Source organism: Arvicanthis niloticus, chromosome 6 (genome assembly GCF_011762505.2).
Source record: "Arvicanthis niloticus isolate mArvNil1 chromosome 6, mArvNil1.pat.X, whole genome shotgun sequence".
NCBI lineage: Eukaryota > Metazoa > Chordata > Mammalia > Rodentia > Muridae > Arvicanthis > Arvicanthis niloticus.
Window position 1 is genome coordinate 84,971,410 of NC_047663.1, and position 576,716 is coordinate 85,548,125.

At 44.2% G+C, this 576,716-nt stretch overlaps 4 protein-coding genes, 1 long non-coding RNA gene, 1 other non-coding gene and 1 pseudogene across 11 annotated transcripts in view; 4 read left to right on the plus strand and 3 right to left on the minus strand.

Annotated features, from left to right (window-relative positions):
• The first annotated feature begins 23,126 nt into the window (after positions 1 to 23,126).
• LOC117712197 (small nucleolar RNA SNORA17) lies at positions 23,127 to 23,252 on the plus strand. Its single transcript, XR_004607262.1, has one exon. It is a non-coding gene; the product is annotated as a small nucleolar RNA SNORA17 (small nucleolar RNA).
• A 5,111-nt stretch (positions 23,253 to 28,363) lies between these two features.
• Spdl1 (spindle apparatus coiled-coil protein 1) lies at positions 28,364 to 51,951 on the plus strand. Its single transcript, XM_034506391.2, has 12 exons — positions 28,364 to 28,568; positions 30,894 to 31,068; positions 34,777 to 34,953; positions 36,754 to 36,951; positions 37,495 to 37,644; positions 37,729 to 37,827; positions 37,910 to 38,020; positions 40,185 to 40,325; positions 41,229 to 41,338; positions 41,810 to 41,997; positions 48,182 to 48,539; positions 51,404 to 51,951. Exons 2-12 carry the CDS (start codon positions 30,913 to 30,915, stop codon positions 51,549 to 51,551), a joined length of 1,836 nt encoding a protein of 611 aa, XP_034362282.1. The 5' UTR covers positions 28,364 to 28,568; positions 30,894 to 30,912; the 3' UTR covers positions 51,552 to 51,951.
• LOC117711018 (nuclear transport factor 2 pseudogene) lies at positions 39,299 to 40,023 on the minus strand (annotated as a pseudogene).
• A 24,411-nt stretch (positions 51,952 to 76,362) lies between the features above and the next one.
• Dock2 (dedicator of cytokinesis 2) lies at positions 76,363 to 485,834 on the plus strand. Its single transcript, XM_034506657.2, has 52 exons — positions 76,363 to 76,470; positions 103,301 to 103,384; positions 118,986 to 119,026; positions 119,416 to 119,471; positions 120,409 to 120,505; positions 124,604 to 124,752; positions 130,780 to 130,915; positions 132,968 to 133,122; positions 138,273 to 138,354; positions 143,684 to 143,819; positions 145,216 to 145,291; positions 146,058 to 146,134; positions 146,700 to 146,825; positions 147,956 to 148,080; positions 154,085 to 154,183; positions 157,347 to 157,419; positions 157,542 to 157,645; positions 160,528 to 160,711; positions 160,821 to 160,918; positions 162,599 to 162,688; positions 163,940 to 164,040; positions 164,853 to 164,987; positions 192,759 to 192,867; positions 203,890 to 203,960; positions 206,056 to 206,162; positions 242,104 to 242,252; positions 268,723 to 268,818; positions 399,161 to 399,259; positions 401,507 to 401,601; positions 412,389 to 412,467; positions 418,734 to 418,834; positions 418,925 to 418,983; positions 430,514 to 430,662; positions 440,783 to 440,868; positions 446,670 to 446,826; positions 448,460 to 448,500; positions 452,271 to 452,361; positions 453,207 to 453,326; positions 456,460 to 456,549; positions 458,036 to 458,140; positions 460,168 to 460,309; positions 463,612 to 463,693; positions 464,774 to 464,858; positions 465,548 to 465,634; positions 472,102 to 472,278; positions 473,613 to 473,696; positions 478,964 to 479,101; positions 480,898 to 481,025; positions 481,788 to 481,956; positions 482,992 to 483,112; positions 484,121 to 484,263; positions 485,301 to 485,834. The coding sequence occupies exons 1-52, from the start codon at positions 76,428 to 76,430 to the stop codon at positions 485,361 to 485,363; spliced, it is 5,490 nt and encodes a 1,829-aa protein (XP_034362548.1). The 5' UTR covers positions 76,363 to 76,427; the 3' UTR covers positions 485,364 to 485,834.
• Positions 284,885 to 397,496, minus strand: Insyn2b (inhibitory synaptic factor family member 2B). Of its 2 annotated transcripts, none has more exons than XM_076937044.1 (4): positions 396,887 to 397,496; positions 305,190 to 307,444; positions 304,181 to 304,255; positions 284,885 to 287,810 (listed from the first exon to the last, which is right to left on the minus strand). In XM_076937044.1, the coding sequence occupies exons 2-4, from the start codon at positions 306,536 to 306,538 to the stop codon at positions 287,624 to 287,626; spliced, it is 1,611 nt and encodes a 536-aa protein (XP_076793159.1). In that variant the 5' UTR covers positions 306,539 to 307,444; positions 396,887 to 397,496; the 3' UTR covers positions 284,885 to 287,623. The 2 variants fall into 2 exon arrangements, with proteins under 2 accessions (XP_076793159.1, XP_034362549.1); XM_034506658.2 differs by having other exon boundaries at positions 396,868 to 397,496.
• Positions 485,835 to 502,165: 16,331 nt separating the features above from the next.
• Positions 502,166 to 506,586, plus strand: Foxi1 (forkhead box I1). Its single transcript, XM_034507658.2, has 2 exons — positions 502,166 to 502,773; positions 504,256 to 506,586. Exons 1-2 carry the CDS (start codon positions 502,218 to 502,220, stop codon positions 504,816 to 504,818), a joined length of 1,119 nt encoding a protein of 372 aa, XP_034363549.1. The 5' UTR covers positions 502,166 to 502,217; the 3' UTR covers positions 504,819 to 506,586.
• A 60,765-nt stretch (positions 506,587 to 567,351) lies between these two features.
• Positions 567,352 to 576,716, minus strand: part of LOC143442839 (uncharacterized) — a 12,943-nt gene continuing 3,578 nt past the window's right edge. For all 5 annotated transcript variants that reach the window (XR_013111373.1, XR_013111371.1, XR_013111374.1 and 2 more), the window contains 4 exons: positions 576,580 to 576,716; positions 568,961 to 569,313; positions 568,318 to 568,382; positions 567,352 to 568,115 (listed from right to left, as the gene is read on the minus strand). The exon at positions 576,580 to 576,716 is cut by the window's right edge. This is a non-coding gene — a long non-coding RNA (uncharacterized LOC143442839). The remainder of the gene's footprint in view (positions 568,116 to 568,317; positions 568,383 to 568,960; positions 569,314 to 576,579) is intronic.

Consider the following 576,716-nt stretch of genomic DNA (forward strand, 5'->3'; position numbering starts at 1 on the left):
TTCTATTCCTCTCATTTCCTACCTCCTCCATCCTGGAATGTGTCTCCGTGCTTTGGGCCTTCCCCACCGGCAGGTAGGTTCTCTTCCCTGAGGTCTGAGGAATGTTAATCAGCCTCTCCCTTCCTCTCCTGAATGTTAATCCAGCAAGTGTCCTCTGACTCAGGAATAATGCACTCCTCCCGGAATACAAAATGTATCCTGGGGCAGTGAATTCTAAGACCTAAAAATCTCACATTTAGTTCTGCTTTCTTTGTGGAACTAGTGAACCGGCTGGCCTACATTTTTGGCTCAGGTCTAGAGGGTCATAAAAACTTTCCATACTTTTCATAAGTTTTCTGTATCTTTCACTTCTGAGGATTAGGGCAGATTGGCAGAGTGAAGTGGAAGTTTCTGGATTTGTTGGCTGATACAGACTCATGTGGAGTTTTGCTAAGGCAGACTCATGTGGTGTTTTGCTGAGGCAAGACCCAGCAGAGATGTGGTGTTTGGAGGGAGTATAAATAGGATTCAATGGACAGTGACTGTGGGCTTCCATAGCTAGCTTTGCAACTCTTCTTTGGTCTCCATCTTTGTCTTCACTGATCTTTTCACTTTGTTGAAAGAGGCATAATAGAGAACCTCTGGTGTCCCTGGTGATCCTGGTCACTCCTGCTGATTTGGTGGAGGCCTGACTGTTTCTGCTGGGTCATGCCACCAATGCTAATTCACACTTGCTCTCATGAGACTACTGTACTGCACTGCTGGTATCCTGACAAATGGAGATTGAAGTCTCCCCCAAGAAACTACTTCTAAACAGCACATAGCAGAGCCTCATGGCTTCTCTTGGATCTACCTGTGGTTGCTGATTCATGAACGGCGTTTGTGAGTGAATCGAGCAGCCACTGCTGATTTGTGTGAACTGAACTGATGATATTCTGACAATGCAGACTGGATTTGCTCCAAAGAACTATTTCTAAACAGGTCCACTTCCCCTGTATCTTAATAACCTTTCTTTTCCACTACATCTGGTAGTTGGTGAGCTAGAAGGGAAGTTAAAGCTTTTAAGAACCCTTATTAAAAGTAGGTTTTAAAACATTTAAGCCGGGCGGTGGTGGCGCACGCCTTTAATCCCAGCTCTTGGGAGGCAGAGGCAGGCAGATTTCTGAGTTCCAGGCCAGCCTGGTCTACAGAGTGAGTTCCAGGACAGCCAGGGCTACACAGAGAAACCCTGTCTCTAAAAACAAAACAAAACAAAAAAGAGGGCCTCACTTTTAGGGCCATGCCATGCACGAACTTTAGACCTGTCACTGATCTAATTAATATGGCCACAGTCAAAGAGCCTGCTTATTAGTAGAATAAATCCAGAGTTCTGAAATGCCCAATATAGTCTTCTTTCTCCTCATATCCTTCTTAAATCACAAAATGAGCAATAATTTAGTCTTTTTATGTCTATAATGTCCCATGTGCCATCTCTTAAGAGTATAAACTAAAGAAAAGGCTCATGTCCCTTTTAGCTATTCACTCTTCCCTTTGGGAATGTCTCCTGAGAAAATTCAAGCAAGCAAGCAAGCAAACAAACAAACAAACAAATAAAAGATTCAGAGTTGAGGAGACTTTCATGGGTCTTTTCAAAGGCCTGAGTGACAAGCTTTAAAGTGTCAAAGGATCTAGTAGGGGATGTATCCGCTCCCATTAACATTTCCGCTCCCATTAATTTTAGTATAATCATTTATAAAGTTAACTTTGCTTAGAAGTGCAGTATGTAATGTGTCAATAGAAATGTACACACGAGAGAGAGAGAGAGAGAGAGAGAGAGAGAGAGAGAGAGAGAGAGAAAGCGAGCACAAAAATAAATATGTTAACAATTAGTATATATTGGTAAAATGTGAAGAGGTTTCCACAGTAGTATCTTATTTTTTCACAGTTTTTTCTTTTTCTTTTTTCTTTTCAAAATAAAAGCAGAAAAGTAGGCAAAGGGAAAACTATATTATTTAAAAAGAAGCTGAAAACAATAGTGTCTTCTCAACATAAGCCAAGGGAACTCTATTAGACAAACAGGGTTCGGAAATAAATCTTAGCACAGCACTGGCCAAGGAAAATTTGAGCTGCAGCAAAGAGAAGATACTCTTATGCAATTGGCACTAAAAGAATTTATCAGCAGCAGAAAACAATACAGCAAGTTTCTTAAGCAGAAGGAAATTGATACCAGATCAAATGGAACTATGAAATCCAAGATATAAGACAGAGCAATGCTGAACATGAAGATATACCACAATTTGTGTGTGTGTGTATGTGTGTGTGAGTCTATGTGTGTTTGTGTGTATGCACACAATATGCACTAAAATAATGACAGAAATTTAATTTAGTTTTAAATTATGTAAACTTATAATCTCTCACCTGGTCTAGTAATTTTCTTCTCTCTTGTTTTATCTCTTAGATGAAGTATTTTTATTACAATATTTCTCTACTCTATCATTTCCTGGAAATTACAGTATTTTAATGTGTTTAAATCTAATATGAATGTGTAATTTTTTCATATTCCAAATCAACTCAAGGTGTGAGAATCCTTGGCGTGACTTAACTCTCTCTTGCCTTGTTATTTTGGGTCTCTCTCTCTCTCTCTCTCTCTCTCTCTCTCTCTCTCTCTCTTGCCATGTATATTTGTCTTGTGTCAGATCCACGTTCCACTGGACACATCTGCCCATTTTCTTGCTACGCTACCCTTTCTCCTACTGATTTCCAGGAACTTTAAAATTCAAATCATTCTAGCTTTTTCCACTTTCTTCTTATTCTGCCCTTTATTGGTGATATATTATAAACATGTCTTTCCAACCTATGTTTCTCTCTTAAGAACAGCTTTGTTGAGGCATCCATGACATATGGCGAACTTCACACACTTCCTAAGGACAGTTAGATGAGTTTTGACATGTCTAGGCAACATGAAACCATCAGCACAGATCCCTAACACGTGGGAAAATTTCTCTGTGTTCTCACCCTGCCTCACCCTCTTAACTTCCCAACTCCATTCTCTGGCACCCACTGGGATGCTTTCCATCACTATAGATAACTCTGTTCTTCTACAGCATCCCGTGAAGGGAAAGTACAGTATGTACTCATTTTTGGCCTGGCAAAATGATCTTGAGATTGAGCCATGCTGTGGCTTCATCCCTTTTTATTGTTCTACTAACTAGACTTCTATTGCATACACACAGTAAACTTGGCTCATCTCTCCACGTGGTGATGGGCATGCTGACTGCTAGCATTTGGTATCAACAGCCTTTTTAACTTTAGCCACCCTAGTGGCTGGGAAGTGGCATCGCAGCGTAGTTTTCAGCTCTGCTTGTTGTGTCCTTTGTAACTTTGTCTGCGTCTCTCTTGCTTATTTTAGATTTGGTTGTTTGCATTCCAATTATGAACCACAAGAGTTCTCTGTTTATTCTTGGTATAAGTCCTTGTCATATAGATGCTTAGAGGATATTTTTCATTTCCTGTTACTTCTTTCAAAGGAAAATATTTGGGGGGGGGGTGGGGATGGTTATAAAGATGGCTCAGTGATTAAGAGAGCTTGCAGCTCTTCCAGAGGATCTGAGTTTATTTCCAGCATGCACATGGTGGTTCACAACTGCCTGTAACTCCAGATCCAGGAGATCTGCATCCCTCTTCTGGCCTCCACAAGTACCTGTGCTCATGTGTATGTGTATAAAACACACATACACACAATGGGGGGAAACGCTTAAAAAACAGAAATAAAAGTTTTCTTTTTTCATTTTCTGTACATCTCAGCAACAACTTATGCTCTGAGAGTTAGCTCAGTGTGTCTCACACTCTGAGTTGTTTATGCTGTTATATGAACTAGGATAATTAGTCTTCTGTGTTTCCACCAGTGAAAGATGCACAAAATATCTCCCCTAAGTCAAATAAAAAAACTGTTAAGAACATCACAAGGCCCCTTAGATCATTGCTATAAAAACTTCTGGCTTTATAATCGAAGCCTCTCAGAAAATACAGAGTTGCTGTACACAAAATCTGCAACTGATTTAAAGTTAAGAAGTTATTGGCTCTAATTAATAAAGTGAGTTCATCGTCAAAATATCATTTTCAGAAGGACACCACCAAGTGAGGGCATTGTACGTTCAACACTGCCACTGATGCTTCCAGCCACACAAGGTCCATGGGAGAGCATTTCATATCAATATCAGGGTCCTGAAAAATATCATCTGCAGCTATCACTGATTTTTATATGTGTGTATGTGTGTGCATGTATCTATGTCTATATATATATATATATATATCATATATCATATATTGACTTATTTAACTATATTTATTGTTATATAAATTTATATATATGTAAACACACACACATATATATGTATAAATTATATAAATTTATATATATGTATATATTTGTGTGTGGATATAGATATAGGTGTAGATATAGAGTGTCTGTGTCATTTATTTGGGAACAAGAAAAGCTCCCAAAATTATATTTACAAGTCCATTTATATATAACATCATTGGATGGGATATTATGGCAAATACCACATCACCTGCACCATGTTTTCTTTTATAGGCATGTACTGCTCACAGAACAGGCATCTAAAAGCAAAATGTAAACAGTGATGAAAGAATTGATCTCTTAGCTTCTGAACTTTAAAAGCTGAGAATTTGGCCTGAAGAATAAAACAAGATTCCCTTCCTCTCCCTCCTGTACTCAGACAAAACAATGCTCTTCAGTGATATTCTCAATTAAAGAATGGTTCAAATCCTTGATGACTAAATGTAGTGTGTGCTCCCAGACTGGATTCTGAAGAGGAAGTTGTGGGAACAAACAACTCAGGGTTTGGTTTTATTTTATGTCCATGTATGTAGTCTGGAAGCCCCACCCAGCAAGGCTCAAACTGCTGAGCAAGCCTGACTGTATTATGTATCAGCGAAGCAAGTGTGTGCCGAAGAGACCAAGATCACACACACAGCGAGATCTCACAGTAACAGACCTCTCTGGTGAAGTTAGATGGTTTCAGGATACTTAAGCCACTGCCTAGCACCAAGCAAGAACTCCTTCCTGGGATGGTGACTTTATAACCTCAAACACTTTTCATAGAATGTATGCTTTATCATTGTCACATAGGGGATCAAGCCTCAACATGAGTTTTAGTGAGGACAAGTAACATTTAATTTTTAACTTGTATCATTATCATCACGTGTGGAGTGGTGTGTAAGCTGTGGTGTGTATGTGAGGGTCGGAAGACATTTGTGGTGTCAGTTTTCTCCTACCTTTACATGGAGATAAATTGCTATGTATTTCGAGGGAAGATGTCAAGACACAGGAAAGCAAGTCTTGATTCAGGAAGAATGTGTGTGTGTGTGTGTGTGTGTGTGTGTGTGTGTGTGTGTGTGTGCCAGTAGCCAAGGCCAAATGTAAATTATTTCTGTACCTAAATAATAATAATAAATAATAATAACACACATTTTTAGGCAAGATTAAAGAAATAGAAAGGCAGGTGCCTGGCCATGGTTGTGGCAGCTTTGATACCAGCGCTCTGAAGACAGAGAAGCAGGCAAATGTCTGTGAGTTCCAGGCTCATCCCCTGACGCCAAGGTTTGGCCTGCCCCTTTGTGGGGAGCAGAACTCAAGATGGCGCCTGGCTGGGTGCCAGACGCCCCTGGCATGTTGGCTCACCATTTCAGGAAGCCTGGGTGGCACGTAGGCTAGGCTTTACTGCGCATGCATTTTGCTTGTTCATTTGTTACATAAGATTGGGCCATGTGACGTATGTGCTCAGCACCAATTGAGAATGACTGCGTGACAGGTTCTGATTGGAGAAGACACAGAGATTTAAGGGCTGGGAGCTAGAGCTGGGGGGGAGACGGGGGGCTTTTGCTGTACTTCAAGGTTCCTGAATAAACCGTGTTGGGAAGAAGATCCCGTGTCTGTTGTCTTCTGTCTGCTGGTTGGTTCAGGAGGCGACACCCCTCCAGGAAAAATAAGGGAAAGAAATGCTCACCCTACCAGGTTTAAATCAGGAAAAGACTCAGTTTAGTCGCAAGGTCCTGATTTAATGTTGTATTTTATTTCCACCCAAAAGAATTGATCCTAGGTATTGGTGTGAAGTTAAGTTTTTAAGAAAACCAAACCTAACAGTGATGGAGTTCTTGTCCATCTGCATTTGTGTAGCATGTGACTCTACTCAAAGAACCAACACTTCTCTCCAACAAACAGATTCTGTTGGGTGTTAGGAGTGACTCAGGACTTTGGGCATTGGTTACTTTAACCTTTAATTTGTTCTCAGGAATCCCTTGTGATCAGTGATCAGTACTGATGGACTGGGGCAAAAAAAAGAGGAGGTGGTGACTCACATTTATGAGTTCCAAGTGCAAGGACTCAGCTTTTAGTCTTCCAACAGCCAAATTCCTCTTCTGGGATGTGCCTCTTTGGTAAAATGGCAAACGATTTTAAGCTGAAAAATATTTTTAACGGAGCACGTTGCAAGGCTTTCTTTTTCTTTTTCTTTCTTTCTTTTTTTTTTTTTTTTTTTTTTTTTGACAGGGTTTCTCTGTATAGCCCTGGCTGTCCTGGAACTCACTCTGTTTGCAAGGCTTTCTGAAACAAGAATTCAGGCTTAGTGATTGCAGTGTTGTCTTAAGCTCCGGCAAAGCACCTTGTATATATACTCTTAATATTTTAGATGAAGCTTAAATTGTGTTTTAAATGTCAGCCCTCTGAAAGAGCCTAGACATATTCCATGTAGTTTGTGTCATGAAGCTAGATCTTTTGTTGGCAGCAGTCGAAGTGGGGATTCTTATAACATCAAGATAAGAATCTCTTCTGTGTAGATTTTTAGTTTCCTCGGGGATTCAAAGATCAAGTTGCTTGGAGACCCCGTGGAATTTGCAGAAAAAGCAACTCTAATCTTGACGTCTGTAATTAACATTTTATCTTATTCCGAACATTCAGTGTGCTGGCAACTCAGCTGCTCTTTGGAGCTGAATAATGATCTTCCCACAGCATATCCCACACGAATCTCCAACCCGAGTGTGGGTAGGGTGTGTGGAAGTCTCTCGAGGCCTTCTGTCTTGGGCAATGTGTCACGCTCTTGTTCCTGTTATGTAATGCTTACAAACACCCAAGTTCCCATTCACTCAGTCCCCCTGAAGGCTTTGTAAGCTAAGCTAACGTTTGCCAGGCTCCTGATGCTTTTTTTTCTATCCGGGTAGCAGACTGACACATACACACACTGAGAGCGCAGGATCAACTGTGGGAAACAGTTTTTCGAAGTGTAAAAACATCGCAGTATCCTACAGAGTACAGTTAAGAGTTGTCTCCTCCTTAATGTTCACTCGGACAAAAGTTAAATAAACTGGAACTTGACACACAGGAACTTTGTTGTGACTAAGACTCGTTCCGGTCACTCCAATACTCTCTCCCACACACTTACAACTGTGGCCAGGAATGCACATGTGCCCGTAGTGCGCCAATCAATACTACCACCCAAATAAAAGAGAATTCCTCTCCCTCTCCCCTGAGAAAGTTCATTTGTTGACTTGACTAAGTAGCAGTCTCATAAATATCCTTCATGGGTTCAACAAATCTTTCTTGAAGTTTCTGGCGCCCAGTAACTTCACTAGGAGAGACATAGTAAAGATAGAGAATGGATTCCAGGACCTCCAACATGCCAGTGAGAGCACGTGTGGGGAGCCAAAAGAAGGTGGCTATCATCCTTGCATCCACCTTGAGCCATATACCCTGATAAGAGACTTGATTACATTAGCCTGCAACAGCTGAGCACACTCTGATAACATCTTGCTTTAGATACCCAGGATTTTCCCTTGGGTTTGTAAGACTTAAAGGTGTGTGACTTAAGGGTGTGACTTAGAGATCAGATTTAGAGAAAAGACCTAAGGGCATGATTAAAGGAGTGACTTAGAGGTGTGGCTTAGAAGTGAGACATATAAAAGGCGAGAGGCAGACAGAAGAAAGCAACAGATTATTAGGCACTCGGCGATACAACTTGGAACTAGGAATTAGGTTAGAGAGTACAACTTAGAGTACAACTTGGAGTAGGAATTAGGAATTGAGGAAGAAGACACTTGGACTAGAGAACTTGGAAGAAGGATTATTAGGTATTAGGCACTTGGCACTTGGAGGAAGAACTTGGAATTAGACATTAGGCACTTAGCACTTGGAAGAAGTAACTTGGAACTTGGAGGCACTAGGGACTAGGACCTAGGGACTGGGAACTCAAGACTTGGGACTTGGACTAGGAAGAGAGACTGAAGAATAAACAGGATTGAATCACACTATGTCTGGTCTCCATTCTTCCAGTCCGTCCTCTCTCTCTCTCTTGCTGAACCCCGACCCGTGGACCGGAGCTGCTTGGGACAGTGCAGGACAATTGAGCCCCCAAGGCTTTTGGCAGTGCGGGTTCCAACACTGACAGAACAGTCTGAGACATTTTGGCCCCCAAATGTGGGGTAGTGCAGTTCTCAACATTTCTGGCCCCCAAGTGTAGGGCAGCTCGGGCCGCAACAAGCAGGGAGGGAACAAAGATGGAAATTACTAAAACAATGATTAGAGGGTGAAAGTGTCTAGAAGGAACCAAAAGAGTGTGCTTTCAGACAGTTACCAGGGATGCATGAGCTCGAAGGTTCAAAGACCATTCCAGGAGTAATGGCTTTTGAGCTGGGATTGAATTACAAATGTTTAGGTTATAGCAACATGTTTGAGTTTTAGGTTTCTTTTTTTTCTGGTTGGCCACAAGAAAAAAAGATATCTCCTTCATTTAAGTCAAGTGTTCATAATATAGCTCTTGCAAGTTCAACTCGATATCACATCCTTGGCTTCTACCTACCTCAATTTTAAGTTTCATTTAAAAAATGCGTTTATATTACTCAAATTCATTTTGGAGCTATAAGTGGCAAATCTAGACCCATTAGTTATAAGTGATATAAAAAAATACCCAAAAGATGTTCCTGCAGGGACTGAGCTGGCCTTTTAGACAAAATAATGAGTTCATTGCTACACCAGCTGCCACAGGCTCACACATCTCAGGTGCTATCAGCAACCCACGTCTTCCAACAAAAGGACTGCTCAGGTGCGGGCACTCAGATCTGCTGTGGATTCATCAGCCCAAAGCTCCTGTGCTTGGGGGTAGGGGCAGACATATGTCGCTCCAGAAAGTTTGTCTATGAGATGCTGTAGCTTATTCTTATTACACATCATGGTACATAACCCTTGTGATTTATAATTGGAGTCAACAGAGACGACTGCCTGCAGGTGACCCCATGCAGAGTTCTGCAGTGTGAAAAGATAATATCAGCTGTGTCATCTCCTGATAATCATTTACTCTTCTTCCATTGTCCATTCTTATACATGAAAAGAAGAAATTTTAAGCACAAGAACTCTAAATTCTAATACTGGTCTTCTAAGATCCCATCAGAATGATTCAGACAATATGGTTTCTGCAAGGTAGAATATTAAACATTTGTTTACATGTGAGGAGGAACCACCTCTGGGGATGCTGAGTTCTGTATCCATTGGAAATCTGCTTGGCTGCAACCAACGAGCAAGTCAATAGTAGCCTCAACAGACAACAGATTTATTTTTCTCACATAACAAGAAGCTGAGAGTCGGCTTCAGCTGGCTTTGGCTCAGCAGCTCCACAATATCAGGGTCAGCTCATGTTTTCATAATTCAATGGCAGATTGGGAGAGAGGGCAGCGGCACTAGCCCGGTTTGATCTATCTGGAAAGCAGAGCATTTTAAATTTTTTTAAAAACATACTTTATGTTCGGATGCCTTGCCTACATGTGTATGTCTGTGTACCACATGCACATGGTATCCTCCAAAGCCAGAAGAGGGCGTTGGATCCCCTGGAACTGGAGTTACATACTGCTGTGAGTGCCCATGTGGGTGCAAACTTAGAACCTCTAAGGGGAACCCCAAGCCATCCTCAAACCCCAGAATGGCATTTTATAGAAAATCCTCTAGCAGCCAAGTCCTCATATGTCACGTGGCCAAGTCTACAACCAAAAGCAACTGCAGAGATGGGAGAATCTTTACTCTGCAGCCTAAAGAGTGGAGATCTCAGTTTCTTCAATGTTTCTTGGGTTAGCCAAGCAACGTGTCCATTATGATCAATTCGGTTCTCTATGTTCACACCCATTTGCATTTCAATGATTAACCCTAGCGGATTTACTCAGGCTCTTCCATAATAAAGAAATAGAACCAAAACCAAATGGCAAAGGGATAGAAATTTGTGAAGAGACAATGGAAAGGAGGAAAGCCAGTGCCAACTGAGTCCATCTGAGACCTCAACATTTGCTGTGACTAAATAAGGCTAATAGTTGGCTGATTTTTAAAAGATACATTTTATGACCCTCACAGCAATATAACTTACTGAATAATAATCTTAGACTGTGGTAAGTTTAAAAGAAAAAAGTAAGTCACTCCAAATAACTGGCAGTATGGGTTATCTACTGTAAGATCCTCTGACCCATTTTTTTCTAAGTTGTCTATGTATTCTCTTCCTTCCTCTGCTCCTTCTGTAACTCCTTCTGTTTTCCTCTATTGAACATATCTTTATTTTTTTCTGTGTGGTTGCTGTGTTATATCCAAGGATGGTGCAGAGAGCACAGACTCAAGCCAGACTGTCAGCCATGACCACAACCACAGCCCTCAGCACTCCCAGAACCCTGAGCAGACGACCCGGCCTCTTCATTTATCACAGGAGATAATACTGTCATTTATGCAGAGGACTGTTGTGGAGACTGAGCTAATTCTTATGATGCGTTCAGTACAGTGCCAGCCAAGCAACAGTACTGAAGAAATGTCAGCTATTTTTAGTGTATGGAAATATGTCAAGCAGTTTTATTAATCCTGAATGTGTGGGTGGGTATTAACATCTTTGAAATATTTGATTTTATAAATGGCCTATCCATTAATATCCTTGAAAGTATATCTCTGACTATATCCTGAAGACCTAGTCCTCAATATAATTTCCGGGACAAAGGATATCCTCATTTAAGGTTCTGTCACCCACGCACCTCCACACTGCCTTCATAGAGCTCACTTCAGTGTATACAGCTACATGTGTTTTGTGTCTTGACACAACTGCTCTTCCACACAACTAGACAATAACTTAACCAAGTCGGTTAGTAACAAAAATAAGTAATTACTCCTTTAATTTACATTTCTCTGGTCAGTGAAAAAGAATTGTAACTTTTAACATGGTTTCAACCATGCCTATTTTTAATTATTTAATGATACCCTTTAGAGCTTAACTAAATTTTTTTCTATTGTAGGTATTACTTGGCCTACCTGCCTTTTAAATTGAAGACTCCAGTAAAAAATTCGTTTTACTTTATTTTTTATTATTCTCATTGCTACTGAACGTTTTACAGCCTGAAAGAAATATATAGCCAAGAAGGATATTTGTAAAATATGCATCTCCTAAGACATACTTATTTGAAAGCGTGAGCAGAGAATACTGAAGAATGTCTCATTTAATGAGACTGAATGAGGGAACCACCTATTTGATGTTATTTTCAGCACAGTTTTCTTTTCCCCGTTTTTATGTTGACATCTCCCAAATCATTTAGGGAGAGAGAGTGAACCTCTCCTGCTTTACACATTTGGAGGCCACAGAAGTCACATAACAATAGTCTTTTCACAATGCTTTGCAGGGTTTTCCTCAGCGTCAGCATGTAACCAGGGACCTTATCCTGAAGCTCAGTTCTCACACTGAGGCTAGGGGTTACAGAGGGAACAGCTAAGGTTACACAGAGGGAACAGCTGCATCTTCGAAATGCCCATCCTGGGTATTCTTATGCAGGCCAGCATCAGAGCTTCCGGAAATGCCAGCTAGTCAACATTACTTTATTTAACTGTTCACCTGTCTGTCAAAAACGTAAATTGAGGTGGGTGAGCACCTACCATGCCACCTACTGTTACAGAGATTTAACACTGAACTCAGCAGTCTATGTCTGTGTTATGATGGAGGATACCAGTAAGTACATAGGTTAGTACAGTGCAGGCTGGTACTGGCTATTATTAAAAATAAAACAATGTATGAGGAAAGGGGGTATGTGAATAGGTGCCTCTTTATATGATGATTTATGATAATTTTTATCTATCGCCTTTATAAACAATAACGTAACTATCCTAGAGGCATTATAATCTGAGTTTGGTGCTGGATCTCCAGCCCTCAATCCCTGCTTATTTTCATCCCATTTCATAGACAACTGGTCATATGGACAGCTAGCAAGAGAAGAAGTAGCAACAGGAAAAAGATTCTCCTTCTCCACACGAATAAGCTAATATTTGCATCATACAGTGCAGACGACACTCAAGCAGCGGGGTGAAATTTGAACCAAGGTGGTATTATAACAGTTGACTCAAGCCTAATACATTATCACCTAGAGCCTTGAAGACACTCAGCCCTAGTTCCAGAGAAGCATCCAGTCCATCAGACAGCATCAGCGATGGCAAAGTGCAGCTACGACGGCTCGTCTCAGGGGTCCCCTACTTCCTGCTCATTCCATCACATTGGCTTTGGGCCAATGGAAGGTCTAGGAGTGGGAGCTGCAGGAACCACTGACACTTCAGAAGACACTGAAATATATCTGGTCAAGAAAGCTGAGATCCAGCCAGGAGCTTGTGCCAACAGCCCCTCTCCTCTTTCAAAAGTAGCTGCAACAGTAACAACGATGAAAGCACATACCTGAGGAACACAAACAGAGTCTTCGGCAGTTACAAGCCAACGGTGTATCCCTGGGGATTCAAGTATGCTCCATCAAGAACATCAGCCTTTTCTCCTGTATGGCCACACTGACTAGCCTGTGAGCACCACCCTCTAGTGCACCACTCCCTGTTTAGGTAATTAGGGGCTTCCTTTCACTCATGCATCTTTTTCTAGGCAGAAGTTCTACACATTTCATCAGATTTTCAAAGAAGGCTGTGAGCCAATAAAGCTCAAGAATGACTATCTTGCATCGGATATCAACCTGCTTTAGACTGTGACGTAAATCAGCTACTTCAGACACAGAGGCACATAGGATGAATGTCACAGAACAGGGTTTCCCAACAGACCCTAGCCCACTGTCATGCTCCTTCACAGTCATAAAGTTCCTGTGCCTTCTAAGTTTAGTCCTTTGGGAAGAATGGCAAAGCCTCATGCTCATTACATGAAGATCTGGCTTAAGCGTTTAAGGCTCCCAAGATGAGCACCTACAGGCTGGAGCTTGAGATAAAGATGCTACTCCTGCTAGGATGAGTGACAGAGTCACATTGCAAAGGGGCCACATATAGAAAAATCACACTGGTCACCTTGCAACCGCTCTACTGCAGCTGCATACTCAAGAATGTATGACTAATAGAAAAAAATGGTTATCTGTGATTTGCTGCAGAACATCCCAGAAAAATATGGGTGGAGAAATAGGTGGAAAAAAAAAACTATAAAAGTGACCAACATTGAAGGTCAGCACTGGGCACATGGAGGTCACCTCATTAGCCTCTCTGCTTTTGTGTGCATGTGTAACCTTTAAAATAAAACTTAAATCATGACAATACATGGCTCCAGTCCTTACAATGCTATTTTCTTCTGTTTTACATATAGTTTTACATATGAATAGAGTGAGATGGGGGCATTATTTACAAAGGCTTTATGAATATTACAATGTAGCCTTGCAGTGGACTATATCTGTATTATTTACCATATGCCAGAGTCTTTTTCACCGCACTGCTGTCTCATTGGATCCTCACACTGCTATGAGTCAGGAGCTATTACTTTTTATGCCTTGGGTAAAGAATACTACGGAGCTGTACAACATCACAGAATAAGTAACGAAAGCCTGATTTAGATCCAAGAAATGAGGTTCCAGGGCCCCGCTGCTCTTAAAGAGTAGAACCAGGATGGGTAAGGCTGTTAACAGCAGGAGCTCGTAGCTCATAGTGCCAGCCTGGGACTTTCAGAGCTCACCTTTCCTCTGTGGCGATCCTCTACTGACTACGCCAAGCCTGTCTGGGATTCCATTCCCTGAATTGCAGGTTGAACTGATGATTAAACTCTCAAAGGAAATCAGGTATTTTGATAGATTACCTAACCCATTCCCTATGTAAGGAACAATCCTATTTTTCTTGCACTACATAATACAGTGTGTTTGTGCTTGCTTGACCATAAAGCATTAAGAAAGATTCACTCATCTTCCAATATCAATAATATTTTAGTTAGCAACAATTTATAAAACTATTTTACAAGACTTCTCAAAGAACCCAAATCTTGTAGTAAAGTTTTCCCTTAAACTTCTCTTTTAGACCATCCACATAGTGAATGCATTTACATTAGGCTAAGACGTACAGGGTTCCAGAAGTACACATTTTTGTAGGGAGGAAGCAAGGAGACTAACAGAAAAGGAGAGATTTTGACTGTCTACGACTGTTTCTAGGAATGAACTGAATGCAGTCTGAGTTTTGTCAGTTTCTCTTGATTCTGAATGGAGACGCTGTGTGCCTCTTCTAGACACTTGCCTGCCTATGTATCTGAGCAGAGATGTTCTAACCTGAAGCCATCGCTCACCATCTCTGCTCTGAAGAAAAAAGAGATTCCCTAAAAGAGAAAAAAAAAAAATCAGAGAGAAAGAGAGAGGATTTTACTTCTGTGCTATATGAAGTATCTCCAACCCAGGCCTGAAGGTTTCCTTATCCAACTTTATCAGCCCAGCCTATCACAACTACAACTGTGAACTGTAGATGAAGACTAGAGGAGGGGGGAGGGAAGGAGCAAAGGGGGAGGAAGGGGGAAGGGAAGAAAGAGGAGGAGGAGGAAGAGAGAGAGAGAGAGAGAGAGAGAGAGAGAGAGAAATGCACACACAGAGGCAAATTTCTGACTTCTTAATATCCCAGGTCTCAAACTCAGTCAATTACAATAACACATAAAACAGTCAAATATTTAATTAAAACCGCTGGAACTTGACCCTAAATACTTGTAGTTGCATTGTATCAGGTTTCCCAGAAACAGCAGTCATAAAGCACATTATTTATAAAGAAGTATTTCCTCCCCACCCAAGTAAACTCTTCCCTTGGTAACCAAGCAGCTGTTGCCAGCCCCTGGGGAGAAGGGGGCGTGGGTGCTCACTTTACTGCCATTCTGTCCCCTGAAAGGAGGTGAAGGTATACAGGCTCTTCAATTCCCCCCAGCCTTCAGACCCTCAGAGAAAATCCAAGTCCCTCCTAGCACACTAGGCTGAGTCCATCGGCCATATTCTGTGAAGGGGTCCTTATTGAGAAAGGAAACTGCTGGGTTTTCTACGTTAAAAGTCAGTGCTGCTCAGCCTGGAATGTACTCTAGGTCACGACTCTCAGCGTATGGCCCTTGCAGTCATGGTCACCAGACATTTGTCTTTCACTGTGGGAAAGTGTCAGGCCCTTTCCCTCTTTGTGTGTGTATTTGAGTCACAGGAAATGGGCTCCACATCCTACTCGGGAATGAATGAGGTGTGAGAATTTCAGAAAAGTGTTTCACGTCTTTATCAGGCTGATTTGTCTTTTGTGGCTTTTGCATAGATACACAGACATTCTAACAATTTAAAAAGCGATGTGGCTTCCATGTGGGGGGGGGGGGGCGCTGAACACACAGAGAGAGTGAAAGGAATAAATGAAGGAGCCATAGAGAGTTATGCATCTTTCTCTAAAATATGAGCTACGAGGCTTTCATCACTCAGAATCGTCTTCATATTAAAAAAAAATTACCCATGTAATGGCTCATAATTTCATGACAAAATCTTGTTACTTAAAAATTAAGGTTACGGCAATGTTATAATCCTTACTGTAAATAATGGTTAGTGAATTCAACCTCAGTGGGGAGAGAAAATAACCCTGAAATGGTGTCTACCATGTACTAGAGACCATTACGGATAATGGAAATGACATTGGCCTTGCTTAAAGTCAAATGATGACTGTAGATGTACGTTCTGACATTAACCCACAATGTGATCAAGAGTGTTTTGCCTCTGCTGTTTCATCTATACAATAAAGAGCCCAGCTTTCATCCTGAGGACCCGTCCCATGTTAACATCTGATGTCAAGTGCCACCGATCCAACAGGTGAGGATTGTTTACACATTGGCAAACACTTCAGATTTTTTCAAGTTATTAATTTTGGTCTTTGAGCTTGTCCTAATGACTACTTTTATTTCATCAATGAAAACATGGCCAAAGAAAACCGACTTGACATCTATTCTGTTGGGGACAAATTTATTCATACTCTACACAGTGTCCAAGTTGAACTATGACAGAAATGACCTGAGTTCTCTCCTCGAGCAGTTGTCAGATAAACTGTAACAATACAAAGAACTCCATTTGTCTAGAAAAGAATCTCAGACTCGGTTTGGGGAACAATGGAGTAATACTGTAATCTAATCTTGCTTCGCAGCAGGAACGGCAAATTCAAATGCATATAGGAACCCATGCACGTAATCTAATTTTCTCCTTACATCTTACTTCACTGAAGGAGCAAGCCCAAAAATAACGGAGGAGGCAGTGAGTGAACTGGAAAAAGTCCACGAAGCGCAATAGCAAGAACTAGTGAGCTACTGTTAGTGAATATGGGCACTGGGAGAGGTTAAAAACTCTGCTGAGCTTTTCAAAATAAACTGGAACATAAACTCTGTGTGCACATCCCCAGTTTTCTAATTTTGCTCAAGGATTTTTTTTCTCCTTTGCATTGTGAATGGGGAGTAGAACTGTGTGAGGTTACTATTTTGTCTCAATACCCATAAAATACTCAACTCCATTTTCTATAAGACAAATTACACAGATAACTAGTGAGACGTTGAAGCATGAAGCAAAATACCAAGCCAATCTGGGAAGGGAGGACTAACTGTCCATTGTCCTAAAACAATGTATTTACCTCTGAGAAGATGGATTTTACAAGCTTCTGCAAATCACTTCAGGTCTGTTCATCTATGAATATTAAGCACTCTTAATGAGAGATAACTGGACTGTCTTCTCTGCATGTGCACAGACATGTACCTCTTTGCTTTTCAAAGTTGGCATCCTAAAAGTTCTATTTATGCATGCAACTCTCCTGAACCCAAATTCAGGTTGAGCAATTACCCCAGGTTTAGAATGATAAGGGGGCAATTCTCTTGTGGTCAGAGCTGCGGCACTGGAGCTGGAAGCTGTGGGTACAGCCATAGCCCAGACGCAGGACAAAGATCTTCACCAATTCTTACACTCCACCTACGTGCACAACAAGACCTCACCTTTCCTGCACTTCTTAGAGTATGAAAGTAGAATCATTCATGGGGGATTTCAAACTTATTTTTAGTTTTCAGAGTGTTGACCTTTTGCAGTGGGGAATGAGGTGTTGGCAGAGGCAATGCTAGTGACTGAACCTAGGCCTTCTGGATGCTAAACCCACACTCCACCCCTGACTTATTATATACCACCATTAGATAAAAGAGAACAAACTCTAAGACAGGCTCCAACCCTGAATGGCACAAAGCTCTCCTCAACATCAGCTCAGCTGCCAACTTTCTCAAGGAAAACCCATGCTCTCTTGCTAATTACTGTGGGCATATACATGAAAACCAAGGGTGCTGGTTAAATTTGATTTTTAGATAAATGGTAAACTTGTACTATTCATTCCAAATATTGTGTGGAAGAACTTATAAATACACAAAACAAAACTTTGTTTAGCTGTATTTTATTGGACAAGCCTTCAGTGAAGATTAAACAAAATGATTGGATATTAAAGCTGAGAAATCTTAAGAAAAATGGATATTCCATAGGTTCTTTAAAATTACTTGAATAAGACTTTTAATTATGTATAAAGCTCTTAACTGCCAGAAAAATGCTAAAGGACTCACATTGCTCTACTTCTTTAAATGATCTGTGGACAAGGTGATTCTCTACCACTGGCTGACAGTAGAGTCACTTGGGAAAGCAGCTAAACATTTTTGATGCGTTCCTATGTAATGGATCAGAATGGGACTTTCTGTAAGGGTAGTGCTGATAAACAGCTAGACAGAGAACCACTGAGCTACAGGGGCAATGGGACTCAATGACATGGTAGCTTTACCATGCATGACTGCTTCAGTGTAAAGTTCTCAAACTCTGCCGCACATTCAGTCCATGTGGGGATTTGCAAAACTTACTGATGACTGGCAGATTCTGATTTAATTAGTATTGGGTACAGTCTGTAGGCATCAGAGATGCCAACTCACTAATGAAGATATTTCTAAGGTGCAGCAAGGTTTGGAAACCACTCTTTTAGGAGGAGACATGACCAATGACTTTTATGGGAGCAGAAGTGAAACCTAACCTTCTAGCCAAATTATGAAACAAGTGAGGTATTACCTTTCAAGCCTGTTTTCCCTACATTGGCTGGAAGACTCATTTTCCGAATGGGATGTCGTTTTCAAGAATTTTAACCTGGCTTTCTATGTAGGATGCATGTTAACCCCTTTGCAAGGAATTCTGTAGTGCAAATGATAGTCACACAAGATCTTTCCACAGCGAAGCACCTTGAGTCACACGTTGCAATGGCCATAATAACAATGTCTGTGATTGTACACATGCACAACAGAGGGCCCATACATTTAGAAAGGAGTTGAACAAGCATAGTCACTGCAGCCATCAGAAAGTCACCGTAATGTATTGTGTCTGTGTTGATGCTGGGGGAAACAAACCCATCTGTCCATCATATAAATGTATCACACATTCAATTATATACAGTGCTTAATATTGACAATAATAAATGACCATGTTTTAGCTTATGTATTTACTATACTACACTATGGTGGTTTGAATAGGTTTTGTCCCTGTAGATCCATGTGTTTGAATGCTTGGACATAGGGAGTGGCACTATTAGGAGGTGTGGCTTTATAGGAGGATGTGTGGCCTTGTTGGATGAAGTTTGTCACTGTGCAGGTAGGCTTTAAGGTCTCCTATGCTCAGGCTCCGCCCAGTGTGGAAGAAAGACTTCTCTTGGCTGCCTTGGGGACACAGTCCCCTTCTGCTGCCCGTGGATCAAGATGTAGAACTCTCGGCTCCCCTAGCACCATGTCTGCCTGAGTGCTGCCATGCTTCCCACCATGATGACAACACACTGAGCCTCTGAAACTGTAATCCAGCTCCAGTGAAATGTTGTACTTTATAAGAGATGCCTTGGTCGTGTTGTCTCTTCACAGCACACTAAGGCATATACTTTCTATAAGTATTTTGGAGTGTACTCCTATTTATTAAATAACCAGGATGACAATAACAACAGGTGTTGGAGAGCTGGATACACACACACACACACACACACACACACACACACACACACACACACAAAGAACCAACAACTAGTGGGCTGGAAAGATGGCTCAGTAATCAAGAACACTGGCTGCTTGTCTAGAGGTCCTGAGTTCAATTCCCAGCAACCTCATGGTGGTTGTTGGCCATCTCTAAAGGCATCTGACGCCCTCCTTGGCATGCAGGTGTACGTCCAGAGCACGGTTACATTTAAAAACATCATAAATAAGTAAGTTTTAAAAACCCTAACAACTATTGTTCAGGATTGGGTGTGGTTTGGCAGACGCACCGGCCTCCTATGTGCACAGCTCTTGTTTCAGTCACCAGCGCTGAGAATTGAACTGTTTGGAAGTTACTGAAAAACAGGGATGCTTTAGACTGCCCTCTCTCTTCCTGAGATAGTTTTGTTACATAGCTCAGGTGGGCCTAGACCTTGTAAGCCTCCTGCTTTGGTTTCCGGAGTGCTGATACCACAGGCATGTTCTAAACCATTGACTTTCCCTGTTAACATCAAGCAAGCACATCAGACGATTGACCTGGGTGAAGGAAGTTGTGTAACTCTGCTCTATGGTGTTCGTGCAGTGGCACACAGACCACAGTTCTCAGAAGGTGCTCACACTGCTAAAGAGCTCGTGACTATAGAGTAAAGAAAACTTGAAAACTACACATCGACTTAGAAGCCACACTTCATTCCTGGGAGGAGATCCCACCGACAGGGAGATCTCAGCACCAGATGGACACAAAAAGGCAACAATATGAACCTCCAGCCCAGCGCACAAGAAGACAAAGCACAGTGTGGGCGCTGCAAATTTAAATGCAGTGATAAGGGACAGCAAGCTTTCCTGCAAATTGCTAAATGTACATGGATCCTGGAACTGTTTGTCCTCTAACATTTAAAAGCTTACTCACCCTCAAGAGATTTCTTAGCCCTGAGCTAACACAGAGCAAAAAGAGCGTCCCTTCAGTGCCAAAAGCTCACAGATCTGAATTTGCCAAGACGCAAGCACTGGGGGAGGATGTGGGCCCTCTCCCAGCTGCTTGAGAAATCTGAGCACTGGGAGAAGATACGACTGTCAGAGAAGATACCTGATGAGTTCCAGAACGTTGTTTCAGGGAACTATTTCACAAGACTGACTGATTTATCAAAAGCGGCCACAGCCAGCCAGCAGCCCACAGTTTATCGTGGGTGGTTGATGGGATTCATCTGCAGTGAAGCAATGGTCTCAGCACCCTGCCAGGTAGTGGGGTTAGAAACAACCAGCAAAGAATGACTGGAGCAGAGAAATGAACGCAGCTACTATCAGAACGACCTAAAGCTTTATCAACAGGCAGGAAGTGGGGAGTTTAGACGGTCTGCGTCGTGTACATTATACCCACAGAACAACGCTTCCTCATTTTCATAGTGTGAAAAGGATTTGGAAACAAAAATACATTATCTTTTAGAAGTAAAGCAACCTTTCTCTAATATTTCCCATAGCTGTTTCTGTACCTTCTTGCTTGCTGCATTGATCACACTAAGGGACCTTAAGGGCTCTGAAGTGGTATACTCAAATATTTTCTAGTTGAGGAAATAAATAGGACGTACCTTGAAGAATGTAAATAAGCCTGTCCATGACCTTGATAAAATATTAAAAAAAAACACTTTAAGCCCATCGAGTACAGCTCTTCCCTTAAAGAGAACACAATATGCAGAATTGATATTTACACCGTGAGCAGATACCTTAGCCAAGGATTCATTGCTTTATGGGCCTCTCCAACAGAGCTAGTCTGCATGCTACACTCCCTAGTGTATTATAAATGCTTGGGAGAGCTGGAAGCCCAGCACAGTGACAGAGTGCTTGTCTGGGATGTGAGGGACCCTGGGCTTCATCTTCAGTATACCAAGAAATGAGGAAAGGGAGGTGAAGGAAGGAAAGGAGGAAGGAAAAGAAGGAAGGGAAGATTGTTGGAATTGCAGAAATAATATCAAAATATAAATTTTTAATGAAGAAATGTTGATTTAAGCAAGGGGTACCTATATTGTTTTGGTGAAGGAAGCAATTAAACTGCAAGTGTATCAAATACCCCCACATACTTACTTGGGGTGTAGACCAAAGACTACTTAATGTAAGCTAATTGATAAATGTTCAGTATATATACATATATACATATATATGTGTGTATGTGTATATACATAGACATAGACATCATATACATAGACATCATATACATATATCTTGTAAGAAGCTTTGATTTCAGCGATCCAAGAGGTTATAGATTCTCATTTAAATGAATTAATCTGCATTTAATATTAGTGAGGCATATTTTTAAAGTTCTTTCTTCAAACTTAACTTTAAGTCCTAGCATGACCCAGTCACTATGACAATTACTGGGGGAAAAGAACTGTAGTGAGCAAAATAGATAAAGCTTTTCTCTGGGCTCAAAGGACTTACAGTTTAGTGCTGAAGGCAGATGCAAATTACCACAAACAATTCATGTTCTGAAGGGCAAGTGTAGGGTGCTATGTGGATCACATATAGGAAGTACGTCCTAGGCTAAGAACCTAGGAAAGGGTCCGAGAAGGAGTGATATTTGAACTGATAGTCTTAATAAGAACAACTACTACTTACTGATGTTATGCTAAAAGTGCTTGCTCGTTTATGTTCACAGCTGCCCGTTAGGTTGGGTGCTCTGATTGTCCCCAGGGGCATGGATGTTTAGAAAGGCTAGCACTTGTAATGCAGCATGCATTTCAGTGTCAATGCTAGATCCAGAACATCTCTTTCTTTATTATTTTTTTTCACTTCTTTCTATATTATGACATCTATATTATACCATCTCTTTCTATATTATATTATTATCCATTGGTCATCCGGCCTCTTCAGTGAAAAGGATGAGGGTAAATGAATTAAATAGGAGAGAAGGGTAAGTCCAGCTAAGGTAGAACAATGGTCAGATGGCTAACATTGCATGTTACTGGGGTGTGTGTGTGTGTGTGTGTGTGTGTGTGTGTGTGTGTGTGCGCGCGAGAGTGCACATGCATGCACGGGCACTTGGCTAATCCAAGGGACACGGAGCAAGTGTCACTTGCTGGGGATACTTCCAACAGCAGAATCTAGTTTCTACAAAAGATTCTTTCTTCACGTAAAATATTTGCCAACAGTGCCACCTAGTGCCAACAGGCAGGAAGTGGTTTTGAACTGAATGACACAATAGTACCAGCTGCTTGCCTGCTAGAGCGGACTTCAACTTCCTTGTCTAATGCCTATATTTCCTAATAGTTCCCTATAAAGAAGATACATTATACAGACCTTGAAAGAACAATACTCAACTTCATGTTGGAAAAACAAAAAAAACTTAGGATTGCTAAAACAATCCTGTCCAATAAAAAATTTTTTCAGAGGTATCACCATCCCTGATTTCAAGTTGTACTCTAGAGCTGTAGTAATAAAAACTGCATAAGAACATACAGGTTGATTGATGGAATCACAAAAACCCAGAAGGAAATCCACACACCTATGGACACCCGAGTTTTGACCAAAAAGCCAAAATTATACAACGGGGGAAAAAAGCAACTTTAACAAATGGCGCTGGTCTAACTGAGTATCTGCATGCAGAAGAATGAAAGTAGATCCATATCTGTCACCTTACACAAAACTAAAATCCATGTGGATCAAAGACCTCAACATAAAACTAGATGCACTAAACCTGGTAGAAGAGATAGTGGGAAATAGTTTTGAATGCATTGGCGCAGAATTCAGGAGACAACTTCCTGAACAGAATACCAAGTCATGCAGGGACAAAGATCTAAAATTAATAAATGGGACCTCATGAAACTGGAAAGCAAAGGACACGTCAAAAGAACAAACAGACCGGCCCCTAGAGGCGTTGCAGTTGTGACTGCTGCATCATTAGTGTCAGGAGGTGGCAGAGAAGAGAGAGGCCATGTCTTCACTCAGTGTTCTGACCTAGGAACATCTGATTAGTAGCTTAACTTTCCTTGAAAAAAAGTGGGGGTAGAGGGGAGCCTGAGACCACCATCAGTCTGGCACCAGGCAAGCCTGAACAGAGTTTCGTATTGATGTCTGAGAGCTGTGCAGAACTGGCCCCACCCCTCACCTGGGCATCATGGGAGAGCTGGCCCTAGAGGCAAGAGAGGCTAACCTCTGCTACCAAGCTGCAGTACACCAGCCTTGTTGGAAGAAGTGTGTCCTTGTGGAGGCAGGTTTGGGGGTTATATGTTCAAGCTACGCACAGTCACACTGTCTCCTGCTGCCTGTGGATCAAGATGTAGAACTCTCGGCTCCTCCAGCACCATGTCTGCCTGCATGCCACCATGCCTCCTGCCACAACAGTAATGGCCTTAGCCTCTGAAACTGTAAGACAGACCCAATTCAATATTTTCCTCTATAAGAGTTGCCTTGGTCATGGTGTCTCTTCACAGAATGAAACCTTAACTAAGACAGTAAGGTAACCCAAACCTAGAAAGACAAACATGGTATGTACTCTTTTGTAAGTGGTTACTAGCTATAAAGTAAAGGATAACCATGCTATAATCCACAGACCAAGAAAAGCTAGGTAACAAGGAGGGATTAAGGAAAGACGTATAAATCTAAATGTGAAGGGGAAAATGAATAGACATTGAGGGTGGATGGGGAAGGGGCCTGGATGGAGGGAAGTGGAAACAGGAGGGATCAAGCTGGGGAAGGAGAGAGAGAGAGAGAGAGAGAGAGAGAGAGAGAGAGAGAGAGAGAGAGTTAGTTTCTGGGGGAGCCGACTGGAATGGGGGGATCATCTCTTCGATGAGCTAGAAACCCAGTGCAATGGAAACTCCTAGGAATTAACAAGGGTGACCCCAGCTAAGCCCCCTAGCAATGATGATATGGACCCTAAACCAGCTATGTCCTGTAACCAGGCAAGACTTCCACTAGAGAGACTGGGACCCCAACCACAAAACCTTCGACCTACAATTTATCCTGCCTATAAGATGTGCGGGGGGGGGGGGTAATGGTGTCTCATAAATTGTGGCAGTGGCCAACCAATGACTGGTTCAGCTTGAGACCTATGCCATGAGAGGGAGCCTACCCCTGACACTGCCTGGAGGGCCAGGAGCCAGAGGCTAGAGAGCCCAAAGACTTAGGATAGAATCAAACATAACTGACAAAAGAAAAAAAAAAGTCAGTGAAGTGATTCTTAGTGGAACTCTGCTATACTCATAGACTGATGCACAGCCCAGTTGTCACCAAAGAGGCTTCACCCAGGAGTTGATGGATGTGGAGCCTAAACCAGCTGCCTCCTGCAACCAGGCAAGACTTCCACTAGAGGGACTGGGACACTAACCCAACCACAAAACATTCAACCTACAGTTTATCCTGCCTATAAATGTGCTGAGACCCACAGCCAGACATTAGGTGGAACTTGGGGAATCCTGTAGAAGATGCAGGGGTAGGGGAGATTGTAGGAGCCAGAGGGATGAAGGACACCACAAACAACACCACAGAATCAACTCACCTGAGTCCATAGTGGCTTCAGTGCAAAGGACTGACCTAGGCCCTCTTCACATGTTACAGTTGGTCTTCATGTGGGGCTCCTAACAGTGAGAGGAGAGGCTGTCTCAGATTGTACTGCCTGCGTTTGATACCCTCTCGGCATACAGGGTTGTCTTATCTAGCCTTAATAGGAGAGGAGGTGCCTAGTCCTACTGCAACTTGATATGCCATGGCTGGCTGACATCCATGGAAAGCCTGCCCTGGAGTGGAAGGGAGGGAGAGGGGAGATTTGGGAAGGGGATTGGGAGGAGAGGAGGGAGGGGAAACTGCAATAGGGATGTAACACTGATGTAACAGCAGCCAGCCTGCACTTGAACAACTATAGTATTAGGAATTTTAATGGAGGTTACAGTGCACATTTTTGTTGCTTCTCAGAATTCAGAAGCCTTTCCTATGCTCTGTGAACCCACTATCATTTGAGGAGGAATTCGACATCTCTGATGTAAATGAAAATGGAAATAGAAGAATCCACCCTGCCCTAAACCTTTGCCATGCCAGGCATGCATGTGTAGGTACCCCAGCCTCATTTGGGAGACTTTTACTAAAGAGTGTAAGTTAATCTAAGAAGCTATCTAAAATCGTTTGTTTCACTTGCGACATCTTGTGTCCGGTGGTGGTACTGGCTGCATTCTATCCAGGGCCTTACTAAACAGTGACTATGTCAAAAAGATAAAAACCACAACAAATTTACTTTAAAGATCATAACTGACTTTTATTTATGATGCTGAGTTACAGCAGTCCTCAGGATCAGAAGATGTTCTAACAACTCCTTTAAACAAGATCAGGAAGTATCTGTGGACAAGCAACAAGCGAGACAGAGAGACCTCTTCAGGTCCCAGCTTAGCATCCACCTGATCTGAACCATCTGGCCACTAAAAATGGTCTTAAAGCTCAATTGTGTGCCAGTTAGCACAAGTGATTCCATGTTACTTTCATGTGGTGAGCCAGTGTAGAAAGACAAGCCCAAATCAGTGTTCTCCTATAAACTGCTCTTAACAACTACAGGGCAAATGGCTTTTAAGACTCTGTGAACACAGTTCTCTCCACAGAGTCAATTTTTCCTTAGTTCTGCCATCTTTTAAGGCTCTGCTTAGCACCAGAGAATCTGTAATTTTTTAAATGAATACCTAGACAAAATATACTTTTCCTTTTTACACAGCTCCTTCTATGTAGGGGCATATATCATTCATATAAATTTATATATATATATAAATTTATAATATGTGTGTGAATTTCTATGGGTATGATTTTAAATATATATTTGTTGGGGTTCAGAAGTTGCCTACAAACCATACAAACACAAGCTCAGTCAGACAGGGATGGCTCATTGAAAGCACACCCTAAGACTGATCAGTCAGGGCTGTAGCTCAGAATCTGGTGGCTGAGGCTACAAGTCCGAACATTTCTCAGGGTAGGCTTATAAAGGAAAAAGCCACAGTGAGGTCGGGTGCAGGTGCAGGAAGTACTGCCCAGTGGTCAGCTCTGACTCAAGCTATTTTAGACATAAGTTTATATTGACCTTTAATTTGATGGGTCCTATGTAAAGCTTTGTGGTATTTCTTAAGATTAACAATTGTCATACAGAACATAACAAGATATGTGATCAATATGACCTTGCTCTGAGTCAAATTATTTCCTGTGTCAGTGACTGGTAGGCATGTTACAGCAACAATATGAAAGAGCTGGCAAGCATGGAACAAAATGGCTACAGGTATGCTGGGGGGGGCAGGCCTTACCAATATTAAATATATGTAAACAACATACTATGTTGTAAGCAACTCCTGTGCATTTAATCACATCCTTCCAAGGTCTATGTCACTGCAGTCCTTTACATGAGAAATAATATGTGATTTTCCCTCTCTTGACTCAAAGAACAAAACAAGGAGTGCATAAAGATTTAGTTACAGGTATTGACTGATCATGACTGGCCAAGGCTAGAGGTTTATCTTCCTGAATCCTTAGGTGAGGAATTTGAGAATGATAGAAGAAACAGAATTTGCTTCATTTAACGAAGAACACAGTAATTGTGTCTGCTTGACAGACCATTGTTTATTTTAAAAACCAATTCAATCCTTTAATGTCTGGTCTAGTTCCATCAGAAATACCGGTCTACAACTGAAAATGAAGGCAGGAAATCAAGGGGTGTTAGGCGTCAAGATATTAAACCTCAAAGGAGGCACTCAACTCTACCAAATGCAGGAAAAGGGGAAAACAAACATTGACTACTGGACATTGAAGGGTAAAAATCACTGGGGGCGCTGTGGTATACGACAGGTTTGGCCTGCATGATCAAACAAACAAACACCAAAACCAAAAAAAAAAAAAAAAAAAAAAAACCGCTGGTGATCCTGTCAAGAGCCAATTCACAGCGGGGCAGTGATGGCGCACGCCTTTAATCCCAGCACTTGGGAGGCAGAGGCAGGTGGATTTTTGAGTTCGATGCCAGCCTGGTCTAGAGTGTGTCCCAGGACAGCCAAGGGCTATACAGAGAAACCCTGTCTCAAAAACAAACAAACAAACAAACTATACTGGTTTAGGACTAGACCACAGGTGGAATACATACATACATATGTATACGTATACACACACACACACACATTATATGAATGTGATTGACTGGAGTAGGGGAAGTTTTTGATTAACTTTCGCAATGAATCATTTCAGCATCTTCATCCACTGATGGGAAAGATCCAACACAATAAAACACGATAAGAGACAGAGCCACGCCAGGCAGTGATGGTGCACGCCTTTAATCCCAGCACTTGGGAGGCAGAGGCAGGTGGATTTCTGAGTTTGAGGCCAGCCTGGTCTACAGAGTGAGTTCCAGGACAGCCAAGGCTACACAGAGAAACCCTGTCTCGAAAAACAAAACAAAACAAAACAAAACCAAAACAAAAAACAGAGAGAAAGAGAGAGGGAGAGAGAGGGAGAGAGAGGGAGAGAGGGAGAGAGGGAGAGAGGGAGAGAGGGAGAGAGAGAGAGAGAGAGAGAGAGCCAAGCCCTTAGATAAAAAATGTCAGGTGCCAGTTACTAGAACTCTCCAGATTTCCAGTTGTTTAAACGTTTAAAGAATAAGTAAATTTACAAGGTATTTCTAATTAGACACGCATGTATTTGAGCTGTATTGCAGAACTAGCTGGGTTCGTTTGAAAAGCAGCCCCTATTGCTTTGACTTCGAATTACTAAGGTTTTCTTTGGAGGAGGCTTTGATTTCCTCCGTGGAAAGGGCAAGATTCCGTGGAACTGGCAGGGTGGTTCGCGGGTCTAACTGGGAGGATCCCAGTGAATGTGGCACTGTGCTGGCCCCGGTGAGACTCATCGCCTTAGCTACTAAAGGCGACTGCAGGCGGGCCAGTATGGGGCTGACATTACCTCCCGACCCGGCGACACTGGCGCTGCTAAAGACGACAACAAACAAACCTGAGAAACACAATTCACTAACAGCAGAGGCAGTAAATACAGCTCCCAGGAAAACTACCCAGCAGAAACGCCCAAAAGCCTAGGCGCATAGCATGCACATGCGCAGTCGTTGCAAGACGCGACTTTGGTTTGCCCCGGAGGCGCGGATTGGACAAGACACCTCGTGAGAAACGCGAGTTCTCGCGGGAACGGTATTCAAAAACTCCGGCGCTTACTTAGCAGTGCTTCGGCCGAATGAATTCGGTGGTGTTTCTGTGCTGAGGTGGATTTAGTGTCACAGTCTGGGCGCCCAGTGCTCTCTGGACAGGCCTTCGGTTGCAGCATCCAGGAAGCGTGAGGAGAGAGGTAAGGGCGAGCGGCGGGAAGGGTGCATCGGGCGGCCGCAGGAGGAACGCCTGTTTCCCCCGGAACCTGAGTTCTCCGGAGTTGCGGTCCGGGTCGGTGTAGTTCTCAGTCGGACCGCTGCGCTGCGGGTTTGACTGCAGATAGAGATAAACGGTGCTGGATGGTCTTGTCACTGTTTTCTTCTGTGACCTCCGAGTCTTGAGTTCTCTAGTACCTTAACCCCCTAGCCAGTGGTTCAGCCCGAATTAACTGTTGCAGATATGTAACACGCACCCGACGGAGTCTCACTGTAGCATCTCATTCACTTGTTTTTTACTTGTTATTTATCTTTTATTCACATTACATCTCAATTGCAGCCCCTCTCTCTGCTCCTCCCATTCTCGCCCCAACAAATCCTTACTTCCACTACCCCCACCCTCTTTTCTCAGAAAAGGAGAAGTCTTCCCCCAACCTCCTTGGGACGCCTAGTCACAGCAGGGTTAAGTAAGCACTTCCCAACCAGGCAGGCAGTCCAAGTAGGGGAAGGGGATCCAATGGCAGGCAACAGAGTCAGAGACAGCCCCCTTCTAATTGTTAGGAGACCTACAGGAAGACCAAGCTGCTCATCTGCTGCAAATGTGTTAGAGGGCTTAGGTCCAGCCCCTGCATCCTCCTTGGTTGGTGGTTCAGTCTTCGGCCCCATGGGCCCAGGTTGGTTGACTCTGTAAGTCTTCCTGTGGTGGCCTTGACCCCTTCGGATTGCTCACTTATATTTTAACCACAAGACTCCCAGAGCCCCACCCGATGCTTGGCTATGGGTCTCTGCATCCCCTTCCATCTGCTGCTGGATGTAGCCTCTCAGGAAACAGTTATGTTAGGTTCCTGTCTGCAAACATAGCACAGTGTCATTAATAGTGTCAGGGGTTGACTCTCTCTGGTGGGATGGGTTTCAAGTTGGGCCAGTCAGTGGTTCTTCTCCATCTTTATCCCTGTGCATCCTATAGGCAGGAGAACGTTTGGGTTGAAGGTTTTGCATGTGGGTTTGTTTGTTTATTCATTTATCCAATGATTAGAGATTGCAGTGGTAAGTAACATTTTAGGTATTTGGGTTAAATGTTTTCACTCGAACTTATTCATGAAAATGTGAGCCCCAGAAAGTTTAAAATCCATTTGGCTCGCATGATATTTCTGTTGATACCTAGTCAGAATTTGTGTGTTCTCAATCTAGTTAGAGGCCTTTTACTCTTCTTATAGCATCTGTTAAGGTAGATGAAACAAGATGTTCACCAAACTTTTTTTTGTTGTTTTGTTATTGTTTTTGTTTTTTGAGACATGGTTTCTCTGTGTAGCCCTTGGCTGTCCTGGAACTCACTCTGTAGACCAGGCTGTCCTGGAATTCAGAAATCCGCCTGCCTCTGCCTCCAAAGCGCTGGGATTAAAGGCGTGTGCCACCACTGCCCGGCCAAACTTTTTCACATTGATGTAGCCAATTGGTGGTGGAAGTGAGCTTTGAACCCAGGTAGCTAGCTCATCCACAGAGCTTCCTGTCACTTTACAGGTTGTGGTTTTGAGAGGTTGGACTGAAAGGTGATTAGCGCACCAGGCTTTGGCGCTCCACTCTGGTTTTTCTGTCATTTAGCCACATTCGCATATCGCCTGCTATTCTCTCTCAAACCTATCCCAACCAGGCTTTCGGCTCACTCCTCCAGCAGAGCACCTAGGGCCAGCGCCCTGCAGGTCCCAGTTTCTCACCTAATTTGCCTTCGTATCATTTGCCATGATGGTTCCTTTCTACCTCCTGGAGGAATTTTGTCTTTTTGGCTCCCAGACTATTAAATGCTTTCTGCTTACTTCCTGAGTCTTACCTGAGGGTACTTCTGGTCTTCCTTCATAACAGCCTTTGGTTCTGAGACTCGTCAGCAGTCATGCTCGTCTTCTAGTGATGGGGAATGTGAGGACTTAATGTTGGCACTGTCCAGATTTGTATTTTCAGCCCAACATACTCAAGTGCTTAACCATGTCATACTCAAAATACGAATTCTAGCTTTCTTCCCTGTAATATTCTTTACCTCAGTCCCTCAGCTGAGGATGGCTCCATTTCAGTAATTGCTCAGGCCAGAAGCCTTACATCCATTTTTTTTTTTTTTAACCTCCCAGAATCTGCCTATCAGAAAATTGTATTGACTTTACCTTCGCAAGTTGTGTAGAGTTTGGCCATTTCTCACTACCTACTGTGCTATCTACTATCATTTTGGTTTTATATGGCAGTACTGTTTCTTCTCCTGCTCTGATGTCACTACATTTAGTTCCAAGTTTAGCTCAAGTAGTTGTATTTTGTCTTCACAGTAGGTTGAAAACAGAAAACATGGAGGCAGATATCACAGTTCTTCGAAAAAAGCTCAAAGAGTGTGAAGACGAGCGGCTGAAAGCTGCACAGTATGGCCTACAGCTACTGGAGAGGCAGACGGAATTGCAGAGTCAATTGGATAAATGCCATGAAGAAATGATGGCCACAGCCGAGGTAGGATTCCGTACACCTGTTTACAAGGATGTGCTTAAGAACTAAAAACTTGTTTTATGTGGCAACTATCAGTTCTCTTTTGAAGACCTAAAGTTACCCTGCTGCATTGAGAAGGGGGATGAACTAAATGAATGTCCATGCTCTTTCCAGCAGTTGGTTGGCTCTGAGTTCAGCCTGCTTTCCTTGCTGCCTTTACTGCCAGGTGGTGTTCAGTCCATGCTCTGCTTTTGTCACCTCACTTCCTTTATAGTTCTAAACCTCTGAGTGCTCCATGGCATTTCACCAAGACTTTAGTTTAATATTAAATGTTTAGTGTTTTAAAACTGAATTTCAGAATTATAAATATAATAGGTAAACATCACTAATGATAGCTGGTTTTCCAAGTACTACTGTTCTTAATAAGTACTCAACGCCAAGTGATGAAACAAAGATTATACATCTCAGAGTGGAAACAAAGTCATTATTGCACAATTGTTTTGAAAACACCTCATGAAATTTAGGTTTCTTTTAAAATAGAAGAACTTTGGGGAGAATGATAAAAATAATTCTGGCCTTTTCCCCTAATTTAATTGAATTTTATTTATCTTATTTTTTGTTTTGTTTTAATTTTTAAATTATTCTTTGAAAAATTTATACAGTATATTTTGATATGTTCTTCCACCACCCCTAAACTCTTCTCAGATTCTCTCTACCTCTCCACCTAACTTCCCTCTCCTTAAAAAAACAAACAAAACCATGGAGTTCAGTTTGTGTTGGCTGACAGCTCCTGGGAATGGGACGTGTCCTAGGGTGTGGTTGATTTACCCAGTGTCACTGCATTGAAGAAAACTGATTTTACCCTCACTCAACAGCTGTCAGTTGCAAATAGCTTCTTGGCCAGGACTGGGAGCTGAGATTTTCTCTGGCTGTTTATGAAGGCCTTGAGTGTGCTATCAGAGCTTCTGTGTTTATATGCGCATCTGCCCTGTTGTGTCTGGAAAGTGTTGTTTCCTTGACATTATTTACCACCTCTGCCTCTCAGAGTCTTTCTGCCCCTGCTTCCAAGTGGACCCCTGAACCTTGAGGAGATCTGTGTTCTTTTAGCAGAGTAATAGTTACAGGTTTTCCCCGAGGGCCCATGACCTGTCTGGCCTCAGATTCTTGGCTTCATTGGCAGTGTCAGGTCTGGGTTTCCTCTGGCAGAAGAGGATGGGGATCAAATCCAAGTTGGAAGGTGGCTGATTGCTCTCCTACACTCCAGCCACTGTTGCACCAGCAGGCCTAACTTGCAGGAAGTCATTAAGTTGTAGCTCACAGTTTTTAGCTGAGTGAGTTCAGTTATTACTTTTTTCCTCAGGTATTGTGCGTAGTACATTGACTAGCCAGTCAGGTGAAGCTAGATTTCTCCATGTTGGTGTCTCTTGTAATAGGGTCTTATGGCAACTTGTGGAGGACAACCAATAACCTTGACAGTAGTCTGCAATATTGCTGGTGGGGGAAGGCATCTATGGGACTCTTTTGTCCAACAACTCAAAAATATGTAACCCATTGCTGGTGTTGAGTTTTACTTGCTAGTATATGAGGTCTGGTTTAGGTATTACACCTACCCAGAATTATATGGTGATACTATTAAACCCCCCTTTTGTAGCTGTGTACATCTTAGGAAGCTTTTATAGTAGTTTTTCAAGACTTTCATTGTTAGTCATTCCTCTCCCAAATCCCTTCTCTACCCTGCTTTATCTCATTAAAAAAAAAAAATTTACAAAGAACTACAGGACTTTTTTAGCCATAGCATGTCTATGCTTATTTTGTAAATGTAGCTACACTCTGAAAGTATTCAGTATTTTTCCTTTTATCTGTTTCTCTGTTTTTCAAAGCAGTCAAGGAAGAACATCTCATTATCAACTAGTAATGCTTACCAGGAACATTTGAGTGCTGGTAAAGTATCCTTTGTTTCTCTTTCCATAGGGGTTGATATAGACCGTCATGCTCCGGGCTCATCCTTCCTTGATAGAGAACTGCAGCAATTGCTGTCCCTCCATCAAGGACTTTAACATACTTCCCCTGTCTATAGTTGTCCATAAATAATACATGGACAATCCTAGATATAAATAATTTATGTAAAATGATAATCTATAAATCTGTGAGGGTCACATCCTGCTTGGGACACGAGTCACTGTCCAGAGCACCTGAAGCAGATGTTGCTCCTCTTGTTGTCTTGTAAGGTCGTGAGTCATCTGACACGATGTCATGTGCCTTACACAGCACCTGTCACATTTCATCTCCTCACACAGACATTATACTATCTAGCATCTAAGAATAGTGAATATAGTATAGTAAGGTTTTGAGAGAAAAATGACATATAACTTTTTAAACTGTTCTTTTTATTATTGGTTATATCATTAATTTCTTACTGTGTCAAATTTAAAGTTAAATTTTGTCAGGTCAAATACTGCATATTGTGCGTGGCTGGGCATTGTATATGTAGGTACTGTTTGTGGGTCCAACCATCAGGCAGGGGTTCCCAGCAGGTAAGATGCAAGTGATGTCCAATGCTGAGCCGGATGCCTGGCACGAGTTGATATGTGGAACAGCATCTGGCATCCATGAGCGTTTTCTCCTGCTGCTTTGAGAATGTGTTCCTATAACAGTTCCCTTAGGAAGCCTCTTCTTAACCTTCCCTTGTCCTCAGTACCAGTCACTGTGGCTTAAAGTTGCTGAGTGTTTTGTTTATATGGATCTTGAGGTTAGCTTTTTGAGTATGCACAGAATGAATAGTTGTTGGGAAGGAGGGCTGAGTGTCTCTGTGAGGTGGTTGCAGTGTTTCTGGTCTAGTGACACCAAAGGTCCCTTTATTTTTTCTTGTTGTTTCTCAAGTGGATTCTAATTATGGAAAGATTCTGTTATTGTACTATATTAAATAAACAATAACTTACTGTTCTAATCATCAGCCACATTCTTAGTTTTTGATCAGTGTGCGATAAGACTTACTACCATGGCAGTTGTTGTTTAGCCAAGAGCAAGAATTTTTTAGGAAATCCTTAACACTTAGCAGTATGAGGTTTCTTTTGGATTTTGAAATCTAGAAACTACATCCTCCATTACTATCTACACTGCTGGTTTTCAGGGCAGCAGAGACCACAGATTGGAAAGCAATAGTCAGTAATTTCCTGGGATCAGTGCCTTTCCTTCTCTCAACTAAGTATTTTGAGATCCCTGACATCTCTAAATATACCTTTTGGGGTTTGTTAAGACTGATTTTTGGGTTTGGGCTCATAGGTCATTTAGTAAATGCTTTCCTGAGTATAGTTCCCAGACACACTGCAACAGTGTCTTATTGTTATCCATCCCAGCTCCGGAGAGTCTGAAGTAGGTGGATCCCTGGGGCTCAGCACACTGGCAATCACTCCTACCTACTCAGCAGGCAGGTTTCAGGTCAGTGAGAGACTTTGTCCCAAAAATAAGGTGGTCATTACCTGAGGAACAACACCTGAGGTTGTCATTTCTCCTACAGTAACATACATAGACATGTGTGCTTCCCCACGTGAACATGCATGAAACCCTGCCTCCACCTCAAAAAAATAAATGACAGATTAGCTATGTTAGTCCTAATTTGACAGGTGGTTGTCCCTTGGAAAGCAGTAAATGAAACAGGTATGAACCAGCTTATGGTGCTAACTAATAATCTCCAATGAGTGAAGGGCTTTATGTGTTTAAATGTGTTTTCAGAATTATAACCAAGAGAAGTATGCCCTTCAAAGAGAAGTAGAGCTCAAGAGTCGGATGCTGGAAAGTCTGAGCTGTGAGTGTGAAGCCCTGAAACAGCAACAGAAAACGCAGCTGGAGCAGTTAGAAATGCAGCTCCACAGACGCCACAGGCAGCAAGTGAATGACCTGGAAAACAAGGTTTGCATCTGTGCTCACAGGAGGCTAGCCTGTGCTTGCATGGCTGGCAGTAAGTACTGGGTGGGTGGGGTGCTTAAGTACCAGCTCTGCAAAACCACTAAGATAAGTTTCTCTGTCTTAATGTTCTGAGTGGAAACACTGAGAAACAAACTATTAAAGAATTTGTATATGTACATACTAGTCTTCTAAGTGCTTGCAGTAATTTATTTAAGTATTTAAATTGGGTAGCTGAATATTTGTATTTGAAATATTTGTAATATTAGTGACCATTGTAGCCTTCTGTACAGCATGTGGTGTGGCTCACCTTGTAAGATAACTAGCCCTGCAGCGTTCCTACAGTGAGTATGTGCTGCAGTACAAAGCGTCCTGCCCGGTAAGGGAATGTGCTTTAGAGGTGAAACTTTGTAATGTGTTTATGGATGATCGAGTCTTCACAAGAACTCTGGGAAGGAGGTAATGTTATCTCCATTACGACAGACAAGGATGCTAATGTCTAGGCAAACTGAGAAAACTGGACAAAATAAGAAGCACAAATTGTCAGGAAACCCTGGGCTTCGTGTACTTGGTCTAGTGGTACCGTATACGATGGCTTTGTTTTAGGTACAAAGTAGGCAGCTGTTCAGTGACCCCATTCACTGTCAAAACCCCAGCTGCTGCTGCTCCTCCCCTTCTTCCTCCTCTTCCTTCTCTCCTCCTTTCTTCCTTTCTTCCTCTTCTTTGTCTTCCTCTTCTACCTCCTTTCCTCTTCTTTTTTTCCTCTTTTTCCTCATCCTCTTCCTCTTTCTCTTCCTCTTTGCTGGAGATGAGGAGTACTTGCCCTTCTCCATGAGGTACAAATACCTCATGGTTAGCTCTTCCATCTTCAGTTGCTTTTAAGAACACCGGATCTCCTTGGATGGTTAGCGTGGGTTATTCCTGAATTTGTTGAAAATACCCTTAGTGGGTAGCGATCTAACTTGGTGAGAGATATTTAACTTGTGTCCTGGCCAGCAGGATATTAAACAGAGGTCCAGGGAGATCACCTAAGAGAGCAGGGGGGTAAGCAGGCAAAGACACATCTGTCTATAGGCTGATCTGTCTATAGGTCATATATATAGGATATATATACATATATATGATATATATATGTCATATATATAGGATCTATATGTCTATAGGTGATCTGTCTATAGGCTGATCAGATTGTAATTTTTACTTTTTCACACAGGGGTTATATACACAAAAAGGCAGGATGTGGGGAAGGGGATGATGCAGGAGAGTAGGTGTTCAGGGGGAATACAGAAATCTTCCAGAACAGTGTGTCAGCTGGGTGAAGGTTCAGGGGACAGGACACTATGACTCTGCCTATGATTCACTTGTCCTAATCTAAGTTGGTACTATCTACCAAGGTCACCTATCTACAAGGTCTATGACTAGAGCCTGGCAACTATCTACCAAAACTGTTTGTTTACAATAGCTTCTAGCCATCTGTTCTAGTGTTTTTCCACAGAGACCAAGACTTTGTGCTAGCAGGCATGCATGTTAGGCCTACCACTGTCTTCAGGCCTATGGCTGATCCCAGGCCTTCAGTGTATAGACAGAGATGCCCCTGACAAACTTGAAAACTCAAGACCCTGCAGTCAGTTCCCAGCACTACAGGTCAGGGAGGGAAGAGTTACTTTGCTCACATCACTCAGATACGGGGCATTTCTGTAGAGAAGCAACTGGAAAGTCGGTATGAACTCTAAATATGGCTTTCAGAAAGGAAATAACCTTTGAGTTTGGAGGTTGTGAATCTTTCTGTCTCTTTTCTGGATTTAGTTAGAAAATCTGAAAGTGGAATTAGATGAAGCAAGGCTTAGTGAAAAGCAGCTGAAGCAGAAGCTGGATCACCAGGGGGAACTTCTCTCCCACAAGTCAGAAGAACTCCGGCTACTGTCTGAGCAGCGAGTACTCAATAGCGTGTCTTCGGAGCTGCTGGCCCTTCAGACTGAGCTAACTGAAATGGAAGGTGTGAAGGTAATTTATACCTCAGATGTTTTCTTGTTTCACTTTAGACTATTTCTGCATGTTCTTGTCACTGTTCTTAAGAACCGGTTTGAGGCCTGAAATGGCTTTTGATGTAACCAAAATCATGCTGCTAAACTTTCAGGAGGATTGCTTCATTCATAAAATAATTTTCTATTTTATGCTTATATGAGGCAGTTTTTATATTATAGAAACTCTGGGGTCATTAATAGGCTTTTATTTTGTCCTGAGTTTGGATCTTAAAAGCCCAATATAAAATATTAGTACAGTCAAATTAAAATGCATGTCAATATGGATTTTTCATTTCAACTAAAGATAATTAAAACTTAAAATTCACAAGAAAAGGGGGCATTTTTAAGGTATTTTTATTGCTTCTCTGATTAAAAAAATATTAAAATATACTTGGCAGCCTTTGAATGTTTTCTGATTTTTTTTTTGTTTGTTTGTTTTTTTGTTTTAAATTTGGGTTGGGAACCAATAATAAATACTGAATCAACTGCTGAATGAAAAGTTATGTCTGTTCCTGTTGAATAGAATGCCCTCCAAGAAGAGGTGAATGAACTGCAGTACAAGCAAGAGCAGCTGGAATGTCTCAACACTTCCTTAGTGCACCAGGTCGACCGGCTTAAAGAAGACAAAGAGGAGCGAGAGAGGGAAGCGGTCTCCTACTATAATGCCCTGGAGGTACGATGAGGGCCGCCACGCTGGTTAGAAGCCACGTGCCCTCTGCTGGGCTCCATGACTGAAACTGGTTTCTTCTCCATCTAGAAAGTGCGCATAGAAAATCAGGATCTTCAGGTGCAGCTGGGTCACGCACTCCAGCAGGCGGCGGACCCCAACAGCAAAGGAAACTCTCTGTTTGCAGAGGTACTTGCAATCGTTCTCCTGCCTGAGTTGACTAGACTGGCATTTCACCTTCTACAGGAACAAGCACGTTAATATTTTCCAGGTGGAGGATCGAAGGGTGGCCATGGAACGCCAGCTCAACTTGATGAAAGACAAATATCAGTCAATGAAGAAGCAAAATGCATTCACCAGAGATCAGATGAACAAGATGAAGGTATGTATAGACTGGTAAAGGCTTCCAGCTCTTCAGTCCTAGCACTGCGTACAAGTGTATGCAGGAGACATTTCCTTCAGAAAGTGCACTCACATGATTATTTGTACACTTGCATGATTCTTAGTTTTTATTAAAAAAAAAAAAGAATCTTGGGACAGCAGGTGCTGACTGCTTCATCAGTTTCTCACTGATGCGGCCAGGTAGACAGTGAGTCGTTCTTGTCGAGTTGGAATGAGTGAGAGTTTATTTTTTGCTCATAGCACGGTGTCTTCACAGTGTCTTCTTGATAACACTGTTTCCTGCTTTGTCTAGACTTACTCTCTCACCTGTTCTCACATGAAAGCCCAGGCTTTATTGAAATCTGCGCTGTGCGTGGCCTTTCATCCCTGCCGCTCATTAAGTCTGCATAGACTGAATTGGAAGGCTTCTTTTTCTGTTATGGAGAAGCTTATAGCACCGAGAAAAAACAGTCCTGTCTCCACCTATTCTGGTTCTGACCCTTCCTCCCTTTTGCCCAGTGCTGCCAAAGAAGTAATGGATTACTAACAGGCTCCCCTCGTCTGCTCTGTAAGTGTTACAAAGCAGTGAGGAGATCCAGCGATCGACCTTGGGAGCTAGAGGAGCTACTTGGGATGCGGTCTTAGGTTCTGGGTGTGAGTGGGAAGATGGCAGCCACCAGAGGCCTCTTAGAGTTGTCCTGGACTTGGTTCCGTGTGTGAGTGGGAATATGGCAGCTACCACATGCCTCTTAGAGTTGTCCTGGACTTGGTTCCGGGTGTGAGTGGGAAGATGGCAGCTACCACACGCCTCTTAGAGTTGTCCTGGACTTAGCAGTAGGAAAACACCTTTCCATCTTTGTCATTTATTTCTGTAGTTAACTTAACAATTTCCCCATTTAATTAAAAATTTTAGGAAATTGCCAGTAGACCCATGGTGGTAATTCAAGCGATGAGTAGCAGGCATGGTGTGGCCAGGCTCATGTACTGTCAGAATGGCACGTTGCCGGGCCACAGCATGTAGTCTAATGTACATTTCACAGACACATAAATGTGTTAAAGACTTCAGATAAGCATAAAAGATAGTCAAAATAAATACTTCAAAGTTATATCCACCACAAAACTTTTTTTGTTGTTGTTGTTAAGAAAATTTTTGTGGTTTTTATTGTATCATGAGGCATTGAAACATCTGAACAAATCAATATCTGGGCAGTTGGTGAGGCAGCTGCTTTCTCCTTCACTTCTTTGGGTTACTAGAGCAACTTGTCAGTAGATTAAAAAAACAAAACCAAAAACCGACAATCTTTCGCATTACTTAAGTCTTTCCAAGGCATGCGCTGGTACAACACAAACTTTTCCTGTCAGATGCAACTAGTCTAGCATCCAAACACCATGCACAACACCGTGGTGACAGAAGCGCACTGCACCTACTCCCACCTCGGCCCTGCTCGTTTGTGTATGATATTTGGAGCATCTGGAGGAGTGAGATAGGATTGGGAAGAGGGAGGAGGAAACATTGTGACTATCTGGCCAGGAGGAGGTCAGCCGAAGTTGTGCAGGGCAAGCCTGAACATGTCACTGGTGCAAACCCAAGCATCGTTGATGTTTTTTAATAGAAACATCTGGTGGAAACCCATGATGGGATCTTCATCAGCCTTGAGCTGTCCTACAACCATGCTGATAAGATGTAGCTATCTGGTGTAGGCTGATGGTCCTGCACTGTGATACTATGCTGAATTTTCTGGAATGGAAGGCTAGATAGCTTCTCCACAATGGTAGCTTTTCCCTGGAACTGCTGTCCTTCACACGTAAGGCATGTGCATAGATGTAAATTGCGCCTAGTTGGGTTCTGTCGTTATCAAATAACTGATAGTAATGCTCAATAAAGCTGGATCCAATCTGCTCCCAAATTGGCTTGTCTGCCATCCTGGAGAGTCACCCACCTCACTGAGACCTGTGGGGCTGGCACGATGGCAGCAGTGGCGGCGGCAACCCCCACCACAAAACTTTTAATGCCAGTATTTTCAGGTTATGAGATGAAAAGGAGCTATTTACTTTGCAACATGAATTCAAATCCTGGAGCACCAAACAGTAATTATACCAGAAATATGTTTCCCAGGATCTCAGTTTTGATTGATGTATGTGTTTGATTTTTTTTTTTTTTCTAGTTACAAATCTCCACATTGCTGAGGATGAGGGGATCACAAACAGAATTTGAGCAGCAGGAACGGTTGTTTGCCATGGTAGAACAGAAGAATGGTGAAATAAAACACCTTTTAGGGGAAATTAGTAAACTGGAGAAATTTAAGGTATGTGTAACATCTTTTCTAAAGCATAGCCAAGTTCTGAATTAAAGTTTTCAATGTTTTTTAGCTTCCATGGTTTATTATGCAGTGAACTTTCAGTTTCTGTATAGGTCGACCCAGTGTTTAAATTCTCCTGAATTCACAGCAGTCTTACCTCAGCCTTGTATGTATGATGTGAATTCAGTCCCAACATCACTTGTTCAATGTGGCCCCAGTGAGATGCAGGTTTATCAACTACCAAGTTGCTACATGTGCGCGCATCTCTCGACACATTCTGGGTGTTGGTTTACCTCTGTAGAGCAGTATTAGATTATTTAAGTTACAGCAGCAGGGTTGTAGTATCTGCTTTTACTTCTAGTTTTAGACTTTATTTCCCTTAGTTTTTTTTTTCTTCACAATGCTCTAGTTATTTTTACGTTTGCTTTTATCTAATGCATGACTCCCCCCCACACACACACACTATACTTACTTTGGAATTAGGAGAATTGGGCTTTCTGCAGCCTATAAAATTGGTTGCAGTTTGCACCTTCTCTCCCCCTCATCCCCCACCAGAAATACAAAGAATTTTTTTTTTTTTTGAGTACTGGGAATTGGGGGGTGGGATATCAAAAGTACCTTAAAGGATTTCCTCTCCATGGTTTTCCATTTTATGGCTTATTCTAAATTTCAGGATTGGTGTGGTTGGGAGCCTTAGTCTCAGAATTAAACATGTATTATTTTCATGTTCATGTCAAATTGAGCCATTTTCCTTATGTGAGAAAGGGGGCTGCCACAGCTGGGTTAGGAGGATGATTGTTAGCACGGCAGCCTCAAACTGATGAGCACTTCCTTAGTGGTGGCTGCTCCCACTGTAGCAAACCTAGTCTGCCGTCTGCTTCATGTCACAAGAGTGTTTGCTTTCACTAGAACGTCTGCGGCAGTATGGAATCTAAGCCTTCCACCTCAGACAGCGCTCATACTCCTGAAGACAGCACCTATTACGCAGACTTACTTCAGCTGAAGCTTGATAGACTAAAGTAAGTATTTGCGGTTGTGAATACACACACGAAGGGGTTTCCTTGCTTATAGTAATAGTACTGATTTCTTTTTTGTTTGTTTTTAATTTTCAAAAATTTTCAGAAGAAAGTCAATAAAATATCTGTGCAGCATATGGGTTTATATAACATATATATTTTATGTTTAGCATCTAGTTGGTAAGTGAAAGGGATTCTAAGTTTCTCAATTAGAATTTAAGAATAAATTCCAAATAATTCAAAACTTAATGCATGTGTGCATTTGGGAAAAATATTTTCTCTTTCTGTTTAAAAGATTCATAAAAGTCTTGTGGAGGTTGCACTGTTAGGACTTATTTAATTGTTCATTGTTTCTTTTCTTTATTGCTAAAATCTCAGAAAAAAACTGTCTTTTTAAGGCACAAGGTTTATTCCACCATGTCTGTGGCATGTATTATTTTTATATTCTCTAATTATTCTTTCCCGTTACTGTAGCAAAGAAAATGAAAGCATAAAGGGTGAGCTGTCCATCCAGAGGATGAAGGCGTTACTTGAGAGCCAGCGGGCCCTGGATCTTGAGCGGAAATTGTTTGCAAACGAAAGACACCTACAGCTCTCAGAAAGTGAGAACATGAAGCTGAGAGCTAGGGTCGATGAGCTGAAGCTGAAGTATGAACCCGAAGGTGTGTTCTGTAGGCTCTCACTTTTCAGATCGGAGTAGCTCTGAGACACCAAGGGTTTGTAGCTTTTTATCACCGTCACTATAAACCAACTTGTTATTATGATCTGTAGTACAGTGTAGCTGTCAAATGTATAGGAAAACTAAGAGGATTTGTTACCACATAAACATGAATATAATCATGTTTTCTCTTAGGATATCTGAGTTCAGCATACTGAATAGCAAGGACTTGAGTTTTACTCCTTTAAGATTGTAGCATCTCAGGGTGTCCCAAAGAGTTTTGAAGTTACTTTGAGGAAGGGTCTCACTGTGCAGTTCACTGGCCTCATATTCATAATCTTTATTCTGCCTCCTGAGTGGGATTATAGATGTGTGACATCATACCCGACTCAGTTTCATTTTGTTGAAGCAGCTGATACTGGGAGCTAGACCAGTTAAATTTGTTTATGGAAGAACTAAGCAAGGCTTAGGTTCTTCCTCTCCTCCCCACTCCCTCAGCTCATCCTCCTCCCCTTCTGATGAACCTCTGGAGGAGCATTCCAGAACTGATGGCGTACTGTGCATGTTAGGATCCCAGCTGTTTAGATGTTGTCTGTTGCCAGTTCATTGACCAGAAACTAGTCATGTGTCCCAGGACTCACCACCAGAAATGCTGAGAAGGTGTAGTTTTTACCTCAAGAGCTATTCATATTGAGAATTCTGATTGTTTTTCTTCTGACACATAGTAATTGGACACAGTTATTAGGGTGCACTGTGATGTTTCCATTTATGTATGTATTGTATAATGATCAAATCAAGGTACGTTACTATCCATCCCTGTAGAAACATCTTAGAACTATTCATGATTTAAGTTGAATATCTTATTTTTTATCCCTTTGAAGTTGGGAAACCTCTTTGAAAGTTTTCTTTCTAACTCTGCCTTACACAGTATGCTGTTGTTGACTTGAGTGTGGCTGTCATGCTGCTAGCGCTCCTAGGTGAAGGAGATCACAAAATATTTACTTTTTAAACACGCATTTATTTTTCTTGCATGTGAGTGTGTACCTGTGTGTATGTGTGCTTACACACCACAGCATGTGTGTGGTGATCAGACACCAACATTATAAGGCTGGTTCCCTTTTTCTACCTCTGTAGTTCCAGGAGCTTGAAGTCACATTCAGATAGATGCAAGCAACTGCCCAGTGAGCCATCTCACTAGCCCCTATTTTGCCCTTTATAAAATCAGATTGTGAGGTATTTAGCTTTGTGGTTTTTATACTTTGTATAAATTTGATAAATTATCCTAATGTTTTATCAGATGTGCAGTTTGCTGACGTTTCCTTCCATCGTGTAAATTTCTCTTCATTGTTTCCTTTGCTGTCACTGAATTTTAGGGTGGTTCGGCCTCATGTTTATTTTTGCTTTGACTGCTTATGCTTTCAGGTCCCCTCTAGAAGGTCTTCATAGCGAACTCATGCAGCAGTAACCCTGTTTTCTTAGCGCAATTAATTGAAGAAGTCCTCCTTTTCCTGTTGCATGTTTTGACTTTGTGAACATAGGAGCTGTGTGTTGGTGGCTCGGTTACTTCCCGGCTTTCTGTTCAGCTCTGTTACTCAGTGTTTCTTCTATTGCTGGTTTCGTTGGGGTCAGAAAACATTTGATGAGGCCCTGGTTTGGGTTTGTTTTTTGTTTGTTTCTGTTCAGAGTTGTTTTTTTCCCGAATATGTAATCTTCATATTCAGTAGAGAAGATGGGAATTCTACAGCTGTTGGATAGACAACTGTAAGTTTGTGTCAGCTCCATTGAAGTCTAGAGTGCACATGAAATGCAGTGTTGCTGACTTTGTCTGGTTGACTTCCATGGCTGTAAGTGGGGTGTTGCCTCTGCCGTTGTTGCTTGTCCCATAGTCTGTCTAATGCAGATTTGATCATACTTGTGTGGTGTGCTTCTCTTTATAGTTATGCTACAGACTTGGTCTGGGCTCCTTTATCATTCTTTAATGTCCCAGTCTTACAGTTTTGATGTGAGGTTTATTTGACTTGACATAAATATCTCACTTCTCTGGTGGATTACATTTTTATTCATTCATTTTTAGCCTCTGCATATCTTGTAAATGACGCGAGTCTCATGTTGGCAGCATCATTTGCTCTTGTTTTTGTGATCCCTTCAACCACTCCGTCTTTGAATTAGATTATGTAATCCATCTTCATCCAGGGCAATTACTGATCACCAAGAACTTGGTGCTGCCGCATCACTGGTTGTTTTCTGGTGGGCCTTTTCTTCCTTCCTTCTCTCCTATTGTCTTCACTGCTGAGTAATGTTTCTCAGTTATTATGTCTGGTTCCATGCCTTAGACTTTAACTTTTTTACTTATAATTACTTATAATTTACTTTAATTACCATGAGGCTTATAAAGAACACCTTGATATTTAAGACAAGTTATATTGAATCAAATGTGACAGTTTTAAATACAAAGGCAAAAACCCCTTCACTTAGCTCCATTTCTCTCCTTGCTTTTAGTTTTGTTGTCAAAATTCAAATATTTTTTATATTTCTCTTATACCATAACAATTGATTGGAATTGTTCCTTTGTTAGTGTTTTTAAAATCTTCCTGCTGAGGGCACAGGGGCTGTGGCTCTCAACCTTGAATAGTCAAGGATTCTCTCTAAGCATTTCAGGTGTTAAACCCTTAGATGCTGCTTCTCCCCCGCCCCAAATTTATTTATTTCCACGTGTGTGGGTGTTTTGTCTGCATGTATGTCTGTACACCATGTGCATGCCTGGTGCCTGCAGAGGTTAGAAGAGGATGTCAGATAACCCAGAACTGGACTTGAAGATAGTTGGGAGCTGCCGTGGAAGTGTTGGGAATTGAACTCAGGTCCTCTGGAGGAGCAGCCACTGAGCCATTTCCCTCCACCCCAGCTTCACATGGTTTCATGGTGCACATTAGCATCTTCACACTTTCTTTTTGAGCATCCTTTAGCTTTTCTCTTGGAAGACAGATCTAGTCACGTGAATTCCTTTAGCTTTTCTGGGAAAGGTTTTCCTGCAGCGTTTCCCTTCAGTACTCTGAAGTCTGCTGCGGCACTGCCGTTCCCTCACCCGCCCTGTGCTGCTCTTAGAAGGTCTTTGACCTTTGAGAGTGACTCTGGTTGGGGTCTGACCAGGCTTTTGACTTTCCCATCTTTTTACATATCTTGGGTTTATAAAGTTTTCTGGTATTTCTTTGAATAAACTTTGCACTTTTTGTCGTTCTCTAGTTGTCTCTGGTACCGGTGGCACCTGCGTTTCCATGGATGGTGTCTCTTAAACCGCTGACGTTTTCTTCTTCCTTCTCATTCATTTTCTTTTTCTTTGTTTTTAAACAGCCTGTCTTTAAGACTTGCTGTTCTTTACTTGGGTTCATCAGTTCTGTGGTTTATGTCATCTACTTCATTTTTCATTCACTGGTTTATTTTTCCTTATATTTTTCGTTATCTGCATCTGGTTTGAAGTTCTCTGGATTTTCTTAAAATGGTTAAGCTCTTTGTCCAACAGATCACTCCCATGCCTGTCTTAAGTTCTGTCATCAGTACCTTGTTTTACCCTTTTTAAGGCACTCCATCCTTGGCTTTTTCATCCCTGGATGTATCTCTGGATTGATGAATTAGGTGTTTGTTGCATTCCTTGCCATCTCTCTTTGCTTGTGACTTCTATTTTACTGTTTTGGTGGCAGTGGGGTTGTTGTTTGTTTGGAAACTGAGCCCACTTCGGATATTCCACTTCAGCATTTAGAAGTCACTCTCAGTACAGGTTAGCCATCAGTTCTGTGATAGCTCTGTGACTGGTACAGGGTCCACCCTGGGACGGTTCATAAGAGGGCATCCAGGATGTGGGAGAGCCAGTCACACACTCAAGTCCAAAGGCCATGTGGCCTGTGCCTTCAGCGGTGTGGAACCTATATGTAGTCTGTTTGGAATGTTTGGTAGGGACAAAGGGCTACTGTCAAAATCTGGATATTAATCCCTGTTTTCTCCTTGTTTTTCTCTTACTTGGAGTAGAAAAGCCCCCTGGTAGTCTCCCCTGTGGAACAGTGGAGGATTCAAACCCCCATATAGTGAATTAGGATGACAAGAAAGTGAAATGTCTCTGCCTTCACATCTTTCTTTGAGCATAGTCACTGAATTCTGTGCATGATACAATAGTGGCTGGGGAAAGGGGAATCACAGAGGTGGAGAAGCTTTTATAGTTCAGTCACTCTGTGTGTGTGTGTGTGTGTGTGTGTGTGTGTGTGTGTGTGTGTGTTGGTTGGGGAGGAGTCCAGAGCCTTCACTGTCTTACTTTTGAATTTTGGTTTGCTGAGTGAGCTCTATTAAGTATTTTTGAGTGCATGGTTATTCAGACTCTGGAAGGATAATTGATGGAAACACAGATTCTACCATCTTATTCCACCTTTCATCTTGGATTCCTTCTTCCCTCCCTCTCTCCTTCCCTCTCTCCCTCCCTCCTTTTCTCCCTCCCTCCCTCCTTCCTTCCTTCCTTTCTTCCTTCCTTCCTCTCTTTCTCTCTTTCTTTCTTTTTTCTTTCTTTCTACTTAACTTTGAGACAGGTTCTCTCTCTGTCGTCCTGGTGAGCATAAACCTCACTGTGTCGTCCAAACTTGAATTCGAGAGCCTACTGCTGATGCCTGCTAAGTGCTGGAGTTAAAGGTGTGCACCATCATGCCTGGCTCAAGAGTTCTATTTTTAAGGAAAAACATTTTGATGGGGGAAATATACTAAGTCTAATTACTCGGGAAATAGCCTACCTATGCAGTCTTAGCAACTTATATATTACAAATAGTGGGTTTTATTGTGTGTAAATTGAAAATTAGAAAGTCGGTGTTAAGAAATGTAGGAATTTTGTGGTTCTGACCCATCTCTTCCCCAAAAGGCTGGGTTAACATGTTTTAGTTTAAGAATTCTTAACCAGGTTACCTTTGCCTAACTGTTTGCAATCATATCTGGGAACTATAGTAAGTCTCACCACCAGGGGGAGATTGTTGACAATAGGAAGATTTTTTTTTATATATATATAGTTTTTAAAAGGCTTCTTTCTCTATCCTTTTTCTCTTTGACTCCAATAGGCTCCCCTGATTAAGAATTACCCAAAGGTAATTCAAAGGTCTGCCAACCCAGCAAACACTCGAGGTAGTGGGGGGTCAGGATGATTCAGAAGCACAGTGCAAAAGAAAGCTGGGGGCCTGCTATTCTGAAAGCAGCAGTGTGAGCAGGGAGCCTTCCTCAGGCTGCTGATGTTCTGATTGTGAAAATGAAAGGGCACATCTGTGTGTTGGTGGGAGAAAGGCATTAGAGCAAATGGCTGTGGGACCCTCTTAGGGGATCAGCAGGCCATAAGGATAGAGCTCTGCAGTAGCTGCTGTGAGGCAGGATGTGGTTGGTACTAGGGAGACACGTATCACAGAAGTGGCTAGAGTCTGAATATATTCTATAGCTGAGTCTAGTAGGCGTACATTGCCAATATTCAGAGTGTCACCCTTCATCTCATCTCTACAAGACAGGACTGAATGAAGCAGGTTTGCTGTTCTTAAAGATATGGAAGCACAGAGAAGTTACTGCCTGCCGTCAGCTGGCTGCAGTGTGGGGCTCGAACCAGAACTCCTGGATTCAGCCACTGCTGTTTTACCTTCCAGAGGTTTCAGGAAGACAGCCTGATTTCCTGCTGTCACCTGCACATCCTGGTCATTCCTGGGCTTTATATATTACAGAATTGACAAGGAAAACGCTACAGATAGCCTTACAAGATAGAGTTGATGGTGTGTGGGGCCAGAGCTGGAGTTCAGTGAGGGTAAAGCCTGGGTCCTTTCCTGGACCAGAGAAACAACAGTGAAAAGTGACTGTAAGAGAGACAGGGTAAAGACAGAAGAAGGAATCGGAAGTGAAGATGACCAGGAGAGTGAAGGAGGCAGGAGGAGAGCCAAGAAAATGGAAGAATGAAGGGGGCTGGAGGGAGAGCCAAGGAAACAGGGACATAATGTGTGTGAGGTGCTCAACATGCAATATGTACTTATATGAAAATTTAACTTAAAAGTATATATTTTGTCAAAGAGAAAAGTGTATCTTCAGAGTACCAAAAAGGGAAGCGAGTTCATGTATAACTCACTGAGTTTCCTTGGGTTGCCATCTTTGTTTTTATTCAATAAGCATATATTTTAATGACAATTTTTCAGAGAAAATTGAAGTACCTGTACTCAAAAAGAGACGTGAGGTGCTGCCATTTGATATAACCACCCCAGAAGAAACAGCTGCTGCCAGTGCCACTGGGGAAGAAGTTTCTAGACTCCCACTTCAGAGGGAGGAGGAGCCCTGTCTTAATAACTTAAAAGATAACGCTGTGCAGTGGAAACAGCCAGCCTCTTCATGCATGCAGCCAGCCTCTTCATGCACACAGCCAGCCAGCCTCTCTCCTCATAAGAGCCTGCATCTGGATACACAGCCTAAGAAGGAGAAGTGTGTGAAGCTTGTGGATAATCCAGCCAACACTGAGGCCTTACATGAACAAAGTGAGAACACCCCCAGTTCTCCCAGGTCAGTGTGTCTTTCTACCTGGCTGCCAGCAGCTTCTCCACCTTTTCTTTCTCACTGCCTGCACTGTGCCATGTGGCTCTGTCTGTGTTCCCAGCACTGTGTGCACTGGAGCTCTGCAGTCTGAGCACTGTGTGCACTGGAGCTCTGCAGTCTGAGCACTGTGTGCACTGCAGCTCTGCAGTCTGAGCACTGTGTGCACTGCAGCTCTGCAGTCTGAGCACTGTGTGCACTGCAGCTCTGCAGTCTGAGCACTGTGTGCACTGCAGCTCTGCAGTCTGAGCACTGTGTGCACTGCAGCTCTGCAGTCTGAGCACTGTGTGCACTGCAGCTCTGCAGTCTGAGCATTGTGTGCACTGCAGCTCTGCAGTCTGAGCACTGTGCACTGGAGCTCTGCGGTCTGAGCACTGTGCACTGGAGTTCTGCAGTCTGAGCACTGTGCACTGCAGCTCTGCAGTCTGGGTGACCTTCCTTTGGTTCTTTTCAGAGGGTCAGGTAGACTAAGGTGACTGCAGGAGGATCAGGCTGCAAACAGCAAGTGATGCTAGGCAGTTACATTTCCCAGTCCACAGAGCAAAGACAGCCCAGCCCAGCATTCCAGAGTATCTCAATGGGTGGAATAAATGTACTGTTGTTTTTCTCTCAGTTCAAAAGTAGCTACGAAAGAAAAACCAACTTTCTCAAAGGGCTTTCTAGTAGTCTAAAACATTTAGACTTAAGTTTTTTGTTAAGAATAGGTAAAAGTTTTTATGATTTTTCATATTTATACTAAGCCTTCAGAAATGGGCTTTGATGCCTGATTGGCATTTTTAAATATTAAAGCTAATTTAGTTTCATTTTTATTTCAAAACTTCAAAGCTTCCAGCTTTCTAGGTAATTGAGTTTGTGACTAACAAAGTATGGGAGAGTATGTGAGGGAATCATTGTTGAAGGTAGAGTGACTGGAGCCCAGGCACTTGAAGGAAGGTCTGGCTACACGGCAGGGTCAGAAGGACAGAAGTAAGTGTGGACCTGGCCTAGGTGTCCAGCAACACAGGCATGGTGGAGGATGTACACAGTGGAGCCACGGAGGCAACAGAGCTGGGTGATTGGAGAGAGATGAATACAAGTGGAGATGCTCGTGCTGAACTAATGAAACCAGCCTCAGACCAACAGGACGTGTTTCTCTCATTTGTGACACCGAGACTTTATATGTGCATAAATTCATATATGTGTGTGTGACATGAAAACAGGAGCAAAGTTAGAAGGGACAGGTACGGGAAGGATAGGGTGAAGCACATGTACCCACACACTTGTACAAAAAGTTTTAAAAAATGCATAAGGAAATGAAGGAGCCAGATAATTTTAAGGAGATGAATGACGTCTGCATGCAGTGCAGTGGAAACTGTATTTAAAATAAGCCTGTATACATTTAAAAGTTGAGTATATTAATGTCCATTTGTGCCATGAGATGAGCTCTCTGGGAACTGCTAGGGCTACGCGAGTCTCAAAAGAGTGAGAATCAGACATTTAACTGAGATAGCGAGACACAGCCCACCCATGCCAAAGGGCCTCTTACTGTGCTTCATGTGATTCTAAGTTTCCAATGCTACTAAACAAAGTACTCACCAAGAAAAAAACATCAGCTGCTACTACTGCAGTAGTAGTAGTGGATTAGTGGTGGATTTTTAAAATAATGTTTAAATATATAAGACACATGAAATTAAAACTCGATATTCTAGCGCATATCCCTAGTCTCAGACAGTTCTGAGAGGAGTTCAGCTGGGACTGCCTGTGATGTCTGTCTGATGGTGTCTCTGGAGGATTTCTAGATGGCCACTGCACCTTGTTGTCTGGTACACTCCCTTATCTTCCTGCCCTTTGTTTCTTGAGAAACAGTACATAGATGCATACCACTATGGTCTCAAATTGTACACTGGAAAATTTTTGTCTGATTAAAACAAAAAAACCCAACAACAAAACAAGAAAATACCATGGAACGTTTGTTTTTAAGTATGTAAGTTCACCTACTAACTTAAAACATTTCCAACCTAGCTGGAGCAATGGTTCAGAGGTTAAAAGTGTTGGCTGCTCTTCCAGAGGTGCTGCATTCAATTCCCAGCAACCAAATGGTGCCTCACAGCTATGTATGATAAGATCTGGTGCCCTCTTGTGGTGTGCAGGCATACATGCATATAGAACACTGTATACGTAATAAATGAACAAATAAATAATTTTTTTTTTACAAAATTCCAACCTTATGTCTTTTCTGCTTGTTTAGCTTAGGCACACAGTTCAAAGTTAACTTTGTCACAATAAAGATGGGCTCTGCTGAGAACTGGAATACTGCCTGCTTTAATCAAATAATGAATGCTCTTCCATGAAGAATGTTTAGACTCTTTCAAACATCTCCTGCACTGTTTGTTACTGCTTACTCACCTGATAAAAACTCAGTTTGGAGGGTTTTTATTTGTTCTTTTTGTTTGTTTGTTTGTTTTGGTTTTTTTGGTTTTTTTTTTTTAAATCTTTGTGCTTAACTTTAACTTTTTGAATGTGATATCAACCTTAAAATATTGCTTTAGCGTTTTGAATTTTGTATTCCATGTTCTTATGATAGGTATCTCCTTTTACTTAATACTTTAACTTGGGCATTCTTGACCTTTTATCAGACTTAAAGATATTTATTAAACATTTTCTAAAAGCTAAGCCTACTGATACAAAAAAAAAGTTTTAGAGCCAGCCACGTAGTATCATAATGGAGTCTACTAATAGCTTTTGTCCTGTGTATATAAAATAGCACTCCCCCTTTTGGATGCCCACTCTACTAGGCATTTATTTCTTTTTCTTGACCATACTTGAATTCTGAATATATTTTTTAATGTTGATAGGTTGACTGCAGAATCAAAGCTTCCAACAAAAGTGAAGGAAAGGAAAGAAACTACAAGCAAATTGGGAAAAGGAGCTTGTAAGATATCACACAGCATCATGTATGTGTCCTCAAAGTCAACCCCAGAGACGCAGTGTCCACAGCAGTAGTGGGCACTGCATGGTAGCTGTGCTGACTGTCGTTACTATGCGTGGGATGCCCGTGTGGAGCTTCTGCATAAGCCAGTGCTGTGGCTGTGTTTCTGACCCAGAAGTTCCTTAAATGATGATCTTTCTCAGAACTGTGTCATAGGAAACAGACGATTATCAGGAGAGAATGTTAAATTTAAACCTGTTTGCTGTATTAGCTATGAAGTTTGAACATTATGTGAATAATCTATCTTAAGAACCAAAAATTAGAAAATAGAACACTTAAAATTATTAATTATAATTTTCTTTGTACATCTTTTTGGATTTAGATTTTCCTTGTCTTGTAAAAATAGTGAAAATGACTTGAAAATATATATTATTACAAAATGTTTTTAAAGTTTGAAATACCTATATTAAATCATATATATAATTTCAATTCTCATGACTCAAACATCTAAATAATTTTGAAATTTAAAATAAAATTGTAGAAATTTCTTCTTTTTTTCATAACTATATTCCTGAGAGGTTTCCCTTCCCCACTTCTTTTTTTTTATTAGATATTTTATTTATTTACAATACAGATATCATCCCCTTTCTCCATTTCCCCTTCCTAGAACCCCCTATCCTATACCCCCTCTTCCTTTATGCTTTTATACCATTTTGATTACATGCATGTATCAAGGTCAGTTCTAGGTAGAGGTTCTAGCAATACAATAGATGCAAATAGTCAAGGAACAAGCAATACAATAATCACAGATAGTCAAAGAAAAAGCAAGGCCTTAAACCCAGTTACGTGAACACTGTTTCTAATGGCTTATCAGGATGACCAAAGTATCTGAGCCTACTTCTTGCTTGAAGCCTACTTCCTTGTCCTTGACCCATGTCAGCTTCTTGCCAAGCAGCCCCAAAGGCTCTCCTCCTCTCCCCCTTTTTTATTTTGTTAAGATTGAGCCTGTTTTAGGTCATTCTGACAAGAATGCCTTCCTTACCCATCATGGAATATGCATTATCAAAGGCAATGAACTTCTGTCTTAGGTTGGTAAAGCTCTGTGCAGAATCTTACCCATCCTTGGCTTGCCAGACTGTTAGTTTAATAACTCTGGGGGTCCATTTTCAGGTTTAAGCCATGTACTTTGGCTGCCAACATGTTGATGTTGTTAAAGATAAGCTTTAACACGATGGGCAGGAATAAAGGTATTTCTAGGACAAGAAGGGCTAGCCTGATCAAGCTATATATGCCATTCCTGAGGTTTGACCAAAATGGAAATACTGAGCTCAGGCCATGGATAATTTTATCCGCATTGTCTGCAGCATCAAAGGTTAACAGAGCAGCATTCTTTAAATTCAAAATCTCATTATGCAAAGTTAACAAACCCAGAGAGGTGTTAGGATTATGCTAAATATCCTACAGGTGTCTTTAAACTTTTCTCTAATTATAATAACAATCATTGTGAATTTCAGAAGTAACACTACTCCAATATTTGTCATGACACTTGGAATGGCTCCTAACTCTTGAACCCTGAACCTCCTTCAGATAATTTGAATGGGTTATAGAGCATCATTCATTGTTCCAGATACCTATATAAATCCTTTTGTATACTCAATACATTAGTAACATTTTTTTGCTAGATGATTAACAAAAATAGTTGTCTTAACTCCTTGTGTCAATGCTATTGCATAAGCAGTGGTGCTAGCAATTAATGGAATTAAAGCTGTTATATCAGCAATAATCAAGCCTGCTACCCTCTTGCTTCTGCTTAAAGCCTAACTCACTTTTTCCAGCACTTTCAAGCTTTTTTCAGAGAATCAAGGTTTCTAATACTCAGGGCAGTGAGATGAAAGCTGGTTGATAGACCCCCATAACAGACATGCCAGGTTTCAACACACGAACATAATTAGAAATTATACAGTCAATGCAACTTACAATAAATACTGTAGAAGAGACAAAATTTTAGAGACCAATTTTAGCTTGACAATTAAAAGAGCCCTAAAACATGCAGTAACCCTTTTTTGAAATCCAGATTCTGTCCCAACATTATCTCTTGCTATCCTAACATCATAGCAAGCTACAACTAGTTTGCAAATATGTCTCTGACCAAAGTCCAGATCCAGTCTTCCAAAAGTAGACTGTTACTTCCCTTATTGGATTGATTTCTAGACCAGTACATGATTGTGTCCTAATAGCTGGTCACCTTTAAGAAGAAGAATACAAAAAACATAATTTCTCTTTTCTATTCTCTATCCTACAAGGCCTAAAAACTTGAGGCAAGGCAGCTTGTCCCATCTGGGATATAGTCAAGCAAAGGTGGGTCAGGAACATATGTCCAATATGTCACCCTTGTCAGAGCACTCAACAAGCTCACAGGTCAGCATCATTCTTTGTCTCAGCAACAGTATGTCTCACCAATACTGTTGGTATTAACAGTTTTAAAGTTCCATGGCTCTCTTCCACAATACTTTGTCCTTGAGGATTATATGAAATCCCCATAATAAATTGTTGACAAAAAGTCTCAGCTGCTCCACTACAGTTGCCAGACCCATTATCTGTTTTTATTGGATATTTTTTTTTATTTACCTTTCAAGGGTATCTCCTCTCCCATTCCCCCCCACAAAACCCCTTATCCCATCCCCCCTTCTATTTCTATGAGGGTGTGCTCCTACCATGCTTGCATTCCCGTCTCCCTGCTCTCAAAAACCCCAACACTAGAGAATCCAAACTTTCAGGCACCAAGGCCCTCCACTTCCACAGATGCAGGACAAGGCTAGCCTCAACTAGCTCTACAGGTGGAGCTATGAGTCTCTCCCTTTGTGTTCTCAGGCTGGAGATTTTAGAATGGCTACTCCAGCTTGTTTCTTAGGACCATTTGCTTGAAAAATTATTTTTCAGCCTTTTACTCTAAGGTAGTGTCTGTCTTTGTCACTGAGATGGGTTTCCTGTGTGCAGTAAAACGCTGGGTCCTGTTTATGTATCTAGTCCATTAACCTATGTCTTTTTATTGGGGAATTGAGTCCATTGATGTTAAGAAATATTAAGGAGAGGAGATTGTTGCTTCCTGTTATTTTTGTTATTAGCGGTGCCATTGTTTGTGTGGCTATCTTCTTTTGGATTTGTTGGAAGAGGATTACTTTCTTGCTCTTTCTAGAGTATAATTTCCCTCCTTGTATTAGAGCTTTCCCGCTATTATCCTTTGGAGTGCTGGGTTTGTGGAAAGATATTGTGTAAATTTGGTTTTGTCATGGAATATCTTGGTTTCTCCATCTATGGTAATTGAGAGTTTTGCTGGGTATAGTGGCCTGAGCTGGCATTTGTGTTCTCTTAGGGTCTGTATGACATCCGTCCAGGATCTTCTCCCTTTTATAGTGTCTGGTGTAATTCTGATAGGTCTGCCTTTATATGTTACTTGGCCTTTTTCCCTTACTGCATTTAATATTCTTTCTTTGTTTTGTGCACTTGGTGTTTTGATTATTATATGAGGGGAGGTATTTCTGTTCTGGTCTAGTCTATTTGGAGTTCTGTAGGCTTCTTGTATGTTTATGGGAATCTCATTCTTTGTTAGGGAAGTTTTCTTCTATAATTTTGTTGAAGATATTTAGTGGCCCTTTAAGTTGGGAATCTTCATTCTCTTCTACACCCATTATCCTTAAGGTTTTTAAGAAGACCTAGGTTTGGTCTTCTCGTGTTCTGGATTTTCTGAATGTTTTGTATTAAGAACTTTTTGCATTTTGCGTTTTCTTTGACAGTTGTGTCAATATTTTCTATGCTATCTTCTGCACCTGAAATTCTCTCTTCTATCTCTTGTATTTTGTTGGTCATGCTTGTGTCTATGACTCCTGACTTCTTTCCTGGGTTTTCTATCTCCAGGGTAGTCTCCCTTTGTGATTTCTTTATTGTTTCTACTTCCATTTTAATGTCCTGGATGGTTTTGATCAATTCCTTCACCTGTTTGGTTGTGTTCTCTTGTAATTCTTTAAGGAATTTTTGTGTTTCCTCTTTAAGGGCTTCTACCTGTTTACCTGTGTTCTCCTCAAATTCTTTGAGAGTGTTATTTATGTCCTTCTTAAAGTCCTCTATCATCATCATTAGAAGTGATTTTAAATCTGAATCTTGCTTTCCTGGTGATATAGGGAATTCAGGACTTTCTAATGTGGGAGAACTAGGTTCTGATGTTGCCAAGTATCCTGGGTTGCTGTTGCTTATGTTTTTGTGCTTGCCTTTCACCATCTGGATCTCCTTAGTGCTACCTGCCTTGTCTCTGACTGGAGCCTGTCTTTCCTATTATCTTGGTTGTATCAGAACTGTTTGGGGTGGGTGTTGCTGCTGGAGTTAGAGCTGAGGCCCAAGATCTGCTCAGTGCTCGGGCACATACTGGAAAGAACCAGTGCTCCAGGCCAGGAGTGAATTCCTGGGACCCAGTGGGTCTCAGTTACTCCCTGTTTGGGACAGGTGTTGCTGTCTCCTTACCTAAGATACTGCCCAGGCTAGAGCTCCTGGGAGCCCCACTTTCTCTGGGTTTTGTGAGATTGGGTGCAGAGCTGCTGTCTGGGATCTGCTCCGCAGTAATTTCTTCTATTTGTATGTTTTAATCCTATATAAACAATAGGATATTAATGAAAAGAGAATGAGAAGAAAAATTAGCTTCAAGGATTCTTCTTGATAACATTATACACACACACACACACACACACACACACACATATATATATATATACTCTCTTATGTAACTTTACTTATAATTACATGGTCACACATATAGTAAAAGATACTTGAGTCTAAATTTGCCAAGTAGTTTTTTTAATTTAAGTAATTATGGATTTATCTATAACTTAATTTCATGAATACTTAGGTAGTTGATTTGGGCCTCTTTGAAAACTATCAGGGTATATATAGATAGAGGAGAGGAGATTTCATTTGAGGAATTAGCTCACAGGCTGTCAGTCTAAATCTACAGTGGGGATTGGCAAGCTTGAGTTAATAGCAGGGTCCCAGTTTTGGTCTCTGTGCTGTGATTGGCACCCCACTTTATTTAATATTTTTTATTTAGGTCTTTCTGGGCCTTAAAAAATGCTTATACATTTAAAATTTTTAAGCCTTGTCAGAAATCACATCCATGCTTTCTTCATGTTCCCCAAATCAATCTCAGAGACCCAGTTGCCCACAAAGTTTGCTCAACAGATTGGGAGGTCCACCCATGTTAGAGAAGGCAACTTTCTTTGCCTTTCACCCCCAAACAGTGAACAATACTTGACCATATATGCTTAGGCACAATTGCCTAGCCATAAAAATCAAGGACAATTTCAAATAAGTCTATTAAAACATGTTAGGTAACAGCAAATTGCCTCTACCATCCAAACAGATCAAATAGTAGACTTGCTATAGCATACTTTAGGAAATTAGAATGTTTATGTTCAGCATCGCTCACAAAAATTAGAGTCCATTTAGATGGCATGTTTGCAAAATGTGCATCAGTTTCTCCCAACAGTCTTAGCTGGGTTTCTACTGCTATGACCCAACACCATAACCAAAAGCAACTTGGAGAGGAAAGGGCTTACTTCAGCTTACAGTCCCACACTACAGTCCACCATTGAAGTTGGCAGGAACCTGGAGGTAGGAGCTGATGCTGAAGCCATGGAGGAGTGCTGCCTACTGGCTTCCTACTCCTGGCTTCCTCAGTCGGCTTTCTTACAGCACCCACGAGGTGGTACCACCCACAGTGAGCTGGACCCTACCACATCAATCAAGAAAATGCACCACAAGCCAATCTGATAGGGCCATTTTCTCTTTGAAGTGCCATTCCAAATGACTGACTTGTGTCAAGTTGACAAAACCAGCCAGCACACATATTTGAGCATCCTCAGAAAGAAAAGAATCCCTCAGAGGTCACCATTAAGTGGATGAGGAGAGATATTTGTAGTGCTAGAATTCCTTATGAGCAACTTTTATACAAATCCCCAGTGCCAGGCACTCTATACACTTTACTACATCTAACTGGACATATTAGCCAACTATGTGCAATAGTTATCCTTGTGTTGAAGATAAAAAAAAAAAAAAAAAAGTTGACCAAGACTGTAAAGGCTTGCCTATCAAGGTCAGCAGTGGTAACAGTGGAAAGGATTTGTCAGCCTACACTAGGGTTCTGGAGAAGCAAGCTGCCTAGGCTGTTTTGTAAGTTTCCTAAGACATGAGAGGATAGTATCACAGGAGAATATTCAGAATGTGAATGTAGACTGTTTGGCAGTTTTATATGATGAATTTGATCATGTTCATCTTCCCATTGATCACTACCTGGCTCCCCATGAAACCCAACAGTTGCCTCTTTCACTTTCATGTCTTTTGGGCTGTATGACCACTGAGTTTAGAGTTGCATGTATGAATATGGGTGATGGCTTATCTACCAAGGCATGAGCAACTTACCAGTGGTTAGACCACCGAAGAAAATGACCCACCTACTCTCAGTAGCCACTAAAACATCAGTGGGGACTAGGGTGTCATGAGACCCTCCTCCATGATGGGACATCAACAAGCCCAGTGCAGTGCAGGTCTTGTGCATGTAACCATAGCTACTGTGAGTTTATGAGTGCATCAGCCATGTGTGTTCTGTAGCACACTTCCCCATCCTTCAGTGATTACGTTCTTTCTGTCCCCTCTCCAGAAAATGTTCTGAGTCTTAGAATGGGTTATAAGAATGCCCTATCTGGAGCTGAGCTTTCAATGGCTCTGGCTGCGTTTTAGCCAGTTATGAGTCTTCTACATAAGCCACTGCCTGTTGCAAAAAAGAAGCTTCTCTGATGAAAACTGACAGTAGGGAGGCAGGCAAATAAAGATATGTATTTGGTGTGCAGTTGGACAAAAGTTTGCAAATGAGCAGTAATAGGGTCTATGACCTCCCCATCCATGAGCTCTTAACCAGGTTTATAGGACTTAGTTCTGTGATACCCATCATGCCACTGAACCTCTGAACCTGTAAGCCAGCCCCAATTAAATGTCCTTATAAGAGTTGCCTTGGTCATGGTGTCTGGTCACAGTAGTAAAACTCTAAGATATGGACTCTACTTCTGAAACTGTAAACCACCCCCAATTAAATGCTTTCTTTTATAAAATTTGTTGTGATTGTTGTTTCTTCACAATAGAATACTGATTAAGACAGCCTGAAAGTCTTGGGGGGGGGGGTCCTGAAGTGAAGTTAAAGTTTAAATAGAGAGCCAAAGAAGAGATATACATATCTAAGCAGTCTTGATGTCTTAGTTAGGGTTCAGTCCATTATCATCAAGGCAGGAACATGGCAGCATTCAGGAAGTCATGGTGCAGGAGGAGCTGAGAGTTAGTTCTACCTCTTGTTCCAAGGGCAGCTAGGAGAAGACTGGCTTCCAGGCAACAAGTAGGAGGGTCTTAAAGCACCATGCCCACAGTGACTCACTTACTCCAACAAGGCCACACCTCCAAATAGTGCCACCCTCTGGGCCAAGCATTCACAAACCATCACACTTGGTCAAGGTGTGAACCTGCCCTTGGCCCCTCTCTGTTTGGACTTCAGTCTCATTGTGGTCCAACAAGTTGTTAATTCTCTGAAATCTCTGTGGTACATGAATTTTCTCTGTGGCTGTGGCTTTCACTCAGCACGAGATTCCTAGGGAATTCCCATTAGTGAGAGAAAGTGGGATGTCCATTGTTTGAATAGTCTGATGGTTATACTGAGAGATGAATATCTCTTTAGAATATCTTTGTTTCTGCTGGGTTTATTTTAGCCCCTTCTCCCTGCATTCATACCATTATCCCTCCCTCTTTAATTCTCTTTCCACCCCCCCCCCCAGTCTCCTTTCTAGCTTCCTAACCTTATAAGCTTTCTAAATTAAACATACTGAGAAGTCAAAGCCACAATCTCTATACATCGGAAAACATCCATTATTTGACTGGGTGTCTTCATTCGGTGTAATATTGTCCAATATCATTCATTTTCCTACAAACTCCACATTCTAGATTTTTCTTTACAGCCAACTAAAATTCTACTGTTTATAAACTACAGTTTCCTTACCTGATCATCTATTGATCCATCCAACTAGGGTGATTTCATTTCCTAGTGATTGTGACCAGAGCCATATGAACATGGTTGTGCAAGTATCTCTATGGTGGGATATAGAGTCCTTGGGTGTGTATCAAGTAATGGTACATGGTAATTCTCCTTTTAGCTTTTTGAGAAACCTATGTGCTGACTTCTATAGTGGCTGCAGGGACTGGTGCACTCCCCCAGCAGTGAATAGGAGTTCCCCTGTCCCTGTGACCTCATTAGAATCTGCTGCCAATTGTCCTCTTGAAACTAGATACTCTGGAGTGCTGTGGAATCCAAAGTAGTTTTCATTTACATTTCCCTGGTGTCTGTGGATTTTTTAAACACTTGCTAAAATATTTCTTGGCCATTTATATTTCTCATGAGTATTCTCTGTTGAGTTGCTTTGCCCATTTAAAAAAAAAATTTCAGTTTTTTGTTTCCTTAGTGTTTAGTTTTGTTCTTTGTATATCTTCTGCGTACTAATTCCTTTCATATCCCCCACTGAAGGTATAGCTGGCAAAGATTTTCTTCCATTCCATAGGCTGTCTCTTCAGCTAGTCAAGTTTATTTTGCTGCATCGAAGCTTCAAGTTTCATGAGATCCTTTTCTTTTTTCTTTTCTTTCTTTCTTTCTTTCTTTCTTTCTTTCTTTCTTTCTTTCTTTTTTTTTTTTTTTTCTAGTTTCTGGCTTTATTTCCTGAACAACAAGAATCCTGTTTAGAAAGGCCTTTCCTTTAACTCAGTGTTGAAATGTCCTCCCTCCCTCCCTCCCCCTCTCCCTCTTCCACAACAGTTTCAGAGTTTAAGGTTTATATTTAAATCCTCATGCTCTATTGATTTTTCCGCAGTTAGAGATGAGGAGCTAGTCTTTTTCTCCTACATGTTGATATCTGATTTTCCCAGCATCATATGTTGAAGAAGCCATCTTAATATCTAGTTTTAAAGACAGCTTTGTCAAATATTAGTTATCTGTAGTTACACAGGCTCACATCTGAGTCCTGATTCTAGTTTATTATTCTACATGTCTGTTTTGTGTCTGGTACAATGTTGTTTTTATTTCTAAGGCCCTGAAGGACTAGAAATTGAGTATGGTTTTATCTCTAGCAGATTTCTTCTTCTTCTTCTTCTTTTTTTTTTTTTTTTTTTTTTTTTTTTTTTGGTTTCTCGAGACAGGGTTTCTCTGTGTAGCCCTGGCTGTCCTAGAACTCACTCTGTAGACCAGGCTGGCCTCGAACTCAGAAATCCGCCTGTCTCTGCCTTCCAAGTGCTGGGAAGCTTCTAGCAGATTTCTTATTGCTTGAGTGTGCTTCAACTGTCCAGTGTCTTGGGTGCTTCCTAATGAATTTTAAGATTTTTTTTTTCTAAATTTTCTTTTCATATCCTGAAAAAACTTATTTTTTCCTTCATTCAGCTATGTGTTTGCTTTTGGGATTTCCCTTATGAGTTTATTCTCGACACCTGTGAACTCCATGGGCATATATATAATTTTTTTTATTTATTTTTCTAAAGTTTCTAATAACTTTAATAATAATAATAATAATAATAAATAATAATAAAATAATAATAATAATAATAATAATAATAACTCATTAGGAGTTATTTGGGAATTGGTAATTTTTGGAGGTGTCTTAGTTTTTCATGGTTTTTGTTTGTTTGTTTGTTTGGAGGCTTGTTCATCTTGGGGTTAGATTGTTACTTAAGCCTTTGTGCTCTCTCTCTCTCTCTCTCTCTCTCTCTCTCTCTCTCTCTCTCCCCCTCTCTTTCTCCCTCTCTTTCTCTCTCTTTCTTTCTTCCATCCTTTCTTTCTGGTTGCCTTTCTTCTTTGAGTGGATGCATTTGCAGTGTTGAGGAGAGACTAGCTTGTACTGCATTGAAGTGATAGCTTCTTCTGTTAGATTGCTGCTCAGCGCACCAGGCCCCGTCCCCAGTCTGTCCTTGTGAGGTGAGTACTATCTGCAACACTATCCACTATCCACAAGGAAGCTTGTTATAAAAATGGAGTGGCAGCTGTTTTCAAAACAATCACTCCTTAAACACCCATTGTTTTAAGGAGTGATGGGGCCCTGCGTACTAATATATCAGTTACTGTGGAAATTAAAAATTGCAGAAAGCAATCACAGTTGAACTAGTGGTAAGTGTTAAGTTCTGGAGGGGGCACATAGATGGGTAACTACAAGAGAAAAAAGTAGGTGATGGCGATAGAGACGTGGGAGTTTGGATTAAAGATGTGGGGACTGAAAACAGGGGGGTGGAGATCAGCATTTAGATAATTGAACAGTCTTAACCCTCAGCAGGCTGAGTGCAAAGACCAGTAAATGAGGCCATTCTTTGTTTTGAGGGGGTAAAAGAAAAAGAAAAGGGTATGAGAAAAAGGAAACACAGGGTGTTTGGGGGGGCGGGGGAGATGTTACTAGGCAACAACAATATATGTGTGTGGTGGGAGGGGCACAGGCTGGTCTGTTGCACTGACCTGTATTATGTAAGCAAGGGATATGCAGTTGGGGATGAGAGCTAAGAAGAGATGAGTGTACAGGAGCCAGTGGCTGGCTTGGGTGTTTAGGTGTCATCACCCATTGGAGATCTTCTGTGTTGTCTCCCTCTGACTGAAACTCTTGATTTTCACCCATCAATTTATTCCCTTGGAGCTTCCCAGAGCCACGTCTGTATGAAATTCACTCTTGGTGAATTCCTGGCTCTGCTCTGGGAGCTGAGATAGATACATTCTTAATCTGCTGCTACTGCTGCTATCAGTGCACTTCTGGTTCACCAAGCTAGACTAAAGGAAGGGTGTCTAAGGCTGGTGAATAACAATCTGTGACCCAGGAACAATGTCATGCAGCTTGGGTTTAATACATTCTTTTTCCAAACAAAACTTTACATATTTAAACAAATTAAACAATAAATGGACATTGGAGAACAGGAGACAAGAGAACCTTACACCTCTAGCTTCTGGCTAGAAGAAGAAAGGTAGAGAAGAATGCCCAGTGAACTCTTGCCTCTTTACACATACACACACGCACACACATATACACACACACCAGCATGCACCCCACCCTGCACACATACAATTACAGCACACACACAAAAGACAAGGTAGTTGTTTTGGTCAAATATTATAGCCCTGATTTATTCAGTCTGTAGTGGGCCACTAGAAGAATCTACAACACAGATGGCAAATAAATTATGTTTTGTCTTCTAAGTGAAGTATGGATGGGAGGGAGCTAATGTATCTTTGTGTGTGCTACACATCTTAAGTATGACATGACTTAACCTAATGGTGAACATTGAGCATCTTAGACTATCTAAACTCAAATCTAACCTCCATAGAAAATATGAGACTTGGGCAACTTTCACTGGGCATAGTGGTTAACTATTACTTTTTAAATATCTTACTGTTTGTATTTTTTTTGAGATTTTGTTTATTTTTTTCTAATTTTATGTATATGGGTATTTTATGTCTGTGCAGTTCCAGCAGAGGCCAGAAGAGGACGTCAGATGCCCTTGGAACTGGGGTTAAAGATGGTTGCAAGCTACCATGTGGGTGCTGGGAACTGAAGCTGGGTCCTCTGGACAAGCAGACAGTATTCTTTACCACTAAACCACCTCTCCAGCCTCAAAAGTCTTCATTTTGCATAATGGTAAAATATGCATCCAAAGTTAAATCTGCAAAACAGTAGCTCTTACTCCTGGTTCCTCCTCTCTCACAAGGATCCATGTTTGATTTGATCTTATGACTCCGCTCCCTTTTTCATTCCTGAAAGGTATAGGTACATAGTCACAGCCTTTCTTAGATAGAGGTACAGTCCCAGCAACATCTGAGAAGAATGCTAGAGAGGGCCATGGATCCAAAAGTCCATTTGTCCCGGACAATCAGCCAGTTTGATGGCAAAGACTTGTAGAGAGCAGAATCTGCCTTACTGAACCTCTCGAGAGTTATGGAGGGCTCACTACAGCAAATGAAGCAGAAGGAACTGGTCAGATGGATGTTGGCACTTAAAATCAGGTGAGTCACAAGTCAAGCTCTAACTGCTTCATGTAGAAATAAGACAAGAGACACCAACCACTGAATCAAGAAAGAAATCACTGGAATACTTTTTTTTTTATTCTTTAATCTTTTTGTACAGCCCAGACTTTATCCTCCTCCCAGTCCACCCTCTGACTGTTCCACATTCCATACCGACCCTCCCCACCCCATTCCCATCTCCAAGAGGATGTTCCACCCCCACCCCCAGCCCACCAGACCTCCCTACTCCCTGGGGCACCAAGTCTGAGGGTTAGGTGCATCTTCTCTGACTGAGTCCAGACCTGGCAGTCCTCTGCTGTTTATGTGCTGGGCACCTCATATCAGCTGGTGTTTGCTGCCTCGTTGGTGGCTCAGTGTCTGAAAAATCCCCAGGTCCAGGTTAGTTGAGACTACTGGTCTTTCTATAGGGCCACCCTCCACCTCAGCTTCTTCCAGCTTTACCCTAATTTAACCACAGGGGTTACCAGCTTCTGTTCACTGGTTGAGTATAAATATCTACATCTGACTTTCAGCTGCTTGTTGGGCAGTCATGATAAGGTTTGTAAGCACACCATAGCATCAGTAATAGTGTCAGGCCTTGGGGCCTTGCAGAAGTGCTTTAAAGAAGAACTTTAAAACACTTGTAGATAGATAAAAGGGAAAATAGTAAAACTATGAGCTACAGCAAATTGAAAATGCTCCAGGGGAGATCAACAGCAACAAATACCTGCATTTCAAAAGAAAAATCTTATGCTGGAGAGAAGGCTCGGTGGTTTAGAGCAGGTTAGGAACTGAGTTCCATTCCCAGATAGAGACGGAGACAGAGACAGAAACAGAGAGACAGAGACAGAGAGAGCTAGTTAGCTCGCAGCTCTCCATAGTCACTATTTAGGAGGTTCCGTCTGAAGGTCCCACTCCCAAATGCTATTGATTGGAGGTTAGGACTTCAACAAATGAAGTGGGGTACTCAGTCCATAGTTCTGCCCACGTGATCTTCAGGGTCAGAAATTTATCAGCATCCTGGTAACCTTGGGACCAGAGGACCAAGACAAGAGAGGACGCTGAACCTCGAAACTGAAGTCTTCACCACAGTCAACAAAACCTATTTATTAAGACTGTACACTGTACTTTGGGCCGGGCTGTGGTGGCGCACGCCTTTAATACCAGCACTTGGGAGGCAGAGGCAGGCGGATTTCTGAGTTCGAGGCCAGCCTGGTCTACAGAGTGAGTTCCAGGACAGCCAGGGCTACACAGAGAAACCCTGTGTTGAAAAACAAAAACGAAAACAAAAAAACAAAACAAAACAAAAAAAGACTGTACTTTGATGCACTGACAGAGGGGGGCACCCTTTAACAGAGAACCTTGGAAACAGTGCCCTAGATTTTCACGATGTAAATAGGCAAAGATCTCACTAAAGCCATTGTTCTGTGAAGGAGAAAGAAACACATCCATTGCAGCTGGCAAACTCCTTCACTCCCTGACCCCATGCAAAGCCAGGCAGAGGAGAGGGGCTAACCATATGGCAACACTCCCCTCCCAGGGGAAAGTGATCTACCAAATATGTTGAACATCCTTAATTAGAAAGTTTAAAACCCCAAGTAAATAATCCAAAATGTAAAACTTTGGGGTGTTGATAGAGGAACAAGTGGAAAGTCCACACCTGACGTCAGGCAGCAGAGTCCAAGCATACTAAAAATATTGTATAGTGTTACCCTGAAGTCGTGTGTAAATGCAATAGGAATGTATTGTTTGTTTAGATTTAGAACCCATCTAAATGCTGAGCCTGTCAACTCAACATTCAGGAATATGAGAACAGGAAGATTATCACAAGTTCTGGACCAGCCTGAGACACAGTAAGACCTTATTTTAAAGGCAAACAAAACCTCATCGTGTCTATGTTAATGGTATCAATATTTAAAAAAAAAATCAGGAGCATTTCTCATTCTGAGCATTTTTAGTAAGAGATGATCTGTAGTATATCTTGAAACTTAATCTTCAGAATTTAAAGTCTGAGGTCAAACAGGTTATAAAGGCAAAAGGGATAGCCCACAGCAATTTCCTCCAAAGCGTACCGAGGAAGGTATTACTGACATGCAAAAAAGAAATAGAGTTTGATCTTGCTTTAGGTGACTTTATTTGGGTTGTCTGGCTATGGTTTGACACCTTTAACTGTTCTTATCACACCAGCTCTTGAGCTATGAAGTATATTTTCCAATGATAAAAATAGTGCTTCTTAATTTATTACGTCACTCTGAGTTACCCACAGTCCAAAATTATGAAATGGAAACGTTCAGTACTATGCAATCTGTAGGTTTTGAGTTGTGTGCTGTTGTTTTTGAGTATTGTGCTGAGATTATGTGTTAGCTGACTGTTCTGAGTGGGATGTGTGTTGTCCTTCTTACAGCGTATCTACACTGTGTACACAGTCTACCGGTGAGTCACTGAGTAGCTATCTTGGGAATCAGATCTAGGGTTGTGATACTGCAATGCTTGTGTTCAGGTAACCTTTGGTTTACTTCCTAATGGTCCCAGAATATTAATGTGATGTAATAATGATACCAAGGGAGAAAGTGTGAGAAGCCATACTGACTCTGGTCCTGTTTCATCCCTACAGGAAACAGGAAAAAGGCAGCACACAAAAGGCCCAGCTTCAGGTGTTCACTTACATCCAGTAAAGGAGTAGGGAGCTATTGCAACTGTTTTTTTTGTTTGTTTGTTTTTTGTTTTTTTGTTTTTTTGTTTTTTTGTTTTTTTTTTTTTTTTTTAGAAATTATATTGCCCCTGCAGATTGTATAGTTCTGAAATTTTCTATTTAATATTTTTTGGGCCATGGGTAACTCAAAATGAGAAGTAATAAATAAGAAGCATTATTTTTATCATTGGAAAAGAAACTTCATAGCTCAAGACTAGACATGATAAGAACAGTTAAGGGTCTTTCAGCATCCAGGGACTGCCGACTCTGGATTAGACCAAGGTGGTGGCGTGTAATAATTAAGTAAAGACACATTTCAGAGATGGCATCAGTAGAACTTTCCACAGTCTTCCAGTGACATTTGCCACTGTTCCCTACCCAAAGACCACCTAGAATATATCAATCATTGAAAAGGTAGGATTTATTGCCGGTCAATACACACTATGGAGAGGCCTGAGGATCTCAGAAGTTTGTTAAACAGACTTTATTATAGATTTAATCTCTATATGATTTAGGCTATATAGATTTAATCTCTATATGATATAAGAAAGCATGGCAGGGCTAGAGAGATGACTCAGCAGTTAAGTGCACCTGTCTTTTGATCCTAGCCCTCACATATAGGCTCACACCTGCCTATAGCCCCACCTCCGGAGAATCCAATGACCTGCTCGGGTTTCTGTGAGTACCCCTCCCCCCCCAACACAAATGGCATCCACTCACACAGACGTATGTATGAATAAAAATAAAGGGGCTGGAGACATGGCTCAACAGTTAAGAGCATTTGTTACTCTTGCAGAGGAGTCAGGTTCAGTTCCCAGCACCCCTGAGGTGGCTCACAGCCATCCTCAACTCCAGTTCCAGGAGACATGATGCCCTCCTCTGAATTCCTTAGGCACTTGCATAGTGCACATACATACATGCAGCCAAACACACACACACACACACACACACACACACACACACACACACACTTGACTTTTTTTTTCCTCTTTCAATCTTTTTAGACAGGGTCTTACAGTACAACCTTGGTCTGGTCTGTAACTTACTAGGTGAACCAGACTGGCTTCAGAATCTCAAAGGTCTGCCTGCCTCTGCCTCCTGAGTGCTGGATGTAAAGGTTTGAACCATCACGCCTGTTGAATTTGATTGTTCTTTCAATTAGCATTTATCACATTCTCCAGGCAGGGGGATATCTGGTAATTCTTCCATCTGCACAGTGCTTACAGTGTAGCTGGTCACACCTACTTACCCAAGGTCTTGTTTTTGTCTTGATTCTTCAGGGTTGGGGTGGCCTAATCTCTGGTTCTGAGAAAGTGTTCCTGTTCACTAGAGCAGTGAGTCCAGCAGCGAGGCCCACCAGCATCTGTCATTTTTACTTTGCAGTGCCTAGGGTGAGACTCGAATTCCCTTGTGACCTACAAGACCACACAGCAGTGGTTCTCAACCTTCCTAATGCTGCGACCCTTTAAGTTCATCATGTCTTAGTTAGGGCTTCTATTGCTGCTATGAAACACCATGACCAAAAAGCAAGCTGGGGAGGAAAGGGTTTATTTGGCTAGCACTTCCAGATCCTAATCCATCATTGGAGGAAGTCAGGACAGGAACTCAAGCAGGGTTGAAACCTGGAGGCAAGAGCATCTGATGCTGAGGCCATGGAAGGATGCTGTTTCCCAACTTGCTCAGCCTGCCTTCTTATAGAACCCAGGACTACCAGCCCAGGAATGGTACCACCCATGATGGGCTGGGCCCTCCCCACTGACCACTAGTTGAGAAAATGCCTTACAGTTAGATCTCATGGAGGCATTTCTTCACTGGAGGCGCCTTTCTCTGTGACGACTCTAGCTTGTGTTAAGTTGACACACAAAACCAGCCATTGCAACTCCCAACTGTAAAATTTTTTCATTGCTACTTTATAACTATAACTTTGCTAGTGTTATGGATTGTAATGTAAATACCTGACATGCAGATTATCTGATATAGGACCCCTGTCCACAGGTTGAGAACTGCTCGTCCTACATAATCTGGTTTCTGCACCGTTTCCCGCCTGTCTCCACCACACTGACACATTCCTGTAACACTCCTTCCTGTCCTCAAATGCTCTAAGCTTGTTTTACCACCAGGACCTTTACATGTGTGCCTGACCTCCCTGACATTTACTTCCCAGGTATCACTTCTTAAATTCTTAAATATCACTTCCTCAGAGAGCTGTTCCCTGGCCTTTCCCTTTTCCATTTATGTCAGGACACCCGGTCTGTCATATTTCTGCTCTGTTTTCTTTGGTCTTACTTAACACAGGTTGCTTTCCAGCCTCTCTGTGTTGCTGCCAGATCCAGGAGAACAGGAATCTCATCCTTCCCTTACCACCTTAACTGGCTTTTCACAAGATGGATACTCAATAAATGTGAATCAAAGGGTATCAGCTTGGGATTAGGGGGCAGGGGATGAAGATCCAGAAAGTCAACATTTACAGTATGGAGTGCACCCAGACTTGTGCGCTGGGCCTCTTGGGAAGGAGACACGCCCACACTGAGGGAGGATTCTTACCAGAACACAGAAGCTGCCTCTTGAGTTTTATTGCCTTCCTCTGCAGCAGCATACAACTGTTCTGGTGTGACTCCTCCAGGACCGAGGCATCTTTGGCTCTAGAAATGTGTTTCCTCAAGAATACATACCTTGTACACCTATAGGGTGTCAGGGGAACATAAGCCTGAACAGTGGAGCTGGGAGAAGGGAGTCCAGCCGACAGCCCACATCTTATTTTCTGCTAGTGATGCCTGCCACTCTATTGTAAAGTGCTGGCCATGTATAGATTTCATAATGAAGCCTCAATTACCTGAACCATCAAATCCATGTGGGCTTTAAACAGGCTCGCAAGGGGGTTAGATGTAAGGTAACAGCTGTGTCTAAGTAGCTGTGTCTTCTGTCAATCACAATGCACATTTGTACTTAAATATCCTTAAATCTGCAGCTAGGTTATGCCTGTTATGTAAGTTATGCCAGTCCCCTTTTCCACATATGCAAATGAAAGAGGCCTATACCCACTCTTTCCCTGGTGGGATTTTCTACATTAGAAAGAAATACCTTAAAAGGGAGATCCATCAATGATTTGGGAGTATAAAGGGATAACTTTACCCCATGAAAATTGCACATACTTTCTGACTATTCGTAGAATCGTCTTTTAAAATCCACCATACAGAACCCACTATGTTTCCACTGCACTTTAAGGCATCCAATCTGTCTTTGGAATATTTGCTTTATTAAATAAACTTCAACTTAAACTGTGTCTCTGTGTCTGCATCTTTTCCTTCTGGAAGACAAGGGTTGTAAGAGCCCTAGAACAAGACAATCTGATTGAGTAGGCTTCTCACCCAACACAAATACGCCCCAGTAGACAAAAAATATTGTTCTCCCTCATTTCCAGAATATCCACCAGAGGTCATGGATCTATGTACTCATTTGGGGACTAGGTAGGAAACTTAAGTTAGCCAGCAAACTTGGCCTGTGTTCATGACGACAGATCAAGGAACACTCTTTCTTTGCTTGGTTTATGCTTAATATAATGTTTTCCAGTTCCATCCATTTTGCTGAAAATTCAGACTACTTTGAGATTTTTATCTTACCCAGAATGGCTACCATCAAGAAAACAAATGACAAGTGTAAAGAAGATTCCAGAAAGAGGAACCACCATTCAGGGTTGGTGGGAGTGTAAACTAGTGTGACCATTATGGAAATCAGCTTGGAGTTGCTCATAAAACTAAAAATAGAATTATCATATGACCCAGATATATGACTTCTGGGCATGCACCCAATGGACTCTACATCCTTCCATGGAGATTTGCAGATCAACATTTATTGTTGCTCTATTTTTAATGGCAAGGTGATGGGATCATCATAGATGTCCATCACGAGATCAAGAGATGATGAAAATGTGAAACATACATAATGGAATTTCACTCAGATGAAAGAAAAGGGCAATCTATGAATTGTTAAATACATGGGCAAGATAATAGAACACATGAGGTATCAAAGTAGGAGTAGTGACGGGTTGTGGAAGGACACAGTGGGACAGTGAGGAACCTGAAGTTAGGGGCAGACATGAGTGTGGGAGAAAACCTACTCAAACTCAGTATGGCTAACAACTCCATAAAGAAACCTGTGACTTTGCAATCTAGCTAATAATAAAATAATAAAGGGTAAAAAAAAAATGTTCTTTCCATGTGAATGGACATCTAAGCCTCTTCTTCACACATGCACAGATGCACACCTTTCCTATCATGCATCTTGATTTCTTTTACCTCCCCACTTTTAATGGAACACAAGCCCCAATAGGGTTCCATTGTTTTGACCTTAAGAAAAGCAGTTATAGGGGCTGTAGAGATGGCTCACTGGTTAAGAGCATTGACTGCTCTGCCAGAGGTCCTGAGTTCAATTCCCAGCAACTACATGATGGGTCACAATTGTCTGTAATGAGATCTGATGCTCTCTTCTAGTGTGTGTCTGAAGATAGCTGCAGTGTACTCATATAAATAAAAAATAAATCAATATTTCTTTAAAAAAAGAAATAAAGTAAAGCAGTTATATGCACCTAAGAATCAGGGCCAGTTGAGATGTTAGACTCAGTTCTGGGGAAAAGGAGAGTACTGTGCATGAGACAAACCAGTGTATGTGTTCTGGCTGAAGGATGGCTGCTAACCTGCCCTCCATGACTCTGTCATAAGGCAGACTCCACAGCTATTTAGAAACCAGAAATACCAGAATTTAGGCGAAACCCCTCCACTGTTGAACGTCAGTTGAACATCAGCAATTAAAAAATGTTCAACAGTATGGGACCCCAATACAACTGTTCAAGAGGCCATCCTCCTGTTTGGCCTTGCACTGCTAGTGTTGGGTTTGTTCAGTAAACATGTCTCTAAGTAAGGATTTGCCAATCATACACAGAAAAGGATGATGTCATCACATAAGAAATGAGACTCAGCAACTTTGCAGAAAGAGAAAGGTCATCCTCCAGATGGACTGGGAGAAGTGAACCACTCTTGAGTATGGATGGCTGCTGCAGGTACCATGGGGACAATTTAGGAGATAGGGAACAGATCAATCTGGAGAAGAGGGGGGATTCTCTTTAGAGGAATGGTAGAACGTGCAGGTTATAGGACTTTGGCATATTTAAGAGTCTTCAGAGAGTACTATCTGGTCACTAGTTGAGGGTGATTGTGTATGTGGTGTAGGGGAGGAAAGGGGTTAGAAATAGCAGAGGAGACAGGAAATCAAGCTCTAGAAGGGAATTAGAACCTCATCATGCCCTGTGTGTGTGTATTTGGTGTTCTTGAAAATAGTGTTCTAATGGGTATGGGAGATTCATTGAGAGGTATTAGTTAGGACCTTGACAGCTTAGTCTTACAATTGAGAGAGATCTCATTGCTAGCCTATGGCATGCTCATTAACAATAAGTTTTTAAAATGCACTTAAGGACTAGAAAGATGGCTCAGTGATTAAGAGCACTAGCTGCTCTTCTAGAGAACCCTCGGTTCAGCTCTCGGCAATCACATATTAGGTCACAACCACTGTAACTCCAGTTCCAAGGAGACTGATGCCCGCTCCTGAGCCCCATAGGCACTGTGTACATGTAGTATACAAACATATATGCAGCCAAAATACCCATACACATAAAATAAACTGTGAGAAAGAAGAGGAGTTAATGGTTCAAAGTCAGTTCTTGTCTTAGGGTTTTACTACTGTGAACACACACCATGACCAAAGCAACTCTTATAAGGATAACATTTAATTGGTGCTGGCTTACAGGTTCAGAGGTTTGGTCCATTATCATCAAGGTGGGAGCATGGCAACATCCAGGCAGGCATGGTGCAAGAGGAGCTGAGAGCTCAACATCTTGTTTTGAAGGCAAATAGGAGAAGACTGGCTTCCAGGCAGCTAAGATGAAGATCCTAAAGCCCATGCCCACAATGACATGCTTCTTCCAGCAAGGTCACCCCTCCTAATAGTGCCACTACCTGGGCCAAGCATATTCAAATCATGATTGTTGACAGGCAGGCCTTCTCACATACTTCCTCCTACACTGGCTTCTAGATATTGACTGTAATCATAAGGCAGAATTACATGCCTGTCATTATGTAAATATTTTCATAGTATCCCTGAATTTGCCTCCAAAGGCTGAAATATTTACCAACTTGGCTATTTCTGAAAATGTTTGCCAGTCTATGATACGTAGTGACAAACTGTTATACTGTTGTGATGATTAAGACTTGACAAGGCTCTCAATCAAATATCCACCAAGGCGTTGGAACAAACTTTATAGATGTGATTTCCACCTACAATTCATTGGGCCTTAAAAGAGATGATTTTTGATGATATAAGTGAGTCTGACCACACTACCAAGGACCAGCCTTGGCTAGGTCTGAGACCAGGGATGTTTGAGATCTGGATACAAAAGACTGCAAGTCAGATAGTAGGTCCAAGCTGACTGCACTTTCTGCTGAGATGGCAATCTGCATGCTTGTGTGCACTCTCTGTCTCTTCCTCTCTCTCTCTGTCTCTCTGTCTCTCTGTCTCTGTCTCTGTCTCTGTCTCTGTCTCTGTCTCTCTCTCTCTCTCTCTCTCTCTCTCTCTCTCTCTCTCTCTCTCTCTGTGTGTGTGTGTGTGTGTGTTTTACTCTGCCCTAGACAGCTTTTTCTTGCTATTCTAAAAGCTCTCTGGTTGAGACAGCTCTCTCTGCTAGTAAAAATTTGAAAATCTCTCTAGATAGCTCATGGGTTTTCTGAACAAAGTCAGAAAAACTGCTGTAAAAAATTTCTTGGATCTTCCTATCAAGTCAAAAATCCTGCTAGAAAAAGTTCTAAAAGTAATTATTGGGTTTTCTGATCAAAATAAGAAATCTAGAAAATTTAAAAAAAATTTTTTTTTAAAGCTGTGTTCACTCCTCAGACAACCCAAGTAATTCTTGAGCAAGGTCAGAAGTCCTCTTAGAACTGATTCTAAAAGAGCTGTGTCTGCTCTCCATGGATTTTCTGACTAAAATCAGAAATTCTGCTAGAAAAAAAAATCTTGAAGAGCTGTTTCCTCTCCAGAGATCTCCAGACAGCTCACCTCTTGCTAGAGAAACATTCTAAAGCACTGATGTTTCTTTCTGTTAGCTCAACTCATGAGGACCAAAAAGTTCAGTGTTTTTAAATTACATATCAATTCAATTATTTATTCCAGGTCCCCTTTGGTTATCCTATGAATCAGCATCTCACAGCTCAGCCCTTGATTCTTAGGAAATGGACAGCAAGTGCACTTTTCTTTCTTTCTTTTTTTTTCAACATTGCAAAAGAATTCAGAGATCTTGTTTGTAAACTTAGCCCAGTGGGACTTTGTCCGGAGATCACCGTTCTGGCCACACCTGGACCTAAATTAGCTCTGTCCCAGGTTGAACTCAGGAATCTGCCAGCATTTGTAAGGATAAACCAACCAACCAACCAACCAAACAACCAACCAACCAACCAACCAACCAACCAAACAAACAAACAAAAAAACAACTTTAGCTATGTGGGATCTTGCCTTATGCTCACCACTCCCTACGTCTCTGTATCTCCTTCCTTGGTATCCTTCTGACAAGCTGGCCCACAGTGCCGCTGCCTCTGTTCCCTTTAGATCTGTGAGGCTCCTTATATAATTCATATTGTATCCTTATATTTTTGCACAGTTGAGAAATTATATATTTTCAAATTCATACTTTTTAGAGTTCTTTTCCACAGCCTTAAGAACTGTCCTGAAGGTCCAAGTGTTTACCATTTTGCTGGGACATTAGCCATACCTTCACCTCCCAGACTCATGCTGTCTCTGATTATCATGGAGTCCTTATTCTTTGGAGGGACATGAAACTATGTACATTATTATACAAATAAGTCTTCTGGACAAAGGAGCCATAGATACTCCTGGAGGACCATGCCTGCTGGCTCTATACCAGGGGCAGAAACCATGTCACTCTGTCCCCCTACCAAGGGAGTTCAGCACCCAGTCAGTTCACCAGCTTTAAAGACAAGGCTGGGGGGACCTTGACAAAGAAGAAATTATATCTCTTAGCTCCTGCTTGACTTTTCAACCTGCCCCACAGGATCAGATATATATCTTTCAGTTTTTGAAAGTCAATGGAAAATATCAAGGGACTAATGTAAATTCTTTATAAGAGAAATGAAGCTTTCACAATCTGAACTCCAGATTTCAGACTTAATAGATGTGATATTTATATGTATGTGCATGCATGTGTGTGTGTGCAAACGTGTGTGTGTGTGTGTGTGTGTGTGTGTGTGTTGTGCTGGTGGTGGTTGATAATTGTCCCCATAGACTCATGTATTAAAATGCTTTATTCCCAGTTGGTGGAACTGTTTGGGAAGGATTGGGAAGGATGGCCCTGTTGGAGGAGGTGTGTCACTAGGGGTAGGCTTTGAAGTTTCAAAAGCCCTTGCTAATCTCAGTTAACTCTCCTGCCTCATGCTTGTGGATCAGATATAAGTGATCTACTACTGCTCCAGCCCTATGTCTGTCTTCCTGTCTGCTTTCATGGTCACAGCCTAGATGACCATGGATGGTACTACCCTTCTGAACTGTAAACCCTAAATTAAATGCTTTCTTTGCAAGTTGCCTTGGTCATTGGTGTCTTGTAACAGCAACAAAAAAGTTACTAAGTCATGAGTATTAAACACATACACACAATCTTCTGGCTTTGATCTTCTGGCAAAACCATGACACAGCTGCTTACTGTAGATGCTGCTGCGGAGTGCTGTCCTCTGAATCTTCCAGCTCTTACCAGGGTTGCTAGAGCAGCTGTGACTATCCTCAAGAGACCCTCAAGATTTTGCCTGTTGGCAAGGGAGTGTGGGGGAGTCATTAGAACCCCTTCTGGGATTTTAGTCACTCCTTTCTGAGTCTCTCTGGCCACCACATGTAACTCTGTCCCAGGTATACAGTCGCATAGTCTGAGAGGTGACAGAGTATACGGAAGAGACTACATCTGTGCAGCTACAAGGAAGTTCTCATCCAGGTTGGGGGTGAGACATTTTAATGATGTGGCTAGTTTGGGGTTCACCCATGTTCCTGTATGTATCCCCTCAGTTGTGTTATTATAAGCAAGCACAGCAAACTTTTTGTTCTCCAACCTAAACTTGAGAGCAATCATTACTATGGTATGTCATTAGCGCACTATCTGAGATGACTAGAGGGATTCATGTGTCCCTAGGAAAAATTCACATAATAGATACACCCAACTTGTGCTGTCAGAAACTGAAAAGCCAATACATTAAAATGAGAGAAAATTGGTATTTTGTGAGAGCTGTCAGTGGTGATTTTTGCCTAGTTCTTCCTAATGTGTCTGGGGTAGGACAAGAAAGAGGTTGCAGAAATGGTAATAAAGAAAGAAAATTCGAGGAGACTTAGATCATCATTAAGGTAGCCCTGAGAGACATTTTCCTTTTCAATAGAATCTATTCCAAGAACAAACTTTAGGTTTTGTGAGGAAACATCTGCCTAAGTCATCCTGGCTGACTCTTCCCCAGCCCACGCTTGCTGGTGGTAAGGGTGCCCTTGACCTCCTGATCTGCTTAAGTAGTGTTAGAGAGGAGTCTCCTGAGCTCTCATCGGATTTCCCGTTGGGTCCGTGGCACAGAAAAGATGCTAACTAAAGTGACCCCATCTCTTGCGTGTCACCCACTGAGCACAGGTTCTTCTCTAATCCTCACGAAAAGCAGGTGGAGGGGGTACCCCTATCCCATATTCCTGATAAAGAACCCGAATCACAGAGAAATAAAGATCAGCCCCCAAAGCTCATGCTTAGTCACTAACGGGGTTCAGAAGTCACGGAAACTCTACCCTTGTGGTCTGGATTGGCTTTAAGTACCTGTCCGCCTTGTAGCCACTCGCCTGGGGAAGAGAAAAATGAGGGTGGTCTCCAAGTTTTGCAGGCAGTCTTTTAGCTCTTAGCAAAAATAGTGTGCCCCTGCTGGAGAAGAAGGGGGAGGAGGGGGGTGGGAACCTAGAGGAGGGGAAGGCGGACCTTAAGAGAGAGAGTTTAAAAAGAGGAAGGAAGTGGGGCCCTGCAAGGCGCCTAACCACCCCAGCCAACTTCTTCACTAGAGAACAGGAGTCTCTCAAGGCTCCGGTCTAGCCATGACCCCCTGGCGCAAAACTGACAAGGAGCGGCACGGAGTGGGTAGGTGTGGGCACTGGGTCTGCGCTGCAGAGGAGGGCAGTTGGCTGGAGGGCCACATGCAGGTAGATGCGACAGGACCTGCAGCATGGGTGAGGGCAGGGCGTTCCATGCTAACTTATGGTCTGGGACACAGTGCTTCTCTCTGCTGCAGTCGCTGGGTTGAAGGAGAAAATGAAGGCAGAGAAAGTGTATCCTTGCCTTCAGCCTCTCCCAAGTGCTTGCTCACACATCCTTAAGAGGTGTCCCTGTTGGCCCTTTGCTATTCAGCCCTGTGTGCCAGGCTTTGCTTTGCACGGAGCACTCTCCATTGGCCAATCTTCTAGCCATCATGGCTCCTTCTCCCATCTCCAAAGCGGTCTCGTTTGCTGGTTTGCTCTGCCTGTTGGCTCTGAGTCAGGTGACCCCTGATCTATCTGCTCTACTATCTCAGGCATTCAGTTTGGAGGCCGAAGCCAATGGGGTCTTCTGTCAAATTATCTGAGGATCGCCCAGAAAACAGCCTCATCAGCTTCAGCCGTCTAAGCTCCCAGAAGCCTCTGCTTCAAATTGGGGACGGAAGTGGTAGCTGGGGGGAAGGGAGGTGTCAGGTAGTGTGATTCTAAGTGGCACCAGTGATGCAATACTGCCAACTCTAAGTGAGAATTTAAAGGTTGATTGGGGGATTTCCACACTGCCAGATTGCAGACCTCCCCAAGAGAGGATACTTCAATAATCCAGGCAGGAGGCAACTCAGAGATAGAGTGATAGATGCAGATGTGTGTGTGTGTGTGTGTGTGTGTGTGTGTGTGTGTGTGTGTTCCTGAGCCACAGGTCGAGAGTGGCTACTTTAGGGGTTCTCAGATCTATCCGTTCACAGGCAAGCATTTGGCACTTTGAAGCACTTGGAGATGAAAAGTCCCCACCAGAGAACAGACAAATCATATCCGCGAGGGGTCTCATGTTCTCCATCTATAAAATGGAAAGCTTGAACTAGACTCAGTAAAGGCTCCTTTAAAATGTCAAAGCTTTCCTAACTCTGGCCTTTCCTGCTGGGGTACCCTGCTAGCAATCTACACATGAACAGAGGGACTGTGAAAAGGGCATGAGGTGTGGGCGGGGCAACCCTTGTGTCCTGGAGCATGAAAGCTGGCGGCCTGGAGAAGTGAGCTCAGAAAGGAAGGGCTCTTAAACCTGTGAGAAGAGGCAATGGTGTAGTGAGGGAAAAATGAGAGCCACACCCAGGCCACGCCCCCCACTCTATAACAGGCATTCTAACTCTTTCCTACTTCATAGCATTCCATCGTGGAGGACGCTGGAGATGGTGGGCACAAGGGCTTGGAGGGACCTGAAAGGCCAGAGAAGTATGAGGAGTTAAGACAGCTGGGCCGTCTCTGGGTGCCTTTCCATTTGACACATTCTTTAGAACGGGCGTCTTTAGCCTCATTGAAAGGGGTTGTTGATGTTTCTTGTTAAAGCCCCTTTGGCATCAGAACCAGGTACATCCTTAGCCACCTTGAGGTCTACTGGGCAGCAGGCAATCCCGTACCAGGTTATTTCCCTTTCCTGCTAGAGCCTTGACACAGGACTCCATCAGAGCTCTAGAGAAGGCCTGGGGTAGAAGCACAGTGGACTCCTCCCAGGCAAGGCAGTGTGCTTTAGAAAGACAGCCTCTGCCTTGAGGAGTTTAGAGAAGGTTAGAAGTTTGGGTTGTGAAGTCAAACTTAAATTCAAATCTAGGCTTGTTTCTTCATCTGTAATGGGGTGGAGATGATGATGGTGGTGGTGAAAGTCTGATGATATTGCTCTGGGGACAACCTGGAGCCATAATTGTAAAGCACCTGGGAAGACTCCAGGCCAAAATGAAGGGACTTACTTTAAAAATGAACAACTACAGAATCAAGATAGACACAAAAGGATGGTCCCAATGCCAATTTTGGGGCAGTTGCTCCTACTGAGAGGTTTAAGTTTATACGACCACTTCTCGTCTTTGACTTTGGAACATCTGTGTGAGAGTGTGTTATTATTCCCACCTTATAGGTGAAGAACCCCAGGTAATAATGAAGCTGGCTCTTACATTGCACTGCCCTCAGATTCTAGACTTAAGTACTGTAGAAATTCTTCGATAGACCAGGAAGGCCCTTGAAGCAGGATGCCATGGGTACAAGTAGAAAGTGTGTGAGTAGCAATTGGAAGGAGCAAGAAGTCTCATTTGGTTTTAGTAGATGTTTGTAGAGAACAAGCCTGGAAGAGGAGGTTGCTTATAGTTAGAGTCTGAGGGGCTTGAGTGCACTTCCTTCTGTTTCTGGTTCTATGACTTTTTGAGTAGGGATAGCGTATATAAGAAGCCAATGAAATAATTTGAGATACGGACAGGGATTGGACATAGACTAGCAGGGTGGTGGATAATAGTTCTGCGTGTCTCTAACTGCCTACTTAGTAGGCCCAACCCTAAATCCGCTTAAAATTAGCATGACCGTTGGCAGTCTCCATCCTCTCTGTGTGAGACTGGCCAGTGATGACCTTCTCCTTGGAAGAGGTGTGGAAAGGGATGGAGGGAGGAGGCCGAAAGAGAAAATGATGACAGTTGGTCTTAAGTTTATTAAGGGTGAAAGCAAACCTTGGAAATAGTGGATTGTTTGAGGTACACCTGCATTTTGCTCCTCACAAAATCCATAGAACATTGGCTCCAAGGTGGACTTGACTGAATAACATTTACTCCCTGTTAGTTTCTCTCCTGTATTTACCAGCCACAGTTTGCTGCCCTTGGAGGCCTCCACCCAGAAATGCTGTGAGTTGGAGAGAGAGAGCACTATCTTCCATGTTGCTTCCTTGGCATGCACACACTGTCTCTTGACCCAAGCTGCCTGCAGAAACTCCACCCACTAGGTCCTATTTTGCAGCCTTCAGGACTGATAAAGTGAACATGGACTACCCGGTCTTTCCCTTTAAGAACACTTTTCTGAAGCTATACTTCACATTTCCTCTTAGAGCCTTATGGGCTAAAACCTAATCACATGGCCAAACCTACCTGCAAGAAGAACTGGGAAATGTAGTCTGTATTAGAGTCAGCCATGTACCTAGCTAATTATATTTGGTAACTCCACTCAGTTTTTCCATGTTTCTGGAAGCTAAGAGCCCAAGATCAACCTGCCAGAAAGGATGGTTTCTTCTATGGCCTCTAGTTGATTGGCAGATGGTCATCTCATTGCCTTTTTCCCTGGTTCGTCTAGTTTATTGGCAGGTGATCATCTCATCTCCTTTTTCCCTGGTTGCTCCTCTCAACAACTGCACCTTTGGCATCTTCTTGTCTGCTCACAAGAACAGTGCTCAGAATGGGTTACAGCCTCCCTTAAGGGCTTCCTTTTCCTTTGTTTATATCTTCAAAGTGCTTGCTGCAGATATGGTTCTATTCCAAGATAGTAGGAATTTGGAATTTAGCCTTTACATTTTAAGGAGACATAGTTAAGTCCACAACAGATCATGTGTGGTCTCTGCACCGGTGGTCAAGGACTATAAGTCAGTCCTCAAGGCAGAAGTCGTCAGATTGAGAAGTACAGTGAAAAAATGGAATGAGACTTCTTCTAAAGTGGGGCTCTTAGGTAAATTTGTATGGAGCCTCACTTATGCTCAGAGGGAAGGAAAGAAAGTCTCCTTTCTTTCTCTATCTTGGCCGGTGCCCTGTAATTTATACAAACAAAGAACAGGTTAAGGACAAAAAAAAATTAGCAGAAGGTTATTAGAGTGTACATTTTGCTAATGCCTGGGGCACCCTTATATGGCAGCTTAACCAGGGAGAAAAAAGTCTCAGCCAAGTGCCAGGATAAAAGCAATGGGTGTGGGCTTTCAGTGAAGGCTGACTCAGGGAAGGGCTCCCTCAATCCATCTTGGAGTTCACTTCCTGTGGTTTGCATAGCCACAGAATGTGTCTTTGAGGGAGGATTTATGGTTTTCCTGTTTTCAGAACTACCCAGTTTTTTTGTCAGATAAGAGGTGATCCGCCAAAGCTTCTCTGTGTAGCTCTCAAGTTTTGTTCTCTTCTAGGGAAAAAAAAAAAAAAAAGACTGGAAAAGTGATGTGTTTTGAGGTGTCATAGTTTGATCCTTTAAAGGTGGGATGTTTGTCCTTTATAGCTTGTCTCCAGCTTGGGTTTTTGAGGCGTGAGGAATGATCTTTCCTGAGCCTCTTTTTCAAGTGCTGGCAATGGCTGGTATTTGGAGTGTTTCTTGGTTTGTTAGTACGCCTCCTTCATCTTCACCCAGCATCTCCTCCATGTAAGTATGCCCCCCCCTACTTTTTCCTTTTTAATGAGAACACTGAGTTCTATTGGATTAGAGGTAACCCTAATGATCTCATTTGACTTGATTACTTCCAGAGAGTCAGTGTGTTGACATGGGTTCACACTCTCGGATATTGGGAATCAGGACACCGAGGTCACTCTATTTCTAAAGGGTGGGGGCAAGATCAAAGTCATGGCAGGCTCTGCAGATGCAGAGAAGGCATGCTCTTCTGTATCACAGTGGGAAGGATATGGAAGGACTCTTGTCTACTTTCTAGTTCAGGGATTTGGAGCTGCTTATAGCTCAGAACCTTGGACAGAGCTAGTTTATGCTGGTGTTTTATTGTATGCTGGGCTCTTATTATGAGGGACAACATTTATTCAAATACTTCATTTTAGATATGTGTGGTGCATGGCAAGTGATGTATTTTTAAGGCTCAAGGAAATTATCCAGGAATCCAGGGAGTCTAGCAAGAAGACTGCTAGACATGCAGCAGTTGAGGGCCTGAACTTGGGCAGCCTTGAAAACCAACGCCTCCTCTCCTGGCTTCCCAGCCTCTCTAAATACCTCAAGCTATCCTCTCTGGACTATCCTCATCACCTCCCTCTGAGTCCATCACTTGTTCTTAATTTTGATATTTTCAATCACCTCATCATGACTCCTGCTTTAAAGCTGTATGGTTTCAGTCATCTGTGTTCCAAGAGGGAAGATCCAGAGTGGGGACCTGATTTACCTTTTCAAGATGACCACTCATAAAACAGGCCATGATTTTGAGACTTTGAGACAGAGCAAGGGGATCTGTACATGAGAGGTAGGGGTTGATTGAAGAGAAAAGAGAAGGGTAAAATAATGTAATTGTATTTTAATTTAAAAAAAATGTATGAAAAAAACCAAAAACAAACCTTATACTAGCACAAGAAATGGTTATTATCTTAACTATCAAACTTGGGAACTCAAAAGAATTTATTTCAAAGACTATATCTTGCAGAAACAAAACCCTTTTGTAAAACCAATCAAAGCAGCAAAAAAGAAGGTAAATGCTTCCTAATAAATATTTTAATTTTTAAAAAGATCACTCAAGTCACTGCCAACCTATGCACAGGTTCTACTATACTCGGGGTGTTGTCCTGGCCTAGTTCAGTTTGCTATGGATACAGTTGGGTCACATAATTTGTCACAGTACTCTCCTAGCTAGAGTTATGTGGAGGGGTGCATGCGGTCTGCATGGGCAGTGTGCGCGCAACATGCTTCCCTAATAGTCAGAGTGAACACTCCTTTGGAGGAACCAAGTCTACTGCTCTAGTCATCAAGGCAACAAGCAACTCTATTTACTCATTTTCTCTCACTAGTTCATGCTTTCCTTATTTCTTGCATAGTTGTTAGTTATCTCCCAAGTCCCAGGCATCGTGTTGGTCACCAAGGCTACTAGAATTAGCCCTAAATGGGTCCTACCCTTTGGGAGCTTATATTCTGGTAATGAAGACAAAGGAAACTTGTGAGTAAGTCAACAAGCAAGGTTAGAAACTGTGTGGTGTCCTGCTGAAATAAATGAGTACTTATCCACGGAGAAGGAAGGGTCTTAACATGGTTCATCTGCAGGTCCCTGAGCAGTGGGAACAGAATTCTAAGGGAAATGCTTGGAGGCATCCTGGGACACCTGTCTTTGGAAGAGAGGCCAACTGTGTTTTTGGACCTGTCCCAAGATATTCATCTGGTGCAACAAAAACACAGGGATTGAAAGCTTAACTTCCTACCTGATGCTAATTTTTTGGTGCTTGGCCTCTTCCTTTGTGATGTGTCAACAACTTGGGGTCATTTAGACAATACCCTGTGGGTTGGTTGATTAAGTCCATGTAAAGACCTACTACCCAGATATATGGGAACCTCATAAGTCAATATCCAGTTTGGCTCCAACCATCATGTCTAGGTCTGAAGGAGTGTCAGTTGAAAGATGCATTTTTCAAACTCAGCTTTCTCCTGAGTTCAGCATCCCCATGGATTTGTTGTCTCTTGAGACAGGAAGTGTGGTGCCATAATGTTCTGCTCATTTCTGGATTGGCTGCTTCTTTTAAAGCTTGCTGATCTTTAATTGTTGACAATGCATGAGTGCCACAGCCTGTGTTCTGCAGCATATATTGAGCAAATGGGGGTGATGTTTGCCACTGGCACTCAACTCTAGAGGGATCTGGGTATAGACACCTCAAATGTCACCTTTAATAGACACTACCTCCCTCCCTCCTTACCTCCCTCCCTTTCTCCTTCTCTCTTTCCTTCCCTCCTTCCTTCCCTGCTTCCTTCCTTTCTTCCCTCCTTTCTTCTCTCCCTCCCTTCTTCCTTCCCTTCTTCCTTTCCTCCCTCCCTTCTTACCTCCCTCCTTCCTTTCCTCCCTCTATCTTTCCCTTCTGTAATGGGTGTGAGTTGAAGAGCAGTCAGGCTGAGTCACTGAGCAGTTGAAGATGTCCTGGTTTTTGTTCTCAGAGAAGTACATCCTTTGTCTCCCTGCACCAACAAGGACAAGGCAGCTTCCACACTGGTTTAAATTCACAGTGGCAGAAACTGGTCCTGGAGGAGCGAGATGTGACTAACATATGGATGGATACTGTCACAGATGTCTCTCCAGCAACTGCTCAGAGAATCTAGAGCTCTGACAACACACGGCTGCTGTTAGGTCACGGGTCTCACCATAGGAAAGAAAGAGAGGGTTCTAGTTTCATTGTAGCATGAGGGTGGAGGGTGGAAGGCAAAGGGTGACTTGTGTCGAGGCAGATCCTGAGACACCCTCACTGGCATGATCAGCCAATACAGTGAAAACACCGGTTCCAGCAGAATGCTGTGGGTTTACCTGGTGTCTGTTACTTTTCTATTGCTCTAAAGAGACATTATGAACAACACGATTTATAAAAGAATACAGTTAACCTGGGGGCTCATAGTTCCATAGGATTAGAATCCATGATTGTCACAGCAGGGAACATGGCAGAAGGCAGGCAGGCATGGTGCTGGGGCAATAGTTAAGAGTCTGCATCCTGATCAACAAGTTGGAGGCAGAAAGAGACAGACTGGGGGGGGGAGAGGAGGGAGAGGGAGAGAGGGAGGGAGGGAGAGAAAGAGAGAGAGGAGAGAGAAGAGAGAGAGAGAAGAGAGAGAGGAGAGAGAGAGAGAGAGAGAGAGAGAGAGAGAGAGAGAGACAGAGACAGAGACAGAGACAGAGACAGAGACAGAGAGAACAAGTTAACTGGGATTGGTATGAGCTTTTGAAACCTCAGTGCCCACCCCCAGTGACACACCTCCTCCAGCAGGGCCATATGTCCTGATCCTTTCCATATAGCTCCACTAACTGGGCACCAAGCATCCAAATGTATGAACCTCCAGGGTCCATTCTCATTCAAACCACCACACCTGCCAAGTGAGATTTTATGTTCGCTTCACTGGCTGTAGCAGTAAGGGAGTTTCCTAAGGGAGGGATATTCTGATTGTAAAGCAGAGGCAATGCAAATAAATGTCTCAAGGAGGAAGTCCCTCTGCTGTGTGGGAGGCCGGGCGGCTGGATTAGGAGTGGAAGTGTAAGAATGGAATGTGTAGGAGGTGGTCATAGGGAGTAATGACTTCTGTGTATTGTGGAGACTTTATTCTTGATGGAAATGTGGGATGGGGTATTTCAGGGGTTGGGGCAGAGTAGTGAAATGCCACATCTGATACTCAGGCTGGCAGTTTCCTGGGATATGAGAAGGGAGGTAAGTGTCCTAGCGGAGAGGCTGGTGAGACAGTTGCTTCAGTGACCTAGATAGGAGGTGGCAGTGGCTCACCCTCCAGGGTGGCTGCAGATGTGCGAACATGCACCTCACTTCTGGACGTCATCATGTAGGTGGGGCAAGTGGGTGTGAGAGGCAGAGAGGTGTCTGGGGTGGTCCTAAGGCTTCTGACATGAGCAGCTGGAAGAGCCAGAACAGCATGCGGGATTTCTCGGCTCTTTCTTGATCTAAGTTATCACCATCTTCCCTTTAAACGGTGAATTGCCTCATCCTTTCATAGCATGATGCATCTAGACAGATCAGTGTTTCTGTGTGCAAACCTCACCAGTGCCCTGGAGGAGGATGTGTTTACCTTTACAGGTGAGGAAGCTGAGAGATGTTCCCAGCCCATTTTAGGTTCTTTTGAAATCACACCCCAGTCCTTCTGTCTTGTCACTTTTCACCAGCACCGTGCTCCACTTCCTATTGCTCTAACGGAACACCACAGACTGGGTAATTGTTTAAGAATAGAAGTTGATTGAGCTCATGTCTTTGGAGGCTGGGAAGTCGGAGAACTTGGTATGGGCATCTTCTCGGCATTTGCTGAGGGCTCTTGCAGCTTACAAACATGGTGGAGGGTACCACATGCTCTGCATCACGTGTGCACTGACTCAAGTCTTCGTTTTGTTTAAAGTAACTCATGCCACCTTGGGGTCTACACTCACGATGTCATCAAATCCTAATGCAAGAACTTGAGAATTACGTTTCTAACCCACCATCTTGCGAGGGACACATTGTGTCTGAATTAGTAAGCATATATTGCCTTTCCCAGTACGTGGTCGGCTGTCTGAGGGGAGAGATCCATGGGAATCCATTCTGAGTTCATCCAGCCTGAGAGTAATAGGAACATGGAAGGGCAGAGACTCTAATTGTTTAATAGTGAGAGTCCAGACCAAGCTGCAGGCCCATCTTTCCAGAAAGGATGTACATATATGCAGTCTGTGTTATATGTCCGTCATCCGCATCTATGGAAGCTATTTAAGGTTCTGGAGAACGTGTGCTCAGTAACCACGCTGTAAATTGCCATAATGGATGTAGTCAAGGCTCTGTGTGCCAAAGTATTCCTGGACTCAGGGGCTGCCAAAATCAGAAAAACATTTTCTTCTTTTCTTCCCTCCCTCCCTCTCTCCCTCCCTCCTTCTTTCCTTCCTTCCTTCCTTTCTTTCTTTTTTTCTTCCTTTCTTTCTTGATTTTGTCTGTGATCTATTCAGGTCAGTTTATCTCCATGATGAATAGTGATACAGCAACTCTGCCTTTGGGGATACAGACCAGTAGTAAATCTCTGCATGTGGTTACAAATAGCACCACAGTAAATCTCCTGTTTCTAATCTCCTGTTTCTCATGTTGGGAGAGGTGGACCCCTCGTTTCATATTATAATCCTGCTATAACCTCATCGTATTTCACTTCAGTCTTCTCTTAAATTGTCTGGGATCCTCCATAGAATATAAGCTCAGCATGCCAAGCCTAACCCTCTATCTGGAGTTGACACGTTTCTTTAGTTGTTGTTGATTGATTGGAAGGATGTATGCCTGGAAGGATGCCGAGATGGATGAGTGCATGGGTGGATAGATGGATGAATGGATAAATGGATGGGTAGATGAGGGAGGAACCAGGGAAGTAGAACCTGAAGGTTTCCCATTTCTGGGCCTTACAAGGTTCTGATGGACTGAGTTACTCCATCTGGCCTCCACCTTCTCACCCCATCCCTTTCCTTTCAAGAGGCCATGCCCTATGAGAGCACCACAGATCTTGAAGTCTTTCCCTCATGATGACACTTTCCATCAACCACTGGGCCAGTCCCACTTGTTCACAGTCTGGAAATCCATTGAGGTGGCCCTGCTGTGTCCTCACAGGTCATGCTGACTCCTCCCCATCCCTCCCACTGCTCTTCTTCTACCCCTTGCCCCTGCTCTCTTCCTCCCTCTCCTTCTAGTCTCACTTCCCTCACTGGACCTGTCTGGCCCTCTGAGAGGCCACAGCTGCTGTGCCTGGCAGCTCTGATACCACAGAGTTCAGGCAGCTTATTGGTTCTCTTTTGTGTGGCTCTTGTACCAGATTTCAGGAGAACAAGAGCCATTTAGAGTCCTCTAACCCATAGGATCCATCAGATTGCTAGAGGCTTTGAGGTTCCGTGGTTGATCTCATTCTTTCTAACTCCACAGTGTATATGTGAAAGTAAGAATGTGCATGTGCATCAGTTGTGTGTGCCTGTGCTATGGGATACATCCACATCATTCTAAGCAGGATTTACCCACCTTGGTCCAGATGATACTGTGAGTTGGACATGATTCTCTGATATAGGTCTATCTCTTCAATTATACAGTGGAGTGTCAATTCATTTTCTGTTGCTGTAACAAAATACCCAAAGCAGAATACTTAAAGAAAAAGGTCCCAGCTTTAGCAACTGAAGATCTGAGAGTAATCATTGGCTCTGCCTATTCAGGAGCAGGTGAGGACTTCAGGGCCATCCGTGTTACCGTGGTAAGCATGGAGATGAGAGCAAGAGACGCCAGAGACTGGGAAGGGGCCAATTGCTTCTCTTTATAACAACTTTCTCTGGGGAAATAAATCAGTCTCATTTCCAAAAGCCAATGCCCCAATCACCTAGCCAGCTTCCACTGGGCTCAGCCTCTTGAAGGTTCTACCAAGCCCTGGTGTTGCCACTCTGAGGCCAATTCCCACACCACCAACTCCTGTTCTAGATGCTTTTCTGCCTTTTCCATTGTACACTTAAATTGCTGACAGGGGCTGTGCCTTATAGAGTGGGAACAAGTGGACGCTCCCTCAGCCTGGTCAGAAACAGAGGGTCGGAGATAAGCAATCACACTTAGCAAAGGGTGGCATTCTGCCCTGGAGTTTCCTGTTAGTAATTTAGAAAATCGAACAGAAGTGGGTACTGGTGAGCAGAATCACTTCCTTCATCTGTTTTCCCCTAGCAAACGAAGCTCTGAGAACACAGGTCCTCAGGCTAAGGGAGGGTGGGCTGATAAGTAGTTATCAGTTACTTTCCTATTTAAAGTGAGTCCTTGGGACAGATACATACATTTCATTGGAGGCACAATTCCAAAATGTTTCTGAGACACCTTAAGCTGACAGATTTTGAACTCTCTAGCCTGATATGAGTGGGCAGGGTGTGAGGGAAAGAACTCCAGTCAAAAGCCACAGGAGACTGAGCAAAACTCAGTATACCCTGCCCTCCAAGTGTGCTGTGTTCTGACCTCATTTGCTGCAAAGGCAAAGCCCCATCAGGGTGGTTTCCTTCTGTGGAAACCACAGTTAATCCTGCAGCCCCATCAGCCCCAAGGCCAAGTCCCAAGGCCAACCTCTGGCTTGGAGAAGCACAGAGTCACTGCAGAGCCTGCTAAACAAGGACACTAGCACACTGGCATGTGTCCAAGAGCCAGCAGCCTGGGGGGGGGGGGGTGGTGGAAGGACTCTAAGCCAGGTCACGTGCAGAGGGAATGGAGAAACTGCTTGGTTATGCAGAAGAGAAAGCCTCAGAGCCCTGGGGCTCTCTCCAGACTCACTCTTAGATAAGATAAAGGTTTAACTTCACTCAAGGGTGACCCTCTGTGCCACTGCCTGCAAACTGCTGGGAAGCGGTGTTAAAGGTGACATGAAGCTCTCGCAAGGAGTTAGTGGGGCTCTGAGTAGCTGGCTTTCGGAGATCTTGTAATACTGCTTAAAAGAAACGTGACACACATTGATTGAGCTCTTACTGCGGCCCGGGTATTGATCCTGCAGACAGTCCAGCCTTTCATGATTATTATTTGGTGGGTCTTTTAGGAATCTTTTGACAGAGAATAAAATCATCTTCATTGAGAACTAGGGTGGCCACATGGAATCTTGGCTAACTGGAGCTGTTAATGAGAAAGGATGCTAGAACGTACTCCCAGGTGTTATGAGGGGTGGGGTGGTGGGGTTAGATTGCAGGGGGTATGTATGTGGTTACATTATTTGTTCATCTGGAGCTCTGTTGGCTACATTGTTTAAAAAAAAAAAAAGAACTGGGTGTTGTCTCAATTTCTAGGTTACTTAGAGGAAGCAGGAAGTCTCAGAAATGGTTCGTAAGAGCTATTAAATCAGTTACCTTGCTCATCCGAGTGCCTGGGCTCAGACAGCACCAGTCCAAGGATCAGCTACAGATTCTACTGTCTTTCAACAGGAGCTGGAACTGCTAAGGCCTAGGAGTCTCCTGTTCAGTGAAAGACGTCCAGATTACAGAAAGACAAGTGTGGGGCACACACACTCGGGCAGGCAGACCCCAGCCAGGTTCCTCTCTTGGCCTTGTGCAGGGCGTGAACTGAGAATGGCACACTGTGGGTAGCCTTGTGCTTGAGGCCAGAGCCAGTGAAGGACAGGACTGACCTCTTGAGCTGGGGTCTGAGACCCCCCTGCCTCATGCTTTCTAAGCTTTAGTGCCTCTCAGGGAATTTCCATCCTTGAGAATACTCTCATCGGGAGGTTAGGGCCATAGGGCAAACCTTGCACCAGACCCTGTTCAGTGTCCTAACAACATGTGAGAGATACCATTAGCGCACTCCTCACAAGAAAATGGGACCCAGACAGGTGTAGTTACTCAACCAAGGTCACACTCAACGAAATGGCAGGGCTGGCATCGTTCCAAGTCACTGAGCTCTCTTTGATGAGTTTAGGGGGGGACATCTGCTTTTGAGATGGGAGGCTGAAGAGGGAGAGAGGAGAGAAAGGGGATGAGTTGGGAGGGGGTTGTCTGTGATGCAGAATAATCTATACAAAGCCTAGAGGTCTCAGGATATGCACAGGGTCAAGCACATGGTACAGTGTACTCTCAGCTCAGGCGCTGTATGAGCTTAGGTAACTTTACTAGCCTCTCTGTTTCTAGCCTCTCTGTCCCTCACTTGGCATATGGACACGATTCTTTGTATTTGGAAGCAGTACTGTGAGGATTATAAACACGTAAGAGGAGAGAGCTTCGAACAGTGTCTAGTCCAAGGCAAATGTCCAGTGAACATTGGTTCCAGTCAGGATTACTATCAGTCTAGACCCCCAGGTAAGTGAGGCCTGGAGAGAAACTGTTACATACGTTTTTTTCTCCAGGAACCATAACAACAACTTGTAAAGTGTAATTTACTCCCTTGGTTCCCCGGATGCCTGTCAGGGTGGTCAGAGCTAGCACAATGATGCCTACTTAAGACACAGAGAGGAAGTCCAGCCCGTAGCTGGCAGCTGCCAAGGCAGGTGGGAGGTGCCTGTAAACAGACGCACTGTCCACAGAGTGGGCAGAAGCAGGGCTCACTGCCCTCATGTGGAAGGACCCTGGGCACTCTCCTTCCTGCTTTAAGGGAGAGCAGAGCTATGAGGGTGTGGACCCTGCACCCCAGGAAGCCTCCAGTCACCCCACATGCTCGTCCTGGAGATAACTGATGCTCTATAACGACCTGGGCTTCCGGAGGCGGGGCTGCAGATGAGCCTTTTGGTCCTGTCATGCTGTAGAGGTCATCCTGCCTGATTCCCATCGAAGTTGCCGATGACTGCACATCACTGAAGGCGTGCTCCATATATGGCTGGCACTTCTCCTCTCTCTGGCTCCCTGAGGCCAAACAGTCTTCTCCGATATCCTGCTCACCAGTACACCTCTCCATCCTAGCACCTTACCACACTTCAGGTGCTCTGTGCACAGATACTTCTTGGTGATTTTGACTAGACACATGAATTTGCAGCTTGCTGTTTTAACCACGCTAGGTTGCACAGTTCGGTAGCACTGGCCACAGCTCCATCTCCAATGCCTGTACAAGACTGCACTTCTTCAACAAGGAATCTAGTAGCCATTAAGCAGTGACTCCTTGCTCTGCTCCAATGACCATGTAGCTGTTGGCATCTCTGTTTTTCTGTTTCTGTATCTTTCATATAAATGGAATGGAGCAAAACATTGATGGTTCTTTGGGCCTGGTTCCTTGTACTTAGTATGTTTTTCTAGGACCATCTGTACTTCATGTATGAGTAGTTCGAATCTGGTTGAATAACATTCTGTTGTGCGCACATTCCACACTTTGCTTATCCAGTTACTGATAGATACCTGGGTTGTTTTGATCTTTCAGCTTATGGGAATAGTGTCCAGCAAATGTTCATATGAAGGTTTTTGGTTTGAATTCTTGTTGACAATTTGGGGTGTGAGTCCAGGAATAGAATCGATGGGTCCCATGTTAATTCTGCTTGCCTTTGAAGACTGTTCACACTGTCCCCTAATTGCTATACATGACTTGTTTCCATGCTAATTTTTTGAGGATTACAATATTTCTGCATCCCTTTCAAAAATAAAAAAAAAAAATAACATTCTGGCCATACCAATGGGTGGTTATATCATACGAGGTGGTATGCTGTGCTTCTGATTGGCAGTTCCCTAATGACTTTAATGCCAAAGACCTTTTCATGTGCTCTTTGGCATTTGCGGGTCTCTAGGGAAATCAGTTTTTAAAATTCCTTTGCCCGTTTATAACTTGGTCTGTGTTGTCATTTTGTTGGTGCAATGTAAGAGTTCTTTATAAAGGTCGGGGTAGTCTAGACTTTTATTTCAGATCTGATTTGTTGCTGTGAGTCTCTGAGCTAACCACTGCCCATTGCAAAGGAAAGTGTGTTTGAAGGCTGAGAGTGGCACTATTTTGTGGCTATAACTATAAACGGCTAAAGGCACTTTGAAGACATGTCCACTGAGCAGAGCAACAGTTGTAGGCTCTCCCCTGGGGTTTGTGACCTCCCCATCCATGAGCTCTTTTTGCCTGCTTCTCTGTTTGTTTCTGAGTTTGTAATTTAATTACACTCTCCCCTTCCTACCCTCACTCTAAGACCTCCCTCAAAGCCCTCCCCACTCTCCTTCAAACCCATGGATTAAGACCCACTCTATGAGAGGGAACCTAGATATCTACTCAGAACTAATGGAGTCATGGTTACTGGAGGAGAATCTACAATCATTGGCTTATTAAAACCAGTACAATCCCCCCCCCAATCTATAAACACATATGTTTGTATATGCATATATATTCCTGAATATAACCTATGAAGTTCCATATCATGTTACTGGTATGTATGTTTTTAAGAGCTGAGTATTTGGCACTGGGCAACCAACTGGTGTGCTCTTTCCTGGGACGGCTGCTTCTTTTACTCCCAGCTTTCCTCGGTTGTCTGTAGTTTTGTTTGCTTTTGTAGGTTTGAGGCCTTGTGGGCTTTTCCTTGTCCACTGGCAAGTTTGCTGGTGTCAACCTTGTTCAGTGCACAATTCGGCAGTTGTGATGGTGAGATTTTATGTGTGCAGTTTCTAAAATTAATAGGAGATGAAATCTCACAGCAAACCCCCTGATCTGGCTTTCGCAGCCTTCCCATGCCCTCTTTTGCAATGTTTTCTGAGTCTTAGATGCTGGAGTGTTTGTATCCATTAGGACTGAGCTCCAGAACTCCGCGTTTTGAAGGGTTGTGGTTTTCTCTAGTGGTCTCAGTCTTGCAAAGAGAAGTTTTCTTGCTGAGAGATGAAGATGACACTGATCTATGGGCATAAGGACAAATGTTTATACATTGCTGTTAAGGATTATGCTGGTTTAGTAAACTAGTGGTTGTAGATTCTCCTCTAATAACCATGAATTCAATAGTACTGCGTGTTGTGTTTTATAAAAAGAAAGAGAAGGCCAGGGATATGTTTGGTAGAGGCGCAGTATGGTGTGGGGGAAGGGGGTGCCTCTACAGGTCCATGCTGAGGCATCCCTTCCCCATGAGGTACCAGTCACATGATGCATAGTACAGAATAGAGTTTATTTAGGGCATCAGGAGGGGACTTGAGAGGGTAGTCCCTCTCAAGATAAAAGGAGAGAGAGAGGGAGGGAGAAAGAAAGAGAGAGAGAGAAGAGGAGTAAATGCAGGCCATGAACATGGGGGGGGGGGCGATGGGGAGAGAAGGGACAGACAGGAAAGAGGGTAAGAGAGTAAGAGAGCAAGAGAGAAAGGAAGGAGCAAACAGCCCCTTTTATAATGAGTCAGGCATACCTGGCTGTTGCCAGGCAACTGTGGGGCGGAGCCTAGAAGGAATGCTAATATTGAGTAGATATCTAGGTTTCAGAAACCAGGTGTAGCATTCCTCTTGTTGAGTAGGTCTTAATCCAATGAGAGCTGTTGGTTACTGCCAAGGCATGTGTGCCACTATTGCACCTTTAGGGTTATGGTGCCATGCTGGTCATTGATGTGCTTCATAGGAGTCATAGCTGGCTAGGTCGAACTGTTGATTTCCTCCCTCCTTTGGAAACTTGCATGTGCTTTCTGGTACCATGAAAGTTAGTCCTCAGAGAGAGAACATTCAGACACATTCCAGCCCAGGAGCCTCTGTGTCTTCAGCAGTAGAGTACCTTTTACTTCTAGGGAGTAACTAAGGGCAACCTCAGGAGGTTGTATGTTTGAGGACATAGAATTCTTAGACAGCCTTTGCAAACAACCCAAAAGAGGACTTCTCATGTCTGATATTGAGGGTCTTATTAGATGTTCTTTGGCTCTTGAAGGGACTATCATCAGCCCCGATGACAAAAGTCGATCCAAACTGTATATGTATATTTATACGCTGCATTATGTGCAGTATAGGATGTGTGTGTGAATAGTCACTACTATAATTCCTTGTGGCTTTTTCTGATATCCATATAGTTATTTTACCTCCCTCCTTCCTTCTTCTGTATCTATCTCCATCCCCCCTTCTCTTAGGGTCCCCCATTTCCCATTTTGCCTACGAGGTCATTTGTTTCCTGCCATTTCCTCTCCTCCCACCTTCTTCTGTATTTACCTTCCTCCCCCTCCCCAAGGAGCCCCCCTTCTCCATTTTCTTGATCAGATTACTCATACCCGAATATTCCTCTCTCTATTGCCTCCCAATCCCCTGAACCTGGCGATGATGGTCCAGTTTGACTCTCCTGGTTTCTGACTAGATTTACAGGATCAGGCATGAGCTCCCTCCTATGAAGCTGGCCTCAAATCTAAACAGAAATGAGTTTGCAATCCCTGTAAGAGTCATCTCACTAGTATACCAGCAGGTGGGGGGTATCTTGCTGGGACTGTCATTATTGTAGAATGCAGGGTCACCATTGGGTAAGACCATTGGTGATTTTTCTCCCCCAGCAGCCTGTAGAGAGAGAACACCATTGGGCACGATGAGTCAGACACCAGGGAGGAAGCTTCCAGCTTAGTTCTAAATTGCCTTCTTTATGTTCATGCAACTAAAGCATGTGGTGAGTTCCACAACAAGGTCTTATTATCTAACTCTGTGAGCAACCGGGCAGTAGCCTGGATTATTTGGGCAGGGGGTTGCTCTGGGAACTCTCTGGTCATCATCTCATAGAGATGTATTCCATGCTTGGCACTGGGATTTGTGCTTAATAACCTATGGATTCTGGGCACCATTATCCACCCTTGTAGGGTAAGTCTGTGCAAACTCCTTTAAAAAATGAATTTTAAATTATCTTATAAAGTAGTGGGTTTGCATGTGTCAATTTCATGCATCCTTGGTTTTTTATTGACCCTCCTCTTCACGTTTTCTTCCTGTATTAACTTTTCTACCCACAAATTCTCCATCGCTCTACTTTAATATTACATATTTTCCATTGTCTTACTGCCCTTAAGGCCATCCCCTCTCTCTTTTGGGACATTTCTAGCTTGCTGATTTCTACAAACACTCCAACTTAGACACATAAACGTAAAGATTCAAAACCAGGATCCACATGGAAGAGTCAGATGTGGGGCATCTGTACATCTGAGCCTGGATACCTCACTCTGTATAATTTGACAGCTGCAACCATGTTCCCTAAAACTGCATCATTTCACTTTCTTGATAGTGGCCTTGGATGCACAGAGGTTTTAAAATTTTGATGAAGTCCAAATTACCTTTCTCTCTCAATCTCTCTCTGTGTGATTGTATGTGCCCAGCCCAGGGAGTGGCACTATTAGGAGATGCGGCCTTGTTGGAGTAGATGTGTCACTGTGGGTGTGGGCTATAAGACCCTCACCCTAGCTGCCTGGAAGCCAGTATTCTGCTAGCAGCCTTCAGATGAAGATGTAGAACTCTCAGCCCCTCCTGCACCATGCCTGCCTGGATGCTGCCATGTTCCTGCCTTGATGATAATGGACTGGACCTCTGAACCTGTAAGCCAGCCCCAATTAAATGTTGTCCTTATAAGAGTTGCCTTGGTCACGGTGCCTGTTCACAGCAGTAAAACCCTAACTAAGACAATCTTTTTTTTTTTTTTTTTTTGGTTTTTGTTTTGTTTTGTTTGTTTGTTTAAGGCAGAGTTTCTCTCTGCAGCTCTGGTTGTCCTGGAGCTCACTATGTAGACAAGGCTAGTCTCAAACTTACAGCGATCTTTCTGCTTCTGCCTCCTTAGTACTAGGATTAAAGGCATGTACCACCACCACCACCTGGTTAACTTTCTATCTATTTTTTAAATATAAAAGATGCCTTTTGTTATATTTCTTAGTTGGGTTTGTGATGAAACACCATGACCAAGGCAACTTAGAAAAAGAAGCATTTAATTGGGAGCTTGCTTACAGTATCAAAAGATGTTGCAGCAGTAGCTAAGAGCTTAAATCCTGACTCAGAGGCAGCAGGTAGAGAGAGTGAGTGAGGCGGCCTGGCATGGGCTTTGAAACCTCAAAGCCCACCCTTAGTGACACACTTCCACCAACAAGTCCATACTATCTAATCCTTCCTAGACAGTCTATAAACTGGAAATCAAACATTTTAATATATGCACCTATGGGGGGGGCTCTTCTCTTTCAAGCTATGAAAAAGTACTGTTGTGTTTTCTTCTAAGAGTTTTATAAATGTGTATGGTTTTGATATGTTTTGAGTTAATTTTTGAAGGTATAAGATAAACACCTGTTATAGTTAGAATATGCAATACCCTCCACAGACTTACTTCCTGAAAATGTAGCCATCTACTGTTGGTGCTAAATTTAGAGGGTGGGGCCTAGGTGGAGGTCCTTGGGAACTATTTCTTATGTATGGCACCTTCCTTCTCACTCTCTCTGCTTCATATGTGTTGTGAGGTGAGTGGAGTCTGCCACATCTGTCCGTTGCTATGAAACTCTGCCTCACCATAGACCAGTTGCAACAGAGCCAAGGGCAGGGAGGGAGACTTCTAAAACTGTCAGCCAAAATAAAGTTGTCTGTGTAAGTTATGTGTCACTGAGACAGAGAGGTCTGACTCATGCAGCAACTGCTTTCTATTTTTTGGGTAAGTCTATTCTGACTATTGACTATTTTTTAATCATAAGATGTTGATAAATTTTTGCAAATGCTTTTTCTTCAATAGTTAACATGATCATGTAAACTTTTTCTTTTATGCTATTGATACAAGTATACTTCTTTTATTGTTTTGGATAGTGAACAGTTCTTGCATTCTCGGTGAAATTCCACGGTGTCTTTTAATAAGGCTGCTAGATTCCATTTGCTAATCTCTTATGGATGCATGTGTCTAGATTCACAAGGGATATGGGCCTTTACTTATAAATTCCTTGTATAATAATACAATAATATAATAACTCATAATACCTTGTGATGTGCTTATAAAAAGATAAAGAGATATAGAATATGTTCTATGGGGGTGTGGTGAGGTATGGGGGAAGGGGATGTCTCAGTGGGCCCATGCTTAGGCATTCCTTTCCCCTGAGGGACAGCCACAGGACAGTATAGTAGAGAATAGAGTTTATTTAGAGCATGGGGAGGGGAGTTAGGAGGGTAGTAGAGGAAAAGAGGCAGAGAGGGGGAGAGAGTAGAGGAGTAGAGGCCGGCCATGAGCACATGGAGCAGGAGATCAAGAGAGAGAGAGAGGAGGGGGCAAGCAGCCCCTTTTATAGTGGGCCAGGCCTACCTGGCTGTTGCCAGATAACTGTGGAGGTGGTGTTTAGACAGAATGCTAACACCTTGTGAAGTGTTTTCCCTGTTTTTTGTGGAAGAGTTTAAAAAGAATAGGTATTGATTTCTTCTATCTTCTAGAATTCATACTGAAGTAATAGGGCACTGTGCTTTCTTTTTTTGGAGTGTGCATGTGCATATGTCTGTATGTATATTCTGTGTACATATTAATGTGGATTCTTCACACATGCATTTGTGTGTGTGTGTGTGTGTGTGTGTGTGTGTGTGTGTGTGGTGGCCAAAGATCAGATGTCTTCTTCGATTGCTCCTCACCTTACTTGTTTGGACACAGGTCCTCTCTAGGAGCCTGGGACTCATTGACTGAGCCCACCCAGCTAGCCAATGAATTCAGGAATCTGTCTGTCTCTATTTCCTGGGGTGGGGGTGGGGGACAAGCTTTCAGATGCAAGGCACCATACTTGGCTTTTTAAATGTAGCTACTAGATATCCAAGCTGAGGTCCTCATGTTTGCTTCCTAAGGACCTTACTAACTGCGCTATCTCCACAGGCCTTTGAGGAGGTTTCTGATAACTGAATTTATGTTTTCATGAGTCAACGTCGGTAGTTCGATTCAAGGAATACATCCAATTCGTCTAGGTCACCGTACTTTGGGGGGGGGGTACAAGTATCGAAAGCCTCTTGTCTTGAGAAAGTTTCATTGCTGATTACGTTCACCATAAGAGGCAGTAGCTGGAAGACTGTCTACTTATAATCTCTTTCCTGTCTGGATTGTTGGCAGTAATGTCCTCACTTTCACTCTGATTTGGTAACATGAAGCCTCCACTCATTTTTGCTCTACCTGCCTATCTGCTTATCACCTCTAAGACACACATCCTCTAAGACACACATCCTCTAAGACACACATCCTAAGAACATTCTGGTTCCGCTGTCTTTGTTGCTTCTCCCCTCCAGTCTGCTCCTCATTGCTTTAATTTGCGTTGTTTTCTTTCTTTCGTCTTCGGGTTTCATTTGCTTTTCTTCTATTAGTTGTTAAAAATTAGAAATATAGGTAATTTGAGGTCTCTGCTGTGCTTCCAGGCAGACATCTATAGCTATGAAATGTGCTAATCACGCCTCTGTGGTATCCTCCAGCTTTGGTAGACTGTGTTTGCATTTTAACTTGTCTGAAAAGAGTTCCTAATTTCTCTCACGAGTTTGTTAGCCATTTTATTTTGCTTGTGCCTTTGACCCCTCCTTTGTGATTTTTATTTTCAGTTTTGATTCTGATACAGACCTCTAGTTTTATTTCTCTGTGGTCACAGAAGACACTACTCATGATCTTAGTCATTTCAACTGCCAGAGATTTGCTGTGTGACCCAACTTGTGATCTATGCTGCATTGGGTCCCTGCACGTTGACAGTAGGAACTCTGCTGCTCTAGACAGCAGTGGCTTACAGATGTTGGTCAGGTCCAGCTGTTTGCGGTATTGGCCAATTCCTGTTTTCTTTTTGACTTTGTACCTAATTTTTCTATCCATTGCTGATGGCCAGTTAATGGGATCTTCCACTACTGCTGTAGAACTGCCTGTCTCTTTAATTGGGTCAATGTTTGTTAATATAGTTCATTGTTCTATATTTGTAACTACACCGTTCCTTTTTTTTTTTTTTTTTTTTTTTCATCAGACCCATTCGAGTACCTAAGCTACTCTTCGGAAACAACATGCAGTTGGATTGGAATTTAAAAAAAAAAAACTATTTCCTGCAATCCCACATATATACATATATATGTATATACACATGCATGTATGTGTGCATACATATATGTGTGTGTGTGTGCATGCATGTGTGCATTTGTGTGTATACTTATGTGTATGTATGTAGGTTTGGGCATCTGAGTGCAGTGCCCTCAAAGGACAAAAGAGGGAGTTGGGTCTCTGCAGCTAGAGTTATGGGGACATGAACCCCCCTAAGTAGGTGCTCAGAATGGATCTGTGCAAAAGTGATTTGTGCTTTTAACTGCTGGGCCTTCTTTCCAATCTCCGCAACCTCTGCCTTCTGACAGGAGGTTTAATCTCCGTGTACACTTTAAAGTAGATACTGAGGCAATATTTTCTCTTTTCACGCGGCTGTTGGCTTTGTGTATATTTTACATCTTTGTTTTTTGTGGATCCTCAGTTTTCTATGACAACTTTGCTTACAGGCGATTATTTTTCCTTCTGTTGTCTATGCCTTAGCATGGGGTCATCACTTCACGGTCACTCGTGCCTATCTTTGTCTTTGTTTGTCGTTTGTCCCTCTTTCACGTTTGTCTGTGTTTGTTTCCTTTAAAAAATCCGTTTTCCCTTTTAAAATGTTTTCAAGGTTATTTAATTTTTAAAATTATTTTGAAGTGGTAATATGTAATTCCACTCTGAACTCCCTGCCGGCAGCGTGTGCTTCTTGGTACCGCCCAAATGCTCTGGATTCATGAAAGAAAAGACACACACACACACACACACACACACACACACACACACACGGCCTGTAATATGCCCTAAGAAGCTCAACAGCTGGGCCACTCCCTCACTCCACGTGGCTAACACACACCAGCCTCCAATCTTCCTGAGTTAATACTTGCTAAATCTCTATTTCATCTTTGCTGTCCTGGACCCTGCTGGTCAGCCCTCCTGGGGCCACTTTCCCCCTGTACCTACATGTCGGCAGTCTCTCCCTCCTGCACCTTTCCTGCATGGTCTGTCTGCTTATGCCATGGCAGAACCCCCTCTTCCTCTTTCCTCAGTACCTTCTCGGGATAAAAAAAAAGCCCCACCTCTGTCTCCCTGCCCAGCCACTGGCAGCAGATCGACCAGCCAAAAAAACAACTGGGGACAGGCTTCCTTTAGTCCTACATGCAGAACACTGCAAACAGGATTTTGGGTAAACATAATTAGCACGAGAACACAAGCCGCTACATTATTTATTTTATTTTTTATGTGTATAAATATTTTACTTGCATACCACATGTGTGCATTGCCTAGAGAGGCCAGAAGAGGGTGTCAGATCTCACTGGAATTGGGTTGAGTTGTTGTCGGGGAGCTGGGAATCAAACTGATCAAACTGGAGCACTCTGGAAAATCAGGCAGTGTTTTAACCTTCTCTCCGGCATCTAAAGCTGTTTTGTTAGTGGTTATTGGTTAACTTGGTCTTTAAAACTAATTACACTTATTTATAACAATCTAGTCAGAGCTAAAATTAACTGTATTCTCATAGTATATGCTATACTATAGTAATCTATGCTATGCTCCTACCTAGCCCTACATCACCCTTTCTGTTACACTACAATCATCTTTATGTTGTGTGCTTGTTATCATAGATATTTTTGTTATTATTTTATATATTGTTATTTATAATATTTCATTGTTATTTTATACATTTGTCTCAGTCATATTATTTCATTGAGACCATGATTATTAGCTATGATATTATTATATATTATTATAATATATATCAGATACACAATATATTGTATATTATGATATTATTAGACTGTGATATTAAGTATGGGTTAAGTTTTTAAAATTCGTTTCTGTTCATTTCTTAATTTTCTCTTCATTTTTGAAGGAAAATCTCATGAGCTATGGAATTCTCCATTTCTAGTTTTTTTTTTTCCTTTTCGTGGTTTCTAAAGGGGACCCTATGTCATTGTCTCATTAAAGTCCTTTGTACAGGTGTTTAAAATTCTTCATCTTTGTTTATGACAGTTGGACTTAAATGTATCTCGGTGTGCATGCTGTGTGTTTACCCTACTTCCATTCCACTGTGTCTCCTGCTATGGAGACTTGAGTCTTCCTGCGTAGTTGAGTAGTTCTGACCATTATTTCTTCATATTTTTTCTGCCCATTTTTCTCACTCTTCTTACTCTGGGGCTCCCATTACGGGCATGTTGGTGCATTTGGCTGTAATATGCAGGTCTCTGATCTGTTCTTTTTTGTTTGCTGTTTTGTTTCTGTGCATCTTGGTCTGGCTTGACCTCAGCTGTCCTGTCTTCAAGGTCACTGATTTTCTCTCCCACACTCTCAGCTCTGTCCTTAAAGTTCTTTGGTAGGTTTTGTTTGTTTGTTTTTTGTTTTTGTCTTTTCATATTTACTATTGTTGCCTCTGTCCAGAGTTTCTATTTGATTCTGTTGTATAATTTTTCTGAGGTAATTCTCACTGTGAAACCACACTGGCCTCACTCAAAACCCATGATCCGCCTGCTTCAGCCTTTGAGTGCTGGGATTGTAGCTGCATGCTGCCACACCCAGCTCCATTATAGATATGTGTGTGTGTGTGTGTGTGTGTGTGTGTACACACACACACACACACACACACACATATAATTTCTATGTCATCAGTGATAGTCTTTACTTTGGAGACATCATTCTCATTTCCTTTGCTTTCTGTCCTATTTTTCTTTAGTTCTTTAAATATATGTAAGACAGTTGATTTAACCCCTTGTCTCCTAAGTCCAGTATTTGTCCTTTCTCTTGCCCAATTTTCTCTTAGTTTGTCCCTTCCTGTGAGTTGGTTGTACTTCCTCCTTAACATACTCATACTTTTGAATTGAAAAGTAGATACTTTGAACATTATTAGGATGCAATAGCTGTGGGAGACATGTCCTCCTTGTTGACCTGCAGTCATTGCTTGATGTGGGTGGTAATGTTTAGATGGTTAGTAGCTTTATGGAAATATGTTTATGTTTAGTTGTTGTGTGTAGTCACTAGGGACTCTAAGTACCTGGAGTCAAAAGAAAGGGAAAGAGTCTGGTCTTTGTAGCTGGCTCTGTGTGCTGGCATGCCTTCAGGGCTTACCCAGGCCTTTGCAGCTCTGCTCAGCCCCGGCTTGGCAGGGATGATCTTTTTTTGTCCGTTCTTCCTGAGGCAGCAGAGGGGGAAGAGTGTTAGCAGAGGGTAAGACTTGGTCTTAGGAGATTTGGGGGTAAGACTTTGTCTTACGAGATATTTAGGGTTGCTGTATAATAAAAGTTTACTTATCTAAGTCTAAGTTACTATGCTACTGTAGCTGACCTGCCTTCTGTGGTCCTCTGAGGCCAGAAACTGCAGTTTCTGGCACTTAGCATCTCATCCTAAAAACAGCAAATGATTAAGTAAATAGCCTTTGTACGATCTCAGCAGGAACTGCTGGGTTCTAATTTATGCCTGCTAGTCTGAAGTTGCAGGAAGAAAAGATACTTAGAGAAGTTATTATAGAGTTTATTACTAAGTGTAAAAAGTTTTCTATGAAAGCTATCTAAGGGAAAAAGCAGAAAGATCCTAAGTAGGGAAAAGAAAAATTCTAGTAAGGAAAACATTCTTCTAAGGGAAAAAAGTTTTCTGGAGCAGGGGGAAGGAAAGGAAGGAACATACTCTCTTTCTTTGTCTTCAGTACTTATACATCTTTCAGAATACATGATCACATGTTACAAAGTTCATCACAAGTTCACACTAAAAATCAAATCATATAAATAGAAGTTTACAACAAAGAATGCTTACATGCATATCCATTAGGAGTAATTATCTGACTAAATATTCATCACTTGTGTAGCTCCACAGGTTCACCGAAGGTTTAAAACTATAACTAAGTTGTTCGCTGAAGGTTTAAAACTGTAACTAAGTTATTAGTGAAGTTTTGTATAGATAAACCCAGGCAATATTTTATCTTTTGTCCCAGCACCTATAATAAATTGTTCCCTTTATATGACCTTTGGTTAATTGTTTTACAACCTCTTGGAATGTGCTCTGAGTAGGAGAAAGTCTGGTTACTATCTAAGAGCAATTAACTGGTGACACTTGGGAGACTGGCAACATTCTCATTGCAATTTTGACTATCAGAAAAAGACCTAATAGCAGTCCTGTTATAAAAGAGCTTAATAATCATTGATATAATTTTAGGAATTCTTATAGGATCATCATTAAGACTTAAGAAGTCATCTATTTGTCTACATAGCATCACTACAAGACAGTACATTGTAGGCCACCGACCAGACTCGGCTGGTCAAGATGATGATGTAGGCCGCTGGCCCGATCCAGTTTGGTCAAGATGGTGCCGGCTTTCGGTATGATCTACTACTGGTAAACAAGTGCACTGCGCATGTGATCACCCTTGGGCCAACTCAGTTTTGGCACCAACCCCTCCCAAGCAAGATACACAAATGAAGCACTGCAATTTCAACCAATCGCGCACCTCCACGCGCTCCCCCCCCCCACAGAGTATATAAACAGCTCGCTCTGGGTGCTTGGGGTTCCCGGCTGAATAATGAAGCGCTTCTACAATAAAGGTTGTTGAGAAGGATCCGGTTGTTCGAGTTGGGGCGCGACAGTACATCTTCGTGAATTTGCAGAGATCTGCTCCAAAGGAGTGTGCTATTGCTTAGTTATATGTGTTTAATAATAATAGGAAAAGCATATTAATAGCAGGAGTCTTTCCTAAAATGAATCCCTTACAGCCTTGTTGAATAAGGGTGCACCTGTTGCAGATTATATAATAATCCAAGGAAAGCCATTTCAGGATGATCACCTGCTAGTTATTAACTTGTCCCATTACGGCTCCTGACACTTGAGGACTTTGGCCAGAATGTCTTCATTTCCATTGCTGGGCTCACAGTCCCTGCCTCACATGGGTTGTTGTGATGAGGGAAGAAGATGCATAAGCTCAGCAAGAGGTTAAATGTGTAGATAGTACAAATAGCCTCCTGGCCATCCAGGCTACAGTGCAGGACTCATGTGGGAAGAAGTGGGGTTTTAAGTGAGTCTGTATTGATTAATGAAGCAGGTATCTGGCTTCTGCTCTGGCCTTCCGTAGCCCATTTGGGTTTCATATATGTGACAGAGACTCAAGGCAGAGGCAGCAATATAAAGAATGATCATAGTACCTAGAGGTCTCCCTGACTGTCTCCATGTTCCATTTCGCAGCCATCTACAACTTCCAAGGCAGTGGAGCCCAGCATCTCACGCTACAGATCGGCGATGTGGTGCGAATACAGGAGACCTGTGGAGGTGAGTCCGTATTGCGTTTGTGCCCCTCAGATGATGGGCCATTCACTGTAAGAACCCAAGGCACCTGCAGTACTCTCTCTAAATATACACTTGAGTGAGGTTTTTAAACACATCTTGCTAATTTAGTACAGTTAGCCCTTTGTGTCCATGGGATCTACATCTACAGGGGTTCAACCAACTGAAGGCAGAAAATATTACATCTGGAATATGTATATTCAGCTTCTGTCATTAATCCACAAGCAATACAACACTATTATTATTTTTTATTGATTATTTATTTACATTTCAAATATTGTCCCCCTTCCTAGTCTCCTCTCTGCAAATCCCTCATCCCATTCCCCCTTGCCTTTGCCTCTAAGAGGGTACTCTCTCATCCACCTATCCACTCCCACCTTACCCCTCTAGCATCCCCCTTCGATGGTGCAGCAAGCCTCCACAGAACCAATTGTGTCCCCTGCCATTGATGTCAGATAAGGCAATCCTCTGCTACATATATAGCAGAAGCCAGGGACCTACCTATGTATACTCTTTGGTTGGTGGTTTAATCCCTTGGAACTCTGAGGGGTTCAGTTAGTTAATATTGTTCTTCATACGGGGTTGCAATCCCCTTCAGCTCCTTTAGTCCTTCCCCTAGCTCTTCCATTGGGTTCCCCAGGCTCAGTCTAATGGTTGGCTCTATTCACATCTGTCTTAGTCAGGTGCTGGCAGAGCCTCCCGGGCTCCTGTCTGCAAGCATGTCTTAGCATCAGAAACTGGGTTGGGGTTTGGTGCCTATGGATGGGATGAATCTCAAGGTGGGGCAGTCTCTGGATGGCCTTTCCTTCAGTCTCTGCTCCATTTTTTTTTTTTTTTTTTTTTTTTTTTGTTCCTGCATTTCTTTTAGACAGAAACAATTCTGGGTTAAAAATTTTGAGGTGGGTCATTGACCCCTTCCCTCAACTGGGGACAATGCCTATCTACTGGAGGTGGTCCCTTCAGATTCTATCTCCCCTCTGTTGGGCATTTTGGCTAATGTCATCCCCATTGGGTCCTTGGAGCCTCTTGAGTCCCTGGCATCTGGGACTTTCTAGTGGTTCCCCTCACCCCAGTTCCTTGCTTCCCACTGCTACATATTTCTATTTATTCTCCTAGCCTTCTGGACTTCTCTCCTGTCTCTTCTCATACCTGAACCTGCCCCCCCCTTTCCCCTTCCTCTCTCCTACCAAGGACCATCCCTCCCTCTATCTCTCATGATTATTTTGTTTCCCTTTCTAAGTGGTATCAGAGTAACTACAGATTCATAGAATGAAATAGGTATTGTTCCTTCTGTTTCTATTGTATGGAATAGTGTGAGTAGTGTTGATATTAGCTGTTCCTTGAAGGTCTTGTAGAATTCTGCATTAAAGCTATCTGGTCCTGGGCTCTTTTTTCTGGTGGGGGGAGGTTTTTGATGATTTGTTCTATTTCCTTAGGGGATATGGGACTGTTTAGATAGTTTACCTGATCTTGATTTAACGTTGGTATATGGTATCTGTTTACCTGGTATCTTGATACTTGGTAAAGTCATCCATTTCATCTAGATTTTCCAGTTTTGTTGAGTAAAGGCTTTTGTAGTTTTTGTTTGTTTGTTTGTTTGTTTTTTGGTTTTTGGTTTTTTGGTTTTTTGAGACAGGGTTTCTCTGTGTAGCCCTGGCTGTCCTGGAACTCACTCTGTAGACCAGGCTGGCCTTGAACTCAGAAATCTGTCTGCCTCTGCCTCCCAAGTGCTGGGATTAAAGGCGTGCACCACCACAGCTCAGTGGCCTTTGTAGTTTGATCTGATGAATTTTTTAATTTCATCAGTTTCAGTTGTGCCTCCATTTTCATTCTTGATTTTGTTAATTTGGATACTGTCTCTGTGTCCTTTAGTTAGTTTGGCTAAGAGTTTATCCTGTTGATTTTCTCAAAGAACCAACTTTTGATTTTGTTAATTTTTTGGATCATTCTCTTTGTTTCTAATTGGTTCATTTCCATCCTGAGTTTGATTATTTCCTGTAGTCTGCTCCTCTTGAGTGTGTTTGCTTCTCTTTGTTCTAGGGCTTTCAGATGTGCTGTTAAGTTGTTAGTGTAGGATCTCTCCAATTTCTTTATGAAGGCACTATGAATTTTGTGCTATGAATTTTGCTTTTAGCACTGCTTTCATTGTGTTTCATAAGTTTGGGTATGCTGTGTCTTCATTTTCATTGAATTCTAGAAAGTCTCCAGTTTCTTTATTTCCTCCCTGATCAAGTTATCATTGAGTTGAGAGCTGTTCAGTTTCCATGGGTATGTGGACTTTCTGTTGTTTTTGTTGTTATTGAAGTCAAGCCTTAGTCCATGGTGATTTGGTAGGATGCATGAAATTATTTCAATCTTCTTGTATCTGTTGAGGCTTGTTTTTGTGATTGATTATATGGTTAACTTTGAAGAAGGTACCATGAGGTGTTGAGAAGGTATAGTCTTTTGTTTTGGGGTGAAATTTTCAGTATACATCTGTTAAATCCATTTGGTTCATAACTTTTATTAGCTTCACTGTGTTTTTGTTTAGTTTCTGTTTCAATGACCTGTCCATTGTTGAGAGTTGAGTGTTGAAGACTTCCACCATTATTGTATGGGGTTCTATGTATGGTTTGAGATTTAGTAACATGTCTTCTACAAATGTGGGTGCCCTTGCATTTGGGGCATAGATGTTCAGAATTGAGATTTCATCTTGGTGGATCTTTCCTTTGTTGAATATGAAATGTCCTTCCTCATCTTGTTTGATAACTTTTGGTTGAACATCTATTTTATTGGATATTAGAATGGCAATTCATGCTTGTTTCTTGAAACCATTTGCTTGGAAAACTTTTTTTCCAGCTTTTACTCTGAGGTAGTGTCTGTCTTTGTTGTTTAGGTGTGTTTCCTGTATGCAGCAAAATGCAGGATTCTGGTTGCATGTCCAGTCTGTTCGATTATGTCTTTTTATTGAGGACTTGAGTCCATTGATTTTGAAAGATATTAAAGGCATATGATTATTAGTTCCTGTTATATTTTTTGTTGGAAGTGGACTTGTGTGTGTGTTTCTCTCCTTTTGCGTTTGCTATATGATGATTAATTTTTTGTTTTTTTTTTCTCCTTTGGTGTAGATATTCTCCTTGTGTTGGAGTTTTCTTTCTAAAATCTTCTGTAGGGCTGGATTAGTAGATGTATATTGCTTAAATTTGGTTTTGTTATGGAATAGTTTGATTTTTTCCATCTGATGATTGAGAGTTTTGCTGGGTATAGTAGCCTGGGCTGGCATTTGTGTTCTCTTAGGGACTATATGACTTCTGTCCAGGATGTTTTGGCTTTTAGAGTATCTGTTGAGAAGTCTTGTGTAATTCTGATAGGTCTGTGTTTATATGTTACTTGGTCTTTTCCCTTTACAGCTTTTAATATTTTTTTCTTTGTTCTGTGCATTTAGTGTTTTGGCTATTATGTGATGGAAGGATTTTCTTTTCTGGTGCAATGTATTTGGTGTTCTGTAGGCTTCTTTTACTTTATGGCCATCTCTTTCTTTAGGCTGGAGAAGTTTTTTTTCTATGATTTTGTTAAAGATGTTTTCTGGCCTTTTGAGCTGGGAGTCTTCACTCTCTTCTATTCCTATTATTCTTAGGTTTGGTCTTTTCATTGTGTCTTGGATTTCGTGAATGTTTTGCATTAGGAATTTTTTATGCTTTGTATTTTCTGTGACTGTTGTGCCATTATCTTCTATGGTATCTTCTATGCCTGAAATTCTCTCTTCTGTCTCTTATATTCTGTTGTTGATGCTTGCATCTGTAGCTCCTGACCTCTTTCCTAGGTTTTTCATTTCCAGGGTTGCCTCTATTTGTGATTTCTTTATTGTTTCTACTTCCATTTTTAGGTCTTGGACTGCTTTGTTCAATTTCTTCACTTGTTTGATTGTGTTTTCCTGTATTTCTTTGAGGGATTTATTTGTTTCCTCTTTAAGGGCTTCTTCCTTTTATTTCTTCTATTTAACTGTGTTTTCCTGTATTTATTTAAGTGAGCTATTGATATCCTCCTTAAAGGTCTCTATTATCTCCATGAGACAAGATTGGGATTTTAGGTCAGCATCATGCATTTCAGGTGTATTGAGGTATCCATGGCTTGCTGTGGTGGGAAAGCTGGGTTCTGATGGTGTCAAAGTATATTGATTTCTGTTGTTTATAATCTTGCACTTGCCTCTCACCATCTGGTTATCTCTGGTGTTAGCTGGCCTGGGTGTCCCTGACTGGAGCCTGCCTCCTGTATCCTTGGGTAGTAGCAGATACCCTGGGTGATCTGTGGCCCTAGCTGCAGTGGATCTCCTGGAAGCCCTGTAGACTGTTGGCCTAGCTACAGCAAATCTCCTGGGAGTCCTGCAGACAGTACAGTGTTGAGAGAGAGGGGAAGACAGACTGATCTTCCCCTAAGCAGGTAGAGACTGGAAGAGAGAAGGCATTTGTACATAGAGGAGAGAAGTCCGGCATCCACTGGGCACCTGGAAAGGGAGGAGTTCTTACCCGCTGTGATTATTTGGGTGGCTATCCTATCTATTGCCCTGACTGCAGCAGGTCTCCCTGAAGCCTTGTGGACTATGCAACATTGAGAGGCTGATCTGCCCCCAAGCAGGTACAGACCAGAAGGACAACACTATTATGATTTATATGACAAATGTTAGGAATTTGAAGTGCATAGAAATGATTTAAAATATGTGAGGCCTTCCATATGGTCTATATAGATATGACACCATTTTATATATGGGGCTTGAGCATCTGTGAGCTTTGGTGTCTGCAGGCAATCCTGGAGCCAATCTCTCCAGTATTCTGAGGAATGACTGTAATTAGAGTTTACTGAACAACAAAAAAAAGTGCTTTATTATTTTAAGAATGTTAGTTTCATAACAAAGGCCTAACTGGCTGATTTGATGTTTGCTATGCTCTGCGTTTGCCACAGTCAGGGGACCATGGGGCTTTGGGCCTGTGGATCTTTCTAGATGTAGTGTTTTATTAATCTGTACACTATTGTAAAGAAAAATAAGCATCATCAAGATTCAGGAGGGTGCCATAAATTATCCTCCTGACTCCAAGAGTGAGGCTGTGCTGCACAGTAGTGTTATATAAACGCAGTTCCCAGTGGAGCAGGGGCTCAAGCTGGGTAAAGTGGCAGCTCTTCCTTCTCCCAAAGCCACCAGGTCATGAAGCCAAGTGTATATTGAGTTGGGTTCACCCATGATGGCGGTGAGAGGCAGGACTTCTTAATATTTTCTTAAAGACTAAATAGCATTAAACTCATGAGACAGGCAACTGAAAATTAATATCATCTATGTTACACTTGATATTATGGGCAGACCTAGTGTATAATGACTTAATGAGTTTGTTAATGTGTAAGTGATGATCAGCAGACTCACCATCCTGCATAGCCAAGCCAAACTCCCAGAGTTCTCTCCTGCCAGGCCAGCCTATAACTCCTTCTATAAAGGACACAGAGTGTGTTTCCTGTGACTGGCAGAACTAAGGAGAAAGAGGAGACTGGCTTGAGAATACAGGCACTGTGCTATCCCCCAGAAAATCCATCAGATGAGGCCTTGGAAAGGAGTCTGTACAGAGAGGTAGGAGACAGGTATGCTGAAGGGTAGGCATTTGCTGGGATGCAGTAGCCAAGAACCATCTTGTCCTTTCTACAGACCAGATATTGCCAGTCATCCCAGAGAGCACAGAAGCCTACTTAGTCCTCACATCAGGCCACTGGATAGGTAGAGTTCTTTACATTGCTGAATAAGCTACAGGAGGCTTCCCAGGCAGTGGAGCCCTAGCTTTCTCTCCAGATTTGTGCAGAGGTGCTTGTGCATGCATGAAACACACACACACACACACACACACACACACACACACACACACACACAGAGGCATACACATGTACACACAAACATGACATTCATACAAACACCTATAACTTCCTAACAAAGACACATGAATAACATGTGTGTGAATACACAGCTATTCATAAACAGAACCCCCCCCACAAATATACGCAAATTTGTATACAAACATGTATACATACAAACAGATGCAAACCAAGAGAATAAGAGAATGAAAACCCATTCTTTGAGGAGGTCAATTTAGTATTTTATATTTCAAAGCAACTTCTAAAGGAGTCCCTACAGAGGAACAAGACCTACTGGAACATGTTGTATGCTTTCGCGGTATTCTTTTCTGGGTTACATCTTATCGTGCTCTTTTAAGTGACCAAGACACCTAAGAAATGCCCCAGCCTTGGCCTTTGAAGCCTTTTGAAGACAAAGGGGATGAGCATGGTTCAGGGAGTGAGTGGGTGAGGGAATGCCTTTCCATAGAGTCAGGCCTGTTATTCTAAATCTACCATCCCTACCCACAGCACAGCCCTGTGTTTTACATGTCTACTTCTAGCCATGGCAGAAAGCCTTTTTTTTTTAATTTGTAATCTTCTCATAAGTTTTATTTATTTATTATAAGATATCTATTTACAACAGAAAAAAAATTTTTAAGCGATCCTAAGAGGTTAACGATGCTTAACTTTGGGTGGTTGGAATCTGAGTGATGGTCGTTTTGAACTCTGTGTTTTCTATTGTTTTTGCTCTATTGTTCTATTGGTTCCTTACCTGAAGAGTTGTGAGCACATAGCTCCTGGACTTGCTATTTGATAAAAAGGGGGAGAAGAGAGAAGCAGTGTTGCACCATGCTGGACTCAAGACCATCCTTTTGTGATCCTTCCCCTCAGCCAGTTGAGCTTGGAGGAGACCAACAGGTGTATATATCTATGCACTATGGCCCCTGGTCACTTGGAAGCTGAAACCTTAGTGTCTAAAATGGATGAGATTAGCTCCTTATTTGCTCCACGTTATGTTTTAAATAGGATTTGTCTGCTTTGAATTTACTTGAGAGTCCACTCTCTTAAGTGTTATGCTGATGGTATTATGAAGGAGGAAACTTAACCATGATGTATACAGGTAAGGCCTTTGGCAAGTAAAGTCGTCAGGGTGGAGGTGCTGTGAGTGAATTCTTTAAGCTTTGTGGAGTGCGGGAGAAAGATCACACAGATATAGAGGGATTTAGAGGCTGATGTGATTTATGTACCAAGGGGACCCTCACCAGAGGCTGCAATGTACTTTGGAACCTTGAATCTCTACAATCATGAGCCATAAATGGCTCTGTACTAAGTACTCTCAATATGAATGGTGCAAACTCAATTCTGATTGGGGGCTCTAGATATGAGCAGGTTTTACTATAAAGATCACATGTTATAATACAAACTCAGTTTGTATTATATAGTTCAGAAGGGCTAACATCTCTCCAAATGCTTAGTGACATCCAAAGATTCCAATTTCATGTCCAGCATGATGCACACCTCCCTCCCTTTCCCCAGCTTAAATAAAGGTAGCACAGAGCATTCTCTTTCTCTTATCTGTCTTTCTTACTCAGTTGAGCAGTAAGATGAATTAACTCATGGCACAATAGCTATGCAGCTGGAGACTGAGGTACCAGATGGCTGTGACATCCCCATGTGATGATGCTTCTGGCAGGCATCCCACCATGCCTATGTATGCTAAGACAACAATTCCCCATCTCCAAAGATACCAAGATGCTTCTGTCTCTACTGTCCTTTTTTTGGAGACGGAGTCTCACTAGTTTCACTATGTATCTTTAGCTAGCTTGGAACTGATTATATAGACCAAGCTGGCCCTGAACTCAGAGATCACAGAGATCTCCTCGCCCCCGCCCCGCCCTGCACCCCACCCCAGCCCCGCCCCTGCCCCGCCCCCGCCCTTGCCTTCTAAGTACTGGGATTGAAGGCTTGGGCCACTGTTAATCCCAAAAATGGGAGAAAAAAGACCACTGACCCAAATCATCACAGTCAACTTAATTAAAGCAAGTTTTTTTTTTTTTTTTATTCACATAAATGAGCTTCCTCCCCTTAAGGCAAGGTTTGAGAGGTTAGCTTTAATGTGAGAAAGACAAGGCTTTTATAGTTCAGGGGTATGTGGTGGGCATTTGGTGGGCAAAATAGGCGGGGTTACAGGAGCAGAAGGTAAGCATAACAATTTAGTTATGAAACAAAGAGGTAGTTACAAGGGTAGGCAAAACAAGGTAGTCATAGCAACAGGCAATCATATAACTTTTTGAATCAAAGATAGGGTTGTAAGATGGTTATAAGCAACAGACGTCGTTGCTGTTTTTTGGAACAGGCAGTACCTGTGTAGTTACCTGTTGTAGTTACCTGCGGGGCATAGCCCAATCCTTGAGAAACAGAGGTTTAACTGTAAATGGGAATGAACCTAGTTTGTCTATATTATAAAGTGTTTTTTATGCTTAAAATGGAGGCAGGCTGGTTCTTTATCACCACATCCTGCTCTCTCCTAGACCACAGTGTGTGTGTGTGTGTGTGTGTGTGTGTGTGTGTGTGTGTCTATCCTTTTGAGGTAGCTTAACTTACTTAGAGTCTTCTTCATAAGGCATTCCAGGAGATGTATGTGGACACTACACTTAATCATTCCCTGCCTGGTTTGGAATAACAGGGAAAGTCTCATACTGATACTTGTGTATGTCAGGGCTGTCAGGTCTATTATAGTAGAAAAGGGAGGGGTGTTTTTTCTAGACATAGACTCCAGAAAGTGTTTGGACTTTAATTTCCAGTAAAATATGACCTCGTGGGGAGCAGCGAGGAAGGAGGCTGCTGAGAGATTTGGGTTATTATAAAGCAATGTGATACTGCACTCTTTTCTACAGAGAGTACCCCATGACACTGTTCTGGGAGCCAATTTTCTCACCTGGCAACATCTGCAGCTCTTCAGAGCTATCAGATGCCCTCCCCTGAAGGACTGTGTGGGTCATGAAGAGCTCTGGGTAGGTGGTGGAGTCTTGAGTCTACCACATGGAGAGCGGGGCACACCAGAGCCCACAGCACCTTCTGTACTAGCAACCTCATCAAGGGTGATCTTGACCCAAACAATGGGGACATTATGAGCTCTTCACAGGGGACCTTTTAAAGCACCACTTTGCCAGGAGGCCTCCTTTGTTCCCGCTGTGTGCCGGAAGCAGCTGGGTATGAAAGAGACTCTTTTGTTTGGAGGATGCTGCTGTTCCACTCTGAATGTGGAAACCCACTTTTCCTGCTTTTTGAATGAGGGTGGGGCTGGGATGTCAGTGAGCCTGAGTTCTGTCTCATTTATTCTGTTGTTATGGAAATAAGTTAAAAGGACATCAATAAAAAGAATTCAAGTCTAAGTCTGTAGGTTCTGGAAACAAAATAGAAAAACATTCCTAACTTGCTGGATTATGGTATGAGTTTAATTATTGTCCAAAAAAGGAGATAGTATCAACTAACTTTTTGAATATTTTCCTTATGGCAGGCACAGGGAAATAGATCTCTCTGAAAGCTTCACATAATTTAAATTTGACAAGACAGCTGTGATTATTCCTATTCAGCACGTCACTTGTCAATGATCACTCAGACAGTAGGACTCAGATCTTCATTCTAAGCCAAGCTTTGACTGCATACTCATTTTTAAATACATACATTTTATTATTTATAGTTGAGGTATACATGATTGTATCCTTCCTTCCTTCCTTCCTTCCTTCCTTCCTTCCTTCCTTCCTTCCTTCCTTCCTTCCTCCTTCCTTTCTCCTTCCTTCCTTCCCTACTCTTCCTCCTCCTTTTATATTTTATTTATTTTATGTATATGAGTACACCATCACTGTCTTCAGACATGCCAGAAGAGGTCATTGGATCCCATTACAGGTGGTTGTAATCTACCATGTGGTTGTGAAAAAAACTCAAAAGGATCCCCTCAGTCTCACTCAAGTCTCAGGATGGTGCCCACCCAAAAACTCAGAGAGACCAGCTTGCTACAAACACATGAGGCAGTTTAATCAGAGCTCTGGGCCAGCCCATATCTCCATATCTCACATAGGAGATAGAGGGATTGACCCCTCGGCTCAGGGGTCTAGGGTTTTTATGTGCACAGGATGGGGAAAGGGGGAACTTTCACGCCGGTGTACATGATTGGTTGTTTTACTTTTTTGAACATCAGCAGGCTGTACTTGTTGGTGGGGACAGGGTGCAGTTCTTCTCTTCCAGTTCCTGAAACTGGCCAGTCTACATTTTTAGCTTGTTTCAGAGAAAATTTTCTATGCCCTTTAAAGTGAGGCTTAGAGAAAAGCTTATATATATTTTATAAAATGATTTTTTATAATTTTTCACTCTACAGTTGCTGGGAATTGAACTCAGGACCTCTGGAAAAGCAGCCAGTGCTCTTAACCACTGAGCCATCTCTCCAGCCCCTTGTTATTGTTTTCTTAACTGGAGTCCACCTGCTGCACACATTCTTTTTTTTCTTTTTTTCTTTTTCTTCTTTCCTTCCTTCCTTCCTTTCTTTTTTTGTTTGTTTTTGTTTGGTTTTGTTTTTGTTTTTTGAGACAGGGTTTCTCTGTGTAGCCCTGGCTGTCCTGGAACTTACTCTGTAGACCAGGCTGGCCTCGAACTCAGAAATCCGCCTGCCTCTGCCTCCCAAGTGCTGGGATTAAAGGCGTGTGCCACCACTGCCCGGCTGCACACATTTTTCTTGACTTCTTCAGGTTACATATCTACTACTGCTTTGTAACTTCTGACTTATATCTCCCTTTTCCTCTATCCCCCGACCCCCTCCACTATGGTCTTGTTTTCTAACTCTACATATTAAGCTTTCATAGTTCTTCATTTTTGAGATTATAATTTAATTACATTTCTCCCATCTCTTTACTCACTCCCATAATCCTTTCCCCACTCTCCTTCAAATCTGTGGTCTCTTTTCTCACTAAAAGTGTTGCTATTGTATACATATATGTATGTGTATACATATATGTATATGTATGTATATGCATGCATATATTCCTGATTATAACTTGTACATTTCATACAATGTTTCCTGTGTGTATGTTTTCTGGACTGATCCTTTGGCACTGGCCAATTGGTGTGTTCTTCTTCAGGAAGACCAACCCTCCCACTCGCAGCTTTCCTCAGTTGCCTGTACTTCATTATGTAAGGTGGTGGCCTCTGTGGGCTTGTTCTTGTCCACTTGGGTACGTCCATTGGTGTCATCCTTGTTCAGCTCACATTTGGGCTATCATGTTGCGGAGACTATATGGATTTAACTTCTGATGTTGCTAGGAGACACCATCTCAGAGCAGACTCCCTGACCCTCTGGCTCTTTATTGTTCTTAGATGCCTCACACAGATGAGATCATACAGTATTTTCTTTTCTGGTATGTGCTTATTTGACTTAGCATACCATCCAGGTCATGCCAGGTAGCAGAGTCTCTTTTTCAAAGGCTGAGTGGTGTTCTGCTTGAATACAATACTTGATACACCTCTGTTTCTTTGTTCATATTCACTGATGGGTGCTTCCTTTGCTTTTTTATCTCAGCTTTTATGACTAGAGCTGCAGACTATTAACATGGGAGCACAGACATCTTTAAAAGTGATGATGTCATTTCCTATGGGTGGATGCCTACAAGAGAGCTTGTTCTATTTTTAAATTCTTTCCTAATCATCAGACTTTTTTTCCCATAATAGTTGTACTCATAGACATGAGTACCAACGGTATACTTGCTATCAACACTATACGTTGTTTCCTCATTCACATCCATTTATTATCTTGACCGTTTGAAAGCATCCTTCTCAGTAATCCTCAGGCAGTGTCTTGTGCTTTTGATTTGCATTACCCTGATGACTAATCATGCCCAGGAACTTTTCATATTCTCATTGGCAGTTTGGTATATTCTCTGTAGAAATGTTCTATGTTTTAAGTGGATTGTTTGCTTTTATACTACTGGGTCAGATGATTCCTTTATTCTTTTTGGTATTTGTCCCTCATTAAACAAATAGTTTGCAATTTTTTTTTTCAGTCTTCAAGTTGCCATCTGGTTTTGTTCATTATTCCCTTCACTTTGTAGGAGGCTTTTAATCGGGGCCCATACTCTCAACTTCTGATCAAATAACTGCTATTTGATCTTGATATTATTAGATATTTCATACAGAGGAAAGTATAAGTACTCTCAGGTACTCATTACTTAGATAAATAGTAACATTCTTGCTTCATATATTTCTTAAAAATATTCAGATGTTAGTTGGGCAGTGGTGGCTCATGTTTTTAATACCAGCATTGGAAGGCAGAGGTAGATCCCTGAGTTCAAGGCCAATCTGGTCTACCGAGTGAATTCAGGAACAGCCAAGGCCACAATGAGAAACCCTGTCTCAAAAAAGAAATAAAAATCTCCTAAAACCCCTCAAGCTCCCTGAAACCTAAGGTGTGATTGAAATCCACAGCTGATTATTCTTATGGTCCTGTCTTTCCTTTTTGTCCACAATCAAGCCATGGCTATCTTGAAACTAGAATGTTTTTTTTCCTTTTCAAAGTTTTATATCTTTACTAGATGCATTTCTTTATAGTCGTGTTATTTATTTATTTGGAATTATGTGTACGTGTGTCTCTGGATGGGTATGTGCACTTGAGTTCAGGTGCCCACAGAAGCCAGAGATCTCAGCTCCTCTGAAGCCAGAGGGATAGGGTGTTGTGAACCCCTCAACATGGGTGTTGGAAACTGAACTCAGGTCTTGTACAAGAGCAAGTTCATGGCAGAGCTCTCTCCTCAGCCTCCATAATGATGTTTTAAAAATAGTTCTTGTGATAGTCCTCTGAGGAGAGGTGCTACTTTTCTCAGATAAAAACATTGAGGCTTAAGTGACATGACCAAGTTTCATACTGCCTAAAAATGGCAGACAGGGTTCTTTTTCATGGTTCTGGGGGATTTGGAATCTTTCCCCTCTCCCCTTTGTGTATTTCAGGTTACTTTTGTGCTCTAGGAAGGGAAGACAATTTGAATAGCTGACATTTCACAGTTGTCTGAAAGACTTGTATGAAATTTCACTTTGCTCATCTTTCCTCAGGGCATGAGATTTAACCATCCAGGCTGCTGCAGAGAATACCATAGACCTAACATGATAAGCAGCAGAAATGGAATTCTGTTGTAGAGCAGGGAAATCCAAGATCAAGGTGTTGGCAGATGTGGTATCTAGCGAGGGCTGGGTTCTCCTCTGCACATGACTTTCTTCTGTCTCTGCGTCTAGTGGCAGAGGAGTTTCAAGGGTCCCGGCTTTAAATCGACAGACTTGGACTAAAGCTGTACTTGTGTGATCTCGGCTAAATACATCAACTGACTTATGTTTCAGTCCCATCAATGAAATGGGAATAAGAACACTTAGCTCACAGGATTGATTGCTGTGAGTGTGGCAAGAGAGAACAGATACAGTGTTTCGTGATTAAAGTGACTGTGACTGGTAGGTAGTCACAATAAAGGTCATTGTGCCCACAGTGAGTACGGTAGGATTCAAGAGTCAACTACTTAGGTTTAAATTTCAAGCTGTGTGACAACCAGCAAGTTGCCTATTCTCTGTGCCTCTCTGTTCTCTCTGTTCTCATTTACAAAACTGAAGTGATAACAGGATTGTCATAGAGATTAGTCTATGACAATCCTGTTATTTAATTTGGTAGGTAAGTGCTCTACCACTGAGCTACACCCCCAGCCCACTAAATTTAAAGCTTGAAAAAACAAAATCAATGCCTTTAGCAAAGCATCTGGGGCACAGAAAACAACTGGAAGGATTAAATTCTCCTGTCCACTGTTAATTATCTTCCACCATAATTAGCAAATACTTAGAGGCAAGAAAAAATAGAAGGTGGCACTTCTTAGAAGGTGAACTAGAAGAGCTTCCATCCCAGGTGTCCTCAGTTGGAAAGTAGCTTGGAGATTTCCTCTGGGGAACTCTGATGATAAGATGATGGACTATTAGATGTGAGGACTAGCTTTGCCAACCTGACTCAAGCTAGAGCCACCTGGGAAGGGAGTCTCAGTGAAGAGCTGCTACATTGGGTTGCCCTGTGGGCACGTCTGTGGGGTTGTTTTAATTAAGTTAGTTGATGCTGGGAGACACAGTCCAGTATGGGGAGGAGCATTCCCAAGGCAGAAAATCTTGAACTGTGTAAGAGTAGAAAAATGAAGCTTAGCATAATAAGCAAGCAAGAAGCATTGCAGAGAGAGAGAGAGAGAGAGAGAGAGAGAGAGAGAGAGAGAGAGAGAGAGAGAGATATCACTTCTTTCTGCCTTTGGCTGTGGATATGATGTTATGATGTGACTAGTTTTACCTTTTTACAGTTTTGACTTCCCCTGGAATTGTGGACCAGAATACCCCCACCCCAAATTTCTTTTGGTCAAGGTGTTTCTATCACAACAACAGAAATGGAGCTAGCACATTACATGACCACCAAACTCCTTCCCCTAAGATTAGAAGTGGGGCTGTTCCTTCTACATCCAAACATGTCACTAGTTGAGTGACTGGGAAAATTGCTCAATATCTCTGTGTCTCGGGTAGGCTATTCAGCTGTACAATGGAACAATGATGATTCCTGCTCCATATGGTTGTCAAGAAGATGAAAAGGCTTAATGCAGAATAGCTCCTGGAAGGATGCTTTCATTCCAAGCTCCGGATCCTTCCTCCCCAACTTCCTTAATGTCCCTTCTGTTTTTTTCTGTGTCCTTTCTCTTCTCTCTCACTTTCTGTCACTTCAAAATAAGATCTCCAGGGATTACTGTGGGTTCAAAACTTCCTTTAGGTGTTGACCTTCAAGCTGGTCATGACTGGGAGGGTGACTTTGCATTTCAGTTATTTTGAGGCAGGGGTCGGGAGGGGCAACGGCTTGTGTGGATATCTGCTGAGAATATATTCCGGCAACAATCTGTCAGCCTGATAATGAGGGTCTGTTAATGAGGCACTTGGCAGGTGCTTTTTATTTAAAAAGATGACAAATGCCACCACGTGGCTGTGCTCCAATCATTTCAAAGGCCAGTGGACTCATTACAGCATCTGAACTCATGCTCATTCTGTCAGAGGACTCCGAGTCATTTGGATTTCTGTTAATTGAACTTTTTTTTTTTATACAATCCTATGAGGTGGAGGAGGGGCTTTAAAATTCCTGTCCCTGTATCTTTCACGAATGTATCTGTTTGCTAATGACAAACTTCAGAAAAATGATTTGCTGCTGCTAGAACTGTACATATTATTTTAAGACGATTGCTCAGATCCCTGAACCTCTTCATGCCTAAGACAGGACTTTCAAATATGCATGGGGCCACAGGCAGGTAAATGAGGAAAGGATGCCTAGGACTGTAGGTTTGTGGTACCTGTCTGCATGATGGATGCTGAGGCCTCTCTCCAAAGGCACTTGGGACCATGCAGCCCAGTGCACTGGAGGTTTTACAAAGGCACCTTATTTCTCAAAAGGAGAAGGGGATTTACATCAGTATTCGAATGAAACCATGTACCTGAAGATGTTGCTTTGAGATGACAGCAACCAACACAACATATTTCATACTGTGAGTGTCTGGGGCTGGCCTGTCCGGCAGGTCTAAAGCAGACTGCAAAGCATTTCTTTGCTGGGCAAGAATAAACAGATGAAAGCAGAGCAAAACAAGTTAACAAAAGATGCAGAAAAAAGTGAAAAACCTTTGCCTTCGTTTTTTTCTCTTTGCAGACTGGTACAGAGGGTACCTCATAAAGCATAAAATGTCACAGGTAAGGTCACTCTGTTTTCATCTGGGACAATGCACGATGTCTTCACCTGGCCCTGATGCCTTCCTGGGCAATTTTTTTCTCTTCATTGGTCTTCAGGAAAGTGAGCCCTCCCCACTCCCCCCACTCTCCACCCTTCCCCTGCCTCCAGGATCTGCATACTTCCTTCTCTTTCTCCATACTTTAAGGCTGCTCTGGTACCCTCTTCTTCCCACATCCTTTGCTGACATGCTATTTGCTTATGAGTTCCCCTTCCCAGGTCCCCAGGGAATGGTGGTGCACTTTCTAGTTTAAGCTGGCCTCTGCTCCTTCCTTCAGTGCTGAGTGAGCACTCGCTCCTCTCCTCTCCCTGTATGACTTGTCTTCCATCCTGTTTATTTTGTTTTCTACAGGGCATTTTTCCTACATCCTTTATCCATCTCAAGGAAGTGACAGTGGAGAAGAGAAGGTACTTGTGGAGACTGGGGAGGGACTCCGTTGGTAAAGTGCCTGTCTTGCAAGCAAGGCCCAAGTTGAGTTCCTTCAGAACACATGTAAAAAAAAAGCTGAGTGTGGTGCTATATACTATAATTCCAGTGCTGAGGACCAGGATGACAGGAGGGTGCCTGAGGCCCTCTGGCCACCTAGTCTAGCCTGCTTGTCAAGGCTAGTGCAAGAGTGTGTCTCAAAACAAAACTAAAGTCACAAAAAGCAAAAGAAAGGTGCTGCCCCTGAAGAACAGTCCCGTTAAGTCCTCTGGCTTCTACATAAAAAGCACGTGTGGACATTAACCCCTGCCCCTGCCAACACACGCGCGCGCACGCACACACACACACACACACACACACACACACACACACACACACACGTACTTGTGTTATTTGCCAGGATGGTCTCTCCTGGCTCATGGATGCCTTTGTCTAGTTAGCTTTTGGTCATCTAAGCTGTCAGATGGGCAGATGTGTGGGCCCCAGCTCACTCAGCTGCTGTGTGGGTCATATGGGTCTTCTCTCTTTATGAGGAGCTAATCCAAATTGATTCTAGCTGGAATCTGATTCTGAGGGGGGATTAGTCAGTCTGGAGAATCTGACTTTTCACTAGCAGCTGCCTTTGGAGCTTATTAAAGTAGATTTGATTCAAATAGTGAGAGCATAAGGAGCCCCCCCACCCCACCCCCAAGGAGGACATTTAGAGAGAAGTCCCACATATTTGCATGATGCAGCCTGTGACCATTGCAGCTGGCAAGAGCTCAACAAGCCTCCTCTCCATTTGCAATTTGCTGCAAAGTTTCCAGAAGTTTCTCTCTTTTGCACCTGGGTCTCAATTCTACCTTTCTCTCTCTCTCTCTCTCTCTCTCTCTCTCTCTCTCTCTCTCTCTCTCTCTCTCTCTCTCCTGTCCTAAATAGGAACATAGAGAACATCATTCCTGCAGAAATCCCTCTGGCACAAGAAGTGACAACCACGCTTTGGGAGTGGGGAAGCATCTGGAAGCAGCTCTATGTGGTGAGATACAACCTGTTCCTGGGACAGATGAACCCTGCAGCTTTCACACAGACTTATGATTGGCATTTGGCCTTCAGTTGAGGTTTGAGAGAGAGAAGAGGGAATACATACTATGACATACGAGGACATTGAGACCCAGAGAGGTTACGTGCTTTCTTTGAAGCCACATAGCTAACAGTGACAGCTATGATCAACAAGGGTGGGTGGGAGCCTTGTGTTTTAAAACAGGTGGAAAAGCTGTTGAACTTGGGTTTGCCGATGTAGCGTCTTGATAGCTGTGCATAAAGTAAATCCTCCAGGTTTGGTAACCTGCCTCTTTAATATTCTCAGGGGATTTGATTTGGTGTGCAGGCTGACATTCTGAAAAGTTCCCTTGTCATATGTTAATTAACGGATGGCTATTGTCTTCAGATCTGTGAAGAAGCTCTGACCCTGAAAAAACAAAGACCACATTTTATGTGTTTTCTCTGTTTCAAAGCAAAGTTAATTTAAAGTCCTCCTTTGATGCATCAAAGCTCCTAATGAAAACAATTAGCCAAGCAAGCCACAAGGCTGAGAGGGAAAATGTCAGCCAAGGCTTCCTGCGAGTTTGTTACAGCCCTATGCACAAGCACTGATGTGTGCACGCTGCCTGTAGACTACCTTCTATGGTAAATATTGACACCCATGTGGAAATCTCCTGGCACGAGGTAATTAGCACATCCAATTTTGTAAGGTTCCCAAAGGTTGTCAGTAAAATCTAGAGTATGTATTTTTTTTTTTCTGCTGCTCATTACTGTAATGCGGTACCTGAGGCACGCTGACTTACAAAGAGCCATTCTTGATGGCAGATTTCCAGACTGGTGCTGAATAGCGCATAGCCAGAGACAGGGAAGGTGTACGTGTGTATTTATCTAATCACCGTTCCTTTGATTCAGTCATTGGGGATCCATTCTAATAAACATTACCTAATCCTCTAATCACTTTCCTAAAACCTACCCTCTAAAAACCCCAGTTGGGTTAAATTTTGACCCCTATTTTCTCCCAGTTGGGATAAAAATCTAGCTCATGAAACCTGGGATAAAAATCTGGCACGTGAAACCTTGTGGATCACTCAAATCGTATTTACACGAGCAGCGAGCAAACAGAATCCTTGGGGCTTGAGTGAGTCCTTGTTCATCTCCACTACGTTCCCTAAAACATCGTTCATATTTACATCTTTACAGCTGATATTTTCCTCCAAAAAATGGCTCTATAGCAAGTCAGCCATGCTGTCTACTCTACAAATAGAAATTGTCAAATGTCAGTGGTCTCGCTATTGGGTCTATGACTTTTGCCCTGTCTGCACAGTGTATATTGGACACTTAATACCTAAATTTGATGTCCTTTTAGTAAATGTAGATAATTTATATGAAGAATGTTCCAGTATGCTCTGGTGTCCCAATATCACATTTCTGATTACTCCACGCCATGTACATGCTGGACAATTCAATTAGCCACTGATTGCCTAGAAGTTAGCCTTAGACTCCTTAGCCTAGGACTCTCTTCAGATGTAAGTTACAGCCGGGGTCCCTAGGACATTTGTGTTTCTGTTGCAGTCCGCTTCAAATTGAGGATCCTTACTGCCTCTCCCCACCTAGGTGACCCCCTCTCACTGTAGGCTTCATAATTCATTAAAATTTTCCAGATCTCAGGAAAGTGCTAAACATAAGACAGCAGCTTTGTTATAAAGGGTACGGATGCAGTCAGCCTGATGGAAGAGACAGGTAGTGCAGTCACGTCTTTGCTAGTTGAGGCCCCCTTGCCAGTTCATGAATGCCCACCACCTGGGATGCTCCACCAGCTTGTTGCTCAAGAGTCTTAATGAAAGGTGCATTACATAGACTTCAGTGCATTGGAGCATCTGCTCTCAGAGAGATGAGGTAGCTCAGGGTGGGCCTGAAAATTCCACCACCTAATCAATTCTGTGGCTGTTTTTTTCTGGTCATCAGAGCCCATCCTGAGGCTGTCTAGGGGGTCTAGTAAAGTTACAACATTAACACAAAACCAACAATGGATGAAAGAAGCTCTTTCAAAACCACCAAATGGCATTCCCATTGCTTAGTATGTGTTTTAAGGGCTTTATGAACACTGTTCCAGGCCACAGAAAAAAAGGCCAAAATCTATGTTTTTCATTATAATACACTACTTTTGCTAAGGGAGAAATCAAAGCTTTTGTCATAGTTAGAGGATCATTTTCCAAATAAATGCAGTAAAAACAAGACGGGCCGGCAGTGTCAGAACACTCACCCAGGCAGGGGTCCCTGGACCACACAAAATGGTGACAGTGAGTTGAGCGTTATCCTGCTGTTCACAACATGTGACCAGCTGCTTCGAGCTCCTGCTACCCACCTTAGATTTCCTACCACGATGGACTGTACTTTGAACTATGTGCAGGAATAAATCCTCCCTCCCTTGTTGTGTTGCTTGTTGTCAGGATATTTTTTTATCCCAGCAACAGAACTAGCAGCCAAGACATCGGAAGAAACCAGAAACCCAGCACTGTTATTAGGTGATTGTTACGGTACCTATCAAAAAGCTCTGAGCCCTTAACCTTCTTGTTCTTGATCAAAAATGAACCGAGCTGGGGAGGTAGCTCAGTAAATAAAAGTGTTTGCTGGGCAAGCAAGAGGATCCAGGTTTGAATTCTCATACCCTATATAAAAGTCATATGGGTAGTGTAACCATCTGCAATCCCAGCATTCCTGATGGGAGACGGGAGGCAGAGACAAGAGAATCCCTGGATGCTCCCCAACCAGCCAGCCTGGCATACACAGCAGGAAAGACAACAAGAGATTATGGAGGAGAGGAGCGATGCTGGAGGTTTTCCTCTGTCTTCTACATACATACCATGGAGCAGATGTGTCTATATTCATATACCCACACATCTGTCATGTAATATAGAAATATACAGCATAGTACATGTGTAAGAAGAAACTATGACTTTCTTTTCCTATTACACAGGATGGAAAGAAAACGAGGATCACATGATGGGTTGACATTAACTTGACATTATACACCTGTCCGCATATTCTGTGTCCTGCAGAAACCATGTCTTGCGGAATGATGCCCTAACAATAAGCCCTTCTATGAGAGAAACAATTCTGGCTCCTGGTCTTAAAGGGCCCAACCAAGCTCTGTTGCTTTCATCATGGCAGGTGTTGACGTGGACCAAGCCTGTGTTGGAAATTCTCCCCACCCACACCTTGACCAAATACCTGAGAGAGATGACTTAAGAGTAGGGAGAGTTGCTTTGGTTCATGGCTTCAGTCATTGATTGTAGTTCCATGGTTTAGCATGGCATCACGGCAGTAGGGATACCGGGAGAAGAGCTGTCTACACCATGATGGACAGGAAGCAGAGGGTGGGGCATGGGGCCAAGGACTTGATATACCCTCCAGCGGTCCACCATCCAAAGAAGAGCCATCAGTGAGGGCCAAGCATTCCATACATGGCATTTTGTATTCGAGCCTTAATGTCTTTCCTGGATACAAGGCAGAAAACTTTTCCTTCTCTGTGTCTTTAGGTTGTTTTTGTTGTTGTTGTTGTTTATTTACCAAAGGAAGGAAATATTTGCAAAATGGACTGGCTTTTTTGGGTATCAGCTTTTGGCTGTTGGGTTTATTTTTTAATTTTACTTTATGTGTATGACTGCTATGCCTTTAAGTACGTCTGTGTACCACATGCATGTCTACTCCTGCAGAGTCCAGAAGAGGGGCAGATCCCCTAGAACTGGAGATGCAGATGGTTCGTAGTCACCATGTGGGTGTTGGGAATAGAACCTGGGTCCTCCAGAAGACCATCAAGTGTTATTAATTGCTGAGTCATGTTCCAGGCCTGGCTGTTAGATTTTTTTTTTTTTTTTCTTTTTCAAACCAAGAAGTGATTGAGAATATTTCTGCTTTGGGGAAATTCCAGTGGCCCAAGGGGAAGGACTATATTGGCAGCTGAGCACCAATTCTGTCCCTTCACAGCTGGGCAAGGCTGGGAGAGAGGTCAGATTGCACTCTCCCAACTGTGGCCTAGCTTGCCAAAGACCTTTGGTGTGGATAGGCACTCACCGTTGCTTCCATCTTGTAGGCCAGCAAAAAGGAACGCTTTCTCCAAGTGCAGTCCATGATGTATGACCTGATGGAATGGCGCTCCCAGCTCCTCTCAGGAACGCTACCCAAGGATGAGCTGAAGGAACTGAAGCAGAAAGTCACATCAAAGATCGACTACGGCAACAAGTACCTCATGCCTCTGAAAATTGACTCCCCACCCCCACCCCAGCCTCTCCTTCTTCCCTTTCTCTCTTGGAGAAGCCCGCTTTAATTTTTAGACTCTGGAGTTTGCCACTTTCTATTTGGGAGAAGGTTGTTGTTACCTCAGCCCCTCCCTGTCTATGTGTCCATTTTGTTATCATGCCCTGGGGCCCAGGGACACACAAGCAGAGTGGAGGCTTGCTTATGCAGTGGCTATTACTGGGTACTGCACAGATTTCGGACACTATCTAACCTACTTCCCAGGGACAGGGGAGCACAGACATGCTCACATTCAGCGTGATGCCTCTTTCCCTCTGCGTTTGACAAAGCTCTCCTCTACGGTTTAGTGTCCTTTCCCCATTTGAAGTTATCCAAGCCACCTGCCTCCAGCTAACTCACACAGTTACAAAAGTGTTAACCAAACAGAAAGAGAAGCAAGAGCAGGTTGAGATTTGAATGCTCTGGCGTCAGGAAGGAAATAAAACAAATTGCCGAGGCAAGCTAATAACAGTAACAGTGTTAGAACTAACACTCGATTGGAGCTTCTGAAGCGCCAGGCTTTGTGCTGAGTTTCTCACAGGCATTGTTTCACTTAATTCGTTTAATAACTCTGTAGGATGTGTGGTTTTATTACCCCCGTTTTATTCTTCATTTTAGATGAGGGAACCGAGGCTCTTTTAAAGACGTGAGGTTGGGGCTAGAGAGACGTCTCCAGAGTTAAGAGAGCCCATTGCTCTTGCACAGGATGCCAGTTCAGTTCCCAGCACATGCCTGGTGACTCACGACTGCGCGTAACTCCAGCTCTAGGGGACCCAACTCTCTATTCTGGACTCTGAGGGGATCTGTACTCACACATTCGTGCGCACAAATAATTAAAAATTAAAATAACTTTTTTTTATAAAGGGAGTGAAGTTAATTGTACAGTTATATAGCTAGTAAGTGGCCTCCCCAGGATATAGACTTAGGCTGTATCAGACAACTAGAAAGCCCTCCCCTTTTCAGTTTTTTTTTTTTTTTGAATGTCCTGTGTATATTTTCACTTATTCCAACATAAATGTGCAAAGTAATTATAACAAGATGGATTTTTTATTAGGTGTGGGTGCTGCAAAAATACAAGTTCTTATCCGTGAGTGGCTACCGGGGGCTGCCGTCTGGTTAGGAGTGTTATGAATGAACACTTGTCTACTATCATGAGTTTGATAGCTCAGGAAGCTAGAAGCAAGAATGTTGTTCATAGATTTGAAGATGGAAGATAGGGGAAGCTCTGTGGAGGAGATGGTCCTTGGACTTTGGAAGATAAAGGGTTTTTCAGTGAAAAGTGAGCATCAGGGTAGAGAGACTGCAGAGAGGGGAGCTGAACCCCGAGCCCAAGGGGAAGTAACCCTCTAGAGAGTAGGATGAGGTTACTTAGTAGTCAGGCTCTCTGGCCTTCATCATGCTCACCAGGATGGGACTCTGATGCATCAAGCTGAGGCCAGAGTCCACTTGTTTCCCATCCCAGAAGCTCACCCCACTGCCGATCTCCCGACAGCATCCTGGAAGCGTATCCAAATCTGTTTTCATGGAGTGTCATCCCACAGTGATAGGTTGCCATACACCAGCATACCATGGCTGGGCTGGTGTCTTCAGCTAAGCACCAAGCATGTGAGACTTGGGAGTGTTTTCTGCTTTGCAGAGTAACCTTCAGATGCTACTTCCTCAGTGGGTCTCCTGAGAAGGTCTAGGGTGGTAGAAATGGCTGTGACTTATAGTAAAACCTCCCCATTTCCCTCACTGACCACCTGGCTATGGTAGGCGTTCTTGCAGCCCCTGAGCCCCTGGAATAACCATTGTCCCCTCTGACCTTCCTTTCCTCACATCCAGATCCCCTCTGAAACCTTGACTATCTGAGTCCTCTCTGACTCTGTGCTGGGAGGGTTTTCCTACAGTGGCTACTCCACAAGTGGTAACTGAATGAATGAGGGGTTACAATGGGAGAAAGAAGAGGGAGACAACTCACCCTAAACCAGGCTCCCCTCTGGAACAGCCTCTAGCCCAGCCCTGCCTAGCAGTGTCTCCCATGTCAGCCATTCTCTTTGTGGAATCGAGAGATTTCCCACAGTGGTCCTAAGCTAAGGGGCCTTTTGCTTCCCTTGTCTGCTGCTTCCCCTGGAAGTGAGAGGGAACTGGGCTGTTTACTGTTGCAATAGTATCCTGGACCCATGGCTCTTGTATAGGAGAGACAGCTTCCTTGCATCCAGAAGGCCAGCATCCAGACAGAACTTCAAGAACACTAGAGCAGGCGGAACCCCGAGTCTTGTAAATGTGTTAAGAGTCTCTCCATCCTGTTGTCCCAATATCAGACTTCCATTGTACATAGGGTCGTGTCTTTGGGTACAAAGATATGCAATGACTGATATAGCCTCCATGCAAAACAGAAACGACAATAGGAAGTAAGTAGGCATCAAGCACTGATGGTAACCCTGGGTGCCCTCTAAATTGCAGGTAGACTTTAACCCCTTCCCACATAGTAGATCAGCATTACCATGAGTTTATAAGGTGGATACTATCACCATTTCTCCAATGAGGAAACTGAGGCACAAGGAGTGATTTAGGTGCCTTGACTCCAGAGACAACAGAGCCAGAGAGTACACTTCCAGAGTCCAAGTGCTGTGTTCTTCTGCCTCCAAGAGTCCAGAGAAACAAAGAGACACTTGGGTAAGAAGGCATACCTATCCAGAGAGGAGAAAGAATGGACGAGGGCTTGAGAAGGTAGAGATGACAACTGCCCTAACTAACAAGGCCAGCAGGAGTTCCTGGATGTTCTGGTTTTCTCTCTGTTGCTGTAATAAAACACTCTGACCGAAAGCAACCCAGAAGAGGAATGGATTTATGTGGCTTACACTTCCAGAGCACAGTCCGTCATTGTGAGAAGCTGAGACTCAAGCAGGAGCTTGAAGCAGAAGTCCTAGAGAAATTCTGCTTTCTGGCTACTCACTCATAGGCTCATGCTTAGCTGGTGTTCTTACACAGAACAGAACCACCTCTCTGGGAAGGGTGCTGCCCACAGAGGGCTGCAGCTTCTCCATCAGTTAACAATCAAGACAGTTAGTTCCCCATGGACATGCACATAGGCCAATGGTTCCCAACTTTCCTAATGTTGATACCCTTTCATACAGCTCTTCATGTTGTGGTGTTCCCCCAGCCATAAAATTATTTCATTGCTTCCTCATAACAGTAAGTTTGCTAGTGTTATGAGTCACAATGTAAATATCTGATATATAACCCCTGTGGGGGTTTCCACCCACATTTTCAGAATGGCTGGCATAGGCCAACCTATTCTAGGAAGTTCCTCAACTGATGACTCTAGGTCATTAGTCAAGCTGACAATTAAAGCTGACTAGGAAACTAGGTGAAGTGGTGCCAAGGTTAATCCTGGCCATCAATGGGATTGGATTACTAAATGCCTACGGGCTTAATAATATACTAGTCCAGATATGTGTGGGAAGGTGTTACCAGAGATCTTGAGGGCTCTGTGTGTTTACGTTCCTTGACAGATTCATAGTATGATGGTGTTATTGGGAGGTGATAAGGGTAAGTAGGTCTCTAGGGAATGTGTCCTTAGGAGCCACACCTCACTCTGGCCCCTGTCTGGATCCTCCTTTCTCTCCTTCATGGCCACTGTGGACTACACTGTTTCACTGTCATGCCCCCAGCATGATGGGGTGACACCTTTGAACTGGTGAAAGCAATTCCTTCCTCTCTTAAAGCTGGTTCCCTAATGTATTTGGTCACAATGATCAGGAAGTCTGATTAATGCAAGTGGTTAAGAGAAAGTCAGGGTGACAGTCTGGGAGATGACTGGGGAATGCAGACAGGTGCTAGGAAGAAGCCTTGAGTGCCCAGCAGAAACCCTTGCATTTGTTCAGAGTCTGATAGTGAGCTTGGCAAAATCCACCTGTTTTCCTTTATTCTCAGTCTTTTAATAATATTTATGGGGTGCAGAGTTTCCTGCCTTACACCTTTTCAGATCTGTGGTACCACTTTCTTGAACCAAAAAGAGCAAAGGGGCTACCTCCTGAGGAGAAAACACTTCAAAACATTTCAGTCCCCACAATGAATAATGCTGGCTGAGCAGAGCAGTATCCACTTGAAAGACAGCCTCACCTGTTCCCAGGTTCCAAGAGAGAACAGTGGACAAGCTCTTCCATATCCAAGAAATGAGGAATCATCAAATGACTTCTCAAAGTCCCAAGACAGCTGGACCTAGGAGGATGTTTTATTCATTTATTTCAGAACTGAATCTACTTTGATCAATTTTGAGGGAAAGAGCTAGCGCGATCTTGCGGCTAAATTATGTATTGGCTCTGCCCCATCTTTTCTGAGGTCACATGAACCTCTCCTCAGCATTAACTGAGTGCATTTATCCCCCTTGGCATCACTGTCTGGGCAGCATGGCCATGCAATGGGATGAGTCATATCTAGCTGGAAGTTAATTTTGTAATGAATGTCGACAAACGGGTGATCTTTGGCTTCCTTCCTTTTGTATTTGGGTGATATACTAAGAGTGCAGATGCAACCTCCTTCATTTGCCCTTGATGTCTCTTCTAAAGGCTGGTTCTTCGTAATGGGGCCCACCAAGATGAGAGAGACATTGGCCCTCTCTGAACTTCCAGCTCTCCTCCCTTTCTAAGCATGGATGATTGACACTTGAACCAGCATCAAGTGCTCGAGGAGCTTCAAGTCACAACCTGCCAACCTGCCCCCTCCTCCCAGCCCATCCCATACAGTGCTCCTAAGAGTGGAAAAGTTTACAGTATGGGTTCAAAGTACAGGCAGGGGTGCTTATATTAGAGTTAGCTTATATTAGTATGGTGGTTTTGAAAAACGAACTGGTTCCCTCTTCTTAGTCTCTTTTAAATCTGTAAAATAAGAAGAGTAATAGAATCCGATTTTCAGGGTGGTTGTTGTTGGCGATGGTGGTGGTAAGTGTGACCCAGCTGTAATGTAGTTAATGCTTGTGAGTTTCCTGTCAGTGTGTGGTGAGTGCTGTTAGTATCTTTGATGACAAGCAGAATGACAGATGCCGTTGACACAGATCAATACCAAAGACTCGAAAGCCTATGGCCTGGAAGCCAAGCAGCTGAAGCGCAAGCAATGGGCATCGATCAATAGATCTCAGATAGTTTTACCCCAACAACCATTCTCACACGTTTATTGAATAATATATGAATACCTTTGTGTGTGTGCGTGTGCAGTGAAACATTAAACAAGCTGAGACACAGCTGCACAGTTCTCCTTTGACTACTCCACACCTTCCAGCCCCAGGCCCTCTGCCTTTCCCACGTCTGTGGTTTGCTCCTTTTTGGCATCTAGATCTTTGTACATGGCTCTTCTTACCCATGCAATCAGAAAACACATCTGGCTAGGTTTGTTGTCCCGCATTGTGGTGCTTCGATTTATTTCACATAAAATACACTATTTTCCCATATTTTATTCTGTTCATGGAAGATTTTTTTTTACTAAACATGCCAGGAAACTACATACTATCTCTCTGTGTTCATGTTTTCATGCACATAGCTGCACATGTGTGTGCAGATGGAGACATCTACGGGCAGGCCCCGTAGGATTATTCTTCTGGCTCCATTCATTGGTTCTGGTTTGTTTAACATAGGGTTTTTTCTCACTGGCTTGGAACTCGCCAAGATGGCTAGGCTGGCCAGACAGTGAGCTATAGGAATCTGCCTATCAGAATTACAAGCATCTGTCACCATGCCTGCTTTTGTTATGTGGGTTCAAAGAATCTAACTCAGGTCCCCTTGCTTGGGAAGCAAACATTTTCCCCGACTGAGCCATCTCACCAGCCCCCAAACAATACACTTTTAAACTCTGCTACTTAGCTTTCCATTATTGATCAGTTTACTTAGCCATTTCTCTTTGAGTAGAGGTGTTAGCTTTTTAGTCAGCCCATCACTGCAGATACCACCCCAAAGGCCTCTCCAGCGTCATCCATCTCCATCTCTTGCCTTACAGAATCCTTGAGCTTGACCTCATTGTCAGAGATGAAGACGGAAACATATTGGACCCTGATAATACCAGTGTCATCAGCTTGTTCCATGCTCACGAGGAGGCAACTTACAAAGTCACGGAGCGCATCAAAGAAGAAATGGTGAGCCTTCAGTAGCCTTTGCTCAAGCAAAGCTGGCATTTAGGACATCATAAACCTAAAATAATAAGCTACCGCACTGTTATTCAAGGGGCCATCTGGTCTACAACTGAGATGAATGGTAACAATGCAAGCTTTGTTATGCCTTTGTACTTAGATCTGTAAGTCATTCAGCAAGCATCCCACAGGCAGTTAAATGCCAGGCAAATTTCCCCCTCTCCTGGAGCATTTAGATTCTAGAGTAAAGAAGAGAAGAAAGGTAGCAAAGATGTAAATTAATTAATTAAAAAAATTAATTGCACTTGGTGATAAAAGGCAATAAAGTAGGCACTGACTTAGGAGATGCTTTAAGAGGCAGAAAAGGTCTCTTGTAGGACTGAAAGAATAACTTGGATGCCACCAGTACTGGGGGGCTCTGGTGACCAGTGCTCCAGGCAGAGGGGACAGCAAATGTGAAGGCCCTGAGGTAAGAGCAAATTCTGAAGAAGTCCAGTGTGGGCAGGGCATGGTGAGCTGTGGGGAGTGGACTGATTTTCAGAGCTAGGAAGCAGAGTCTATTTAGAGTCTATTCTTCTTAGAGCAGCCCAGGGGAATTGTGGGAAAACATTCAGATGTCAGTTTCAGTAAGACGGCAAGCCAGCAAAAGACTTCAAGGAAGACTAAATCTGATTTATATTTAAAAATGGTCACTTTAGCTGCCACGTGTTATTTTTATCATTTCAAACTTTCTTTCCTTTTAAAAAAAATGATTAAAAACATCATGCACCGAAATCAATTATTTTTGAGTAAGTACAAAAATAGATTTGATAGTGAAAGTGTAAAATAAAACGTGAAGCTTCATGGTTTCAGAATGGCTGCTCTAACTGTATAGTTCATTAAGATGTATGCACTTGGGGTCTGGTTAATCGCTATGCATCTTTGGAAAGCAATTACATGTTTAGACTTATGGTGGTCCTGCTTTCATGTAGCAAAACTTGCTGTTTCTAAGCATCACTTGGGCAGATGTTAGTGGTACCTGGTGGTGTATATTCCACTCAAAAGTTAGCATATCGACAATGGTACCACTATACAAACTTCACACACCTTCCTCACCCCTAAGCCCCAGCAACCTCTAATAGCATTCTCTTGCTAGTTCTGATTCTTTTAGAGCTTCTAAATAGAATATCTATTTTTCTATCTTGGCATTTTTGACTTAACATATTGTTCTGGGAGTTCTTTTTTTAATGCTGAGCCAGTATATTGATGACCTAATGTTGATGTGTTTATCACTGGCCAGTCTACATCACTGGCTGATTGTAGGGTATCTGAGTAGTTTCCAATGTGTGCCTGGCATAATGCTGCTAAGAGCATTGGCTTAGGGTTTCTATTGCTGTGTTAAAACACCATGACCAAAAACTACTTGAGAAAGAGAGGATTTATTTTATCTTTCAACTCACAGGACATACTCCATCACTGAGGGGAATCAGGGCTAGAACTCAAGGCAGGAACAGAAGCAGAAACCATGGAAGAATGTTGCAAACTAGCTTGCTCCTCATAGCTTCCTCAGCCTGCTTTCTCACACAACTTAGAACCAGCTGCCCAGGGGTGGCACTGTCTCAAGTGGTCTGTGCCATCTTCTCTCAGTTTGCAATCAAGAAAATTCTCAATAAACTTACTGATAGGCAATCTTATGAAGGTATTTTCTCAATTGAGGGTCTTTCTTTCCAAACGATTCTAGCTTATGTCAAGTTATCGTGAAACTAATTTTTTAAAAAAACACACAAGCATTTAAGAATAGATTCTCTTTATAGCTTGTGCTTCTTATGCTCCTGGCTTCATGGGGAATTGGGGGTCAGTGGTGAGATCTCCAAGGATAGGAAGACCAAAGCAAGCAGGGTCAAAGAGGAAAAACCTCAGACTGCAGAAGCTTGTTGTGGTAGAGGTGGTTGGATGCTCAAAGATTCAGGCTTGCAGAGAGAGGGGTTCTTTAGGACTCAGAGAGCTTTTCTGCTGTTCTAAGTGGCACTGGGATAACATGTTATATCTTCCCCCTTTCTTCCTCTTTCTACCCTTCAGTCAAAAGACCAGCCAGATTATGGGACTTATTCTCGGATCTCCTCATCCCCTACACACAGCCTCTACGTCTTTGTGAGAAACTTTGTGTGCCGAATTGGAGAGGATGCTGAGCTCTTCATGTCTCTCTATGACCCCCACAAGCAAATGGTCATAAGGTCAGTGGGTTCTGTGTGTCCAGACCTCTCTGCCTGTGGGAAGACAGAGTTGGAAGTTCACAGAGGATCGGTCATTTCTCCCCATTATTTTCTGTAGAGTAATTCCTACCGGAAAAGAAACTGAATTTCTCTGACAGTGTGGGAAGAACCCCTTTGGGGGCAGTGGGAGGTAGATGGAAGTATAATTTGACACTAGATTTGTTTTCTCAGTGGATTTATGGTTATGATAATGTGTTTTGGTTACCAAAAATTATGAGATTCAGACAAACAGCAATTTATAGACTAAACATGCCTGTCGTTGAAACGGGAGCTGAGGAATGAATGGTGCAATGTCTTGGGCCTCTATAAAAGCTCACATCCTTGTTCTGGTGTTTGATTTTCCTTCACCCTAACTAGCTGCTAAACATTTGTACTCCTGAGTCTCCTTGTTTGAAAACCATAAGCACTGGTCTTTCTGGCCATTATTTTCAGGCTTAAGTGAGGAAAAAGTACATGTTAATATGGGCCCATCATACCAATAGGCTATCATCATGGCAACCTTACATTGGCTGCCCTTGGGAATGGAGGAAGTGAGGGAACTCCTGGATGCCTCAGCTCAAGGACGGGAAATGTCTTTGGGAATCTTGAAAAATATTGACAGTCACTGGATCGATCCTCCTCACTTGTGCTTGTGGCTCAGACAATCCTTGTCCTAGCTGACCCTCACCTGACTCTATGTGGTGGGGTTTTGGAGCACCTCGTCCCCATTTGACACATTAGAATGGAGCTGAATTATCCACTTTCCGTGTTTATAGAGAAAGTGGCATTTTCCTCGTTGGCTGTTAGGGTGATAAGATGAAGTCGTGGGCAGCGCCTAGTGAATAGTGGTGCTTTAGTAAAGGGAGGTTCACCAGGAGATGGTCATATGTGGTAAGGCTGTTCATATGGTCATATGGAAGACTGACTGTACAGAGGTCTGTATTCAATCTCATTTGATCCTGGCATGATATTTAGGTGAGAAGGGGAGACTAGGAAAGGTCAGGAAAATTGCCCTTGCCCAAAGTCATACATGTTTATAAATAACAGAGGTGGCTCTTGCCTTCTTGTTCCTTCTCTGTCCCCTCACCCCTTCCCCATTCCCTTCTCCCTCTCTCCACGTGCTCATGGCCAGCCTTTCTTCTTCTTCTTCTTCTTCTTCTTCTTCTTCTTCTTCTTCTTCTTCTTCTTCTTCTTCTTCTTCTTCTTCTTCTTGTTCTTTCTCTCTCTCTCTCTCTCTCTCTCTCTCTCTCTCTCTCTCTCTCTCTCTCTCTCTCTCTGCCTCTACTACCCTCTTAACTCCCCTTCCCATGCCCTGAATAAACTATTCTATAAAAAAAATACAGAGATGAAGTTTATACCCATGTCCACTTGACTTCAAGGATAAGTTATTTCCCATGTAATTTTGCCACCCAGGTATGAGTTGTATCACATGTCTTGTATGATCACCACCAGAGTTTCAGCATCACTATTGTGGAAAGCTAGACTTTATTAAACACCTAAGTCCCTGCCATTCACCTGGCCCAGTCTTAGTGGATATGATAATAAAACTAGATACTTGGTCATATTCAATAGATACTAGGAAGATACTGGGTTCTGCTTCTGTAGGCTCTTTTACCCATGTGTCATAGGCCACTTCCTATCTCCTTACAATTGTACTGCAGGCACCTGACAAAAAGGTCTTCACAGCACCATTAGGGCCCCAGTGTCCCTTAGAAACATGGCAACTTGGGTCTGCTTTGGTGAGGATGACTGCCCGCCTGGCTCGTGAATTGATGAATGGCCCCAGTCAGCTTTGTGGAGGGAGATGATAGATGATAGATAGCAAAGTGATGGCCACTTTGCTCCATGATGTACCATCTTGGATGATGGCACATGTCTGAGTGGTGCCTCTGGGAGTGCCAGGGACACAGGGCAGCACTTAGGGAGAGGAGAAGGGAGGCAAAAAGTGCCAAGATCATGAAAGTACCAAACAGAAAAAAACAAGAAGAGAGCTGGGGAAGGGGCTGAGAGACCTGGGACATTCCCTGTGTCAGTCTGACTCAGATTAGATGTTCTTTCTTTCAAGCTGAAATCCTCTCTACTCCTACCCAGTCTAGCTACCATTAATCTACTATCCCAACCAGATGTTAAGGCATCCTCTGTTGGGGTTCAGATGGGAACTGGAGGCAGCTTATTTGGAACTGATCTTTCCAGGTCAGGACCATTTGTAGCCAGGTTCCCAGGATCTCCAAAGAGATCTGGCTTGGAAATTAAAAGTACATTTTTTTGGTAGAACAAAGATGCTGCAGCATAGGCAGGAGGCCAGGACTGAGCTTATGTCCCACGGAATCCAAGCAAATGGGGCAATCTTTTCTATACCTTACCCATGCTAATGGTTCAAGCCTTCAGATTCTAGCGTCTGGTCTTCTCAGGCAAGGATGGATAGGAGCAGGCTCAGCCCTCTAAATTGCTTTTCTTATTTATGATTACATTTCTCTTAGAAGGAAATTGCTGGTGCCTGCTGTTTAGGTGGAATAAGCTGGTCATAAAGGGGATCGTACCATGTGATGAACAGTGCTGGACAGAACCCAGCCACTTCAACAAGAGCAACCTATAAATAACTAAGGGGGATCATTTCAAAATGTCTGATAGAGCCTTCTTGCTATCAATAGCAAGTGTCTCATTGATAGCAAGTTTGCCATCCATCCCACTGAAAATTTTAGCTTTTACAAAAAAAAAAAAAAAGAAAAAAATCTGTACATTTAATTTGATTGCATTTTAACTGTAAGTTAATTGAAGGCTGGGCTCCATCTGCCCTGGGTTCCGTGCCTTACTTTAGTTTTGATCCTGCTGCCCTGTTTAACCTTCTGTGTGAGTCTGGCTGAGTACAGCAGGTTTGCCATCTCAGCTATTCTAGAGACTGAGGCAAAGCCACCCTTGGAAACTTAGAAAGACCTGTTCCAAAATCATTATCATCTTCTTCTTCTTCTTCTTCTTCTTCTTCTTCTTCTTCTTCTTCTTCTTCTTCTTCTTCTTCTTCTTCTTCTTCTTCTTCTTCTTCTTCTTCTTCCTCTTCAACAACGTTCAGTAGTTGAGCACTTACCTAGCATGTACAAGCTCCTGGCTTCAATTTTCAGTGTTTTTTTTAAAAAGCAAATAAAAACAATAAACTGACAATAAAACTCCAGACAAATAAAGAAATATCATTCTGAGTGTAGGGAAGGAAAGAGAGAGAGAGAGAGAGAGAGAGAGAGAGAGAGAGAGAGAGTCTCTAAGGGAGGCAGTTCTCTTTTACTTGGTGAATTATTTTATGCTGTCTACTGGAATTGAATTTGGTTATATTATTATTTTATATTTTATTAATTCAAATTAATGGTTATTTATTGTTGCGGGAGACATTAGAAGAAAGGAGACATCCGGCTTGCTCCCAGCCTGGCTGCCATGTTCCCATTCTAAGTTCCTACACTAATGGAGGCACCAGCTGGCCAGTGGCCCTGGTCCAGGACTCACAAAATGTTGGCGTGGTTGCTGCCTCCGCCAGTCAGCTCCCTGGCATCCATGGTTTTAGGCATGCCCCCCCCCCTTTTTTTCACCAAATAAATTTATATATAAGCAAATACTCAATACACAAGATGCCCACACAATTAGAATTTTTTTCAAATATCTAACCTTGATAATAATAACTACCTTTGATAGCTAGAGACACGAGGGTAACATCTGCCTCCATCTCTCCTCTCCTCCTCCTCTTCTTCCTGTGAATTTCTTCCTCCCAACTCCTAGCTCCACCTACCTCTTCTCTAGCCAATGACAGAGCTCCACTGCAAATACAATGGGCAGGAAAGTCCTGCCATGATTTATTGGCACCAACTGTATGCTTCTGTGTAGTATATAACATCTAATTACTCATAGTACAGCATTACATTACATTGATGCTGAACCTCTCAGTCTTCCTGGCCTGGGTGAACCAATTATACACCCAAGGTGTACATAGTTGCCAGTCTACTGGTCAGATGGCAAATGGTGATGTTTGAGTCTTGGGGGATCTCTGAGTGACAAGTTGCCACCATCCCCTCATATAACTCTTCATTGAATTTCCATTACTTTAGAATTTTTTAGAAGTTTATTTTATGTGTATGTGTGTACCTATTTGTATGCACACCATGTTTGTGAGGATGCCTTCAGAGTACACACAAGGACGTCAGATACCTTAGAATTGGAGTTACAGGCCACTGGGGGCTGCTCTGTGTGGGTGCTGAGAACCAAACTTGAGTCCTTTGCAAGAGCTCCAAATGCTCTTAACCCCTGATCCATCTCCAGATCCCTCCTATAAAGACAGAGTCAAATATCCCCAAATGGCCTACCTAGCCCCATTTGCTCTGGGTTTCCTTTTAATTTATCCTCTGACCACTTAACTCTTAATGCTCCTTCTTGGATTCCTTTCACGACCTTTGCATACATCTTTCCCTCGCCGGCAACCTTTCCTGGTCCATGCTCAACTTGATTATGTGTTTTTTCCTTAGCAAAAATGTCTCTGGCCACCTAGACTAGGGCAGGACTTTCCAGTGTACATTCTTACAGCATCTTGAATGTTTCATTTACAGGACACTTGCATGACATTATTATGTAGTTGTCAAATAGCATTAGAATAGTTTATTCAAATTGTATCAAAAGCAAAACCTGTAGGGTCCATCCTGGTAAGATATCCTATTAGTAGAAGCAGTTGTACACCCAAAGGATGACTTCAAGAATCCAAATCCCGACTCAGTCTCAGAAGGAGAGCGCGCTCGAAAGGGAGAAGTGTTCTCGGCATTCTGCAGAGGCTGCTAAACTCCTTTCCTTTCTCATCTCTGACTTTCTCAATAACCTCTACAGAGTATGCAGCTGCTCGGCAAAAATATTAAGCAGCTGTGCCAGAATGTTCTTAGCAGTTGGGGAGGGAAGGTGTGCTTGGATACACATATGTTCATAATTCTTTCCCCCACTTAATGTCTGTCTCCCAACATAACTTATCTTTCAGAGGGAACGAATATATTTTTTTCTCAAACACTGCCTTGTCTCCAGTAGCCGCAGCGGTGCTGACAATATAGCTAATGCTCTTTCGTATCTTGAATGGATGCTCCACCTGTAACAGGCTGCTACTCTTCCTCCCACAGTGAGAACTATCTGGTTCGATGGGGCAGCAAAGGATTCCCAAAGGAAATTGAGATGCTCAATAACTTGAAGGTAGTCTTCACGGTGAGTGCGCACTCTCTGACCACTCTGCTCTACACGTCCAGTGATCTGGTCTTGGGAAGACTGGGAAGGAGGCTGGCTGGGCATTGATCAGGATGGAGCATGGGTTCTGTGCACAGCCCTGTTTCAGGCTTTATATAAGGATTCATTGCTCATCGAAGCATCATGTGTCTCGAGGATGCTGTTGGGAATATGGACCATCTCCTTTGCTCTTCCCTCTCTCTACCTGTTTCTGACTCCCCTACACACAGACAACACAGTGTTAATGTAAGCAAGTGTACCTCTCTGAGCAACAATGGCTAGTTAAACCTGGGCACAGAAGATATTTTATTTTTTAGTTAATTCACAATAAATATAATTTTTTCTTCGGTTTAGGCCTTTATGAAAGCACATCTAAAATATACCAGGAAAAAATAGGACCTTTCTAGAACACTGGTTGCCTTAGTCAGTTGAACATTTTGAATATAATTAAGGCCGTAGGTAACTAAAGAACTGGCAGGTCCTCAGGAGCGTCCTTCCAAATACCAGTACTTACCAGCATGACTTATATGTAGAAGGCTAAAATCAATTGTTATTTGGATGAGTCGTTTCTGAGATTGAATTTGACCCTTTAGATCTGAGTAAGGGATGCAGAATGAGATAGGGGTTAGAGTTTCTAGCAGGGATCCCTCTCTTGTCCTTTCTCCACTAAGGGTACTGGCATTGTCTGCAAGTCTTCTCTAGGGAGAAGACTGTGTGGTTTTGTGCTCCATTGCCTGCATTAGAGAAGGAAATTATGGAGGAGGAATGGGGATGGGTTTTGGCATTGACCAAACTGACGAGTTGGATTCAGAAGTGACCAACATGCTAGATTAACCTACCTTGCTTTACAATGATTTTCCTGTTACAGCCCATTAAGTGCGGTGTCTTATGTTACATTGTGATTAGATTGGGGTATAGTTGATCTATTTTGTTTGTTATTTCCTGAAAAAAAAATAGGCCAGAAGCACGGAATGGGATCATAGGTCCTAATTCCTCGGACAGAGTTTTCTTGGCATATACAAATGTGCTTCAGTCTTTTTATCTATTACTAGTTAGAAGGAGGAGCCTATTTATTTGCTTGAAAAATAGGAGAGTCCCACAGGGCTTCCTGATTAAACCAAGAGACAGATGTTTCATGAGATGAGGGAGGACAGGGAATCAATCAGAGCTTCGTTGTGCAGAGGACCAATCCATGATTCGAACATGAAGGAAAGGGCATGGGTGAGTTTGTGTCACACAGTATTAGTGAGAACAGGATCCTGGCTTCACAATATGGTGCCACACCTCTGCTCTGCAGAACAAGTGAACTTGAGACCTTCAGTTGAGCGGTTGGACAGACTAATGCTCCCTTCTGTTGAGATGATTGACATCTCTATTTGGGAACATGAAAGGTCATGGTGTTCTTGTGTTTTGCATGGATTCAAGAGCCACATGGAAGCTCTACACCTGCAGTGAACAAGCTGATGTGGCCCCTGCTTTCAGGTCCGGTAGTGGGTGAGACCTGAAAGAATAATCAATTATTATTAATAATTAATATAAAATTATTTTTATTAATTTTATTTTAAAACTTATACTTTGAACTTAACAAAATTCTAACATTTGGGGGGGGGTCGTGGGGGAAGCAGAACAATAAAACGTAAAACAAACACCACCTGCTATAATAAACAGGTACATTACCATGGCTTTCAAGTCCCACCACTCTTTCTTGGGCTTCAGACAGCAGCAAGTAGGATTTTTTTAAATTAAAATGAATTAATTAATGAATATAAAATTAATAAACAAATAACAAGTACATAGTAACAATGTCAGAGAGCAATCCAAATATAACAGGTAATTAAAACAGGGTGACATGATGTTGTATGCCCAAGGTACTTTCAACTGGGTGTCACAGTGATGCTTGCTTAAGCTGGACATGAGCTATGACTTGGCAGCTGGGCACTAGTTGGCATTCTTTCTCGGCCCTCTGGATGTTTGCTTTCTCTGGTCTCCTCTTCAGGGGCATGGTTGTGGCTCCCTGGGCCTGAGAAGCTGGCATCTGGATCTGGATGATTGCTGATGTCACCTCCGTCAACTTCCTAGGCCCACAGTAGGAAAATGGGATGGACCAGGAGGCTCCCTGTGCTTGAGCCCAGTCTGAAGCTGCAGGAAAGAGGGTGGGAGGTGGAAGGCACACTAATGCACCTGGCTATTATAGTTCTGCTTTCCCCCAGATGCTAGAATTTTGTAAGACTAAAGCAGAAGTGACTGGGTTAGGGGCAGCCAACGACTGGAGCCTACAATCTCAGTAAGGATTGCTGGTTTACACACCATCCCAAGAATTCTCCCTGTGCTGTGAAGTGTATTCAGGCAGTTTGCAGTGGTAATAGAGTATTCAGACTTTCTAGGGCCTAGGGTGGGGCCCACCCAAGCAATTCTTAAAGGACTGTGTTTTCCCTTGAGGACAAGTAACATATTTCCTTTGGGTGTGGGGAGAGGGGATGAGATCTCAGAGCTTTACAAGTGTATCTAGTGTATTAGTTTGCTAGAACTGGTGTAACACAGCTTCACAGATTGGCTGACTTGACAGACATTTATGATCTCAGAGTTCTGGACACTAGACATCTGGCAGCAATGTCCTGGCTGGGTAAGTTAGTTTGAGGGCAATTCTTTGGTTTGTAGATAGACAGCACCTTTCTCACTGTGTCTTGTTCATGGTCATGTGTACATGTTCATTTAAGCATGCATATGTGCATGCATATGAACATGTATGTGTGAGTGTGTGTGAGAAAGAGTGTGTGTATGTGAGAGTGTGTATATGTATGTATATGTATATGTATATGCACTCATGTGTGTATGTATATATGTGAGAGTGTGTGTATATGTGTGTATGAGAGTGTGTGTATGTGTATGTGAGAGTGTGTGTGTGTGTGTGAGAGTGTGTTTATGTGTGTATGAGAGAGAGAGAGTACATGTGTGTGTGAGAGTGTATATGTTTATGTGTGTATGTGAGAGAGAGTATATGTGTTTGAGAGAGTGTGTGAGAGAGAATGTGTGTATATGCGTGTATGTATGTGACAGAGTGCTTGTATGTGTGTATGTGTGTGAGAGAGTGTATGTATGTATGTGAGAGTGTGTGTATGTGTGTGAGAGAGTTGTATATGTGTGTGAGAATGTGTGTATGTGTGTACGTGAGAGTTCATGTGTGTGTGTGTGTGAGTGAGATAGATAGATAGATAGATAGATAGATAGATAGATAGATAGATAGATAGATAGAATGTGTGTGTTTATGGCTTCTTGACTCCATATTATATTGGAGTTAATTACATTGGATTAACCCATTCTAATGACCTCATTTTGAACACACTGTATCTCTAAGAGCTAATTTCTAAACATAGCCATGCTCTAAGGTGCCGAGGTTGAGGCTTCAGCAGAGCAATTCTGTGTTGGTGGAAACCATTCAAGTGTCAAGGCCTCAGTGGCTCTGGTATGTCTCCCAAACACACTGGTTTAGATATTTCAAAAATAGAAAAACACTTTATACTCTTGATAAATTTATATACATATGATATATTCACACACATGTATATGTATGAACACACATATGTAAGTATACACACACACACACACATATATACTCTGATCCTCTAGAGAAAGTGACTAATAAAGTATTAGAAGAAACTTGAAAAAAAAAAAAGAAAGAAAAACACTTTAATGGGAGGGGAGACCTAAGAATGGAGTTCATGAGAAATGCCTGAGGACAGAGATCTTGAGCATAGGGAGAAGTTGATTATGCAGGAGAATAAGAGGCAGACAGTTTTGAGGTGGAGGTGTGTTTACGAAGAACGAGCCAGAGCTTAGAGAGAGTACTGTGTATCTCCAGAGCGATAAAGCAATCTTTGTGGATAAAAATAGAGAGGAGAGTGAAGAGTCAGCTGGCGAGGACAGCTGGGTGTATTATGTCTGGTCCCTCTCATGTCAGCTCAGAAAGATGAGCACCAAACAGGGCAGGAAACAAGGAGCTATTAAAGTTGTTGGGTGGGGATGAGAAACAAAACAACAGCAAAAAAAAAAAAAAAAAAAAAAAAAAAAACCCTCAACCTGTCTTCCGAAGATAAGTTCCTAGACAGAGTGGAATGGTTGAAGGAGGCCTGCAGGTCCTCTGGGACAAGGCAGGGTACAGATGTTGCTTTCTCAGGTTACCCTTGCACTCCTGCCTTCTCTTTCTCCCTGCTCATCGGGGTGACTCCAGCACTAAGGGAGCCCTTCTTTACTCCACCAGCCAGTGAAAGGAGAGCCCTTCGTAATTCAGGGGTTTTCAGGAGCAACTTAGAAAATATATGCTTGAATTAGCAGGGAAGCAAGACAGATGAGAAAACCAGAACTTCTGGAGTACAGTTTTAAGCAGAGTTCCTTCTCTGGCATGAAAACTTGGGTTTTGCTATGAAGGCCTTAAACATGGCCCACGGATGTTATGGAAGACAACCTCATTCGCTGAAGTCAACTGACTGATGAAGATCATAGCAACGTGGAGATTAGTGTTTGGCCAGACACACATTGTAGCCTAGCCAAACTGGAACAAGGGATTTAACCAGCCCATGTCCTTGTAGGGAGATTTGGGCCATGCCAGAGACCTGTCTTATTCCCAGAGACCCTGCTCTCTGCATTTCTTCTTTCTCATATCACTTACGGTGAAAGGCAGGGGCTGGCTGCTTTAACTGGGTGCTGGCCCTGATGTGAGCTGGTGGCTTTGTCCCCCGTGCATATGCTCACAAGAGAATTAACTCAGATGGTAAGCTGCTCTTCGGCAAGGGCAGGCCAAGGGTTGCCTGTCTAAGCCAGCATAATAGCATGTCTTGCTGTTTCTGCCCCAGCTCATCCTAGCTGGCAGGGAGCCCCATGAAGGTGGGGCATCTAAATATATCGCAGAAGGATGATGTGATGCTCAGGGCATGCCTCGATGATGCTGCTTCAGTTACTAATCTCCATTCCAGAGTCACCAAGGGCCAAGGTTATGATCCTGAGGAAGCTTTCCTATAGGGGAAATAGAGACGTAAAAATAGCATCATTTTAATAGTATTTGAGGGAACTGTCAGGGATCAGATGAGATGATGCAGCGGGAAAGCTCTGGAGTCCTGCCACTCAGGATCTTGGCTGGGTCTTGTCTTCCTTATCTGTCCAAAGGGTGTGGTGATGTCATTTTCTATCTTCCCTAAGATCAATGGCGTCATTAAAATGATAATCACAGTCCTTAGAAATGACAGTTGCTTTGTCTCTATTTTACATATTTTTATTAAATGCACAATTATAACTGTTTTCTTTCCTGACCTTACAGGATCTGGGAAACAAAGACCTCAACAGGGATAAGATTTTCTTGATCTGTCAAATAGTCCGAATTGGGAAGATGGATCTTAAAGATGTTAATGTCAAGAAATGCACCCAGGGGCTGAGGAGACCCTTCGGGGTGGCAGGTGATGACTGATGTCCTGCAGTTACGTTTTATTAGAGCACATGTTTTATATGGCTGAATTTTAAAGATTATTTCTGCACCTCCACCCCTGAAAAATCTGGGCAGAGCAGCCCTTCATAACTACATTTGCGGCGGCTAACCCAAGTCACCGGTGACTAAGTTCAGATTTATGAGAAGCTCGGCAAATAATGTGGTCCTAAGGTCTTGCACAGAGCACCCAGGAACGCTGTGCAGTCTGAGCGGTTGGTGCCTCAGCTCGCTATTGCCTGTGAGAAAGGAAGAACAATTCGCTCCAGATCTAATTACGAGGAGCAAACCATTTTGAAAAAAAAAATAATATCCAGAATAGGAAATGCAGTTACACAGAGTGAGTCATGCCATCCATCTGAGTTCCAGATGAGAACAGACATTCGGAGAGCGGGGCCACTGCAGGGTCCTTATGTGTTGCCCGGAGCCATGCAGCTCCACCTTTTCTCTGGTGCTGGCTGTATGTGCACCCAGAGCTTCACCATTCCTGCCCTACTTTTATGGTTTATGGCTATCTCCCTGGCTATTAGTGGAAGGAGCTATTATTTATCTAATATATTTTCTTTTTTAATTAATATACTTTATTTCAACTGAAGTATATTTTTTCTCAAAAGATGATTTAAAAACTCATGACGTTACAATTGGATATACCACTTTTTTCCCTCACTATTAAAATGTAAGTTGGGTGGGGTGGGTAGCTGGAGGGATGGCTCAGTTGTTAAGAGTGCTTGCTGCTCTTCCAGAGGATCAGAGTTCAGTTCCCAGCACCTACATCTGACAGCTCATAATCACCTATAATTCCAGCTGCAGGGCATTAGATGTTTACAGCCCTCTGCCCCCATTCCTACACACGTGTGCAATCATACCCATAATTATATGGGTATGATACATAATTATGAGTAACTAATAAAGCAAAGCTTTCAAACCCAATAAAATATAAGTTTTAAATCATGAGCTCTTTTAAATTCCTGTATCTTGTCCATTTTGTCCCCTTGGGAGACTTCCTTCTGCCATTACAAGTCCCCTGGCTTTCCAGTCATCTTTGGTACACTTGCATATTGCCTATGAAGTCAGTTGGCAAGGATCAGGGATTCAACAGTTCCGTCTATGTGCCATGCGCATGGTTGTGGAAAGAGGGTCTCTCATTGGATGCTTTGGCCCTAGAGATTTCCCGCTCCTGGCTTTTGTGGAAGAGATTCAGTACACACATCTCCAAGTTGCTGCTCAACTTGTAACCATTTCCTTTGCCCTCTGCTATACCTTAGCCACCCTCCCATGGCTCTTCCCTTCCCTCCTGGTTAATAATCTACCCGTCTCATCAACTCTGCCTGACTTAACTGACTCTCCGTTCACTCCCTCTGTCTTCCTAGTTATGGACATCACCGACATCATCAAGGGCAAGGCCGAGAGTGATGAAGAGAAGCAACATTTCATTCCTTTTCACCCGTAAGTCAATCCTGTGTATCTCCAGGCTGTCCATCCTACTCTTACTTCTGTCTTGGGTGAACTTGTTCCTCACCTTAGTGAGGGGGTAGGCAGGCCTCCCAAGAGGGCATCCTGACCTGTTACTGATCCAGAGACTTTTACTGCAGCCCGGAAGAAGAGTGCCAGGCACGGGGTTGAAGTGGTAGACAAGGTCAACATGACTCTGCTTATACTTTAGATGGGTAATTAAGCAGATAATCGACCAAAGGCATTAATTACAAGTGTAGCAGGGGCCACAAGAGTGTGAAGAAGCGGCCTACTGGGAGTCCCTTTGTGGAAGCCACATATATATCTGTGACAGGAGAAGCAGGGGCAACCAAGGAGGTAATTATAATTTCCTTGCTTGAAAATGACTCCGTGTTGAGAGCAGTGTCAAGATTAAGCACCGCAAAGATCTCCAGGTAATGGGGCCAATGACTCTAGTCAAGGTGAGTGACTAGGTCTTACCGGAGCTACTGAAGTCCTTGTTAACTTCCAGAGAAGACATTCATGTTAGAGATTGGAGATCTTTCCTGTCACATGAATGCCTACAACTGTGGCAGTCATTGGTTGCCTCAAATTGCAGAGCCATGCTGCTTGTGAAGAGGGCATTGCTTTCTCTGAGCTGACACAGGCAGGCTCACTTTTCACCTTGGTGCTGGGGAGCTCCCTTGTGGAAATGTAGGACACAAGATGGAGACCCCATCAGGGATCACAGGAACATTTTTTGCTCTCTTTTCCTTCCTAGGGTCTCAGCTGAGAATGATTTCCTTCACAGCCTTCTGGGCAAAGTCATAGCTTCCAAGGGAGACAGTGGAGGACAAGGTATGGAGTCACCATCATACAGAGTCTATGTACAATGAACTTGCTGCAGCTCAGAAACCTCTGATATATCAGTAAATGGACCCGAGTCCTGGACCTAGATAGGACAGAGGGAAGCCTGAGCGCATGTGGCCTATATCACTGCAGATCACCCACTGAATCTTAGGATGGGCATTTCATTCATGAATAACTGTGAGGAGTTGCTCTCTCCTGTGTGTCAGGCCCTTTAAGTTACATGTGACTCATCCTTACCAAAGTCCTGTGAGACAGTAGCTGGCATCCCCTCTGCTTTAGAAGACCTTAGGTACAGAGAGGGTGATAAACTGTCAGAGGATGACCCTGCTATAACTGAATGTTGCTCAGAGCCCCTGGGGCTGGCCTGTTGCATCTGTGAATGTATCTGTTATTTTAGTAGTCTCCTACAGGAGAGATGGAGGAAAGGGGATGGGAGAGGAGGAGGAGGAGGAAGAGGAAGGAGAGGAGAAAAAGGAGGAGGAGGAGGAGGAGGAAGAGGAGGAGGAAGAGGAGGAGGAGGAGAGAGGTTGAGTGTTTATGTGTTCCCTTCCAGGCCTGTGGGTGACCATAAAGATGCTGGTAGGTGACATCATTCAGATTCGCAAGGACTACCCACACTTAGTGGACAGGACCACTGTGGTAGCCCGGAAGCTGGGCTTCCCAGAGATCATCATGCCAGGTAGGACACAGCTGAAGTGACCCTTCTCAAGGGCAGGGCCATGAGCAGGGCTGAGGTGTCCAGCTTATGTAATTCGTTATTTTCATGAGTCAACTTCCTTCACTTTATTTCTCTACCTGAACAAAACCACCAAAAACCAATGTTTTCATATACAGAAACTTCTATGCTATGTATTCTCAATGTAATCACAAAATATGAATACACACACACACACACACACACACACACACACACACGTGGGCACACATATATTTATCTCCTTCCTCACAATCATACTTTACAGACACAAGCTACTTTAATAAGGTTTTTATGGGACTCTGCAAGTCAGTAACTCATGGATGACATCATTGTTTTATTATACATACCACGATTCCATCCTACTTGGGGGCGGGGTATTGCCACTCTTCCACTTTTAGAGTACATTTTATAGTCTGAAGGAACCCCAATTACAGTAACATGTCCGAACACCATACAAAGTATTCAGGATCTCCCTCAAGTCTTTCTGTGGTGCCTCTCCTATTAATTGACCATGCCTATTAATACATTCAAGATATGCATGGAGGCTTTTCAAAAGGCCTATAACATAACATATAGTGTGTATAATGGCACTCCCTCTGACTCATCCTTTTCTCTCCTGTAGCTGAGTGATAGTGGTCCAGGGTGTGATTTAATGATACCCACTTTGCTTGAGATCTCAATGCCTACTGTGCACTTCCTTCCTAGAAACTCTGTGCTCCTTGCCCTTCACCCTTAGGCTCTAGGATTCATGGGAAATATCTCAACCCTACTTTTGTGCAACAAAAGGTCTATCTGCGATTGAGGACTAAGACCATTTCACCTGGTGCTTTCTTTCGCCTCCCCAGAAGGTGTCACTAGAGGATGGAAATTAAATGGTTTTAACAGAGAAAACATGGCCAGTCTTGACCACCCCACCTCACTTTCTGCTGCTGATTTTTCCAGCATTCCAACCCTTGCTACTTACATCTCCATCCCTCCTGTCAGGTTAAAAAATGCCCTTTCTAAACTGCTCAGATTTTTTGTTTTATTAATGGTCCTTCCTGCTCCTCCCCATCGGCTCCACCTCTGTGGTTAGTGTCTGACTTTAACTCTGGTCTTCTCTCCATCCTCAGGGGATGTCAGGAACGACATCTACATCACTCTCCTACAAGGTGACTTTGACAAGTACACCAAGACCACGCAGCGGAACGTGGAAGTGATTATGTGTGTGTGCACAGAGGACGGCAAAGTGCTACCTGTAAGGGACTCCAGAGCGCTGAATGACAGGACTCGGGGCTGAAGGATGGCTCATAACTATCTTCTCTCTAAAGGATCAGAGCTCTGGGGAAGATATTGAGACACATGATCCACACTGTGTAGCTTAATACCCTGTTCTAGAGTCTAATTAGAGCCTATGTTAATTTGTCTTTTTACCTACGCATTCTTCAATGTATATTCCCCCATCTGTGCGCATGTGTGTGTGTGTTTGTGTGTGTATGTGTGTGTGCTTGTTTATAGGTTATCCTTTTTGCAGTTAAAATGTTGTTTTCATTGAAGCCCAAGCTAGTTTAAATCAGGCAAAATCCATGGTAAAGATCAATACAGCGCCCTGGGCTGGTGTGGAGGCTCAGAATGTCTTCAAAGCAGACATTCTCGGCACTAAATCCAACTCCCCAGTGCTCAGCCAGAAATTTGGGTGGAAAGTCTTATTCGCAAATTGGTCTCCAGAGGGTTAGCAGCATGCATCCAGGAAGGCAAAGCACATGGTTCTATTTACACAGCATATGTCCTGTACAATCTTTGTCATGTGTGTTTATATCTATTTGCTTATGTTTCCTTTAAGGTTGTCAGCACTTGTGTCCGGTGTGTGGGAGGGTTTCACTTCTGAATTCTTCCTCTCTGAATATTTAACTGCAAATGAGATCAGCTCTCAGCAGAAGTTACAGCGTGGGCAAACATCCCTCGTAGGCCACCTATAGGGAGACAGATAACAAAGTAAGGGGGAGTGTGGAGGGGTGAGCCTACAGTCCTAGCCCTAGGGCCTGGAGCTCAGGCCTGCTACTGTGTATCACCTTCTGCCTAAGAGTGACCAGCACCCTGAGGATAATAGTCCCTGTGTCAGGCTGGGTAGTGACACGGTCTTTATTATCACAAAGGGAGAATAGAAGCTCCTGTGGAGTAAAACAGGTCTCAGGTCCTGCAGTTCACAGTGGAAGAGATGGAGATTGACTCCAGCCTCCTCTCCTCACCACGGTGCCTGTAACTTTAAGAAGATTCTCCAGCATATTGCCAGCTTCAAATTGAGGCTGCTACCAGCTTCAGCAAAATCCTGGGAAGACTCAGTGTTGGATTTAAATGTAAAGAAGAAGGTTTTTACAACTGTCTTTCTGTTCTTAAAACCACTGTGGTTAATTAATTTCTGATGAGGAAAACCCTCTTTTGTTAAATGCTAATACCTTTTCCGAAAAAATGAAACGAACGAGGCACACTCTGCTCCAAAGAACACACAGGAAGGTGGGAGGCTCTTATCTGAAAGGAAAACTTTCATTATGGGGATGTATGGATCCTTGCGCTGAAGTGAGCGTGGTCCAGTTACCTGTCCAGAGAGCTTTTAAACCTTAGTCTCATCACTAAGACATTGGTATCACTTGCCTTCCACATAGGCAGAGGACAAATTAGAAGGGACAGTTAACAGGCAAACTGACATCTTGCCTTGTGTCTGATCTATTCTTCTGTCTGCCATTACTGCTCCTTCAAGACAGACCTGGGTGACAGACACATGCACTGCAGACAAGCATGAGGAGGAAGAATAACCAAGTGACATGCTGATAATTTTCAGTTTCATACATTAGTGACACTATGGGGGAGTTCAGTTGACTGACTATTGAAAATTGCTGAGGAAGCCTGTGGGAGGCTTTTCTTTCCCTATTTGCAGACATGAATACTACTGCCTAATTAAGTATCATGTCACACATTCAAATGCCCCTGAGCTGTATGGTGGGTTTCTATGGGAATGGTCCCTCTGAAAATGGTTATTTCTCCCCCAGCCATCGTTGGCAGAATAGACCCAGTAAGCAGTATGTTAACCTTACCCCAGCTCCATTTGGAGTTTCAAGGACCTTGCTTAGATGGGGAAATTCAGGGTTCAAATGCCCAGTATCATTTGTTATTTCTGCGATCTTAGATCTTTTTTTTTTTTTTTTTTTTTAATCCTTAAAAACACAAAGTATAGTCTTCTTCTTACGGGGCAGCAAGTTAAACACAAGAGTAGATACAATAAATGTTACTCACTCAATACCAGGTAACAGGAGAACAGTATGCAGAGACGGCTCATCATGGTCAAGAGAAACTTTAGGAAGGAACTGAGGGGTTCAAATAGGCAACCCATCCTGAAGCTAGTTACCAGAGATGCTGCCAGGCCAAGCAGGTAGTGTGATAACGTGATTAAGACCATGATTCGTGAGACCAGGCAGCCAGGTTCAAAGCCCATCTTACCCTGCCTTAGCAAAAGGACCTTGGACTGACTCTGTGATCTCTGTGCACCCGAGAGTCTAAAGTCAGCCCTAAATGGGGCCAGTGATGGCATCTTACTCCCAAGCATTTCAGATAAGGTAATCTGCACAGTAGATTTCCATTACGTTGGCCATTGTTATTAGAAAGGCATAGTGAACCCCAGCTCTGATTCCACTTGTAGGTGTTATTCACATCTGTAGTATGATATGATATGATATGATATATGATATGATATGATATGATGGTATGGTATGGTATGGTATGGTATGATATGATATGGTCCAACCCATACATGATTCCTATGAAGTCATCTGGTATGTGTTAGGACCCTGGGTTCTCCCAATGAGACTGCTTTTCAAGATCAAGTCTACATTAAAGCCTCCAGGCTTTCTGATGCCCATTCAGATTTCCAGCTGAAGTTGTTGACACTAGCTGGAGGCTCTGATCATTAGTTGAGGGCCATGGGAATGGGCAATATGAAGGACAGAAACCTCACTGAGACACGTGCACTTACGTATTGTCCTTAAAAATGGGCTCACTGCCTGGTCAGAGTGTTTTCTTTATTTAAAAATATTTAAAATTTCATTCCTCGAGATTTTCACACCTGAACACAATGTGGCTTGAGTAAATCTACCCTAGTACCTCCCCTTCATTCTTCCTAGATGCCTCCTCACCCTATGTCATCCTCCAAACTTCATGTATGCCTTATATTTTTAACCAGAGTCTGTTTGATACTGCTGGTATGTGCATGGATGTAGGACCATCCTTTGGAGCATGGGCAACCTACCCAGCACAGCATCCTTGAAGTCCTTAGCAAGGTATGGGCTCTGAGTCCCCCCTTGGATGCTTTCTTGGAACTTTCAATATTCATGTTGGTCTCTGAAGTATAGAGTTTGAGGCAAGGATGGTTTTCGCCATTCTCAGGAGAGCAGTGAGACCTTTTTCTTTGGCATTAGGACATAAAGATTCGTGATCAAGATAGTTTTGTGATACCTGGTTGTCTTCTTCTATGAGGCAGTTTCTAACTCACCAGAGAAAGATGCATATTTTCAGATTTTTATAGGCTGTGTGAGAAGCACTGAGGCTACAGAGACTGTGAGCCCACAAATGCTACCACTTTCCATCTTTCTAGGCTGGAAGGTGTTCTAGCTATGAAAGAAGGGACACTGTACAAGGGGTTAGTGGGTCTAGGTGTTGTGCCACTCGGAGTATCAGTTTACCCAGCTGTGGAATGGTCATAACAGAAGAAGTCATCAGGGGTGATTTTGAGGTTTGGATTGATTTGGGTGGTGTGCTCTTTCTCAGGGGTGGAAACCTTTAGGATGCCTGATTCTGTTTATTGCTTATGGAAGCTCTGCAAGGCTTCGTCCTGTAGCAAACAGCATCTTCCTTCATTTCCAGCTTACGATTACTATCTGTTCTGTAGAAGGGAGTGTTCAGTCAGGTTTCTATGTCCTGTAGTTTTTTTTTTTTTTTTCCTAAATGGATTTTCGTCAGAGGTACCATCATTTAGCACAGGAGCTGTCTTAGTTACTCTTTTTTTTTGCTGTGAAGGCAACTTATAGAAGAAAGCATTAATTGTGGGCTTGCTTATGGTTCCAGAGGGTTAAAGTCCATGACCATCATGGCGGGAACATGGCAACAGGCTGGCAGGCTAAACTGACCTACAAGCAGCAGACAGAGGGAAGACAGAGGGTGAGAGAGAAGAGGGAGTGAGGGAGGAAGGGAGAGAGAGAGAGAGAGAGAGAGAGAGAGAGAGAGAGAGAGAGAGAGAGAGAGACAGACAGACAGAGAGAGACAGACAGAAAGAAAGAAAGAAAGAAAGAAAGAAAGAAAGAAAGAAAGAAAGAAAGGCAGACAGAAAGATAGACAGAGACAGACAGGGAGACAGACAGACAGAGAGAGAGAGAGAGAGAGAGAGAGAGAGAGAGAGAGACTGGACATGGCATGGGTTTTTAAAACCTCAGTGTCTACTACTAGTGACATGCCTCCACAACAAAGCCACACCTCCTCCAACAAGGCCACATCTCCTAATTCTTCTCAAAGAGTTCCACCAACAGCAGACCAAGTATTCAAATAACTGAGCCTATGGGGGCCATTCTCATTCAAACCCCGAAGAAGCTGAGCTTACTTTTTGCCAGTACCTGGCCACACAGAGGAACTTTTCAATGTCAGTGAAAGGTCCTCTTTCCCACAGTGTAGTGTTCAACAGGGGCCACAGAATACCAAACTGTGACCAGCTTTGGTGACTCAGTTTAGCCACGGGTCTGTTGAAGCAGCCTATAGAATCTGGTGAGAAACCTGCCCTCATTCACCAGAAAATTCCCTGTAGACACTCAACAGTTTCAGAGGTAGCCATCTAAAATCAACCATCATGTTCCTAAAAGTCTGGAGATTTAAGGTTAAAGATGGTGAAAATGTGGCAAGAAAACCACACTTCGGCCCCTTCTGGGTGACTGTGGCTTGGGTAATGTGCTGGAGCCCGACCTGATTCAATGGACACAAAGGACAGGAGGAGAGCCAGGGATGGGGAAGTAATTCCTGAGAATTTGGAGCTGGTCACTTAGCTCCTTTTTGGAGTACCAAGGGTGGTGTGTGTGTGTGTGTGTGTGTGTGTGTGTGTGTGTGTGTGTGTATGTGTGCAAATATCCTCTACTGATACGCATGCTCTGTGTTCCCTTTGCTCAGAATGCTCTTCTCATGTTTCTGCTCAGAGCTAGCTTAGAATCTCCAAGATGCTTAACTGTCTTCATCTTTAAAGAAACTTTCCTCATTCCTCATCTATACTTAAACATCCCTCCTTAACACACAGTAATCTGTCTGTCTGTCTCTGTTTGTCTCTGTCTGTCTGTCTGTCTGCCTGTCATCATATCCCATTGTCAGAAATGACAGCTGAACTCTTCTGAGCTCTTCCCCACAAAGTTGACATTCTGTCCGTCTCTCTAGGGCAGCGGTTCTCAGCCTTACCAATGCCATGGCCCTTTAATATTGTTCCTTATGTTGTGGTGACCCACCAACCATAAAATTATTTTTGTTGTTATTTTACAACTGTAATTTTGCTACTGTTATGAATCAGGGTGTCTAATACTCAATCCTTGTGAAAGGTTTTTTTTTTTTTTTTTTTTTTTTTTTTGACAACCCCAAAGTGGTCATGACCCACAGGTTCAAAAACCTCTGCTGTAGTGTTTAATCTAGGTGTGTCCCTAGAGAGTACTCCTCCTGTGCGTCACTGAATCCTTGCTCCCTCAGCTCCTCACCCCAGGACTGTTTTCCAGATCAGATACCCAGGAGTCTTTCTGAAGCTGCTGCCATCTTCCAGTGCCCAGCAGGCATCCATCCACTGTGGTGCATTAGTTTGGGGAGTCCATCAGAAAGACATTTTTGTTTGTAAATGTTACAGACATTCACTTTGGGGTAAAAGTAGATTAGTATGAGGGACAGCATGCAGTAATTCTGAGGCTGGTTACCATTTACAATAAGGCATCCACGTCAGTGCCTGGCAGGCTCCAGTGCATTTCAGAAAAGAAATAATAGAATCTTTGCAGTTAGGCAACTGTCGCTTCTAGGCTGGGGATGGCAGTGTAGAAATCCACAATGTAGAAGGGCTGTCAGAATAAGAGCCTGGAAGAAGGGGTAGGGAAGGAGAAGCTATTCTTTGACCCTAACATTATCCTTGGCCTTAGGGCCAAAACGGCCTACCTCAGGTAATGGTAACATTATAGTGTTTCTTTCCATTTTATCTTGATCAGAATGCAATTTGTGTGGGAGCCGGAGACAAGCCTATGAACGAGTATCACTCAGTCGTGTACTACCAAGTCAAACAGCCCCGATGGATAGAAACAGTCAAGGTAATAATGATCTTAATGGTAACAAGGGCAGTGAATGCTTCATAGCAAGCCAGGCACTGTGTTCAGTGTTTTTATTTAAGGGATCCACTTATTACTTACAACCACCCTGAGTCAAACTAGACACAGAACAAGTGAGCCGCTTGCCCACAATCCCGTTGCTACTGTGGGTCAGAGCTAGGGTTGTAACCCCAGCAAAGCTCAGGGTTCATGCTCCTGTCTGTTAGCGGAGAGAATAGGGGTCGTCTGGGGCTGTTAGCACTCTGTCTCCCTTTGAGGAATTAAGTCTTTCAAATAGAGTGAGTTCCTTGAGGCCCAAGGTTCATGCTCCAGCTCTACCATCCCCTCACCTGATGTTTGATCCTGGGCAAGTCTTTCAACCACTCTGTACGGGCTCCTCCTTTGTAAAATGGGAGTAACAATAACTGGGAAGAAGAGATATTTAATACAAATAGAAGGCTCCATAAAGAAGTATGTGCTCAGCCTATACTACTCTCTCTTGGTTGCCTTACATCCAGAGGAGGGAAGACTATTTCACATATACTTCCAGATCACGAGATCAGTGATGGAAGGAGGGGCAGGAAGTCAAGCAGGAATCTGGAAGCCGGAACCATGGAAGGATGCTATCACTGGCTGGCTTGTTGGCTTATGTTCAGCTGGCTTTCTTATATAGCTCAGGACCACTTGCCTAGGAGTGGTAGTGCCCACAGTGGGCTGAGCCCTCCCATATCTGACATCAATAAAGATGACAGCTCACAGACATGGCCACGGGCCAATCTGATCTGGATAGTTCTTCAATTGTAGGCTGCATGATTGTAGGTTGCAGTTAAGTTGGTGATAACAGGATATTGATTTAGTAATGGGAGAGGAGAAACACGTAGTGACTTCAAATGTGTACAATTACACTCTTCAAAGTCTTTCTCATATAAGTTTTCCAGGCACCCAATATTGTGAAGCTACTAAGTGACATTTCATTAAAAAGAAAGTATTCCCCAATTAAGTAAATGTGATGGATACAGAGAGGTTTGAACCTAGAAATCTAGGCTTCAAAAGACAGATTCTTCATTTCGGGTTCTGAGGTGGATGTTCTCTGCAGCACAGCACTGCAGAAAGCAGAGAGCAGTGCATTTCCTAAGCCCTGCTGGCCAGTGGGCTGCTTCTTTTCTTCATAGACCCACACCCTAGGAATAGCATTCTGTTGAACACACCTTAGCAATTTCCTGTCCTAATCGGTCAGGTGTGAACTTTGGCAGATGTGTGGCCTTTTCAATAATATGTAAGAACATACTGTGTTTTCCTTTATGGGATGACCTGGCCAGTTCTGGACCACATTTGCTGGAGGAATACAGAATGTTGGGACCATCTGTATTTGGCTCTGAGTTACAGAAGTCATCACCCTCTGTATGCTGTCCTCTGAAACACCTGCATGGGCTCTGTAACAGTAACTTAGCTTATGTCTGGTAGCATGTGCATGGTGGCCAATGAGCAGGTCACCAGCTACCCTGATCACTGAGTCAAAGTGGAGTTATCCCATAGTCTTCTTGTAAATGGTGCCTAGCAACCTATGTTGTTTTATTCAATAGGGAAGAATGACAAAGCTTCCAGGAAAATATGAGTCTATCCAGGGCAAAGATGACTTTTGTAAAATGCTTTAGATAGAAGCAGCCAAGGTGCCAGGTCATTAGAATAAGCAGAGAAACATCTCTGCTGGAACAAGACATAGGAGACAACTCACTGAACAGTGAAGCATGAGCAAAGCTTCCACTGTCTTTGCTAAGATATTAGCAGATTCTTTCCTCGGCCGGTGCTCTGACTACAGACTCAAGACAGACAGGATTTCTATTTGGTGATGGCTATTCACACCACGGCCCTTGCTTTGTTGCTTATGTTCCTGTTTTTCTACAGTCGGTCTGTCTGCACATACTCTCTGAAAAAAGACTGGGTAGGTGTCGTGCTCTGTGTGCTCTCTTGGACCCTGGTTAGACTCCTTCTATGCTAGTCATTGCCATGCGACTATTATTGTCACCTGTGTAGAATGTGAGCTCACTGGGTGCAGGGACTACCATACCTCAGCTGGGCTAGTGGCCTGCATGGTTGTAGCTCTTGGTAACCCTCAGTCTTAAGGGAGAGCACAAAAGAAGGTGCAGATACCTATGAGTCTTTCAGCTCTTTTGCTCAGTCTGAAACATAGGCAGAATGGTAGACTGTCAGTCTGAAATTTTACTTTCTGAAACAGACAGTGTCACAACCCACACCTCGGTTTGTCACTGAATAGTTGGCCACATGGTGCAAGCTTACCCTCCTTTCAAATCTAAGTATTATCCTTGCAGATAGCCTAGCTTGTCTGTGTTGTCCTGAACTGCCCATGAGACTTAGGGAGCAGTGTGCTCAAAAGCCAGGCTGAAAGCACTTCAGTTAAAGATGCTTGTGGACTGGAGGTGGTTGCATTAGAGGAGGATGCTGAGGTCACTGGTGGGCAATTGTCCTCACGTAGGCCTTGAAAGTAAAAGCATCAGATATGAGTCAACCAAAGAGAGGATGAGTCTAGATATACACATTGGATTAAATATATATGTATGTGTAAATATACATGAATAAATAGATATACATACACACATATATAAACACAATTAAATATATATATATGTATATATTTACATATATGTATATGTATATTATGCATAAATAAATAGAAACACACACATATACACATATATACATATATGATTAGAGTGCTTTACTAGTTATATTTGCATATGTGAGAGCCATCAAGCAAATCCCCAAATGGTCACTGTTAATTTTCTAAATCTGGCTTCAATGCAGGAAAAATGTGCATGCTGCTGCTTGCATTGCATCAAAACACATGCTATAGTTATGTGACTTTTATATCAATTTTGAGAGATTCATTTTTCCTTGCTATAATTTATGGACCTCTTTTCATTGGCTGGGGATGTAATTTGCCAAATGGATTACATCTGATACTTTATTTTCTCCTTATAGCTAGTTCTTATGTAATTTATTTACAGCTCATCAGTCTTGATGGATGGGAAGTAAATCAGCACATACTGTTCCAAGTTAAATGGTCGGGCTGCTGAGGTGGGGGTTGGGCGGGGCTGGTGTCTCTTCATACTCATTGTCCCCTGAGCTGTTGTTTCTGCCCACCGAGGTGGCTGTCCCTATTGAAGACATGCAGAGGATCCATCTGCGGTTCATGTTTCGACACCGGTCATCACTAGAATGTGAGTATGCCATTCATGGTATGCCTGCCGTACTATTAAATAGAGAGGGACAGAATGGCTGGCTGGCTGGCTCTTAGAGTTTTCATTTTCTTTTTCTTCTGGCCTTGCACTGCTGTCTGCAGCTAAAGATAAAGGTGAAAAGAACTTTGCCATGTCCTATGTGAAGCTCATGAAAGAAGACGGAACCACCCTGCATGACGGATATCACGAGTTGGTGGTTCTCAAGGTATGGGGGAGTAGGGCCTGCAAGGGGCAGAGCTGTAGCAGCAGGATGGCTTGGCCACTAACAGCAGGAACTCTGAAATCATACTCACCAGGGCTCATGAGCTTTGACAAAATCTGCACTTGTCTGGATCTCTGTTTCCCCTTTTTTGAGCCCTCAGTGAATCCTTATGAGGAGGCGATGAAACAGTTGCTTACAAACAGGACAGTGGTGAGCAAAGGCCTCACCTGGGCTTTGTTTCATTTACACTTCCAGATACAAGGTATCAGCAAATGAAAAGAGGGGCAGGAAGTCAAGCAGGAATCTGGAAGCAGGAACCATGGAAGGATGCTAGTTACTGGCTGGCTCGTTGCTTATGTTCAGCTAGTTTTCTTATATAGCTCAGGTCCACTTACCCAAGAGTGGTAGTGCCCACAGTGGGCAATGCTGTGGAATAGTGGAAATGTTATTGTTCCAGGAGGAAAGAGCTCTGAGCCCTTGTCAGGAATATGTAGAAAACACTTGAAGGATGCTACACTGTAATTGTTACAACCTAGAGCCCCAGATCCTGCTGTCCCTTTGACAGCTTCCTAGGTCTCAGTTTTATTTTTCATTACTCTTTCCTCCTCCTTTTTGCCTTCTTCATGGGAGATGGGGAGAGGACATCCCCAGGGACTGAACCAAGGTGCCATGTGAGAAAAGCACTCTGTCACTCAGTAAAAGCTTCAGCTCTGTGTCATTTTTCACAAGCAATATACTCTATAATACTATAACAAAACACCTGAAGCAGGCTACACTGTAATCAAAGAGGTCAGTGGCACATGGAGGACACAGCGCCCGCACTAAGCTCTGATGAGAGCCGTATTGACTGTGTCACACCATTGCCAAGAGATTATGTGTGAGAAAGATCTAGCATCCCAAACAGGAAGTCAGATTTGGTGTGGCCAAGCTCAGGATTTGATAACAATCCTTTCTTGAGAAGTAACCAGGATCCCAATAAGAGCTTCCTTCATTCCTTCCAAGGTCAGTGCTCCAGTGGCCCAAGGATCTCTAAAAGCTCTTATGATTTCAACTCTGCACTAGCTAGCAGGTGTCCAGCACATGAAAATGTTGGAAACTAGATTAGTTACTTCTCTCACTACTATGATAAAATACCTGGCAAAATGCTAAAGGAAGGAAGGAAGGGAAGGAGGGAGGGTGGGAGGAAAAAAGAGGGAGGAAAGAAGGGAGGAAAGGTGGGAGAGAGGAAGGAAGGAAGGAAAGGAGGGAGGGAGGGAGGGAGGGAGGGAGGGAGGGAGGGAGGGAGGGAGGGAGGGTTACTTGGATTCATAATTCCAGAGTAAAATCCATCATGGTTGGAAGGTCATGGAGAGAGAAACTTCAGGCAGCTGGTCACATTACATCCCTGTTAGCAAGCAGGAGATAACTGCCAGTAATTAGAGACCTAGATGTTACCACGTCTAGAGTAGGCTTCCCAACTTCAATCAATCCAATCCATGATTTATTATATTACTATTTTTTTGAGACAGGGCTTCACTATGGAATCCCACTGGTCTGCCTGGAACTCCATATGTAGACCAGGCTGACCTGGAACTCACAGACATCTGCCTGCCTTTGCCTCTGCCTCCTAAGAGCTGGGATTAAAGATATGTGCCATCAGAGCTGATTGATTAACTAGGACATGGAACTCCCTCAGAGTCGTGCCCTGAGACTTATCTTCTAAGGGATCCTAGATCATGTCAGGTTAGCAGTTGGTAGTGACGGTCACATTCAAGACACACTGAGCGTTTACAGCGGGAGATGTAGGGTCTCATTCATTAAGATGAAGGGGCTGTGTAAGCTCTAAAGTGTATACACATGCCCACTCTTCTGAGTTTTGCCTCCACGGGCTTGGGCTGTGCACAAAATGGTGTGGGGAATGTTTTCTGGGATCTTCCCTACATGCTTTCCCGCTCTCAGAACAGGACGATGCAACCAACTATCAGGCCCAGGCTGGAGGCAAAGCATGGAGCCATGAAGTGGGCATAGCTAAGAGCTCAGCGAGGGCCAGAGCTTCGCCTCAGATTCCTCTGCTCCACTTGCTCCAACACACATGTTGAACATGGCCGCCATAACCACACCATGATACTTTTCTCTGAGACTCTGCCTTTCCCACAGAGCTCCTCTGTTCTACAGCCTCTGTTTGCTCCTGCTTCACACTGGGGTTCTTCTTGGCTTGAAAGTCTTTCTTTGCCAACAGTCTGTGAATGTCTTGGGGTCAGAAGAGCAGCAAGAACTCATTTTCCTTTTCGCTTAACTGCATCAAACCTCCTTTTCCTCATCTGAGCACTGAGGGTAGCAGGATGTGTTTCAAATGATTACGAGCCTTACACAGGGTAAACCGAGGCAGGAAAGGGACCTGGCATAGCTCCTGTTGCAGAGGGAGGACACAGTAGGCATGGTCTCCTAGAATGCCTACTCTCTTCTTAGAAACCATACGACTCCATTTATGTATAAGAAAGTGACCCAGAGAGGTCAAAAGATGAATCCAAGGTGACATGAACTTCAGTGACAGAGAAGGTTCAGACCTATGTCCTTTGTCACTAACTCCTAGTTCAGAATGATGGGCATCTACATTTTCTTTTGTCTCAAAAATTTAAGATGGATTCTGTCATGTTCTGGGAGTTTCAACTCTCTTATAATCCCTTAATACAAGCTATAGAGCCACGGCCTTTCTATTAATGTGATTTGCGGATTCCTACCTGCTTTGTGGGAAAACAATCCTACCTCATATTGCTTCTCTGATGATTTCCTTGCTGTTTCTGAACTTTCCACATTACAGTGTATATTATTCAACCATTACAGGCACTATGTGGCATTGCATATGTGGTCTTGCCCTGGAGCAGTAACCAAAGTGTTGTTTCTAGGGAGACAGCAAGAAAATGGAAGATGCCAGCGCTTACCTGACACTTCCTTCTTATCGACACCACATGGAAAACAAGGGAGCCACTCTGAGCCGGAGCTCCAGCAGCGTTGGGGGCCTTTCTGTCAGCTCCCGAGATGTGTTCTCCATTTCCACCCTGGTGTGTTCCACAAAGCTCACCCAGAACGGTAATGGAACCACTGGGGGGCTGATTCTGTGGTGCATAAAGCCTAGGGGAGGCCAGGTGTGGACGGTTTAGCCAGTGATGACGAGTCTCTTCCCGGATTCTTCTCCTAGTGGGTTTGCTTGGCTTGCTGAAATGGCGCATGAAGCCACAATTGCTCCAGGAGAACCTAGAGAAGCTGAAGATTGTGGATGGAGAGGAAGTCGTGAAGGTCAGTGGGACTTTGCTTGGATTCATCCACCAGTGTCAGAGCCGTAATGGTGAGACATTTTGATGGAGTCAGACGACTTGACCTCTGATGACAGCATGTGGCACCAATCCACCATGAGGAATCTCTGTTGGGAAATCCAGGCAGACATGAACTTTGGGCATCAAAACCACTGGCTGAATTGGGCCTTGGAAATAAACAGCCTTGGATGCAGATCTCAACTCTCCAACTCCCATAGCTTATGTCATAATATTATGACTATGACACATTTCTCAGGATTGTTATGAGCCTTTGAAGCGATAACATTTAAAAATTACCCAGTACAGTCTCTTATCCTTAGTGCATAATAATAGGTGAGCTACAGCATATGAAACACGAGAGATTCAATATATGTTAACTAATATTCTTGCTGTTACACACTATGATACATAATAATATAGTAGCAGTCTGGTCTCAGTACTATATGCATATTGGTAGAAATACAAAAAAATATTTATTTTGTGCTTCTGGGAAAGCATATATTAAAGATGAGCAGGAGAAAGACACCAGGTTTTACATCTTAAGCAAAGCAAATAGAAAACAATGCAAATGCCAGATACTGCTTCCTCGTGGTAGCAGAGAATGTAATGTGTCTGAACAGCAGGCCTAATTAAACCAGCTCTCTTCTGCAGTGCTAGGAATTGCAAAGGATTTCTCAGTGGTCCTGGTGATGGTGTTTCCATCAAGAACTTGAAATAGATAGAAAGCAGAGATCAGACATCGTTGTATGATTACTTTGGGTCTTGAGTGGCCATGGAAAATGTATTTACTTATCCTTAGGAGAGTAGAGGGAGTCAAGTTTTATTTAATTGCCCAAACCTGGAGAAACAGTGGCAGAATTGCCTGATCAATGCTTTAAATACACACCATTGATCAATCTACCTAATTTAGGAATGGCAAGGGAATTCCCCCAGATCTGTTGTCTTTGGGCAGCTTAGAGTAGGCTTGAGGGGGTGTATTACATTGTCTTCTTATTTTCTATTATTTTCTTCTTTGAAAACATTTAGTTATTTTATTTTGTTATTATATACATGCAACATTATTATATGTTATATACATATTATATATACCTATATGTATGCATATACACATGCCTGTATTACAGGTATGGAGAAGTGCCAAGTGCATCTCAAAGAATTCTTATACATGTGCACCTCATCTAGCTTGTGGTAATGAAGGTGCCAGGATCTTGGTTGGTTTGCAGAGGGTTCCTCATATATCACCACCAGAGGAGACACCATTATGCTGACCATCATCAACATCAATTGGGTGTTGTTGGTGGTGGTGCTGATGTTGTTTTTCCTTGCCCTTGGAGTTCATAAATACAGAGTAACTGAGGGTGAACATTGAATGTTTGAGTTATTTTATTTAATGCAATGTTTGTAGAGGCTTCCTCATTGCTGCACATTGAAGTGATTTACTCTTCTGTATGGTGCAGAATCCTGTCATGGGAAATATCATAATATGTATATATGTGTCACTGATGTGGGGTCACGTCATTCCAAGTCCTGCGGCTTATTCAGGAAACTTCTCTGAGTACCTTGACTGTGGCTGAGTGGGCGTGTTCTCTTGAAAGGACACACTATGATGAGATTTGTGGACTATTTGCCCTCTTTCTGAATACAACCGTCCTTCCTTATCCAGTTCCTCCAGGACACTCTGGATGCCCTCTTCAACATCATGATGGAACACTCCCAGAGTAACGAGTATGACATCCTTGTCTTTGATGCTTTGGTAAGAGAGTCGGGATAACCATTCGGCAACATCAGGTTTGAATGCTTGTCTCACTGTGAGAAAACAGAACATATGGGCCTTGTGGTTCTTCCCATGAATATTGAGAGGTTTTAGAACCTTTGGCAAGACTGAGTAGCTGTTTCAGTGTCTTCAGTTCATTTGAGAGTCTGAGGCTTGGCAGTTGATCTGGGTGGATGTGGGGGATAAGTGTTGTCAGGTTTTTGATGTCTGATTGACAGTGCATGAGACTGGGGAGTGTTAAATGACTACCTTGGCTTCTCAGGATTGTCAGGAGCTGTCTGAGGCCAGGTTATAAAGCACCTAGATGCTACCCTATCTGTTTTACCATCTCTTCTTGACGTCTTATAATTAACCAGGGTCATTTCGCTCTTCCCAGTGAACTTTTCACAGTGTACCGCCATCCAGACTCCCATATGGTCTCACTCTTAATGTCTCTCTTGCAACTCCAATTTTCTCTATGCTATGTAAAAAGAATTATGGGAACCATCTGGGGCTGAAAGGATAGCCCTGTGTTAGAATGCTTACGAGCATGTGGAGGCTCTGGGCTTCACCTCCCATCACTGTCGATCAATAAATTACTTAATACATTTAATATAATTTAAAGGAAGAAAAGACTGTTAGGGTTGTTAGGAACCAGCAAACTCTTGATTTGTGCAATACTCCTGGGTCATGGATGTTTGTATTCTGGAAAGGGATGCTTGGAGATAATTGGCTTTCTCAAGCTCAATTTGGGAAGGTCCCCTAGAATGCTAGCCTGACAGGAAAGTTGTTTCATGACTAAAGGTCCTTTGATTAAATTACCAAAGGAAGTGCTGAATGTTGCATGAACCTCCTGGAGAATCATAACGCACAGAAGCATAGATCTGACTCTGGAAGTCCTGCAACAAAGAAGGCAGTCTTAACGACAACCTGAGATTCTCTTAGTTGAGTAGGAAATCCTTTTATCTTCTAATACCCCAAAGCATACTTTTTGAAATATTCTCTCTTTCTTTTTTCTTTTTTCTTTTTCTTTTTTCTTTTCTTTTCTTTTTTTTTTTTTTTTTTTTTTTTTTTTTTTTTTTTTTTTTTTTTTTTTTTTGGTAGAGACAATGTATTAGTGAAAAGGATTCATTATTCATTAGAGGGATTAACTCTCAGGCGAAAGAATTGTGACAAGGGTTCAGTTGTACCAGGTGAACAGGCTCTGGGTACCCTCCCAGAGCACCCCCAGTAATTCTGACTCTTCCTCAGATCTACATAATAGGACTCATTGCAGACCGGAAATTCCAGCATTTTAACACAGTATTGGAGGCTTACATCCAACAGCATTTCAGTGCTACCTTGGCCTACAAGTAAGTAACTGTGTACAGGGATTTCCTATGCACCTGTGTTTGTCCTGGCAAGATACACGGGGCACAGGGAACTGGAGCATTCTCTATTGACACTAGTCCGGGTGAACTTTCCCTTTTCTAAACATCTAAGCACGGGTTGGCTGATTCACATATCCTAAAAATAACCAAAACCCCAGAGACTGGGTGAATAGTTTACCGTGGCAAATAAACAAGTAGTTTATCGGATCACTCAGCAACTCAACTGTTGTTTATGGTTACCTGTGAGCACCAGTACGCATGCTCAGAAGCTCAGTGTTGATTGGATGTAGGAGACCCTCAGGGTCAAAGATGGAAACCCACAGGAAAATTCGGTGGCAGCCAGCTTACCTTGAAAGATGGGTCAGGTATTCCAAAGTCTAACCTACCAGTGATGAATAGCTGCAGAAAGTTTCTAAGCAAAGATGCTCCATGATAATTAACAATAATATATCTATATAGAAGAACTTGAAAAAGACATTATTACCCTCATTCTCACTCATTCCTGATTATGCCTAGTTCTTTTCCTCGTCAAAAGATTATTTTTTTTTCCCTCACTACTTTATCTTTGCTGGGCTTTTTTTTTTTTTTTTTTTTAATGGGCAGGAAATACTTATTCATCCTCTGTAATAAATATATTTTGAAGCAGTTATTTTTATGCTTGCAAATGAGTCGTGAGCTTTGCTGCACCGCCACCTTTAACCTTCGATTGAATGCCTTATAATTTCCCGAGCAAACTAATTACCATGCTGTGGATGAGAAAGAGATGTATTTTGAAAATATTATTCCTTATTCAGGAAATTGATGACGGTGCTGAAGACTTACTTGGATACCTCCAGCAGGGGGGAGCAGTGTGAACCCATCCTCAGAACTCTCAAAGCTTTAGAATACGTGTTCAAGTTCATTGTTCGGTCGAGGACATTATTCTCACAGTAAGTATTTGTTGTGTGAGACAGATTGATTAGCACTGCAATCAATACAACACAACACAATAATATTTTCTTACTGTAGGAGATTTTTTCTCTTATTGAAACTAGAAGAATTTTTTTTTTTTTTTTTTTTTTTTTTTTTTTTAAAGAAATTACACCAGGATTGGTGATCTGGCTTGGTGGTAGAGGGTTTGTAGATCATCTATGTGGCCCTAGGCTTTATCCCTAGTACCAAAAACAAGACAAAACAAGGACAGACAGGAAAAAAAATATAGCTAGAGTTTGATTTAAAAAAAGAAACCTTGAAAATTCAAATCTAGTCTAGAGATCATGAATATATAATAATTTTATTCTCTTAGCTCATTTGGTAAAGACATAGGGAGTAATACCACAGGACAGTGATGCTTCGCCCGGTGACTGTGACCTACATGATTTGAGACTAGTTTATTTTGTTTGATATTCTTCATTCGAGTTAAGATTATTTAAGGAAGATTTCTAGAAGTCTGTGTTTAATGTTGGAGGGGCTGGCCGGGAAGAGCAGAACTCAAGCGATTTGCCATTCCCGTGGCTCTCATAGGCGAATTGGTGGTAGATGAATTGGTTTCTGAGGCTCTGCTGCCTACCCTAGAGTTTCTCACAGCCAGCAAGGGTGATTGTGTGTTAGAGAACCTTGCAGGACTTTGATGATCAGGATCAGAGCTTGGCTGTGTTCCTGAAGGACACTAGGGATGGAGATATTCAAATATAATACATTTATGTAAGTGTATGGTAAAGTTAGGTAGTGTGGATTAAATGTTCATTAGATTATTGGAACTAAGAAAAAAAAATCTTCAAAGGTTATGGTGTCTAGACCAGCAATTTTTAACCTGTGAGTCATGACTCCTTTGCCGGGGGAGGGTCAAACAACTCTTTCACAGGGGTTGCCTACGACCATCGGAAAACAGATATTTACATTACAGTTCATAACAGTAACAAAATTACGGTAACAAAGTAACAAGAAGAATAATTTTATAGTTGGGGAGGGTCACCATAACACGAAGAACTGTATTAAAGGTTATATTGCTTTAGAATCTTATTAGCATGAATAAAGACTACTCAACTGAAATTGACTAAGAAGAGACACAAGACTTCATTTTAGTTCGTAATACTGAAAAACCCAAGGAGTAGATGGGGCACAGGTGTGGCTGTGGCTAGGTAGTTAGGTGTCATAGGACACACCCACCCCATCTGGATCTGGGCTCTGCTTTCATCTCGCTGGTCACTTCTGAGTCATTTTCCACTGTGTGGGGGCTACATATTCTATCAGTGGAAGCTGCTCTTGATTCCTTCTCATTCCTGCAAAACTTTAAGCCAAGAACAGTCTTAGGTCACGTGTTAAGATCTTAATCAGATGGCGTGGCTGGGGGACTCTGTGAACTGTGTGTCTGAGCTCTTGTGCGTCGTGGTTAAGGCCAGTTACTTGCAGTATAGGCTTTGGCTTAAGAGATGCCTTATTAAAGGTGAGGTCTCCACCTATCACCTGAAAGTGACAGGGGATGGATGGCCCTGGTTTCACACTCAACAAGGTGTCTCCTTTGGAATTTTCCTAAAACACTGAAATTTCAGATAAAGAATAGAATGATACCTGTATGCCTTAGTTTATTTAAGAAGTGAAATATCGGTTCCAAATCCTTTAGTTTTCCAGCTAGTTAAATCTTGGGGATTATTCTTGCAAGTTTGGATAGTATTGTTTTTTGTTTGTTGGTTTGTTTTTAAAATTAGTCGTGAACCAGCTGTGGATTCTGGTCTTTGTAAGAGTTGACTTTCTTGGAATTCAAGGAATCAGATTTTGTAGTTCCAGTTATACAGGTCAAGTCAGGATTTCTCATGTCTTCTTTCGAGAGAGAACATTTGGTCTGTAAGAATAGTTCTTACCTTTTGTTTCACCATCTCTTCTTCCATTCTTCCTTTTAGTATTATTTTCTTTTCTTTCTCCCTCTGTCTCTCTTCATTTCATTCTTGTCTTTTCACTTTCAGATTCCTCTTCCATGTTCTTGAACAAAGTAAATTTGCTTATTTTCTTTTTTCTCTACCTCTAAGCACATCATTTTGTAGAACTTCTAACCCTTCAGGGTGATGTTTTTTTTTTTGTACCCAGTGGCTTCTGGTTTCCTGGGCATGGGGCTAGCATTACTTGAATTTCAAGCATATGAGATATCACTAACATGGACAAGAAATGATGTCTTTACAGCAGCAAAGAAATAATCTTAAATGTTTCCTCTGAATTAACATGCACATTGACCTACAGAGCGCCTGCAGCCTCATAACAAGAGCTACTAGATGCTATGTGTCCTATTCACTGCAGAGGCTTTAGGGACGGTCTGTTTCTCCTGAATGTATAAGGACACGGGGGTGGGGGGGGTTGTGGTACTTTCCCATAAGCAAAGACATCTTACTTGGAAACTAGAAAGCAGAATGTCAATGCTTTTGAGTTCTAAAGCCATCTGGAGAGGAATCCCATGATTATTGGCAGGATGGGTTCCAGATACTTCTTTGTTCTTTTGTCCCGTGTGTATAATTGCTGATCTAGCTCCCAATATTTGTTCCCCTGTCAGTTTTCTTTGTATGCACTGCACATGAACACTGTGTGGGTGAGGATTCTCCTGCATCAACACACAGGATGCAACTGGATGTGAATAGAAGAGAAACAGTTGATAAGTGGAATTTTAGTTGGTAGGGATGATTCCTTTCTATCTAGAGCCAAAGGAGATGAGTTTCTTGTACTCTTGTATCATTAGCTGCCAAATTCAGTGTCTGGGGCAGGTGTCTGTGGCTGCACACAAGTCTGAGCCGCAACAATAATGGAAGCCAGCAGAACAGGTCCTAGCTCCTGCCACATGGAGTCATCAAATCTTAAATCTTAAAAATCCTTAAATTGTGGTTGATATGTTCAACCGAACCCGAGTGGCCACACACATGGCTGATGTCCACCAGGCATTTGTAGACTGACTTCTCAGGCAGGCTGAACTACAAATGAAACACATTCAGAAGCAACGGAAGGACTATCCTCTAAATATAGACCTTTTTTATAAGGTCCCTTTCAGCATGTTTAAGTCTAAGGTTCAAATACCCAGCTGTATTGATCTGTGAGCTATGTATCATTTCTGTACTGGTTTCTGAGCTATGGCTTTACATGGATTCAGAAATAGGTCGCATTCCCCAGTTCTATGATGGACATTGGCCAGGCACTGATCAATGAGTCTGCAGAGCCTATGAGAGGACAGCCCTCAAGGGGAGGATACCCAGAGCCTGGAGCTGCAAAGGCCTTTGATCCCATTCATCCCTCAATTGAGAAGATGCCCCTTCCAGACTACCCTGTGGGCAAGCCTATGGGGCACTTTCTAGATTGATGGTTGCTATGGGAGGGCCCAGCTCACTATCAACAGTGTGAATGTTTGGCTGGTATTGGGTGCTATAAGAAAGTAGGCTAAGCAAGCTATGAGGCTAAGCCAGTAAACTTGCACTTCACCATGGTCTCTGCTTCAATTCCTGCCTCCAGGTTCCTTCCCTGAATTCCTGTCCTGACTTCCCTCAGGGATGGTGCGTGACCTGGGAGTTATAAAATGAAATAAACTCCTCCCCAAATTTCTTTTGGTCATGGTGTTTTATCATAGCAATAGACTCCCTAATGAAGTTTTATAGGTTGCATACATGTATCTGTGTAGGTATAAGCTAGATTCTACATAGGAGGAAAAAAAATATAATGTATTTTGTCTCCTCTCCAATTACCCTCTCTAGTTTCTCCTGCATCTTTCTCTTTAGACTCCTCCCCCTCATAGTTACAATGTACTTTCACATTATGTATGTGTAAATGCGTGTGTGTGTGTGTTTAATTCTAGATTTTGCATATGAGAGAAAACAGGTGATATTTGTATTTCTAAGTCTGGTTAATTTCACTTACTACAACCATCTCCGGGTGCATTGTCTTTCCTGCAAGTGGACATAATGTCATTTTTCTTTATTGCCGAATAAGAAATCAGTAAACTACAGGGGGTCCTTGGGAGGGTTTGGAAAGCCATCCTTGTTATTAATAAAACCCTGCAGGCAACCATGACTTTATTCTCATTCCCAAGGGACTAATAAAGAAAAGCTGCCACAGAGTAGCTCCTTGGGAAGAGAAACACACTGTTCTCTTAAGGGAGCCTCGGTATCTGCAAATGTCAGCCCCTCCCCCACAGCTCACTCAGGAGCCTAGAAAGACTCTTGTGGTATAGGCAGTGTTGTTGGACTGCATGGGTGCCACTCATTAATATGGGCTGCAGGAGCATGGTGCATAGCTCTAGTCAGCACCTCTGGTCTAACTCATCTGCCTGAGCTGAACACTCCCACCCTTCCCCTGGATGCTTTCAGTATCACTGATCTGAACCCAGGCACCGGTTCTCAGAGCTCCCTTGGCATTTTAATTCTGTATCTTGCTTCATTCTGCCCATATCTCACCTCCCTGGCCTCCTCTCACACCTCCCTGAAGCCTAGATTTCTCCTGTGAAAGTAGTCACATGAGCTGACTTCCAGGTCACAGATGTACTTACTGGGTTGTCTGAACAAAGCCCGAGCATGCCCAGTGCAGTGTTAGTCAGAGGGCATGCATAAGCCTCTGTCTTCTTAAACAAATAGGAATTTAGCTTGCCAGTGTGATTTGTTTTCATTGTTCATGTGTGAATAAATATTAAAATGCGATCATCTGTGGATGCCGAGCACACGCTGGAATGCCTGTCACAGCAGCATTCTCGGTTCTCCTGCACGTAATTCGTTTGTATGTTAATGCCATTTATTTCTATGTAAGCCTCAGTTTTCGGGTTTGAATATAATTCCACTTTTTGATGACAGTAATGGCTCTGTAAACTGCACAATTGTAGTTAAATGGGATTATTTTATGATAACATTAACTTGGCATCATATCAGGAAGGAAGGGAAAACTGTCATCAAAGGGAGATTGTCTAACAGTTACATCTCTTTAATTTATTATGTGTTTTGTGAGTTGCCGAGCTGTGGAGGGGGGAGCTAACAGCCTGTTTCTCATGAGCATACATGGAAGCATTTTGTTAACTGTGGAATAAGTTGCTGTTTGGATAAATTGTGCACATGTGCAGACTTCTAAGCTGTTCTTTCCTTTGATTTTTGGAAATACTAAATATTTGTTGGGTGTGTTTTAGAGGGTAGGCACTTCAATAAGAGTGGTGAAATTAGTGAGTCATGGTGATGGATTTGGTGCAACAAATATGCCACCAGCCATCCAGGCATCCTTCCCAGGGATCAGCAATGACCGGTGATACAGGCAACTTGCAAGTGGCTCAAAGAGATGGACACCAGTGGCAGCAATGCCCCACCTGGAAAACATCAGTGATTCTTTTCACAGAGATATTTTAAATGCGGAGAGCTATTTGAGAAGGCAGACACTGGGAGAAAAGAGAATCAATCCCACCTTCCCGATACACCCATGTAATGGAAACCCTGGTTACCTTCGCTCTGTCTACACGCCATTAGCCATCAAGTCTCTTCTCTGTTGTTGACTCTACACCACCTGGCATAACAAACTTACAAACTCCCAGCATTATATTGGTTACACAGAAGAGGAAATGAAACCCAGAAAGGTACAGAATATGGCTCTAGGTCATCCAGCTAGATGTTGGTGGGAGAGACCGGGTAGCATATTCTGTTGTTTGTGAATAGCAGGTTGTAAAGGACAGCGCTATGATTTGGGCAATGTCCTTAGCAAAGATCTATGTGTTGAATGCTTGTTTCCCAGCCTGTGGTACTTTTGTCCAGCAGTAGACCCTTAAAGAGGTGGGGCTTGGTGGGAAGTCCTCAGACTGTTGGCGAAGTGCCCAGTGGAGAGGACTGTGAGATCCTGGTTTGAGGCAATCTTTTGTTCCCTGTGCATCAGGTGAATGGTCTCCAACTAAGAACCAAAATGAACCTTTTCTCTCTCTAAGTTGATTAGGTCAGGTGTTGGTTACAGTGAGGGACAGCTGGCTGATACAAGTAGTGTGTGGGTAAAGTGGCCGCGGTACATTGTGGGGACTATGGCCCATCTGGACAGATGGGTGGAATCTAATTTGTAAAAAAAAAAAAAGTAAACCAAGGAGCTTGGCTTTGTCCTGATGTCGGGAGATGTTTTGCTTAGGTACTGTTCTTCATTCCTGGAAAATGTGCTGGCTGACCCAGTTCATGGATAAACCCATCCACTTCAGTCAGGCAGAGATGTTAAAATTTCTTTCATCGCATATAAAGAAATTAAACTTTATTAAGAGTCCTGATTAAGTTGTTTTGGGGAACAGCCTGAAAATCCCTATTTTGTAGAGAGGGAGCCTTTGGAGGTCTGAGGCAGCAGACTGACACGATTAGGTTTGTGCTTTTGAAGTACTGTGGAGATGGTTTGGGGGAGAAAGCACAGATAAGGGAGAAAGGCAGTGGGAAGTGCAAGCAATTGCAGCAGGCTGGGTGTGAGGACTTGTACTCAGGGTCAGCAGTGTAGTGGGTGGGCTGGAGACAGAAGGACAGAGGGAAAGTCTGTAGGAAAGCAAGCTGGGTCCTCTGTTCCTTCTAGCAGTTAGCAGAGAAGATGTCTGTGACCAAATGTGTGTGGAGCTTTCGCACACAGCGGGTGTGAGCCCTGTGGTGGGCCCGAGTGGGAAGTTCTCCAACTGAAGGTTGGCTCAGTCTGACATCGTCCACCTACAGGTGCAATCAAATCCCACAGGTCAGGGGCTCAGTCCCCAAGGCTGTCCTCACTTTAGAGGCCGGTCCCAGCTCCAACCATGGGTGTTTTTTAGCTGTGCTTCTGGCTGACTAGCTATAAACTGCGGTTCCTACAACATCCCTCTCACATTAAATAACCCATCTGAGTGTGTCCTGGCCAGCAGGACATTAAACAGGAGTCCCAGGAGATCACCTGAAAAGGGGGGGGGGCAAGCAGGCAAAAATGCAAAGAATGGCGACCTGTCTATTGGCTGATCAGATCGCAATTTTTACTTTTTCACTCAGGGGTTATATACACAAAAAAGGCAGGATGTGAGGGAAGGGGATGACGCAGGAGCGTAACTGTTTTTAGGGATTATACAGATATCTTCCAGAACAGAGTATCAGCTGGGTGAAACTTCAGAGGACAGGTCACTCTGACTCCACCCATGATTCACTTGTCCCTATCTAAGTTAGGGATAATAATAATAATAATAATAATAATAATAATAATAATCCATTGAGGTTACTTATCTACAAGGTCTATGACTACAGCCTGGCAATTGTCCACCAAAGCTGCTTGTTTACAATAGCTTCTAGCCGTCTGTTTCAAGGTTTTTACACAGAGACCAAGACTTTGTGCCAGCAGGCATGCATGTTAGGCCTACCACTGTCTTCAGGCCTATGGCTGATTCCAGGCCTTTAGTGTATAGACAGAGATGCCCCTGACGTGAGTGTTTTACAGAGCTAAGGGAATACTTACTTATAGTTACTAGTTACATAAGTCATCACACCCATTCCAGTGCATGCTGGGTGAAGAGCTGACCAGGCAGCAGGGTAGAGGGGCACCAAAATACATTGGTGTTTCATTAAAGAAAGAAATCAGAACACTTTCCCCTGGCCTAACTTGACCAAGAGTGAGCCCAGATTTGAATTCTCCACTTCTCTCTCTGTATTTTCTGCAGTTCACAGTTTATGGCTTGCCTGTAGTCGATGTCTGTTGTCTGTCTGTCTATGCCTGTCTGATGTCTGACTGTCTGTCACTGTGTCTGAGCCCCTCATAGAGAACTTTTGCTTGTATGTATTAAGCAACCCAGAAAGGGGAAGGAATATAGGATGCTTACAGAAATCATTAACAGAGTTTTATAGGGAATGAAACTTACTGACTCCATGACCCAGAAGCACCTAGGAAAGTAAATGTAACAAGATAAACAGATTTAGCAACCTATATCCACATCACTTTCAACATTTATGGTGGATAGTTGCTTTATAAGGTCACTCTTGACGTGCTCACTGTTTCCAGAAAATGATTACAATAGCACACATACATACACACAGGCACCGCTCTCCGGGTCAGGAACACGGAAGCTTATAAGATTAAAGCTGTGCGTTAGCTTAGGTTACAGGAGCTGATTACATGGCAAATCCAAGGCAAGGTAAGTTGGTTGTTTGCATTGTTCTCTTAAAAGCAGGTCAAACAAACAGGCAGAAAGCACAGCAGGATGGCAGTTTTAAGTCTCAAGTGACCTCAATGTGTGTATTATTAATTTGCTGTGAGGTAAAGCCATTTAGTCTCCTAGTATGTAAAAGATATTTTTATAATAGTGGATAGCCGCCACACACGTACCTTTCATTACTGCCAACCTCTGGAACTCTCCACATGTTCAACTGTCATGTACTCCCTTTGGAGGCTTCTAGAATGTCGTAGATATGACGGGTTAAAACATGGGAGGTTGGTGGGTGATTTTACCTTGCACATCTCCCCACTGCTTGGAGAGTGACGAGCAAAGTTCTAGGTCCCAGTCTTACCTTGGGCTTCCCAGGGATCAACCCCTATCTGGAATCTACTAAAAGCCCAGACAGGAATCCTCTCATGAACATACAAGAAGACACTCATCACTTGGTGATTCCAAGCAGGATGGATGCAGAGTGTAAGTGTGCCCACCCGGCTGGGGCATGCTTCTGGTTTAGGGTATTCAGGCACCTCTTGTGCTCAGGGCTGAAATAAAAAGAAAGAAGTTTGTCCAGGTGCGCAGGGTGGGCCCTCATGATCTTGTCTTGAGTGCCTGGGGGGGAAATGGCCTTCTCCAAGATGGTTTTCAGTGTTATTGTTCTTTAGTTGAGGGTAGTAAGAGCTATATAAACCTTGGGGAGTGGGTAGGGGGTTTTGTGGTGAATGAATATCACTGACTGGGGCTGAGGTGCCTGGAATGCTTCATTGGCATGAAGAGTAATTCCAGGTGCTTACACCTGTAATTGGGCCACCAGGCTGGGATCGCGAGGCTGCATGTACTGAGCATGCAGGCCTTGAACAGGGAGGGAGTGATCCTTACTCCGGCTGGTCTCAAGATGAGATTTTTCAGGGTTTGGACACATCTCAAACTCAACCTCACTCTAGCTCCAGATCTGATGTCCCGGTCACATGGTTCACTTGTCCCACATAAATGTGCATTTATAAGTGTGTGTGTGTGTGTGTGTGTGTGTGTGTGTGTGTGTGTGTGTGTGTGTATGTGTGTGTGTTGGGGTAAAGTTTGGCATGTTTCTTGGAACAGCTCACTAGACATGTACTGCAGAGAATGAGATCTGCAGATATTTAAATCCCAGGAGAATGGAAATAGTGTTTTTGTGCAAATCCATCTGAAGCTGCCTTGGAAGCTCTAACACAACCTAGGGGATGTGATAAAATTGAGGATGGATCCAAGGAAATTAGCCCATCGAAGGGGTGGGCAAGACAGAAGGTCTAGGTAAAGCAAGGTCAGGGACACAAGAGAAGAAGCAGAAAGGACTCATATTCTGGGAGCCCTTTGAGGGAGCATGGTGAGGGAGAATCAGTATCCCTGGTTGCCACAGTGATGTCATGCTCTAGGGAGGTTGCTGGGCGCTCTGAGGAACAGTCGGCCCCTCCCTAGTTTGAACTTGTGTCCTTTCACTATAACAAAATATCCAAGGCAAGCTAGTTCCAGAGTGGTGCCTGCATCGGCTCAGTTCTGGTGAAGCTCAATGGTGTGCTGTAGCACTGTGACAGAAGTATTTCAAGGGTGAAAGGATCATGTAAGCAGCCAGAAAGCTAGGTGACCGAGGAGCAGTCAGGCCCACTGTCATACGACAACTACGGAATCCCCTCTAAAGGCATGCTTCAGTGACCTAAGGACTTCCTGTAGTCCCTTCCTCTTTGGAGGTTTCCCCACCACCTCTCACCACCGCCATACTGGTGACTAGGCTCCTAACTTGTAAACCCCGTGGTGGGACACATACAAACCTCAGTCAAGCCGTAGCAGCATCCTCTCTAACATCCAGTCTAAAGGGCACTGGAGAAAGCTCAAAGTACTGGAGGGCTCAAAGTACGATTGATTCCGTGTCATCCACATGTGAGTTGTGAACATTAGGACTGCCTTGTGCTGGGATATGGTCTTGGGCCCACTTCTCTACCTTTGGCCTTCGGAGGCTAGGCAGACTTCTTCATATTCTGCTCACAGCCAAGTATACGACACTGGTCTTGTCTGCTCCCATTGTCCCTTTAAATGGCTTAATTTTGTAGAACAAGACTATCTGCTGTAGACAGTTAAGAGAAAGCCATAGAGGACATGAAATGTACTTTCTTCCAGGATGAAGCAGTGGGCGACTCTCTTTTCTTGTTAACTCCTTGTTAGAAGTCTGTGAGCTAGTGAGATGAATCCTCGCCCCAGAGCAAAAATCGCTGCTTCTGACAAATGCCAGGCCTCACATTTCCTCAGAAAATGACTCAGATGGGAGCGCTCTCTACAGAATAATATGGAGATTTAGCAAATGTGTTCACAAATCCCTTGTGACTAAACGTGGACATTCTGTGTAAGAAAGGTCTAGTGTGCCAGAGGGCTGAGGGTCAGCAAGTGAACAGTTTTCAGAGATGGGGAGCCATGTCAGGATAGCTGGATGTACTTCAAATGCATTAGAGGTAGGCATTGCCCAAAGGAACATCTGTTTTCTTAATAAGAAATATGTTATTCAGTTACTGAAATTGTTGTTTATTATATCTTTAGGGTAGAATAAAATCTGTGAAGAATCTTGTGATGAGGCACGTCTGGGTACAGTCATTCAGGTCTTTAAACCTCTCATCTCCTAGATGTATTTCCCTAATGTAGCTGAACCAGAGACATAGGGACTTCATTCATTCATTCATTCATTCAATTACTTAGCACTTGCTGTATCTCAAACAAGCATGAGAAACCTCCCAGGTCTCCACTCCTTCCCCTTGACTGCCCCACCCCCACCCCCAGCGACATTCAGTGGCCTCAGTGAATGGGCTGTTGGCTGAGTGTCTTCTCTAAGCCAGATTGAGTGTCTGGTCCAAGAGGGTTAATCTTCTACTTTGTAGAGGAAAACAGGTGCATTGGAGCTCCCATCAAGGCAGGTTTATGGGGATGCTGAGGATACCCCAATGGCAAGCACTAGGGTTGGTAAGTGCTAGCCTGAGGCTCACAGGTTTGGGAACTGAGACTGACCCCACCATCATTGTGATCATGGCTCTATCAAAATGTGCTGGGTGACTCTATTCTCACTCATGAATAAGGAAAGCTGCTGCCTGGGCTTTGGCCTTTGCTCCTTTGTCTGGGACTATGGGCATTAGCCAACCATAGGTATGGTCCGGTCCTAAGCAGCACCTTGACAGAAGCCCAAGCGTGGGCTCCATAGAGTCCAGTAGCCATGGACCTACTTGGGGATGCTGCATATATTGCCTCTCTCCAGTCCCAACTGCTGGCTTCTTGGAGTCACCAGAAGTGCCCTGGGCCCCTCTCCAGATATCCACGTGGTTGGCAGGCTGCCTGAGGCTTAGGCTAAGTGACCTGCCTCCTTTCTATCCTTCTGCTCAGACATACTATGTTCTAGACTGTGAACATGGACACCCACTATGCTGCAGCCTTTCCTGTGTGCCTTGTCTCTTCCTTGCTGAGGGTCTATGAAGCAGGTCAGCACTAAGAGATCTCTAAAGCAGAACCTAAAGCCCCCATACCCATGTTCCCAGGCTGTTCACACAGTACCTCATGGCCAGATACCTGAGCACTGGACAGGAGCCCTCACGTTTTGGAGGTAGCATCTGCTCCCCGTCCCTTTCCAGGAACTGTAGAGCTGAGGCTGTGGGGCTTATTCTCTCTGTATCTGTGCCTTCTTTCCTTCTCTTCTCTTGCACCCCTCTCTTCCATTGTGGAACTTCAAAACTCTTCCCCCTTTCTTCTCTTTATGACAGAATCTAGGTCTTTCTTATACTGACTGTCTCCTCTGGGTCCCAGAGGAAGCATCAGTTCTACCATCTTATCCAGGGTGAAACACCATCACTTACCTTCGTAGTCTTGCTGTTCCCTAGACTGTCATGGTGCTCCCTGTTTGGAGGTCCCAAATGTTCAGATAGGTGGCCTTACACTGTCACCTAGGTCCCATCCTTCCATGCATCCAAACCCATCACTTCAGCTGTCACCCCTCTGCAGAGACCCAAGCTCCAGATCCATGAATTCTCCCTTTCCCTTCTCTCCCTTCCTTCTTTCTTCCCTCCTTCCATTCTTTCCTCCTTTTTCCCTCCCTCTCCTTCTTTCTTTTGATGGAAATTCAAAGTTATTTAGAAACAGACTTAACAAGATGTCTGCTCTCACAGACCCACAAACCAGCAAGCAACAGGCCACAGAACAGAGAGCCTGGTTCTCCAGGCTGTGTTTTTTAGTCCTCCATGTCTGATTCACAGTGGAAGTCGGAACCCTGTCCCCTTTTCAGGAGTCTTGCAAATCCACCACATCTTGCCCTCTTTACTCCAATTTCCTCCCCTTCCTTCTCATGGCAGGTCAGGACCACTGTCTTGCAGCACCTAGTCCTTTCCTCCTATGGCTGATTCTCTGCAGATATTGTTGGGCGTCCTCAAAGCTTAGCATCTGCACACATGTGGAGAAGCTCATTTTTCAGTTCAGTCTGGATTCTTTTTCTCCCTGTCCTACAGCTCTGGGTAGGAGTCTAGGTCAGTATTGAATAGAAATGGTGTACATACTGTACCTTTTCTGTCCATTATAAGCTTCAGGAATTATGGGCTGTTAGTCATTTGATGGTGGTGTCCATTGAGAAGGGCTAATAGATTTTACTGTGATGGCTTGGATTTATTTCAGCCGTCTTAACTATTCATTTTTCCCTCCTGATTTTTGTCCTTTCTCCTTCTTTTGGGTTGCTTCCAATTTTTCCATTTTCTTCTTCTCTTTTATGACTTCAAAAGTTATACTTTATATTCAAGTTTTAATGGCTACCTATGTATTATATCATACACATTTAACTTAATAAAGTTCAAAGTTAATATCTTTTACATTCTTCCTGAATAATAAAGGGACTTTTGGGAAACTCACTTCTCTCTTAAATGCTATGCTATTATTATGAAGCATTTTAATTTGACTTTTAGAGATTATCTTCACAAGTAAAATACTATTATCATTTGAAATATTTGACATTTTTGGATATTTTTACCAATATGAATTTACCAATACTATTGGACTGGTAAACATGTACCAATAATACACCTAAAAAAATAACTGAGGAGACGGGCAAGAGAGATGGAGCAGTTGGCAATTCCAGAGGCCTTGGGTTCCTTTTCCAGCACTCAGGGTTGTGACTTCAGTTTCAGGGAATCTGGCGACCCCATCTGGTCTCCACCAATACAGACATCCACATGGGCAAAACACTCAAACACATAAAATAAAAAGAAACCACATCTTTTAAAATAACTAAGGACGTAAATTTTATGATTTTAGTAACGATTTATAAAAGAAGTCCTCCATGCCTCCTGAGGCTTTTGATGCTTGTTTTTTCTATTTCTGAAGGAAATACTTCAGAATCACCTTCAGCAAGTCCCGTTTGCAAATTGCTCAGTGACTGGTTTCATATTCAGAGGTTTTATAGATGTGGTTGTCTTTTGGTTCGTTGATAACTCTCTGTTAAGGCTAACCTTATCCTGCCATATGGTAGCACCTTTTCTTTCTGCGGCCTCTCAGGCTCTCCTCCTGGTCTGCAGTGTTCTGCAGTTTCCCTGGGATGTCTATACGGAGAAAGTTGCGTGTTTTGCTGGAAGCAAGTCTTTTCAGATCTAGGGTTTGGTGTGCTCACTGCCCGAGCAGAAAACCTCCTGGTTCTTTTAAAATGTGTTCTTTTCCCAGCAGCCCATCTCACTGCATGTGGGTATACCGTCTAGAGACTCACAGTCTCTAGAACCTATAAACTCTTACATTCCTTACCTTCTTTCTTTTGAGGCTCACTCTTGGTAATTGCTTGGGTCTTTTGTTTTTGTTTCTATTTTGTGCTCTTTTGAGATAAGATCTTGCTTTGTGTGCTAGGTGACTTGGACTTCCCAGCATCCTCCTGCTTCAGCCTCTTGGAAGCTGGGGCCTCAGGTGCACACACTGTGCCTGACTGACAGTGTCTAACACATTTTCTCCTTTGCCCTGTGCGCTTTTCAGAGTTTCTCGACAATGTCTAACTTGAGGTATTTTCTTCTAGCAGTTTCAGACCTCCAGGTGTTCTATTAAGGCCCAGTGAGTTTTCATTGACTCTGTGCCAGGTGGCATGTGGCGATTTGCTTGCACCCTTCCACCTCTGGATGCCCAGTTTTCCCAGAACTACTCATTGAAGAGCTCAGGCGTATTTCTTGAAGATAAGTTTTACTTAGCTGTAGATTTAAGTGTTCTCTATGTATGTCTGTGTGTATACACATGTTGTCTGTCTGTTTGTGTGTATTCGCATGGCATCAGAGTGTGCTGTGCGTGTGTTTGTGTATATCCATGACTCCAGGTATTAAGTTCTAAGAAAGATCAGACTTCCTTTGTGTCATTCAGACATTGCCAAGTAAAGCCATTTCCAACCAGAGCCCTCTTTAACCGAATGGTTTGCTTCTGAATACAGTGAGAAACATGGAGAACATAAACACAGAGCCCTGGAGAAGACTAGCTGGTGACTGAGAATCCTCAACAGAGATGCGTTTTCCCTCTGCTTACTCAGAGCTCAGGATGAGTAACTTTCTAAGTGATGCAAACCACTTAAAGGAGGCATTATCCCCATTTGGCTCATGATTTCAATCATTTTGGTTAATGGCCAGCCAATTCCCTTGATCTCAGGTCAGTGATGAGGAGGACCACTCTGGAGCAGGGATCTGTAGCAGACCAGGCTTGTCACCTCACAGCATGGTGGTTGGGAAGGAATGGGGCAGAAGGGAGGCAGGCCCAGGATAAGATAGTGACCCCCTAGGACACGCCCCCTCGGGACCTATTTCCTTCCACTTAGCCTCCAAAGGCCACCACCACCTCCCAATAGTGCCATTAAATGATGACTCAATAGATGGATTAATCCAGGAGACTAGGTCAGAGCCCTTATGATCCTATCACCTTTCAATGATCGAATGCACCAGCTAGGGTCCAAGCCTTCAACATTTAGGCTTTTGGGGAGAGAGTTTCCATCTAAATTGTAACAGTCTTCAATGAGCATCACATTGTAATACTTCCCTGTGGCCATCAATACAGTAAAGACACTGGGGTTTGGCAGACTGCTTCATGACAAGGCTGGATTTACTATTTTACTTTGCTTTGGGTTATCCTGTGTGGATCCATTGCTTTCTTGACAATTCTGAGTGTCAATTTTTGATAGAGATGTATTTATTTTTGCCGTATGGATCTGAGCATTTTGACTGTGTGTATGTACATATGCCACATGCCTGACGGGGGCCTGTGGAAGCCAGGAGAGAGAGAAGAGTGTTGGATTTGGGGGGACTGGAATTACAGAAGGTTGTGAGCTGCCATGTTAGTGCTAGGAATGGAATCCCAGGTCCTGTGGAAGGGCAGCTAGTCCTCTCAGTTGCTGAGCCATCTCTCTAGGCCCTCATGATTCATTGTTAAATCAGTCTTTGGCAGTAGTTTGCACTTGCAAGTCTTCCTGGGCTATTCTTTCCACTGAGCAGTCAGTTGGTAGAGGTCGCCAAACTTCAGTCTGCATAGTAGCCAGAGGGGTCTTTCCAGAGATCAATTTAGATCAGGGGTTGCTGTCTCTCTATCCATGGAGTATACAGTCAAAGACCCTGGTTACTAGGGCCTAGTAGATGCTTGAAACTGAAGGAAGTCCTGGATCCTGTACAGACTTATGAAGTTTAACTTTTACACAAGCATGGTAAGAGATTAAGAACAACAGCCAGCAGTAACACACAGCAACAAAACAGTATACTGGAATGGGGATGATGCGAATGTGCCCCCTTTTTCTTTTCCCTCTCCCCAGCTGTCTCCCCAGAGTTAATGTGAGAGAAACGGTGGGCAGTGACTCTTCAGGTGGAGGGGATGGGACTGCTGTACCCCAACTCCCAAAGTTCATTTCTTTGCATTACTCTGGGGATGAAGAGCTAGGGGCCTGGGAGGGTGCTGCTCTGGCCTTGGCAGCCCCTGAGGCCATCTGGTCCTCAGGCTCATCTCTCTCCTGGTCTGGCATGCCCTTCACCCCTTGGATTCACTCAGTCCTGTTGAGGGCCAGTGAACTTGATGTCTCTGGGCCCTTCCATTTATTCATGGGCTTTTTTTCATTATTATTTTTCTGTTTTTCTCTGTCGCCATAAGGTTTATGTCTTGGCATCCAAGTCTCTTCTTGCTTGGGTGAATCTTCCTGATGTATGCTGTCCTGGCCTCCGCCGTTTATCTGTGAAGTGCATGTCATACTTACTGGTTTACTTGTTTGGGTATTGGATTTTTAGTTCCTACCATACACGAATTGTACAGCGACTGTGGAAAATAACTGGTGTACAGTGTCTTTGCGTAGTGATTATGTAGAATGACTGGTGTATAGTGACTGCACAGTGACTGTGCAGAGTGACTGTACAGAGTAACTGTGGTTGTGTATAATGGCTGTGTATAGTGAGTGTGTATAGTGAGTGTGTATAGTGTCTGTGCATAATGTCTGCACAGTGACTGTGCATAGTGACCATGCACAGTGATTGGTGCATTGTGATTGTTACATAATGACTGGTGCATAGTGTCTGCATAATGTCTGTGCATAGTGACCGCACACTGTAACAGTGCCTGTTACAGTGTGATTTTTGCATCATGACTGCTGAGTACTGACTCGTGCATCATGACTGGATTGTGCTTGTGCACAGCAGCTGTATAGTGACAGGTGCAGTCACCTCTGCATTATGACATGCCACATGTCTTTGTCAGTGACTGATTACCTCATGAAAGCAAGCCAGCTTGGATACAGTGACAGCTGCCCTCCTCTGTGGCCCCGAGCACACAGGGGAGTATGGGTTTTTGTTTGTTTGTTTGTTTGTTTTTGTTTTTTTTGTTTTTTGTTTTTAGCTTTTCTTCCCCTGCCCTTCCTATGGCTTTCTCCCTGAGATAGCTCGATTGCTGTCCTCATTTGGTTTCCGGCCAGGTATAGGCTGCTGAGTCAGCAAGATACTATGCTTAAAAAACAAATGCTGCCCTGAACTGCAAAGCTTACCTGTTTGGGTCAGATATCCCTTCCTCTATCAATATTTCCTACTTTCATTGGATTTTATATAAAATCTGTTGCCCTTCCCATTTACAGTAAATATTAGAACTTGGTGTCTCCTAAACTCTGTAAGTCCACAGACACGTTGAAGACTTTCCCCTGGCTTACACACTGCAGCTTTTATCTGCTGTGTGCATTCCAAGCTCAGTTTTCCTGAGGCTGGGCTTTTGCCATCCCCTCCAGCCAGATTCCTTAGGCATCTGCTGGGCAGGTAGCCTGCCTGTTCCGTTGCTAATTCATAGGTGATATCAAGGCCTGGAAACATGGATGAGCAGCCTTTTAGTACACGGGTGTTTCTCACCCGTTTCTCGGGAGTTTTATAACTGCTCTTGGAGTTGACAGCTTTAAAGGCTTTAGCTTAGCATTTATTCTTCCAAACACTCAGCAGCGACACAGCGCATGCCTGTTCCGTGCACGTTAGCCCAAAGACTCTGCTTCCTCTTTTAAGCACCCAAATTGATAACACAAGTTTCCATTTCAAGTAAGTTAAAATGGCTGTCTGTGATAACAGCTTGGTCAGCATTAGCAAGCAAACACTGACAGTTGCTTATTGATCTGGTCACTGTGCTAGGTCCTAGGATGCAAGTGTGAATCGGGTCAACTCAAAGTTTTCATGGACTCTTTTAGTTTAGTGGGGAATAGTCATTGAACAGACAAACTTGGAGGTGCATGTTAGTCAAGGGGAGGTGTGTGGTAGGTATCCTAATGAGATCAGTCTTGTCCGGAGGTTGGGGGTAGGGGCTTCTGAACAAATGGCATCCAAACTATGGTCTGAGTGCTGAGTTTTGCTGTGAAGGAAGACAGAGAGGTGATAAAGCCAGAGGCGTTCCCTGAGATTTGGGGCTTTGATTACAGATCAACAGTGAGGCATATATGCTTTCATGAATGTGCACAAGGCCCTGGGTTCATTCTCCAGCTGTATCGGTGAGGCGGGAGGGGCAGGAGGGGCAGGAGGGGCAGGAGGGGCAGGAGGGGCAGGAGGGGCAGGAGGGGCAGGAGGGGCAGGAGGGGCAGGAGGGGCAGGAGGGGCAGGAGGGGCAGGAGGGGCAGGAGGAGCAGGAGGGGCAGGAGGGGCAGGAGGGGCAGGAGGGAGAGAATATATGAATCCCAGAGGCTTAATTCAACAGTATTTTTGGAGAGGGGATCAGAGTTGAATGACCTACTGAAGGCACAGCCTTTACTAACGCTGGTGCTGGTCTCTAGCTCAGTCCTGAGACTCAGACCATCATACCTTCAGCTGCATTTCCCTCTTCTGGCTGCTTCCTAGCCTTCATTCAGTCTTGCTGTCATCCCAGAGAAGCCTGCACAATGGAAATTATAGTGTGTTTGAACTTGATTTTCCTTGGATGTCCTCAAGTTTTACTGAGCAGGTTTTTTTTTTTTTTTTTTTTTTTTATGATCCAAGGTATCAGTAAGGAAAATGTTAAAGACTTGTTTTTAACTATACACACCAAATGCCGGGGGCTCTCAGTGGCACAGAGCCATAAGCCTGAGGTTAATTATCCCTCTCAGGAAGCCAGGACTCAAAGAACAAGGTTTGCATGCTCTAGGCATGACCACAGCTTAGAGCAATAATAACTTGACATTTCTTGGGTAATTGTCTGTCTAGCCACAGTCAATGCTGGAAACCAGGAAGCAGAAGAAAAAAAATCAGATTCTCTATCCTGTGAGCATCCAGGGAATCTGCCCTTAGTTGTGTTACTTTGTGTTAGATCCTAGCACCAGCCATGGTTCCCTAGTGAAGAGAGAAAATTAGGAAGGAATTTATAGAAAAAGAAGCTGTAGAAAGGAGCTGGGGGCAGCAAGATACATTCACCCCCACCTCAAGAAAGAGTAACTTTCTCTGTGAAAAACTGTAATATTCTCTTGGTTAAATCAGTTATGCATGTGCATAATTGGGACAGTTGTCACTTACAATCCCTGTTCTATGAGGTAACTGAATTACCAACTTAATACATTTGTCCTGGCTGGTTTTCATGTCAACTTGACATAAGTAGAATCATCAGAGAATAGGAACACTCAATTGAGATATTGCCTTCAGAAGCTCCAGCTGTAAGCAAGCCTGTGGGGCATTGTTTTATTTAGTGATTGATATGGGAGGGCGCCGCCCATTGCGACTCATGGTCCTGGGTTCTCTAAGAAAGTTAGCTGAGAAAGCCATAGGGAGCAAGCCAGTTGGCAGCACCCCTCCATGGCTTCTGCATCAACTCCCACCTCCACGTTCCTGCCCCATTTGAGTTTCCACCCTGAGTATCTTCAATGATGAACCATGGTATGGAAATATACATGAAATACCTTTCTCCTCAGTTTGGTTGTAGCGTTTCATCTCAGCAACCAAAACCCTAACTAAAACAACATTGGTTTCTAGTTTTATTAGTTGTGCATCTATGGATAATCACCTTAAAACTTATTCTTTGTTATCATTTAAAGATATCATAGAGACCTAGTATGTTATTAACAAGAAGTAACTATTGGATAAGATAGTAAGCCATGCAGGAAATAATTCTTTGCTTTTAGGCATCCACACTTTTATACCAACTGGTCCATAGAGCATGAGCTAAGGCACTGATGGAGATTAGCTTCTTTTTTAAGTCACTGATGCAATCTAGAGTTTTCTCTAAGTGTCTCGAAGCATGAAAGAGTATATATATATATATATATATATATATATATATATATATATATATGTGTGTGTGTGTGTGTGTGTGTGTGTGTGTGTGTGTGTGTGTGTGTGTTTCTATCCTTAGAAACATTGTTTGGGAACGTTCAATTTCTAATTATATTGGAGTAAAAATGCCCGAAATACCATTTTTCATGCTAATGGAGAAATTTACTTAAGAGCAGAATTATGTGACTCAGTGGTTCCTGCCAAATGATATAAAGCCAGTGGCTTCTCTCAGTAGAATGAAGGATGGCATGGGACACACGTCATCGTCTACTCATGACTTATGGCTCCTTCCAAGGCTTTGCTCAAATCTTATTACCTCCTTAACTATTAATTTATCACACAGGGTTGCCATAATTTAGAAGTAAAGTGAAAGCTATGGATGGACTATTTTTCTTTCATTCTCCCCCCCCCATATTGTTAACTTCTATTTTTATATTATTATTCACCCTGTTTACTTTTCACCTGAGGTGATTTTTCTTCAGCGATTACATTAATTTTTATGCTCTCAATCTAGACATCTCTTCAAAGCCGGTCTTCCACACACGGAATCTGCCTTCTTTCTTCCTCCCATCCACAAATCATTCTCCCCTGGGGTGATTTATAGAAGGGCTCCTTAGTGATGCTTCTTTGCAGTTTGCCCTAAGGGGCGATCCTTCTTTAACTGTCACCCTCTAGAGAAGCAAGGACTTGAACACAAATAGTTTTGTCTTTGACAAAAGGACTGGCACCAGGAGTCTGTCTGAGTCCTGCCTGTTGTCTGCTGTTGGCATTCAGTGAAATAGTGCCTGTGTGATGGTCTCTCTGGTTGAGATGCGTACTGTTATCATCGGCTGTAGCATATTCAGCCACCCCTCATAGAGTTCTGCTGTCTTCATTCCCTTCTGGCAGAGAAACTGTTTATACTTCAAGCATATCACTCCTCAAGTGAGATCTTCTCTGGATACCATTAAGCACAATATCAGACTTCCAGCTCATTGTACCAAAATTCCATGTCTCAACCAGCAAGATCAGGCCTATGCATGTGGCTTAGTTATTAGGGAAGGGTGGGGTGGTGACAGTGACCGTCCCTGGAGGACACTGTTAAGGAATGGGGCCATCACTTTCACAAGGGTCCCGTTTCTTCCCTTGTTGCACTGATGTTAAACAACCCTGCAGAGTGCATTGCATTTTGTTCCATTGAAAGAACTGATAAGCACAAGGAAGGATAATTTCCAGGTAGACTCAGAGAGCTTGTTTAGCTGTAATTCTTAACTCAGGTGGAGAGATACAGACAGAGATGGAGAAGGGGGGAAGGGAGAGAGAAAGACAAAGTACACAGAGCTCTTGGCTCTGCTCTCCTGGAGCAATCACTCTTTAGAAACAAGAAGCTGCTCACCAGGCAAGCTGTCCTAATAAAACAAGTGTTGAGTTCAGACGTAGGAGCACAGATAGTTTACCTTGGATTTGGAGCTTCACGAGAAAAGGGATAGAACCAGTTATCCAGCTGCCTCCCTCAGTCCTCCCAAGACATTTCTAGGGCAAAGGATGTTCTCCATGTGCCCACCTGCTCCAGCTCCTATGATGGCCATTGCTAGGCTCTGTTTCTTCGTGGTTACATTATCTAGTGCATAAAGGGGTGAGATGTGGAGTCGGGGACACTCATAGGCATTATATGTTATTTGAAGCCTAGCTGAGTCTCTACTCTCCTAATGTTGTGACCCTTTAATACAGTTCCTCATGTTGTGGTTGACAACCCAACTGTAAAATTATTTCATTGCTACTTTATAACTGTAACTTTGTTACTGTTATGAATTGTAATATAAATATCAGATATGCAAGATATCTGATATGTGACCCCCGTGAGAAGATCATTTAACCCCCAAAGGGGTCGAGCCCCATAGGTAGAGAACCACTGCTCTCCATCCTTATTACTTAATGGTCATAGCAACTGTATCATAGGGTTGCTATGGTGATCGAAACTACAAAGCACCTAGGAAATGCTTAATAACAAACAACTTCTAGTAGTTGTAGTTACTGAGTAGTAAAGGAGATATTGATGCAGGGTGTAGCAAAGAGAACTTCAGGCCATGCTGGAGAGCATGCTGCTCTTGAAGTGAGAAGAACACAGCTCAGTTCTGGCTTACCGAGATGTTATCTGCAGAGCCACAATCAAGGGGCAAGATTTGTTTACTCTGTAACCTATCCTTGGTTGCTAGCTTGCTCTCGATGGTCCAGGTCTGTTGCTGGAGATGAGAATCTTATGATAGAAAATGCTTTAGTGTCTGTCCTAGGGATTCTATAGTAGTGGAGAAAGCAGGCACACAAGTAATCATGAAAAACAAGGCGTTACAGTGCTGAGAATGAATGGTGAATTGAGTGTGTATCAGTCAACACGGGGAACTCACTTTAAAAAGGAGGCTCTCTTCAGTATTCACTGAATGCCTGATGTTCTATCTCGGGGCACCAAAGTACCCTGACCTTGTGTGCAAGATAACGAAACGGTATAGTGATCTCACTGTTTGATTAACTTACCTGGCTCTATAAAAGATCATGAAATCATTTAAAATAGATTTTTTTCACTTAAAAAGCTTTCAATTAATTTAATCTTTTCCCCTGGACTCCTGTGAAATGTGAGGTGTGTGTCTTGCCAAGAAAAAAAAAATTAAAGCAAGAATGTGATAAGGTGATTAATAGGAAGGGTGTTGGACAAAGGGCTAAACTTGGGGTGCATCTCTGGTACTGCCGAGGAGAGGAGGTGAGACAGACAGGCAGTGGTGGGTGGTAACATAGGAGTGGACATGAAGGCAGAGAGAGAGGAGATACCAAGAGGTGACAGCATCGTTCAGAGCTCAGGCCCCCCACACCTCCTGAAACCCTTCTTTCTTCTGTCCCATGTGAGATACAGATACTCTGACAGATCTTGTCAAGTGAGCCAGTCTATATGAGAGACAAGCACAGGGCCTGACCAGACTTTTATTATCTGCTTTTTCTCAGTGTATGGTGGTCAATGGTGGACATGTGGGCTCTCATGTTAGTTTTTCTTCATTAGTGTCCAGTGTAGCACCTGGCACATTAGGTATGTGCTCTTCGAGGGGCAAGCTTTCTGGATATGCTGACCTCTTTCTCTGTAAGACTCAGGAAGCTGTGAAAGATGGATCCAGAAGAGAAACTGGAGTGTGTTGGAGACGATAACTGATATTTGCCAACTGTATACTACACTCTAGACTGCCGATGGTTTTATATGGTGCACAGAGTCTGTTATCCTAACTTCTGAAATCTCAAATGCTCCAAAAATCCAAAATTTTCTTAGTGCTAACCTGGCTCCGTATGTGGAAAATTCCACACCCAAACTTTGTTTTCTGCATTGAATTATTTGAAGTGGTGTATAAAATCACCTTCACACTTTGTTTATAAGGTTTAGACGGGATATAAATGAGTTTTCTGTCTAGCCCAAGATATCTCATTACATGCTGCAACTCCAGAAACTATTCTATGTCAGAAGCACCTTATCCATGTCCCACTTTGGGCCAGGGGATACTCCATTTATGTTTGATGTTTAGAAGAACCCAAATGGAGCAGTGTAATTTCACTAGCTAAGAAAACAGATCCTGGGTCATCACCTCACAAGTGACAGACTGAGCAGAGCTTGAAACCTAGAAAGCCTTATCTAAAGATATATCTAAAGACATATTCTCTCAGAGAGTCTGGAAGTTGTTGGGGAATTGCTTGAAAGGATGGTTTAGTCAGAGCGTCTATAAAATGTTCGAGATATGGAAAGAAATGAACCCTCTCCCTTTCTCTTTTCCCAGCTGGAGGCTGCTTTTGTTTAGGTCCCTTTCCCTGGGCTAATGTTCAGGACCCGGAATGTTGAGTATATGCTGAGGCTTTATGCGCCTGCAGAAGAAGTGATACAGGCGCTGTGTGCACCATATGGGGCCCTGTTGCATTTAAAGAGTGCTCAGCTGTGCAGTATCTCCCAGCATGCTGCACCGGCTATACAAGCCCCGGGAGCTGCAGTGCTGGCTCTGGACGGAATGCACACCTGGCAGCCCAGCCTCCCAAGCTGTTCCAGTTTTCCTTGTGGTCAGGGCCCTGGGGCCCCTTCAGTAATTTGCTCCCTGGCAGCGTCAGCTAGTTTCAGATGCATCTTTCTAAGTGTTCTAGGCCAGAAAAAGAAACATTTTCCTTCATGAAGCAATGACACAGAGCGAGGATTAGAAGTGATGTAGAGGCCCTCTGCCGTGACCTTGGTTTGAAGGCCATGGTTACAGCAACTCAGCTAGATGGGGCTTTTTTAGTTTTCCCTTCAGGCTTCTCAGGGAACTGCCTAACTGCCTCACTCTCATCTGGCTGACACTTCCATATAATCTAAAACTCCTATGTCTTTTTTTCTTAGTCCGTAATTACTTGAAATATTCTATTTACTTATTTACGATCAAATCAGAGAGCTTGCCAACAAGAGCACATCTGTTGAGCAACAATGATTGCTGATGTTTAGTTAAGCACTTATTAAGTGCCAGCTAAAACATTAAGCACCCCAAACACATCTCTTCTTAAAATTTATTTTATGTACTTGAGTGTTCTATCTGCATGTACACCTTCAGGCTAGAAGACGACATTGGATCCCATTACAGATGGTTGTGAGCCACATATAGTTGCTGGGAGTTTAACTCAGGACCTCTGGAAGAACAGTTGGTGCTCTTAACCACTAAGCCATCTCTCAAGTCCCCTCATTTTTTTTTTAAATCCTCCAAGTAACTAACTTTTGTGGGACTCAGTGGTTAAGAGCACCGACTGATTTTCAGAAGACCCACATTCCCAGCGCCTACATGATGGTTCACAAGAATCTATAATCCCAGTTCCAGGAGATCTGACGCTCTCTCTGGCCTCCACATACAACAGGCACACAAGAGACAAGTGCATAAATGAGGTAAAACACTCATACACATTAAATAAAAATAAATAAATATATTTTTAAAAAACTTTATATGAACATTATATCTTTATATCTTCTATTTTTATCAACCAGGGGACTAAGAGTCCAGACAAGCAGGTTTTTGTTTTTTTTGCCAATATGTGGAGAAATATGACTCTACCACAAAGCCATTTCTAGGAAGTAGATTCCTATTTCCTTTCTTGTCTGTAGCAAGGTCATCCGTCCCAGCTGTTGCCTAAACTGATGCAAGTCTCTCTACATCCTTGGTGAAAGCCAGGCAGATACAGCACCTGTTTCTATCCCTGGCTTCAGTGTGGTACATAGATACTTAGCTTTGATATCTGTAAAAGGAGCAGATGAGATTCCCATCGTGGCAAGGGCCCCAACTCTTTGCTTCATGGGATTAGCATCATTGCCTTCCCCACTTAGATTCCCAGAGCATAGGAAGAGGATGCTGAACCCTGTTTCAAGCCATGCATAAATCCTGCAACCCCAAGTGAATCACACCTCTTGCTGGAGGAAACTAGAGTGTTCTGCAAAGGCAATGTTCCGGTGGAAATCCTTGGTTAGCGCTGAAAGTCCCTTGTCCTTCCTACCTCAGGGAAGGTGACTCTGAGTCACTTTTCTGATCTGGTCCTTGTCTCTTCATTTGTCCAGCTAAGACATGAATGAACAGCTTACTAGGCTTCCCAAGAGCTCTTGGCTTTGAATCCAATCCCGGAGAACTACAAGTAAAAGCTGCACTCATTGAAGTTCTGACTATAGAGAAGCTGAGACAAAAGCAACTAGGCCTGACCTATGCAAAAAGGAAGTTTATCATAAGGGCAGTTGTGCAAATTACAAACCTCAAATAGACTTAATGAGAGCATACAACTGGGAACACGGATGGTTCCCAGGATCTCTTCAGGGGAGTTCATGAACATTTTCCCTAGAGACCTGCTATTTAAGATGACTCAACAAAACCCCTTTAAAACAGATTTATTTTTTATTTTATAGGTATGACTATTTTGCCTGCATGTATGTTAGTTTACCACATGTGTGCAGTGTCCCTAGGGATCAGAAGGCATTTGATCCCCTGGAACTGAAGATACAGATGGTTTTCAACTGAGGATGCTGGGAAATGAACTCAGGACCTCTGCAAGAGCAGCAAGTGCTCTTAACCACTGAGCCATCTTTTCAGCCCAACGAAACCCATTATAATTTTTCCCTTAAATAAAAATGCCAAATCCCACAGGCAGGAAAAGGGAATTCTATGTGATGACTCAGTTATGGGGGTGGGGGGGGGTGGGCAGGTCATTCAGCAGAAAAATGTGGCTAGCAACCATCTTTGTGAATGGATCAGGCAGGTTCATGAAGATGACCTTCTCAAAGCCACTTTCCTCATACACACAGATATACAGGGGAAGATGCCGTGTAGAGAAAACACATCTGTGCAGATATGCTGGGCAGCCAAGACAGTGGGTTAAATGAAGCTGAGAGAGAGTGAACAAACTCAGTGCTACAGACCAGAAAGAACCAGGGTGACATAGTTTATTGGTGATTTCCAGGCATCTATGGGCAGCGGAAAGAATAAGAGATGAGCCAGTAAATGAAGGAAGTGAGGAAGAGAGACAGAGGAACAAGGACACAAGGAGATCTATGGCCTTAGAGGAAGAGGGACGGAGGGAAATAAAGGAGATAGGGGGAGAGAGACAGAGGCAGTGATAGATAAGACACAGACACACATATAGAGAGACAGAGACAGAGAGACAGACATAGAGACAGAGAGACAGAGACAGACACATACACACAGAGAGATTGAGAGAGTCTAGCTGAAGGAGGCAAGCTGAGATACAGAAAGGCAGACATACAGAGAGAGAGAGAGGGGGGGGAGAGAGGAGAGAGAGGAGAGAGAGGAGAGAGATATCGAGAGAGTCTAGCTTAAGGAGGCAAGCTGAGACACAGAAAGGTAGGGAAGAAGCCGGTGAGGGGCAGGTGGAAATTTCACAGAGACAGTAGTGAAGTGGCTATGATTGGTTAGCCTGTTAGGGAAGGGGAGCAAACAAACTCTTTAAGTGTGTCAGAGCTTTATCTCAGGAAAGCACCTTTAGCAGAACAGGCTCAGGCTGGTTCCTGACATGTGGGCTGTGACAGGAGAGGTGCTCTTGGTCTGAGCTGAGGACAAGAGTGTTCTTGTGTGCATGTCACACTGGATGGCACAGATTAGGCTGTGGAGATTTCATGCTTGCTGATAAAAGCTTGTTTGGAGAAGCCATGGGCTGAGCAAGGCTCTTAGGCTGGGGGAAGGGGCTCAGATTCGTCGAGGAAGTAGCTTCCGGGCAGCAGCCCATGTCTGTATTAGGAGAGGACCTGAGTCGTTGGAAGCACAAACACCGCCATGTTCACAGTAGCTGATTTCCTTGGTCAGATGAAAGAGGCTCTGTTTTGTAAATTACACATTTCTGTTATGTTAATGTTTTTATATTGATAACATCAGGTCTTTATAATCAGAGGAAGACAGTTCTGAAGTATATAATAAGGGGGCAGAATTGAGGGGACAGGGTGAGCATTTGGCCCTGATCCTAGGAATGGCTGTAGGAACCCAAGTGACCAGCAGGTGGTGGCTAAATGGAAGGGACAGCACACTTGAAAATATTTCTCCTTGGGGTTTCCAGGAGACTTTGAAAATCCAAGGTCCGAAGCTCAGATAACATTCCAGTTCTTTGTGGTTCAAGGTAAAAGAAGGAAGGTGGAAGAGAGGCAGGTTTCTAATGTTCTGTGAGTCTGAAGGTGCACAGCACCAGGTTCCTTTTGGATGCTACAATACTGGCTCCTCCCTCTCCCCAGCAAGCCCTTACCTCCCACCCGTTTTCATTTACATTGGAAAAGGAGGTTGTGGCTAGCTAGCAGCTGCCCACTTTCAGATGTCTTGCCAGTTGGTTTAAGAAATGACCCAGATGTCTTCTCACAGGCTTTACGAAGGCAAAGAGCAGATGGAGTTTGAAGAATCCATGAGACGGCTCTTCGAATCTATCAACAACCTGATGAAAAGTCAGTACAAGACCACCATCCTTTTGCAGGTCGGTTCAAGCTTTAAGACTCTTCTGTGCTAGCTTGTGGCCACCCAAAACTGACAGCGTGCTCTGTCCACTGAGCCGTTCACTTTTGTCTAATGTCAGTTAAAAGCCTGAGCCTACAGTCTGCTTTTAGGATCATGAGGACCAAGGGCTCCACTGGTGGAAGGGAACTTATTTATCATTTGTTTCACTTGGGTGTCCCAGCAGCTCCCTTTGGAATAACTCTGAAGCTTGTCTTATCTAGGTAGAAAGTAGCTAAACATGGCTACCTCTGATGCTGAGATAGGAAGGTGATGGTCTTCTCCACCGAGGTTCTGATACTCTGCTTTTAATTCTCAGCACCATTAATTCAGGCATCACTTGGGGATTAAAGAGTTTCTTCGCTGGATAAAACAGGATGTGTCTAATCGTGGTTCCAAGCCTGTAGACATCTTAAGGGCTATCTTTGTGTTGGGGTGTGGGAGTGGGGAACAGCAACCTGCAAGTAAGGAAGAATTTCATAGCATCGACTCCCAAGTACTGGCTAGGGTGGAGGTTACCTTGGTGCTTTCTCAATAGAGAAAAATCCAAACATGTTTATCTGGGTCAATGAATTTTTTTAATAATTTATTTTTTATTTACTTTTGGATCAACGATTTGATGCAGACTGCTTCTTTTAAAAACCACATTGTAGTTCTAGTTGCTAATTTAAATAGCCATACTGCCTGCCCTTACACCCAGGATTACCTAGCCTCTGATTAGAACTAATGGAAAAAAAAAAGAGGCATTCAGGGAGAAAGGAGGTGGGGAGGCAGAGGCAGTACCATCTGGCCAGAGGGTATTTGCTGTTGATGCCTTGGGTAATAAACTTTACATTAGATCTTTAGTAAATTCAGGTGCCTAGTTATCATCAGTGGGTTTTGGTACAGAATGTGGCTAGGATGATGGGGTGGGGGTGGGGTAGGGTGGAATAGAGGTAGAAAACTCCCCCAAAGATTTTAACACAAAGCAGAGTTTGGGGATCAGTGCATTGGTTTCTTTTGGTTTAGTGGATATTGAAAACCCTGCAGGTATTAGAGAGGTCTCTGAGTTGTGTATCCTTATGTCTATAGTACCTAGCAGAGCCCTGGTATAAGCCCCTAGAAAAAAAAAGCTGGGAATGAATGAATGCATTGATGTAGAAACTGAGGTGAAGCAGCTGACAGGCTGAGTGGGAAAGCCAGGATTCAGATCCTTCTGCCCAGCCCTGAAAACAAGACTCCAACAGTTGCAGTCCACTGTGTTTGACTCCATTCATTCATCCATGGAGGTGGATGTCCTTGGGACTAGTTAGGGCCACTGACTTCACAGTTTTCAAATTCCTTTCTGTTTTGCCAGTTTTTTTTAAAAATGCCTTTCCAATATTTCCTTTGCTGCTCAAAAGAAAAGAATAGTTTCTATAGTCCTAGAAACCCCACTATAATGAAATAGGTAACCAGAGCAGGGTTAGCCTGATATGTGACAGGATTTGAACTCATCTCCCACCCTGGCCTGTATCACATAGAAGCTGCACAGCAGTAGGAGCAAAAGCAGGGGCAGGATACCCAGAGAGGGCTAAGGGTAACTAGTTACCATGAGAGTCTCCAGGGAAGATGCTGGGGGGAAAACAGAGATGATGAGCAAACAGAGAACTCCATTTGGAGAATGGTGGAATGGAGCAGAAGTGGCCCAAAGAGGTAAAGGAGTCACACACACACACACACAGAGAGAGAGAGAGAGAGAGAGAGAGAGAGAGAGAGAGAGAGAGAGAGAGAATTTCCTAGAGCTTTTTTGTCCAGTTTTTACACCTGATTCCTTGTGATAAATTGTAGATATCTTGTGAGAGAAGAAAAGAGAAAGGGAGAAAGGGAGCAGGAAGGTAGTGAGAGAAGAAAGAAGAAAGAAATGATGCAGGCCGTCAGGGAGCAGAGAGGGCTGAGTGAGCACCTCCCTGACAGGAGCCTGGGTTAAGGAAGATGTTCTTGATGAACCTTATTCTGTCAAACATGCGACGTCTCAGCCTCTTCTGTTTCTTCATATATAAAACTTTACTGTTTGATGAGGTTGCAAGAAACATTGTCTACAAAAGAACAGATTAGAAAATGCTAGCTACACAACTGAAGAAAGCTAATGCGATTGTTACGGTTTGTGCATAAGTCATTTTAGTCTGGTTCTTATTGTCTGGGTAGACTTAGAAAAGCCCCGCTTTCCCAGATCACACTGTTTCTTCTCCAGACTTCCACCTCTGAGCCATGCAAAGGGGTTTTATCTAGTTTTTTTAAGGATTTGCTCTAAGGGCCAAATTTAGCTTTGGGGATTTGCATAAAGTCAAAGGTACTTCCTGCCTATTTATATGGCTTTTGAAACGCTATCAGGAGGGATTTAGAGCTATCTCAAATATTAAGAGCAGTACATTGGAGGAGAATGTAAGTTTGTTTTATGGTGTGAGGAATGGGCTAAATCTGGGAGGGAGGTCAAGTTCATGCCGGCAACCCCTACACGAGGAATGGTCTATAGTCTATGGCCTTCTCAGTGCGAGGGAGAACTGTGGCTAAGCTGAGCCTGGATGGGACCGAGATGCCTCAGTCCTTCCACATGGGCATGGAGCCCTCAGCGTTAAGCATATCACCTCTTTCTCTAGACCTTTGTTTTTTTCCTTTTGTTAAAAAAAAAAAAAAACCAAAAAAAAAAAAATCAAAAAAAAAAACAAAAACAAATGTCAAGTTGTAAGGGTACTTTGTAGAGTTAAAAGAAGTAGTCTGTGGAAAATGTGAAACACATGACTGTTATGTCATTTCACTTAAATACTTGTTAGTCATTGTGCTGGCTAGTTTTGGTCAACTTGACATAGAGTTCTCTAAGAAGAGAGAATCTCAATTGAGAAATGGCTTCTATCCTGTTGGCCCATAGGGAAGTCCATGTCATGGTGTGAGAATACTCACAGTTGACATTCCTGGTTAAAACTGAGCACTTCCAGCTGTGCAGACACTTAGAGCTGGAGCTGTCAATCATGACAGCTTTAGTTATAAGTGACGTGGGTCTGGTTCGAATCTTGGCTTTGTCCATTGTGAGTTCTGGGACCTAAGCAAGCTATTTCCTGTTCCTAAGACTCATCGGGCTCTGTTAGGTATTTTCAGTGGTTTTCTTTATCCTTTGTTGACATGGCAACAATTCACTCAAAACCATGAAGTTAATTTAAGGCCAGTAGTTCAGAGTAGAAAAAAAACAAAACAAAACAATGCAAATGCCTTCCATGGATTGTGTGCCTAATCTATATGCCAGGCACAGAGCTGGGCTCTTCACCTACAGTATTCTGAATCTAACCAGAAATCTGCAGAGAACTGCAGTTCCCAGTGTTCATGGAAGCTGATAAATTAATAATCTCATTCCAAAGTAGACTTTGTCCAAAGAGGAAGGAGCTAGAATTTGAAGCCATAAAGGCTCCTGAGTCCAAAGTCGATGTTCTTCTCTATACCACAAGAATGATTTGGGCCAAATGCTTCCGAGTATTTTCAGTCATAGGCCACACGGTCAGGAGTGTCTGCGTGCACAAGCTTTGTCTCAGGGGTTGAAGAAAGTGGAGGGGGTTGACAGGCTCAGCTGTACACACTCATGAGCTACATGTAGCCGCACTGTGAGTGAAGAGACTGGTGACAAATTGCCACCTTTTTCAAAATTCATGATATTGCATAATGCCCATTTTGATGGTCTCAGTAGAACTGAATGCATTTAATAGATGCATTAAATGCCTTCCTGTTTTGCATGGTCTCTGACACGCATGCTAACAGCTGTTGGAGCGTCCAGGAGGGCAGGGACATTCTGGCAACAAACACTTTTTGGTGGGATGAATGAAAGTTTTTGGCTTCTGTCTTGTTCCCATTGTGTTTGGTTGGTTTCTTCTGTGTTTTATCGTTTATTACCTGTCACACTGTTGAGTAAAAATCTTACAGATACATTGTTAGCTCCTTTGATCTTTGCAGCAACACCTTGTAATGTAAATACTCTATCTCTGCTTTTAAGATGAGCAAAAGAAGACTCAGAGGGGTTGAGTAACTTAACCACAGCTATAAAAAACCTGCTCTTGGAGTTGGGTGAACGATGCAGAAGAGTTGATTGCCATCAATACTACTTCTACCAACAGTAGTGTAAACTAGTTCCACTAAAGATTCAAATCCTTATGGCAAAAGGCAGAGGAAAGCTACACAAGAGAAAGATGGGCAGATATCCACAGTCATGAGGGCAAGATGCTTTAGAAGAAGTCTGCTTTCCCTTTCAAATTGTTGTAAAATGTCCAAATGTCCAAATCAACAGGAAAAAAAAAAAAAAGGTTCATTCCTGAGAAGTGGCTCACAGACTACAACCTGAATTCAGAGCAGGAAAATGATTTTTTTTTTTTTTACTAATAGCAAAAAATGGGGGGTATTTGGGGATAGCTCAGTGCTCAAGAGCACTTGCTGGTCTTCCAGAGGACCCAGGTTCAATTCCCAGCACCCACATGGCAGCTCACAACTGTCTGTAACTCTAGTTCCAGGGGATTAGATACCCTCATGCAGACAGACATACATGCAGACCAAACACCAGTGCACACAAAGTAAAAATAGATACATTTAAAAACATGAGAATTCTCTTTCAGATCTTCAAGTGATTAGTGACTGTTTAATATTGTCCGATTCCTCAACCACATATTCCATACTTGGGGTAATGTTTGGGAATGACAGATTCCATGGCAGTTATGAAAATATGTCCCAATCAAAAAGCTATAAAAATACTAGGAGCTCAGGTTTTTGTTTGTTTGGTTGTTTTGGTTTGGTTTGGTTTGGTTTTGGTTGTTCGAGACAGGGTTTCTCTGTATGTCCTAGAACTCACTCTGTAGACCAGGCTGTCCTCGAACTCAGAAATCCACCTGCCTCTGCCTCCCAAGTGCTGGGATTAAAGGCGTGCACCATCACTGCCTGGCCTGTTTGTTTGTTTTTTAATGCAGTCTTCAACATTAACTGGTTAGGCAACTGTAAACACTTCATTTTGCTGGGTAGAAAACAGGATCCCAGAAATAAGACTCCAGACTTCCTGTGAACTCGAGGGCGGATGGCCTGCCTTCTCATGCTGCTACTGTGGTTTGCTTCTACTTGTCCTCATCTCTGCTCCTCAAGCTAAGGATCCAATCCTTGGCTGTGACCCTGTTAGGCAAGGGTTTTATCACTGAGCTACGTAACCTGCATGCACTCTGTTACTTTATACACCATGTCCTACTGCTTCCTGCCAACCTTGGAGGCCATAGAATGTTGAATGCAGAAAACATGGAAGAAACATGTTCAAGAGTACTCTGGTCCTCTTCTCAGGATGTACATACTGTTCAGTGAAAGGATACTGTTTTTTGGCATTGATTCTGTGGTGGCCAGGAGCCTCAGCTCTAATCATATGCAGCCTGGATTTACACCCAAGGACTCAGTCAGTGAGCACACCTGGAGACAGCAGCACATCTGCTCTTTTCCAGGACAGTTCAGTATCTCTAAGGGAAGAGTCTTCATGTGGCCGTGTTGTAGTGTTTTCTATTTCCATGGACCTTGACCATCTGTCCTCTGGCTAAACTAAATGATTTGAAACTTGGCAGGGAGAGAGACTAGTGTTTAGCTCTGGGACCAGAAAGATGTCAGGCTTTGTTTTGTAATTGTGTATTCCTCCTACACATGTCCTATTTGGAAGTAAGTCTCTGTCTGTTGGTAGCAGTGCTGGCCTCTGGTGTGGGTGGGATTAATGTTTATCTGGAAAACACTCAGCGTACCAGCATCTCAGAGTTTGGAGATCAATTGTTTCGTATTGTTTCGACTGTTTGCTCTCAGACCAAAGTGGTCAGCTCTAGGTCATGTCTATCGAGAGCAGTGGTTCTCAACTTTCTTAACGCCACGATTCTTTAATACAGTTCCTCATGATGCGGTGACCCTCAACCGTAAAATTATTTTTGTTGCTACTTCCTAACTGTAATTTTGCTATTATTATGGATCCTAATACAAATATCCATGTTTTCTGATAGTCTAGGCAACTCCTCTGTGAGAGGGTTGTTTGACCCCAAAAGGGATGTGACCCATAGATTGAGAACCACTGATCTAGACAGAGCTGATTTCCGGTGTCCTCCTATGCTTTCTATCTGGGACAGACAGACATTCAGTTGGGGTTGGGTCTCTTCTCAAGGGTTATACCTGACTTTCTGAAGAAGGAAAGAAATTCAGTTGACGCCATGAGATGGCTTATTAGTCTGGTAAGTTTTCCTGATGGCCATTCTTTTAACTATATACACTGGTGCTGAGCAAGGCCCTTCACTTTAGGAATGCCAGTAAAACCATACTTCTATTCAAAAACTGAAAAGGAAAATATAAAGGGATGGTTTTAATCCATCCCCCCTCCCAAAATCGGCCTTCTGTCCCCTACAGAAATGCCCTACTTGCCAAGACAGAATGTCTTTCCTTCAGCATGAAGGGCAGTAGGAAAAGCATGCTGGTTAAGAGTCAGCTGAGCCATCTGGGACATAGTCTGGCTTCTTACTTACTATACAGCTTCTGGCAAATTATCTAGCATCCATGTACTACAGTTTTCTCACTTGAAATTGGGACGACAGTATCTACTCAGAATAGTTGTAAAAATTAAATGAGCTATTACATGTAAGGTATTTGGTACATAGGAGCTTTCCAGTGATGTTTCCTACTTGAAGACCCTATGAGTAATAATCCTGTTACATGAGTTTATAGGTACTGTATCTATGTGTGTGTATATATGCATATATATCTAAAGTAACGCTGCATAATAGGAACATATACTGTGGAATGAAAGTAAAAAGTCTGTAGTATCATTTGATGTATAACAGCAGGAATAATGGAAGCAGCAGTAAGAGTTACAGTTGATCTTCACTGTTCCTAGATGGCTTACAGATCTACAAAGCCTATCTGTTTCCAGTTTCCAGGCCTCAGACAAGCAACAAGTTGAGGTCTCCAATAAGTTAGGTGGCTGACATCTTTTTTTCCTAGCAGTAGTTGATAGCTCAGAAGCTGATAGTCATCAGCTCAGAAATTCCAAGGCAAGGTCATAGACAGCCTTTTTGGTCAGTTTTTCAAGTAGGCTTTCCTCACTCAACAAGAGAACTACAGGCTCGTCATTGCTTGGTGGGGATGACCGGACCAGATGAACTTGCCCACCTTCCTGTGGGTCAGAGGTAGCAGCTACACAGCCTGTTTAAATTATTACCAACCTAGAGCTGGGAACTCAGAAGGCGGGGTCCTTCAGCTAAACGTGTCCAGCTCCTTAGAGAGCACCTGTGTATAGATGTTTGGGTCTGTGTCCACTCCTGGAGATGTGGACACACTTGAATGACTCTACACCTCCAAAGTGAAACTCAGCTCCCAAAAGCCAGAACCTTTCAGAAGACCCTCAGATTCTGGCTTTTCTCAACTTGCAGAGAGCAAGTTATCTTATCTTAATTATGCTAAGTCATAATGTACTGCATCTGGGCATTGGAGAATGAGAGCAGTATATGGAGATGTGACGTGGGGAGATCTGGTCTACCTTCGTGGGGCTAATATGCTGAGCATCATAATGATATTCTTTATATGACATCATTCTCTTTTATCCAACCTAATGAGGCTTGGACATATGAAATGGACCCAGTCTAATGCAGAGGCCAGTTAGGGAGTTATGATCCATAGCCAGGTCCCTGTGAGGTCTATGTTCTTTGGCCTAATAGTGAACAAAGAACCTAGTCCCTACGAGTGCTTAGACAACTATTTCTTGGGTTATTCCCACAGTTTGAGGGCCTCTTTGGACTTTGAGAGAGTATGACACACAGATATGTTTACATTTTCTGACACAGTGTCACAAAAACTGGCTAAGAACGATTCATCACTTCCAACTCACACATTCCCATTACCCCTTCCTCTTATGTGCTGGGTCCTGAGGACATCTAATTTTCTTACATCTGATTGGTGCCTCCTGATCAAGACGGTCCTTGCCCAACTAGGTTGTGATGTCCTGAGTCCTTACAGCTGCCTGGAGGGATGTCATGATTATTTACAGCATTAAAATCCTAGACTTCTCTGCAGTAGAGAAAAACAACAAAAATATCTATGGTTTATATTTGTCTTAACCACTATTTCTTGAAATTGTTTGATCACAAACCTCCCTTTTATCTATAGAAAACCTTACATCATCCTGTAGGGCATGAATGCCCATTAAGGCCTAGTTGAAAACATTAGCTGTTTCCTCTTATGATCTAGAGTTGAAAAAAGAATGAACTCTAGACCCCATATTCAATAAATATGAAGAAAAGGATCTGACACATTTGACAACATACAAATTTAGAATATCTCTGTGCATTAAAAGATATGATAAGCAAAGCTAAAATATAATCTCAGAGAACAGGAAATCTCAGTGCAACAGGAAACTCCTGCAAAATGTGTTAGTGTGAAAAGACTGATGTTGATGCGTAGAGAATTCTACAGTTGAGCAAGGAAAAGAATCACCCAAAAGGATGGGAGAAAAGATATGAATGAACAAGTTAGTAAATACAGATATTTATTAAGTATAGAGAAGACGGCTGACAGAGCTAGCAACCAAAGACTTTCAGAATTATCGTAGTGAGTTGTTCATCACATTGACAAAAATTTTTAAAAAATTGCATATTCAGTGTGAGCAAGGACTTGGGGAAGTGGAGATGCAGTGGAGAAGAATTGCTTGCTGCCTTCTTCAAGATCATTCGGTGAGATCTAAAATGTATATGCATATGTATTTTGATGCACTAATTTGTCTTCAAGCAATCTGTTCTATAGGGATCCTTACAGAGTTGTGTATGTATTTTCAAATATGAACATTTTCCCGAATGTGTTTTTTGGAATTAGGAAAATGGAAATAGCCTAGGGCCCATGGTCAGGGTAAGGTGAAGGAGGTATAGTATCCCCACTGGGCATTGCTGAGTGGGGATCAGAAATTAAGAGAGTGTGCTCCAGGGGACAGTGTGCAAAGGATCTATTGGAAAAACTTAACTGCAAAACCAAGTTCAATTGAATGTGTGTGTGTGTACAAAGATACATGTCCATGGACATACATGTTTAAGTAGTGCAGACGAAAACGCACATGACTTTAACAATGTTTCTTTTCTGGGGCATAGAGACCGAAGCTGAGATGAAGATATGGGACTTGAGGGGCAGTTTTCACCCTTATTTTGTGTGATTTTTAAAAATTTTACTGCAAATATGAAGTACTGACATCTAGAAATTATAATCAGGGAGAAAAGAACGAAGGGCTGGAGAAGGCCTGTTGTGTGTCACGGGCATGGCTCTGAGAGCAGATCCCTAAATCTATACTCTGACTCCACAGTTACAGACTCTGCAACATGCAGTAGGTTACTGACCCCTGATACAATTGGACATCCTTGTCTTTGAAAATCCGGTAACTCTGGAAGAGCCGTGATGAAGAAGACACTATATTATAGTATTTGGTACAGTATCTAATCCATTATAAATCCTCAGAGAAAAGTCAGACACTATTTAAGAAGCTCATTTATATATAGCTAGGGTAAGATATTTTAAAATCATATTTCTTATGTGTGTGTGTGCACACGTGCGTGTGTGCATGCACACTGTGGCACAAACATTAGATGCCAGAGGACAACTTGTGGGAGTGAGCTCCCTCCTCTCACTATGTAGATCTGGGGGATGGAACTCAGTCAACAGGCATGGTGGTATATCTGCTCAACCATTTCTCCCCCTCACAAGATATTCTTGGAGGAAGTAATCTTCACTGTGTTTATTCGAGACTGATTGCTTAAGGATGATACATATTACCATCACGAAGAACGTGGAGAAAATAAAGTAAAACCACATTCTTCCACTGGACCTTTAGTCATTATATTCTCGCCATGTGACTTATGGCTCCTGCCGAAATTGTAGTTTGCCTGCTGCTAAGCAAACTGTATTCCTTCCAGGGATATGGGGAATAGTTCATACCTCTGGATAAAGAGAGGAAAAAGAAAATCCATCTTACTGTTCAGTTATCTTAGCCTAGCCACTGGAACAAAAGATACTGTTATTGACATATGCACTGTTTTCTGTCCACTAGAGTGACTGCAGAGAGAAAATAGAAATAACTCATTTCAAATCACCCTAGCCACCAGCAAACCAGTTCAAGCACAGCACCTGGTAGTAATAGAGGTGTCTGTTATTAAGCACCCCCAAATACGCTTTATGTCCTGCCGCGATGCTGTATGTGTGTATACATGCCCAAGAGCATTTGTGGAGTCCAGGTATTGCGTTGGTGGCTTCCTCTTTCATTCTTCACCTTGTTTTTGAGACCAGGTTTATTCCAGTTTTAACCATGGACTTGACACACTGAGAGTCACCTGAGAAGGAAAGTCTTAACTAAGGAACTGCCCAGATCACATTAGCCCATGGGCATGTCTATGAGGGGTTGTCTTGATTTTTAACTGACATAGGAGGGCCTGGCCTACTGTAGGTATTATCATTCTGTGGGTAGGTAGTCCTGGGTTATGTAAGAAAGCTAGCTAATTGTGAGTTTGGATGAATCAACAAGTATTATTTATCCATGGCTTCTGCTTCATGTTCCCGCTTGAGTCCCTACCTTGACCTTCAATGGCACATTGCAACTTATAAGGTGAAATAAACCCTTTAAGTCATTTTTGGTTAGTGTTTTATCACTAGGACAGAGTGTCTCAATGCTCACCAGTTGGCTTGATGGTAAGAATCTGGAATCTCTTTGTTTTCATATTCTCGGAACTAGGGCAGGTGTTTGCTGCCTTGTCTGCCTTTCACAGGGATGTTGGGGACCTGAACTAAGGTCCTTAGATTTGTGCAGCAAGTTGTTTACTGGCTGAGCCATCCTCCCAGCTGTGTTTCAGTCCCCCTGGTGCCTTGACTGACTACAGCAGTGTCTAAGATGCAGGGTCATTCTCTGATCTGCATCGTGTCTGCCTCACCACCAGCACAGAGGATGTGAACACCACTCATGTTTGTTACATGTTCCCCGCAGGTGGCGGCTTTGAAATACATCCCCTCAGTCCTTCATGATGTGGAAACAGTCTTTGATGCCAAGTTGCTCAGGTGAGAGCTTCTGATGTTCTCTCCCCAGCTTCCCCTGACACACCAGGGGTTGGAAGGAAAAGCTGGGGCCCCCTGGGGGGTTCTATACAAACTCTCAGCTTCAGGTCAGGGAGTGAACACAGCAGGAGTCTTGCTCAGGGGCCTTCAGATGAGAGCTTTTGGTTTCATTGTGCCAGGCTTCAATGATAACCCAGACATAATGAAAAGCACCATCATACTTCTCTGAAGATGCTAAGTGTGAGTTGCACATGCAGGTTTGTCTGAGGCAGACCTAGCCACAGTACAGGGGCCTATGTGGTGTTTGGTTTAGGTCTCAACATGTGCCTGGTAAATCCCTAGCTGCAAATTGGAAAGAGATCATGAAGACCGGCTTCATTTTTTATCTCTCTTTTTTCACCCCAGTCATGTAACGGATGAACAAATGATTTTAATAAGATCATGCTGTGGGAATGGGCGTGCAAGTCTGGCCCATACCTGTCACTTTTCTTTAAACCCACTAAAGTTCCCAGATAGCATAAAACATGATTTTTTTTTAAAAAAAGCTTTTTACATGGAAACACATGCACATTTAGAAGCATTCCTGCACGTCCTTCCTGCGTTTACAGCTATGACTGTAACGAATGTTTGAAATTGAGGCATTACCATAGGTGCTATTCTTTGAACTGCAATCAGGCGCTGGCTGGGACAGGACCAGTAGGTTTCTGTTTGTTTGTTTGTTTGTTTACTTGCTTGCTTATTTTTTGTTTGTTGGTGTTTTTGTTTTTAATCACTTTTTTCCTTCTCCCTTTCTATGCAATGTACTTATTCCTCCTTCTTTAGACTTCAAGTGTTACCCATTCAGGAAAAAATACCTCTGTCTATTAGAAATCAATTCCTCTCACCCTCTTCCTGTACCCCTTGCCATTATCGTTTCAAACTCTTACGCCCACTGCATCTGTTGCATTTGTATTGATTTGTCTGGTGTTATGAATTGCCCTTCATTAGAATGTGTCATGCCAACATGGCCGAGTCTGGCTCCTTATATTCCCACTTCTCTCCATATTGCTTATTGCAAACCATGTAAGTGTTTGCTTACTGCCGATCACTACAATGAGCCGATAGAAACTATAATGGGAAGTGATGTACTAAATATTTACTCAAGTGAGAAGGAGCTCTCTCCTTTCTGGCATCCTGCACTGGTTCCAGCCCCACAACTTTCCCTGTAGCCTTCTGAAAAATTCTAAGGACTCCCTTTTAATCTCAAGACTTACTATAAAGGATTAACAGATACAAGACATTTAAAGATTTATTTATTTTATGTACATGGGTACCCTGAAGCTGTCTTCAGACATACCAGCAAAGGGCGTTGGATCCCATTACAGATGGTTGTGAGCCACCATGTGGTTGCTGGGAATTGAATTCAGGACCTATGGGAGAGCAGTCAGTCTCCTTAACCACTGAGCCATCTCTCCAACCACAAGACATTTTAAAATAAAATGATTTAGTAGTGTACCTTAGTAACTAGTTGGCTAAGGCGCCTTTCATAAAATGACACAGGAGTAAAATCGGAACCTGGTTTGCAACGCTTGTGTTGTTGCTATCTTACCTGCATGACCTTGGCAAAGTTAGTTAACCTTTCTAACCTTAGTTTTCCATACTTGTTAGACTGATATAGTGTCCTCACCAGTAATCGTAGCACTCAGACCAAAATAGAAGGATCATGGGTTCAAAACCAGACTATACTGCATGAAAAGAGGCTGACTCAATACCTCCAAGTAATAAATAGGTAAAATATAAAGATTGGGATACCTTTTTCCAAACATCATAGTGTTAGGTTTATGACCCAGAGTGTATGTAAAACACACATCTACTACATAGTGTGTGCTCATCATTATTGGTATTATTTTCAGATTTTCACATCTGAATGCTACTACTATTCAATACTGACACCAGCATATTCACTGAAGGGGTCACTGTCTACCTGGTGCTCTGCAAGGAAGACACAGTAGTGCTAATTCTGTCCCCAGAGCACTGACAGTCCAGGTTGGATCCTCAGTGCCATGAGGTAGATGACTTGGGTCTAACCTCTGCCAACTCCTATTTTTCTTGTCTTCAGCCAGCTCCTGTATGAGTTCTACACCTGCATCCCGCCCGTGAAGCTGCAGAAGCAGAAGGTTCAGTCCATGAATGAGATCGTGCAGAGCAACCTCTTCAAAAAGCAAGGTGAACATGGGGCCTCCTGCTGGGTGGGTCCCCTCTGAGAAGCCAGAGCCAGAGGGCAGACCTGTCAAGCATTATAGTGCCTCTTTGCTGGCAGTGTTCTTCCTCCATAGGTATCAAAAGCAGTGAACAATGTAAGTATTAGAATCTGCATTGATTTTTAAGAAAGCTTAAGCTGCGTTGTTCAGTTTTCCTGAGACAGTTTAATGAGTGGAGAAGTTTGGCATCATCTGCCGAGTGCCAGTTTCCCCTGTATCATCTGTTATTGCTGTCTTTTACTTGGAGGGAGGTGGGCAAAGTGTCTTTAAATAGAAAGAACCTTTAGCTGAGCAGTTCTTGAGTGTGTCAGAATAAACTGAAGAGCTTGTTGAAATGCAAATTTCTGGGCCCATCTCAGCGAATCTGATTAAGTAGGAATTAGCAGCATTTTTGAGCTTTTAGAGGAAGTGCAAATTATTCTTGGATAGGTAATACATCGACACAACGAAATGCAAAGCATGAACGGTGCTACATGAATGGTGCTTCAGACCCTGGACAGTTCCTTCTAGGAGGAGATACTTCAGCTTCCAGCTTCTTGCAGTTTGCTCCTCGAATGTAGAATAGAGTCCATCTGCATGCATACATTCTCTCTCTTCCCTTTACTACATCCCTCAAATGACCGAGTCTCATGTAACCACCTTTGCCTTTTTTGTTTAATGATAATTTTGGGAGATCTAGGAACAAGAGAAGATTTAGGCAAGGTTGTGGTTAGAGATCCTATTCCACCATGTTCTTTGGTAGTCACTGTGAAGAGACAGGGACTCCCTGTTTGCAGTCAGTGAACCAGGTGGTCCAAAGAGCTTTCCAGAGGAGACAGTGTGAGGCTTCCATGTTCACATTTGTCCTCCACATTTTCCCCAGCAGCTTTGCATTTTGGGATCACACAAAACCAACCATGCATTTGCTCAACAAAATCCTTTGTCTATCTGGAAACTGCATTTCTTTACTCTTTCCATTAGAAAACAAAAACAAAATGAAACAAACAAACAAAAAATCTTGCAGAGGTCAGAGGCCAGCATTGTCTTCTGTGCCCTCAGACCAGCCCTTTCTGCTTTTAAATTCCTCTGTTTACACTAATCTCAATTCGAAAACCAGAAGCAAACTGTAAAAAGAGACAAGAAGTCCTTGGACTACAGGGGATCAGCGGTTCTGCTACTCAACTGGAATTTATTCAAAGAGCAAAGCTTGAATATTTATGCAAATTACCTCATAATCACAGAAATATTCAGGAACCACTTCACTGTAAAGACGATTTTCCCCCCAATGCCTGGTTAACATGGTGTATGTACCACTGCTATCGGAATCACCTGCTTGGAGTTCAGGAAGATTAGGAGAAACATGTTCATGTCGCTTCCTGACATTTAGACAGATGTGTGGCCACAGAGAGGACCGAGACATATACAGCTCCTGCAGCGAAGAGAGGTGAATTCTCATAGTTGTGTTTTGAAATGTCATTGGCTTTTCCAAGGGAGGCGTATGGGTTTTTGAGAGCTCCAACACCATATCTAAATGTTGTCCTCACTCTGAACGTTTTGAGATATATCTAACCCTTCCTGTCCTGGCAGCCTCTAGCAGGACTTTGAAGGGTGTCATTGTGGAGAGAACTTGGATCCAGATTGAGAAAGATGGTGAGGATGGGCCTAGCTGCATATAGCTGGCTCTGCACAGATGGTGGAGAGAGTGCTACTCGGCTCTTGCTCAGAGCCCCATCTTCTGGGCCAAGGGGGGGGGGCTCTAAGAGTTGACAGAATCACAAGGCAGCCTGCTACCTAACCTGCTGTGTGTCTAAGGTTTAGATTCAGTAAAAGTACCCTGACTAATGCCAAACTGACAGAAGGTCAACCCTGGAGTGGTACACAGCTACAAAAGTCTTACCTGCAAAAACAAAGTGTCCTTTGGGGATCCGTTTTCCAGTCTGTAAAGCATGGCTTAGTCCTTCCACCCTTGGCTCACACATGAAGACAATGAGCTTTCACACCAAAGCTTCCTTGTAATGCGTCTCCCAGGATACATTGGCCAAGTGAGCCCTCTTAACAAAAGAAGCTGGGAGGGAAGCTTTCCCTCCTAAGCTTCTCATGTCCTCAAGTTCAAAATGAATCAAGCCTGAATTCATGGGGACATCCTGGGGTCCATTGCTCTTGGGTGAACATCTCTCTTTGAACCCCTACATCAGATGAGCTTGATTTTCTGCCTTTTGAGCTGTAATGAAATCCCTGTTATTCACCCTGTGGGGTGGCCTGTGCCCCCAGGACATGATTTGCTTTGAGCTTCACTCATTTAACTGCCAGATGTGCAAAATTGCCTGGAGTATTGTCAATGGCATTAGCTTGGACCTGTAGTCTGGAACGTTTGTATCATCACCTAGCAGAAGATCTGGAAGACCTGTAAGCCCTCTGCTGACCTTTTTGACATATTACTTTATTGGATCCTATGGGAAAATGTTAAGAATGTAGGACAGACAGTGCTGGCTCATGGGTCACAGGAGACCCTAGTTTTTATTCCTGGTTCAGTCTCTTGTCAACTGTGTGACCATGGGCGATTTCCTTAAACCTCTTTGGTCCTCAGTGAGCTTATCTGTAAATTGAGAATAATAACAATAGGGCCTATCTCAAAAACTTGTATGGTACTGACATGGACAAGCCATTTAAAGGACTCAGTGGTGGGTCAGCTGAGCAGGGTTGGATCTATGGGTAATTTCCCTAGTCCTGGCATTATCCCAGCTTCTGCCTGGACTTTCAGATTTCTCGCAGTAAGGGCATCTCTTTGTGTTTGATACTTACCAGGACTCCTGGTTCCACCAAAGCTCCCTCTTTCTCAAGAAACACAGGACTCAGTGAATAGAAGCCCCAGAGCTGTATGTTCTTCCAATTTGGGATTTGTGTGTTTTTTGTTTGTTTTTTTTTTTTAATTGTTTTCTTGGAGTATTTTTACAAAAGGCCTGTTTGCTATGCACATAGGAGGCCAGGTCTGGCTTGGGTCATGTCTGAGGCTTTTTTTTTTTTTTTTTTTTTTTGCCTCACATCATGTAGCTACAAGTTTCAGACAGTTGGTTGGCAGTTGTCCTCTCTGGTTTACCACATAGGACTCTGGCCTTTTAAAACATAATCAATTGTACAAAATAATAGGCCCCATTGTGCCATTTTTTATACCTGAATATAAGACACTTGGATCATATTCCGATCCCCCATTGCCTTCTCTTGTCCCTCATGCTTCCTTTAAAATACACACATGAGACCCCTTCACTTTTTTCTCTGGAGATCTTTAGTCTCTGTCAGCCAGACCCACGTGATTGAGCAACTGAATTCTAGTGGACTTCATCTTCTCACCTGTAAAGTAGGACTGCTCTCCCAGGTGCTACCAAGATGTCATACAGACTAAGTAGCATCACATAGCTTGTTATCCTGGGCATGGATAAGATGGCCCACGGTGTGTGACTGTCCCTCTGTTTAGTGGCTTAACTGCAGCAAGAGAACCGAGGATAGGATTCTGACCTGCACAATCTTCAGCACAAGACCAGACTTGCCTGGAGTTGGGGTGGAAGGAGAACTTGCCAGATCCACCTGGACAGCTTGCAAGGGTCTATGGGAAAGCCAGCCATCAGTACCTGTAGAGTGGCTCTGTCCATGCAGAACTAACCTCTCAGGCAGCCTGCCATTCAGTCTGAGGCCAATCACATGCCCCATCTGGTCAGTGTAAGCTGCCTGAGCATCCACACTGTTCATTTCTCCAAAACAGAAGGGAGCGGATGGGTCAGAGGTTAGAAGCTCTTCTACTGTCTCGCTTTAGCAGTTGGGTCTTTTCACCAGGAGTTTCCTGGAGAGGCAAAAGGGAGAACACGAGAAGCCTGGTTGTCCACTGTGGAACACCTGCCTTTGAGTCCTATCCCTGTCCTTTGCCAAGTGTCTAGGGCTGCCATATTCTCAAGTGACAATGCACACTGGCTAGGGGACTGTTGGGAGTACAGGGAAGAAGGAAGAGCATTTATTCCCAACACCATAGGTATTTTCTAACCATCACACACACACACACACACACACACACACACACACACACACACACACACGCATGCACACACGCATGCACACACGTAGCTTTGACAGAGCAGAAGGGCTCTTACTTGGCTTCTTGTAGCTTTCTTGTTGTACATTGGAGCAGCTCTGAGCCTCCAGTTTCATTTCTGAAATAATGTGACTGTGATATCACTGAGTATAAGGGTCTCTGATCTGGAGCACCCTTATCTCTGAGTTCTGACTGGACTGCTTACTTGCTGTGTTGCTTGAAATGAGCAGTCTCACTGAGTTTCAATTTCCCTAGTGACAAAACTGCATAAGCAAATATAAAACAATGAGCAGGAAGCCCAAGATAGGCTAGATGGGTATTTAAAAAGTATCTGTTGTACCTGCTGTATGAATGTAATAACCCTGGCATAATAACAGCATCCTGCTGGAGAGTCACAGCAGTTAAATGCCAGCCGTGGAGGTTGGAGAGATGCCTCACCAGCCAAGAGTGCTTACTTCATTTCTAGAGGAACCCAGATTTGTTTCCCATCACCCATATCAGGTGACTCACCCTCACCTATGACCCCAGCTTTAGGGGGTGCAATGGTCTCTAGCATTCACATGTGGTACAGATAAATCCATACCCCCACACACATTAAAAAAAAAAACCTCCTCTTAAGTCAGCCGTCCATTAGGTACTGTTTAGAACAGGGATATCTATCATATTCTTCTGTGTTATCATCCTTGTCTTACATTTAGAATAACTGAAGCCTAGAAAGTGAGGGCATTTCTATGACAATGAGAACAAAGGATTCAGAATATATTGGTGTTTTAGGGTATCGAGCTCTGTGGTTCCAGAATGACAAATATGTCCCCAAATCCCAGTGGTGGAACACTGCCAAGGTGTATCTCTCTGATAAAGGTCATGGGTTTTTTGTCCCCTTGGAATTGATTTAGTTGGTACCTGATGCCTACAGCGAGAAGACGGCAGAGGACAGAGCAGAGTGGCACTTATCTATCTCAGACTGTGCTGACATCTGCCCATTCCACCAACAATCTTCTAGGAAGAGCCACACTGCCTACCTCACTGGAATAAACCTGGGACAGGAAGGGTTCTCAAGGAGCCTTTTTGGAAACCATCCCTGCCTCTTGCTGCCTCTGAGTTTTAGAACTGGATCCAGGACACAGCTTTTTAAAAACCATCTAAAGATCAAAATCCGTTTTTCCTACTTTATCATGTTTTGTTTTAATATTGTATTTTTGTTACAAGTGCTTTCTTTCTCACTTGAAACCAGGTCTCACCAATCCCCCTGAGGGAGTTTGATCTCTTCCATTGTCCCTTAGCCATCCCTGTTTCAGTGCTGAGCACCTCTCTTTGATAGATGTGGGCAGGGGCCTTGTGGGAGTGAGCTTGCAGTTGACAGAGAGCATACAGTTTAGTAGGGTGCTGAGATCAGATGTGGTGGAAAGGAAACTGTGGTGGGGGGAGGAGAGGGAGGGAGGGAGGGAGGGAGGGAGGGAGAGAGAGAGAGAGAGAGAGAGAGAGAGAGAGAGAGAGAGAGAGACCACCCCACACCTAGGACAGGCTCTAGCCTTATGGCAGGCCTCCTTTCCCATCTGTCTTACACACATTTGCACACTTCTGCTCCTTGTGTACTGCCTGGAGTTCTTCAGCCTTCCCATTCCCTCTTGTCATGGCCACTAAATCCACTGTCTCTAGCAAGTCTCCCTGATGGCTCATGCAGTTTAGTTAGGTTCCATTCAACAGTTCCCCTATCTTAGGTCAGGTGTAGGACAGCGCTGGGGGAGGGGCAAGTATCAGGACTCTGCACGTGGTGGCCCCACGCCCCACATGCACAGAAGATGAAACTGCTTGCTTTAATTTCTGTGGTTTTCATCTTTCTTTGGTCTTGCTTTTACTTTGTACAGTGGCAACTTTAAATTAAAATTAGAGATGCCTTATGGCTCTAGGTTTAGCAAAGTAAATCGCCCCATCTCTCCCAAATGACATCTGAACCATACTCAGGTATTCATTTAGGACAGAGAAGAAAGAGTGCCTTTGGCATTTTCTTTAAAAATTATTTATAACAGCTTTCCCTGAGGATTTTGCCTAAGAAGGGATTTTAGATACTCATATCTGTGGCTTCAGGTCTTCATGCCAGATGAAACAGCAGCTGGCCCTGTCCCTTCTGTCTTGTCCCCTTCCTTAGCTCTTTCCCTAGGGCTATAAAAGGAGACTCAAATTGAGGAGAGGCATAGCAGTAGAAAGTTTAATATGTTCAGAAGTACATCTAGGATTCACAAAGAGAACAAACTAAAGTGTTTGTTCTCTGAGAGAGATTCCTTAAACTTCGATACAGTTGAGAGCCTGTCTAAATGGTAGCATCACAGACCCTACACCAAACATGCAGGTCCTAAAAGTCTAGGGAGGGGTTTTGGGATATGCACGATTACATGCGATTCTTTTACAGGGGCTGGGCCCCTATTCAGGGTGAAGCCCATCTCCAGGAGTCTGAGGCAGGGAAGGGATAGGCAGAGAGAATCAGGTCCCACCAAGCAGAGCTTGGCTCACCACAGCACCCAGCATTTTTTTTTCAGCCTTCTTCAGTCAGCCCTCTGCTGATGAAATGAAATCCCAAAGAAGAAGGATCTATTTATCTCATTATGTGCACTGTCTACTTAGGGGCTAATGACACCAGCTCTTGAATGTCTGTTGGAACCTTGCAGATAAACACACCGTGGTTCAATGACAGCTAGTATGCCAAAAAGAAACCAACAACAACAAAACAAACAAATAAATAACAACAAAAGAAAAACAAGAAAAGGAAGAAGGAGAAGGAAAAATACAAGGGAAGTAAGCACCTCAGTTGTACCCAACTGGAGGAGCGGTGGTTCTTGAGTCCTGGTACATCTCATTATTGCATCATTGGTTGTCACAAGTTTGCCTTTATTGATCTACATTGCTGTGACCTGCACAACTTAGAGATGAGCCCAGCTGGTGTGATGTGAGGTGAAGAAAGGACAGATACACAAACACATGTACAGAGAAGCTGGGGTCTATTGCTACACACTCTGATACTCACTAGCAGCCCAGAAACTCAGTGCATATATCATATACATCTGAATCAAGTGGTGGGTTTATTGTATACATCTTATGGATGAGGGCAGGTTGGATAATCATGGTAGGGAGGACCTCTGTAGGTGAGCAGCCTTTGGTTGTAAGCTTCGCTGCATGTTTTCTACACATACTGTCAACATTTGCAGATGAATCAGGGCAAGGCTTTGGCAATTTCTTTGAGCCTGATACAGAGAAAGCAGTATCATTCATTCCTATGAGTCGGAGGCACTGGGTCCTAGATGTGGCTGCACTCATGTCAACAACGCATATTTATGGAGGACTTCATCCACTCCCCACACAACGGACTCAATTTGTTATCACTAAGAACACAATTAGTATTCATCTGTAGTGACAATTTTGGAATTTTTGATTTCTTTAAAAAGAAACACAGAGATATTGTAAGAATGTGTTTTCATTTTAATCCCAAATGTGATGATATGGACGAACCTTAGCAGATGACTGTGATTTGCCTAGTGCTCTAGCCGAGGCATGGTTTTGCCAGCTGCAGATAGTTTCTGTGATTGTAGAATGTTTGGAGTTCTGGGAACTTTTCAAAGGTATATAAATGCTGAGGTCTCTGAGAGGTGGAGCTGGTGGTTGTTGGTTGTTTGGGGGAGGGGGGTTGTTGTGGTTCCTGAGTAATCATGCTCAAAGCAGACACAAAAGGAAAGAAATTAGATCTATTTCTCTTTCTACCCTTTACTCTTCTTTATCTCCTATCTATCTAGTGATAGAGAGTGACACCAGGCTGGGGGGCGGGGGGAGATAAATGGTGGGAAAAAAACCCACAAAGTAGCCAAGACCAGCAACATCCATCCATTTCCACTGCCGGCAAAAACTAGAAAGTTAGCAGTTGCTTATCTATAATCGTGACTCTCCTCTTCCTAGTGAGCAGCCAGGTTCGACAAGCCACCCATCATCTTGCTGTTTTCCTTTTTATGCAAAACTAGCAAGCCTGTATCCATTCCAAGTGTTGTACTTGAACTTTGGAACTATTGGTTTTTGGGAAACTTTTTCATTTAAGACTCTCTCCGAAGATCCATACATTTCATAGAAAGCTGGAGTTCATTGTTTTGGTGACCTTTCTTATAAACTTTGCTCATATGGATAGTCTTACTCAACTGTTTCGTAAATACTGAGGAATTTCTTTGAGGATTATAAGTACTGGGAGATTTGCTTGTCTTAGGGAATTTGAATATTTCAAGTTAGTAGATAATGCCAAACTATTTGCCAAAGGTGACTGTACCAATGTATGTCTCCACTAGGCACCAAGGAGACATCCCATGGATCCATATACTCTTCTGAACATAGTATTTGCCCATTTCTTTTTGGCAATAAAATGGCCTTAACCTAGGTCCTCACTCTCTCAGTGTATGTTCTCCTGACCATACACTGGTGTACACTGCCAGCCTTCTTTTTCAGTATTTCTTTGCTACATGTAATTTGTATGCCTGTTTACAAATTGTATCTATTTTCTTATTGGGTTAATTGTTGCATTATTAGTTATTTTTCCTCTTTGCTGTGCCCAGATACCTAGCAAGAAAAAACTTAAGTGAGAGAGAGTTTATTTTGGCTTAAGGTTTTGGTGGCTACAGTCCATCATGGTGGGGGAAAAGATGGTGGTAGGAGGAGGGGTATGGTTCTTCATATTTCATCTGCAGTCAGGAGGCATAAAGGATATTGAAAGTGAGGCTGAATCATAAAAAAACAGCGATCCACATCACATCCTCCAGCAAGACCCTACCTCAAAAAGTTTCCATCATCTTCCAAAATAGGACCATCATCTGAGGATCAAGAGTTCGACTAACATGAACCCATGGGGAAGCATTTCATATTCAAAGATTTGTATTTCTTTTCCTGATCCTTGTATGTATTATATATTCTTCATGCTCTTATTTTGCTGACATAAATATTCTATTTCTATCTATTCTTTTCATTTTAAGATACAGTTTTGGGAAGAGAAATTATTACTTCATCAATCATTTTAATAGCCAAATCTCTTTATTTTATACTTTAGAAATCTTTCTCAATTACAAAGTAAAAATGTATTTGTATATATTTTATTAAGAGTTTCATAGTTTTATTTATGATATGTAGATTCTTAACCCGTCTACGAGTTTGTACCTGGGTCTGATCTCATACACAAATCTGGTATATTTTTTCTTCTTGCTTATCCATGTTTCTCAGTTTCTTCTTTTCCATGCTGAAGTAATTTTATGTTTTGGATCCATTGTTCTACTTGGAGGCTCAGAGCAAGATTTCCCACAGCCTGGACTTAATCCCTTGTCCACAGTATGTTAACTGCCCAGGTCCTCAGCACTGTGATTGGTTGAGCAGTGAAGGGTCAAAAAGGTCAGGAAAAAGGGGTAGTCTCTTCCCACCAGGGCATCTCCATATTAGGCTCTGGAGTGATATGAGCATCGTGGGAATTATGTACCAAGACATAACACTTAACCTTCTGCAGGCTTAGACTTGCACAGTTATGAGAGAAATAATTTTCCTTATGCCAAAAAACTTGCTAGAGCCTATAGGGTCATAGAGTTTCTTTACACATCTCACAAAACAACATTGAACTGGGAATAGGGAAACCCCTGTTGTGATAGCAACAATTTCATCAGCATCAGCAGCTGAAATTTACTGAGTGCTTACAATGCAGCAGGCACTGCGTGTCACAGTCATGTGTGTTAGCTCAGTCAATAAGCTCTTATGTGAGCTTCAGCAAACCGTACGACCCATTAAATAATGATGAGCTAGGACAAAGTCTTCTAGAACTACCCCAACAATGAAAATTTATCTAAAATATGAAGGCACAGAATGGGGCCATTTCACAGAAGCTGCTTCCAATGAAAAGAGATTATATATTGCCCTTAGTTCCCACAGCCCATCATCTCAGGACCCTGGAAAAGTTCAAAGGATTCAAGCATTAGAGGAATTTTGTTTCTTCAAGAAAGTATCCTTGAGTTTTAAGGTTTTAAGCTTCTCATCAGAACATTTAGAGGCATCAAAGATCTTCAAATAGGGAGGCCATTTTGCCCATCTGCACTGCTTGCTACAGAGCCACATTCGGCTCCAGGCGCCCCTTCCCTCTACAGATCTGAGAACTCTCCCTCCCATCTTTTCTTCCCATTTGTGACTGATTGCAGAGAGTCTCAGAGAGAAGCCTTCAGATCCAGAATCAGAGAGGAGAGTGGTTTAATAAGCTGTAGGACAATTCCAGGAGACATTTATAAAAGTGTCTTTTGGGGGGAAAGGCGGGTGCTGAAGTTAAAAAGAAATCCTATTGGAGTTAAATCAAAGAAAAAAGTTCCTCTTGAACTTACAAAAGTACTTAAAATGGCATGTTCTAATGGCACTGTGAAGCACAATTAACTTAGGGAAGAAAATATCTTAGGTTGTTTAATGGCAGTTCATGTTACTTTCACAAGTGTGAGGTGGGTTACATCTTTCTACCCGTATTACCCATAATTCTTTTCAAGTGTTGAAGTGATTCTGCCAGTGGAAGCACACATGATGTGGGTGTTCACACACATGCAGATGAGGTTTTATGTTTACCCCAACATCCTGGTTTTAGTTTTCACTATGAAACCGTAGTCACGACACATTGGAATTATAGTGAGGCAGGTTTTAGAACATTCTGAGACTTTTTAGGTTGACTACTAAGGTTTCATATTGCTATTTTTATTCCTGATATTTTCCTAAATAGAAGGATCCTTGAGATTACAGTATGATTGAATTGAAGTCTAGCTACTGATTCATTCCAGTTGAAGTAATATTTATTTAAAATTTAAACATTTTTATATGGGGAGCATGCAAACATAATAGGAACACAGTATAGACACTTCTATGGCTATCATTTATTTGACTATTATTTTGTGGCGTGTTCTGCATAGAGATTTCCACGCATGATCTTCTTTAATGACCTCCATATCCCCCACAGTGTCGGTCTTACCCCCATTGTACAGGCACAGAAATAGAAAGTTAGAGAACTGGCCAACAGTTATATGTCAGCGAGGCAGGGCCAGCCTTCCTGTTGGAATCTGCTTGGTTTCTGGAACATCTTCCAAACCTCCATTCTTTGTGCCATGTGGACAAAGAGTTTTTGTCCTGGGAAGCTTAAAATACCGGAGGAAAGATATGCCCCAAAGTCTCTCTAAACTTGTGCCTACCTGGCCCAGGTAAGCAGAGCAAATGAGGAAGAGGGTGGAGACCTGTTTAGCTCATCAAATACTTCCAAACTCATGATGACTTACCAACACATTTTCTACCCACCTATTCAACTGGTGGGAAGTTTGAGCACAGGGAAATATGGTTTATTGTTGTTGTTTATATTTTCCTTTAAAACACTGTATGATTTGTCCTTCTTATGATCCTTCCTTGTGTGTCACAAACATCAGCATACCAAGGAACATCTCACAAAGGGAGCAAGAGTGGAATGCTTGCTCAGTGGTGCTTAGCTAGAGGAGAGCGATAGGGAGAGGTGAGGACTGAGGTGAGGAGGGTGAAGCCAGTTAGTTCCAGCTTCTTGTTGCCTTGTCTGACACATTTTTGGAGAATAGTTACATGGGAGTTTTTATTGAAATCTGCTGATTTACTTGTAAACGCTACAGACTGAGCGAGACCACACGCAGATTGAGGACATCTGCTGCTGCCTCTGTAAATTCATAGTTTATAAGGCTTTGATAAATGTGTAGAGTTTTTCATAAATGTATTATGCATTAGTTTTGAGTGTAATTTTATAAATGATGTTTATCCTATGAAAATGGCTATCAGCAGAATTCAGTGAGAACAGGGTTTCCCAATGTTGGGAACAGGTTTGTAGAAGAGGCAGAATATTACCTAGACCTGAGGAGCCAGGACAAGTGTGATATGGGTGTTATCTGGTCAATAGTCGGTGAGGACCCTAGAGGGTCAGAGCTGCAGACAGCCTCATCTCAAATTTCAGGAGAATTCAGGGTTCACTTTTGCTTGGCAAGGGCTCTTAGGATTGGGCCTCAGTCCACAGTCGTCCATGCTATGAGGTACATGATGCTCTGTCAAGCATCTCTGGAGATGTTTTTCTAAGCTGGAAAAGTGACAATTAATATAAGGTCATGCTATTACCCGAACATTGTGAGATAAATATAGAATACATGGAGATGTGTATCTATGATGATATTTTTTGTAACTCACCTCTGTTTTGTTTTGTTTTTATCTTGTATATTTTGTGTAATCAGGGCACAGTTTAACCAGGTTTGTCATCTGCTGGGAGCTACTGGGAATGTGTTCCTGTTATATTTTCAGGGACCTCATATCAGTGATCCATAACTAATATTATATTTTATTAGTTACAGACACATAAAATTCATTCCATCTTAAGTTAGAAACTTACTGGCTCACCTGCCTTTAATAGACAAAGCATCGTACTCTTTGCTCATTGGTCATAAAGTTGGTCATGAATGCCACCCAGATTTCTCAGGAACATCTAGGAGTTTGATTTTTCCTTATTCAATCTCATTAGAAATATACACACACACACACTCACACACATGCACGCACACACACACACACACACACACCTACAACCCCCTCACACCTGTGCATATAGCTGTGCATTAGGTGCACACACACTTTCACTTAAGCTTTTCTCCTTCTTTCTATAATAAACTCAGCACAAAGCAGACTGAGGTTTTCTTGAGCTGAAACTGGAGACATCCAACATGGTAGGTACGGGGCACTGAGAGCCCTCAGTAGTCCCAGGCAGCCAAAGGAGGTTGGCTGTGTGACACTAGCCAGGCTGGAAGGATTGCTGAGTGGAACCAGACAACAGAGCAAAAAGGGAAGCCAATTACCTAAAGGCAAATGAGACTCTAATTACAGCTTCAGCTGAAGAGGAGAAATTATTGAAGGAGAGGCTTCTCATTCTCCAGTTAGGGACAGCCCAGAATAGTTAGTCAGAGCAAAGGCCTTTATCAGGACCTGATGGTGCCACCTCCACCAGGGTCCTTTACCTCTTCGCAGCATCTGGCTTTCTTCTATCAAAGGCAGATGCAGGGTGGTTTCCTCGGTGCTTTGCTCTGAGTATTGAGTGGAATAATTCACACACGAGGCGGAGAGTCTGGCATTTAGTGAGGAGCTCACAGGTAAAGTGCCACCACCCTCACTGGCAATAACTGTTTCTAGGCTGGCTATTACCTGAAAGGGCTGAGTGAGAGAAGGCAAGGCTGGAAGTCAGCGGTGCTGTGTTCTGACTTGGCCCGTTCCTGCACATCACAACTTAGTGAAGTTGTCCCTCAGTCTCGAGCGAGAAACTTGAATTAGGGATGCGTCAGCATGCTTTTATCTCCAGGTCTGTGGACTGACCACCCAGAGATTCAGCTTTGAGCAACTGTGTGAACAGCACACAGCGTGAGGCTCACAGCACGTCCTCCTTGATGGTGGAAATTGGACTTCTTAACTCCCCTTTATTCCAAACGTGTGAGAGCACACTGTGCTGAGAGCATGTGGCCTCATCTTTGGGTATCCTCACATGATCCCTCGGTATTCGGGGATGTGCTGTCATGTGCTGAAATTGAAATGTAAGAAACAGGATGCAAACACAGGCTCTCACTGTCCACACTATATCTAACTGTCCCCGAGTCACCAACATTTGCTATAGCAACTGGAAATACATTTGGGTTTGTAAAAATTCATAGTCTGTATTCAAGGCATTTGAAGATCTGGAATGTTGAGGAAACAGCCTCTTGCCCTTGTTATATACTTCCTGTTTCTGGAGTTTATTCCAGCTCCCTCAAATTAAAGACATGGAGGTTAAAAGGGGCGACCTGTCAGACTTTGGGCCAATCTTCTGATACGTGAGCTCTGCCTAACTTTCACAGTAAGATGAGACCAACAAAGAAGGTCCTACCTTCCTGCCCAAGTGGGAATCAGGGGGAAGAGAAAGAGAGAAGGAAAGGGAGATACCATAGCCAACCAATGAAAAAAATCTACATCAGCAATTCAGAGAAACTTTGAAGAGACTTCACCGTGATATACACCACAACAGGGTTGCTCTTGGCATCTGGCTGAACAGCTCTCTCCATCCCAAGAAAATCTCAAGCAAATTAAAGGTGTTAAATCCAAGTCAGATGTGGCATGTGTTTCCTGTGCCTGGCTCAGAAGACATAGCACAGTGTAGAAATGAACTGATTCTGATGGGAACTGGGAGTTGGAGAGGACATGTGGGGTACTTTGTACTTTCTGTTCAGTTTTGCTATGAATCCAAAACTTCATAAAATGTCCATTAGAAATTAAACCTTGCCAGGCAGTGGTGGTACATGCCTTTAACCCTAGCACTTGGGAGGCAGAGACAGGCGGATTTCTGAGTTCGAGGCCAGCCTGGTCTACAGAGTGAGTTCCAGGACAGCCAGGGCTACACAGAGAAACCCTGTCTTGAAAAACAAAACAAGGTGGCTGGAGAGATGGCTCAGTGGTTAAGAGCACTGACTGCTCTGCCAGAAGTCCTGAGTTCAATTCCCAGCAACCACATGGTGGCTCACAACCATCTGTAACGGGATCTGATGCACTCTTCTGGTGTGTCTGAAGACAGCTACAGTGTACTCATGTAAATAAAAAAATAAATAAAATTAAAAAGAAGAAAAACAAAACAAACAAACAAACAAACAAAAACAAAATGAAAGAAAGAAATTAAACCTTTAGAAAACATACAGCTCTATCTGATTCCACAAGCCTCCTACTCTGACCATTTACAAAAGGCCTTGGAAGGTTTAGTTCTCCATGGTTACAGTAACTTAAGAGAGCTCGGATATCATCAGATTTACCCCAGACTCTGATAGGTACCCTCTTTCTCTTCCATGCCTTTAATCAAACTCCTTAGGACTAGAGGCTCCAGTGCATCACTGTGGACCACAACATCTCTCTCTCTCTCTCTCTCTCTCTCTCTCTCTCTCTCTCTCTCTCTCATTCTTCACCTGCTCTCATATGCTCATCTTGGCTCTTAAAACATCTTAATGACTTCCTTTTCACTATGTATACTGGCTTGTGACCATGACTGGGTGGTCTCCAGCAAGGCTGGCTTTGGGGTAGCACATCCCTTGCAGAGCAGTAGTGGTAATCGTCCGGATTCCTGTGGCAGAGTTCAGATGGAACTATGTTCAGCTTTCCTGCTATACTGGCTACCAGCTGTGTATATCCTTCTCCCCCATGTCTCTCACTTACTCTGTCATTTTCTCTAGCCCCACGTCATCTCTTACAGCCCCTTCTGTAAACTTGCTGCCTTCAGTCACCACCCAAAGATCTTCTGCTAGGCCCCTGCTCTCATCTTAAATCAGAACCCATTGTATGTGCCTAAGTCCTAAGCTGGGTCCCACTCAGCCGTGCTCCCTGGTTCTCTGTCTCTTCAGCTTTGGGATCTGCAGCACATCATGTGACCTACTGTAGACCGCAGAGAGAATGTGGTCTGGAGCAATTCATCTCCTAGAGAGTGGTCCCAGCCAGTCTCTCTCTGGGTCAGCTAAGAAGGTACATTTACAGCACAGGCTAATCTCAATTGCATATGCATATTTTCCTTAATGCAGCTTTGGCCTTGATTCTTTTGGATCTAGGGATGTGACTGGCTTATTCCCACCAAGCTTGGACCCAGCTTGTCCGGGGATTGCCTCATCTCTCTAACTGGTGATGGTCCTGTTACGTAGAGGAGATTGTATTGAGTGTGATGAGGGATTTTGTCTTAAGCCTTCAATAAAACTGGGTGTCTGTGTATCTGGCTCTGTGTGCATGGCTCATGAGGATATGCCCTCCTCCGGTGAGATCTGTGAGGATGCTGTAAATTGATTGGAAAACCGGTCAGTTTTTCTCCTGTCTTGAATTAAGAGAATCAGGTGCCCATTACAGTACCTCCAACCCCACCCCCTCACCAGGCCAGGAGCTCTTTCTCGTTAATGTTTTGTTTACTCAGTCTAAGTAACACAACAGAAACTGGCATATTCTGGATCCAAGGAGCTCCCATGCTTCTAGATGTTCATTATGCTCAGGCAGGGTTGACTTCTCGACTTCCAGTGAAGCACTGTGCTTCTCTGTGTGTCTAATAACTGGCACTGAGCTGGCACTGAGGAAAGAGATGGCTGTCTTAATTGAAAGAGTTCTCTAGGAGGAAATGCTACATTGAAGATTTAAGTAGTACGACCTAGGACAAGCCACTTTTCTAGGTTCTGCTCTGCACATGCATGATCAGCATCGGAGCTCTAAGGTCCTGTCATCAGGTCTGTGTTGCCAGGACAACAAAGAAGGGCAGTAGCTTCATGCACTATACAAAACTCCTTGAAAACCATTCTCATCCAGGGCTTTAAAGACACTGGTGTCAGCCTGACATGGGAGATACCAAAAGACTGTGTTCAGATATACTATATGGATTCACAGCCATGGTATGTGCATCTGTGCTGTGCTGGGGAGAGGTCCAGCAAGCAGTGTTCTGTGTGGGGTCTTATTTGGGACCTGAGGTCTTCAAGCTGCTAGCCCTAGAGAGAGTGTTCATTAGGACAACACTGTCCTCTGCACTGGGATATTCCTTCTATATAAGTGCCTGTGTGGGTCTTGAAAAAGTGCCTTCCATCAGGTTATTCTGCCTACTGGCCAGATTTACCAGAACTTGTATGAATAGCAGAATGCTTTGTTGAGCATGGTCGGTTGATGTGGATTCTGGGCTTCGTCTCTGGTTGTACTGGCAGCTTTGTAATCAATTACAGTCCAGGTAACAGGAGGTTCACCACAGCACATTGCTGTCATGAGAGGCCTGTGCAGAGAAATCAAATAGGCCCTAGTTACTGCCCAGGAACATTTGTTGTATTTCAGGGGCCTGCAGTGGGCTGCAAATCTTGGTAAGTGGTGGGACCTGCATATCCACAATGGAGTAGTTTGTGTTGTGGTTCAGTGGGAAAAGGAGAAAGGGATTCCCTGAACTCAAGATTTGTGGCTCCCTCTTCTTGTTTGCCATGAGATTATGTCATATCCATCAAGAGACACACCCAGGGGTTGGGGATAAGCATGAGAGATGGCTGTCTCCTGCTTCTGTTCCTGGAAAGGTAGCAGTGGGTACATGGGAGCCTCTCCCTTGTAGCAAAGCTGTTGTTTAGGTCTATACTTGGCTGTCTGCCCCCTTCTGCCTCCTTTATCATCCTAGAGATTAACACTGGATGGTCCTCAGTAGGGCCCTTGTATATGGTCTTGGTAGTGGGATGAATGTGCCTTCAGAATACACAGTTGTGTGGCTGCATATCTCTAGATCTTTGTTTCTATGCCTCGGGATCAGGAAAAAACAATGTGGTACACTGAGGAAAGAGGGGTAGTTACCATGTAGGAAATGTCACACACTCAGCAGCCATGTGCAGCTCCGGGCCTGCTGGCTCCAGCTTTGGTCTCTCTGTTCTTGCCCAATGAAAATGGCTACCCAGGGGCTCAGTCCAGTCAGGCTATTCAGCCATGAACTTAACCTAAGTATTTGTTTTTACCTTAAAACAGCTACTGGTCACACATCAAACTTACCACAGGATAGATGCTAAAAGGAGAGGTAGCTTTTAGAATGGATCTTCTAACACATTCTTTGTTTACTGAACATGTTACAAAAACAAAGCATTTGGGTAGCCTCTTAGAAGACACAAAGACAGTAGCAGTATAGTGATACCACAGTAGGCTGCCTGTGTTTGCAGTGGGAGTACTCTGTGGTTGGTAGAGGTCTGAGCAAAGTGCTCTGGGACTCCAGAGGCGCCAAGAATGATTTTGAATCACCTGTTGGTTACAACGCATTAATAATTATTTAAGGGGCTGGCACGCACGCTAAGTGGTTGAGAACACATTCGCTTTCATTGTCAGTTCAGAGTTGGAGCTAGTGGAGTATATTAAAATTAAAATGTTGCTTAAAAATAACCTTTTTCAAAATATCAAGGCAAGGAAGCAAACAATAAAAAAACTGGGACACAGAGGACATGCAAGTCTGGCACGGTGATTATGATAACAGTTGGCTTACAGGAACCTTAGGAAGTAGATTGTTGACGTCACTGGGCAGGGAACCTTTCTGTCAGATGCTGTAAGCATGCTTACAGATCTATAACTAATTTTAAACCACTGACTTTTGATCTGCTTGTTCATTTTCCCTTTTACTGTACATTTTGTGTCATAGGAAGATGGAGATAAAACTGATCATTTGAACTCCATGTTCACTCATAGACTATTATTTGAGTCTAGCATGTGATATGGGAGTCTTTGTCATACCTATTTGAAAGAGCGTCCTCAGCCTACACCCTAGAAAGTCGCCTTCTCTTGTGTGTAGACTGTAGTCAATTGTGTTGATTTTTTTTCAACACTGAAGCTTTAAGAGCTTTTTTTAGATTTTTTTTTTTTTAATTTTTGCCCCCAGGTTGCTGATCTTTTCAAAGCTGTACAACTTCCTCCCAGTCAGGCAGACTGTGAGATGACAGAGTAAATGGCAACCAACAGTCACCCTCTGAGGTGTTGGGAGAAGGTGGTCAAAGACACGTGGATATTCCACACAACCCACTGCCGGGAGAGTTGAGGATCTCACTGGAGAGACTAGAATCTCTAACTGCAGGAGCTGCCCAGGGTCACAGTATGAATTAGAGGTGGAGTTGAGATCAGAGGCCAGGAATGCCAAAAATACTTTCTTTCCTTTTACTGGTGTGTTTCCTGAAGTTTCTTGAAGGACCTGCCCCGTAGCTGAGAGCTTCTCCTGGCACCACAGAGAGCCTCAGGTGTGGGCAGAGGAAGTCCTAGATCTCAGAAGTAGAGCCCATTGTGCTATTATAACTTCCTTCCCAATGCTAGCAGGCTCTGGGTAGTCTGTTCGTAGCCTTTTCCTACTAATCAGGAAGCATTTCTGGCTCACCCTCGTCTGAGAATTCCATGAAACGATTTTGTCTTCACTGAGCTAGTTGTCAGCCTTCACAGTTGTAGGAAGTGCTGCCCGCTTGCTTTCTGAGATAGGAAAAGGCCCTAAAACAAATATGAGCGAATTAAAATGAGCCTACATTCTAAAAATAAAAATAGCAAGTAAATAATAGTAATACATAGTAGCTATAAATTATATTTATAAGAATATAAATAGTAAATATAAACCAAGATGGGCATCCATACTACTGGTAAAAGCAAAGAGTGGCTAAAGCTTGGGGAATGTTTTGTATTCAACACCCTTAGGGAAGAATATATAGATGAATCTCTGCTTTCTTCTTATTCATAGAATAAATAGCCAGAAAAACAATCAGTAACCCTAAAACGAAGACCTACCTGTATTCCAAAGATCATTCCAAGAATTTTAAAAGTCTCACTATTGACAGCTTATAAAACTGACCAGAGAGGTCAAAGAATTTGATCAGGAACCACTGTTTGATTTTTTTATTTTATTTAATTAATTAATTAATTAATTTATTTATTTATTTATTTATTTCTGATAGCCTGAATCACAAGCCATGCCCCGTTGCACTTGTGGATGAACAAAAACTAGTTTTATTTTTTTAGGCACTGTTGCTATATTTGAAGATTATATTTTAGTCCTTATTCTCCTCTTTCTGACCTCCCCCTAAGAAGTTCTCTGATTGCCTAATTATTCAGTTAGAAGAAGTACATGGAAGAAAAAGATGGCAAGATGCACTTAATCAAGCACTTCTCTACCATTACTGTGTTTTAAAGATTAGCATGTATGGTTAAGTGAGATGGGATATTAAAGCTATTTATCAAAATGGGGTATAGAACTTCCCACATTTTCGACCTGTAATTTCCCTGTATCAAGTGAGCATACAGATAGAAGGATGTACCGGATTACCCCATTTGGGTGATTTCTTTATTATCTTTTACTGTGAATCTCCAAGTATCATGCAGTTAGTTTTTCTGCTCCTTGAGGTAGGCATTTCCTCATGGATATGTTATCCAGGAGCCAGTGCTCTGAAGACCTGTTCCTGGAAGGTGAACTTGCCCCTCACTCATAAATATATTATATTTGAATATCTCCATCCCTAGTGTCCTTCAGGAACACAGCCAAGCTCTGATCCTGATCATCAAAGTCCTGCAAGGTTCTCTAACACACAATCACCCTTGCTGGCTGTGAGAAACTCTAGGGTAGGCAGCAGAGCCTCAGAAACCAATTCATCTACCACCAATTCGCCTATGAGAGCCACGGGAATGGCAAATCGCTTGAGTTCTGCTCTTCCCGGCCAGCCCCTCCAACATTAAACACAGACTTCTAGAAGTCTTCCTAATAATAATAATCTTAACTCGAATGAAGAATATCAAACAAAATAAACTAGTCTCAAATCATGTAGGTCACAGTCACCGGGCGAAGCATCACTGTCCTGTGGTATTATTCCCTTTGTCTTTACCTTCTCTCCCCTCTCTCTGTGACCCTCCTTCTACTGGTCAATATGTTTCCTATGGATGGCTCTTTCTGCAAAGAATGTATTTTCATTTAGAGGAAAGTGGGGGAAGGGAGGGGTAGTCGATGTCTGGTGGTGACTCAAGGGCAGTTAGAGTCAAATGTTTGAAAAATGAGCTTCTGAATCAGCAGAGGCTTTGCAGAACTACCGGAAGGGCTGCATACTGATAGGTAAAAGGACCAAGAAACCAAGAAATAATGCTGTGTGCAGAGATGCCCACTAATAAAAAGACTACGTCGCTAAATGTGGGGCCAGCAAGGTTAATGATGATACATTCTTTTTTAGTACCAAAGATTAACATGATAACTTGCATATTAAAGTTAATTCAGATACACTGCTAATGGAGGAGGCATACAAAATTAATTTCTACAGCACCTCATAAATTATCAGCCCTCCATCTTTGTTGGCTTTCACTTTGTCTGTGTAAGCATGGCATGTGTACCCTAAGTGGGTGTATTTCAGCCATGGGTGGCCCCTGTGCAATGTGGGGAGCTTGAATGTGTTCCCTTTGGTGCTAGCCTTCTGCTGAGTTGTTCCCTGCTGGGATGGGTGGACTTCATCACCTTGCAGGCTCCAGTTTTGCAGGGAGCTTGGTGTTTGTTAATCATTAATGAGACAGCAAGGCCGAGTTGAGATGAGGAGAAGGTAGAAGGTAGGCTGGAGGAAGGAAGAGTCTCTTCCTCTCCCAGTGGCAGGGAACTCTCCACATGCTATTTGGGAAAGCAGCTCTGGGGAAGTGCTTGCTGTCTTTTCCCCTATGAAGTACCGAGGTTCAGGGCAACCCAAACTTTAAGAGCATAGAATCTGAAAGACAAATGCAAATGTGTCAGTTCTGGTATTATGCCCTGGGTAACTTCCCTGATTTCCTAAATTCTCACTTTGTGCACCTGGTAAACAGGAAGGATAATAATATGTAATATAAAGGAATAATACACAGACAGACAGATGGACAGACACAGACATATATACACATGGATTATTGTATATGCTACATTTATACTTATTCTTGTAATATAATTATATATTATCATACAATATAGATATATATGCATTTTGTTTTATTATATAATTATAGATTTATTAATTTTAATATAATTTATGTGGAAGAAAGCATGGTCTTTGTAAGTATATAGTCCTGTGCATATGTATTTATGTATCTGCACGCCTCGCATATCGATATATTTCAGTTGCAGTGAGATAGGAGGTTATTAGAAATTAAGTAATACTAATTCTGATATTTCTAGTGCTTACAGGGGGCCAAGTGTGCTGCAGTATGTTCTCGGTGAGTAAACTTAGCCTAACTATCAACTTAATTGGCTCCCAAAGCACCCAGGAAAATTTGGAAACACAATTCCCCTGTGAGGGACTTTGCAGGTAGAGTGATCAAATCAAAATTTAAATAGGTTATTGGACAGTGGTGGAACTTTGATGGGTGTGGTCTAGTTGATGGATATGGGTCACTGTGGGTTAAGCCCTAAGGGTTATACCTGGTCTCTGGTTCCATTTTGCTATTCTTTGCTTCATGGTTGTCATATCATAGCTTTCCTTGTCATGTCCTAATGCCATGATTGCCCTGTCTTACCACAGGCCTAAAGTCATGGTGCCAGCTTGCTATGGGCTATAACCTTAAATGAGTCCCTTCTCCATATGTTTGTGTCCCCCCCCCCAACCCCCATATTTGTTAACAACACTGAAAAGCGTGAGTAACACACTGTTGTCTTCCATCTCACAGGCTTGTTTTGAGAATGCTAATTTTACCTCATAGATGAGGAAACAGGTGTATGGAGGGCTTAAGAAGTTTGCCCAAGATCACAAAGATGGTAACTGAGACCCTGGGCCCACATGTGTCACATGGCCCATTATTAAGAATGCCAGGGGAACACAAATACAGCCTACTTGATGGATGGCATTTCTCTCCATCTCTTGTCTTTCTTGCCGTCTGTATTTTCCTGTATGTAGGTGTGCAAGCTGGTGATGCTGAAATACAGAGTGTCCAGGAGAGCAGGCTGTTCTCTCCCTGCCTTGGGAGGCACATGGAAAGAAGTGTCGCAGTGGCCAGTGATGGGATGTGTTAGGAACCCCTGCTATTCATCTCCTATCCAGCTGGCATTACCTGGAGACAGGATAATGCTTAGGCCTTCCTTAGTCTTGCTCTGTTCTAAGCATCTCAAGTGAAAATTTCCCATATTTCCAATTACCTGTTGCCAAAACACCCAAAAGATCTGTACACAGTGCTGCAAGTACTGCTTCCCCTTCTCCCTCCCTCGCTCCCTCCATCTTTTCCTCTGTGTCTTCTACCTCCTCATTCCCTCTCTTCATTTTCCTTCTGCTTCACTTCGTTTTTTTTTTATCCTTTTCCTCCTCCTCCTTCCCTCCCTTTTCTTCTCTTCATTTCATCATGGTTACCACCAAATAAACTCAATAGCCAGTCTGCTGACAGTATCACAATCTCCTGCTGTGAATTATTGTTGGTGGGAAACAGCCACACTCACTGCGTCTTTCGTGTAATTAGACATAATTACACCAGTGTCTACCCATCACTCTCAGATGTATTTAGCTGCTGGGGCCTTTGGCATGCCCCTCAGGGTATTTTATAGGTTCTCAAGCTATTCCATACTAGTATTCAGTCCATTCTTTTTGGCGCTATTTCTGATAGTCAGTCCTCTCTCCCATCTCCTTGCACACTTCCCTTTCCTCCTTTTGCCCATCCCTGAAGCCTTGGCACCACAGATGCTTTGACTCTGGTCACATCTGTCCATATCACCCATGTTCTGGTCCTGAACCTCCAGGTAACCCTGACATCTATAGATGTTTAGGACTTAATGGTTCACTGTAGTAGATGAAGTGCCAAGGACAAGCACCTAGTCATGAAATCATTTCTGTTTGCTTTTCCTTTTATTTAATTGTGTGTGTGTGTGTGTGTGTGTGTGTGTGTGTGTGTGTATCTGTCACAGGAGCTGATGACACAACTAGATGAGCACTTGCACTTGTTTTTCTTTGGTTCTTTTCAGAATGAACATTGCACTGTCTGATGTCACAGGAAGCTGATCATATCACTAACTGATGTAGGCTTGTTTTTTTTCAAAACCTACTTTGAATAAGTGTTCCTAAATGCTTTAACCTCCCTTCTAGTCCATCATCCACCAGAGGTAGTGAAAAGGAAAGGTTATTAGGATACAGGGGAAGTGGACCTGATTAGAAATGGTTCTTTGGAGCAAATCCAATCTGTGGTGTCAGGAAATCAGCAGTTCAGTTTACAGGAATCAGCAGTGGCAGCTCGATCCACTCAAAAACAGTTCACCAATATACCAGCAGTCCAGTTCGGTAGTGTTGGGATGGCAAACAGGAATCAGCAACAGTGGCACCACCTAGCAGAAACAGCCAGGCCTCTGCCAAATCAGCAGGAGTGACCAGGACCAGCAGGATGCTAGAATTTCTCTGCCTTGCCTCTTTCAATGAAGTGAAGACACAAGATCAATGAAGCATTGTAAAGCTAACTATGCATGCCCCATCACTGTCTGTTGAGCTGAGTCCTATTTATACTCCCTCCAAACACCATGTGTCTGTCCTTGCACAGGTCTTGCCTCAGCAAAATGAGTCTGTCTTATTAAAACTCCATGTGAGTCTGTAGCAGCTGATATCACTCTGCCAATCAGCCCAAGTCCAAGGAAGCAGCAAGAAGCCACCAGAACATCACTAGAAGGGTTTTTTTTTTTTTTTTTTTTTTTTGGTGTTTTTCTTTCTTTGACATCATGATAAACAATGACGGATTAAGAAATGGCAAGGTGTACCAATACCATCCAGTGTCGTCCACTGTCTGTTGGGTTCATCTTTTCAAAGTGTCTGCTTTAGAAAAACATCCTTTCACCTGTGTCTGCTTCAGCAAAGCATCCCTTCACATGTCTGCCCCCAACAAAACACCATCTGACACAACTGACTTTCCAAAGAAACCATAAGTTTCCACTTCAAACAGACTTACATAGAACAGTAGCTTTAGAATGTTAGCATTCAAATTCAGTATGAAGGGTTTTCTTTTAGAACTTGAATGTCAGAAATACCTGTGTTTCCTGGAGGGGGAGGGAGTCCTCCTTTGCTTTAATGTTCAAAGACCTCAAAAATTTGGATGATTTTCGTACTGCCCCTCGGGGGCGGCCGGGACTTGTGTGCTGACCTTTACTTTCCTCTCACACTGTCTCTCTCCTTTTTATTCTTTCTGGACTAAGGTAGCATATGAAGAAGTACACATAGCTAATAATGAGTCTATGAACAAGTAATGCCCCCCAATAAAATATTAATATCAATTTCATAGGAGTACAATTTGAGATTCATCCGCAGGGACTGAACGTAATTGGAAATGCGCTGTGTTTCATTGTGTGTGGGTTTTATACTGTTCCTGTCAATTGACCGCCTCTTTCTTTATTACACTTGGACCGCCCTCAGGGTGAGGACCGTATATCCTTGTTGCTTTGTGTGGAGAGCTCATTATGTGTCATTGAGGCATATTTATTCTCTCCACTTCTTTCTATCTCACACCTTTCCCAGATCCTCTTCTGTTGCTTTACAGTCCCAGAAATATCTCTTTGATTCTCATTTTTAAATATTGGGCCTAAGTGCGAGGTCCATTAAATCACTCTTTGCTTTGGGTTATGGGGACAGGATGCAGAGAGGCTGGTGGCTTTGTTGCTCAAATACAGACAATAAGAGGCAATAAGAGGTCCTGCCCTTCAGGGGGAGCTCTACTCTCCACTTTCTTAGTCTGCACTTGGCAAAGAAAGGCTGGAGAGCGATCCCACCCATTTCCATTTTTATTTCTGGGGAGAAAAATGACACAGCTTTGCGACCTTCCCTTTTGAAGTTCTAGCTTGTTTGTAGCATGTGACCCTATTCAGATTGTTCTCCATAATAAACAACGGCGGAATTAAAAATGTGGAGCTGGAAGTGGAGGAGTCCCAGCCCCCCCCCCCCCTTTACAGCTGAGGTGGGGTAGAAGAGAGAGGAGAAAGAAGGAGCCAGAGGATGATTGAAAACAATTACTATTCCATTTTGCCAATGCTTAAATCCAGGCACGCTTTCTCATTTAATTCTCTGAAACTAAGAGCCCCTCTGTTAGCCTTAAAATGCAAGCAAGAGGCTTTTTTAATGTGTGATTTTCCCAGAAACGGAATGCTAGCACTCCTATTGATCCAAAACATTGCTGTTGGGTTTTGTTCTTCTTGATATTTGCAAAGCTTGTGATGGCAGGAGGAGAGGGCTCCTGTGCGGCTCGAGGATTGCCCGTAAGTGGCATTATTACTCTTAAGTTGCAAAGAGCAATGTGAGAGGCACTCAGAGAGAGCATGCCTGGGCCCTCTGTGGTCTGTCTGCATACAAGAAAGGAGAATGAAATTGTAAGGCACATGCTGCAATCATTGCCATTTATACCCACCTTTCAGAACTCAGTTCTCTGGGTTTGGGGTCTCTTGATACACACATGTGCATGCACATGCACGCATGTGCGTACACACACACACACAGAGAGAGAGAGAGAGAGAGAGAGAGAGAGAGAGAGAGATACTTTGAATAATGCAGAAAATCATTTCAGTCCATTTTATCCCAATGTGCCAAGACCAGGTGTTTAGTGAAGTGCATAACTTAGCTCCAGCTGAAGGCCCAGCATACCCTACTGTGGACTCAAAACATCTTAGACTCAGCATCTAATGAGGATGCCTCATTACGCACGAGGCTGCACTAGATTGTGGATGATGTTGCATTTGGATCATCCCATGAAAGAGGCATTTGAATCCCTATCTGTGCAGGAAATTTGTAGAAGGGTCCTTTCCGGCATCACACAGCTGGGCAATAGTAAGGCTGGCTTTTAAACCTAGGGTTTCCTACTCTGACTCCAGCACTCTACACATGTCTTCATGCCTCCCTTTGCAATAAAGCAAAGCTTCAAAAGGGTGAGGTATTACCAGAAGGGCTAATCACAGGAAATCATGAAGGTGAAGGCAAAGGCATACAATTCTCCCTCACTCCACAGTCCCCAGAAGTTTCTTTAAGTATTACAGAATAAACAATACCATAACCATGAATCAGTGTTTTGGCCCCGAGAAGAGCCTTAGATTCAGACCTACAAGGCCCCCTCCGCCATGAGCAGACACGCATACATTCATCTCACACTTATTAGGATCCCACTGTGTGATCGAGATTGTACAGTAACTGTGGGAGACCGGGCTCAATTGAGATTGTATATTTTGTCCCAGCTTTTCAAGTCTACTGGGGAGAAAAGGTACCAAACTATGCAAAGGTCACAATTGCTGCTCACTAGCTCACTAGCTGAGTACAATGAGGTAGGAAGACTCTAAGTCAACATTTCCTTCCCACTCCTCCTTTCTCCTAATAACCCTGTCCCTTATTAAGATATGTCTGTCACAATGCCTCTGCCTGCTGAGGAAGTCCGGTTGGAGTTTATTATGACAGACTAACTTATACAAGGTTGAGGAGTCACAGTTCCTGGTGAAAGAGAATTTGAGACTCCTGAGGGGACTGGCTGTGGGGAAGGGAGTTGGGAACTCTGCAAAAAGAGGGTCAAGAAGACTTAGCTTTCGAGGAATGTGGGGGCTGCTGACTGACTGTTCCAGTAGTGGAGTGAAGGTACATGTGGTGCTGATTTGGAACAAATATGGTAGAGGAAAGTCAGACCCAGCGCATGGTATTCAAAGGGCTCCTGAGCACACTTCTATTATGTGTGTTTGAGGGACAGTCCATTGCTTCTCTAATATCCAGGATCACCTAGGACAGAGACAACTCAGTTTGGCTCCAAACTCTCCTATTGATTCCTCCTAGTTTGGAGGTGCATGAGGCAAGGCCTTTTACCAGGTGGGGCTGCTCTCATCCAGGGTAGCACGGGAAATATGAGCCTTCTGCGCATAAGGACATATTGACTAGTGGAGCACACTCAGCTAGCCCAGGTTACGTGTTTGTTTTACAAAACCCATCTTCGGTGGAGCTGTGTGCTTTAATGAAGGAGCTTGGGAGAAGGGGCAGGTCAGCCGTTGTAGTTGGGGCAGGTCAAACAAAAAGCACAAGGACCTGTTAGAACATGACTGTCCTAACAGCTTTAGAAGGTGTGATGGTAGGCAGTCTCTGCAGCAGCCACTTCACGCCTTCTGGGAGGTGTTCGAGGGAGCTTTTTGTTACCCGCTAGCTGACGCGAAAGGCTTCATGATTAGATCCTAATTTGATAAGTTCTGTAAGGAATCTGTTGCTTGGTATCAACACTCGAAGATGTCTATATTTACCACTTATTAACCAGTCCATCTGCAGATTGTACTGACACAGCTTCCAAAGTTTAGCCTAAGTCAGTCCATATTTTTGCCCCTATGTCTGTGAAAACAAATAAACGAAACAAAAACAGTCAAACAGGCTTTCTATCTTGTCTCATCTACTGCTGTAGCAAGGAGGTAGGACAGTTCAGGAACTGAGAAGGTGGACTCTTGAGCCCCACGGTTCTGCCACTGCCATCTTCTTAGCTTTAATTAAATTACTGAATGTCTCTGAACTCTTGTCCATAGACAAGACACGAGATTCTGTACTTTAGAACGAATGGCTGGGAGAGAGTGAGGAGCTTAAAACCCATCCCTTTCCTCTCTATAAAGCCCCTTCTGTATGCTGCCAATCCCCAGTTCCCAAGAAAAACACAGAAATGAAACCTTGCTCACTTCTATGTTCTAATCAAATCCTTATTATAGCCCAGATGAGCCCTGACCTCTTCCCCACCTGTGCAAATTTTCTGTCCTGTCTTACATTCTCCCAGCCACGCTTGTCTCTGGCCAATTTCCCATATCAAATCTGCATACAGGGGCATGACCTGTTCTCTCTCATGCAGAGTGCTCAGCCTCAAGACCTTGGCATGCTCTTCTCCATGTGACCTTTTCATGTCAGCCCCAGTCTTGGTCTCAGAGACATCTCCTTGACTGCATTCAGGAAATGGTCCTTCCACCTCAGGTTCCCCCTAGCTTGTTTACTAGATCCTGTGTGGTAACCTCACCCTTGTCCTCTGCCTAGGAGCACAACCAGAACCTGTTCCCAGAGTTCCCTCTTTGACAGGAGCCTGCTTTACCTGTGGACTGGAAACATAAAACAGACCTGGGTATTCCATTCCCTGGGTTTGGACAACCTAAGACAATGGTTCTCAACCTGTGGGATGTGACTCCTTTGGGGTTGTCTAATGACTCCTTCACAGAAGTTGCCTAAGACTATCAGAAAACAGATGTTTATATTGCAATTCACAACAATAGCAAGATTACAGTTATGAAGTAGTAACGAAAATAATTTTTATAGCTGGGGTCACCACAGCATGAGGTACTGTATTAAAGGGTTGCAGCATTAGGAAGGTTGAGAACCATTGGCCTAGGTCCTCCTTCCTCATGAGATGATCCCTGAGAAGTCTGGAGGATTATGCCTTGTTTTTCCTATTCACATCCTGCCCCTACTTCCCAACTCCTATTCCAGAGGTTGTTGGGACATGCAAACCTTATCCTCATGCTTGCTACCAGGAAAGTCGATCTGGAAAATCAGCGGTTATTTTTTTCTTTGTTTAGCACAGCCTATGGAATAGAACATCTGTGAGAACAATGTTTGTCTCAATAAGTATTTTTCAGCTATGTGTTTCTCTATGAGTACACACACAGAACACAGTAAACAAAGTATGACATATACTTGATGTACAAAAGACACAGACATATTATTGGTATGTATGTTTTGCAGTATATATACTGTCAGAGAACTCAAATGTATCTATAATCAGTGATATATATATATATATATATATATATATATATATATATATATATCACTCTTAAAAATTCTTGTAACTTGGAGCTGGTTCAAAGGGAAAAGTGTTTGCTGTAGAAGGGGTGGGAGCAACCATGCATCCTTTAACCCCAGTGCAGTAGGGGCGGAAACAGAGGATCCCAGCTACCTAGTCTAGCCAAATTGGAATCTGCATCCCAGGTGGAGAATGATAACAACACATGACATTAACCTGGCAAGGGCACCAATGTACATGCATGTGCACATCATGTACACCTAACCACACCACACAGAGGCAGGAGAGCAGGAAAGGAGGGAGAGGGCAGAGAATTAGGGAGGAAGAGGGAAGAGTCAGGGAGGGAGAGAGGAGTAGAAAGGTTCAATGGTTTCTGTCAGTTCACCCTTCTTACCACAGCTATGCAACTGTGGCATGTCTGGTCATTATGAGGCTTTTGCTTATTTAAAAAAAATCCCATTTAATGTTAGCTATAAAATATATGTGATAGATGCTTCCAAGCCTTGAATGTTAAATATATGTTTCAAAGTGGGGAGCTTGTTTAGGAATTTCAGTGGGCATCCAGAATATAGCTGGAGAATCACGTCTCTTCTGGAGGATCTACTACTGTGTAATTAGGACTGATTCTATTGAGATTCCTGAAGCCGTTTTCATCATTGCTGAGTTCTATGATCTCTAAATAGCCTGTGCTGTCTGACTTGGGAGGCAAATTTTGGCCTGTAAGTTCAAAGCGAGGAGATGTACATCATGGTGAGGCCTGGAAGGGAGAAGGTGATGAGCTGGATGTTATAATTAGGTTATGTTTTCAGGGAGTGAGTGATCCACGAGTTGCCACTAAAAATGAGTTGGGGGGAGATGTTAGTAGATTGCACAAGGCTTGTACCTGACCTGGAATATGAAGTTTGTGGGTAGTTATTGATTTCCCTCAATGGGTGGAATGTGTTTGCTTCGTGACACTGGCTGGAGGAGGGAGGGCGGTTGGGAGAGCAAATTGCTGACTGTCAGAGTAATGCTGTGTCTATGGAGTGACTCCTTCTAGTCTAGCTGATCCAGCCAAGTGGCCTTTACATCTGCAGATGGTCCTTGAGCCCAAGGGGAAAAGGCAGCTAAAAGAAGCTGAGCCACACTTACTGTGTTTAGCACTGTCCAGTAGAGCTAGGGTTTTAATCAAGGGCTTTCCCAGTGTGCCAAGACACATCAGGGAGAAACATCAAACTTTGATTGCCATGAGCTCTCTAGTGGCCCAAGAGCTGAATTTGCCTCCCAGTCAATAGAAACTTGGCCAACACCCAGTGAGTTTCACCTTAAGGTCTATGAAATATTGACCAGGACTGAAGAGGCGATTAACTAGCATTGGTGACAAAGTGAAATGCTGGCTTGGAATGAGATTACAGGTCCAGATGCCATAGTCAGGCTTACAGAGAAAAGTAACCTTGTAAAGATACAACTGAACAACACACAACCCTGTACTGTGCCTAAATCCCTTCTTTGAGCTCACTATCTTCTAGAGTGTTCTGCAGACTCCCCATATGATGAACCAAAATAATACTTGAGGTCAGAGATTGGCATACGTTTCTCCATCAGAGACATGAGGTTCTAGTCTTATTATTTTATGAGAGATTTGTTTGGTCTTTCAATGCCTTGAACTAGTTTCAGAGAGAAGGGTCACATTTCTCATTGTGTGCATTGCACTATCTCTGTAGGCTCCTGATGACACCCACTCTGTCCTAGAATGAGTGCACAGATGTTGACCTTCCACTGGTATAGAACTGGTGCCTCTCAAAAAACAATCTGGAAGAGTGATGCTGTACCCCATCTAGTGGGGAGACGTTTAGCATGCATGATGATTATCATCTGTTGTCCTCCTTTAGGCCTCAGCTTCATTTCTGGGGCGATAAGAACATCATTGGCTATCCAATTCCAGCGATAATGATGACATAGTGTGATTTGTGATAAGACATAAAGACATTCTGGTGCTACAAGGACACTGGAGACAGTCACCATGGCAGGTTGGATGTTGATATTGAGAAAGCATAGAATCTAAGATGGTATTCCAATTTTCCTGGTTGACTGTGATGGGGTGTCTTCACTCTGAGAGAACGCAGAAGAGAAAAAGATGTACGGGAAGATGTCACGCACAGATGTCGTTCATAGTGACTCTTTCCTCCGGAGCTCAGGCTGTGACTGTGGTCACAGGTGTAATGTTGGCTCAGTGCTCTTCAAGATGCCTTTTCCAAAAGGCCAGAGTCTCTCTCTCTTTCTTTTACTGGCTGATATGAGGAACTAATAAAGAAAAAGATAATCTTCTTTGAAGTATCCTTGGGTAATAACTTTACTGAAAAGGCACATCACTCTTCAAAAGGGCTGTGAGATCAGGTGCACAGCACCACCTATCATAACCCAACTTTCTAGGGGAAAATATGAAAGTTGAGTCCAAGAATGCTGCATTTTCCACTGCAGTCACTTGGACAAAAGAACCTTTGGATTAAAACACAGAGAACTGAGTAACTATGCAGAGACCTCAGCAGTGGTCTGAATTACAATTTGGACTTGACACCCGATGGCAGATTGCCCAGCTTTTGTCAGCGTGGTTACCTGAGGCGAAAGTCTCACATAGGGATGAGGGTTCATGAGACCCATTATCTCTGTCTACGAAGATTCATTTAAGGCTTTGTGAGATCTATCTTTTTAAACCATTTGTGTCTGTTAGCTTGACAATCAAGCAATGATTTAGAAATGCTGCCTCCTGAAGCTTTTACTAGCTAATGTAATTTCACAGCTCCAATTACAAACCAGAAAAAATTATTTCATCCCCCAAACAGGGGAGCTAGACATTTCTGAGAAATCAGGGTTAAAGAGAAGGCAGGCCCTTCCTGCAGAAAACAGGGCCCGGGATTGATGGCTTCCTCGGTGAGAATCTTGCTGAGTCTCAACATCAGCAGCCTTCATCATCCAGGGATGCTGGTCTTGCTAATATGTAAGGCCCACACCTTTCAGATTGATGGAGTGCTTTAATTCTGGACTCTGATCCACTCTAGTACAAACATATCCACTCGTCCACCCTTCCTTCTGCCACTTCCGTGAGCCTATATTTTATGTGGTTGTAGAATTTTGAATGAGACTTTAACAGTGATTTAGTTCAACCTGTTGTCTGACCCTTCACCTCATTATCCCAGTGTGTAAACAGCTACCCAGTGTTTGAACATCTCTAGGAGTGGGGACCTCATCACTAGACTTTCTAAGGGAATATTACTATTTTAGCTCAGTTTTAAGTAGGAGTTGAAGAACAGCTGCTTCTCGTGGAGATCGTTATTTAAAATCTCTCACCAGGCTCATCCCTTGGATCCAAATCTCTGCAATCGGGCCTAATAGAGATACTTTAGAATGTAATTTTAAGCAACCCCCATGCTGTGGCTACCCCTCACATAGCACTGTAGGGAGGTACAATCCTCATTGTTGGTTTCTTTATTGCTTTGTCATCTGCACAAGTCTTATCTCCCTTGGCTTGGGTGCTGAGAGGTGGTTGACTCTGGTCATTTATTTCTACTTTAGAACAGTGCCAGCACATAGAGAACCCCAATCCATGTAGCCGAGTGACTGACCGATGAAAGGAATGTGCGAGTGAGTTAGTTAAAATGCACAAATGGGTCAATCCTTTATCTGACTTGACATCTTCCTGCAGGTCCTATTGATCTCATTTTACAAACGATTTCAAGTTGTAAGTCACAAAAGTGCTTAACACATTGGTTTCCTAACCTTTTCTTGCCTTGATCTGGGGACTAAGCCAAGCACCTTTACGTATGCTAAGCACCACATCCCTGGCTGTAGTCATATTTTAAACTCAAGATAACTGGCTACTCTTAATCTGTCTTTTCTTCCCTTCAAGGTCTTTGGAGACCTTTAGCCTCAACAGAATAGGAATGTTTTATGTCAGGAGTAGGAGTCTGGTGTAACAACAGGGGACCAGTGAATACTTCTGTTCCTATTGTCCTAGCTGACTCACTGTGGCAGCTCTGAGCTCTTAGGTTCTTCTAGGTCCTCGGTTGCTTCAGCCATTCTATACATTGCAGTGACAATGAATCTCCTCAGGGGGCATTTGGTGACTCTCTTATTCAGTCAGCTGTAGAGGAGGAAGACATTTAGCGTTACTGTAGTTCTCCCTTGTTATTCTACTTAGAACTTAACTTTTGAAGAGAAAGATGGTGCTTATCTTCTGAGGGCTTAAAGATAGGAAAGATAGCAAGGTATACCTGGGCCATGAAGTATCCTGAGGTTGGAACTACCCATGTTCTAAGGAAAGGCTTTCTGTCTAAAATGATCTTACCCAGTTTTCCTGTCACCCTGTACCCTAATACCTGCTATTTCCTTTGTCGAGTCTAAAGTTTCAAAGTTACTATCCCTTTTAAAAAAAGTGTTTTGAAGCAAACTTCTAAACAAATATGTAGGACGTTTCTTTTCTAAATCTACTTTGGAAAGTTACATCTAAATAAATGTATTGGGAAAACATTGTCATTCATAGACTGCGAAAGTTGCAGAACTAGTCATCAGAGAGGGCAGAGCCAGGGCAATCTTGAGAGAGGGAGCAGAGACAAGGGCAGGTGGCATCCTCTACACAGTTGACAGCTGAACTCCATGAGGTCTGAAATCTCTATACAATGGTTCAGAAGTACAGGCTGTGATTGCTCTGGGCTCTTCAGTTTCTACACGTACACACATACCATCAGTAAAATAATATCACCTCCCCCAGTGGCCAAGATTAATAACTGAGTTAACTCTTGCCAAATGCTTCCAACAGTGCATTTGAACCCAGCATACTGTAAGCACTCAATACATGTTAGTAGTTACTAATGTCATCTGTTACCATTGTAAATGGGCCCTTGAGATTCCAGTGTCAAGTGCTCAGCCATTATCCTAAGGAGGGCAGGCACCTTCCAATAGCCTCTCCAGGTTAAAGCCCATGATGGGCTTTCCAGAGTCAGTCAGGATGCTGGCCAGAGATGTGAGTGCAGGTGTTGGGATGGAAAACAAGAGTTGTGCTTGGCTTCTTTGATTTGGTTTCTGCCCTTTCTTATTGTTCATTACTCTGGTCAGATTTTAAGTAGCTAATGTGAAAGAACCACAGCCCATCCCTGTACCTTCAGAAACCTGGTGTCTCCAAAGATAAAAGAAACGTTCAACATCTAACTGCTGGTTTGAATTTAACTGGCATTCTGGTGGATATGATTCATGTCTCAGCTCAAGTGGCATCTGGCTGTGGATGATTTGAAACAGTTTTGGATTTTTTTTTTTTTTTACTTAAATGTTTTTTTTTTTTTTAAGGGAAATGTAGAGACAAAATTGTGTGAGACTTTAGAACACCCCAGAAATGTCCTGAGACAGCCCTGTCAAGAAGTATTCTCTGCTCTGAGGAAGTTCTAATTGATTGCAGTATGAAAGCAATGTGCACAGAAACAAGAGGAAGTCCGTTAAATGTTTTGTAATTTGAAAAATGCCCAACAATAGGATTATGGCTAAATAAGGAAGTACATCAATGGTTTGAGAATGTTATAGTAGTTAAATAATTCAGTTAGTTGTTATATGTAATGATATAAAAATTGCTCCAAGGAATACTGGTAAATGAACAATACCAAGGAACTGAGCCACACATGTAATGAAGCCACCTTTTGGGAAGCAGGTATAGGCAGTGTCACTGAAGGATTTATTCTGTTTATGTATGGAAAGTCGTGCACAAAAGTCGTGACAGTTCATAACCACAATACAACATGCAACAAAGCAAATCCCAAATAAAAATGAGACTAGGAGAACCTATACTGCAGTATTTGGACGTGTGTGTGTGTGTGTGTGCATTTACATATTTAAACATATGAAATAAAATAGCTAGATGGTTCTTGGGAATGGGGTTCAGGGAAAAAACCAGAATTGTGAATTATACTCTAAGGAAATCTTAACCTAACCTTTAATACTTAATTGTTTTACAAGGAAAATATATTTGTCAATTTTCATCCTAATGAAAATCATATAAATTGTTAAGTTATGTAACAATATAAGTATCATAGGGTAGACATATTTACAAGTAGATATAGCACACTATATTTATTTACAACTGTATTGTAATATGAATGTGAATGTTTCCATGAGAAATGACAGATGTTTTTATATGTTCATAAATGTATGTAATACACATGCATATATATAACATGTATTATATATAAATTACATATAGTATATATATGTATACATATATACTGTATGTACACATATATACATATAGTATATATGTATTTTATATATATAATACATATATATAATATATCATATATATAAAATACATATATACTATATGTATATATGTAAAATACATATATATATTATTTTATATATATAATACATGTTTTATATGTGTATATAGTATATATATATATAAAATACATGTATATATGTAAATATATGATATATATATATATATATATATATATATATATATATATATTGTATGTGTGTGTGTGTGTGTTTGTAACAAAGGAAACTAGACAGTAACTGTACATGCCTGGCCTTGTTTTGGTTCCAGAATGCAGGGACATTCTGCTTCCTGTCATCACCAAAGAACTGAAGGAGCTGCTGGAGCAGAGGGATGATGGGCAGTACCAGGTCTTGGAGAAGAAGTACTGTGTGGAACTGCTCAACAGCATCTTGGAGGTCCTCAGCTCTCAGGATGCGGTGAGTCCTCAGGATGAGGTTGCTGCTGCCCTGGACTCTGATGTGGGCTCAGCTGATTAAACCATAAAATACTGATGCTGATGAAAAGCATGTGAAATGTAAAGAGAGAAACCAACACCTGCTCGGCAGGCTGACTATTCCAGGGGTGTATCCCCCATGGCTGTGAATTGTGGAGCTGGGATAGACAGCTGTTAGAAGTGCAGAATGTGACATTGTGTCATCCTGTGTCCCAGTGGACACGTTTCCCCTATGTGCAGGCATGGCTATCATCAGTCTTTATAGGTGATTTGCACGTGGAGTATCTGTTTTTGCATCCCTAGTTTGCATGGCTACCAAGGGGAGCTTCTTCTGCCCATATGTTCAAGAGAACATGCTCGGTGACTTTCATGCTGGAGGGTTTGGGTTTGGTGTCTCTGGAGATGTCTCATAGTGATAGAAATGAACAAGACTCTTTCTGCCTCAGCTAGTTTCTCAGGCTCATGCTCTCGAGAAAGGGTGTGGAGTGTGATTCTCATAGGGACAAGGCTGAAACTGTGAAGCCAAAGCACATTTGGTTGCCATTGTTTAGTCATTTAGAGACAGACATGGAACCTAAAGGAAATATCTCAGTGGAGTGCTGGAGGGCTTCTAAAGGACAGACCCTAGAAAGAGCCATGCAGGCTGAGAGGCAGTGCTGAGCCACAACGCAGACCTGCTGAGAACCTCAAGAGGAAGGAAAGGGTCAATCGTTGGTTTGGCTTGGCCAAGTTTTTATGGGAAGGTCTCAATGTGTATTGCCCTTCAGTGGGACTAGACTCAGACGTCTTAGACTCAAACAATCAAGAAGTCTTTAATGAGTATTTGTATAAGCATTCCTCCTTGCAGGAACACTTTCTGTTCCCTCAAAGTCCCTCAGAGAACAGCTTTCTGAAGGAACTCTCTGTGGTAGGCAGTAGCTTTAAACCTTCACGAGGTGATATTGCTTTCCTGCTCGTATTTCATAGTCATCTATGATTATCAAGCTCCCGATATGTGATTTCTGTTATTTCTTCCTCCTGTGCTAACTATCCTAATCATTAGTCTTCTACTTATTGGGTAAAAATAGAGGCTTCATTCATTCATTCATATATATATTCATTCATTCACATAGAAATACATAAAGCACACCAAGCGTGTGCTAGGCATTGGGGATTCAAAGTATGAAATGGTTCCTCAAGGGTATGGTCACAGACATGTAAATAAGCAACTGGAAAATTCAGGCTGTAATCTGAAATTTCAACTCTGAAATGTCCTCAGAATCAACACTTCAAACCACTGTGTGTTAAGGACATAGGTAGAAAATTCCAGTCCTGGAAATCTTGTTCTATACACAAATTATTATTACTAATTGTTTATTAATTATATAATCAGTAGATGACCCTTAGGTTATGACTTTTGGGTTAAAATGTTAGTACTACTGGTTAACAAGACTGTCTGAAATTATGTATATGTGTGTGTCTGTCTGTCTGTATGTATATGTGTGTAAAAAGTAAATGAATTTCATGTTTAGACATGGGTCTCAAACACAAGATATTTCATTGCATATATGGGATAAATACATCTTTAAAATCTGAAAAAAAATGTAATATCATAACTGAACTCTAGATGCATGCTATAGTACTAGACCTTTCAAGGAGTGACTAAGTGTATGTGAATGACTAAGTGTGAGGGGGCACTAGGGGTATGAGAGAGGGGGAATTATAAAGGAAGCATTCACAAAGGAGTGAAACCAGCTAATGGTCAAAGGTTACAGATAATTATGATTCCAGCTAATTGCTGTTTTCTAGACATTGTGCAAAATGCAATCCATGCATTCTTATTACTTTGCCCCTAATAGTAAGGTTCATTATTCCCACTTTATGAAAAATATTGAGATTCATAATCCCTCATTAAATAAGGCCAGATGAAGCAATTCCATCTGAGGTTCATCAGTCTGTGTGGTCCGTGTGGTCATGGCCACGAAGATACAAGGGCATTGCCATTTCATTCCTGTCCACACACTTGTCTCATGGAGAGAGAATACAGAAGCTGAGAGTCTGAACACTCAACAGTTCTCCAGTGATGGGACTGGGATGACGGTATTTCTAGGCACATCTGCTTGCCAGCTGTTTGGGTGGCATGGGGCTTTGCCATTGAATCCTGATTTATTGTTATTTTAAGGAGGAAAGGTGTTTGGACTTACAATATAAGGACATGGAAGCTGGCTCTCCCATTTCTTCAGAAATATCTTAATGCTTCCTCTCTGCTGAATAGCAATTTGCAATGGTCCTTTACAGTTTATTATGAAAAATGTCAAAGACGTTTGGGTAATCCTGATTTGGGGAAGCACAGTTGTAATGAGGACTCTCGTTACTCTTATGCCTCATGGTAGGTAGTGCCCAGTTCATTTTTACAGCTGCTGAAGCTCTGTCCACCTCAAGGAAGTGGCACCACTGCTAGGTCTGCTCAACATATTGTCATCCTTTTGTAACTTTGGTGATATCACAGACCTTGTTTGAGGCTTCAAAGCCTACAGGGAGTAGGAGGCCCTGAGTAACTTCCGGGCTAAGTGTGTAGGAGGTATGGTGTCACTTTCCCAGTCTAAGTTGCTTACGTAAGGAGATCCAACTACTGACTTGGCTCACTCCGCTCTCAGGATGAGCCACTGTCTACTGGATGTCTTACCAAATGACATCGTCACCAATGAGTTGGTGCAAGATTCTGATCTGGTGAGCTTCGCCCCACACCTCCAGTTTCTGGAGGTGAAACCAATGTCCCTGACGAACAGTGTCTTCCATGACTCTGTGGACAATGAGAGTGATGAGCCAAACTGCAAACCAGAAATCCCAAACTACCTAATCAGACTCTCTCTTGTTCTAGTTAGTCGTGAATCTTGGGGCACACTTCACCTGGGGAGACTTTAAAAGGTGGCATTGCTGAGGCCCCAGCCCAAGTCTTGTGATTTCAGTGCTATGGGACTGGAGGAGGCACTGCACTGAGAAGTTGCTGGGTACTGAAGGGCAACCACGGGCCAGAGTTCCAGTGCAGCAGTTCTCCGTCTTAAGCCTGTACTCTAGGGATCTGAAGGAACACTGAAGCAGGATTTGATCATTAGGTCTGGAGGATGGGGTCTGATGTCTGACGGTTTCTCTCATCAAGTGCACAGGTGACTTCCATGCCGCTGGGTTGTAGGCTGTGCTGGAATGTGACCCACTTTCTTTTCCTTCCATATTTCCTTGAACTAGAGCAGTGCTTCTCAACCTTCCTAATGCTTTGCCCCTTTCATACAGTTCCTCACGCTGTGGTGACCCCCAACCATAACATTATTTTCATTGCTACTTCAGAACTGCAGTTTAGCTACTGTTGTGAAGGGTGATGTAAATATCTAAGTTGTGGGAGATTTGCTACATGACTCACCAGTTATCAGGGGGAGCTAAGCTCCTTTCTGCTTTGTTACCTTCTTCATTCAAGAGCCCTGTCCAGTCTACCTTTAATAATTCACAGGATGACAAACACTTCCAACCCACTCATTCCACTCCAGGCTTCATTTTGTCAGAGTAGCAGTGACGTGGCGTGTGCAGAGACCTGGCTTTGAAAATCCAGACGTAAGAAGAAGGATTTTATGCACTCATTTTTTTTTTTAAATGAAGTCATGACATTTGGAGGAAAACGGATGCAACTGGAAATCATTATGTCAAGCGAAATAAGCCGGACTCTGGAAGATGTGTGCTGCACGCGTTCTCACACGTTGAACCTAAATTTAAAATCATATATTCATATGCATCACTTTTTATTTGTGCTTATATATGTGCTTGTAGGTTACAAACCTAAAAATGGGGACCATGGTGAGGGAGGGAAAGATTGTCAAGGAGATGGAAAATAAGGTAATGGGACTACACACACACACGCACACACACAGACACACTGGGAAAGCATAAAGCATTATTAACTGGGTGGGAGCTGGAGGTGAGAGGGTCACACTGAGGGCAGTGCAGAATGGAGTGAATGGAACAATGTATAATAACACATATGTTTGAAGGTGAGAACCATTACTTTGTAGGGTCACGTTCAAAATCAGTTTAGAAGAAGCAAGGGAAGGAGCCCAGACCAAGGGGTACCCATGCTCGTTTTGCACAGGTGCAAACAACACTTAGACTTTGAAAGGAAACATGTTTAGAAAGGCCACCCAAACCAAACATCCTCAATTTTTTCCTTCTGCTTATTCAGACCCACTATCCTGATAACAGAGCCAGTTACTAGTGATTCTTAGTCGATGCCGTGTAGCAAGACTTTGTCCCAGCCCAGGCTTAGCCAATGACCACTGACTGGAGCTAATTCTGGGAAGAGCTATGTACGGCAGTGCAGCGGTTAGAGTGTGCTGTGGAATACCAAGCTTCCCTTTGGGGTTGGGGCCTCTGTTTGGAGGACGGGGAAGGATGCTTACCCTCAGTTGTCACTGTTAAGGTAATTGCAGCCCCGCCCAGGGGGCCTACTGGGTTCTCTGTAAGCCTGGATGGCTTATGACTTGGAGAACTGTCTTAGCCTGGTTATGAGGTTTTTAAAATTGTTATTTAAATGATAGTGCTAAATTTCCTCATTCAGCTGCCGTGCCTGCACCTAGCCTATGAAAGGAGCCAGCTCAGGTGAGGAATGAGCAGCCTGGCTTCTATTTCTGTCAACTCCTTTTTCCTTGTCACTGAGCAGGTTTGGCTGTCAGCTCCAGTGACCCTCAAAGATGGTTTCCCAGAGATCTCACTCTGTACCTCATAGCTATCTGAGGAATTCAGACAATTTAATTTTGCACCTGAACTATATGGGGTTGTTAGTTTTTTCCTCCCCCTCCTAAACCAGGGCATTCATTTTTACATTCCACTTCATGAAGAGAACAGAGGGCGACCATTTCATGCCTCATGTAGCAGTCACAGCGGTATGGTGAGCTTGCACTCTCCAAAGGGAAAAGGGTTGCTCATTCCTTGGATGAGGAATCATGGCTCTTGGAATGCCCAGAATCACCGTTAAATAAATAAATAAATAAATAAATAAATAAATAAATAAATAAATAAATGAAAGAAAGAGAAAGAAGGAAAGAAAGAAAGGTGCTGTGACCTGCACTTTTAATCCAAGCATTGGACAGATAGAGGCAGGAGGATCATCTGCTAGCTCAAGACCTGCCTGGGATGGAGACTGAAGCCATGTCTAAATGGATCTATTCTAAAGGTGGGGTTTGGGTTTGGGTTTGTATTAGACTTTGCCTGGGTGTGAGATGGACAGGTGCTATGCAGTCCCACATAGCTCTAGCCTTTGGTCCTCCCCTGCTTCAACACTGAGAGGACAGAATCCTACAACTGCAGCTTCTCTTGCCTAGAACATTCTAGATGCTCCCCTTTCGTTCTCTGTAGGGAAGACCCCAAATTTCTGTTGGCTTTAGAGCTGTTCAGAGTTTTCCCAATTTCATCCACACTCCCTTCCCTCCCCAGAGAGAATGAGAAAGCTTCTTTACCATCGATTCTGCATTTTTTTCTTTCTTGGTATTCCTGTACCAACTCTTTTGTGTTACTTCTTCTGCATCTCTCCTCATCCATCCAGGCTTGGAGCACAGATGCTCAGAGCACAAGTCTCACCCTCTAAGTCATGGAACTGACCTGGGGCCACATCCTGCTGCCACTCCATCCTGTTCCAGCCTGCAGCGTCCAAAGCTGTGCTACAGACCTTCCTCAGCTATGGTCCCCTCTTGGCATTATTTGAAAGTGGCCACTGCTCTTTGCCTAGCTAAAGCCTACCTAAGGCTAGATCTGAAATCACTTAAATGTCACTGTTCTTGGGGAACCTTCTCTCCTCCTCCTCTCCTCCTCTGCTGTGGTCCTAGGAGCCATTTATCTGCTGTATTATGTACTTGTGTGGTCATACTTTGAGGACTAGCCTTTCGGCTTGCAGGACTGAAGTACCCTGAGATAGCTACACTTACTTCTACCACTGCCATCCCAGTAGCAATTGGCTCCTGAGGCTGCAGGGAAGAAAGGTGTGTTGTGTGCACAGCACCCTGCCTCAAACAAACAATGAATGGCAGACTGAGAATCTCCTGAGGATTCTCTCTCACTAAAGGATTATTTCTTTGCTCTCTTTGGACATCAGTTGCAAAGGGGTACAGTTAATCCCACCTCCCCACTGATCTGCACAAGACAATTTTTTGTTATCAAAAAAAAAAAAAAAAAAAGAAAAGAAAAAGAAAAATGTATCCAGTTGACTTTAGACAACTGCATGGTTTTTATTAGTGACTGGAGAACCAGGCAGTGTCCTTTCTGAACGTTAGAGGGAATCCCGCTGCATGTAGTTGAGCAGCTGGCTCCTGCAGAGTAGCCTGAGCTGCCTTAGAAACAAAAGGATGCTGAAAGCTGATTGGTTGTTTTAACATTTCTTCAGGTTACTCTTCCCATAAGGATTAAAACGGAGGAGGGGGAGGAGGGAGCTTTTTATAAAAGCTTTTACAACTGAGCTCTTTCCAGTTGGGTGTTCTGACTCTCCTGATTTTGTTTAATGGTCTCTTTAGTTGCTGTTGTCTGTTGTTGTTACAGAACACTTTGTATCGACCGTTCGGTCTGCTCTATTGGCTCCATGCAGGAGCCCAGTTCTGATCAGGTCCTCCTTACTTTCACCCAATAATTTCTTGTGTTTTATCCTCATTTCCTATTTCCATTTCTCAGAGAACCCAGAGCTGTGGGACTGTCCAGGGGTTTCTTCTAACCTACCTGCCCTGCTTCCTTTTCCCAGTATTCAAATAAAGGGCATCGAGGCAGGGCTTGCTGTAGGGCATCCCACAATGCATCTCATGGTTCTGTGGTATGAAATGTGCCCTCCCCAAGCTGTAGAGATAGATCACTTTTCAGAAAGGATGATACAGCTCTTGTTAGTCCGTATCCATCACCTGCTGAAAGGGGTTTCATGGTCATTCTTTTGCTTAAGGAAAAAGGTAAGTCTTAGAAAGCAGTGCGTACTCCAGCTAAGATGCCAACACAAGGAAAATTCTCCTATCTCACCCCCAATTCACATCTTCCCCCTCTGCCTCCCACCACTGCACACTAACATTGCTATCTCCCTAGTATTCTTGCCCTAAAGGTCAGCGATCAGACTTTGGAGCCAAGGCTGCACTCCTGGCTTATTCCATTACTATTTGGGGTGTTCTCAGCACATGCAGGAATGTATACATGATGCCACCCACGGCCAGAGTATGAGAGAAATCCTACCTTTGCTTCTTTCTAACTCTCCAATCTTGGAGAGCCATCAAAGTTCTCATTAAAAAGGAGACACTGTCCCTGGCAGTATCAGGATTACAGGGATGGGTGTCTATTGGACGATGCAGCACATCTCAGGCTTATAACACACACTTTGGGATGTTTTTCTTCTTCTTTAGTTTAGTCCCCTTACTTCCTGTGTTCTTTATGCTATTACAGGCTGCTTTGAAAACAAACATACAATCCTTTTTAGGCCAGCCTAAGGGCCAAGTGGCCTGCTGTGGAAATGACAGACAGGGACTGAGCCCAGGGAAAACTATAGCCTCATTAGCCTGGAAAGCTAGCTCCAGGCAGGCCTGGTGGTGGCTGGTGTTTGGGTCCATCTTTGGCCAGTAGGAAGCTTGCCAAGGAGCAGTGGATGTTGCTTCTGGGTTCAGCTTTCAGCACCAGGGTCCAGTCCTTCGGGGAGATTCTAGAGGGAAGTGACATGCTGCTTTTTTGAGGGCGCCTTTGGAATATTCCAGAACCATTGGGCTTGTAAAAGCCATTGTTCCAATTGTGGGATCTTGGAATTCACTTATTCCTGGATGTCGTATGCTGATTTCTTAGGATGTTTGTGAGACAATTGCTAAGTAACTACCGTGATTAAACATTTATTTATGTCTATAATTAAATGGACCACATTAAAATCAAAAGCAGTAGATACTCAAAGCATCCCTAATTAGCTTGTAAGGTTTTATTTTTACCTATGCACTTAAGATTATTTATACCTATTGCGTCTGACTGACAGAAATTCAATGGAATGTTTGGGTATTGTGCCTGGAAATCAGGAAGAAAGTAATTTAAGCCCTCCAAAAAGTGAATAAACATTATATATCATGGCCGGCATTTAAAAATGCATTTCCTAGGGAACCAGTTCACAAAAGTCTACTTGCATACCACTGACAGGGATCTAGGACTACCACAAACAAACAAACAAACAAACAACCCAAAGCCTGTGAGTGCTACCTATGTACACTGGCCCTGACTGAATCTGCTGGCTTGCATTGGCCCTCATTGAGTTGGTGGAAGAGGTTGCTTTCCAGGGATGCATTGATTTGAAGACAAACTGAACATCCAACCTTAGGCCATGGAAGGGAGACATGGCTCATTTCTTGTGTCAGTTTTCATTGATCAGTGATGGCCTCTTCTCTAAGAGTACTGAAGATTCTGATGTCTTGTGTGGGTCACTACAAAAAGGAGCCTAGAAAATAGGGAAGGAGTGAAGACAGCAGGTTTGAGGTTTGCTATGTCTCCTCTAGATGTCTTATCTGCTACATCTCCTCATCCTATAGGTTCAGGAAAGGCAGGTGTGACATTGGGATTATCTCTACCCTTAATGATAAGGTAAACATTGACCTTTACATTAAATTGGCACTAATATATCCATTGTTATTGGGAAGAACTTACACTGACTCCTAAAGAAATGAACAAATTATGAGAAGCGTAATGTTTGAGGAGTCTTAAAGTGTTTTCCTTAAGTAACCATTTTTAAAAATTGAAAATAGATTCTTCTCTCATACAATACATCTTGACCACAGTTTCCTCTTTCTCCACTCCTATCTCTGCTCTCAGCTCCCCTCTCTCCAAGATCCACTCCCCCTTCCATTTCCCTTCAGAAAGGTGTGTGGCCTTTAAGAGACAACAACCAAACCAGGACAAAACAAGATCCAATAAGACAAAGCAAAACCCCTCACATTGAGGCTGGCCAGGGCAACCCAATAAGAGGAAAATAGCAGGCAAAAGAGTCAAAGACACGCCTGCCCCCACTGTTCAGAGTCCTACAATAACACAAAGCTAACAGCCATAGCACGTGCAAAGGACCAGTGCAGACTCACTGGTACAGACCCATCCAAGTCTTGTGCTCGATGCTTCACCTCGGCGAGCCTATTTGAGTCCTGCTTAGTTGACTCAGTGGGCCATATTCTCTTGAGCTCCAAGGGGAGGGACCCAATGGAGACTTCTCCACATAATGTCTAGTTGTGAGTCTCTGCACACACTCCCATCTGCTTCCAGAGGAAGCCTCTCTGATAATGAGCTGACAAGGTCCTGATGAGTAAAGTAGAAAAACACTAACTTTAGGGTGATGGGGCCACACTTGATTAGTAGAAAACAGACTCTGGCTCCAGGGTTGCTTATCATAACACAGGGCACTTCTGGTTCCAGGTTGCAGGGATAGGTCCTCACAGCCTACATAAGCAATAATTTATTCAACAAACACCAGCTGGGTGTCCCCTAACTCTGACCATGTCTACCTGGAGGTAGAATAATATCCTCCAGGTTGAAGGTCCAGTCCTCATCTATCCCTACTTTAGAAGCTAATTGCAAGAGTAAACTTGTTTTATTTGTGCTTCTGACTGACCCATATAAATCAGGGTTCCCTAAAACCCTCCTTTGATTTAATTAATATCCTGGAGCAACTCCTAGGACTCAGAGATGCTCTTGTATTTACTGCCTTGTTTAAAAGAATGGTGGCGTTAGGATCCATATAGTAAGAATGGGCTCTGAGCTTCTGAGTTCCATCTGGGAACTTTGCTTTCTAGAATAGTGGTTCTCAACCTGGGGTCATGACCCATTTTCAGATGATATATCAGATATCTTGCACATCAGATATTTACATTACAATTGATAACAGTAGCAAAATTACAGTTATGAAGTAGCAAGGGAATAATTTTAGGGTTGGGGGGGGGTCACCACAACATGAGGAACTGTATTAAAGGGTTGTAGCATTAGGAAGGGTTGAGAACCACTAATGTGGAGGCTTAGTACCACAGGACCCTCTCTAGGATACCATGAGAAGGATATGTCGCTCCTATGGGAACCTTGCTCAGTCAACAACCTTCATCTAACAGTGAGCTAATAAAGAAGACCAGGCTGAGGAAGACAAAGTAGCAGATGAGTCCCTTCAGAAGTTAAGTTCCGTGAAGACGGAAGTGATGACAGAGCAGAGAGACTTAGGAAACAGTTACCACAGGCCCTTGAATGGGCTCACGGACCACAAAAACGGACATTAGAGCAATAATCAGGAAAAATTACAGTTAGATAATAGTTCTCTGGGCCAAGGTGACAGAGAAACTCTACTCGTTTTGTAACTTCTCAATGAATATAAAATTATTTCAAGATGGAAACATTTTAAATGGACAAGTATTTAAGAGTAGAGAGTTTCTCCAGATTGCCTGTCCCAATGTGGTTAGCTAAATGTTTCTCTGTTTATAAGTTCCAAACAACAGACTCTACTAACCAAGGACTAACCTTACTTACCAGAGGGCTGCACTAGCAAAATGGCCATCAGCTGCTGAGCTCATGAGGAAGCCAATGGAGTCTCCCATTGGTGAACGGCTGGGTAATTGATTAGAAAACACTTAATCCAAGACTGCGCTGGGACTAGTGACTTGAGGAACATATGAAAGTGGCCCATTTCCAACTTGGCATGTTTCAGCATGTCGTATGTGCTATGTGACCGCCCTGTCCTTACTGCAGCTCCTAAGCAAGCATGCTCAGCTTCGGTGTTACCTGCTCCTTGCCTGACAGGCTCAGAGAACTGGGGCTATGGCTTCCTTTTCCAGATGGCTGTTGGGTCATTTGTTCTTAGGAGATCCACTTGGAAAATAAGAAGACAGCTTTTGGGGATGCTCGACTAGAGCTCCCCAATAAAGTTAATAACCCAGTGTGTTCTGTCCCATCAGCACCATCTCACAGTGCTTCTGAAAATGCTTAGCCCCCTCCCTTTTTTTTTTTTAAATCTTCCATGACCAAAGTTTAAAAGATTTTTTTGCCTACAGCCAAGGTGGGCTCTCCACCCCCACTTATCTCTTTCCTTGGCCCCTTTCCCTTCTTGTTTCTTCAATATCAAGGACAGGGCAACAGGAGTAAGGCATGTGTCTGGGGATGAGAACTAAGTGCGCTCCGATAACATCAGCACTTGGGAAGCTGAGGCAGGAGAATCATAAGTTTCAAGTCAGCCTGGGCTGACTTTTAAAAGGAGAAAGTTTAAGTATAGATGCAACAGTTAACTAAATCCATCAGTATTAATGGATTTATTCATTGTGCAGTTTTTCTTGTTTTTAAATTTCAAGATAATGGTGCATTAGATTTTTGTTTTTCTTAGCTGTACCGTTCTTTTAGGCACACTTGAATTTCTTCTAGCAGGCAGATGCCTCATGCACCTACAATGCCAGAGCGGAGCCTGAGAAGCGCCCCTTCCATCCCCTGCAAGGCAGTGCTGGTTCTCTGGAAGAGATTGCCCAAAGGAATTCTTGCATAAAGGCCCTGGTTGGAAAGAGCTGTCATTTATACTAAGCCTTCACTGGTTGGTCACTGGCTTCCTAAAAAGTATATTTTGCATAACACCTGGGTTATATTCCCCCATCAGCAGCAGAATAAATATTGGTCATGCCTAATCCCAGTAGTTACTGTGGAAACCATGATGTTGATTCCTCCATGGATATAACTGTGAATCCTTAAGGGTGTGTGTGTGTGTGTGTGTGTGTGTGTGTGTGTGTGTGTGTGTATGTGTGTGTGTTAGGAGGAATGCTTTTGAGCCATCCCTCTCTCTGCAAGGCCCCAGGCCCCATATGTCACATACCATCTGGGGATAGTAGCCAGGGACTGCACCAGGGAAGCTTCTAGCAAACAGTTCAAGAGTTCTAGAATGGACATTTTCTCAGAAATGTATTATGGAACTTTTGTCTTGAAGATAAAAAAAAGACCAACTGATCCAGGAGCTCAAATTGGAAATACGATTTAGTTCTCATGGTTTTCTCTAAGCAACCTGGCATGCTGTGTGTGCGTGCGCACGCGCGCGCGCGCGCGCACGCGCACGCGCACACACACACACACACACACACACACACACACACACACACACACAGCTTTTCTCCCTGACCTCTGACCTCTTTCCTGCTGTTTTTTACATCCCAGCATAAGCTTCTCTTCTCTTGCCCTCTCACCAGGCTTGCATGGCTTTCCTCCTCCTGTCATTCATCCTGGGTTTTGCATACCCCTGAAGGCACCTTCCTCTTCCTTTTGCTTGTCCTGAAGGCCTGCAGCTGGTGATGCACATCCTGATTCTAGCTCACAAATATATCTTGTCTTGTTTGTGGAATTACTCAATAAAAGCCACAGCCCCACTTCTTGTCATTGTTCCCTAGGCAACTGGATTCACCCTTTCTGTCACCTGCCCTTCCCCTCTAGACATCCTGAATTGTGACCCCAGAGAGCTGGACATTACCTTTCCTGACAGGACTTACTTAATCCCATTTTTTTTGTCCATTGAGACACCTTGTGATTTCTCTAGCACCACTTTCGTAATCATTTCTACTGCCTTCTGATAATGCTGGCAGCATGCTGGAATTCAGAAAATGATCATCTGTGGTTTTATACTTGTTCATGTTGCAAATTCCCCTTTCAACTAAAGCAATGCCTTTCTATGTAGCCATTCACTGAATATTAACTAGGCAGCTACTACTCATCAGGCAGCAAGCTGAGCACCAGAGGTGCAGAGGCAAAGAAGGTGGTCTGCCCCAGAGATTGCATTTCCCAGCATCTTTCAGCTCCAGTCTTCAGCATCAAGTCTATTCAGTATGCTAGGAGGACTTTCTCACAGCCCTAGAATCATACTTAGTACTATGGCTATAATAAAGTTTGCTCTGAGTACTTTAAGAATAGCATTCATTGCCATCTCACACAATGGGATTCCCCCACTGTCTCATTGAAAATGTGACATAAGTTTTCATTTAGTAAAACTTCTCTTCTATATAGTCCTACATCAGGTCTATAGACTTTACAAGGGGAAGGCTAATCTGATCCCATGTTTTCTCTGTATGTTTATATTTCTTGGTGTAATTCCACATTTTCAGCAGACATTCCATAATGTACCTCTGAGGTTTGATTGATCTTTCCATCTTCAATTAGTCTACTTCCTAGAAGGAGATGCTGACACTAATTTTATTTCTGATGCTCATTAGAACCAAATGAGAAAGGTAAATCTGCTGCCACTGCATTAAACGCTATATAAAAAGCAGGTACCAACCTTGAGCGCTGCAGTGACCTCAATGGGTTGATGCATCGGTTGAGAACACGGCATGCATTTCTCATCAAGATCCTATGCCAATGTATGCATGCGAGGACTGGCCTGTTCAAGCATGCTTAATGCACTAGACTAAGCCCCAAGGCTCAGATCACAGACTGACATTTCCTCCTCATCACCTAAACATTTTATGGCCCCTGTGTGCACACTACCATTTGTGGCGTGCACATCACACTTGGCTCGCCTTTACCAACAGACAACAAACCCAAGAGCATAAAGACTGCATCTGTCTTGTTCAGTGTCACATCTTTACACAACACTAGACACATATTGAATAGTCGGTAAATATTTGGTTTGTATGGAGTTAAATTCTAGCTGAAAGATTAAGGACGTGGGATACACAGATATGTATTTGAAACCAGTGTCACACTGAAGCAGCTGTAGGATCTTGATGGAAACTCCATGACGATCTGAATTTGTCAACAGAAACTATGGAGTTTCTGATGGTGGTACTTAATGTGTTTCCTCTTTCCTTCATTCTTACTCAAGTGAAACTCCTCAAAAATGTGTTTGATGCTTCCTCAGGGAAGAGACCCCAATTGGTGATCCGAAACTAAGTGGTCAGACCTAAGATTGCATACATAGAGGTAACATTGTGCATACTGAACAGATTTCATTTACATATTTCAGGACATATAGACATATATGTGACAATAATTAAAGAAAAAGTAGTGAGTTTAAGAGCAAGGGGGAAGTGTTAGGGTTAGTGATATAGTTTCAAAAAACTTCTGTATAACAAATCAATGCATTTGATTAATTAGATGACAATATCTATACAACACTCAACAACAGTCTTGGTTAAGGTTCTGGAAATGATGTTTGGCATTAGGGCTTTCCAGAAGCTTTTGGAACATGTGGGTTCTATTTCTAGATTTATATCCAATAGACTTGGGTATAAATTGATTGGAGGCAGTTCACTCAAACACATCTGCCAAAGGACATAGAGGGATGTCAGTTGTCTTCAAACATTTCTGTCTAAATGTTAATGACTTCAGGTGAGTGAGCGTAAGTACTCAATGTTCTGGGATGGTCCTAAAATGTTGAGTTTAACTCAGTCTTTCATTTAATTATTCATACATGCTTTGTATTATACTCCACGATAGAGCCATGTGTTAAAATATTAATTTGCTATGCATGAGTCATGCATGAGCCAAATATGATATCGAGAAATTTATATGCAAAAATATAACAAAGAGGTTCTAGCACAATCCTATAGTTAAGTGTTAGTGATGGACAAAATGGAGGCCTAAGTAGTTAAAGTCTCCAGCTACAGAGATATTGGTGGTAGAGCTAGAATTTAATCTGTCTGGATCTAAACCTTCTCTCCTACATCTCATCAGGAACAAATAAAGACAGAGCAGTCCCTTATCTATCCAGTGTGTTCATAAAAGCACTTCTGGCATATTAACTGGAAAAGCAGAATACAAATGTCTGCATGCACAGAGAGTCTGCATGCATAAGTACCTGAGCACATCACAGGAGAATGAGAAGCTGTGAATCCAGAGCTTTCATATGTATGACTCCATTTTCAGTTCTGGTAATGCTTGTACAGTAAATGATAGATGCTTTTAAAAAGAATACCCTGCATAATTCAGTGGTGTCATCTGAATAGATAAAGAGATGGCTGGCTCTGCCTGATATTACAGTTTACACCACACATTTCCCCTCCGGGGGACAGGAGATGGAGGGATGCTGGCAAGGCTGTTACTGTTTATGTCTCTGAAGACAAGAGTCAGGAAAAGCTAATCTCTGCAAAAGTAAAATAATTTTTTTCCTGTGGAGAGAGCCAGTCTTTAGGGGAAAAGAGGGTGCCTTCATAGCTGGGTACAAGATGTATATCATCCAGTAAAGGTCAGAGAGGAATAATTATAATATTCCTAAATAACACCCCAATTCCTATTATTTATATACTTGAAATCTGTTCTGGAAGTCAAGGTCTGATGCCACATCCCCATACATGGTTGTTGTTGATAATGAGGTGGTGCATACAAGAAAAAAGGTTCCTAACATCTTTAATCTTAACAGACATCTTTTGTATCAAACTCTAAATTGCTAAGATATCAAGTATATTTGAACAATTCTCTTTCATTTATCCATTCATTCTTCCATCAGCCTGTTACTATCTGACCATCACTGACGGTCATATATTTATGTCTTTATCTGATAATTACTAATAAATATCCAGGAGTGAGACCAAAGCACCTTTTGGGAGCTCTCCACATCAATTCTGATAAGCAGATGGGGTTGGTGTTTATGTACCACACTCCCAAGCTGTGTCTAATACTGATTCAGACACAGAGAAAAGCGATGCCTTGCTTTGAGAGGCTGTACTGTATCAGCAAGGTGGTTGGCTGAAGTGACAGAAGTTGGAGAATGCTTGTTGAGACCTTGAGTTGTAACAGATGCTGCCCTGACCATCTCACTTTAATGGAGATGGAGATGAAGATCTGTTTGGTATCATGGTAGCTTTGAAAGGACACAAAATCACCCCGGATCTCAGAACACAGAAGGTGGATGACTACTTCCAAATGTTACACACTCACCTGCAAGAAATTCTCAATGTTCTTCCAGGAATGAACGTGTGGGTTTGGTTCAGAAAGAAATCGATTATAGTCATTAACTAGAATGACCTGTCACTAATTGAACATTCAGAAGAAAGACATTTCTGTCCCCCTGAGCTGGTCAGGAAAGGATTCAAGACACGCAGTACATGGAAGGGCATTGTCTTGAGCCTAGGTATGTCTTCTGGGTTCTGCCATAACCTCTGCTTGATTTTTCTTATGCTTGTGTATTTTGGTTTTCGTTTTTTTTTTTTTTTTGGGGGGGGGGGGGGTTGTTTGTATGCCTATTTGGTTTTTTGTTTGCTTGCTTTTGTGTTTGTTTTTCAGAGAGAGAGGGAGAGAGAATTTGTGTGGGTAGGAAGGTAGGGAGGGTATAGGATGAGTTTGGATAGGAGAAAACATTAAAATTCCTTCTGTGAAAAAGTTATTACTATTAAAACTCCAAAAACTGATTTCTATTAAAAAGAAGAGACACTGAAGACAATCTTAGAAATGAAGAACTAACTTATTTTACATAAAAAGAACTCAGATTGGAATTAGAGATGTTTCAGTATATCAGGAAAAATAAAACTACATATAGCTTTCTCTAATTTACCATAGGTGTATAAATTGATCATATAGCAAACAAACAGTAGAGGGAGTAGTGCAAAACTACCTAAATGTAGCAGAAGAAGCTGGATGAGGATGGTACTATTAGTAATAAGATAAGACTTGATCTATGATTTTTAAAATCCAAAATCTGGAGGAGAAGAAAAATAACCAATATTAAAATTAAAAAAAAAAAATCTCTTTGTGGGGTCAGGAGAAAGAGCACCTCTGTAAACAAGAGATGCCTTTCGTTCACAAGGCTTGTTTTTCAGCACCACGGACAGGGTCACAACAGCACAGGGTGTTCTTTATAGCCATGGCTTTCTAGGGGAAGGCTTTAATTACATCCCTTCTGAACAGAAAGAACAATGGTGATGTGTTTGTGTAAGGGCAACAGAAACACATCCGTTCTTCAGCTTTATCGTCCTTTCCTGGCCATTTCTCACGTACTTGAGATTGGCATCCTTCTTCAGTCTTGTCCTGGCAAAAGGAAAATACTTCAGGGTTCAGATTCTAAAGCTTCTGTTGCTGGCAATTTCTCTACAGTCACTGGCATAATCGATCCCTAACTGGACTAGTTAGTGGAAGTGCTGAGTTCTGCCTGGGTATAGAGATGTCTCCTGACTCCGGGCTTGGAGTCTTGTCTGCCTAACTTGGAAGGAATGTGTAGGAAGAGCCTGTTGTAAATTGTGAGAGCCATGGGGTTTTAATTTGGGGAGTTCCTGCTGTGGAAACTCTTATCAGCCATTGCTGAATGAGTTGTTGATACCTATGTTCTGTCCCAGGAGGATGTTGGAATGATTAGGGGCATTTTCACTGTAGGACAGAGAGAAGATGGTGTTGATTTTCGGCTCCTCTGTTTCTCTCTCAGTCTTTTCTTGTGTGAGGTCAAGAGCAGCTAACAAAAAAAAAAAAAAAAAAAAAAGCCTGTACCCAGAAGCTTCCAGATTTTTCATTCGGATTCCATCCCCCTCATTCAAAAAATCACTCCTCATTCTCTCAGCCACGACTATTTTCCTCCTAGTATATCTCCTAATTAAATAATATCTGTATCTACTTGATATAAATCCTAGCAATTACTCATTATTATGAACCTAAAATAATGACATAGACCCAATTCATATTCTCAAAAGAATTCTCTGATGATGCTTGCTCAGGAGTGTGAGGGGGCAGGTTGGGGGTGGATTATAACCTGCTACTCAGAGCTGTTTGTTTTCTTAGCAATGTAGCAAGTGCTACATTGTAACAGGAGAGTTAGCTTTAGGTCAAGAGTGCAATAATTTCTATGGAACTTCATATATCAGAGTTACAGTTTGGAATATGGGGGGGATATTGCTCATGTCCACAGGCACCCACAGGGGCATGACTGAAACTATGAAGGAGTGGAGACAAAATATGAGGTAAAGGGACAAAAAGGAAAGCTAAGTGGAGATGAAATTCAGTAGTCAGTGAAGGGGAGAAGGGAGATGCATCGTGGAAGCCCATCTTGGATAGCTTTCTGGATGAAGCATTTCAAAGGTCTTCAGCATCGTGAAGTCCTTTTGTTATCCTATTCCCATGGATGCATGCGTTTGCAAATACATCACCTGCCAAACAAGCAGCATGCATTAAAGATTAAGTCATTTGTTTACTCATTAATAAAAATCAATGAACATAAGCACCATTCTGAATTTCCTGACCAGCAAAGTTAAACGGGTTTCCTTTTCCTTGTGTTCTCTTTCCAGTGAGTCTTGACATTTTCAGTAGCCCATGCAAGAATATTGATGAGGGATGAGTATGCAATTTCTGTTAAGTTTCTGGAACTATTACAAGTAACCTACCAAGTCCCATTTTTTTTTTTTTTTTAATTGTAGAAAGCTCAGAGGAGCCCGTGGCTGCAGGGCCATTTGCTCTTTTGATTCAGTTTGCATTTAAGCTTTGAGAGCTTATATTTTAGAATAGTTTAGATAAAGAAGCCCAAAGTATTTGGACATAGATGATGAATCAGCACAAAATATGAGTCAAATAATTGACCCTAATAATTAAAACTAACAATTGCTTAAGTAACTGTTTAAGGATGAACAGGACATTAGCTAAGACTCCATTATGACTCAGTTCTTATGTGATTGTATCGATTATCTTTGCACTGGAGGGGATTTTCTTTTCAGTAGCCTTGATACATGTGAGATGGGCTTTCAAAAGTAAGCCTGTCTAAGCCAGTTGCTTTGCCCAAGGAACTCCGAAAAGCAAGAAGCAGAACCTCAGATTTGATGAACTCAGGCTGACAAACCTGTTTTCAGGATAGAGCAGTTTGGAGTTGCAAGTCCCAAGGTCATGTCACACTTGTTATTCCTTATTGTGTGTAAGCCACTAATTCTATAACAAGATGATGGTGATGATAATTCTTATCTTCGTCCTCGTCCTCATTATCCTCCTCTCCTTCCTCCTCCCCTCCCTCCTCCTCCTTTTCTTCCTCCTCTTCCTCCTTCTTTTCCTTCTCCTTTTATACATGGTCTCACTACATTCCTCTGTCTAGCCTGAAACTGACTATGTAGACCAGGATGGCTTTAAACCCACAGAGATCTGCCTGCCTTTGCCTCCACATGCTGGGATTTAAGGCATGCACTACCATACCCAGCTGCAATAACTTTCTTAATTTGGGGACATAAACTTTGCTTGTTCATTTGGATATTATAAACCGTGAGATCTTGTTATAATTAACTAGCACCAGAATCAAAAGAGCCTTGCAACCAGAAAGACATGGGTTCCCCTCCAGTTCTATCACCCACAGCTCTCTGCCTGGACCAGCCAGGCAATGTCTGGTGTATAGCAAATGCTCAGTATAAACTGAATGATAATAACTAGAGTGGATCCTATTTTACACTTTAAAATAGGATAGTACTTAGCTCCAGCATATCTGTCAAAATGCACTGAGATAAGTGTGGAGCCCACAGCCCATTGCCTGAAGTGCAGTTGGAATTTAACAAGTGTTAGTTACAGTCTTTACTCACATCTTTTTATTCAGCCCTCCGTAAGTGACTCTTATTTTGAAGAACAGGGCACAAATTAGAGCATGTCAGATGTGCAGATGCGCACACGTATATATGTGGTATATATATGAATACTGGATGCAGTATTCATTCATCAGCATTAAGATGTTGGAATTACACATTTAGAAAGGTTTGATTTATTTTATTTTATTAATTTTTTTCTCTAGGCTACAGCTTGGAGATTCCAGTGTATTTTTTAATAAAAGCTCTCAAAAGAATAATGTACAGGATCTGCATCAAACCAGTGCTTTGTTCTAAGCACAGTGCAATTTTCATGGTTGCTAAAAGTGATGGTATTGTTGTGTTCCCCACCACCACCACCACCTCAGTTGATTTAAGCAGTTTTTGTTTTAATCTGTCAGGAGTGGAAGCTAAAAGCAATTTGTAAATGGAATAAAACATTTCAGAGTTCTGCCATTTAGGGGGGAAAAAGGTAACTCATGTTACTTTGTTCCACTTTGTTCCTCTGTCAGTGATGTTAACAATAGCCATCAGTGTGTGGGACCAGGGTTACCTCTGTAGCCTCAGTATGGGTGGGGGTTCTTAGAGGAGGTATGGTCATGGAGGGCTCTCTCAGCGTGTCACCACCCTGAAGGGAAGGCTGAGGGCTGCCACAGAGCACTGCAGTCCCTGAGATAGATCCACTCTGTCTCTTGTGAGTTCATTTTTCTAGCAGTACAGGCTGTTCTTTGTTACCCTATCATCAAGAAAGAATTCTCTTTCTTCTAGTGGCCGATTATTGTGAAAATTTTCAATGAACCATAGCACATAATTTTTTTCATTTCATGTCACATATTTCTCTCTTTCTCCTTCTCAGATATCAGTGTTAACAATTTCATGCACTTTCCCAGAATTTTTGGTTAGCAGTAAGAATACACACACACACACACACACACACACACACACACACACACACACACTGCAAAGAGTGCTTTGCAGTCTTTTTGCAGAGTTTCTTTCCAAGTCAAGCTATCTCTACCTTCTATTCCATTGTGTGGGTTAGACATCATGCATCAAACAGGATTTCTGACTTGGGAACTCTTATACAACTTGCTACCTAAGGACATAATCAGGGAGATGGTACCCAAACAGCTTTGTACACAAATGTGTATCTTAGGATGTGCTTCAGATAGACTTGAAGGGTGACTTCGCTTCTCCCACAGCTCTTTCCCTTCACAAATGCATTTCTAGCAAGGGATATAATGGTCAGCTTCAAACCTGACTGGAATCAAGCAGGCCTGGACTGGAGCGGGCAAGCCTAGACTGGGGGCGGCAAACATGGACTGGATCAGGCAAACCTGCACTAGAGGTAGAAAAATGAACTCTCGAGAGACAGAGTGAATCCATCTTAGGGACTTCAATGCTCTGTGGCAGCCCTCAGCCTTCCTCTCAGGGAGGTGAAGCACTGAGAGAGCCCTCCCTGGGTAGGCTGAGACTGGGACTCAGATTAACATTTCTCTAATGTGTATCCAAATCCAGAGCCTAAGTTTTTTCTTACTGGAACAGCTGGAATATGGAAGCCTTTCTTACATTTCATAGGTGCCTGCAGGATTCCCCAGCTCATAGGAAACTGGGTACCCACATCCCAGAGAGGACTGGGTGCAAGAAGCCCTGCATTTAGGGGTGCAAAGTACTTAGAAGAATATGCAATGAAATAAAACCTCAGAAAGCTTTATCTATCAGGACAAGAACTAGTCAGAATTTCTCCGCACAGTTCTGGCAGTATGGTAGCATTGTATCTAACATATAGATGAAGAAACTGAGGCCCAGAGAGCCAAGATCATTTAGGTCAGAGACAGCAAAGGAGAGAGCATGCCTAGTGGCCTCTCTGTAGCGTCTGCAGTAAGATGCAGTCTTTGCACAGCACTGCTCACAGTATTGAAGATAGTTATAATAGAGTCTTGGAGGGCTGAAAATAGTGTCACAACCTGAATCATTCAAAGAGCTTGAACTAGTTAGAACAGAGCTTGGACTGGAGAAGATTATTCTCAGATAGTCATTGAACTAGCTACTGATCCTGGTGATTGACACCTAGGACCAGAGTAGAGCCTTATCTTAAGTAAAGTAAGACATTTAACAAGTTTTCCTATCTATAAGTATAGGCCTTGCTACATAGTGAAACCTCAAACCATGAAAGCTGAAAACAACATCAAAATTAGAACCCATATCTCTTTTTTTTTTTCCCATTTTGACCATATCTCTTGCTGCAGACTTTAGATTTCCCTTCCCAGAAAAAGCTCATCCAGTCAAAAATTCTCAGAAAGGTATTGCCCAAATATTATCCAGAAAATGGACAGTCACCCTGTGTTGTGTTAGAGGCAGAAATGATAGGATGTGACAATATTGCCTGTCTTGGCCATGGGCTCTACTGTGCTGAGGTCCCTCTACCCTGTCTGCTTCTGCAGCTTGCTTTCCGAAGTCAGGTGTTGGTCCAGCAAACTCCTTTAAGATAGGATCTAATTCAAATAAGAGGAAGAAAGATAGACTACCAAATCAAACCTCAAATTCATGAAAAACCATATCTCTAGTGGCCACCGGGAGCAAGGGTGTGAGTCTGTGCTGGATGATATTACTGTCTCTTCAAAGTTAAGTATTTTCTTTCCAGGTAAGTGTTTGTGATTCTTCAAGATAAGAATGAAATTGGAAAGGCCTCTTATATAAGAACACAGCCAAGGAAAAGCCATATATTACAACTGTGTTCCTAGGCAGAAGAGGCATTCATTTTTTTTCCTCTTCCTCCTATCTCCCTCTCTCTTTCTCTCTCCTTTACCCCTCCCTCTCTCTCTCCCTCTCCTTCTCCAACTCCACACAACTATATCTGTATTTCTATTTGTGTGTATGTGTGTGTGTGTGTGTGTATATATATATATATATATATATATATATATATATATATATATATATATTGTCCTTAATCTTATCTCTAATCTCAGCCTTTGGAGATCAGGTAGAGGAAGACAGAAAATTCTGGAAGTACTTTGGCCTGAATGAAAGACCTTTGGATTCAGTGAGAGACTGTCTCAAGTAACAAAGTAGTAAAATATCAAAGTAGAAAGTGATTGAAGAAACCTTTGGCCACTGTAAAGCTTAAGCACATATGTGTATGCACATACCAATGGATATGTACATACACCACAAACACATAGATAGATACACATGTATACACATGCATACGATGTACACACACACACACATATTCACATACAGATAGACATACATAAACATACATCATATACACACGGAAAAACAAGAATTTATCATGGTTTACAACTCAGATGAAATGATATTTATGTGTCCAGAACATTTAAATATTAAATATTGATCAAACCATAATCATTCTCTCATGGTCAGAAGTAGAAATGGGAGGAGACATGGCCTGATGAGGAAGAGTGAAGCAGTCAACTTTCAATCGAGACACTGAACATGGAATGCCACTGTCAGGTTCAAGAGAACCTCTGGACAAATGGCTAACTACAGCGCCTATTAGCACACCAAGCACTGCTGGCTTCCAGGCTCACTCAGCATCCCAAATACCTGCTTCAGAGTCCATGTTAGCATAGACTTCTCAGAGCATCTCACCCCACTGCCTACCACAAGTTTCTCCAGCTCACTGGCTTTGCTTCCCCCAGCTTCTCATTCCCCGACAATGCAGTCGTTTTGGCCATGTGCTGTCTTGCTCTCTACTTTTTTGTCCTTTCCTCTCAGTCCCTCTCTCTTTGTGTTTCTTTCACTCTCTCCCATCCTCATCATGGCCAGGTCCAGTCTGCTGGTCGTGTTCAGTTCACTTCTATTTCTCCCTACTCTGGATTCTTCCAGATGCCTCTGGCTGTGCTCTCCCTCATACCTACAATAAACCCTTCCCCTCAACAATACGTTGGAGCAGTCATGTCCTCTGTTTACGTAGCCACCAAGTGGGTGGAAAAAACTGTTTAGAAATGGAACGGTGCAAGCCTGTCACAGATGACATGCTCATAAATATCAGAGTCACAACTCTAGCAGCTGGAGGATTAAAGGTCCCGCGACGAAGGAGAAACCCAAAATTTTGTTGGTTTGTTTTAAATGAACTTTTTGGAAATTCTAAAAAGTACATACATTTACAATTTTCATAAAAATTAATGACATTCTATATAGCTACCTACTGTAGTTGTTCAACATTCCTTGTGTCAAGATAGAATTCTCAACGTGTTAAAAAAAAAAATCAGGTCATCCAATTACAACCTGACATGTGTCAAGGTTTTACTTCACTGATGAAATGGGAAACAAGGCGAAGAACAAATGAGCTGCCTGAAAGTGTATAGCCCTCGGTGCCTGGAGAAATGACTCCCTGCTTTCTCAGAGGACCTAGATCCAGTTCCCAACATCCATACTGAGTAGGGTGACTCATGACCATCTAATTCTACAGCTCCAGGGGATCTGACACCCTCCTCTTCTGCCTTCCAGGGCACCAGCACGCACATCCACAGAGACACACATAAATAAAAATAAAATAAATCTTTAGGAAAAATATATAAGCCCCGATCTTTTGTGGGAGAAAAGATGGAAAATTGCCATCAGGTCTCAGATAGGTGGTGTTAGCACAGAGTAATAAAGCCAGATCCTTTTCCAAAGCAATGAACCAACACCGAATGCTATCTTTCACACGGTGACCTCTCACCCCTGTGGAATTCTCTAGCTCCCTAGAGATGTAAACTTTTGGTGTTTAATCAGCTGTGGACAGTCTGTCAGAACTGCATTTCCCGAGAGAGGCCCCTCAGTTGATTTTTATCAGAGATGCTCTATTAAAATGTCATGTAATCTTTATTTTGCTTTCTTTTCAAGTTTGGGGGTGGTTTTTTTTTTTTTTTTTCCTCTCTTGCACATTTGCCATAAATATAATTCACCTTAGAACCCAAGGAAAACAAAGCAGTCTTACAAAATACCAACTAGGTGTTGTTCACTTCCTGACTTCTCTGACCTGAAAGGATTCCCCCTCTTAAAAAGGGGTATTTTCATGAATGAAAGAGCAGCACTGAAAACATTCACATCACAGGAGGATTTCCCAGTTAGTTTCAACAGACAGGATTGAAATAAAGAACAAAGGGCACATCATGGGGACAGCTGGATTCAGTTTGTGATTCAGGTCTGGGTTCTCTTACTAAAACTTGCCCCAGGGGTGATAAGGCAGACCAGTTGTTGTGGAATACTGCTCCATACTTCAAAACACAGAAAACACAGAGGGGTCAGGGTGATTCAAAAAGATGGGTTGGCCCCACCCTAACATATCCACTGCCAGCTCTCTTCTTCTCACGGGGCTTAATCAGGGAAAGAACAATTAGAGTCTCTTTCAGATATCATAATCTATGATTATTAAAAGGAAAAAATATCACTGCAATTTGCAATGTGTTTAGGTTGGGTGGATTAATTTCTTTGCCCGGGCCATAATGGGAAGACTGATTTTGTCATTTCAATTACAAGCCACCATTTAGTTTGGGCCGGGAAGACACTTGTGTTGGGTTAGCCTCCACTTGCCTGGCATGGAACAATTAAGAGCAGCTGATTTGTGGTTGCACTTTTACAGCTTAGCACAGGTTTATCATCTTGAAAGTTTTCCATTTGCATATAAGCTATACATTCTTTGGGTGACATTTCCATATCAGCCAGGGTTTATATTATGCATTGCCTCAGACTTCACTTTCTGGTACGTGCAGAGAATCCTCAAGCTTGGCCGGGATGCTGATGCAGACCAGGGGAATGTTGATGTGAGGGAGTCACTCAGCTCCTGACATAGGTGGACACTTCAGGACTCTGGGAACAGGAGGGCTTGGTCCCTAATTGATGCCTCAAATCAGTAACTCAGGTTTTGATGTTGACCACATTCATACATACAGAAGCTGCAACACAGAGAGGGAAAACGATTTGCCCAAGGTCACCCAACTCAGATTAGGAGAGGTGGGGCCCAAAGTCAAATCCACCTGATCTCGGAACACTCCCCTGGACGGTCTTCACACTGTGGACTTTCAGAGAAAATGAGATGGAATGTCACAGTTTTATGCTTTAAATATCAAACTTCCTGAACAATCTAATTGATGCTCTTTAGACTAAAAAAGGAATGGATGTTTAAAAGAAGCCAGGCTCAGGAGGTCTAAAGGAACGGGGTACTTTTAATATCTATTTTGGTAAGGCAAGGAATATAGTCCTGGGGAGTAGTACACTGAGCGGAGGTCATTATATAAATTTGATGCAATTGTAAAGGGGTGAAGAAAAGATAAAAGAGTAATGAATATGTAGCATTGAAGATATTCTAAGAGAGGAAAGATCAGAAGTCACAGAAGGAGCTAGAAGTTGCCCACTTAAAAACAGAGACTATATTCATCTTGACAAATGGGCAAGCCTGAGCAGTAATTCGAGATCTGTGACCCTGTCCTTGTTGCTCCTGAGAATGAAAAAGAGGCAGACTTTGGAGCCGGACTGCTAGATTCAATTCTTTCCCTTGACTTCCTTGCTGGGTAAACCCCAGATAAGTTACTTCACTTTCCTGAGCTTCTATCTGGTCATTTGAATAGTGGCAATCATAATGTTGCTTATCTCAATTTGAAAATGGGTGCAGTGCTTGGCTGAGTACCAGGTGTTTAGCAAGTACTGTAATGATTTAGTACTGTAACCAGGAATGGCATGCGATGCAAGCTATAGCAAGTGATCAGTCAGGGGAAAGAATTGTAGAAATAAAGAAGTCAAGAAAGAGCTTCCCTGTCCCTCCTACCCTTAAGCCTTGGGAGGACACAGGGATGGAGAGTAGAGGACACATGTCTGGAAAAGAAAGACTGGCGTCTGTCTGGGCTTGATGGAACCAGACAATTTGAGGGGGACATGATCTACATCTGGTCACTCCTGTCTGTGTCTTTGGAAGAGTGATCTGGTCCAGTTTCAGAATCCTAAGTGTTGTCTCTCAATGCATTGCAGGCCTTCACTTATGACCACATCCAAGAGATCATGGTCCAGCTGCTTCGCACAGTGAACCGGACAGTCATCACGATGGGCCGAGATCACGCTTTGATTGTGAGTAGACCCTTCTTCCTGTCAAATAACCTTAAACTCCTCGAAGTTTCAGAGCAGGGGTTTTCTGGAGGCCTTTGTTGAATGCCAACACTGGACACTGCTTTGTTTTGTGCATAAAGGATTGGGTTTTTCTCCCACCTGAGTTAAGAAGATTTGAGCACTAGCTCAAGTTGTCAAAATAAAGTACAACTGACAGTCTATTAAAGTAGAGATATACCAGCAGGAATAGGGTGTCACTAGTAAACAGAGAGAGGGGAGAGTTTTTATAAGAAAATAAGGTAGAACGGTTCAGATCCTTGTCTACCTTTTTGCTTGGCCTTACTTAAGTGTTGCTTAGGTTCAGGACTCTAAGGGCTTGATTCTCTAAGTGGCTTTATCATGTGAACTCTGCCTGTGTTAGGTCTTAGGCAGTCCACCAGGAAGTCCATATATCCAGACACAAGGACTGTACAAGGATTTCTGGTGATTAGGAACTGTGAAATTGCTTCTTATCTGCCAAAAGGAATCATTACCCTCACCTCTGACAGAAGGGACACAGGGTTCCACCAGCATCCTCCTTTGGTTCCAAATCAAAGCCCACTCTGGCCTCAGGGGCCCTAAGTCTCCACCCACAAGTACTTGTTTTACACTTCAAACCCCTGCCCTAGCAACCTGGCCCAGCTCTCTTCCCCAGGCTTCCCTCTTCCCAGATTCTCTTTGTAATGACAAGGGTCTCCTCCTCCCTACAGCTATCCTCCCTCCTCTTACAAGATAACCCTGGCCAGGTCTGGTTGGCCTCTCTTTCTGCTCTGGACTCTTCCAGACGCCTCTGGATATTTTCTCTCTCTTACCTACAGCAAAAACCTTCCTCTTAACAGAACCATGGAGTGGTCATGTCAGCATTTTCTTTACTGCATTCTGGTATATCCAGGTCAGTGATAATTTGAGGGTAATTTTTTTCTGTATAAACACTATTTCAAAGCAGGGAAGATTGCTGTTCCATGTGTGAATGTGTTCCCTCCCAACCCAAAAAAATGAACAAAGAGACAAATGAATCACCAACAGTGTGGCCTCTCCCCATCTTGCCTAAATAAGGGCAAACTTTGAGTTCCTGGTGTCCCCAGCCATGCTGCTCTCCTGCTCAAACCTGCTGGCAGTTTCTCATCTCAGGCAGGAGTAAATCCAAACCGATGTCAGCTCTGGGGACCCCCTGCCTTCTGGTCATTCCTTTATGTGTTCCTCCCACATATAAACAGAATTCTACTTGGTATCTGCAGGCTGGTTCTCTCACTGTAATCAGATTGGTCCAGGAATCTCCTAATCAGAGAGGCTTCTTGGTCCTGATGCCAGTCTGCAGCACTGGGGTCCCTCCACCAGCTTCAAAAGCGATAACATGATTCTTTATCTTTCTCAGCAGGTCTCCTCTGGGCTTTATTAGGTTATTGTCTTGTTCTCATTGTAAGGGTGGGAGTCCTGAGAAGCAATTTAAAAAAAAAAAATCCCTGCTGTGTTTTGAGTCCCATAACAGCATCCAACAGAGTAGATGTTCAATAAATACTAAATAAAGATATGAACGTATGACTGAATGGATGGATGAATGAATGAAGTGTACCAAGCTGAGATGCTGATGTGTAAAGACCAGTGCTACTCATCTCAGATTGACTGCTGCCATGTTTGATAGGATCATAATAGTTAACAGAATTCCCACGTCCCTGAGACAGGACAAACATCATCCTGTACGTTTTGTGATGGCTAACTACTCTTGGGCATGGGCCTGGCATGCAGTATGTTGAATACCCAGTGACTTTCCACTGGAGAAAAATGATTTTCTCTTTCCTAGCAGATGATTAATTACAAATACTTTCCCAAATTGGGGCGGGATTTGGGGTCTACGTCTCCTTGTCAGTACTGAGATTTAGCTGGCCTAAACCTGCTGCCAGTCTCTGTGAGTTCATGTGAGCACTGGTCCTGTCTCATCCAGAGGACACGGTTTCCTTGCAGTCCTCTACCACCTCTAGCTTCTTTCTACCTCCTCTTCCTCACAGATGTTCAGATCCCTGAACCTTGAGGGTTGAGGTTTGATGAAGTCATCTCATTTGGGATGAGAGCTTCAGTCTCTCATTTCCTCGATGCCATTGCCCAGTTGTTGGCCAACACAAAACAAACTTGGTGAGTTTATGGGGGAAGGTGTTGGGGGATGGCTTCGTTCCATTTTGTTTTAGCATTTTTATTTGTCTATTTGTCTGTCTGTTTGTTTTGATCTTTCTTTTCGTGAGAGAAAGAGAGAGAGAGGAAGAGAGGGAGGGAGGGAGAGAGGAAAGAGAGAGGAAGGGGTCACATGAAATTGGGAGGTGTGGAGAAGCTGAGAAGAATTGGAAGAGGGAAAAGTATGATCAAAATATATTAAATGAAGTTTTAGTTAAGATATACTATATGAAAAATTTCCTAACATTTAAGTACTGACAGATTGTATGATTCTCTGACAACCACACTCAGCTTTCCAAAAGCACACTGGCATCCATGCCTTACTGTGGTTTAGTAAGATCTATGGTTGTGGTTATCTAATGACAGCCTACTTCATGGATACAGAGCCCAGTTTATCACATATGTTCTAATGGTAGCTGGAGACAGTGTGGTCCCTAAAAGGAGCCTGAGTCCCACAGTCCTCCAGGAATTTGGCTCCGTCTACTCCCCTCTACACCTGTTTATTTACTCTCTAAGCCAGTTTACTTGCCAAGTGTTATATGCATCTAAAGAAGCAAGGCTAGGCTGGGAATGAGCTCAGTCTATGTGAGGCCCAGGATTCCATCCTTCATCATGAAAAGCTAGATAGATGACAGATAGATAGATAGATAGATAGATAGATAGATAGATAGATGACAGATAGATAGTAGGTAGGTAGGTAGATAGATGACAGATAGACAGACAGATAGACAGACAGACAGACAGACAGATAGATAGAAGATAGACAGATAGAAGATAGACAGATAGACAGACAGACAGACAGACAGACAGATGAAGACTTGGTAGTGCCCACAGAGTCCTGCAGTGCCAGGATCTCCTACCTCCCTGGGCTGCACAGCCTTGCAAACAGTTTGTCATTTTTCTCACTTAGCATCCTTCCAGAGCTGAAGTACCACCATTTCTTACAGAGTTAGAAGCCTCCTATGTGTGGCTCCCGGAGCGCACCTTAGATAAGCATTTTATGACCTTCCTAATCTTTATTCCTTTCCTTTGGAATGGATCTGAAGGTGATCATCAATCCATTTGGCTCATTCTGTATATAACAGGCTCTTACCTCCCTGCCTTTCTTTGAGAGCAGCAGCTCTTTAGAACAGGGTATGAACTGTAGAAAGCGCTAAGTAAGTGGTGTCTATTGTTATTTTCCTTCTTATCTTGTCCAATGAGTCTCTGTCTGTCTGCATTATCAACTATAACAAGTGATGAAGGAGTAGTTCTCATTCACTCCTGCTTCTTTTATGGGTCTGTTCATGGATGCTTTGCCCTAGTGATAGTGACTGGACTTTCCAATACATATTCCTCTTGCTGTCTGGTATTCTTTACATGCCCCTACTCCCCACTGCTCAATAGTTTCCCCACTGCCTATAAAATGGCTCATAAATACATTCAGATCAATCTCACCTTCTAGTGTCTTCTGTGGCCTCAACTACTCTTTCTTTCAGCCTTTCATCTGACTTTCTGTCTAAACATCCAGAAAGGTATATGTCTGGATATTGCCCACATATACCTGGGTAGTGCTCTCGCTCTCTGCACTGCCTGAGCATCTTGTATTGTCTACCACGCCTTCCTGTGCCTTCTCACCCTGGTGACCTCCTGCCTAAGTCCAGCATAGCCACATACCCTTAGGAAGCTACCCTGACAAGAACATGCAACACTAAGCAGACTAGTTTTCATGAGTTCTATCACTTTGGTATGGTTGTATGGCCATCACGGTAACTTAGTCTGGGTCATTCCCTTCCCCACCCTAGGTTATTTTGTGGTCACTCTCCATTCCTTCCCCATTCCTAAGCTATCTGTATGCATTTGTCTATTTGGGGAACTTCAGAAGGTGAAATCACACAAGTTTGATTTCTCATGCCTGACTTCTTTCCTGAGCATGTTCTGTAGTCCATCCATCCATATTTGGGAATATGCCACACTCTGTTTCCTTTTATTGCTGGATAATATTATATTGTATAGATGTATTATGTTGGTGGATAATGTTCTATTATATGAACATGATATCTCCTTATCCTATACTAGTTGGTGGGGTTGGTACTATCTTCAGCTCTGGGCTATTATAGATTAGGCTGCTGTGGTATTTGCTTATAGGTTCTGTGTGAACATATTTGAATTCCTCTTGAGTAGAAATTTCATAGTGGAATAGTTGAGGCAACAGTAGTTTTCCTAAGAAATTGTCCAACTGTGTCTCAAAGAGACTGTACCACACTACATTCTACAAGCCATGACTGAAGCATCTGGTCCCCACATTCTTGCATAAACAAGACTGCAGACTCTATCAATCCTAATGGATGGTCTCAGAACAGATCTACTGAGACCTTTTCTTGTCATCTGCCCTTGGTGGTGGTTGTTGTTTTGTTTTTTAGTCATTTTGTTTGTTTGATTGTTTGTGTTTGTTTGTGAGCTAACCCTACCTCCTCTCTATTTCCATATGACATTTGAGAGGTTGCATCTGTCTTCCAGTGGTTGGTACATCTTCATGCAGTTTCTGTTAGACACGTCCATACACATCCTATCAACACTGTGCTCAAGTGCATGGACCCACAGAGTACTCACTCATTTCTTTGGCATTTTTGTGAGAATCTGTGCTATCCTTAGAAGAGGCTCTGAAGTTGTTTCTCTCCTACATTGGAAGAGCCCTGAGGGAAAGGACTATGTTCCACTTGTCCCTTAGCAGAATGCCTTGTGAAGAGTGGGTATTCAGTACACACTTACTGAGTAAATTAAGTAGCTAATGAATGAGTGAAACATCACCTGGAAGGCAGGGGAAGCATAGCCGTGCATCAGCCCCCAAATTGTCTTTTCTTTTTTACTAAGTGTGCTTTTGCAGTAACAACTGGCAACATGTTAGGAAGGAAGGGGGTGATGTAAGACTGGCTTGTTCCTCATTTCTCTGTCCCTTGGTCTGGTCCCAGAGCCTTGTGGAGCTGCTGTTGCAAGCTAGCCTTTAGTCCTGGTGACTCCCGTTTGCTGATTTAACTACAATGAAGACAGAATTGAATCTGGAACACTAGGAGATAGAAGGAAAACCCAAAAGGTGTTTTCTTAAGACAGCTCCAATTTCACAAAAGGGGCCTTTCTAGCAATTCCAAGAATAGAAAGACCTCCTTCAAAGTAAAGAGAATGATGCTCAGGGGTCAGGGGTCCCTGTCTTAGTGCCCAAGGCTCCAATTTAATTTCAAATTGTGATTTGACAAGGAGGAAACATTCCCATTTCACCCATCATTTTTAATTTTCCTGATATGATTTCTATTGGCTAGTTTCCATTGCTTGGGAATATTAAACAATCAATGTTTTTGACACATGCCATTTGTATCTAGTGCTTCTGAAATCCCAAACAAGACCTTGGCTTGGGAGGCGGGGGGATTGCAGCATGCCTCTTTCTATGGGGCAAACCGTGGTTCCTTTGTCTCAGCACATTGTAATTATCATTTGCTAGAGACCACTCCCAGTTTTTCTGTAAATCATCTGACTGAACAATGGATTGTTGGAGAAGACAAACGGACAAAGGAAAGTCTATCAAAACTAAAATCAGGATGTAGGAGGCCTGATGCCTTTCCATTTCTCTCTGCCAGATTCTAATTGAACAGATAACAGATTGTTTATTGTCATCCTTGATTTCCCAAGGAGCTTGACTTTGATGGTGAGAGGGCGTGGCTTGGTTTGGAAGAGGTGACACTTGATCAAGGGAGATGGGGAGAAAGGAGTAGGGCTCCACACTCTCTCTGCAGAGAATTATCAAAATGTAGCAGCATCTTAACATCTTTAAACCTTGGCTTTTGTTGTTTCCCTAGCTTTCAAGTCAGGGTCATAAAGCAGACTGGGCTGCCCATGCCCACTCTTGTTGATTGGTGATGTCTGCCTGAAATACTGTCATGAAAATGATTGCGGGAGCTCCATGTTGACTCAGTGGGAAGAACCAAATTGATTAGCCATGTCTGTCATAGTGTGAACTGATCAGCAATGACATATTGAAGATATTTATAAATACTTCATATTGATTGCAGTTATTGGTGTTTCCATTCTAACCTAGTCTAAAGTGTTTATATAGCCAATATTCTCTTCCTTGTTTCCTTTACAAAGGCTGATTTAGGTGAATGGCAAAAAAGCACTGATCTTGAAGAACCCACATTTTACCTGGTAACTATTCTTATGTGAAGTGTGCTGGGTTCATATCCAGTGCTTGTATCCAATATATAAGCTGCGCATTGATTTTCTGTGGACATAAGACAGAGAAGATGCTGCCACCCATATTGTAACATCAGGTGTTCCCTTTAGAGATGTTAGTCAGCACATGCAACAAGAAAGTTTGACCCAGTTGTGTGTAAATCCTGTCTTGAGTTCTAAGGCAACAGTAGTTACCATTCTGTCCAAGGCTAGACATTATACTGCAAGTCAGAGAGTAGAAATATCATATCTAAAGTCACACAGCAAGTGGCACTGAGACAGGATGTGAACAATGTCACCAGAGTCTCCTTCCTAGAGAGATACTGTCCCACCCGAAGTTTGCAGATCAAGGCAAACTTGCAGGTCTGTTTATCCCAAAGAAGGCTGGCCCCTCCCCTTACCTAACCCGGGCACCCCACAGCAAAAATCAACCACAAAACATGTCCACTGCCTGGAGTTCTGGGAAGGAAAGCGATCTGGTAATTCTGTTGAAACTGGGATTTAGCTTTTATTTCGGGTAGTTAAAATAAGCCTCTGGGTGATATATTTTGGGCCTAATTACCCCGCTTTTCACAGAGGAGTCTTTGGAGTGATTAAATAAAGGTAACTGCAGTTGGCATTCAGAGCAGTTTGTTAAAAAGGAACCAGGGGGAAAATCTGGAAGTCACCCCCACCCTACTGTTTCACCTAACAGGATTCCCGGAAAACCTGTGTTGAGTAAGCTCTGACTTCACATTCTAGTCATTTTGGCAGTGCTGAGTGGGGACTCCAGGTGACCTGCTCAGAGCCACAGCAAGACTCTTGGTGGCACACCCTCCTACCTCCAGCCCATTGTCCATGGAGAGCGTGCATGCGATTCCCACGTACAGTGTTTGTCATCCATTGAGCAGATATTCAGTGGCAGGCAGACCTCTTCTGCTTCACTCGGCTTCCATCAGTTACATCTGTTGTAGAGGCAACAGTTGAGGTTCATCCGAGGTTGAGTGACTTGCCTATAAGTGCACAGCTTGCTAGTAGTGGAGGACCTAAAGTCTGAATACAATACTCAGCCTTTTAGCATCTAAAGGAACATGTTAGGTACCAGCCTCCTTAAAGGTCCCTAATGAAGCATCTTCAACTCCCAGCTGCTGTTCTGCCTCAGCTGGGAACGAATGAGGTAACCCATGTGATGGCTTTTCAGAAACCTCCACAAGGGCTTAGAATTTGTGGGTAGATTTGGATGGCGAAGACATCGTTAGAGACAGTCTCCTCGATTCTGGTAATTCAATCTCAGAGCTAAAATTACGTGTAGGGGGAAGAACCTTTTGTTTATTTAAATGTTTATTTTGTTTACTGGGAGGAAAGGGAAGAAGCAGGCCAGCTCAGTGGCAGAGTAAGCATCTGGGATGAGATTCCTAAGTGCTGAGGAAGTTCCTCCTTCACTGTCCAGCTGCCCATCCTGTCTTTGATGACCTTCCAACTGAAAATGTTTCTGAGCCAGGATTGGACCACCATCTCTGTCTTTGCTGCCATTGCTACATCTCCTAAGTGCACACATGGCCTCCCTGCTTATCCTTTCCAGATCTAATCTTCCACCAAAGGGCTCCTCTAAAGAACTTTTTGGATGAAGAAGTATCTGGGCCTCCACAATGCTGACAGATGGAGGCCTAGTTAAGTGGACCCTCTGGGAACCCCATGTCTATCTGTCTCTCACACAGTGTTTCCACACAACGTTCCCTCTCTGTGTATGTATATGTCTATGTGTGCATGTTCATATGTGTAGGTATGGTAATTTTTATACTTGTGTATGTTTGTTTATTAGGGGGAATAATAAATTTATTATAAGAAAATACTAAAAATTATGCAAGGGGCTTGACTTCAGGATGGTAACACAAAGGTGGCATCATTAGCTCAGGATGGCTTGGTTGCTATGTAAGCTGGTAGCATGGGGAAGAGCACAGGCCCTATGTTTGGAGCACAGTGCTCTTTTATGGAAGCTCATAAATGCATATTAGGGAATAATTGGATATACATGCATGCACACATGTACACACACATACATACACACACACATACACACAGTCTTTCAACTCTCAAGGGGGTCACTGTATATAGGACAGAAGTCACCTATCAAAAGCTGATGTCATAGAACTGAATCTGGGTCTTGAATGTTATGAAACCTTTGGGTGGGTGGATTGGAAAGGCCAGGGAATTCTAGGTGGGTGCAGGCCAGGAAACTCTAGGTGGATGCAGGACTCCTTGCCTATTCTGTCTTATGGTCTTCCATTCCTTAGGCATCATCTTTGGTGACCTGTTGATGTTGCAATTACATTGTTTCCACACTGGACTGGGATTTTCTTTTTTCCCTATCTGTGTTCCATAGCAGACTGTGACTCCTGGGAGAAGGAGCGGTGTCCTCATATGGTTGGGGTTCCTGTCTCCTTGTCAAGGACTTCGAGTGTAGCAGATGCTCAGTCCAACCTCAGGGAGTGACTTAATGGAAAAAGCAAACCAATCCAAAGGACAAGTGGATGCTGAGATGTTTAAAAGGTCTGCTTTTAAAACTAGGTGAGAAAAGCTCTGTTTCATGCCAGGCTTCCCTTTAAGGATCTTCTATATATAAAATTCTACAATTCTTCCCTAGCCCCACGAAAGGGTTCTTTTTGACAGATTGGAGACAAGCCTGATTCATCCTCAAAATCATCTTTCTGATCCCAGATGGGGAAATGGAGAGGATTCATTGGCCTCCTCTTTGGTCTGTCCCTGGAGCAGCCTATGCAGGGATGGTGCCCTGTTTGGTAAACTGAGGCTGCTATTACTACCACCAAGAATTTTCTCCATTTGACTTGGGGACCTTTGCCTTGGGGGTCTGCAGAATAGGTCAGCTTCAGACCTAGAGAAACTGGTATCCCAGTGGGACCATCACTAGCCACACACAGCTGTCAGCACCAGAAAAGGGACACACACACACACACACACACACAATTTGGGAATCATTCAGCAAATGCTGGGAAATGCACTATTATGTCATCAAAGTTTTAACAAAATTACCTCCAAATAGCCCAGTGCCATAGCTTCTGTTAGTGGAGCTGTGCAAATCTGATTTGGGACAAGTGACTTTAAGTGTGTTCATAAAGATAAGACTCTACAGAAGCTCTTGTGCTGTTTCCCGACACCAGGGCCCTTCTTTAGAACAGAATGTCTGCCTTTGGTCTTGGCTGACCATCATCTCAGACAGCATTGCTTTCGAAGGTCAGTGAAGCAAGTTGTAGATTCTGAAGGGGTCTGACAAGTGGGGAAACTATATCATATCTTCCTTTCTCAAGGAATGAAGAGCCTGTTTAATGACTTGGGTCCTTTAGTTCCTTTGTTTTCAAAGCATCAAACTTTACAAATAGTAGGCCCTGGGAAGCAAGAACTGGAGGATGGTGGTCATTGTTGTTGTTGCTCTTCCTCTTCTTCTAAATGACATTTATTTATGTATGTCTTGTGTGTGTGTGTGTGTGTATACATATATAGACATGTATGCATTCTATGGCACGTATGCAGTCATAGCACAACTTGTAGGTGTCTATCTCTCCTATTCTGTGTTCCTGAGATCCAGATGGTTAGACTTGGTCACAAACCCCATTAAGCACTGAGCCATCTTGCTGGTCCTTTTTTGTTTGTTTGTTTGTTTGTTTGTTGTTTGTTATCTTTCATGCTCAAGTCCCTTTTCCTGACTTGACATAGTGACTGGCTCAGAGGGTTTCATGGCCCTTTGTTGGAATGTTCAGTGGACTGTAAGGTGCAAGGTGTGTCTGGCAGCTTTCCATTACCATAACAAAGTACCTAAAGCAGGCTAGTTATAAAATAGCAAAGGTTTAAACTGCCCATGTGGTGGAGGCTCTAGGGCCCAGTCCCTCTATTCTCTCACTCATTATGTGAAGACCTAAGGGCTCAGGTGAGGCCCAATGCCACAGCAAGTGGTCAGATCCCAAGCCAGAAAACAGAGAGCCAGGTGGCACCAAACTCAGGCCTTTATAGCAATCCTCTCGAGAGCTACTGAGGAGCCCATAAGAAGTACTTGCTAATGGCTTGCCTCTAGTCACCTAAGGATGACTCCCTGTGGAGAAAGATCAGACCATTGGAACAGCTGTGATGAAAGAGGCATGAGCCTCAGGTCCCTGTTGTCCCCACTAGGACACAGCTTTTCTTGAGTAATTTGAAGGAAGTAATTCCATCAAGTGGTCCTTCAAAATCAGAACCCACTTTTCTAGACTTGTTGCCAAATTCATTCAGGGGTGCCCTTTAGTCTTCAAGTGGCGTCCACTAGGGCTTACTCAAATAACCAATAATGTTCTGTGAGTCAGCAAAGGGGAAGGGCCATAGGAATAGAACAGTTGGGAAGTCATCAAAGGGGCTGAGATCTGGGAGGAAGAAGACCAGTTACTCACCAGACCCCATGGCTTCCCAGAGGCTAGACCCAGGCACTAACCCTATTCTTCTGAGTTAGGTGCACTCAGGAATTTTAAATTTCTTGAGTTTCATTTCTTTCTTTTTTTTTTTTTGAAATAACTTCACTTTCTTTTTATGATCAAGAAAAAAAATTCTCAAGCACCATTTTTTTAAAAATAGGAATTAACAGAGCCAGCTTCTTGAAGTCTCTTCCTGTATATAGTCTCACCTTCTAAACATTTTTGAAGCCAGGAGAGCCCAAGGCTTTATTTGGAAGATGGGGGTGCAGCTGGCAGCAGGCAGGACCTGACCTTGGCCCCTAGTTTTTCTTCTCTTTGTTCGCTTGGCCACATTTTCTCCCAATTCACTCAGCAGACCTCACAGCACATTTATGGCATGTCACATGACATAGGATGCCCGTGGAGGCTCCCAGGATAGAGTGACCACTCCTGTCTCCAGGGACACGGCTTCCTAGTGGAGAGGAGCATGAGAGATTGATGAAAGAAATCCCAATGTAACATGGAAAAATGGCGTCCTGTACAGTGCCATGGGCACTCAGGGTGGAGTGACCAACAGGGACCAGGGCCGGGACAGGGCGAGAAAGTCACAGAGGGGAAACCATGTTTAATTTGGTGCTTGCTGTTGCCATAGGAGTTTTAAGCATCCTGGCTCCCAATTTTGGCAGACTTTAAAAGACCCCTATTCTCCACCACCCCCTCCCACTCTCCATAGGCTGCACTTTGACAAATGGCTCCTGTCTCCTGCCTGCATTCATTCTGTTGAAAAGTGGCACTCATCATAAATACCTTGTGGGAAATGTTTGAAGAGTAAAGGGGAGGGAGCAGACAAGTGCTGGTCGTCACCACTGTCAGGTCAAGGAAACAGAGAGCTCATTATTACTGTGTTGGTTTTTTGTTGTTGTTGTTTGGTTAGTTGGTTTTGATTTTTATTTGCCATGGAGTCTCACTTTGTAGCCTACAGCAGTCTTGAACTTGTTATCTTCCTGCCTGGGTCTCAAAGATGCTGAGATTTCAGGCTTCTGCCACTCATCACTAGTCACATAATATTGTGAGCTCCACTTTTATCTCCCCTCAAAGTACAAGTTGTTTTCTGTGATAGATGAGTGACAGACGGTGTCCCAAGCAGTAGTGAGAAAAGATGCTCCCACAGGTACTTAACACCCTCTGACTTTTCAAGCGATGACAATGAGATAGGAAGGGAGCTAGCAAGAGGTTGAGGTTAGGGGGTAAACGTTAGCTTGGGCTCCAGTTATGAGCCTTGTTTGCTGTGGTCATGAGCATCTGTGTTCTGGGGTGGTGGTGGTATTAGAGACACAAATCAGGGATGATTTTGCCAACCATCTACCTCAAAAGGCTCCCTCAGAGGTTTACCACATAGTGGGGGGAAGAGCAGGATGATGGACAGAGTCCCAGGAGGATTTACATCCTCATCTTCAGATCAAAGGAGAGTGGTAGGACATCCAGGTAGAGCGAATCTAAAAGGGACCTCTGCTCACTGCGGGGGGTGGGGTGGGGTGGGGGGGGCGCCCTCATTAGAGCATACAGCCTGTGAGGTCAGGATATCAGGGGCAGTTTCACAGTGTCCTTGGCAGCAGGCATGGCACAGAGGAGAGGCTCTGTAAGTGTTCATTGATGATGGGGCTGAGATTCATCTACTCTTCTTCAGACCATGGGGTACCTGTTAGTGGAGGGCAGAGATCTCACCCTGCTAATGGCAGTCAGGCCATCACTCTGAATTTATAAACATTGATGCTTTGAGTTGTGTTTTGATTTTACTCTTTAATCCTCAAGTCTCAACCATTGAAGAGATAGTATTTTGTATTTGAAAGAAATTGCAAACAGAAGACAATGACGTGTAACCCCAAGATGCTTCTGTCATCTCTATATGATTTCTGCCTGGGGTGAGGCGGGGGTCACTTATTTGGTAGGCCCAGTGACAAGGCCATGGGCATTGCTCTGGAGTCCAGCGATTGAAATGCTTCCGCTGGTATGGCCTATGAGAAGGAAGGCTGCTTTGTTAGCGTAACCAGATGTCATAATATTGAGTGTGCTACCTGGGCAACCAGGCCGCTGTGACAAGTAGAGGTCACTGGGCTAGCTAATGGTCTAAAAAAATGTATTCTCAAGTTCTGTCAGGAAGAAAGTAATGGGTTTCATCTGAATGAAATTTAATATACTTATGGATTCTGAAAATTTTTTGAAAGCCTTTCATGATAATAAAGCTTTTATTTGTTTGGGAGTAAATAATTTTTTGGTGTGATGTTATTGTCTTTCCACTTTAATCATGGTTGAAGCCAAGGCAAAACGCTTCGCCTAAAATGCTCCTGGAGTAGATGGCCCCTGTCTGTTTTAAATTGCATTGTGTCTGAAACGGACTGGGTCACATGTAATAAATGCTGGCATTTTAATAGAAACATTACAGCGAAAATAGTTAACAATCTGCTTTAATTTCAAAACTCATTTTCTCTCTCACACAGTTGGGCAGTATCTTGGTCAAATGTGCAGAATACATTGGGATTTAATTATGATGGCAATTTATTCTGAAGCAAGGTTAAGTGGGGCTGTCAACAAAGGTGCAGGGTGAGGACAGTTGTGTCCTGGTGCTCCTAAGTTCTGAAAGCCAGGCTGACTGTGAAAGAGTTGAAAGCCTTGGGCACTGTTCCTTGCTAAAGCTTCCAATTCCAGGGGTGTAGATTCAGAGGCTGGGTGGCAGAGTGTGCCATCCCTTATGAGTGCACTGTCAGTAAAGGGGAAAAGCTGGGGGAGGGGCTGTTGAGAGTTAGTAACTCGTTAGTAACTTCTACACTGGATCCAATTTACTAATTAACTTACTCCTTCAACATCTAAGCCCCACTGTGGTGATCGCTGGGCATACACAGGCAACTGAAAATAAGAGGATTTCTACCCACGAAGACTAAACAGACAAGTACTTTCACTAAAGAATGACAAATATATATATATATATATATATATATATATATATATATATATATATATATATATATTCAAGGACAGCTATGTCAAAGACTTTGAGGGCAAGGTCCCTGGTATAAGTAAATGATTAAGAAGGACATCTGGTGTGGTTTGTGGTCATGGTGGTAGCTGGATGGCATTATGTGTTGCCAGACACTGGGCAGGGAAGGATGTGGTAAGTATGTTCTAGGCAGATAGAAGGGTTCCCCCACAGATCCTTTAGGGAATGTTACTGTGGTGGGCAATAAGGTGCCTGCCATGGGGACATTTTCTGACATGGAAGAGAACCAAGCTGTGTGGTGTCTGAAGGAGCATTTCTTAATGTGGGCTGAGGGCTCTACAGAAAGCAGAAAGAGATGGTGTAGTCGTGAAACTTTGGGATTAGGAGGTATTACATGGTCGCTAGGTATTTGGGCTATCATTCAGTTTAAGGGAGATGGGAGAAAATTGAGGTGGAAATACTCAAATGGGTTATTATGATCATTACATTGACCAAACATGGATGGTAGAAAAGAGTCAGCGCTGAGTCTGGAGGTGTGTCCCAGCCCTCTCCTGTCCAATGGGAGTAACAATCATAAAACATCTCCGTGGCTTGGAACTGAAAAGCAGAGACATTTTTAGCATGCAGCAAGTTGCCTGGACTGACCTAAAGTTAGATCCTTATCGGTTGAAAATTATGCTGGGGACTCTGCTCCGCTGACCACGGTAAGAATGGACTTCAAGTCCAACCTGAGTGGTGGCTGGAACTGGCCAGTTCCTCATACGACACATTAACACTGGTGCTCCCAGGACCCATTTCCAAAGTTCTAGTAGCCTTGGGAAAATCATCCAGTCATACCTCATGTATGTGGGAGGGCCTGGCCCTCAAAGGCTTTTGCACTTCTGGGAATATAATGCCACACTATGTGACTGGCTTCTTCTCCACCCCCTGGAATGCTGCACTAGGCGCTATTGGTCAATGTGTACCTCTGAACCACAGAGAACCCGCTATTTAACATACATTGTCCTGCTAGCTAAGGTTTTTATAAGCCAGAATGAGTTGATTCCTGGTCCTGAGAGAGCTTAAACCTGCATCTGACACCAAATACAGTCTCATGGAAGCACCTGCTCTTCTTCCTCTTAACTTACTTCAATAAGCGAAGGAATGAATGTGGATTTACTGAGTGCCTGGCGTGTAACCTCCACTGTGTTTAGAGCTCCCTTCAGTGGATTGCCAGATGTCCTCGTAGGATCAGGATTTCTGGTTCATAAGACCCAAGCTAAGAAGCTCAGTTGATGGGGTCACTCAGGAAAGCTGATAAACCCAAGACTTCTGATTCTATGCCCAGGGTGTTACTTTGTTTTCGTTACCTCTAAGAGGGGGGCACCCACCCTCCAAACAGAAACAAGGCCTCAGTGACATAGTGACATAGCAGTTTAAACCCTGACTCACGCACAGGGGAAGATCTTTTCATTTCTTCTCTCTCTCTTTCTCTCTCTCTCTCTTTCACTCTCTCTCTCTGACTAGTCGAAGAGAAAGCAAGTTTGCCATCAGAACACATTATTAGCAAATGCCTTTTCCACAAATGAACCGGTTTCAGACGTAGATCCCTCAACTGTCAAAAGCAGGAGCTCACCGGGCGGTGGTGGCGCATGCCTTTAGTCCCAGTACTTGGGAGGCAGAGGCAGGCAGATTTCTGAGTTCGAGGCCAGCTTGGTCTACAGAGTGAGTTCCAGGACAGCCAGAGCTACACAGAGAAACCCTGTCTTGGAAAAAAAGAAGAAGAAGAAGAAGAAGAAGAAGAAGAAGAAGAAGAAGAAGAAGAAGAAGAAGAAGAAGAAGAAGAAGAAGAAGAAGAAGAAGAAAAGGAAAAAAAGCAGGAGCTCATTTGAATCTAAGCAAACTATTATCTCATGTTCGAATTTTGGAACACAATACTAATTTTCCCAGTATTGATGATGCAAAGATGTCTTCTAAGGAATACTATTCATCAGAAAGTAATTAAAGAAAAATATCAACCAAGTTAGAGTCAGTTGTCTGTGGATAGAGTTGCCCCCTTGAGAGCACCTGGGAATGGTTCCTTGGTACAGGTCATCTCCCCGATGGTCAAGACACAGGGCTCCCGTGATTGGTGTCACAGGCATTTCTGGGTCTATTCTTGTTTATAAACAAATAAGTTAAATATTATAACTCTCTTTGCCTTTGGGGCTGCTAAGGCTTTTTTTTTTTTTTCTTGAGTTAAAATTTCATAACTCCACTCATCCCATGCTAATAACTGAGTCTTAAGACCTAGGAAAAATACTTAAGTTTATTGAAAAAGATAATATCCCATTTAAAACAGTTTAGAAATTTACAAAACCTTACAGTGATACATTGTCTTCAAGAAGGAGCTCTACGGATGAGCTGGCATCAAGTTCCAGGGATACTGAGTGTTTTAACTATAGAGGGAACAGCTACATTAAACCCCTGCCATTGAAACTGACCGGTCATTCCTTTCTCCTCCCATTTCATAAAAGTAAATTTTGCTAAATGAATCTCTTTCCATAAAACCATATAACCTCAAGTATAACATTTCTGTAGAATATCATATTACATACTATTTTACAAAGAAGCATTGCTACTCAACACGAGTAACAGATTATAGAGTTTTGGTATATATGAGTATGGTTTTTATTTAATGTAGTGATGACCCTTTCTGTTCAGCAGGCTGGTGTTTTATCAATCCTTTTTCCCCCATACTGATGTTCAGGATTCAATTACCAGAAGGAACCTTCTTTCCAGGTATAGATTGGTGTGGCCTAAGCAATGCAATGTGGTGTTGTGCTTTGGTATAAAATCCCATGACCTCGGTGGGTTTTCTTCCAGGGAATGTTAACATTTTCAGTCCTAATTTCATCTCATTCAGTTCAGAGTTTATGCAAGGTCCCTAGCTCGCCATGTACATGTGAAGATAAGAGCTACCCCAGATATCCCCTCATTTCTCCAGGCTAACTAGTACAAAGGCTACAGTTAGCTCTCATAGCTGCATCCCGCCCCCCCAACCCCCGTTGGAGTATACAGAGCTTAGAAATCAGGGGGCGTAGTCATGCTTCTGCCCAATCAAGAAAGGACACAATTACACCATTTTCTCCAGGTTAGTGGAATAGGCTATTCTATTTCCTGGGGTCTTCGAGATCTAAGTACAAGAATATTTTTGTTCCATTCTGATATTCTGGAATATAAATTCATTTGAAACTAGTGTAAGCAAAACAAATTAAGATGGAAGCCCCGCTACAAGATAAAATTATATAAGAGATCCCAAATGAGTTTGCTTATTGGATTATTCTCGGCACTGTTTTTTTCCATTGCTGGGGCCAACTGAGAGTTGAGTGTGTGGATACAGAAAAAGAGCTGTGGCTTTTGGCCAGTGGTAACATATCTAATTGAAATGTGGTCTCTTAAGCATGACAAGTATATTTATCTTAATTCTAACTTGACATTCTATATTCTGGCCTCACTTTGTGGGTTTAAACATTACACTAGAAACAGAGAGAGAACATCTCAAATGACATCCAAGACTTAAATAGTGCAAGCCCAGATTCCTTGCCAAATTTCCCTCACTCTCCCTGAAATAGCTTTTGTACCGCAGCACTGTGACAAGGGAGGTGAAATTGTTGGGGTGGTTTGCTCAATTAGTCTCAATTGGCAGTGGGGTACGCACACCCCACGTGCACAGCAGAGGCTCACTCAGACACCGGGTCTTTGGCAAGGGGGCGGTTATAAAATGCTTTCTTCACTTAGGTGTAGCTCACATTCCTGGCAGTGTCAGTCCAATCACAGGCGGGCAGAACATTAAACTTAATGCAGAGGTATCCAAGCCTTGCCTCCTACTCAGCCCAAGTATGGGACAATTACTTAATTACACTATTCTAGGAGTTTGCTTGGCGTGCAAGCCTGACTGGGCTTCCATGAGTGAAGGTCTTGTCAACAGAACGAGCTAGATTTTAAGGAGTGCAAACTTTGTAGAAGAAGGAACTTTCCTCCTCATTCCCAGTCCCGTTTCTTCCTAGATCAGGTGACCGCAACCTGGTCACCAGGAAGGGTAACCGTAGAGTAACATGTTTGGGCCTATCTACATGGTTGTCACAAGGATGCGTGGATGAGAAAAAAATGTTAGCTTGTAATTAAGCCTTGTTAACAACACTTGATAAGATATACTGACATACAAGTTGCTGAGTCTTAAGACCCTTAATGTTACAAGCAAATGAACGCTAACAGGTAAATGACCCTAAAGTTAAAGCCCCTCTCAATTACCCCCCACCGGGCATACAGAGACATAAGATAATTAAGTGGCCCCAGAAAGACTATAGCTATGAAAGTCACCTGAGTGCCAGTCACATAGATCACACAACAGGTGCCTAATTCCCATGGACAACCTTACTCTGCCACAACCCGGACACCCCGGACTTTACAAGAAGACAGCTGCGCGATTTGAAATCTAACAGCTAGTTGAAAAAGAGGACAACTTAATATATTCAGGGTGACCTGGCGTTGTTAGGCCATGCTCACTTCTGTTGTGCTTTTTGTACTGTAAATCCTAGAACCCTGCCAGCTTATTGTGTGATGTTCTCTAGGATACTTGCTCACAAGCCTCCTCTTCCTGCAGCGCACAACACAAACTTACTTCTGTATCTTTGGGGTTGGTGATCTCAGGGTGGGAAGGAAAGGCTTGCTCCTGGGGGAAGTGTTTGGGAGTGCAGTGAGCATTTGCTTATGGTGGAAATCTGAGCTTAGCAGATGAGGATGAGGCCTGGCTGTGAGGGACAGGCAGCTTGGCAACAAGTGGCCACACAAGTGGCCACAAAATCCTCTGCAAGCCATGGCACACACTCAGGTAAGGTTGGTGACCAGGTGTCCAGTGGTGTACCAGCTCTGAGGCACTCCTGTATCACAGGTCAAGGGGATCTCAGCCTGTGTTTTTGCAGAGGATCAGGGAGGCCTTGAGGGGATTCCCCCATCTCAGGAAGGAACGCAGGGAGCCCCAATTTTCTCATATCCACCAGAAGCATTTCTTCTTCACCTTCTTGCTTTTCCGTCGTAAGTCCTGTTTCTCGGGGACTGGGGCTTCTGCAGGGGATTTGGGTGGGGAAGGTGCTTCCTCAGCTGGTTCTGCCTCCTCCAGGTTCTGGAGAACCTCATGGAACCTGCCTTCTTGCTGCCGGAAATCATACTCTACACTGGAAGACAAAGAGGAAGGAAAAGGGTAACTTCAAGATAACACACACACATTACCCAGAGCACACAAGAGCAGGTCCTTGGGATCAATTACTAAGCCATTACGGACCAAATGCCTAGGTGGTTTTGGAAGAGTTGAGCCATTTTTCAGACTCTCCCATTCCTCCCCATTGAATCAAATTAATATCTTTAATGATACCTCATTTTGTCAAGTAAATCAGGCATAGACCATGTCAGGCTTTCGGTAAATATTGGGTCTGGCTTTTTTTCTCATCCCTAGTTTAGTGATCTTCACTGTTACTGTTTTTGTTAAACAGTATTCATGGAAACTAATTATGGAAAGCAATTAAAACTAATTCATGGAAAGCAATATAAAGGCACACATAATCAAACTGAGCTTAGTTTCCTCATCTGTGAAATGGAAGTCATAATGTCCCCAAGGCTAAGGAAATCAGTATATGTAACGTAGACATAAATGACATGGCTAGAGCAGTGCCTGTCATACTACAATTCTTTTGTATATGTTAACCCCTTATTCATGCATTAGTGTCAGCATTAACATTACTACCACTGATACATTATGCTCTTTGAAGCATCTCTTAGGAATATGTCTTAGAGAGCCTGACATATCAGGCTACCTTCCAGCATTCCTCCGTACAGAGAGACTGGAATCTTCTTCTTCTGGTAGATAGCTTCCCCCTTTTCCTATTCCATATGTATATTTGGAGTCCTTAGTATACAGTGTATTTCATTCATACTATGTTGACTACCACAAAGGTTTCAGAGGTAAACATGAGGTCAGATGCTCAGAAGCTCTGAGAATGTAGAGTCAGCAAAGAACCTGGGCCTAAGGCAGGAGCCTGATATTCCCTTAGCCTCTTTGTGCCTGGAAAGGAGGTAAACATGTGTCAGGAACTCTTGGCCTTCCTCTCACTCGGCTTAGCTTGCCCTGAGCCCAGAGAACTGGGTTAGGAAGAACAGATTCTGTCAGGCAGCTCTGTCAAGGCCGTGTCCTTGACTGCTCACTTCCCTTCCACTCTTAGGTGCATTTGAGCACTAAGTGCTTGTTATGTGTTTTCTCAGAAAGTCCACAGCTAGCATGGGAGTGTAGAAAATGGCAGAAATACAGCCGTAAGAGCAGAGCATGCCCCTTGTTTAGCCGGGGGCAAGGGATGGGGATGAAACGCTGTGTAAGGAAGACAAAAGGCCCCACATCGTTCTGGATGAGGCGTGACTGGCAGAGTCCTTTATGCCCAGCAGGTGCTGAAAATCAGCCATCATTAAAAGACCACCTGCCCTTGCCTCTGATGCCCATGTCACTTCCCAGAGCTTAAGATCAGAGTTAGCGCTGCTGTAGAAGTAAATCACAGTTGTCACATGTGAGGAAGGAGTCTCCAAATACAGCATTGTCCTGGGCGTTCTGAAATGGAAGAGACAGAAGGGCAGAGTAGCCTGTCATGTAGCCAGCAGGAGGAAGTATCAATAACCTTCAGCCAGATTCTTCTCTCCTTTTTGGACATCCTTTCTCTTCTGCTATTCTCTGGTTCTCTCTACAGGGACATAATCCTGGCAGGGTGACCTACATAATGGATGAAACACAGATTGTGTTTTTCAAAGCAAAGCTCCAGAGTGCATCAACTGCAAGACACTTCCCTATTCTCAGGCATTAGAGTGGTACCCTGCCAAAGAAGTATGATTCCTACTCCCAGGATCACAGGCAAGTGTAGAAAACAGGTGCATGTTCAATACGCAGCACAGATTAGGCACCACATGTTCGCCCAGACATTCAACCAAGATTGATTAAGTATTGTCCGTTTGCCAGATCCTGCTCTAGATGCTGAGAAAGGAATGGCAGATAGATTAAAAGTCTGGCCAGCTAGCACTGGCATTGCTTGACCAGTGGCTTTATGTCCTTAGTAAATGATATCCTACATCATCAGCAATTTGAAACCTTGTAGCCAAAGCCCATGGTTTGCTAGCTCATCACAGGTATCCAAACCCACACCTTGAGTCCCATTCTTCCACTGTTGCCCAGTATTGCACCCTAATTTGTCTCAAGTGATGGAGCAGCCATCTGTCAGCATCACTTGGACCTCCTTCTTCCCAGAGGAAACTTGGGAGATGGATCCAGAGGCTGGAAACAGTCATCTCAGGCAACCTCTGCATTGCACCAAGGAAAGAATTTAAAGTATTAAGTTGCAAACTCTGATTCTCAGCCTCTGTCACTGCAGGTATGCATGCTTGGTTGGTAGGGAAGAGCCATATCATATGCACAGTTCTTTTAGCTCCTTAATAGCCTTGCCTCGCCTACTGTGGCAGAAAACTATCTTCATGATAGAGTACAAGATAGAGCCAAAGCAAATGAGTAATACTTGCTCATGCTAAAAGCGCCTACTGTCTGGTATAGACTATTCCATCTACCCACCCGTCCACCCATTTACCAGCCCTCCCACCCTCCTACCCGCTCATCCACACATCTACCCATGCATCCATCCACCCATCAACCCATTCATTCATTCACTCACCCACCTGCCCACCCACCCACCCATCTACCCATCCATCCACCCATCTACCCATCCATCCATTCATCCACCCAACTACTACCTCATCCATCTGTTCACCCACCCACCCATCCATTCACTCATCTACCTACTCACCCATTCATTTTTTCACCCACCCGCCCACCCACATACTCATTTACCCTCCCACCCAATAACCCTCCCACTCACTCATCTATGCATCCATCCACCCAGCCACCAACCCATTCATTCACCCACTCACCCATTCATCTACCCACCTACTCATCCATCTGATCACCCACCCCACCCATATACACATCCATCCATTCACCCACCCACCCATGTATCCATCCATCCATCCATCCTTCTATCCATCCATCTACCCACCCACTCTAGTGCTAAATTCCAGTGATGTGGCTAGACAGACTGGGACACCATCCCTGTGGGGCTTGCTTCCCAGAATTTAAGGCAAGTGTTTCTAATATGCTTCTCCCCTCTCACATAGCCCTCCTTTCCAGGTCCATGGAATCTGATCACACATATATACCACTGGCTGCTTCTTTCTCCTTCTGTGTGGAGTTTCTGATTGCCTAATCCAAATCAAACTAGCAATAATGAACTGCCTGCATTTCTCAAGATCCACAAGTATATCCAAACATTAGAAATTATGTTTTGGAGTGAGTCTAGCATGTGACCAGAACTGGCAGGCCCAGGAAGCAAAGAGCCAGAAGGCAGAATGTAAACTCTGTCTCTTCTGCTAGGTTTGACTTGCTGCCCATCCCAGAGGCTAGAGCCAAAGGCTTTTGAGTTGAGTGCTCCTGGTTGACCTTGGGTAACTCTCTTCTTTCCCCAGGATTCAGTTTTATGTAGGAGTTATAGTAACAACCTAGCTGGGGAGCCATGCTAATACGAGGCCATAACAGGTGTGATCACACTCTGTGGGACCTGGTCTCTGCCCACTCTGCTCTTCTTCACTGTCTTGTCTCTGAGGGACAAATGCCTCTCACCTCCTCACCGGCACCTCCAGTGATTCAGACATTGTATACCTTGCCCACAGCCTTGCTCTTCACTCCTTCCCTCGTGTACATTCAGGGAAGAATACATCCTTATGTTTCTATGGAAACACAGCAGGGTTCTATTATAATCACTAGGATTTAGGGAGCTGCCCCTCCCCCATGTGTCTGCCCCCACTGGTCTTGACAGTTTAAGGGGATTGAAAGTGACTTTCTTTTCAAGGCCAAGCAAATAGCAGAGTATTGAGAAGTGTATGTGTGCTTTGGAAAGAAATTGATTAATGTTTTTTAGGCCAAAGCAATTTATTAACATAAAGGAAAATTGTCACTTTTCTTCTTATTCACCCTTTGACAAAGTACTGTTTAGTTTAAAGAGGAGAGGTGGCAGCTGGCTTATAGATGGGGAGGGGCCATGCCCTGCCTCCCTCATCTGCTTGTCATCTCAAGGCTAAGTAGACAAGAAGAGATGACAGCCCCTAGACCATGTTTATTAACCTCTTGGAAAGAGGAATACATGTGCAACATATTGTTTATAAATTCTGGGAATGAACCCCTTCTTGGAGGCCTGGTTCTGGGTCTGAGTAGAACACTAATACCCTTGATTGTACTCTCCTCTGTCCTTCCTCTTGTCCATCTGTCTGTTACTACCATACCATCATCCACCATCTCTGCTCCCTATATTCTAAGAAGACTCCTAAAAAGAGAGCTGAGCACTGACAGTATAGTTTGGGCAGAATCCAGTGAGAAATAACTATTAGGCAAGAAGTTGTCACAATGTTGCATCCAGAATGAGAAGCACTATGATAACCTAGATTTGTCAAAATGTGTGAAGGTCACCCTCTGGGGGATGTATGAGGTCAAGAATGCCCAGCTACTGGGGAGCCTTAGTGCCCTTGACATCTGATGATGCATCCCAGCATGCTGCCTCAGTGCCTTAATAAAAAAAAAAAAAGTTGTGGGAAAGATAATTAATCTAGCTTCCATCACCATGGTATATACAAAGCAGAAAAAATGTTCTAGAAAGAAGAGGGAACCCTGTGCCATGGCTCACCATGGTTGAAGTTACAGTAAGGAAAAGAGATGACTTCATAGTTAATTACATACATGGCTCTTTAAAGAGGACCTGAGTTCAGTTCCCAGGTGGGACGACTCACAACCACCTCTATAACTCCAGCTCCAGAGGATCCAGCACCCTCTTCTGACAGCCATGGGCATCAGCACTCACATGCACACCCCCCCCCCCCACAAACATAATTAAAATAAATATTTGAAAAAACTATAAGTACATGACCAAACAACATCTCCAGGCTCTTGTGATCTTGGCTAGGTAAGCAGAAATTGGGTAAGCCAAAATGAAATGCAGTGGTTCAGAATAGTGAGCTTCATTCTAAGATTAGACATTCAAAAATAATACACACAGATTTACAGAACCAAATAAAGAAAGGTGGAAGAGCCAGGTGGAGGCTCCTGATTTTATATAACATCTTTAGCTTTGCAAAACTTCAGATAATCCTTTCTCATTTTGTTCTCAGCGTGTCTTTGGAAGATGGGATGGTTGTTAAGCCCACTTAACTGATAAGCAAGTTAACAAAGGGAAAAATCACACTGGGGTATTATCAGACCTAAACCTAGACTTTGCATTTAAGTCTGTAATTCAGGTTTTCATGTATTAAAAAACTACTGTACAGTAGTTGACTTAAACAACAGATAAGCATTTTTCATTGTTCTGAAACAATTGGCTGGAAAATCCAAGAGCAAAGTGTCAGCAGATTTGGTGTCTAGCGAGGGCCTGCTTCCTGGTTTATAGATGGCTGTCTTCTCCCTGTAACTCTAAATGTTAGAAGGGGCCAGCAAACTCTCTAGAGTTGTGTCTGCAAGGACACCCATCTCATTCATGAAGGTTGTATTCTTCTAATCCAATCATCTCCCACTTTCAAATTGCCATGAAATGGGGTGACATGTGGATTTGGGAAGGCATAAATATCTAGCCTATAACACCTGCCTTCCTGACCCTTACTTCTTTGCTCTTTATCTCTCACAAGGCAATGTTCTAAGGAGAAGAAGAAATGAGCACCTCAACCCCGTTAGAATAGAATATGTGATAATTTAAATGTACAATAATACATTTGTGTATTGAACTCTATATTCTAGACACCATTACTACAAGGTAACATTCCCTATCACAATTCTCATAGATAAACAATATTATCTTCATTTATTAATTGAAGAAACTAAAGTAGTGCTGATAAATGTTCTTTCAAGGACTAGGCATCTAATTCTAAAGGTTATGTACCAGGACAACTCTGCACTGAAGAAACAAAGTTTCATGTGCTCATGGAAGAGCTGGATAGAAGACAGTGCATAGATGTGGGTTAGGTCTCTTCTCTCTCTCTCTCTCTCTCTCTCTCTCTCTCTCTCTCTCTCTCTCTCTCTCTCTCTCTCTCACACACACACACACACACACACACACCAATCCTCTGTGGAACCAGACTTTAGCTGAGGGTGGTCTCTACATCCTAGCTGACTTTCCATCTGGCTATACCCTTTCTAGACTTCAGAGAAGCCTTGACCATGAGCAATATATACAATAATGATGTTAGCCAATAAGGGGACAACTTAGATAAATTTATACCCAGCTACCCTTAGTCTTGGTCTTGGCTACTGATGTCGTCTCCAGTGACCCTTGGCACTTCCTTCTTAGAAAGTGGTTCTCACTGCTTTGTAGAGAAGAGTCCCTGTCTTCACCCACACCGAGAGCAAGCTGAACTCCACAGCGTCTCCCTGAAGACAGAACACAATCAGATTTATCTCCGCTCCTTTCTTACCTCTCCTGGGAGCACACTGTAGTCCCTCACCACCAAATCAGGGTGTGCCACTGTGATTAGCCTCCTGCAGCTTTTCAGAGAACCAGCTGTGGGAATTGTTGAGCCTAGGGAGGGCAGTTTGCCCTAGGGAGGGCAAATCACATCACTTTGGGGAACAATCACAGTTTGGAAAAATAATCTTAGTGTGTATGTCCCCAAATGCCACCACCGCTTCAAGGGATAGTGTCCTCCAAACTTTCTCTCTGTGACTGCTTTGTTTATTATTTATAGGTTATAAGTTTGGGTGTCACAACTTAGAGCCACTTCCAGCTGTCAAATGCAACCCATCTGGAGCATCTGTCTGCTGATGGTCCTAGGAGGGTCACATATGGTTCTCTAGACACACAGAAAAATAGAGCCAAGCTGGAAAACAACCCTCCAGGACAAGAAGCTTTCTAACCTCTCTGAAAGGGTTGACTGTATCTCAGAAATGTATTAACTGATGAAGCAGGGTCAGAAGGAGCTAGAAGGCAGGAAAGGCTTCTGCAAGTAGGGACCAAAGTTTGAGCCCTAGCTTACTAGGATCTCGGGCAACTCAACCTCTTCAAGGCTCAGTTTTCTCATCTGCACAATGGGAGTAATAATCCTGCCACCTGGAATCTGAAATGAGTCACGCATGACATGTTTATTTAGCAAAATGCCTAGCATGGTGACTTGTTTAATGGGTGGTAATGATTTTTCTATGAACTGTCAAAGAAGGAAAGTGGGGGATGGGGGTCACAGTGCTGTCACTTGTGGCCTGGGTCCCATGGTGCCCTCTTGTTATTCTTGTGTGATACTCAATGTGCTTGACTTTATATTTATGGCATGTTTTAAGGCTCTTTAGCCATTAATGCATTAAAGCAGGCTTCACTTTTTATTGCAGATAAATTGCTGCTGCAATAAATTTTGCTCCTTTCCCCTTACACTCTGAGAGAGAAGAAGAAAGGGATGGAGCTACAGAGAGAGGCAGGAAGTAAGGACAAATAAATAACTTAGATATCAACCTGTCGGCCCTTGAGAAATCACCTCCTGTGCCCCCAAACTTTACGACTGTCTCTCAAAGACAGCATTCAAGCTATGCATGTGTGTGGCCAGTAGCTGGTGATGCTAGGTGCCGTTCGTGGTCACATCGAGATAGTGTGGCTCAGACCCTACTGGAATTTAATGAGAGCTAGAGATGCTCCCGTGATTTCCAGGAAGGACAGATCTGCCGTGTGTATCAGATATCTCTTTCCCTGCAGATTCCATAGCTGTCCAGAGAAGGGGAAGGCTGTAGTTCTGTTTACCTGCCTCCATGCTGGGAGAGCATGAGCAACCGACAAAAGGAAAAAAAAAATACTAAATAATTTAAGGGGAGAGTTGGTTGCTAAGCCCACAGGGCTGAGGCGTACTGCAGGTTCTAGAGAAATGCCTTTTTTCTCCGATGATGCAATATCTTAAGCATCAGGCAAGATGGAGGCCCAGTGGCCAAAGAGCTTAAATCACTGAAAGAAACTCAAGAAAGGGTCCACAACATCACCAACCCCATGCTATAGGCAGCTCACTAGCTCTCTGAGACTCCCTTTGCTCTGTGAAATGAAGCCCTCATATTCCCCCCCCCCCCCCCCCCCCCCCCCCCCCGCAGCTGCAGGGTGCATAGTTGTGAGGCAGTGACCTGTGCCCCAGGGTGTCTCTTTGTCATCTATTGTCACCATCAAAACCAAGAGGAGAAGGCCCCTGGGAAGAGCTGACAAAGGGTAGCTCCTGCAGGGGACCTCCTTTTGATTATCTGCCCAGTTCCCAGGATGTGCTTCAGCCAGACTTTGCCAGTGGTGAAGATGTCGGTAATCAAAAGCAACACAGTAAAAGCATCTAGTGGTCTGCAGAGTTCAAAGGGCTGAGGGAGGGTAAGGGAGCTTCCTGTGTGGCACTTAGCAGCGTGTGATCCTCAGCTCAGGGCATAGGCTGACCACACCCCTCCCCTGAAGGGGAACCAGAGTTTTGAAGGTCAGTGTTTGGCACACCCACTGGGTCAGATACCTGCTGTGATTTCTCTAAGATTGTACCAGCCTTCCTGTTCTTGGCTAAGAAGCAGGCTCCGGCTTTCTTTGATCTTACCTTTAATTACAGGAAAAATGTCAGCCTGGTTTACCAATGGTTCCTCATCTCAGAGGAAAGACATCAGGTGACTCCTCTAAGCAATCTCTAAGGCCAAAGCCCTAGAGGCATAAGAAGACACTCTCATTCCAAGAACATACTCTCTCCTTCCCTCCCCTCTTCCTCCATTCTCTGGACACCTTACTGAATGTAAGGTGAGGTCTATCTGTGAACATCTAATCCTCAAGTCAAAGCCAAGCAGAAGGGTAACAGCCTTCTGAGGGTGCATTACAAAGAAGTGCTGCTAGCTTTTCTGGGCTATTTTATGAGTGAAAACAATTCCATTCATGGATAAAGTATCCCAAAATCTAAAAAATCAGTCATTTTTTCTTTTCAAGCTCTCCCAATTTTGCCCCATTCAGAGGTCCTTAAACCTTTCCAAAGACATTGTTACAACTCCCTCAGAGGCAGTGGGGAATGAGCCAGCCCATGCTGCAAAGAGAGCTGAGCTTCCGAAGCAGGTGGGCCATGGTCATGGTCTGAGAACTCCCCTTTAGCCGTATCTTTAGTGCAGAGCCTCACAATGTTGTTGCCTGAGTAGAACTTGTCCATGTCATAATTTTGATCAAGCTCTAACAGCTAGCAAAGGGGTTTGGCCTCTGAAAGCAGTGTGCTCTGGTTCTGGTTCTGGTTCTGGCTCTGGCTCTGGCTCTGGCTCTGGCTCTGGCTCTGGCTCTGGCTCTGGCTCTGGCTCTGGCTCTGGCTCTGGCTCTGGCTCTGGCTCTGGCTCTGGCTTGCTGGAAGTCAGAAAACAGTGTTTCAACTCCTATTTCAATGGCTGGTATCAAGATAATTGTAAGTAAGCATCTTTCTTCTCTGCAGCCTCGATTGCTTAAATTGAGTATTGTACAAATGCCAGGTTCTGCCACAGTCTTAGTTTCCCCATCTGTAGAATGGGGCACTTTTATGTATCCTATGTATTCAGGATTCAGTGCAGTGGGGGCAGGCCTTTTGCCCTGTAAATATTAGATATTCAATGGGCTGCGGCTTACTTACTGGTAACTCTTTTTTTTTTTTTTTTTTTTCCTTCCCTAAACTTTCTTCTCAGTAGATACTGGTCCTCAGCTATTGAAGTTATAAAATTGGTCAAATAAAGTCTGATAGACTGATCTTCAATGAGACACACAGACTTTCTGTATTATTACAGGTCTAATATGAAAGGCCTGGTTCCTACTGCCGCTGATCAAATTATAAGAAATTTCATGGTTTGAAAAAAAAAACATTGATGATTGGCACTCTTCTCATTCTGGAGGAACAAAGTTCTCTGTCACTCTAGGTGGAGGTGTGGACTTGGCATTCCATCTGGAAGCTCCAAAAGGAGACACATTGCCTCCCTGCTCCTACCTACACAAAATCTACCAGTTTGGGGAGCTGCACACATGTCTCTTTATCCTCAGAATGACCTCTGTGTGACACTCAGGCCAAATCTCAAGATTTAAACTTAGTCACAGTTAAAAATGTTCATTCTCCCAGATAAGGCCGCATTCTCCCAGGGTCCAGGAATTACCATGTGGATGGATATCTGAGGCATCTGCCCATTATCCTGGAGAGCCTGCAGCTCTAATGCTTCAGCGATCATTAAGATTACCCAGATGTCAGAGCAAGGGTATTTTGGCCTAGGGGAGTTTTGTGGCTCTCTCCAGTCAAGTCTGCCCTCCCCTCCAGAGCTGGCACAAAAGTCCTGAATGGTGATGCCAGACGGCCATGAAGAACAGGATCTCAATGTCCTGTGAAAGTGCAGCAGCTGTCTGAGTCATCTGAGGAAGATTTGATTAGATTCCATCTCATTGAAAGTATACAGTGTTCCAAGTATTTGAAACTGACAATCCATGGGCTACATCTAGTCTTTATTTGATTCAGCTCAAAGGGCCTGTTATGTAGATGTTCTTCGTTGCCAATAGGAACATTTGATTATTAAAAGCTCCCAAGCCCCCATCCAAAGTGGGGTTGCACACAAATGACATCAATGACTTTATTCTGGGGTGATGCATACAGCTGTCTCAAGCCCTCCACTACTTTTACCTCTCACTGCGCCCCCCCTCCCCCCCATCAAAAAAGTCACACTTCTCTTTTGTAAGCATTGATTAAGCACCAATTGTGTTCTATGGACTGGCCTGTGATACATTAGGATTCGTGGTATACCAGAGGGATGAGCATGCCTTTGGAGCCTTTTGTGTGTGTGTGTGTGTGTGTGTGTGTGTGTCTTCTTGGGAAGAACTGGATTTCCTGGCAAGATAAAAAAAAAATGCTGACAAAGAATCATGGTACAAGAGGTACTCTGGAAATGTGTGGTGACCCATGCAGAGGGACCCAGGCTTGAGCACCTAGCTCTGTGGCTAGAGAGGAAGTGAAGACACTGTAGGTGAAAGGCTTTAGCCTCATGTTCAAAAGGCCTTGAAAAGTCAGCTACAGAGGAGCCAGGACAAGGTTCTTTAGCATGGGAGTAAAGATGGCCAGATTCTATTTTCAGATATAATTTGGCAGAGTAAGTAGAGGGATACTCAGGATAGGACAAAAAACAATACCTGCTGGAGAAAGGACCAGCCAACACTGAGGTGACACATGGGGAAGACCTATACTCAGCTAGAGCAGAGGGATTGACAGGCGAAAGCTAGAGTTAGCAGGGAGAATTAATACCTAAATATGTGTATATTGTAAAGAACGAGAGTAGATGCTAAGGGGACTGTGGTGTCTTTACAGAGTCCCCACACAGCTAATGGTGTTGAGTAAGACAGTGTGGGAAGGGTGCTACTTTTCTAAGGGAAATGAAGAGTATGCCATGAACTTGGGATATCACTGTGACTGAGATGTGTGTCCCAGGAATGTCCATGTGTCAAACACTTGGTTGTGAAAGACAGAAAAATCTAAGTTGACCTGCTGAAACCCTACTCTTAAAAGCAAAGACATAAAAACCTGTAAGTCAAACCTGTGGCGCCTCAGTCCCAGGAAATTAGCTGACCATTCGAACAGATGGCCTTAACTAAACAAGCCCTGAGACAATTGGTGCCAGGATGCTGAAAGTTTGAGATGAGCCTGACCCCTTTGAACCAGAGCTCATGATAAATAGTATGAAGCTAGTCCGAAATAGCCAATTATAAAGTGACTAACATTCCATCTTAAGAATTTGAGATCAAATGTATCGATGACCTAGTGACCTGTTCCCCGTCCTTCCCCTTTCCCTAACTCCACCCCCAATTGGTTTGTAGATTCTCCTTAAAATCTGTAAAAATCTGTTGCTGGCAGCTGAATTCCTCTACCCCTTCGTGGGATACGTGGAAGGAGGCCCTAGCTAGCTAGTTTTTTTGAGCAAACCTCTTGTGATTACATCAAGCTGTGTTTCTCGTGAGTGATTTGGGTGCCTCTGTCTGCAGTTCTCCACAGATTGTGAGGTCCTTTTCCTTTGGGCTTTATAGTTGCAAGGTGAAGGTATTAGGGGCTACTGTGAAGGTGTGTGGGGCCTCCAGGGAGATCTTTAGGCCACTGGGAGGTGATCCTTGAAGACAAGTATGAACTGGAGTCCCAATCCCTTTTTGAGTCCTTGTTTGTGATGTAAGTAGGTTGCTTCACCTTGGATTTCTACTGGGATGTGCTGCCATTCTTGAGGTTGCAAACAATGGAGCTGCCCAGGTTTGGGAATGAAACCTTTAGAACCATGAGCTAAATAAACTTTTTTCTTTCTGTAAGTTAGTTGTGTCCATTCAGAAACAGGAAACTGATGGATGTTAAGCACTTTATATCAGTTGTTAGTTGAAAATCGTGTGTGTGTGTGTGTGTGTGTGTGTGTGTGTGTGTGTGTGTGTGAAACATACATAGACCTACATAAGAAAGAAGTAAGGAAAACTGTGACATAAAATTAAAGTCCATAAAAAAAAAATTAAAGTCCATGAGTGACACTAAAGGGACAGGAAGAGGCTAAGCCTGGGGCATTGGACAAACAGACCCTAAACAATAATTGTTTTCTCTTTCCCTCTTCTCCTTTGTACCTTTCAGACATTCCATAGCCAGCTTCTCCACTGACCCACAAGCCTGTACGTTATTCCTGTTTCCTAGGGAACACACTTGGATGGGAGATGGGCCTCCCCTTCTACCTCTGGGGAAAAAGTCCTATTATTTTTTCTCAAAATATTAGAGGCATTTTACAAATTAAATCAAGTAGATTCCCTGCCCAGCCCCTGGAAGCTATATCCAGAAAGAAAGAGAGAGAGAGAGAGAGAAAGAGAGAGAGAGAGAGAGAGAGAGAAAGAAAGAAACAGATGCATGAGCCGTGGAACCAAAGTCCTCTGAAGAGGCTCAGCTGACTATTTTTAGAGTAAGTGTGACCATGATGTGGCTGGAGGAGCTGGGGATGGGGTGAAGGAAGGAGGATGGATGTCTCCTAGAAAAAAAGAAGGGCTCAACTGTTTTCTAAACTTCAGTAAGAGAGTTGCCTCCTCTGTGGACACACACACACACACACACACACACACACACACACACACACACAGGCCTTGAACTTGCAGCAATCCCCCTGCCTCTGCCCACCAAGTGCTGGGAAGATAGGCGTGTCCTGTCGCACCTTGATATTCTTGTGCTTTTTATGAAATTCTCCCACACCCACTTCTCAATTTTTTACTTAACCTCTTCTGTTCAAAAATCAGCCTACTTTTTAAAATTTAAACAAGTATACAAACCAAGCACGATCATTTTAGAAAGGGGGACCTGTATCACTCCTCATGAATATTTAAGAGGATTAGTTTTCCAAGTTAAAAGCTTCAGCAAAATCGCTTAAAATTACTACAATCTGGCTAGATACTGTCGCTTGCCCATGGCTATGAACCTGAGATCTGTTCCCTCTTTGCAAAGGAATGTGATAAGCAAGCTCCAAGAAGGGCTGAAAGATGCTGTGGCAAGGAGCACAGATTTTCCCTTCCAGGTAATCAGAAGGATTCAAACAAAATTGAAAAGAGAACACGTTTCTCACTAAGTAATTCTGTGTTATTTATTCTTGGGAATCACCAGTAGCATTCATGCAACCCTTTGGGTAAATTGACCTGGGATTAAAGCTAACAAAAGTGAATGGAAACTGAGCAGGCTAGAAGCAGCTTAAGCTGGGGTATAGTCAATTCCCACCCCTCCCCTGGGAGTTTATTTAGGAATAAAACCATACAAACTGTGCTGGGGACATAGCTCAGTGGTCCTGTGCTTGCCTGGTACTGGAAAACCCTATGTCTAATCCCCAGTACTGCAAAACAACAGCCCCTCTGCCCTTGCAAAAACAAAACAAACAAACAAAAAAAAATCACAAAACCCAACAAAACAAAACAAAACAAAACAAAAACTCACACAAACACACACACAAACCCAAGACAACAACCACACCATCACCAAATCCCCTCAAAACTTGAAGTCATTCTCCTTGGTATATTGAATCTCTAGAAGCTTTGAAGAGCCATGCCTGGGTTATTGGGGCATCAGTATTGATGCTGTAATCCTTGATGATTTATCTAAGAGATTCCTGACAAGAAGAGGGAGCCAAGGAGGCTTGGAGGGTCAGAGAGAACGAGCTGCTTAGAACCAGTGACCTCAGTGTTTTGACAGGAGCAGGAAGCAGAGCCATAGCCTGTAGTTGATGAGGTGAGGCCTGTGGGCAACACCACTTAGCAAACCTTATGTGTTGCTAACTTAGCAGCCTCTCCAGGGAAGAAAAGCTAGCGGGCAATCCATCATGTACCGTGTGCTTTATGTACAGTGACAGGCACTGGACCCATCCGTCATCAGGGAGAGAGACCACAGCCTGCAGACGAGTATTTCACATCACTTGCTCATTAGCTTCTAAGATCTGACTTTCCAGGACACAACACAAGTTTGAAGTCATTTGAATTTTTTTTTTTTCTTAAATGACAACTCTCATCTCACTGTTGCCATGACAGGATACTGTTCTGATCTTTCTGCTTTCATCAAATTAATTGACCGTTCGTTCCTTTGCAGTGGTTTAGAAGTAAGAATACAGGTTGTGTCTGAGATTACGGTCTGGCTCTGAATGACAACAAGGGCTGCATGTTGTGAGGGACAGACACAAACAATGCATGCTGGGATGGCATGGGAGGAGAGCATGGAGGTCTGCCATGCCAGCTGGGATGTAACTGCCTTTAGAATGCTTGCTTGGATGTTTGAAGTAAGGGTTAGAAAAAACGCAAACATTCTCAGACTCTGGAAGGTCGCAGTTTAGCCAAATATTGTCACTGTTAATTCAGCTTAGAATAACATAATGTCAGAACTATAAGGCACCACTGGGACCATCTAATTAAAGGGACTCATTTCTCAAATAAGAAAACTCAGAAGCCAGAAATGACTGGCTCAGGGGAAGGTCATGACATTCGAATTAGACTTGAAAATAACTACGTGCCCTTTTTACTAACATAAGCCAAACCTTTAAAAAAAATGAAAATAATAGATAATACATAACCTGGGTAATTGAAGGAAGACTGTCTAAAATGTGGCTCTTAGTCCAAATCAAGTCTTCCTGCTTCTGATGAACAGGTTTTTTTTTTTTTTTTTTAAATTTTAGTTCTGCTTTTCGACTATTTTTGTTCCCTTAGTGATGTGGAAATTTGCTTAAGACAGGAGATTAAAAAATAAAGGAGCAGCAACCGATGCGACTTCCTGTTTCACTTTCCAGTGCTGCAGGCCTTTCTTGAGAGTCTTCATTTGGGGGGAGGTGGGAGGGCTTTTGCTTTGAGATGTGAAGGTGCATGCTTTTAGCTTTAGAGGCACTTTGTAAGTAGTTTAGAGTCTCCTGTTATTTGTCAGTACGTGGTCTTCTATGTAGGGAGCCAACAGGTCACTAAGAACATGCTCAGGGCCCTGCCTACTGGCTGGTGTCCAGGTACCCAGTGCTCATTAGGATGAGCTCTCAAGCTACTAGAGAGGGAAGGAGCAGCTTCGAGAGAACACAGGCAGCCCTGTGCAGCAGTGGTTTGCTCGGGCCTTGCTTTCATTTCAAAGAGAAACGTCATGTAGAAAAAAAAAAAAAAAAGAAAGAAGCCATTCCCTTTTGTCAGACAAAATTAGAGGTCATCAACTAAAATGAGTGGTCTGACTGTATTTCCACTGTGCCGCCAAGTGGGTTTCCACTGAAGGGACACCGATCTTTCTAGAAATAACAGCAGTGAGCCGAAGAGTGGGTGCAGAAGTTTGTAGTCTCCATGGGCATTCACAGACATTGCGACAGTTGTTTTCCTGGTCAGTCTGAATAGAGGTCATTGTCCCTACTCCATATACAAGGAAACTAAGACCAGACAAGTGGATATCAGATTTGGAAATTCAAACACAGGTCTAATAGTTGTCTTTAATGCAGCATTGTCTTGTACTGGGAAGAAATGGTGTATTTATCAGTGCTCACAAAATGCTCATAGTTATTGACACATAAGACAAAGGATATAGGAGATCCAGTGAAGAGAAGAGGCTGAGAGTTACGGTAACTAGGAGTAGGAAGATCTGGAAGTCCTAACTCTGGCCACTTCTGCTCTCAGGATGTTCTGTATGAGTTGGGCAAACCTCTAAACTTCCTGAACTCTACCTACCTCTTAACAAGTAACTGAGGTGAGATACAGATCTTCATGCAGAGGTGATGGGCACCTGCTCACTCTCAGGGTGACCTATTGCATCAGAGGATTTGCTCCTAGATCTTATGGATAAGAAATGAAAACAGTCCCTCCCTTGGAACCAAATAAAAACATTGCACAAACACCTTCTGTTTTAAGGCTCAGGTGCTTGTCTCTGCCTTTCCCAGCTCTTTATTCTTAAGACAGTTTGCTAGTGTGTTCTGTGGACCAGAGGCATCCTGCTCTGCAGAACAGGTCATGGGTTGGAGTGGTACCTGTATATGATGCACGCTGTGTTCTGGCAGGTGCTGCAATTGTTGAGATCTTGGCCAGTCCGATAAAAGTTCCGCCTATAGGAGAACACGGTCAGGATAAATGCAAAAGCCACAGGAGACACACACATTCTACCAACCTGCCACAGTCCCCACAGCTCATGAAGACACAAGGAAAAGATGGCTGAGGTGATGACAATGGAACCTCCCATTCCTGGGGTACTTGGTATATCTTTAAATGGATTTCAAATGTCTTGTGTTTTTTCTGCTTGTGGTTCTGAAAGGGACTTTGCAAGTCAGTAGCAGATTAATTCAGGGACTCCTGATCCCTATGCTTGGTGGTTCTCTGTCATCACAGTCTCCTAAGGTGGTCTAGGTTGATTCTTAGTAGCCACTGACAACTGGTTACATTCTTTCCAACCTTGTTTGATGAGCTTCAACCATCGCGTTTCTGTTGGTGTTTAGAGCCTCTCTAGACAGGACAGTCTACACATCAACAAATGCTGCCTGATGCTCCACATACCAGGACTGAGCCCACCACTTGGGACAGTATGCTGTGGCTGACTGCTCAGTGGAGAGGAACTTTTGCTTAGTAGGCCCCTTAAGTCTTGGGTGGCAAGATACACACACAAAACTAGAGCAAGGGAAATGTGTGAACTCACTCAGAGGGCAGGAAGTCCCTGCCTGATATCATCCTCCCCACCCCAGACATTTATCAACTAGACTGTCATCTTTAGAAACACTATTTTTTTTTTTTTTTTAATCCTGGAGTTCCTTAGTCCCTTTCCCCAACCTGTTAGAAGCAGAAGCTGTCAAGCCTGAGGATAAGCAAATAGTGTGGGGCAGGGGGTGGGGTGGGAGAGCATTAGTTATCACCTAGGTAAACAACAGAACATGAACGTGTTTGTTTGTTTGTTTGTTTGTTTGTTTTTAAATGTTGCTTCCTCACTCGTTCCCTTCCCAGAAAACTACTTGGCCCAGTGGTTTTTCACCATAAAGAAATTCACCTTACCCTTCAGTGAGGGCGCGAGCTTTCTCCAGATCTTGAATCACATTCAATAGGACTTTAATTTTCTCTTGGTTTGAGTGCAGCGATTCCTCTACTGATTGCAGCCGGCCTTGGAGGTCACAGAGCTCTCCCTGAGCCAGGTGACTGTGATTACTCGCACCTAGCTCCCTGCTGCTCTGAGCTCTGTTCTCCTGCCTTGGAATTGAGGAAGGGAGGTGCTCACTTCCAACACCACTGGTCTGAAGCTCTGGGGTATCTGACTGGCTGGGGACCTTTGTCACATGTTCCCAGCACACAGGGACAGACTTGGATGCACTGCTACTTCTGAGTGACTCCAGGTCCTGGTGATTGTCACTCGATGCTGGGCAATCAGAAGCTCTTCCTAGGTGGGCTGGCTGGCTATGGGAGCCTGGCTCAGGTGAGCTGCGAGTCCGTGGTGGTGAGGGAACACACATCTTCTTTGACTGAGATGACAGAAGGCCAAGGTCTTTGTCATCAGGGTTGTCTTTGGGCAAAAGCAATTCAGGTGTGAGTTTCTCTGTGCCCTGGATGTTGTTGGCACTGCTATTGGTATTTGAGCAGGAGGGGACCCTTTCTAGATCTGACGTCATCACTCTTTGCCCATCCCCTGGACACATGGAGATCAAAGCAGGTATGGAGGTGCTTTCTTCAGCTGAGCTTTCTGGGCTGAAAGCAGACTCTCTAGCTTCCCAGGTTGGACTGTGACAAATATCATCTGGAACCTGAATGGCAGCTGTCGCTTTCTCTGAGGACATCCAAGTCCCAGATTCTAAGCAGAAGCTGACAGGCCCATTGCTTTGCACCTTGGGCATCCTAGGAAGAAATGGGTGAGGGATTTTGAGCCTTCGAGGCCCATCCTCAAGATGCTGAGCCAGCCTCAGGAAGGCAAGGTCAGAGGACACAATATCCTGTTCAGATAGGTTGCCGTTGACCTGGATGGCACTTGGGGATGCTGTTGGCATTTCTACCAGGGACTTGCTAGTCGTGAGTTTCTTCCTTTTGAAAACTGGGAAATGCTTCCTGAGACTCGGGGAGGTCTGGATAGAGATGCTACGGAATCCTCCTGCCTTGTGGGACCTGGGGAAAGACAGCGAGTAGGAGGCAGGATGGTGGTGCCTGGATGCTTGCGTCTTCCCCATTACACCTGGGTCCTCAGGGGTTTGGGTGTTGACCTCGGTCGCACCAGTTGGATTCTTAATGTTCCCATCTTCCTTGAATCGTACTTGCTGTGATTTGCTCCTGCGGTGGTGCGGCTGTTTCACAAGCTCCACAGACTCAAGGCTGCTTCGCTTCAGGAGCACAGGCCTCACTTTCATACTTTGCTGGGCCATGGAGCCTCACTGAGAAGAAGAACCGCACACTTGTCCTGGGCACATCTCCCTTAGGTCTTTAGAGCAGTGTCTAACGATGGAGACAAGGAGGATGGCCAAGCAGGATGTAGTATTTCTCTCCTCTTAATACAGGAAGCCCTGCCGGCCATTCCCAGCCTGACTGGTCTTCTTAGGAGCTGTCTGGAGTGCTTCCCTGTAGTTGAAATATTATGCCACTGCAGTCGTAACCACTGAACAGATCATCCGTAAGTTAGGCTAATTATGAAACATTTGACCTACCAAGAGAACCGAAGGGCTCATCTATTAGTGGATTGCAAGAAGCAATTCTGATCCTAGAAGTTCCCTGTCTTCCACAAAAAGACAGTAAATGTACCATTTGGTGGATAGTGCTACACTCGGAATGTGTGAACTCCAAAAGGAACTTGCTCTGTCTAGACCATATGGCTGCTTTCCCCAGAATGTCAAATCGCAGTGTGAGCCTATGGGAACCTTAAACACGTCTTCTTGCCGTAGCGCATACATAGGCAGAGTAAGAGATGACCTGGGGCTCCCCTGCTTTGATGGTACATGATGTTCCTAAGGGAACTTCTCCACTTATGTCAATCTGAAATGTCTCCGTTGGGGCCATTATTTTCTTCCATGCTGCGTCTCTGTGTTTCAGTGAGGGAAACTTAACTCCTTAAATAGCCTCACAAAACCCAGAAAGGGATGACCATGGCAGAATCGAGGCATCGGGGAGACTCAGAGGGCTGGGCTCTGTGATGCAGTCTTGGCTGAAAGCCACATATGTGGAGCAGGCCACATCTGCAGCCTTTATTTGGAGGTGTTCAGCTGAGAATCATGGTCACTGCATCAGTGGGGCCGGTGTTGGAGAGCAGACAGCTTTTAAGAGCAGTGAGGAAGTGCCTGCAAAGGGAGAAACCAGAGTCACCAAGGTCTAGCCTCTTAGCCAAGTTTCCTTTGAGTGAGAGTGTTGAGGATTCAGCCTGTCCTAACTGCGCTCTCTCAGTCCCCATAATGAGCAAGGTGCCCTTGGGGTACAGGGACTCCAAACAAAATGCCTTTGTACCTAAACCAATTCCTCTCCCTTCAGTCACCACCCAGTCAACTCTGTCTATGAATACTCACCTTAAATAGCACTCCTTTAGGGAGCCATGACAAGGACTTCCTCCTTAGCTACACCCCTAATGCTAGAACACACCAGGACTCCCGTCTGAGATTTCCATGACAGTATTTGCCAAGTGTTCATCACACTTTTTTTTTTTTTTTTTTTTTTTTTTTTTGATAACCCCAGAGAAACAGATATCATTGTTCCATAGATGACTGGTTAAGCAAGCTATGTGACATCCAACATGTGACATATTACTCAACAGAAAAAAAGAAGGAAATATTGGCATCTATCACCCAGATGGAGTAGTAAAAACAAGACTGCCTCAAAAGATTGCTCTGCATGATTCCACTTGCACAGGCTTCTTGAAATTAAAACAGAATTTTAATAGACAGTGTATTAATGACTGCTGGGGAGTTGGAATGACAGAGAGTGGCTCTGGTTATAAAATGATATCACAAGAGATCCCTACCATCACGTCCTTCAGGATACAAGGCCAGCTGTCATTAAATAATCATTTGTGTGCACACTTATTCAATGTGTATCACTCATTACCCTGTCACTAGAGAGGATGCAGCCGGAGCTCTCACATTCTGTGCTTGGGCTTCCAGCCCTTTTTTGGCCTCCCTGTAGGTGCTCAATTAACATGCTCTGAAAGCATGCTCGGCTGTGTGAAGGGCGGGTCCACAGGAAGCAGAGGAGAGCCTGGGCCCAGGCAGGGCAGGTAGAGGTCCTGGGTACTCTGCAGGGACAAGAGAAGCCGTGGCTTCTCCCAGCTATGACTGACATTTACTTAAGGACACACTTCTTCTCTAACACCTTCATTTTTATTGCTTTCAAGGAGATAAATGTGCAAAAATTCTCCAAGGAGCCTGTTCCTTGCAAGAATAACAGCCACCATTTATTGAATACTTATTTTTTACCACGCCGAGGGCTTTCTACACATTAATCATAACGACTCCCATTTACAGAGTAACCACTAGTGTGACAGGTGCAGTGCCAGGCACTTTGTAAGTCTGAACTCATTCGCTCATCACAAAACCCCTACACACATGGGTTCTGTTCCTCCCATTTTACAGTTGAGGACACTGAGGCTCAGAGAGGTTCAGCAACATGTCTAAAGATAAACAGTTAATGGTAGAGCCAGGATCAGACCCTAAACTGTATAGCTCCTAACTTTGGCTCTTGGATACCGCCTCCACTGTCTTTCCAGTATAGAATTATCTCATTTAATCTTTATATCAGATGGATGGGGTATCATCCCAACTGATGAGAAAACCCAAGGCCCATCGAAGGTCAAGGAGATATTATTTGCATCTGAATATTTACAATTTCAAGTCAGGAAGCTCTGGCTTTGTCTTCCTGGTGTCTGCCTGGTGGATGGACAAATGCTGGCAGTGGTTTGGAAAATTGCTCCAGGTATGAGAGATGTAAGGGACTGTCCTGACCTAGTCTTGTCAGAACAAAGCGAGCCCGAGAGATGCGGAGTAGTGTGTGTTTATAGCCCGCCTGGGTCTACCAAAAGATCTTGACAGAAAGTAACAAATGCATCTCCCTTCCCAAAAACTTGGGGATCTTAGAGACAGTGATCTGTTTGGTACCCCATCTTACTGAGCAGACACAAACTCTTGGTTTTTCAAGCAGTAGTCCTTTGCTCCTGAAGCAGGGACTGTTGGCAACACACTCAATCCCTGCTGCTTGGAGGGTCCTCCATAACAGGTAGGATACAGCCTACATTTTCCCCCTGGTCTTCTGCCTTTTCAGGAATTGCTAGATGATTCTATGGCCTTCTTGGCCTTCCCTGCACCTACTGCTTTGAGAGAGTTCACCTGTCCCTTGATTCCTGGGGATCAGCATATGTATGGCTGGTCTCAAAAAGGATTAAAGTCCATTTGAGATGCTGCCACAAAAGTTTTGAAATTAACCACCTTCCTATTCTAAGTGTACCTTAGACCCTATCTCTTACTCACTGAAGGACTTCCTTTTTTTTTATTGTTATCTTGTTATCTGTAAAATGGTCTGACAGCCAGCAGTGGTTCACTCTCATGATAAGTTCATGAGAAAGCATTGGCAAGTAGCTAACTAAGCTCATAGCCAAGCAGACAGGAAGTGACCAGCAGGAACAGGAAGTGTTCTTTCTGTTGCTAGTATTATCTGCTTGCTACCATGTCTTTTTGTGGATGCCAAGGACTGTGTAACTGTGTGTGTTTGCAGGAAGAGGGATTGTAGCTTGCAGTCAGCCATATCCATAGGACTCTGTATCTCACCCCTGGGTAAACCATCCCCTTTGGCTTTTCCAAAGCTGTAGAAGTGGGTTTAAGAAAGAGTGAGCAGTTTTGAAGAATCATCACCAGCTGGCTCACTGGTCTAAAAATCAAGCAAGTTTCTGACCATGGCATTGCTGTGTGATTCCCCAGGGTGATGCCCCCTTCGCCCTGCATGTCATACCAACCAACAGCTTTAAGGTCAGTTCCATGATTCCTAGACTTTGCATAGACTTTTGAGGTCCAGTTGAATCTAGAAGTACAGTCCTTTCATGAATAAGTCTCTGTGCCCTTACGTAAGTAGTTGCTAAGCTGACATGAATACCTGTAAAGACAGGAAACTTGCAGCTTGTTTCATAGTCATTGAACTCTTGAATGTTTATAGTAACGAATGCGTGTTGAAAACGTGAGGAGCTAAGTGCTGTGTGCGTATTTGGTACTAAATCCTCAACGTGACCTTCTGTAATGTGATTCTCATCTTGTAAAGGGGGCAAGCAGCCAACAAGACTATCACATACCCACGCATCTTAGACTCCTCCCCTTACCTTCACAGCTTAGACCTCCCAATGCTTCTATAGACCACATTGTCTGAGGATCCTCTAGTTTTCATTAGGGCTTCAACTCCAAGAATGGTACCTCACCCAAGCTGGGGATGGATTTTGTGAGCGCTAGAGTCTGGTGACCATTGATTATATGCCAGACACTGTGACGCGTGTTTTTCGTTTACTCTCTGAGCCCTCCTGACACCCTTAGGGGCAGATGATATTGCTTCCTCATCTTATAAGTGTGGACACAGAGAAACAGAAGGGGTAGTACTTTGTCCCAAGTTGGTTACCTGAAGAGTCATAGAGCCTGGCCTTCAGCTTAAGGACTGACTCTGGAGCATAGATTCCTAAGTGTTGGGCCTTGCTACATTCTCTGAGTCTTCATCACTCCACACAAAACCTGCAGCATCTTTTAAACTCCCTCTACCATCTCCTTAAAGCCAGCTATTGTTTCGATTTCAACACTGCCCTATCCTCTGGAAAGCTATGCCTCCTTTAGAACTTTTCATTTGATCTTTAAATACAGTTGATTTTCTATTTGTAAAAATGTCATGGGCTTATTATAAAAATTCAAGTAACATAGGTGTTTTTAAAAAGGAAGGAAAAAAAAATCACTGGATACTTCACCTCCCAGAGCCACCATGCACTACCTCTTTGAATGGGTCTATTGTTTGTATCAATACAAACAGTGCAGTGTGAGTGCATGCTGTTTGTATGGATACAAGGATGGACAGGAGGCCTTTCCTACTGCAAACCCAGAGAAAGTATCACATTGTGCCTCCCAGATTTCTGCTATCCTTCTGTCTAGGGGCAGGGCTCTGTTGTGTAGTGCCCTGATCTCTTTAAATACTCCCCTTTTGATGATATCTAGATATTTCTACATACTTGGTATTGTTAATGCCATAAGGAACATGTTTTCTATATGATCCTTGGCACATTTTTCTAATTATCTCCTTGGAATAAATTCTTAGAAAAATCAGTAGATGAACGTAACTATATTTAACACTGTTGAAGTTATCAGTCTATAGCTTAGCCTTCTGGAGAATTGTATGCATTTACACCCTTAACATTGTGTATAGGAGGCTCTTTCACCAACACCTCTGCCCTTATGCTTGGGCAGTTCATAATAACTGGTTTTTTAATCATCGCTAATAAAGGAGAGGAATGTTGTATCCCATTCTTGGATGGAAGTTATTTTAAATGGACATTTTTAATGTTTTTAACAATTTATTTTTAATTATGTATCTGTAGGAGGGTATTCATGTGAGTGTGTTGTGTGTGAAATCCAGAAGAGTATCAGATCCTATAGGGCTAGAGTTACAAGCAACTGTGAGCAAGTCAAACCAGGGGCTGGCTAGCAATCAAACTTGAGTCCCCTGCAAGAAGAGCAAGTGCTCTTAAAAGCTGAGCCATCTCTTTAGAACCACATTTGGCTTTTTTTTTTTTTTTTTTTTTTTTTTTTTTTTTTGACTCATGGAGATTTAAAGTTTTCTGTCCTACACTTTGGTCGAGGTAAAGACCAAGAACTTGAAACCGGATACTGGATTCATTAAGCCCGAGAAGTTTAAGAAACAGTCTCTTTCAACGAGACACATATTTGTGTTCCAACTCTTGTGTCCCCAGCCCCCTCTGGGCCCTTTTTCCTGGGGCATTCACCTGGCTAAAAGACGAAGTCCTCCAGAGGACTTAAGTCTCATGGGCTTTCAGCTCCACTAATTGATGGGGAGTTCCTTTGGCTTTGGTGGTTAGGGCTCAATTAATAACCTGGCTAAAGTCCAGAATCGCTCCCCAGAGAGAGCCAGCAGCTTGCCGCATGCCTGCAGGCTGAGAGTCATAGCTGATCTTTGCAATAGTTTCTAGTTTTCCCCTGATTATTGACTTATGGGACATAAACTGACTGTTTATATTCCAACTATGCCTTTCACCCATATTAGAGGTCCTCAGAGAGTCAGTCAGCATCCACCTGCCTGACAGACAGAGCCACCAAGGCACCTCTGTGAGGCCCCATACCCCAGGCTTCCTCTGCCTCTCCAGCTCTTTGTTCTCGAGTGCATGTGGGTGATACTATGAAGGGTTAAATGCATATGCTTTGACTCATGATTGGCCTGGCCCGGAACAGTGAATTGGCTTATATAAAACGTCACAGAATTATGATGCATGAACGAGGTAGCCAAGGTGGTCAGGAGGTCAACACTAGCTCATTAGATAGAATGCAAATAAAGATGTGAGATGGTTATAAGTGGGTCTTGGGCCTTCTGCCTCCACTGACAGGAGAGAACATCTTAAAGTGGTCTTCCCAGGAACCACACCTGTCTTCTTGTCACCTCCATGCTTCACACACTTTGGTGTGTCCTTGCTTCCTTGTAGTATAATTCTCTGCTGACACTCTGCCTCTTCAGCAGACTAGAGGCTCCCTGAGAACAAGATGTCCTGATAGTCTACTCTGAATCTTTGCCCCTGCATTGGCACAGGGCAGATCTTGAGCCAACTTTCATCAAACCAATGAATTTAACCACATATTATGTAGTTTGCCTTGCCTCCTGTGCCATAGGGAAAATTTTGAAAAGATGTATTTAAGAGATGAGATCTTTCTACGTTTCTCCAGTTCCCCTCAACTTCTTGCTTCAGTCTTCAAAGCAGCTGCGACTCCATGCGCATGCCCCGACATCCATTGTACAAAGTTCTATAGTCAGCACTGCATCGATATTTGCATGCTAATTTGATCAAGAGTAAATTTGGGGGCTGGAGAGATGACTCAGCAGTTAAGAGCACTGACTGATCTTCCAGAGGTCCTGAGTTCAATTCCCAGCAACCGCATGGTGGCTCACAACCATCTGTAATGGCATCTGATGCCCTCTTCTGACACAGGGGTGTACATGCAAATAGAGCACACATACATAAAATAAATACATCTTTTTTTTAAAAAAGGAGTAAATTTGGTTTTACTTTTCTTTCTCTCTCAGAGAGGTATTATCAATAGTTCTGGGATGAATGAAGTACACCTGTCTTTTTAATATACTATGCTTACCCAGTATATGACTCAGATTGAACTTGGTCAAAGTTGGGGGCCTGTTAGAGGTGTGCCCTCTAATGGTCATGATGTAGACTCTGGAGAAGAAGAAGCCCACATCCCTACTGCAGCAGGAGATGAGATCCTACGTTGTCACTGAGGGACGGAATGGGCTCCTGAAAAGCGGTACCAAACCAAACGTGACACAGAATTGTAGCTGACTGGGAGGAAAGATCTGGCTCATTTCATGTATCTTTAACTATGAGGAAATACTGTTGTTAATTGGGGTTTAAATTTGGGGCTTAGGACCAAATAGTAGACATTTTCACTTTGCTCCCAGAGTCCTGTTTAAGCCATCCATATCTGTTAGGGAGGGATGGCTGAAGGTGGTTTGTAGACAATGTCTGTGGTTTTGTTTACTACACATTTATTCACAAAACAGGTAGTGGAATGGGAGACACAGCCATGGGTTGCCAATCCCCATTTTAGATACCAAGAAACCATTGATAAGTTTTGATCAGAAGGCTCTTCATCCCATTTTTTTTCCTTTCGGACAGCTTTATTCACTAACATGTTTGCCCTCTCCCTTCCCTTCCTGTACTTAGAGTCAGCAATCTCCCTTACCATGTACACCATGCTTTATAACAAAGTATTTTCAAATCTCATGTAATCCCCACTAGAAAGCTGGCAAGCATTTGTTTCTGATTTAGAGAAGATTAGATGATATATCCTAAGTCACAGGGGTGGGACTTGGTCTTGCTATCAGCCTTAAGACCTCAGGTCTCTTTTAGTTGGTAAAACACTATCTATGTTTATACGTTGGTCTTGTTTTCCTCGCAGGGAGAAAGATGTGTTCTAACGCAGTCTCTGAAGTCTGAGGCACAGCTCTCTGAGTCTTTGGAAGGCTCTTCATAGTCACTCTTGATCAGTGGCCTCTGGGTCCTTGACTTCAGCATGTATTCCCTTCCATTTGTGTTCATTTAATTGCTTAGTCAAATCTGTTGGCAGGTGTTACTGCACATACACCTAAAATCAAAGAGTTGATACTATGGTCTACATCTTTTTTGGTGTGTGTTTCCAAACTGGAGATTGACCAGATTGGAAACTTTCACAAGAAGCCTTCTCAAAGACAGACATGCATATTTGGGGTCTATTTAGAACTGCATTTCCTCCCCCAAATGCTCAGGAAAACAAAACAAAAACTAACTCAATGCCGAAAGCAGAATTAGTTTCTGGAAGGTAAAGTTAAGATCCAAAACTGTATGTGTTGTATATCAAAAGACCCTAGTTTATGTGCATACTGATCACAGAGTCTTGTTTTCATTTTCCTCTCTGCCACATTAGACTTTCCCACACAGTTCCAGCTGCTTGTCCTCATGTCTCCTTCCTCTCACATCTGCACCACCCTGAGAATCAGTTCCATCAGTGTCCATTTTATTCTTTGTCTTCCTTCTGTCTCACGTGTGTTCATCACACAGTACCGTCAGATCACAGCAGCCCCTCTGTACAACCCTTCCAAGATGATGTCCCACAGCACTAAAGAGCAATCTAAGCTCTTCCTGTGGTCTTCAAGTCCCACAGTCACCTGGCTCTGCTATGCACCTGTTTCCCTCTCACAGTGTACCACCCTTTCCAGGCTCTCTGTATCCTGATTCTCCTAGTCCTAAGAGAAGCCTAGAGAGTCCTAGGTCACTCTCTCCTTTCGCCTTTGTCCCTGATTCTAACTGATCTCTCATTCATCTTCCAAGGCTGGCCCTATAATGCAAAGCTTTGACTTCAAGGTTGTCAGACTTAGGATGCTCTCCCACCCCTTTCTACCTCCAAAGTCCCTCTATGTAATGGACACTTTCTTCTTAGCTTGTTTCTTATTTCATTTGATATCTACTAGCCCTGTTCACTGTAGGAATCTCCTTAAGTGTTGGATGATTTCTCATAGACAAGAGGCTTCAATGGCTAGTGTAATCTTAGTAACGTCACGGAGAACTTTAAATTTTAGAACCTGTGAGAATCGTGTTTACTAATTCACAAATCTCTCTTAGTAGTGGAATCATCTTTTCAAATGGAAGCTTAAGTAGTATTGCAATGTCTGCAATAGAATGAAGTAGAACTGTTCTGGGAAAAGCAGGGAATCTCTGGGTCCCTGGGTCAATCTGAACCCCACTCTAGGCTCTGAGATGCCTAAAACCTCCCAAGACAATCCTCTTCATTTTATAGATGCACAAACTGAGTCTCTAAGCTGTTCCCCTCTATATGTAAATATCTTGATCTACAGCAGTGTGACCGATGTGTGTACTAGGCAGTATGGCTCCTGACAGGTCACAGGAGCTCAGGAAACACTGGTGGAGAGGCTTATGAGGCATGTCAAGGCTATGGCATCCTGCTCTTCCCCTGGAGTCATGAGAACAGCAGTGGAGCCATGACCTCTGTCAGGGTCACAGTCAGGCTCACCATCAGCCTGTGGAACCAGAATGAGGGAGAAGACTGGCTCCCTGTGCCTTAGAGAACAGGTCATGGGTGCCATTATTTTTCCAGCATTGTAGGCCACCAACTGTGTTTGTCAAAGAAACCAGGGAAGAAAATATCCTCCTCCTCCTTCCCCTTCTCCTCCTCTCTCTCCTCCTCTTCCTCCTTTCCTTCTCCTCCTCTCCTTCCTCTTCCTCCTCCTCCTCTTCCTCCTCCTCCTTTCCTTCTCCTCCTCTCCCTCATCTTCTTCCTCCTCCTCCTTTCCTTCTCCTCCTCTCCATCATCTTCTTCCTCCTCCTCCTCTTCCTCCTCCTCCTCTTCCTCCTATTCTCCTCCTCTCCTTCCTCTTCCTCCTCTTCCTCCTCTTCCTCCTCCTCCTTTCCTTCTCTTCCTCTCCCTCATCTTCTTCTTCCTCCTCCTCTTCCTCCTCCTCCTCCTTCTCTTCCTCCTATTCTCCTCCTCTCCCTCCTCTTCCTCCTCCTCCTCCTCCTCTTCCTCCTCTTCCTCCTATTCTCCTCCTCTCCCTCCTCTTCCTCCTCCTCCTCATCTTTCTCCTCCTCCTCTTCTTCCCCCTCTTCCTTCTCCTCCTTCATCAAGATGTTGAAAAACTAACAAAATGCTTCAGGCACATGAAGCAGTACAGGGGCTAGTGTAACGAGCCTGTGAGCTGGATGAACACAGTTCATGTTAAGACATCTAACACCACAGATCCAGCCCAAGTCTTCCTCTTTCCTTGTTCTCTCTATTTGAACTCTATCTTCCTCCCTATCCCCTATTCATCTCCACTGGACAGTTCTTCATCTCTCTCACCAGTGCCACCATCTCCCCTCTCCTCACCTCATTTTTCTATGTCCCAACTCTCAACCTCCTTTTTTCACACCCTCCCTTCCTTCTCCTCCTTTTCTTTCTTCCTTTTCCCCTTTCTAGCCTCTTTTCTCACCCTTTCCTCCTGCATCTTTAATAAGTGTTTTAGGGTTAGTACTTAATCCTTCCTGATATTCTTTGTCAAGGGCATGCAGGGTTGTGAGGGTAGTGAGGAGGATAGTTAGCATCTCTTGGGATCACCCACCTTGTAGGTCTTGGGACATAAGCCTCATGGGAATTTTGCCCTGGCCCACAGTGTCCCAGCAAGAGGCATTGCCTACTCATGCTGGTATTTCCAAAAGGTCACCTCTACCTTGGTCTCCCAAAGGGAAAAGCTTTACAGGCATTGGTCCACCTGCAGCCATTGGTCCAGCATCCTCTCACCTATGAAGAAGCACTGTCTTAATATTATTGAGCTCCTGTGGTATTTAGAGTTTCTCCCAGGAGCTTTCTTGGTATTTCCAGATGCAGTTATGCCCATCACATGACTGGAAATACTTTCTTACTGTTTTCTTAGGTTCTATCACTTTATCTTTAATTTGACTTTGATTTATTCTTTATGTATCCACACATTGGGGGAGCTGCCCGCTCAGGCAAATAGAAGAATTCAGAAACTTTGGAGGAGTAGCTGTCAGATGTGTCTACTTTCCTTCTTTCTTCTCCAAAGTAAGCAATGGCTTAAATTACTTGAAATATTCCCTCAGAGGCTACAGAATCACTATATCACTAATCCTAAGATCAGTGTTTAGGGGCAGACACTTCACTTCATGTTTCCATGGTGGGCGGGGTCCAGTTGTGTTAAAGGAGGCTGGAAACATTCCTACACTGCAGGGTCATTTTCTTTGGTTTCTTGAGACCTAAGACTGTTTTCCTATTAATTAGTCTTATTTGTATTCAGTAGTCTCACCTATATGTTGTCTAAATTACATCTCTCATTCCAAAAGAACCTTTGCTCCTATATTGATAGGCATATGCTCCTGATTAAAACCTTAGTCTTTGGACTGAATCCTGAAACCCCTTGTTCCTTAATAGATTTGATGATGGTCTCAAAGCATGCAAAGGAGGCTCATATTTGCCTTCCTTCAAAGTCTTAGAAACCAGGCCTCATCTGTGTCATTTTGCTGCTGAGAACACCGATGATGAGGAAAGTTTGACCAAAATGTCTGACAGGAGCATGAGAATTGCAAAATCTGGGGACTTCCTTGGGAGCTGGAGGAAGCTGAGTACCCATCGAAGAATCAGCAGAAAGGCTGTACTGAGCTCTGCAGGGACCCCTACCCCTGACAATCACTGCACACATGCTGGAGAGAAACAGCAGACAGCCATGCATTCTGCAGTGTGCCATCCACTGTGGTACTGCAGAGTGCTACCAGGAACTGCAATGATTTTCTCTCCTTTGGATCCCTGCCTACACTGCAGAATTTTCACAAGAGAAAGGAAGGGGGGAATTTATGGTCAGAGCTCATCTCAGAAGAACAGAGAACTCAGAGCAGTCAGCAGCTGGCAGAAGCACAGGGTTCTGGTGTCATTAAAGAGCCACACTTTGTTTCTGAGAGAGCCAATAGTGTGTCAGTACCACATGTGCCACAGAGCAGATGCTAAACATAGTGGCTGCTGTTCATTTCACTGGTGCGTGCTGGACCTGAGTCTGAAAGGCTGTATTGAGAACTTTGGGTAACCTCAAATACCAGTCAGAGCAGTAATGAAATGATGCTTCAGAGGAGAGGGCTGCTATGGGGTGTTCCCAGCTTTATGGTTCCTGAGGAACCAAGAATACCTCTCCCTTCTTTTGACCCTCCCCCTGCCTCTCCCTCATTTCTTCCTAGTCTTCTGTCAGGAGCCATCTAGGAGAGGTTAAGGCTAGCAGGTGACTCTCCTGGAGGTGGCCCACCATTTTATTGCATGGCCTATGATGGGTGAGCTCTGAGAGGCAAGGTCCCAAGAAGCTTCATCCCAGGATTGCTTTTTGCAACTGCTATTCCATTTTCCTGTCAGTATTACACAGTCTAATGATTCCTGGGCATTAGCCCGCCCTATTGGAGAGATTTCCTGCAGATCAACATAAAGATGAACTTTCATGAGTTAATGCTGTTCTAGAATTCCTGGTTTGATTCAAATAATTCTAGGAAGAACATTTTAAGAGATGGTTTTAGTTGTTTTGCTAGAAGGATATAATAAAGTTAGAATCAAGAATAGAATGTACCCACTTTTCATAAAATAGTAGATAAGGACCGAATAATAAGGAATACAATGGGCTCTTGTAATTACACTAAAAAGACAAACAAGCTTGTGACAAAATTTGTGATCAAGGAAAAATATTCATTCTAGGTCAGATCCAAGGATGAAGCCACAGGTGTGCTCTATGATAAAGCGAGGCCATGTGAAACTGTGGCTTTGAACTTATAATGAAACACTGCTTTGAACCTACTATCAACATTCTTCTACAACCCCCCTTTTATGTAACATTTTATCTATGAGGTAGTGTTCTAAAGAACTTTTGTCTAAGAAGGTATAAGAGGGCCAAAGGGAAGGAATAAAGTGTGACATCTGGGGCTATGTATGGCCCATCCACCAAATGTATATATGTATATGTCTGTTGGCCATGTGTAGGTATATATGTAGGTACAAGTATTCAAGAACACTTGTGAAGCGGATGAGACAAGTGTTTGGACCTGGCCAGTGTGTGTATGTATATGAATGTGTGAGTGTGTGTATGTGTGTGTGTGTGTGTCTATGCATATTGCCTATATAGAATATTTTTTCTTTTCTTCTCTTTTCTTCCTCACTCACGAAGAGTCAATGAGTCCAAGCTTCTCACCTGGCCAAGGCAATATAGACAGGAACTCTAACAATTAACCCCTTACTTACTTCCCTGCTGCCGCTAGCAGGGATTAATTACCAAATGTATATCTGTCTGTCTAAACTTACACTTAAGAGTTAACAGAGTTCAGAGTTTCACGCCGGGCATTCTTGCCAGCCCCAGATAATTAAGTTTTGTTCTGTCAGCAGTATTGACCCCATTAATCGCCCCTCACAGTCACCAGCACCCCCATCTGTTATCAGCATGACCCCAATCTCCACCCCACCCCCACGCCCCATTCTCTGCCCTTCCAGAGAACCAGTGCTGGGCCAGGCTCTCAGCAGTCTTCTCGACTAGGGGAAATAACATTCCACTGTGGGACATGTTTTTTATGCTAGTTCAGAAGAGAAGCTGCATTTGTCTTTCATGTGACTCACAGATGACAAGGCCCCCTCTATTTATCTCTTGCATGATGGGACCATGGTGTTTGCATAATAACAACGGTGTCCTGCTTGGGTCAAACCGCATGTTTTTATAAAGCCTCATATTTAAACCTCTCATTCCCCACTCTGTCTTCTTGCAAAAAGAAGGTCATGTAAGCAGAGCAAGCCAGGCAGTGGCTACTGTCACTATTCTAGTTTAGCCCCAAGGACAGGAGATGGAGAAAGGCTACATGCTGGTGACCTATCTGAGGATTGAGGGTAGGTAGGTGTTCCTGGCTCCTAGCCATCCAGACCCACCTGACTGCCTTCTACCCTGACTGGTGTGTGTGTTATCAATCTGCTGGTATGTCTTGATCTTCTCTCTCTCTGTCTCTCTGTCTGTCTCTCTCTGTCTCTCTGTCTCTCTGTCTGTCTCTCTCTCTCTCTCTCTCTCTCTCTGTGTGTGTGTGTGTGTGTGTCTTTGGCAATAGTATTACATTCTTTGTAGCCCTAGTTTAACATCCTAGCTAGCAACTGCAGGCCCTTTCCTTTCCTCTATCTCTAGTTACATCCATTACTCTATTTGCAACCCATCTCCTTGAGCGACGACCTCTGACTACTTACTTGATGAGGTTTGTCCCTAAGGAGGAAGACCTGTGCTCACACCACACCATGCAGAGTGGCTCAGGATAAGTCTGCTCATATCTGTTGGCCTAGCTTCTTCATTTGTCTGGCACACAGGAGGTTGTGAGGACCTCTAACTCCTTCCTTCCTATCTTCTGGCCTAGGAATTGTCCCTCATTTCCTCCCACCCCCACCCTACTTGTGTTGCCTCCGTAGGGACTTTAAGATGAGTGATTCTGTATTGAGCCAGGTGGTGGCTACCTGCCACTGTTCCGGCTAGGCTGTTGGCTGGGGGTGGCCTCTCTGTTTCCCGGAGCTGCTCTGAGCCTACGGACTACCTAGGGACACAGAAATTGGCTGGCGATCCCAGCACTTTGGACAGATGGTGGGGAAGCCAGACACCATTGCTACTGGGCAGTACATCAATGATAAGTGACTCCAGAAGCTCAAAGCAGCCTTCCCAAGAGGGAGGTCCAGACTCTCTTGTGTCCAGATCTGCTGTGAACAGCTTGCTTTATCTGAACTACTAAGAACCCCTAAAGTACAGCAGAGGTCTAAGGGTTTAGGTGGAGAGGCCCAAAGGACAGAAATCTTTGTTCTGAGCACCGAGTACCTAGGATTCAACGCTGGCCCTGCTGATTTCTACGTACATTTTTGAAGAGTGAATTACATTTACTTAACCTCCTGTGCTTTAATTTTCCCATCTTGATACGTAGCTATGACTATTTCCTCAGCACTCACCAGAGAGCTTTAAACAAGGGGTCACACCACAAAGCCATTAGAAAAGTACCCACCAAGTCAGAAGCACTTAATATATTTTGGTGGCTATTTTCATTACTCTTGGTGGCATTGTCTTCAGAATGGGTGGGAGACAAGCAACCAAGGGTTCTCTTCCCGTCTGTAAAGGACACAGAGGGTGTGGACACTGATGACACAGAAGTGGACGTGTAAGATCACTTAGAAGAAAATACAAATTAAAACCCAAAATGATTAGTATATGGCTGGAGATAGGAAGTAAGCAGTGAAGTTGGAAAGAGACATGAAATGTGTTCTGACCACCTCGTGAGGCAAGCGAGGGGGGAAACATCCTTATCACACCTCAGTTCTGGGAAGGGTATTCTACAGTAAGGAAGAACAGCCTTCTTTTGTGACCTTGAGGTCTGAGAGCTATCGTCCTAAGTATACTGATGACGAACATTTTCATAGATCTAAGATTTCAAGCCCAAACTCTGAGAGAAGGAGTTTTGAGTAGATCTGAGGAAGGACCAGAGTGACAGTAAAATGAAGGGATGTGAGTTCTTTCACTCAGGTGCTAGCAAAGGGAAGATGACCAGGAAAGAGAAGGAAGGTCACCCTGTGATATCTCCAGAAAACCACAGCCTGAAGGCTGAGGGCCTCAGAGGTCAAGTGGAATTCTAGCAAAAGCCAAAACATCTCCCAGTGATGATCCAACACCAGCCCATGGCAGGGAGAGTCCCATTTTTGCAAGCCTTTCTTTGGAAGGCAGGGCCATGGGAGGATGCTCATGGTATTGTTGAGGAGCACAGAGATGTATTTTTCCTCTCACCTCTTTTGTTCTCCCAGCCTAAGGGAGAGAGGAACATGTCTTCCACCCCTGAGTGTGGATTTACATCTTTGACAAAAACCATTCACTACAGAGAGGTCCCCTTAGAGGCCAAGGAAAAGGCTGCCTAAAGCTTCTTCTACATTACTTTAAAAATTATTATATTCATAATGAAACATACCGAGGTCCACAGTACAGTTGTAGAAGCAGTCTCCAGTGAGAAGTGATGGCGTTACCTCCTGTCTTCCTTCCCATATGTTGCTTCTCCCATGAGTCCTTGCTGCTGGCAGCATCTGTTGCAGGTCTGCTACTATTTGAGACTTCCTGGACAAGTGTGACCCCAGGGCTCCCACAGGCCTACCCTCGCTCTGCTATACCCAGGCACATACTAACTGGTCTGGTATCACCTCCCTCTCAGTTCTCCCCACAAACAGAGCTATTCCTCACTCAGCATTATGTGCCCAGTGCCTATGTGCTGCCAGGCGCATGGCAGACAGAAATGCCATGTGCTTAGGAGCAGTTTTGGGGGCCTAGTTTGACCTGTAGCTGTCATTTACTAGGTCTGTGGCCTTGGCCAACCTATTACAATTTTTGAAGACTCAGTTTTCTTATTTGTAAAATGGGATTGATATGAGTTCCTAACACATGGCGCACACACACACACACACACACACACACACACACACTGAGCAAAATGAGACAACAAAAATTAAACTTTCAGCCTTGAGTTTCAGTCTTATCTACTCCATTAAAACTCAGCAAGCTTTTTTCTTTCAGGGGTTGAGATAGTAAACATTTGTAGTTTTGTAGGCCCTGTGCTCTCTGTCTGAACTGTCATGGTTGCATGAAAGCCAAGGACAATGTGTCAATGAATGAACACAGAGTGTTTCAATAAAACTTTATCGATCAAGCAGGTAGCCACGGTTCTGGATGACAGGCTATGGTTCCCCAATGCAAAACATGAACGAGTAACCATGAGGACAGAGGGGAGAAGCAGTGTTAGACTAGTGGTTTCAACAAAAGCACCTGGAATTTTAGAGCTAGATCTGTGAACTGGAAGTAGGACTGGGTTCAAACCTGGTCTAAAGTGAATTCTGTGTGTTCTCCGAGCCTCGGTTTACTACAACATGTAATTCTTAATGACAAGTGAAGAGGCCTTTATCCCAAGAGGCTGATATGTGGGTTAGAAGATTCATGGTGCTAGGCATTTAGCAACATCTCAGAATATTAGTATGATGGTGATGGTGACATTAAGTCAATTGAGCCACAGCTTACTCTTTTCTTGAAACAACAGTATGGCTACTTCTGCAGAGCCAGAGTATTGAATCCCGAGGGAGTCATCTCTTTCACTTGGCAGGGACAGGCGGGGAGTAGAGAGGCAGACCCCTGACAATCCCGTAACCACAAGCCAGGCTACTACTCATCAGTAACTTAGAATCCCCAAACCCCATCAGCACCAAAGCAGATAGAGCGGAGAGATGACTGCAAGTAAGAAACAAGCCTCAGCATTTCCCCTCGCTGTCCTCAAGTGGATCTGAGCACAGCAAGGTCAAAAGATCAGTCTTAGAGAATATGAATTTTTGTCTCGGGCTGTGCAGAGCTGCTTGGGGAGAGCTTTGGAGCAGCCCCAGGAAGCCCCTTGGTGCTGCATTGCTTTGTTTGATATTAGTGTCCTGGAAATGGAGCTGTCCGCATTGCACATTTTGTTGGAGGATGATTATTGCTGTCAGAGGTGAGGCTTACAATGTCTCTTCCGACTCCTTAGAGGTGCACAAAGGCCGCCTGGTGAATGTGTATTCCCCGGTGTTCAGACAGCAGTGTCTGTCAGTCTATCTGCCTCTATTTGATAATGTTTTTGTTGGTGGTGATGATGTTTTTTTACACTCTCTTTGCCTTGGATATTTCATAGGAGGAAAATGGATTCTTGGAGTCCTACTTAATTAATGCTAGCAAGCCTGCACCCTGATCATGTACTAACTGGTATTGCCTTTTACTTTTGTGGTCTCCCTTCACTAAGATCATGAGATTCTCATTTTTTTTTTCTATCAAGGGTCCCACAGCTCATTTTTCTCTTTCTCCTTGCCATCTTTTTTTACTTTTTTTTTTTCTCCATGAAGCTTCCATTATGTGCCAAATACTTTATTGGGCATCAGAAACACCTTTCACTGTGTGTGTGTGTGTGTGTGTGTGTGTGTGTGTGTGTGTGTGTGTGTGTCATGTCCTCTGATGGGTCCCCAAGCTTGCTTACATGTAGCCTCTTCCCACTCTGCCTGATGGATGGGAAAGCTCTGCTGAGATTGAAGAACGGGGACAAGTTTGAGTGGCTAACTGGAAAAGGATGCAGCAAGTCCAGAGGGATGCCTTTTGCACTGATGAAAAATGGAGAGAGCTTCCTTCCGTATGAACTTGGTGGTTTGGGCAGGACTGAGAGAAGTGGCAAATGTCCAGAGAAACGGGGCTGGTGGGAGGCCTGGTATGAAGGACTCTGTAGGTTAAACAGGTCTTCTGAAACTCCTCGCAGCTTCTGAAAGCCATACATGGAGGAAGCAGGCTTACATCTCAAGTTTCTTGGCCCTTGGCTGTAATTATGTTAAAAGTATTGTCTTCTTGATCCACTGCTACCAAAGGGAAACTGACTAGCAGTCTTATATGTCTTTGATGAGCGAACTGATAGAATAAACCATTCTGACTCAGTATGTAAATGTTGATACCTACTGTGTCTCAAAGCATCAAGTCAGGGGGGCTTTGGGAGGCAGTGACCAAAGAGAATCTTGAGAATAAAAAAATAGGAATATTTCCTCTTATTACTGAAATTCAGACAGAACGTGATCTGGAATTGAATTGCAATAAAGCAACAAACAAAAGCCAGCCAATAGTTGATTAGCCATTTGTCTACTGCTGCATCCCATCTTGGAATGCTTCCAACATGCCACACAGTCTTGGTCCTGCCCAGTATGTGACTGTGGACTCTGCTAAGTGTTATGACAAGGAAAATGGAGTCCTGTGAGACAATAACAATGAACGTGAGTTATACTGGGAACATGAAGAGTGACAGCTGCTCACAGGAGGGAAGTGGGCGTTGCTTGATGAGGGAAGAAGAGGATCCTCCGGACAGAGAAACTCTGTGAGCCCTGCTCCAGGGAGCAGAGGCTTTGGATTCTGTAGCAGCTAGCAGAAGGTAAGGGAGGTTGGAGCACAGAGTTAAGAAGAGTTTTGTGTGAACAGTAATGTTTGTCCCAAAGGACATGGATGAATCAATCAATCAGTCAATCAATCAATCAATCAGAAAGCAAGCAAGACAAGAGGATGACATCAAGAGCTTTAAGTAGTGTTAGTAGGGGGAGACATGCAGAATAGGAGGGTGCTATATTTGCCCTGTAAAATGACCTTTCTGGTTATGCTGTGGAAAATGAACCAGACAGGCAAAGGTGAACCAGATGACCAGCAATGAGTCTGTCACTATCATCTAAGTGAGAAATGGTAGCAGGTTGGTGAACAGAATAGTAAAGATGGTAAGAATAGAATAACTTTAGAAAAATAGTTTGGGTAGGCTAGTTAAATGGCTCAGGGTATAAAGGGGCTTGCTGCCAACCCCCATGACCAGAGTTCAATCCCTGGGACCCCCATAGTAAAAGGAGAGTCCCGACTCCACACATGTGTTCTCTGACCTTCACATGTGTGCTGTGGCACATGTCCCCTTCCTCCCCAAATAAATAAGTAAAAAAAAATGGGGTAAGGTTAGAAATAGGTAAGTTGTTCATGGAGATACTGGAGAGGAAGATACAGCATCAAGAAAAGACTTTTTTTATATTCATCATTTTGAGAAGCAATCTTCAGAGACACTTAGCAGGTAGTGTCGTGTGGTCTCTGGACTACATGGAGCCAGACCTCCTTGGCTATTGTAATATGGTGTGGCTGCCATGTTTACTTTCACCTTTTGGGGGGGGGGGGAGAAGGCACACTCTTCTACACAGAAGTTTAGGGACAGTTTCTTGCTCTAGGACTTGGAATACAAGTGGTGTACACCATGCTACCTTAGGTGCACACTGCATTGAGGGAGGTACCAGAATGCCCATGTGGCCCATCTTTCAATGCCAGAGGAATCACAGGTTGGAATCTGAATATCTGACTCTGCAGTGATTGTGCCAATGTGAGAATGCTAGCAAGCCTGTGCCCTGATCATGACTAACTGGTATTGCCTTTTAATTTTGTAGTCTCCCTTCACTAAGATCATGAGATTCTCACATTTTTTTTTCTATCAAGGGCTCCAATATTAATCCCACAACTCATTTTTCTTTCTCCCTCCTTGCCATCTTTTTTACTTTTTTTGTTTGTTTGTTTGTTTTTTAGCTCCATGAAGCTTCCATTATGTGCCAAATACTGTATTGGGAACTCACAACTATGAAAGCACCAGAACTGTAGGCTAGCATAACCCCCATGCTCTGGTTGTCATTTTAACTCGAAAGGAGGGCTTCCCCTGGAGACAGCACAGAAGGAGTCAGCATCACTAAGCATGTTTTCACTGAAGGCTGTGGGTGCTGCCCACATCCTCACAACCACAGTGACCCCTTCTCAGAGAAGTGGGGACTCTGCCAAGCTCCTACCACAGCAAATGGCACAGCAGGGTTTAAAGCTTGTAGCCCACAACACATGGTCTCACCTACTGTGTAATTATATAGCAAGAGGCTGCCAGTCACTCAAGGCAGGCTACTCTCTGAAGGGAGAAGTCTTAACTTGGCTTGAGATAAGTGGGAAGTTCTGCATTTCCATTGCTCTTAGAGATACATACCATCAAGTTTCCAGGAGGCCATCTAGGAACCCTGGTTTCAGATGTGATGCTATGTGTCTGTTTAACACAGGAAGGGCCACTCCTTTCGCTCTTGAAATCCCTCTGGAAATCTTTTCTGAGCATCCTAGGTCTGTAGGCAATGAATCTGATCTGGACCTTTAGCAGTGAGCTCAGACAATCCTCAGTGGCTTGTACAGGCCTGGATTAATACAGAGTGGTAGGAGTGGAAGGTGCTAAGAGAATTCGGGGACCCAGCAGGTCTTTGTGATACTTGGTAGTGGTGTGTGAGTATAAGAAGCTGGGGGAGGCATTTCTATATATGGTCACCTGGTGAGCAAAGCCAGTGGATAGGAGTTAGCTTGCTGATAAGGAGCAGGGAGGAGGAAAATCACTTCATATATATACATATATATATACACCTATTTGTATATGTATATATGACATGTATATGTATATATATATAATACACATGTATGTATGTATGTATGTATGTATGTATGTATGTATACAGGTCTCAAAGAAAGACCCACTTGGGTGGAGACTTAAGGAAAGAAGGATTCTGGTCCTCTGTCCTCTGGAGAGTTTATAGGAAGGAGGCAAAGGGAAAGCCTTCCTGGTATGTATGGTAGTATATATCCTTAGTTCTTTTCTTTCGTTGCAATAATACTGAACTAAGTGAGCATTCCTCCCACAAACCTACAGGGCAGGTGGGAAAGGGCTAGCCAAGATGACAGACTTGTAGGATGCTGGAGAATTCAGGTGCCCCTCAACCTCTACTTTCTCATTTGCAGGAAGACATCCCATTCAGTGTCTCTGTCTAGTGAAAGTTCCTCCATCAATTGAGAAGAGTCCCTTGATTTAAATAGAAAGTGACACTCTGCTGGATACTGGGAGTGGTCTTGATTCACTGAACACAAACTGGATTGACCACATCAGAATTTCAGTCAGTGCTATATAGAGCTGGTTGTCAGGTGTATTAACCGCAACATTACTCTAAATAGAGAATATCTTTATGTTGGAGTGTCTATGCAGATGACCATGAAGCTTTAAAGTTGCTCCCCAACAGAGGCAATTCATTATCAGGGAAGAAAATGGCTTCTGGGACCAGGTAGACCCAAGTTTGAATCCCAAGTCTACTGCTTTCCACGCGTGTGCTGCTGACAAGCCATTGAACTTTGCCAGGCCTAAGTTACTCATTCTCAATGTTAAAATACCAATTGAAATCTTCTCACTAGATTGTAGGTCAAAATGAAATGAGACAACACAAGATATAGACGTGCATGTTTTTCTATAGTGTGTTTAGTAAGAGCTCTGAAGCCAGAAGCTTCCAGAAGGAAGCTTCAGCCATGTGATGGGTTGAAATCTAGGTTCAATATAATCAGAGCTAATAATTCCTTGAAAGAAGCTAGAAGTTAGTGCAACATATACTAGCCTTCAAATGTTGGTAACTGGTTTAGTTTTTAAATCATTTGGGCGGCAACTTGAACCAATCTGAAAGCTGCCCTTTGAGTTTTCCTTTCTGCAAAGAGCTACTTTAAACCTGGGTCCTAGATATGAATACCCTGGGGCTGTTAACAAAGATGAGCGACTGCAGGCTGTGGTGGGCTGAAAGCAATGAAATGCCTTAGTCTTCTGGAGCAATATCATTTACTTATCAGGCCCTGGCTATAAGCTTGTAGGATATCCACAATCAACCTGAAATTGAGTGTAGCAGGTAGGCACCATAGTAACATGTCCCCTGAAGGTAGCCGGCACAATGGCAGCATCTACATTCAGGAATTCCAAACCATTTGCTCATTCCAGCTGTTGCTTTCATTTGAATATGCAATGTTTTCTTTTTTTTTCCCAATATGAATAGGTTCATGCTTAATACCTGGGTACTGGCATTATTTGGGAAAGTTCTAGAAACTTAGGAGATAGGACCAAGGTGGAAAAGTAGGCCACTGGGGATGTTGTCTTTGGACGTATGTTATCTCTGCCTGCTTCCTGTCTTGCCCTTTCCTTCCTGGCCCCACAGCATAGGAAAAGTTATCTTTAGCCACGTGTTCCTGCTGCCAGATGCTCTCTGCTCAAGATCAAAGCAAGGGCCAAATGGCTATTGACTGACTCCTCTGAAAACATGAGCCCAAATGAATACTTTCTCCCTTCTTTTGAACAGGTACTTGGTTATCTTAGTAACATAAAAGTAACTAACACAGCTGTGATTGGCTCCTCTGTCCTTTGGGCACTTAAATAAAAATGAGGCTTTGGTGCAAATTATAACAGGCAGGAAGTTACCACATACTGGCAAAGGAACATCTAAGCAGCCATTCAAAGAGTTGTATTAATTTATCAGAGGGCAGGTACCTAAGCAAGTGTTTGAGCTGGGACCAGCTTGTCGCCAAATCACACTAACAAGGCCAGGCCAGTCCTGGCTGGCTTGTTTTGTTGTCAGAAACAATTGAGAAAGCATACCTGCCTTGAAGCTCCCCCTGGAAGACTGCAGGGGAGTAGGTGAGACAGCTGAGCAGCTCTCACCTCTGCTGGAAGTGTGCTCAGGGTACTGAGAAAACTAATGCTATGCAGAGAAAAATGAGATCATCAAGGAATCCATGTGAGTCCTTTTCAGAGGCAGGTACTGCCCTGCCAACTAGGAACTTGGCAGTGAGCAGAGCAGTCCCTGCTCTCTCCAAGCTGTGACCTGTTAAAATTCTGCAGACAGAAAGATGCACACACACAACATGTAAGGACTTCTCTGAGAAGCTACCAATGAAAACATAACAGAAGACATAGCTTAGGAACGAATTTGAGACCCAGGCTGTGCAAGTGTTTCTGGGACCTGCATCTTTTTTTTTTTTTTTTTTTTTTTTTTTTTTTTTTTTTTTGGTTTGGTTTCTTTTGGTATTTGCTTTCTCTTTGTTTCCTTTTCCTTGTTGCCAAGGATCTGGTTCGGCATTTGGCCATGCTCCTTCTTAGGAATGCAGAGGCACATTGCATCAAGGTTTGGAGGTCAAACATAGAAGCGCAATCCTAGAAGAAGTTCTGCTCATTCAGAGGCAGGAGCAGCAATGCCTCTCCAGAAGGACGCTCTGGGAAAGATTCCCTGGCCACTTCTTCTCTGTTTACTCTGTTGGGATTAAGTGCCTAATAATTGGCCTCCTGCAGAGAAACAGCTAGAGTTTGTAGCTTGTGTGATTGGAACAGTTTAGAAAGTCCAAGTAGTTAATGATAACAGTAACTACCGTTTAGTGAAGACTAGTTGCCAGGCATTGTACTAAGTGCCTAATTCACATTATGTAATTTAATTCTCATAGAAACCCTCTGCTTTAGAAGTGCAGTTATCTCTATTGTTTTTACACAGGAGGAAATTAAGGTTTGGAGAGGTCAAACCCTTGTTCAAGGTCACACTGCTGGAAAGTAGCAAAGTGAAAATTGGACCAAGCCCTCACCTAGTGGGGCTCTCACCAGCCATGAGTGGCATTTTGCAAAAATGCCAGAGACGTTTTTTGGTTGTCACTACCAGGAGGGGGTGTTTCACTGACACTCCTATGTGGTCACCACATCAAAGAACAACCCCCAAATGCCAACCAGAGACAGCAATGTAGCCTTCCCATGGAGCCACAGTGCTTACCATCACCAATCCATATTCTTTTGTATTGTACAAAATAATCCTCGCTTATATTGAAGGGTTGATTTTATACCCATCTCCTGCTCTGACCTCATCTAAAAGCTGCGATGGAGCAATTTAGATCAAGTCATTCCCAGGTAAAGCTTTCAGTGAACAACAGAACAAGGGAAACCCCACTGGGTTTTGCAGCCCCATTTCAGGTTCAAGTTCATGAATGCCAGAAAGGAGCTCATTAGAGTCTTACAGGCTGCGGGACAAATGTTAATAGCTTCACCTTTAATTTAAGCTAGGCTTTATTTTTATAGCTGGTCCTTGGGTAGCAACTAGATTTATTAGGGCATTTTAACAGCTGAGGCAAATCAATAAAGCACAGAAGCATGTGATTTGCGTTATTTGCAAATATAAAATTCAGTACTTACATAAACACACGCATAGATGGACAGACAGACTCATACGTGCTCTCTGAATATAATCCAAATTTTAAAACTGAACCCAACTCAAACATTTGGACCTTTGAATACAATCCCTAAGCTATGAAGTGGACTAGGGTTAGAATAGATAAAAAGGCGATCCCAAATCAAGTTCTACCTTTTGGGACTAGAGGGGACATTTCTTAAAGCATAATATTCTAGATGGTACGTCTGCCAATCAAAAAGCACAAGCAACATAATAAATGGCTTGTACCATAACCACTACCACAAAACTAAGCATAATACAATCTAGTCGGGTCCTCTTGAATGGTCTCTCCTGATCTTATCGGTGCCAATGCTTTGGGCGTCTCTTGTTGCATTAAACTTTAAAATGAGATCCAGGGCATTCACCCCACTTTATGGATGAGAACACAGGTTCAGAAAATGCGGAAACATGTTCAAGGTCACAGAACGTAGTTCTGGCCTAGCGAGCTCCTGCAGAGACTGTGAGCAGGACCACATCAGTCAATCCACCTAAAGGAATGCAGCTGGCTGGATGGTGAGAGAGTCTCTGAATAATTTAATCACCTGCGCTGGGTCTACTAGCTGAGCCCACGGTCCTTCTTCATCAGTGTTCAGGCTTGACATGCTTATCTCGTATAGAAGCTTCGTATCCCATGAAGCTAGTTACATTTAACTTGGTTAAAATTCAGTACAATTGGAACTCCAGTTTCTAGTCAGAGGAGCCACCTTTCACACGCCAATAGCCAACTGCTGCTAGTGACTGTCACACTGGGCAGGACAAGACATTTTCCTCCATTAAAACACACTAGGTTGGAGATTAAGGAAATAAAACCAGTGAGGTATGGACATAGCAGCACTGGAAGGTTAGAAAGATGCTATTAGTCTGTAAAGACACAAAGCAAGGATAAACCTCAAAGAGGTTTGTTTGCTTTTTTTTTTGTTTTGTTTTTTGTTTTTTTTTTTTTGTTTTTTGTTTTTTGTTGTTTTTGAAAGGAGTTCTAAGGGTTGTTGTGGACCTTCAGTCAGGTGACAAGCAAGGGACACTGTCATCATACTCATTCTCAGCCATCCCTCTGGAGAGAACCGTTAACCCCATTGTGTGGTTGAAGCAGCTGAGGTTCAGTCACATGACCAACGCTTGAGTATCCTAAGTCACAGGACAGAGATTCGAACTCCGGTCTGCTCCCCAAGCCTACAACATCCCTTTACTCTCTGTCTACACCTCAGTTCTCAATACAAATAAGAACTTTGTCTCCACTCACAGCCCAGTGTCACCTGGAGTCAAGAACGTTCGAAGTTCGCAGTGTACAAAGGTAAATGCGATCCAGCTCCCAGAAATCTGTAAGCCACAGCAAAGCACGCAAGAATGCCCACTTTTCTCCGTCCTAATTCTCTTGGCCACACAGCTGCCACTCATACAGTCTGCACCACAAAATGTCACTTAGCATCTGCCACCAGCATTGTTGCTTTAATGACTTCGAAAGTCACCAGGGTACCTTTCTCCTGGCACTTGGAACAATCCTGGCAACACTCGGCATTTTCTCTTAATGGCACCAAAGCCACCAGGCTCATCCATGTCTGAGGCCTGGTGTTAACTGAGACATATGTTCTCAGAATACATATTCCTGGCCCAGATGGCTTTCACTACTCTTTATGACCAGAATCCCCAAATGCACATCCTGAGCCTACCCATTTACAAGGGAGGAGAGTCACCAGACAGACACATAATCGCTTCATGTAGCCATCTAAAAGAAGCAGGATATTTTTTCCGTGCAGGAAGGTTTTTTTTTCCCAAGCATTGAAATTACAAGTAGGCAAGGTCACGATAAAGTCATTTAAAATTGCATCCCAAGACAGCTTGACGCAGCAGAGGACCCACCAGTCCTCCATGTTGATTTATTGCTTACTTTTACCTTTCTTTTTAAAGGAAAGACTAGCTGATAGATTGCACTGCCTGTGGTGGGAGACACACTCACCTTTTCCCAGACCTGATTCATAAAACATCACTGATTCACTTTCGGCACCTTTCCCTCCTGTGCATAGAAAGCGTCCCTGAGGTCACGGCGCTAAATGTTTAACACTGGATGAAAACAGTGTGCCATGTTCACCCAGGTGACCCAGGAGGAGAGATGGAAACCAAGTCCCCCAGAATGACCCATTGCACCTTTAGCCACAAGGCTGGGGGAGTCAGGCTGGCAATTTCTAATTGGATCCCCAAGGTACCTGAACAGGGGGCTATGGGTTTAAAGGTCACTTTCCAGAGAAATATGGCAGATGTCTTCTTGTGTCTGGTCAGGCAACCAGTTCCCATCTCTCTAGACCAGACTGTGTCTAGTTCACCTTGATATTTTATCGTCTAGGCAAGGTTAATCATTTTCTCCAAAGAGACTATTCAAACAAGGACCAATTTCTAGACCCTGCATGTATTTGAGGTATGAGTCACCCGGACATAATGGCAAGTAAAACCCTGAGGTTTCAAAAGACACCCAGGAAATACATTTTCACATCTGTAGATGCAGGGCAGCTGCTGCTCTGGCTGTTATTCTCGGGGACTTAGCATCTTTTGTTGATGCTTTTACTTTACTTTATTATTAGTGGACCCTAGCCCATTAGTTTATTTAATAGGTCAGATATGTACTATGCTTAGAAAAAAGGAATAGAAAATTGATGATGATGATGGTGATGATGATGATGATGGTGATGATGATGGTGGTGGTGGTGATGATGATGGTGATGATGATGGTGATGATGGTGATGATGATGATGGTGATGATGGTGAAAGAACCACATGCCTCCCTCAGATCCTTATTAAGACGGTGTTGCCTTCCATGCACATCTATGTCTTATACAAACTGCTGTTTATGAGAAAGCTCACTCTTCCCTTCCCTTTCTGTGTGTGGGGCACACAACATTTCAGAGGCACCAACAGCTGCTCCTGTTCTGCTAAGCCGTACATCAAATTTCCCTCCTCGTGCCAGCTATGGGATGCGTAATGTGGCCAGTGACATTTTTTCCAGGTCTGTTTATTACCTGCTGGTGAGCATTCCTCTGAGACAACGTGAGGTAGAACTCAAGCAGTCATTATGCTTTATGAGGACATAATGCCCTTCGGGTTTAATTTCACATGATACTAAAGCAGTGTTCACGTTCAGATCATTTTTGTCTGTGTTCATATAAAAGGCCACATATTAAAGAAGCCTGTAATTAGCCTAGAAAGATGTCCACGCCACACAAATGGCACAAATTGACTTCAAACCCTTTGTCTCACTGCAAAATCAATAAAAGACAAAGGTGGTATACCAGGTCACCGGCTCAGAACAACAGATCCCTTGGAGTCCTAGAGACCAGGAAAGAAAATCACATGGGGACTGTGTTCTAACCCCCCGGGAGAATTTTCACTGCTGATGCCCCATGGGACTGTGAGTGGTATTCCTATTCTCATTCCCATGATGCTCTCTGGATGGGAACTGTCTTCTGTAGAGTGATGTAACCACATCCCCATCTCTGAGTTGGGAGCAGGGTCCAGGCTTGACTGCATTCCAGGCTCCAGAGTCACCAGGGCCTCTTGCTCTTCTAGGAACTAGCACCTGCTGAAAGACCTGATGATACAAGGAACCCAGGCTACGGGAACAGAAAGTAATTAAGCTTCTCTTCTGACACCTTATGTTCTGTGTTTTAGTCACTGGCTAACCTTACCCTTCCTTATATTCTTCTTGATTAAAAAATGTACTGGCTTCCTTGGAGAAAGTGTGGTTCTTATGTATGAACTACACTCTCTTATTATCTTTTTGGAGTGTAAAATTGTTACTCTACTTTGCAAAGCAAGAGTCTTAAATAACTTTAGCCACACACACACATGCACTCCTTAGTGTTAGGGTTGTGTCTACATCCATGTGTGTGTTCTCTTAGGGTCCTCTGGATTCACCAGCGTTCTCTTCTGCATTGACGATTGCAGCAAAGAATTCCACCCACTGACACTTGTTCCATCTGAACAGAATCTTTAAGTGTGATTTTGTGTGGTAGAATGTGTGTGTGCATGTGTGTGTGTGCGTGTGCGTGCGCATGTGTGTGTTAAGTTTATGTGCTAGAATGTGTATCCGTATGTGTGTGTGTTAGAATGTGCATATGTGTGTGTTAGAATGTGCATATGTGTGTGTTAGAATGTGCATATGTGTGTGTTAGAATGTATGTGATAGAATGTGTTAGATTGTATGTTCATAGGTAAGAATGCATTGTGTGTGGTAGGATGTTAGCTTATGTGTATATGTACAGGTACATGTGTGTGGTTGTGTGTGTGTGTATGTCTTCTTCCATTCACACTGCACTGTCTCTATGAAGTACAAAGATGGTAGACAATTGAAGTGTTCCAGCCTGTTGCCTGATACCCACCAGTTTCTTAAGAAAAGAGGGCCTGAAGTAGAAACAGCTGAAGGGGTTTTCCCCCCCAGGGGATACTTTTTTATTCTTTCAATCAACCATTTGAATAGATTACTTAATTAGCATTTATTGTTTGTAAAATTCTTTGTCCAGAAGTACCATTTTAGGGCCCGCAGTTTTGAAGAAAGACAATTTAATGGGTGATAATCTTGTATAGAATTTTCAAATTGATTTCTTGGTAGTAAATTGTTCCTCAATTGCAGTGCCTTCTTCACTCTCATTAGACACCCAGACTTCTTTCTAAATGCATTCATAACCATTAAAATGTTGTCTCCAGTTCCCTGTCATTTGAAACAGGTCATAACTCCAGGCACAAACATTTAAAGGACAACTATACTTTCGGTTTCATTAGTGAGCTAGGGGAGCAGAGATGTGCTGTTGAAGTTTATAGAGCTCTGCGGCTCCTGATGCAAGCAGTCCAGTTCTCCCCATCCCAGGAGGAGGGATAACCTTTCTCTTTGTACACAAAATTGTTTGGTTGAAATTCCACTCTGCCGGAGTCTTATTTATCAGCCTGATGTATGGCTAGATCTACAGGGAGGCTCTCCAGAACCTGTTTACAATTTGCCTGCCCTGTCTTTCCCCAGCAACACCCCGGGAGTTGAGCAAGCTCATTGCCAAGGAAACTCACGCTGATGGTGGAGGGCTGCTTGGGTCTGTATTCAATCTGCTCTTTGGAGGATGGTACTCAAATATGTGACTCAAAAGGAGCCCTGGAAATGTGGCACTACAACGAACAAATGAACACTATGATATTTCTGATATCCATTTGTAGGATTTCGGTTTCCTACAAGTGAGAAGCTTATGAACAAAACCGGTTCACACCTGACTGTTGTATTCAGGGGAAGGTCAGTGTGATCTTAATACAGCCTCTACCTAGAGCTGAAGTAAGTCTAGACGATGATCCTTTTGATCTGACTTTCTCGTTTTTTTAACAAGGAGGGATTGCGGGCTTAGGTATTATTATAACAAACACAGTGTTGATCCTGTTTAAGAACATTCTGGGTGCCCATGAAGAGGCTTTGAGAACATTATCTCTTAGTCCTTAGTTCTAGTTGCCAAGCTGATGAATGAGGTGGGGTCTTGGCCATTTTCTACCTGTGATTAAGCTCAGGAAACTCAGAAGTCAAGACTCACCACACAGCTGGTTGTTAGGTGACTTGGATGGGTGCCTGGATTGACAAGGATACGCCTTCCATTAGGGCTTCCCGCTAAGTGAACAGGGGTGTTCTTGCTTCTCAGAACCACTAAGCATCAGGTATTTTATATCTGTAGGTAATCAATTTTCCAAAGCAAGCCTTAGATTGCTCTAAGGATGTTTTTAAAGCATCTCCCCTGAAAACTAACCTTGATTTTCAGGGGATTCTACCTTCAAACCATGTCCCTCTAAAACTTAACTAGTATTGTTAAATTTGATTTGCAGTAGCTTAAAAACCTTTACTGATGCTCAGCAATAGGCATGAAGAGATTGCTCAGTGGTTAGGATCAATGTCTGCTCCTCCAGAGTACCTAAGTTTAGATCCCAGCACCTGCATTAGGAAATTTGCCTGTAACTCTAGCCCCAAGAAATCCAGTAGACTCATCTAGAATCCCTGCACATATGTGGCATTCATCCACACAGACATGCATATAGATATAAATAAAACTTTAAAACGATCACCAATAGAAATAACAGGAATAGCAGTTAGTATTAATTTGGGGGCCCTGTATATATTACTTATATCATAAACTTATGCCTTTACTCCTACCTTACAGCTGTAAAATTGAGGCCTTAGTGAACTGAGTCACCTGTCTCACAAAGGTCACATAACTAATATACTCACTCAAATGTTTTAGTGATTTTTATCTCATTTCTAAATTTTCCTGATTCTGTTGAGAAATATGAAGGACAAAGATCCATAACCTGGTCCTTCCTTCAATATTCAAAAAGAATTACCATTATACTTATTTCAGCTGCAATAAGCCACCAATGAGCAAAGTGACCCACAGAAGAGTCCACAAGCAGAACTAGATGTTGCCCTAAATGTGAGATGGGAAATAGATAACAATATATCCAAGCCTGAGCTTGGCGACACAGAAGTCGAGTCCCATAGCAAATCTGATTAAAGACACAATTTGGTTTTGAAAGTATCAGAGTAAATCCTATCTTAAAAAAAAAATATTTTATGCTGAATTCTGCCAAATTAAACTGGTCACACTAGATCAGAAATACAGGAGGGAAAGGGCCCCTTGGTTCTTTATTTCTTATCTTCTCATATTTACAGTCCAACATAAGCAGGCAGCTCAAGGGACAGAGCAGAGGGTTACCTGGGCAACATGAGAATTCAGGATGGAGCTGAGGTGTTCCTGCCTTGATGCTCTACTCTGCTGGGCTGACGCCTAAGCAGCTTACATTCCGAAAATAGAGTCCTCAGAGTATAGGATTCACAGATAATCCATTACAACACACAGCTCACCTCCTGGCTGCCGGGAATGCTAAGTGTGCTTGTTGGATAAGAGCCTGTTGTGTCTGACCCAGGTCTGGACATCTGTGGAGCTGAGCAGCCAACCACTCCACAGGGATCTCTGTGCCATTGTCTTTGGTTGTGGTAGGCTGCTGCCCCTCATATCCTTGTCGTGAGGTGACTCGGAGAGTTGAGTGTAGCAGAGAAAAATAGAGTGGTTGGGGGTATAGCCTCTAGAGCTTAGGTTTGAGTCCTGGCTCTGCTGCCATCTGGCTCTGGACAACCTTTCTGTGTTGCTCTCAGTACCCTTATCTGTGAGAATGAGATAGTCTTCATGAAATTGTTAGTCATTAAAACTTCTTCATATAGTTAAAGTTTTTAGAACAGTATCTGATACATGCTGAGTATCATATTGAGCTGATTAGGTAACCTCAAAATGTGACCTGTTTTTTTAGTAACAATCACAACAACTCAACCTCTTTTATGTACAAGGAATTAGGCATACAGTAAGCCATTTAATGTTCAGAGAATTCGAGATGCCTTTGCAGAATTTCATAAATATTACCAATTGTCATTCTATTTCCAGGTAAGGAAAACTGAGGCATGGAAGTGTAATAAGGTGTCCAGGCCATACAACTAGCAAGGAAGTCCAGATTCAAAAGCAGGTAGCAGTCTCTGGAACTCATTATACTTTGTAAAGGAAATGCAAATGGCGTCCATATTCACTGCTCTAAATCAAAGACTGGGTTCATTTATTGCAGATACACTAGGCCACTCTGAGGCTGAGGCAAAAGATGGGCATACATGTTATTGTCTTACTACCTACAACTAAACATCAGAGAAGGGCTGGTGAGATGGCTCAGTGGGTAAAAACACTTGTGAAGGCCAACAACCTGATTTGATCACTGGGACCCACATTTAGACTCCTGTGTGCTGTCCTTTACCTGCACACATGTGTTGTGGAGCATGTGTGTAATGCAGATACACAACTGAATTGCTAAATGACAGAAAGAAAGAAAGAAAGAAAGAAAGACAGAGAGAGAGAGAGAGAGAGAGAGAGAAAGAAAGAAAGAAAGAAAGAAAGAAAGAAAGGAAAAAAACAAAGAAAGAAACAAAGAAAAAACAAAGTGACACAGACTAGTGAAATTGCCATAAAATCAAACTGTCAATGTAAGACCCCCCCCCCTGCAAGGGGACCCTCTGTAAGACCCCCCCGCAAGGGGACCCTCACCCAAGTCCGGACCTGCACGCCCCAAGGACACACGAGAGACCTTCTTGATGCAATTGCAGAGGAGGTTTAATGACGAGGGCCCTCGGGCTGGAACATATCTCACACAGGAGATAGAGGTTCCGCGCCCTGGACCCAGGGAACTTGGGATATTTATCGGTAGGGGTTGGGGAGAGCGGGAAAATTTGGCGCGGTTACATATGATTGGATATTTCAAACATCAGCAACTTGCAGAACTGGCAGAACTTGCAGAAACTCGGACCTCCCAGAAAAGGGAGGGAGAGAAAAGTAAACACCAGATAGCCCATTACTCACTTGGGCTAGTTTGGACTTGTCTGGGCATGCCCTTGTATGCCTTTATTTTTTGTCACCCTGCTCCTGCAGGGGCTTAATATTTTTATTATGACTATATTTAACAAATTGTTGGTGGTCTTTGCTGACCATGAATTTTTGTTATTGTTACAATGCTGCTTTCAAATTTTGTTCTCACATCAACTCAAAGTATTTCTTAGAGCAAAAATGGGCTGTTGATACCAACACTGACTTTTCCCTTGGTCAGGACAGGGTTTCTAGAGTCTCCAGTGGTGAGTTGAAGCTCTGGTGTTCTGTAATTCCTGGAACTGTTAGTGTAGCTCTCTGGCCGTGGTGATAGTGCAGTTTCCACGCTGCCTTTGTCTGCAAAGAAAGCTCCTTGCATAGGTGAGGTTCTGCTGACCAGCTTTGATTTCTAATAGGAATGGAAATTGGATGTTTGTTGAAGAGTGCTTAATTGATGCCCTGCTGTGTTGCCGTGTTTATAAAACTCTGTCAAGTCCCAAAGGAAACAGATATGCATAAAAAAGAGACGCCAAGGGGAGGTATCAGTAGGGAAGGCCACAGAAGACTCGCTACCACCCTGTAAAGAACCTTTTCTGGCCATAGAAAATAATGACCTTGCACTTCACAGATACGTCTGGGAATCAGGGAGGGTTTACCGTGTAGAAGCAGATTGCCCCCTCTCCAGCAGCTCTCTATTCTGGAAGCTGAACCAGAGCATTAAATAGAGAGAGATACCACATTTCAAAGGAGAGGGACTTACAAAGGATCACTACCAGGGCTGAAAGGGGCTCCCAGCTAATGCGTGTGCCCTGTGAAAGAAGTCTGCCTTTCAGCAAGGAAAGGCATTTAGCTGCTAAGGATTAGCATAACCTTGTGATATGTCTATCCTTGACTTCAAACCTCAGTTGTATTTGAAAGCTTTAAAACATCACATTCAATTTTGCCTTGGACAGCATTAATCAATTTCAATGAATTTTTTTTTTAAATTCCCGAGCTGTATGTCTAGCTCCTTACCCAGGGAGACCATGTACTCTCTTTCTGGGGAAGTCTTATTTCTACCCATGGTGCTGTATGGTTAGCCATCTCACATAGGTGTTCTCGGTTGGATGCTAAATTAAACTCCACATTGAGCCCAGTGACTCAATGTAGAATTTCCCAGCTAGGTAAGCACCCTCACATATGCTCAGAGAATGCCCTGGCCCTGCAGCAGTGTTTAGAAGGCATAGCACAGAAGCCATTGGTTGCTAGAGGAGCCACCCTGGGGTACATTATCTTGCAATCAAACTGTGTGCAATGCCTTAAATGCCCTGAAAAACGAAAACCAACTTAAAGCATATTTTACAGCTACGTCTCTGTGTATAAGATAGGAAAATAGAAACATTTGTCATAGTCCTGAGGAGAGTGGACTTGAATGGGGGGGTGGGGGTGTGGGGACTGAGATTTGATATGGTTGACTGTATGAGTTCTTCTTCGTCCCAAGAACATCATAATCTTATGTGTCTCTCAGAATTGATTGTGCCTTTTAAATACAGTTTGAAATGTAGACCAGTGTGTTCTGGAGGCGGCATTGTTCAACTCATAGTTTTGTGTCAGGAGAACTGGGGTCGTGAGAACCACAGCCATTTCATAGAGTCATGCCATCCCCTGAGCACTGCCCACATGTGGAAATAAAGTAGCTGGACACAAACTGAACCACGCTCATCAAATTTTACTTCTTCTGAATCACAAAGTAAAAAGTAACCGCCACAATGCCAAGCCTACCCGAGCCTCGACTCGCAGCCGCATACCCTAGGCTGGTGGCCACCTGACTTTTTTCTTTGGAATCTGCCTTTTATTCTCCACCATCTGTTCACCTGATGTGATCATTAGAATTTCATGTCAATAGTGGGTTGGAAGGGTGAAGTAGATGGTGTAGGAATTACACTTGTCAGAAGGTCACTTGCCTTAGTCTGTATGAATGTCCTACCTCTCAGATAAACAGTGCTCACGGCCTTTCCTCCCTGGTGACTTCATGAGTGCTAGTGGATTCTGCTAATGGGTAGGCAGCTGGAAGCAACTAAAATATTACTCTTCCCTGGAGTATCTGCAAGCTAACAGGAAAGAACCTGGAGTTCAATTTGATGGTGCCCTAAAGGTAGAAGCTAACCAGAACATTAGTGGTGTAGAGCGTACTTGCTTTTTTGTTCACTCGCTCGTTTGTTTGTTTGCCTTCCTAATTTTCCTTCATTTACACCCAAACAATTTCACTTTCTGGTGATCATTAGTACAGACTTTTCTGGCTATCAGTATCAATGCTGTTGAATTTAGAACCCAGCACTTTGTAGAAATGAGGTTACTTAATTCCTAATGCCATTTGATGAGACAGAGTCTATGTGCATCCTTCAATGTCTTGAGACATAGCAGCCCAACAAAGGAGGAGAGAGAGCTGGGTTTGAACCCAGGCACACTGCCTTCGGAGCCTTGCCTTGTCACATTGCTGCTACTATTGTAACGGTTATGCAATTATTATGATTGTGAAAATAAAATGTAATACAATCAAATATAATATTATGCATGGGTAATTACATGCCATTAGCTGTGTAGGTACTCATTTGCATACTTTGATCTCAGAGATGCCAAAGGGGAGAAAAAGCACTTTCTTGGAGGATTTTTTTTTTTTTTTTTTAAATAGAATTCCAGAAACTGGGTGGGTTGAGCTAAGTTTATAAAATGCTTCTCACCACTTTTTTTTTCCCTTGGCTCAATAGTTGGCTGGCTGGAACTCATCCATGAAAGACAAATGCAGCCCCAGATGTCACCATTCATGGCACTCACAGGGTCATGCATCATTTCCTGGGTAACCAAGGGGCTTGGAAGGAGGGCACGGTTGTCACTCAGTGGAAGAATTCCACCGATGTCATAAAGGTGATTCCTGGGCCCTGGTGGCAGGTGATGGACAGGTCCCTCAAGAGCACATCAGCTTTTCTGCTTCCTGTCTCTGCAGGCTTTATTTATGGCTAGGACTTGGCTCTTCCTTTAGACTTACAGGAAAGCCAATGAGCTGAATGGCTGAGCTTATGGAGATGTGTGAGCAAGACCCTTATCATCCTGCTGACCTCCCAGAACTCCTCCAAGCCCAGGAGCGGGAAGCCCTGCTAGAGACTGGCAGGTCTGATTGTTGAGTTATGTAGCTCTGTGATTCCTTATGTGAACTAAGACCCATTTCTTTAAGACGTTTGCTGGTTTGTAGACACTTCCCAATTGTCGTTAGAGAATATGAATTTGTTCTTCTAAACTGCTTACACTTTAGTTCCTTCTTTTAAAGAGCCCCCATGGCCTTTCCCTTGCAAGGATCCTCTGTTAGAACTCGATGCCCTCTTCACTACTGAGCCGTTCATTTCTCCAGGCCCCATTAGGAAAGTTTTGCATCAGAACACTGAAGATCATTTCCGAATGAGAAGCAGCCAATGATATTTATTTTATTCCTTTGTGTGTGTGATATTTTAGTGTTCGTTGTCAAATTGACCAACTCTAGAATCCCCTGGGGGTGTGTCTGTGGCGGGATAGGCCTCTGGGCATGTCTGTGGGGGTTATCTTGAATACATTAATTGAGGTGGTATCTTTGTTAGGGTTTCTATTGCTGTGAAAAGACATCTTGACCACAGCAACTCTTATAAAGGACAACATTGAGTTGGGCCTGGTTTACAGTTTCAGAGGTTCAGTCCATTATCATCACGGCAGGAAGTATTGCAGTGTGCAGGCAGACATGGTGCTGGAGAAGATGCTGAGAGTTGTATGTCTTGATCAGCAGGCACCAGGGGTGAAGACCGTGAGGCACATTGGATGTAGCTTAAGGCCTCAAAATTCCCCACCTCAGTGACACACTTCCTCCAACAAGGCCACACCTACTCCAACAAGGCCATTCCTCCTAATAATGTCACTCCCCATAGGCCAAGTATTTAAAGACATGAGTCTATGGGGCCAATCGTATTCAAATCACCACAGGTGGGAAGTCATACATGCCCACTGTGGATGGTACCACTCCCTGGCTGGGATCCTGTTCTCTGTAAATGGAGAAAGGGTGTTGAGCAGCAAGCTTTCCTTGCTCCCTGCCTTCTGATTATGGATGTATTATGGTTGACCACTTCAGGCTCCTACTGTCTCAATTTTCCTGCCATGATAGACTGTACCTCTAATTGTGGGTCTTTCTCCCTTAAGTTTCTTTGATTGGGGTATCTTATCATAGCATCTGGGAGGATAAGACAATATGGTTTTGTTGTCTTGGCAACATAAGGCTACCCAGGAGACTTAGTGCTTCCTCCCACCTTTCAGGAACTTGCCATATGCCTTGAAGACTCAGGAATACCTGCATCGAGTAAAGATAGCTCTCAGACTTTGTTTAATCCAATATTTTCCAATCTCACTTCATCAAAGAGTCCTTTCATAGCTGTAGAGCAGAAATGGCCTGGACAAGCCCATCATGGGCATGGGATTGTATCTGGGAAGTTCATTGAAATGATTGCTTTCTTGGGGATTAGGACTTGCTGTTCAGACCAGGCTGTCAGCATTGTTCCAGGCAATCATTCCCCAAAAGATCTTAACTGAACCTGTATGTTTCTCCAGTGAATAGTGTGCATCTCAGTACTCTGTCCTGTTGCAGGAAGGAACATACTCATACGCAGTAATACTACAAAAGGCAGTAGAGTATGGAGGGAGGTAGCCATATCTCAGCAGGCCATTAGGTGGGAGATGTGGTACAAAACAGCCATGTGCATCCTGCATGTGGGCAGGTGTTACATGAGAGCTTTGCCTTAACTCTAATGACCTTTGAGCTCTGTTCATCTCCTGTTTCTTTGACTTTACTATCAGTGGCTTACTAGAAACAATTCCAATAGCTTGTCTCCACTGCCAGAGGCTCCAGGGAGCAAGTCCTCCTGATTCATGCATGTGGAGTTAGAGACTCGGAGAACACAGCCTCACCAGACACATAATAGAGTTATGATGCTATTCATCAGGAATATTAAGGAGGATCATTAGTAAGTGTGTAAGTACACGGAATCAGCAGACACCAGGGGTGGTCCATTTAGTCAGTCTGCCTTTCCTAGCACCTTGCCTATTAAGTCCTTTTATCAACAAGGTTGGTCTTGGCCATTGTGTATATAACAGCAGCACAAGGGAAACGAACCTAGTGGTCAGGGATTTTCAGTTTATAGAGTATTTCCTACATTGTCTTCCTAGGCTGGCACAGTAACCTTGTTTTATAGGTTATAGGATTCAGAGAGGTTACGTGATTTGTGTGTGGTCACACAGCTACTCCACAGCAGAGCTAGAGCCAGATCTCAGCCCATTCTTCCTTTTTCCTTTATGTTATCCTGTCTCATTCCCTAGAGATTAGTACAAATGCTCTCTCTCTCTCTCTCTCTCTCTCTCTCTCTCTCTCTCTCTCTCCCTCCCTCCCTCCCCTCCTCTCCCCTCCCCTCTCTCCCCCTTTTCTTTCCCCCTCTGTCATCTGCATCTAAATATTTTCTAATTTTCCTATAGCACTTGTGTATCATTTTCAAACAGCAAAGGACAACCACCCAAAATGTGTTATTTGAGTATAGAATTATAGCTTTTATCCATGACACTGAGGCTGATATTGGCAACAACCCATTTGTGTTTGTATACCACCACCACCACCCTCAGACACATTCTCTCTCTCCCTCTCTCTTTCTCTCTCTGTCTCTCTTTCACACACACACACACACACACACACACTCACACACACTCACATATACACTCATATACACTCACACACTCACACAACAGACACACATTCACACATACACACTCACATACACTCACGCACACACTCTCTAGTACACACACACTCATTCGCACACACACACACACACACTCACACACACATACACACTCACATAGTCTCATACAACAGACAACTTCCAGCCTGAAACAGTGTTATCCACAGTCATTACTTTTAAGAGCCTAGACATAGCTCAGAGGTTCACGAGTCATTCTTTTCCCCCATGACAAATGAACATCAGGAGCAATGGGTAGGGTGATGGCTATGAACATATTTAATAAGAAAAAACATGCAAAGAATGTGGATTATTTTTATGAATGTTATGCAGCCTGTGTGCTGGAAGCTTTTTGAGGAAGTTTTTTGGGTTTTTTGGTTTGGGGATCTTTTTCCTTTGTTGCCCTTTGCCAGACAACATGCCAGCTAGTAAGAGACATTTTGTGGGCTAAGCAATCTGCCGCTTCCTTAGAGAATTCCCTGCATTTGCAAGCAGAAGCATTGAACTTGGCAAGGGAGACTAGAGTGAGGCTTGAAGCCCTCGTGTTTGCAAAGGATTTGGTAATTTGTTGCCCCATTGTAACCTCCAGCTACCCTCTTCTTCCTGCTGGACCAGTGGTGCTGCTGTAAACTCTCTCACTGTTGCCCCCTACCTGCTCCCTGCAGGCCACAAGCATCAGATTAGGAGGTACTGGAGTGATTTACTCAGAAAACACTAATCTGGCCCCTGAGCTGGCAGTGAATGAGACCTGGCCTGGCTGGTGGGAAAACACCAAATTTGAGTAACAGAGAGTTTTAATGGAGGTCTTCAGTCACTTCTTCATCCTTTGTGGGAGCTTCTGCGTCATTCCCACAGCCGGATGACTCACTTCCGGATTCTCCTGCCATCTGTTAGTGAGTTCCATCCCCTGTGTGCTCCCTTCTCAGGACCCTTCAAGGCTGGCTGATACTTCTCAATCCATTTGTTGCTAACAATCGGAGACTCTTGGTCTGTCAGCTGCTTCCAAGAGAGCAATTAAGGCTCCCGTTGAATACCCATTCCATCTCCTCAGTGCCGTTCAGTCACACTGGAGTCCATCTGAAGTGTCTGTGACTTCCTATTTAGCTTCTCCATCCTGCCCTCACAGCAGATCCGAGAGGACTGAATAATTAAACAAAATCATATTTTCCAGTCTTCTTTTCATCTGTTTAAATAGCTTTGCCTGACACTCTGATGGGCCTGGACCAGGATAGGAAGACACTGTCAAATGACAAGTTGTATTCCTCAGTCGGAGACTTCCTTGGCAAGGACATCCATCAAAAACCCTAGAACTCAACTCCAGGCCTGATCACTCCTTTCCCATGCACCCTAGGGACTCTGTTATCCTGGAGCCATGCTTGTTCGATTTGAGCCTGTTTCCCCGGGTCATTTAGCATCTGTAATAACAGACTGACCTTCAGCTTGTTCAGGTTCTGCTTTCTCCTTTCCTCCTTCCCCTGTCTACTTTTGTTCTGTGTTCTTTTGTGGGTAAAGTCTAAAGGTGTTCATAGCAACACACACACACACACACACACACACACACACACACACACACACACAGAGGCTCAGAGAACTTCCAGCAGGTGGTATGTCTGGCTTCAATTTTATTCGCCTACACATAAAAGTGGAGCAGGTCACACCTGCCTCTGGAGACATTGAGGGAAAGACCTGAGACAGGTAGGGCATAAGGGACGTGCCATCCTGGGAACCCAGGCTGGTGATGACTAGCCGGGACACTTGGGAAACCTCTGTAGTGCAAATTCTTCATCTTCAGAATATATTACATGACACCTGCTGTATACATGTTCCATCATCTGCAGAATACATTGCATGACACCTGCTGTATACATGTTCCATCCCCATGGCATCTGCTGTGTAGATGACTCTGTCCCCGTGTTTCCTCAAACAGAGCTGTCAGATGGGACATAACCAATAAGTGATATCTGGTACACCCTGGGGGGTGCTGGGAAGAATCGATGGAGTTAAAATTTTAAAGTGTTTTCTGAGGCTTTGGGCAAAAAATAAGCTGTTCAAATATACAGATTGAACATCCCAAATTCAAAAAAAATTCTCAAACCCCAAATCTCCAAAATTGGAAACATTGGACACCAAGTTCATAGAAAAAGTTCAATTAGAAAAAAACAACAACAAAACACTGATTTAAAAAAAAAAGAAACAGTGTAAATTTGCATTTGGGATATGAAGGTCAGGCATCCACGAACAATAAGTCAGTTTTGTGTTTAGACTGGGGTCACATCCCCAAGATATCTTACTATGCACATGAAAACAGTCCAGTATCTAGAAAAATTAAAACTATTCTGATTGAAAGTATGTATAAGTATATATAAAGTATAGATAAGGAGTGCTCAACCTGCATTGTTTATGCTGTTATTCCATTGTTATGGAATTTAATAGTTTTGGGTCTTCTGATCAGATGGCTCTGTGGAGATGCTCCCTACCATCAGGCCCACGTTATGCCGTAGAGATGTGGACAAATTTCCTGAAGGTGTTTTGTTAGCCTCACCCATGAGCATTGCTGTGTGACTAGGAGCTTACAGCACACCTGTGTGGTATAGAAGAGTGGCATTTGCTCTAATCTGTGAGCCTCTTAACCTAGGCATGAAATAGAAAACTGAATCTCTCCCCACCCCCCAGACCTGCAAAGTGAAGCCAAAGGTCCTAAGATTAGGAGCGTCCTCAACTCCAGACCTACAGCCAACATAAGGAAGCCACTCATCTCACTGTTTCTGTCCTGTCTCAGGCAGACCTTCCCCGCATTCTTCTTCACTATTGAAGGAACACTGCTATTTAAATCTAAAGGCATCGTTCTTACCTTTGATAGATGGCTGCAAAATGAGCCTCCAATCCTCTACCTTTTGTCACAGCTAAAGAGCTGGCCCTTGATACACACCCCCTGAGTGAGCATAGTCAGCCTGGACCTGCTGTGAGTTTTGGTGGCTGTGACCAAAGGTTGCATTGATGAAAGGGGGCTGAGGTGGACGACTCTGGCGGTTGTACAGGGTGCAGAATGAGGAGCAGCAACATGGTCCCAAAACCAGCTGAAGCAGGGGCTTGGAAGAAATCATGCAAACATGCATATCATACGTCACCAGCCACACCATTACTAGAGTTTGAAAAGACTTGGGGACGTCAAGGCTTGTAGTTATGTACACAGAAGAGAAGGTAACTTGGAGCTCCTCACTCAACAGCCAGCTAACCGTTCGTTGAGCTTTTGCTGTGTCTCAGCCACCGCAGCATAAGCTCAAGGGTAAACAAGACAATGGGGCTAGGACTCTTTAATTTGTTTTTGTAGGTACTGAGCAAACATTTAGTTGAGAAAGATATTCCGTGTTAATGCATCTCAAAACGAAGTTTCAAATTAACACAGAGGGAAAAAAAAGGACATAATCGTAAGATGAGAATGAAAAATTATCATAATGGGAAAACTGGAACATATTTCTGGAAGATATTGATTAAGGAGACAAGTTAAATGATGCGGAAAATTTGAAAAAGTCACTAGACTGTAATTTTATTTGTTCACTCTTGTGATCCAATCAAAAAGGATGGTGTTGAAATGAAAGGGATCTACAGAAAATCACAGGAGACGGACATGTAATTTTGTTTTAAAGAGTAAATATGAACAAAGTTGTCATTGTGAGTTCAAAACCTCCAGGAAACAGACATAGTGCAAAACTCAAGTCAAGAATGCAGCAGGCTACCTCAGGTGGAGTGGCCAGACATAAAAGCTCACTGCTATTTGTGTTGAGAATTAAAGCCTAAAAGGAGCTTGTGAAAATCGAGAAAGGGGCCAACAAGCAAAAGAATGTTCTAGATGGAGGAGTTTGAGCATGGTCCTTTCCAGGATCTGAAGCAGGCCACTGGCAGCAGAGAGCAAGACAGCTCAGCTTCAGCTATGCTTGGAAGGAAGCTGCTGTCTTTCAAGCCCCTGAATCAGGCAAGGGCCTTGAGATGTACTGCCAGACACTAGTTCTCAAACTTGAACATGAACCAGAGTCACTTGGAGGGCTCACTAGCTCTGGGTTTCTGGCCCTTATCCCCATAGTTTCTATGGGCCCAGGAAGGCACATCCCTAGCAAGTTGCCAGGTGATGTTGATACTGCTGGTCCTGAGAGTAGACATCAGGGACTCCTTTTCAAGTCAGCAGTGAGAAGTCTATCCAACAGATGCTTGCCCTAGTTAAGTTTGTATTGCTGTGACAAAGCATTCTAACTGTTCCGATCAGTCCATTACTGAGTGATGTCAGGACAGAAACTCAAGGCAGGATCTTGGAGGTGCAAACTGAAGTAGAGATCATGGAGATACAGTCTTACAGGCTTGGCTCTACATGGCTTGCTTAGTTTACTTTCTTATACAGCCCAGGCCCACTTGCCCCGGGGGTGGTACCTCCCACAGTGGGCTAGGTCTATTTACATCAATCATTAATTTAAAAAACTGCCTCATAATCTTCCCTACAATCTAATCTGAATGAAGCATTTCTCAACTGAGGTCCCCTTTTCCCAGACATTTGTTTATGTCCAAGCTATTAAAATAAAACAAACAAACAAACAAACAACAACAAAAACCCAGCACAATGCTCCATAGACTTGGTAGAACTTGGTGACACACAGAACATATGGTTAAAGAAACAAATCAAAGATAATTGCAAAAGAACAATCCTGTGTGAATAGTAAAACTCAGAGGAAAAACATACACAGGATGGGTGATAAGATGGCTTGGCATGTGGGTATCTCCTTGGGTTTAAAAGGATGTAGGAGGCCACATGCCTTTCACAAAAGGGAACAGAGAATGTGTACTTACAGGGCAGGGAACACAAAGGAGCAAGAATAAGGCACTGTAATTTGAGGCTTTTTCCCTAGCCAATTCTTCTCCCCATAGAGTTGGTCTACCACCTATGGACTTTCCCTATCTAAGGACAGACCAAAAACTGTAAGAATTCTTTGTCCCCCAGCAGGTTGTGTCTAGTTAGTCTTGTGTCACAGATACCACACCTCATGGCAAAGGTTGGCTGGCTCTTTCTTGCCAATCTCTCCTCTACCATCTCAGTGGAGAGTGGGCTCAACACATCCACTCCAAAGAGAACCAGATCACTTCTTCTGACCATTGACTATGCTGCCTAAGATTCTGTACTTCAATGAAGCAGACCAGATCCAGTGAGCCCTGTCCAGTCTCTCAAACCAGAACCTTCTACTATTCTCATGCAACCCAAGCATCACAGCTTCAGTTCCAGCAAAGTCCTAGGTTAATCTTTTCATCAATCTGTCAATACATCCAAGATAGGAGAGCAATGTTTCTGGGCAGAAGAACCAAATCAGTGAGTGATGTGAAGCATGGTCTATTTACAAAGAGGTCAGGATACAGTGGAAGAATAGCACCATGTCTTAACAAGAGAAGTTTTGAAAGAAGCATATTAAAAATAAAACTCTTACATATGCATGTACATTGCAAAGACGATCTGGAGAGTAGGGGCAGGAACGGCTACCAAAGTCATGGAAGCATAGGTTTGCCATAAGCAGAGGGTCAATGCAAAGGACACATAGGCATAGAGGTCCGATTGCATCCTTAATCATTAGGCGTGTGAGAAATCTAAAAGCAAACCAATGTGATATATGAGTGCATTATGTCTACGTTATGGAGAACAGCTATCCAAGAGTGGGTGGCCGGAAGAAAACAGCAATCAGAGCCCGATAATGTGCATCTAATGTTATTAGGTTAAATACCATACACGTAATTACTTAGTGTTGAAAATTATTAATTGTGCACATGAAGCTCATTCTGAGCCCCGGGTACTTATAGTCCTGCTCAAATTGTGGAATAATTAGCAGATAACTGCACTATTAATTATACTGAGGTTGATCTAGAAATAGGCCAAAGGACCAATCCTACAAGATGATGACTGTCAATGTGTCCCTATTTTATCTCTATGCCCTGACTAGAGCAGACAGGACACTTGTTGTCAACCTGAGTCATCTCTGGCCCAGGAGAATGGAGTTCTTCAGGGAAAATTCTAGAGACCAATATGTCCTATACTTGTGCCAGCTCAGAGACTGTTTGAAAACTGCTAATCACAGTGAGGCACTGTGAGGATGAAGGTGGTCTTGGTCTTGAGTCCAAATCACACCACATTCATGAGCCAGACTCTTAAGTACCTTGTCTTTTCTGTGTCATCCTTCCTTGACCATATGCTAAACGGTCTTCGTTTCTTGCCCTGTTGATACCCACGAGATCATCCCACATATGTATGACTAGATACGGATAAAGCTCTTAGCTCTTCACATCTGGGTTTTCCACAAAGCAGATCTCAACACACTGTGGGTGGCTCCCTTAGCTCATCTTTTCATGGAAGGAGACGGAAAAGTAAGAAGCCATCCTAATTTGATTGCAGAAGTTCTTGCCCAGGGTTGTCTAAAAGACCATTTTATGGTCACACTATCTTGTTTAGTGCTACCAATGCACTATACCTGCATACTTGAAATTAGGTGATTATGAGGAGAGACAGAACTTAATTCTGTTTACAGTTCATTCATTCATATTTAAATAGCCAAGGGTGGATGGTTACCAGCACAGGATTTTAGAAGCAGCACTGGCTCTGATCCATTCCCCATAAACTCAAGGCTAACATTGCCTGTCTGAGCCTCCAGCCAGGAGCCTCACAGCCCCTTAGGGTAATGTGTGACATTTCATCTTGGGCAATTTCCCTTTTCCTAGCCAATGAGTGCTTCAGTCACTCCAAATGAGTAACTGCTGCCTAGAATTACTCTGGGAGGTGAAGGATGAACATATTAACAGGCTATAGATAACAGGAAAGTCCTTTAAGAATGGATGTGCTGGCTAGCAAATGCAGCCAACTCAATTTGTGCAAAATAATGGAAGACAAAGATGAGCCGTGGCTGACAGAGAACAATTAAATTTGGTGATGATTTTTTGCCTGGAATTATTAATTTCAAGAGCAGTTGTTTCTCTCTCTTCAACCCATGTCTTTTAACCTTGAAGCTCAGTGCAAAGCCCTCCACATGCCTCCCAGGGCATTAAATAGCATCTCCTGGTTACTTTCCTCATGTTCTCCATTCTTCCTTGGCATTTCCTTTTCCTCCATGCCCCTGACACATTAGCCATACAAGGAGCCACTGGCAAAGTGAAATCAAGTAAGGAAGACATACATGAAACACGAACGCATCTCCATTCAGCCTTGTGGGTCACTCTCTGTCCTGGCAGGTCTCCAGGAAGCCATACCGTACTAAAGAAAACGGGGCAAATTGGCAGGGAAATCTGGGAGTTCAATTCCCTCCTGGTCAGCTCAGCTCATGGACAAGTTTATATTGCAGCTGACATCTTTGATATCAAGGCTAAGCCTGATAAATCCATCATAAAGAATTCTTCCAGTCCCGGGAAAGCATCTTACAAATATAGATGCATCCCGAGGAGGTTCAGGAGAAACAGTATGTGTGCAGGGAAAGGTATCATTAACAACAGCCATCAGAATGCAGGCTTGACATCAACGGTAGGTCAGTGCAAAGGGCACAAACCCAGAGTCGCTTCCCAGGGGCTTGGCTTGACACTGCCATCACTGGGCACCACCATCCATCAGCAGATCAAGGTGGCTTGATGTGGATGTTGCTCTTTGGAAACTGACGCTTGTCACCTTGGTGGCTTGATCTTAGACTTCCTTGAAGCAGCCCTTCCCACATATTCATGTGCACCAAATATCTGGCACATAAAATGAGATGTGGTTGTTTTTATGGTTTAGTGGAAAGTGCTCTCAGGTAAGATCAAAGAAGGGTTTAGTTCCACTTCAGTCACTCAATGGCTGTTGGAGTTTAATATAAAGTGCCATAGGATATCTGGCCTATGAAACCAACCTGATACCATGATCCTACAAACACACACACACACATACACACACACACACACACACACACACACACACACACACACACACACACACAAACACACACACGCGGGAGAGAGAGACAGAGACACAGAGACACACACACACAGAGAGAGAGAGAGAGAGAGAGAGAGAGAAACAAAGACAGAGAGAGACAGAGGGAGACAGAGAGAGAGAGAAGAGAGAACACTGTAGGGAATCCTTCTGAAGTATTTCCCACCTGCCTCCTTTTTCTCCTTGTTTATGGTGAGTTAGGGAAAACAGCGTTGACTGACTTATTCACTGCTCAATAAACTAGGAGTAATTAGTTCTAGGTTCTATGAACACAGCGCTGACTGCCAGAGTCCTCATCCTGATCTTCATATTTCAGTGGGAACCTAGATACAGATACAGTAAACACGTGCAGTTGGGCCCAATGATGTTAAGTGCTGAGTGTTAGGCAAATTAGGGTAATTCAAGGGTTATCCTCCCATCATTAGCATCTCCCCACACCCCCCGTGTGTGTGTGTGTGTGTGTGTTTGTGTGTGCACGCACATGCACACATGGTATAGAGTGCAGAGTACCATGAATGAGAAGCATATTGTGACGGGAAGCAAGGGTGTAGAATACTAGATTGGAACTCAACCAAGAGGTTGCAAAGGTTGGACTAAAGGGGAACTGAGAAGAGCAGACCATTGATGTGGAATAGGAGAAGAAAGACATTGGCTGCCACATGGGGCTCTTACGAGGAAAGAGATTCACTTGTGGATGGAACACAGTAATAACCAACCTCCCAACCCCTGCCCCCGAGAGGCAGGAAGTTCAAGAAAGCATCACAGATCATAGATGCTCTTCCAGTTGACTTTTGGGTCTTTTAGATCTGTGATGTGTAAGACTCTTTCTTGGGTGAGAGCCAGGATGGATCCATGAACCACTATCCATAAGCTCCTTGGAGGGCAAAATCCAATCTTTACCAACAGAAAAACAAGACCAAGTGCTTTTCATGAATTCCCTGATTCCAGCCCTCTGAGAGCAACTAATATCAAAGGTGAAATTTTCCATCTATTCTGATCTTTCCTTATAAATATAAAAATATATGCATTAAAAAAAAAACTGGCTCTATTGGCTTTTTAAAATGCACCTCACAAACTTCTCAGGGACCAAACCCCCAAATGAGTACTAGAATATTCTAGCATGAATGCTGTATCCTCAAACTGTAACTATTGTGTTAAAAACAAAAAGCCTCCCTGTGGCCTCTTTGTCAAGTCCTAACCTCCTTGGTGTACTCAGGTCTGTCCGCCATTTTCTGAAAAGCAATGGTTCTGGGAGCAGATTCTGACAGGCAAGGTTTATCACTGACCTCAGCCCCATCTGCTACCCATTACAAGGGACACCCTCAATCCTGGCCCTATCACCAGAAACAGGCTGGGAATAAGGGCATGGAAACACAATGATTTACATTTGTATGTGCCCTGAAAGGGAGAGAAGCTGAAGGCTGCGTTGCTATGGAAACCAGGTTCTGTTTACTAGAAGCTTCCTCCACTTGGAGCATAGCAGGTTAGCCTGTATCTGGCAGGGTGGTGGTTCCTAGCCTTGGTTGTACACTAAGATCTTCTGGGGCTGTGTAAATATTGGTACCTGAGGTCCTACCCCAAGCCTGGTAGTTTTATTTGCTTGTGACGACGATGCCTGTCATCCATAGGTAGTTCCAGTGTGTAGCAAGGAGACAATACTCCTGGCAAGATACATTAATCATCATTCCAAGTCAGCGTCAAAAGTCAGCAAAAATGAAGACAGGACTTTGTTTTATGCTAATAGTGATACTGTATTCATCCAGGGAAGGGGCCTGTTCATCTGTCCAGTTTTTGGAAACAATGCATCAGGAAGGAGTCCAACTCATTCCCTCTCCTGGCCTGATTTGACCTTCTCCCTGTGGGAAGGAACAGTGTATGTGGAAGTCAAGAGACCTCACTGGCCCTGTTCTGAAACAGCTGCTGGGCAAAGAGAGCTTGAGTGCCCAGCAGCCCTCAAGCACTTGTGAGGTTAGACACTCTCATCTCGACTTCCAGGCAGCCGCTCACCTTTGCCCTCCCTTTTTGGTGTTCCTTCAACGTGCAGATTTACAAGGCAGGGAATGGATGTAGGTGGCTGGAGTCCAGGCTTGCTGTAATCACAGGGAAAAATGAGCAGAGTACGCTGGGAGGAGAACCCCGCCCTTCTGCACCACACACTCCTGGTGCCATCAGTACTGAGGGGCCTCCTGTGATGCCTGTCTTCTTCACTCAGCTGAAGAAGCTGTGGCTTACAATAGGTTTAAGTGTCTAGGGCCAAGGATGCTGATCATGCCTTTGTGTCATGCACCTGTTGGTCACCACTGTGATAGCTCAGTGCACGCACGCCTGTGCGGCTGTGCGCTCTAGGTTAAGAACTAAAAAACAGGGACTTGGGATCAGGTCCCAAGCAGGTGTTGGCAATATCTGTGAATTGGGGTGAGATGGTGCTGCTTACTTTCTTCAGTCAGGAGAAATGGAATTGAATTAGGATCTTTAGTGGCAGGATGAGTACTGTCCTTGGAGGATGCACCCTCCCCACTCCTCCCCGCCCCCTGTTCCTCCCACCCTCAGCTCCTCTCTGCCCTGTTCTTTGAACTGATTCACATTCTTCTCCAAGCACAGAAATCATGGTCTCTGGGACAGATCATAGCTAATCCCAGCTCTCTCATTTGTATCTAATTACCTATTTTCCTACCATTATGTACTAACCTCAATGGGTGGGACTTCCCAGACTCTAGTAACACACCCTTGGGTAGTGAGGAAATATATACCCATATGTAGCATACAGTGGTGTCGGCGCCATACTCCTCCCACCAACAGAATGTTCTAATCTCTCATAAACGCTGTCTTTGCTTCCTGGTTGTCTATCTTTGGGCAAGATTGTCCCCCTTGTTAAGTCTGATTATGGTGAGTTCTAGATTATTATATTAACGCTAAGATCTCACTGATTTGGGGAGCTACTATTTTTTTCTTTTGTAAACGTCTCAGCTTTTTGAGGCCGAGTCTTGCTTCGTCGTCACAGCTGGCAGTGAACTTGCTGCAGTCCTGCCTCCGCCTCCCAAGTGCGGGGATTAAATGTGTGGGTGAGTGGCAGTGAGACTTATCATTAAACGTGTCCTTGGATGTGAAGTGCTGCTGGTGTGTGAGCCTTACAGGGACAGCAATGGGCAACGCTCACTGTCATGTTGTGGTCACATCATCCTCTGTTACCTATGTAATAGGTGTCGTCTGGAGCCAGTCAAATGAAATCGGAAATAATACCAAACCAATCACCTTAGACTTGGTTGTGGATTCTGATCAAAAATCAATAGCAAGAAAATAGCTTGCCCGGTGATTATGATCAGGAGGCAGTTATCCAGACCCAGACCGTGGACCTCAGTTGCTGACTTATTGATGTGGTCATTAGACATGAAGTGATATCTTGTAAAGGAGAGAATTTTAATGAGAACTGGAGCAGGGATCTGTTTCCTGGACAGTTGCGCTTCGGGCAAGACAACAGGGCAGGGCTTCTGTAGGGTGCCTGGTCAGTAAGAACCTCTTCATTTGGAGGGGAATTGTTGTATAAGGACAGCCTACATCTCCTGGCTATTGCAATTTCACAATGATCCCGTACGCCATGTGCAGTCTTATATGTATCATGGGATCAAAGTGTTAAAATCAGCCAAGGTGATGGTTTCAACTCCCATTTCGTGTAGAGAAGCTGCCTCCTTGGTGTTCCCTCTGTTCCTTCTGAAGCCAGTCTAAAGACTGGGTCACTCCAGGTCCTTTTCCTTTTCTTTGTGTTCAGTCACCAAAAGCTGACGTGCTAAACAGCCAATAAATAAGGTAGAGGCGTTTAGAACGAGAGCCTGTTTCTAAGGCTACCCTTGTTCATTGGAATTATCAGGTCAAGGCTTGGGTTCCATATGAAGCTGTGAACACCAAAGCATGTGGGTGGAGGAGAACACACGTTGTCATGCCCTACCAACTCTGTGGAGAAACGAAGGTCTTCCTATGGTGGCGGCGTGATGAACACTGCATACATAGGGAAGTCCTCTCTCATCACCATGCTCTTTTGCTTAAAGCTCTAACTGCTACATTATGTCTTAAAACTTGTCAAATTGTGCACAGTACGCTGACTTCATAGGAGAATAAAAAATGGGCTCTCTGAAAACATCAAAAGTCAGACATTCCTACAAGAACACGGCATTAGAACTCAAAAGTCCTATAGATAAATAATAATTAGGAATGACATTTACCCGGGAGAGCAGACAGAAAACAGCGTTCACCATCAGCTCTGCCCTTAAACGGGTTCCAGTTTCACGCCTCTAAACACACTAATAAAGGGCCAGGTCGACAGCCTCGAGGAGTTTAGCAAGGGTGTTTTTCTTGACTGGAGTGGAGGCAAACAATGTAACAGAAGTGTCTTTCAGTTTTCTAAGCTTTCTCGAAAAGAGCCCCGTAATCGGTCCCTAGTAATGAGAAAACAGAACACAAACACCTGTCTGCCTTGAGAGAGAAGAACAACCGAATCAACCGTATTTACATTTTCATAGCGCATGGAGAATTCATCTACAGGAGCATAGAACATCCTGAGAACCCTGAGCAAGGGCATGGTTGCGCATTGTGACATTGAGCATGGTATGGGGTTTCTCGGATGGAGTATGTGCAGAAGTTCAGGGACAGAGGCATTAGGGTGGGGCCTGTAAAGGAGCATTGTGCAAGTTTAGGGCTCACCTCAATCCTGACCCTGCCTGCAATGACCATTCAGATGAGGCACTTGAGGCACCTGAAGATGGATTGATTTATTAGAGGATCCACAACTAGTCTCAGAAATCCAGTGCCCAGGTAGGGGAACCGCCAGTTGTGAGCTAATTGAGATGAATGTTGCCATCTATTTCACCCTCTGTATGTTGCCAGGGGAGGGGAGAGTCATCAGCGGGTCTCTTTTGGAGTGATTACTGAGTTCCTTTCCCTTATAACTTAGCAGATCCTCAAATAGCACTAGAAAAACTCATCTGGCTGGTGACCCATGATAGGTTTATAGCTTGCACCAGAGTGTGCAGACCTCCTAGGGGGCTCACTCCTCTAGCCTATGCAGACTTGCTAGACCCACATGGCATTGTCCCTTTGAATAATCTCTTATCAGTGGATAATAATTAAGACATGGCAATGCCCACTTAGTAAATTAGCTAAATTGGCAAAACTCAATTTAAATAGCAATTTTGTCTCCAGCAACAGAATTATAACAGCACCCTTCACTTAATGAGCCAGGCACTTAATAATTCAAACATACTTAGAGAAAAAAAATCAAACAAAGCTTTTCCATCACAGACGGGGGTTCCCACCACCCGTCGCTTTGCCAACATAGCAGCTTGGATGTTCTGAAGGCTTCCTATCTGGCGAGTAGGTAAAAGCTGTCCAGCTTCTGGGCAACAGGAATTCACTGACAGACTGTGTCATATAACTGTTTTTGTCAATAAAGTTTTATTGGACCACAGTCCTGTCTGCTTACATGATGCCTCATGGTTGTTTTGAAAGCACAGTGAAGTATTTAACGATGGAGGTAAGGCAGTAAAATAGTTTCCAGAGCCTAACGCACATTATCTGGCTTTTGCTGAAAAAAAAAAAAAAAAAAAAATCTGACCCTTTCAGAAAGTTTGCCAAACTCAAAAGGTGGATCTGTGCCTGGATGAGTGACTTTGGATAGACAGTCCCCAAGTTCTTTACTTGAGAATCTCTCTCTTAGTTCAACGTCTGTTTCCTGAGAATGTGTGAATTGAATGAAATGGTACAGTCTTTGGAGCACACTGTTCAAAAGCGGGCCAGTGATGATACGAGCAGCATGCACTGAGTTGACCCTGTTCTTAGCCCTTCATGTAACACCCACAACAATCTCATAAGGTAAATGTTGAAATTATTTTAACCTTGCAACAATGAAAGAGTTTGCACTACTTTCATTCCTCCACTAGTTTTGCCTGAACTTACCCACTGCACACACAACTTTCTCCCAGTAGCCGATTCTCCAGTGTCAGATGGGAGGTATGAACATCTCCCTTGGCTGTGGTGAGGCCAAGAGTAAAGACTCTCAAAAGAAACCTTCAATGTCTAGGGGGACCAATCAAGCTTTAGAGCAAACAGATGCTTGCTTATTCGACTACCATTGTGAACCTGGAGGCTGATCTCGAAGATAACCCCTACAGGATGAAACAGCGCTGGGCCTCTAAGCTCACTGTCCACCATCACTCAACTCAGTATCCAGGACAGCGACACCTTAAGTGAATCACTTTGGTTCTCCTCTTGCATAAAAGTAAATATGTTACTCCTAGAAACTCCATGCCTAAATATCTGCTTTCATGTAGCATTAGTAAGACTACAGAGAGGAATTCATCTCACTGCCGAAGTCCCTGAAGAATAGACGAAAAGGACCAAGATAAGTAAGCCTAGGGTTCACTTTGCCTGTTTGCCAGGCACTGAATAATGCATTTTGCTCATTTCAAGTCCTTTACTCTCTGTCATAAGTCTGTGGAGCTGACAAAGTCATTTCTGCTTCTCCAAATGATAAAGCAGAGAATCCAAGCATATTACTTTCTCAGGGTTCTTGGCTATTAAAAGGCAAAGTTATCTTATTTTTAAATTTTTCAAACCCCATGCCCCTTAGGCCTTTGGAGGTTTCTTATGTGTCCCAGTATCCCTAGAAGGCATACCATGTTCTCCTGTTTTCTGGATTCTACTGGTTTATAAAGGGGGATTCACTGCAAAGAAGAAGAGGAGGAAGAGGAGGAGGAGGAGAAGAAGAAAAGGGAGGAGGAAGAGCAGCAGGAGGAGGAGGAAGATGAGGAGGAGAAAAGGTTACTAGAGAGTGGAGAGTGGGTAACACTTTCATTTTTTGAGTGCCAGCTCTGTGGCTATCTCCTGGCCAATGGTTCTCAGCTTGGGGTGACTTTGCTTCTCATGGGACATTGAGCAAATCCCGGAAACAGTTTTTTTTTTTCATACTTTGGGATTACTGCTGGTTCCAGTGGTGGAGGACAGGAGCACAGCAGCTGCTGCTTCTAGAATGTTCAAGATAACTTCTCACCCTAGCTTGGAGTTGTCTGTTCCATCATGTAAAGAATAAGAAACCCTTTACACACACACACACACACACTACTAAGACTTACAATCTTAGGAATGAGCAATGAGAGCAAGCCCATACTCAGTGGGACACCGCGGCATGCATTATGACCCCCACCAGAGTCAATAGAGCAGTACTCTGACTAGAAAGGACAAGGAAAAGAGAAGCAAAGAATTATGGTTATGGAGGAACAGTGGGATGGAGATGTGAGAGCTGCGGAAAGCTGGGGGGGGGGGGCGGGAAGGAGAGGGAGGAGGAGGAGAGGGAGAAGCCAAAGACCCTATGGAGTGAAAGCAGGTGACTATCTGAAGACCCACAGCTTGAAGGGAGAGTACAGTAGGTGATATGCATGCTGGGAGAAGGAGGGAGCAGATCCAGAAGAGTGCTTGATCATCTCAAAGATTCTGGATTTGATATTAATTATTAATACCTGTGGGATCAAGGGGAGTCTTCTGCAGGGCATGACATGAGCCTACATGGGCTAGAAAAGATAATTCTGATGGTTGCCTTGAATAAACACGCTGGACCGAATCAGGCGGTCTCAGGGAACCAGCAGACTCATCGTTATTAGCGTTCTTTGGGTGGAGAACTGGGATTAGCCAGGCCCCAGTAGATCAGAACCCTGCTCCCTCTCTGTCTGGCATTGCCTGTTTGAATTTGTCCTTAACAGCAGGTCGCTATGCGGCAGGAGCCCTGCCACCATAAATGTCAAGACGAAGCCTTTACCCCCCACTTAAAAATATGCACCATTCCAAAATAACACTCCACCATATCATTTGAGCGTCACATCTGGTCTGCAGTTGCAAAATAACAATTCTACTGAGCTGCTGGCACGCTCGGAAACAGTTCAGCACGAGAACGATGCCGGCCTGTCTCTAATTTCTTTTTTCTTTATTGACCTTTTCCAAGGTGTCAGGAAGCAGATTCCCTCATTAGGATGTTGACACCTGAGAAAGTCAGTCGTATATCTTATTTATGGTAGTGTGTGTACAAGTGATGGCGGCGGCAGTAAAAAATCAGCTGTCAAGGCAAGAAAAATAGAATTTTCCTCTGTCTATCCTCTCTCCCCCATCTCCATGGCTTCTGGCTCCTCTGAATCACAAAGTGTATCCATGCCTCTCCCATGGTCTAATTAACTTCGAGGGAGAGCAGGTGGGAGGCAAGAAGATCCACACATGCCCAGAAACACAGGTCCATGCAGCAGGCACAATTCCTGTCAGATTAGCAGCAGTTCATGCTCTCGTCCGTGAACCACACAGATGTTCAAGTGGGATGACTTGAGGTACTGGGAAATTAGCATAAATTTGAACTTGTTGGCAAGCATCTATTTCCATATTTCAGAGAAGACTGTAATTTTCCTTCCTTGCGTCCTTTCTAGTGAGGTGGATGCAATGCATGCCAAGATGGTGGGGCTCCCTGTCTACAGCTTTTGCCGGGCAGGCAGGAATGTGCACAGGATGAAAAGGTTTTAAAATATTCATTGGTTACATCTCTTGATTTCTCTGGTGGGATGAGCCACTGTAGTCTGTTGGGCTGCTTCCCGCTGAGGTCTAGGACCCCTGTGGACATGTGGGCAGAGCGATACAAAGGCCCTGAATTTGTGGTCTAAAAGCCAGATTCAACATATGGCTGTGATTTGGTGGTCTGAATGTTTAAAACACACGGATTCGTTGCTAACATTTAAACTCTAGCTTTCATGTAAAGGACAGACACAATGCTTTTCTTGAGAAAACAGAAGTTCCCACATTCCTACACCATGCCGTCCCAGTCTGATGAAGCACAGTGTTTCCCACAAGACTTGGCATTGCCTTCAGCTACCCTGGCTCAGAGCCCATCCCTCTGTCAGATTCTGTCTGGCATGCCTGTTATATGAACTTACCAGCTGGGCCCAGCAGGCAATTTGCAGGCCCTCCAGCCGTAGCTCTCCAGCATGATTCTAGGACCTGCACCCTGAGCATCACTGAGCAGTCCTGAGGAACACAAATCAGCAATCCACCCAGCCCTGCTGAATCCGAGGGGAACATCCAGCAACCTCGATTAGACCCCCTGTCCAGAGGACCTCAATGCTCCCTGTGGTGCCCCATAGGGTATGGCACAAGTACTGGGAAATGAGAATTGTTCCCAATGCCATCCCTTCTGTGTGAGTCCTCTGAGGGTTGAGAAGTGTCACTTTTGCCTGTGGGGTCTTACTTGCCTTTTCTCTAGAGTGACAAGTTAGCTCTCTAGTTGGTTGATCCAGTAGGTCTATAGGCTCATAATTACCATCTATAATGAGCTCACCAAGTCCCAGTGCTGGGTAAACAGTTGACTTTTACCTGAAGGGTGCCTTTAACCCTAACTGTGGCTGTGGGTCTCTGTGTGGACCCAGAGAAACTGAGCAAGGTACAGAAGAGTAAGGGGACATCTTAGATATAACTCAGAGAGTAGGAGCCCTTGACGCCCACTGTTCTGTAAGCACAAGAAAGTAGGGTGTCTGAGACACCATGACAGGCCACTTGGAGAGTACCTTAGACTAAAGCTAGCAGGTCTTTGATGGTAGGCAAAGGGACATGTTCCCCCAAGTAAAGAGGACAGTCATAAATAGCAAACAGTAGTGGCCTTCTCCTGCCTGTGTGCAAGGAACTTGGTAGAACCTTCATAGAGGGAAGAGTATGGCCTCATAGGACAGAGGTGGGGAGGGAGGATAAGAGGGAAGGAGAGGAGATGGGGAGAGACAGGTAGTAGGGACAGGGAGAGAGACAGAGAGGGAGAAGAGAGGACAGAAGAGAAAGAAGAAAGGAAGGAGGGGAGGCAAGAGGGAGAAAGAGGAGAAGGGGAAAGAGATAGCAGGAAGAAAAAAAGGGGAAGAGAGGGGGAGAGGGAGAGAGACAGAGAGAGGGAAAGAGAAGACAGGAGAGAGAGAAGGAAGAGGAAGAGGAGGAGGAGGAGAGGAGGAGAAGGAAGAGGAGGAGGAAGAAGAAGAGGAGGAGAGGAGGAGGAGGAGAGGGAGAAGGAAGAGGAGGAGGAAGAGGAGGAGGAGGAAGAAGAGGAGGAGGAGGAAGAGGAGGAGGAGAGGAGGAGAAGGAAGAGGAGGAGGAAGAAGAAGAGGAGGAGGAGAGGAGGAGGAGAGGAGGAGGAGGAGGAGAGGAGGAGAAGGAAGAGGAGGAGGAGAGGAGGAGGAGAGGAGGAGGAGGAGGAGAGGAGGAGAAGGAAGAGGAGGAGGAGGAAGAAGAGGAGGAGGAGGAAGAGGAGGAGGAAGAGGAGGAGGAGGAAGAAGAGGAGGAGGAGAGGAGGAGAAGGAGAGGAGAAGAAGGAAGAGAAAGAGGAAGAGGAGGAGGAAGAGAAAGAGAAGGAAGAAGAGGAAGGGGGTTGGCATTCCCATGTTCCCATACAGCCCCAGTTCACCTCTGGGAGATGCAACATTAGGAGACCATTCTTGCCTTCTCAAGCCTCTGTTTGCTCATCAGTGTAATGAAAACAACACGATCTTCTCAATGACTAGTAAGACAAAGACAACAAATAGCTTTCTAATGAGAGCATCTGGCCCAGTCAATGGTGACTATCATCAGAACAGCATCCTTCTCTTTTTCAGAGAGTTCTAGAAGCACCTTGAATCATTGGTGTGATAATGGGAATGCTGAGAGCATCTCTGGCCATAGGAGGAAGCCTTTCAGAATTCATTTCCTAAATGTCGTGTCTCGTTGTGCCATCTCTGCCTGGCACATGTTCCAAGTCTTTGCCTTTGAGAAAGCATCTTGGGGTCTGTCCTTCAAGAATGGAGTGGAGAAGGATTCTGGGAAAATTAGCTCCTGACTGTAACCTTAGAGTTGTCTCCTAGACAAGACTGGCATGAGGGAGCCTTTGTATCCATTGGCACTCAGTTCCCAGGGCAGGAAACAGTCTCTCTTCTCACTCCTGACCCTGGAAGAATCTCTTAGGATAATTACAAGAGAATGGATTTGAACACAGGTAGGTAGTCCTGGTTCTGTTTTACCAGCTCTGAGAAAATCATGTGACCTCTCTAGACTGTGATCTACACAAAGGTCATTGATCTCTTCCTAATGCCTTAGCAAGTGCATGGGGATGGAGGATGCCAGTTACCCTCTATTTAGGGAAAACACATCATTTGTGAGGGAATTTCAAATAGAAGGAGCAGAACAAATTTGAGCTGTTGGATCTCACGGAGGAAACCCAGTGGAAATAAACTCAACCAAAATGATAACAGATTACATTAATTGAGTTGTTCTGCTGTGTCCAGTATCTTGCTAAGCATTTTATATGTATCCTCTCACTCATTTCCCCCTAATACTTTGATATATATGTGTGTGTGTGTGAGTAATGCATGTGTGTGCATATTTCCATGTAGATGTGCACACACATTGAAGCCAGAGGTTGGTGTTGGGTGTCTTCTACTATTATTGTTCTCTACCTCTTTTGAGGTAGGTTGGCTTATTGAACCCAGAGCACACCAACTGGTCAGACTGACTGCCCAGCAGGCTCTAGGAGTTGGCTAGTCTCAATCTCCATCTCCTTCCACCTCCCAGTGCCAGTGTTACAGATATGAGGTCCTGTGCCCGACTTTTCTGTGGGTGCTGGGAATCTGAACTTGGATCCTCACGCAGGGCAGGCACTTTATCTACAGAGCTCACTCTCCATCTTAAGTTTGGGAAGGATTATTATGTCCATTTCAAAGGTGAGAACACTGAGGCTCAGAAAAGTGACATAGGTTATCCCAGGTCTACAGCTATCTGACTGGGCTGGGTTTGCAGGTGGCAGTAGACCTTCCACATGCTTCTAGCCCACAGAACACTTCCTTTGAGATCCCCCACACCTTTTCTACAGCAGCCAACACTTACTGTTGGATTTGTGCAAGGTCCCTATCCTTAATGAAGTCTACCTTTTATTCAGGCTTCAAGCCCCCAGACACTTCTTTATTAGTATGGGCATCTCCTATACCCAATACAGTCCTCTAGAAAGTGAACTGTCCTCATGCTGCTTGCTCCACGAAGGCTTGTTGGAACACTAGGGTAACACCCCAGTGACAATCCTTTCTTGTGCTCCAAAGCCACTTGCAAACCCTCAGCTGAGTGGAAATCCTCAGAGCCAAGAGCACACTGCCACAGACCCTTGCTAGGAATGACTGACCAACTCCTCTCTTGAGTGTAGATGGAATCCAGGTTTCTGGTCATTCAGAGAGATGATGAAGTCTCTGCCTGATAGGGTCATTCTGGGAGGCTATGAGAAGAGGAAGTTCCAGCTTCTGTGACTTTTTGAGACAGGCATGTGACAGCAGCAGCACCATCAGGAGGCAGACTTCAAGCTCCTGTGACTGGAATACGTAGGGCACGCTTCACAAGAGCCCTCTGAGGGCCTTGAGAGAGCTATCTTTGGACTTTGTCAAGTGCACGGTTAGCTGGGTTCCATATTTAGAGGAAAGGGCAAAGAGCTTTAAAACTGGCCTTTACCAAAGATCACAGACAGGGCACAAAATAGCAGAATTCCACAAAAAGCTGCATGGGACCAGGTCCTTCAGCATATTCATTCATTCATTCACTTACTCACTTCATTCATTCACCTTTCACTGTACACCAGACACGTTTCGAGGGAGAGACAGGCCAGTTCTTACTCTTGTGTAGCTACGTACCAGTGGGGGCAGGGAGAGACAATGAACACATCAACCACACAGGAAAACTAATTTTCTATAATAGATATTCTGAAACTAATACGGTGGGAGTTTGTCTTAGGATAGAAAGGTAAGTAGAGGCTGGATAGTCAACAAAATGCTTGGCTGGGCAGTGGTGGCGCACACCTTTAATCCCAGCACTTGGGAGGCAGAGGCAGGCGGATTTCTGAGTTCGAGGCCAGCTTAGTCTACAGACTGAGTTCCAGGACAGCCAGGACTATACAGAGAAACCCTGTCTCTGTCTCAAAACAACAAACAAACAAACAAACACAAAACAAAAAACAAAACAAAATGCTCACTTTGATGAGGGTCCCCAGGGTGGACCTTCATAATAAAGCGCCACCAGTTACAGGAAGATACAGGATCATGGTGTTGTAGGGAGAAAGCACAACTTAGGCAGAGGCACTGTGCCCATACAGAAATTTTGCCATGGTGGAGGGGCAGTGGAGAGGTCTGGGTACAGAGGGGCCATGAGGACATTTGGGACTGGAGGAAGTTTTAGATGAAGAAGGCACTGCTCTAAATTCATTGACCGAAGTAAGCATTTATCCTCTTTTCACGCTGAGTGTCACTGCTTTGTTTTGGAAACTGGAGTCCAGAGAGATTACCCACCCTTCCAAGGTCACACACCTACTGAGTGATGGAGCTTTGATAGGAGCATAAGCAGTCTGAAAGTGGAAGCCATCCTTTTAACTGGCAAGCGATACAGTCATTGTGAACTCCTTTGAATATATTAATGAGCAGAGCCACGATGGGGGGAGAAGAAGACTCTTGGAAGAGGGAACACATTCCCCAAGGGGAATGAGCAGAGAGCTGGCGCTTAGACAAGGCTGCAGCTGCATGCCAGGCATTGAACTGCATGCTTCCTTATCCATTATCCTCACCTTAACCCTGCTCCAAGGTAGTCTCTGCAGATGGCAAGTGCACAGACTCAGATAGGTGATATGTCCTGCCCAAGGCTACTCAGCTAGCACCAGATTTCCCCTTTGGGTTTAGATCTATCTGCCCTGGCATCAGGACTTTTCTGACCCTCAATATTTAACTGCTTCCTTTTGTTTCCTGAGTTATTTATTCTCCTCCAAGAGTGAAAATAGATATTTCCCCAATGCTGGGAGCCAGACCAAGAACTGTACTTGTTTGTGTGAAGATGCAGTGGCTACTGGTCAGCTTACAAGCATTTTTTTCTCTAGATCGGCAGCTATCTGGAAGACAGGAGCAGTACAGAATCATTTACTGTCATGGCACCTGCTGCCCAGGCATGAGCACACAGACATCCCATAAATAAATGTCTTGCCATGTAGTTCACCATCTCTGCAAAGCTTGGGGGGTGTGTCCTTGCAGTTGCCAGAAACAGGCTCATGACTCACCATTCCTACTCCCCTTCCCTTGAGGCTGACTTCTTGTCTCCCAAGAGACCCAGACAGCTCTTTTTACAAAGTGTCAATGGTACACCACTCTCTACTTCCTGATTTTAAAGTCTAGGTGTGAGAAAGAACTGCCTGACAACCTTTCGTCCATTCACGTAACAGCCAATCCTTTGTTCCTATGGTTTGGTGTCTAGGGGTGCAGTGTTGGAACAGGGCAGATTGTCTTTCTCCCAATGAGCTTGCATTTCAGCAAGCCCCTCAGAAATGAAAAAAAAAAAAAAAAACCAAGAAAATAAATAGACATACAAATATATTAATTTCAGATGGTGATAATTACTAAGAAGATAAAATAGAGTTAATGACCCAGAAAATGACTTGGGGTAGAAAGTGAAAAGTCTATGTATGTGTGTTTATATATGCCAAGCATGCATACATGTATATTTTTGTGTTTATGTGTATGTGTGCCAAGTGTGTGTGTGTGTGTGTGTGTGTGTGTGTGTGTGTGTGTGTGTGTATCAAGCCTTTGGCAAGTTTCCTTGGCAATTTTTGTTTAGTTTTAACAAGTTAAGGCTGTTCCATTGTGAATCAGTTCTTAGACTATTAATTCAACCTCAGGACATTTCCTTGAACACTTATTTGTGCACAGTGAGAAAAGGGTCACCGAAGGTGGAGTCTGTGCCTTCTTCTTTGATGATCCAGGCACACAGACAATGGTACAGAGACAATGATGATGCCGACTGAACAGTGGGCAGATTGGTAACTAGAAATGTCCAGGAGCCGGCGTGTACTTATGAGAGAGGTACCTATTTTAAGTACTTAGGACTTTGTGAAAGGAACAAGGAACTACTTGGAAGTGTGTGTGTGTGTGTGTGTGTGTGTGTGTATCTATGTGTATGTGTGTACATGCACATGCCTAGGCAGAAGCCTGAGAAGAACACCAGGTGTCTTCCTTTCTTACTGTTTGCCCTATTCCTTAGAGAGGAGGTCTCTCAGTGAACCTGTAGCTCTCTGTTTGGACTAGGCTGGCTGGCCAGCAAGCTCTTGGGATCCGCCCACCTCTACCCCTCAGTACTGGGGTTACAGGCACATGTAGGCATCCCTGGATTTGCACATGATTGTTGAGGATTCTAACGCACATACTCATGCTTGCAGAGCGAGCCCTCCTACCCACTGAGCCATCTCCCTAGGACCTTAAACACTTCTAAAGGCAATAAGAACCATAACTCATTTTACTTAAAAGGAAAGTGAATGAGCCAATGCAAAGTGAAAGAGATAACTGAAGCAGACTCAGAGAGCCCTGGCACCCCAGCTTAGATGCCAGCATAACTCGGAGGCATCGGTTTCTAGAGGAGAGAGCACAGTATCTTTTTAATGATGGGAGTGACGCGGCTCCGGATGCTGCGATCAGGTTAGAATTTGATTTCTTTGGGCTGTGGCTCACAGAGCAAATAATGCGTTCAGCGTGATCTTTAAAATAAATTACAGAGATCAAAAGGGAGCAGGGGAGGAGAGTTTCTGAGTGTAGAGGGAGGTGTGACGTCTCAGAGTTCATTTAATTAAAGAGGGCAATGCAAGAGGCTGTTGCCTGTCATTCGAGAGACTTGTTGCTAGAGGTCTCCTTTTCTCAAGTGGGGGAATGCAAATCGCCTCTTCAACACCCTCTTCTCTGACTGCTGATACTGCTATAGTTTATCCTCTGGCAGAGCTCACATTTACAAGAGGAACTAAAAGTCACAGCGAAGAAGAAGGCTCTGTATCTTGGGGATCACAGATGCTTCACACTAAGAGACCCGCAGTCCTCTGCTCTACAGAGTGCTCCACTGTCTTTCAGCATTCTTAGCAGACAGTGGTGGCCTGTCCCGGTTCCCTGCCTCCCAGCCCCCACCACTCTGTTCTAGTATCCCAGGAGGAGACAGGGACCATCAGAGTGGTGGCAGAATGCTCAGATGCTGGAGCCAGCCTGTCTGGGGCCAACCCTCGGCTCTGCTACTTACTAGTCTGATGCCCTTGGGGGATTTATTTCCTTTCTTGGGTGTCATTTTCCCCAAGACAGAATTAGCAAGCTTTTCTCACAGGGATATTTGGAGGATTAAGTGCACAGATACATGCAAAGGGCTTAGCCGGTGTCTGGCGTGTACAGAGAGCTCAATAAATATTAGTATTATCTCAGCACAACAGTCAAGCTTTCAGGAGACAAATCTGAGCACACAAGAGTGGGATCATTGGTGGCTGAGGCTGAGAGTCCCGCATCTTGCGGGGCTGTTAACCTGGTCTGACTTACAGCCAAGTATTGTTTCTGCGCGTGTCCTGCTGGTTTCTGTTTGGTTTGGCTGGCACCCTGGTTCCTGCTATGATTTTCTGTGAGGCAGGAGGCCTCTGGGGTGCTATCCATACCTATGAAGTATTTCGGGCAGTGCTGTGTTTTTCTAGCACTTTAGTCATTATTTCATATAATGGCCACAGTCTGAACAGCATCCTTTGATCTTTAAAGATTGGCCGCAGTATTAAGACCAAAGTCTGGCCCCACCTCTATGACTGGTCACTATGTAGGCAGGCTCCTCCTGTGACCTGGAAATCAGGATGGCTGTCTCATAGACCAAGTCTGTTGTGCTGGACTTGGGGATTCAGCCCTCCATACTCCTGAAGCAAATATGACTCAAGGGGTCTTAAGTTAGTTTTCTGTTAAATGGGAATGTGTACTACATGGGAGGTGTCGCTTGAATATTTAGATTAAAGCTCCCAAGGCATGAGAGCAGTCAGCAGCCCAGGCCTCCATGTTCCTTGCCACAAGACTGTCAGTGCTGGGGAGAGCAGCTTGCTTGCTGGTGTTACAGTGTCTGTGGCTCACCCTCACACCACCCCCAGCCAGCCTTAATGGCTGTCATGCAGGGAGGGAGTACAGGGGAAGGGGGACCATGTCCCAAGCCACAGTGTAGACAGTTTTAGGGTTCCAGCTTACTTTCTTTGGGTTTTCCCTTTGAAGCTATGTGCAGCCCCAAGTAAAAAAAGGTTCTTAATGCTTCCAAATAATAAGTGGAAAGGTCAGGACTTGAACTCAGACCTTCTGGATGCTACTTTAGAGGTTTCTTGAATTAGATGCTTGAACTAACTCTCTAAGAGAGACTGCTAATGGTATCTGCCCAAGTCTGAAGTTTCAGAGGTAGATAAGGCTACACATCCACTTCCCTGCCTTACTGTGATCTGTGATCAATTTAGTATAGATGTTTTCAATCTGGTGGTTGAACAACCCTTTAACAGGGGTCACATGTCAGGTATTCTGCATGTCAGATACTTGCATTCTGGTTTATAACAGTAGCAAAATTGCAGTTATGAGGTGGTAACAAAAATAATTTTATGGTGGGGGGGGACAGGTCACCACAATATGAGGAAATATACTAAGGGGCACAGCATTGGGAAAGGTAAGAGCCACTGACCTACTATACACATTCATTCAATGTATAGCTGTCCATAGAAGCCAAACGTTTGGGTATTGAGATAATAATATGGTGAGGGTCCACAGCTAATTGTTAATATTAATAACAGTAGTGTGATTTTGAGCTACTTTATACATACACATCCACATCAAGCATTCTGCTCAATAGTTTGCCTGTATTACCTTGTAAATCGTTATCATAGTCTTCCACAGACAATGTGACTTACAGCGGGACTAGCAATACTTTACACAAATTCTACATAATCTCAGTATAGTTGAAATCACCATCTCACGCATGAAACTCAAGAACAACAACAACAACAAAAAATGGATATTGCCCGGGATCACACAGCCCTGAGCTCTCAGGCTCCTCAGTGTCCTGGCTTCCCAGCCTGCATCCTGTATCCTGCATCCTGCATCCTGTATCCTGTATTCCTGGCTGTGTTATCCTTCTCTGGGATAGTGTCGTTGCTGAGTTCATCTACACAGGCTGCTAATGTGCAGAAGCAAGAGCCTTGTGGTCTAAGTCACTGAACCCCCAGGAGTTTCTCCTGCTCTTTCAGAGAGACAGAAGCTCTTCTTTGTCACGAGCGGCATCTATGAAAACAGAACAAGGCTGGGCTGGGGCTGGGGAACAGCCTCAGGGTTCTAGAATTTTCTCATCTTTGCAAGTAAGAACCCACCCTAACCAACATCTCTTCACATAGCTGTCATGGGGAGGCTCCATTCTCCTTCTGCCAAGTACTTCACTTGACAGTTTAGTGAGTTCCTACTTAGAAATGTTCTGCTGGCCTTGGGTAGGCATACATCAAGATAGCACTGTGCTGTCCCCCCGTAACTCAGCTGATTGTCCAACTCTGCTTTCTGGATAACTTCAGTCATGATTCTTCTTTAGCAAAGGCCAAAGAAGCAGCATCGAGTCGGACTTCTGCCACTCCTCTTAGGCAGGTCTCTCTTTCTGATCATACTTCTCTCTTTCTGATCATACTTCCCATGGCTGAGAATGTAGCATGTCAGTTCACCTCACTGTCGGAGCAGACGTAACTGGTGTGTCACAGAGAGAAACTCTGCCAATGGGCAGAAGTGTGACAGGAGGGACAGGAAGTACCCTACTCGCTTGTCCTAATCACAGGAGTATCTGCTAAGCCTCGCTCAAGGAGAGTCACAGTATCTATGGTGAGAGTTATTATTTCTCCAATGTGTCCCTCCATGTCAGTCTGTCCACATAGAGAGAAAGAATCCATCTAAACATGTGAGAGAAGGAACAGACAGGTCAGTAGGTTCTTAGGATATGTAAGCATGTCGCTGAGGTCTAGAAAGATGCACACCACACTATTCACAGTAGAACACACAGAGAGATAGTTGGTAGCTGCAGGCAAGAGAGGGCTTTGCTTTCCGTGCAGTGAAAGTGTTGCCTGCAAAGTTGTTTAGCATATCCCCTGGTTTGAAATTGAGTTGGCTTTCTCAGTAAGCCCCGGAGTGTGCATTCTGTGATTCACTACTGAGAGCTGATGTCATGGGGAAAATATTTTCAAATCTCCAAAACACCTCAGCTCTCTTCTTCTTCTTCATAAAAATGAATTCTTGTGAGAACAGGAGGAGGTTAAGCACTGTGGACCAACAGTTGATAGACTGTTGGTAGCCATCAGTTCTTCATAATTGTGAAGACTTATTGATATTATATCTTGATCTTAAGTCACTTCTAAACAACATATAGGTGGGGCTGAGGGTCAGCAATGAAGGAGACCTCCGGACAGAGGAAAGCTGCAGAGTAAAGGAGCCCAGAGGCAAATAAAGGCTGCAAGCTATCTAATGCAGTATGAGTTACACTTCTATTCCTGGACATGTATATGCCTTCCTCTTCAGCCTGCCAGGACTTTTCCCTTCTGGAAATATCCAGGGTTGCCAGGCTTCTTATCTGGTAAGGTCAGGAAGAATATGAGTCTAGGGCCATTGGTTTCAGTTCTGACTACAGCTTACTGTCACGTGGCTTTGGAGGATGACTGACATGTGAGCTCTTTTCCTTGCCTGTAAAATGAGGATAGTACAGTGGTCCCTCGCATCTCGGGCACTGCAGATCCCTTGGCAGATACCAAAGTCCTCAGATGTTCAAGTCCCTTACATAACTCAAGCACGGTCTCTTGATCTTAAATCACTTCCAGACAACTTAAAAGTGCTCAATATAAAATAAAGGCTGTTCAGATAACCTATAGCATATTGTTCAGGTAATAATAACCCCAAAAGTCCATATGCATGTCATGCAGACGCAGTTAATATAAAATAGTTTTGATTCATGAGGGTTGAATCTGTGGGTGTAAAAGATGACAGCATGGGTGTTCAAATACAGCTGTATATTCTTGGACAAAGATTGGATGAGCTAACGCACACGGAAGGCTTAGATGGGAGCCCAGCTCAGAATAACTGCTTCATTAAATATTCACTCTGGTTTCAAGGCAACACCCCTGAGCATTCTTTTAAGATTGTGTTTTCATTTATTTTATTTATTGTACGTGCCTGTGTGGGGGTTTATACATGTGGATGCAGTTCCCACAGAAGCCAGAAGAGGGTGCTGAATCCCTGAAGCTGAAGTTGCAGGCACTTGTGATGTGCCAGATTCCAGGTCCTCTGCAAGACGACTATGTGTCTTTAAACTGTGAGCCATCTTTCCAGCCACCTCCGGAACACTCATACTTTTAGATATTTCAACCCTGCATCTGACCGAGTAGATTGCAACTTAACCACATTCCACACTGATAATTTTAGCTATAGTACACTTGAAAGGGAATTTTATGGTTTGGCTTTTGAAAGCATTTGGCAAAGAGTAAAACAGGGCTGTGAGCTTTCAGCGATCACAGGACACATTTGAAAAATCCTTTCTGAGGAAGCAATTCTAGGGAACAAATTGTTTTCAGATATAATGAAATTTTTATGGATATCAAATTTAACAATTAATGATGTTTATGTAACATTCTATTATGTAGACATTTAATTAAACTCTTATTCATTTTGATTTTGCAATTTTCTCTTTTTTAATATTTGAAGCAAAATTTTTTTTTTGTCTTAAAATTTCAGGAAATAGATGTAGACAGTTAGGAAAACTCCTCTTGCCGCCTTTCCTAGAGCCAGGACTCAGCAGAGCCAGGGCAGGGTCACACGTGGAAGGGAGCATCAAATTCATCTATGAACAGAATGGAAATGTTCTACTTTGTGAGTGGGGTATCTTGAATCTAATGTGGGAAATGACTTGTCTAAAGGATAATTTAGCTTCCCAAATGCAGCATCCTGGATATACATGTGTGTGTGCATGTGCGTGTGCGTGCGCATACGTGTGCGTGCGCATACGTGTGTGTGTGTGTGTGTGTGTGGTGTGTATATATATGAATCTGCAAGGAGTGGGTTACAAATGTGTGTGTGTGTGTGTGTGTGTGAAGAGGTAAGTTTTGCATCTGGCCAGCCACAGGAAACCTTGGAAGGCACATGTGGCTCAGGTGTGGGCAACTGAACAGTTATCTGAATGCCAGCTGGACTGTGTGTGAAATGAGGCAGGTGTCCTCACAAGCTCTCCATCAGCAGGGGCATTAGCCATCAATCTCAGTCAGCCTGGCCCCTCCATCGAGAGGAGGGTATGGGAACCAAGATGAGTGGCAGTGTTCATCCCAGGAAGAGCAAACCTGGGCCGAGCTCTGTGCCTCTGTGTCCTTGTAAGCAAAGCAGCTACATGAGATGCAGAGGAAGGCTTTGGAATGACAGAAAGCTCAGGTGCTTCGAAGCCATCCCAAAGGCCATGGGAGTACCAGGCTGCTGCCAGCATAGCAAGCCCCCGCCAGCGTGGTGGTGTAGAAGACAAGTGTCCCCTGCTCAGAAATCACTGGCATAAATGGCCATCTGAGGAAGGTCAAAGCATGTTCAGAGAGTGAAAGGCCTTTCCTGTCAGTAGGAAAGATTTGGCTTCAGACAGTCTCCAAGTGCCTACTGTGTGGTACTCTCTGAGTACCTACTATGTGGCACACTAAAATATTTAAGGAAGGAAGGAGAAAGAAGAAGCTAAAGAGTCCAGATGTTAGGCATGCCAGTTATGAGCATCCCCCATCTTCAGCATGTGGCTTCTGCCTTACTTCTGTGAATCTTTGAATTGATGGGTTTGTCTTCTTTTGGTCATTAGGACAATGACAGGACATGTAAAAGATGGAGAAAGACAAACTGGGTTCAGTGTCGCCTTAGCAACCATGGTGCTGTACGGGCCAATGGCTAACTTCTGTGAGACTCAGCTTCTTCTTCTGAAGAATAGGCAGCAAGGAAGGATGCCTTGGTCTCATTGAATAAACTTATTTGCTGCGTAAGCCTGGCAACCATAGTTCAATCTCTGAACCCACAGAACAAAGCTGGATGCTATGAGGCACATCTCTAACCCCAGCATTCCTCTAAGAAGATGGGCAGGGAGGCAGGAGGTTTGCCTTGAATCGTATCGGCCATCCAGCTTAGAATATGTAGAGAGGTGGGAAAATGGAGACACTGCCTCAAATGGTGTGGAAGGAAAGAACTGACTCCTAAAAGTTGTCCTCTGTCACATGTATACACATGCATAGGTATGTGCCCACCTGCACTTGTAACACACACACACACACACACACACACACACACACACACACACACACACACAGTTGAGGAGAGAGAAAGAAGATAAGATGGGGAAGGGAAGGTAGAGGAGGAGAGGGAAGAAAGGAAAAGAGAGTGAAGGGAAGATAGAGGAAGGTAAAGAGTCTGGCCCTACAGAGCCCAGTAGCTGGTACATCCGATACCACACAGACTTAATTCCTTTTCTTGTTTCAAGGTCAGAGTGGTCAACCCTGAAATCAGTAGTATAGCTGGCTCCTCAGCTTGAAGCAGCTAAGCAACATTGCACAACTGTCATGGGACCTTCCAGAAGGCCAAAACATAGCCCTGAACCCCAGGAATAAAGATCAGGGCATTTGGTTGGGAAGGGGAGGGTGCAGTGGGCCCTTTCATCTGGCTAGCCCTTCAGGCTCAGCCACAGATTTGCTTCATTCCATCCATCCAGTGTTGGTAATTCTCTGCTTCTAAGATGCTTGCTCTTGGCAGCAAGGGTAGGACCTAACCTGAGGGTTCATCCTGGTTCAGAAAATACAGAACTGCTTGGTGCTACTTAACAGTCCCCTTTTGAGTGACTTCAAGAAGAGGATTTTTAGGCAGAGTCTGAGCCCTTGAAAGTAGCTTCAAAGATTCAAGGACATGATGCCAAGCTTTACTCTCAAGTGATACTATTAACCCCCGGGCTGCTGCAGATCTCCCGGGAATCTCTGCCTCTGCCTCTCCCTCCGCCCAGTCTCTCTCTCTTGGGTTGTATTAGGGAAAAAAACACTAACATGACCCAGCTATCACAAACATAATGCAAGCTATATCTAAGGATGAATTTCCACAGAGTTTCTTTTAGAGATATAAGCATGAAACAGAACAGGGAGGAAGGCATAGTTTACCTTTCTGAAAGCCTAGGATGCTGGGACAGGGGTGTTTTGCATTTCTGAAAAGCTGTGTGCTAAGAAAACTCGTTGGCTCAATCCTGCTTTAAAATGCGGTGTAATGCTTCATCTCTAAGGGCATGGGGATGCCCTTAAGCTCACCTGTTTGTAAATACAGGCTTTGTCTAGCCAGATTTGTAAAGCAGGTTTCCCTAGCCAGCCGCATCTTTCCTGCAAAGATGAGTTCTGAGGCAGTATTTGTCAGAGGCAGAGGAAAGGTTCCCTTGTAATCCGTAAGTCCAGGGGCGCTTCAGATATAAGAGAATGCATACAATGTTCTTCCTTGGCCAATGTATCTGGTCCCCACCCCTTTAAAGCCTATGTAAGCCAGTGCTGTCTTTGCTCAGTATGTCTCAATCACTAGCACCAGGCAAAGTTACAGGGGCAGCATTGTCCCAGAGGTTTAGCATAGAGCCAAAGTTGGGCGTCAGTGAGGTTTGGAATTGATTCAACTTCCATGATTCTGGACATTATATGGTACAGTAACAAGGCTGTAAGGGCCCCGGGGGCGGGGACTATGTTGGTTTCTGCATGGCCAGTGTGGAGACAACACCCAATAAACAATGATGAGTGAGCACAGGTACTATTGAACCCTGCTAGTTAGCTGCGTGACCTTCATCTAGTTACATAATTGCTCTGAACCCCAGTTCTTGCATTCATAGATGAGGAGAGATTTTACCATGTAGAACTGTCAGACTCAAATGAGACAAAATGCACAGAGCATTCAACATGCCGCCTGGAAGACAGTGCTCAACTATTATTAGGTCCTCTCTATTACTTCCACCCAAGACACTTACTTTGCCCTTTGCAATATGCTATGAGAGTAAGGGTAGCTATATCCATTGTGCAGGTAAGAAAACTGAGGCTCAGGGTTGTTAGGAAGTGCCTTAGGTCACAGGCAGAAGGGGACTCCTGGCTGGGAGCCTCTTTCATTCTGATATACTGGAAACCCCTAATCCCTGCCTGTGGCAGTTTTAAGAGCTAGAGCAGGCTGAAGAATACAAAAGAAACCCAATTCAAGCCATATTACCACACACACACACACACACACACACACACACACACACACACACACACACATACACCATAAGAGTGCCATGGCTCTGTTCTTGGATGAAGGGCTTCTCTTGGGGTGCAGATCTGTTGTTCATGCCCTAAGGCTTCTCTTGGCCCTACTTAGTGCTGTTGACCTCCCTCCCAGGCCCAGTGCTTCCTGTGGCCCTGCTGGTTCCTTCTGTAAGCCTGTGTTCCTGCAGAGCTCAGGGATCAAGGGGAAGGTTTGGGGTGGGAAGGCTATGCCTGCCAAGGGAGCACAGAACCTGCAGGGAGCTCCCAGTTCATTTCCACTGGGCTGATGCCATGCTGAGTGTTAAGGAGCAAATACAGCAGGCCCTTTAAAAGGTACCATGGGCGTGCTGCCTACATGAACCCAACAGATCCGTATGCTCCTGTGATAACTACAACCATATGCCCACAGAAGCCAGAAGCCAGATGTTACTCAATAGAATCTTCTGCCCTGGTGATGGAGAGGAAGTGAGGTCTAAGGGATTGAAGCACAGGGAGAATCTAGAAACTTCAGATTACAGCAGAAGCCTCTCCAATCACCCCCACCCCAGCCTTTAGAGCTTGCCCTTTTCCCTTCTCCATACTAAGCTTAGGTTTCTATGGCAGTGAAAAGCCCCAGAGGTAGGCAAAACAAGAAAGGGGCATGCACCAAGTTGGGAAACCCATGGTTGGAATAAACAGGGTTGCTGATGGTTCACCCCTGAGAACCTGTGCATATATTCAAATTACAGCTTTCCCTCACAGGCAGGGCTCTTGTCTTCACTGCAACAGCCCTTCCCCTTAGGATTAAAATAGAAAGAAAATGGTGGCATTTGGGACTTTTTTTTTTTTTTCTACCTTTAGTATGAATTAGTAGCATGTGGTTTAAATATTGATTTTTATGAGAACAATGTCCCATTTTAATATGCACTGTTAGTCACAGGGCTCTGTCAAAGACTGGTAAGTAAGGCCAGGAGAAAAGACAGACCGGCAGAAATGGCCAGCGGTAGAGGAGTCATGCAGGCAGCAGAGGTGCCTTCCATCAGCTGTCCAGTCACCCTTATAATTGACTGGGGGAAAGGACCCTCACCTCTTGCCCGACTGCTGTGCTACAACTATTTAAGGCGGTGGCGGCATCCGGCAGGCTCTGTGGCGGGTGTCATTAGCAGCTGGGGCAGGCTTGATAAGGAAGGACCTGGCTTCCTAGAATTCCAAGTTCTCACTCACAGATCCCCGACTGTGAAGCCAGGGCTGGACAGAAACAATAAATAAAAATTTAGTATTGTTTCAGAATATTCTGGCAAGTAGAAATTGTGTTTTGAAAGCACACATTTCCCCCACGCAATTTTGGGGCATTTATGTCACCCTGCAGAAACAGAAGTAGTGCAATGATTTCAAGTCATGACAAATTTATGGCCCAACATAAGAAAACCTTCCAATGTCTGTATCAAACAGAGCACCAAGGGAAGGTAGAGTTCTATCTCTCCTTCTCCCTCTCCCTCCCCCCTTCTCTGACCCCCCCCCCTCAGTCTAGAGTCCTTTGAACAGGAGTCATTGCATTTTTAATTGGGATATTAGGGGATAGGTATTAGGATGGAAACCATAGAAAGCCCCTGCAGTTCTGGGGTCTCACGAGTTCTTGTGCCAATATTTTATCAACAGGTCACCTTGGTTATGCCTCACATCTTAAGAGTTATTACAGAGCCTGGACCTTTTACCACAGGATTTTAATTCCAGCTCTTAGAAGGCTAAAGCAGAAGGATGCAGGTTCAAGGCCAGCCCGGGCTACTGACTCAGTTTAAGGTCAGATACAAGACATCATGAATGATCTATAAAGATCTAGAATCTTCTAGAATGATACAAAACTTCAGAACAAAGATCATGGAGCCCAGGTAGAATCCAAAAGAGATTTGTCCAGGAGAGGAAGAAGCAGAAGCTGTGTAGATGGCCTAGTCTCCTAACAAGTGTCTCAGTGGCTGTTACTGTAACCCAGAGAAGAGTAAATTAGTTAAACTAAGCCCAGGATGAAGCTGTCTCTTCAGAAGGCACATTGCCTCTCCTTGAAGACTTGCCTTTATTGAGGGTGGATGGGGCAGGCATCAGACAGAGCGGCATTCATTGTTGTGTGAAACTGATTAAGGCAAGGTCCAAGAGCTTTCCTGAGAACTCATGATAAATTCCTGCTGGGTTACACATGCAGCAGAGAAAGTGATGTGGCCGCCAAAGGAACTGTGTATGCTTTCCACGCCAGAAAATTAAAACTGTTTAAGCTATTTTCTTTTTTTCCTTCCTTTTTTTTTTTTTTCCTCTTATGCCTTGGTTGCCAGAGAACTCAGCCAGCCAGCCCCTCTGCTATTTATGTCTGCTTGACTGTGATGCCTGAATTCCCTAATTCTGCTTCTGGTAGTAAATACAACCACTTCAGGTCATTGGTAATATGCCACGTGTTTTCAGCTGTCAGTCACTTCGTATCCTGGGAGAAAAGAGTGCTCTTAACCTCATATCTGTAAGATGAAGTGCAAAACAATGGGCAATTAATTAAAAAAAAAAAAAAAAACTCACGAAGCCTTTTAACAGATTTGAAAGGTGGGATAAAAGACTTCAGTCACTTAATTTTTATCCTGACCACTAATGGAAGGGCAGACACGAGACTCTGAATGCTTGACCCTCATGCCCTTTGTCACCGTTGCTGGTAGTGCACTGTGTTGAACCTTTGCGGCTACCTTGAGAAACACAACCATCAGTGAGTGGTGCCTTGAGAGTCAGATTAGGTCGACCAAGTTACCTATTTGCAGGCTCATAAGTACGGGCTGTATTAAGCATGTTCTACACTTGACCTTGGCCAGAAGATGTGAGTGAATACAGGAGACATCTTCTAAGGGCAAAGAATAGACTGCCTTCATAGGTGACGTTTCTACTTCTAGAATAAAGGCTGTCAGAGCTTTGGTGTCTGTGAAGGCTTTTGGAATTAAATTAAGATGAATTGGATGTAATTGAAGCGACTGGTACCACACTGAGAAGAATTAAATTGAATTGCCTACTCTTGCCTCACATCAGGAGAATGGCTCACCTTTGTTAGCCAATCAGCTCTAACAATACCTCGAGAGTAAGCATGGCTTCTGAGCATCATGTTTAGAATGTAAGCACATGTTTTGTTCAGAAGGTATTTAATATGTATCTCTTACATCCCTGGCATGTCCTGGCTGCTGTGAAGGCAGTGATGGACCAGACACTCAAATATTCAGCCCTTTAGGAGCTCCACCTAGGAAAAGGACCAGCACTTAATAATCCAGTGCATAAATAAGTACCTGGTTGAGGATTGGGGGGAAGTGCTGACATGGAAAACTGTAAGGTTGAGTAGGAAGAACCCAAAACAGACACATTAGAATAATTGTTTTGGTGTGCCTGGGTGCAGCAGTGGCAGATACAAGCCGGGTAAGGACAGGAGGTTTTATAGTGGATGAGGCAGGGGTATAAGGCTTAGGGGTATGTAAGTTCAGTTCTGATTGCTTCTTGGAGAAGCAGGATCAAGATTGGAGCTATAGCTATTGTAAATGAGAAACACATTGATCTACACGGGTTGGCGGGGGGCAGAAATGGAGTCTGGCCATATTTTAGAGGCAGAATTGGCAAGAAGTCAGCCGCAAGATGGATGACAGAACATGTCAAAGGTGCCTGAAGCCTCCCGTCCAGGTGGCTAAGGGAATGGAGGCTAGGCTGCCATTTGGCGTGCTATAAAAGAGAATCATGTAGGAGGCTGGAGTCAAGGATTCTAAGTAAGCACGTGCAGTCTGAGATGCCTGTGAGCTACGCTCCGGGATTTGTCAAGTAGGAGGTTGTACACATGATGAATCCTGAAAATATCTACGGAAAGCCTAATCTGTATCAGGCCCTGTGTGGGAGTGGGATGAAGATACAGGTAAAATGTGATTCCCAACCTCCAGGAACTAAATACCAACTACTTGCAATGTTGAGATAGTATATGACAAAGACTGTGATCAAAGGTAGGAATGAGAGGAGAGGGAGGGAGAGAAAGAGAGAGACAGAGACAGAGAAACAGACAGAAGGACAGACAGAGACAGCAGACACAGAGACAGAGAAACAGACAGAGACAGCAGACACAGAGACAGAGAAACAGACAGAGACAGGCAGACACAGAGACAGACAGAGACAAAGAGACACAGAGAGAGTGGCAGACACAGAGACAGAGAGAGACAGAGACCAAGCCACAGAGAGAAATAGAGGCAGAGACACAGAGATAAACAGAAGCAGACACAGAGACACACACAGAGAGACACCGACAGACACACAGACACACAGAGAGAGACACCGACAGACACAGAGACAGAGAAAGACAGAGGCAGATACACAGACACACAGAGAGAGACACAGACAGACATAGAGATAGAGAGAGACAGAGACAGACAGAGAAACAGACAGAGGGACAGACAGAGACAGGCAGACACAGAGACAAACAGAGACAAAGAGACAGAGAGAGAGTGGTAGACACAGAGACAGAGAGAGACAGAGACCAAGCCACAGAGAGAAATAGAGGCAGAGACACAGAGATAAACAGAAGCAGACACAGAGACACACAGAGAGAGAGACACAGACAGACACAAAGACAGAGAGAGACAGAGGCAGACACAGAGACACAGAGAGACACAGACACAGAGACAGAGAGAGACAGAGGCAGACACAGAGACAGAGAGACAGAGGAGAGAGAGGCATGGAGAACCAAGCAAAGCACTTTTTGTTGGGGTGGAAAAAAGTGAAAGTAGACAGAGGGCCAGACTGAAGAAATAAAATTCCTCTGTCTGAGCACGCATGAGCTTGACAGGACTGTCCTCCCAGGTGTGAGTCGGGTGCAGGGGTACTAAATTCTAAGCTCCAGTTTGCCTGCATCCATGGGGTTGAGAACTGACCAAAATGTGGGTACATAGAGGTCTTCAGGGGACCTGCCCTACCCCACGCAGAAGCTGAAAAGATCATTAGACATGGTTGCTCTGGAGACAGCAATATCCCTGTTCCCTAAACCCAATGAACACAGAAGTGGAGCTGTAGAGACTCTTTGTGTCCCCAGCCCCCAACCACGGCCTCTTAAAAATGGCCTAGGTGTAGTGGGTATGAATTTGCCTCCTGCATTGGTGAGACAGAGGATGACAAATCTGTTTTTCTTTAAATCACATTAAATATAACCCACAGTCACCCTGGTCTGACTTAACTGACATTGACAGGAAACCCATCTCAGACTTTCACCTGGCCCTCCCCACATTAAAACCTACAAAAGTCCCTGGGGACTTTGTTCCAAACAGTGTTCACAGACAGCCTTCATGTTGATATTGTTGTTGTCCTCAAGAGCAGATATGATTAGAGAGAGCTGGGGTCAAGGGACACTGTGGTAGGGACACTCCTTTCTAAGGTGTGTCAAAGGCAAGCTGACATAGAGAATTCTGTGAACTGCTGTTTCTTCATTACTTAAGCATCTGTAAACACTGAGGTAGCACAGGAAGATTTTAATTCCTTCTTCTTCAATTGTGGCTGTATGGCCACAATTGAAGCAGCAGCAATTGCCTAGAAGCTCATAAAAAATGCAACCTCTGAGGTACCAGCCCAGACCTCAGGAATCAAAATCTCATTATATGACCCACAGGTAGGTGTTAAGCCCCTTGAGGTTTGAACAACACTGCTGAAGCACATAGTAGGTATTCAATAAAATGTAGTCTTTGAGAACATTCTCTTCAACCTTCTGCTTTTATTCATTAACTCTTAATACTTCCATACTGTGTACAGAGCCAGTGACATGAGCCCTTGGTAAGACAGGCACCTAGTAGGACTTTGCTGTTCACAGTCTCACTTCCCACCCCTTCTTCAAATTGTGTTGGTCTCTTTTGCCTTCTTTGTTTTTTGTTTGTTTGTTTGTTTGTTTAAGACAGGGTCTCACACTATAGCCCAGGCTGGCCTCAATCTGTCAGGCATCCTCCTGCTTCAGCCTTTTGAATGCTGAGATTATAGGCATGGATACCTAGTGCTTTCTGCCCTGAATCAGCCACATTGGCTCATCTTTCTTCCCTTTCTTTCCAGTTCTGCTCACTGGAAATGCTTGCCCAGGAGATCCCTTAGGCACCAGTCTCAAACCCAATCATCCATCAGAGACACCACTGCTATTATTAGTCTCATTAATCCCTGATTTCAGGCTCAGATTCAGTAAGTGCAAGGTGGGAGCTGAGAAGCTGTGTTCTAAATAGGCACCCCGATAGCTCCTGCTGCTGTGAAGATGGGGAACACATCAGAGAAACTATTGCTGGGGAAGGGAACAAATGGCCAACCTCTGTAGAAATGGAGGACTGAGGGCAGTGAAGGGAAGCGAAAACCCAGCAAGATGGAAACACAAGGAGCTATTTCCTTCAGGTGCTCTGCCATCCACCACCTCATGTCGAGTGGTGAAATTATATTGACTGGAACATGATTGCCATACAGATTTTTCATCCTCATCCATCTGGTGAGGAAGACCCAGGGGAATGACATAACACCGTCATTTCTGGTGTCCTTGGGCCTGTCCTGTGCACAGTTGCTTCTTATCTTGTAGCTTAGGAGTCCTAGATCAGGATTCCCCGGCTTGTCTACATCACACACCTTTTTGGAAAGCGGCTCTTCTACTCTCAAATTCATATAGCCCCTCTGTCTGTGGCCTGGGCTTGTCATTGTGAAGCCTAGCATCGTCTGCTGGAGATATTTGCAAGTAAAATGTCCAAGTGCAGGAGAGAGTCCTGGGCAGGGGCAGCCAGATGCAGTGAACTGTATCAGACAAGTGGCCCACGAAGCAGGCAGCCTTGTGATGAGCACTTCTGCTGGGAACAGCAACCCAGCCTCTCGCTTGTGGGGCCTCTTGCCACATCTCCCACGAGCACAGAGAGACAGCGCTGCCCTTGAGAGGCCAGTGGTCAAAGTCAAGTCAGAATCATACCTAGTGCTTCCTCTTCCTGGTTCAGAAAGATCTTGGTAGGTCTGCTCTGTAAGTTTTGTCAGCATACGGACTACCTGAGAGCAGCTTGAGACGAGCTGCCTTACCTTACTGAGCCAACATGTCCTTGTTTATTAAAGGCTTATGTGCTGGCATCTACTTTCCATGGTGGCGGTAAAGATTGTCTTTAAGAAGGATGCTTAACCACTGCTCGGAACATGTTCGGTTCACAGCAAAAGCCCAGATGGGTGGGAGTCCCACCTGCCAGCAGTCTCACTCTGCTTTAGATATTAGGGCTTCTGTCTTCATTTCTTCCTGGACCACTAGTTCTTTAAGAGAATGAGCCAGGTCTGATTCCCCTCTCTACCGATTCAGTCAGTCTCCGTAGGTCTACTGAAGTCTACTGTGTGCTTATCCTGTGGGAGAGGCCCATGCCTCTGGCCCTGCACACAGTATAAAAGTATTAAGGGTTACCAAATAAAAGAAAATAATTAAGGAAAAATGCTCACTCCATTTTGTGGAATACCTACTGTGTGCTTCAGCAGTGTTATGCAAATATCAAGGGGCCAAGTACCCACCTGCAGGTCATATAATGAGATTCTGATCCCGAGGTCTGGGATAGCACTGAAGAGTCTGCTTTTCTCATAAGCTTCCAGGCAATGCCACTGGTGGTGGATGGCTCATTCACCTACTCTGTTCTACTGTATTCACACATAGCTGTTGACTAGAGTAGAAGAAGCTGGAACCTGCCTGCACTGCCTTGCTTATTGTTCAAAGATGCTCAGGGAATGAGGAAATGAGTTGGGCAGGAATGCATGCCTAAGATCTCATAGCCAGCTAGCCAACATATCCAGTCTGCCTGGCTCATTCTTGCTTGGTGAACTCACTGCCCTAAAGGTAAGCATCTTACCCATTAGCCACTCAGGGAATATTAGACCTGTGCCTTGGATTCATTTCTGTTGCTGTGATATTGATTTATCTAGTCTCATGAAGCTCAGGACTTCCTGCTTAGGGAATGGTGCAGCCCACAGAGGGCTGGATGTCTGCACATTTATTAATCAAGAAAAATCCCCCACATACATGCCCTCAGGCCAACCTAATAGACACAAAAACCTCCTTGAGACTCTCTTGCCCCTTCATTCTAAGTTATGTCAAATTGACAGCTAAAGCTAAGCGTCACAACATTCCAGCGTCTGCTGAGAAGAATGGCATAGTGTTCTGTTGTGAAATCCTTCTTGGAAACCATGGCCTCAGAGCCCAAAGTCAACCAGGGAATGAGCCAAAGATAGGAGGGAAATGTCCCGTTTCCACACGTCAGGCACTAGTTACAGACATTTGGGATTTGGAGTTCCAAAGCAGTCAATGACTTTATGGAGAACTGAAGCCTGTAGAGGAGTAGACACTTGTCTAAGTTTTCTCAGCTTGATGACAACGTTTGGACTAGACTCAAGCCACTGGGTCCCTACTCCCTATTAGTTCCTTGTTCCGATAAGCTGATGCTGATATCCTACATGGCTCCTGTGAAGAAAGTGAGCATGAGAATCAGTGAGCATCATCATCCTTGTATATACAACACCCCATATCCTTCTGCTGAGGCCCATGGGCTCCTGGGAAAACTAGGGGTCCTCAGAAGGCACTCAGTCAGGCTCAGAATGACAGGGAAGGTCCTATCGCCATGTGCTGCCAGACTTGAAGTGTTAGTATGCAGCAGATCACGCTCTGAAGTCGGAAGGCCTTTAAAATTCCCAATTGAAACCTCTAACCCCACTAGGCAGGAGCATAATTTATGACTCGATTCAGAGCAGTAAGCATGTGTCCTGTTAATTATAGCATTACGTCAGTTGTGTAGGAAGCCTCATCACAGGGCTACAGCAGTTTACAAAGGTGTACAGCCAGCATTAAAAAAAAATTTTTTTTTTGGAAAGGGGTAGGAAAAATTGGAGAGCCCCAGATCTTAGCTCTATCTGTGCCCCATAGTCAATGTTAAGTTACTAGGTGATAGATACATCAATAAAGAGAAGAGAAACTCTCAGCATAGGACTCTCCGGGTGGGAACCAAAGAGTCAGGTGAAGTCCATGAAGGCTTCCTGGAGGAGGAAATCCCTGTGTTGATCTTTAAAATGAATCGCTGTTCTTGTTGTTAGAGCATGGAGAGAGGGAGGGAAGAGAAGTCTACAGGAGACAGTGCAGACAAGTGAAGCAAGATAAAGATGGAGGGCAATTTTGAATGACACTGTAGGACATGGGCTGTGTAAGCAGGAGAAAATCAAGGAGGGGGAATCCCATGTGCAATGCCCATGGGAGTTAGGCAGGCAATGTGAGGTAACTGGGTGAGGTGACCGGTTGTCCTGGTGTGACCAGGACTGAGTGGGCTTTCTGGAACATAGGGCTTGCGGCATGGAAACCCGACAGTTTCATGCCTTCTTTGATGGGTTGAGCCCTCTGACTAGAAGATTTAACCACCTGGAAGGCTATGATGCCCTTACACCTCTACAGGATAGAACTCACAGGGCTGTGGGAACGTAGCCCAATATTATCAACCCTAATGAGGCCAAGGGGAAACAGAAACATGAGGATCGTATACAATCTCTTCTGGTCTGCACATGCTGGCCTTACGGTCAAATGTCTTTAGAAAGTGGGGTCAGCCAAACGAAACCTTTCTGTGGGCTGTGGGCTGTGGCCTACCCGTCTGCCCCTGCCCCATGCCTCTCAGATGTACTTTAAGATGACTGCCATTTTGTAGACGGAAGTTAGTGGTCATCTATTTGGTTTTTAATTTGATGTTCTCCACATCAGATTCAGATGCTGAGCCCGGGGCGTAATCGATCAAGCAGGAGGCACAGTGGTGGCAGGGACACCTATTTAGTTTTTCAAAGGTGAAATTAGTATTCAACGGTGGCATGCTCTTCCCTACGCCTGGAAAATCTATGTAGTGAGGAAGGGAAGTAAGACATATTTCTAATATGAGTCTTAATTGTGGTTAACTTCACTTGGTAACAAAACACTCTCGTGACTGATATCAGACTTGGGGTACCGGAAGTCATTTTATTTGTGGGAGTTTGTGGGTCAGGGAACTGTTGCTTGGAGGGGGAGGGGCACATAGTCAGTGTAACTGTGTGCTCACACAATTGGCTTGGAATCTCAGCTATGCCGATTTCAAAGGCTGTGTGATGCTTGAGAAAGAACCTAGCCTTTCTGGCCTCTGTCACCTCTAACTGTGTTACAGAGATGTTTTCAGGACAGTGTCCAGAAACACCCACCCCCTTACCTCTCTAACTCCAAGTTTTAACTTCGATTAGACTTCCGACCGGGATTTTTCGAAGCCTGCTGGGGCAAGAGAGTCAGCAGGGGATTTACAGAACCAATCAGCCTAGACGACTCTGACATCTTTTTCCCTTTTTCTTTTCTAGATGGAATTAGTAGATAGCCTGCTTTAGTAATGTTCATCTGATATCTGGGCACTACCAGGCCAGCTCTCTCAATGGCATTTTTCATCGTGTGTCACTTGCCTTTTCTTTAATTGAGTGTGGCCTGGAGCACAGCAATGGGCACTGGGATCAGGAAGGAAGCTACCAACACAGGTCTGGACCTTCTGCTCCAAGGCAGAGGGTGGGGCAGGACAGGGGGTATTTTGCATCCGTGCCAAGCTGCAGTGTCACCTTTATTAATGGCGACAGGAGTAGGAGTCTGCAGATGGCTAAACTAACACTGACTATAAAGAAGAGAGATCACAGGGCTCTACTGCCTTGCTGAAAGACGTGGAAGTGGGACAAACAAGACTGAAAAGGGGAGAGAGGAGAAGAGCCCGAAAAGGAGGTGCGTTAGCATGACATCATCGAAAACTTGCAAAGCAGTGAATGAGTGGATTAAGAATCATTCCCAGAGCGGCGAGGCCGGTGTCAGGAACAGAGTCTGCCAGTGAGGAGGTACAGCCCAACAGAAAGGTTTGGTTTGGTTGGCAGAACTGTGTCCATGCCAGGGTCAGCCAGCATGGCAGGCTCAGGAATGAACATTTATCCCCCTCCAGTCCCCTCCTGCCTGAGCCTGGACGTGTGCAGGCACGTTGCATCCAAAAGGGTTTTACAGGCACTCATTACTGCTAACCCTTGGACTCAGCCTTTCAGTCACCCCCCCTCCCCCAACCCCCAGTTCAGCTTCATTGGGGTGTTTTCATCACTGGGATGAGCCTCATGATCCTGCCACTGTTAACAGATGAAATAGCATTCCCTCTATAGAAACGAGGAGCAAAGACTTTGAGTGGCTTTCTTTACCTTGTCAGCAGAGCTGGCCTGGAGGCAACAGTCGGCAGGTGCCAGCATGTCATCCCATTACCTACAGATTGAGTTTTGTCGCTCAGAGCCTGCCACATCTTTCATGATCTCCCCCTGTGAACTTCTGCGGTACCAAAACCCCTTGCTCATTCCTACCTCTGCCTCTGTCCTCATTCTGTTCCATTCTGTCTAAAAGTGGGACAGCGATTTCTCAGGGTTTGTACTATCAACTCCCTTCACCAGCCTCTGGCAGACATCACTAATCGATCACCACAGTCTTTCCTGCTGAGCTAAGACTTGGCCTTAAAATCACTCCCGACACAATTCTCTAGGCAGTCGCTACCAATCAATTAAATTAATCAAATTACAAGACGAAAAGTATTTTCTGTTATATATCTAAGATGTCATTTCTGATCCTTAGTTGAATCTCTCTCAACCTCGTCATCCCTCAAATCTACATTCTCTTTGAAAGTTCCTTTGAATATGTCTAACCCACTCTGTCACCACTTAAAAAAGCCCAGAGCAAACATTACCTATAGCACACATTGCACACTTGCTTTACCGCATCAGGATGCACGGGCCTTTGCCTGCATAGACCATGGACTCTTAACTGTGGTGTTAGTGACATCTTGGGCTGGATCACTCTTTGCTTTGTTCTATGTCCTCTATTGCAGGGAGTTTAATCAGCACTAGCTTTTGCCCAGGAGGCACCAGGAGCAACCCCATTTCTCGCTTGCAATGCTACTGTAGAAAGAGGCATTGCCTAAGAAGTGAAAGCTTGAAGTTTAAAGTAAGATGCAAGAGATGGTCTTTAGGCTTCTACAGTCCTCAGGAAGCATGGCAGGGCTGGGGGTGGGGTAACTGAGGGAACTCTTTTGTCTACAATGTAGTCTTCTCCACAGAAAAACTCTGGCCTGGCCTGACCCAGCTGCCTATGAACATATCTATCTGCCTGCCTGTCTGTCCCTTTAATCATGGGGCTTTGCAGGGAGACACCATGTAAACCTCCATCCTCAGTGCAGATCCATGGGGAGGTTTAAATCACCTGCTAGCAGCAACTGGAAGCAAACTGGGACAGGTCAACATGCGGTTCCTGGGCTACCAGGAAGGAACTGAGGCTGCACATTCGGAGAGGAATGGTAGGAATCTTTTTAGAAGATCTTTTCTCTGAAGCTTCTGACCATTCTCCCCTCAGTCCTAGAGCTGCCATCCATAACCACATTCACAAAGAGAAAACAAAAGTTTTAAAGAGGTAAAGCATCTTGTCCAAAGTTCCAGAACACATCAAAGAAAGCCGGGCCTCTGGCCCAGGACACTTGCCCCAGCAATGCTATTGGTTTGGGACAACAGATGTTTTCTAATTTGTGGCATTGATGTTAAACAGGGAATCTCTCCCTACAGGAAGAACCCAAAGCAGTACAGGTAATGGAGAGGTGTCTCCTTGGGACTTACAGTCATGAGAGTCTTAAAGTGGTGTAGCATTGTTACAGAGCAGTCAGGTTGTCTGTGTTTTCTGTTATGGTTGGTCTGCCTATATCTTCACCCATGCAACCTTACATAAGTGCATGAGGGTATTTGTCTCTCCCTTTCTCCCTCCTTCCGTTCCTGTGGGAGCACTGAACATACCTTGAATGATGTTTTCTAACATTCAGGAGTTGTCTGACAGTAGCGCTAAGATTAAATACACCATTGTTTTTGCTTCATTGAGTTTCGAGGCATTGCTTAAGTTTAATTACAATAACCTATGATTTCAAGTGTTTTTTTTTCCTTAAGAAAAGAGAACAAAGGTATTTCTGGTCTAAAAAAGTTCTGGCCCTTGATTTCCTCATCTGTAATGTTCAAACAGTATTATCAACATCTACTAGACGGTGATGTCCTAGTATGCTTTTCTATAGCTGTGACAGAGCACTGTCACACCAACTCGGGGATAAAAGGGCTTATTTACACTACAGCTTGTAATGCATCATGGGAAACCCAGGCAGGAACCCGGAGACCACAGATGAAATGGCTACCATGGAGAAACATGTTACTGGCTTGCTTCTAGGCTCAAGTTCAGTTATCTCTCTTATAAAGCCCAGACTCGTCTCCCAGGGATGGCACAACCCTTTATAAACTGGGTCCTCCTACATTAATTACCAATCATGAAAATACTACCAAAGATGTGCCCATAGGCCGGTGGATGGAGGCAGTTCTTCAACGGAGGCTCCCTCTTTCCCGTTGTGTCATGCTAACAGCCAATACGAACCACTACGGTGGGTAAAAGAGGAAAAGCATTTTCAACAGTTGATCTATAGTAAACACACAAATGGCTGTTGTGACCATTGACATATTCCTCTGCTGTACCTGACATATAAGTGTCTGACAATGGTTTGTCTTCCTTCTAACTCTTCTCTTTCCTTGCTGTGACTCTGTGAATGGTCTGCACAGATGCAGAAATACAGAACTTAGCACGGTTGTCTGGCATACTGTCTGTTACATGGCAGTTGTTATTATTGTCTTTTAGTCCACAGCTCCCTGTCTGTCTCAGATTTCATAACCTTTCGTAATCCCTTTTTCTACAGAGGAAGTTTCTTCCAATCATTTAACCTAGACGCACACGTTTGCAGGAGCAGGTAGAATACTTCTTAGGATATGCACCTCAAACTCCAAGCCCTGTTAGTGTTTCTGGTTTCATTTGGAGTGGGATGGGTGAGTATGAGCTGAGGGATATACCCTATTATTGAGAACCTTCCAATACAGATTTTCTTAGGAAGTGTAGCATGAAGCTTGGAAAGCCCATCACTGCTGTGGACAGTGAGAAGAATGCTTTATTTCTGAAGTTGTTCTTTTCCCAATCAGATTGGGATATTATTGGGAAAAAATATCCCATTGAATAATAGTCCCTTTCCCAGCATTGGCCTCTCAGGTAGGTCCCCAGAGTCAGATGGTTTTAATTGGGGACTGGGAGCAGCCAGGAGTAGATTCTGTTTGCTCAGCACCGAACAGCAGGGAACTGAGCATACCAAGTCTGAAGAAAACTGAAATTGATGTCAAAGTGGACTCCATGTGTGCTCCCCCAGGAGGGCCAGACCGTGCTACAAAATAATCATTTAGCAAGAAACACATACTAAGGAGTGACAGCACCACCAGGAACCAGAAGGGCCAGCACTTAAGGCATCATTTACATGTTCTACCAACCCCATGACCCTGGAAATAGCACTAGTGTGGCTTCTTGGAGATAGGCTGGCATGTAAGACATGGACACTTCTTTACAGAGTGGATCTTGTGGCAGATAGCAAGCTTCTTTAAACTTAGACTGAGAGCATCCATTGCACTAAGAAGAAAACCCAGACTCCAGGCCCTGAGCCCCATGTGCCCTTGGGAGTTGGCTCCTGCCTGTCTTCCTGATCTCACCTTGTACTTTACCCTCCCTCGGTCATAGCTTCTGGCCATACTGGCTTCTGCTCCATCTCTGATGTTCTCAGCCTACCCCTCAATGTCTTTGATTCTGTCCCTCACTTGGCCCATGATGCCCTTCCAGGTACTTACATAGCCATTCTCATCACTCAGATGTTAGCTCCCAGAATCCACTACTGTCTACTCAGTTCAAAACAAGTACCTTACATTCTGTCCTCGTCCATTGCCTTCTCCTATTTCCTTAGTAGCGCAAACTGCTGTCTGCAATTGTTTTTATGTGCTAGCTTGTTATCTGTTTCTAGCCCCACTCATCTGGAAAGTGTCTAAAGAATGCCTTTGATAATCATCACAACTATAGCCCCAGCACCTAGAACCATGCCCAGCACACAGTAGGTGCTCATACTATGGGTGCTCCCACAGTAGATGTTCAAGAATTACTTATTGAATCAAGAAATGTGTAAAAGGGTTACTTCACTGGAACTTGACAGAATATCAGAAATAGAACAAAAATACTTAGGTTTCTGGCCTCTGCTAAATCAAAGGTATAATACCCAATTAAAATTTCAGTTTATGGAGAAGGGTCCCCATAACATTCTTTTAGAGATAGAGAATGCAGTAATAAATACAATCTTTATTAATATTTATCAAACTTATGCAATATTCAGGTTCAATTCTAGAGCCTACCAATACAGCAGCAAATAAAGTGACAGGGTTCTCTGCTGAGTAGAGGCTATACAGAAGGTGTGGTATAAAAATACTGTCCTCGAAAATACAGTCTTGGGAACCTAAAAGGCCCTGCTTTTATTTTCTTCAACACCACAAACTAAATGTCTGACTAGTCAAACTATTTGGCTTTGTGCCTCTCATGTTTTTCATCTAAAAAATGGGCACAGGGCTTAGCTCCTTGTATAAGCTGAGAAGTCTCAGGGAGATGATGAAGAAGGCATGAGCGAATGAATGAATGAATGAATGAATGAATGAAATTAATAATAGAATCTACCATCCCCCTACTTTTCCTTGCCACAAAACACCCTACTGTTCTCCTTGGAAGATTTAAAGTGATCTCACAGACAGGCCCAAACTCCAGCTATGATCAGAGGTGTTTGTTGTAAGCGAAAAGTGTGTGAGGAATACAGGCTCTTCTGGCCTTGCTCCTAAGCAGCCTTCTCAGGCCGCCTCACTGGTCCTTCAGTGAGGACTGTTCCCTAAGGACACACTGCCTGCAAGTCTAGCCGTGGTTTATCCAAATATTTGAGCTGTCATTGATGCCCACAATGTCTGGCAGAGGTGCATGGTACTAGCTCTTTTGGAGCAACCATGCACAGCTGAGCCATGTTAGGATGCACACAGAGGCACAGCATCCAGGCAGCACCACTCGGCTTGCTCATGGTGTTCTGTTTTTGACAGGGAACAGATCACACAAACCTCCTTGATGTGTGTTCATTTCTCCAAGAAGGGATGGAACCGGCTTCACCTACCACACGGCAGGACCCCTGGGTAGCTAAGGAGCATCAGGACACACAGGCAGGCACCTCCCAAGGCCAGACAGCTGAGGGATTTACATTTTCCATAAAAGTAGTGGGTAGCACATGCTTTTGAACAATTTGAACACCAAAGTCACTTTTCCTACCTTCCAGAGACTGTCTTCGAGTCAAAGAAATCCCCCAGAATGCTTTGCTCCCAGAGGTACACACTCAGTGAGCAGCTGAACTTGAGACACGATAACCAAAGGCTGCTCAGAGTTGAAGGCCATAAAGGCACTGTGGCCAAGCTGCAATGGGGAACAGTTGAATTGGTTCACAGACAGTCACTGGTAGACAGTTACCATTTCCTCTGTGCTGGGAATTTTACTTGGTTAATCTACGCAGTTTTCTGGACCATAGCCAGTAGCATGACAATAATAATAATAAAAAATAAGTATAGTAATAATAATAGCTAGTACTTACTGAAGGCTCTATACGTTCAAGGCTTTCTATATAAATTAATTCAATCTTTTATTCTCCATATAAAATAAAGAGTTTTTTTTTCTTTTATTATCTTCTTTGACACATTAAGCAAGCAAGCCACACAAGATCCTGCTCAAGGTCACAGACACGTGGCTAGGATTGGAACCTTGGCTACCTGGCTTTAGGACCCCCCCTCCACACCCACCCCCTTATGGCTCTGTATCCAGCAAGCATTAGATATGAGCTCCTGGGAGCACAGCCTTAGCCACCCTGCTGTACCCCGCTGATGCCTAGCACTGTAGCCAGACTTGGCATTGTTATAAGAGAACACACTTGACACCTCAGCTTCCCTAAAGACTTTTCCAAATTACAACTCCCAGAGGCCTGACGAAGCTCTGAGATGAATGGATTTCAGAGCCCTTGCTTTTCCTGACACCACAGCCTCCCACCTCCAATCAGTCCTGGATCCACCATACAGGCAGCACTAGTTTAATCCAAGAATAAAATCAGTTACATAAGCACATAGCAGACATGGGGGTGAGCGGAGGAACAGCCCGGGAGCAGCATTCGGCCACTCTGTCTCCAAAGTATAGCCCGTCCTCAGAACTTTTCATCTCCCCGTGAGCCTCCTCCCTCCGCACGCAAACTTTCCTTCATCTCCTCTCCTTAGTGCTTTCTATATTGTATTTTATTTTGGTCGTGCGCATTATCTGAAGTTACCATAGCAACGCGTCACCAGCTGCTATCTCATAGTAATGTTGGCATTTAGGTAGCAAGCTCCTGGAGTTGACTGTTTCCTTCCCTCTGTGTTCTTACCTCTCCCACCAATCTCAAGTGATTAAGGGGTGCCTCCCAGCAGACAAAGCCCCCTCCTCAATTTTGTTCTCCAAAGCAGAGCAAATAATTTCTTTGCCTTCTTTGCCCCGGTTTACTCCAGCACTACAAGAGTCCTGACTCTGTGTGTGTGTGTGTGTGTGTGTGTGTGTGTGTGTGTGTGTATGTACCTACCTGCATTTGTTATGTTTGCATTATAGGTTGCTAAATAAGAATGGTTAAATTGAATGTTGTATGCAAAACTATTAGTATTTCCAATAATAATATGATATGGACATGGCTTATAAATACAAAAGGGGCAGGGTAATGATTTGGGGAGAGTTCCTACCAGAACTGAAGTCATCTGCTATGTTGCTCACCCACTATCAGTTTTCTCTCTTATTTTCTTGCCAGCACATAGTAAAGAGACCCTGACTGGTTTTCCCCAACGCTTCAGTTCTCTCCCAGATGTGCAAGACCTCTGAGTGTAGTGATGAACTGGATTAATTAAAAGAATTGATTGTCTTGGATAACTAAAGAGAGTCCTATGCGGCAAATATGCCCCTCCGCTCTAGCGCTAAGTAGCCCCTCATCAGCCAAGAGCCTGCGACGATTGCACTTATTTTTACACGTTTGACCTAGTTTCAAACTGTGTCTCCTCATGCTGTGATTCATTAGCCACATTTTAAACCACCCGATTAGAGCGAGGTGACTCTGCCTGGTTTGCGCCAGAGTCTCAGATTCAATTTCTCTCTGGGAATTTAATATGCAAGTCCCACTGGTCCTCTGCTTTAAGAAGCAATTTCCTATCCAGGCACCTGGCGTGCTGCTTTGGTATGGATGAGTGGCTGCCTCATGCCTTGGTAGTAAATATATGTCGATTATAGAATTTCTGCCAGGAATAAAAAGAAGAGAGTTCTAATTGGCTCAGATTACAGGGGATCCCCCAACTCCCCAAGAACCCCATGCAATACTAAGGCTTTTCTAGGTCGTTGGAGGGGATGGGAGTTTGAACTTTTAATGATATAAAGTTTGAGCAGCTGTTGACCTTAGGGCTGTGTTGGTTGCCAGGGAAAATAGTCTGATTGTCACCTCTACCCCCATCCCCCACCCCCAATTTCTCTAAGCATTTTAGACATGGCAGGTATGAAAGTCTAGCCTCAAACTTGTGAAAACAGGAGAGGGCCAAGACACAATTGCCATTTTGAAGACAATCTTGAAAAGGACTAGCCTTTCAAGGGAAGCACAACATGATTCCATTATTCCTTCTCATTGCATGAGAAAGCGTGAATGACCATTCAATTCAAATGACAGAGAAGAGCCTTTAATGAACCTACTGCCTGTGGCTCGCTCCACTTCAGGGTGTCTATCTGTTAGTCACATCTGTGTGATCACCTAAGGATCGATACCAAAGTGAGCTAGGCACCACGGTAGAAAATCAGGACGCTTCCGGTTCTGAGATAAAGCAGTCAATTTTTGATTAACAGGCAAATGCAAGTGACTTGTCTAAACTTCCATGACAGTGCATGCAAATCCTAGTGAAAGGCACCCAACTGGGCTTTTCTATGCGCTGATCAGGACAAAGAAACTAACAAGCTGGTAAAAGTGATTTTGATTGATCTGTGAACTCTTAACACACTGGCTGACTCCTAATAAAACAATAATGGTTAATTTCATAAAATGGTCAAGCTCTCTAATGAAGGATAAAAAAAATCCCCTCTTTTTTTTCATTATTTAAAGAAAGAAAGAAAGAAAGAAAGACATAGAAGTTTCCGTAAACAAACCCTAAGGGAAGGAACGCAGCCTGTTTGAGGTCATCTCAAGCAACTTGAGCTCCTCCGAGGTTCACTCTTTCCATTCCTCCTCTTCCAATTCAAATCAAGCCACTGGGAATTAACAAGCCTTGCGGATCGAGGCATTTGGGGCAGCCTGCAGTTCTGACAATGGTGGATTTTCACCACGCACACCCACACAAGCTCACAGTCTCAGCAGTCATTTAAGCCAAAGATTTAAAGTAAACTGTTGTCCGAGAGAGAACAGCATTTTTTCCCCTACAAGATCATCGACTAGAAAAAGAAAAGACCAAAAAAAAAAAAAAAAAAAAAAAAAAAAAAAAAAAAAATCAAACCTTCCCATATCTCTTACCTCCAAGCAGTGGAATTACCTGCAGAGGATGCCGCCCCCTTTCTTGTACAACGAGCCAGCCTTTGACCAGAAGCAAGATAACTCCAAACGAAGGAAAAATAAGCCCTTTATATTGTAATTTTCACTGTTTATATGCAAGAAGTGTAGTGGGTCTGCTCACGTAGGAATAAATAAAAAGCCGAACAAACTGCACAGCAGCTACTGTGTGAAAAGAAAAGCCCCCTAGTGGCCACTGGATGAATTCTTTAAGGAAGAGAGAGAAGAGACAGAGACAGGAGGGAGCTGAGGAAGCACAGGTACACACACGTACACACACACACACACACACACACACACACACACCTACCTTTATCCCTTCAAACTCTAGAATCTTCCTTCCCTACATTTAGCCTAGCCAGAGGTATAAAATACATCTCTTGATTTCAGTGGGACCTTGTTAAGTTAGCCAGGATGCAGCTGTTTCAGCCTGGTTTGAAAGAGTTCAGTAATTCCACAAACTCACTGCTACCTCCCCCTGGAGGTCTAGCCAGGAAATAACAAGCAGGTGGAACCCCCAAGGCTTTAGATTCCTACATGCAAAGTGGCTAGAGCTCCTGAAAGTCTAAGCTTGGTGCTTTTGGCCAGATATCCATGTTCCCTAAACACGGTGTGGGGTTAGTGGTAACCAGCTTTTGTGCAGGTGACCTGCTTAGTCATAGAGTTTCTTCTTTTAAAAGGCCACTCAGCTGTTCCAAAATTATCAATAATACTTTTAAGTGAGGACCCTACATCTTCCCCTTATTCTGTTCTATAGCGGGCCCTGCTGACTGGGATGGCATTGGCACCCCTAACTTTCTAATTGAAAAGCCCCAGGAAACAAATGAGAGCCTGTACCTATGTGAGCTACTTTGGCAAACGAGAGTGTGTGGCACAAGAGACCTACCAAGGAATGCAGAAGGTCCTTCCTAGGGGTCGTTAGCAGTGTCCATCACTAGAGCAGACCTACAGGCTGGCTCACATACAGATTACGTATGTGCATGCATACTCAATATTTTTAACAACATGATAATTTTTAAACAAAGGCCACAGTCTGTGATACGCACACATACACATAAACACAGAGACAGACAGACAGACAGACAGACAGATACACACACACACACACACACACACACACAAACTCATGTATCACACACCTTTATCTTTCAAACGTGAAACTTCCAAGCCTATCTTCAGCAGTGCAGGTCCTCGGACACTCCCTGCATCTCACCACTATCCAAGCAACCTTCCAAAAAAAACCCGTCTATGCTGGGCCACTGTGAGACCTCTTCTGGCCATGATGGTAGCCCCTCTGGGATCTTACAGGAAACAGTTGAGAATATCATCTCAGCCCTGCTTGGTTAGTGGCCAGTGCTTTCTTTACCAGCTTCCAGATTATGTCCCCTCAAGTGCTGCTTCTATATGCCAGTGTGCCCCAGCACAGACACTTAATACACTAGGAGGGAGAACACAGGAGAGTCTGAGTAATGCCTCTGATCCATGCCTGACTATAACTCATGCTTCTCTGCTCCCAGGTTTCCTTCAAGACCCACCACCTCCTCGGGTCTTTTACCTTGATTTCCCTCTTGTTTGAGTCCTTTCCTCATGGACATTAATCATGCTTTCCCAACTAAATAATAAACTTAAAAGGAACAAAGGTTGTCTCTCCGCGCCTCCTTTATCTTCTTTATCCCTAACAAATGCCAGTCCTGGTAGGTGTTAGGTTCTCTCATGGCTGATTGATTCATGGTGATCCAGTAACTGATCTCTCTGCAGAGACTTGCAATGCGCTTAACGGTGCTGGTGGAGCCGTTGATCTTTCCAGGAATTCCTCTGGGAGTGGATATGGGCACAGATAAGACTGTGGGGATTCACACAGACAAAATTATTTACCAGAAAATGAAACCGACTGCCCCCAGAGGATCTTGGCTGACATAGGCGGAGTCTCCCAACATCCACAGGGTGCTGTTCCCAAGGTGTGCAAACAGCGCAGAGGTGGGATGAGGCGGTGGGTCTACTCTTAGTTTTGTATCTGAAGCTCTTAGTGCAGCTACAGACACATAATGGGTGTTTAATGAATGCTTTTTAAATGAATTAGCGGTAAGGACATTTCCTCTTAGGAAGTTGTTTTACATGCCAGTAAGAGGAGATGCCTCTCTGCTTGCTGGGTGGCCCGTTATCAGTGCCTGGGGTGGCTGTATGTTTTCAAGTTTGATGTCAAGGAGATGGAAAGGACAAATTTCAGCGCCATTATATTTCTCATTATGTTTTGTAGAGTCACTTTGTGGCATGTATGACGGCCATCTTAGACCAGATGGGCGACCAACACTATTCCTTTTATATTGAGACCTTCCAGACCAGCTCAGACCTTGTGGTAAGTCTGCAGGACATGGCAGGGGGTTGGGGGGGGGGCAAGAAATGGAGAAGAGGGGAATGGCATACCAAACTCTTCTTCTCATGAGTTTGGGGCAAGAAGGCCCCCTACAGGTATCAAGTATGTGTGTTGCAGATTATGACATACACATCTGATTCTGTTTCTTGTATAACTCCTTTCTAGAATATATCTCCAGTCAATTACAGTGCATGCTGTGGCCCCCACATCTAGATTCCCATCAGCAAGCAAACATTTGCTGATTAATCACGAGTGCTTTGGAGCTCAAGAACATGAGTGTCAGAGCCCTAATATTTTAGATTGGAATCTTAGATTAGCCACTATGTGACCACAGGCAAGCTAACTTATCTTAAGTCTCAGTTTGTTGTTGTTGGTTTTCCAATCTGTGAACTAGGGATGGCACTATCTGTGGCACAGGCTTTGAATCCTAGGTATAACAGTAACCAAGGCAGCCGTCACTATGCTGGAGCAAGTATACAGAGAGAGCTGGTTCCTGAGCCCAGCTCACCTCTTAGGAGTCATCTGCTACACCCGCCACCATCACCAACGGGGAGTCACAAGCTTGGTTCCTTGACAAGAGTTTACTACACAGTATGTGCTTGATCCTTGTGATAACCTTGTGAGGTAGACATTACCCCATTCTCCTGATGTGGAAACTGGGACCTTATACCACAGAGGTGATTTTTTTCCCTAGAAACAAAATTTGCTAGAAATAAGTCAATGCCATTTTCAGACTTTCACAATTTAGCTTAAAGCAGTGTTTTTGAAATGATATTCTGCATACCCCCTCACTACCCTACCATAAACACACATCACACCACTCATATACACAAACACACCACAGACACATATAAACCATGCCAGTCTCACATGCACACACAAGCATGCACACACACACCACACATGCACACCATACTATATATACACACTCTCATACACAATTGCACATACATTCACAGACACAATTGCACACATACACACACACAATTTTATATACTCCCAGCACACTGACACACACAATCGGACACACATTTATGCACACACATGTACACACACTAACAAGCACATACCACAACACACCACACATATACACCATACCACACACACTTACACATACCCATACACACAATTTCACACACACTCACGGCACCCTCACATACACAATTACACATACGCACACATACAATTGCACAATTCTCACACACACACAATTCAACACACATAATATATTCACACACACAATTACACATGCTCACACACAGACATTTGCACACACTCACACACACAATTGTACACACTCACAATTGCACACACTCACAGCACACCCACATACACAATTGCACACACACTCAGCACACTCACTGGCAAACAGGTACATACATATACACACACAAACATAAACACTGCTAATTTATCTTTATCTGTTTCATACATTGGGTTTTAGGTGAGATTTTTTTCTCTGAGCAGAGGCTGCAGTGAACATGACTTGACAAACACTGCTTAGGGAAACAACTGTGGGTTCACTCTGGGTTCGAAGCTTTACTCAAATCACCTGGGGGATTCGGCTTCATTACCTGCAGCTCAAGATGCTCTTGGTACCAATGGTTCTTGACTTTGCTGTCTGGATCTGTGCTGAATTTATTTTCTCTAAGGATAGAGATGAAGGTTAGTGTGCTGCAGAATTTGCTGGAGAATGTTTAAATCCACTCTGAACCTCTTTAAAAGAGAGTGAGACCTTTGTTACCTCCCTTCTTTATGAGTTTATTCGCACATGTGACATCTGGATTAGCTGTGTTTGTGCATTGCTAATTAGATGTTCATTTAAATAATAGTGTATTTGCTCAATGACCTGAGACTGTATCACATAGTGTGGATTATTTACCTCTAAAATACATATCTGGGAAGATGATTATGAAATCATCAGCAAATACATTTACTTCTTTATCCTTAACGACAGAGCCAATAGTGCTTTATTTGCAGAGACCATTTTTAGTCATTGTTCATATCCCTCTTGTACCTGTAAGGCAGAATCTTGGTAGCTAACTTATAAATATCCATTTCTAACTCGTTGTGATGACTTTGAATTCCTTAGCAAAATCCTGGGCCCCTTCCCAGTCCTAACCCTCTAAAGGAAAATAAAGAAGAGATTGATTAACCTCCACCAGTATCTAGACACGTGAAGTCTGTCCCTGAGACTTGGGGTGACAGGTGTGTTTGGCACTTTTATAGGACTTCTTGATGGAGACATTCATCATGTTCAAGGACCTCATTGGGAAGAATGTGTATCCTGGGGACTGGATGGCTATGAGCATGGTCCAGAACAGGTAAGCCACCAAGTGCTTCCAGAATACTACCTCCTGGGGACTGGATGGCTATGAGCATGGTCCAGAACAGGTAAGCTGCACAGTGCTTCCAGAATACGGCCTCCTATGTTCACTATTTATTTTAAAGAACACTAGCTATAGAAGGGAGAGAAGAGATTAGAATATCAACAGGCCTTTCCTTTCTTTGCTCCAACACAAAGAAGAAAGAGTTTACCAATCTTGAAGCTTCTCTAAATAGCTCACACTGTCTCTGGTTTTTAAGTTACAGTTAAAATGTGATACTCTGTCTACGACAGGAGAGTTTAGGGAAGTGTTATACAATTATGTTGTTCTAAAGTTCATTTAGGATAAGAAAATGTTTTCTGGGTCATATATTAGGTAAGTGCCCAAAGCACTGGGTGAAATCTTTAAAGGTTTCCACATTACGGGGAGGGGGGGCGGAGTGCTTTCAATATGCAAATATGAAAAAGATAAAGATGAAGGTTTTCCACACTGAAAAAAGAGCAGGGAGCGTTTACAGATGAATCTGCCTTTGGGAAAGCGTAGGGCATTACCTATACATTTTTTTGTTTATTTATGTAGTCCCTAATCATGTCTCACACAATACCAGTGTCACCCAAGAATAAGTCAGACCCCACACGAGCAATCACAACCTGAGATAAATAGTTACAAACGATTTCAAGTTTCACTATTGTGTCTCTAATTCCATCTTGGCAAGGTACACGCAAGTCCCACAACTCAGCCAGTCTAATAATCCCTTCCTCTGCTCCACCGTTCCCCAGTGTGTTTGCACGCTGTGCTTACCCTGGTCTGTCTCAGAATCTTGTTAAGTCCCACCCACGTCCTCGATTGAGCAAGGCTTTCTCTGCCCCTTCTTTCCTTTTTCTTCCCCTTTCCTATGGCTACTCATATTTATTTCAGGTCTGTAGCATAGAGAGTCCTTTATCTCAAATGGGTTTCTCGTTTTATCTCCCTGTCCCTACCACCTCTGTTCTTCATTACACAGGCCAAGTATTGGCTGACAAAGACAGAAATGTCCCCAGAGAGTGGTGGAAAAGAAAAACCAGAATATTCTTGAGTGAAAGGACTGGAGGAAAGACTATGCACATTTACATATTAATGATTTTGTCGTTGCATAAGGTCTGAGATCTGTGTCTTGCATGCTAAGAGCTCATTGCAATACCTGCTGATCTCTGGAAAATTGTTCTTCCAGTCCCTGAATGCCCAAGTGCCCATCATGTGGTAGACACCTGGCTATAGTACTCTTGGACTAGCTCTTTAGGACTGCAGGAAGGAAGGAGGAATCTGTCAAGGCAGAAGAAGGCATCTATCTATACATCTTTGCTTATTGAAGGAAGAGGGAGCTCTTTCCAGCTTCACAGTGTCAGGGAGCATTCCATCCTATCCTAGGCTCACTCTACCTGGTTCGCATCTCACATGCTGGCTTTGTAATGCCTAACAAGCTGGTGATAAGTCTCCTAGGCACACCGTGGATCAGGAGTAGACTCTTTCCTGGACTTGTGTCTTGCCACCTTTCTAAGCATGAGCCCTGTGGAGGAGTATAGACCCTCATACTTGGAAGGGCCCCATGCTTGGTTTAATGCTCATGTGCTACCATCTCTTGACTCATAATCATTTTTAGACAATGGGATCCCTGTTTTCATTTTGTACTTCTGTAGGTGCTCAGATGTCAGTGGTCAGCCATCTTGGATTGAGGTAGAAGCTATCTGCTACTCTGAACATGGCCCTTCACTGTATGCCAGAAGATAACCAGACAGTCTGTCAAGTTATATGAAGCATCAGGAGATAGTACAGGGTCATTTGCATCTGGGATATGTCCAACTTCTCCTGTTGTCTAATCTCAACATGCATATAAGCTGTGGCTCTGCCTGGATGCCTGTCTCCCTCTAAAAATTCTGCAACCTGTGACTCCCTCATGGCAGGAAAGTTTGTTTCCCATTCAGTTTCTGTCTGTATGCCCACTTAGCTGCTATCCTCATAGCCTGTGAGCAGTTCTTCACAGGACTAGTCAGTCTATACACAATGAACTTTTCAAGAGCAAACTCCGTGTGCAATTTGACTGTGTGTGTCTAGTCCTAGTACAGAGAGTGACATTCATGCATATGTATAGTGACTCTCTGTGCCCACAGGGAACTTCCTGACTGGGATTTTAAAGTAATCTGGGCTTTTGAAACTAGAAAATGTATGGATTCAGATAACTTGAAAAACTTAGAGTCTGGTTTCACGCTCAATCGAAGTGCCCAAATGAAGATGGAAGAAGTAGATGCCTCTCCCTCTGCCTTGTCTCTGTTGGCTTCATTCTCAAACAGATATTCCCTTTAGAGGGATGAAAGTACACTCTACAGGTTGCAAGTATGTCTATTTAATTTTATTATGCATATGGGTATTTTGCCTCCACGTGTGTCTGTGAGCCACTTGAGTACCTGATGCCTGTGGAAACCAGATGGGGGTATCAGATCCAGGGACAGTTGTGAGCTGCTGTGTGGGAGCTGAGACTGCAAGCAGAGTCCTCTGGAAGAGCAGCTAATACTCTGAAGAGCTGAGCCATCTCTATATCCTGCAAACATTTATTTTATTGAAAGAAAGAGGAAAAAGAAAAACCTTCGAGAAAAAAATCTGCAGAGAGAATTTTTTTTTTTTTTTTTTTTTTTTTCTTTCCAGTCAGTGCAGTGTAATTCCCAAGGCTAATCTTCAAAGTCTGGTTTGGGCTACATGTTCATCCATAAACCTCTGTGGCAGAAAAATGAAAGATATTTTTAAGTCAAGCTTTGATCTTAAGATCTGCCTTCTGAACCGGAGGTAGTATGGTCAATTCTACTCAAACAACAGGGATCCAGGAAAGTAATAGAGAAGGTAGTTCTCGAACGAATAACCCAGAGTTGCTGCTAGTTAGGAAAGCTAGATTACCGCCAGAAAAGGAGACTGATGACATGGGCTAATATATAGCCAGGGCTGAAGTTCATCAGGCAAGTTTCCCCTTTTGCAGCTCTGTGCCAGGCATTCTGGGAGAAGTTCTTAGCTATCTGTGCGAGGAGGTATTGGAACAGGCCCCAGAGGTGTTGCCCATTCTAGTTCCAATTGCTGTGATAAAATACCCTGGGGGTTGGGGAAAAGCAACTTTAATGGAGAAATGGTTTTTATTAGGCTTAGAATTCCAGGTTCCAGTCTGTTACTCTAGGGAAGGCAAGGCAGGAATGCAAAGCAGCTCGAGACATCCAGTCAACAGCAGGTAGGAAACAACTGTATGTATATCTGTGTCTAGCCACCTTTTCCCCAATCTCATACAGTCTAGAATACAAAGCTTAGGGAATGATGTCACTCATGTTCCGGGTGCCTAGTCTTTCTACCTCAATTAACCCAATTAAGAAAATCCCAAAGATCTGCCCACAAGCCAACCTGATCTAGACCATCCCTGACTGAGACTCTCTTCTCACAGAAATTCTACATCATGTCAAGTTGACAATTAAAATGATCCTTCTGTCTCTATACCTAGAAATGGAAGCCAAGGAACTGAAGAAAGTAGAACCGTCTCCTACATAAAAGCAGTTACTGCTCTGATCAATGAAATACTTGTCTTTACATTTCAGGGTCTTTTAAACTTGGGTTCAAGGGTACAGCATGGACAGCCTATAGCACAGGTTGACCTTGAACTCACGTCGAAGTTAAAGAGGAAGATGTTGAATTCATAGTCCTCCTGCCTCAACCTTCCAAATGCTAGGATTACAGACCTGCACAAGCACAGGCCACTGCAACCCTTCCCTTTTCAGAAAGTCATTCAACTGGAGGTGTCAATTTCTAAATCTCTGAAGGAAGGATAACTACAGTCCATTTTATAGGATTTTGCATTTCCCATTTCAATTGGATAGCGCTGTTTCTCAATACCACACTGATAACAAGTCAGACTTCAGTAAGGAGGGCATTAGTATCACCAGGTGATGCCCACTTAGTCTTGAGCCAGATAAGTGCTTCCTAATGTCACCTCCTGCTAACGATGGCTGTTCTTCTGTCCTTGCAGGAGAAAAGCTTAGTTTATAGGTTTCTTTCATATTTTGGCTACAAGAGTGTCTCCTCCACTTATGGAGCTCATGAGGGCTGCTCAGGACATCTACATTTTGTGTGTTATTTTGTAGCTGATGTGTATTAAGCACCTAGGTTAGTCCACTGTTACAAATGCTTTGCATGTGTCAGCTTCCCTGCCCCTCACGACAACCTTTTGAGGTGGAACCACAACCATTTGCATTTTACAAATGACACAGCTGACTTACTCATCTTTGCAATGCCAGTGAGAAAGAGAGACACCATTCAGGCTGAGCCAAGTTCTGAGCCCAGGCTTCTTCACCCTGTGTACCAGAGACATTTGTCTGAAGAGCTTTGAACAGACATCCAGACAGCAGCCCTGAAGGGGAGACATGCTGCTGCCAAGGACTTGCAGCTAGTTTGTAGAATATACACAGACAGAACGTGTACCATGATTTATAGTGGGACACTCAACTAAAATACCATTTCCTCTTCCCCAGAAAGAAACAATCCACATACATAGGGTTCTTATCTCTAAATTAGCCTGCATTATAACCAATTAACTTTCTTCACTTATCTTTCTCGTTCTTTTCCTCTCTCTAATCTTTATCTCTTTCTCTCTATTATCTATGTTACTGTAATTAATCTATTACCACCTCTGATTTATGCATGTATATGTGTATCAGTCATCTATTACCCGTGTTTCTGTTTGTTGGTGGCATGCTTAGAGTTTTCAGCTGGGTGCTGTTTACCTATGCAAAGGTGATGGCGTGTGTATGGTAAGAAATACTTTCAGCTAGAATGTTTTTCTTTTTGGTAAGATGCAGCATTCAGCATGATCTGATTTACATGGCATGTTTAAATTTTAAATGATCAAATTCTTCATAATGTTGTAAATTAACACAAATATACTAGGAAACCTCTTTCTCTTCCCTCTTGCATCTGCGCCTTGATCAGGAATCATCGCACTTCAAGGGGAGTCAGGGATTTAAACACATCTCCACGGCTGCTTTTAAAACAGTCACTCAACATTTATCAAGTGTCTAAGGCTCTAGGGAGCGCACAGATCCATTCAAATTCCAATCCTGAAGGTTTCCTTCTAGTAAGTAATAAGTTTGACCAGAAATGTGTCCAAGTCCCACAGTGACCCTCATGAGAGCAGAGCCCAGAGATAGCATGAAGATGTTCTAACCAGCAAGGGTTACATCTCCTTTGGGGGGGGGGTGTCATGTAGCTGACATCCTGCATACCACATTATTTATATTACAATTTATAACAGTAGACACTGAAATAATTTTATGAGCAAGGGTCACTACAACATGAGGAACTGTATTAAAGGGTTGCAGCATTAGGAGGGTTGAGAACCACTTTTGTAGCTGATGACTTACTGGGTTCTAATCCTGTCCCCTTCATTAGTTATTGATCTTGGGGAAGTTACTTAGCTGCTCTGGACTCAGTTTCCCTCACCATAAAACGGGACTAGCAATAGTCCCTATTACAGATTATTTATGTGGCTGAAGCAAAAGAATAGCTGGTATAGTTAGGACAATGTTGACACATAGAAAGAACTTTATAGCTATCATTTTTATCTCCACATTTCTGCCACTGGAAATGTGTCATGGGGTGTGTCTGGAGCACCAGAGGACAAAGGACAACTTATGGGAAGCAGTTCTCTCCTTCTACCACACATGGGTTCTAGGGATCAAACTCAGCTTGTCAGGCTTAGCTTAGTGACAAATACCTTTGTCAGCTGAGCCTTCTTGCTGGCCCGTGGTTTCTCTACCTTACACAGAACAACTAATGTTGAAGTGCAGTAGGATTCCAGATTTGGTGAGCCTGCTGCACCCTCAGGGGAGCGCTGAAGGCGCTTCTGGTGAGCTGTGCCCTGACAAGCTGGCATATACTGCTTCTCCTTAACCTCCTGATGCATGAATCTTGGGATGTTTGGGTGATAAGAGCAGCTTAAAGGGTCAGGGAGAATGCACGTGTCAGACTCAAGGGAAACGTAAGAGCTCTGCCACTCAAGTGCATCTGTTATGTCTGTCCTTAAGTTTAGACCAATAGACTCAGATATACCTTAGGAACCATAGGGCAGAGAACAGGGTTCACAGGAGCCCTCTAATCCCCTGAATGATACTTGCCAGAGAGGGTCCCCACTCCTTTCTCTGCTTTTATTCACGTCATACAACTTGTTATTTCAGCTTGGTGCTATGCTGTCATAACAGAATACTTCCAGCCTCAGATTCTGCCATCACTAAATATGGTGGTTGCAAGTCAAGAACTGGAAGAACAATGACTGACGTTTCCTGAGGATACCCATGTGCAGAGGCCCCAGACCCTCATTCCTAGATTACATCTTACTGGGTATCCACACTTGGTTCCTCTTTTATAGAAGGTGCCAGTGAATTGCTGGGGAGGTCAAGGCCATAGCTCAGAAGGATGGAGCATTGACTACACAAAGCTTGCTGCAGCCCTTGTAGGAGCCCCATGCACTAAGCTTGGTGCAGAGTGGACACTCTGGCTACCATATATCTATATCATCTGTATCTATATCTATATCTATATCTATATCTATATCTATATCTATATCTATATCTATGGTATCTACAGTATCTATGGTATATATGTGTGTGGTATATATGATATATATGTGTGTATATGTATAGATATATATGCATGTGTACATATATATGTGTGTATACATATGTATATATATTGCTCACACACGTGGATAAGGTTAGGTTGAGATTTGAAAGTAAACTTTGTTTTGAACAACTTATGTTCATCATTGAGAACAATAGAAAGTTGAGTGTGTTCTTATTTCTACCCACTTCAGAACAATATTTGAAAAAAAAAAAAAAACCCAAGAAGAAGAAAAGCCTTGCACTTCCTATCTTAAACACAACACAGAGTTAAAGTGGGGTTCTTAAATTCAGCTCGTGGCTGTCAGAGAACACAGGAGGGGGTAGCACACCTGCTTCTCACTACCCGCCAGCACATGGCTGATTAGTTTCCAGTCACCAGCCCAGCCTCTGGGAGCCCCAGACAGGTTTAAACTGACAACCTCAATAATGTCTATTCTGCAGTCCCCGATTGCTTTGTTGCTAGCAAGAGTATATAAAGCCCTCATTTGGGTATCACATTTCAACTCCTGAGATGTTTGTACACAAAGTGACAGCCATTCAATGCGCTTCCATCTAGAGAATCAGATAACTAATCTTTAAGGAGAAAATATAGATGTTGTTTCAAAGGCATCTTAGCAAATGGCAAAAAGCAAAACCAAAGAAATCCCACTCTTTGACAGCCCAATGGGGTGGTGGATTTTGTGGGATTTTCTATTCCTACTGTTGTGTGGTCCTGCCTGCTTAAACCTGGTTGCTAGGTGTTCCTTGCTTGCTGTTTGTCTGTTCACCTATTGGCATCTAGTTTTATAAGGAGAAGTAGGAGGCCTGAAGGACACAAGGGATTCTCCAATGACCACTGTGCAAACTACAGGCTCTGGGTTGGGCACTGAGCTCAGTACTCGCCATGCCTCATTCCCTGCAGCAACTCCAGGGAATGGCTCCCTCACCACTGTGTAGCAGAGACTTCAAAAAGATAGTAACATGACCCAAATCCACAGAGATGGAAAGTAGTGAAGTCAAAAATAACATTTAGGAGTGTGTGTGTTCCAAATTATATCATCCCAACATTAGAATAAGCTGTGCCAACCCCACTTTTGCCCCCAGCAAACAACATGTATTTAATGAGCTTCTGCTACAGCTCTGTTACCAAGCAAGGCCCCATTAAAACCAGCCAGCCAACCAACCAACCAGACAACCAGCCAACCAGACAACCAGCCAACCAGACAACCAGACAGCCAACCAGCCAACCAGACAACCAGACAACCAGACAACCAGCCAACCAACCAACCAGCCAGCCAACCAGCCAGCCAGCCAGCCAACCAGCCAACCAGCCAACCAGCCAACCAGCCAACCAGCCAACCAGCCAACCAGCCAACCAGCCAACCAGCCAACCAGCCAACCAGCCAACCAGCCAACCAGCCAACCAGCCAACCAGCCAACCAGCCAACCAGCCAACCAGCCAACCAGCCAACCAGCCAACCAGCCAACCAGCCAACCAGCCAACCAGCCAACCAGTCAACAAACCAACCAACCAACCAACCAACCAACCAACCAACCAACCAGCCAGCCAACCAGTCAGCCAGCCAGCCAGCCAACAAACCAACCAAACAAACAACCAAACAACTAAACAACCAACAACAACAAAACCCTCTAGTACCTGCCATGTTCAGCCCAGTCAAAATACAGCACCAGTGTTTATGCGCAGCCCCCATAAGTCCTGAGAGCTTCCTCTTTTATTTTATGGGATTTCTCTGGCTGCAGGGTGCTCCATCCATCTGTAGGAGGGGGATGGGGATGAATGCACTGGTACCTTGGAATAAGCGGTCCAGGAACAAATTCTAACCACTGAGGGGCGGTGAGTGTGGTATTAATAGCCCAGCTTATTTATCTTCAAGGAGGGAACACTTCTGACATGCAAATGTGTTGTGTAAGGTCTCTTAGTGGCCCCCAGGCATAATGGAGCTCGAATGATTACCCACACTCATCAGCGCTTCCTTATTGGCCTCCTCTGCTACCTCACACAGGCTCTAAGTATTTCCCTGGACCAGCCACTCAGGGGACAAGGAGATACTGATTGCATGCTGCTCATTAGGAATGATGGGACCAAGGTGGCAGAGTGTTTACCTAGACTCCATGCAGTGGAGTCTAAGTTCAGTGTGCAGCATTGAAGGAAGGAAGACCAAATCACAAGCATAGGCACACAAAGGAGACTTGGCTACATCTCAGTTGGAAGGCAGCTGCGAAACTCGAGAGTAATGATTATGGCTTTGTCCCCATCTGTAGCAGTGGAGAGTGAAGTGAAGTAGGTGGCTCTAGACCTATTCTGAAAGTAGTGCTAAGAGAATGTGCTGACAGGCTGAGTGTTGTGTGGGGGACAAGGACAAAGCCGAGGTTATCAGAGTTGAGTCGTTTTTTTCCTCTTTGGGAGCAGGTGCAAGGGAGGCGGGTGTTCTTCATTCATGTGGGGGAAAAATACCAAGAGAAGCAGGAAGTGGGGATGTTTGAGAGTTAGCTTTGGTGTGAAGAGCAGAGAGCTTGGATCCAAGCTGGAGCTCATGAGAAGCCTAGGATGAAGATACAAACAGGAAAACGAGCATGCGAGTATGCCATGTTCCTAATCTCTAGGGAAGTGTGGTCTGATGGAGAACACGGTGTGCCATTCACTGTCCTCCAGGCTCACATAGGATCCTGCAAATGAAGCTGCAAGGAACACCCTTGGGGCCCTACCCTGTGAGTGCACTGTGGCTTAAATCAGAAGTTTGGATACATGGAGAAAGCTAAGATGTCATATGTGCTAAGAGTAGAGAAAGTGCCCCCAGAGAGTGATAAAGTGGGCAGTGACCTATTGCCTAGGAGAATGGCCAAAGGTTCTAAGAAGTAGGAGGTTCTGGGTGTTTTCAACCTGCATCCCTGGGCCTTGAGTGTCCCAGGACCACTTTGAATGTGGCCTAGCACATTTATAGAGGACAAAAATCACATGACAGTGTCCAGAGGTTGGACAGGACATCCTCAAGTCTGTACCCGGGAAGCATAATTTTGACTTAGAAAAACTGGGGCAGGCTATAAAATGAAGACATGTCTCTAAGTGCAAAGGAAGTAATCTGAACTGCAGGGTGAGAGTGAAAAAGCGGGCATAGGGAAGGAAGATCGGGCTAAAACATGCAGGGCACTGCATGTAAAGAGAGAGCCCCGCTTGTCCATGAGCAATGGAGAGCCATGGAGGTCAGGAATGGCCATGGTTGGAGCTATCCCTGAGAATGGCAGGACAGGAGAAGAGAGCTGTGGGGACAGTCAGAGAGGCTCATGGACAAAGACAAAAAGAACAAAGTGGTCAGAGAGACATGGAGAGACATGGAGGATGCACCTTGACAGCCCTGTACCAAAACAAGCAATGCAGATGATGTTTGGTTAGCACTGGGTCTCAGATGAAGGACTGGAAAGGAGGTGCTCAAAGGAAATGCACGGCGTATGGAAGAGCGGTCACAGGAACATTGTCTTATGGTGAGGGGCGGGGGAGGGGGGAGCTGAGAAACCACAAAATGGCCTATGAATAAGAAACTGATTAAATAAACTGTGATACGGGCTATAGAGTGAAGTGCTCTTTGGTGATTAAAAAGGATGACGTGGGGCTCCACTCATTTGTGTGAAAGAACCCCACGATTTATTAGTGAGTAAATTGGCAAGCTATAAAAACACATCCACCATGTAATATCATTTATCAAAATGACACCCTAAAAATGTCATTCGTATAGACGCTTCTAAGGAAACCTTTGCAGTGATACTCACCCACATGTTGATGGTAGCCTTCTCCAGGAGAGAGAATCCCGTAGAATACTGGCTGTTGTTTGGGGGAGGGGATGCTCTTTCTTTAGGTCATTTCTGAACAGCATGGATTGTTCAGCCATACACTTCTAATCGTTTGAATGTAAGACAATATAAACTTCTAAAATGTCAAGTAGACAGTTCTTGAATTCTAGTGAGGCAACCTCAGCCCCTATGTTGACCTGCATTAGTCCTCGTTTGAAGATCAACCCACTCTGGGAGAATGTGAGGAGATTTTAGTCCATCAGAAAGAGACAAGAGAGAGGATGCTCGGGTGATCAGTGGCCTTGTTTCCTCTTCCAGGGTCTTCCTGAGAGCTATCAACAAGTTTGCAGAAACCATGAACCAGAAGTTTCTAGAACACACAAGCTTTGAGTTCCAGGTGAGTGTAAAGCATTGGGCTTGCTCAGGGCCACCCTGGCACATTGGGCCGGTTGCTTTGTCCTTTACCATCATCACTGGCAAATACGCAGAGGCTGCAGGTGTCTCTGAAGGCTTGCGTAAGGGAAGTGAGGAGAAGAAAGAAGATGTCCTATTTGACTGGGATGCAAACCATTTCCTCACTGTAGAACGGGTGCCGCTGTTGCCTTTCAAAAATGTAACATTTTCTTAGTATTTTGTTCACTGGTGCCTAGGAACATCCAGTCACAGCCACTAAAGTATAAAGCTTTCAAGTTTATCTTTGTGACTTCGCAATTTCTCCAAAAGTCATTTTGGTGTGTGCGCTCGGCCAAGATTCAGAGCCTCTCAGACATTAGGGCAGGGGTGCGACTGCGTGATAAGAATGTTCCTGAGGTAAGTAGAGTGATGTCCCTGGTCAGGCCCGTAAAGAACATGCTCTTCAAAGCCTGATGAGAAAGTCTATATTACTGCCCATGACTGTGGGAGTCAGAGAGAAGAAACTCTACCCCCAGCCTGAGAGGCCCCCACCAGGGAAGTCCTCAACCCTTAGAGCCTCTGGTAACAGAGAGTAAGGGAACAGAAGTCACCTAGTGCAGTAACTCAGGGCCATACTGTTCCTGCCTGCTCATCTGAGATGCTGTGTTTCCATCAGCCCGGCCTCTCGAGCTCAGCAGCTCCGGCAAGAATGGCATCCCACCAGAGTGATAACAACTGTAAAATGCTAACTGCCCTCCCACCTCAGTAAGCTTTGCTAGCCCAGGAGCATGGTGGGAAAACTATTCCGCTGTTGGAATAGTTTCTCTTTACAGAGCCTGCCCTGCCTGGCTTCTCTCTGGGATTTGTCTAGTGACCCTGTGGTCATGAGGTCACATCTAGGCCTCTTGATGTTTCTTTAGGCACTAGTTGTCATTTGAAATCAACTCTCTTGCTCCTCCAATCCCATCCATGTCTTCTTTCCTTCTGGTAAAACATGACTGCACAAGAGTAAAAAGCCTTGTGCTCACAGCCACTCTGTGTTCTGTGCCTGGTATACAATGTCCCATGAGGGAGGTGACACCTGGGCTGAGACCTGTGCTATGTACCTTGCTGGGAAGATGGGTTGAGATATCTTTGCTGGGCTGAGAGGCTGAAGGTATTCTCTGAACAAAGTTCTTGATCAGAGTGATAACATTTGCAAAATGCTAACTACCCTTCTACCTCAGGAGGCTTTGTCAGCCCAGGAGCATGCTGGGAAAGCTTACCAGCATTCATGGCCTTGCATTCAGATCTGGGAAGAGAAGTGACCAATGTTCATGATTACAGGAGTAGCTTCCATAGATTGTATGCCAGCTCATACGAAATCACTGTCACAGACATTCAGTTACCCTGGAAGTCTGACATCACTGCTAGCTAGTTTCTCTAAAGATGCAAGAATGAGTAAGACCCAGAATCCATGCACAGAAAGCCTGACATCAACATCTTGCTTCATTTGGGACTAGAGACTGAGCTGGCTGATACAGGCTTCCACAAGGGACCATGGCCACACTCTAGATTCAGAGTGTCACTATGACCTTGGGTGAGACTCTCTCTCCAGATGACATATCCTTCCCAGGGCAACCAAAGTCATGCTGGCTGTTTAAAACCAAGAGAAAGGTTACATTTTCCACACAGATACCTACAGTCTCCACTTGTTACAAATCTATTCAGAGAAGTGGCTATGTTCATGATGTTTGAAGGGAGAGCTTGGAAAAACATACCTGGGGTCAGAGGGGCAGTGTGTGACCATAGAAAGGCCAGCTGGTTTGTCATTTTCCCCTGATGTCAGTGGTTCCAGCCTCAGGACCTGCTGTTCTGACTGTCACTCTCCTCCGTGGTCTTAGTGAGGTCCTTTCCCAAGATAGGGTCAACTCCAGTCCTCTAGGTAATTCTTTTTGGTTTCATAAAACTTTCCTGAAAGAAATTTTATATATGCAACATACCTAGGAAAGGAACCTGACATATGCAAAAGTTAAACTTATGAACTGTGTGATTTTAGGTAAAGTACTGTTCTGTGCGTCGGTTTCTTCAATGTTAAATGAAGATGCCATTAGTGGTTCTCTCTTTAAGCAGCTATAAGGGTTAAATGAATTGATTTATTTATCTCACTTAGAATGGTCCTGGCAACAAAAGAGCCATTTAATAAATGTTATCTTGTTAGCATCAATTTGATGATGGTGATATGGTAATGATGCTGGCAGTGGTGGTGGTGGTGGTAATCATGATAATGATCATAGTGATATTATAAGCATCAGGGCTAGGAACTCAGGTCAGTTCTTGACAGGCAAGCCAGCAGAGAAGCAGCCTTTTGATCCTCACAACACAGCCTGAGGCTGTCACGCCCACAGGATTCTGTAAACTATGGAAAAGAGGTAGGAACACAGAATCACATCATTCTTTTCTAATGAGGCTTCCACAGATATTTAGTGAAAAGCACCCCAAAACTGGGTCATTTTTCAATCTTCTCTTTGTTCCCTCATCTTTTCCTCCTCCCTCTGAGAACGGATTTGTTCTTTGTACCCTGCCTGGAACACCCTCGTCTCCTTCTTGTGGGCTCATGTATTATGCATGTGATACCAGCAGGAGCAGCCTCTATCCTGGCTCCCTCTGTCCAGAACAGGAGCAGGGGGAAGGAGATTAGTCTTAACCTCTCCTCTGAATGGTGGTTTTGTGATTCAAAGGGCAAAAAGACAGCAGCTCTACAGATGCCACTCCATAGAAGCCAAGGCCTGGGCATTATAGAAATGGTGATTTCTGCCAGAAGCTAAGATCAGTGGTACCCTCTAGATGCTGGGACTCGATATTCTTGTCTGTTTGCAAGGTCATATGGACCAGAAGAATCTATGAATTTACCTTGGCAGGGACTTGTGCTAAGGGTCCAGGCTACTTCACCTCACAGGGTTGTGCAATTCCACTACTGAGAATAGACTCAAATGGAAATTAGTGCCAAGGGAACATATGAATTCCTATGTTCACTGCCATAAGCCACATTGTGTTGGGCATGGCATCACTCTACTTGCCCACCAATAGGACAATGTGTAAAGTCAATGCCCTATATACAGCGGAATACTATTCAGCCATAGAAGATAAAATCCTATCTTCTGCCTTAGCTTAAATAGACCCTGAGAACATCATGTTAAGTGAAATAAACCAGATGCAGGAAAGACGTGCACTTTGTGAGTTCATTCGTATGTAGAATTTCTGAAAGCCAACTTTTTGTATCAGTAAGTAGAATAACAATTCTGAGATTCTACAGAGAGGTCAGATGGGAGATGCTGTTCAGTGCTCACAAAACTATAGCCATGAAGAAGGGATGTATCTGGTGTCCTTCACAGTAGAAGGGCTAGGCACTTGTAACAATGTATATCTTAAAGTGAATAAAAGAGACTTTTACTACAGAGAATTGATGAGTGTTTAGGTAGTGGACACATTAACTGGCCCAGGGGTATACATGTATCTAAACTTCCCATTGGAACCTGTGAATTTATACCATGATGATGTGGTAATTCAACTCAATGCTTTTTTAAGGCAACAGAGCTCAGGAGTTAAATCAAATTGGCTCCCAATGCCACACTTACCAGTAGGACAAAGCAGCTTCATTCTCTGTGGTCCTCAGTTTTTTGATGTCTAAATGTGGATAGAAATACAAATTTTTTTCTCTTCTCAGAAGGATGTGATTTTTAAATTATTTTTAAAATTATGTACGTGTATGTGGCTGTGTATGTAGGTATGCATGTGTGGTAACCATAGATTCCAGAAAAGGGCATCAGATTCTCTGAAGCTGGAATTACAGCCATTTGTATGTGTCATATGGATGCTGAGAAGTGAACAGGGATCCTCTGCAAGAGCAGCCCATGCCCTTAACCACTTAGACATCATTCCAGGTTTTGGGGGTTGGGGAGGGGATTCATAGGAATACACATAAACTGCGGCCATTCACTGTGAACTCATTCCACAAATGCTGCTGTGACACAGCTAGGTCACACGTGCAGCTAAACATCCTATAGATCAAGGTGATGAAGAAAATGAAGTCTTTGCCTCTATGACCTTTACCTTTAGTAGTGAAGATAGAGAGTAAATTCCTTAGTTTAAAATATGTCATGAGTGCTGGGGATAGGGTATAATGAGGACGGATGCCAGCAGCTCTGCTTTAGTGTGCAGTACTGGGTCAGGCTTCTGCAGGAATTAATGTCGAAACCTGTATTGCAAGAGTCCATGGGAGTTTGCTGGGCAGGATTTCCTCATTTAGTCCTTATAACTACACCCTTTGGGGCCCATTATCCTCATTTTCCAGGTGAAGGAACCGAGACTCAGACAGGTAGGATAGCATGCTCCTTACAGTGGAGATGGTAATGAGATTGTAACCCTGGAAAGCGTCCTGACAGCATCCACAATTTAAAAAAAAAAAAAAAAAAAAAAAAAAAAAAACCTAAACTAAACAAACAGCAAATGGCTGTACCTGTCTGTGTCCTGTGGCTCTGTGGTTCCAGCCCGAGGAATGCACAACATAGATAGAGGTCCTTGTACAGAAAGCGGTTCAAGGGAGGGATGAAGACAGCGCCGCTGCCAGAGAAAGAGGAATGGGACCAAGCTATATGACTATAAATAGGCTAAATATCTGTAATATGTCTATAAATGAGTAAAGCTGAGGTAACCCTGACATCAGAATACTATGCAGCAATAAAAGAGAGAGAAGCAGATCCGTGTTGCTCCTGGGGAGTCACAATATAGATGGGTAAAGAAAAAAGCAGAAAACAGCAGACTGCCTTTGTTGTTCAAGATGCTTTTTTTTTATATTATTAATTAATTAACTTATTCACTTTACATCCTGATAGCAATCCCCTCAAATAGCCTCTCCTCCTCTCCCCGCCCCCCCTTGTCCTCTGAGAAGGGAGAGCCCGACCTGGGTTGTACCTCTAGGCCTATGGAAGGTTTGGCTTTAAGCAATTGTGACATTGACAGTGGTGGCTATAGGCTGTGATGGGCCTGCTTGAGTGGAAGCTGACCGACTCCATGGCAGGGCAGTCCTTCTTGCTGCTGGGTCTGTCCTTTTGCAAGTCAGGCCTGTGGCATCTTTAAACACTTTCCCTTGAGCATCCAAGTTGCCAGACTGGGCTTGGGTACAAAAGGAGCAACTTGGATGTTGAAAAGAAAGCAATGAGACCAGCAGGTACTTTCAAGCTCCTACCGTGGTTCGAGCCCTTGTGAGCACATTGCCTCTTGTTGCCTTTACTGCAGCCCTCTTCAGGGAGCACCGGGTCACCCCAACTTTGCAGATGAGTTTGCTGAGGTTCACAGCCACTGTGGACCTCATCCTTCTGGTCTGTGGCCCATACAGTACTGTTATCACCACACTCTCTTTCTGAGTACTTTCCATATGTACGTGCTGAAGGATTGCTCTGCTCTGTATCACCACAGCTGGGGAAATGGATTCCACCTCTGTCTTTCATAGTCAGGAGCAGATTATATACCTGCAAAACTTACAGCAGCTGAGAACAAACAGACTGGTAGAGGGGGTGTTCTAGCCTTACACCATCACTCTGAGCGGTTTTGGGTACCTGTGTCTCTAGGTCTTATGTCCCAACCCAGAAGGTGTGATTCTACACATCTGGGCAGGCCAGGGAATTGGTACTTCTAGCACATTTCCAAGGGATGCTGCTGATGGTCCCAGAACCAGGCTTTAAGGCCTTCGAACAGCGGGGGAAGGCAACTGCAAAGTGCTTTAAGACAGAATGGAGTGTGGGCTGGCTCCTGCTGAGGTGTCAGGTGGACCAGGGTGGTTACCCTGGGAAACTCTGACTTCCTGAGTAGCCAGCCTTATCTTTCATACACCTATACTTTCAGGGCAGGAACTGGCTCAACAGAGATCCCAGCTGGGCTGAGTCATTTGTTTTTTGCAGAGCAAAACAACAGAAGTGCCACCACCGCCACAAGCATCCAGCTCTAAAATTCTCCTTGACCAATCCCATTGTCAGAGAGGGGGAGGTACTGCCAGGGCCTAGAGAAATCCATCCATTGTCCTTGCTTTGGCCAGGATGTTAATTTTGGAGTCCGTGCCAGTTAGAAAATTGCAGAGCACACAATTAAACTGGTCTCGCCTCTGTCTTCTGCCGTCTTTATAAATTATTCACGTTATCTGGCGTTTAATATGCCTCCCCTCTTTCAGACCCTCTCCACGACCGCTCTCCTTATTTATTTATTTATTTATTTATTTATTTATTTATTTTACAGCTGTGGAACAACTATTTTCATCTGGCAGTTGCTTTTATCACCCAGGACTCTCTGCAGCTGGAGCAGTTCACGCACGCTAAGTACAACAAAATCCTGAATAAGTAGGTTGCATTTTTGGATTGTCTGAGAGTGGTGAGCTTCATGAAACACTCTGGAATAGGGTTAAACACTGGTATTTTTGCTCCTCACAGGTACGGGGACATGAGACGGCTCATAGGCTTCTCCATCCGTGATATGTGGTACAAGCTCGGTGAGTAGGAACCCATGCCCAGAAAGATGCATCTTCATGTGTCCAGTGCCTTCCTGAAGACCAACCGTGACCCTGTCCTTCCCAGCATATGTGAATCTGCTCCAGTGTGATGCCCCAAAGGCCTATGAAGTCAAACAGGAGTTTATAAGAGAGGGAAGGAGGCAAGGATGATGTGAGAGCTGTTGTCATGCCTCTTAGGAATTCTTGCTGCTGATTGGTGGTAGCTAGTCTACATCCTGCTTCTTGGGTGATGTGAGGATGGGAGAATAGATTCTCCAGGAAATGAGTCCAGAAGCTGCCCTGTTACACTGAGCTACAGGGATGGCTTGTGGTTATGGGTGAAGGGCAGGGTGGAAGCAGAGGGACCTTTATAGACCATTCTGCACAAGGTCTGACCAAAGAGATACTATTGAAACTTCATATCACATCCTTTAGGACCACCCCTGCTTTCTCTCACTGATCAGCAAACTCGAAAGGGGACTTATTTGTCTGAGCTCAGAGAACTGGATGTCTCAGGGTATAGTTTTCATTCCAGGAAGCCAGAAGCCAGTAATCTTGCTTATAGACCAAATTTTCGGTGAAAGATGGATGGGTGGGTGAACTGATGATGTCTGCGAAGAGTAAGGACTTCCATCTCTGACATTTGGCTTTCTCCTTGACTCTCTGGTGTACAATTGCCCTGTCCTAGGCTTCAGTGGGGGCATTTATAAGGGGGTTTTGGCCTCTCTTGGGTTTAACCTTAATGAACATCCCAGGCTTCACATCCTACTTTCTGCTTCCCCAGAACCTTTCATATCTGATGTTCTCTGTCAGGTTTTCTGGATAACTTTTAGAGTAAGGTCTGTCCTCTGGTAGAAGAATGTACAGTACAGTGAGTAGATTACCCAGTATGATTTCTGTGGTTGTTGGTGACATCTGACTCCAGTTAAGACCATATACTTGATGATGATGATGATGATGATGATCATGATGATGATGGTGGTGGTGGTGGTGGTGGTGGTGTGTGTGTGTGTGTGTGTGTGTGTGTGTGTGAGACAAGTTGGCTCCCAAAATCTAAAGCAGAGTAAAGGACCTATGCCTAAACAAACTGTCACAGCTCTGCCTGGAGCCTCGCTCAGTCATGTGCAAACAAGCCTCAAACAAAGAGAATTTAACATCCCTTGTCCTAAGTAAAAGAAATAACACCTTCTCCCAAGGTGCCTATGGAGGTCCTGAGAGTGAAGACTGGGGCGGATGTAGCTATAGAGGTTTGCACATGCATGTGGTAATTGTTACTCCAATTCCTGCTCTGGCCCAACAAGATGGAACCTAAGTGTGTTGTGGTGTGCAGTACACTTTTGCCGTCAAAGCTCAGCCCAGTGTAAACTACTAAGGCCCCCAAAATGGGCTCCAAGCAATAATCCTAAACAGTAAAGTAGGGGGAGCTGTAAAGCCCATAGATATTTAACAGTGGGTACCGCCAACATTTGGAATAGGCTAACCTTTGGGTTTCCTAGGTATTTCCCTAGGGCCACCCTGGGGAACTGGGTCCTCTCTCTGGGCTCATTTCCCTAAGATGCTGGTGATGCTCTCCTCAGCTGTAACTATGGTAACCTCTTCAGATATTGTGACACGTCCCCTCAGGCATATCTTCTTATTGTGTGTTTGGTCTGGCTACTTTGGATTAAAAAGAAGGGGGGGGGGGCGCTATCAGAAATAAGAAATAGGTGGTCTCACTTGCCATTTGTGTCAGTTGGCTTTTTGTAACTATGACCAAAATAGCCAAGACAACATCTTGGAAAATTCCTCCGCTTGGCTCATGGTTTCAGAGGCTTCAGTCCACCAGCCTTGGCTCTGTGGCGAGCTTGGCTCTTTGGAACTGTGGTGAGATGGACCATCATGAGGTTCACCACATGACAGAGAAAAAAAGAAAGTTAAAATATAGTCCCCATCCCACCATACAATGACATAAAGCTACCGACCTACTTCTCCCAGCCAGACCCTGCCTCTTAAAGCCTCCATTTCCTCCAGAAAAATAGTTGACAGCAGCTAGAAACCAAGCCCTGAACACTGGAGCCTGTGGGGGACATTGTGTGTTCAACTCCTAACATTATTATTTTGCAACAAAGACATAATGGAAGTGCAGACCTGTGCGAGAAAGTGCTGCAGCTAATCTCCAGGACAAAGCAACAGCCAGTTGGCTGCAGCTCTCCAGCTGCTTGCTGTCTGGCCGGAATATAAGCCCATCACTACCACATCTTCCGAGGTTTTCAAAAGAAACCAAAACATTTGATCCTTCAAGGCATTTTCCAGTGTATGAATGGATATCAACGATGATTAATTGAATGTTTTCAAAATATTCCATGTTCTCAGAGAAAGAATGGCTTTCTGGCTTGCATACTTTATTCCTACCAACAGAGACTAGCTGGAGCTGTGGTGGGCCTCTGCTCCCAGCTCCTCCCTCCAGGCTCTGCCAGAATCGCAAAACAGGGAGCTTTGCTTTGCTTGTCCCAAGCGGTTCCACACGGCCTGCTCTCCTCCCAACATCCTTCACTACGTTGTTTTGTCCACAGAAGATTTTATTTAGATATAGATTATGTTTTGGCAGGGAGTCCTGTTCTCCTAATTATGCTGATGAATGAAAAGCTGTTACCAAATATTCCACCTGCTTAGAATCACAGAACAGCGGAGCTGGAAGGGCCCTTTAGAGATCATATTGTCCGGCATTTTTCAAGCATTTATTTTGAGCTGAGGGCCGATAAAAAGAAGAATTCACGCTCAATAAGTAAATGGGATAAAGGTAAAAATATTATAATTAAGGTGATCATGGGGCAGAAAGCCCACTATGAATGGCTTTCTGATGCCCCAAACAGACCCCCGAGGACAATTGGAAAAGGGATTCTATGATCCAGCCCTTATTTTACCAGTGAGGAAAATGAGGCTCAGAGAGGAGAAAGAGCTCACACTCTGCCATTTAGTGGGTTAGAGGTGGAAACCAAGCAAACATGTTGGCGGGGGTGCTTGCTCAGACACATCACGGAGTCTCTGCTGCACAAAATGCCTGCAGAATGAATTAGCACAATTAAAAGACCTATCATCTGGAGGCTGCAAGAAAAGAGTCATTGATTGTGACTGCCCTTGGGGATGCCGTTTGCTGAGATGGCAAGGAGTTTCTGAGCCGCCCTAGGTGTCAAAGGGGGCTAGATGTGGCCTCTGGCATTGTCATCTGTATGCTGTATTCCCACAGCACCCTGCTAAAGATCTTGTCCCAGAGAATGCCACTGCATTGGCCTTTCCTAGGTGGCTCCTTGTTCAGACATGATATCTACTGCAGGAAACAAAAATCAAAGGAAGTTTTGACAAAAGAACCATGTTTGCCTCTTGGCCAGGCTTCTGGGGAAGAAGAAAGTAAATCAGTTTGAAGGGGTTTTTCTGTTGCACGCGCGGACGCACACACACGCGCGCGCACACACACACACACACACACACACACACACACACACACACACACACACGGCTTCTGTTCATTAGTGACATGGCTGCCTTCTTCCTTGTCTCATTCAGAATTAGGAGCTGAAATCTGAGGCAGGGAGGATGAGTGGCTGCCTCATTGACATCCTACCCTGTTGCTCTGTGGGATTCTGGTGTTAACACACTAATGAGATTAGCTTGATAATCCACACCAGGCCCAAGCTCCGAGTTCATTAGGGACCGGTGTACTGAGACCACTACACAGCTAATGATGGGCTTTAAAGGGCAGCTCACTGAATAGCTGAGCTCTTTGGAGCAGCCTTCACTGATTGCCCATACAGTACCTCTCCTCCTTTTCTTCCCAGCTGAGTGGATGCTGATAATAATGTTTTTGTTTTGTTTTCTTTCCTTTCCTTTTTTTCCCCCTTTCTTTCTTCTTCTTCTTCTTCTTCTTTTTTTTTTTTTTTTTTTGGATTGCAATTTGCTCAGCTAACAATGTCTTGGAGTAGATGGCAGTCATGTGACCCACATCCACCCCGTGAAAATATCAGCAGAGACATACTTGTGTGTCTTCAGCAAAGTATTTCTTCAAAGAGAGGAGCAATGGAGGGAAGGGGGAGGGGCTAGAGAGTGGGCTCAAAAGCCTAGCACATCATTATTCTGCCCTTCTTTCTTTCTGGAAGATGGCACGATGACTGGAGAGACAGTAACTGTCCTGATGCCTTGGGGACAGTGCCGGGAATGGAGATGATTCTATGCTCCATCTTCTCCGATTCACAACTCCAAGCTGACCATCTTCTGAGGTTTTCTTAAGGAGGAAAATGAGAGCTTTGGGTTAGTTTTAATAGGCAGATTTCCATAACACCTCTAACTAATAAATCAACTAATTTGGCTCTCTGGTTTTATAGGTCATGTAGCTACGACAGGTCAGGAGAAGCAGAAAGGCACACCCGGGGTAAACAACAAACGGCTCTGTGAGCAGCCGTTAGAAGAATTTGTCTTTAGATCCCAAGTCTGATGTTCTTATGAGTAATTTTTTTTCCCAAAGAGTTACGATTTCAAATGCTATGAAATAGCCAGCTAACTATGTTTTTTTTCAGAGACTACAGATAATGAGTAAATCATCGTGCATGTTAGTATTTGAAATTGTTCTTTAATGCCAGCAGCAATCATGAGACTCAGAATCAGTATCTTCTTCTCATTAGGAAAATCTGCAGCATCCGTGTGATTATAGCGATCTAATTGTAAGGTTCATCTCTTAAATAACCTTCATCTTGAAGGTTATTTAACATTCATTCTTCTGGGAAGAGTCTAGGCTTATGTGTGTTCATGCTCGCATCTATGCTGGTCTGGGAGAGGAGGCATATGGTGGGAGTTCTTGGTGAGGAAGACTACTTATTGTTAGGAGCCCAGCCATTTAAGGGCTCCTGCAATTTGTGTTTTGGAGTCCTGGACCGACGCCAGTGGTACAGCGTTCTAACATTGCCTTTCTGCTTGGCATGCGGTAATGCTTGCTTTAGAAAATGACTCTGTATTTAACCTTTCCACGTTCCCTTCATTTAATATCCAGATCGTGTGTAAACAGTCATCATGGGAAAGAAAGACAGTGGCATCTTGGCCACATATATGGGATGACCACTCCCAGCAAGCCCATGAGAACAACCGGGCTGTTTCTTTTTACACATCTCCTGAGAAGCCAAGCATTATGCTGAGCTCCAGAAAATAATGGGAAGGTTGAAGGGAAACAGGCACAATTCACACCCTATAAGGAAAAACCACTATCTAGGTGGGGACATTTGGAATATTGCTGTTTAAAGTGAAATGATATAGTGCAGAAACCATAGAAGAAATGGCTCTTTAAAAAAAAAAAACAAGATTTTGCTTATTTATTTTTATGTATATGAGTGCCCTGTAGGTGTCTTCCGACACAACAGAAGAAGGCATCAGAGGATCCATTACAGATGGTTGTGAGCCACCATGTGTTGCTGGGAATTGAACCCAGGACCTCTGGAAGATTAATTAGTGCTCTTAACCACTGAGCCATCTCTCCAGCCCAAGAAATGGTTCTTAAAACACGTCAGAGAGTGAGTGGTCCACATCAGGATTAAAGCAAAGATGCAGCAAGGCAAGGCAAGTGTTCCAGGAAGGCAGCCCCAGCAAACACACATCTTAGATAGGCTAGGATGATAGGCTTCCCAGAAGAAATATGGAATGGGGTTAGAGAACACATCTATCCATACATCTATACACGTAATAGAAAATATTGAGCACTGTTGTGGACAGAATAACGGAAGCCGTGACCATGATACCTTAAATGGCAAAGGATACGCATATGTGCAAATTAAGGATTCTTGTGGTGAGGGTACCTTGGGATATCCATATGGGCCCAATACAATCACAAGGTCCTCATATGTGAAGAGAGAGGCGGGAGAGTGAGAACCAGAGCTATTTGAGGAAGATCCATGACCACTGTAAGGATGAAGGTGGGAGGCTGTTAACCAAGGAATGGAAGGAGGCTGTAAGGGCTTGAAGGGGGAAGGAAATAGTCTTCCTTAGACTTCTGAGCTCGTTTGTATGTGTTCATACGTTGGTCTTTTAGTACAGTGAAAGCCATTTTAGACTTCTATTCTCCGAGAGGATGAGATAATTAATGTGTTTGAAGTTTTCAGTTGGTGGTGACTTATGACATCAAAAGCAGGAATCTAGTGAAAGCACCTTTGAAAGGTCATGTGACTGAGGTTAAAACCAAAAACAGGCCAGCAACAGAAGCCTGGTCTCATTGACTCACCTATATCACCGAGAAGTTTACCATTGGTTACTTGACTGCAGCTCTTTGATTAATGTTTGTAAAGGTGAAATAGCTGATAGAAACTTGAGGCACACAGAGAGCTTATAAGGACCCTGTAGAATGGGTGAGCCATGGTACACCCAACAAGAAAGAGCCAAAGCCTCTTCCTTCTATAAACCTGTTCTATTGAAATAGAATGTGGGTCATGTATCTTGTTTTAAATGCTGTAGTATCTACATTAACAGATTGTTTAAAAGGCCTGGGCATGGTGGTACTTTGTATAATGCCAGTACTTGGGAGGTGGAGACAGGAGGATTGAGAATTTAATTTAATCTTCAACTATGTAGGGAACTCATGGCCAGTATGGGCTATTGGAGACTTTATTCTAAGAGACAAAGAAAGGGAGAGAATTAAAATGAGCAGTTAATTAGGTTTAACTACACAGATGTACATTATACCAATAAACTCATCATAAGTTGAATACATTGTAAGTGGAAAGTACATTCCACTCCCCCTCACCCAGCTTAATAGCCCCACACACTGGAGTGTTGGCTGCTTTTTCTCACAGAGGTGAGGCTGCTGGGAGATGCAGCTGTCTGCATCAGTCTGACATCAAGAGAGAGGACTGGAGTGCAGAAAAAAGGATTCAAATTCAGAATTCAAAATACAGAACTGGGACTGGAGTTCAGTGCTAGAATGCTTGCCTAAGATCTACAGGGCCTAGGTTTGATTCTAGCACTAAAACGACATGAATAAATTTATTTTTATAAATAAATATTTATAAATAAATAAAAATAAAATTCAAGATAATTTTTATAAAGTACATTTTTTTTTTGTACCAGTGTAAAGCTGAATATCCTAAACTTAATCTCTTGCAAACTAGGAATGGTCTCTATTTAACTCCGCATTCCAGAGTTTTACGACTTTAATAGATAATCAGCATGAAACATTCTTAAGATTAAAAAAAATCTGTTCTTGTGTAGACTTTTGTATGCTTAGAGTACATTTACCTCTGGACAGCAGTACCTCAAGTATTCAAAAGACACATGGCTCACAGCATCTAGATCTGACCTCAGGGCTCTAAAGAGTGCCTAAGAATTTACTCTCAGGGACATATGTGGGATGAGGCTCAGAGTGGGGCGTGAGGCCGATACCACATGTGAAAGACCAAGGGAGAAGAGGCAGGGTCCTCTGAGAGGCAGAAGGCAGGCTATGGAGGGAAGGCAGGCGCTAGGGGTGGATAGGGCATGACGGGGCCTCCAGTCAAATGGCCTGCAGATTGTGATGCCTTGCACACATCTCTGGGGGTGGGTGAGACGGCATTCAGTGGGCTTAAGAACAGTATGGAGGATTCTGAACGTGACAGCAGTGGAGAAAAATTCACTCCAGTCCTCTCCCTGGTTAATTCTTTGCAATAAAAGTGAAGTGAAGTTTAAAAGAAAAAGCTGAGCAGTCTGTATGTTTCCTGTAAGTTTCCATGAAAAGGCTCAGGGACTATTCACATACTGGAGTGTTAGTTTTTCCTTCTCCTCTTTCTAGAATCCAGTATAGTGCTGAGCCCTCTCCACAATCTTTAATTAACTTCGATGCTGCTGAGTTCCCGCAGGCGCCAGACACTGAAAAGCCCCATGTCTCCGTGTTTCCATTCACCCTTTCCATCTTCTATCACGTACAATGGGATTCTGCAGGTCCAGGGAGACTGAGTGTTGTGCTTAGTACCACAAAGCCATGGAGTCGAGTGCTGAGATCTGACCAAAGGCATGAGCCTCAGAGACTCCATAGGCCTGAGGGAAGCAGGACCCGGCATCGTCCAATGCTGCAGGATGCTTTTCCAAGCTGGAGTTGGAAGGGTAACTATAGCTACACTCAGGCTTCTCCCTTTCAACAGAGTGATGCTTTCTTTGCTGGTAAGTCCCCAGGAGGTCTAGCAGACTCTGACATCCAAAAAGTCATAACATGACCTTGTTGTTGCTGTCCATGTCAGGGGCTGTGACAGCATGTACTGAACCATATATTCCCGCCTACTTCTGTCCTGATCAGCCTCATGGGATCAGCAACTTACACAACTTATCCTTCCTAGACATCCCCACAGATTTCCTATCTGCCTTTTTCTGCTCATTCTCCTAGTGACCTCAGATCCTTGGTATTCAATTGAGGGAGTGATGAGCAGTGCCCTGGGGCAGATGAGCGTCACAGGTAGGAACACACAGGGCCCCTTCGCATCCACACACCTAGGCTTTTCCTGAACTCAGTACCAACAGAACCCTCCCGGCACTCCTAACTGGTGTTAACTAGCCGGCTGACATTTTAAACACCGTTTCTAATTGCTGTTTCTACCCAGTGATATCCAGCATCTATTATATAAAAAGAACCCTCAAACCAATACCTATCCTCGTTTTTCCTCCCCTCATACAGGAAGCAGCAGGTTCCTGTGTTTCTTGAACAAGAATTCTTTTTTTTTTTTCCAGAATGAGTTTCTATTCAATTAGCTACAAATGTGTTCTCTCTGTGAGTTTGTGTGCCCATGTATATAAAGATATACAAATCTGTACACTCATTTGGTTATTTAAACAGAAATTCCAATTTTTTTTGGAATAAAGGAATAAAAATTTATTTTGGGAGCAGTGTAAGCGTCAATCCAATCACGGCGTATTTAAAGATCAATGTCTCTCCTCTTTCTCCAGTCTCCTAAATATCTCAACAGACTACAGAGAAAACAGGTCAAAAGTATCTAAAAACCCCCAGTCCACAGCGTGCCTGTCCTTTATATTAAAACATTTTAAATATATCCCTATCTCGCTGGTGCCCGCTGGTCGTCTACAGGCCTTTGTTGCGTAAGCAACATCCGAGTTCACGGAGATGGCTTATCTGACCAGTTCTAATTTACCTTCTGCCCATTACCTCACTCAACTTTGAATTTAAAAACCCTCCTGTTGTTTGGAAATGATCTTGAAGGACAAAGTCAGAAAGCTAGATGAGCAGGTCCTAGAGACCAGGGGACTGTAAGAGCAAGTTCCTTTTGTCTGTTTGGGTCAAAATGAGGGACTGAGGGTCAAGTCCAATCCAGATGCCTTCTGTGATGGGGCTGATCGCTCAGAAAGGCATTTCTATGATGCTCAACTCTGCCTGGCTTCCTCATCTCCTTCTCCTTTTCCTCAGGTGATGCTTCTTTGCCCTGGGTTTCAGGGGAAACCCTCCGACATTAAGCTTTGTGATGACCTTTCCTCTCAGCTCCATTTTCTGCCTTCACACTGTGCCACTTGAGTTTCTGTGTCCCTGGGAGCCCTCTACCCCATGTCCAGCCTAACCGTGGAAGAAACCAAACAGGCCCCTGGGCTGTAGAGCTCAAGGGAAAAGAGGGGCCCCACTACTGATGGCATACTCATGTGTCAGCTTCAAGGGTGGCAGTGCTGGGATGGGGTCCTAACTCCACTGGGACTCCGCAGTTCCTAGGTGCTGTTCTCTCTTCTCTGCCTCTGTGACATCTGATGCCGATGCCCTCGCTTTGGAGCACATACTCACTCTGCTCAACAGGTTGCTTTCTGTGATCAATTTTGAGAAAACAGCATGGTGGCCATAGTTAATGCTCTGTGATATATGTCATGGGCCATTCGGTGACCTGGCAGCTCACTAAATAATGGCTCTTTTATGAGAGAGAAAAGGAGAGAGGGAAGGAGGGAAGGAGCAAGGGAATAAGAAAGGGATGGAAGGAAGGAGAGAGAGAGAGAGAGAGAGAGAGAGAGAGAGAGAGAGAGAGAATAAATGCACACACATGGAGATCTGGGAACTACTTTGGATGTTGGTCCCTGCTCTCCACCTTGCTTGGCACTGATCTCTTTGTCATTTTCCCATTGCTTACACCAAGCTCTGCCACCTTCCAGGATGCTCCCGTTTTGTCCTCCCATCTCCCCATAGGATCACTGAGATCGCATACACTTGTGCTACGTGTTCGTGGGTTCTGTGGATTCAAACTCAGGTCCTCCTGATTCAGCAGTAAATCTTTTTACCCACTGGGTCATCCTCCCAGCCCATGATTCATTTCTTCTTAAATGGCCCCACAGCACGAATACTATTGTTACCTTAAGTTGTTAGGGAGAGCGTTGAGCCCCCCCACCCCCAGAGGTGAGACAGGCTTGTTCACCACTGCACATTTATTTGATAAGGTTCCATTTACAACTTCCAGCAGTCTGGCTTCAGAATCAGGTGCTCCCCCTTGCTATGGGGGAGGGGAGCTGATTTTTGCCTGGTCCTATGTCAAGTGCACAAAGACATAGTTTCACATGTCTTCTCAAGAGCTGGGTTTGCTCAGCCTTTTGTGAGACATGTGACCACGTCAAATAACTGGTGACTGAGAGAGCCAGGTGAAGTGCTTTCCTCATCGAACAGACACTGCCTGGGTTTCTAATCGGGACTCCACTCACTGTCACCAAAACGATGAGTACAGATACAAGTTTCTGCCTTTGCGCAGCTCAGCAGGGATCAACCAACTGGGTCTATGAGCAAAGACACTTCAAAGTTGGGTGAAAGGTGGGGGTGGGGGTGGAACAGAGAGGGTACTTGGTTAGCCAGGGTTGAGGGTGAGATGAAGGAGAGCACCTGTCTTCCTGTGTCTGAGCTAAGATGGGAGTTGCATGGGGAGGAAGGTTCAGGCGATGAAACAGGCAGGGAGGCAGCCTCAAGTCTAGCTTAGGAGTAACAGAAGCACAGCAAGCCCAGCCCGTGGCGCTGGAACCAAGCTAGTATGGCTGAATCACCAACAGAAGGGAACGCCCTGTAATGAGGCAGAGGCCTCAGGAGCTGAGGTCCATCTGCCTTAAAACGTGGCATTAAATCCCACTACCGCTAACCAAGCTATTCTACAGCTCCTTAGCAGAGAGATTTGCTTTTCTTGTTTCAGAGAGCCATTGTTAGAAACATTTTATCCAGACCCCGGGAGCGCGGCTCGCGATGCAGATTTCATTCTAAACATGCCCGCACACCCACCACCATCATTTCTTCCTCCATCGGGACTGTGTCCTGCAGAGGCGCAATGCGGGTGGAAACCTTCACAACCACCGAAGCACTTAACACACACCGTCACTATCAGCCTTCATAAACAGGGCCTGCTTGGGACGATGCATATTCATCCCCTCAGCAAGCTAACCTATACTGAGTGCTCAAAGCTGCCTGGCTCCTGGCAAACAACTATAAAAAAAAGTTAACAACCATGTTGACTTCTCTCCTCCTTTTAACTTTCAGAAGCAGGGCTATCACGGGACTGTTTCATGTGCCCCTGTCCCTCTTCTTTTGCAGGCCAGAACAAAATCTGCTTCATCCCAGGCATGGTGGGACCTATATTAGAGATGACACTTATCCCCGAGGCTGAGCTCAGGAAAGCCACCATTCCGATCTTCTTCGACATGATGCTGTGTGAATATCAAAGGACCGGGGCTTTCAAAAAGGTAAAAGAATGATGCGGGGGAATTCGTGCCAGCATTCCTAATCCTCAGCCCATTTCTCCCATAATGATACCCTAGTTCCATCTGCCCGTGCTTCACTGAGAGGCTTCCACAGGATAGGGACATTATTCGTGTGCCCGGAATGAGCTGGCAGATCACATTCGGTCAGTATTCTATCACAGTTCCTGCCTGAGGCCAATAAGAGCATGCACTATTTTGCCCTATTTTTATTCCATCCCATGCTCAAGCTATGGGAATCTTACTTCCAGACCCAGTGACTGCCCCACCATCTCGTGCTTGCTCCTAACGCTGTCCAGCACTTCATCTTCCTGAATGAATTTGAAAATCTGCATTCTCTAGAGGGGGAACAAAAGGTCCTATTAGCCAAGTGTCACATGAAGGCTGAACTTGAAAGTGGACAGCAAATGGAGGTAGAGGCCTGTCAGCCAAGAGGCACATGTGTGCATGCCAGGAACCCTAGGCTTCCTTGAGGACATCATTCAGAGCCTGTGTAAAATGCAGTAATTCTTACTCAAGTGTTTTCATGGATGGGAGGAGGGCCATTATCAAGGCCACATCATTCTAGAAGTTGGGTCTGGGTAGCAAGTGTCCATTCCCACAGCAGATTCATGCACCATGTAGCCATGTGGTTGTTTAAGAAGGTGGTCTCGAAGCCATAGCCAGGCTGCCTGAGTATTTCTCTTACTTTTTGATCACTTCCCATGTGTCCCACGTCCAGTCAGAACTCCAAGTTCTTCACCTCCACCCAGTGTTTCTGCCTCTTGCTTCAAACCCCATCTTGCCACCAGATAGTCTTCTTGGAAGACTTCTGTAAGAGACAGACTCTCAGCTCCCCTTCTTTGAGGTCATTAGATTAGTTCTATGGCTCCTCCCTGGCTTGATCATTTTCACGTTCTTGCCCATCAGAGGCCATGCCTGCCAGCTACTGTTTCAGGTCCACCCACCCCAACTCTGAATGCCTATTGAGCTTGTCAGTCATTACCTCCATTCTGTTGTCCACTTTACACACCCTCCAGCCATTCCTGAATGACTTTCTCTCACACAGTGTTCTTTATATTTCTTCTGCCTGTTCCTTCTCTATCATTCGGAACTGGTCCTGTGAGCTGGACCCAAGTGCTGGGTCCTTTTAGAGACCTTTGTTCCCCTGCTTGTCATTTGTGTATGTTGGTATTGACCATGCTGCCCTGACTATAGTCATTTCTATGCAACTATTGGGCTCGCTCTCAACCCCACCTAATCAGGATGGCTTTGGTGACCGTGGCAGGTATTAACTGGTGTTCAAGGTCTGCCAAACATGCTGTGTACTTTCCTTAGCTTTAGTTCATGTGGTCTCTCTTATTTATTATCTTTGAGATTGGTGACACCAATGTCCAACTTGGAGAAATTCGAGAAGTGAAATTTTTGTTGGCAGTTGGTGTTGCAGCCCGAGCTGCCAAAAATGTCAAAATGCCTTGGGGGCCAAAATGTCTCGGACCGCTCTGTCAGTGTTGGACCCGAACTGCCAAAAAGCCTTGGAGGCTACGTTGTTAGAGCCTGCACTGCCCCAAGTTGCTCTGGTCTGCAGGTCGGGGTTCAGCAAGAGAGAGAGTGAGGACGGTCATGAGGAATGGAGACCAGAGTGTGATTCAATCCCGTTTATTCTTCAGTCTCTCTTCTCTCCAAGTCCCTAGTTCCAAGTTCCTAGTCCCTAGTGCCTCCAAGTTCCAAGTTCTTTCTACAAGTGCTAAGTGCCTAATACCTAATAATAATTCTTCCTAGTTCTCTAGTCCAAGTGTCTTCTTCCTCAATGCCTAATTCCTACTCCAAGTTGTACTCTCTAACCTAATTCCTAGTTCCAAGTTGTACTCTCGAGTGCCTAATAATCTGTTGCTTTCTTCTAAGTTCTCTAGTCCAAGTGTCTTCTTCCTCAATGCCTAATTCCTACTCCAGTGTCTGAATCTCTGTTACTCCAAATTGTTCTGAACTCTCCTGTCTGCCTCTCACCTTTTATATGTCTTACTTCTAAGCCACGCCTCTAAGTCACGCCTTTAATCATGCCCTTAGGTCTTGTCTCAAAATCTGATCTCTAAGTCACACCCTTAAGTCACACACCTTTAAGTCTCACACACCTAAGGGAAAATCCTGGGTATCTAAAGCAAGATGATATCAGAGAGTGCTCAGCTGTTGTAGGCTAATGTAATCAAGTCTCTTTTCAGGGTATATGGCTCAAGATGGCTGCAAGGATGATAGCCACCTTCTGTCGGCTCCCCACAAGTTGGTGTCTTAATCTAATGTGTTCAGGTCCTTGGTCTTTTAATCAAAGTACTCAAGTAAAGGCACACAGACATGACCAAGGAGCAGAGAAACAATTCCAAAGCAAATGGATAATACAGGTCAGATGCACTGTCAAGAGTGATAGCAGGTCACAAGAGTGAAAGAGTGCCAGGGCATAGCTAGTATTTGGGGCTCCCCCTCATAGAAAGGAGGGGCTAATTACTGAGGGTTGTAATTCCGGTGCTTCTCTGCTTTGATGGACAGATTATAGTTATCTTTTTCCACTCTGCATGTCCATCCCCATGAAGCATATGATTTTGACCATATTCATGTCTCATTATGCATAGATGTAAGATGATAAATAGGAATTTTTCTTGAACATATCACTTGTAGAACAGTTTGTCTTACTGTATACACAGCCCAAACCATTGTAGCCCCTGGATGAAGCCCCTACCTTCTATACTATGATATGGCTGCTGAGAATATATTTGAATAGAAACTATTTACAAAAGGGGAGCCTTTGATGGCTGTTAGGGGCACAGAAACACTACATTTTTCAGAGTTGAGTGTATGTGGGCCTTGGTGCAGGTTGAAGTCTTAGATTGTGTGTGTGTGTATGTGTGTGTATCTGTATATATGTGTGTGTGTGTGTGTGTGTGTGTGTGTATGTGTGTGTGTGAGTAAGTATAGTACATGTAAACTGGGGATCTTAGGTATATGCATATAGCCTAAGCTAAGTTGAGTCTAAGTTTACTAAGCTATTCCCTATGCTTGCTGCCTCAAAATACACACATCTAGACTGTGGCAAGGCGGAGCTTACAATACACAGGTTAGCATTATCTGAAAACCCATGCTCTGACCACTGTTCTTTCTAGTAAACACCTGCTGAAGGAATGAAAGCCTTCTAGGGCAGTGCTTTCTCCAGAGCACTGATGGAACACCAGTCCCACAATACCCTCCAAGGAAAGGCCTTAGGCTACCACTGCACATTGTAACCCTTCTTGGAGATTTCTAGTGTACACTAACCAGGAGCTGACATATGGCATGACCAAAGGCCTATTCGATTTCTCAGATTTATTCTTCAAAACATATATATGGGCTCCATCATTCTTCCAAATCTAACTCTGAAAGAACAGTTCTACAAGGAATAAGGGGGTCTAGTTTGTTGTTATGGTACATTTATGAATAGACACTCTGCATACCCCACCTCCCTTGGGGATACTGGTAGCTCCCAGTTCCCAGAAAGACCCCCTTTGTAGTTAGCCTGAAAAGAAATGAGACAGAAGAGTGCAGATGGAGAAAGAAATTCTACTTGATCCCTTGGACTGGAGAAACTTGGAAGTGATATAGGCCAGAATGAATATCTGAAGACGGCTTAGGACGAGCTGCCATTTAAGGGGGAAAAAAAAGCATGAGGGTCCTGAAGGCACATGGCGTTAGAGGACAAGCCATCCTGCCACCTTGCAGAGCAGCACTTCCCATCAGCTGATACCTTAGGGGAGGTCCTGAACACAGGCATGCAGAAGGAACACCCCTGCAGCCGATGGCCTGCAGCATGCTAAACAAGATCCAGCGACTGTCTGATTGAGACCTCATTTTAAGCACGGCTCCCAATTGCTTCTCTTCACTGTTCCCTTATCAAAAGAGACAGGACAATCAGGCTGACTAATGGGGCAGGTGCCCTTGTGAAAACTATCTGGAATGTTCGATGGGAGCTCAGCTCGGAAAGGACTTGACCCAGGTACGTGGTTTTGGGCTCAGAGCAAGTGAGGGTGGAAGCCGTCCTCTTCAAAGGAGGCAGGCAAGCCCGATAAGCCCTCGGACAGCCATGATAGCAGAGCCAGATTGGAGTCTAGAATGCTGAGACCTTCTGTGCAAACCATCCTAAGTACATTGTCCCAAAAACAATCTGAGAGGAGAAGACCTTGTACCCCTATTAGAGAACCCAGATTTCCGAGAGGAGCTAAGAGAACTGAGAGGAAAAGGAGCCTGGGCCTTTGTTCTCAGTTCATACCAGGCTTTCTGGCCCAGAACTAATTGTCCAGCCCTTCTTTGGGCTCTTTGTTGCTTAACTGCCTGGAGAAATTCTAGATAGCTCTGGACTCAGGCTTTGGGAAAGGCTATGCATCTCCTGGGTTCATCTGCAAAGAGCAAGATAGACTCAAGGGTAGTATAATCGGCTGGGTATGAGTAAGGAGGGTGTTAGACTCTAATCAGCCCAGTCTGCTTGGGGGCGGGGGGGGGGGAGATGGAGGAGAGGAAACCCCAGGACGTCTCTCTCTTTCTCTACCCGACTCCTTGTTCTCCTCAAGGCCAGATTGTCTTGTTTCCCCTTAGCCCAAGTCCTAAATGCCACAGGCAACTGACAAATACAATTGGTGTCCTCTTCATGAGGGCAGTCTTCCCTCCCAGACCCTTTCAGAACTCTGTCACTGCCTCGGATGGGATCGGATGGGAGGCTCCACCCCCACCCCATATATGCAATGAATCTTTTGGTAAAGGGGACATGTAAATAAGCGGCCTAGGGTTGGCGTCACCATGGCTACTGTGTCAGGAGGTGCCATTCTCCTGTAGGAGGAAAACTCATTGTGTCCTGACAGTGATGTGCAGCTCATCTGACAGGGTGACTTGTTTGTAAACTTGTCTCTACACTATACCAGGCATGCCTGCAGACCAGAGCTGGTCCTTCAGTTGGGAACTCCCAGAAATCTGTAAGCACCAGACACTAAACTTGAATGTCAAGTCCTCCATTCGTCAAGTCTTCCATCCAACCACATTTCATGAAAAAAAAAAAAAAAAAAAAAAAAAAAACCTCAGGATAGGGAAGGGAATTCCAGGGAATTTCTAAAAATAATCCTCTTTTGGCAATATAGTCAAAGGCAAGAGACAAGGAGACTCCAAGGAGATGGTTTTAGAAGTTAGGGAATGCCAATCACTGCCTAAGTGATCCCCTGTGGTAGAAAGACTGGCTACTTTTCAGGTTACTTCTCTGTGGAAGAAGAAAACCAAGGCTTCCAGAGGAAAGACTGTTATAGAACCTGAGAGCCTGGGATAGAAACTATAGAATGGCCATCTAAGGTAGAGTACAGAATGGGACTATGTCCAGTCGGACAGAGGGCTGAGCCCCTAGCAAGCAGGGGAGACTTGAGATTCCAGATAGAATCAAGCTGGAAGGAGAATGTCGCCTTCATTAACAGTATCTAGCACCATGCTTGTACACAATAGGAGCTCAATCATTGCTGAGTTAATTAGCAGATCAAGAGGTTCTACTGAGACTGAATCTTGGCATGGAGTAGGCATGGCAATCCCAATGGTCTGGATCATGAGTGTGTTCTGAACACCTCTGTGCTTTGCAGCCTGAGACATCTGCTGTCTGTAAACTATGCGCGTTTGGGTCTCCCCAGTTCTGTCGTCTCATTGGTAGAATGAATATTATTCCATTGCAGCTTACTAACTGGAACTCTTACGGGAATGTGTGGGGTCAGTTAGAGACCAGATCAAGAAAAGTCTACACTGGTTCCCACAGGCCTCTCTTGTCACATAACATCATCACCTCCAATTTCCTGTCAATCTTGTCTCTACCTACTGACCAACATTTTGTTAACAAAGGAGTCCAAAGGTGGATGGACAGCTTCATCTTCATTATCCTTCTGTCACCCAGGCGTAGAATACCCTGTTCCTATTTAAAGTCAGCACCCAAAAATATGAAGAAGCTCTCCTGGTTCCTACATTTCAGCTTTAGCAGGGCAGGGTTCCTATCAGAAAAGTCTCTATTGAACAAGATAATAAATATCTGGGACGTTGTTCAGCTGCTAGGAGAAGCAGCAGAAGTGTGGGAGAGAGCCTGGCAAGCTAGGAGGGAAGGTCCTTCCTGAAAGTTTGGGATTCACACTCTTGGTTTGAGTTAGTTCTCAAGATTCAAGAGACCTCTGTAAAATCTGACTTCTGCCAAAATAACATTTTTCCTAACAAATACACCCCTGACAGAGATAGGGTGAACAAATGACAAAGGGATAAAGATGTGAGGCTAGTGGGGAAGATGGAATTAATTTGGAGGAGACAGACTCCAGTCTAAGCACTGCACAATGACAATGTTCATGGAGAGACCTGTCACAGTGATAGCACGGTGTATGTGTGGGAAGGGTTGTAGTCCCGGGTCTAACCTAATGCAAGTTCAACCAGCCTTTGAAACCTAAGACAAAGTTCCTCTGCTTTGGGGTGTCCTCCTTTATAAAGTGGACACACCATCCATCTCCCATGGCTGCAGTAAGTAAGGTTTACATGAGATAGTGATGTCAGTGGTGAGGACAGGGACACAATGTTCATGTAGTCACTGTGAATACTGACTGAGAATCCACTGTACCCTAAGCAACAGGCTTGACCTCGTACACATGATTTCCCAGTAACTTCTTAGACTGCCATCGTGAAGTAGGTACTGTTTCAAACCCACATTGAATGGACAAAAGAGAGTGACATCAGAAAGATTAGCTAACTTATTCATAACCTCATGGCCAGGGAAAAACGTCAAAGCATGATTTGAGTGAATCAAAGTCTATGGGCACAGGCAACCCTGCGCATGGCACGGGATGTGTCTATCAGAGATTTTAACTCTCCTACTCGTCCCGGAAATCTCAGGAGCTGTGTGCCATCTCTGGCTCTGCCCCCTCCCTGGTACCCTGCAATTTGCCTCCCGACAAGCTCTATTGTGACCCCGAGACAAGTGCTTATTTACCCCATTCACTGCTCTGCTCCAAAGAGCAGTTCATCTCACCAGGAGGATCGGTGCCAGGATTTTCCAGAGAACCACTCAGGCCGCAACAACAGCAGAATGCTGTGTTTCTCTCGCCTAGAGCTGCTTTCCAGTAGTGTTCAGCAACAATAACAGGCAGCATTACTGATGATAACGGGGGCGGGGGGGGGGGGGAGAGCTCGCTCAGTGCATGTGAACTTTTATGTGGCTTTATATGTGTATAAACCCTCCTCTACTTACAGCAGCAGGATGCCATGGATGTTGCTGTAACGCTGTTTGCGTTGACAAGGGATTACATCCGCCTTGACACCTGTTTTGTAAATAGAGCTTCATGCTAGTGTTTCTGTGCTGGCTGTAGCTGTATTTGCACAGCAGAGCTGAGCAGTTGTGTCATAGACCATCCTGCCTGTGGGGCCTAACTTTATCCACTGGCCCATTGCAGAGAATCTCTGCCGATATACCTTAGTTAACTGAGGCTTAGAAAGACCTTCTAGTTCTTCATCGATATGTAAGATGAATGGAGGAAGGCTCCAACACCTATGTATTTGCTACTGTTGCACCACCACAGCCAAAGTACCTGATAGAAACAATTTTAAGATTACGAAGATTTATTCCGGCTTGTGGTTTCAGGTTTCTGTCCATCATAGGAGGTCAAGCATGGCAGCTCAGTTAAAGGTGGCTGTTGTTTGACAGAGGTTGTCTACTTCACAGTAGGCCAGGAAGAAGAGCATGACAGGAACCAAGCTGTGCAACTCTCAGAGGCTCACACCCAGTCACCTGCTTCCACCAGCTATGCTCACCTCCAAAAGGTTCCACAGCCTCCCAAAACAGTGCCACCTACTGAGAGCCAAGCATTCAAGACCTGAACCTGACCCAATGGCCCAGACAGGGAGCCTATTTCTATAGGTATTATCTGTGGGCTTATTTCTTTATGCTCTTAATATAGAGGACATCTCTAAGTATCACAGACCCCAGCTCCTGACATTGGAAAATAATAATGCAGACAAGATGCCTGCAAGATGCATCCTATAAGGGACATGCTTCATTTGCAGACTGGCAGCTCCATCCCCCCTCCAGACAGCCCTACCATGCTCCCTGTCATCTCTCTCTCTCTCTCTCTCTCTCTCTCTCTCTCTCTCTCTCTCTCTCTCTCTCCTTTTCTCTCTCTTTCTTTCCTTTATAACCAGGGGAATGTGAAAGCTTCAGGCAAGGCTAAATTCAGAGGCTGGCTGGCTTACTTCTTCTCTTCTTTCCCCTCCCCTTTCTTCCTTCCTTCCATTCCTCCATCCCTCTCTCCAAGTCCCTGCTCCAGCTCTACTGCACCCTTACCTCCATAGCTTTGCTCCCACCATCCCCCACAGGGACTGCCCTTCCCTTTATATTTATCACAACCCTACCCATGGCTCCAGGCCCCCTTTATCACTTTCAGAATCTCTTTTCCAAACTCTGGAAATTTACGGAAAACTCGTGGTGCTTGTGCTAGATCAACATAAATTTTCTGGTCTTTTCTGTTGACTTTGAGCACCCTGAGTGGGTGGGGGAAATGGTGGCATTGCATAAGTGGGGGAGATATTGAATCTGCCCCCTGTTTTTTCTATCACCTCAAGATTTTGACTCCATAGACTCCATCCTTTATGCATAGGAAAGAGCTGCCAAAAGGCTTCCAACATTCATCTGAGGCCGGAGATGGCCCCTGCTTCATCTGTAATAATAAGTGGCACTTACTGGAGGCTGTGCCAGACCAGGGATAGCTGCTCATCATGCATTATTGCATTCAAAGGTGACTCTTGACCTCCTGGCCTCATGGGATATTATAAAGACTGAGTGTGAAGAGGCTGCGTTAGACTAAAGCTAAGTAGCCCTGATGCCTCCTTAGATCTCAGGGGCCTTTGCTAAAGTCCCCCTTCCTCTCTGCAAGGACCAGTTTTGTTCAGAGCAGTAAATGACCCAGGTGGACCGCATGCTTGATTGCATCCTTCAGAGTATGTACCAGGACAATGCAAGGTGTTCTGAGTCACAGTCTTGTAGAGAGACACAGTGGAATGCTTCAAAAGACTGTATTGAATAAGCCGTGATTTCCGCTGGACGAAATGCTTCTTGACATTGGCACTAGGCAGAAAACATTCTCTGATTTCAATGCAATGGATTTGGGAAAAATCACAGAAGGAAAGTTGATTTCTGATTATTAATCTTGTCTCTGACTTCTGCTGTTACTGGTCTAGTCTCGAGAAATATTTGCTTTATATCTTATTTATATTTTCCAGCGTGTGTGTGTGTGTGTGTGTGTGTGTGTGTGTGTGTGTGTGTTTAAACACACTCATACATATCAACTCATGGAGATGGGAAGGCTTCTAGGGACTCAGAGTGTCATCAGGTCTGTGCTCGACCCCTCCTCTCTGCTTCCCTCAATAGAGTGTGATTCCAAGCAGACATTCATTGGTGTCATCATTAGCAGTCTCAGGCTTGCAACAGGCCCTTTCCAGACTGAGAAGCATGACACTTGTTGGTAAGAGTTTCAAGCAAGTTTCAGGTTAGACTCACTGGATCAGCCTAGGTCTTCATGATTCTTGGGACATGAGTGTTGGAATATACCAGTTAGTAGCTAGGCCTGTGTCAGGTGTCCACATTAGCCAGGAGGTGTTTTGAGACTGCTTGAGCCCCATGGACTGAAATTAGGTCTGGTATGATCACTAGACTATAGGGAAAGGAATGCAGGACCAAAATAATAGCTGTCTGAGACAATGCGCTATTGGTCAGGGCCCTATCACCTGCCTCTGTCCGTGCCTGGGATTCCCTTCCCCTTTTATCTTCCTGAAAAAATTTCTAATTAACCTTGGAGAGCACGCTCAAATGAAATAGTATCTGAGAAGTACTCACTCTCCCTCCTCTCTCCCTCTTATGCCCCTATCCTCTAGCCCTTATCCCAGCTCCCTCCTCCCCATCCTGAGTCCTTCCTGTTCAGCTTTCAATCCACAGATCGAGGCACTGGGAACAGGAGAAAATAGTTGCTCCCCGATGCTCTGATTCCACTAATGAATTGACGGGCTCAGCACGTGGTCCTCTAATGTTGCTTCTGTTGATTTTCAACCACTTTTCCAGTTTGAAAATGAGATCATCTTGAAGCTGGACCATGAGGTGGAAGGAGGCCGGGGGGATGAGCAGTACATGCAGCTGCTGGAGTCCATGTAAGTACAAGATGCAGGATCAGGAAGCCTGCGAAGGGCCGGCCAAGGGTGGAAGGCTCTCAAAGCAGGGTATGGGGTTGCTGGTACTCCTGGGAGACCTTCCCTGGAAGCTGGTGGTACTGAAGAAACTGTCTGGGGAGGAAAGTTGACATTTCTCAGGAAGTACCTGTGCTTTGCTATTGATGGGGTGGGCTGCATAAAAAGAAATGTTGTATTGGAAAGAGAAAAGAACACAGTAGTGTGAAGACCGCCTCTTTGGATCTGAAGTGTGGCGTAATTACTGCCATTTTCCTTTTCGATTTTTGACAGGTTTGATTGTGAGCCAGCTCACATTGCGTGTATCTCTGGTCCAGGTTTACTGTCTTGGGTCCATGCATCACTAGGTGACCTCCTAAGCTCAGGGAAGTAAGCACATTGTCAGAGGATGCTGAGAAAAGCATCCTTGAGGGAGGTATAAGGCCTTCATTCAGTGTACCCTGCAAGACTCCAGTGGCCAAGTCTGGAGCAGACAGTGCAGAGGAAACAGCACTCAGCATGACTGGACTCAAAGTCAAGATGGTTTTATTTTGTTTTCCCAAATGTTAAGATATAATTCAGATACTGTGCTGTCTACCCATGCACTGCTCTAGTGTGTGGATTGAACTAAGCAACCACATAGCAATTAGAACATCTTTATTAACCTACTAAAGTAGCCCCGTTCTCCCCAGGCACACATGCCCTGTACACGTATGCATGCATGTAGCAATACACTCCCCTTTCCTAGCCCTGTGCAGCCATGACTGCTTTCTCACTCTGGATTTGTCTGTTACTGGCATCTCATAGTGTACAGTGCTTTGTGACCCACTGTTCATTCTTTTTCTTTTTTTAAAATAACCATCAGGTGGTTGTTTAGGCTGTATCTACTTCATTGGCTCTTAGATTGACTCTGTGAGTATAGTAATGGTACCTTAGTATAGGATTGCAAGGCCATAGGGTAATATCAGGGTAGAGACAGTTTGCTTTTTGAGGGGACAGCAGACACACAAAGGCACAGGCCCACATTTTTCTCCATTGGCCAAATAAGAGGCCAACAATATCTCCTCTTCCTGTATCACCTGTTAACATCCATCCTAGCAGTTATAGCCACCCTGCCAAGAACATGCAGAAGACTCTTGTGTTCTGATCTCCATTTCCACCGTGGCTGAGAATGTTGAACACTTTTCTGGGGCTTATCATCCACTTGTATCTTTTGGGGGGGGGGGAGTATTGCATTGAATCCTGGCTCCCCCACTTTGCAGCTGTATGACTCGAGGCAAATGGAACGACCCCTCCAGCCTCAGTATCCCCATTTCTAAAGTGGGAACAATAGGCTCCTGTGGTTATTTTGAAGCCAGAGTAATTAAGAAGCATCTGGCACACAGCAGGTACATGTTTAATGAATGCTTCAGTCCCTCGGCCTGGCTCCCAGTTCCTGTCATTGGCTGCTTCCTAATTGCCCTGCCTGAGAGGCCTTCTCTGGAGGCTTGGGAGAATGGTCAGGCAACCCAATTTCCTGTTCTCTGTGCTCACTGAGGCTCTGGTGTGGCTCTGTTTTTTGGACTCTTTCCTTAATCCTCTCTGAATATTTGCCTTTCTTAGCAAAGACAAACAAAAGGCTTTGCCCTGGCCCTTTGTCATGGTCCCTGCCCTGCACTGCCCAACATGGTCTACGCTCAGCAGTAACAGTGGAGACCCTGAAAGCATGGTCTCTCAGCTAGCCTTGGCTCTGCCTGATGCCTCATGCAGGTTTCCTATGCACCCATATTGCCTTGGCTCTGCCTGATGCCTCATGCAGGTTTCCTATGCACCCATATTGCAAACAGCTCCATTGGGAAAGGGTTGGTGGGACCACTGGAGAATATCTGACTCCTTAGGGGCAGAAGTCAGTGCTTATCTCAAAGTTCTGAGGGGGAGAATCTAAATATTGACCAGAAGCTGAACCCTGTTTGCTCTGGCAGTTTCCATTTCTATAAGCGGATGAAGCCCTGTGGCAGGCTTCAGACTACCAGCAGGGTTCACAAAAGTCTTCCTGAGTGATTCTTTATCAAAGGAGTCCTTAGCGAGGGGGAAATTAAAGGCAGCTCATTATTTTCCTCCAGAGATGGAGGTGTGAATGATTTTTTTTTTACACAAAATGAACTAGGCCAAATGCAAGAGTCACAGGAGTGGGGGTGGGGGGCTGCTCGGAATAGTCAGGGGCCCTGGGTCCTACTCTTTCTTCTGCCCCCCCACCCCTCAACCTCAGTTTCCTTACATGCAAATTAGAGGTTAATATATAGCCCACCCCTTATGTGCTATGTCAGGGCTGACTGGGAAGGTCTGTAGGGCTGACTGGGAAGGTCTGCAGGGCTGAGTGGGAAGGACTACAGGGTGCTTCTCACAATTGTTTTTCTTTCTTCATTTCTTTTAGTTTTATTTCATTAACATAGTTGCTGGTGCCTAGTATAAGCACAGGCGTATTAGCTTCTGTTCTTATTATCAACTAAGTGGAATATAATGTTGTCACTGGGAGCCCTAAGGCTACTGCCTTTCTCCAGTTGGGTCACCTCAGTTCCTGTGGCACTTCCCTCTAGTCCCTGATGTAGGGCCTGAGCTGGGTTAGAATCTCTCTAGACAGATCCAGTCTTCTGGTTCTGCGTAGAAGTTAGATGGTGCTTTTGTGACTAGAACAGGGCTTCCAGTCCTATGCCAGCTACAGTTTTGAACCAGGAAACAAGGCTTAGACATGGAATGAGTCTGAGTCTTAGTTCTCATGTGCCTTTGTACAGTTACAGTGCAGACTTACCAGCGCACTGCAGTCCTCCCTACCCTCAGAGCTCTCCTTCCACATTGGATGGAATAATACGACTCCTCTTTCTAGAGGCCTCCTATACTGAGTTCGAGTGGATAACTGCAGGGAGACTCCACTGGTTTAGTTCCCAAGGCCTTGGCTTGCAAAGGGTGATGTCAGCATCCTCCATCCACTGAGGCAAACATCGTCCGCATGGACCCACCATTCCCACAGCTTTCTTCTTGTCACTTAGGCTCTGCTGTAGGATTCAAGAAAGAGAGAGTTGTGTGACTTTGACAGAACAGCCATCAGAACCTAGGCCCAAAGGGTTCATATTTCGTTTATGGTTTGAAGGTCAACCTAGTGACTGCCTTAAGGAATTACAAGGGTTCAACAGGGTAAACAGTGAAAGGGGCTTAGCATAATGGCAGAAGAGCAGGCAAGTCCCAGTGTAGGTTTGCACACTATTACACACTGGAGTTCACTTTTTATCTCTCTGTCTCCCCTGCTGAACTAAGACCTCCAGGTGGCTTCATCTTGATGATCTCCAAACCCATATGTAGACACTACAGGTTGCTTGAGTGGGTAGATGGATAGGTGACAGCTAACTACCTAGTTCAATCCTCAACAGTGTGAGCAGCCTTCCTGCCTCACGCTAGAAGAATAAAGACACAAAAGCACTCAAGACAAATCTTTTAAACCCTTGTGTGTCTACAGGGTGGTTCAGCACCATGCAGCATTGGGAACTAGGCAGCAGGGTCTCAGACCCCAGCCCAGAGTCCCGAATCAGACTCAATTAGAAGAGTGCTCAGATAGTGTCCACCCAGGCTAAGTCTGCAAAGCCAGTCATAGAAATGGTTGCCAATGCCAGCTAAACACTAGAATCGCCTGGAGAGCCTCACGGCAAATCATTGCTGCCCCAGCCTCCAGAGGTTCTAAAGATGTGGCTTAGGCTGGGCATGGCTTTGTAAAATTTCCCCAGACATTCTAATGTGTTGCAGGACTGAGAACTCTTGATCTGGCCAAGCTTAAACCCAAGAAGGTCCTTTGTTTGAAATCCCACATCAAATGCTAGGCAGAGCCTGACTGAATTTTCATTAGGGTGAGGGACAGGGCTAGAAGTGGCTGTCTCAGAGAAGTAGGGACAGCTGCAGCAGAACCAGACTGGTGTAAATCACAGGCCATTTGCATTGCTTGTTGAGAGCCAGGAACAAATGCTACTCTTAGGGAAAGATGGATGTGTCTGATCATAGTCACAGTTTGAGATGTCACCTCCTTGCAGCCTGACATGGCCTCTGGAATGAAATGACCCTTCAAAGTCCTTGGTTTTCTTTTTTTTTTTTTTTTTTTCCTTTCTTTTCCTTTCTCCTAAGATCTCTTGGGAACTTGAACTGCCCAGAGGAATAACTTGGGAGCCATGAAACACCCAAGAATAGATGCAATGTCTGCAGAAAAAAATCTCTCCCCAAATTGAACAGTGACTGGCTTTACTCCTAAGATCTCCACTTTAACTTCCAGCTGACCTTTAACCTTTCTCTGCCCCAATTTCCTCTTCTAGAAACAGGGAGGAAGAATTTCTAGTTGTTGAAATTCCCCAAGGGGTCAACATAATGCCTGGCACCACACATGTGGTTAAGGTGAGCTTTCATTGCCCCAAGTTTAACTTACTCATCTCTCACCCCAATTTGCAAGGACAGGCATGGTTCTCTGCCTATTAGAGTCACTCTTTCTACTGCAGTATGCCTAGTACCATATTTATCAGCTGATAAGTATCTAAAATGGCAAGTTAATATTTTTATATTAATTTTATAGTTTTTTTTCAGCCAACACTCATATATTTGAGTAGAAAAACAGAACATCTAATCTCTCTCTCTCTCTTCTTTACATGGAAGGGGCCACAACTAAGTGGCTAATGTTTGTCCTTCCTGACCATATATTTTGTGACACCTTCTGAGTTTTACACACACGGTATGGAGACAGGGATGCCAGAGTCGGGCCACTGATATTTACCAAATGTGTGACCTTAAGCAAGTTAGGTGTGCCCTCTACCTGTGGAGAGGCTAGTAGGGGCGTTGTCCTACATGCCTGAAAGGCGTCTTCGGACTCATGTCAGGAGCCTAGAGTCTGGGAGCGTAGCTAAATGCATGCTGTCCCTTGCAGGGAAATTTGTGGGGTCTCCAACCTGTGGGGTCTCCAACCATCTCTAGCCAGTGCTCAACCAGAAACCATGCTGTCCTTCCCCAGTCCTACAGTTAGGTGACCTTGCCATCCCTTGGTATTCCCATGCATAGGGATCTCTTCTCAATAGACCATGATGAGGCATTAAAGGAGTTCTTCTTCCTATGATACTAAGGAGAGTACTTGGGACATGCTCAGCTCTGAAACAATCAATTAAATAAAAATAAAATGTTCGGGTACTTACGCATCTCATTTAACTGTGTATTTTATAGAGCATTTTATGTCATCGATTCATTTCCTAATACTTTAATGGCTTCGTAGAACCATGTTGTATGAAAATACATCAGTTCACTGAACCATTTTCTACTTGATGGACACTTTAGATGGTTCCAGCTCTTTTACTATCTTATACAATTTAAAACTCCTATAACTATACCCTGGCATAGTTCTAGAAGTACCTCTGTAGCACAGACTCCTATAGAGAAGATTCCATGAACTAGAGTTGTTGAATCGGAAGATACATACATATGAAACATTGCTAGATGTTGTAAGAATCACTACTCAGGATAGTTCTTCTGCTGTACTACTATTGCTGGCATAATTGCAACCATCTCCTGCCCCGCCCACACACTACTGGCCATATGGGAATATTTTCCATTTTTATTTTTCCCATTCTGGTAGTACAAGAATATTTGCTGTGCCGTATGGCTAGATTACTGTTTGGGTGAAGAAAATATGCCAACCATGCATGACTTTGGGTTCACTGGCCACTTGTGTAGTGTTGCCGCTGTCAACCAGTTTCCCAGTGTGAGCTCACCACCCTCTCTTTTCACAGACTGATAGAATGCATAGCAGAACACCCGACCATTGCTAAGTCGGTGGAGAACTTCGTGAGCTTGGTCAAAGGGCTGCTGGAGAAGTTGCTGGATTACCGAGGAGTGATGGCGGATGAAAGCAAAGACAACCGTATGAGCTGCACAGTGAACTTGCTGGTGAGTGACTGCCAGGTTCCCCGGGGACCAAGTTGGACTCATATCCTGCTGCAAGCTAAGCTTGGACCTCACTTCTGCTCTTGGGAGAGAAGCAAGGCTAACTGTTGTGGAACTTAGCTCAAAGACAGTTAAAATCTAGTGTCTGTGCTCTGTGTCTTGAGGTTTCCTGTGCCTCAGTTTCTTTATATATAAAGTGGGAGCTACAAAGATGTCCTTTAAGGACTTAATGCATCCATAGAAGAAAGATAGCAACAGCTAGCGTATTACATGTGCCACCTGGCTTTTCCAGAGCTCCAGAAATACAAGTTCTGCCCCTCAGGCTCTGTTGTGTCGCCTCTCCTATCGATGCGGACTCTTTTGTAACAGCTTAGATATTGCTATTGATTTTTCGGAATGCCAAAGGGACTTTAAATACCCTGACTACAGCAGAAAGGAATCCAATGCTAATAGTTCCACCAGGCCTGATTTACATAGAGAGCATGGGGAAGGGTTTTTCAGTTTCTCCCAAAGGAAGGTTGGAGTCGGTTGAAGAAACTGACCTTCATCAGCCAGATCAGAACATGCCTGTGACCAGAACAACCAAAACAGCAAGACAGGAGCAGTGTAAGGCTCTGCTGTCAAGAGAGCTCATGTCAATGAGCACTGCCATCCCCCTGCCTGCATGGCCTGGAACATGTCACCTGCCCTTCTCTAAGCCTCAGGAGTATGTGGATGCTCACACCCGCAAGTGGCTCTCAGACGGGCTCAAAATCTGTACGGATTTGTTTTAAATGATCACAAGACTAGGACTTTTTGTAGCAAGGAAACTACCAGGCCCCTAACTGGGAAAAGATGGCTCAGCAAATTCAGAGAGCTTGCTGCTCTTCTTGAAGATCCAAATTCAATTCCCGGCAGCTATGTCAGGCTGTACACAGCTGCTCTAGGGGATGTGACACCCTCTTGGCTTCCATGGGCACTGAGACACTTGTGGCATACACTCATACATAGAGACTCTTAAGTAAACAAACAAACAATCAAACAAACAACAAACAACTCTTAAGAACCAGGCCTACTGAAATGCATCTGTAATCCCAGAAGGCTAATGTGGGAAGATCATGCCTCTGGGACTAGCGTGGAGACTACCTCAAAAACCAATGATAACAAAAAAGCAAAATTTAAACAACAGCAACAGAAACAAACAAACAGACAAAAGCATCTAAGCTGGCACTGGAGTATCTCCCAGACACTGTCAAGTTTAAGTGCTTTAGCTGTGCAATAAAAAGCTTCAGAAGGTTCTGGGTGGTCAGAATTAGGGTGTGCTCTTAGGGGTCTACATTTAAGCCAGGTTGCCTTTCAAAGTAGACTGGCCTGGTCTTGACAGCCTGTGTCTCAGTCTGGCAAACAGCTCTCTGTATCCCCCTAACATGTGACGACTGAGACATTTGCTCTGTCCCTTTACAGTCAGGGAAGTGAATTGCAGAGCAAAGTCTCACAACGAGGCTATTGGGTACACTTGGCAAAGTGAACGTCTTGCTCCTTCTTGGGGTTCCTAGACAGTATATAGTGGTCTTTCTCTCAACTCCATCACATTCTCTTTCCCCAAAGTCCTGCAAAGAAAAGCACTCAATACCGTTTCTCCCCCTCTCTCTCCTAGAATTTCTACAAAGATAACAACCGGGAGGAGATGTACATAAGGTAAGAATTTTATCATAAAGCCTCTGCCTGCTTTGGTTCCTCTCTGCTCAGTATCTGTCACTGCCCATGCCACCTCTTGAGACCTGTCCTCTTAGCACCTGGCTTTTGGTGTTCTGATGCCTCTCAATTTCCCAGGACTTGGTGGCATCTTCTGTTCTCCCCCAGTCATCCCCACAGGATAGACTGGAGCTCTCAGATGGCCTGGGGTTCTCCTCTGTACATTTCTCTTAAATGATGTCATTTGAGCTGGGCATTTATTTGCTTCTACCATGGGGCAGCATGGGAAATCCCCTTTAGTCCAAGAACATGGTAAGCCCTTGGCTAGCTTGCTTTGAAGGGAAGAGAGGGGGATGGTGAGATGGCTTAGCAGGTAAGGGGCTTGCTTCCAAGCCCTTGAAGACCTGAGTTCAATCCCCAAGACCTCTGTAGGTGAAGGAAAGAACTGATTCTCTCAAGCTGTATCCTGACTTCCACACATGTACTGTGACATACAAACCCTTCTATGCATATATCATACACACACACAAATAGTTGATAGAATAAATAAATAAATAAATAAATACATAAATAAATAAAAGGGAGAAGAATATCACATGACATATGTCTCCTCTCTGCTGGGCATTTACTAGATTTTTAAGTTTATCATAAGAGGCTTTTCTGAGGACATTAGCCTGGACAAAACCAAACAAACAAACAAACTTCCTTTGCCAGTTTTCTCAGGATCTCATATTTTTCCTGCAAAAAACCCCACAAGTATATTACTGTTATTTTTTTACTCATTATAAAAATAACACATATTTTTCTTTATCAAAACAAAAAGCCTTATAAAATTCAGACTAGCAAAATAAAATATGAAATAAATCTCTAAAATACATACATATTTTAGGCGTTTTATGCTTATATATACATCTAATTCTGTGCATGCATTATTTCTGCAAACATGGAGTTTTAGTACTAATAATTTATTTCTCACTTCTTTTTACCTGACAAGATGTATTTCAGCATTACTTGTAATGAAACTATAAAATTTCCTTTCTAGAATACGCTGTCATTTACATAGCCAAACCTGTGCTGTTGAACAGGTCTGTTATTTCCAATTTTTTCTCCAATAAATAGCAACAACAGATTCTTGGCCACTGGCTTCTGTGCTCCTTCCTGTGATTCCACAGCCGCAGCGTGTTCTGTCAAAAGCTGAGCCTGTGCACCTAAACTGACTCTGAGTCTACCACTCTGTTTAGATTCTTACTTTACACTAGTCCAGTTGTGTGGAGAAAGTCATTCCACAGGCAATCCTGACCTTTGTGACACATGAACCTTTGGGGTCTCCAGGGCCAGAGAGGCCTTTTGGAATGAGTCATTCTGGATACTGTTGAGGGGTTTTTTTGGTACAAAACAAAACACTCAAATCATTCTGCCTTCTGCTTTGAGGGTGAGGATACAAGACTCTCCCTACATGCCCTGCATGCAGGCTTTCCTCTCTCCAAACTCTTTCCTCGTTTCTACTTCAGAAGCACAGATGGTAAGTCCCAGACCCCCACAGGCTTGGAGATTGGGGCCTGTGTTAATCTAGGAAAGCCGCCATATTGGCCTACTCGAGACGTCGTGATGTTCTGAAAGCCTGTTCTCTTTGGCAGGTATAGTGTTTAAAACACTTTTAATTGGTTGCCAACATTCTTACATCTAAAGACCTTGTAAAAAACCAACAGTTCTTTTTCCTGAAAAGCTCAGAAGTCACCATGACACTGTACCCTCATTCCACTCTGGCACTTGTCATCTCATTGGGTGTTGGTGGCCCTTTCAGACACAGCTGTGGTCATGTGATTCTCTGTTCCCTGTGGTACCTCGATCAAGCATACAAAGACATCTGACTCAGGAGCCCTGGTGGGCTCATTAAATTCCTTCCTTGGGGCTGTAGACCAGATGGTTAAGCCCACACATTAACAAAGGAGAGTAGAGGGGGGCCTTAGATGGTTCAGGAATTGAAATAGCATGGGAGATGTCTCCCTGAGACACTCTCCTGGATGTTGTTGAGCCAAGGGGGATCTAATGGGTGGTTGGTAGGGAAGCCAGGAGATAGGATTGAGCCCTGTTGGAAGAATGGGTGTTTCCAAATTCCAAACTTCACTGATGACTGTTACCAGCAGAGCCTTGTGGGTTGGGGGAGAGAGTGGACATCCATTGCTATGGCTATAAAAACAGCACTCTCTGGGGCTGGAGAGATGGCTCAGCAGTTAAGAGCACTGACTGCTCTTCCAGAGGACCCAAGTTCAATTCCCAGCACCCACATAGCAGCTTATAACTATAACTCCAAGATCTGATACCCTCACACAGACATACATACAGGCAAAACACCAGTGCACATAAAATAATTTGTGTGTGTGTGTGTGTGTGTGTGTGTGTGTAAACAGCTCCCTGCCTCACTTCCTCTCTCCCTCTCTCCCTCCCTCCCTCCCTCCCTCCTTCCCTCTGTCCTTCCTTCCCTCCTTCCCTCCTTCCTTCTCTCTTTGTTCTAACACAGGCCCCAGATTTTTCATCTTCAGTCAGTGCTGGCAGAATGAGTTGAATCTTTCTGACAGGGCTGCTCCTCCACTTCCCATCTACCCCAGCTCAACTGTCTGGCTAGAAATCTTTCTGAAACAACCTTGCATTAGTCAGCATTCCATCACTGTGACTGAATCTATGAGAACATGGACTTACCCTAAAGAAAGTTTCATATTTGACTCTCTGGTTCAGAAGCTTTGGTCCTCTGTTGCCTAGTACTGTAGGACCAATTATCAATAATTTATCAAAGCCCCCTCCCTTTGCTCTCGACTCTGTTCTTAGTTCCTTTCCTCAGGATTTTTCTCAGGGCTCAGAACTAAAACGTCAGTTGCAAGAAACAGGGGCTGGCAACGTCAGTGTGTCTGAATAGTAAAGTCTCTCTGTGGACAGCTCAGGGCCTCTCTAGCTTCTCTCTCTCTCTCTCCTGCTCTTCTTTTTTAAAATGCTTTCCCAGAGCATCTTAAAGAGGACAGGAGCATCCTTTTATGAATTGCATTCTCATGGATTCTTACAATGATTGAGCTGCTACTCAAGCTCACACCCCCACATCTATGTATTAGAATGTGACTCCTGACAAGCCGCTTGTGTTTCCTTCCTTTACTGTCACATCATACATATCACACTGGGCAGACCATTCTATAGCACCCTGAATTCTGGCCAGAATAGCCCCCTAACTTCCATGTTTTTGTTTATATCAGAATATGGATCTCTAATGGGCCCATCTCATAGGGTTGTCAAGAGGATTAGGTAATCCAAAGCATTTAAAACACCAAAGCTGGGCATCACAGCAGACACCTGTGATCCCAGAACATAGGGTGTCATAGGAGGATCATAGTTTGAAGCCAACCTGGCCTTCATAGTAAGTTCTAGGCTAGCCTAGGCTATATCTCAAGACATTGTTTCAAAAGTAAAAGGGGAGAAGCCACTTATCGTAGCACCTGGCATCACTTAATATAGTGCCTAGTGTCACTTAGCATAGGATTTGGTATCACTTGGCATAGTACCTGGCATCACTTAGCATAGCACCTGGTATCACTTAGCATAGTACCTGGCATATACTAAGGGTCCAACAAATACTAGATTTTATCTTATGTAGAAGGCTGGATGGCTGGACTGAAGAACTCCCTGTGCCCTATGCAAGAGTCCATTTGTTCTGCCTGGCTCCTTCCTGTTCATACCAGACACCTTATCACTACATCCTGTAACTCATCACATTTCTCCCTACATAGATACCTGTATAAACTGCGTGACCTTCACCTGGACTGTGACAACTACACAGAGGCTGCCTACACACTCCTCCTCCACACCTGGCTTCTCAAGGTACTGTCCCAGGAAGACATCCACGCTGAGATTCCCCACCGAGTCCTTACAGCAAGTTGAGGAGTTTTAAAAAGGATGAAAGAAAGAATCAAAAGAAGTTGGGAAAGAAAGTCAAGGGAGTTTTCCTTTTTTTTGGTGCTCCCCAGACTCCCTACCTGGCAGCAAACTTCTCTGTGCTGTTTCACCTGCTCCCAGTGGTACTGAGTACTCCCTCTACCTTTAATAACTGAAAGTGCCTAAGACTTCAATATCTTCAATATTATATAGCATCTAACATGTTGTCGAGGATGAATCATTAGCATGCTCACTGAGTTGCTTTCCGTGTCTAGCGGATGTTTCTGCAAAAGCATGAAATTCTTTCCCTTGTCTTTTGAAGCCCCGTGGCCATGTCTCATTAGGATTTAGAGAAAATCCCCAAAGTCCACACTGTGAAACCTCTAGAAAGCCAAAGTTGCCCAATTTAGCCAAAATCAGAGTCACTTCACAAATGGAAATCGTGGACAGCATCTGTCTGACCACAGACACCAGGACCCTGGAGAGGCCAGCAGAAGTGTCTGAGGCTTCATCTTGCTCCTCGTTGGAGATGCTCTCATAGTCTAGGGCCCCTGATTCATTTGCTCTGTCTTACATCATCAGAACCAGAGGGCAACCTCCAAGCACCCCAAGGACTCATACCCATGAGGGCATCTTCCCCATGGAACCCTGGGTTTTTAAAGATGAGCTGAGATAGGGAAAGGGAGATAGGACAGGACCTGGGCAGGGAGATTTCTGCCTTTCATCCTGGGAAGACTTCTGTCCTTGACTGTCACTTATCTCCGAATTGTTTCCCTGTATTCTCTCAACAGTGGTCAGATGAGCAGTGTGCATCCCAGGTCATGCAGACGGGCCAGCAGCACCCCCAGACCCATCGGCAGCTGAAGGAGACACTCTATGAGACCATTATAGGCTACTTTGACAAAGGAAAGGTAATTGGGGCCTGCCGTCCCCTCTCTGTGGGGACATTGGCCATTGGGAGGGACAGGTCTCTCCTGGGCTGTGTATTTAGTCTTCCTTTTCAACACCTGGACCACTGTGTTTGCTTTATCCAGCTTGGAGCATCCCCTCCACATCTGTTTACTGGCTGGTTGGATCTTCTCACTCTTCAGGGTTTTACTTAGATGTCACAAGAGCTTCCTCGACCACCCTCAGAAACCCTGCCCTGAGCCACCCTTCTCCTTTCTTCAAAGAAAAGTGCTATGCTGCTATTGATAATCCTCTCCTTACATGAGATTTATTTGCTTGCTCTCTGGCTCCTCACTATGGAGGACCTCAATTGCAAAGCTTTTGTCTCGTCCACTGCTGGATGCCTGGTAGCTAAAATAGAACCTTACACTCAGGAGCCCATCGATGATACAGGTTGGGTAAATGGGCAGATCCATGGGTGAAATTCTACAGCCACTGATCTCTTTGGCAAGGATTCTGGCAGGGTTGCCCAGGAGCTGAAGCAAACCAGCTGCTACCCAGCCCTGGCTTCCAGCAGACCTTGAGGCAGCTCCAGCCTGAAGGCTACCATCTGCCCTGTAGGCAACATAGTACACACAGTATACCTCCATGTCTGGGCATTTCATCGCTCCTGTCTAGTCACAGTTTTATTTGGCTCTTCTGATGTTCTAGTTCTCCTGCTACCATAGTGAAATACTAATAGTATCTGCTTCTTACTTGTAAGGTGAAAACTAGGTGGCGAAGGGTGGGGGTGGGGAATGTCATAGATGCCAGCATGGTAGCCAGTGGGCAGCAATGCCATCTTGTTAATGGCCACCATTGCTGCCTAACTAGGCCACTTCCTCCCTGAGGCCCTCCATAAGTCCTCTGGCTCACACATACCCCTGCCTCCCTGTGATTGGGAAGACCTCTCACCATCTATTGGGATACCTCTGCATTCTTGGTTTAGATTTGTCCTGCCTCTGCAGTTCATTGCCTCTGTCTTAGTCTGCTCTTCCCACTTTCCCCAGAATGATGACATGAGGTAATGTCTATGGAGGGCTTATAAATTTCTAAGGCTCAGCAGTTGGAAAAGCCTGTCCTAGAATTATAAGCCTCTTGAGGGCACAGTCTCTGCCATCTTTGAACCTCTAGTTCCACTAGCCATCAAATAAGAGCTTTCTATTTGTTTATTGCTGATTACATCAGTCCCACTGGAAGAGCCCCGCAAGGGGATATGGTTTGTCTCCAGCTTGGGCTTTGACTTAGCCACCCTGTGCTGAGCAGAAAGGAAGAAGACACAAGCATCCTGTGCTCAAAGCACTTACTGTCTTGTTGCTAAATCAGACAAGTCAGTTATTGTCGAATTTTGCATGTTTTCTTTTGGTATTGTCCAATAATGAGATGGGGACAGAGGAACATGGTGGTACCTGGGAGTATAGAGGAGGCAGCAGATGATACAGCTCACCCAGAAAATCCTGGTCATGGAAGCTTGTACAATAAAACCTAAACTCTTTAGCTCCCCCCAGCTTTCCTTTCCTACACACACACACACACACACACACACACACACACACACACACATACAGACACAGGCCTTCACTCCATAATCCTGCCTTGACACCACTTGATATGGTGCCTCCCCAAACTCAACAGTTTCAGGCAATCCCCTTTGCCTCACCTCTGATGTTTGTGAGAGCAAAAATAGTCTCTCTTTCCCATCTTTGACTGCTCAGATGGATGGATGTCCTTGCACTAGCCCAAGAACCCAGTTACTTACTCTATAACCAGTGTATAAAGCTAGTGAGATCAGTGCGTGCCAGAGGTCCCAGAGCACTGGAGGAAATGCTGGGTGTCTGACTACTGCCCTGCCCCCTCCTAGCCTCTTAGCACATGGAGACTCCATTGTTTCTTCCTGTTCCTATACTGGTGAGAAGCTAGAAAACACACACACACACACACACACACACACACACACACACACACACACACGCATCCTTTTGTGTCCAACAGCCCTCTGGCCCAGCCAGGTTCATTGCCCAACCTTCTTGTTCAGGGTGAAGCTTGTAGACTGGGGTCCTCCCGGCACATAAAGCATTTTTATGCTGCTCACTAAGCTGTCTTGGGTTTACTGCCGTGGCTCCTCTACTCCACGCTTGGTTTTATTTATGTCTATGCTTGGATGCAGAGAGCACTTTCCTTAAGAAGCTCACGATGAATTTTGGCAGCCTTCACTCTCGCCTCCCCTGCCTCCCCACGCTTCTCCATTTAGGTGCATTTTCTGTTTTAAACACAGCGTGGAATGGGAATGGGGGTCCTCTGAGACTGTCAAGCTCCAGCCAGCTCTGTTTCTCCCCACGCCTGGCTGCAGAGTGCACGGATGCCTCTGTAGTCCGAGTTGGGGAACAATCTCAGTGTTGGCTTAAAGTCAAGCAGCAAAGAAGAAGCTTCTGTGTCTGGGGTCCATATTTTCTGTTTATTTTAAAAACAGAGAAGACCCACTTGGAAAGGTTTAATGATGTTCTAATACTCCCGTACATGCTTACCCCTCAGTGCTGCTCCCCGATTAACTCCCACAATTCCATTACCCCACTAAGAACTGGCATAGGAGATTGCAAGTTGAATATTGGGATTTAATTCCATCCCCAGAAATGCTCTGTCCTCAGGCCATTTGTTTACTTCCCTGGGAACCATTCCTCTCTAGCAAAGGGTTCCCTGCCTAACACCTCCCCTGCCCAACCTGCACTCTGGGCTGGCGGGAGACTCAGGGATTGAGCCTAAATCGCCAAGTACTTACAAAGCTTCAAATGGAGTCAACTGGGGTTGACCTCCAGGCCCATGAACTTCCATTTCTCACCTAGAATATAGGCATGATGTTAGTGACCTCTCTCCAGGTACTTAGGAAGAATCAGAACACATGGGAACAGCCCACTCCATTATTCATTAAAGGAGCGGGCTGGGAAGCCAGGGAAAAGTTGTACTATTGCCAAGTCACAGGCTCACTCTGTGTGAGCACTAGGTAAGAAGGTGTCTGCGGTGCAACCCTAGGGGGTGACGGCAAGGCTCAAGTCCCTTCTTCAGCCAAGGCTCTGAAAAGCTGAGCCACCGCTAACCACTGTCTCTGTGATGATCCTGTAGATGTGGGAGGAGGCCATCAGCCTGTGCAAGGAGCTGGCGGAACAATATGAGATAGAGATCTTTGACTATGAGCTGCTCAGCCAGAACCTGGTAAGGCTCCCCTCACCCCTGGAAAGCCACACACAATGCTCACTCAGCTCAGAGACAGACAGAGAAAAGTGAGGCCCTTGAGTTAGGGAGACAGAAGGATGGAGAAGGGCCTGATGAGGTCGCGGTGAACGCCACCCTTCCATAGTTAGATGGAGCACCAGCTGCCGCAGCTGCTGCACTCCCAGTAAATGCTCTGTTGCATTTGCAGTAAAGGTTTCACAAATCACCAAACCAATTAAATAAAAGCGCAACTTTGTGCTTTTCGGTGAACAGATAAATCACATTAACACGCTTCCCATCTGGCTGTTCCCATTAGCATGTTGATGCTCAAGACTGGGGTGGGGGAAATCAGAAGGAGAGGGACTAGCCTTCCCTGCCTGCCCTGTCAGGGATTAGCAGGGAACTGGCCTCAGTAGGGGAAATAAAGCTCTACTTTTTGGCTGCTCCTTGGTCCCTCACCACCACCCATGGTTGCCCAAGTGTCCGGCCCCCAGACCCCTATTTTCAGCCCGTAAAGGCCAATGTAGATATGCCCAGGAAAATGATAAAATAGAAGTCAGAATGCTGAGGGGATTGACTTCTAGATCAGAGGAAGGAATGCTAGACTGGTAATCGTGTGAAAGTTTGCCAAGCTCTTAGCTTTAAGTAAGATAAGACCCCAATACCATCATGAGTCGGTGCCAATGAGTACTCAATGAAAATAGCCCCTGAACATACACATGTTCACAGACACAGAGGCGCACAGTCTTCCAAATGTGTGAGTTTATGTGCAAACACATACCAGGGCATCCCGCATACTATTAATGTCCGTTCACATCCCTGAATGAAGCACACACCATCCAGGCACCTGTTGAGATCTACATATTTGTTTTATGCCACATCAAGTGATCCTTGTGACACATCTCCTCATATGCTTGCGCCATGTCAAGAATTTTTTTAGGACCCATAGCGACCGCAGAGTGCTGTGAAGTGTAGAGCAAGCAGCAAACTGTTTCTAGGGCTGTGAACATTTGAAAAGCACACATCTCTTGGAGTGCACAAAATATGTTAGGTGCGTGCACGCTCACAGGAAGATGACTCTATCTGGAGGCATTTGGTTATACATGTACTCTCAGAAATGTCTGTCACTGCCACAGAGAAGAGAGTACAGTGGGGACAGCAGTGGAGCCCCCAGCTGGAGCTCACTGGGGTCAATTCCGTATGGACCAGCTGCCAAGTTCTTACTTCAAGCATTGGAGATACTCACAAGAATGGCATGGGTATGAAATGGGTAAATGCACTCCTCCAAGTGGGTCTCCTAACACAGCAGGCATGGGCTCTAAGCATGTCCCTATCCACTGTAATGCAGGCATAGCCACAGGCATGCCTTTATTTGCACTTGGTTCTGGGGTGAGGATAATGTCATAACTGTGGATTCTTTCAGTTGTACACACCTCGGATACAACAACTATGTTGTCTTGATACAAGTCATGTTTTCTTTTTTCAGACCCAGCAGGCCAAGTTCTATGAAAACATCATGAAAATCCTCAGACCTAAACCAGACTACTTTGCTGTTGGATACTATGGCCAGGGATTCCCCTCCTTTCTGCGGGTAGGTTTGCCAGTGACTTGGGCTAGGGTCTGGGGACCCCGGGATCATAGTTGTTCCTCTGTGCTTTGAAGATCTGCTTGTTCTTGGAAGCTTGATGCTCAGGAGCTGAATTCTGCTGTCCATGGACTGCCACTGTCCCCAGTAGAGTCCTAAGTCAGTTCAACCACCCTAACCATCAATGGTAGTAATTATCCCATAAATGGAGCCATAAGGAGGAGTAGTAAGGGCCCCATTGCAGGAATGAGTTGCTCAAGGAAAGACTGTGTAAGATCTGCTACCAAGGAATTTCAAGGCAATAGTTCTCATTCTGTTTGCTCAGAGGATCCCTTTGCTCTCTTACTGTTCATTGGAGTCACAGGGCATCCCTTCATTTGTGTGCTGTCTCTACAAATGTGCACCATATGCAGAACAAAAACTGAGAAAAGTCTCACGTGTCTGGCAATTTACTTAAAAAATAACGAAAAGCCCATGGGCCGGGTCCCATGTTAACATAAATAATAAGCAATATTTCCAACGTAAAAAAAAAAAAAAAAATCAGTGAGGAACACTTGTGACAGAAGCAGAAGGAGAGAGCAACCTGGTCTACAAAGAAAATTCCAGGCTGTTATGAGCTATGTAGAGAGACGGCATCTCAAGCAAATAAACAAAAATAGCAAGAAGAGTAAACATCACTTGTCTTTCTGTGAATCCCTCTGAGGCTAAAGGGCTCTGTGCCCGTGTGGATGTTGACCTGTCATTATCACATGGAAAGCTATATGCAGGATCAAATGCGAAGAAGAGGGAAATGATACTCTTGGTATTGTTGTGGAAGTAATTTTAATTCTATGGCCCCCAAACAAATTTTTGGGACACGCAGGGTCCCTTCAGCATTCTTCCTAATCAGTATGTCGGTGGCTGCACCTAGCATGTAGCAGGTTGGATTTTGATATACACCTGATTGCTTCCAGTTTGTGAGTCAGGAAAATGCCAGGTATGTGACAAATCTGACCCCTGAAATGATCTTGGTCTACAGTGTAGTCTACTAAGTCGCTTCCTGTCTCCAGTCAACATGGAAGCCACAATGGGGAGACTGTCTTCATTGTGTAAGAGAAGTCTCTTACAGGAGAGACTGCCATGAACAGCTGTGGGATAGGTGTGGAGAGAGCGTCCTGGGTAGAGCAGTGGAAGCTGCTCAGGCCTGTTTGCATATCAGACTTTCCTGACTAGAGACTACACTCTAGGCAGTCTAGAGTGAGGCCTAGGAATCTGAACTTTTGAAGATTCCAGGCCTTTCTAATGCCCAGATGTCTTGGCACTGCACATACAGGTAAGTTACAGGCTTAGGTTTGGACAGAAGAACTTAGCTGCCATCAGACTCAATGAAGATGGCACAGATATGGTCTGGAACAGGGTTTCCTACTTTCGTTACCCAGACATGTGGGGCCTTATAATGCTTTGCTGTAGAGGCTCCCCTGTGTATTGGGGTGGGGGTGGGGTGTTTAGTAACATCCCTGGCCTCTTCCTTTACTGCCAGGAGCATCATCACCTTTAGTTGGTTCCAGGAATTGTCAATGTTCCAGGTAGCTCAAATCACCCCATAACTTCTAGAGGAGTCTGACTTGGTCAGAGAAAGGTAAAGAAAATGTCTGCATAGGCTCAGGGCCAGGAGCCGGGTAATGAAGGGCCTGGATATCAGTCCTTTTAGCATACTTCTCTAAGCCTTGTGGCCTCTTTGAAGGGCAACTTTACAGGCATGTAAATGAAGTGGGCATGGTATGGTGAATTATCCCAGAAGCTGTTTGTTAATTTCCCTGTTTGTCAGCATCTCTGGTCTCCCTGCCCTTCAGAACTAGGATTGCTAAAGCAGTGGTGTACCCAGCTAAGTCAGCCCCTACTTCAGCTGGTGAGAAGCTGAGAGGAGAAAGATATATCCAAAGCCCCCCGGTTCCACATCCCCCCCCGTTCATTTTGAATGCCTTTCAGCTCTTGAGTTATATGTCCTGCACGACCAGGCTCTGGTGTCTCTGACAGGTGTCCTTTTTCTGCAGAACAAAGTGTTCATCTACCGAGGGAAGGAATATGAGCGAAGAGAGGACTTCCAGATGCGGCTTTTGAGCCAGTTCCCCAACGCAGAAAAGATGAATACAACCTCCGCCCCAGGAGACGATGTGAAGAATGCCCCAGGCCAGTGTATCCTTGGAGGACGCCTCAGCCAGAGGGTTGGCCATATATCTTTAAATAAGATCCATGTCAGAGCTCAGAGCTGACACCAGAGTCTCCACGCGTGGGATCCAGAAAAGTCATCTCCCTAGACTGCTCCTCTGTAACTGTGTGGTCCACATGCATGGATTCAGCTAACCGAGACTGTAATGTTCAGAGGAGGAAAGTGAGGTCATTATAACTTATACAGTGTGGCAACTAACTATATATCATTTGCCCTCTTAGGCGTCTTAGGTCATTTTGAGATTGCTTAATGTATATGGAAGACATGTAGATATCATTCACTTCTGGTTTAAGTGGCTCCATGAGCACCGGGATGCCACAGCAGGAGGTAAGACCATGGAGGCAGGGGACAGGTTGAAGCTGGCTGAGGAGCCTAGGAAACCCATTACCACAGCTGGGGACCCGGCACCATACCCTTTAGCACGGATAAAGTTACAGCTTTCAAAGAGGAGTGTCAGGCTACATGGCTGTTCTGCCTATTTTGCTAGAAACCTTAATCCAAATATTTTTTCCCTTGGGTGATAAATATTCATCTGTGACCTTTTCATTATGCTTGCCTGCCCTTCCTGCCTGCCCTCCACAGCCATTTGCAGGAGAACGTGCAACTGGTGGCTGCTGGCTGGCATCAAAGGCCAGTTTGGTTACCTATGTATGCATCCTGGATTATTACTAAGGTTCTGAGAGTGGAACCCAGGTATTGAACAGCTGTATGGCCTTTTGATGCGATATAGAAGAAGGAACATGTGTCCCCCAGCCATGACATTATATTTAGGACCCTGTGGTCTGGTGCAGTGCCAGGAACAAGCTGCTAAATCAGAATGTGCTGGCATTTGCTAGGTCTCTTCGGGAGACCGAGTACAAACATTATTTCCTTAAAGCCCATAGAATGTTCTAGAATAGTGAAAATTTTTCCATATTTCACTGAGGGGAATACACAAGGCAGAGATGAAGCAATTTGCCTAGGGTCAAGAAGGTAATTAGAAAAGGAGTTTTAAATGCCTACTTCTGTCTGTCTTAAATCTATGTTCTCTTACACCATCCTTTGTTTTTTTAAAGATTGGGACCAGAATGCTATTAGCTTTTTTTCTATAAACTTCACGTGTAGGCATCTCTTCTTCCCTTTGCCACACCGTAAGTCTCTGAGTTGAGCCTATTGTACTTTACATTCTACTACTAAGGAACTGAAGTGCAGACAGCAAACAGCTTACACAGAGCGGTGGTGAAAACCCAGGGGAGTGAGGATTCGAACTCAGGCCTGCTGCTCGCCACAACCTTCAACTGTTAACAGTGTCTTCTGACCTTCTGGTGTTTAAAAAGTCAACAGGTGGTTTGGGAAAGTGACAGGTCTCACATCTTCTTTAAAGTGTCCAGATGGCGGAAGGCACTTAGATCAAAGGTCTAGCAGAAGTCTGTTGCTGCCAGCTCATGCACCAGGCATGGAGGGTCTAGCTAAATAACATGACAGTGCCGATGTCATAGGTTTGGAGTTTCCTCTTGGATGAGTGCCCACAGCTCAGATCAATATACACAGCCTAGAATTGTCTCTAAAAGAAGTGTTGGCAAACCTTTCTGTAAAGGTTAGTCTTGAGAGCTTTGTGCCCCCACCCCCCCAACTCCTTAGCTGCTGTCCCTGTGTAAGCAGTCGCTGGTCATCACATGCATCTAGTAAGCAAGGCCGTGTTCCCACAAAGGTTTATGTATAGGCACTGATATATTGAACCATGCATCATTTTCACATGCCACAGCTATTTGAAAATAGCCCGTCTGTGCTTAACTTGAGCTTGTCACACAAATAGCCAGTGGAGGTAGATCAGGGCCCACCACTGTCCGCCAGCTCCTATCCTCGGCTAGGGTGCTCACCCGGAGGGAATGCTCTCCCAGCTCAGGCTGCCTGACTGGGACTTCAGGGCCTTCCTGAGGTTTGCAGCTATGTTCCCAGTGAGACCAGTCCAGTGGTTTAAGTGTTGTTTTCTTTCTGAGAGATCCTTCTTCCATGTGGAAGTACTCTTCAGGGTGAAAACTGCCAGCCCCCAGTGTGCTAGCACAGAGGAAACTCATCAAGGGGAGGCATGCAGTGAAAGTGGTAGGAGCCATGGAGGGGGATAACTTTTGAGGTTGTGGTGGTCTTTGGGTAGGAGATAGGGAGGAAATCATTTGAATGCCTGAAGAGAGAGGTAGGGGAAGGAGAAATTGAAAACAGGGAAGGAAAGCCAGGGTTGATGAAAGAACACGTGACCATCAATGTTGTCTGTCCACTTAGTTTGATATGACCAACTTAATATGAGTCATGATGGGCTAGAATAGGAAAGGCAGAGATCCAGCCAATATGCTTTGCCAGCCTGCATCCTGTGCATGGTGGCAGGCATCACTAATCAATCACAGAACTCTCCTTTCAGCTGTTCCTTACTTTCTGCTATAGGTCACCACTTTGGGGCTGTCAAGAGCTGGAGGAGAAAATTACATGCTTGCATGTTCTAGATCAGTGTGTCTCTCAGACTTTATCATGCATGAATATTATCTGAGGATCTCTGAAAATGCAGGCCCTGACTCAGAAGTCCTGAGGAGGGCTGGAGATCCATCATGTATAAGGCCTCGGATGAATTATTTTTTAGCAAGATAACTTAGAAGATAGACTGGTCTTTCATTCTCATGAGCACATAATACCCCCAGATTATCCAGGGAGCTAGAATTCTAGCATTAATGCCCCCCATGGTGTTTTGTGTCATTGTTTCCTATGATCCCAATGTTGGATGTAAAAGAGACTGTATCTAAAGAATTTTAATCATAGAGTTAAGAACCTTAAGTTTAACCCCCTGCTCTTTCTATACAAGCTGTGTGACCTTCAACAAGTGGCCCGGCTTCTCTAAGCTAGCAGGAACAATTGAGGTGAACTATGGCATCTAGTGGAATTAGAGAGATTAACTGATACCCAGGGAAGCTGTGCTCAGTAATTGATAGCCATCCATTCATTAGAGAGCATTACTGTTAATGACAGTATAGCTGTGATACCAGTGATTAAGAACTGCTAAACAACTCTGTGAGCTAGAGCAGAGCCCTGGGATCGTGTTGTAAGGTGTAGTCAGCTCTGATAAAGCCAATTACGTGCTCACTGGTCATTAGGACCTTGTAGGAAGCCAACAACTTGATTATTGAATAAAAGTATGGTCCCAGAAGGACCGACCTAAGAGCCCTCAGCTGGCTTCTGTTAACATTTGGAATTCTCCTGTGGTCAACAAACATGTTTCAAATCCTTAACTTGGATGACATAGACATCCAGTGCTTCACCGTGCAGCCTGTCCTGGATGAACACCCCAGGTTCAAGAACAAACCAGTGCCTGACCAGATCATAAAGTAAGAGCCACAGCCCACTGTGGGGAGAGTGGAGAGAACTCCAAGAGGCTGAGTTGGTGGCAGGACAGGCCCCAGTACCTTTCTCCTCTGCCAGTCTATCCCTGCTTTGTCTTTTGGGAAAAGAATTATCCCCAGTTACCTGGGCTATATCTGTAATAAAGCTAAAGCCAGAGATGAATGGGGGTGATGGGTTGTGGGGTGTGGCTAGCTTTGTGTGCAGCAAGTCCTCAGTAGGCACCAAACTGAACTGATGTGGGAGCCCTCTCCTCAGGCTGACCCTAGAATGAACCCAAGGAAGTAAGTAGTGTGGATTGGCAGGTGACAATGGATGAAGGATGGAACAAAATGGCCCTGGGCATGCTGGCCACATTCTCCCAAAGGAATATCCTTTCAGCCTTTGGTGATGGTATGGGTTAATGATGGATATGTTCTGACAGTAATGTGGTTAAAGTAAGCAGCATGCAGGCGGGCATCCATTGCTTTATATCAAATTGCACAATCAATGAATAGGCTACAAGGTGGGGGTCCATGCAGTCCTTGGCTGTACCACTCCCAACAGGTAGACTAATGACAGGAACTCCCTAGGAAGACACAGCCCCTCCAGGAGCCTCATGCCAACATCACCTCAAACAGGTGCAATGCAGAGTAGGTGGCAGCCTCTCTATCCATCTTGGCCAGGCTCCTATGGACAGGGGCACCTCTATAGCTAGAAGATGCCTGTTGTCAGTGATAGTTGATCCTCCCCTGCATATTCAGAGAAAGTAGAGGGGGATGTCTGAGGCTCCTAAAGCAATCCTTGGAGGTCATTCTAGGGATACTTAGCTTGGTGCTTAGGTATTCTAAACCCTTCGACGAACTGCAGAAAATGACGACACAGGCCACTGTTGGTGCATTAATGCCAGAATTGCAAATGCCTAGGGTGGCTTCTAAATCACCCTGCAACCCTGTGCACATGGAGCCGCAATGCAGACCTTGAAATGCCACCACCAGGACCCTGTTACCTGCCAGGTCTGATGTTTAAGGTTTCAGCAGCTGGGTGGGCACGGCTTCCAGAAACTTCCACTCCTTTCTGTCTTTCAGTTTTTACAAGTCTAATTATGTGCAAAAGTTCCACTACTCCAGGCCTGTGCGCAGGGGCACGGTAGACCCAGAAAACGAGTTTGCTGTAAGTATAACCCCCCTCAGCCATCCTTAGCAGGAGGAACATGCCTCTGCCAACCGCAGGTGGTAGGCAGCTTGATTCAGAGCCAGGGAATGAACACTACAGGGATATCACAGATAGGGTAACATGTCTATCGGGTCTTCTCATTTTTGAGGTTTGTAAGATGTAAGAGAGCTTCCTGTCAGATGACCTTGACAGCCAAGGACATTTGTACATTTCTCGGAGGCTGAGTGTGGCTGAAGCAGCCCTCCAGTGCATGCATTGAGTAAATGCTGCCACTGTCTCAAGTGCCGGTGGCCTCCACACATATTTTCTAGCTTGGACTTGTCATCTCTCCTCCAGGCTAAGACTGGAATGAGGAGGTGACTCCAAGATCCCCTCAGCTCTTGACCCATGATACTTAATGTTTTTCGGGGTTACCATCCTTTGGGGAATCTAATGAACACCGTGGGCTCTTTCTCTAGAGCACACAAATGGACACATTCAAAATTGAGTAAGAATTCAGACTGTCTGTAAAGCCAGGTAGAACTAACTGACTCTGTCCAAGTTCAGGGAGAAATTAAAACAGCTGTTAAGATTTCCATAGGGAAACTGTGTATCTGGAAACTGCAATATTTCTTCTCCTCTGAGTACATGGGAGGCCACCAGGGCCAGGAGTAGCAGATTTCATAAGCAAGCTCTTCTCCCCCCAGTCTATGTGGATTGAGAGGACTTCCTTCCTGACTGCGTACAAGCTGCCTGGCATCCTGCGCTGGTTCGAGGTAGTTCATATGTCTCAGGTGAGTTAAGAAGTCATGACAGTCCCTCTCTTCCTCCTCTGATAAACAGGGCGCAGTGAGCCTCAAGAGGCCTCTTTGATGTTATAAAGGAGACAGTTTATGTTTGAAGGTCCTATAGGAATCCCAGAGCAGGCAGTGCCCAGGGCATCTGCTGCCAGGGTATCCTTTTTAAATTGCTAGGTAACTTTTTGTTACCTAGTAATAACATGTTCTCAAGACACAGGTAATAAAATCAGTAAATGAAGAACATCTTTGTAATGGGGACTGGGGGTAAGGGGGAAGAGGGAAGGGATGAAGCAGGCTCTGGAAGTCCTTCTACCCAGTTATCCCCTTAAAGTTCTAGTGTCAAAGGCTTTACAGCCTTATCCTATGTAATCTCACGAAGTCCTGTGAGGTGTATATAGTTGGGACACTTGTATGCATAGGACCTGCCTCCGTAAATCAACTGACTGCAAATTGAAAATATTTGGGGAAAAATTGCATCTAGACAATATACAAGGATATATGTTCTTGTCATTTTCTGAACACTGTGCTAAAATAACCATTTACATGACATTTGCCCTGCACTCACTTGTAAGGAGTCTAGAAAGGGTTTAAGGGCTATGAGAGGACCTATGTGAATGATCTGAAAGTATTAGGCCACATTGTAAAGGGACTTGAACGCTGGGTTTTGGTGTTCTCAGTGGGCTCTCCATGGAGATGGAAGGATGACTGGACCACGACCAACCCTGCTCCTGAGGGAAGAGAGCTTTCCAGCAGCCATAGCCTCTACTCACTATCCCCGACTGAGTCCAGCCCTGGGTTGGCTCTGCAAGGCCCCTCTTCTCCAGCCATGCCTGCTGGACTGTAGCAAACTGAGAGAGCCCCTCCTGTGTGCCTGAGTCCCCTTACTGTCACTTTTCAAAGTTCTTAGTACTTCCTAATAGACTACACAATTTTCTGAGTGCTTCTTTTCAGCATTTATTAACCAAAGATTAAATATAATGTTGGGCTGTGGATTCCACTACAATATAAACTCCAGGAAGGCAGATGCTTTGTCCGTTTCTCTCTCTCTCTCTCTCTCTCTCTCTCTCTCTCTCTCTCTCTCTCTCTCTTTCTCTCTCTCTCTCTGCCATACTCCAAGTGCCAAGAATAGCCTCAGGCCCATAATTTCTGCTCAAGAATATTTAAGTAAATTAAATAAGTAATTGCTCTGCTGACACCCATCATGCCTAAACAGTTACCTTACATTTTCACTTCGTAGTTCTGAAATTGGGGGAAAGCAGACATCTTTCTTTACTGACTTCCTTCATCCTGTTAGCTTCTGTGATGGCTAATTTTGACTGTGAATTTGAGTCTCCTAGGAGGTTGGTTAAGGCACATATCTGGGTATGTCTACGAAACTATTTTTAGAGAGAATTAACCAAGGCTGGGAGACCCACCATCCCACAGTTTGGGGACCTAGATAGAAATAAATGTGGAGGGGTTGAATGACCCATCCAGTGCCAGCCTTTCATCTCTCTGCTGTGTTTGTAGGCTGTTCCATCATGCTTTCCCCTCCATGATGCCCTGAGCCCTCTGAAACCGTGAGCTGAAATAAATTATTCCTTTGCTTGTTTCATGTGTGTCTGTATGCATGTGTGTATGTGTGTGTGTGTGTGTGTGTGTGTGTGTGCCTGTAGGTATGTGCGTGTGTGTGTCCATGTTGTCACAGAAATGCAAATAAAACTAGTGTATCTTCTGGTAAAAAGATCTTGGAAAAACATCCCAAGATTGATTGGAATAGACTTGGTCTTCCTGGCCTCTTACCAATTTTCAGGATGTCTCAGACACAAAGGATTTCCCCCCCTAATTTAATTTAAATTTTTAAAGATTTTATCTATTTTATGTATGTGAGTACACTGTTGCTGTCTTCAGACACATCAGAAGAGAACAAGAGATCCCATTACACCACCATGTGGTTTCTGGGAATTGAACTCAGGACCTCTGGAAGAGCAATCAGTGCTCTTAACCACTGAGCCATCTTCCCAGACTGACACACAGAGTTTAATGCCTGGCTATGTGACTACATTTCTAAGCAGTTGTTTTCATTATATGAATTTGTCTCTTATTGTCTGTTCTTTCCCTTATGTGGTGGCATGACCCCATCTAGCTTGGTTATGGTTTTACTGCCATGAACAGACACCGTGACCAAGGCAACTCTTATAAAGGACAACATTTAATTGGGTCTGGCTTAGAGGTTCAGAGGTTCAGTCCATTATCATCAAGGCAGGAAGCAGACAGTATCCAGGCAGGCATGGTGCAGGAGGAGCTGAGAGTTCTACATCTTCATCTGAAGGCTGCTAACAGAATACTGGCCTCCAGCTAGGATGAGGGTCTTAAAGCCCACCCCCATAGTGACTCACCCACTCTATCAGGGCCACACCTTCTAATAGTGTCACTCCCTGGGTCAAGCATATACAAACTATCACACCATCACTCTCAATCTAGAGGAGTGTTTTAGGATGGACTTTTGGAAAAAGTCTTGCCTATTTGTTGGAGACTCTACCTTGTCCTCAACCCTAATGTAGGAGAATGACAATTCAGCTAGGCCACGAGACAACAGGATCATCATGTATCTCTTCATCTCAGTTCACAAATTAGGAACTACAAAGTGTGGGATCTCAGAGCTGTAATGGATACCAAAAAACAGTGGATCCCAAAGCTATAAACTCAGATCTCTTCCAAGCCCTGTAAGATAAAGCAGATAAAATGTCACATTAGGCTACTGGTGTCTGGCAGGGGCTGACGCAAATGCAAGCAGCCAGATCTCCCCCTACTGAGTTGACTTTGGGGAGATCCTACTCAGTGCTTGCTGAGTGACAGACCCCTGCAGGCCAGCATGGCCTTGTAATCTTTAGATTCTTTCTTCACCCCTGTCCAGTGTACAATTTTGTATGGCAAGAAGCTGAGGCCTCTGGTGAGCTTGAACTGTCAAATTGATGTTAGTCATTGATGCCAGCCCCCTGCAGCTCACAGGACTCCTGAGTTGGCTCAAGCAGATGACATAAGTGGGAGGTGCTAGAGCAACTGGAAAGGATGCTGGCTTGCCGAGAAAGAAAGTCACTACCCCTTCCCACTCACCTTCATGTGGGTTCCCATAGCATTTTGCCTTAGGAATTAACTGCCCCTTCACAGCAAGTTGGACGTAAGTTATCTTGCCTGCCCATAGAAACTGAGGGTCAGCTCAGCAAAGATGCCAGAGATCTGATGGGGCTAATGAAATCCCAAGAGCCAGCTAGCTGATGGCAGGCTTGGCGACATAGTCTGATATACTTGTGATGGAAGTTAACCTTTGCAACCAGGAACAGCTCAGTTTCCCTCTCCATCTCTGGCAGCTACTGTCCTTGAGCATGTGCCTTATCAGTTACCTTTATAATCCTGTGATTATAAAAAGCAACGTATGAGTCTGTTTTGCTTGTAGGATTTTAGAGAGATGAGAGGCTATCACGATGGAGAGGCATAGCAAAAGGCAGCAGACAGGCTAACAGGAGCAGGAAGCAGAGAAATCATATGTTCAACTGTGAATAGGAAGCAGAGAGAATGAACTGAAAGGATGGCAAGGCTATAAACTTTCAAGTCCCACTCCTAGTGACAGTTCCTCCAGAGAGTCTGTACCACCTTCCCAAACTGTGCCACCAGCTGGGACCAATGAGTCCAAAGCCTGTGCCTATGGGGGCCATTCTTACTCAAACCTCCACAGAACATGTCCTCCACCTTCACATGTCCTTAAGCATATGCACAGACCGGCATCGGAGGTGACTGTAAATGGAGCCATCTCTGTTGCCTGGCTTGTGATGGATGGTTGTGATGGTTCAGATTTTGATTTTTGCCATCAGCAGCTGACACCCACGCCTCCCACCAAGTGCAGCACCCGAGTCCCACTCCACTCAAAACTTCGCTCTTGCCCTTCTCAGATGCTCATTTGTGCAGAGCCAAAGCTCTTCCTTACTCGGCCTCTGTTCCTGACAGCTATTGTGAGAATCCCAGGTTGTCAGATGCAGAGGTAGTTTCAAAAGCGTACAGGCAAGCCAGTCAATGGTCCTCACCATTTCTACCATGACTTGCTTCAAAGGCGATGTCTTCCAGACATGTCCAGTCTGTTGTTGGCATTCAGGTGAAGTGCTGCACTCCTCAGCTGAGGGGTAGGCTTTCCCTGGAACTCATTCTGCATCTCAGCCTTGTAAAGATCCCCAGAGCTGGCTTGTGTGCAGGACACAAAACTCAGACATTGGTCTCAATTTTAGGCAATAGGCCAAGCAGTGTTCTCTTCTAGTTCATACTCTAAGTGTTTGCACATGTGTATGTGAGTCAGTATGCCTATATGTATGCAGATGTGGGTACTATAATTTGGATAATGAATCCAAATTCAATATAATTTGAATAAGATGAATATAGATGTTCCTAAAAAGTCTGAATGTGAAATATTTGTCCCCAGAATAGTGCTGTTAGTAGGTACTATGAACCATAGTAGGCAGTAACTTGGGGAATTTCTTAGGTTAAGGATTGGGAGCCCCAAATCTCTCACTTTCTCTCCTGGATTATGATGTGAGAGTCTACACTGACACAACCTTCCCACCATCGGATCTAGGATCTACTGCCTTTAACTGAGGCTCAACTCAGGGAATTGCCTGATCTCAGACTCTGACCTTCAGAATCATAAGCAAAATAAACCCCTTTTTCTTATAAGGAAATTGGCACCTGTATTTAATTACAGTAGCATGACACTGACTAATGCTATGGGTGACAGAAAATCTGTTCCTGGGGCTTTCTCACTGCAGATGCTTCCATCTTCACCTTAGTTACTTTCCTATTGCTGTGAAGAGACACAATGACCAAGGCAACCTATAAGAAAAGCGTTTACTGGGGCTCATATCTTCAGAAGGTTAGGCCTTTGTAACGATTATAGTGGGAAACACAGCAGCAAGCAGGAGTGGTGTTGGATCGGTAGTTAAGAGTTTACATCCTAATCTGCAAGTTGGAGGCAGAGAGAAAGAGCTAGTTGGGAATGGTGTGGACTTTTGAAACCTCAAAGCCCATCCCCAGTGGCACACCTCCTCCAAGGCTACACCTCCTAATCCTTCCCAAATGGTTCCACCAACTGAGAACTGAGTATTCAAACATATGAGCCTATGGGGGCCATTCTCATTCAGCTCATCGTAATCACTGAAAGCAACACTCGGAGAAATGGTTACGGAAGCTGTAATTATAGAAATAACTTCAGAGAGTGGCTACAGGGACTGACTGCTCCTCTCATGCATGTTGTAGGTACAAGTAGTGGGGACATTTCTCAAGAACTGTGCAGTGTCAGATATTGTATTGTTTCAATTAATCTTCACAACATAGCCAACGAGGCAGGCACAACATCACCATCATGATAGACATGATAAATTTAGCTCTCTTCCTCCATGAAGGTTTCTCCGACTTCTTGTCTCTTCCCTCCCATCCTTTCCTACCAGTGATCATCCTTTTTTCAGAATAACTGCTATGTCCTGTCCTAACACTCATACGCGTTAATGACAACACTTCCCAGTAGGTTTCTGTGGTCGGCTTTCTTACTCCAGTCTTAGCAGTGAGTCAACCGGGGCTCACAAAGGTAAGGAAACTTGACCTTGCGTCACACAGGTAGAAAACCACAGAGCTGAGATTGGCACTCACTGCTCATTGTAGCAGGTTGTGGTCAGGAAACTGGGGTCTATGGTCTGCCTTTCTGCCTGCTTCTGCTTTTGTGAAGACTGTTGGGATAACCACACTTTCCTGTCCAGTTTTCTTGGCTTCTGTTTCTGCCCGACAGTAACAGAGTGGAGTTGTCACAGCTGAGCCCATCTGGCCTGCCAATGCTAAAATATTTACTCTCTGGCCCCATTGCAGAGATGTTTGCTGACCTCTACTTTAGTTTTGATGCTGGACCATAAGCTTCTGCAAATGTTGATGTTTGTCTGTTGTCATTAATACCCCCTGTTTATCTTGGTTTCTGAGATGTGTGGGGGGAAGAGTTTCCTGCCATTTCATCTTCCCTTGAACTAGTCTCAGGGCCTGCTATGTGCCAGGCTGGGTGCTCTTAGAGCAAGCTCTCTAGATTTCTCTCGTCAGTAGCACACACAATAGCTTCCAACCAGTATGTGATGAGTTGGTTTGGTGTTTGTTTTACCCAGTTAACTGGAAGAGAAACCTTTCTGGGCATAATCAACCTCTGAAGTTCTAGCAGAGACAGCCACTTCCTGCCTGTATTTCCCCAGAGAAATCCTTTTCCTCTAAGTAGAAAGACAGCCAGCCTGTCCTTGGCTAGCAGACAGCCCCCAGAGATGAGTCATTACCCTCAGATCCTACTGCAGCCTGGGGAGTAGAGGCTGCCTTTGAATCCCTACCCTAGTGAAATCAATACCAATAATTCGGTCAGTCTCTCAGGCCACCTGCTAAGGCTCTTCTGCCAATCTTGTTTTCAACAGACCACAATTAGTCCTCTGGAGAATGCCATCGAAACCATGTCCACAGCCAATGAGAAGATACTGATGATGATAAACCAGTACCAGAGTGATGAAAACCTCCCCATCAACCCTCTCTCCATGCTCCTCAATGGGATCGTGGACCCTGCTGTCATGGGAGGCTTCGCCAAGTATGAGAAGGTGAGGGACCTTGGAGCTTATCCCCTGTGCCCCATCCTTGCTTGATCCCAGATGGATACTCAGCTTGGTTAGGCATCAGGTTTCAACCTGAGCTCCAGTCCTGAGCTCCCATCCCGATTCCACACCTGGAAGAAGAAGAAGCAATCTCCCAAGGGTCTCCACTCCCCCTGACACCTCCAGGAAGCTCTGTTGAGGAAAGGCCTGATCAGAGGTAACCACAAGCCACAACCATGACATTTAGTAAATGCATCTCTTCTGCAGAAGTTTTGAAATAACATAGACATAGATGCAGAGAAAGAAAGAAACTCAGATTTCTAAACATGTAGAAATCTGGGAGAGTAACACCATAAGCCTAGGCATAATCTAGATGTGCAAGTCACAGGGTCCCTTCAGGAAACTCCCTATATTTGGCCCCAAGATTGTGTATTTGACCCTTCTGGTGTAGGTGGCCAATAGGAAATGCCACCAGTTATTTGAGTCATAGTAGTATCCCCTATTGGAAATGGCAGTGTGACAATAAGGAGACATGGCTTTTCCTAGCATGATGTGGAACAAAAAGTCCTGAACTATCTTCCAACTCACAGACCCTGAACTCTTTCCTCAAAACCCCACTGTGCATTCTCTGTGCTTTGTGACTTGTTGGTGCAAAGGCAAGAATGTCCCAGTGTACAACATTTCAGAGATAGTGATAACTATCACCCAGTCAGTCCTATTGTCTACCCTGACACATCTGTGGTCACCCTTTGCATAGCCTTCAGAGCCGCTGCAATATGTCCACATAGAATGGTCATATGATTTGTATGGGAACGCTGAAGAAAGGAAAAGAGAGGAGTGGTGGATCCATGAGGGACACTGGGAGGCAGGCTTGAACAAGCACCAGGGGAAGTTCCTCGCTCAGTTTTCTTCTTCCAGCAGTGGTCTCCTGAGCCTCAAGATCCTTCCTAAGCTCCCTAACACAGGAATTCCTGTTCTAAGCCTCCCTCCACCTCAAGCCCCCAGAATTCTGGTTCAGTAAAACCCAGTTGGGGCTGCAGAATGTACATCAAGTTCCCCGTTCAGAACAGTTTTCTGGGGAGCTGCTGCTCGCCCTGGTACCCCATGATCGTGGTGGCAGTCCTTCCTTGGAGCCTGCAGCCTGTTTTCAGTGGGTGCTGATATGAGCTTCCAGTAAAAAAAAGGGTAGCACTATCAGCTACGGCAAGGTCCACCCCAATGCCTGGGCCCTCAAAGCTTCTCTCACATCAAGTTTTCTCTCAATGCCAGAGACTGACTATGTGTCCCATCTGATAAACAAAAAATCTTAAGTCCCCACTTCTCTCCTTCACCCATCCCAGGCCTTCTTCACTGAAGAGTATAGCAGGGAGCACCCAGAGGATCAGGAAAAGCTGAGCCGCCTCAAGGACCTGATTGCATGGCAGGTAAAGCCTCACTGGGCATGGGCACATCCAGCCAGGCCCTCCCCTTTCCCCAGTTCTCTGGCTGTCTGCTCACCTGGCCTGGCCTGGCCTGGCCTGACTCCTCCTGACCTTCTGCTCCTCACCTCCATCCTCTTCTGATGCTGGATGACACCTGAGCTGGGTGTTGCCTATTGCCAGGCAGCAATAGATGCTGTGCTAAAGGTGGTTGAGATTGCTTTCTTTGATGTTAAATTCAGGTGGTAGCTTTTCACAGCGGGGCTCAAAAGAAAACCACCCGCTCCCCATATCCACCACCATCCGCTTGCACCAATCAGACAATAGAAAGCTTGCCCCTCCCCCCGCCACCACATTCCTTGTAAGGCTGACCCAGTTTGTTGCAGATAGTGTGCAGATGGATATCAGGTTCTGCAGATAATTGAGGTCTTTGTTGGGCTGGCTCACGGTCAAAGGATCTACATCTGCTAGCTCTGCCAGATTCCAGCCTGAGGACCTGTTATTTATCTGCCTCTATATCCTGTCTTGTTGCATTCTTCTTGCCCACTCTTCTTCCCCACCTCCTTCTCTGCATCTGTCTGCTGCTCTTAGAAGCTCTTTGCTTCTCTGTCCTTTGCCTCTCTCTGCCTCCTACACCCTCACATCTTCCTCCTCTCTCTCTCTGCCTTTTCTTTGCTCTCCCTTTCTCTTTTATTTCTCTCACTCTCTCTCTTTTTTTCAAAGAAGAAACAATCTGCTGGATCCTTCCCTTGGGGGGGTGGGGGGGGGGCTTTCAAAGAACCAGACCCTTCTTGCTTTTAGCCCTTTGACACTTTGCAGATAGTGCACCTTTGGGCATAAGAGGGGTGAGATGGTAAGTAGTGGGCAGAAGCCTGGGGCCGGGTGTAGCAGGCTGCAGGCTGCCCACTTCTCCTCCCTACTCCTTGCCAGTCACCATGCAAAGAGGGGTGCGCTTTCCTTGGTAGGGAGTTTGGTTACTCCAGGGAAATCAAGGACTGAGAAGCATTGGGTGCAGACTCTTTTCTTAAAATAAGTATTCCTAATTCAGGTCCTTCCCTGCCTCTGCCAATTTATGCAAAGTGGGACTTTAAAAAACGAAACGGTGAGCGAACACTGTAGACATGCTCTCCCTGAATGCATTAGGTGTGTCTGGAATTTTCTTTCTGCTTCCCACTCTATACCACCCATGAAACTTAAATATTCCTCAAGTGTCTCCATCTTTCTGGGACCATCTGTATCCTTTTAATACTAAAATAATGGCACTTCCCTTGCCAGACAGTCTGGGAAGCAAGAAGGCTGGCTGAGTGAGTCCCTTCTCTGGATACTTCTAGGGCATCCAGGGAGGACTACCAGGTCTCACATATTGACTTTGTGCAGCTAACTGCCAGGATCCTCTTCTCAAATGGTTAGTTCCCCATGCCAAATCCACTGCCTTCAGAGCAGTTAAGAGCATTCTTCCCAAGTGTTGCATCTGACTAGAAGGGTTCCGCATACAAGAGAGACTGAAATCTGCTTGCATTGGATGCCACTGCCTCTAAGGTTATGAGGCACATTTGGACAGCGCCCCCTAGTGTCTACCTCTTCCATAGCATGGCCTATGGCTCCCAAGGCCACAGGTTACAGAGGCCATTTAATCTCAGAGGAAAGTGCCCTGAGCCATGCCCTCTCCTACTCTGCCCAGGATCTCTAATTATGGCACGGTCATTCAGATACTGCAGTCCTGCTGTGTAGGTGCTGTGGCGCTCTTGTCATTACACTCAGCAAGTCAGCTTGTGTGTTTCTCTTCCATCCACTCTCAAAGCCCTTGTTTGGTGAGCCCACACTGAGTCCCAGGCACTGTGCCAGGTAACACAGAAATACGAATGGGCAAACCTGAGCCTGTCCATTAGAGCTGAACTCCAGGGAGGACTGTGTTTTGCAAAGCTACATTCATGATGGGATTTTTCTAAAGACTCGAGAACCTTAGACTTCAAAGGTAAAAGGGACTTATTACCAAACCAGAGAAAGTTAAAGTTTCCAATATTCAGTTTGTGCCAGAATTTGTAGGTTTCAAGGTTGGGATCTTTCTAGATGTTTTTTGTAAAGATTTGATTGCAGGGGATAGTGTCTTCAGTATATTATTCTCTCAAGCTTTTGGTTGTGAAACATTACATATAGGAAAGTGCATAAGAAAATATGGCTCTTTGGTTCAGTACCAAGTATCTATGGACATGACCCTACCACCACTCACACCCATCAGGCTGCCAATGTAGTCCTGTAGTCATTACCAGCCCTCAGCGAGGCTGACCACTTTCCTGGTTTTATAGGGATTGTTTCCTAGCATTTAAAAAAGAGCTCTACTCCCCAAGCATACATTTGCAGGTATCAGAGTTTGCCCTGGATTCCTGCTGCCCTACATATAATTGGGACCACCATGGACAGCTCTCCGGGTCAGTTAGGCTTGTGACACTGGCTCATTTTGTTGCACCTCGCTGTCATTTTTCTATGCTGTCTAGAATAGTCTGTGCAGATTGATCTTGCAGCGATACCAAATGTATTAATTTTTGTGCTCATTAGAATTAGGTCGGTTTCAACTTAGTTGGAGCTCTTGGCTGTATCTTTGTTGTGTGTACTTAGTCCTGGAAATGCTTGGTCTTCACAGAGGAGAAAATGTAGCTTTAGTACCTATTGCTAAATGTCTATCAACAAAGGTTCATTTATCAACATCATATAAGTAAAATATACAGTACATCCTACTATGTATCATCCTACTATGTATCATCCTACTATGTATTATTCTACTATGTATCATCCTACTATGTATCATCCTACTATGTATTATTCTACTATGTATCATCCTACTATGTGTCATCCTACTATGTATTATTCTACTCCGTATCATCCTACTATGTATCATCCTACTATGTATTATTCTACTATGTATCATCCTACTATGTATCCAGCTTCTTTTACTTATACTTAAAATTCACTAGGTTACTGCACATATCAAAGGTAAATGTGTGTATATTCTATTCCCTCAAGGTATGTGTAATAGTAGAATTGTTGGTTCATATGAGTTCAACCTTCCTGGATAAAAGAAACAGTTTTCCAAAGTGTCCATACCAGCTTCCCTGTCTGTCCGCAGATCTGAGAGAGTCTGAATCCCTCTCCAGTCTCACTTAAACACCTACATAAACACTCACATAAAACAAAAGTTAACTTAAAAGTTATTACAGCCATATTATGTTATCTTTTCTGATCACAGTGGAGTAAACCTCAAAATACATACGGAGATAAACCTTGGAAGTTATACGCATAGATGGAGACTGAATCCATAGATGGATCATGGAGGTTGTGAGAAAGGACATTAGAACAATCCAGTGAACCGAATGAAAACTGAAGTACAATGTGCCAAACCCCAAGGGACGTAGCAAACTGTCTACCATAAATGAGTGGCATGCTCAGATGGGAAAATATGTATTCCAAAGCTCTGATGGGGTGTTCTCTGGATGTCAGCATCTAGCTAATCTGTAGCTTAACACCCATAGTTCTCTGCTGACTTCTCTTAGTCTGGTTGGCCTGCTCATGTGTCACTGGGCATTCACATCGCTCCCTCCTCCCTCTTAATACCTTGAGATTGATGCTAAGCTGACCAATTTTCTGTCTTATCTAAATGGTAACACTAAAGCTATGCATGCATTCCATGTGAAATCTTACTATATTATCTTTATAGAAGACCCCCTTGGTAACATTTTTAACATAACAACTTAAGCTTTCTATAGATTCTTTTCCATATTCATCTGTCCTTTTGTTCCCATGTTCTCTATCCTGCCTGTTAATTTTGGTCCTGTCCCCTCTGGGTGAGTTTCTTCCAGTGCCTGGTGACCCCTGCAGATTCTTCCTAATTCCTAGTGAAGCTAATTGGAAATCAGCATGCAAGGGAGAAGGCTCTGTCGGCAAGGTGGCATCATTGCCTGGCAACTGAGTGACCCACATGCTTGAACCTACACACCTACATAGGACATTTACATTCTCTAGAAGCGGATTCTTGCAAGCATGTAACAGGAAGATGATCATGGTTACTATACTGGGCTATGTGGGAACCATGCAGTGGACATCTCCCTACCCATAAGCTGCTTTCTTTTCATCCGCTTGTTTTCAGTCTGGTGGTGGCTGCTTCTCCTCCTGCCCTTGGGTATGGTACTCCTGAGTCCCAGGTTTCTGGGATCTAATTGTTTTAGAGGACAATTTTTTGCTTCTTGGGAAAGTAAAAGCACATTATACCTAGCTGCGAGGTGAAGGAATGAGCACTCTGGGCAAGGAACTGGCTCTCAGCTTCCCACTTTCAACCACCAACTCCCTCCTCTGCTCCTGGAGGTCAGTTACAGCCTCCGGCTACCTTCCTCCCGCACATGCACTGTGACACATTTATAGCTGAGTGCATATCTCACTGCAGAGTATGTGTCTCCCCTGCACCTCTCTTCTCTCAAGATAGCTAAGAGAAGGAGACAGAAATGGCTTTGCCCTACCATGGTGGAGATGTTTGTTTCTCTAAAAAGAGTCTATTCCCTCTCCTGGCTGTCTTAGTTATTTTACCAGAGGGTCCTGCAATTAAGTTTCTCAAACTTTCCTTGCAGCCGTGAGCCCTGCGGCTCCATTCCTCCCCTTCCAGTCTCTGAGGTTCCGTGCTCTGACCTCCTTCGTGGAGAAGACAAACTGCGCCTCTCCTCTCCATTCTTCTCTCTTCTCACGTCTTCCTGAGATGTGGTAACGCTTTCTAGAAACTCTCTACAAATAACAGAACTTTCTGATACCAGCACACTCATAGCAGCCATGAAAAGTATAATTGGGCCCCACGGTGTAAGATGGGCCGTGGTCTCTCTCCCCTTCATGCTCTTTCCTCTTGCTGGCGTCTTATCTCCATAATTTCACTTTTATACTCCTGAATACTTCTTAAACAAGACTATGAGGCAAAGCCCTGGAGAGTCCTCCTTTTTGTTCTCTGAATTCTGACACTTTGAAGATTTTATTTTATTTTATTTTATTTTTTTTTGAGGACTCAGATTTCCCCATTGTCTCTGGCTTCTAATGCCCGGAACAACCACAATTCCAGGGAAACTACAGCAGCTGGGGTCACTGTTCCCTTCCATGATAAATTCTAAGGCTTTAGCTGTCCCAGGGACCATGCAGGTCTCTGAGCACCTGAAGGATCTCTAGGAAAGGTTAACAAGTCAACTTGAGCTCCTGAGATAGCCCCCAAGCTGATGCCCATGGTTTGCCACCTCTCTCTTCAGATCCCCTTCCTGGGAGCTGGGATTAAGATCCACGAGAAAAGGGTCTCAGACAACCTGCGCCCCTTCCATGACCGGATGGAAGAGTGCTTCAAGAACCTGAAAATGAAGGTGGAAAAGGAGTATGGTGTCCGAGAGATGGTATGAGTTGTCCCTGTGACTGGGAACGGGGAGAATTGTGGGAATAAGAGCTGAAAGGGGCTGGCAGTTGGGGAACCTTTCTGTATGCCTAGTTCCTCAAAAACCACTCCTGAAGGCAAACCAGTTAGAATTGGACCTGTAGACCTACCACTTACCCAAGGGACTGTGTAATTGTAAAGGCTACATTAATGATGAAGCACCTAATATGTGCTTGGCCTTTTATAAATACAGTTGATATGTATCAAGTGATTGATATAAGCAGATAGCAACACTTTTAAAGCATACACACACACACACACACACACACACACACACACACACACACACACGGATTTGAGGCATTAAATAACTTACCAAAAGCTCTATCATGTGTTAAGTGAAGGCTGGGGTGCGTAGACCGTCTCCAATACCACTGTACCCCACAGCCTGAAGAGGACACTGGCCACCACTCTCAGAGACAACATCTTACCTTTCACATAAAATGGAGTCATCAAACATCAGAGCTTTGTAGACCCTTGAAAATTGTCTGTCGCATCCCACTTGATCTATAGACAACTGGAAAAGAGCCATAATTGCAGGAAGGGCCCAGCACTGAGCCTGGGTCTCTTTACCTCCAAGCAGAAACAAGTTGACCCTTCTATACTCTCTTCATGAAATGCAGCTCTGAAGTTAAACACTTGGATTTAGGCCAGGCTTCCCAGGCTGAAAGGATAATTTTCCCCCTTCCCCCATTTAGATACCAGCCACAAACTCCAGGCCCCAAGAGTGAGGCCCCTCACTTCTGTATACAATAATTACAAATTTGGGGGGCTTGCACCCTACCTCCTGGTCTGGTAATCCCCTGGAGCTCCCCACTCTAATTACTCAGCAGTTTCTCAACTTTGTGATGATTTAAAGCGACAGGCAGTCTGTAGACATTGTATCTCAAATTTTGATCTTTCCGGGGCTAGAGCTGTATGGTCAGGCATTCTTGGAAGGTTCTAGACTAGGATACCTACATACAACTCTCAGCCATGGATAAAGAGTCTGCCGGTGGGGTGAGCAGCCAATATGCTACAGTCTATGGTATGGCGTTCCTACCTAGGGTGCTTGGCAGTCTGGGTAGATTCCATGCGTTTTCAGATTACACTTTCAACTTACCAACAGACTTATCGGGATGTGGTCTCATACCCAGAGGAGCTTCTGTACAGAAGCTTTCAGATGAGGATAGCAATCCAGAGGATCTAGGTGAAGGACACAGAGGGCGAGGTAGGAGAGGATCTCAAACAGGAAACTTCGATGTTGTCAGAACACATCACCCTCTGGCTTATTGGCATGTGATTACCCACCAGGGAGCTCACTAGAGCTTAAGTGCGAAGAGTCTTTCCAAAGCTTTCACTGTTCAGCCATGTTTGAGTGAATCATCAGCTCCAGGCTGGAGATTCATCTCTGTTCCTTGTCTCCTCTCTGATGGTTGTGTTGATAATATGTGACTCAAAGTCTCATCCCTGTAATGACAGGGTTGGTCTCTGGCACAGGCCAGCCCCATCTCAAGCCCTCTCAGTAGCATAAGGAAAGGTAGTTCATGAGGCCACTGAATAATACAGATGCTGTCTTGAATGGGGAAACGTAAGGACTAGTGTTTGTTCCCCTGGGATTGATGCTGCTAGTGTTTATCCTGCCACCCTGTAGTCCTGCTGGCTGGGAGCGTTGCAGTGATGCCCTCTGTCCACAGTTACACCCTGTCTAGAGGATGAGGGCTCAGGTTGCAAAGCCCTGCTCTCCTGGATGCTTACCACCTGTCCTCATACCTGCAGCCCGACTTTGACGACAGGAGACTGGGCCGACCCAGGTCCATGCTACGTTCCTACAGGCAGATGTCCATCATTTCTCTGGCCTCCATGAATTCTGACTGCAGCACCCCTAGCAAGATTACCTCAGAATGGTAAGTCTTTTCCTGGAGCCCCTGGCCCAGGCTTCCTTCCCATTCACTTTAAAGCCTTTCCCCAGCCGGGAACTCAGGAAAGCCTTGGAGTCACTCAGCATGTTGTCTTGGCTGGTGCCATTATTTAAAGCATCCTGGACAGCTGAGACAGCTTGGTGGCTTTCCCAAGAGCACAGAACCAAATGCAGCCACCCACCCCCAATCCCCTCTGGACCTGCTGCTACCACTGCCACTGGGCTTCTTGCCCGTTGGTGCAGCCAGCATCCCTCTCCCAGCCTGCGTTGTAAATGGTTTTTCCTCTCACAGGGTCCAGTGCTTCCCATATCACTCCCATAGTAGCATGTTCCTCCCATACCACCAGCATCTTCCCCTACCCAACTTCGCTGTATGCATCAGAGGCACCATGTGCTCACTGTTCAGGCACTAGGACCACTGTTCCCCTCTTACTGAGCAAGTGGTAGCTCAGAGAAATCAAGAGACTGAGCAGGGTCATTCAGCTAAAAAGCAGCAGTGGCTGGATTTGAACCCAGATCTACATTTTAACTAGTTTCACCTCCTTGCCATGTCTCTTGATTTTAGTCATCTGATCATTCTAATCTTCATTTTGAATGTCTTTGGATGAGTGACTTTCAATTTGCTATCAAGATAACTGATCAGGTCTCAGGCCTGCCGTGATAGCTCAGTCAGTACAAAGGTCCTCTTAGGGCCCCGTGTCTCTATCGGGCTCTAACTAGTTTCCACTGCTCCTCCCCTGCCCTTCAGCTTTGACCTAGAGTCAGCAGCACCCAAGACTCCCAAAGTGGAGGAGGAGCCCATCTCCCCAGGGAGCACTCTGCCAGAGGTCAAGCTGCGGCGGTCCAAGAAAAGGACCAAGAGGAGCAGCGTGGTGTTTGCAGATGAAAAGACAACAATGGAATCAGACCTGAAGCGGGTGAGCATAGATGCCGGGTTCTCCCCAGATCTTCAGAACATTGTGCCAGGAAGCCCAGGCCTCCTGAGTGGGTAGACTGGAGCCTGGCTCCCACACTACAGTGGGTCTTAGAGGGAAGGAGCTGCCCAATATGAAGTACTGGGTACACTCATGTTCCACAGGCAGGATTTGAACCCAAGCCATCGGACTCTAGAGCTTGAACAACTGGTACAGGGGAAAGTAGCCACCAGCCACCGTGGCCCTCAAATATATATATATATATATATATATATATATATATATATATATATATATATATATGATATTCTATATAAAATATATACAGAATTGTCTGTAAATATAATGTATATATATTGAATAAAATACAACCATGCATTGTTATATATAATAAAATTATATAATCAATGTTTGGAGAGGGGGCTGAGGCTAGAGGATTGTAATGAGTTGGAGGACAGCCTGTGCTATGTAGAGTTTCAGGGCAGCCTCATCTACAGAGTAAGCCCTTAGCTCAAAAAAGAAGTTCAACATTAATAGTTCCTAGTGAAGAGATTTGGCATCATGCAGCCCCGAGTTCAATGCAAAGTTTGATTGAAAGCAGGCTGCAGACTGGCAAGGAAATGAGCATTAGCCAGTATGGCAGAGGTGAGGCTGAATGAGACGATAGAGCCAGCTGATGCCTTCTGGTGAAGAAGAAAAAAACCCAACCCATAAACTTCCTAGCAGGCCTCTGAAGTATGGGCGTGTCTTCTATGCTCTGCAGGACACCATTCACCTGATAGTCTAACTGAATGGACCTTCTCCAGCACTCCTAGTGTTATATAATATGCAACCTATACAAACACATTAGGCAGACCAACCCAGAACGGTATAAAGCGGAACAGCAGACCGACTATGCCAGGTCCATAGCTGCCACTTTAAGTACTTTCCCCTGACCTTTGAGGAATTATATTTGCCTTATGCTAATCCCTTATGGTCTGTTTTATTTATTTATATTTTTATTTGTGTGTGTATGTGTTTGTGTGTTATATCATCTAGCTTTCTAGAAAGCATGAGTTCATGAGTGACACCAATCTCTCGGAGCATGCAGCCATCCCCACCAGGGTATCTGTCCTCTCTCAGATGAGTTTTGCCAGCCAGTCCATGCCCACCATCCCGGGTATGTATTTCTCACTACCAACCTGGGGAAAAACGTAGTGTGGGTTGCTAAGCTGTCAGAGAGAGGAAGGATGAGAACTCCTTGTCTAGGGCAAGGCAGGCTAGGTATCTGGAGCCAGAAGCACATGGCTTCTGCACCCTCAACATCCCCCATTAGGGAGGCCATGGATCAACCTCTACTTGGAACATAAGCGGAAGTCTGCTGTCCCTGTGGGACCACTCTCTCCCATGAATCCCTGCATTTGCAGGCAGCAGATTCCTTCAGGCTCAGGAGTGTGCCTTTGGCATATCTCTAAGGTCCAAGGCTCCTCTGCTGACCAGAAAGGGTACTTCAAAATTTACAAAGCTTGCCGCAGCATCTGATGGCTGTGGGGTTCAGTGTATAGATGACACCTGTGCCCATGTCTTACTGTCCAAGGATACAGGACATCCCCCAATCATCTCCCATTAACAGAGGGAGGTCCACACACACAGCCAGGAACTCAGCATCTATGCATCTAGTTCTTGTGCGTGCTGCTCCATGCAGGCTCTGTGCAGAGGGATGGGACAATAGAACAAGGCAGTTCTGGTGCTGCCCCCTTGGGGCTGAACAGTGCATGACAGTAAAGACATCCATCAGAGTAGCCTGACAGGGATAAGCTCCTGCCAGGCCCTGCCGGAACTCATTGTCCCCATCCCCTACGTCATGGCACACACCCATGATGTGGACACCACCACCATCCTCATTGGGACACATTCAAACCAGTGCACTGGATGTCAGGCTCCCGTACAGACCAACTAGTCAGTGGGAGGCTGAGGTCACACTCGACACACGAAGACATAAGCCCACGTGGCCCTGGACCCTTCCCTTCTCATCCCTCTTTCCATCTGGATACATTTGGACAAGGCTTTGCAAAGGGCCAGGAGACGGGAGCACCCAAAGAACAGACCAAGGCTTAAGATACTCATCCTGTCCCTTGGGACCTGTTTCTCTCCTGTACCCACCAACTCATGTCTGGGTCCCTTCCAGCCCTCACGCTCTCGGCAGCAGGTGTGCCTGGGTTAGATGAAGCCAACACATCTCCCCGCCTGAGTCAGACCTTCTTCCAAGTCTCAGATGGTGACAAGAAGACCCTGAAAAAGAAGAAAGTCAATCAGTTCTTCAAGACCATGGTGAGGATGCCAGAGGCTAGAAGAGGGAGGGAGAGGGGAAGAGGGAGGGGGAGGAGAGGGGAAGAGGGAGGGGGAGGGGAGGGGAAAGGGGAGGGGGAGGGAGGGAGAGGGGGAGCGAGAGGGAGGGAGGGAGAGAGAGGAAAAGAGAGACAGAGACAGAGAGACAGAGAGACAGAGAGACAGAGAGACAGAGAGACAGAGAGACAGAGAGACAGAGAGACAGAGAGAGAAGGAAAATGGGAAAAGTCTACACACTTGTGTATATTCCTTATCTGTGGGTATGTGCCCTTGGCTACTCCCTAAGGAGTGTGGGCAGGTATCCTAAGTTGAAGACAACTGTCTAGCCATGCTCACCATGCAGGGCTTCTTGGGACTTCAAGTAGCTCCTGTGAGCAAGGCTAACCCCAGTTCTGGTGAAGCAGGGACCTCAGAACCAGTAGGTGGGCTAGCCCTGACTTAAGCTCTCCTTTGGAGCTCCTCTCTAGGCCCCAGCAGCCAACTATCTGCAGAAGCCAATGGAACTTTTTTTTTGGGGGGGGGGGGAGAAGCACTTTCCTATTTTACTTACATTACAAAAATCCTTCCAATTAAAAGTTGGTTCTGAATTACTGACTCTTGAAGTCCCAGATCCTGTTGTTCCCCTGTCAGTCCTCATCTGGGATCAAGAAGGTACGGACACACTTCTGATCCTCCAGGTACTATGAATCAGAGCAGAGATACTATAAAAATCACAGGCTGCCTGAGAGGCTGTATGAGTGAGTCAGGCACCACGCTAAGCACTTCCCCATCATATACTGTTTGATCTTTCCCTGTTCCAGATTTTTTTTTCTGCCAGCTAAGATATGTGCAGAATCCACACAGCTAGCAAGGGGTCTATGAAACTTCCCCAAATCGGCTTTCTGACAAAACTCAAGGTCATTGTAATTTTCAGTCACTTGTCTTTAGGCATACATCAAAGTTGTGGGGTCTGGGGTTCTCCCTGATGTTGCAGATACAATTCCCATCTTGCTGACATATTTGTGTATCTTCCCACAAAGCTGGCTAGCAAGTCAAGTGAAGAAAACAAGCAGATCTCAGACTCCCAGTCCACAGACATGTGAAGCACTGCTGAGCAGAGAGCACTATGGGAGCTCCAGCAGGGAAACAGGCACATGACCTTGGAGTCCCACAAGGAGAAAAGGCCTTAAAAGAGACAGATGATCCCAGGGGGGCTCCAGAACTCAAGAGATGACAAGCCTTGTATCTCCTGTGGCCACCACAACAGTGACGGATGACTCAAACAGACAAAGAAGCCCCACCATGGATTCTTGGACCTCAAGGAGCCAGCAAGTGCTGGATGAGTCTTCTCCCCAGCACCCGAGGGATGCACATCGTAACTCAAATTCACAGCTGGGAGGACCTGTCTTTTGTTTCATTCCTAAGTCTCAGCACTTACAAGAACTGATTTAAATGCTCTATTTTCTCTTAACATTTTTGTACTTTTACATTTTTTTAATATGTCCCTTGCTACTCAATCACCTCCAAACTGTCGCTCTTTCTTACTGACATTAAAAATGATCCCATGGCTCAAATGAGATCCCTTGTTATCTTCATCTCTTACTGAAGGACTGGGGAGGAAGTTCCCAGGGTGGGAGGCAGACCAGGGAACTACAGCAATATGGAAGGCTTGTGTTGGCTCATCTCAATGCCATGTTTTCTCCCCTGGCTCAGGCAACCTCAAGAATCTTCTTTGGTATCTTTGGATCCCTGGTCACACTCCTTAGGGAGTAACCAAGGGCACATATATCCACAGGCAAAAAAAAAAAAAAAAAAAAAAAAAAAAAATGTTTACAAGTGTGTAGAAGACTCTGGTGTCTTTGGAGCCACATCATTGGGTATTAGGATACTGAGAAAGCCCACCCAGAATTTCCCTCTTATAGCCTGACAGGAGAGACTTTCACACCCAGCCTGTTACTCGACTGAAACTTCCAAGCAGTAGTGGAAATGCGAGGTCTGAAGACTGGTGGATTCATGTTCCATTCTCCAAGTTATATCAGCAGGTCGGAATGATGGCTGTCACAGGATGTCTACCTGTGAAATCATGAGGATGTCCATTGTCAGGTTTCTTGGATGAGACCAAAGGAAGAGGAATAAGGGAACTGAGAACCACTCCAACCTCTCCCACCCCAGAGAGCAGAGCTGTGTAGAGAGGAACCTGAGCATAAAGTTGTGCTTTTGTGGAAGTCAAGTGAATGGCAATGTATGGTTCAGAACTAGGGGTGGATAGGCAGTTCTTAGATGCTAAGTCCCTGGGGTCCGGTGAAGAATAAGAATGATTTAAAAAATACTTTATAAAGCTTAATAGGTAACCCTAAAAGATGGGTATGATTATTACTCAGATGGACAAACCAAGGCACAAGCAGAAGTGACCAAAGACTAGGAAATGCCAACACTGGTTCCAGCATTCAGACCAGAAGCTAAATTCTTCCCCACTACCTAATATCCCAGCAGCATTTAGTGCCCAGGACATCCTGGGTTCTGGTGACTTGGGTCATGCCAGTCTCTCCAGGGTAGTGTCTATGCCCCTTCTCCAAGTCTCCAGCCCACTATCTGCTCTGGCTTTCTATTTCTGTCTTACTATGGTAGCTGTGGGGGGTTGGGCAGCAATCAGACAGCTTTGGATTGCTAAAGTAAGCAGAGATCAAAATGCCTCTGTAGTCACTGCACAACAATCCCTGTCTAACCATGAGCAGAGGACCCTAGAAGAGCTGAAGGGTGGGACCACATCCTCATGGCTTCCCATGCACACACGTCAGTACCACGTGGCCCTTGTCCTCCCTGACATTTCTTTCCATCCCATTTTCTCTCCAAGTTCTAAGTTTGAACTCCGTAGGCCTGCTTTTCCCATCATCATGCACTAATGGAATCCCAGTGTTTAACCTTCAAACAGAGCGCTTCCAATGACAACTAGGGAAGGTATCTCAACAAGTAAATGAAAACAATTCCCCATTCCCTGTAACTCCAGACAAAGAGCCCGTTGTAGGCCTTCGGAATCAATTGCTTCTCACCAGGGAGGCTTGTAACAACACAGACTCAGAGGCTGCTTTTATGGCTGTAACTGAAAGTTCTGTGCTTCCAATCACTTCCCTGCTCCTCAACAGGCTGCCTTAATAATAACATCCCTAAGTTCTGTCTTCATAAAAATTACCAATACCTGTGAACTTTCTTACTGGATTTGAAAGGGACCATCAACCTCTGTTTCTTTTCCTATAAAAAAACACAGAGCAAAAAGTGAAACTCGTAGATTCCTGTTCACACAGCACTCAAGTGTCAAATCACTTCTGAGGACTGTCCCTGGAGGGGAAATAGGTTTGACCACACATCAATATGCACAACCATGCTAGTAGAGACAATGACAACTAGTTGTCACTACACTGCAGTTGCCACTGGTCAGGCACTCACTCTGCGTGTCATTTCTTAAATCAGTCCTACAAGGAAGATGCTAGGATGTCAATCAAACTGGTGGGAAAACTCAAAGAGTCTTAGCTTCTTTACTGCTACCATCATTAAATGTCTGAGACTTTGAAATTTATAAAGAAAAAAAAAAGCATCTTTCTTACAGTTCAAGATGCAGAGAAGTTCAGGAGTGCAGTGTTGGTGTTTGCTTGGGATCCAGTGAGGCCTTCTGCTGCACCATGGCCTAGAAGGGAGAGTCACTGAGGCAGAACAAGTGTGCTTGGTTGGGCAGTTCTTCTGATCAAGTAACTGGGGTCCCCACTCTTATGACCTCATCTAATCTTAATAACCACAAAAGTTCTGACATCCCCATATGGTCAATACAAGGACTGAGGATTCAGTTTCTAATGCATGAACTTTGGAGAAACACATGCAAACCACTTTAGAACTGGAGGGTTTGTAATGTGCCCTTGTCACCAAGGGAGAGGCATACCCACCTCTGTTACTTTTATATTTGACACCCTGCTTCTAGATACTGATATCACAGCCCACACTTGTAGGTACATTGCCCTCTACAGTGCTGATGATGACCCGATGATACAATGAAGGTAAGGGAGTCCTATTTCATGCAACTTATCTTAGGCCACCAGATGCCTCTGAATTGTAGACCAGATCTGTCCAAAACCAACTGGTAATGTCTAGGAGATGCCCTACCTTCAGAATTTCCAGAGGAAAGGACTACAGGATGGCTTGCTTGGAAGTGGGGCACAGATGTGAGCAAAACAGCTTCTGAAACAACGTAAGAAAGGAGAGGCTTAGTTTTGGCTCATGGCTTCTGAGGAATTTCAGTTTGTTATGGTGGGGAAAGCATGGCTATGGGACAAGCATGGCCCCAGGGGTGTAGGCTGGAGCTACTGATGTGGTAGCCAGAAATCAAGCAGAGAAAGCAGAGAAGCCAAAAGCAGGTAACCTTCAAAGTCCCACCCCTAGTGACTTCTTTCACCAGCCAGATCCCACCTCCTGAAGGCTCTACAACCTTCAAAACAACACCACAAACTCGAGGTCAATTATTCAAACCATGAATCTGTGTGGGACATACCAGAGACTAACTATGACAGACTCTGAGAGATCAGTTCACCCAACCCTCTCACTTTCGACTTTGATGAACTGTTCAAGGCCACACAGCTGAAATCAGCAGGACCTAAATGAACTCTAGGTTGACCTGACTCCAGGTTCTTTTAGGTAATCTCCTCAGAAATGCTCTCTAATCATCCATCACACTCCCTGCCTTCAAGACACAGATAATATCCCTCCACACTATGATCTGGGGTACCAAGACACTCTCCCAAGAGTAATTCTTAGCATTATCTTGAAGCACGGAATGGAAGTCAGCATTCCTTCTTTCAAATTGCAGGCTCTTGTCAGAAAGGGGTTGAGGGGGGGGAGAAACTGAAGGAATCCAACATCTTTTCAAGTATATAAAAATGAGCCTGGCTTCCTTCTTCAGACACCCTGGTATGCATCTGTTCATTATTCCCACCTAAACTCTGGATGCCTATCCCTACCTGGGTAGCTTCAACTAACTAGAAAACAGACCTTCAGATCATGACTGAAGTTTTTGGTTAGCATACTGTGCTCTGCTTTGCAGAAAGCCACAGAGAGATTCGGCTTGTAAGGCATCACAGAGCAGAACGCTTTTGGACAGGATGGATAGAAAACCTTCCCTCACCGCATACAGTATATGGGAAATAGAAGAGAGGCAATGTATTTGCTCAGCCTCCCCTTACACAAGTCTTTTGTTTCCCAGTCATAGACCGGTACATCCTACTGAGCTCAATGCCATATCCAACAAAGTGGTAATTCACGGCCAAGGTTTGTCTAAGAAACCACTAATAGGGGCCAGCCGGTGGCTATGAAGCATCAAATGGGAAAAGCAAACCCAACCTCCTCATTAAGGAACTCGTGGCCCTATGCAAGAACACAGGAGGTACTTCCAAAGCAGTTGAGTGCACTAGGCACTGGGGCAGAGCAGACAGCTGGAAACTCAGCAAACCACAACACCCTTGAGGGCCAGACTTGGGCTTGGGTATGAGATACTCTGACACCGTCAGGATCCTCAGAACCCACTGTTGCATCCTGCTCCTGTAGGTCCCATGCGCCTTCATTTTTCTGATCAAGTCTAATTAAGTCACTTGAAGGTTATGGCCAGTTATGACCCATATGCAACAGGATGCAATTTTTGTGACAAACTACAGTATCATGGCCAAAGGATCAGGACTATAACAAACATTTGCTGTTCTCTTCTTCCACCATCCACTTAATGTTTCCCTGACCTAAGATGGCATTTTATCCAGTTTGCAAGGTTTGTCTAGTGGGGTGGCCCAGAGATCACATTTCCAAAAGGTCCTTGCCTTTAGTTACCCTGCCATTATTGGTTTGGGTTACTTTTATTGCCTGTTGATTATCCTTAGTGGGCTTGAGAGTTCTCAGAAACAGGCTACTGAGCATACTCTTCCCTGTGACAATTGGATCATAAAAGTCTAGGTCTCTGTATTGTCACCCAGGACTCACTCTTGGACAACAGGCATGAGAAACCACAGCGGCTGGGTGACAGTGACAGCTCTATTCAGTGTGGAATTTACCATGCCCAGCAACTGAGGTCTTTCCTCTTCTCCAACCCTGCAACCACATCAGGTTGATTTGTGTTTGTGGTGGTTTGAATATACTTAGCCCAGGGAGTGGCACCATTAAGAGATGTGGCCTTGTTGGAGTAGGTGTGTCACTGTGGGCATGGACTTTAAAATACCCTTGTCCTAGCTGCCTGGAAGCCAGTCTTCTAGCAGCCTTCTGATGAAGACATAGAACTCTCAGCTCCTCCTGCGCCATGCCTGCCTAGACAATGCTCTGCTCCCACCTTGATGATAATAGACTGGTAGTGTTAATGGCTGTCCTTATCATCAGTTACACTCTCTTGAGACAGATTAATTGAATGGAAAGCTTATGGGGACATGTACTCCTAATTTTCAGGTCTTTGAAAGCATACTTTCTGGGACTTCTTTGTGTAGGACGTCCCACTCAGACTTCCTTTTATAATGGGTCTTGCAGCACAGGTTGAAAAAGAGATGCATATGTATACCTCAAGGAATCAGGACAGCCCCCTTTACCCTTTACTTTCCATGCAGTCTCTCTAGCATCAGTACCAGAACAGAGTTTTGGGTGCCCTGGTTTTGACGTCATTTCAGATTTCTATTTAGTAGTCTTTGAGAAATCCACACATTACTTTTTTCCCTGCTGTGATTACTAGCCAGAATTCCCCTTGGGAAATTGTTCTACTTGCTCAAGATACAAGTGTATTGCCAAGCCTTCTCTGAAGGAACTAGCCCTCTATAACCATTGGACTTGCATCTGCAAGCTGAATGAAGAAATTAAATTTTCCTGTTGCCTATTGCCATGGATGATTTATTTATTTATTTATTTATTTATTTATTTATTTATTCCAAGAAGCTATTCATTGATTTGACTTCTAGGAACACAGTATCCCATCAGTCAGTGTGGTTTAGAGCACTCTAATTTTCTGTCTTTTTGCTGTCTATGTATGTAAATATGATAGTTAAGTATACTTACCTGCCTCTCCCAAACTGGAAATCCATTATCTTTATTAACATCAGAAAATGTGGTATTATGGTATCAGACTCAGCTATCAATACTGTTATGACTTGACTATGGAATGCTTTCCATAGAATCATGTTCTGGGGCTTAGCTGTCAGTTGATGGGCTTCCAGAGGTATATTTCAATATAAGGGTGGTCTTAGTTCATTTTATATTGCTGTGATAAGACACCATGACTAAGGCAACTCATAGAAAAAAAAGCATTTACTGGGGGCTTACAGTTTCAGAAGTAGCTGAGAGCTTACATCTTGAGATACAACCACAAGGCACAGAGAGAGAGAGAGAGAGAGAGAGAGAGAGAGAGAGAGAGAGAGAGAGAGAGAGAGAGAGACAGAGACAGAGACAGAGACAGAGACAGAGACCATACATCCACCAGTGTATTGGTAATTTGATGGTAGGTGTTGAAAAATGGCAGTAGAGGAAGTAGATCCCTGAGCTGTGCCCTGGAAACCTATCTTTTGTCATCTGTCATTTCCTGCCAGTCCTGTGCATCCTGGGTGCCCCAAATGAGGTAGAGACTCAATGAGGCTTTGATTATTTTACAACTTTGTCTCCTTTTCAACTAGATTCTGTCCCTGTTTCAGCATAATCTGCTCCGTAGCTGTATTCGATGGAGTCGCTTAAACTTCATAGCACCTGTAATAGCAGAATAATGCCCCAACCCAAAGATGGATGTCCACATCCAGAGTTCCTAAGTGCCCTAGATAATGTGGTGAAGGAAGATTAAACAAGCAGAATAAACTAACCAGAGCTTCTTAAAATGGAAGACAATCCCTCTGGATTACCCAGGGCTTCACAGGGACCAGTGTCACCATAAAGGCCTTTACAGTTGGAAACGGGGTAGTCAGGAGGAATCAAGGATGCATGAGGGGATGCTGCTACAGCTGGTTTTGAATATAGAGGAGTGACTTCTAAGCTTGGGACACAAGCTCCTCTTAGAGAAGGCAAATGCAAGAATCAGGCTCTCCTCCAAAGTCCCAAGGACAGACCCACCACTGTCAGCATCCTGATTTTAGTCCAGTAAGATCCACAGAAGAATTCTTTCATCTATAGAACTAAGAAAAAAGCTGGGTTGTTTTAGCCCACTGAATGGGAGGTCACTTGTTACAGCAATGGGATGTGGTCACAGAGCCCTCTGATTTGAGATCACGCCTTCTGTCATTCTTACCTGTCTCTTTCGGTTCAGATGGTCTCCAGAGTGATCACGAAGCCACCCAACACTGTGGTTTCTGCGATTATCATTATCTGTAACCAGATAAGCACCTTGGCTACCTTCACGCCTCACTACCCACCACACCTGCCCAGCATTTCGTACATAGTGTGGGGGTTATGACACCACTACGCTGAGGGGTTATGCTGACCTCACTACTAACAGCCAGGAAATAACCACTTCCAGCCTTTTATGCAATGCAGCCCCCAAATCCTATTCTGACACGTGATTTTAAAATCTACTCCATCTTGCTATCATGCATCAAGTCCCATAGAAACTCAACACTGAATGATTTACAGATCAGTTTCATAGGCCTTATGTCAGAGGTGGCCTCATTCTCAGGCTCCATCCCAAATAATTCCGTATCTGAACAAGAGTCTCAGGTAATTCGAGTAAACATTAAATATATAACCCAAGGATGATTTTGATTTTTTTTTTTTAAATTGAGGGCAAGGAATGCATGTGCATGCAGCAAAGAAGTGAAGCAGAGAAATATGGGAAATAGTTCAGGATCGTGCATCACTGTGCTGCCCAGAACCTTGTGACACACTGTATAGAGACAGCCAAGGGCTCAGCAGATGTGCCTACCCATCCATTCTTGGCATCCCCTGGACAGTTGGTGGCATCCCCTATTTCTCATTGGCCAAATTGAGACTTAACTAATTCCATGCACTCCTTCCTATGCTTCATCCTTCAGCCCCTTTGGCAGCTCTTGGGAAGGCAGATTCTGAAATCTATCAGCATACTTTATTTCCTTGTATGCTGAGATGCAGAGTATACAGCTGGCCAGTGTGGCTGTGTATGGCTTGCCAGGGTAGGGAAATAGCCCTCTCCCATCCAAATGGCTCATTGGCCCTATGTGGTAGACTTAGCAGATCCAAATAGACTAGGTTCAGATGGCTCCCCAAGAACATGCTGGACCACCTTAGCCAGGAAAACCTGTCACATTCAGAATTCATCATATTTTAACCTCAGTTGTGTCCACGACCTTTTTGCCATGGCCTAGAAAAATAGTATACTACCCCCACCACTACCCCCAGCCCATTCTGCTTGCTTGGATGTTTGAGTCTTCAGAATAAGGAAACTTCTCATGGGAGGGACTAGGATGCTGAGGGTCATACTTCGATTTCTGTTGTTGTGATAAATAAAACCATTACCAAGAGCATCTTGGGGAAGAGAGGGGTTATTTTATCCTTCCCTGCCAGGCCACAGTCGGTCTCTAAGGGGAGAAAAACAGAAAGCAAACAGGAACCCATGGTAGAAACTCAACCAGAGACTGCTGTTTAATGGTTTGTTCTCCATGGTTCCCCCAGCTTGTTTTTTGATGCAATCCAGGACCTACCTGCCCAGAGGTGGCCCTCCGCCGATAAGCTGGGTCCTGCAGTATCAATCATTAATTAAGAAAATACTGCATAAACTTGGTTATGGGCCAGTCTGACTGAGGCATTTTTTTTTCAATTGAAGCTCCCCCTTCCCACATGACTCTAGCTCTTTGATAAAAGTCCTTCGGTCTTTTAGCTGCAAAGCCTCTGAGAAATGACAGGCCATGACTGGAGGCATAGAGAGTCAGGATCCCTGATTTTTGAGGAAATGCTATCAGAGAACTATGACCTTTGGGAATGGACCTGGTCTTGCTAAATCCAATTTCTTCTTCTGTGGTAGGGCCCAAGACTAGATGGCTGTAAGCCAGTCAGAGGGTCTGGGAGTACAGTCAGTCCCTGCCAATGGGAGGATCTCAGTCTGTTCTTGACAAGCACTAGGACATGCCTGGTAGTTGCCATGCCTGAGCTGGAAGTGGCACCATCTGGCTTCCCTCTTACATCCTAAGGAGGTATAGTCATTGCTCAGTGCCTGCAGGAGTTGACTTCAGGACCACCATACTAAAAGACACACATGCGTTTTGACACTGGAGGTAGGCCTCCAGTGTCAAATGCCATAGCATTCGCATATAATAAACACTCTTACATGTGTCAAATGACTTCTAGATTCTCTGTAATACCTGTAGATTCTACATAAAGAGTTGTTATACATTTCATTTCAGGAATCATAAGAAAAAAAAGCCACATATAATCAGATGCAATTTTCTTCTGAACGTTTTGATCCACAGGTCATTGGCTCCACAGGTGAGGAGTTTCAGATGTGAAGGGATGGCTACCTGTTTGAGTGCTGCTGACATTCTCATTGTGCATATGACTGTTGGAAGCTGTGCTGATGAACCCCCACATACATAGACACACAGAGCCCCCAACCCTAACTTCTCTACAGGTGGTTTCAACAAAGGTGCTTTCCAGAGGTCACTGAGAAGGATGGGCTGCATCTCAGACGCTGAGGAGAAAGGAAGAATCAGTCCTGCTCAGAGGTACCCAAGCACATGCATCCAGGCTCAACTACTCCAACACCTCCAGGCATTCAGGGATCTGTAGTAGGTGCTATGGATGCAGCAGCAACCAAGGAAGCCTCTGGAAGCAAAGGTGAGGACCCAATAATCATTGCATCATTAGGAAGGGGACACAGATCACCACTGGTCCAGCTGTACTGTCTTGCTTAAGGAGACAATGTGTACTCCTGGAAATATCCAAACCATTCCTCTGGCCAATGAAGAGTAGAGGACTGCCAAGGTCATAGACCCAGAATGACCTTACATTCCCTTTCCTAAAGGAAAGTGAATTGAGCAAGTGGTTCATGGTGAGTTTCCGAACCAATCATCCCAAAACTTAGGCTAAAGAATTGGAATACTCAGTGCCCAGCACCTCTCAGATATGGACATGTGGCACTTAACAATCAGGGTGCATTCCAAAAAAACACACGGGAGATTTTGTCACTGTGCAAATCTCATGAGTGTGCTTGCCACAAACCTAGATGGCCTGAGCCAATCACTCCAGATGGGCTCTTGTTACAATGGAGGGACAACAGAGGGACAGAAAGAAGCAAACCTATAGGAGATTGCTACTGGTGCTGCAGTGCCCACTGCTTGACAGTTAGTGTAAGTTGTATAAGGAAGAGTGCAATGAGTAATAACAGAAACAGGCAGAACATGGTAAAGTACACAAACATACATGCTCATTTATCATCAAGTATTATGTGCTGTGCATATTGTAGGTAATATATGCTTAGATGACAGGCAGCACTCTGTGTTCATACCCACCACACAAACACACAGGGCATGTCTCTTTCTGGCATCCTCATAGCTATAAGACACAGGTAGGCTGGAGAAATTCTCAGCTTCATTGTAGCCTATGGAGTTGCCACTGTACGTGGGATGTGAATCGTGCCCTTGACCAGAAGACATTACTTGATGTGTGACTGTAGTCTGTACATACACACACCTTTGTTTTCTCTGCAAGTATACTATCGGCTCATATTAGTGATGGTTTGGGAAGGCGACAATTGGGTGGGGAGTGTGAGACCCAGGTTGGGTGTCTGTTGAAGAAAAAGGTACCAGCTTCAGTCTGGCGTTTCCTTCCCAAGGGGTTCTCCTTGGGAGTAGCTTTAGATGAAGAAATATGGATTAGGTGAAGGACAGAGGGATAGTGATGATGATGTTGGGAAAGAAGGGGAGGAGTGGGAGTGGGAGAGGAGGGAAGAGAGAAAGGGAGGAGGGGGAAGACAAGGAAGGCAAGATTGGAGAAGGGAGTTTAAAATAGGCTCCTTTTACCCCCTGGAATCAGGAAAGAATAAGAAAAGAAAATTGAAGCCCACCAAACTCACAGAGCAGACATCATTCTGCATTGCATACTGGTTTATAAGATATTATTTCATCTCTTTAGAGCTTGTAATTAGCAATTCTTTTGGTAGTCAAGGTTCATAGCCCAAACTCTTACAAGAAGAAGTACAATTGACCATATTGGTTTTTTTTCCTTATATTTGACTCTTAATAACTCCAGTGAGAAAAAATTTGTGAGGGAAGTTATTTTATGACTGCTTATGAAATTGGGTGGGTTCAAACCCAGAACAGTACATGGTCTAAAGAACCTGTATTGACTACTTATGGCAAATGGTGCTGACCACTGATGGACCAGTTCCAGAAGATTCCCAGAATTTGACCTTTAAAGTAAGTTGACCACATTAAAAAAAAAATAGAGCAGCAATTGAAAAACATTCTAAGTTAAACAGTACAAATACTGTCAGGCCAGCTCCATAGATCTATGAAGACAGCCAAGCCTGAATTATGGGTAGAATGACTGCTGGCTGCATTGCTTCCTTCAGTCTTTGCAACAGATTCTAGAGGTGAGGTTGGAAGCTCTGAAGCCAAACAGCACCAAGACACTCAGAAAACACAGCCACAGGGATATAATTCAGATCTAAGAAGCCCAAACATAGCCTGGCTGCTTCTTATGGAATCCACTTCATTCCAACCAAGCATTCACTATACCAGAGCGAAGAGACAAGGGATGTTTTTAAGCGGCATGATTCCTTAATAAAATGTTCTTTGTCTTGTCCTGTGAGCATTTTCATTTTGATCTCCTGCCCTTACTTAAACCATTGGTCTGTCCTAAAACTAAACATTCGAGAATCTCTTTCCTGCTTTTAAAGAAAAGGCCGCCAGAGGGAGGTATTGATCTATGTTTCTTCTTCCTAAACGCATTAGCCACCAAAAAGCACAGAGAACACCAAGACAACCCTCAGCTTGGTGAACACCCCAGCTAGACTTCTACCAACCTATCCCTGGGGCACAGACACCATCCTGTCACTGAGTTCCAAAATATCTCAAGACATGGCAGAGTGGGAGAACCAGGCAAGAGCTGGTTGTCTTTCTAGTGAGCCATTTGCAGAGAGGAGGCAAGCACTGAATCTGTATTCCATTTTGCTGCAGATGAGAAAACTATAATGACTTTAAAGTTGTCCCTTCTGGGGTTCCCCCATTACAACCCACTTCTACACGAAGAACCCCCTCAAAACCTGGGATGCTATTTGTATTTTATGTGTAGAAAGGAGGACAAGCCTTCAGAGCCCCCAATCAAAGGCCAGTGCAGAGGGCAGATAAGGTATGAGCCTCTGCTACTGTAACCACAGGTGGTGGGACATCAGCATCTCCCAATACTTAAAGTTCCTGTATCTCAAATGAGAACTTGATTTTACTATGTCCGAATGCCCACCTGAAGTCCTGAAGCAGCACTTAGAAGATGGATTTCTCCACTTTACCATGAAGAAAATGAGGCCCAGAACCATGAGGCAATCTAAGGCATCATAGTATCTTAGGAGTAAGAGGGAAACTCAAAAGTCTCATGACACAGCCTGGCCTCTCTGCTCCCTGTGTGCTGCATGTGACCCACTGTCAGCCCCCATTGCACAGGTCAGTTCTCACCTCTTTAGTTTCCTCTGCCTTTATGGTTATTCACCTGCCCTGTGCCTTTGTACCCTGCTCTAAACAAGAAAACCAAATCCTCACTTCACAATGCAGTCCAGAGAATTAAGTGAACCATAGTTTGTGAAAATCCCTATTAGTGGGCCTATCCTTTTGGTAGGTGAACTGATATCAGACCTCTGAACGTGCATGATGGTGTACTTCTCAAAATCCAGGTCAGCAAGCTTGGGGAGCTATCTGTGAGTTCATCCTTTCTGCAGAGCATGAGACATCCCAGGCTTCTGGGCCAGTGATGACAGCAGTTGAATGCTAGGAACACACCCCAGAAACAGTGACAGACCCTTCCTCTTTCCCTCTAGGGGCATTACACCCAAATGGCCAAAGCAAATAGAAGAAGACATAACGTTGGGCCTTTTGCCCAGAGCCTCCTCCCTTGTCATTGCTTGGCCTCCGGGACTAAACATTCATCATTCTGAATACCTGCCCTCTTGACAGCTTCCAGGCTCTGAGCTTCGTGTGTATCATATATTTTCTCCTTCACTAGCCTGGACATGGACACTATTTGTGTCTTCACAGTTTAGATAAACAAAGAGATCTTGTAAGATTAGGAAACTTGGCTAAGACCACACAACTACCAAATGGTGAAGCCAGGTCCAATCCCAAGGTCTGTGTTTGTAATGCTTGATTGTCTTGTCCCTGGTCTGCCATGTGGGCCTTAGAACATGTGAGCTTTGTCAGTCAAGAAGGTGTCTCCCTGGAGCCTTCCCTGGGATGGTTCAGACCTACTTTTCAATCTTTCATTCACGTGTTTGTTTATTCCTATAATTAACCAGCATATGTTTCCTCAGATTTGAATTCCACTTCTGGGGATTTTCAAAAAGTCTAAACATCATCAACAAATGAGCCGTTTGAATCTTTCCTCAGAAGTCCCAGGTCTGGCCAGGCAGCTTCTGATGTCCATCTCCAGTGTCTGAGCCAGGGTTCGTGAAAATCTGAAATGGACTCCCCTGGTCTAAGGACTCACCCCATGATGAAGCGCAGAGACCACGGTGCAACAATTCTTACCCTCAGCCCTCTGGGTACCTGATAAGACCTCCTTAGACCAGACAGGCTTTCTTGGATGTCCTGGAAGAAAAACAGAATCATGTGTAACTAAGGAGACTCAGATGTGCCTGCCTCCATAACTGTCTCCCAGCCAGGAGTCCCCTAAAGGGGTCGTCTGACAATATCTATGTGAACTGTGACAACAAATGTATCCCCTTAGTTCTTTCATTGTAATTCTTGTCCCTCTTCCCCTGGCCCTTGGCTGCCAAAAGCCACCAATTAACATGCAAGGTGTAAGCTCTGGGAAGGCCCAATTGTGTATATCAAGTCCATAGTGACTATAGTGTAATACCCATGTATTACACCATGTACCTGTCTGTGCCATGTGACATGATTTACTTCACAATCATGTTGTGGGTTAAGTACTGGCCTTTGTCCCATTTCACCTGAGAAAACTGAAGATGAGAAAACCTAAGTCACTTGTTAAGGAACTCCCTGAAAGAAATTAGGATTGGCTGGTGGGTCCTCCAGAGCTCAGAACCTGTGTTTGCTTCTTTTTGGTGAGTGTGTGTGTGTGTGTGTGTGTGTGTGTGTGTGTGTGTGTGTAGACCTGAAGAGGCAATGGATTCCATGGAGCTCGAATTACAGGCAGTCATGAGTTGCCTAATGTGGGTGCTGGGAACTGAACTTGGGTCCCCTGAAGACCAGCCAACTCTCTCAACAGCTGAGCCATGACCTTTTATGTTTCACTCCCAAACCAAAGCAGTGACATGCTTGCTTTCTCTAACCACTTAAATTAGAAACTATATAAACCAAGAAAAATCTTCATCTAAAAAATTAATCTAACTTCGATTTGTGTGTGTATATATGACTACAAGTATAGTTTTATTTTTTTTAAAAAAAGCACATGGTTTTGAAGCTTATTTTTCCAACTTTCATAATATAGTCATCTTCTCATGTCACTAATATTCAATTGTTCTTCTGAAATCTATTTTTCATAACTGCATAAGACCACATCAGTTGGAAGAGACACTGTTTAACTAACCAAGCCATTATTACTGGCCAGTCGGGTTAGCTGCAGTTTGCTATGATGATCGGCAGCACCCAGGAGGAGATCCAGCACCACCTCTTTGCTGTCTTGTTCTGGAAGATGAACCCTGAGAAGTGGATTTGCAAGGTTAATTGCACAGCTTTGTGTGCAAGCTGTTAGGCTCCCAGGGAGTGTGTTTAAAAAATTCAGGACTCCACCCTCAGCAAGCGAAAAGTTCTAGTTGAGAGACTAAACAAAAATGTGCTATCTGTTGATTCAACGTTCTGAACAAACCACGCCAAGCTTACTTACTTTGAACCTCAGGGAACCTCTAGACACTGTTAGTGAGATCCTTTCCCTGTCCATATTGGGGACAGGTAGCTCCTTGGAATCTAGAGAAACCCCTCCACCACAATTACCTGGACCTCCTCACCAGGCACCTAAACACTGCAAATGGAAGCAATCCCGTGGCACTCATGTTTGTCATGTGACCTGGCACAACTGTCCAGGAAGGAGAGTAGAATAAGAGGTCCTAGGCAGATAGAAGCTAGGATTGGCTGGTGGGTCTTCCAGAGCTCAGGACCTGTTTACTTCTTTATGGGGTGTGTGTGTGTGCATGTGTGTGTATGTGTGTGTGTGTGTGTGTGTGTGTGTGTGTGTGTGTGTGTGTGTCTCCTCTCTTGGTGGCAACATCTTCTTCAGCCTCAAAGAAACATGGTGTCTGGGGAAAGCGAGAAGTGAACTCAGGAGAAGAAAGTAGAGGCTGGGAGTCAGGGGGGTTATTACAGATACTTTGTATCATTCTTCTTCACCTGCTCCATCAGAGACTCGGTGGTTCAGCTGATACCAGTACCTCATCAGGAAAGAGCATCCGGGAGGGAGACCTCCAGGCACTCCCCCATGCTCAGAGCCTGGTGCATGTAAAGCAGGGGGAGGCTGGGATAAGCCACCTTTAAGTTGGGATCTACAGTGGGGCCCCAAAGGAAAACTGGCCCTGGCTAAGCAGCAAAGGGAAGCCAGGCTTGCTTGTAAGAGCTGTATCTGAAGCTGGAAGACAGGAGAAAGACATGGGCAGCCCGGGGCCCTTGCATTACCCAGCTCCCTCAGTGCCAGGGGTCTTTGCACAACAACTTCCACAGATGTTGGATCAGTGGAGGATGTGGGAAGACTGCTGTTCCTTGAAGCTAGAAAGAAACTTGAATTGTCTATGCTTTCTCATTTCTACCTAAAATGCAATTCTCAAATTCTCACCCTCTCTTTTTTGATGTTCTTTTTAAGATCCCTGCTGCTCATCTTGGTGGGTCTCCAGGCCACGTCCACAGCAGCCTTCACGCTGTATTCTTCCTGACTACTCTGTGTGTGTGTGTGTGTGTGTGTGTGTGTGTGTGTGTGTGTGTGTGTGTGTGATGTAAGATTTTGTGTGTTTGTGTTATATTTAAGAGAGAGAGACAGAGAGAGAGAGAGAGAGAGAGAGAGAGAGAGAGAGAGAGAGAGAGAGAGAGAGAGAGAGAGAGAGAGAGAGAGAGAGAGAGACAGAGAGAGAGTGTGTGTGTTAGGAGCAGGAGAGGACCACCTGAGTCCTCTCCAGAGGCCAAGCTGCTCTCTGACTCTACAGGGGCTGTAGGGTCTCCTGGCAACTCTAGAAAATGCATCTACCCTTCCAAAGATCAAAGCATGAGCTGCTGATATATAGGGGTGGGTGGGGTGAGTAGGGTGGGATATGTGGGGTGGGGTGAGTGGGGGGTATTCATCAGAAAATGAGGGTCAGGGTGGAAGAAGAAATGAGGGTCAGGAGCAAGAAACAAGAATGAGAGACAGAGAATGAACCAGGCAAAGAGAAGGCACACAAAGTGTGAGAAACAAAGAAAGCAATACAGAATACGCTGTGGAGACCATGGGCAGGAGGGAGGAAGAGAGGAAACGTGAGGAGGGAAGGAAAATGCAAGGGAAAGAGAAAGGTACGCTGGGATGGTGGGAAAGGAAACGTGGAGGAACGAAGGGAGCTCTTGTCACTTGGGGTACCGGTTCCAATAAGTCTCCTTTAGCATGTCATTAATGGGAACCAAGGCCACAGCCAGCTCGGGTAAGGAGGGAGGCGGGCCCTGGCCCGGACCTGCTGGCAGGTGGCCGCCTCTGGGTGGGGCCACCCAGCCAAGCCCTCGGGGTATAAGTCACAGGAGGCCAGGGCCTGCTGAACACCTGTCAGGGGCAGCTCCAGAGAGCACAGGTGCAGCCGGTGGCTACCCGAACCCAGCTCCAGCATGAGCTCCTTCGATCTCCCGGCGCCCTCGCCACCTCGATGCAGCCCCCAGTTCCCCAGCATCGGCCAGGAGCCCCCCGAGATGAATCTTTACTATGAGAACTTCTTCCACCCTCAGGGCATGCCCAGTCCTCAGCGCCCCTCCTCCTTCGAAGGTGGTGGCGAGTACGGGGCCACCCCTAACCCCTACCTCTGGCTCAATGGGCCAGCCATGACCCCACCACCTTATCTGCCTGGTACTAACGCCAGCCCCTTCCTACCCCAGGCCTATGGCATGCAGAGGCAGCTACTGCCCAGTGACCTGGGCTGGCTGCCCATCCCCTCTCAGGAGGAGCTCATGAAGCTGGTACGTCCACCATATTCCTACTCAGCCCTCATTGCCATGGCAATCCACGGTGCGCCTGACCAGCGCCTCACACTGAGCCAGATCTACCAGTATGTGGCCGACAACTTCCCCTTTTACAACAAGAGCAAGGCTGGCTGGCAGAACTCCATTCGCCACAACCTGTCACTCAACGACTGCTTCAAGAAGGTGCCCCGAGATGAGGACGACCCAGGTAAGGTAGACAGAAGTGCGTACGCAACAGGAGGTATCGCTGAGGGCTCTTTCATTTCTGCTCCGAACTCCATTCTATGAAGTTCTGACTATAGCTGCTACTCTATCCACAAAACTGGGAGCTGCTAGGAGACGGGGCTGAAAGGAACCCACAGTAGAGGAGACCTGAACCCCGGGAATAGAGACAGGCTTTCGTGTCTCAGGGAGTTTACATTTGCTGTGCCTCAGTTTCCTCGTCTGAAAAATAACAGGGAGGGAAAAAATGCCTATTTTATGATGAAGTAATTTCTGCAGTCTTTGGTGTGAACAAAAGCTCAATATCCTGCAGTCATGATTCACATGTACCTCACATGAGAAGTCATATGAGAAGTCCTTGGTAGGACTAGACTAAGTCAAACCAGAGTGTGTCATAGTCACACCTGTAGTGAGTGGAGAGGACCTGGCCTTGGTTAGGCACCATTGATGGCCCCATGGCTTGGCTCTGGCCTTTCCCTCCATTCAGAACCTCCTTTGATGCTGGCAGCCCCCTGCAGGGTGTCTCTTAGTGAACCGGTTGCACAGATGAGAAGAATAGCATTCAGGGATAAAGCTGTCTTCCCAAAGTGGCATAGACCAGAATGGCAGTGACAGTGTTCAGCTTAAATGCAACCCTTACACTAAGACCAGAATATTCCTTTTAAGTGGTGAGCCACAGACACTTGCAGAGAGAAATGTGAGGCATTCCTGCAATCAGTTTCCTGACCCGAAGGACAGTTTTGTTCTCACATGGAAAGCCAGGGTTGGAGCCCTTCCTCTGCCCACTTTGAAGTCAGCTCTGGTCAAATCTGTCCCTCAGAAGGGGGAGTGCCCTGTGAAAGTCCTCTCTCCCTTTCCAGCTCAGAGTAGCGGGGAAGAGTTGGGACTTCCATTCTGGTGGCACCTCAGTTGTACGTCTCTTAGACGCATAGAATGTCTGTCTTATATTTCATCAGTGAGCCTGGGGAAGCAAGGGTTTGTTTTTTTTTTTTTTCAGACCAGGAAACAGATTTATCCAAAGTCCTTAGTCACTGAAGAGTGAAGGCGGAGCTCAAGTCCGTCTTCAGGACTTGGGAATCCAGAACTGTTTTCTGGGTTTTCCTAGACCTTAGTAGTAGAAGCTCTGACCAATACCCCATCCCATCCTGGTCCCTGCACCCCAGAACTCTATACTTAAAGGGAACAACCCTCTAAATTTCTCCAGGCCATATACTTCATTTCCATGAACTCCCCAGAGCCTCGTGTGTGTGTGTGTGTGTGTGTGTGTGTGTGTTTGTGTGTGTGTAGGAGGTACTTAGAGAGAGATGGGGGATGGGCTGATGTCTGTGGGATGTCTCCAACTTCTGGCCCAGGCTTTGTTCTTTTCTTTGCATTGCTGCCCTTGGTTTTCATTTACAGCGTTGCAGCTGGATGGATTGAGGCCTTGTGTCCATCTCTGTATTCCTAACTTCTCCCACTTCTGTCCCAGGCAAGGGGAATTACTGGACTCTGGACCCCAACTGTGAAAAGATGTTTGACAATGGAAACTTCCGTAGGAAGAGGAAGAGAAAATCAGATGCATCCTCCAGCACCGGCTCCTTGGCTTCAGAGAAAACAGAGAACAGTCTCCTGACCAGCAGCCCCAAGCCCACAGAGCCTCAGGAGGTCTTAGACACTGCCTCACCGGACACCACCACCAGCTCCCCAGAGAAGAGGTCCTCCCCTGCTCCCTCGGGCACCCCGTGTCTCAACAACTTTCTCTCCACTATGACAGCTTATGTGAGTGGGACAAACCCCATCAGCCGCTCAGTAGCCACGCCAGGACTGAGCCCAGAGCCTATTGACAAGATGGCGCAGAACTCACTGAATTTCAACTCCTACACCCCCCTTACCAACCTCAGTAGCCATGGGAATGGGGGTGAATGGGCCAACCCGGTACCCACCAATGCTCTGGGCTATGGAGGCTCTGTTTTCAACCAGTTCAGTCCACATTTCTACAATAGCATTAACACCAACAGTGTCCTCTTCCCCAGGGAAGGCACTGAAGTCTAGAGATAGAACAGCTTCTCATCCACAGAGCTGTCTGGGGGAAAAGCAATGGTGGTCCTTCAGATCAGACCCTTTACTGCCCTAAGATCTGAGAGGTTTGAACTTCCCATATATCACCACAGGAAGCTTGGAAGAATCTGTGTTCTTTCTAAACACTGTTCAAGCCTTCTGGCTGTCGATCACATGTGAACCTACACAGATTTGATAACTACAGTGGGCGTACCAGGATCGACTTGCCATTAATAGTGTGGCCATTTGTTGAGCACTTACTATGTGCTGGTTCCTGTCTTGGGCTTTTTTAATGACATGGTCACACTATGTACCCTCATCCTTTGAGGTTCACATGAACCTCTCCAATTGACAGATCATAACACAAAGGTCCAGCAAAGTTGCCAGCTTTTCCAGGGTCATGAAAATGACCTTAAAACAGAGGCTGGGTAACTCTCAAAGTCTGGTAAAAGGGGGCAGGAATGGATGAACTGGGTGTGTGTTGGCATAAAAAGCTGGTTATGGCAAATACCTACACACTTCCCACTGGCTTCTAGTGACCGCCTCAGAATTCAGCACTAATTTGGCCATGACATATTCCCACCTGTCCTTTTTCTTCTTGCCCCAGCTTTACCTACAGACATTCCTTTACTTACCACTCAGGAGGGGAAGCTAAAAGCAGGATGCCCAGCCCAAGTACTCCTGTAGGACAGTACCTCTAGTAGGTGCAATCCAGGGTATCACTTCACTAACCTTCCACACAACTTGAGCAGAGCCAGAGGTCAGTGAGAAAAGTGGTATGTATCCCTGAACCCCCACCTAAGTACTGCCCACCCGCAAAATCTCATAAATATCAGCTTCCTGTGTGTACGTGTCATGGACCAGTGAGTAAGACGTGGCTCAGGCTTCCAAGAGAAACAAAGGCAAATGAGCAGAATAAGCATGTCCTTTTCTTTAAATAGCCCTGAAGAGGTGGATACATGTCTGAGATAACAATGGGGGGGGGGGAGTGCTGTGGGGAGGGGTCCTCTGCCTGCCCTCTGAGGGCAGAACAGCTGTGAGCCCAGCCTCTGGCACTGCTCTCTCCTTCTTTAGTGAGTTACTTTGTATGGCTGTAACGTCTTCTCACAGCACACCCTGAGAAGTGTTGTTTGGTTTTCTTATTTTCTTTTTAATTAAAAAAAAAAAAAGAAAAGAAAGAGAGAAAGCTGTTTAGAAGCATGTGAGCCTTCCTTGTGAGTTGTGCTGTCTCTCGCTTGCCTGCTTGAAGCTTAAGGCCGAAGGTGCTTGGGACAGGAAGCAAGACTATCCCATGCCTACACTGCCTAGGAGCTAGACAAAGGCCCCCAGTGTAAGGACAAGGCTATAAAATATGGGATAGTTACGTCCACGGAAGGAACCTACCTGTGTCACATGCAATAAGGGCACAGCATAACTCAGCTTCACGGGTTAATGCAAACCCCAAGATTGTGCTGTGAACATGCGACTCCCCTGGGAAGAGCTGCCACTAATCCAGTTAGGCAATGAGAAAACAGGGCCAGAGTGGTGTCGTGGCATGCCTGAAGCACGCATGGGCTCTCTGAGGTTTGTACTCGTCACACTATGGTATAGCCTCAGCCATGGCCAATGCTATTAGCAACAGGTCTGTTTGCACTAGTGACACCCTGGAGTCGGTCACGCTGTGCATGCTGACATGTGTGTGCATCGAAGTGGGAGATCTTCTACTTCGGGGTTTCTTCTCTGGTGGAGAAGGGAGAGGGGTCAAGCTGAGGGGCAGCTGGGTGAACTCTTTCTCTGAAGTGACAGAAGGGAGATGGTGACCCACAATACTACTATGATGAGAAGCACATCTACTCCCCCCGCCCCCCCCCCCCGGGGTTTCTGGATGCCAGGCTCTGTCATTTGGATTTGACAAGCTTTCTGTGTTTTACCTATATAATTGTCCCTTGATTTTCACATTATGGGTGAGAACACCGAGTCCATGAGAGATTCTGCTTCTGTGTGGGCCACATATTCAGGACTCCCATGGCTGTATGAAAGCAATGATAGAAGCTCCCTTTCACAGCTGCTAACAGAGAGCTCAATACTTGGTGCGAGAGAGTACAGTCATGGAGATCAGAAAGGATAGAAGGCCCATCCTTCTGCAGTGAGAGTCTCATGTGTAGTAGTGGCTGATGGGGGTTGGGGAGCATGTCAGACCGGGAAAGTCAGAGTAGTCTGCCCCTTGCTGCCTGCTGCAAGGAGGACAAGGGACTCCATACCCATGGCAATCAGAGACAGAGTTATAATATAGATCTCTGAATCTCAGATGGGGATTTTTTGTCATGCCACATATCACTCTCAGCATATTTGCCCAGATACCAGAACCCCACCTTGAGAAATTGCTTACCTCACTGCCTGCTCTTCATCCCCAACTTCTTTCCCAGACAGGGGTACAATGAGTATGAGGATTGGGCGAGACCAGGAATGAGGAGGGACCCAAAAAGAGTCAAGCCAACTCAAAAGAGAGCCAGCAATTTAAAACCAAAGGCCCCAACTCAATTCTCCATCAGAATTTTATGGGGGGCAGCAGTGGAGACGAAGTCTGAGGGTTCCTACCATATGGAGTCCTTGCCCGCTCTTGCCTTAAGTCTGAGTTGGGGGAGCTCTGAGTAGCAGCTGGGGTGTCATAGGAAAAGGGGTTGTGTTGGAAGCATTGGAAGGAGGGAAGCCAAAAAGATCTTATTGTTTCACCTTAGCCAATGTTGCAAGCTGGAAGGAGGGAAGATAGCAGCACAAGGGATGGAAGAAGGAAGGCTGTGTATGAAAGTACTTGACTCCTCAGCCCCCTATGCTTTGTCTCTGCACTGAAAATATAGCTTGCCATCAATAAAAATCTAAAATGGGGGCTTTCCGATTATTGGAGAGACCAGGAAGTCTGTGTAGAGGCGTGAGGCACACCAGTGACTTATAAATTCACCCTTATATCCACAAACCCTAAATTACAGGGGCTGCATTTTCAACATGGAAATGTGGGAGAACAATGCCCCAAAGCAGACTACATACCATAGATCAAATAGCATGTTATATACATATATAATAATCTCACTTATTTTAATGGGTACATTTGCAAGGGGGCAAAAGTCACTAAATGCTACCCATCAAATACTAAGTTATCCCAGTCACTTTCTGGTGGGTGGTGAAATATAAGATTGATCCCCCATCCCACCCCAAGGTCATAAAGCATATCTTTATGTTTAGTGATTGGACCAATAGCTCAACCCGCCATTGCTAGAAACAACCTCCAGCGAAAGGGCCCAAGGGACTTGCTATGTTTATGCATGGCCCTAACCTATGCAATGGTTGGCTGGCCTCTACAGTAGGCCCATTTTCAATGACAGGAGAGGAATAGGTTTCCTTAGTTCAGACTCGGCCTTTGTGCAGACACACTAGGGCTACATTATAATCAAAAGGAATCTATGTGAGGTCAGCAGATCATATAATACACGTCTCTCCCCAAGTCTTGCTTGCTGTGAAGTCAAGGCCAAGCAGATGGAAGTTTGGTGCAGTCTTCAAGCTGGGTGAAGCTGGCATTGGCGACCCTGGCAGAAAGGATAGATCTGGATGCAGAACTGGAGAAGCTGTGGAGGCATAAGGAGAGAGAAACTGGCTCATGGAGGAATCAGCAACATGAATGGGGGTCTAAGCTGTGCAATGGGCACTGGGACCACGCTGGCTTGTGGCTAGCACATTGTGGCTAGCACATTTGGCCACAGTATCCAAGGACAGCTGCTGCTGTTACTGTCACCATTTGGCCACGAAGACATGGTGGCAAAAAAATGTTTAGAAAGTCCATCAGCATCTCAAACAGTGTTCTATATAATCTAGACCTAGGGCTTGCATGCTTTCTTGGAAATAGGCATTGAGGGCCTGATGAGAACAATCCAGAAGGAAGTTTCTCACTAAGGAAACATGGCAACAGCATCTGGATCAGGAGGGCCATGTAGGCCCAAATACCACTAGAGGTCTAAGCTTTATCCTCATGCGGGGCTTAGCTCAGACCCTTGATCTACACAGACTTTATTCCCTCTTCTTTCCTTCTCTTTCTCTCTGTAAGGAGAGAACCTTGGGGCGGCACCTGTCAGAAAAGTGATTCAAGTATGTACCTTTCTAGTCCAGGCGGATGCCACAGCAGAGGTACCAATATCAGCCATCAGTTCCTGTGAACTGAGTGCTTCCCAGAGACTAGTTAACAACCACAGCCACCCCTGAGCCTGGAAGATCTTTGTTTTCATTTGGTTCAGAGGTAAACTAGGTCCCACAGAAGTGAATTCCAAGTTCACACAGCTACTATGCAGAAAAAGCAGACTTCAAAGAGAGGTAAGCCCAGCTCAATGGCCATGTTCTTCACCCAAATACCAGGGCAGCATCCTGGGGCAGAGGTCAGGGAGAATGTGTACTCGGCAGGAGCAAAGCCACTGCCTCCTCTTTTCTTGCCAACTCAATAGACAGTGTCTCCTCATGTTCCCTGACACAGTCATATGTAGAGCAATGGCCTAAGAAAGCTTCCATTCCAACTCAGGTGGCCACCACTTCTACATCCTCCTGATCAGTGGGAGCAGCCCTGCCTCCACTCTCTCCTTTCCTGTTCCTTGACTCTCAGAGGCCCAAGATGACCATTTCTTTGCACTCCTTAGGTCTTACGATGGCCAGTTTTGATGGTCAACTTGGATTAAGAAATCCAATGAGATTAAGTAACGCACACCTCTCTGCCGTGCCTACGAGGGGTGTTCTAGAGACAATCAGATCCTGAAGGCTCTGACCTCCTGAATTTGTTGATTCTTTGATGGATTCCTAATTTGATGGGATTATTGGGAGATGATAGAGTAGGAAGCTGTGCCTTTGGAGAAAGTAGGTGAGTAAGGGTATATGTCTCTGAGAATATATCTTGCCCTGGCTCCTTCTTATCTGTGCCTTTTCTCTTCCTCCTGCCTGCCATGATTCGAGATGCTCCTTTTAAGTATCCCCACCCCAGCCATCATTGACTGACACTCTGAAACCAGAGTAAATCCTCCATCCCTTAGGTTGCTTCTGTCAGCTATTTGGTCACGGTGGTGAGAAACATAACTAACACAGAACCTTTTTATCTCCAGCTCCTTTAGGTCCTTGCTTGTCCGCAGGGAGGTCAAAGCTCCAGCTCCATCCTTGCTCCGGGATTCAGATGTAACCTGAGTCAAACTTCTGTCTGTCTTGGAGAATCAATGTAAGCAGGCATCTACTTGAAAAGATAATTTTAAATATTTATCCAAGAATGCTATATTTTGAGTGTAGATCTGAAATATTTAAAATGGGATAGTTGGGGAATACGTGCCCAGATGTTAACAGCAAAATGTAGGTGAATGAATGGTTGTGGAAATAGGGACTGGGAGAAAGAAGCCAGTCCTCTTTAAGATCCCAACAGGGCCAGGCAGTGGTGACCTATGCCTTTAAGCTCAGCACTTGAGAGGCAGAGGCAGGCAGATTTCTGAGTTTGACTGCTTGTTTGTGTGAGAGCTGTGGACCTGAAAAGGCTGTGAGGGGGGCTTCTGGGATACTGATAAGTATCTTGTTTTATCTGAGAGTAACACCACCGGTTTGCTCACAGTAGGAAAACCGCTGAGAGTTGGAATCCCTTTTGCAATTGCTACGTGTTTATGTGTGTACACTGAGCTCAATTGTGTGATCGGGTTGGGGGAGATGTCTCACTAGTTCTCTGCAGGGGAAAAGGGAGACTGATCTCAAGCTTCCCACATACTGTCTCTGAAGACAGATCTGGGAAGAGATTCACAATAGCACATTAAATATGATCTCTCCTGTGCAGATAGGACAGATGCAGATAGCATCCAGAACACCACTAATTGAAAAATTGCAGTGAAATTACTGAGGGGGTGATGAGATTTGAAAATTATTATTTATGTTTGTAAAAGTTTATTCTCTGGTTTTTAATTTAAAAAATTTTTAAATAATGGGTATATTTAACATAAAATAACTCCCACAAACTTAGAAATCAGCAATTAGGACCCAGCTTGAGTTTCCTCTAATTTAGTGACATAAACTAAGTTTGGCTCTGCCCCAAAACTTCCCCCTCAGGGAAGAAAAACAAACCCCACTGCTGGAGTCAGTCTCCTACTGTTGCCAAGTCAGGCTCTCCTTTCTTTCTCCCCAAGCCCCTCCCTTGCTTTCTGGGCCTTCATTTCTCATCTGGGAAGCTAAGGTCATATGTCACATTGGTGGATCCACAAGGGTGGACTGCATATATGACAATGAAAGATGCTTCTGCCTGGTGATGTTGTGCCCATTGTGCTTGGTGTGGACGCTCTCATGGTGGGAGCCATCTGACAATGTATATCTCCTAGCCTATTCCCCACTGTTAGGTGCTACAGGATGATATATGCTCTGGAAAATCACGCCTACAACAACCATATAGCATTAGACCCTGACCCATGTATAGCAGTTTTTTCTCCATTTGTCTAGAGTTTATAGGCTGTGAACTCGAAGGGCAAGACCCTCATGTTGATGCTTTTCAGGGAAATCATCACAGCCCCTGGTTGAAGGGAATGTGATTGCTTGACATAGAATGAATGAATTAAAGACAGGGTACACAAATGAATGGACAGAATTTCAGAGTAGTTATGAATCCCGTTGATCTCTTTATCCCCAGGAGCAGTTTCTGAGCCACTATCCCCAGTCCTCAGCCTTGCAGGCTGCTCCACAGTGGACGAGAGTCAGGGCTCCAGATTATCTTCTACCAAAGCCAACCCCTACCATTCCTATCTCTTGCCTGCAATGGCCGGATGGTTTTTTTTTTTGTTGTTGTTGTTTTGTTTTGTTTTTTGTTGTCCTTTTCTGTCCAGAAATGATTGCATTTACCTGAGTCTAGATTTCAAGAAAAGAGCTGAACACAGCCCTGACCCCAGGCCCATGCATGCTTGAGTGACTTTATGTCGTGATGAGGTAGATTCAGTTTTAGTACAAAGACAGAAGGTTAACAGTCACCATTATAACCTGCCAGCACCAGGAAGAAATGACCGTAAAACAAGCTAAGGAATAAGAACACAGGGTTGGATCTAGTCTGAGTTAGAATCCAAACCTCCCTGGGCCTTCTATTTGCTGAGGATGCTGGCCCAGTGACCCCACTTCTCTGAGCCTCCATGAGCATCTACTTAGTGAAGATGATCAAAGGGCTGGCTTCAGCATTTCTAGGAGAATCAAGTGACAGACTATACATGAAAAGCCCAGAACTGCCTTTCTAAGAGAAATCCTCTTAAATTATTAGTTTTCTACAAATCAATATAGCACTGCTGTCTCACTTATTTGATTTTACGCTTTTAAATATATTTTAACAACCAAGGTACAATTGTCCAAAATCTAGAAAACACAAAGTTACAGAAAGAAGGTGGTCTCTCCCCCACTATCCCACCTCACATGCCTTTCTTAATTCAGCCTTTTGGAGAACATGGCTCAAAAGGTCCCTCTAGGCTTCCCACCTCCAACCTCATGCTTCCAAACTCCCAAGGTTGGAGATGACACTTGGAATGGATAGCATGCGGGAGCTATGTCCACAGTGGGATTTTTAAAGTGCCAGAAAAATTCGCAGCACATGGCATACATGCATTTGTGCAGGCACGGCTTACACTTGCCCGCAGGTGCTGGAAGCCACTGATTTTAACAGAGAGTGAAGAAGTGTGCTCCGGCATGAGAACAAAGTATTCTTCTAGGAACCTGGTTCTAAGGCCATCACTTTTAAGGAAGAGGAAATTGAACCCCACAGAGTAAATAAAACCAACCAAGAATCTTATTGCCTGTTCATACCTGGCATGCACTCAGGCATACAACACGCTGATTTTCTATGTGTCTTATGTCTCCTCGTTTCCACATCATACCTCCTATATAAAAGGAAGCAGGGAGCAAAGAGAAGAGAACAGAGGTGCTGCCGATGGCTAAGCTGATGTGCATCAGTTAAGAAATTTGGGGGTCTGCCCATCCCTTCAAGCTGGGCCTTGTGTCCTGTTGAATGTGAAACCATTTATAAGAACATCAGTATCCTCTCAAAATTTTTTTATCATCATGGATCAAGACAGAATTATAAACACTGTCCATCCTGTAATGTTGTTATGCACCCCCTGTTTTGGGTAAGCAAAAAGACATACTTAGTTACGAGGTGCAGATTGAGCCTCAGCCTAGTCTTTTACCCTTATGGATAAGAATTACAGAGATTGCTGGTCCTAGGACCACTCCTTCTTTCTCACAGTATCTATTCCAAAGATCATTCCTTCCTTAAAATGTCCTCCTGACACCTGACCCAAGCTCAGACCCTTTAAACCATCTAGCAATCTGTCCTGATGGCTCCATGTGCACTCATGGTACATGCTTTTCCTTCTTACAATTGACCAGCTAACATATTCAGCCACAGTTTGGAGAAGACTGTCTCTGGGTTATCAGACATTCATTCCTTCATGCATTCATGATTCACCAAATGTCTATTAATCAGCCCTGGTGTGCCCAGCACTGTGCTGGAGGTTAAAAATATAATGGTTGCACATTTCAGTCACGCCTTTGAGGAACATAAGGTCTGGTAGAGAAATACAGAACAAACAGTACATGGTCTGTGCATGTGCTGTGATGGACTAGACTGAAAGAGGATATTATCGCAAATGAGGGGGTTAGAGAAGGGTTCCCAGAGTCACCTGAGCCAGGAGAGTTGCTTCCTTGGAAAAGGAAAAAGAGTGGATGTCATAGGTGGAGATGGACGGTGTGGAAATGCCTGGAGGGGAGAGGCAGGGAGGGGAGGAGAAAGGGAAGAGGGAGGGAGAGGGGAAGGGGGGAGACGGAGATAAGGGGAGAGAGGGACAGGGGGAGAGGGAGAAGAAGGAGAGTGGGAAGAGAGGGAGGGGGAAAGGGGGAAGAAGAGAGAGGGAGAGAAAGAAGGAAGAGAAGAGAGAAAGGGGAGAGGGAGAGATGGGGAGGGGAAGGGGGAAGGGAGGAAGAGAGGAGAGGGTGAGAAGGGGAGGGAGAGATGGGGAGGGGAAGGGGGAAGGGAGGAAGAGAGGAGAGGGTGAGAAGGGGAGGGAGAGATGGGGAGGGGAAGGGGAAGGGAGAAAGAGAAGGAGAGGGTGAGAAGGGGAGGAAGAGGGGGAGGGAGAGAGGGAAGAGGAAAGGGAGAGAAGGAGAGGAGGTAGAAAAGAAGGAGAAAGAGAAGGGGAGAGGGAGAGAGAGAGGGGGAGAGAGGGAGACAGGCAAGTGCTTAGAACAGCAGTGGTAAAAAATGAGAAGGCAACAGAGCAGCAAGCAGGGCAGGGCTGCAAGGGGGCCTCAAATCTTGCTAAAAGCGTATACGCATGTGCATGCACATAGGTTGGTATGAATCACGAAGCCTTGCAAATGCTTCACAAGAGCTTTAGCCATACTGGTGACTTGAAAGCCCTCCTATTGTCACATCCCTGTCTTCTAGAGAGAACCAAGTACTTAGCACCTTGCTCAGGTAGAAGCCCCTTCTTTGTCTGAAGAGGAACTCTCAAAGAACTGTTCCAGTGCATGGCCTACAAAGGAGGCGCTTCCCTGCTGTAACACCTCCATCTTCAGAGTAGAAGAGAAAGCAATAGGAAAGGAAAATAATACACTGTACAACTCAAAACTTCACAGCATTGTGATTGAGCTGGTCAATTAGTAAATTAGTAAGCTTTTTTTTTTTTCAGCAGAAAATAGGTAAATCTATTTTCACCAAGGAAGATAGTCAATTATTTAATAAACATATAAAGAGATGTCCAGTCTCACTATTGACTTAAAAATATGCAAAAGAACACATCGAGGTTATGTTCTTCTACCTGCATATTAACAAGGCCCAGGGCTGCTAAGCCCGGCATAAAATGGATTCCTGCCTCCTCCACTTTTGGACGAAGAACAAAGTGTCGACCTTTCTGCAGAGTAGTTTCATAGTGAACATAAAAGCATCTGGTTGTATCTCGTTTGATTTGGGATTTCTTTTTGTCTGGGAATTTCCTTTGAAAGTGGCCATGCAAAGACACATGCCCATGACTGTGCCTCCTGAGGTATTTGGATCAGTTTATATTAGTGTAATGTTCATGAAAGAGATGCAGGTAAATGAAGCTGTTGTAAGGAATGGTAACAATGTCAGATCTCAGGGAAAAGATGCCATTAATTTGTTGATGAGAGGGGCCACATGTTACTTTTTCCAGCGGCTGCGGAGATAGCCCTGGCTGAGTCAATGTCCAGAGTTCAAGATCTGAACTCTGCCACTACTGGATGAAATTCAGGCACTTACTGGGTGTGGTTTCCTCATGGAAGAGGAGAGGGGAGGGCGGCACAAGGTGGACCTGGTCTCCGTTAGCTTTGTCCATCTGTTTTGTGTCTGTGATCATATTCTTATGATCTGAAGACCTCACAGGGGCAGAGACAGACCGAAACTCTATACAGCAGACAGACACAGAAGTGAAGGTCTCCAAACACCAGTTTCATTAGAATTTTAACATATTGATGGTGTGGGGAACAACTCAGTCACAGCATTTGGTCATGCATCACTGATCTAAAACAAGACATGGGAAATTCAGGCCAACGGAACCCTGGGTAGATCTCAAGTCCTACTGTGCCACACCTGGGGAGTTCTGTTAATGTATTGGGGAGGAGGGCAGCTCACATGAGCTAAAGCAAACCTGTAAAGGTCAAAGGACAGCTTCTGGAGTTGGTCCCTAGGTGGGAGCCAGGGGTAGGACTCAGGCTGTCAGGGTTGGCAATGAGTGACCCCACCTACTGAGTCAGCTCAGCCCAAAAGAAAAGAAAAAGATTTTTAATTTCAAACTTCAGATTTCTCATAACGGCCATACAAAGATAATTATCCTCCTCCTAAAGTCACTCCGTGCTTGTGAAGACAGAAAAGATAGAGCTGAATTCCCCAGCGTGAGAGAGCCTGTCCTGGCACACAGGAGATGATCCTGGATGATGCGGGGACAGGGTGCTTAGTGACAGTTAATCGAGGGAGGTTTTCCCTTTCAACCTCTGCTCAGGCCTTATTTCACCCAAAGGGAAATTTCGCAGAATGTATTCTCTCATCCTTAATGCTTGCTTATCTCCCTGCTTTGCAATGGCTCCAAGCCCTTTGCAGAAAATGGTATTCAGCTCTCATTGAATAGCAGTTTGTTTGACTGAATTTTCTTTGACAATTACCTTCTCTAGATAAGTAAAGCTGGCTTATTTTTAAAAGTAATAACATAAAGATTCCTTTCCACACTCATTTTTAGAACTAGGATGAATTGTCCGGATAGAAGTGAGCTATAAGGCAGATAGAAAGCTACATAAAAGCTTCAACTGCATACCAAATTGCAGCCAGTCTGAGATACACGAGAATGTTTAAAATCACACATGCACACAAGAGTACACACACACACACACACACACACACACACACACATGCACACACATGCACACACATGCACACATGAATATACACACACACGCATATGTATGCATATGCATAGAAGAACACACACGAGTACACACATATTATAGTGCAATCATATGTGAACATGCCCTCCCCTCTCATCATAAAGAAAGAATGAAATAGACATAATGTCCCAGTGGCTGAGTTTGAAGCACCTCTGTTACTGGCGAGGAGTACAGAGCCGATTCCTCTGCTCTGAGATTTGCTTGAGGATAACAGTACTCCCTGTGGCCCTCTCCAGAGGAGATGCCACTGTCTGTGTGGCCAGAGCAGGTCACCTTTCCAGGCCTTCCGGGGGTGGGGTGGGGGGGCAGCTGAGTGATTGCATGCTGGGAGGATCAGATTGGCTAGCAGCTGTAGGAGATGTTGTTCACTGTGGTAACTGAGGCTGCTCTGGTCCTCACTTTTGGCAAGCCTGGCCTCTTGTTGTCTGCTGAAATCTTTCTTTTGACCTCAGTGAAACTGTCTAAACTGTTCCCAGCAAGAGGCCCCAAAGAAGGCCTGGTCTTCCAGGCCCTACCCCCAGGAGGCAGGCTTGAAGCACCCTGCGCACATGTTCTAATGTGCACATTAGACTGGCACAGGCTGTGTGCCTTGCCAAGGCGAGGCTAAGGTGGAGAGGCTAAGGTGGCAGGGTCACTCTGTCAAAAGGTTTCCTGGCCCTTAATTCTCCTTGGAGGCCCAAAGCCAGAGTCTCCCCACCTCAGAGAATCTGACTTCCGAGAGTTACCATGAAGATCTTTCCCTCACTCACTCTGTAAAGAAAAAACTAAGGTCCAGAGACAGAAGACAAGGGACTTTCCAGAGTCACACAGTAACCCGGCAGCAAAACTAAGAATTTGAGTGTTTTGATTCTTTTATAAAGTACAGTAATTATAAATCATAATAATTAAATACAATAAAAATATTAATTATTTGAGTTTTCATACATGCACACAGTATATTTTGATTATATCCTCTCTTATCCCATCCCCCTCCATCCCCCATCCCCCTCCCAACTTCATATCCTCTTACTCAAAATAAAAGCTAACCCATTGAGTCTAATAAATGCTGCCTACATCCACATGGGTTTGGGGCCATCCTCAGGAGCATGAAAGAACTACCAGTGGGCACACGACTGATCAAGGAGATTCTCCCTTCCCCTAGTAGCCATCAGCAGTCAATAACTCCCTAGCTAGGGGCAGGGTTCAGGTATCCTTCCCCTATTCATGCTGGAATGTTTTATGATTCTTTAACTAGACTTGCCTGTTGTGGCCCGAGCCGCTCTGCACCACGTTGGGTGCCAAAAATGTTGGGGACAGCACTAGCCCAGTTTAGGGGCCAAAATGTCATGAACTGCTCTATCAGTGTTGGAACCAGCACTGCCAAAAGCCTTGGGGACTAAATTGTTAGAGCCAGCACTGCCCCAAGCTGCTCCAGTCTGCAGGTTGGGGTTCAGCAAGAGAGAGAGAGTGAGGATGGACTCGAAGAATGGAGACCAGACAGAGTGTGATTCAATCCCGTTTATTCTTCAGTCTCTCTTCCTAGTCCAAGTCCCAAGTCTTGAGTTCCTAATTCCTAGTTCTAGTTGCTAGTCTCTTTCTCAGTTACAAGTTCTTTTTCCGAGTCTCAGTACTAGTGTCTAATCCCAAGTGTCTAATCCTAGTTGCCTGTCTTGAGTCTCAAGTGCCTACTACAAATGCCTAATACTTAATAATTTCTTCTGTCTGCCTCTTGCCTTTTATATGTCTCACTTCTAAGCCACACCTCTGTCACACCCTTAAATTATGCCCTTAGGTCTTATCTCTAAATCACACCTTAAGTCATGCCCTTAAGTCTCGGCTCTAAATCACACCTTTAAATCTCACACACCCAAGGGAAGATCCTGGGTATCTAAAACAAGATGTTATCAGAGTGTGCTCAGCTGTTGTAGGCTATTGTAATCAAGTCTCTTGTCAGGGTATATGGCTCAAGATGGCTGCAAGGATGATAGCCGCCTTCTGTCGGCTCCCCACACTTGCCTATTTCTAGAGAAAAAAAAGTTTCATAACAGTATACACATTGTGGAAAGGTGAAACTCAACAGTTTTCACTTTAAAACAGAGTCTGAAGAGGAGAGAGATGGACATGTTAGGCTACGTGTAAGACCACATGCTATGTATGAACTTACATTAAAATAGTTCATCTAATGCTTGCACCCATGCCCCTTTACTGTAAAGTGTGAAGCGTCAGCTGTCTAATTAGATCTTAGGGTGACTGGGACAATAGGGACCTGATAAATGAGAACCCCACTAAGCTTAGGAATGTCACCTATGACTTGAGAGTAGTAGTCCTTGACTTCTGGAACTTCTGACATCAAGTGCCTATGCAAGATACAGAGGGTAATATTCAAAAGCATATGCTTGTAATCCCATCTCCAAATAGTTATATTCATCATGGCTCCCAAACTAGAATTAATCTGAGTGTCCATGAGTAGGTAGATGGGGGGGGGGTGTGTTGGGGGAGGCTATGGCATACATATCAGTGAGACAGAATGCTACCTAATACACAAAAGAAATAAAGTGCAGAAACATGCAGAACAGATACATTCCAAAATCACTGTGTGCCTCTGCCTCTGGCCAAGTCACTCCTAACACATCCCACCTAGGAACAGATGGGGAAAATGGCAAATTATTGAGACAAACCAAAATTAGATCCTACCATAATCCAAATGCACTGAAAGACAAATGCCAGACAGCTTCTCAAGTTGAATCAGCAATTGGATAAACAGTCTACATAGAGAGAATTATCTGTTTCAGTCAACTAAGTGTGATAGAAAACCTAAGAAAAATTTGAGGGAAAACACTGTGTTCTTTTCTTAAGCACCTACTATTGCTACTTTACTACATGAGCACAATTCCTAGCTATGATATAAATACATACCCTTGTGCCCTCAATAAGTGTACCTCTCAGCCCTCAGCAAAAGACGGTTTCAATGCAGCAAATGGAGGCCATCACAGAAAACCACAACTGGTTGAAGATACTGAGCACAACCAAACTGATCATGGGGTTCCCATCCCGGATGGATACATCTATAACACAACATCTGCACCTAAAGGTTCAGGGACCATCGTAGAAGAGGAGACACAAATATCCAAAGAGCTACAGGGTCAGGAAGTATGCTATGCCATCGTGACTCCTAGAAATGGCAGGCAAGTCACACCCATGATACTGCAACAATATGTTTGCCTGAAAAAAAAAAAGATGTGAGCAATGCTAATGCCAATAGACAAGCTGATGTAAAAGGAGAAAACCTCGGGAGTTCCTACCCCTATACAAATTGCTATAGGCAACTAATGACTGTTAAGAGAAGAACAAATATTCTTCCTTTGGAATGAGCCCCCTAACTGGTTATACATTACCAAGTGGTCAGCCATGAAGCCATGTATGTACTAGCAGCACTGAATGGATATAACGGGTTACATTTACAAATTCTATGTGTAGAGGCTATGAATGTGAGAGGGAGTCAGGGAGTGAGCATGAGCGTGACTGGAAGAAATGGAGCTGAAAGCAAAGTTACTTAGTTGGCAAACTGAAATCTGACTGGTAAGAAACATCCTTGTGATCTCTTCAAAGGAACAGAAAAACTATGAAGATAACCCCTCTAAGAAACAGATACCATAAAATAATAAGCTCTAAACCTACCCATGTCAAAGGGTTACATTAGCTGTGAATGACTAAATACTGTAATTAAATGATGAAAACCTTCTGTGTGGTTAAGGAAAGAATGACTCAAGTATAGGAAACACGCTTGAAGGAGCTGGAACATGGTTAACAAATGCTGCCATTATAAATTAGAAATGACCACAGAAGAGATGAAATGCGACAGGTAGATATACGTTCTGTAGGTATATTATTATTAAACATCCATTAACTTCATGCATAGTCAAAAATAGAAGAGCTTTGAATACAAAGAGTAAAGTTAACAAAATGGGAAGAGAAAGTAGGAGATCCCATAACCTTGGCTGGAAGTGTTAGCATCCTTCTCTCAAAAGCCAATAGAACAAATGGATGAAAATAATTAGTAAAGATGCAGTCACCCTGAACAACATCTGCAAACACATAGATGACATTTATAGAGCACCATGTCAGCAAAACAGAATCCATGTTCTCTTGAAGGGCAGCTAGGGTAGTCACAATGCATTGAGCCATATAGCAGGTCTCACAAAAGATAAGAGAAATGTTCAATTTTTGTTTCTGTGTGAAGAGAACCAGAAACACGTCAAAACCACCAAGGTCATGTCTTATTTATATGCAATTCTAGAATAAGCAAAACCAGACCATGGGGACAGAAGCAGATCTGCAATTGTCTGAGGTTAGGGTGGGGGTCTGTTTTGGAATGGACTCCACTGAACCCTCTGAGATAACAGGAATATTTTAGATCTCAATAATTGTGCTTACTTGAGACCATCTCTCAATGTTCATGGGCATATACACTTAGCAGAGGTTCATTATTGTGTAGGTAGATTATATTTCCATGAAGTCGACTAAGTCTAAAAATCAGTCTCCAGCAGTTCCTAGTAGGAAGCAACACACCTTGCCTTGGGTTGGTTGCAGAGTACTACATGACTTATTTACCAGTATAAATAAACCATCCTGACATGGTGATTCAAGTGACAATTTACACACTTGACCATGGAACAAGGGCAATATGCACTCAATAGAAACTGTATCTCACAGTCTTTTTGATGTGTTTCTAGGACAGTGACTTCCAGTGTTACACTCTTTCATGACATTGGCCAGTACAGTAGGCTGGACCTCCCAACCAGCAGAGGATGGAGGGGAATGACAACCCATCCATACAGACTGCTTAGATAGGATGCTCTGTTATGTAACTACTTAAATGCATTTCCTACTTCCCATATTTTTAACTTACAATGGGGTTATCTGGATGTCATCCACGTCAAAGGGTATGAGAAGTGGCAGCTCTGGGCATGCTGAGTCAAGATTGTCCCTGCCAAATCATGCCAGGAACCGATCAGCAGTTATCCCTTGTATGGAGCCTTCCCTGTTGGCCACTCTGCCTTTTCCACTTGTTTAAGTGACCTGTCCAGACCCAAGTGAGCTTGGAGTCTGTGACTCTTTGATGAAACTGTTAGCAGTTGCTATTACTTTTTATCCAACTTACCTCCTATGGCTTTTCCTAGTATCTCTCAGCATCTCCTATCAGCCATATATAAGTACAGTTGTATTTTTATATTTGAACACTATACATGTTGATTGCTATGCACCTCGCAAAAATTAGCTTGAGTCCTTACAGCCACCGAAGCAGGTCCTACCAATCATTCCACACTGTACATGAGGAGACTGAATGTGTGGAGATTTTAGACACATGCTCAGTGGGAAGGAGGCTGTAAAGCCAGAATCTAGAACCACAGTGGTGTGGCCAAGGCTCTTGGTTGTTCAAAGATATCCCCTTGTACAAGTCTGTGATCTGTCATTTACACTGTCATCTACAGAGCTACGTGAGTCTGTTGGGATCAGGGACAGTGAACACATTGTACATTGTGCCATCTTCCACTAACAATGGAGGGTTTGTCCTTGTAGAATGGGAATGATCTGAAAGAGCAGATGAAGTCTTCATTCAGTCACTAAGATTTTCCTTTCCACCTACCCAGAATAAAGGACATAGAGCAGTGAAAGACATTCATTCCCTCCTGGTATTTACCAGCTAGTGAAAGAAACAACCCATAAAATGCACACAAGTGCTACCGTTAAACAAGGGTTATTTCTATGGTAGGTTGCCATCATGGCTGTGACATGAAACAAGACAGAATGGAGTCTCAGATTGTGACTGGGGACACAATTTAAGTTAAGGATGTCCAAAAGAGCTTTCTGAAGAGGTAACATTTAATATGTCAGGCTTATGAAGAAGGGGGTAGCTCTTAAATATATCCTTAAAGGCATCGCTGAAGCTCCTGGGACCACTAGGTAAAATGAGCTTGATGTGAGAGCACAAATGCTTATAGTGTCCCTAAGGCTTTGGCAGGGTCCTTGCCTTGGTCACATCTCCTGGGGATAATGGCTGGGTAGAGGATGTGTATATCAGGAGTGGGTCTGGGGGTAGGGAGTGGAGGACTTACAGGTGTTTAATAAACTCTCGACTCTGAGGAACAGTCCAAGGGTTCCTTCATGCTCAGCACCCAGGCCATGGGGCTGCCATTAATACCTTAACAAGGTCTGCCATTTACACTGTAACCAGTGATGTTTTTAACTATGGATGTTTCCCCCAAAATACAAACAGTAACAGAATGCTTTCCATCCGGTGGGAAAACACCTGAGCTGGTTGCAGTAAATCCTACTTAATGCACATGAAATTGCAGATCCATCTTGCCCAACTGTATCTTGGGCTCACTGTGTGTGGGACTGAGAAAGAAGCCATGCTCCTAAAGGATGAGAGTGGACAAACAGCAGCCTCAGCCACTCATCCATCTATGTGGGGTGGTCCTTCTCCATCCACTCACGAGGGGAGGTCCTTCTCCATCCACTCATGTGGGGAGGTCCTTCTCCATCCACTCATGTGGGGCGGTCCTTCTCCATCCACTCACGAGGGGAGGTCCTTCTCCATCCACTCACGAGGGGAGGTCCTTCTCCATCCACTCATGAGGGGAGGTCCTTCTCCATCCACTCATGAGGGGTGGTCCTTCTCCATCCACTCACGAGGGGAGGTCCTTCTCCATCCACTCATGAGGGGAGGTCCTTCTCCATCCACTCATGTGGGGCGGTCCTTCTCCATCCACTCACGAGGGGAGGTCCTTCTCCACCCACTCACGTGGGGCGGTCCTTCTCCATCCACTCATGTGGGGCGGTCCTTCTCCATCCACTCATGAGGGGAGGTCCTTCTCCATCCACTCATGTGGGGCGGTCCTTCTCCATCTACTCATGAGGGGAGGTCCTTCTCTTCCAGGCTCATCCCTGTCTCAGAATCATGTGGCTGCCTCTGGCTAGTTCATATGGTAATTCATGGAAATTAACCACAGACTTTGAAAACACCTTCCTCAAGACCAATACTGTATTTGCTTAATTGTTTTCTGCTTTACCAACCAGCCTGCAGACTCCCCAAGAGTGCAGCCTCAGCTATTTATTTCAGCCACACCAGTACAGAACACAAGGCCTTCCCTCCTGTAGCCATTTAACAATTAGTCCCTCCATTAATTAGTCAGCCATGGCCCTCTGTATTCACTGGTTCTTCTTCCTCGGACTGAACCACTTAACTTTTCTTAATTGTGGGAAAATGCATCAGTATTGAACACATACAAATTGCATGCACATGTGAGTTTGTGTGTGTGTGTGTGTGTGTGTGTGTGTATACATACATATGAGGCCAGAGGTTGATAATAACTGTCTCCCTCAATTGCACTCCGCCTTACATTGTGAGATTGAGTCTCTCACTGAACTGTCATCACTTTGACTAGTCTGGCTGACCAACAAATGCCAGGCTCTTATCTCTATCTCCCACATATAAACCAAGGATCACATATACCTGAGATTACAGGCTTATGCTGCTGCCATGCCTGGCTTTTGATTAGGGAAAAGATCACAGGCCCCCATGCTTATGTTACAAACACTTGACCACATGAGCTATCCCGAGCCCCTTGTATAGACTTATCTTATCATTATTCTCTAAACAATACAGGGTAACAATTATTGTATAGGACCTGCATTGTATTGGGTACTCTAAGTCATCTAGAAGTGACTTAAAAGTACACAGAAGGGCATGCATCAATTAAATACATGCATTGTGTCATTTTTATATGGATATCCTCAGAGTTTGGTATCTATAGGGTTCTAGACTGTGGCCTATTAACAACCTGTAGACTGAGTGTTGGGTAGACCTTGGAACCTTTTAGGTTTTTAATATTACTAGAAAGGATTTGTCTCTATCAAACCCAAGTGGGCACCTCATGACTCATGTGTGACTATGATCACTGGCTGTAGCTCCATGTACTTTTCTGCCTAAATGAGTAGATTTGTCCAGCGACTGGTTGGTTTTGTGCCAATTTGACACAAGCTAGCGTCATCAGAGAGGAGGGAGCCTCCAATTGAGAAAAATGCCTTTATGAGAACAGGCTGTAGATAAATCTGTAGGACATTTTTTTAAATTAGTGATTGATGGGAGAGGGCCCAGCCCATTGTGGGTGGTGCCATCACTGGGTGGTTCTAGATTCTATTAAGGAAGCAGGATGAGTAAGGCATGAGGAGCAAACCAGTAAGCGGCACCTTCCATGGCCTCTGCAGCATTCCCTGCTCTGCTTGAGTTCCTGTCCTGACTTCCTCTGATGATGGACAGTGATGTGGAAGTGTAGGCCAAATACAACCAAGTTTCCTTGGTCATGGTGTTTGATCACACCAACAGTAACCCTGAGTAAGACATCTGTTAACCTGGTAGTTCATCACAACTGCCCTAGAATTTTCTCTTCTAGATATTGACATGGACAAGATATGATTCACTGTCTGTTGCAATGCCTACTATGATGAAAGAATGACATTAACAAACTTCTTAAAATATTTACTCATGCTGAGTATGGTTGGGGTATGCCTTTAATCCCAGCACTAGGGAGGCAGAGTTAAGTAGATCTCTGTGAGTTTGAGTTCTTCCTGGTCTACATAGCAAGTTCCAGGACAGCCGGGGCTACATAAGAGACCCTGTCTCAAAGAGCTAAAATTAAAAAATAAAAATCACTTATTATGAATCTTCAATGATACTTTAGGAATCAACACCAAATAGGCTACCTATAATCTCTAGCTATAAGAAATGTATGTTCTTGTAAGAAAATCAGGTACCAATTAACCTATTATAAACACAGCAACAATTGAATGAGTGGCAAACAAGCCAAGCTCACTACTGTCAGTCCATTCTGGGCATCTGACTTGGTCCAAGTGGTCTGGAATAATTCTGTGAGGAATTAAGGATTGTGCTAAGCCTAAGATATGAGAGAAAAGAAGGAGGAGGAGGAAGAAGAAAAGGAGGAGATGGTCATAGTGGAGAAGAAGAGGAGAACCAAAAGAAAGAGGAGAAAGAGCAGGAGGTAGTGGAGAAGGAGAAGAGAAGAAGGAAGAGGAGGAGGGGAATGAGGAAAAGGAAGAGATGGTGGAGAAGAAGGAGAAAAAGAACAGGAGAAGGAGGAAGAAGAGAAGGAAGAAGAGATGGTAGAGGAGGAGGAAGAAGAAGGGGAAGAGGAGGAGAAGGAGGAGGAGAAGATCTGAGCCTGGTAGAGGAACTAGACAACCTGAGGCCCAGTGAGGTCTTGCTTCTTTTTTTCGGGGAGCAGGGGTCTGCAATGAATGTTTGATGGATAATTTTGGAGACCTACAGTGGGAAAGTCCCATAGGACCTTTTGGGTTGAAGAGCTCAGACTTATCCACTCATCCTACAAACAGCACGAAAGTAATTTAAATGCCTTCAGTCTACTGGTAACATGAACTCATTTATTCTTTGAATCAAGCTAACCAGTGAACTATGGGGCTGTTAAATCTTCAATTGTTCAAAACTGGAATGCCATGCTCCAGCTTTACAGCCACCCTGCCAGATGATTAATGCAGTTCCAACTCTCCCCATGCTGCAAATGAGGAACTGGGGCATGGGGACATAAGAGCTTGACAAGGTACTACAGAGCAAGGTGCTAGGACCCGAACATCAGCCTTGAGGGTGAATGCAGAGTGGGAGGGGCCTAAGAAGTGGATAGTAGAAGTATTATCCTTTCTGGTCATACTAACCAGGGCAAATCTCTAGGGGTAGGCATTTGAGTGGCTATAAATACAATATTGGCTGGTGATGCCAAGCATGAATTCTTTGGCCAGCATTGAGGACTTAGCATTCAGTCCTACTAAGGAAAGTGCCCCTTAAACTTGGTCTACAGTCCCTGTCCTGTATGCTTTACTGGAGTTCCTTCCCTCCTGGTGAGAGTATATTTCTTCATTTCTCACTTAATGATAATTAGTGTTCATTAAGAGGGTCCATTTTGTCTTCTACCATTCCTAATCCTTATTCTTTCCGCTGGTAACAACACTCAGAGAGGCTCCTCCTCATGCCCTCCTCTTGACCTTGACCCATAGTAAGTCCTCAAGAAACTTGTATGTCAAGTAAAGAAAAATTCCATTGGTCCACTCAGAGAGAGAATCCCATGTCAAGGCCAGCCTCTCTCCATGAGGAGCAGCAGCATCAGAGATGGTCGTGATGCACAAGAGCAGAGGTGCTCAAAGAGCAGAGGGCTGCAGTGCCTGGCCCAGGGCACCAAGGTACACAGCTTATTCACATCAGTTCACTCTGCTCACAGGACATGGAAGAGGGCAGAAGGAAAGGCTATGAAGTGACCCAGAGACTCAAAGGTAAGGCTAGGGAGCCAGAGTCAGGCAGAAAGTGGGGTCTAAGATGACACAGAGTGGGTCAGGTGTAGACATATGTGATTGGAGACTGACACCTCAGCTCCTGCCCAAGAACAACTTACCCATACCTTACATTGTCCTCAAGACTCTAAGTTCAGGAGGAGACATCCAATTGACCACATTGGATCCTGTACCTAGCTCTGCCTGGGTGTAGAGAGGGGTGGCTACCAGGCCCTGCCTCCTCCTAAGACATACAGAGTAAGATGGGCTTGGATGCTAATCTGGGAAAGGGGAGGGGAATACAAGGGATTGAGCAGAGCAAGAATGGAGCAGGCATTTTAGCTCAGATGCTCTTAAGGCCTGCTGAGCACCAAACCCTACTGGGAAAAAAAAAAAAAAAAAAAAAAAAAAAAAAAAAAAAAAAAAAAGACAAGCAAACAAATAGACAAAACCAAAACCCACAATCTCATTTAGACCAACACCGCAGACCAATATGCTATGTATGATTCAGCTGCAAGCATCTCATGTGTAAAGACATTTAGGTTTCATCCTTTGGGTGGTGGGAAAACTTAGAAGGGTTTAAATGAGAGGGAGAGGCATGTGACCAGCCCTGCACTGAACAAGGTTTCTATGGGGGAAGGGGAAGAGGCTGGAGTACCGTGTCTTGAGAGAAACGATGTAGAGGCTGTCAGTGCAGAGGCCTCAGGAGTTGGAAGTGGTCCATAGAGTTGAGCTATTCTTGCATGGAACAGACAGCAGGCTTTGGGGACTGTAGCTGCAGCAAAAGGAGTCAAGAACTCAGCAAATTCAGAGCTCAATACACCAAAGTCCTCCTGTTACCTCCTCCCCTTCCCAAGTGCTCGTTTCTAACTCAGAAAGGACATTGTAAAGGGCACATTACACAATAAGAGAGGAAGGCCAGAGGCAGACAGAGGGACTGACAGAGAGGACTGTGGCCTTGGCAGACCATGCATTATTATTCTTTAAGGTAACAAGAAAAAAATTATTGATCCTGGATGAAGAACTTGGGCTTGGCTGTGCCCTGGGCTGTGGGAGCTGAGTCCCCGTCCAGAACTCCTCAGGGCATGCAGGGCACATGAGCAAGAAAGGAGGAGGTGGATGCTGCAAAGGCTTCAGGAGACTTTTTTTTTTTTTTTTTTTTGTTTCAGTCTGGGAACTAGACAAAATTCAAAATTCTAAATTTTAGAATATCCCCTGCTATTCTCTTTGGAGGGGAGGAAGTCACTGGCTGCAGTGCACGCTGCCCCTAATGGCATCCTTCCATGCCAGCTGGCCCAGTGAGTGGGCCTGGAGGTAAAGATACCTGGGATCATTTTCACAGATGAGGGAATGAACATGGTGAGACAGAGAAAAGTGAAGACCCCGTCAGGACATGTGGAGCTCGGCTCAGGGTAAGCTCCAGAGTTTGGATTCTAGTCCAAGTCATCTAATCCCCGAGGGTGAGAAGTATGCCAAATAGTGCTTCATACTGACTTGGCCACCAGCATGGTGCTTGAAAATATTTGAATAAAGGGATTCATTCTTCATTGGTTTGGGATCCATTGATCCATCAATTCAATTTCTCCTATGGGAAGTCAGAGCCCCAGAGTGGGAAACACTTGAGAAGCAAACAAGCTTCCTACACAGTGAGTGGGGGAAAGCTAGAGAATCCAGGAAGGGAGAGAAGGGAGATGAAGCTGTCACAGAGCAAGGCGTGGATGCTAATAGGTTTTTAGTCAATTTCACACGGCCTCCCAAAGTCAAGGAGAGCTCTAGAACCAAAGTTTTGACTGTGGTCTACAAATGATTTCTTGTAACATTGGTCTTTCCCAAGCTGTCAAAATAATGACTCAGAGACGTATTGTTATGGATAATGTTCTAAGCCATAAGCTTGGGATTATTCCCTCAACTATCTCATAGCTTAATTAACCTGTTTATTCTACTCTACAATCTGCTACCTGGCTAGGTACCTCTCCTCAAATTCCTAAGACCGTCTCTATCAGCTTTCAGGATGAATCATTTCCTGAGTCTGACTCTATCCCAGAATCCTCTCTCCCTGCCAGACCTCTCACTTTCCACCTTCTATTTTCTGCCTAAGCCAATAGGCCAAAGGCTTTTTAATTGACAGGTGGAGCTTCCATACAGTACATAAGAGATTGTTTCTACAATTTCTGGATTCTCTATGGTGTAGAATGGTCCGATGAAGAAATTTTCTGGCAGATCTCAATGGTTTAGGTTAAAGGTCAACAAGGATTTTCTATAGAAAAAATTCTCATAGACTTTGTAAATGAAAAGGCAAGAGCCAGGATATGATAAAGATAAAAAACAGGAAAAAAAGTCCAAACATTTATAGACAAAAATGAAAATGTTACGATAATAACCAAGTCCGGTTTTTGGAATGATGGTATCGGTTAAAGGATATAATATTTCACATGGGTGGATTACAAGTCAGAGTCTTTCACCCAGGCCCAATTAGAGATGTCCATCCATCAAGGCAGAACTGAAAATCTAAAAATGTCCCTTTGCTAGGATGGGTGGGGTAGGTGACACTACTGTAGCTCTGAGTGTGTCACACAGCAGAGTTAAGGGTTAGGAACCACTTGGGCCAGCAATAAAGCAGTTAGACAAGGTGTAAGTGAGCCAGTGTATCTTGTTCCAGTGAAGCCTTATGGAGACCTGGTTTGACCATCATGTGATCCTGTAACTGGACAGATGGTCTTTTTGATTTTTTTCCCTTCAGTTATTTAAAACATGCAAAATCCATCCAGATTTGACTGACAGATTCTAGTGGAGCAGGACAGTGAAGCTTGTCTGCCATTCCAGTCGTCAAAGCACATCCTTGGTGGTGCATGGTTATGCCTATTGTCTAACCAAGGAAGCAGGTCAAAGAAGTGAGACACAATGGAACAAGAAGTGAGGAGTCACATGTTTTCCCTGAGAAAAGATTCCAGCCTTAGTTCTGGAGTGAGGGTTCTTCAGACACCACCTGACCCCTAGGTTTGGCAGGACTTGTTCATTATTGGTTATTGTCCCTCCTGGCTCAAAAATATTCCTTCTGGAAGCTCCATCATAGACCCCATTTATGTCTGAGTGGTTCCTCTGGGTCACAAACCCAGGGTTTCCAAATGGCAGAGAAGAGAAAAGGCACCCTCCCAGGTGGCCTAGGAGGTGGGGGGGAGGGGGTGCTGACAGACAACTGCGATTGGTGCAGCAGCAGTAGCAATGGTGGAGTGTGTCCCCTGTTTATCAGTAAACTAATGGCCCCATCTCAGCAGGAGGCAAGGTAGTGAGGCAAGACAGGGCTGGAGAACACCCAGGCCAGACAGCCCAAGGTTTAACCCCTTTCGAGAAAGCCATAGCAGTGAACTTTTAGGCACTCTCCCAACTGCAGGGCCCAACCTAGACAACCCTCTGTGTTCAGCTGATTGTGTAACAGAAGAGGGAGGGACTTACTCCAAACCAGACCACTCAGCACTCAGCTCCTCTCTGGCCAGCTATGCAAAGTTGGCTTTTCCACTTTTAATAACTCTAAAAGAGCTGAGACAAGCAAGAGTTGTTCACCCCCTCCACAAATACCTCGGAGCACGTACCATACTGGGCACCGTTAGGGACAGAGGATTGAACACAGGCTGCAGCAGCTGGTTCTGTTCAAGCTGAAAGGACTCTTTATCATCCCTGGCCCGACTCCAGGCCAAGGCTCAGAACATATTATTGCCTCTTCCTTCTGAAAGAAAGCTGACAGGCAGAGGGTCACATAGGAAACAAGGGCAGCAGGTGAGCGACCAAACCAACCTCTTTCACCTTAGAGGTTTGCTAAACACTCTCCGTTATCCATTTCTTTTCCATTTACTATTTTCCTGATCCACTGGATACTTATCCTGTGCCACTGGATGCAAAGACAGAACTGGGCACTCTGTAGTCTAGGGCATTCCCTGGGCTCCAGCTTTCTAAACCCAGGAGGCAGAGGGGATGGAGACTGAGATGGCTAAGAGCTAGCTTTCTTGTGTTGCCTTGTACAGGACACTGTTCTCTAGCCTGTCTTCCTTCCCTGTAAAGTAGGCATAATGGTAGCCCCCATTAAAGAGAGGGCTATCTCGATTACTGCACTGTGAGATGTGGAAGATGCCTAACATAGAGCCTGAAATATAGGCAATAGCAATGAATGTTTCCCAAAGGTCCAGGAAAAATAAACCAGGAGGCAAGGGAATTGGAGCTGGGATTGGACAAGCAACTGCTTGTTGCTTGTTCGTCTCAGTGTTTTGCCCAATGCATGCATGGAGAATGCGTATTCCTATGGCTAGCTTGCATCCTAAACAAACAAACAAACAAACAAACAAATGATGTGCTGTTATTTCCTTCCCATTTTCTAGACAAAGAAACTGAGGATCAGGTTAAGTTCCCTCTGATTATAGGGTGCAATTACAATGTAGCTCAGACTATTTGTCCTTACCCTGGGCTCCCTCCTTAGAAGGAAAGTGACTGGCTGTTATTTTGCTCTGGGGAGGATGGGAAACCAAAGCTTCAGGGGTGACAAACAGGGCTCAAAGATGGGTGGGAAGCTTTGATGGGAAGAATGTGAAACTTTGCAACAGATACCACTAGCAAAAGCATTGTCCCTGTCTAGCTCAACTTGCAGGACAGCAGCTTTCTGGATGGCTCCCTGTGGTCCTACCATGGGGAAAAGACCAGTTTCCACCACCTCTTTCCCCATGTTACAGGTTGATTTCATTCAGAAAATGGTGACAATATACTTCTGCTGTCATTGTGCCCTATATCCCCACTCTGGTCCCCTCAGACAAAGGATGTAAGTCAGATGGATTTGTGTATGCTATGCAATGTGTAACCACTGCAACAAAATTGCCTGGGACCTGCTAAACAGAGGGACCCTCAGACAGAAGACCTGGATTAAAGCATCCAGGTTAGTCAATGACCAGCACTATGGTGCTCCTGACTATAGGGCCATAGAAAGACCACTATGTTCTCTTCCTACGTTTCCTCAACAAGTCACTATAAACTGGGTATCTCATAAGTTCAAGGACTTCTCCTTTACCTCTACCCAGTAGCCCCAGTGTTCCTTGGCGTGTGGCTCCACAATTTCTGTCCCTGCCTCACTTTCTCTTGGTCATTTCCCACTGCAACTTCTAGTGAGGACATCTGCCTTTGCTTTAGGCACACTGGAGAGTCCTTAATTTCCAAGTCCCTAATTTTATAATCTGCAGGCTCCAAAGATGAGGTGAAGGACAAATATTTGAGGGATACCATTCAGCCCACCACAGACACGCAGTCTTTCTCCCCAGCAAACAGTGTGCTTGTGTTAGAGCAGACAAAGAGGTGTTAGCCCATGAATCCAAATGCCCTTCTAATCTCTCTTCTACATCAACTCTGTGCAGACAGGCTATGATTGGTGATAATTTAGAGAGATAAAAATCTCTGAGAAGGTTTCTACCAAGTTGGTGTCTGCCACATGGTGGGCATTCAGTTAATGTTCACAGGCTTAACCGGGTACTTGAGCTACTTGATCGTAATTCGTGCCCTAAGGGAGGAAACAGAAGGAGTGATACAGGCTTACATCAAACCTAAGAATATCCTAAAGAGGCATAGCCAGTGGAATCAGACTTTGTAAAAGGCACGCTATTCCTGCTTAGAACCCACGCTCTCCACCTGCCTTCTGTGTCAGGAAATAAAAGAATAGTGTTTCACCAGTGAGCCTTCTTCAGACACACTTTACCCAGAGGTACGGGATTGGACATGTGTCCAACCACACTGAAGATGCAACTGTGGTGACAAGGGAAGGGTGCTAGGTAAGGGGACTGGCAAGGGAGGTCAGGGAAAGCCTTTTTGAGGAAGCTGCCATATGATTGGGCTCATCGAGTGATGTGCTAGAAGGTAAACAGAGGATTCAGTAGAGTACAGGCTGATTCTGAGTGCTCACCTCTGCCCATCAGAAGCCAGCCTTGGCTCATTAAAGGGCTCAGGATATAGGTGTTTCCTTGCACTTAACTGAAACACGTTTTCTCCACCTTCATTCTAGAGATAGAGCTAGTAAGGCAAAACCTTAGCTTGCCTGGGTATTTCTGTGAGCACAGAGAGCCTGGCATCCTCCTGACAACTCCGGCTAACTGGGGTTGTCCATTCTGTCTTTCCTGCCTCATTGCATGCCCCCAGAGCCCTCTCCACTTGGCTCAGGATTACTGAAGGAAGGAGGAGCCAAGCCAAAATGAGGGGAAGGGCAGGCCAGGGGAACTGCCTCAAGGTGAGTAGTTCTTCATGACAAGAACCAGATGAACAGCTGGCCTGGATGTTGAAAAGTCATGGAAAAAAAATACCCTGTTCCCAGCAGGAGTGCCAAAGAATTGTTCTATTGGGACATCTCCCTGTGCCACACATTGGCCTCCAGGCTTGTCCTGGCAGTGCCAGGGAACTTTTCCCACGTCACTTCTCTCTGCCAGCTCACACCCTGCTCTGCCCCAAGGAGCCCTGGATGGGCTGCTTCTCATTTAGACTCAGCCCAGCTCCTCCGACAGAAGAGAAGACCTTCCATTAATTCAGGATAGGAGTCTCAACTCTGGTCCTTTTATTCCTTGACTTCTCTCATTGCCCATGGAATGCACTGTTTTGTCATTGTTACTTAGCGAACTCATGAAGAATAAAGACAAAAACCCACTCCCATTCTCTGCTATGTGGATCCAGCATCCTGGATCCAGCACCCTGACCCTGTCACACATGGGTGCCTGTAACAGTTAATGAACAGGTGACAGAAAAGTAAATAAACCAGTTGACACTTTGGACGCCAATGTTAGTATTATGATTAAGCCTGAGGCCTGCTTTATACTGCATCATTCAGCCTGTCAATATCTCTGTCTTGCAAGAATATGTGGCTACCAGCATTTAGGGGACCTGGAGTGGGAGAGGAAGAGATGACGTGATGCACATGACACAGGGACAAGTTCCAGGTGAAAAGCTGTCCTCTCGTGATTATCGATCACCTACTATGCATCAGGTACTGTGTGAATGCAGTGGACTCTGGGAGAGGACATGGCCTCTGCCTTTGATGCGCTTACAGTTCAGGTAGGACAGAGAAGATAGATTGATAAGGCCTGGCCAGATAAGGCAGGCTCTTAGAGCCAGGAGGAGAAAAGCCCAAACCAAGGTTAGCTTTGGCCAGAAACCATTTCACAGTTCTGGGACATGAATAGCTCTACCCCTTTTCTCCAGAGGCCTCTGGGTGAAAATCATAGCATATAGTCCTGGTGTTTCATGCCCCAAGATGGCAACATCAAAGTTTGTCTGTGCTTACAGCTTTCTGACCTCATGCAGAACCCCATGAACCAGTTCTTTAAAATGGGACTCTTGTTGGCTGGAGAGATGGAGATGGCTTGGTTTGTAAAGTGCTATTTTGAAAGTTAAGAACCTACATAAAAATCATCCAGTGTGGTGATGTGCACCTATAATCCCTGTTCTGGGAAGATGGCTACAGGCAGATCTCTGGGAATTGGTGGTCAGACAAAGACACCATGCCAGCTAGTTTTATGTCAACTTGAAACACCCTGGAGAAAATGCTTCCGTAAGATTGAACTGTAGGCAGGCCTGTACGGCATTTTTCTAAACTAGTGATTGATGGGGGAGGGCCCAGCCCATTGTAGGTGGTGTCATTTCTTGGCAGGTGGTCCTGGGTTCTATAAGAAGGCAGGCTGAGCAAGTCATAAGGAGCAAGACAGTAAGCAGCACCCTTCCATGTCCTCTGCATAAGCCTCTCCCTCAAGGTTCCTGCCTAGTTTGAGTTCCTACCTTATTGAAATGTGACTCAGGATATGTAAACCAAATCAACCCTTTGCTCCCCTAGTTGTTTTGGTCATGGTCTTTCACCACAGCAATAGAAATTCTGACTAAAACAGACCCTATCTTATTAAAAAAAGGTGAAGAGCTTCCAGAAATGACATCTGAGGTTGTTCTCAGATCTTCTCACACAAGAGGGCATGTGTACCCAAATATATACATGCACGCTCACACACTTAAGTATGCATGCACATGTACACACTTGTACATACACACAGGTACATATATACATGGACACACATATGTGTGCACACATGCACACAAGGATACCTAAATACACACATGTACCCTCACACACAACTCTAAACACATACACACGCATATACACATACTAAGTCTCTTGTATCTCCTTTCCTCCTTCTCTCCCTTCATCCTTCCCTTCTCTCTTCCCCTCTCCTTCTCCTCCCCTTCCCCTCTCTTTCTTGCCCTCCTATTCTCCTCTCTCTCCCCATCTCTCTGGTCCTATTTCCCTGGAGAATCCTGAATGATAGTTTTTGGTGTTTGTCTTCTCATTTCCCCAGAGAAATTCCTAAAGCAATAGTTGGATTTGTTTTACTTTGGCTTAAACGATCTCTGAATCTCCAAGCTCCCAATATAAAATGGAGAACTCATTGAAGCTTCAGCCTCAAGTCCCCCAAACTCCCTGACAATTCCTTTCCCCACCCTTCTGATATCTCTTCTTTCATAAGACCGAGCCATCAGGAGACAGATGTGTACCAGAGCCCTCAAAGGACTCAGGGTAGACTTCTGTCTTCACATCCCTATAGGCTTTTTCCCTATACCCAGAGGACTTTCTAAACATTCCTAGGACTGGTTCTTGCCCTCTAGATTTAGTGTGTGATCCTATGGTGTCTAAGGCCCAGAGCTCAAAGGGAGGATAGAAGGAACCTTGTTTTGGCCAATGCATCTCTAGGCAGAGCTAGTGCCAGGGTTGGCAGCATTCCTTGGCTGGCCCTTCTTGAATTCTCCTGGCATAAGTCCCCGGAGCAATTACTGTGGTTCCTTCTGGGTACTCCAGCCAACCCAGAACCTCAGCTATAGCCCCTGTGCTGATGGTGCCCACTGGCTGTAGTTGTAGAGAGGAAAGACAAATTATGTCACTCATGAGAGCAGTGTTGACCACTGGTATACAAGACCTCTGATAGACCCATGCAAAGCCACACTACAGAGGTGCTGAGGAGTGTGGTCCTTGGAGTCCAGAGGAAAGCTCTGACCCACTAGTAAACCAGCATCCTCCACAGCCCTGGAACCATAGGCTCCTTGGGATAATCACTGGGGTTTCCCATAACTATTCATAGGCAGAAGATACAGGCCAGCATCCTACCAAACACAGTTGGCTATAAAGTCTCTGCTAGGAGGCATGCTTTCAAGAGAAGCTTCTCCTTGGATTTCCACAGCCACAAAGATGCGTTAGTCGGGGGGCATTCATCCACACACTGGCATACCAAGCAGTGGATAGGGGCTTGGGCTTGGAAGAAGCTGGGCTCTAAGTAGAAACTCTCCATGCTTGCTTACACTTCTGTGGGTCTCACTGTGCTGACCTGTGAGACAGGGATGATGGTAATGGCTACAGCTGATCCTGTGAGCCTCCTCAGCTGCCATTGGGGACCAGGTGCTTTTATTCATGCTGCCCAACATGAAGTCACCCCAGGGTGGATTCAGTACCACCTGAGAGAATAGGAGTCAGTAAGTCCTCTGCTTATTAATGAACACGTTCAAAGGCAAGCATGTGGTCCCAAGAATATTAGCATTTCTTCAGAGGTATTGAATGTCCACCATCCCCAGGAAAAAAACTGGCATGTCACAGAATCTCAGCTAAATCTCCTAACAAAATAATGACTACATCGTGCAGATCAACAATACAGAGAGCCAAGGGTGGAAGGCATGTTTCTCAATGGTAGCAGTGGCTACAAGCTTTTCCTCAATACACAATCATTCTAGTTACTGAGGTCTAGACTTCCTGGTCTTTGTCTAGACCAAGGATGGCCAGACAGAGTAGTGTCCTTCCTCAAAATAGGACAGGTGAGGAAGGCCAACCAATGGATTCTGGGTAGAGATATGTTGACAGAATTCTTTCCTGGGAGAAGACCCGAGCAATTTCTACCCTCTCCTCTTAAGGTTCTAATAAAAAACTGAGGTCTGATTCCACCACTGTCCACCCTAGGGAACCATTGAGCTTATCAGGTTTACCAAACAATGGATGGTAGGTTAGAGACAGAAGCTTGGGTGGCCTTAAAGCAGACACACTGGGATGTCTGCACCCCTCCCCCCAAACAGAGTTTTAGTTTCCCATGGCTATGCCAACACAGCCTCCTCCCCTCGCCCTTTCTTACCTCTGTACTCTTGCCCCTTCCTGAGGCCACATGCAATTGGAGCAGAATTGCATACAACTGGGTTGGGAGGGGAGGCTGGATATTCAAATGAGGGTCTATGATCATCCAAGTCCCTCCTATGAGAGGACCCGTCAGGCAACACATCCAGCTAGGATGATCTTTCACAAAATCACAGCTGACTCATGAAGATGCTCACAGTTTGGTACAGATGACAGTCTATACCATGAAGCTGTATATACAGTTTAGCTGGGCAGTGGTGGTACACACCTTTAATCCCAGAACTTGAGGGGCAGAGGAGGGTACATCTCTGAGTTTGAGGCCAACTTTGTCTATAGAGCAAATTCCAGGACAGCCAGAGCTACACAGAGAAACACTGTCTCGAACCCCCCCCCCCCAAAAAAAAAACCAACCAAAACAAGGAGCAGGTATGGTCTTCTCTTCCTTTCTTCCTTTTTTCCTTTCTTCCTTGCTTTTCTCTATTGACTAGAACATGAGTCTGTGTGCTGGAACCTCAGCTATCTTGGTCTATGAGGTACAGTTTGTTTGTGTCAATGTCAATGTGTATAGGAGAACCTGGATCTGTAGCACCGAGGATTGCCGTATTCCCTTTGGTTCGTGACTGTCAGAGGTATGTTTGTCTTATTGAGTTGCTATTATTGTGTATGTCTACTTATTTTTACCTTAACTTAATCCCACTTGATATTTCAAAAGCACGGGACAAATAAATGGCAATATGATGGTCTGATCCCAACCCTGATACCCATGAGCCACCTTCTACAAGCTGAAGATTTCGTGGCCATTTTTCATGGTAGGCCTGGCAAAAGAGCAGGGGACATAGGTAAGGATTTCCCATCAATGAGTCCCATGAAGAACTGGGCTTGTTGTGTGGACTCCTATTGAATTAATCTATAGATAGATTATAGGTACCAGTTTGTTAAAAATGGCAGCCTGTTCTGGGAGATATTTAAATCTCCAACCCAAATAGGACCAGTCAATGAAAACACAACTCAGTAATTATGAATATATTCTGTAAGCCTAGATTGGGCAGATGCCCCTACATTACTCTGTTCCCCAGCTATGAGACCCTTATAACTTGAGGATTTTTCCAGACCCTGTGGCTGTCCTTCCTCCTCCTGCTTCCCAGTCATCTTCTCTCTCTCTCCTGCTGCTGCTTCCTCTCTGCTTTCTTCCCACCAACCTTTATTTTTCCACCTCCCCTTCCTCTGCCCAATCACTGGCTCCAGCCTTTATTTTACAAATTAAGATGGGCAGAAGGTTCACTAGAATTCTCTGGTGTAATGGCTTCAACAGAAAGGGGAAATAGCATCAAAAATACAAGGCCAGGGCTATCCACAACAGCAGCCCACCGTCCCAGGTCCAAGATAGAGGGGTACCCTATGTACTTGACCACAGCCTGTGCTTTGGCCAGACTGGAGCTTTTGGTTCTGCAGCAGTAAGAGGGTGAAGAATGAATGGGAATGGCACATAGCTGCATAGCATAATTTTTCCAAAAAAAAAAAAAGCTCAGAGAGTAAGTGTGTGTTTGTTTCTTGAGTCTCCGCTACAGCCTCAGGAGCTTGGAACTATTATCCCCGCTTAGGCAGCAGAGAAGCTGTATTTCAGAAAGCTTAACTGCCAGGCCCAGGCTCACAGAGTGAGTAAACAAAGCCAGGGTTTGAGTAAAGCCTGTCCTAAACCCATGACCATTAAGTGTTTGGCTACTCAAGCAGGGTGAGCAGAGTGGCATCTGAGATATTGACAGTCCTCATGGGGAGACGCTACAGCCAGAGGTAGATGGAGACGTGAGAGGTGTGTGTAAGAGTGAAATGCATTCACTTAATCTGTTATTCTTCAATACATAAAAATAAAGCCTGCCACCGTTCCTTGAATAGGAGAGCAGAGATGTAAGTTGCTGTTCTGTAAGTGGACACAGCACCGGGATGCTCACAAGGATTGTATTAGTTACTTCCTCCTCCTCCTCCTCCTCTTCCTCCTCTTCCTCCTCCTCCTCTTCCTCTTCCTCCTCCTCCTCCTCCTCTTCCTCCTCCTTTTCCTCTTCCTCCTCCTCCAACTCTTCATTTAGTTTTGTTTTCCAAGACAGGGTTTCTCTGTGCAGTCCTGGCTGTCCTAGAACTCACTTTGTTAATCAGGCTGTCCTTGAACTCACAGAGATCCACCTGCCTCTGCCTCCCAAGTGCTGGGATTAAAGGTGTGTGCCACCACACCCGGCTAGTACATTACTTTTCTTATTGCTCTGACCAAATACTTATAAAACATAACTCTACGAAGGAAGGAATAATTGTGGAAGGTAGACCATTGGAGGCCCTGGATGGAACTGGATCTTAGCTCTATTTTTTTTTTTTTTTTTTTTTTTTGACAGTTTTGTGACCTTGAGTTTACTAGTTAACCTGTCTGAAACTCCGTTTCCTCGTGAAGAACAGAACATAAGCCTCACATCTTCACAGACCTTAAATGAGATAATGCCGAGCAAGCCTCTGCCAGGCACTGGGCATGCAATCAGTCCTTCAGAAAGAGTGGCAATTATTAGTCATGTTTCCCTTTGGTCCTTCCTTGCCCCAGTCCCTGGTGCTCACAATCAGTCTACTGTGAGTGCCACATAAAGGTACTGTGTATTAAAAGGGACCACGGGGCACAGGGAAGGAGGAGGAGGGATCTGCCCCTGGGGCCTTACAACTGCAATTCTCTTCCTTTCCTGAGGAGATGAGCTGTTTTCTTCCCACCCAGTCTCCAGGGCCACAGGGCTACTGGGAACAAAAGGGTATAGTCAGCAAGCATTTAAAGTTCTTGTTGAGACCTTTTGTTCCTTCAAGGTTCCAGAGACAAGTTCAGTCTCAGGCCTGGAGTTTTCCTATCACACAGCCTGACTTTAAGGAATGGCTCCTGGTACCCAGATGAGCATCCTGCCCCACCTGCAATCAGGCACCAGCTCATGGTACGAGCTTTACCTACAGCTCTTGACCCAGAGTGGAATTGTGTTTTCTGTTACTTGACTATGAGTCTCAGAAGGTTTGGTGACCTGAACCTGGGTTACATGGGACTCCTCTCTTCCAAAAGCCTTAAGTGACTCCCTAACATTGTATCTCCACAGATCTGAGAATTCTGTGAGATGGGCATTTATCTCCAGCTCACAGAGGAAGAAGCTGGAGGACAGGTAGCATCAGATGGCAAGGACACATCTTTGGTCCCTCAGGATCTGAGCCTAGGCCCTAAACCACCTGGCTGCACTGATTCCTGGAGAGTCATTACTAATTGATATTCTGAGTGCCATGCAAGCTCTTTTGTAATGATAAAAGAATTAAGCTGGGCATCATGGTGCAGGCCTGTAATCCTAGAACTTGAGAAACAGACAGGACCACAGCTCTAGGTCAACCTGAGCTACGTAGTGAAACACTACCCAAAATAAAAAGACACCACCTCTATGCACCGGCCAGTTAAGACACTTCTCTGGGGTTCTTTTATAATCCTACCACCCTGGGTCCCACTCAGCCACTTTGAGAAGCATCAGCTCCAGAGGCTGCTGTCTGGCTCCACTCACAGCAAACCTCACTGTAAGCTTCAAGCTCTTGACAAAATGACTTCATCTCTCTGGACGTCAGCTTATTCATCTTTAAGACAGGAATATCACTGTTTTGATGCTTGATAAGAAAGAGAACAAGAGAGGCTGGAGAGATGGCTCAGTGGTTAAGAATACTTGTTGCTCTTGCAAAGGAACCACATGGTGGCTCACTATCTGTCAACTTGAGTTCCAGGAGATCCGATGCCTTCTTTTGACCTCTGGGGACACTAGGCATGCAAATGGTACATTTGTATACATGCAGGCAAAATACTCATATGTATAAACAAACTTTAAAAAGGAGTGTAAAACAATTAAAAACATTAGATTAGGGATTGTTTTTCCTGATTTGTAGCCAAATACTCATAGAGATGTCTGCTTTCCCCAGGAGGCAGGCACTGTAGTTGGCAGCCTTCAATAGTGATGTGGAAACAAGCCCAGGGCCCAGAGAGGACAGCCAACCCCAGCAAGGTTCCTGCCCAGCTGGGGAATGGCTGCTGCAGATGCACAGGACATCACTGGGGCAGGTCTGCCAGGACAGTGAGGGGCCCTCTCTGGGGCAGGTACTTCTTTTCAATATCAAGGCTGCATTCCTGGAATTTCTTGGTAGCCAGGCACTCATTACCAAAGGATCAAAGTGCCAAAGGAAGCTACTCATTTGAGGCTAGGACTTGGATTTTTTTTTTTCATTTTCATAATTGGCCCTTGAATTTGCACGCTCCAGGGGTACAGATAGAAGGGGGCTTTTGGACAAAGTGTCTCTATGGCAGCCCAGTGGCCCATGGGGGAGGGCGGGGCCAGCGCCTGCAAGACCGAGAAGGCTTTTCAGAAAGCTTCTGAAGGCCATTTGTCCATCCACTGCACCTGGTCAGCGCCTAAGCCAAAAGGAGAGGTCTGTCCCAAGCATTGAAAATTGTCAGCAGAGCCAAAGGCTTGTCGTCTCCTCCAGACTGCCCCAGCTACCTGCCCAGCTAGCTGGAAGATCTTACCTGAGGGTGATGTTACCAAGGACATTTGGTAATATCTGGAGACATTTGTCCTTGTCACACCAGGAACTGAAAGCATGATACTGCAGGCACTGTGCCTTCCCCCAGGTGCAACCCTTGCTTTCCCCACTTCCGCAGGTTGAAATCCTGGTCCCCAATGTGACAGTATTAGGAAGTAGAAACTTTGAGGGTCAGAAAGGTAGAGACCCTAAGAAGGGATCATATAAAAAGGGCATCAGAGGGCTTTTCCTCCCTATCCTGTGGGGATCCAGTGAGAAGGCATCAGTCTGCTGATATGTTGCTTCCAGACTTCCAGCCCTCAGGATGAAGAACTATCTGCCCCAAGTGTCAAGTATACCATAGCAAGGCCGAGAAGCCAGTTCTGGCCCCTTCTCACACCCTGCAGCTGTTGCTTCTTCTTCCAGCTGTAGTCCTGGGGGTGAGTAGAGGCAGGCAATCACCCAGGTGTGTGTCCTTTAAGAAAAGAAGTGTAACCAAGGGGGGCGGGGAATGGAGGGAGGATGGGTCAACTCCTACCTTTTTTCACAAGTGTCAAGTGGAAACATCTCAGGTATTAGAATCCTGGAGACATTATCTACACATGCATTCAGATTTTTAGCTGTGGGGCTCTGGGTAAGTTACTTCATTAGTCTTGAGTCTGATTCTTGAGATGGAATCCTGCCTACTCAACTGTGTAGGTATGGCAGCTGGAAATGTCCTGTGAGCCTAGCCCGTGAATGGCTGTGCTCAGGTCCTGCCTCACACTCTCCCCTCAGCACCCTCATTTCCCCTGGCCTGATGCTGGCCCTCCTACGGCAGGTAGGCAGGGCCTTGCTGACCCTGTTTAGCTATGCTCTTCTTTGTACACTGAGCCTCCTCCTCTGCCTCCTAACCCCTGGACTTCTGTCCTTCCAAGGGCATCAGTTCTACCCCAGCTTCCAACCGCTGTCCTAATCCACCAGAGATGCCAACCTGGGTCACGCTTCTGGCTTACATGGTGGCTCCTGGCTGCAGGGCATCTGAGGATATTACAGTGTGTGTATGGCTGCAGTATGTTTTCAAAGGCATGTATGTATAGATTTAAGTGGGTCCTGGGCGTGGTTGCCTGTGTGTCTCATGGCATGCATGTAGCCTGACCTTGCCTTTGTTCTTGTTAACCCTGCTATCACCCAGGACAGCCTGGCCCAGTGAGAATTCAAAATGTGGCTTCTATAGTCTAAAATCCTGAAAATGTTCACAGCAGCCAAGGCAAAGCATGGAAAAGAGGACAGGATTCCCTAGGCCTAAGTGAAGGCAATCTGAAGCACTGTCCAGGGCAACTGTTCTGAACACATAAATGTTCTCTTTGGCATTTCTGAGTTGATAGTCCGGGTGCATCAGCTAAAGGGAGGACCAGGAAACAGGAAATACTTCTGAAAAATTCCTGCCTTCACTCCAGCACCCCTCCCATTCTTCCCCCCCCCCATCCCCCCAGATTAGTCCCTTGCCTCTGTGAGATATCCAATTACCACTCCTTTCAGAACTTCATTCATCAGCGGACTTAAGCAGAGCTTTTCTCTTTGTGTGCGAAAGCCTCAATCTGCTGACCTGGCCACTGTATAAACACTTGAGGCAGGTGCCCCAGAGGACCCAGAATCCTGCATCTGGCAAGCCCTGGCCCTGACTTCTGTCCTGTGGCTTAGGAACTTACTGGGGGCTGTCTGAGTCTGTGGACCCCAACCCTACCCTCTCCCCGACATCCAGCTGATACTTTGAGAAGGGTTTCAGTGACCCCTTGGCATAAAGCCAAGACGTCACTGCTGTCCCCAGTCACATTGCTTAATTCCACCTTTACCAGAGGTGAGATAAGCCGCCATCTGCCATCTGGGAGTACAGATGAACAGGGGCCTAACAGTACTTTTAATGCAAATAGAAGTCTAAATCAAAAGGCCTCTTCCTGGGTTAATAGAGTGATTTGGTTACAAGGTTTGAAGCATTTCACTGCAACCTCTGTGCCCACCAACCTGCCCTCAGTATTTGCATATGTTTTGAATGAAAATTGTCAGGAACATGCAAACTAGACAGCTAAATGCATCTTATCAGATGGCTGTGGGGAATCTTGGAGAGGACCAGATAGAAACAGGTAAGGCCTGAGGCCCTCAGGTAGGTCTGGGCTTCCATGATAGTGTCTGCAGCAGCCAGGGCTGATAACTGGCCTTCTCAATTTCAACAGCCTCAGCTACTCAAAAAACCCACCTGCAGCAAACTCCATGGGATCTGGAGAAAGATAAAGGAGTCTTTATGTCCCTCTGGTCTGGTTGAGATCACCTGTAAGGAATAGGGTGAGGGTGCCCCTCCTTTATCAGAGTCTGATCAAGTAAGCAATTAGTCATGACAGGCACATCGGGAGTCACTAAATACCAGGCCTCTTCTTCCCTCAGAATTGGGCTCCTTCGGATGTTATATTACAAATAATATATGTTATAAGAGAGATTCTATATATGAAGTTCTTTTTATGTGTTCTCAAACATGTTTGTTTATCACATCATAAATGTTATATAAGTTCTTTGCAAGGAAAACAATCACCATGCAAATATACAAAGAGAAAAACAATCAAAGAACATGTCCCCCACAACTCCACTAACCAAAGGATACCACAGTTAACTTCCCCCCACCCTCCCATACTCCCCTCCGTGCTCACATCCAGGGGACTCTGCATCTGGACACTGAGTCCTTTGCTTTCCTTTGCTGCCATCTTTAATGCTCACATTTCTTGAGATTTCTCAGAAGTGCGCCTGTCATTCGGGTATGCAGGACCATCTCTCAACTACTTCACTCTTAACCCTTGGACTGACTGTTTCACACTCAGTTCTTGCAATCAGAGGTTCCCCCGACGCTGACACTTTGTAATGATTTCAATAAGGTATTTCTTTAGTGGATTTTGCATGGTCAGTCCTTGGAAAAGCATTTCATGTGAAGTCATCCGTACAGAAGAAAAAGCTTCAAATTATTTCCAAAGATCCTTAATATATTCAAAGGTAAACAGAAAAGCTCAGAGAGTGGGCTTTAGAGTTTTAGAGAATGACTCTCACAGCACAGGTCTTGTGCCAGGCTTCCCGAAGCAGCTGGTAGCTTGATTCAGAGAAGTGTCCCCAGCACTTTGGAATGTGCTTGTCTTTATAATAAACACAATGATGATAACAATGACATCGTTGTTCTAACCATTAACTTAGCGTCTCCTGTATATTGAGGACTTGTGCACATCCTGACAGCATTAAGAATGCTAATTATGAAGCAATAGGGTTAACTGAGGTGATGTATTCCTGAGATACACGGAGTATTTGGCAGCAGAGAGCTATTCTATTCGCCCCATTTCTTTTCCATAATCATCTTGCAGTAGGTGCTTTATTTCTCTAAGCGCTTTACCTCTGAGGGACCTGTGAGGGGCTCAGTGAGATCTAATATTACATAGGCCATAGCAAGTAGCTGGTGTAGAATCTAGAATCTGAACTCTGCTCCCTGAAGGCCAATAGGAAATGGATCGTGGCCTTTGCTGGATCCTTGATTAAGTTGAGGAGCATAGCAACCTAGTTTTGCTCCTGTTTTAAAAATACATTTTATGTGTAGAAATGTTTTCCAGCAGATATATATGTTTACCACATACATGCCTGGTCTCCACAAGAGCATCAGGTCTCTGGCACTGGAGTTACAGGTGGTTGTGAGCCACCATGTGGGTGTTGTAAACTGTGAACTGAGCCCAGGTCCTCTGGAAGAGCAGCCAGAGCTCTTAACCACTGAGCCAGCTCTCCAGCCCCCAGATTTTCTTCATAATGGCTACATTTCTTGATAGTTTTGTTTCCATGGACACTTACGTCCTCCAAGTGTGTTAAAGGGGAGGATGCTCCCATGTGCTGTCCAGCTGCGGTTCTGCCTTCAACGGAGTGAAGCCAACAATATGCTTTTGCTTTTACTTTTCCCACATTCTCAGTGACATGGGCTAGACCAGTGTTTCTCGACCTTTAGGGATTAACCTTTAGGTTCTTCTCTTTAGGGGTCAAATGACCCTTTCACAGGAGTCACCCAAGACCATCAGAAAACACATATATTTATATTATTGTTCACAACAGTAGCAAAAATTACAGTTATGAAGTAGCAATGCAAATAATTTTTATGGTTGGGGTCACTATACCATGAGAAGGTCATTAAAGAACTGCAGCATTGGGAAGGATGACACACACTGGCCTAGACCCAAGTCCCATTTGCTACCTAAATATGAAAAGAAATCACTTAGGTTCCATTTGTTTTAGCCTAAGTCTTTGAGGTATATTTTTGAGAGAAGAAAAAACATTGGCTCAGAAGTGAAGTTTCTTCACATTTTGGAATCTGTTTCTTTTTTTTCTCAGTCTCTCTCTCTCTTTCTTTCTCGCTCTATCTCTCTGTGTCTTTCTCAGTCTCTTTGTGTCTCTGTCTCTCTATCTTTCTGTCTCTCTCTTCCTGACCCAAGAAGAATTAAAGACTTGTTCCTACTGTTCAGAAGGTACACCAAGGAAGGACGGTTCTCTAGCTGCATCTGACCTGTGTGGTCCTTTAAGAATAGTCAATAAATCGCTATTACTCAGAAATCCAGGGACTTTATGCAGCTCTGCAGACTGCCTGCTTTCACCTGGGAAAAACCTGGAAAGATCCAGAAACACTTGTCCTGTATTTCAGCCATTTGTTAGAGGCTGTTTCCTATAGACACAGGATAGTCACCAGACTCCCAACCCCCATAGTTTCCAGAAAGCTCTGTTATCTAACTCCCATCTGACTTGGGATCAGATCTTCTAAATTAGCCTCCTGAAATGTCTTAGAGGTGCCTGAGTCATGCTATGCCTCACAGCTTCAGATGTCTCTAGTGAGTTCCCCAACACACATGGAAAGTCTATAGTACAGAACTCATCCCACTTCCCATTGGCCAGAATGGGGAGGGTCCCAAGGTCAGAGACAGGCCAGGGATTCAGGACAGCTCCCTATGATACTGAGATGTGTGTTTGGAGTGGAGGTTGAACTTCACCTCTTGATTCCAGGCTGCCTGACCTGAAGGCTTGGGGTGTAACTCAGTGGGCGAGTGTCTCTTGTTTTCCTGGGCATGAGCTCAGGTGAGAGGCTGCTGGGTTGCCTCCTCTACAGGTGATCTAAGCTCTAAAAGTCACTCAGCACACCAATCACCTGGTTCCAAGGAGGCCATCAATCAACACTTCCTAGGGCAGATATTTGGTTTTGCTCCTGTTTTTCATTTCTAATGAAGGAAGAAAGAAGGGAAGAGGAGGAAGGGAAAAAAGGAAACAGGGAAGAAGGGCTTTTTTTATTATAATTACAGTTTTTGCAACAGTAACATAATTTAAATCTTATTAATGCCTATAAGAACCTACAATCCATTTGACAGTAAATAAGGTCCCTTAATCTTTTCCCATACGTACATAATAAAATTACCGTAAAAACAGCCAACTTCTGCTGCAAATCTGTGCAACAAATTGTGGCTTTGGTCGTGTATCTAAGAAGTCATTTGCCGTGCCCAAATTCATATTGATTTTTTTTCCCTGTTATCTCACAGAAGTTCTTACATTTCAGTGTTTTCTATCTATGATCAACTTCGAGTTAATTTTCTTTTTAATGAAGAATTGTAACTTGTTTATCTACTTTTTTGTCACCACGTGAATATTTGATTTTTCCAGTACCATTTCTTTCCCCTGTTGTGAGGTTCATAGTTTCTTACCAAAGACCTGCCGATAATGCCTTACAGTGGGAGAACACCTACAATCTCAGTACAGGGACACACAAGCAAGAGGAATTCCAGACCAGCTTGAGCTACACGGTGAAACCCTCTCTCAACAAACCCAAGGCTTCGGATATAGCTCAGTGTTAAAGGTATCTAACGTGCCCGAAGCCCTGGCTTCTACAATGCAGACACATACGCATGCGCGCAGACACACACACACATGCGCACAAACACTCGAGCTGACTGGGTTTATTCCCGGACTTTCTGTTTGCTCCTATTTCCTACCTTTCACCAGTACCACAGATCATGATAGTTTTATGGGAGGAGTCGAAGTTGAATAAATGTCTCTCTTCTGACTTTGTTTTGCAATATTGTGCTAGAGTTTTGGGGTCTTTTACTTCTCCCTAGAGTCCGTAGGGAGAATCCACTCGTTGATATCTACAAGAGAACTTGCTGAGATTTTGGTACGGATTTCCTTAAATCTGTAGATTAAGTTTGAAAACAAAACAAACAGGCATGTCTTAACAATATGGAGTTCTCCCACCTATAAGCATGGACTTTGCAAGAAAAATAGAGAGGGAGAGGGAAACACGGAGAGGCAGAGAGGAGACTTGTAAGAACCCAAGATTCAAATTAAAACAGTCACAAACAGAGCCAGTCTAGTGCAGGTGGATTGGGTACAGGAAAAGGAGGCCCCAACCCTAACTGATAATGAACCTTTCCTTAATCAAACTTTTGACAAGTTCTTCTGGGCCCTTTTTTGACTAGTCCTGGCCCAGTCATAGAAAGGGCCTACTAAATTATTTCGGGGTGTAAAGCTCTTCCACACATTTGCATTTTGATCTTCTTCAGTACCAGATCAAATTCTCCACCCCCAACTTTGATATCTGAGTCTTTGGGATGCCTTTGTGAAGAAAGCTCTTGGGGCTGGCAGTGTACATTTCCTATGGTCTGAGTGTGCCAGAGTTAATGTGTCGGGGGCTTGGTCCCCAGCACAGCCCTGTTGGGAAATGATATGGAGTCTTTAGTCGGTGGGGCTTTGTGGAAAGTATGTAGTATTTAGTCACACGGGGGTGCCCTTCGTAAGACAACAGTATAATTTTCGTGACCCCAGAATGTACTCTGCTTCTTGGGTCACCATGTGATCACTCCCTCTGCATGTGTTCCTGTGGTGAAGGCAACCAAGAGAGCTCCTAACAAAGGCTGGACTGATTTGGCTACTGGTTTTGGACTTTTCACTCTGAAATTATGCACTTAATAAAACTCTTTTCCTTATGTGTAAGGACTCAGCTTCGGGTATGTTGTTATAGTCACAGAACATAAATAGACAAGCACAATTGGTTTAACAAGAATCCGTTTATCTAGGTGCCATCTCAGTAATTTGTCAACCATTGAAAACAGGCTTTCTTCACTATAAATCTCCAGATAGATGAGAACAATGCTTTCCATAGATTACATGGCATTTACACACCTCTGAGAAACAGGGAATTAGAAGCCCTGTGTAGGAGTCCCTAGGTGAGAGGCAGGCACATTTAAGCTCTGACAGTCCAAAGACCATGTCAGAAGATTAGAGTGACTCCATACTGCTTAGAATTTCTTGTCCATCCAGAGGCATGTTGCTGTCTTTTTCTCTTATACATTCTCCCCCATGGAGTCAGTTGTGATTATAACTTACTGTTGTTAATTGTGACCAGTGTCATCCTAAAGTAAGTGTGCGTGTGTGTGTTGACAGGGTCTCATGTAGCTCAACTGTCCTGAAACTTACTGCTAAGATAACCTAGAACTTCTGATCCACCTGCCTTTACCTCCCATGTGCTAGTATTACAGCTGTGTATCAATACCAAGTCTTATTGATCATGCCTGATCATTACAAGCTGGGGCTTGAGCCCAGGGCTTCATGCTAGTCAAGCATTGTATCAATTGAATGGCATCCCCAGCCAGACCCTATTCTGATTATTTTAAAAATCAGACCACAAAATTCAAAAGACTAAGACTCAACCGAAGTCACACAAACAGAAAACGGAGAAGTGACACTGAGACATGAAACTTTTACGCTAATCTATCATTGATAATTTTGAGGCTCTATACCACATTAGAACAGCCATCTTTTAAAATGTGCTGTTAGTAAGTCATCGAAAACGCTAGCTTCTGTTAAAATAAACACTGGTGTTTTATACACTGGAATGACAGCATTCTTAAGATTCTAGAAGATAAAAGGCAGGTGGGGGCAAGGACAGGGACACCTTCAATTGAGATTATTTCTGACTTCTCCAGAGACATCCATTCACTTCCTGAGATAAAAAACTTTTTTTTAGCAGTGGATAAGGTCACACTTTCTGTAGATGCAAATATTAAGGCTCAGAGGTACATCCAATATATTTTACTGCAATATTATATCCACTTGATTGACACTCTTTTAAAAAAATGTCAAAAGCACAGACATCATTTGGAGGGTATTATATTGGATTTGAATCTCTTTTGTTCTATGCTATGTCAACAATTACTTACTGGCATTTCATACACAAGCACTTTTAAATGGAGGAGCAGCATAATATAACAGCAATAATGGAAATCCTAATACAGACATTTGTAGATTATGTATCTTCTTTAATCTCCATGTTAATCCTAAGAGCAAACATTAGACCCATTTTACTGATAAGAATATGGAGGGCCCCATAAGATTACAAGCCCACCCTTTACCAATACATAGGTTTCAAACCAAGACCATTCAGACTAATTGCTTTATTCCCTATAAAACTTGACCCGTTCTTTGGTATAGAGACCAAGAATAGGATTTTCTTAAGGACAGGGCCAGTTCTGACCTTGTGAAGCAAGTAAGGCTTGTGTATTTATTTCTATGAACCAGAAAAACTTCAGAGCCAACTATTATGCTGTGTCTACAATTTCAAGCTGATCATTTTATCTGCTGTGTTATCATCAGTTCTGAGAAACAATACAAGACCCCTGAGGTAGACACAGAATGCTATTATTCACAGGACCACAAGCAAGACAACCTCCATATTTGAGACACACTCTCTCTCGTTCATTCCCACAGGATGAAGTGAAGAGGACCAGGGTGTACCTGTATGTGTGAAAGGTACGCCAAAGTTAGAGAACGAACTCCAGGCTTAGAGAACACAAACACATCATTGAAGAACAGCAGGCCCACCTGACCTCTTCCTGAGGAGATAGCATCTTTGTTATTCTGTGCAGCAAATACTTGCTGGGCATGCTAGAGGAGGATGCCATATTCTCCACAGCAGGCCTCTATATAAACATCCTCAAAGAGGTAGTCCGGAATTCAGGCAACCAGCCTGCAAAATGTACAGACTTACTTAAGCTCCTAATGGGCTCTGCAGCCGTTCAAGGCCCAAGGCAACCTGAACTTGGAAATACTTGAGAGAAGGGAGAATGGCGGCCCCGTATTCCAGCTGGCACAGCACGTGATAGGCACGGTGCAGTCTGCCTCTGGTACCTGTCTTAGTTTGATTTCTATTGCTGTGCTAAAACACCATGACCAAAAGCAGTTTAGGGGAGGAGAGTGTTTATTTCACCTTAGAGCTTATAGTTCTTCATTATGGAAAGTCTGGGGGGTGGGGTGGGGGAACCTGGAGGCAGAAACTGAAGCAGAAGCTATGTAGGGACTGGCTTTCTTAGATAACCTAGGACCACCTGCCCAGGGGTGGTACCACTGAGAGTGGACTGGGCCCTCCCTTATCAATCAGTAGCCAAGAAAACAGACAAACCTGATAGAGGCAATTCCTCAATTGAGATTTACTTTTCCAAAAATATGTCTAGGTTTGTGTCAATTTGGCAACAAACAAACAAACAAACAACCAGTAGAATACCACCAAAAGTCAACCATGTTGGAGGCTCAACGTTGGTCTTGACCATGAGAGCCTGGTGGTGATGAGGGTGGGGCTTAGGGATAAGGTTGCGTGGGAACAATCTCAAAATGAAAATAAAGTCAACATAGAATGCACAAAGTCAAGCAATGTCACCTGAATGTTCCTTAATTGCTTCATTTGCTAACGATAGTATCTACTTCCTAAGGGGGAGTGGGGAGTCCATACTGTAAAGAGTGTAACATGCCCAGCATAGCTCCTGTGATCCTACCAATAGATCAACACATACAAACTCCAGAAGCAACATGGAAATCAGATGTGTCGTCATGGTTCCATCGAAGTAAGTTTAATAATAATATAAAGTGCCTGAGTGAAGTTGTCACACTTCACAATATAAAGCGAGGTGTCCTTGCTTTCTGTCATTGCTGCTGCTGTAAAGGTTGTTTTCCATAGCTAATCCCTTTGGTGGGTTTCCGATGAAGACTGATTTGCAAAAATGCATCTGACACCAAGTATTTCACAGCTAACCAAATGCATTTAATATCCCACTTGTCAATGCAAATACTCATGGGATACCCATTCTTCCTCTGCATGGCGTGCAGAGTCACCCCCACGGTGCTGAGCACATAAATCCTGACACTCTGCCTATGTGAATCCACTTCCCCATCCTTGTGATGGGCCAGAGGAGCAGAGTAGAAGAGCCTTCTCCTCCACCTCCCTCCTCCCCGAACTTTCACTCCCTGGCTCCCTAAGCGCTCTTCTCTGGCTGCCCCTAGAGGAGGTCTCCACACCTATCCTATAGCAAGAGTGCTATAGATACTCAGAGGTCCATGGGTCTGAACTGGCCTGGGTTCCATCTTCTTCCCATTCTTCTTCCTTATACTTCGGCCTTCTGCATTAGTTAGGACTCTTAGTTACAGGGGTGAGATACCCCCATGAAACTAGCATTATAGAAATAGAAATAAAAATAGAGAGATGCATGCATACGTACATACATGCATACATACATACGTACGTACATACGTACGTACATACATACATAACCAAACAAAGTTACTTGGCTTATAAAACCAGGAAAGGTGTACAGGTCCAGCAGGTTCAGTTCAGGTTCGGGTTCGGGTTCGTGTTCGTGTTCAGGTTCGGGTTCAGGTTAAGGTTCGGGTTCAAGTTCGTGTTCAGGTTTGGGTTCGGGTTCAAGTTCGTGTTCAGGTTTGGGTTCCTGTTCGGGTTCAGGTTTGGGTTTGGGTTCGGGTTCGGGTTAGGTTCGTGTTCAGGTTCAGGTTCAGGTTTGGGTTCGGGTTCAGGCTCAGGTTTGGGTTCGGGTTCGTGTTCGTGTTCGTGTTCGTGTTCGGGTTCGGGTTCGGGTTCGGGTTCGGGTTCGGGTTCGGGTTCAGGTTCAGGTTCCTGTTTGGGTTTGTGTTCGTGTTCGTGTTCGTGTTCGTGTTCGTGTTCGGGTTCGGGTTCGGGTTCGGGTTCAGGTTCAGGTTCAGGTTCAGGTTCAGGTTCGGGTTCAGGGATTCAAGTGGCCAAGGCTTGCTTTCTTCATTGGCCTTATGTGCTTACTCCCTCTGCCAGATTGCTACAGCAGACAGACACACATAAATAAAAACCAAGCAAACATCAAAATAGTTCCCAGAACTCACTTCATACTGAATCTGTGTCATACAACATTCCTAAGACCAGGAATACTTTAAAAAAATATGTATTTATATTTTACCAGAGTCCTCTGCGAAAGCAGCAAATGCTTGTACCTGCTAAACCATGTGCTTGGTCCCAAGAGCTTCTTTCGTATGCAGACCAAGGCTGATTTCAGAGAAGGCCACAAGACCCCTGAGGCTGTATGCAACAAGCCACGTGGGAGTGGTAGTATGTATTATTTGGAGATCGTCTCCAACTTCCACCAGATTCTTGACAAAGTTTTCTAACCTTGCAGGAAGTATCCAAAATCTGAATGCAATGCCCTAATGCAGTCACCATGCCAGCTCAAGTCACCTCCCACGGTACCAAGCTTATCTTCCACTTGTCTTCAGCCTCAACTCAGACATCTCAGACATCCCATAACTCTAAGCCCTTCAACCCAGTCTGGCTTCAAATCTGAGTCTTTCTGTGACTCAAGTGATCTCACTAAGCCTGTTTGCTCTGTGTAAAATGGCCTGGCAATGGCTTCAGATCACATTAAGGAAATGCACACAGTAACCTAAATTTTTTCAAGTGAGTCTGAGAGGTGGCTTCAGTCAGACCAGTGGTTCTCAACCTTCCCAATGCTGCCACCCTTTAATACAGTTCCTCATGTTGTGGTGACCCGAAACCATAAAATTATTTTGTTACTACTTCATGACTATAATTTCTCTGTTATTAATTATGATGTAAATATTGGATATGTAGGATATCTGATATACAAATCCTCAAAGGTCTCTCAACCCACAGGTTGGCCACTGAGGCTGTAAACCCAACAGTGCTGGGCACAGGACAAGACAAGGTTTAGGAGGAAACCTCTGAGGCCCCACTCTCCAAAAGTGGTCTCACACTTTCATCCTGAGAGTAGGGCCCTATACACACATGTAAAGTTGCCTTGTTGGCTTTCTCTCAGTCATGCTGTTGAAGGTGGCAGAACAAAAGTCACTCAGTCAGCTCAGGATCACTGGTTGTGACCCTGTGGGCTCCATCTTTCCCTCTCTGGGCTTCAGTTTCTCTCTCTGTACCCTGTGGGTGCTCTTGGTACCTACACCATGCTGATGCCAAAAAGCACAAATATGATATCTGTGGCATGTCATACATATCAATCAGAATAAATGGAGGAATTAATGGCTGGGAGGTGACTCAGGTCCATCCCTGCTAAAAGCTCTGATGTTTCTCTGTGAATGCTAATGCTCACACTGAAATCAGAACATGCAAGTTTCCCAAATCATGACATCTGGTTTTCTCCACCTAAAGACTCTCTGACTGTGCTAATGGAAATATCTTCTGCTCAATGGACAACACACTTAAGAAACCTTCTGAATCCCCTCCTGCTGACTGTGAGGGCCTACCTAACCCTCCCATCTCATAACACTCTGCCTGTGTCAAAGTTCACATGTGCCCATTTCCCAGTGCCTGTGGAGACAGTGGCTGGAGGGAAGGTGCCACACCCTTACTCTACAGTCTGTAAAACGATTTCTTGTCAGTGTATCCCTTTAAAATGGGAGGCATCTCTGCTGTCTCCAGTTTGCTGTTGCAATGACTGGCATTAGAGAGATGTTCAGAGAGTGCAAGGAGAGTAAACGAGGCCAAAAAATCTGTTGGCTATAAATGTGAAAGACTTGCTAGCCGTTTGGTGGCGCTTCCATTGGTACCCAGTGTAACCCTAGGACCCCCTCCGCCCCAGCATCTGTATCCAAGCCTGTGGTCTCCTTGCTGGTGTTTGTTCAAATGCAAGTACCTTGAAGTCTTCAACTGATTTCTATTTTCTACTTGAAAAGGGAATCAGAGAGAGCAATCGAACTTGCTAGACATTTGCAGGGAACAGCATTTATGAAACTACTGTTTCCCAGTCCCTCTTCCTGATGTCTTGATACATGCTGGCCCTCGGCCTCTGTCAGAGAACAGACTAAATCTATATTTTTCTAACCGGAGATCACATTGCTGCAAGAGATCCTATCTAGGTGGGTAGGAGGTACCTCACTGAGGTACCATATTCAGATTCCATGAGGACAAGCATTTGGCTGCCATCTCCCAGGATCCCACCAGGCTTCTCTCCCTGATGTTGAGCAAACTCAGGGCCTACTTCTGATCATTTCAAGAGAACAGCATCCCAAAATATGTCTGAGGTAAACAAATGAGGCAGTAGGCAGGTTGCTGGGTGCAGCTGATACTGCAGATGAAGTGTAGTGGTTTGAATGAGAATGCTCCTCATAGGCTCAGATGTTTGAATATCTGGTCCCCAGTTAGCGACACTGTTTGGGTAGGTTTGGGAAGTGTGGCCTTGCAGGGAGAAGTATACCACTAGGGTCAGCCTTTAAGGTTTCACGGTACTCTCAGTTTTCTTTTTCTGCTTCCTGCCTGTGGCTTAAGATGGGACTCCAGCCACTACGCCTGCTGTTGCTCCACTGTAATAAACTCTTATCTATCTGGAAGGATACGTCCAAGTAAAGTCTTCCTTCTGTAATTTACCTTGGCCATAGTGTTTTATCACAGCAACAGAGAAGTACCTAATACAAGGGTCTTCTGGGTAGTTAACACTTTGAATTTTAGAGTTTAAAAGACCGGGTTCAAAACTTAGCTCTACCACAAACCACATAAGACTTTGGGCAAGCTACTGACTCGTTCACAACCCTAGTCTCTAAACTGTAGAATGAGGATAGCAATACCTCTTCATGATGAAGCCGAAGCTGAGCGAACCAAAGCCCACAAGTTTCTGGCCATTAGAAATGTCAAGCAATTCACATGCTAATGGAGATATGTACATCCCTTGTCTGTATTCTCTTGTAATCTGTCTCAGCCTGTGGATAATGGGCTACATAAGGTACAGAACCTAGCTGACTAAGACAGGTCCACACAGTAAGCCATGGTACATGTTTATCCGTGTCCTAGTGAATGCACGAGTATATGTCTGTTTCTATTCTGTAGTGCTGGTTTCTTTACCAATAGCATATTTAACTGAGGCCCGAGAGAACTTCGATGAGCCTATTCTACACTTTGTGCTTTGTGTGCTGCCACCAATGTCTCTGAGACTCAGTCATGTGACATGTAAAACACATTTCATGGTGCCTTCATCTTGTAGAAGCTGGATGATGACAAGGGTCATCATTGTTGCCCTCACAGGACATGGGCACCTGCATCAATTGGTAGCCAGTCTTAGAGAGCATGTATCTTTTATTAATTGCTAATGTCTTTTACATGCGATATGCACTGGCTGCTTTAACAGGAGGCCTAGAGTTTTCTAAGTAACTTGTTCATAACCACGCAGATCCTAAGTGGCGACGAGAGAGCATAACCAAGCATCCGGCTCTACAGCTGCCGTGATCACATGTCATTCTTCAGCTTCCCTGTGGTGAGTTTCTGCAGCCTCAGCTGTATTGACATAGCTGGCTAGAGGGACTTCCCTGTGCACCATGAGATATTTAATGTAGTATTTATCTCTAGCCAACTTGTGATAATAAAAAGGTGTCTTCAGACACTGACAAAGGTCCACAATTCTATGAGGACATCTTTTCTTCCTCAAAGCCCACTGCAGCCCTCTGTTTACTAGAGTCCTCAAAACCATCATCATCCCCTGAAACAGGAATGCCTAAGCCCTTTACCAGGCAGCATCTTTAATTTCTGTACCACTCAGTAAGCTAATTTACTCTCCAGAATCCCTCTTCTAATGGGAGGTGATGGAGGTGATGTCCTCCAAGTTATGCAACTCAGAAATGTGGGTATCATGCAGACTCCTTCTCTTCCTTCCACCCCGCCTCACCTCTCACCTAGTCCTATCAACACTGGCTCCTGAATCCTTTTCTTTACCTCTCTGTTCTCACCATCCTCTGCAGCTCAGATCATCATGGCTCACCTCTGGACCAGCCTCTCAGTGAGCCTCTGCCTCCAGTCCTATCCCATCAAGCTCAAGGGGATTTCTCAAGGTATGAATCTGGTCACTCCCAGTTTGAGTGTTTCCTGAGAGAAATCACCTGCTCAAAGAGTGGAGGTAACCGAAACGCAAAGCTCGGAGGCATGGATGTTCACTCTGTCTAAGCCCTAGCTCCCTTCACTGTGACCACAGGGTGACCTGTCTGCATATGCCCACCGTAAAGTTCGGCTGAAGCATTAGTGCTCAGTCTGCAGAAACTCATGGTCTGGCACTGGACAACAGTCTCCAGAGTCTGACAGTCTACCTAGTACTAGACATGTACACGGACTTGCTGTTTGGACAGGTGGCTAAATAAACAGATAGATGGGTATGCAGTACTCTAGGCTAGACAGGACAGCCCAAGACAACTGCAGGGGTTCCAGTAACCTTTGTGAGGAACTAGACTCCTTCCTTAATGTGGTTCTCCATTTTATGAAGATCTTCCTGTATGGACATTTTGGATACAGAGGAAACACAAGATAAAAACAGGTCACTGGATCCATGGTTGAAAACGCACTTCTGAGCCATATTTTGTGTGTGTGTGTGTGTGTGTGTGTGTGTGTGTGTGTGTGTGTGGCTGAGTTTCAAGAGTGGTCACGTCTCCAAGAGGCTTGCCCTGGAGATGGAGTTGTTGGATGGCATTTATTTTGGGGAAAACGTACAACAATCATAACGTGTTTATTTGGCAGGTGCACTATCACTCTGTCCAAAGGGTTTTCTTTCCAGGATGAGGAACAGGTTTGTTCTAGCCGAGAGGCTGCTGGGACTGGTGTGGCCATGACCAGCTGAAGCACACATAGCACTCAGTCCCTTGTTCACCTGCACCACCCTCCCCCTCCCGGCCTGGATCTGAACCCCAGGATGGGGCCAGCCAGCCAGAACTTGGGGCTGGGGACAATGACAGCTGCACCTGCCCAGAGCCAGCAGGATTTGTTCCCCTGGATTTTCCACATCATTGATTCTGAGATCGGGTCTGATTGCCCATGCACCCTCGGAGGCTTGCCAGGGGCAGGGTGGGAGCTCAAAGTAACTTTGTGTCTGAGTCAATGGAAGAAAAAGGTATTCTAGAAGAGGGCAGGCAGACATGACTTCTCTTAGCTTGTGTCCCACCTCCATACACCTGCCAGGAAAGCAGCCGATAGAAAGAGTCAGCCAGGAGCAGGGTCTACATTAGGGGTCAGCTGAGGCAAGACCCAGTGGAGAAGAGGGAGCAGTGTCTGCTTGGTCTTGAGTCGGGGAGATGCTGGCAGAAAGAAAAGTGAGGCTCTAGCTCAGGCTGTAGGGCTGGAGCCCAGAACTTGCAAGTCAGGATAATCTAATGATAGCCCCTAAGAAGGACAATGTTAGCATCCTGGAGAACTGAGTTCTGAGTCCACTCTCTTCACTTTCTGTCTGAGTGGCCCTGGGCAAGTCCCTTCACCTCTCTGAATCATCCTAATCTGCAACACGGGGAATAGTGGGAGGATAAATGAAGACAACAGATGAGGGGCTGGCAATGCCTTGAAGGTCATTGGAACTGTTGTGAGGGTCAGGCCCTGTCAATGCTGTGAGGGTCAGGCCCTGTCAATGCTATAGTGAGGGTCAGGACCTTGCAATGCTATAGTGAGGGTCAGGCCCTGTCAATGCTATGAGGGTCAGGCAACCTGATTTTGTAGTAAGAGATCTGTCTGCTTGCCTTGTCATCCTCATGTCATGCAATGACACTGATAAATGAATAGTCTTGGAGAAGCAGGAATCTGAACCCCAGCAGGAGCTTGCCTTGGCTAGATTATCCCCAGGCCCCATGGCAGAAACAGCTTCAGTAGTGTTCAACAGGAGTGGGCTGTTGGCTCTTTGCCCATTGGAGAGATGGTTTCCCAGCATCCAACAGACACTCACCTGAAAGCTGAAGGGTCTATTTCTAGAAAATAGATCCCAGCACAGTTCTAGGAAACAGTGATGTGTTATGTCTCAGGCTTCCTTGACTTGGTCATGAGATCTGTTTGTGGAAAGAAGCATCTTTCTTTGGGTGGATGTTGACTTGGGTATCTTAATACTGGGATGTATGCATTCACCATATTGCAACTGAACATGGTGAACTGAAATCACACCAATGTGAAAAAGACCTAAAACATGAGAGGAACATTCTAGAACCTCCACGGTTCCTAACTTCTTGTTACAAAGAAGAATAAATAAATATACTGAATAAGCAATTTCTATTTAAAGAAAAATGTATCCTAAATCAGGGATGCTGACATGTGCTTAAAATCCTGGAAGTTGGAGGCCAAGGCAAGAGGATTCTGAGTTGGAGGCCAGCCTAGGCTACATAGCAGACTCTATCTCAACAAATAAAACATCATCCTACTAACAGCCTTTTGGGGATTGAGAAAGACATTTGAGCTGTTGTGAGTGGAAGGCTATACTATAGCAGATGTTCTCTGAGCTTCTTACTGCCTTCCTCTGGCCAGGGTTGGAATTGCAGGCCTTAAGTTTCCTAAAGTGACAGATCTGTGACCTTGTCACTCTCAGCATCCCAGGCCTCCAGAGAGGAGGAGTCATAAGGTCTCAGGTATGTTGCATGTGTTCGCTCCATTCATCAGTCTAAGGACTATACAGCAGCTGGTCCCGGTGAGGGGAAAGGAGGGAGGGGAGGGGACACAGTCAAGCACATGTCCCTTTTCATGCACGTGATAAACACCAATGTCCCACAAACTTACAAGGTTTGTTTTGCTATCGGTTTTACTTTCACACTTTTCCCGGAAATCCCTTTGAATCACCCATACTGCACAAGTCCCTAACCCATCAGTGCCTCAGTTTCCTTCTATGAGAGAAGTTACTATTATGTCCTCAGGTGGCATCATTGGTTCTGACACAAGAGCAAAGAGCAGTCAAGGCTTTCAGACCCCCTTCAAAGGGCAGACACACGTCACCATGTTAGAGAGTGGTTTCATCACTGAGACTATCCGATGTGCCAGGTGTGGTGACATATACCTATGATCAGCACTTGAGAGGCTGAGGCAGAAAGATCAAGTCTGAGTTCAGCCTGTGCTACTTAGTGATACCCTGGCTTGAAAAAGCCAAGATATAAAAATAAAATCACATATCATATCCTCTGGAATCCAGATGACCTGGTCTTGAGCTTGTCAATTGTTTCTAAGTGATGTTTTTGCCTCTCCAAGTCCCAATAGCCACAGCCATCCATGGGACACATCATGGCCATCTCAGGAGGTACTATTAGCATGTACTGTGTCCAGCTGGGAAGGAAACCAAATACTTTCTAAATGATAGTGTTATTATTTTTGATTTTTATGCCATTGGTGTTCTTGTTATTGTTAGATATCTAGCATTTTTGGAACATTTTCTATGTTTCAAAACATCACAAAACTTGAGTGACATAATTCCTTTGAGTACAGGAGTCGCACCTACCAATGATGGCCTCTCAGAAAGAAGAAGGACTCTCCATATGTAAACTACAGCAGAGTCAAATGTCCAGACCCGAGGAACCTAAAAACAGCAACCTGGCTTTTCTGTTCATTTCACAAACAAGGATACTGAATATCATAGAGGAGAAAAGATTTGGAGAAGGTCCCAGATCACTTGCCATCCCAAAGCAGAAGTACCTGGGGTTAGTGACAGTTACAGAGCAGTCAGGGTGTGGTCATGAAGGGAGAGGTCACAGTAGGGAGAGGATGGGGTCATTGGAAGGAAATAGAGAGAAGGGAGGGAAGATTCCAACCTTACTATACTGTTTGACATATTTTTAAACAGGTGCTGTGGATGTGCATGTCAGGCCAGCATTCTATTCTGTGCTACAGCCCCATCCCTGCTTCTTGCCTTTGGGTACCAATTTCTCCATTGCTATCCATGACCTGCACTTCCTGTCTTGCTCACTTCCAGTATATGTCCTTGAGACCAAATGAACTCAAGCTTCACGGAGGCTGGGCAGCTGGATTTTGCTTATAATGAAGGATATGCTTGAATGCAAGACTTTTAGGCTTCAGGGACCTAGGTAAGATAGTTGTCTATTAATTACTTGAGTGAGTCTACATCTGTGGGGATCTACTGGCACCAAGACAAACCATGACTATGGGGACTTCATTCATGACCCTGCTTCGAGGCAGGGCTAGTGAGGGCATTCTGGGCTCTGATTGTGGAAGTATGCTCAGGAAATGAAAATGCATTCAGCTAAATGCTACCATTTTACACACTACTCTGAAATTGTGACTGACACATTTTCAACATGTTAGTTTGAAGCTCTGCTAACTAGACAATGAATATTCATATGACTAGCAGGGTCCACTATCCTGCCCCCAGTAGATGCTTCTAAGTTGTGAAATGTGGCAGTCTCCTTCTAAGTTGTGAAATGTGGCAGTCTCCAGAGTTCTGGAAGAAAAGATAAAGATGGGGAAACTGAGGCATTGAGGATCAAGGTCATAGGGCTCAACAAGTACCAAGTCAGGCAGATCCCTGCTGTACCTTCTCTTATCACATCATCCCCTTCTCCTGCCTGGCTGCCTCTCAGGCGGCTCATGTCTGCACCTAGCAGGGGCGTGGGCCCATTAATTCCCAAGCAAATGGGTTCTAGGCACGTGCAGGCAGCAGGTCCTGGAACAGCTCAAACAGGTTTAGACCGCCTGGTGCCCCATGGCAGCCACCCCTCTGGCCTCTAAATGATGGTGTGGAGCACTTGAGTGTTTTCAGGATAAACAGGAGGGCTGGAGCAACTGGGAGGGGGCAGGTATGCAAGTCTGCCAAGCCAAAACAGAGAAAGCACAGGACTCTCCCAGCACTCTTGGGATGGGTGGAGGCACCCAGGCTAGCTGGGGACCACCATGGGCTTTAGGCTGCTGTCAGGGTCAATGGCAGTCATCATGGGGGGTGGGTGTGCTTTCCACCCACAGTGTGCTCCTACATTCTCCATCCTCGCAGTCTCTGAGCAGGGAAATGGGTAGGTCAATTCTCTCCTCTCTGCCGCAGAATGCGAACAAAACCTCTATGAAGGAAATACTGCAAGTCTTACTCCAGCTGTATTCTGTTTCCTGACTCTCTAACACTGTTCTTGGCCCCCAAGAGTCAGCCTGGTTCTCAGTCCAAATGCTCCCATTTACTTTTGCGAGGATTAGGGCTGACAACTTAACTTTTCTGTTTAACTCGGTTTCCAGACATGTTGTGAATACTGAGTAGCCACTAACAGAATGGCTAAGAAGGCCACGTTGCTGAACCCTGTCTCAGCAAGCAGCCCTGTGCATCTCCCAAGGAACATTACCACATAGGTACAGGGATACCAGATCTGTAGCTTCTCCAGAATTGCACAAACTCAGAAGCATACTCTGGGTGTTGCCATGGAACCAACCACCCGTGTTTTTAACATCAGTATCTGCTCAGAAAGTACTATGTGGCTTACGCTAACAAAGCTGAAGAGCAGGGTTGACCAGTAGGCCCTAGCCTCAGATTGAACGGTAGCCTCAGTTTGCTATGAGAAGACTAAGAGGCAGGCTGAAGGGAAAGGGAGTATGATTGCCTCAGTTGTGCACAAGGCAATCTTTTACAAGACACCCAGACAGCCACTGGGATGAGGGTACCTACCATTCCTGCAGCACCTCATTAGGATTCTCAGCCTCGATCCCTCATAGGAGTATGATTCCCTGTGATGCTCAGAAAGCTGTGCCAAAATGCACAGGTACCAGCTCCCCTGTCCTGTCTATGTCGTCGAGGAGAAAGTCTGGTGGGTGCTGGGCTGCCTCGCCACCTCTCCAGCTCTGGTGATCACTCCATTCAAGCTCTGTGTTGTGCAAGCTGCAGAACTAGCAGTGAGCACTTTGTCTCTGCTTTATGTTCTGAGCAGGGTTATCTTCTGCTGTGGCAAGTCATACTACTTCTCCATTTTTTTTTTTTAACCTATGCTATAGATTTTCCTCTTAGGAACAGGGCTGTTTAAATTGAATTTAAAATGGTAAATAAATAATGTTCCAGGTGATTGGCAGACAGAGCAGACAGCATTGGAGCGGGAAGGAAGTGGCCGGGTTCTGGCATACACTCTGTTAGGTAAATGAGAATGGCCTTGTTCTTGACACAGCCCTGGAGGAACTTGTCTGACCACCCTGGAGGCAAGCGGCAGCAGGCCAGGCTGCACAGGGCTTGGAGTTTGAGTAGTGGGTAGTGGAAGGCCAAGAACATGCTGGGAACCCAGATGCCCTGAGATGACCCAGAGACGGTCAAAATCAGTCCTGGAAGCTTCAGAAAGTCTGTCAAGACAAACCAGGAGAGAGGGAGAAAAGGAAAGAGAGAGAGAGAGAGAGAGAGAGAGAGAGAGAGAGAGAGAGAGAGAGAGAGACAGAGAGACAGAGAGACAGAGAGACACACAGAGACACACAGAGAGAGACACAGAGAGACACACAGAGACACAGAGAGACAGACACAGAGAGACAGACACAGAGAGAGACAGAGACAGACATAGAGACAGAGACAGAGAAAGACAGAGAAGAGCCGCCTGAATATTCATGATAAAAATACCCATATCGAGTTGTTAATTCTGAGTAATGACTGTGCACTGGCACCAGCTTAGTGTCCTGTAATGAGTTCTAGGCAGAGAATTGAGAAGCCTGGGTCCTAGTGCCAGAGCAAATGTGTGGCTGTGATCTCTGGGGCCATGGCAGGGTTCAAACCTCCTTCTTCAGCCTACCGAGTTTGCATCCTTCCAAAGCACCTCTCTTCTTTGTGACTCAGTTTCTTCAACTATGAGAAACAAGAATGGCTCCTGCTACTGGGGCCTCTTGAGGATGAGAAGAAATTTATCATTTATACCGCACCAAATGTGAATAACAATGTACCTAAGACTCCACAACGAACAGCTTCTACTGTTACCCTCAGCACCGTTTTGAGGCAGACATTTCCTGATGTGAGTCAGGGAAACTTAGCACCTCCCTGCTTTGACTCAGGGCCCAGAGGCCAGTACTGGGTCCAGGATTTATTTGTGCCAGAAACTCATATGCTTTCAGTGCCCTTGTTTATGAAATGGAGTCAACAGAATCCATGCAGGAATCGTCCTGCTCTCATTGAACTCTGTGCATGCACACATGGAGTGGCTCGGGGGCACACACATGTTAACACACCCGACAAGTTGTCAGGTGCACAATGATGTCTAGACTAACACTTCTCCACTTCAGACATTCAGACAACCACAACTCCATTAGGGAAACAGCACCCAGAGAGCTGTGTAGAGTTGGGTGCAGAACACATGTCTGTCTGCACACACACACACACACACACACACACACACACACACACACACACACACACACAGAGGAACGCATGTGTACACACTTGGGTGTGGTAGGGAGATCCCTTGCTCCTGGCTCAGGAGCTTGACAACAGAGACAATACAGGTTCTATCACTCTGGGCTGGCCTATTTGCATATTGGTAAAGAAGACGGAGTGTGTAAACATCTCTGGTCTTAAGGATGGCTTGCCAATAGTAGTATCGGTATCACCACCCTTTATCCAGTCCTTCATTTCATTCACTGTGGACTTTCCTCTGAAGTGGTCCTCTGACAACTTTATTTCATTCCAGAAAAAAAAAAAAGCTAAGTATTTAGGAAAAACAGTTCATAAATTAATAAAAATAAGTAGACTCTTAAATCTCCTTTTTTTTTCACTTTGTGTCTGCTGTCTGTTCCCCTACCCATGCAAGGGATACTGGCAGCTAATGTGGATTCTCTCTCTCTCGTTCTCTCTCTCTGTCTGTCTGTCTGTCTGTCTCTCTCTCTCTAACACCCCCCTCCCCGTGTGTATTGAGACAAGGTCTTAATATATGCCCATATTGTGGCTTCAGGATGCTCCTGCCTCTGCTTTTGAGATTACAGACATGTGTTCTGCACTCAGCTGTACACAGCTCTCGGTGTGCTGCTTTTCCAAGTGAATCATGCCTGTCTCCTGGTGGATTCCCAAGCCCTGGTGATGATCCAGAGCTTGCGAATCCACAAGGGTAGAGCCCCACAGCTGACTAATTTCACTGAATCCTTTCCCAGTGGATTTGCAGGAGCCTTTGGAGTTTTTCTAGTTTCCTCCTCTTGACGACCACGTCGTTGCTTCACGTGTTGCTGGTGAGCATAGAGTCGTAAGCTTTCGTCGCTCCTGCTTGTAGTTTCAAAAAAATATAATTCCTAGTCAAGGGGAAAACATCACTTGCAACGTTTCTTTTTGGGTCACAGATTTATTGATTCAACACAATATTCCAGAGGGCCTGCAGAGGTGGTACAAGTGGATAAGGCCATATTGACGATGAGCCAGAGATCTCCATGGATAGCCTCTGGTACAAAGGCCCACACAGGGGTAGAGAGTAGCCATTATGTGTTGTGGGCTTGGAAGTTTCCAGAGAGGGAAATGTACTCAAATTGGGGAATTCTGAGACTAGCCAGTGCTAGTTGGTACTATCACAGCCAGTGCTGTGTGTCTATCTAGCTGTACACAGATGCCTGTGTGGGGAGAGCAGGAAGATTCCAGAATTAAGAGCTGTCTGGTGTGAGGAGAGTGGAACAGCCCAAGGAGCTGCCTTTGTGTCAAATGGCCAGTATTGTTAATGGTTCTGCTCTTGGAACCAATCCATCAAAAGTCTGGGTACTGCTATCAGCAGTAAAAAGATGGAGGAGACCCATATTTGGCCCTCTGAAGGAGATGGGAACGGCCTCTTTTTTTTTTTTTTTTTTTTTTTGTCCTCATCACTCACAGGCGGTGGAGGAAGCAGGTGTTCTGTGGATGAGTGGCAAGGCCTTTCAGGACAAACTCACTGAAATCTCAGGAAAGGAAAGCACATTAGAGCAAAACAGAAAGGTGGCGTTCTTCATCTCATTGAAACCTTAGGGGGAGAATTCTCCCATAAGTTTTGGGCTATTGAGTCTGGGAAGAGATTGTTGACTTGTAGTCATTCAAGTAACTAATTTGAATAGTACAGAAATTGAGACGAGCAGATTATAGATGGAATGAAATGGGACAGGGTGGGGAGATAGAAGTGTAGGGAAACACGTGTCTGAATTACTGGGGCTAGATCCAAGGTTGGCATAGTCCTCACGGCACTACTCACAGTGTAGACCCAAGTCTCCCATCATTAGAGAGACACAACAGCAGAGCCAGAGACCACCCCAAGAGAAAACCATTCTCTAGAAGCAAGGCTGTAGCTGGCAGCAGTTCTCAGTGACAACTGGCTTTTGTGCTGCTCACTCAGCATCCTGAGCCCTTCCTCCCAAGGGACCTCACGGAGTGACTGCCAGTGACCAAGGCGGAGAAAGCAGGAGAGCTGCCTGCCTTTCTCATGGTGAAATCGTGGTGAAGCTCAAAACACAGAGGAGCAGAACTGAGGGGCCTGCCAGCTAGAGGTAGAAGGGGTTCAAAAATAGGATCACCCAAGAGCATCAGTCCCTGGCCCTCCTGCCCGCTGTTAGCCAACTTCCAGCCCAAACATCCCGGCTCAAGGACCACAGACATTTGGTCTGATTAGGACTGATTTGTTTCAAGAAGAGACCATAGTCGAGAATAGATACTGCTTCCAGGTGTTGAACAATAAAATGTGTTTCAGACCTCCATATAGAACAGACCACAAGGTAGAAGCCCAAGACAGAACCCACTCTTGTGAACACTGGACACCCTCAGGATGGGCGTTTCAGCCCCAGGCTGGCTGTTTGGAATGTGGCCACTCCCAGTTATAGAACCAGACAGCCCTGAGATCTGAGACTACCTCAAGTACTAGCCAGTACTCTGTGTCCCTAGGCAGGTCACCTGACCTCTCTGGGCCTGATCTAGTTCCTTGTCATAAAGGACAGGTAAGAAATAGTGCAGAGGTGGGAAATAAATACACAGGGTAGCATTTATGGAGCATGAGACTTGGGGCTAGGTAGGAATTGATCAATAGATGGTCATATTCTTTCCCTTCCCACCCTTCAGGACTTCTGTAACCAGCTAAGTCTTTCAAATTTCCTTGGACCATTGATTAAAATGACATAGTTTCTGCCTCAGAGATCTGGGGAGGGTCCAAGAGCTTGGCCATCCATGGACCCAGAACCATACAGTGAATAGAGACCAGAAGAGTTAAGCACAGCCATAACAAATGTCCTGGAATCCTGAGTGGTCTTAGAGATGCAGACTTGGCTAGAGGTCACTCAGTATAGCAGCTCTGTCCCCCAGCCCCAGCCCCAGCCCCAGCCCCAGCCCCAGCCCCAGCCCCAGCCCCAGCCCCAGCCCCAGCCCCAGCCCCAGCCCCAGCCCCAGCCCCAGCCCCAGCCCCAGCCCCAGCCCCAGCCCCAGCCCCAGCCCCAGCCCCAGCCCGTACCCTATCACTGGAGGGAGAGGAGTCCCTCATATCAGTTGGTCCAGTTCATCCCATGTATGTATCAGACAGTGTAATGGGGGTCAGGGGAGCATCAGGACAGATCACATTTCCTAACTCAATGTGTCTTCTGTTCCTCCACCCTTGAAGCCTAGCTAGGCACCAACCCGACAGCCTAGTGTCTCTGCTTCGCTTTGGCAGCGAACTCAGCCCAATCCCAGACAGTCAGTCAGTCGGGATTTGCCAAGCTTGTGCTGCCCCCTTGAGGTCATCTGCTGCAGTTCTAAAGCCTGTCCCAGCTTTTCAGAAGATTGGTAAATCTGGGCTGGAAAAGAAGATGCTGTTCAAGGCGGAGAAAGCTCTGCCACTCACTGGTGAGTACTGGGAACTCACACATGCATGGCAAGAGGGTGCAAAATGGAGGCGCCACACATCGGGGTGGTCCAGCCACTCCCTGCAACTTCTCTGCCTGCAAACCATAATGGGTTCGCCCACACTCGGCCTTTAGAGGATCAGATGGCTACTTGACCAATAGCAGACAATGCAGATATGTTTTATTGAGCACTTGTGAACAAGGCAGTGCGTTTAAACATATCATCTTATTACATCTCTGTAAGCACAAACTTCTGACAGGGTGTGGTGGTACACACTTTGGGTCTCTGAGTTTGAAGCCAGCCTGGTCTACAGAGCTAGTTTCAGGAATGCCAGGGCTACACAGAGAAACCCTGCCTTGGAAAACAAAACCAATGAAACAGGCAAAGTAACTAACTTATTAACTTCTGATGGAGACACTAGCAGTGTCTTCATTTTTACAATCAGGAAAGCTGAACCCCAATGTCCCAAACCATACACTCATGAGGAGGAGAGCTATGCTGACAGCAGCCCCCTGAACATCACCCACCGCCATGTCCTTCCTCCCTGTGAGTTCGGTGTGCCTGCCACTGTCACCGCCACACATTTATCTGATTTGCTTTCATCCATTCTCGATTCTTCTTTGTCACCATTTGATTTGCATGTCAGCTTCTGCAAGTTACTGCCAACAGCACTGTTTTAGCACGGGGAGGCTGCAGTCCATACAGAGCAGAGGAGGCACTGCTGTTTAGACTGTGAAGTAGGGAGCCATGATCCACAGAGGTCTGCTGGGCTCCCGGATGCCACAGCCCCTTCTCAGGATGACACAGATTCTGGGGGTGCAGAACCAGGCAATTTGCGGCTTGTGGTCAAGGAGGCAGCTGGGTACCACTGTCTATGAGTTGTAAGGACAATACCTCTCAATCAGTGAACATGGCTGACTTCATACACTGCAGAAAAAGAACACACACGGTGCCGTTTGAAGAGCTCAGTGAAGACACGGCCTACGGCCTCTGCTGACTGCTTCTAAAGATCCATTCCCCTGCTGGGAACCCTGAGCACTGGAGGTAATGATTTGGGAATAGCGTTGTTGCTTGTTTCTGACAACACTTCCCGCTCTGTCCTTGAGCATGCTGCAGAATAAATGAATACCTCTGTTCTTGGAATCCAAGGGTCTAGGAAACTATTCCAGCTGCCACCAAGTCCAGTCACAAGGTCTGGAGGATTAAAAATAACAGTGAGTTCCTGGTATTTTGACATTCTTGTATTTCAACCAGGCACCATCACCCCTTTCTCCTGGCCACACAGAACCACACACTGCGTCCCCTTCTGCCCACCCAGACCTCATCAAGGCACATTGAAGAAGAAGATGCTCTTTTATCTACAGATAAGAGCTGCTACCTCTGTCAGTTGACAGAGATAATATATCTTAAGCACTTGACACATTTAGTAGGCCACCAGGAGTCTTCTGTTGCTCAGTGACAGAGGCAGGGCCTAAATGGAACTGGTTTTAACTGGACTACTCACTGGCTTACAAATAGAACACTATCCCCTCCCTTCCCTTACGCTGTGACTCATTTATCTCCATTGAGGATTAGTTCCCAGCAAAGGACATGCTTCATGGCACCAGGGGTCACATGTAGAAACCGGGAGCTCTATCACATGCCCTAATGAGTCTCAACGTAGCTTAGGTATCAGCCCAGTGATCCCCAAAACACAGGCCTGTTCTAGACACTGAAGCAGACCTCCTTTTTTTCAGGCAAAGACCTGTCAGAGAAACTCGTCATTCTCTTACCCCAATCTTTCCTGTGCTGGAAAACTTTAGGCTCCTTTCCAGTCGCAGCAAGGTTCAAGAGGGAAGACACCTTGGAGAACTATAGTTCAGCCATTACCTGACGGAGAAAAAACCTGAAGATCCAGAGAGAAAGGGGGACAGAAAACATAGACCCTCACACACCTGGGTTTGCTTTGTGAGGATAGCATTGTCTCCATTCTACACACACGAAAGTCCAAGTTCCTAAGGCTAGAAGGATTTGCCTGTCATCACCAGCTTTGTTGCTGGTCAGGAGCTTCAGTGTATCTCTGGAAGGCATCGGTGATTATGAAGGGAGTCAGACATGGGCAGGCTTCTCTGGCCAAAAGCATAACCTGTCAAGGAGTGGAGGAGCACACTTTCTGTGTTGGCACAGTTGTTGAGCATGGGTTCAGAGCAGCTGCTTACTTCACTGGAGACGTGTCACATCGATTCCAAAGGCCACCCATGTGAAATACAAAGAATGTATCTCCCAAAGAAGCAGAAGGCTGCCTGAGGAACCAGGGGCAACTCCCAGCAGCCAGTGAGAACAGTGTTTTTCAGCCATCTGAAGGGTTGGCCCCTCATGTGCACCATATGAATGACTGGGATGGGGTGCTGAACTTTTGAAGAGAGGGAAAGTTCCGTATTTGGATATGGTGACGGTTACACACCTGTATAAGCTTTGTAAAGATTTGCTAGTACACATCAAAACAGGGCCTTGTCTTACATATAAATTATACTACTGTACATTTGATTATTAAGGATGATAATATGAACACCATTACAACTATTGAATAAATAAATGCCAAATAATAATGGCTGGAATAAGAGCTATGAGGGGCGTTAGGGAGTGTGAAACTACCAAACACTTGGTCTAGTCAAAGAGATTAAGAAAATCTTTCCAAGGAAGTAACATTAATCTGAGGTTAGAGTACAGGTAGCCTGGACTAGGGGCTTAGAAGACAGTGCATGCCAAGTAAGCACTTGCATGTGCTCAAAGGGGCTCGGATGGATATTACTGAAACTAAAGAGATGGTGACTAGATAAGGGGTGCAAGGAATTGAATTTCAGGCTGCAATTAGAGGCAACTATGTAGAGATGGTTGGTCCTAGGTAAGAGCCAGCATTTCCCCTGAGAGAATCTCAAGTCCACCAACAGCTGGAAGGAGGTATAGTGACCAGCCGAAAGTTCACACCTAGGAATCAGTATGTACCTCTTCCTTCTCCTGGATGGAAAGCTCCTGAAGTTAGAGAAAGGTCTTGATAACCTGTGCACTCCCCAAAGAAATTTTAGCATCGATGATCAGAAAGGGATGCACAGAACTGTTCTGAATGAATGGATGAATGAATCCACCTCATTTGGATCCAGTATGCTTTTCTAAAGCCATCTGATAAAGAAAAATACAGACGAATATAATTCTCCTCTCCCAACTGAAGGAGTAGGGACCAAGGATGGGGGCCTGCACCCCCAAAAGTATTCATTGTAACCTCTGATCCTAAGTAGACAAAAAGTCTGGAGCTGCATCTGTGATCCCTTTGCCAGGCTCTACCCCTTGTTACTGCAGTAGTCCCCTTAGCCTATAACATGTGACTTCCCTGGGCCTTCCCACTGCATGGTACCCTTTGCCTCAAGACTCCTAGAACTCAGCTGTGATGCCGGTACAGCAAGGTTTCCCACCTATCACTGCCCTGTTCCTGAAGCAGCTGAACGCACCTGTCAGTCACGTCTACTGGTCACAATTCACACTGCCCTTGAAGCCCCAGCTCCAGCCGCTCTCTTCTGGACAGCATTCAACCTTTTCTGCCCATCTGGCCTCCTTAGACACTACCCTGCCTCCCATCTCTCTGAAGTGCAGTCTTGGCCCCTGTTTCATTCTCCTGCACAGCTGCCTTGTTCAAGAATGGTCTCTGTTACCTTCTTATTCACTCCGATGTCTAGCATGCTGCAGGATGGGGGTGGGACAGGATGGCCTGTAAGTGAATGGAAGTGGATCTCTAAAAAGTCAATAACCCAAAGGACAGACACAATTAATATCGATATGGAATGATATGAACACCTAGACAGATTTTTCCCCTCGGATTTTATCTCTGAGCTCCCTCTTGCAGGATGGTTTCCTAGACTTCCAAGCTTACCCGGGGGATCTTTGCTTTGTTACAGATCCCTGGGCCTGTTCCCTCTGTACAGTCCTTACCCATCCTTCCCTTCTGCACTGCAGTGCCTCTGCCTGTGCCACACCCACAGTGACACGTGAGGCCGTGTCACTATCATGGGCTTCAGAAGGACTCTTCCTTACCAAGATAGCAGTAGCAGTGTAGACAGAGTCACAACATACAGACTAAAGAAAAAAGAGCTGCCTTCCTCTCATGTTCACTGAAGCAGATTAATTTATCCTTTGATCTTTGAATGAAAAGTCGGCTGTTCTTTCTGCAAGGCCATATGGCGAGCTTTAGAACACATCTGAGTTAGGCACAGAAGGGAAACAGACCGCCTGCTGGGAACATGAGCGCACCAGCTCTGCAGTGAACCGAAAGCAGCTCTGCACATTGGGGCCCTGGCTTGTGGAAGGTTGGTCATACACACCTTCAACATGATGCTGATCATAGGACCCACACTGAAGATGGGTTGACATCACTTACATTCTCAGAAAAGGCAGCTGAAGGGAGCAGGAATGGAGGGGAGCAGAAGGAGTGACTTCGAAGCCACAGATGCTAATTTTACTCTTAAGAAACTTTAGGGTGACACCTGTAACTTGTATGGTGAAGGGTCTGTCTCCCCAGCTAGACCACTCATGGGCTGGCATAATTTCTTCTTTAGTGTTTCTCACCCCTACACTACTCCCGAGGGCCAGCTGACCTGCACATTTGAGAATCTCATGAAATGACAACCCAACCAATTGGCAGGAACGAGTCAAGGGGAGCCTGAAACATGGGCAGCTTAGCAACGGCTCTCTTTCCCTCTCCACCCTTTATTTTTAAAATCTTGTTAAATAGGATACCGAGTATAACAGTAAACACAGAAAGTGTCTAAAATTTAGGAACTATAAAGTCAAGGGGGAAGCCAGGCATGGCAGCAAACGCTTGTAATTCCATCATTAAAGTAGCCAAGGCAGAAGAACCACTGTGAGTTTGAGACCAGCCTGGGCTATATAGTGCATTCAAGACTGGCCTGGGATGCATACTAATACCCTGTCTCTAAAAACAAAATGAACTAATACATAAAAACAAATTGTAATCCTATCACCCAAACAGATCACTTTGCTTTAATTCCCCTACAGAAATTGAAGTCATTATTTATAAAGCATTTACAATGAAAATGGCATTTTGAAAATGGGAAAAATATTGAAAAATCACGCAAGCTCCGAAGGTTTAAGTCCTAGCATTTTGTCATATGCTGGCCTGATTTCTCCACACTTGGCCCTGAGGAACCCTGACTGCAGCATCTGCTTAGTAGTTTTACCACAGTGTTGGTTGTGGAAAGGTGGGATCTATGGTTCTTAATGCACATTACTCCATCATGAGGCAAAACAAAACTCATTTAACCACTTCCAAGCTGCTAAACATGTAAGTTACTTAAAATCTATCACACCCACAAAGAGCAGGAAAGAAAATATTTCTCCTCTGGGCACCACTAAGAGAATCTGAGGTCATCAGTTCTGGATAGAGGCCACTGGGGCAGCCCTGGTTTGGCTCTCAGACATCAAAATCTGGGCTTTATTCACTCAGCATGGCTGTTCTATTCTTCAGAGCTACCCAGGTATCTGAGAGCATCAGAGAGGAAATGACTGTGCCTGTCTCAGGACATCTCCTGCACCTTCTCTGCAGTGTGGCTCTGATCCTTATGGAAGGGTGTGCAGAGACAGAAGGCAAGAAAGAGAGAGGGACATTGAAAATGTGCTCACACCGAAGAATTATGGCAATTCAGAGGGGACAAAGGAGCAAAAAATAAAGTATAATGTGTATGGCAGTCTTTCTTCTGATTACACACACACACGCACACGCACACCAGCCTTCCATTCTTACTTGAGAAACCCCACAGTTTTCAGTGTATTCTTCCAGAAGTAACTATACGTACACACCCTCTTCCTTTACCAAATATCTAGTCTCTCCTTTCCTCTCCTCACCTCTCCTTCCTTCCGCCCTCCTCTTCCTTCATCAACATCTCTCTCCCCCTTGCTGCTCCCTCTTCTCTTCTCTTCCTCATTTTCGCCCATGTATTTGTTCGAAATGGCATCCACACTGGATTGACTCCCACAATTCTCCCTCCTCAACTTCCTGAGTTTTGTGATTACAGGCACATGTCACCATGCCAGGCCAACTATCCACTTCCTGTCTACCCACGTAGCTATCCACGTATCCATCCTTACTTCTTTAAATGAATATTTAGTGTAGAACAGTTCAGAAGAGACTTGCAGGGTCAGACCTGGCTCCCCAGCCCTGTCACCAACTGATTTTTACAACTTTAGGGGAAAATGCCCTGCTTCTCTCTGCCTGTTTCCTCCTAAAGAAAACTGTGTCCATTCCATATACAGGTATGTCTTAAACCATAAAAACTTAAAGTCACTGGACACATCTATAGAGTGTTACTCTGTCCAGACCTGCAGAGGGAAGGTTAGATAGTGGTTTCCTACCCTACTGAGGGGAGGAGGGGGCAGGGTGACCCAGCCACCAGCAGCAATGTTCAGTCATGCCAGCACCCCACAGCCTGGTGAAGGGGACAGGGTGATATTTCATAAACATTACCTCACGTGTTTTCTGGGAGATAAGCTGTTTGCTAAACTTAAACCTCCTGTTTGGCCTTCTAAGAATTCGATTACAGGTGTGTAGCACTATGACCGGTTTCCAGAGGTTGTTTGTAAATTTTTCTAGCTTCTCTAAAAGCATCACTTTCCAAAATGTTATAAATTATCATTACTTCTAATTTTTGTTTAATTATAGAGGAGCGGGCTTGGGAGTTCCTTCCACATGACCATCTCCAGGACAGCTGACGCCTGCTTGGACCGGCTGTGGGGACCTCCAGCTTGGCTTGCCCAAAATACAGGAACTCAAAAATGGAGCTGCCTCTATTTAGTGTAAATAGAGGTAAATGATCTTGAAGGACAGGAGGGTCATGCTGGGAAAGGCTTCCTCTGGTCAGAAGCTGGGGTCTGTAAGCACCTGAAAGCCAACCACACACGTCAGGAGCCTTCTTCTCCCGTGTGGCTCTAACCCACTCTACAGTTGTTCTCCATGACGGATTCACAGAGATCAGGGCCTCTGCATGGAAAACCTGGTGTGGAGATGGGAGGGAAAGGGGAGGCACCGCTCAGTAGGGAAGTGGAGTCTGGGTAACCTAAGCTGGCCTCTAGCTCTCTTACCTGCCACGTTCTTTCTTCTCTCAAGAACAAGAGGCCCATGGCTAACTTATAGAAGTATCTGGTGTTAACCACAAATTTTCCTTACCAGTGTGCCCTCTTCCTCCAGGCCCACACCTCTAATCAGGATGGCCTCTCCAGAGAGCAGAAAAGCACAAAGGTCACAGTCAGAGATGAACAAGGGTGACCACTAGGTTAGGCCCCAGACCTTCACAGGTCAGCCTGTATCCTGCTTTCTTTCTAGTGATGGTTCCTGTTCATTAACAAGTGCAGAAATGCTGACACAGCTGTGCCAAAACTGTGAAAGGTTCAAGACCTGAGTATCTAACACTTTGAACATAGCTCACCCAAACAACATTGGCATGTGTATCATTCGCTTAACGATGATATTAAAGGTCAGACTTGGACGGCTCCATGAAGACCTGGCCCCAGATGAATTTCTACCTTGTACTGTCTTGATGGCCAATCATGAGAACTGAGCTCAGTGAATTCTGAAGCCTGCAAGCACCAAGGGCAGTTTTGCTCTGTGGACCTGAGGCTGCTTGGGAAACATGAGCCGTGAGATGTTGGCGGCATCAAAGATGTAACTTCAGTGCTGTTGCTGCCATGGGTAGAAACTGTTCGGGAGGACCCATTCCAGCCTGCATCTCTGGAAGGGAATGCTATCTCTAGGGGTGAACTGAAAGCCTAACCAGGATCAAATGACGCATTTCACTTCGGTCAATGAGTGGATTGAGCTTTGCCTGTCCCAGCTACAGTTTCCTCATCTGCAATGCACAGAGGATGATCCCAACTTCTCAGGCTTGGATGCAGAATACAAAAGACTGTGTGTGTGCCAAGCTTTAAGTTAGAACCAGGCATAATGCTAGTATCTGCCCATAAGAGGAGACATTCCTGGAGAAACAGGGGCTATAAAAGGGAAACAGGCGGTGAAGGCCATACTATCTACATCCCCTCACTATTTCTGAGAAAAAACCCAAGAACCCTGACAAAGAAAATAAATGGAGGGGAAGCAGGGAGAAGGAACTGTCTGTATTTTCCCTCCCCCTCCAACTCCCTAATTCTGGAATGAGTAAGTCTCTTTCTCTGTCAGAATTAGGCAAACGGCTTGGGCCTAGAAACAAGGCTTGAAAGAGAAGCCTCCTTTGAAACTCGTGTGCTTCTAGGCACATGTTCTCCAGTGGGCATCCCTGACTCTGATCAGTGGACAAGCCGGGGCAGATACTATCTTTATAACTATAGCATGTGTGGCTCTTTCTATGCATTTTCTTCCCATGGGATGCTACACATCCTCTGTGAGTTCCTTAGCCTCTTTGAATCCACAGTTATTTACGTATAAATTGAAGAAAATGATGTCTATTTAATATGACAATTATGACCATAGCAGTCTCATGCATATAAACAACAGTGCTTAATGCAGCATACACATATTAAAACTATATAAACTTTGCGGTTATTCATAGGCACTGCAGTAGACACTGCGCTGTATAAAATGCTTTCTATTAATCAGAACAAGCTGAAGGCACTGCCTATTTCAATTCCAATCCCCACGCCATAGCTCGAGAAATTGAGAAGGAAACAACACCCAAGACCACGGCCAGCATTTGCTACATCCAACCTGAAAAACTGACCCTTTCATTTCCAAATTATGTTCCCACTCTTTGGTGGCTTGTTAATGATGTCAAAGCAGGAGACTGCCACTAGCTGTCACTTCACGTTTCTCTTTTTTATACTTTAGGATCCAACACTATGACTGTGACATCAGCAGCCAGGAAACAGGTGGATGCCACTGACCTTGGCTGTGCTGATCCAAGCTCCCCTAACAAGAGCTTGGTAGGAAGCAAGGATCTTAAGTTAAAGACAGTTTGGATATTGTGACCCTCCCTGTCACCCATCACACTACCTGAGCTCATTGTCCCTGGGGTCTACTTTCTTCAAGTCCCCTTCCTGGTGTGCTCACCATGTGAGCTGTGTAAGTCCTCACCAGGACTGGCTGATGCTCGTTTACTTAAAAAATCTTGTTAATTGAAGAAGAAGGCTCTGCCACCCCCACCAACACCAGGCTCTTTCACATTTGGCTTTCACATTCCCTGCTTCCTAATTCCATTCCTGGGGCTTAATTATGATTACACGGCTTTATTACATAGAGTTGATTTTAAGTAATGGCCCTAATTAAGAGTGAATTTTAATTAAGCTTAATTCAGAGCCTGCCTCCGATTGCCAAAGATTTGCAGCCTAAGCAGAGGAAAGGCTGTAGCTCAGAACTCACGTGTGACTTGATCTCCGTGCTCCGGCTGCTGTAGCTGTTTCCTCCAGCCCACCTGCACCTGCTCCATCCACTCCTGGCTTCTGGAGAACACACCTTCAGCAGACTACAGGGGTAAACTAGACCCAACTTTCCAGAGG

Excerpts from the sequence above, each read along its gene's own strand:
- Foxi1 (XM_034507658.2), top strand. The coding sequence starts at position 502,218 with ATGAGCTCCTTCGATCTCCCGGCGCCCTCGCCACCTCGATGCAGCCCC. Across the intron at positions 502,774-504,255 it reads CCGAGATGAGGACGACCCAG|GCAAGGGGAATTACTGGACT; the intron begins GTAAGGTAGACA and ends CTTCTGTCCCAG.
- Dock2 (XM_034506657.2), top strand. The coding sequence starts at position 76,428 with ATGACCCCCTGGCGCAAAACTGACAAGGAGCGGCACGGAGTGG. Across the intron at positions 399,260-401,506 it reads AGACCAGCTCAGACCTTGTG|GACTTCTTGATGGAGACATT; the intron begins GTAAGTCTGCAG and ends GCACTTTTATAG. Across the intron at positions 472,279-473,612 it reads GCTTCGCCAAGTATGAGAAG|GCCTTCTTCACTGAAGAGTA; the intron begins GTGAGGGACCTT and ends CACCCATCCCAG.
- Spdl1 (XM_034506391.2), top strand. The coding sequence starts at position 30,913 with ATGGAGGCAGATATCACAGTTCTTCGAAAAAAGCTCAAAGAGTGTGAA. Across the intron at positions 34,954-36,753 it reads TGAATGACCTGGAAAACAAG|TTAGAAAATCTGAAAGTGGA; the intron begins GTTTGCATCTGT and ends TTCTGGATTTAG. Across the intron at positions 41,339-41,809 it reads CTGAAGCTTGATAGACTAAA|CAAAGAAAATGAAAGCATAA; the intron begins GTAAGTATTTGC and ends CCGTTACTGTAG.
- Insyn2b (XM_076937044.1), bottom strand. The coding sequence starts at position 306,538 with ATGGCCCAGCAAAGTATGAAAGTGAGGCCTGTGCTCCTGAAGCGAAGC. Across the intron at positions 304,256-305,189 it reads GCTCGCGCCCTCACTGAAGG|GCGGAACTTTTATCGGACTG; the intron begins GTAAGGTGAATT and ends GTTCTCCTATAG. Across the intron at positions 287,811-304,180 it reads ACAGCGTGCATCATATACAG|TGTAGAGTATGATTTCCGGC; the intron begins GTACCACTCCAA and ends TTTGTCTTCCAG.